General features: G+C 44.1%; 3 protein-coding genes and 1 long non-coding RNA gene across 54 annotated transcripts in view; 2 read left to right on the plus strand and 2 right to left on the minus strand.

Moving 5' to 3' along the window:
* Window positions 1-26,303: 26,303 nt before the first annotated feature.
* MAPK8 (mitogen-activated protein kinase 8) lies at window positions 26,304-154,289 on the plus strand. 27 transcript variants are annotated; one of them, XM_054659545.2, is made up of 15 exons: window positions 26,306-26,493; window positions 27,770-27,963; window positions 45,588-45,656; window positions 82,401-82,445; window positions 119,445-119,615; window positions 122,672-122,801; window positions 127,707-127,765; window positions 127,858-127,996; window positions 137,985-138,150; window positions 141,981-142,052; window positions 143,782-143,964; window positions 144,264-144,388; window positions 144,966-145,029; window positions 149,058-149,135; window positions 152,737-154,289. In XM_054659545.2, exons 5-15 carry the CDS (start codon window positions 119,494-119,496, stop codon window positions 152,751-152,753), a joined length of 1,155 nt encoding a protein of 384 aa, XP_054515520.1. In that variant the 5' UTR covers window positions 26,306-26,493; window positions 27,770-27,963; window positions 45,588-45,656; window positions 82,401-82,445; window positions 119,445-119,493; the 3' UTR covers window positions 152,754-154,289. The 27 variants fall into 27 exon arrangements, 25 of the variants coding, with proteins under 25 accessions (XP_009438620.1, XP_054515520.1, XP_016773721.1 ...); XM_063781761.1 differs by lacking the exons at window positions 26,306-26,493; window positions 141,981-142,052 and adding exons at window positions 27,498-27,642; window positions 142,408-142,479 and having other exon boundaries at window positions 152,742-154,289; XM_016918232.4 differs by lacking the exon at window positions 82,401-82,445.
* A 9,611-nt stretch (window positions 154,290-163,900) lies between these two features.
* Window positions 163,901-373,403, minus strand: ARHGAP22 (Rho GTPase activating protein 22). Of its 13 annotated transcripts, none has more exons than XR_010146869.1 (11): window positions 373,163-373,403; window positions 369,491-369,653; window positions 300,124-300,323; window positions 272,633-272,720; window positions 197,024-197,200; window positions 177,526-177,733; window positions 172,848-172,980; window positions 171,933-172,006; window positions 171,148-171,269; window positions 168,099-169,445; window positions 163,901-164,475 (listed from the first exon to the last, which is right to left on the minus strand). XR_010146869.1 is itself a non-coding variant. In XM_024346363.2 (11 exons), the coding sequence occupies exons 2-11, from the start codon at window positions 369,540-369,542 to the stop codon at window positions 164,247-164,249; spliced, it is 2,115 nt and encodes a 704-aa protein (XP_024202131.2). In that variant the 5' UTR covers window positions 369,543-369,653; window positions 373,163-373,403; the 3' UTR covers window positions 163,901-164,246. The 13 variants fall into 13 exon arrangements, 12 of the variants coding, with proteins under 12 accessions (XP_024202131.2, XP_016773700.2, XP_016773698.2 ...); XM_024346363.2 differs by having other exon boundaries at window positions 168,099-168,978; window positions 197,072-197,200; XM_016918211.3 differs by having other exon boundaries at window positions 168,099-168,978.
* A 29,453-nt stretch (window positions 373,404-402,856) lies between these two features.
* WDFY4 (WDFY family member 4) overlaps window positions 402,857-576,716 on the plus strand; it is a 298,286-nt gene continuing 124,426 nt past the window's right edge. For 7 of the 13 annotated variants that reach the window (XR_010146870.1, XR_010146871.1, XM_016918236.4 and 4 more), the window contains exons 1-39: window positions 402,857-403,219; window positions 427,611-427,861; window positions 437,912-438,026; window positions 439,162-439,268; window positions 441,344-441,478; window positions 443,796-443,985; window positions 445,384-445,573; window positions 447,346-447,503; window positions 449,024-449,476; window positions 451,850-451,954; window positions 453,802-453,992; window positions 460,889-461,469; window positions 478,350-478,443; window positions 492,454-492,668; window positions 493,709-493,803; window positions 494,747-494,981; window positions 495,416-495,492; window positions 496,608-496,829; window positions 497,938-498,116; window positions 504,677-504,908; window positions 506,553-506,698; window positions 507,898-508,009; window positions 508,751-508,941; window positions 514,277-514,429; window positions 521,235-521,308; window positions 523,205-523,366; window positions 523,949-524,040; window positions 525,805-525,904; window positions 528,432-528,637; window positions 529,443-529,612; window positions 531,856-531,981; window positions 535,144-535,308; window positions 538,136-538,339; window positions 538,964-539,078; window positions 540,279-540,436; window positions 544,565-544,803; window positions 546,675-546,793; window positions 548,599-548,784; window positions 550,472-550,608. Coding sequence is in view for 11 of the 13 variants with exons in the window: in XM_016918236.4 (XP_016773725.4) it covers window positions 427,628-427,861; window positions 437,912-438,026; window positions 439,162-439,268; window positions 441,344-441,478; window positions 443,796-443,985; window positions 445,384-445,573; window positions 447,346-447,503; window positions 449,024-449,476; window positions 451,850-451,954; window positions 453,802-453,992; window positions 460,889-461,469; window positions 478,350-478,443; window positions 492,454-492,668; window positions 493,709-493,803; window positions 494,747-494,981; window positions 495,416-495,492; window positions 496,608-496,829; window positions 497,938-498,116; window positions 504,677-504,908; window positions 506,553-506,698; window positions 507,898-508,009; window positions 508,751-508,941; window positions 514,277-514,429; window positions 521,235-521,308; window positions 523,205-523,366; window positions 523,949-524,040; window positions 525,805-525,904; window positions 528,432-528,637; window positions 529,443-529,612; window positions 531,856-531,981; window positions 535,144-535,308; window positions 538,136-538,339; window positions 538,964-539,078; window positions 540,279-540,436; window positions 544,565-544,803; window positions 546,675-546,793; window positions 548,599-548,784; window positions 550,472-550,608 (6,663 nt within the window). In the remaining 2 variants the exon portion in view is untranslated. Of the gene's footprint in view, window positions 403,751-410,497; window positions 410,582-427,610; window positions 427,862-437,911; window positions 438,027-439,161; window positions 439,269-441,343; window positions 441,479-443,795; window positions 443,986-445,383; window positions 445,574-447,345; window positions 447,504-449,023; window positions 449,477-451,849; window positions 451,955-453,775; window positions 453,993-460,888; window positions 461,470-478,349; window positions 478,444-492,453; window positions 492,669-493,708; window positions 493,804-494,746; window positions 494,982-495,415; window positions 495,493-496,607; window positions 496,830-497,937; window positions 498,117-504,676; window positions 504,909-506,552; window positions 506,699-507,897; window positions 508,010-508,750; window positions 508,942-514,276; window positions 514,430-521,234; window positions 521,309-523,204; window positions 523,367-523,948; window positions 524,041-525,804; window positions 525,905-526,234; window positions 526,397-528,431; window positions 528,638-529,442; window positions 529,613-531,855; window positions 531,982-535,143; window positions 535,309-538,135; window positions 538,340-538,963; window positions 539,079-540,278; window positions 540,437-544,564; window positions 544,804-546,674; window positions 546,794-548,598; window positions 548,785-550,471; window positions 550,609-576,716 lie in introns of those variants that run through there. The other 6 variants (XM_016918238.4, XM_063781765.1, XM_016918235.4 and 3 more) reach the window with 5 other exon arrangements.
* Window positions 549,565-554,599, minus strand: LOC107966686 (uncharacterized). Its single transcript, XR_001706597.4, has 4 exons — window positions 554,481-554,599; window positions 552,998-553,067; window positions 552,091-552,156; window positions 549,565-549,699 (listed from the first exon to the last, which is right to left on the minus strand). It is a non-coding gene; the product is annotated as an uncharacterized LOC107966686 (long non-coding RNA).

Below are 576,716 nucleotides of genomic sequence, written 5' to 3' on the forward strand. Positions count from 1 at the left end.
AGTGCCCCAGTAGGGACTCTGTATAGGGACTCCGATCCCACATTCCCCTTCCACACTGCCTTAGCAGAGGTTCTCCATGAGAGCCCTGCCCCTGCAGCAAACTTCTGCCTGGGCATCCAGGCATTTCCAAGCATCTTCTGAAATCTAGGCAGAGGTTCCCATACCTCAATTCTTGACTTTTGTGCACTCGCAGGCTCAACACCATGTGGAAGCTGCCAAGACTTGAGGCTTGCACCCTCTGAAGCCATGGCCTGAGCTTGACACTGGCTCCTTTCAGCTACAGCTGGAGTGGCTGGGACACAGGGCACCAAGTCCCTAGGCTGCACACAGCACGGGGACCCTGGGCCTGGCCCACAAAAACACCTTTTCCTCCTAGGCCTCCAGCCCTGTGATGAGAGGGACTGTCACAAAGGTCTCTGACATGCCCTGGAGATATTTTCCTCATTGTCTTGGTGATTAACATTCAGCATCTCGTTACTTTAAAAAAAAATTTTTTTTTTATTTTTTACACTTTAAGTTCTAGGATACATGTGCAGAACATGCAGGTTTTTTACATAGGTATACATGTGTCATGGTGGTTTGCTGCACTCATCAACCCATCATCTAGGTTTTAAGCCCTGCATGCATTAGGTATTTCTCCTAATGCTATTGTTCCCCTTGCCCCCCACCCTCCAACATGCCCAGGTGTGTGATATTCCCCTCCCTGTGTCTATGTGTTCTCATTGTTCAACTCCCACTTATGAGTGAGAACATGCAGTATTTGGTTTTCTGTTCCTGTGTTAGTTTGCTGAGAATGATGGTTTCCAGCTTCATCCTTGTTACTTTTGCAAATTTCTGTAGCCGGCTTCAATTTCTCCTCAGAAAATGGGTTTTTCTTTTCTATCACATTGTCAGGCTGCAAATTATTTGAATGTTTATGCTCTGCTTCCCTTATAAAACTGAATGCCTTTAACAGCACCCAAGTCACCTCTTGAATGCTTTGCTGCTTAGAAATTTCTTCCACCAGATACCCTAAATCATTGCTCTCAAGTTCAAAGTTCCAAAAATCTCCTCCAATTTGGGGCATATGGGGTACCAATTTGGGGGGTACCACAGCAGGGGCAGAATGCCACCATTCTCTTTGCTAAAACATAACAAGAGTCACCTTTGCTCCAGTTCTCAACAAGTTTCTCATCTCCATCTGAGACCACCTCAGTCTGGAGCTTATTGTCCATATCAATATCAGGCTTCTGGTCAAAGCCATTCAACAAGTCTCTAAGAAGTTCCAAACTTTCCCACATTTTGCTGTCTTCTTCTGAGCCCTCCAAACTATTCGAACCTCTGCCTGTTACCCAGTTCCAAAGTTGATGCCACATTTTTGGGTATCTTTTCAGCAGCACCCTACTCTACTGGTACCAAATTACTCTATTAGTCCATTTTCATGCTGCTGATAAAGACATACTCGAGACTGGGCAATTTACAACAGAAAGAGGTTTAATTGAACTTACAGTTCCATGTAGCTGGGGAAGCCTCGCAATCATGGCAGAAGGCAAGGAGGAGCAAGTCACATCTACATGGATGGCAGCAGGCAAAGATAGAGAGCTTGTTCAGAGGAACTCCTCTTTTTAAAACCATCAGATATCATGAGACTTATTCACTATCAGGAGAACAGCATGAGAAAGTCTTGAACCCATGATTCAGTTACCTCCCACCGAGTCCCTCCCACAACATGTGGGAATTCAAGATGAGATTTGGATGAGAACACAGCCAAAAAATATCATACACCCAGAATAACATTTAACCACGTATCTGGGCAACCCATGGCCCAATGAAATTGACACATAAAATTAGTCATCACAATTCTACCCTGTGTCTACTTGACTGTGATTTAAAGGCAAATAGTATATCCGTAAAGTGTGTATCACACTTAATTTCCAAATAAAGACAAGACAATAACAAGGGCATTATTTCACCTAACATGTTACAATTATCCTGCATACAACAACAAAAAAGTAATAACCCTTTCCCCATAAGCGAGGTAAATCCTTGAATGATGTTTACTTCTCCTCTTGATATGTTGTAACTTAAATACTTGATGTAAAATTATCAATACTTAAATACTATGATATAAAGTCAATATATATTATGTTACAGATAAAGGAATAAGAAAGGAAAGAAAACAAATATTATATACACACACAAAAATATATTCATAACAAAATAAGGAGGAAATATTCATGATAATTACAGTCCTCATTTCTGTAACTGTTTACATGGTCGTTGCTGGTGTTTATAACTATTTTCTTCCACTACTCATTCTGTATTCCCTTTACTTTCAGCATATATCACAGATGACCATGGTTCTTTACTTGGTGGAGTGACCTAAACCTTCATTCCTGAAGTATCTGAGCCATTGGTAGCTCCTGTCTGAACTGGGTTGTTGTAGTTTTCCACTGACCTTAATCACAGGGCATGGTAATACTAAGAGATGCCCTAAGAGATCTCCAATATTTCAGACAGACTCTTCCTTACTCCATTGTGTAACAGCAGTTGAATTTCCCTTTGGCAGTGAGGATCAGTCACCCCAACCAGCATAGTAACTCCCATCTTTGCCTGTTGATTCAGAGGCATGAAGAACCCACAGTGACTGGGTAGTCTTAACTGTTGTGTCTCCCAGTAGAAACATTCTTTCATCTGAAACTAAGACTTGACAGCATGCACAGCATAAGGTCACAGAAACAGGAAGTAAAAGTTTTGCTGTGGGCCACTAGGGGTAATAATGAATGGTGCCACTCTCATTTCTACCCCCTGACTCTGGGCCCATGAAAGCTGGCTATGGGAGAAGGAGCACCTTTAATGAATGCTGATTCAGAGCATATAGAGCTTCCCAGAAAATGCTTCCCCAACCCTACAAGGCATTGCCACCTAGACGGTGTTGTAACTGAGTCTTCAAAAGGCCATCCCACTGTTCTAAACCAGCTGCTTCTGAATGGTGGGAAACATGGTAAAACCAGTGATGTGCCAGCCCCTGTGCCCCTCCTCTGGGCTCTGCTCCAAGAGCTCTGCCCAACCAGCACTACGCCAGATTTCAGGACCTGTGTGGGTTGCCTCCTCCCTGCATCTGTCCTCTAGATGTGGATGTGGCTGGAGCTTGGCCGTGAGGACCTAGAGCCCCTGACAGTGTGGGGAAGACTTGGAAGAGTAGTGACCCATGGCCTGGGGCTAAAAGTGCATAAATTCCAAAGAGTTAGAATTATCATTTCACATTTAATCTTCCAGGAGGTTATGAAGGTACATTTACCAAGGTAAGAAGACAGACATATCTAAAGAGATTTTTATTTAAAGCCTGATGGCTTGACTCATAACTTTTAAATATTTAGATCTAACATACGTAGGCCTCCACTTGCATTCTTTGCCCTGGGTCCTGCAAATGTTAGAGAGGGCCTGTTCCTTTACTGGAGCTGTCAGCTCTGGATTCCCTGTGGTCTATCCTGCCCTGCTTCTTTATAACATCAACACATCTTTGATCTCCTCACTCCACCTTCCTCACTCTACCTCAGCCATCTACTCCTGTGTTCATAACTCAACCTTTGTCATTACAAGGAAATTTTGCTGTACTATCTGCAAAACTTACATCTCAAACATCCTAGGCTCAGACCAGCCACTGACTCATATTTTTCCAGCTTATTCCCTCAAGTTACCCAACTCTGACAATTTTTTGTGCTCATCAAGACCTCCCATCCATGATCCATGAACCCTACCACTTTTCCACTGTTCTGTACTTCTCTCACTCTCCAGCTTAGAGTTCATGGTCCATGTGTCAGGAACTCCTCCTAAGCATGCACAAGCATCTGTTTTCCCCTTCCTCCTGGGCACACATCCAGACCACACTTCCCAGCCTCCCTTGCAGCTAGGTGGAGTCATGTGACAGAGTTCCAGCCAATGGGACATGAGTAGATAGGATGTGTGCACAGGAGGGGGGTTCAGAATGGCAGTGATGATAACCACAGTGACCTTGGAAGCCTGGGACCCTAACTTGCACCCAACTAGAACATTTCCCCTGGAGTATTAAGGAAAAGGAAATCTATTTAATCTGAGCCATTGCATTTTGTTACATCAGCTGCATTCCTATATCGCCTTACTGAAATCACTCCCCTGCATGTAGCCAGGAGGGCAAGCACCAACGTGGCACAGGGTTAAGAGCAGGGATTGTCCAACCAAGACCACCTGGGTCATATTCTGGCTCCACGACATACTGGCTGTGCTATCTGAGCAAATTATTTCTCCTCTGTGCCTCTGTTTCCTCACCCGTAAAATGGAGATGATAATGGAACCTACTCCTAGATCCATTTGAGACCCACAGGTCTGGTAAGCAAGTACTGTAGAACAATGAGACCCTGCCTGCCACAGTGAACGCTATGTATCTGCCACCACTGCATCTGCTCTCAACCCCACTGCTTCTCTCATACTTAACTGGGGCAGGGGGACCAAATTCTAGTTAAATTCAGGTTTCCCCTCCTCCTGTTTGTGTCCAAGCAGCTGAGCCATGTTGAAGAATGTCACAAACCCCTGCTGTGCTGCCTCATCTTGCTCCTCACTCATGGCTGCAGCCCACTGGTGGCCCTCGCACCTCCTAGCTGTCCCTCTGCATGTCTCTTCAGTTCTCCCAGGCTGCAGCCACGCCTTCTCCTTGCCCGATGCTGAGCAGTAACCTCATGCCTCACTGAGGAAGGAGAAGTGTCAGAGGAGAACTCCTTTGTGCTCCCACATTAAACCCACGTACCTCCCTGTGTTCCCTTATCTGTTCCCTTATCTGTTCCCTTATCTGTGTTCCCTTATCACCTCTCTCCTGGTTCTTCTCAAATTAGGCTCCTCCTGCCCCCAAAAGCACTGAAAGGACTCTGTCTAGGATGCTAAATCCAAGAGTCAGTCTCAATTCTCATTTTCCCTGACCTGCTAGCAGCATTGGATCAGCCCTGTTTCCTCACAACGCTTTATTTCCTTGGCTTCTAGAACGAACGCTCCTGTCTTTATACCCCGCTGGCCACTCTGTCTTCTCACCTGCTTCCTCCCGCACTGCCCTCTAAACATGGGATTCCTGGGAGTTTCTTCCTCAGCCTCTTCTCTTCCCTTTCTATCCCCACTCCTCCCCGACAATCAGTAAGTCCCATGGTTTTAGTTACCATCATAGGCAATAATCCCAAATTCAGATTTACAAAGAGCACCTGTCTCTCCAATTTAAACTCTGGATTCTTTTGACCAACTGCCCACACTTCTTCACTTCCTGAGGTCTAATAGGAAACTTAAATTTAAGCATATCTGAAAGAGAATTGTTGATTTTCAAATCGTCTCTCCCACCAAAAAGAAACCCTTGCTCCCTCCCCAATTTAATTATCTCAATAAATGTTCTTACCATAAACCTAATTTCCCAGGCCAAAAAACAAAACAAAACAAAAAAAACAGCCACCCTTGACTCCCCTGGGTCCTTATATCACATCAATTGGCAGGTTTTGCTTAAAACATCTGACGCTCCTCACCATCCCTCTTCACCCTCCCCTGGGACTATCATTCCCCCGCCTGAACCACTGAGGGAGTTTCCTGGCTAGTCCTGCTCTAATGATTGATGACCCAGCCTATTCCCCACTCAGCAGTCAAGCTGTCCTTCGAAAACCAAAGGCAGATCGTGCAATCCCCTTGTTCAGGACCTATCTGTGGGTGCCCACTGATCGCCTGTGATCTAACCCTGGTTAGATCTAGTCCCTCTCTCCTTGGTGTCCCCTGCTGCAGTCACACTGGTATTCTTCCAAGGTCCCAGTTTGTTCCAGGGCTTTGCATGTGCTGTTTCCCCTGCCTGGAGATCTTCATCTGCTATGATGTCACTTCATTCAGGCCTCTGTCCGAACGCTGCCTCTTTAGAAAGTCTGTGTTCCTTCATCAGGCTGGGTCCCCTTGCCTCTATTAGTCCCCTTTATAGCAATTACTGGTTTTTACTTTAATACTATGTATTTATTTCTCATTTATTTTCTATCTCCCTACTGACAAATATTAGCTAACCGATGGCTGGGACCATATCCATCTTGCTTCCTGCTTGTGGCAGGATGTTTTCAGCTGCATGTGACAGATGAAGCAATGAAAAGTGATTTAGACAATCAAGGATATCTGTGTCCCCACATAAATGCACATTCAGCAGCTCAGCAACATCAGAGCCTGGGGTTGACATTTGTTCTTCTCACACCAAAGAATGGCTGCTGCAGCTCCAGCCTTCACATCCAACTCAACCATGTCAGAAGGAAGAGAAAGGACTTTGATCTTCACATCTGTTTAGAATCTTCCAGAATCCCTAGTCAGCTTCCCCTTTTATATCCCTGGCCAGACAAGATCAAGGGCCCACCCCTAAACCCAAGTAGAAGAGGATGAGCACAGTTGGCTCTGATCAGTCATGATTTCTCCCTGGAGGGGAGGACGAACTCAGCTTCCTAGAGCACGCGCTCCCTGATGGGTTCACAAAATGAGACCCTGAGATCAAGGAGGAAAAGGGTGTGTGGCTATTAGGTGACAAATCCGGAATGATTGTCTCAATTCTGTACCCCCTGCACCTAGAACAGGGCCTGACTCAGAGCAGATGCTTGATAAATGCATGCTGATTGGATGGTAGAATATTTGTGCCTTTACAGAGGAGAGGTGTCAGAGGGAGCAGGACCAGAAATAATGTGCTGTAACTCAGGCCCACTAAGTGTCAAGGTTTTTGCATGCAGTACATGAATCCAAACACACATACACACACACACACACACACACACACACACACACACACACACACACACTGGGAAGCAGGGAGTATTATCCTGATTTTACAGATTAAGAAATTGAGGTACAGGGAAGTCAAATAATTTTCCCAAGGACCCATAGCTGTAAAAGATGGTAAAGTTAGGATTTGAACCCCAAACAGTCTGTGTTTCTTCCCCTAGAAGAACCAATGCTAGTGAAAGCCTTGGAGAGGTAGAGGGTAGTTCTTTCTTTGAAGTGAGAGGGAGGGAGAAAGTGTGGAAAATGTTCAGGTCCAAGGGGAGAATGTGGACAATCTCATGTCAGATGGCCCCAGTCTTTTCAGTAAGTCAACCTCAGAGTCACCTGCTGATGAGTAGGATGAAGCTCAGACAGAAGTGGAAATGGATTGGCATGAACACGGGGAGGACGGAGATGGTGACCAGGCGGAGAGGAACAGTGGAGATGGTAAGCAGCCAGTGAGCCCCACAGCTGGGGCTGTGCAGAGGATCAGAGAATCAGGAAGACCCAGGGAGGTGGGGACAGGGGTGACTGGGACCTGGAATGAGGGAGGTACAAATGCCAGAGGCTGGCTCAGTGCCTTGTACCTGTTCTGTTGGTGGGGGAGGGCAAGGATTTTTCAAGAGTTAAGTCTGAGCAGACCCGCTCCCAGGTTTCAAATCTGGGGCAGATGGTGCCTGGGTAGTTACTGAAAAAGGCTGAGCAGAAAGGAGGCTTTGTGTACAAAGGAAGGAGGATCCTGCTAAACACCAGTGAAGGGGCTGGACCCCGGCCAGACAGTGCTTGGCAGGACAGGCCTGGGCTGAACTGGATCGTATGTGACCAGAAAGGACAGGGAGTCCAGGGAGCTGGGGAAGAAGACAGAGCCAACTGAGACTGGCAGACCAGCCAGAAACAGCAGGGGCGGGACCTGGGACCTGGGCTTTACTTAACAGCCCCAGGGCTGTAGGGCTACAGTTCAACTTCTGCAGAGCTCGCCTGTCAAGTACAAGGGCAGCTGACAAACGTGTGTGGTTTGAGATGACTTGACCTTGGTTGGTATTTCTACTACCTGCTTAGATAACATCTGGGCACTGTTTTTCTAAGAACTGCAACTGAAAAGGAAAGCACACACTTTACTAAGATTCCCACGGCCAGGTCCGTGGGCCAGGCCTGGAAGCCACAAGGAGGAGGCTGAGGGAGGTTCTCCTGGTGGGAGGAGGACTGCCCACCTCCGGCTCAGACGCTGTGGGTGCAGACACCTGCCCCTGCCACGTTGGCTCAGGTGGCTGTCTTTGCAGGTACAATGAGCTTATGAACAGCTCTGGCCCAGGTAGAGGAAGAGACAAATCTGGCGCTCAGAGAAAAAGCAGCAGTGAGTTGGGGCCAGAATCACTGATCCACTGAGACAGGCCATGGAGACAGAGGCACACATGGAGCCTGCAGGAAGAAGAGCAGGAGGAGTCAGACACAGGGCAAGGTCGCCCAAGGCAAAGCTTGTAGACACTGAGCACCTACGGCCTTTCTTCTCGTGGCAACACATTCCAGTTGCTGACAAAGTTCTAGGAAGAAATGAATGATCTCTCCGGCACCCAGCTGAAAAAGGAAGTGCAAAGTTTGGGAAAGGGGCCCATTCTTGGGTGATTTATCTACCATTGAAGAAGGGGCCTTAAGGAGGGCACATCCTTTGTCCTGGCTCCTTCCACATCACAGGGGTCAGGAGAGCCTCTGGATGTGTCCAGTTGCAAAGCAGCTGAGGCTGGCGATCTTCCCGTGATTTCTCGCTCAAGTATTTGCCCTAACCAACAAGATGGCTTTAATCCATAAATGGCCCACAATGGGTTTGTCTCACATGCACTCGGTGCTGCCTGGGCTCCTGTTGGGTCATGAGGTGAGAACACGGTGCCCTGCCCCCTCGCCCTGCTGCAGTGCCACACGCATAGCCACCCTGCCCACCCTCCTTGCTCCTTCCCACCCTCCACCTGCCCACCTGTCAGAGAAACTCTGCCTCCCCATGTCTCTCGGCTCCCGCGGTGGCCTCCCTTCTCCCTAACTCTTCTGTTACACAAACTGAGGCTGGACCTGAAAGCACACAACAACAATGCCATTTATCCCCATCGTTCAATCAGTCATTCATCTCTCCCACTACTCACGGGACCCTGGGCAAGTGACTTAACCTGTTTGTTAACATGGAATGATTGTGAGAATTAAATGAACAAATACATGGCCATCCATGGCATATTTTACATGTTCAATATGAGTTCATTGTTATCACTATTGATGTTCTCATTATAGTCTATGTTATCACTTATCCAAACATTTACTGAAATCAGCTGTGTGTCGGGTACACTACAGAGTATGGGAGGAAGAATGGCCAAGGAGGCCTACGTTTCAGCAGCTCCGCACTGGAATGGTCTGAACACCACCCCTCTGTCTGTACTTCAATGGGCCACTTCCTGTAAAGAAAAAAAATCTTATCCAATAAAGCATTTCTTTGCAGAAGTCTAGAAATCCTTTGTATTCTCTTGGGTCATGACCTCTCTGTCAATATGATTTCTTCCCCTGGGTTAAAGGACTCTGCCAAACATGGGGAGCAGGCCATAATGAGAGATGGGGTGGTATGCATTGTCTGGGATGCTTTTCTTTGCCTTTGTCAAGTTGCAGAGAAGAAAGGCCTTCCGAGAACAGGGACAAGGCAGTCCCCTATCCCACAATGCAGACATGACGCCGCTGCATCTTCTGGTGACCACACCACCTCGTGGTCACCACTGGAACTCCACCCAACCTCCTAAAATGTGAAATTCAGCCGCAGTCCTTCTGTCAGAGTGACCTTGAGGACTACTTGGTGAGTGATACGGTTTGGATTTGTGTCCCCGCCCAAATCTCATGTCCAGTTGTAATCCCCAATGCTGGAGGAGGGGGCCTGGTGGGAGGTGACTGGATCACCGGGCAGATTTCTCCCTTGCTGTTTGCATGATAGTGAGTGAGCTCTCACGAGATCTAGTTGTTTAAAAATGTGCAGCACCTCCCCCTTTGCCCTTTTCCTCCTGTTCCTGTTGTGTAAGACATGCCTGCTTCCCCTTCACCTTCTGCCATGATTGTAAGTTTCCTGAGGCCTCCCCAGCCATGCTTCCTGTACAGCCTGTGTGAGCCAATTAAACCTCTTTTCTTTATAAACTACCCAGTCTCAGGTATTTCTTTACAGCAGTGTGAGGACAGACTACTACAGTGAACAACACTGCCTAATTGAGGCAAACATTCTTAGAAATGAAAAAGGAAAACAACCCACTCCTCGGAAGACAGTATGTAATAGTGGTTCGAGCCAGATTGGAGTTTCACCTCCAGACGAATGAGCTGGGTGGCCTTGGGCACATTACACAGCCTGTCTAAACCAGTTTCCTCATCTGAACTGGAGTCATAATAATGCCTATCTCATAACGTCGATATGAGGACGGCATGAAGTTCCGGATGTGTGGTTTCATACATGGCCAGTTAGTACCTGCCACCCGAGCATCCTCTGTCTCCTCCTGCCCACCCCCTGCCACTGGATTCAGTGTCAGGAGTGCAAAGTCCATTCACACACAAGCCCCGTCTTGCTTGGGTCCATGAAAGCTGGTGTTTCCCACACATTTCTGGAACCACCAAATAAAGTCCACACATAGCCGCAAATCAGTCCCAATCATGACTCCCATAGCTGGAGGGCCATACACACTGCACATGTCACATCTGCCTGCCTCTAAAGGGCCACCTGAATGGGGACATGGTGACAGCTTTATGGCAAAAGGTGGCCACACAAATTCCTTCCATCCCTGTACACCGTGCCCTTTGCTGAGAGGTTCGGGACACTGATGCTCTGGCCCTCTCAGGATTATAAGCACTACCTCAGGCTGGAAAGGAGTCCCTCCTTCACTCTGCTGTGCCCAGTCAGGAGAGCCCTGCCAAGCCTCACTGGGACCCATTGTGTCACAGAGCAATAGAGGTTCTCCATCCCCACACAATTGCTTTCCTTCCTTGAAGTGGGTTTGAAGTGCTAGCTGCATGACATCTTCAGAGCCAGCATCCCATCAGGCACCTGATCCAGAACCCTGCTAACTCGCTCTGTCTGTTCCTTTTTTTCCTGGCCCCAGTGAATGCCAATTGAGGATAGACTTTGTATCAGTTATCTATCTATTACCAGGAAACAAATGGCTATAAAGTTAGTTGGCTTAACACAACAACCACTTTATTTGTTCATGACCCTGTGGGTCAGCTTAGCTGGGTGGTTTCTCTCGGGTGACTCATGTGGTTCCAGGAATCGTCTGATGGTTTGATGAGGGCCTGAGGGTCCAGGTGGCCTCCCTTACATGTCTGAGAGTTGGTGTCAACTGTCAGTCAAGTCTTTTTATCTCCTTGTGTCTCTCATCTTCCATATGGTGACTGCAGCTTTCCTACAGGACAGAGGTGGGAGCCGTAAGGCCTCTGGGGGGCCTAGAGTCAGAAGTCACATGGTGCTACTTCTGATTTCTAACTGGCTAAGGCAAGTCCCATGAACAGCCCAGATTCAAAGGAAATAAAGTCCACCTCTTGATGGGTTGACAGCAAAGTTACATTTCAGAGGAAGCTCACACAGGGATAGAGTGACATTTTGCAGCCATCTTTGCAAGCAGTCTCCCACATAGTGGTGGGGTTTTTTGTTTATTCTACCTCAGTTGGCTCCTCATCCTTCCTGGAAATCAGTGAATGTAAGTTACTATTCCAGGGTGGAGGAGCAGAAGGACTTCAACACCAAATGCATCTGTATGTTTCTTTCCCCCCTCACCTCTTGTCCTTGTCTTACTTCTGCCCCATTTCCCACAAGTGTGTGCTGCTTGGATCCTTTCTTTCCTTCTAACCTTAAAGACAAACATTTCTTTCTTTCTTTTTTTTAAAGAAGGTTCTTACTCTGTCTCCCAGGCCGGAGCACAGTGGCACAATCATGGTTCACTGCAGCCTCAAGCTCTCAGGCTCAAGCAATCCTCCCACCTCAGCTCCCAAGTAGCTGGGACTACAGGCACGCACCACCATGACAAGTGAATTTTTATTTTTATTTCATGTAGAGATAGGGCCTCACTTTGTTGCCCAGGTTGGGAAAGACAAACATTTCTAAGCCAAAAGCAATAGCTCCATCACTCAGAGAACCTTCCAGGTGCCAAAAATCAGTTCATCTGGGCCAAGGACAAGAAGTAGTCGTAGTGACCATGGGGAAGGCAACAAGGAAACAGATGTGAGAGATAATGAAGAGATGAATCCTGCTGGTGAGAGATGCAGCCTTTTAAAATTATTTAAGACCCCTCATTTGGAAAGCACATTGGAGAGAAGGCAAAAGAAGAATGGAAATTAGGTAAGGCTGAGGTAGAGTGTGAAGATCTAGTCCTCCTTGGGAATTTGATCACGATTGCTTTAAATGTTTACATACATTTTGGGAGAATTGACAGTTTTGCAATACCAACTCTTCCAATTTATGAACATGGTACATCTCTCCCTGTATTTAGGTCTCCTTTAATATCTTTCAAGCAAGTTTAGTAATTTTATCCTTTTGAATTTAAAGCATGTTAAAGCTATAACATTTTTATTTAAATATTTCTTAGTAACTTTTTTGAGAAGCATGTGGCTACAGATGTGGATGCTGATACTCTCAATGAGTAGTGGAAGTGTTATGTGGTCTGAATCAGTGGTGGAGACAACAAACAAGGTTTCCCATAAAACAGGTGTCCCTATCCATGGTCACGTCTGCCTGCTGTTGAGAAAGAGCATTTCTGTAATAGACCAATAACTAGATAAAGAAAGCACAAATCTGTTTGGGGTTGCATTGTGGATGCCAATCTGCATGTTCTCAAGTTAGTGATTTAAAAAAAAAAGAAATAAAGAAAGTAAGAAAAGAAGAAGGGAAGTATATTTCTGGACTGACTAATACAACTGTGCCTCATCACCTGGGGTCCACAGGAGCTAAGAGAATTTACAAATGTTTCAACCTCTCTAAGGAACATGATGTTCCCCTGCACATTGTGAGAAAACTCCTCAATAAAGAAAGTAAGAAACCCAGGACCAAAGCACCCAAGGTTCCCCATTGTGTTACTCCACATGTCTGGCAACTCAAACATCAGCATATTGCTTTAAGGAAACAGCATGCTAAAATATATATATATGTATATATATACATACATGGAAGAAGCTGTAGAATATGCTAAACTTTTGGCCAAGGAAATGAAGGAGGTCAAAGAAAAACACTAGAAAGAGATTGCCAAGAGACCGAGGCTATTTTCTCTGAAAGCTTCTACCTCTGAGTCCAGTCAAAAATAAGATTTTCTAAGAGTAGCAAATAAATAAGATCAGACATCCACAAGAGGGAGAGGGAGGGAAGAAGGCGAGAGAAAGAGAGAGAGAGATTTCAGACACTGCAATTTATCAGACACTGATTATAAAACAATCTTTTTTATTTATTTTTTCAGAGACAGGATCTCACTCTATTGCCCAGGCTGGAGTGCAGTGGCACAATCTCACCTCACCGCAGCCTAAAACTCCCAGGCTTAGATGATCCTCCCACCTCAGCCTCCCAAGTAGCTAGGACCACAGGCGCACACCACCATACCCAGCTAATTTTTGTATTTTTTTGTAGAGACAGAGTTTCACCATGTTGCCCAGGCTGGTCTCAAACTCCTGGGTTCAAGCGATCTGCCCACCTAGGCCTCCCAAAGTTCTGGGATTACAGGTGTGAACCACCAAGCCCAGCCAAAATGATCTTTTTATTTTATTTAAGTAAATGAAAGACAACTTTGAAAATATCTACAGGGAACAGCAAACTGCAACAATTACCTCCCAAATGTGACAGATAAACAAATAAAATGTCTAGAAATTTTAAGAATACAATAATTGAGCAAATTTGCTGAATTTGGGCATGTGAACAGTAACCCTAATGGAGTTGTGTAATATGGTTACCCAAATGGAGTCTGGCATGAAGTTCATGACTTCAGTCCAGCTCCACAGAACACTCTGGCCTTTTGCCAGATCATCTCCTCCAGTCACAATGTTAGGATCCAAGGGCATACTGTAAGTGGTTTTGGGGCAATTGGGGTTCCAAACATTGGTACCAACATCCCCAACCTAGGGGCAAAATCCTTATTCCCTGTGGGAGGCATTGCACACTGCTGCAGGTCTGCTGACTTTATTCCAATACGCTGTTTCTCATCTGTGACCCTATGATCTTAAGGACCCCAGCCAGGGGTCCCACGCTGGACAAGTATGGAAGAAGTGACTGTGACTAGCTGTTGAAGACCAGTTCAGCCCACTAGAGGGAAAATGGAAGCAAATAGCTGGACCAATGTCCCTGAGTCTGCTTTACCAAGATGTCTTTCTCACTCTCTGTCCATCTCTTGGCCCTTAACAAGCCTGGGAGAAGACAGAGGTTACCTAGTCCCGAGGCTGAATACTTAGCATGACATTGTCTACCTGGAACCACAATATTAAAAGCATTTAGAGATTTCTGAGCTGTCACAGGACAGAGGGAAGGAGAAAAATAATGATAAGATAACCCAGGGATAAAATTCCAAATATTCTCTGAATCCTGGGGCAAAACTGTTTGTTTTTAACTCTGATGAAAATCACAGTAATTGGCCAGGCGTGGTGGCTCATGCCTGTAATCCCAGCACTTTGGGATGCCAAGGCAGAAAAATCACTTGAGTCAGGAGTTCAAGACCAGCCTGGCCAACATGGTGAAACTCTGTCTCTACTAAAATACAAAAATTAGCCAGGTGTGGTGGCATGCGCTGCAGCCTAGGAGCAATAGGCTGTACCATATAGCGTAGGTGTGTAGCAGCTGTATCATCTAGGTTTGTGTAAGCACACTATATGAGTTTCACACAACAATCAAATTTCCTATTGATGTATTTCTCAGAATGTATTCCCATTGTTAAGTGGCACATGACTAGCTATTAGAAGAAACACAGGCAATCTACACTTTGGGAAGCAGAGAAAAATTATCACCTGCTACTATTTTCCCTCATATTGTTGGTTATTTCAAAACTCTCTGGATATAAAGCTAGTTAGAAGGAAGGGTGATTTCTAGTTTGCCTGGCTTCATTTCCCCCAGGACAGTGGTTCCTGGCCTGAGTTCTCATGGGATAAGGGGAAAGAGTTCCTTGTTCTGTGTGTGTATTAGTTCGTTTTCACACTGCTGATAAAGACGTACCCAAGACTGGGTGATTTACAAAAGAGGTTTAATTAACTTACAGTGCCACATCTCTGGCGAGGCCTCACAGTCATGGCGGAAGGTGAAAGGCACGTCTCACATGGAGGCCGACAAGAGAAGAGAGCTTGTGCTGGGAAACCCCCCTTTTTAAAACCATCAGATCTTGAGAGATTCATTCACTATCATGAGAACAGCACAGGAAAGACCTGCCCCCATGATTCAATTACCTGGGAATTCAAGATGAGATTTGGGTGGGGACACAGCCAAACCATATCAGTGTGTATGTGTTGTGTGGGTGCATGTGCATGTGCATACAGGTGTGTGTATACATGAATGTGCATGTGTGTGCGTGTGTGTGTGTGTGTGTGTGTGTCTATGTCTAGGGTAGAGGCAGAGGACAGAGACCTGGGTCAGGCACCAGGATTTCAGGGTGAAACCCGATATGTGTTTTTCCTCTTGCTCTGTGTAAATATCTCCATGTTTGAAAATGAACCTCATGGGCCTGGTGCCAGGTATAAACAGCCCTGGACTGGGAGACCGGCTACCATAGAGGTGCTAGAGTAGGGTGTGGGTGAAGCGCAGAAGGTAGCAAAGAAAGCATAGGGGTGCACTATGCATGGGGTCCAAAGGGGGCTTTGTCATTACCCTGGGGACTTGTTGTCCTTGGTTGGATTCCTCAGGAGCCGCATTCAATCCCCAGCCACCAGTCTCCCTCCCTGACCTGATCCTATCCCACCATAGATGAAATGCCAGGAGTCTCATCTTCTTTCTTCATGCTCCATGCCCTCTCAAATCTTCTTACTATCTTCTTTTTCTTATCACTCCCCCAAACCAACTGAAGACCCCTCAGAGGGGTCCTGATGTCAGTAACAAGCAAATGTGGTCATTCTTGGGTCCTGCCTCACAACTCTCCAGTTCTAAGTGATGAATATTTACAGGACTGTTCTCAGTATTTCCAAACAGAGTATCTCCACAGGAACCCCCCAGATGTCCCAGGGAGTTTACATCAAGAAAATAAAGATTGGGAACAATGAGGCCTGGGCAAGGCCTCAGTGTCTTATCAAGTACCCCCAGAATCCAGGGATCCCAGACCAGAGTGTCCTGCTATACTACATTGGCCCATTTATGAGCTGCTGAACTCTGTACCCCTATCCTCAACCCTGGCCAAGGATAGAGGACTTTAAAGATCACTAAGAACTTTTCCTTGCTTAACTTAATGGTTTTTCTGCACCAGTGCCAGAAGAGAGAGAAAGAGAGACAGTCCAACCTTGGGTATTCCTTTATAACAACACAAACAGACTGAGACAAGCCCTAATAAAATTAAAAGTTAAACTTCCTGATTGATTCCTCCCACCCATCCTTGAGGTAATTCCTTTGTGGCTGAGCACAGATAATTAATCCTATCTGGGGGCATTTTCACTTGACCCTTGCTGAGAGGAAACCCAACCCATCAAAAGTGGTGACCCAGGATTCCACAAAGACGCTTCTCTCCTCTCCTTACCTTAACTGCCTTCTGCTCTGCCTGAAGACACAGATGACTGCTCAAGTACAGGCTCCCATTTCCCAGGGCCCAAGCCCTCCTGCTTCAAGGGACCTACTATTCCTTTGCCTAGCCTCCCTGCTGGGTTTCCGTATTCCCTGACATTCACAAGGTATTTGGGCACATTTCTATACCATACCACATCACACCATACCATAGAATTATCTTTGGTGAATTCAGTACCCAAGACAGGGCCAGCTATATAACTTGTAGGACTAAGTGCAAAATGCAGATGGGGTGGGCCCTTGTTCAAAAAGCAAGAAAAAAGTGTCATTAAAGGTACTAAAATATAAAGATTGCTTTTTTAAGGTATCATATTACTTATCAAATGAAATGATGTAATAATAATTCATGACTAACATTATAAATCTATAAATTGCTCCCCAAACCTATTTATGGTATCATAATTTTATATAATACAATAAGCAATAATACTTTATTAAGTATTATTAAGGTGGTATTTTGATTAATCATAATATTTTTCTGGATCACTTTTCCAAAAATATGTTTGTCAGGTCATTAAAATGTATAGCTTTAGCCACTTTAAAAACAATTAATTTTCAATTAATATAATTAAAAGCAATGTCAGTTGCTCTTGGCAAGTGCACAAAGATAATTTTTGGTAATTTTAAATTTTGAGAAGGATCATTCTACAGATGTGATTATTCTTGGAAATATTATTTTTTAGATTGTGACAACATTAGAATAAATTTATGATAAGTTATTTCAAAATACAAATTTTAGTACATCTGGAACTGATGCTTCTTAAGAAACAATTTTTCTAAAAATGTTTAACTTGTCATACAACTTAATTTCACATAAATTGTATAATTTCAAATGTAAATTTAAACAATGGCATTTTAATGTTTCCTCTGACATTTTCTGTAATTTGTGGAAGTTGTACAGGAAACAAAATGTCTTTATGGTTTGTCTATAATTTAAAATACCCATTTATACATTAATGCTGAGAGGGCAGTGAGGCCAGCATGTGTATCTTCTATCACAAAAGAAAGTTAATTTTAAAATGTCTTCCTCATTAATAATTGGTTTATCTGAAGCTTCATAGGAAGATAGTATTCTTTTTCATTGAATATGACAATAGTTTATCTTAATTTTTATTTCTAAGCCTGTGGATATTCAGTTTGCAATCTTGTAGCAGTTTTCAAAAGCAAATATTCTAAACTCTTTGAAGAGCTCTAATAATTCCTTGATATGCTTTATTGCAATGTCTTTGTTGCATTTTTATTTGGTAATAAGAGTACAGTTTTGTGATAAATGTACAGTTTGTAGCTACCAAAGTTTACTGCCCCAGCATGGAAAGTTTCTGTCCCATAGTTTAGGCCAAAGTGCAGATGCCCTGAAATGGGCTCTGGGTACTGATGAGGAGACATGTCCCACTGGGGTTCCAGTCTAGCCCCTCCTGTCTCTGAGATATGGCCAGTATCTCTTACTGCTGCTGCTGCCATAGCCAACACCAATCTGGGCCCATGCTCTGGTTCCAATTGTCCCTTCAAAGTCTCACAGTGCCTCAGGCTGCCCCACGCCCACGTGTGTGCTGGACAGTGGGCCTGGGCCCATGCTGCATGCCCTACTGCCTGGCATATCTCCTCTGCCCATGCTTGTGCTCCAGTGTACCATCAGACTGCACTCACAAAACACAAGTCCAAAGATGAAATTATAAGAATTGCAAGATGGCAACAGCAGAGCATTAAACCAGCCATGGACTCCTTGTGAGAGCAGGGTCCCATGCGACTGCACAGGCCAAATTCTCATGAAGCCAGTGCTGCCCAAAGAATTTGCTGCATAGGAAAGGGATTATATAATTTAGTCATTCAAACCTGGATGCTTTTGAAAGTGCCAGACACACAATTAATAATCACTCTGGGGCAACAGGTATAAACTGGACTCATCCTGGACAACCTGGGGGCATCTGATCCAACTAGGAGTCCAACAGAAGAGGCTCATATTCCCTGACTGTGAGTGATCTTCACTTCCGCAATGGACCAGCCATACACATGTGTGAATATGCATAGGGTACTCCACACGGGAAACCTAAAATATGGTGTCTCAACCAGTTCTTCTCTGTCCATCTCCTTCTTATATGCTCGCATCTGAATTTACCACCATCCTCAGTTCTAAAGAACTGAAAACCTTGCTCCCTGTGTAAATTTTGCCCCAATATATTTGTCCTCTCCTGGCCTCACTGCCCTCCCAGCCTGGGCCCCAGAGTCCTTACCGTGATAATCTCTGGGGCATCTTCAACTGCTTTGATGTCCATCTTTCCGTTTGACATGCCCAGGAAAAAAACCCAGCTCCCAGATACACCCCTCCAAATGCTGTCTCTATTTCTCTACCTCTGTTGACAAGGACTCTAGAGAAAAGTCCACAATTGTGTCACTGAGAATCCACGGCTTTCCATCTCAGCGGAGCACCACCTGAGAACCCTTGAGCTCACCGTTTACCTTGGCACTCGTAAATGTCTTGCCTTAGATAGATGTATAAGCTGCAGGACTGATGTGGTGGGGAGATTTCTGGTGCCTTGGCTAGTTTCCTCAGGGGAATTTTGCTTCCGTGTAGTTTTTTCCCCCATCACTTTTGGTTAAAATCTGTGCCTCAGAGGCCAGCTCTTGATACTTGGTTTTCTTTGGCTTGCCTCTTACAGCCCTTTCCAGTCTCCCTTTGGGGTTGCAGACCTCAGAAACAGTGAAGGAAATTCTGCCCCTTAGGTTCTGATGTCCCACTCTGCTGTGAGGCTAGATGGGGCCAAATATTTGAATCCAGTGTAGTTTGTGTGGTTCTTCCTTCTCTGAGTGCGTGGGTAGGTGCCCTCACAAAGAGTTTCAAATGGGAGGGTCCCCATTACTACTATGGCACACCCTTGTAGTGGACCTTGCTTGATGGCTTGAGGATAGAGAGAATCTCATACCATGGCCCTGCCTTTGGGAAGAGGGTATTTGTGATATCACTGTTGTTCCTGCTGATGCCAAAGAGAAGTCCTGCTCCCTGCTCTGCACAGATTGGCAGTACCAACCACACTTTGGCTTTTCAAGGAAATAGAATACTATAAGGGGCAAGGGAAGTGGTGAGCTGGGGTGTGGGTTTGAGACCTTATCCAGTCTTCATGACTTAGCACTCCCAGAAATAGATTTCTGCCCTATCTACCCTGGATTGCTTATTCCTCAAGCATGGCTGGAGCATTTGGGGAGGAACGCTTATTTATTTATTCATTTAAGACAGGTCTTGCTCTGCCACCCAGGCTGGAGTGCAGTGGCATGATCATGGCTCCCTGCAATTTCAACCTCCTGGGCTCAAGCAATCCTCTCACCTCAGCCTCATGAGTAGCTGGGACTACAGTGTTCACCACCAGGCCTGGCTAATTTTTTTTTTTTTTTTTTTTTTTTTTTTTTGTAGAGTTGGAGCCTCGCTTTGTGCTTTGTTGCTCAGGCTGGTCTCAAACTCCTGGGCTCAAATGATTTTCCCACCTTGGCCTCCCAAAGTTCTGGGATTACAGGTGTAAGCCACCATGCCTGGCTTCACTTATTTTCCTGTGTAGCTGTCCCTCCTTTAAGAGACCCACACCTTGAAGGGTTATGATACCTCCCTCTGCCTTTTCCCAAGCCCAAAAACCCTACTCGCCTCTGCTAGCTCCCCAGACCACGACAAGCCTCAAGCTGGCCAGGCTGACCAGCTATGCCAACCCTCAGCTGAGAGTGAATCCTGTAGGTTTTTGGCAAGAGAAGCAATGCAACCTACCCTCAGAAGTGAAGCTGTCATTGACTGGGAATCTGCTTCAGGAACAGGTTTAAGAAGCCATTGAAAATTCCTTCAAATTGTCTTCTAATCTCCACTTTCCAGAAGCAACAGCACCTTCTCAGGAGCATCAGAGGGCCTCAGGGATCACCTCTGAGTCAGGAACATGAGAATGCCCCAGCAGAGGTCGCTGGCAAGGCTGCGGCAGGGAAACACATCACTTGCCTTCTTAGGGGCTCAAAACCCTGCCACCTGCAGAGACTCTTAACTCTCCAGTGATGCCAGAATCTCTTTCTCATTCCCCAATGATGCCACAAAGAGTCTTTTCAAATCTAGCCAAGAATGAGTAGGACTGTTGGCCAAGGTTGGGAATTCACAGGGGTCTCTCTGCCAAAGGGTCATTGGTGGAACGCCTGCCAGTCTAGCATGAGCTCCAGTTTTACATCTGAAGGGTGAGGGTGAAGGCCAGGAGGTAAAGGTGGAGATAGGGGTGGAGGGGGCCGGTAATGAAGTGTTTTTTTCTCTCCACAATGGGACCTTGGCACAAGTTCTACAGTGCAGGAGCTATGAAAGGCAAAATTTCACTGGGCTCAAAGAAATTCTTAGCTAATAATTGTAGATGGGGTAGGGTGTTGATGCTAAGAGATCTGGTAGAAAGCTCTCTTCTAAAACATTTATTTATTTAAAACAACAAATATTTTATTTACAGGTTGTATGACTTCAATAATATATTCTTTCTCTCCTACTCAATTTCCTTTATATTTTTTTCACCAGGGGATGAACACTGAGTATCTTCAGTTTCTGGGTACTATGGACTGAATTGTGTCTCTGTCTCCTCTAATTTCATGTGTTGAAGCCCCAGCTCCCATTGTAATGGCATTAGGAGGTGGGGCCTTTGGGAGGTGATTAGGGTTGGACGAGGTCAGGAGGGTGGGGCCCACATGGTGGAATTACCATCCTCATAAGAAGAGACACCAGAGAGCTTGCTCTCTCTCTCTCTCTCTCTCTCTCTCTCTCTCTCTGTCTCTCTCTCTCTCACTGTGCCATGTGAGGACACAGCAAGAAGGTGACTGCCTGCAAGCTGAGAAAGGTGACTTCACCAGAACCTGCCCATACTGGTACACTCCTATCTCAGACTTCCAGCCTTTAGAATTTTGAGAAAATAAATTTCTGTCGCTTAAGCCACCTAGTTTATGATATTTTGTGATGGCAGCCCAAGCTAAGGCAGTGGGTGTGGATGGAGAGAGGACAATTTAGCATATGTGTAAGATGTGGGAGGTGGGCAAAACATTGGAAAAAAAGAACCAATAATGAAAGTAAGAATAAAGAATGAAAGCACAAAAGCTAATGGAGAGCAAGATGTTCCGTCCAGTTGCTCTGAGATTTTAAAAAACAGAAAATATGCCAAATTTCTTAGGGCACTGGCTTTCATTTTTGGCTACAAATTAAAATTACCTGAGGGGATGTGAAAATAGCTACAGAAGCCTGGGCTCCACCCCAGACCACTGGAGAAGCAGCACCAGACATGGAGCCTGGGTGTGGGTAGTGTTTTGTTTTGTTTTGTTTTGTTTTGCTTGAGACGGAGTCTTGCTCTGTCACCCAGGCTGGAGTGCAGTGGCGTGATCTTGGCTCACTGCAACCTCCACCTCCCAGGTTCAAGTGATTCTCCTGCCTCAGCCTCTTGAGTAGCTGAGATTACAGGCTTGCGCCACCACGACCAGCTAATTTTTGTATTTTTAATAGCGATGGGGCTTCACCATGTTTGTCAGGCTGGTCTTGAACTCCTGACCTCGTGATCCACCTGCCTCGGCCTCCCGAAGTGCTAGGATTACAGGTGTGAGCCACCACGTTCAGCCGGGTGTGGGCAGTTTTAAGCCCCTCCCCACCCAGGTGATTAAAATGAGCAGGGTGACTTGTGAGTCAGTGTCCTGCTGCTGGGATTCTCAAACTCAAATGGGCATCAGAAATGCCTTGGGGGGCTCATTAAAACACAGATTGCTGGGCTTCTTCCTCAAGGTTTCTCACTCAGCCGGTCTAAGGTGAGTATGAGAATTTGCATTTTCGACAAGTTCTCAGCTGATGCTGGTCTGGGGAACCACAATTTGAAAACCATCATCTTAGAGGAATAAATGCTGACCTTTTTTTTTTCCCATGGAAATATGCATGTGTACTCAATCTATAAACTTGACTAGCTTAGTTGGTTCTCTCTTGCATGTACCTGTAAGCAAAAACAGGGTACCACTTGTAACTTCAAATCAGAGTTCTGCCCATTCTGTCTCCACTTCATTTTGTTCAAGTTGCGACTGAGGAGCTCGGGCCATTTTTGGCCCTTTCCTACCCCTGAAGAGCCACAGTTCTTGCAGTTGGAGGATGGATTTACAATACGAACACTCATCTTTCCTCTACTCATGCATCCAGGGTCTGTCTTGCTTTATCGGGAGCCAGCAGGCTCTACCTTGAAAGATTCTCAAAGAACATCCCTGAGTCAGGGACTGACTGACCAAGGTGCTGAACCTCTCCCTCCTGTTGGGGGAAAAGTAGACTTGACTGGAGACATGGGTGGGAGACGAGACTGGGAGGCTTGAAAGCAAGGCTAACAGAGAAGGATGGTGGTGGAGGTGGAGTCAGGGGAGAGGGAGTGTCCTTGGAGATGCCCTTCTGCAGGCTTTAGTTGGTAAGTACCTTCCCACCAACCCAACTCCCCACCCCTGGGGTGAGGTCAGGGAATTAGGAAGTAAGTTGAAGTCTCAGCTTTCAGTTTCTGCACCCTGAACAGCTTGGTGATATTCACCTGACTACCTTAGCCAAAGAAACATCTTCAGTGCAATCCATTGTGTGTGGTCTGGGATGACAAGGGAAGAGATACTCTGGCAGAGTGCAACCTCTTCTTCAACATCCCTCAGGGCTCCAGCAGAGACTGAGTTTGAAAGGCCTACAGTTCCTCTTCTCTCCTTTCCCCATCCCAGCCTCAGAGGTATCCAAAGACCAGGTGTCCCCAAGACAGCTCCCCTGGGACAAGAGACAAGAAACCTGAATTCACTATATTTTCTTCTTTTTCTGAGTCAGCCCCTTAATAGGTTAACAAGGAACCCTAATAGGTTGACAAGAAAGAATTGCATGAAAAGGAAGAAGAAGGCCCAACACTGCATCTGGGTTACAAAAAAGCATTTTGAATTTGCAGAATATCAGAGATAATTACATTCCATCAGAAATAGCAAAATGCTTTCTGAAATCAATCATACACACACACAAACACACAAACGCACACATGTAAATATGTGGAATGTTCTTTCTAGTTGTAGATAATCAGAAGCTGACCATGGTAGACTGATACTAAGTCCGAAGCTCACTCTGTGGAGTGAGACAGAGGAGGTTATTAACAATAGCATCACAGAACTGGGCGTGAAACTCTGGAGCTCTGCTCCCAGCAACTCCCCTCACTTCACAACAGCTCTAAGGGTTGTATTGTTTTTTGTTACCTCCAGGCCTTTAATTTGTCTGGTGAAGAGTAGGTGGTACCTCTGTCTGTGCACTCAATCACACCCCGTTCTCTCTGGAAACACACGTCTTCCTTCTCTTTTGTGTGTATTCAACCTCTCCCTCTCAACAGTCTTCCCATCAGATGTAAAATATGCTTGTGTCCTACTTCACTGCCTGACTCATCCATATTCACCACCTTTATTTTCTCACCTCCCATTCATTTCCCAGCCCACTCTAATTCACTTCTGGTTCTATTACTCCAGGATTCCAAGCCTCCTCTTATGTTTAATATTATTGATCAGCCCTTTCTTCTTGAACACCTCTCTCCTGGTTATCCTTCTATCTCCCTGGCAGCTCATCACAGACTCATCTTCCCCTTTGTGGCCCTTTAACACTGAAGTTCCCCAAGCCTGGTTGCAGGCCCTCTCCTCAGGCCTAGGCTGACCCATCTATCCCAAGGCTTCAAGGAATCACTCACTGTCAATGATTCGTCTCTTAACTAGCTGAACCTCAGCTCTGTATATCCAACCACCAACTTAACATCAGTTTTGGGCATCTCAAAAGCCTTCAAACAGCCAAACAGCCTGCTCTCATGATATTTTAATGCCAGTCTGGTCCTTTTCCAAGATTCCCATCTTGGTAAACCAGCACTAACATCCATCCTTGGCCACAAGCCAGAAACCTTTGAGTTTTCCTTGATGACTCCCTCTCCTTCATTGCCCCACATAACCCATCACTTGGAGAATGTGTAAGTTCTGCCCGTTGGACCTCCTAAATAATTCACAGATCTTTCCATGTCCATCAACTATTTCCATGACCATCACCCTAGATCAAGCTTCCACCTCTTACCGTCTAGGCTACTCCTACATCCACCTGGGCTCTTTCCAATAAGGAATCTTTTCAAGAAGCTATTCTGACCATGCCACACCCTTTGCTGAATATGTCAGGGGCTTCCCATTGCACTTAGGATAAAAAGATTTTCAACATGGCCAATATGGATGTCCTACGTTTGGTCCCTTTACCAATCTTCCTGACTTCATCTCATAGCTCCTTCCTTGCTCCTCCAGCAGAGCTGGCCTTTCCTGAATTTCTCCATCTTATCCTGCTTAATCTCATCAGAGGACCTTTGCGTGCAAAGTTGCCTCTAAAATATTCTCTGTCTAGTCAAACCTATTCCCAGCTCAAGTGACGGTTCCTCAGGGAAATCTTTTCTGGCCTTATTAACTAGTGTATTAATTGGTTTCATAGTATTATGTATCCTTAACAACTTGTATTATAAAACAGTGATAATTTTGCGTTTACTGTTATTACTTTCATAGTACAGTGATTAAATCTGTAAACTCTATTGTATTGCCTGGCACTGAATGGGCATGCAATAAATAATTATTGCAGGAATAAAGGATGGAAGGAAGGAAATTAAGAGGGTTGAGAGGGAGGGAGAGAGGAAATGGGAAGAGAATGAATGAATAATCATCTGTATGTTCGCTTTCAGAATCACCAGAAACAGGCCAGCCCCACATGTAATAGGAAAGTAGTTTACCTGAAATCATTCATTTATTCAACAAATATTTATATATTCATTATTAAAGTAACTTACTTGTTACCGATTGTGAACATAACTATTCCTCTCGGAAAACATGAGAAAATACCCAAAGTATAAAAGAGAACCAAGTCACCCTTTATTCCATAGTCCAATGATGAACCATTGTTAACATAATTTGGTGTATTTCTTTCCAGGTTTTTTCTATGTGTATATATAGTATCAAAGTGGGACCATTCTATATATGACTTGTTTCTTGCTTCTTTCTCTTAATGATATATTGTGAACATTTTCCTATGTTGTTAAGAATTCCTTGAACACATGGCATTTAAATTGCTAAAATGTATTCTACCGAATGGATGTAGGTAATTTAAACGCCTTTCCACCCGTTGTTGGATATTTAAAGGGCTTGTCAGTTTATCGCTTCTGTAACATTTACACGCTTTGTGGGGCCTCAGAAGTAAACCAGGTAATGCAAGGAATCTGGGAAGAGGTGGATTTGCAAGGAATCTCGGAGGAGGTGGATTTTGGAAAAACTGGAGGCAGCTTTTCCCGGGCAGCTGAAGAGAACACTTATCTCTCTGAAGGTTTCTGGGACCCGGACAGGTGTCCTCAGAATGGAACATATTGTCGGTCAAGGTAACCAGCTCTTCATCACTCAGGTGTGTACCGGAAGGGGGTGCCTGTTCGCTGCGCAGGTTAGGCCTAAACGCACCTGCCCTTCAACCCTGTGCCGACGAGGCCCGAAGGCTTAAGCTCTGACCTGGCTACCGCCGCCAACCAGATGCGGTCCCCTGGGGCCACGCGCCGCCACGTGCCGCCACAGGGCCCGCCCCTCCCGCTCCAGGCCACGCCCCTCACCCACAGCCCTCGGAGGCTCTCTCCGCGGCTCCGCCTCCAGGCGACCTCCGCAAGTCCTCTCGGAACCCCTGGAGTAGCCCCGTCCCCGGGCGGCGGCCCCGCCCCCGCAATCCGGGCCCCGGGGCTGCCCCGCCCCGCCCCGCCCCGCCCCGCCGGTCGCTCTGGAGGCGCGGGGGCGGGGCCCTGCGCGATGACGTGCGCGGGCGTGCGCGGTGACGGCCCGCGTCCCTGTTACTCAGCCGAGCGGCCGAGGCCGGACGACGCGGCTTGGATTGCGGAGCCGCGAGCAGCGCTGGGTAACGGCCGCGGCGACCCCCCCGGACGGCTCCTGTCCCCGCTGGCGGGCTTCCCTGTCGCCGTTCGCTGCGCTGCCGGGTGAGTGCGGCGGACGCCGCAGGGCCGGGACGGCAGGCGGCCCCGTCGTGTTTATGTTATTGTGCCGCTGCCGCCGCCGCCGCCTTCTCCTCAGCCGTAACCCCCTCCTGGGAGTGGGGGCGGGAGCGCGCGGCGGGCGGGGGCGGCGCGGGAACAATAGCGGCGCGGAGGCGGGGGCCAGCCGAGGGGGCGTGGGGCTGCGGGACCTGGGTGCGCTCCGCTGCCCGCCAGCCCGCCTGCCGCCGCGAGCCCCGCCCGCCTGTCCTCTCGCGTCCTCTTCGCGTGGGTCCTGCCTCCGCGGCGGGAGAAGAAAATGGAGCGGGGGGGTGGGTGGCAAGTTCTGAAACACTTCGGCAAGGGTCGGACGGAGGTGTCTTTGCGGCCCGCCGCGCCCTGGCTTCCTCCGGGGCGGCGGGGAGCCGGGGAGAGCGCTTCTGCCGGCAGGTCCCCAAGCCTGCCCCGCGCCCATAGGGACCGTATTTTGCTTCTCGATGCTTTCTTTGTGCTAACGTTCTGGGCGAACGCAGGCAGCAGCGCTGAAAAGGGCCAGAGTGGCCTGCAGCTCTGGGCTGCAAGGCAGTGCCCAGGCCCGTGGCTCGGGTGGGAGGTGTCCATCCAGCTTGGCCCGAGCTTCGGTGGTCAGCGCGCATTTCTCTTGAGGGTCATCGGTGGTGACCTTTTGACTTTTTCACCCCACCCTCCCATCTCTTTGTCTCGCATTTGTGTTCCCGATTCAGAGATGGTAGAACCAAGTCCATTTTAAAGTACCCTGATGAACACTTTCCGTTTTTATTTCTGAAAGTTCCCTGCCTGGTCTTTACTGCGAATTTAATAACATGTTGACTACATGGCATTGTCCAGTGATTACTATTTTTACCTCTGAAATTCAGCGATCTTTCCAGTAGAATTCTGGTCCGTCAGTCCATTGTGTTTTGAGATAAGCATCCAGCAAGTACCTCCTTGGCAATTAGAACATCTGTTTTTTCATTCATTCATTCATTCAGCAACTGTTTAGTACCGTACTCAGATGAAGAGGTTTGGTTTGAAGGTAAAGAACAGTATCCTTTCATGGAAGAAGATGCTTTGACTGAAGTATAATAGATGGACCTTTAAATGAGACAGTTACATAAGTGATGTCTGTTAAGGAAGGTATGGTTATATTCTGGGTCATTTTTTAAGCAGTATATCTGGAAGTTCAAGTGTAATAGGAAGTAGAATTAGATTTGGTCTAAATATACAACAGCTTTTATTTATTTCTAAATTTTATTTTTTCCAGTCTTGCAGCCTTACAGTCATTTGTAATGGTTACCTCAGATTCCCCTGCTGTGGTTAACGTTAAACCTAGGAGGTCAGATGCTCTAAGTGAACATGTTTAGTGCTGTGCCTGACAAAAGCAAGCAATCAAAATGGGACTTCCTTGAGGGCAGGCCTGTCTTGCATCTGTTTCTCCACCACCTAGCCTGGAATATAGTAAGTGTTCAATAAAAGTCGGATTGATGAAAAGCTCTTTGTAATTGATAATATTTAAAATCAAGCCTTAAAAAAAAACCGTAATGTTCTCCATAAAGTTTTGGAAGCTTCATGCAACTGTCACATCAGATGGCTAAATGGTCAGTTCATGTACATTATCTTTTATGATGACATGGGCTTTTGAATCACGTGTAGGTCATTCACTGTCCTAAAATAAAATCTTGTCTAAATATTTTTTTAATATGATAAATAAAGTAGGTTGTGGAGTGTGTGTTTCTGTGTATGTGCTAGTTTATGTGTGTCTGTGTGTGTGCATGTACGTAATCCACACACAGGCACTCATAAACAGGTATTTCAGTAGGGGTCTAAAATGATTGCATTTATAATTTTGTGAATATTATTTGAAAGGTTTTTGGTGACTCTTATTTTGTGGAAAATTGAGGACAAAACCACATAAATGTCTTATTAGAAATATTTCTAATATTTTAGAAATGTTTACTTGAAATGTTTGGTTTTAAGTTCTAACTTGTATTAACACAATTGGTACAAAATATGAGCCTAAAACTCAAAATAATTGATTTATCGAAGTTAAAGCTCTTTTCCACTTACTAAATACAGTTTAGCGTTTGTTTTGGATTTGAAAGAATATGAAATGAGTTAACTAATGAGTTTCTTATTATTTGCTGTAAAGTGGAAATGAAGAAATAAGAAAATAATACTTTTTTAAGATGAGGGTTGAAAATCTTTGAGATACCAAAGTTTTATTGCTTTACCTAGTTAAGGTATGTCAGATTCTAGTAGGGGTTACTGACAATCCTTTGGCAGTAGCTCACAGGCTGTGTAAAGAACCAGAGTCGTGTTACTTTGTTTTCCAAATTGTTGGTTTTTAAAAATAGCTTTATTGCAATTTAATTGATGTAAAATTCACCAGTTAGAGTGTATATATTTCAGTGGTTTTTAGTATACTCACAATGTTGTGCATTAATCACCATCACTAATTCCAGAACATTGTCATCACCCCAAGAAGAAACACCGTATCCATTAGCAGTCACTCTGAATTTCACTTCAAATTATCCTTTAAAGTAAGAGATACAGCATAGATTCTGTTAGTAAATATATTCCTTTAGTAAGTATGAAAAGGGCTCCTTTTAAATGTCCTGTCCTGGCAGAATAGGAAACTATATCCTTCATACTCCTTTAGATCCTGGGGGAAATGCCATTTGGAAAGGAAATCAGTGCAAGAATAAATTGTATACAAATTAATGTGGTTATAATCTTAACTATTTGCTCCATGCCTGATATTATCAAAGTGACCTTGTGAGGATGAGATGTTCAGTGAAACAACTTGAAGGAATTTGTTGTTAAATGACTAGTCCCCAACTATCCTAGAGCTAAGAGGTTGTTGAATAGGAGCCTGCTTCTTGTTGGTCTGCTTTGCCAGCGGGTTGAATTTTGACATATTTCAGTCATCTACATGGTTGAGATGCTTTGTTGCACGAGTGGAAATACAAAATAATGTCTGACATTAGGATTCCAGTGCTCTAGAGGTCTCTGGTCAAGTCAATGGTATGGGTAGTAGCTTTTCTGATTCATGTGGTCCAAGGAAGTCATTATAACCACATAGCTTTATATATGAATCATTTGCCTATGTCAGTGAACTGTGATGCTGATTGTCTTAATCATGAGCTCTTTACCTGAACATTTAGAAGCCTTGCATTCTTACTCTTAATGCAGGTTAAGTTGAACTTTGATTTCAGAAGTGAGTTGACTGAAAGGTAACAGGAGTATTGAAATGAGTTATCCTGTCATTCAGGTCAATAGGTGGAGCTAGAGCAATCCAGGAATCAGACCTAGGTTCATTTCTCAGTTCTGCCATCTGGACTTTGTCATCAAGTTCTGGAGCTTTAGGCAAGTGCCTTAATGTTTTTGGCTTTAAAACTATAAACTGAGGCTGTCAGAACTTTTTTTTATAGAAGGCTTGTTCCTCAGATAGGTGGTTCTTGAGAAAACATACTAGGACAAAAAGAGCCCTTCTTGGGTGATAATCAGAAGCCTAAGTTAAGAACAGTAGTCAAAGTTAGGATTTTGTAATTTTGTAATTTTCAGAAGCCAAAAAAAGTGTTGAGTTGAATTTTTTCTTTAATATCCAGACTTAGAAAACAAAAGGAAGGCTTCACCATAAGCTAGAGATTCTTGGAAAGGTAGGTTTTCATTTATTCCACAGCATCATGCCTTCTCATGAGACCGTATGCTCCCAGAGACTTTGTGGAAGACATAAAATGAGTTCATTATCCTCAGGAAGCTTATAATCAAGGATGAGACTGAAGGCATCTCTAAACAGTTAATTTATGCTCTTTTAAAAGGTATATGAAAGGGTTCCCACCAAACAAAAGCCCACTTCACATCTCTGTGCAGGCCAAATTTCACTGAAATCCAGTTTTTAAAATTGTGTGTGTGTGTGTGTGTGTATGTGTGTATACGTATGTGTATGGAGAGAGACAGAGAGGAGACCCCTTTTTGGAAAACTTAGTAGCTTCCATTCTTTTTCTTGGAGGTGGGTTATATCACAAATACAAGAGATACCTGTGTTTCCTGTTACCCTTTATTATATTTCAGATTTAGTTAAAATCTGCCATTCTTTAGAAAGTCAAGGAACTCAAACCTTACAATGATTGCTAGCGTGGGTTTTAAGGTCAGCCCTGAGTTCTAATCGTGCTCCAATCTAACTAACTGTGGTATAGGCTAGTTCAGGTTATATAACATATTTGGGCCTGTTTTATTATCTGTCAAATGAGAATAATAATAGCACATAACCTCATAGGGCTGTGAGGTTTAAATAAGGTACTGCATGTAAAGTGCCTGGCACTGTTGTGGCGGCTGGAGTGCTAGATACAAGTATTCAGGTAGTTTTTGCTATTGTTATCACTTATATTTAACTTTGAACAAACATAAAATGCCAAGTAAACGTCAAACCAGTTTAATGCACAGTGTCCATTCTATTTTTCCAGAATATGCCATTTGTTTCACTCTGCATCTCTGGGGGGTTTATTTAAAATTCGATCATCTCATGTAATCTGAATTGACTGAGATGATTTATATTAACATTTGGACCAGTAATCCTCTCTATCTTAAAATTTGGAAATGTTCCAAAAGCAAATATTGAAGGGAACATATTTGCCACTTTCACGATTTTTTGCCTTTTCCCACAGGAGAAAATTGCCTAAGCTTTCCTAGGTTTGTTATAGACATCTAAAGGAATGAGAATTTAGGAGCTACGAATAGCTTTATCATGTGACACATTTGAAGAAAATGGAATGCTGTCACATCTTTTAAATTTAGTGTTATTGGGATCTTCGATTCTGTGAAGATTGCAGATTTGTCAGAGACCTGGTAACCACAACAATTCATTGAGGCCTGGAGGCCTCTTAAAAAATGAGGGAGATTATTTATTAGTACCACTTAGAAATATTATCTTTTCTGTATTTTCTGTGGTTTTCTAAGTCTTCTGTTTAGCGTTTCTATGATTATAATGGTGGATTAAATTTCTTGTTCCTTCTCAAGAGCATCTACTATGAGATGACACTGGTTTTTACTTCGGCAGTATTTACTGAGCATTGCACTATACTAATCCAGGTATTTGGTGATGTAGGAACCAAAGGAAATAGAAGTCAGTTTCTACCCTCAGTGAGCTGAGTATAATTTGATAGAAGATAAGGATTAACGTAAGCACATTTATGTCCTAACACAAGGAAGCAAATATTGTTAGTCATTTCATTAGGAATTTCTTTTGTCATTGGGGCATTTGGGGCCTTCCAAACCTTACATCTCTTGCCATGCCTTTGTACTCACTCGATAAACCTGAGAAAGCAAGATATCTTCTTTTCTGATTCCTGGTTTAAGTTGAGAGTGTGGTGCACATTAGTCAAAATCCAAATCATAAGAAAAGGCAAACCTTATGAATTCATTTTGGAATACAACAGGGTATAAAAATAAGTATATGAGAAATATGAAAAGCTGACAGTAGAAAAGATGCTACTCAGGTACTAACCAGAGTTCTCAATCTCCTCTGTATTGAAGCTCTTATGATGTAAGGCTGGATCTGTACTAGAAACACTTTTTAAAGTCTCTCTCCAGTATTGAGAAGTATAGTCCTCCAGTACTGCCTCTTGGTGCTGAGAGACTCAAGCCTGCCACCCACCATATTTCTGGGGAAACTAGAAACGAAAAATAGCCACACACAAGCACTTGCTTTGCTTCGCAGGAAACATCAAAACCATAAGATGTTATTTCCTAAAAGTCATTAATTGGGTAGAAAAATCACCATTTTCTGACTTGTTCCAGGAAGGATGGCTTTCTGATTTTCAGATGCCATTGGGTCAACCAAAGGTAAGATAAAGAAAAGCTACTGCTGTGTGGATTTTTCTGTGACTTGAGAAAGGGTCACTTTTCAGTTAAACAAAAACCAAAGCATCTAGCTTTGGCTGTTACTATTGAGAATTTAAAAGTCTTAATGTTTTAATTTGTTTACATTTTATATTTTGACTAAGTAGTAATGAATTCACTTTGACTCAAAATTCCAAAGATTTAAAAAGATAAAGAATCTCCTTTTCTACTCTGTGTAGCCACCTAGTTCTTCTGCCTGGAAACTGTTAAAATTCCTGTGAATACTTCCAAAGATAGTTTATATATGTTTAAGTATATAATCCTTTGTTCAAAATCCTTGGTCCAGATGTATTTTAGAATGAAGGCTTTTTTTGCAATTGTGGAAAGATAATGTAGCACATCTACCGTGTTATCCAAAATCCCTAGTAAGAGGTTGTAGCCTCATGATTAAACACATTAACATTTCTGTAAAAAATACAGACATAGGCCAGGCGCGGTGGCTCACGCCTGTAATCTGAGCACTTTGGGAGGCCGAGGCGGGCGGATCACCTGAGGTCAGGAGTTTGAGACCAGCTTGGCCAACATAGTGATACCCCGTCTATACTAAAAATACAAAAATTAGCTGGGCGTGGTAGCGTACGCCTGTAATCCCAGCTACTTGGGAGGTTGAGGCAGGAGAATCTCTTGAATCTAGGAGGCGGAGGTTGCAGTGAGCTGAGATCGTGCCACTACACTCCAGCCTGGGCGGCAGAGGTGAGACTCTGTCTCAAACAACAACAACAACAACACCACCCAGAAATAATCAAAGACATTAATATTTTTATAAAAGCATAACAAATACAAGTAGGGTGAATAAAGATTATAAAATCTTATGCTACGTCTCGTCAGGTTTTACCACCAAATACGTTTGTACTAAACTTATTTTAAAAACGTATTTTTCACAGCTTTATGGATTTTGGCTTTGCCAATGAAGGATAGGTGTCATACATATATACAGTCCTGTATAGCCTCTGCTCTGCTCCCTCCCTTTTTATTTAATGTAAATTGTTGCATGCAATATGTATCACCTTTTGCTTTTTTGTTTTTTGCTTGTTGGTTTGTTTTTTGAGACGGAGTATCACTCTTGTTGCCCAGGCTGGAGTGCAGTGGCACAATCTCAGCTCACTGCCACCTCTGCCTCCGAGGTTCAGGTGATTCTCCTGCCTCAGCCTCCTGAGTAGCCGGGATTGCAGGTGATCCACCTGCCTTGGCCTCCAAAGTGCTGGGATTACGGGTGTGAGCCACCGCACGTGGCCTGCTGTTTGTTTTAATATAGCTGAGAGATTATTTTATATCAGTCATATCAGTATGTAAATGGCATGCTTTTTTAACATCTTTGTGGTATTCCATTTGTCTTACTCTGTTTGGGCTGCTATATCAAAATACCATAACTTGAGTGGTTTAAACAACAGAAATTTATTTCTCACAGTTCTGGAGGTCGGGAAGTTCAAGATTAGGCTACTTAGTCAATTTGGTTCCCTGGTGAGGGTCCTTTTCCTGGCTTTATAGGTGGCCGGCTTCTGGATGTATCCTCACATGGCCCCTAAGAGCTCTAGTCTGTTCCTCATCCTATCATGGGGGCTGCACCCTCATGACCTAATATAGTCATGAGAGGCTTAGTTACCTCCTAAAGGTCTCTCCTCCAGATACTATCAAGTTAGAGGGTAGGCCTTCAACATATGAATTTGGAGGGACACAGACAGTCCATAACATCATTATACTGGTATACCATTTAACTCCTTTCTGATGCATATTTAGGTAGTTTTCAGACTTTTGCTATCAAAAGCCATGGTGCAGTGGATTACCTTGTGCATACGCCATGTTGCACTTAAATGCATAGGATAAATTTCCAGAGGTAGAGTTCCTAGGCCAGCGTATGTGCATTTGTAATTTTATGTATTGCTGAAGTGTAGCCTGTAGAGGTTGTCCAACTTCCATTCCACCAGCACTGTGTAAGGATGCCTGCTTCTTATTACCCTTAGACGTCTTTCATCTTTTAAGGGCTGTTTGTGTTTTCTTTCTTTTGAACTGTCCTTGTCTTTGCATATTTTTCTATTGCTTTGTTGCTCATTTTCCTAGATTTGTAGGATTAATTTTACAAATTGGCTCCATACTATTTTTTGGAAATGTTTTTCCCCAATTTGCTGTTTTCCATTCTATGGTAGGCAATTACGTATGGTTCCAACTTTATTTTCTTCACCAGATATCCATCCATTTGTCCCTACACCATTTATTAAATAATCCATCTTTGTCTTAACTGATTTAAAATGCCACCTTTACCATTTACAAAATTTCCACGTGTATTTGGTACCATTGTTTCCATTGACCCATCTGCCTGTTTGGGACCTGAGCCATCCTGTTTTTATTATTGTAGTTTATGCTGTGTTTTCTGCTAGGTCTAATTCCCTTTTATTTCTCTTCCTTTTCAGAAGTTTTTTTCTGGCTTCTATCTTGTTTATTTTATATGAACTTCTAAAAACAACCCATCTAGTCTAGTCTGTACCCCTCCTCTGCCAGTTTTTCTGTTGGAATCACTTTTTTTATTTTATTGTGGTAAAATTATGTACAGCTGGATGCACAAGCATTGCAGTCCAATAAGTTTGCCTATGTATACACTTGTGCAATCCCAGATCAAAATACAGAACACTTCCATCACCCAGAACCTTTCCTTACATCCTTTTCAAGTTACTTTGCTCCCCAGTGATTGGCTTCTATTACATGGATTCAGTGTACTGTTAGGATTTCTTTGTATTTATAGAATAAGTGACAGCTTTATGATGTACCTTTATATGCAAGAATAGGAAAAACAACCTTTTCATTTGTTGAAGTCTCATTTTGAGTTCCTGATAGCATTTTTAAACATTAAAATATTTTTTTGCTGTTTTATATATTTAAGTTTTTTTTTTTTTTTGCTGGAAATGGCATCTTTTTTTCCACTTTTATCTTCTATCTGGTTATATATAAGAAAGCTTTTTATTTTGTATATTAGTTAATATTTTATGTATTTAATAAGCCCCCTGTAGAATATTTATTATTTCTAATAGTTCTGTAGTTGAATTTTTTATTTTTCTTATGTCATGCCAGCTTTTTTGTTTCCTTTGATTTTTACCTCCTCCCTCCCCCAACTTTTTATACTCTTATATTTTTTCTTATTGCATTTATAGTGGTGATTTTAGAAGATTATAGTTTTCCTCCATTATATGTAAAACGAGCCAAAATATCTGTTTATCTGTTGAGTATTTAAATGTTATGAATAATAATGAAATTAGGGAGGGATTATGGGAATACTTAAAGTAGTGTGAAGTTTTCTCTCTAAAGTTAATGTAACTTTAAATGAATTGTGGTTTTCAAAATGTTAAATGGACAAGTTGGGGATCACTTGATAGTGAATGTAGGATTAGCAGTTAACTGCCTTGTGTCTTATTTGATGATACAGTCATGCACCACATGGTGAGGTTTTGGTCCATTACAGACCACATATGTGACAGTGGTCCCATAAAATTATACCATATTTTTACTCTATTTTTTCTATGTTTAGATACACAAATACTTCCCGTTGTGTTACAGTTGCCTGCAGTATTCAGTACAGTAACATGCTGTACAGGTTCGTAGCCTAGGGTCAGTAGGCTACACCATATTATAGCTTAGGTATGTTGTACTATCTAGGTTGGTGTAAGTAGATTCCATGATGTTTGCACAGTGACGAAATTGCCTAATGATGCATTTCTCAGAAGGTATCCCCGTCCTTAAGCAAGGTGTGACTATATATATGTATAGGCTGCTTTCTATGTGCTTAGCACCCAGAGGCAGCTCCCGGAAATATAATTTAGTCTGGTGTCAGAGAGCATGCAGTCAAAGTAGAAGTCAAGATATGAGAAGTATGAAGTGAATGAATATAGACAGGAGGGTCTTAAGCTTGGAAAAATGCAAAAATCAAGTCAGGAAAGCACAGGAGTGAGAGGGTGCAAAGAGTGAGTTTGATTTGGCGACTGGATTGGGGCAGGTCGCTCATCCTTATAAAATTATATGGTAGTTAGGTACTTAGCTGAACTTCAGTAGAGATCGCATTGCTTAATGGGGATTAAATAGTTTATTTTCTGTCTCTTCTTCCCTTGCCCTGCTCCCACCAAAAAGCTAAGGCAGTTTTCTGCTGAAGGACGCATACATCGTTAAGTAAGCTAGAAACAAAAAGTTAGAACCTCGGGAAAACAAGTATCCAGACTATCCTAATGGTATAGGAGCTAGTGCATATTTGGTGCCTATCATATACCAGGCACTGTTCTTGTGCTTTATGTATGTTAAATTGTTTAAACATCCCACAGCAACCCTACAAGGTGGGCACTGTTACTCCCATTTTATACATGAGGAAACAGGCATAGAGAGATTATATGGGAAGTTGGTGATCTTGTTGGGTGGTTTTATTAAAGTGGGAAGAAAGAAGCCAAGTTGAAGATGGTTAAAAAACAATGAATGATTTTTCTTTTTAAAGACAGGGTCTCCCTCTGTTGCCCAGGCTGGAGTGCAGTGGTGTGATCATAGCTCACTGCAGCCTTAAACTCCTGGGTTCAAGTGAATCTTCCTGTCTCAGCCTCCAGCCTCCCGAGTAGTAGCTGGGACTCGGCTGGCGAATTTTTAAGTTTTTTGTAAAGATGGGGTCTCACTGTGTTGCCTAGGCTGGTCTGAAACTCCTGGCCTCATGTGATCTTACCACCTCCACCTCCCAAAGTGCTGGGATTATAGGTGTGAGCCACCACACCCAGCCCCTGAATGAAACACTTTGAAAAAGAGTGAGAAATGAGCAAGTGCTGACACAGTGGGTGCAGACCACTCTTTTAAGATTAGCTCTGAAGTGAACAAAGAAATGGGTTGGTGGATAAAGGAAATTGTGAGGCTCAGAAAATGAGTGAAAATGGCATTGCTGTATGTAGGAAAGGGGATGCAGAGTACAGGTAGAGAGTTTGGCCCTCAGTAGAGGAGAGATCTTTTCCATCTAACAGGAGGAAATGCAGAAAAGTTGTGTGCCCTTGCGAGGAAGTTTGGAAGTTGGAAGGTGAAGGCCTATTCTCCTGGCTTTCATCTTCTCTTGTGGTTTCTGTTTGCTCAATGAAGCATGAGATTCATACGGGCAGAAAGGGATGGGAGTTTGGGGAGTTTGAAGCAGTTTGCCAAGAAGTATTGATTGTTCATTTAAGGTTTAAAATCTTGACTTTAAAGTGATATTAGTCAGCCTGGTTTTGTGACCCCCCTCCCCCCAGCATTATTTAGCTGATTAGTTACAGGCACAGATTAAGGCAGGTAGTTGAATTTACCCAGGGTGAGATTTTGCCAGGTGTATTAGAGTTCTCCAGAGAAACAGCAAATCGGAGTTATAGGTAGATAGACTGAGATTTTAAGGCATTTGTTTTTGTGAGGGCTGGCAAGTCTGAAATCTGTAGGGCAGGCAGGAAATTCTTGGTCAGGAGTTAATACTGCAGCCTTGAGGCAGAATTTTGTTTTTCTCAGGGAAACTTGTTTTTGCTATTAAAGCCTTATCAAGTGATTGGATGAGGCCTACCCACGGTATCAAGGATAAGCTCCTGTACTTAAACTTGACTGTTTGTAGATATTAATCACATCTACAGAATACCTTCACAGCAACTACATTAGTGTTTGAATAACTGGGTACTACAGACTAGCCAAATTGACACTTAAAACTAACCATCACACCAGATCAGTTCAAAAGAAGGAAAGGGGGACAAGGGAAATAAGGACCTTTTAACTAGAATGCTTATTGTGGGGTGGTGGTTGAGTGTGTAACTGGCCACAGGGTTTGAGTAAGTTAACTTGAAAGATTGAATGCCATGGTCAGAGTGGAATACCTGAAAGAGAGATTTCACAAGTATGATAATTATTGACATTAATAATGCTCAGGTTAACTTTGGGTGTGGGCTTCCGAGGTGGAATTCAGAGACAAGTCCTGAACGTGAGGAGGCCAATGAGTTAAAGAGTCTGAGGTATTAAAAAAGGGTCAGTCTGCATGCATGGTGAAATCAGCAACTAGTGAGAGGAGTAAGGGTACGTACTGTAAACCAGTTGTAATATCCTCAATGAATAAGGAAGAATTGGAGGGAGGATAGACGATAACAAGAAAGGTTAAAGGTAGTGTAACAGGCTAAGTTTGCTTGTCACAAATTGGGAATTTCAGAAGGCCAAGTAAAGGAATTAGGATGATGAAGAATTGAGTCAAATGGAGGACGTACACAGCAGTGTGGCAGTGAGAATTCAGGGAATAATAGATAACCAGGGAGAGCTGGATTTTTTCTGGTGACCATAAGCAGGGATGTGAGGTATGAGAGGATTAGTCCTGATACAGGAGATGGTGGTTATCACTTTTAGTGTTGTAGGACTCTGTGGCAGTGCTTTCAGATTGTTACTCATGACCCATTAGTAGGTTATAGAATTTTGGGAGATCACAATTTCTGTTATGTTGTTAAAAGAAATGAAATAGAAAATACCATAGTGTGTCATGTGTAATAAGGGACTAAGCATTTTTTAACGGTTTTATTGAGATATAATTCACATACCATTATGGTTATCTATTTGAAATATACAGCTCAAAGCTTTTTTAGTATATTCCTGGAATAATGGAGCCATCATCACAACCTAACTTTAGAACATGTTTGTCACCCCAGAAAGTAACCTCATACTCACTAGCAGTCACTCCCCATTTCTTCACACACACCCCCTCCTCTCCCTGGCCCTAAACAGCCACTTACCCACTTTCTTCTCTATAGTTTTGTTCATTCTGGCTATCTCTTTTTTATTTTTTTGAGATGACGTCTTGCTCTGTTGCCCAGGCTGGAGTGCAGTGGCGTGATCCCGGCTCTCTACAGCCTCCACCTCCTGGGTTCAAGCAATTCTCCTGCCTCAGCCTCCCGAGTAGCTGCGATTACAGGTGCCTGCCACTAGGCCTGGCTAATTTTTTTGTAGTTTTAGTAGAAACAGGGTTTCACCATGTTGACCAGGCTGGTCTTGAACTCCTTACCTCAAGTGATCTGCCCACTTCAGCCTCCAAAAGTGCTGGGATTACAGGTGTGAGCCACTGCACCCAGCGCATTCTGGATATCTCATATAAGTGGAATCATACACTGTGCGATCTTTTGTGACTGGCTTATTTCACTTAGCATGATGTTTTTAAGGTTCATGTATCATGTATCAGTACTTCGTTTTTGTTTTTTTTTCTTTTCTTTTTTTTTTTGAGACAGAGTTTCACCCTTGTTGCCCAGGCTGGAGTGCAATGGCGTGATCTTGGCTCACTGCAACCTCTGCCTTCCTGGTTCAAGTGATTCTCCTACCTCAGCCTCCCTAGTAGTTGGGATTACAGGCGCATGCCACCACAGCCAGCTTATTTTGTATTTTTGGTAGAGATAGGGTTTCTCCATGTTGGTCAGGCTGGTGTTGAACTCCTGACCTCAGGTGATCCCCCACCTCGGCCTCCCAAGTGCTGGGATTTCAGGTGTGAGCCACTGCTCGGCCTTTTTTTTTTTTTTTTTTTTTTTTTAATTAGATCAGGTCTTGCTCTGTCACCCTGTTACCCAGGCTGGAGTGCAGTACCATGATCGTGGCTCACTACAGCCTCAAACTCCTGGGCTGAAGCAATCCTCCTGCCTCAGCCTCTTGAGTAGCTGGGACCACAGGCACATGCCACCACACCTGGCTAATTTTAAATTTTTTGTAGAGGCAGGCTCTCCCTATGTTTCCCAGGCTGGTCTTGAACTCCTGGGCTCAAGTTATCCTCCCACCTTGAGCTCCCAAAGTGCTGCTGAGATTAGAGGCATGAACCACAGTGCCTGACCTTCATTTCTTTTTATGGTCAAATATTATTTGGTTGTACGATATGCCACATTTTATTTACCTACACTTCATTTGATGGGCATTTGGATTGTTTCCACTTTTTGGCTATAGTAAGTAATATAGTACACAAGTTATGAATATGAACATTTGTACACAAGTTTTTTTGTGTTGTATGTTTTCATTTCTCTTGGGTATGTATCCAAGAGTGGAATTGCTGGGTCATATGGGTAACTCTATGCTTATTATTTTGAAGAACTGCCAAACTGTTTTTCAAAGTGGCTGCACCATTCTACATTTCCACCAGCAAGGTGTGAAGATTCCAAATTCTCCACATCCTATTCAAGCTTGTTATTGTCTGTCTTGAAAATAGCCATCCTGATGAGTGTGAAGTGATATCCCATTGTGATTTTAAATTGCACTTCCCTGATAGCTAATGATATTGAACATCGTTTCATGTGCTTCTTGGCCACTTTTATATCTTCTGGAGAAATATTTCAGATTCTTTGCCTATTTTAAAAATTGAGTTATTTATCTTTTTATTACGTTGTAAGAGTTTTTTTTTTTTTTTTAAGAGATGGGGTTCTTGCTCTGTCACCCATCCTGGAGTGCAGTGATGCAACCTGGGCTCACTGCAACCTCAAACTCTTGTACACAAATGATCCTCCCTCCCCAGCCTCACAAGTAGCTAGGACCACAGGTGTGCCCTGCTAATTTTTAAAATTTTTTGTAGAGATGGGGTCTCACTATGCCGCCTAGGTGCTGTAACTCCTGGGCTCAAGTGATCCTCCCACCTTGGCCTCCAAAAGTGCTGGGATTACAAACATGAGCTTCCTCGCCTGGCCAAAGAGTTCTTTATATATTATAGATACAAGTTGCTTAACAGATGTGTGGTTTATAAATATTTTCTCCTGTTTCGGAGGTAGTCTTTTTACTTTCTTGATGGCATCATTTGTAGCACAAAAAGTTTTAATTTCAGTGAAGAAATCCAATGTATTTGTTTTTCCCTTGTGCTTTTGGAATCTTTTATAAGAAGCCAATGCTTAACTCAAGGTCGTGAAGACAACTTCTGCATTTTCTTCTGAGTTTTATAGTTTTAGCTCTTACATTTAGGTCTGTGATCCATTTTGAGTTAATTTTATGGTGTATGGTATAAGGAAGGCATGTGAGGTAATTCTTTTGCATATAGACATGCAGTTGTCCTAGCTCCATTTGTTGAAAATACTGTTCTTTCTACCAAATTGTCTTGGGCATTCTTGAAAAAAAGGCAGATTTATTTCTGGACTCTGAATTCTATTCCATTGATCTATGTGTCTATTCTTAGGTTCCCACAGTGTGTTGATTACTGTAGTTCAGAATTTTTTGAAAGTTGTGTTTCACATAGATGTGTGAGTATATTTATATATAGATACACACAGAGGTGTGTGTGTAATGGGTTATGTTGGAAAATGTTGGAAAACCTATGGTGTCTCCCCATTAGAGTTCACTTGCTTGTGGCAACTTAGTGGAGTATGTTCCCTCTCAGGTAATATACAGAGAAGACAGGTTAGAGGGTCTGTCTGTGAGTGTATGAATTCCTTTTAGATTGGATGACTGATTTTTCTTACTTTAGTAAAGTTTTCAAGTGCATGTGGACTGAAGGGCAGTAAGGAGGGCATAGAACAGCTATGGGAATTCCTAAAGAATTCATCAGAGATGAATGTAACGATTATGGAGTGAAGTATTTGAAATTTTGAAGTTAGCAGGGTTTTGTACTGTGCCAGTCTTTCATGATTAAAAAAAAAAAACTTTTTTGAATATATTAAGCATGTCTGTGTCGGATAACTTAAGACATTATATAAGGAAAATTATATAGATAATTTAAGGTTTGGGAATGATGCTATCTCCTTCTAGAGAGGATTTTTGTTGACTTTGGCAGGAGGCAAGCTAGTGGCACTAGCAATCCCGAATCATCTTAATCCAGTCAGAGACTATGATGTTTCAAAACTGGGTTCCGGAGTCTACGAAGGCTGGTCTATTTTATGTTTTATTTACTTCTAGGTATGACCCCTTGGAGTTTTAGCATAAAGCCAGGGGTGTTATCAGCCCCACATGCCCCCACCCCCACACTTTCTTGGGCCCTTAACTCCAATATTTAATCCTCTCTAGTCATGTAAATCTATTGCAAGTTCAAGCTCAGCTTCTCAGCCACCTCTTTGGAATTGGCAGATCCCTTCAGGGGGAGAAATGGCCCCGGATGCCAGACTCCCTTATGAGCTTTTCCTTACTCTCCCAGATCTTGGTCTTCATGCTTTTTCACTACCTTGGCACTCTGATGCCCTCAAACAGGTTTTTTGGTTTTGATTTTTAAAACATTTTTTCTGGGGACTTGGGCAGGTGTCCAGTTTTTCTAGTTGCTCCCAGTACGATAATTGGTTTGAATTATCTAGTTCACCATTTTAAGGAAAGTGATTTGTTAGGTTGATCAAGGTTTATGTCATAAGATTCTCTGTTTGAAATTGTAGTATATGTGGTTTCAGTTTTTCCTGAGGGTAAGATTTTGGGTACCAGTTTCTACAGATTATAGAAATTATTAGAAAAGGGGGAAATAGCCTTAGGAATAGAAATGGGAGGGGAAATGGCAGAGAAAACTAGATATTTTTGCAAAGTTTGGGAAAGGTAAAGGTATAGGGTAACATTTTCATGTCTATTAGGAGTGTAAAAGGGCAGTCATGTATCAAAGGCGCTGACATATTTGTTGTAATGATATTGTCATAATTAAAAGGCTGTAGAATCTAGGTATTGTGGGAGTGGCTTTGAGAAGTATCTACTTAGTCGTGTTGAATAAAATTTTTAAATTTCGCAGAGAAACCCTAGGATACTGAGTCATTAATCGAAGGAGTCAACTTTGGGGCTGGACTTATGGTTGTGTCTTATAGCAGTATAAATCTGCGCAGCCAGTAGTATGTAAGGGATTGCAGAAAGAATTTAATTTCATAGAACCCATTATTAATATGAGAGATACAAAATGATACTGATTTTGATTTAGCATGCCATCTTCATTTATGTATGAAAATAAATGTAAGGTCTTAAAGGGTTTTTGTTTTTGATTCTCTAAGCTATTCCCATACTTCTTAAATTTCAAAATTACAAAGTTTTCCATGCATCTTAATCATTATAATTGAGGAAAAATGGTATATCTTTAATAGCCCCTTCTTCTCTTGAGAAAATGATAGATACTGGGTGTATTTCAGAAGGTTTTATCAGCAGAGTTTTGGTTGATATTTTAAACTTTTTGAGGATAGGAATTGTGTAGTAAAATGATGCCCTCTCTTTTTTGGCTCCATCTTCCAGTATATGTGTCATAGGAACCTGGTTTAAGTTCAGTGTGTTTCTTTGTTACACCTGTCAGTAGAATCGGCTATTACTGTTTTTTGGTTCCTTACAACTGAACATTTTGGTCACCGTCCTTACCCACTTTTTAAAGTGACTTCATTCTCCCACATCACTCCCAACTGAAGAATGTTCAGACATACACATTGAAAGAATATTATGGTAAACACCTGTATACTTCATTTGGATATTGTGGTTGTTAGCTTTTTTGTCATATTCGTTTATGTCTCTCCTAAAAGTAAACACATTCTCTTACATATGTCATACTTAAGCCCTTAATATCTAGTTCATATTCAAGTTTTGCTAATTATTCCCCCAAAAGGTCAGTTTGTGCGGCAACCAGGTACTGTGATTTCTCACCTAGTTTCCATAGCTCTTGTGAAGGTGTTTTCGTGCATGGATAGTGTTCAAATTGATGTTTCTGTTAGGGGACAATCACTGGAGAGTCCTATTCTTCCATCTTATTCTGCCCCTCTCCTCCAAAAAGGTCAACTTGTAACTGGTTTTTTCAAACCAGTATTCAATCAGTTTATGAACTACATTTGATCGTTGTTGCTTTAGTCACTTTTAACATACAACAGTTGTCCTGTTTTCTATTTTTTTTTTTTACACTCATGATATTGGCTTCTTGAAGAGACCAGGCCATTTGTCATATAGAATGTTTCCCATATTTTGGATTTGTCTGATTTTCTTGTAGCAATTAACTTTTATCTGAATTCCCACTGTATTTCCTAAAGTAGAAGATTGAGCCTAAAGACTGGATTATATTTAGTTTTTTTTGGCTTAGTTACTCCTGTGTACGTTATATTGACTCATAACACAGGCATCAGGTGGTTTGCCTAAAGTGTGATCATTTGGTGTTAAGATGGTATTCACCAGATCTATCCATTATAACAATGGGTTTCCCCTTGACAATCAGCAGATCAGTGAGATGACATTTTGGTTCCCTTTGAATATCCTGTTTTCCAGCAGCCTTTTACCTGTGTGTTGAGTGTCTCGTGGTGAGCTTTGAATCAGTTATTTCATTTGGGCTTGCAAATGGTGTTTTTTTGTTTTTGTTTTTTGTTTTTCTAACCCTATCATCCTTTTTTTTTTTTTTTTGATATGGAGTCTTGCTCTGTCACCCAGGCTGGAGTGCAGTGGCACAATCTCTGGTCACTGCAACCTCCACCTCCTGGGTTCAAGCGATTCTCTCACCTCTGCCTCTCGAGTAGCTGGGACTACAGGCACGTGCCACCATGCCTGGCTAATTTTCATATTTTTAGTAGAGATGGGGTTTCACCATATTGGCCAGGCTGGTCTCGAACTCCTGACCTAAAGTGATCTGCCCACCTTGGCCTCCCGCCTATCATCCTTCTTGATCAATTAATATTAACCAGCTTTCCTCTGTTAAGAAGACCTTTCCCTCTTGTCAACTGGGATTGAACTACAGTTCTTCCTAACAAGATGAGATAAATGTTTATTTCTCTTCAATATACCAACTCTTTTTAACATACCAATTTTGAAAATTTAACCAATTTGGAGTAGTCATCTTCAAAAAGTGGCACATAACTTTCAGTCTCTCGGTATCACAGGGATTTTTGTTTTTTTTCAGAAGTTTTATGATCATTTCAGTCATTCTTTTTAAAATAGTCTTCATTTGTAGAAGTTTTAGTTTTACAGAAAAATTGAGTATATACTACAGTTTCCATATACCCCAGACCCAATTTCTCCTATAATTAACATCGTATGTTTGCATGGCACATTTATTACAATTAGTGAAAAGTATTGGTACATTATTAACTAAAATCCATAGCTTATTCAGCTTTTCTTAGTTTTTAGCTAGTGTTTTTGTTTTTGCAAGATCCCATCTGGAATACCACATTACATTTTGTTGTCATATCTCCTTAGGATTTCTTAGCTGTGAGTTTCTCAGATATTCCTTTTTGTGATTACCTTGACTGCTCAAATATTTTGTAGGATACCGTTTTATTGGAATTTGATGTTTTTCTCATTTTTAGACTGGCCTTATGGGTTTCTAGAAGGAAAATCACAGAGGTAAAGCATCATTTCATCACATCCTGTCAAGGGTATGTACTGTTAACATAATTTATGACTTGATTTTGACTTTGATCACCTGGCTGAGGTAACGTTTGTCTGATTTTTCCATTGTAAAGTTACTCTTTTTTCCTCCTTTTCATACTGTAGTATTGGGGAAAGGTGACCATGCACAGCCCACACTTTAGGGAGTTATGTCCTGCTTCTTGACGGCAGAGTATCTACATAAATTATTAATATTTGGAATCCTTCTGTGCAGGAGATTTTTATTTTCTCCCATTTAGTAATTTATTCAGTCATTTATATCAGTATGGACTCATGGTTGCTTATTTTATACTTTGGGTTATAGTCCAATACTATTAATACTTAATTTTGCTACACACATTGTTTCAGATTTGGCCATTGGGAACCCCTTTAGTTAGCTCCTGTGCCTGTGACATACTTCCATCGGTGTGGGTGTTTTTTGAGCACTTACTTTCTGGCACTGCAGGATACTCCCAGCTCATCTTGTATGTTTTCTACCCTAGTCCTGGGATCAGCCATTTCTCTAAGGAGCACTGTTTCCTTTAATTAGAAAATGGTATTAGAAACAAAGATCTAGGTGCACTTGTTGCTACTGGGATGTTGTGTTTTAGGTACTCTCAGCAGATAGAGCAAGTAAATATATTCGTATATTAGAAATATCTGTATATCTTATAAGTATTTAATATTATATATCAGTATTTATATGTGCATAAATATTTGTAACCATCTGTATCTATATAAGCTAAACATGAATTCTTAATGTCTTCAACTCTAATCTATTACCATACGGATCATTCCTGGTCCTCCCCTTACTGACCAGTAAATTTCCTCCAATAGCGGGAAACCTGCCTCCCAGCACACACCATTTATTTACTTAGTTGTTCAATTCCAACATAGGTCTTATAGCAGTATGAGAATTGTTAACTCACACCCAATGGAAACAGCTGTATCAACTAGGAGGGTTTTTTGTTTGTTTGTTTTTTGTTGTTCAATTCTTCAGAAATTTCTAAGTGGACAATCATGTCATCTGCAAACAAAAACAGTTTTATTTCTTCTCCCCCCTCCATCTGTATGCCTTTTCTTCCCTTTTATTGTCTTATTGCAGTATTTAGGACTTTAGGTATGATGTTGAATAGGAGTAATGGGCGGAGACATTTTTGCCTTATTCTTGTTCTTGGGGGGAAAGTATCTAGTTTTTCACCATTAAGTACTATGTTCACTGTAGAGGGTTTTTTGAGGGGAGTAGAGTAGATTTTTTTAAAAAATCAAATTGAGGAAATTCTTCTCCATTCTTGGTTTTCTGACCATTTTCATCATGAGTGGTGTTAGATTTTGTCAGATGCTTTGTCTGCATCCATTGATATGACCATTTGATTTATCTTCATTAGCCTGTTGATGTGGTGGATTAGGGTTACATTAGTAGATTTTAGAACCAGCCTTGCATACCTGGGATAAATCTCTCCTGGTTATGGTGAATAATTCCTTTTCTACATTATTGGATTCAATTTACTAATATTTTGTTGAGGATTTTTGTTACCTGTGTTCATGAAAGATACTGGTCTGTAGCTTTCTTTTCTTACAATCTCTTTGTTTTATTATTATTAGAGTAATGCTGCTCTTTTAGAATAAGTCAGGAAATGTTCCTTCTGTTTTTATTTTCTGCAAGATATTGTAGAGAATTGGTATCACTTTTTTCCTTAAATGTTTGGAATAATTCACCAGTAGAACTGTTCAGGCCTGGTGTTTTCTGTTTTAAAAGGTTAATAAGTGTTGATTCAATTTTGTAATAGATACAGATCTATTCAGATTATTGATATAGTTTCTTTAATAGTTAACAGGTTTGTTCAGGTTATCTGTTTCTCTTTGTGAGAACTTTGGTAGATTGTGTCTTTCACAGAATATTGGCTTATTTCATCTTACTAAATTTTTGGAGTACAGAGTTGTTCATAGTATTCCTTTGTTGTACTTTTAATGTACTTGGGATAAGTAATGATGACCCCTCTTCCATTTGTTACATTAGTAATTTGTGCCTTCTCTCTTTTTCTTCTTTTGTTTTTTTTGAGACAGAGTCTCACTGTCACCCAGGCTGGAATGCAGTGGTGCGATCTTGGCTCACTGCAACCTCAGCCTCCTGGGTTCGAGCGATTTTCCTGCCTCAGCCTTCCAAGTAGCTGGGATTACAGGTACATGCCGCCATGCCCAGCTAATTTTTGTATTTTTTAGTAGAAATGGGGATTTCACCATGTTGGCCAGGGTGGTCTTGAACTTCTTGATTAGTCTGGCTAGAGGTTTAACAGTTTTATTTATATTTTCAATGAGCCAGCTTTTTTTCTTTTCTTTCTATTTTCCTGTTTTTAATTTCACTGATTTTGACTGTAATTCTTTTTTTTCTTCTGCTCACTTTAGGTGTTACTCTTTTTGATGATCAGTTGTCTCACATTTGGCCAGTGAGAGTCTCTTGAGGTGGCTGCTGTGTCCATTTTGATCTGACCTGGTTGATCGTTGAATGCTTCCTTGCTTTCTGGCAGGATAAAATGTTTTTCAACCTGTACTTATCTTGCCTTAACCTGGGACACTCCATTTCTTTAGGAAGTTGGCTTCAGTCTTAATTTTATGTGATTGCTCACTTCTTTCATCTAAACTTTAAACAGATTTGACACATTGAGATCAGCACTTTTGCCTTTTTTTGGTAGTCAACAAGAGCAACTGAGGTGTCCTGTTGATGCTAGTATTTAATGTGTCTTAAAACTTGTCTTAAAAACAGAACATTTTCCTGTTCAATTTATATAAGCAAAAAGACACTTTAACTGTATCCAGCCAAACTCTTCTATGGCATCTCTGAAAGTAATTTATACTTTGCCAGTTTGTACTTTTGCTAAGAGATAGTTGAAAACCACACCTTTTTAAGAAGTTCAGAAATTGAGGATGCGGTATTCTGAATTATCTAATTTGATTTTTCTGCATCTCTACAATTGTTTCATTACTTAGTAAAGCGTTTCCAACTTTAGCTTCAGGGTTTTTCTTTTACTTTTAACAAATATTATGTGCCAACACTTACAAATAGTAACTCATTTAATTATTTTAACCTTGCTGGTAGATATGGTTATTCTCCTCTCTCCCTCATAGATGGGGAAACTCAGGCAAGATGAAGTTAAGTAACTTGCGCAGGCTCATACACGAGTGGCAGGGCCAGAGTCTGACTCCAGACAGTCGGCTCCAGACGCCAAACTCCTAGCCACTGCTTTGTGCTGCCCCTCTTTCCTCTGCTAGTTAAGTCGAAAAAGTTGTTTGTGATTCTGCATCTTGCTTTCCTCTTCTCTTATTAATTATAGTATAATGGGTGTCACTCTTATTACCATAAGCCTTAGTATGGCATTGCGAGCACCAGTTAATTAAGCAATAATGTTTTGAGATCCCTAATTGGAAGAATTCAGAGCGGTATATTGCTTTGAGCTAGTTGGCCCTTTGCTGCAACTCTGGCCATGAGACGTTATCTTGAATAGTGATAATGTGTAAAAAGATGAGGCCTCCTTTTTTAAAAAAAAAAAATTAAATTCATTTAGAGTATGAATTTTAAAGTAGTGTAGTCAGTGATGATACAAGATCAAAGAATAAGTGAAAACACTTCATAAGGCACAGAGAGCTAAATGTGTGTAACTGTTTTATTGGTGTACATAGTTACTGCTGGAACTACAGAGGAAGAATCATTATTTTATGGGAAGAACATATGTTACTGGAAATCCTAGATTCTTAGATCACAATTCTAAATTCCAGTTCTTTGATGTGTTAACATAGGGTCCATTGCATCCTATTTACTGGTTTATTTTTATCCTTGCTCTGCTTCTTCATAATTGTAATTAAGTAAAACTTTGGTTCCCCAAGGTCAGGGCATACTCTTTTTGAAAATAATATTAACTACTGCTGATGAGAGGAAGAGAGCAACAGGAAGCATTTAAAAAAATTTTTTTTAAACTAACGGCAAATATAGAATATTTAGGAAAAAGGTAAAGATTAAAAGTACCTATAGCTAGTAATATTTTGGTGTACTTCTTTTTATGTATTTTGTGCACATGTGAGAGAGATTTATATACATGGGTACACACATGTATAATTTGTAAGGATACAAAAATCATATTAGCTTACGTTAATTGAGGACTAGAGTACTGATAACTGCTTTTATTTAAGTCTAGGAAATAGATTTTTTTTAAAAGAAATGTATTCTTAATAGAGAAATAATTTTTATAAAATAAGAGATTTGCAGCATTGCTTTTTTTGTATAAGTATGCTAAGACTACCATCTCTTTATTTAACAGGAAGGAGTTTTAAACTTTAACTTAATAGGAAGATGTTTCAGGGGTTCTCTGAAGTCAAGAATGTTTTCATATAATACTAGAAGTGTTATTTGCCTTTTTCATGTCTGTTCTCAAGAGTTTTTCTGAGGCCATGTGACTTGCCCTGTGATGTGGCAACAGACTGTATAGAAGCAAATGAGAGAACCCAGCTGTCTGAAATTAAGCCAGACCATAAAGGGATTTGCAGAAATGTAAAACAATGTGTGAGAAACGCATTCACCCGTCCAAACCCAATGAATGGACTCAGAGACATAAAGAACAGCGGAAGTGAGACTTTCAATGGCAGTCTTGCAAGATCAGGTGTCTGGTAGGCAGGCACACCCGGGGCAGGTACAGCAGGTAATTTATCTCCTAGCACGCAGGTCCCTTCCCCAGTTCCTCACTGGTCGAGTACTATGGGGTTACAGTCTTCCCGGACGTTGCCTAAGTTTCATTATCCCCCTTAAAAGGTTATACTCCAGTCCCCTTCCCCACTTAACTTTCAATTTCCCAATAGCAAAACTTTCTTCCCTTTTATGGGCTGACCCCTCCTCTACATTCTGATCACTTATCATGACTTTATAGGTGCATGAGCCATGCGATTTGTCACATCCGCAGGCTGACTGCCAGTACTTAGATTTCTTTCTCGGTCTAGAATGGATGGATTGTCAATGGTAATGAGTATAGGATTGCATTCTAAATTGTGGCAGTTATTTGGCAGGGAGCCCTTGGACAGATGTAGTTTATTCTTCAAGGGTCTCCAGCTTAGAGTTACCCACCCCGTTTACTGTCCAACCCTGAAAATGGGTAGTCCACCATACATCATCCCAGCTGGGTGGGGCAGGGTGATGCTCTACTGTAACCTGTATCTGGTTCAGGGCAAAGATACTTATCTGCCTGCAAGAGCTATCCCTGATTTTCCAAATTCCCACAAGGTAAGACCTGGCAGGCATCAAATCTTACAGTCTGGGATGCTACTGTCTTGGTTACACTAATTACCAACCTCATTGGATAGGGAGGAGTCCCCTGCCAGTTTCCATTTTGACTTTCTGCTTTTTGTATAGTAGCCCATCCCAGCCATATTAACTTCGAGAAATGGGGCCAACCCATGTTTTCTTTTTAGATTTTTCTCAGAGTTAACTTTAAGGGTTCCTCAGTGCACTTTCCGCTAGTCTTTTCCCCTCCCTTCCAGGGTCTCTTTTACCAATCCCTTGACTCAAGGATAGTGAGTCCACCCCTGTTCAGCTGTTTGCACAGCTGTCTTAGTGGGGACCTTCCCAGCTTGGGTGGAGCTTGTCTTCTTTCCAAATCTTAATCAGCACCAAGTTGCCAGGCTGGAAGTGGTGAACCGTGAACTCAAGAGGTGGCATTTGAGTCAGAAGTCCTCTTAACCTAAGGGATGACAGGGTGGAGGATATGGCCAGTATATAATTTCTTAAGCATTGATCCATGGTTTCCATAGTAGGGAGGATCTGTAGCTCTGCCCAAATATGGGAGCCCCTATAATAACTCATAGGGGGATAATCCCAAGTATTTTCTTGGGGCTGTCATAATCCTAAGGAGTACTATTGGGAGACATTTGGTCCAGGGTATTTTAGTTTCTAGATTAGTTTGGTGATTATGCTTTTTGAGAGTTTGATTCATTCTTTCTACCTTTCCAGAGGAAGGGGGATGCCAAGGGGTATGATAATCTCATCTAATTTGTAAACCTTCCATAATTCCCCTTAACACCCTTGAGATAAAGTGGCTCCCATTGTTTGAATCAATATTTTCTACCAGGTCAAATCTAGGTACAGTCTGTTCTAATGTTATTTTGACCACATTACTGGCAGTGGCTGTTGGAAGGGGAAAGGCTTCCACCCAGCTGGAAAGGTGACCTACAATCACCAGTAAATACATCAGTCTTCCTCCTTTGGGCATTTCTGTGAAATCTACTTGAATGCTTTGAAATGGTCTTAGTCTGGGAGGTCTTCCTCCTGTGGCCTGTTTTCTGATCACCTTTTTGTTTATCCTTTGACAAGTTACACAACTTCCACATACTTGTTTAGCAGGGGTATAAATCCCTGTACACCCATACCCTGTTGCATCATGCAGAGTCGGGGATCCCCAATGACTCCTTTTGTGTAATATAGACGTTAGCTCTCTCATCAGGGGTTTACTTATTTTTCTTCCATCGGGAAGTATCCATCTCATCTTCAGTTTGAGTGACCCCTATCCTGTCTAATTCTTCCTTCTCCTCTCTGATAAACTGGGGCCTTAATACTACCTTAGGGATGTCTGGGATCAGGCTAAATAGTCTAATTTCTTCCTCCAGGGAGGCTTGCTTAGCAGCTTCAGCTGCAAACCTGTTTCCTACAGCTTCTATAGTGTTCCCTTTCTGAAAACCATTTACATGAACTATGGCTGCCTCTGCTGGAAGCAAGAGGCTTTCTAAAACCTATTTGGCCAGTTCCAAATGTACCAATTATTTTCTCCTGCTATTTATTAGGCCCCACTCTGTCCAGATTTTTCCAAAAGTGTGTACCACCCCATAGGCATACTTAAAATCAGTGTATATAGTGCCTTTTTGGCCTTCAGGGAGCCTTAGGGCCTGGTTAAGAGCATATAATTCACAGGTTTGGGCTAACCAGCAATTAGGTAATCTTCCTTTCTCACATAAGGAGTGTTTATTTCCATCAATGACACCATCACCGTTATGTCCCTTGCCATCTATCACTGGAAACAGCCCATCCACAAACAGCCTTATCTCATCATGTAGTAGAGCTTCCCTAAGGTCTGGTCTAACTTTGGTTTGGTATTCTGTGATATCTAAGCAGTTATGATCTGATGTCTCTTTGTTCTCCTCTCCTTTCCCTAGAAAACTGTCTGGATTCAGGCAAGTATTTGTTGTTACGACCAAGTCATCTTTTTCTAGTAATACAGCCTCATATTTTAGAATCCGAGAATCAGTTAACCATCTTCCAGCTTTTTGATTTAATATATTCCTGACTAGGTGTGGGGTGCTTACTATTAGGGCCCCACCAAAGGTTAGCTTTCTAGTCTCCTCTACCAGCAGGTCTGTGGCAGCTATTGTTTGCACACATTTGGGCTACCCTTGAGAGACAGGATTGAGAAGCTTGGAGACAAAAGCAGCAGGTTGCCTTTTCCCACCCCATATTTGAGTGAGCACCCCAAGGGCCATGCCCTGGTCTACTGTTAGAAACAGGTGGAATGGGTTCTCTAAAGATGGGAGGGCCAGGGCTGTAATGAGGGCCTGGTTTAGCTCTTTCACTGCCTGAATTTCTTCTGAGGACCACTGCAAGTGATCAGGTTCCTCTTCTAATAACTTGACCGGCCGGATGCAACAGGGAAAGAAGAAGGAGTGGGGACACGGGGCAGAGCCAGTCCTCCTGTTTGGGGCCTGGGCCTAGGAAAGCTAACTAGGGGCAGGAAAGGGGAGCCCCAGGCTGTGGATGCCTCTTCGGGGGAACGTTGGGTCAGCAACGGCCAGAGGAAATCCTAAGGCCAAACAGTATCTGTGGCCTCCCTACCTTTGGGCATCTTCTGGTCGCCAATTTGCTGCAAGTCACAGCTCCCAAATCTGGTTGTGCAGGCTCCAAAGCAGTGGAGCCTGGCGCTTCTGCCATCTCCACCTCCTGGATCTCAGAGTTGCTGGATGGCTCCACCCACCACCCGCTGAGCTGGCCCCACTTGGGGCTGGCATTGGTGGACAGCATGTTCCGGGCGCCTCTGCTCCTCTTTGCTGGGGCCTGCACCTTTCCCGGCTGCTGACTCATAGATGTCAGAGCTGCAGGACGGCTCCACAGAAGCCCTGTGTTTAGGACACCTCATTAGTGAAGGAGAGCGGAGAGTAAACCCAAGGGGCTATCCAGAGGAATGTCAGATGGAGTCTCTTTGGCTCCCTCTTTCCTTTGTCCCCTAAGCCTAGAATTTCTGTTTCTCATTTTCAGTCAGTCTCTGTGTCTGAGCTTTTCCCTGTGTACTCAACTCCCCAACTGGAGATTTCTTGCACACCCCGAGAATCGCTTTGTCTGTCTCTGGCCGTTTCCCTCGCAGAACGGAACTGCAGATTGGGACTCTGCACTTGCCTTGTATCTGGGATATGTCTCAGTCACACACACTCGACCTCCAAAAATGCCCAACCACCAAGGCAGTACTTAGAGTCCAATTTTCCTACCTTGGCTTGTGCATGAGGTTTCCTGGTTGCTGCAGTGCCTGCTTTTCTCCGTATGTCACCTCCACTGCCTCCTGAATAACAGTCTCAGGTTTGTCTATGGCCTTTGCAAGGAGCTGGGACACTCAGACAGAGCGGGCCACCTAAATCGGGTGAGATGCATCTCCCTTTTCGGCCGGAGTCTGACTCTACGCAGGCATAAAGATCCCAGACGGGCCCCCAAGTTTGTAAGGGAAACATTCACCCGTCCAAACCCAAATAATGGACTCGGAGACGTGAAGAACAGCGGAAGTAAGACTTTTAGTGGCAGTCTTGCAAGATCTAGGTGTCTGGTAGGCACACACACCCACAGCAGTTACAGCAGGTAATTTATCTCCTAGCACGCAAGTCTCTCCCCCATTTCCTCACTGGTCGAGTACTATGGGGTTACAATCTTCCCAGACGTTGCCTAAGTTTCATTATCCCCCTTATAAGGTTATACCCCAGTCCCCTTCCTCACTTAAGTTTCGATTTTGCGATAGCAAAACTTTCTTCCCTTTCATGGGCTGACCCCTCCTCTACATTCTGATCACTTGTGACTTTCTAGGTGCATGAGCTGTGTGGTTTGTCACATCTGCAGGTTGACTGCCAGTACTTAGATTTAGCATGCCTTGAAAATGGATCATTTAAAATGTTTTCTCACACAATGGCACTCTTTTCACCAGGTTTTCCTTTTTTTTAAATTGTCGTTTTCCATCAAAATTCTAGTTAATCATGCAGTGGAGGTTTATTATGTTTAAATAAATTTTAAAAAGTTTAAGTGCTCACTTCTGTCTAATATATTAAATATTGATATATCAACATAAATAAAAGCTTCTGTTAACAAAGTTCTTTGTTTAAAAAGTATAAAGGAATAGTGATAACCAAAAAGTTTGACAGCTGCCATATTATATAATATCAAAAAATTATTTATTACTTACTACTCATCTCACCAGCAAAATCATTGGATCCTGCACAGGGATAGATACAAATTTTGCAAAATTTTAATTTTCACTTGATAGTTTGAATTTTTTCATTGGCAATAAATACTGTCATTTATTTTTCTTGAAGTGATAGGCACACTTTGTTCATTTTCAAGAAAATGTCTTCCACATACCCTAGCCCAAATAACATAGTTTGTGTGTCATTCTTTCAAGTAAAAATTGTATTATTTAAAAACATGTCTCACAAGTGCTTTTCCTGCAATGGCCCCTGTACTTCAGTATATAGCAACAGTGCTTATGTATACTTCCCATTTCATCATAACAGATAATGTGGATATTCCTCTTTTATATGTGCTACACCAGAATTTAACAAGGTAACTGCAGGGAGAATCTGAAACTATATTAATAAATTTTTCATATTCTATTATATTAAAATCCATTTGTCTATCTTGCGTTTTAAATGAGTGTTTTGCCCATGTATAAGTTTGAAACATCATGTATTAGTCATTCGGAAAATACTGATTTAGTGAGGCCTGCAGATCTTTCAGATGTGTTTCTTTATACCACCATTGTCATAGTGTGGTTTGAGGACTGACAAGGCTGGCAGAAAACTCCATCTGTATCAGGTATTTGACGGTCAAGATTTATGTAATTAAGAATTTTTGGAAATAGTAAAATTGTTAAATTTCTACCCTGACTGATGAGTATTAAAAAAAAGAACCACAGATTATCCGTATGTGGAGTGAAAGATGGACATCACAACATATATGGCAGATATTAAAAGAATAAAGGAATATTATAAACACTCAAAAGCTAAGAAACAATGTAGATGAAATGGAACACTCTTTTAAAAAATATTCATTGCCCAGATTTACACAAGAAAACAGCTACGTATTTATTAAGGAAATTAAATTTGCAGTAAAAAAGTTCCTCACAGGCCCTGTGATATCATGAGGGAATAATTTGATGTGGCTCCTACTTCTAAAAGCAGCAATTCTCAAACTTTTTAAGAGTTTTGGAATGTCTGTGTTGTTAAAAATTATTGAATATCTCAAGGTGCTTTATATAGGCTATAGCTATTGAAATTTACTTTATTAGAAATTAAAACTAAGAACTCTAAAAAATATTTATTCATCAGTTCATTTACAAAGTAATAACCCAGTTAAAGTTAACATAAATAACATTTTATGAAAAATAACTTTTTCAAAGAAAAAATAATATAACCTATTGTGATAACCCTGTGGGTTGCTTAGCCCCTGGAAAACTGCTGTACACATGTAAGAGAATGCCAGTGAAAAAGGCAAAAGATAGGCATTTCTGGAATGGAACTTTTATTTCTCAGCACTTTATAGGTTTTTTAAAGAGAAGGTGTTGCTATTGTTGTATCAGATAACACAGATATTAAACCAACAACAGTAACAAAAGACAAAGAAGGGCATTATATAATGACAAAGGATTTAATTCAACAAGATTTGTATCTCCTAGGTATATATGCCATACCCAGTGTTGTAGCACCCACATTTATAAAACAAATACTACTAGACTTAGGAAAACGAGACAACCACACAATAGTAGTGGAGGACTGCAACAGCCCACTGACAGCGCTGGACAGATCACCGCAGAAAACTAACAAATTCTCGACTTAAATTGAAGTTTTGACCAAATGGACGTAATACACATGTACAGAATACCCTACCCAACAACCACAGAATACACATTTTACTCATCTGTGCATGCTCTAAAAATGACCACATGCTCAGTCATAAAGCAAGTCTCAATAAATTCAAAAAAGCAGAAATCATACCAAGCATCTGTTTGGACCACAGTTGAATAAAATTAGAAATCAATACCAAGAATAACTCTGAAAGCCACGTAAGTACATGGAAATGAAACAGTTTGCTCCTGAATGACGTTTGGCTAAACAAAATTAAGGCAGAAATACAATTTTTTTTTTGGAACAAATGAAAATAGAAAAAATATATGAAAACCTCTAGGATATAGCAAAAGTAGAGTTAAGAGGAAAATTTTAGTGCTAAATTCCTACATCAAAAGAAAGATCTCAAATTAACAACCTAACATTGCCCCTAAAGGAACTAGCAAAATAAGAACAAACCAACCTGAAAGCTAGCAGAACAAAAGAAATAACAAAGATTCGTGCAGAACTAAACAGAATTGAGACCAAAAAATTACACACAGAATCAACAAAACGGAAAGTTCTGTTTGTCCTTCTAAAGGGTAAACAAAATTGATAGACTGCCAGCTAGATGAACCAAGAAAAGAGAGAAGATTCAAATAAGCACAGAAATGGCAAAGATGTCATTACAGTGGATACCATAGAAATACAAAGATCCTTAGAGACTACTGTGGACATTTTTATGTGCACAAACTAGAAAATTTAGAGGAAATAGATAAACATCTGGAAGCACACAGCCTTCCAAGAGTGAACCAGGAAGAAATCAAAATCCTAAACAGACCAATAACGAGTTATAACGTTGAATACATAATAAAATCTACCAACCACAAAAAGCCCTGAACCAAAAGGATTCATAGCCAGATTTTACTAGATGTTGGTAGAAGAGCTGATACCAATCTTACTGAAACTATTCCAAAAAAATCAAGGTGGAGAGATATCCTCCCTAACTCATTCTGTGAAACCAGTATCATCCCAATATCAAAATCTAGCAAGGACACAACAACAAAAAAGAAAAACAGAAATGCAGGCCAGCATCCCTGATGAAGATAGAGGCAAAAATCCTCAACAAAATACTAGCAGACTGAATCCAGCAGCACATAAAAAAGATAATTCACCATGATCAGGTAGGTTTTTTCCTAGATTCAAGGATGGTTCAGAATATACAAATCAATAAATGTAATTCACCACATAAACAGAATTAAAAAACAAAAACCATATTCTTATGCAGTAAAATCCAGCATCTCTCCATGATAAAACCTCAACAACCTAGGCATCAGAGGAACATACCTCAAAATAGTAAGAGTCATTTATGACATACCCACAGCCAACATCATCCTGAATGAGCAGAAGTTGAAAGCATTTCCCCTAAGAACCAGAACAAGACAAGGATGTCCACTCTCACCATTCCTTTTCAACATAGTACTAGAAGTTCTAGCCAAAGCAATCAGACAAAAGAAATAAAAGATGTCCAAATAGGCAAAGAGGAAGTCAAATTATATGCTTGTTGATGACATGATCCTGTACCTAAAAAAACCCTGAAAGATTCCCCCAAAGACTCCTGGACCTGAGAAACAACTCCAGTAAAGTTTGAGGATAGAAAATAAATGTACAAAAATCACTGGCATTTCTATACACCAATAACATTCAAGCTGAGAGCCAAATTAAGAACTAATTTACAATAGACACACACAAACACACACACCACACACACACAATATCTAGAATTACATTTAACCAAGGAAGGGAAAGATCTCTACAAAGAACTGTAAAACACTGATGAAAGAATTCATAGATGACACAAACAAATGGAAGAAACATCCCATGCTTGTAGATTGAAAGAATCAACATTGTTAAATGACCATACTGCCCAAAGCAATCTACAACTTCAATATAATTCCTATCAAATTACCAATGTGATTTTTTTTCACAGAATTAGAGAAGACAATTCTAATATTCATGTGGAACTACAAAAGAGCCTAAATAGGCCGGGCGCGGTGGCTCACGCCTGTAATCCCAGCACTTTGGGAGGCCGAGGCGGGCGGATCACGAGGTCAGGAGATCGAGACCATCCTGGCTAACACGGTGAAACCCCGTCTCTACTAAAAATACAAAAAATTAGCCGGGCGTGGTAGCGGGCACCTGTAGTCCCAGCTACTTGGGAGGCTGAGGCAGGAGAATGGCGTGAACCCGGGAGGCGGAGCTTGCAGTGAGCCGAGATCGCGCCACTGCACTCCAGCCTGGGCGACAGAGCGAGACTCCGTCTCAAAAAAAAAAAAAAAAAAAAAAGAGCCTAAATAGGTAGAGCGATCTAAGCAAAAGGAACAAAGCCAGAGGCATCATATTACCCAACTTCAGACTATACTGCAAGGCTATTGTAACCAAAATAGCACGGAATTGGTACAAAGATAGACACATACATCAATGGAACAAAATAGAGAACCCAGAAATAAAGCTACACACCTGCTATGAACTGATCTTCAACTGAGTCAACAAAAATAAGCAATAGAGAAAGGATACCCTATTCAATAAATGGTGCTGGGAAAACTGGCTAGCCATATGTAGAAGAATGAAAATAGACTCCTACCTCTCACTATATACAAAAATTAACTCAAGATGGATTAAAGACTTATTTAAGACCTCCAGCTATAAAAATTCTAGAAGAAAACCTAGGAAAATATCTTTTGAACATTTAAAGAATTTATGACTAAGATCCCAAAAGCAAATGCAACAAAAACAAAACTAGACAAGTGGGATTTCATTACAGAGCTTCTGCACAGCAAAAGAAACAAACGGTAAACAGCGTACAGAATGGAAGAAAGTATTTGCAAACTATATATCCAGTAAAGGACTGATATCCATTATAAATAAGGAATTTGAATCAATGAGAAAAAATAACTCGATTAAAAAGTGGCAAAGGACATGAACAGACCTTCTCAAAAGAAGACATACGAGTGGCGAAAAAAGGTGAAATAACGTGCAACATCACTAATCATCAGAGAAATGAAATTGAAACCACAGCAAGATACCATCTCATAGCAGTTAGATGGCTGTTATTAAAAAGTAATAAAATAAGACATGTTGGTGAGGATGCAGAGAAAAGGGAACGCTTATACGCTGTTGGTGGGAATGTAAATTAGTACAATCCCTATGGAAAACATTCTGGAGATTTCTCAAAGAACTAAAAATAGAACTACCATTCAAACCAGCAGTCTCATTACTGGGTATCTGCCCAAAGGAAGAGAAATGGTTTTATCATAAAGACAGCTGTGCTTGCATGTTTGTTGCATGCAGCACTATTCACAATAGCAGAGGCACAGAATCAAGTGTTCATCAACAGTGGATTAGATAAAAGAAAATGTGGTACATATGCACCATGGATACTACAGAGCCATAATCAGGAATGAAATAATGTCCTTTACAGCAACGTGGATGCAGCTGGAGGCCATTATCAAGTGAATTAATGCAGAAACAGAAAAATACCATATGTTCTTTCTTATAAGTGGGAGCTAAACAGTGGGTACACATGGACGTAAAGATGGAAACAGTAGACACTAGTGACTCCAAAAGGAGGCTGAGGGGGTAGGGTTGAAAACCTACCTCCTGGGTACTATGTGCACTATTTGTGTGATGAGTTCAACAGAAGCTCAGACCCCAGAATTATGCAATGTACCCATGTAACAAACCTGCGTATGTGCCCCCTGAATCTATACTTAAAATAAATATACTCATAATTCTCTATTAAATATAATTTTCACTATAAAACAAAGTTTTAGTTTTCTTATCTCTGACTTGTGTAGTTTCAGATGAGAAGTCTGTTGTAATTCTTAGTGTTTCTGAATAAGTTCTAGGAATTGTTCATCTTATAGTTTCCTGGCATTTGCCCTTTGCCTAAGACTTGTGAGGTTTTGCTTTACGCATGTGCAAATTAGTATTCAAACAAAAACATAAGAGGATCCCTATGCCAATTTCTGGTGCTCTCTATTCTCTGAATCTCTCTTTTCTCTCTATACTGCCCTACAAATTCTAGTCACCTTCACCTCCTTGATCTGTCGCCTCAACTTGGCAAAGTTTCCATACTGTGTTTGGTGTGACCCTTTCTGCACAGTGTTCTGGAAAGAGCCTCCTGCCAGAATGGCAGGACAGTTATAGGACTTACCTAATTTGTTTTCCTTCTGTCTGTTGCCAGTGTCTGACAACAGTTTCTTATATTTTGTCCAATTTCTAGTTGTTACTGTAAGAGGATAAATCTGATCCCAATTACTCTACCATGTTAGAAGCAGAAGTTATATTAATTTTTATTTTTAGAGTTGCCTCAAGAACTGCTGTTCTAAAATAAACTGAACCCTATTTAATATATAATGGATAATACTGGACAGTGAAATGTTTTTTCCTTAGGAAAATCTAAACAGCTGTGGGTCTGGGTTAAAACATATTAACAGCCTTGCTAATGAAATATAAAAAGTAAAAGAAGAAACGTTAGGTGCTTCCAGGACACTCATACTTGAAGTACAGGTTGAACATCCCAAATCCAAACATCTGAAATCTGAAATGCTCCAAAATATGAAACTTTTTGAATGCCAGCATGACGCTCAAAGGAAATGCTTATTCAAGCATTTGGGATTTGGGATGCTCAACTGGCACATACATAATGCAGATATTCCAAAATCTGAAAAAATTAGAAATGAAACACTTTTTGGTTACAAGCATTTTGGATAAAATATACTCAAGCTATAGTAGATTTCATTTTTCAATTGGTGAATACTGTTTGGTGCTTATTATGCGCCAGGCAGTATGCTTAGACTTCAAGATGAGTAAATACAACAAGCATTACCTACCTTCTTGGAGTTTATAGTCTAGTGAAGAAGAGGATTAATTGTAAAAATAAACAATTAGAACTCTGATGAGTACAATGAAAGAGAAGAACTTGGTGCCATGAAAGTATATAAAGATACCTGATTTAGGATGGACAGACAGGGAAAGCTTCCCTGAGAAGCTGGTAGCTGAGCTGAAATTTGATACTTGAAGGATGAGCAGGAGCTCAATAGTAAGGAGAAGGAAGTAAGTTGAGTAGAACATTTGCACAGCAATCTAGGCTGAGGGAAAGCACATGCAGAAGCGATCAGGAGAGAGCCTGGCATATGCCAAGGAACTGAGGGAAGGCTAATGCAGTTGGACTGCAGAGAGCAGTGTTTTGGAGGGAGTGGTGGAAGATGTGGCAGGAGAAGTATGCAGGGCCTATATCACACAAGACTGAGTACAAGTTATTCAGAATTTATTTATTCATTCATTCATTTATTGAGACGGGGTCTCTGTTGCTTAGGCTGCAGTGCAGTGGCGCTATCACGGCTGATCACAGCCTCAACTTCCCAGGCTCAAGTGATTCTCCCACCTCAGCCTCCCAAGTATCTGGGACTACAGGCACACACCACCTCGCCCATCCATTTTTAAAATATTTTGTAGAGACAAGTTCTCACCATGTTGCCCAGGCTGGTCTTGAACTTCCTGGTCTCAAGCAGTCCTCCCACCTCAGCCTCCAAAAATGTTGGAATTACAGCCATGAGCCACCACACCTGGCCATAATTTTATTTTTTATAAAAAAAAAATTTTACAATAAAATTCAGATTTGTTCTTATTGGGAGAACAGTAGAAGTCATTGAATGAGGAATCAATGAGCAGATTTTAAATAAGAAAACATAATTTTGTTATTGTGAAGAATGGATAGAATATGGCAAACCTGTTAGGGAACTATTGCAGTTATCCAGGAAGACATGATGGTAGCTTGAAATGTAGTCGTGTGAATGGATTCAAGAGAGATTTAGAGGGAAACAGTATAATCAACCTGTTGTTGATAGGAAGAGTAACTCCTCAGAGTAGTTGTGGGTAATGGAATACATGTTTCTACCGTTTGCTGAGACAACACCGGAAGAGGACCAGATTGGTTTTTGGATATGTTGAATTTGAGGTGCCTTTTGAATGTCCAGATGGAAATGTCATGTAGGCATTTGAGTTTGAAATCAGAAGAGAGATCAGAATTGGAACTCACACTTGGGTTTTATTATATTGAGGTAGTAATTGCTGTGGGTGTGAATGAGATTAGCCAGAGCAAAGGAATATAGAAAGAGAAGAGCAGTCCTGTGTTTTGAGGAATTCCCCCTATTGAATATCCAGGTAGAATAGTGAATCATTAAAGAAGCCTGCAAAGAACTGATTTCAGCAAACCTAGGACAGTGAATTATTAAAGAAGTTACTGTGTATTGCTTTCCTATGGCTGCTTTAACAAATTACCAGTTCTACTGGCTTGAAACAACAGAAGTTTATTCTCACAGTTCTAGAGGCCAGAAGTCTGAACTCAGTATTAGTAGGCTGGATTCAAGGTGTCTGTCACGAGGGCCATGCTCTCTCCAGAGTCTCCAGGGGAGAATCTGTTCCTTTCCTCTTCCAGCTTCTGTTGGCTGCTGGCATTCCTTGGCTTATCTCCACATCACTCCAGTTACTGCCTACACGGTCAGATTGCCTCCTCCTTTTCTGTGTGTCTAATCTCCCTCTGCTTCTTAGACAGCTGTAGTGACATTTAGGGCCCACAAGATAATCCAGGACAATCTCATCTCAGAATCTTTAATGACATCTGCCAAAATTTCCCATAAAAGATAACATTCGCAGCTTCCAAAGGTTAGGACCCAGTATCTTCAGGGTAGCATTTTTGAACCTGCCACTCAAGGGAAGAGAATGCTTCAAGGATTCAATTGATCAGCAATGTCAGGTGTTTCTGAAAGATTAAATGTGAATTTAAAAAGTCCAATCAGTAGCCTCAGAGAGTGGAAGCCAGATTGAGAGGTGTTAAGAGTTAATAAGGTGTTTTGTAGCTAGACGTTGCAAGATTTCTTGATTGCTTTTTCTCTGTGAGATGGAATTATTGAAGATTGAAATTTTGAAAAGAATGGAGAAAATTTTGTGTTGGAGAGAATGGAAAGTAATTTTAACAAAGAGGGCATTATTGTATACTCATTGTATACTGTTGATACCATGCATGAAATGATAGCTGAATCGTCTGTCCTCTTGTGTTACTTTGTCCATTTGCACTTGGATATAGCTACGGAGAAAGCAGCTTGCTGGGTTCATCTGGGGTTGGTATTTTGCAAGACAGGAATCTAAGGAGTTTGATATGTTGGTTTGCAGTAGTTTGAATCCTCTACTGCTTACCCCGTGAACATTTTTGGTGTACCTCCACTCTGTCCCATTTAGCCAGGATTTACTTAAGGAATGCAAATGAAATAGTTGGTAAAATAGAACAATATCAGAGTAAACAAAGATCACATATTTTCACTCTTAATTATGGGTCCCCTCTGTGACCACAAGAAGCAACTATAGTTGGTCACTTCTGAAAATTGTTATAATACAGTCCAGATGTGACTTAGAAAGTCTAGGGTAACAGATTTGCTTTTTCTATATGCATTTGTAAACCTGCACAGATTTTGTCAGCTACTTTTGTTTTTAGTGCTATTTATAACTCCCTGTTGCCTTTATTCCTAAAGAGCTACTGCTGTATAAGATGGTTGCCAGATTGGCCATCTGCTGTTTCCCACTAGTCATCGATTTTTCATCAGGTACATAACCAAAGCATTTCTTCTTTTCAGTCCTTTTGGGGAGTTTCACATCAGTCCACTGTATAGAAGCTGATAGAATATTTTGGTGGTGGCATTCTCAGCATACATTTCTGAACTGGCAGACTGTTTTCTTACCAGGATCTCATTGTTGATATACTGCCTAGCTTCCTAATGCTGCAAGATTAATCTTCTTGAGTAATTTAAATTCAAAATGTATTTTTTAAATATCTTCTATAAGCAAGGCTACAGGCTGAATACTTTTAGAAATTTAAAAAAATTAATTAAAAATTTTCTACCTTCCAAATGCATATAGTTCTTGGGGAGACAGTGTGTTTGTCAATATGCCCAAACCATATAATTAGAATTACAAAGAGACAAGGAAAGGTAAAATGCTGTATAAGAATTCAGGAATTCTAGATAAGATTGTGATGTGATTGTGCATATCTCGCATTCTGTCTTCCTCTTTGTCCACCGAAATCCAGGTAGAGTCAGTAAACAAAATCTAAGTAGATGCTTTCTAAAAGAAAATCATCTAAAACAAAGTGATACAGAAGGGTTAAAAGTTTTTTTAAAAAATCCATGAATGCTTGAAAAAGATTGTGCAATTTCAAAAGAAACCAAGAATTGTAATAATATAAGATGCGGCCAAATTCAAGGCAGAAAACATTAAACAGAAAGGATCATTTTTTAATAGATCATAGTGGGAGATTTTAACCATTGTCTCTGAGAGTAAAGTATTCGGAGAATAAGCAAGACCATAGGAGATACTAAGAGATCTAGATAAACTTGGCAGGAACTTCCAGTTTCATTGCTTGACCCAATACTTCTGTGAATTACCCACTTTATTTCTTTATTGTTAACCCTCTCTCTCAACTATTGGGTACCTTCTCAATTTGGTTAATGAGTCACTTGGTGTACAGTTCTTGGGTTCTTTGACATTTTCTGGTAGAAAGTGAATCCTAAGTATTTTGTGAAATAAATTTCAAGGTTCTTGTAGAGTCATAAAGAGGCAAATGAATGAAATGAATTAGGCACATTTCTTTTGAGTCCAAGATCTAATTCTGTTCACACACACGCACCTTTGCCTATCAAGCCTAACCATGAAGAAAATGATACGTAAACTTCTAAGTGATATGGTACACATTTCTGCTTCCAAAATGGGATAGATATACTTTTCGATAGTTTTACCTATTATTCTTGCTAAGTAGAGCTAAAATCCCTGGACATTACATTTAAAAACAAACATAAGAAAACAGAAAAGTGGAGAGAACTGGGTGGATCCGCTCAGGACCCAGATAATATCACAGTAAAAGTCCTGAGTTTTCTTATTACCTTATGTATTTCAGAATGGTGCAGAAAAGCTGGCAATCCAGAAATGTTGGGCACAGACAAAAGCCCCAGGAAAAAAATGATGCTCTTTAGCTAGGGACCAGGAAAAGGGTAGCCTAGCAAGACAGAAAATAACCACTTCAGCCAAAGAACATAGAAGAGTCACCCTGATTAGCAAAGACCAAGTGAGGACCTAGACTTTCACAGTGTTTAGGCTGTAACAAGACAACTCCTCACTCCATAGTGGCAGCAGAGCCAATATGGGAAGCAGTAACCATAGGCAGGGAGCCTGAACTCCCACGTATGCTTAATATGAGTCCCTTCTTCCCTTCAGCCCCAAGTTCTTTGGTATACAAAAGCCTGTGGGCGGCAAGCCACCCAGGCACCGAGGCAAGAGACAGAGGACACGAGCTGTTCCAGTACAATAAAATATAAAACAAGAATAGTTATACCAGATATAGATCTTAGATATGATTATATATGAATGTCATTAATCATTAGTTTGTAGCAATTACTTTTTATTCCAATATTATGATAATCCTCACTCTGTAATCATAGCCTAGGAAAAACCAGGCCATACAGAGATAGGAGCTGAGGGGACATAGTGAGGTGTGACCAGAAGACAAGAGTGCGAGCCTTCTGTTATGCCCGGACAGGGCCACCAGAGGGCTCCTTGGTCTAGCAGTGACGCCAGCGTCTGGGAAGATGCCCGTTACCAGGCGGATCGTGGTCCAGCAGTAGCAAAAGGTGTCAAGGAACAACACCCGCTACTTAGCAGACCGGGAATCGGGGGGGAGGGTCTCCCTTTCCCCGGGGGAGTTTAGAGAAGACTTTGCTCCTCCACCTCTTGTGGAGGGCCTGACATCAGTCAGGCTCGCCTGCAGTTATCCGGAGGCCTAACCGTCTCCCTGTGATGCTGTGCTTCAGTGGTCCCACTCCTAGTCTGCCTTCATGTTCCATCCTGTACACCTGGCTCTGCCTTCCAGATAGCAGTAGTAAATTAGTGAAAATACTAATAGTCCCTGATATGCAGAAATAATGGCGTAAGCTGTCTTTCTCTGTCTCCTCTCCCTCTCTGCCTCGGCTGCCAGGCAGGGAAGGGCCCCCTGTCCAGTGGACATGTGACCCACGTGACCTTACCTATCATTGGAGGTGACTCACATTCTTTACCCTGCCCCTTCTGCCTTGTATCCAACAAATAACAGTGCAGCCAGACATTCGGGGCCACTACCGGTCTCCGCGCATTGGTGGTAGTGGTCCCCCGGGCCCAGCTGCTTTTTCTCTTGTCTCTTTGTCTTGTGTCTTTATTTCTATACTCTCTCGTTGCCGCACACAGGGAGGGACCCACCAACCCTGTGGGGCTGGTCCCTACAAAAGCCTAGTGAGAAACCTGCACTTCCACCCCCCACTAGGCATTTTTTCCACCAGAGCAATGTCAAAGGAAGCTTACTATAATGGAATATTAAAAGTAGATCCAGTCACCTAATGTAATAACCCAAATATCCAGGTTTCAATGAAAAAAACCTCTCATGCCAAGAAGCAGGAAAGTGTCAGCTCAAATTAGAAAAGACAGTTAATACATGCTGACACTGAAATAACACAGATATTAGAATTATTTGACAAGAATTTTTTTATTGTACTTTAAGTTTTGGGATACATGTGCAGAATGTGCAGGTTTGTTACATAGGTATACATGTGGCATGGTGGTTTGCTGCACCCATCATCCCGTCATCTACATTAGGTATTTCTCCTAATGCTATCTCTGCCCTAGCTCCCCACCCCGCAACAGGCCCCAGTGTGTGATGTTCCCCTCTCTGTGTCCATGTGTTCTCATTGTTCACCTCCCACATAAGAATGAGAACATGTGGTGTTTGGTTTTCTATTCCTATGTTAGTTTGCTGAGAATGATGGTTTCCAGATTCATCCATGTCCCTGCAAAGGACATGAACTCATCCTTTTTGATGGCTGCGTAGTATTCTATGGTATATATGTGCCACTTTTTATTTATCCAGTCTATCATTGATGGACATTTGGGTTGGTTCCCAGTCTTTGCTGTTGTGAACAGTGCTGCAGTAAACATACATGTGCATGTGGCTTTATAGTAGAATGATTTATAAGCCTTTGGGTATATACCCAGTAATGGGATTGCTGGGTCAAATGGTGTTTCTGGTTCTACATCCTTGAGGAATCACCAACTGTCTTCCACAATAGTTGAACTAATTTACACTCCCACTAACAGTGTAAAAGTGTTCCTATTTCTCCACATCCTCTCCCGCATCTGTTGTTTCCTGACTTTTTAATGTTTGCCATTCTAACTGGCGTGAAATGGTATCTTGTGGTTTTGATTTGCATTTCTCTAATGACCAGTGATGATGAGCTTTTCTTCATGTGTTTGTTGGCTGCATAAATGTCTTCTTTTGAGAAGTGTCTGTTCATATGTTTCACCCACTTTTTGATGGGGTTGTTTTTTCTTGTAAATTTGTTTAAGTTCTTTGTAGATTCTGGATATTAGCCCTTTGTCAGATGGATAGATTGCAAAAATTTTCTCCCATTCTGTAGGTTGTCTATTCACTCTGATGATAGTTTCTTTTGCTTTGCAGAAGCTCTTTAGTTTAATTAGATCCCATTTGTCAATTTTGGTTTTTGTTGCCATTGCTTTTGGTGTTTTAGTCATGAAATCTTTGCCCTTGCCTATGTCCTCAATGGTATTGCCTAGGTTTTCTTCTAGGATTTTTATGTGTTATGTCTTACATTTAAGTCTTTAATCCATCCTGAGTTAATTTTTGTATAAGGTATAAGGAAGGGGTCCAGTTTCAGTTTTCTGCATATGACTAGCCAGTTTTCCCAACACCATTTGTTAAGTAGGGAATCCTTTCCCCATTGCTTGCTTTTGTCAGGTTTGTCAAAGATCAGATGGTTGTAGATGTGTGGTGTTATTTCTGAGGCCTCTGTTCTGTTCCATTGGTCTATATATCTGTTTTGGTACCAGTACCATGCTGTTTTGGTTACTGTAGCTTTGTAGTATAGTTTGAAGTCAGGTAGTGTGATGCCTCGAGCTTTGTTCTTTCTGCTTAGGATTGTCTTGGCTATATGGGCTCTTTTTTGGGCATATGCAAAGACACACATAGGCTCAAAATAAAGGGATGGAGGAATATTTACCAAGCAAATGGAAAGCAAAAAAAAAAAAAAAAAAAAAAAGCAGGGGTTGCGATTCTAGTCTCTGATAAAACAGACTTTAAACCAACAAAGATAAAAAGACAAAGAAGGACATTATATAATGGTAAAGGGATCAATGCAACAAGAAGAGCTAACTCCCCTAAATATATATGCACCCAATACAGAAGCACCCAGATTCATAAAGCAAGTTCTTAGAGACCTACAAAGAGACTTAGACTCCCGTACAATAATAGTGGGCGACTTAATACCCAACTGTCAATATCAGACAGATCGAGACAGAAAATTAACAAGGATATCCAGTAGTTAAACTCAGCTCTGGACCAAGTGGACCTAATAGACATCGATAGAACTCTCCACCCCAAATCAACAGAATATACACTCTTCTCAGCACCACATCACACTTATTCTAAAATTGACCACATAATTGGAAGTAAAACACTCCTCAGCAAATGCAAAAGAGCAGAAATCATAACAGTGTCTCAGACCACAGTGCAAACAAATTAGAACTCAGGATTAAGAAACTCGCTCAAAACCACACAAATACATGGAAACCGAACAACTTGCTCCTGAATGACTACTGGGTAAATAATGAAATTAAGGCAGAAGTAAATAAGTTCTTTGAAACCAATGAGAACAAAGACACAATGTATCAGAATCTCTGGGACACAGCTAAAGCAGTGTTTAGAAGGAAATTTATAGCACTAAATGCCCACAGGAGAAAGCAGGAAAGATCTAAAATCGACACCCTAACATCACAATTAAAAGAACTAGAGAAGCAAGACGAAACAAGTTCAAAAGCTAGCAGAAGACAAGAAATAACTAAGATCAGAGCAGAACTGAAGGAGATACAGACACGGAAAACCCCTCAAAAAATTAGTGAATCCAGGAGCTGGTTGTTTGAAAAGATTAACAAAATAGACTGCTAGTCAGACTAATAAAGAAGAAAAGATAAAAGAATCAAATAGACAAAATAAAACATGATAAAGGTGATATCACCACTGATCCCACAGAAATACAAACTACCGTCAGAGAATACTATAAACACCTCTATGCAAATAAACTAGAAAATCTAGAAGAAATGGGGAAATTCCTGGACACATATAGCCTCCCAAGACTAAACCAGGAAAAAGTTGAATCCCTGAATAGACCAATAACAAGTTCTGAAATTGAGGCAGTACTTAATAGCCTGCTAACCAAAAAAAAGCCCAGGACCAGACGGATTCACAGCCGAATTCTACCAGAGGTACAAAGAGGAGCTGGTACCATTCCTTCTGAAACTACTCCAAACAATAGAAAAAGAGAGACTTCTCCGTAACTCATTTTATGAGGCCAGCATTATCCTGATACCAAAACCTGGCAGAGACACAACAAAAAAAGAAAATTTCAGGCCAGTATCCCTGATGAACATTGATGCGAAAATCCTCAGTAAAATCCTGGCAAACCAAATCCAGCAGCACATCAAAAAGCTTATCCACCATGATCAAGTCTGCTTCATCCCTGGGATGCAAGGCTGTTTCAACATATGCAAATCAATAAACATAATCCATCATATAAATAGAACCAATGACAAAAACCACATGATTATCTCAATAGATGCAGAAAAGGCCTTTGACAAAATTCAATAGCCCCTCGTGCTAAAAACTCAACAAACTAAGTATTGATGGAACTTATCTCAAAATAGTAAAAGCTGTTTATGACAAACCCACAGCCAATATCATACTGAATGGGCAAAAGCTAGAAGCATTCCCTTTGAAAACCAGCACAAGGCAAGGATGTCCTCTCTCACTACTCCTATTCAGTATAGTATTGGAAGTTCTGGCCAGGGCAATCAGGCAAGAGAAATAAATAAGGGTTATTCAAATAGGAAAATAGGAAGTCAAATTGTCTCTGTTTGCAGATGACATGGTTGTATATTTAGAAAACCCCATCGTCTCAGCCCAAAATCTCCTTAAGCTGATTAGCAACATCAGCAAAGTCTTAGCATACAAAATCAATGTGCAAAAATCACAAGCATTCCCATACACCAGTAATAGACAAACAGAGAGCCAAATCATGAGTGAACTCCCATTCACAATTGGTACAAAGAGAATAAAATACCTAGGAATACATCTTACAAGGGATGTGAAGGACCTCTTCAAGGAGAACTGCCAGCCACTGCTCAAGGAAGTAAGAGGGGACACAGACAAATGGAAAAACATTCCATGCTTATGGATAGAAGAATCAATATCATGAAAATGACCATACTGCTCTAAGTAATTTATAGATTCAATGCTATCCCCATCAAGCCACCATTGACTTTCTTCACAGAATTAGAAAAAACAACTTTGAATTTTTTTTTTTTTTTTGAGACAGAGTCTCACTCTGTCACCCAGGCTGGAGTGCAGTGGCATGTGATCATAGCTCACAGCAATCTCAAACTCCTGGGCTTGAATGATTGTCCCGCCTCAGCCTCCTGAGGTCTCACTATGGTGCCCAGTCTGGTCTCAAACTGCTGGGCTAAGTGATCCTCCTGCCTTAGCCTCCCAAAGTGTTGGGATTGTACCCATGAGTCATGGCACCTCGCCCTGACACGAATTTTAAAGGAGTCATCAAGACAGTGCTTCAACAAGCAGTTATGAACATGCTTGAAATAAATGAAAAAAAAAAAGGAAATTTTCAACATAGCAAATAAATATGTAAAGAAAAACCAATTGGAAACTTTATAACTGAAAAATACAGTAACCAAAATAAAATCTTAATGGGTAAAACTGTAGCGAAACTGACACAAAAAAAAAGAAGACACAAATCATCAGGAGTAAAATAAGAGATACAGGTTGAGTATCCCTCATCTGAGATGCTTGGGTCCAAAAATGTTTCGGATTTCAGATTTTTTCAGATTTTGGAATATTTGCATTGTTTGAGCATCCCAAATTCAAAAACCCAAAATCTAAAAATGCTCCAGTGGGCATTTGCTTTGAGTGTCTTGTTTGTACTCTTAAAGTTTCAGATTTTGGAGCATTTTGGATTTCAGATTATCAGATTTGGGATGCTCCACCACTCTGGAGCTTGTGGACATGAAAAGGATACTATTTTTAAAAATCTACAGAAATAAATTTGACAACTTTGATGAAATAAACTAAGTTTTCAGAAAGTACAACATACTGCAAGTCACTCAGTATGGCATAGATAATTTGAATAGTGCTACAACTTAATAGAACTTTATAATTTTAAAATGAAAATAGGCCCGAATGATTTCATTGGAGAATTCTAGCAAAGGCTTAAAGAAGAATTTACACTATTTCTGTGTAGTCTCTGCCAGAAAATAAGGGAATACTTCCTAATTCATTTATGAAATCAGTATTATTTTGCTACCAAAAGCAAGGACAATACCAAAAAAAAAAACCTACCAATAAAGACCAACTCCTTTTTAAGTATAGATGTAGATAATCCTTAACAAAATGTTAATCAGTATAATCCAACAGTATATAAATAGAATTAAACACAATGACCAAGTGGACTTTATTTTGGGAATGCAAGATTGATTCAACATTTGAAAATCTGTCAATGTAATCTATCAATGTAACCATATTAACAGGATCATGAAGAAAATATATCAAATGCTATAGAAGCATTTGACAAAATTCAATACCATTTATGATTAAAACTCTAAGAAAACTAGGAATAGAAGAAAACTTCCTCAACTGGATAAAGAATATTTATAGAAAATAAACAGCATCATACCTGATGAAAGACTGAATGCTTTCCCCTTATGATTGGAAACAAGGTGACAAGGATGCACACACTCACAACTCTTATTCAACAAAATATTGGGAGTTCCACCCAGCACAGTAAAACAAGCGGGGGGAAAGCCCTGACAATTGGAAAAGGAGAAATGAAACACCTTCCTTTTCGCCTGTGACGTGATCATCTGTTTAGAAAATCCTAAGTAATCTACAAAAAATCTGTGGAACTAATAATGTAGCAGGATCACAAGATACATTTAAAAAACAATTGAATTTCTCTACGCTAGCAATGAACGTGTGAAAACCATAATTAAAAGTGAAATACTATTTGGAATTGCTAAAAAAAAAAGTGAAATACCTAGATATCAGTCTAACAAGACATGCATAGGACTTGTTGGATGAAAACTATTAAATGTTGATGAAAGAAATCAAAGACCCAAATGAATGGAAAGACATACTGTGCTCATAGATTGGAAGACTCAGCATGTTATAAATGACTATTTTCCTAAAATAGATGTAATACAAGTTTAACAAAATTTCAGCAGGTTCTTTTTGTAAATATAGACAAAATTTTCCTACGATTTATATGAAAAGACAGAAGAACCAGAGTAGCTAGTTTTTCATACAGTTTTGAAAAAGATAAGGTGGGAGGAAACACTCTATACTCAATTTCAAGACTTATAAAGATAGCATAATCAAGACAGTGTAGTATTGGCAGACAGATAGACACATAGGTCAGTGGAACAGACTAGAAACCCAGAAATAGCTCCACACAAGTAAAGCCAGTTGATTTTGACAGACGTACAAAAGAGACTCAGTGGAGGAAAGTGGCCTGTTCAAATGGTACTGGCACAGTTGGATAGCCATAGGCAACAAAATAAACCTTGACCTAAACCTTTTGCAAAAATTAACTGCAAGTGGATCATAGATTCTAAATGTAAACCCTACAACCATAAAACTTAAAACATGGAAAAAAAAATCTCTGGGACATTTGTGATTCATTTGTATCATGGAATCCTACTCAGCAATAAGAAGGGAATGTGATGTATATGCAACTAATCAGAGAACTCTTAAAGACATTATGCTGAGTGAAGAAAAGTCAGCTCGAAAAGTCACATATGTATGACTGCATTTATAGAACATTCTTGAAACGACAAAATTATAGACATGGAGGACAAATAACAGATTAGTTGTTGCCAGGGATTAGGGATGGGGTTATGGGAACAGAGAGGGAAGTGAATGTGACTATAAAGCAGGTAGTCTTTGTGGTGATGGAACAGTTTTGTATCTTGATTGTGATTGGTGGTAGTGACACAAATCTGCACCTGTGATAAAGCGATACATAGCTATACACACACACTGTACTAATGTCAGTTTCCTAGTTTTGATTTTATATTATAGTAAGATGTAACCATGGGAGAAACTGGGTGCAGGGTACAGGGGACCTCTTTTGCTATCTTTGGAACTTCCTTTGAATCTAAAATTATTTCAAAATTAAAAAAAATTTTTTTTAAATTATCCTAGCTAAAGCATCAAGTGAAAGTTCTTAAGAGAAAAAAAGAAAACAAGGGAAGGGAAGGTACAGGATGTCTGGGAAATTGTCTGTGACATTTAAACTGGTTTTTACCCAGGGGGCATTTGCCAAATCTGGTTTCCTTTCCTCAGCATCAGAGAGCATTGAGGAACCTGAGGAAATAATAAGGTCTTTCTTTCTGGGATGATGAATCTGATACGTTCTTCCTCTTCACCTTAAAGCTGAGACTCAGCTAAACTGGAAACCACCACCAATCCCACCATCCTTCAAGATTGCAGGGAAAGTTGATTTTCTGCATGCTTCTTAGTTTTTAATGTGCATCAGAATCACATGGAGGACTTGTTAAAACAAAGATTGCTGGGCAACATCCCCAGAGTGTAAGATTCAGTAGATCTGGGGTGAGACTTTTAAAATTTGTACCTCTAATAAGTTTCCAGATGATAGTGATTTTGCTGGTCGGGAACCACACTGCAAAAATTATTTGTATAGCTAAAACCTTGTCGGAGTGAATATGGGGGCAAGATCACTGCTGAGAATTTTAAGCAACCAGCTGACCCTTGTATAATTTGCAGTGCGAATTTAACGCTGTGTAGGTGATCTAAAAAAAAAAAAAAATTCCCTAAGATAATTTATCCCCATAATGGCAGTATTCATAGACTGGCAGTGAGTATCCCCAGACTCTTGTAGAAGCTAACAGAAATTCTCTTTGGAGAAACTCATCTCCATCCCAGAGTTGAAAGTTTTCCTAGAAATAAAATTCTAAGTAAGTAGAACAACTGTGATAGTCAAAAAGAAAAACATAAAGAAACTAAGCACTGTGAGCAGGAGTCAACAGCAGACCTGCTGGAAAATAGGAATAGGCAGCTACAGAATATGAAGTAAGTGTTTCATATGTTTCAACAAAAGTTGAAAATATGTTCCAAGATTCAGAAACTATAAAGACTATTCAAAGAGATTTTTTAAAAATAGCTAGAATTTATACAATGGAAAATTATAGTAGTTGAAACTTTATTAAAAATCCTCAATAGGGCCGGGCGTGGTGGCTCACGCCTGTAATCCCAGCACTTTGGGAGGCCGAGGTGGGCAGATCACGAGGTCAGGAGATCAAGACCATCCTGGCTAACACGGCGAAACCCCATCTCTACTAAAAATACAAAAAATTAGCCGGGTGTAGTGGCGGGTGCCTGTAGTCCCAGCAGCTCGGGAGGCTGAGGCAGGAGAATGGCGTGAACCCAGGAGGCGGAGCTTGCAGTGAGCCGAGATTGTGCCACTGCACTCCAGCCTGGGTGACAGAGCCAGATTCTGTCTCAAAAAAAAAAAAAAAAAAACCTCAATAGATGAATTTAACTGCAGATTATATAAACTCAAAAAAGGAAATAATGAACTGAATAATTACTCAACAAGCATTCAAGAGAAACAGTTGAAAAGTACGAAAGAGAACTTATATATATTTAAAAATAAATATTTATCTGAATGGTTTTCTGTAAGAGAGAATGGTAAACAACAGTTAAAAGAATAATGGCTAAGAATTTTCTGCAACTTGTGAACAACACTAAACTATACATTGAAGAAGCACAGGAACCTAAGGTGGTTAAATAAATAAATCCTTACTTAGCCTTGTTACAATAAAACAGCAGAACATCAAAGACAAAGAAAAGATCTTTGACATATCTGGGGAGGAAGACAGATTTACCGTGAATAAGGTCACACCCAGAAGACAGGGGAACATTTTCTTAAATTAAAATAAAAATCTAGAATTTTATACTAAGAGAATAAATCCAGGGAAATTCATACGTTTCTTGCAGACAAAAACTGAGCATTTGCAATTAGGAAGTCTTCACTTGAAATTTAGAAGTGTGTACTCTAGGCATGAAGAAAGTGACTCTCAGACAGGAGGCCAGAGATACAAGAAAGATCAAAAAGCATAAGAGTTTTTGATCTTTCAACCGTTTTTGATTATATTAGTAGTCATCATAGTGGATATGAAGTGGTGCCTTATGGTTTTGATTTGTATTTGCCTCATGGGGTAATGATGTTGAACATCTTGTAACATACTTATTGGCTGTTTTGGGTTTGTCTTTTTTGTTGTTGAATTGTAAGAGTTCTTTCCTGTTTTGGATACAAGGCCTTTGTCAGATACATGAGTTGCAAATATTTTCTCCTCTTCTGTGGGTTGTCTTTCCACTTTCTTAATAATGTCCTCTGATGTACAAAAGTTTTTAATATTGGCAAAGTCTAATTCATCTGGTTTTCTTTTGTTGCTTGTGCCTTTGATGTCATATCTACAAAACTGTTGCCAAATCCAGGGTCTAAAAGATTTACCCTCCTATCTTTTCTTCTAAGTGTTTTATAGTTTTAGTTTTATATTAGGTCTTTGATCCATTTTGAGTTAATTTTTGAACATGGTATAGGCAACAGGCTAATGTATTCTTTGTACATGTTGGCAATCTAGTTGTCTGGCACCATTTGTTGAAGATACTGTTCTTTCCCTCTTGTCTTGACACCCTTGTCAGAAATCGATGACCATTGACATATGGGTTTACTTCGGGACTTTCTGTTCTATTCCATTGATCTGCATGTCTGTCCTTATGCCAGTACCATACTGTTTTTATTACTGTTACTGTGTAGTACGTTTTGAAATCAAAGTATGAGTCCTCCGGCTTTATCTTATAAAAAACCCGACTTTTGGTTTTGCTGATTCTTCTTCTGTTTTGCTTCATTAATTTGTGTTCTCATCTCATCTTCATTATTTTCTTCCTTTTACTATATTCTTTGGGTTGATATTACTGCTCTTTTCCTAATTCAAATTATTATTTATTAGCTTATTTTATCTCTTTTAAAAATACGCATTTTAAGTGTGTACATTTTCTTCAGTATACTGCACCAGCGGATCCACAGGTTTTCATTTTTTAAGTTAATTTATCTCAGTTTTCATTTTTAGTAGTTTTCTGTTTATAATTTGCTGTTGTAATTCAGATACATTTAGTTTTGTCATTTTTTAAAAGCTTGTTACACATAGTTTTGTAAGCTGTGATCATTTTAGTGTTTAAGTTCTTTGCAGGTCTTTTTCTCTTGTCTGTGTCAAGAGTTTCTTGACAATTTGGGGGGCTAGCCCTATCAGATATCGATATATTATAAAATGAAAATAATTAAACATTGTGATATTGGTACAAAGGTAGAAAATAGACAGTGGAAAGAATAGAGTACCCAGAACCACCCATTCCCTGCCTATTTGAATACTTTCTATGTGACAGAACACCATTGCAGATCACTAAGGAAAGGGCTTCAATGACTTGTGCTAGGATAATCGGACAGACACATGAAAAAAAATAAATTGGATACCTTCCTCACATCGTATAAAAATCAGTTCCAGGTTGAATAAATACCTCTATGTAAAAGCCAACAACTGTATAAAGCTTTTAATAACATAAAGAGCATATTATCCATGATTTTAAGGCTGGAAAGATTCTTAATCAAGACACAGAAAGCATGAAAAGGATTGATCAGTTCAGCTACATTGTTTTGGAACTCATCTTTGCCAGAAATCTTTATAAGGGGAGTGAGACAGCAAGCCTCCAACTAGAGAAGATATTTGCAACACATAATTGAGAAAGGACTGTTACAAATTAACCGGGTTTGGCAGCATGCACCTGTAATCCCACTTTCTTGGGAGGCTGAGGCACCAGAATCACTTGAACCTGGGAGATGTAGGTTGCAGTGAGCCGAGATCGTGTCACTGCACTCCAGCCTGGGCTACAAAGTGAGACTCTGTCTAAAAGAAAAAAAAAGAAGAAGGTGTAAAGAACTCGAACAGTTGAACTAGAAAGAGACTTCAAAAAGAGGAAAACTGAAAGGAAAGTATACAGAAAAGATGCCCAGTCTCCTTAGTATTTAAGAGAAGTGCAGACTAAAACCAAGTGAGATATTAGTTACATTTAAAAGTCTGTCAATTCCATGTTGGTGTTACCCCTTTGGAAAATTGGTTTTTTTTATCACCTAAAATAGTTGAACAGGTGCTTATCCTATGGCCCAGCAGATTAACTCGTAGATACCCTAGAAGTTAGGGTAAATAACCCTAGAAAAGCATAAGCAAATGTGTGGGGGAGGCATCTACAAGAATGTTCATAGCAACATTTTTTATCATAGCCTAAAATTGGAAACAACCTAAATAAATATCCCTCAGTAGTAGATTAGATAAACTGTGGTATATTCATGTAGTGGAATATCATTCCATAGGCCCAATTTGTGAACTACAGCCACACACACTCTCACACGCATGTATCACAGTTATAAAATCAGGTGAAAGAAGCAAACGCAAAAGGATATGTATGCCATGATTTCTTTTATATGAAGTTTGGTAAGAGCCAAAACCGAAAAATATGACTGGGATAAATACTTAGATTGTGAAGTTACAAAGAAAAGCAAGGCAATGATTTCCACAAACTTTAGGATAAATGGTACCTCTTGGGTGTGAGAGGAGGAGATGATTATGGGGGGAATTTTAAGGGATTGGTAATGGGTGATGGTTACACTGGTGTTCATTCTTTTTTTAAGTGTGTGTATATACAGAATACGCTTTGTTATGTAATAGTTTTTGTAAGATGCATTTTTTGTACATTTCTATGCCAGTTATCTGTAATCATGATGAAGTGGTTGACTTTTTTTTAAAGGAAAATATAAATAACCAAAATCAATAAAAAGGAAAAGACCTGATTGATTAATATTATGCAAACAGCATCAGACCAGCTACTTTTATACATGAATTCTATCGAGGAACGTGACCCACTTTTTAGAGTTCCACTTTTGTATTTCCGTACGTCTGTTGCATATTACCCCGATCACATTAATAGGGTCTCCAAATTAACACGTCTAAAATCAGTGTTTTTATCTTTTTGCTTTTCCAGTGTGTCACTTGATAGTCTGTTTGTTCTTGGTTGACTGCCCTTAGTTGACTTATGACTGCCTCTGTAATTATCTTATAATGATTTCATTTTCCTTATGTTCTCAGCTGTTTTCCACTTCCCTCCTCCCACAATCTCTTATTGCTCCACAGGACCTCATGTCCTTTTCTAGGGTGAAAACAGCCACTGAACATGAATTATTTCAGTTTACCTTTCCTAGGCTTGAATGCTTCCCTGTTGCTTTCAGAATAATACTTATACTTTTAAAAAAGGAAATGTATTATAGCTATCATCACTTTCACACTTTAAAGCAAATAAAGTTTTTACCACTTCATACTACTAACATTGCTCTCTCGTACTATTATACTTCTCTAAGTTTTCCTTTCTACCCTGATGACCGTTGTGCATTTCTTCTTCCATCCATGCCTTTCTTCTTTCTTTCCCCTGGGGCGTAGAGGGGAGCTTACTTATAGGTCTTCCCTAAGGTGCTGTCCTTAGTCTGCATCTTTCTTCTTACTAATTTGTATGTAAAATGAGAATTTATGTGACACAGTAAGTATGTTTTCTACTTGGGTTAATAATATCACTACGCTTCCTGGCATGCAGACTGAAATTTCTTGAGTTCTAGCTTCTTCCTCATTGCCTCTATAGCCAGTTGACTAGCAAATTTCATTGATTCTTTCCAAAACTTCAGAAAATTTTCCTCATTTTCATTGACATGACCACCTTTATTTGCCTTGCTTAATGTCCTCAGATGTGGTTTGCCAGTGGTCTGTGATGCAAAAGTAAATTCATCGTACCTTTTTCCAGCTTTATTTCCTGCAGTGGATCCTTTATGAAACCTGTATGCCCAGCAAAATGGAATATTTTTCTTTGACAGTTGCTGGTTTTGCCTCTGTTCTTTCCTCTCACTATTCATTCCCTTCACCATATCCCCCATCCCTTCTACCTCTTTTCTCCTTACACAATGAGTCTTAGAAAGAAAGATACGGAAGTGAAAATTACCTTTCTTCAGGACAGATTCTTAGCCTCAAAGATATCTGTAGCATTTCATTTGTATCTTTTCTGACCCTTGTTTCTGCCTTGCTTTAAAATGAACTTTGAGTGTTTTATTTCTACTAACTAGTTTCTCTATTTCTTGGGATCAGGGAGTCATCTTTGTGTCCCAGACTCAGAAGAGGAAATCATATACTGTTCATGTGAATTAATGGGGAACAAATACAAAAAAACCACATTTTCTTTTTATTAGCCTCTATTTTGGGGGTGGGGGGTGGGAAGTGGGTAGGGGTTTCTAAAATCATTAAATTTTAGTTAAGAGCGATCTTACCACTAATTTATTCCAAGACCATAGTTTTATGAACAAGAAAAATGTGCCTCCAAAATTTAAGTGGATTCCACTGTATCACACTGCTCACATAATTTGTGATTTCCAAAATTTTATTAGTTTTTTTTTTTTTTTTTTTTTTTTTTTGAGATGGAGTTTCACTCTTGTTGCCCAGGCTGGAGGGCAATAATGGCGTGATCTTGGCTCACTGCAACCTCCACCTCCCGGGTTCAAACAATTCTCCTGCCTCAGCCTCCTGAGTAGCTGGGATTACAGGCGCCTGCCACCACGCCCAGCTGATTTTTGTAGTTTTAGTATGGACGGGGTTTCACCATGTTGGCCAGGCTGGTCTCGAACTCCTGACTTCATGATCCGCCCACTTCGGCCTCCCAAAGTTTTGGGATTACAGGCATGAACCACCACACCTAGCGTGGTATTTATTTTTTAGAAATGGGGCCTCGCTGTGTTGCCCAGACTGGAGTGCAGTAGCTATTCACTGGCCTGAACATAATGCACTGCAGCCTTGAACTCTTGGCGTCTAGCCATCCTCACGCCTCAGCCTCCTGAGTACTGAAAATTTTAAGGTCATTTTGCCTTCAGTCCCACATGGGAGCAGGAGTCCTAGGTGAGCTGGGGTTGCCATAACCATAATTGAATGTGAGTCCCCTGGCAGAAAGGTAACCTTCTTTTCTTTATATGAGCTCATAGAAATTCATTTATCTATTCCTATTTCTCTTTTCTCCCCACCTTTGGCTTTGGTAGCTGGAGCTGGTAAGAAATCTTTCTTATTTTCTGTAATGTGTTTTATAAATTATGTGTGGTCTAATGATTATATGGTTGTAAGAAAAATACCATAAAGGAAGAGTGTTTGTCCTTAGTTTTCATCTTTAGTTATCCATAAAATCTGAACTCTACCCTGAAAAATTTGTCGTCATTGTATTTTTCATCTTTCCTCGATATCTACTTGTTAGTTCAATACTATCGTTTATCAATTTTAATGTACTGTTCCAAAGAACATATTTGTTACTGTTTTCATAGAGAATTGAGCAGTAGGACGTTTTTCTTACAGAATTAAACTTACATTTTTCTCCATCCACTAGATGGCTCAAGTGCACCACTTTGGCAGCTCAGATTGATCCTTGCTTGCTTTGCTTGTAGTTTCTACTTTGAGTACTGTTTGCTTTTTAAAAACTGGATGAGCCCTTACCTGAACCTAGCTTTACATATATGTGATGGCAGATTTCCTCGCATTTTCTGATTATTTACAGACTTCTGAAAAGCTGGTGAAGTGTTCTTCATATCCATAGTGAAAAGTGCATTACAGTGCTTAGAAGATTTTGTTTTTTGCTTTTAAGTTATTTTAGACTTTAATTCAATTGCCAATAATCTATTTAGATTTCTTCAAACTAGGCATGCAGTTAATAATTCATCCATTTCTTCCTGATTCATAGTCATTTGGAGTCATTTTCCAGCACATGGTGGTACCTCAGGAGTTTTTGAGGCACACAGGGCTATTTGCTTCAGTTCTGTAGTAATATTTATTTAGTGTTTTTGTGCTTGGCATTGTATGGGGCAGTGGAGGGAAATACCAGGATGACTAAAGAGGATATTTTCATCAGCAGGGAGCTCACTGCGTTAATTCGTTTCCTTAAGTTTCCTTTTTTATTATTTTTTTTATTTTCCCTGAAAGCACACATTGGTATCTTGAGTTTTTGAAGCCAAATAATGAGTATAATGAAATGGCTCATTAGAGCTTATGTTTGTAACCAACCCTGAGGAGAATTTTGTTTTTGACATTGACCCTGTTGATATTGCCTGAAAAAACTTAAAAAAAAAAAACTGAATTCTTTAGAAATATTTTATGCTTATGGCTTTCTGTTTTGAGTTAAGTAAAAAGGAAAAGGAATTAAGATTTGTTGAATGCTTATCATGTGCCAGTTTCTTACTTAATTTGATGCTCTCAATAATTTGGAAGACAAATACAAATATCTCTATTTACAGATGAAGAAACTAAGGAATCAGAAGTTGCCTAGGATCAAAGAAACAGTAAGTTAGAGAGGCAAACTCTTTGTGATATCAAGGGTTGTTTTTTATTTTTTTGCCCAAGAGAAAATAATTATTTTCTGAAATGGCAGAAACATTTGTAATATCAACTAGTTGGATACTTTCATATCCTAAAGACAGAAAACTCCAAACAAAGGATTGATTGCCTCTCACAGTTGATCTTTGAGATTATAAACAAATATTCTTGCCAAGCTAGAGCAATCAGTCATACTGGTATCTCTTTTACAGATACCTTTAGAATGACAGCAAACACTATAAAATTGATTTTTCCAGAGAAAGTGTTTGCACCTAATAATCTTATTTTTCAGGAATAATAACTGAATTATTTCATCAGTTTGAAAATATAGTGTACGACTTAAAGGAGAATGGCAAGTTATTGATGTAAATACACATTATTTACAATATTATAACTAGATTACATTACAAATATTGTAACAACAATTTGTCTTTATAAAATCCCCTTGATTTCTCTTTATTGTTTAAGAGTCCTTGCGGCTAAGCTGTGTAAAACAGGAAATATGGCTGTTTGCCAGTGTTCTTAAGGAAGCAGGAGTGAAGTAAAGCAAACAATACAAAAGGGGTTTGTTTAAAGGATGTACTTAATTTCTGTGGCTGTGGTATCATTTTTCTGGCTCTGTTGTCTTTGTCCTTTTTCACTGCATCAGAATACAGCCATTAGGTACATATCCTTCAAAGTTTTAAAAGTTGAAATTGTACTTTCACAACTATTAAAACAAAAATAACCAGTAATGCGAACTGAACCCAAAGATATCTAAGATAAATATCCTCCCATGACTGTAAATTTGTATCCTCCATATCCCCTTAGAAATTTTCGTATGCATTGACTAGATTTATTGATATTTTTGTTCTTTTTTAATGTATTATCAGATATTGCCATCAGTACTATTACCGCATTTACACAATGTTGCCTTGTGTGGAAATTCTAAACCTTTGCTAACTCTTGGTAACCAAAATAACAATAAACTAGAGAGATTATTATCCCATCTTTTGAGAGAAATGTAAAATTATTCATTTGTCTATAAAGAATCTTTGACAAAAGTATTTTTTAAAGCATATTGAATCCTAGCCATTTTATTATTATTAGCTGTGTACCTAAATGATATTTTAGATATGAGTATAAGGAAGACAAACTTTAGGTTGTCAAAGAATGAGCATGTCTCATGTGTTACAGTCATGGCATGACAGTTGGATTACAATTATCTCTTGATGAATCAACTTCATCTAAACCTTAATTGCATATTAAATTATTTAGTCATTTCCTGATTCAGTAATGAGAAGTCAGAATATATAGTAATTTACTGGGTAGCATGTTACATGCCATAGCTTGCGGAATGTACTTGATCAGTAAAGTCCACAATAAATCAAAGACAAATGAGAAAATTCTTTTAGAATTCAGTGTTTTTTTTTTCCTTAATTTGAAGTCACTTTAAATGCTCTTATGTAGTAAGAAAAGAACCCTAGGTATATTTAAATACTTAACCTGCTATAACTTTTTGTTGGAAAGGAGGTACATTTTTTTTTATGAGTATTTTTTTCCCATGGGAAAAAAAATAACTTTGGTGATGCAGTATGCCTTTATCTGTGTATTGTTAAAAACTAAACTAAACAAAAAAAACCCCTAAGAACCTTTAAACTTAACAAAGTTTATTTGAGCAGGAAAAAGGTTCTAGAAGCAGACAGCACTCTAAGATGGTTCAGAATACTACCACTTACAACTGGTGAGCTGTTCTAATAACAGGGAAAAATAGGAAATGTCATACAGAAATTACCTGATTGGTGCAGCTTGGTGTTTGCCTTATTTGGGCATAATCTAGCAGCTTTTAACCTGGGATTGGCTGAGACTCAGATGTGTGGTTATAAGGGTATACTCCTAAGTTAGGTTATAACTTGTTTACACATCAAGCTAGAGTACAGTTAACAGTGTATGGAGGCAGCTTTGGGCCAAATCTGATTGAACGGTATAAAAATAAGTTTTGCAAATATTTATCCTTACCACATGAGTTACATCCTAATATTCTTTATTCTCTTCTATTTCACTAAAAAAAATTCAGATCCACCAAATTCATTTCATGACCCATCGGTGTGTTGGAGCTCGTTAGTTTGGAAAACACTGCCATATAGGGTTGAAAATTTTTTTTTCTTTTTTTACCCTGTTAACAACTGACTAGTCTGAAGGAGCTCAAATATTTGGAAAGCTTTATTAGTGCAGTTTAGTAGCTGGCTTTTAAAAAAAAAAGTTGCTTTCTAGAATCCTCCCTGCTACATAATCACCAAATGTTATTTCAATATTGTTTTCCTAACTTGAAAATTTAACTGAATGACTAGAAGGTGTTGGACCAAGAAATATCTGAAATACCAAGCCCACAAAGGAAAATTTAATATTGATTGAGGTATCATGGTTATTTGTGCACCCTTAAAATTAAGCCAATTTTAGTTGATAGAAGTTTCAGCTGGGTGTAGTAGCACAGCACTTTGGGAGGCCAAGGCAGGAGGATCACTTGAGGCCAAGAGTTTGAGACCAGCTTGGGCAACAGAATGAGACCCCATCTATACAATTTTAAAATTAAGCAAGCTTGGTGGTACACGCCTGTAGTCCTAGCTATTCAGGAGGCTGAGATGGGAGGATTGCTTAAGCCCAGGAGTTTGGGGCTGCAAGTGAGCCATGCTTGTGCCATTGCATTCCAGCCTGGGTGGCAGAGTGAGATCTTGTTTAAAAATTAAAAATAAATAAATAAATAAATACATATATAGGTTTATATATATATATAAATTTCAAGTTAATTGTTTAAAGGATGTCATTAACCAAAACTAAGCATCAGTCTTTGGTAATGAAAGCATTCTAAAAGTCTTTCTTTTAGATAGATTGAAAAGTCTATCTTGCAGACAAAGATAATTTTATTAATCATAAGTAACATTATTATGAAAAGTATTTGTGAATATTAATAACTCAGTTTCTTCACTTATGTTGAGTTGCTTTACATGTTTTATCTTTGCATAATCTGTAAACTTGATGTTTCTTAGTTGACAGAATAAGTTTACAGTTAGATATATAGGTAACTTTTAGTTCAATATTTTAAAAATTGTGTCATGAGAAGTATAAATAAAATTCAACGAAAGATACCATTTCTTGGCCTTATATAATGGCATATATTTGAACACTTGGAGATAGTGGAAAAGGGCATTTCACATAAGGGGACAGAGGCATCAAGGCAGAAGAGCTTAATATGGTCCAGGAATAAAACATTCAACTGGATGGGCTTTGTTCTAAAGGCAGTTTTTGAGAGAAGAGAGAATTAAATTAACTTATATTACAATACCTACTTGCTACAGGAGATAATGGGTGGATTTGAAGGCAGTGAAATTAGGCAGAGAGAGTAGTTAAAAAATCATTGAAATATTTTAGAGAAGAAATGAGATTGAAGTAGGACAGTGTCTAAGGAAATAAAAAGTAATTTATCAAGACAGTAAAATTAACACAATTTGGCAGCTGATTAGATTAATTCAAAAATATTTGAGTGTGTGCTGTGCAATTCTGGGAATCCAACTGTGAACAAAATGCATGCTCTTTACCCTTACATGTGTTTTAGTCCAATGGGAAGCACAGACATTTCAATTCAGGGTAATACATGTGCTGCCATGGAGAAAGACCCAGTGTTGTCTTGGGAGTGAGTATACTGACTGAACTTGAAGCCTCAGGGATGAGTAGGTAAAGTTGGGGTTAGAGTGTGTTACAGATTCCTCCCTGTCCTCTCCCCGCATGTTGGCTTGGAGGTGAAAAGATTGTGGTACTTTTAAAGCAGTTAATTGTGGCTGGATCCTGGGATTGGAGAGGGAGGAGGATCTGGTAAGAGAGGGCCAGGGCCAAATCATCCAGAGTCCTGAAGTTCCTGGAATCCCCTAGTTCTTGGTCCACAGCCCTAATGAAGCCTTGGATTTTATCTTAGGAACAGAAATTAACCGTGGTACGATTTTAAGCAAGGGAGATTCAGGGTCAAAATTGCATGTTAGAAGAATTATTTTAGCTAAGAATGTCTTAGTTATAAGTCAGAAACTTAAGCAAAAGACAAAGAAAGTGACCCAGAGGATTCAGCATATGCAGAGGTAGGAAGTGCGGCTGGACTTCACAAAGACTTGGAACCAGACATGGTTCAGTATCAGATGCTTCCTCTTCTGTTGTATCGCATAGTGTCTTGTCTCTCATGTCTGCTTCATTGCTCTGTGTATACTGTCTTCTCTTAACTATACAGCTCTAACTTAACAGCCTCTGAATTTCTCTCCCACTTTCAAGTCCTCTGGAGAGAGTCTGACTGGTTCCTTGTCAGTTGTCTACCCTTGGTTTAATCAGCTGTGCTAAGAGGGCAGGGTCATGTAGCATAAACATGGTGCTTCAAAGCCAACCCCTCTCACAGTTAAGGGGTATGGTGAGTTGTGGGCTAGGCAGAATTCTTAGAAAGAACCAACTTCAGAAGATCATTTTGGCTGCAGAATGAAGAATTGAGGGGAAGGGAACTAAAGGAAGGGGACCTCTTTAAGAGAATACAGTAATCCAGGCAGTAGGTAATACTGGCCTGAATCAGGGGTAAGTAAGAAGAGAACTGATCTGTGGTAGATTAAAGGTTGAATCTCCAGAAGTGTATGTAGATTGGATATTGGAGTATAAAGAGTCAAGGATAGTGTTTGTGTTTCTGGCTTGAATACCTGAATGGATGATGATAGCAATCCCTGAGCTGAAGTAGCATCGCAGCAAATTTAGTGGGGATTGAAGACGAAGAATTTATTTTTGTGCACATGCAGAGTTTGAGATAGCCTCGAGACATCTAAGTGGTAATGATTAGTAGACCCTTGAATGTATGCATCTATAGCAGAGGGAAAAGCTCAATAGTAGATACATATTTGAAATTCTTTAGTGTTAAGTGATAACTAGAGCCATGAGGGTGGATGAAATTGCCATGGGAGAGTGTAACAAGACAAGAGGGCCAAGACAGCCATGAAGAGAATCTGAGGGCTAGCAGAGGGGGGAAAATGAGCCTACAGGGCAGACTGGGAAGGAACAGAAAGGTGTGAGAAAAATCCAGAGTATGCAGTGTTTTTAGAAACCCAAGAAAAGTGCTTCAGGCAGGAGAATGTGGTGAAAGTGTCAGGTGCTGATGAGCAGCATAGGAAAAAGTCAAGTTCTGTTTAGGAGCAAGAAGTTTGTTGATGACCTTGGTGAATGAGCTTAATGGGATTGGTGAATATGGGAAACAGGATTGAGGACTCTGGCAAGTGAAGAAATCAAAATAACAAATATAAACAGTGCTTGAGCTATAAGGAGAAAGAGTGGGTAGAGATGATTATGACAGCGAAGTAAGGTTTTTATGTATTTTTAAAAATATCAGGGTCTTGATCATATTTCAGTGCTAGGAGAAAGAGTGATAATCAGTTGAGCAAGATCAGGAGATTCTTCAGAGCACTATTACATTGTAATGGTGAAGAGTGAAGCAAAAGTATGTGGAAACTAGTTTAGTGAATGGAAGAAGAGGTATTCCCTGACTTTCATTTTCTCTAGGAAGAGGTTGGGATCATTTACAAATAAGGTAAAGTCGAAGACTTAGGGAACAGGAGGACAGTTTGTAATAGATACTGTAGAAATTAGACTAGTGCAACTTGGGATTTTTTTTTTCACTAGCTTAATTAGAGGTCTTAAATTGAAAGCAGCACCAGTATACATCATTGTATTGGTTTTGTTCAGCAGTCTGATTACATGCTTATGTTGTGCTACTTCAGGTTGGTACATTGAGAGTAAGATATTGACATGATGGTGGTCTGACTAATGGAACATGGAATATAAGCTGTGGAAGGAAAGAAGTAAAAGTGAGGACTAATAGAAAAGTGAGTTGTTAAAGGCCTAGAGGTCTTATGTGCAAAGAATAAGTGAGAGTAACTCAGCTTGAGAGGCAGGTCCTAAAATGAGGGTAACACTAAAGGGGAATGGACCAATAGCGTCTTAGGAGATTTTCCTGCATTTGCCTGCATTGCTGGAAGAATGGTATTGCTGATAAAAGAAGTAAACATGGAAGGAAGAGCAAGTTAGTTTTAGAGGGAAGAAAAGTTAGATTTTTACTGTTTCCCCTTTGAGTACCTATGGATCATTCATACTGAGATGACCAAGAGGCAGTTGAAAATATAAGGGAGAAGCCAGGGCTGGAAACAAAATTGGGAGATTATAATTGAACCCATAAATTTACAAAGAATATAAAGTGGTAAGGTCTACTTAGACGCTATGTACATTTAAGGAGTAAGAAATAGAGAAAAGGTGCTTACAAGCTTTGAGAATTTGTGAAGAAACTCAAAAGAGGTTGAAAGGGTTGACCAAGCAGATCACCGGATTTGTGAGTGGCTTTCCAGAGGGTTTAGTGGAGCATGAAAGGAGATTGGAAAGGTTTGAAGAGTAACTGACTTTCTGAAAGTATGTATATTGCCAATGAATGATGTATTATTATATGTGATTTTTAAAATCTCCCCAATATACTGATATTTTAAAAATAACTTTAATTTGCTTTTTTATTAAAAAAAATTATTAGCTATAGTCTGGCTTTCTGAAATAGAGTATACTGGTCATTTAATTTGTTAATGCCTCAGGAGTATCATAGTTATCGATTATTACTCAGAGCTATAATATGGTTGGGCCCTTTCAAGTGCTGTTAAGACCATTTGTTTTTGTACTGAATGCCTTCAGTGTGTTGTGTTTTTCAAGGCCTTCTTTCCCTTGTCATTTGTTGCATTAAGTCATTTGACAGTATTATTCAAGGATTTTTTCCCCCCCTCGAAGCACTTTACTGTGTTATAGTTTATAATTATTGGAAGCCTCTGTAGATATATCTGAGGATATGGGGGTTGGTGGGGAGTAGTGTCTCCTACTATAATCATACAAGACAGAATACTTCTGTGGCCTCTGGTCACCAAAATGTATGAAGATTTCTCTCCAACAGACACCAACTGGGTGTCTTCTGATTCAGTTCTATTCTGACATTGTCTTCCTGAAAACAGCATCAGATCCCACAGGTTGAGGTCTCAGTCCCACAACACTGCCCCCCTACTTCAGATGCCAGTCACAGGCATAAGTTGTAGCCTTGTGTCTGACTGAATAGCTATAAATTGGGGTTCCCATGATCCACTCCTTGGGTTCGATTAATTTTCTAGAGTGGCTTACAGAACTCACAGAAATACTTACATTTACCCACTTATTATAAAGGATATTACAGAGAATACAGATGAACAGCTAGATGAACAGACAAGATGCATAACACAAGGAGTGGAGAAGGGGCATGGAGTTTTCATGCCTTCTCCAGCTATGCCACGCTCTGGGAACCTGCATGTGTTAATGTTATCCAGAAGCCCACAAAACAGTCCTTTAGAATTTTTATGGAAACTTGTTTACTTAGGCATGATTGATTAAATCATTGGCCATTGGTTTATCGACTCAACCTTCAGCTCCTCTCCCCTTCCTAGAGGTTGGAGTAGGACTGAAAGTTTCAACCCTCTAATTATGATTACAAACAGAAAGGAATAGTACCAACATCAAAGACCAAAGGTAGATAAATCTATGAAGATGGGGAGAAACCAGCGCAAAAAGTCTGAAAATTCCAAAAACCAGAACACCTCTTCTCCTCCAAAGGATCACAACTCCTCACCAGCAAGGCAACAAAACTGGATGGAGAATGAGTTTGACGGATTGACAGAAGTAGGCTTCAGAAGGTGGGTACTAACAAACTCCTCCAAGCTAAAGGAGCATATTCTAACCCAATGTAAGGAAGCTAAGAACCTGGAAAAAAGGTTAGACAAATTGCTAACTAGAATAACCAGCTTAGAGAAGAATTTAAATGACCTGATGGAACTGAAAAACACAGCACGAGAACTTCGTGAAGCATACACAAGTATCAGTAGCTGAATTGATCAAGTGGAAGAAAGGATATCAGAGATTGAAGATTAACTCAACGAAATAAACTAAGAAGACCAGATTAGAGAGAAAAAAAAAAAGAGTGAAAAGAAACAAATAAAGCCTCCAAGAAATATGGAACTATGTGAAAAGACCCAATCTACGTTTGATTGGTGTACCTGAAAGTGACCGGGAGAATGGAACCAAGTTGGAAAACACTCTTCAGGATATTATCCAGGAGAAGTTCCCCAACCTAGCAAGGCAGACCAACAACATTCAAATTCGGGAAAATACAGAGAACACCACAAAGACATTCCTCGAGAAGAGCAGCCCCAAGACACATAATTGCCAATTCATCAAGGTTGAAATGAAGGAAAAAATCTTAAGGGCAGCCAGAGAGAAAGGTCGGGTTACCCACAAAGGGAAGCCCATCAGACTAACAGTGAATCTCTTTGGCAGAAACCCTACAAGCCAGAATAGAGTGGGGGCTAATATTCAACATTCTTAAAGAAAAGAATTTTCAATCGAGAATTTCATATCCAGCCAAACTAAGCTTAATAAACTAAGGATAAATAAAATCCTTTACAGACAAGCAACTGCTGAGAGATTTTGTCACCACCAGGCCTGCCTTACAGGAGCTCCTGAAGGAAGCACTAAACATGGAAAGGAACAACTGGTACTAGCCACTGCAAAAACATACCAAATTGTAAAGACCATCAATGCTATGAAGAAACTGCATCAACTAATGGGCAAAATAACCAGCTAGCATCATAATGACAGGATCAAATTCACACATAACAATATTAACCTTAAGGGTAAACAGACTAAATGCCTCCATTAAAAGACACAGACTGGCAAATTCGTTAAAGAGTCAAGACCTATCAGTGTGCTATATTCAGGAGACCCATTTCACGTGCAAAGACACACATAAGCTCAAAATAAAGGGGTGGAGGAAGATTTACCAAGTAAATTGAAAGCAAAAAAAAAAAAAAAAAAAAAAAAAAAAAAAAAAAAAAGCCAGGGTTGCAATCCTAGTCTCTGATAAAAGAGACTTTAGATCAAAAGAGACAAAAAAGGGCATTACATAATGGGAAAGAGATGAATGAAACATGAAGAGCTAACTATCCTAAATATATATGCACCTAATACAGTAGCACCCAGATTCATAAAGCAAGTTCTTAAAGACCTAGAGACAGACTCCCACACAATAATAGTGGGAGACTTTAACACCCCACTGTCAATATTAGATAGATCAACGAGACAGAAAATTAACAATGATATCCAGGAGTTGAACTCAGCTCTGGACCAAGCAGACCTAATAGACGCCTACAGAACTCTCCACCCCAAATCAACAGAATATATGTTCTCCTCAGCACCACATCACACTTATACTAAAATTGACCACATAAGTGGAGGTAAAACACTTCTCAGTAAATGCAAGAGAACAGAAATCATAACAAGTCTCTCAGACCACAGTGCAGTCAAATTAGAGCTCAGGATTAAGAAACTCACTCAAAAACGCACAACTACATGGAAACTGAGCAACCTGCTCCTGAATGACTACTGGATAAATAACGAAATGAAAGCAGAAATAAAGATGTTCTTTGAAACCAGTGAGAACAAAGACACAATGTAGGAGAATCTCTGGGACACATTTTAAGCAGTGCCTAGAGGAAGATTTATAGCACTAAATGCCCACAAGAGAAAGCAGGAAAGATCCAAAATCCGACACCCTAACATCACAATTAAAAGAACTAGAGAAGCAAGAGCAAACAAATTCAAAAGCTAGCAGAAGACAAAAAATAACTAAGATCAGAGCAGAACTGAAGGAGATAGAGACATGAAAAACCCTAAAAAATCAATGAATTCAGGAGCTGGTTTTTTGAAAAGATCAACAAAATAGACCGCTAGCCAGACTAATAAAGAAGAAAAGAGAGAAGACTCAAATAGATACAATAGAAAATGATAAAGGGGATATCACCACTGATCCCACAGAAATACAAACTACCGTCAGAGAATACTATAAACACCTCTATGCAAATAAACTAGAAAATCTAGAAGAAATGGAGAAATTCCTGAACATATACACCCTCCCAAGACTAAACCAGGAAAAAGTTGAATCCCTGAATAGACCAATAACAAGTTCTGAAATTGAGGCAGTACTTAATAGCCTGCTAACCAAAAAAAGCCCAGGACCAGATGGATTCACAATTGAATTCTACCAGAGGTACAAAGAGGAGCTGGTACCATTCCTTCTGAAACTACTCCAAACAATAGAAAAAGAGGGACTCCTCTGTAACTCATTTTATGAGGCCAGAATCATCCTGATACCAAAACCTGGCAGAGACACAATAAAAAAACAAAATTTCAGGCCAATATCCCTGATGAACATTGATGTGAAAATCCTCAATAAACTACTGGCAAACCAAATCCAGCAGCACATCAAAAAGCTTATCCACCATGATCAAGTCTGCTTCATCCCTGGGATGCAAGGCTGGTTCAACATATGCAAATCAATAAACATAATCCATCATATAAACAGAACCAATGACAAAAACCACATGATTATCTGAATAGATGCAGAAAAGTCCTTTGACAAAATTCAACAGCCCCTCATGCTAAATACTCTCAATAAACTAGGTATTGATGGAACATATCTCAAAATAATAAGAGCTATTTATGACAAACCCACAGCCAATATTGTACTGATTGGGCAAAAACGGGAAGCATTCCGTTTGAAAACCGGCACAAGACAAGGATGCACTCTCTCACCACTCCTATTCAACATAGTATTGGAAGTTCTGGCCAGGGCAATCAGGCAAGAGAAAGAAATAAAGGGTATTCAGTTAGGAAAAGTGGAATTCAAATTGTCTTTGTTTGCAGATGACATGATTGTATATTTAAAAAACCCCATTGTCTCAGCCCAAAATCTTAAGCTGATAAGCAACATCAACAAAGTCTCAGGATACAAAATCAATGTGCAAAAATCACAAACATTCCTATACATCAATAACAGACAAACAACCAAATCATGAGTGAACTCCCATTCACAGTTGCTACAAAGAGAGTAAAATAAAATACCTAGGTATGCAACTTACAAGGGATGTGAAGGAACTCTTCAAGGAGAACTACAAAGCATTGCTCAAGGAAATAAGAGGGGACACAAACAAATGGAAAAACATTCCATGCCCATGGATAGGAAGAATCAGTATCATGAAAATGGCCATACTGCCCAAAATAATTTATAGATTCATTGGTATCCCCATCAAACTACCATTGACTTTCTTCACAGAATTAGAAGAAACTACTTTAAATTTCATGTAGAACCAAAATAGAGCCCACATAGCCAAGACAATCCTAAGCAAAAAGAACAAAATTAGAGGCATCATGCTACCTGACTTCAAACTATACTACAAGGCTACAGTAACTAAAACAGTATGGTACTGATACCAAAACAGATATATAGACCAATGGAACAGAACAGCAGCCTCAGAAATAACACCACACATCTACAACCATATGATCTTTGACAAACCTACAAAAACAAGCAGTGGGGAAAGGATTCCCTGTTTAATAGATGGTGTTGGGAAAACTGGCTAGCCATATGCAGAAAGCTGAAACCGGATTCCTTCCTTACACCTTATACAAAAATTAACTCAAGATGGATTAAAGACTTAAATGTAAGACCTAAAACCGTAAAAATCCTAGAGGAAAACCTAGGCGTACCATTCAGGACATAGGCATGGGCAAAGACTTCATGACTAAATCACCAAAAGCAATTGCAACAAAAGCCAAAATTGATAAATGGTATCTAATTAAAGAGTTTCTGCACAGCAAAAGAAACTATTATCAGAGTGAACAAGCAGCCTACAGAATGGGAGAAAATTTTTGCAGTCTATCCATCTGACAAAGCGCTAATATCCAGAATCTACAAAGAACTTAAACAAATTTACAAGAAAAAAACAACCCCATCAAAAAGCGGGCGAAGCATATGGAGAGACACTTCTCAAAAGAAGACATTTATGCAGCCAACAAACATGTGAAAAAATGCTCATCATCACTGGTCATTAGAGAAATGCAAATCAGAAACCACAATGAGATACCATCTCACTCCAGTTAGAATGGCAATCATTAAAAAATCAGGAAACAGATGCTGGAGAAATAGGAACACTTTTGCACTGTTGGTGGGAGTGTAAATTAGTTCAACCATTGTGGAAGACAGTGTGGCGATTCCTCAAGGATCTAGAGCTAGAAATACTATTTGACCCAGCAATCCCATTACTGGTTACATAGCCAAAGGATTATAAATCATTCTACTATAAAGACACATGCACATGTATGTTTATTGTGTCACTGTCCACAATAGCAATGACTGGGAACCAACCCAAATGCCCAACAGTGATAGACTGGATAAAGAGAATGTGGCACATATACACCATGGAATACTCTACAGCCGTAAAAAGGATGAGTTCATGTCCTTTGCAGGGACATGGATGAAGCTGGAAACCATGATTCTCAGCAAACTAACAAAAGAACAGAAAACCAAACACCGCATGTTGCCACTTCTAAGTGGGAGTTGAACAATGAGAACACATGGACACAGGGAGGGGAACATCACACACCAGGGCCTGTCAGGGGTTTGGGGGAGGGATAGCATTAGGAGAAATACCTAATGTAGATGACGTGTTGATGGGTGCAGCAAACCACCATGGCACATGTATACCTATGTAACAGACCTGCACATTCTGCACATGTACCCCAGAACTTAAAGTATAATTTAAAAAAAAAGAAAAAAATACATTTCTTGGACCCATGGTAGAAAGACTGATCACTATATCCAGATATCCACTCTGTCACTGCTCTTGGTCAATTGAACCCTTCAACTTTTAGTTGGGTACATGGCTACTTTGCGGTAAGATGTGACTGTGGTGTGTGAGCCAAGCTAATTTGCGCAGAAGGAATTGTGTAGCTTGCAAGTCATATCCTCAGAAGAGAAGATGCTCACCCTTGTCTTCTTCCCACCCCTCCCCTGGATTGGAGAAGAGATACGTTATTGCCCACCACATGGGCAGTAACTCCCTAGGAGGTGACAGAGCGATAGGATAAAAGGAACCTGGGTCCTTGGATAACTTCATGAAATAGACTTACCTTTTCTCTGTGGCTCTCCCACTTAACTCTGGACTATTATATGAGAAAGAAATAAACTAAATTGTTTGAAAAATAAATAAAAGATGAATCGGGAGGGAGTGACTACAAAAGTTCCTTATCAGGAATTCTAATTGGTTTACAGAAATAACATTGGTTAATGATTTTGTATACATTGTTAAATTATAAGGTGTGTGGCATTTTATGTCTTCTTGAGGTCAGTTAGTCTAGAGCTTGAATAGCAAGTGGCTTCAAGGGGTAATTATTTACCTCAAGGGAGAATGAGACATGACTGCTGTTAGATTTTAAATACCTTTTTGGGACTGATAACTTAGGCCCATATTCCTTAGATAAAAAGCTTTCCTTCCCCCCTCCCTCCGCAACCTTTACTCCTTGTGGTCAAAAATCTTTCTTCTCGAAAGCATTGTTAATCAAAATCTAAGTGTCATGATGTCCCTTGTCACCAGGAAAGCTCACTCCCAGGTAGTGCTGTCCCATGTTGATGAGAGAGGAGGAAATGTCTCAGTGAGGAATTTTAAGAGTTCCCAAAAGCTGACTTAGGATGGCATCACAGAGTGGCAGAAATGAGACCTCAGTTAAGTCATTGATGTATATAAGTCATTGCTTGTTGAATCATCCCTAGTCTTTGGAATCCCATGATTTTAGTTTCCTCCAAAGTAAAACAATGAGAGATACATAACATTAAGAATTTGTATTGCAGAAATATAATGCACACATTGACTACAATCAAAAAGTGAATTTACATGTCAGAATGAAAAAAGAACCTATTCATTAGGGAGCCAACAACAAAATCTTGAAAAAAATTAAAACCTGGTTCTTCTTTACAGACTGGTTGTAGCCAGGAAATAATTCAGGATTTAGTCCAAGTGGTAGACAAATAAGAAAACTCAAAAACAATGGTCAGGCTAGAATCTAATAACAGGTGTGTTATAGTTTTCTTATGAAACGTGATTTTTCTGTCTCTAGTCTCCCTTTTATTTTTTTTAAAATATGTAATTATATATATATAAAATGTATATATTTATACTTAGAAATTTTTTCTTTCTTTTAGTAACAGTCTCACTCTGTCACTCAGGCTGTTGTGCAGTGGCATGATTATAGCTCATTGCAGCCTTGAATTCCTGGGCTCAAGTGATCCTCCACCTCAGCCATGAATAGCTGGGCTTACAGGCACAAGCCACTACACCCATCCAGTGCTTCTTTTCTACCGAAGAGAAATAGACCAATTTATTTGCAAAAAAAGTTTTAGAGTTATTATACTTGGCCTGATTTATTTGCATAAAGTGCAGCAAGAGTAGTGATTGGTCATATAGACTAGTTGGCTTTGCCTGAAACTTTTTCGTAAGAAATTTTGGATTAGACTTTTGGAAACTTCTCAAGTCTAAGAAGTCAAGCCAGGGATTAACCATCAGCCTGTGCCTGTAATACTTTCACAGTTTGGTGAATTCTTCTCTTCTTGAAGTCGCAAAATATTTTGATATTCCTGAAACTCTCAGAAAGTGACATTCTTTACATACCGCAAGTCAGGATTCTTGTAAGGGAACAGTATAGACAACTTATTAGGTCAGGTCTTTCCAAGGGGCTTTTTATTGGCTCTATAAAGTCAACCTTAATTCCTCAAAGTAGTTTGATCATATGCTGTTCCAGTTAAACCTTGGTACAATAACCAGTGTCTCCAATGCGTCCTCTTACAAAACAAAGAAAATATTGCACTTATACAAACAACTATATTGTCATAAATGTCATAAAATAAGAATATTCACAAATAGTTCCCAAATTCTGGAGAAAATCAGGTAAAGAGGAAGGTAAATGTTTCACTTTTCCCCACAAAAGTATACTTTACCTAATTGCTATGAGCTATAAATCGCTCAAAAAAAATGTGGACTCTGGCAAAACAAATATGAGAAGAATCAACAATGTTTCAAACAAAAAGTGATTAAAAAATCATTTCAGTCCTCTGTCAGTTCAGTCCCATGTAATTAATTCCTGTTCTGTTTCATGTTGGCTTAGCAATCTTCATTAACATCAGTTTTTTATTCGAATTTTGGAAATTTTTACCTAGTCCAATGGTATCATCTCCATAGTTATCTGAAACCTGTATTCAAGAATACTTGAATATGGTACAAACTCGTATTCAAAGTCCTTTCCACGAATTTCTTTGAAGACACACACTTTAGGATTTGGAGGGAAAGAAAGCTCTTTAAAAAAAAAACAACAACAACAAAAAAAAAACAGACTAGATGCAGTGGCTCACGCCTGTAATCCTAGCCCTTTGGGAGGCTGAGGTGAGCGGATCATGAGGTCAGTAGTTCGAGACCAGCCTGACCAACATGATGAAACACCATCTTTAATAAAAATACAAAAATTAGCCAGGCATGGTGGTGCGCACCTGTAATCCCAGCTACTTGGGAGGCTGAGGCAGGAGAATCACTTGAACCTGGGAGGTGGATGTTGCAGTGAGCCGAGATCATGCCATTGTACTCCACCCTGGGCAACAGAGCGAGACTCCGTCTCAAAAAAAAGACATGGGAATAAAACAGTTTACTGCATATACCAAGGCATATCAGATGTTTAGGAATTGCATACAATTTTGGAACACATACCAATACAACTGTAACTCAAAGAAAGCTGAACACTGTTTCTTCTCTGACAGTGCTTTCCATGTTTGAAATTTGATTTGGGGGAACTGTATCAGATATCAAAGGTTTAAAACACTAGATATGGCTGGGCGTGGTGGCTGACACCTGTAATCCCAGCACTTTGGGAGGCTGAGGCAGGCAGATCACCTGAGGTCAGGGGTTCGAGACCAGCCTAGCTAACATGGTGAAACCCCATATCTACTAAAAGTACAAAAAAATTAGCCAGGCGTGGTGGCATGCACCTGAATGTGAGCTACTTGGGAGGCTGAGGCAAGAGAATCACTTGAACCCAGGAGGAGGTGGTTGCAGTGAGCCAAGATCACGCCAGTGCGCTCCAGCATGGGCGACAGAGCAGGACTCCCATCTAAAATAAATAAATAAATAAATGTAAATTAAACAGATATCAAGATAAGAAAGGTTTGAAATGCTCAGTGTTAAAATAGGATCACAGGTCATTGTAAAACAGTCATTTAAACAAAGTGATAAGTCAGTGATTTTTAAAAAGTCAAAACCTGTGCTCTTTGATTAGCAGGAGACTCCATCAAAGAGTAAGTTTGAGGAGACTGTATCAAAGAGTAAGACTCCATCAAAGACTCACTTTTCCAAATAAGACCTAATAAAGGCAGCATGAGCTCAAGAAAATCTCTCTCTCCCTCCTTTTCTTTTGTAGTTTACTCAAAAGTAAACAAAACCTTTTACTATCTCCTGTTAACACTACCTGAAAATCTTGTTCAAAAGAGAAAACCGAATCTTACCTTTGTATCAGTATATTATTAATATTAAACCTAATTTTAATAAAATCTTACAATAAACAGATCCATCTGATCCCAGTCAGCTTTGACCAGATAAGATTTTCATGAATCTTTTATAAACTCTTACAATTTTATTTTTTCTTTCTCCAAGTTTTTAGTTTTAGCTATATCATGTAAATTTTGAAACAATCTTTAAATAACCTCTAAACTAGGCAAAATTACTTTTCCTTTAGCAAAACTCACACCCTCCTCTCTTTTTTATAACTTTCTTCACCAAAAACACATCCTACTTTCATTGTATACTTTGCATACAAGAGTGTTTCCCATGTATCTAGTACTTTTAATTACATATATTAACTACGATTTTAACTCTTAGTAGTTCTAATTTCAAGTGAAAAACCTAGAAAGTAAGTAGTAGTTAACTGGTTTATGTCTGTATTTGTAGACAAATCATTTCATGGTTTCATAGAAAGATATTTCTATAAAATATAAATGATGCCTACTTTTTTGTTTATTAACAGATCTAAAGATTATTAACAGATCTAAATATATTTAGCTTTTTTATACCATGTAAAAACAAAATACCAAATTATGTAAACTAAACTAAAACATATCTAATAATTAATGTTTTTGTATCTTAATGTATGTAGAAATGACTCAAACATTTTATGATTATCTATTACTTTATTAAACCTAACATGACTTCAAAACTTTAAACTACTGAAAAGAATTTTGAAACTGCAACACAGATACCCTTCCTAATGTCTTCCTCAGTCATACTGAGTCCCAACTACCCACGTGGCACCCAAGTATGATTATGAAGGGGCAGGGCCTATCTGAGTCCTGATTTTACACACCCATAATGGAGCCCAGGACAGAGGACAGAACTGTGAAGATAATGTCTGACTCTTCCCACCATAGCCAGGAGACAACAGCCAGGCCAGAGGAAGTACCACATATGTCTGCAGTCCTCACTTGTTAGAGCCCAGAATCTAATGAGTCTAATACATAAGCTCACAGACAAGTCAAATAAGCATCAAACTTATCACAGAAGCAATAGTTTTATGAGCTTCAGACATCCAGTAGAGAAAGCCTAAACCTTTCTGACCAGCAGACCCAGGCAAAAATGTCTGATTATGTTTAAAACTGACAAGTCTGAAGACATTCTAATTTTATTTTACCAACAATTAAAAATTTTATTTTTTAATTTTATTTTTTATTTTTTATTTATTAATTTTATTTCTCAAAGATTACTAAAGTCACATTAACTTGAAAAATATTTGGGATTAAGCTGTGAGCATTAATTTGTCAGTTTGATACCATGTAAACAATATACAAACAGATCTGTACACATATATACATAAAAATACAAACATAAGTGAAGATTTCATAGCTTTGATATAAAAATTCTAGCCATGAGAGAGGTAAAACTCGCTATTTTAAAAGGACATTGGATTCAAAGTTCATAAATAGAACAAGTTCAAGTTTATTGTATATGCCTGAAGCCCTTACCAAGTTTTAAATAACAAGTAGCAAATTTATATTTCAAGCACAGAGAATTTAAGCTTTCCAAAAGGCCAATTCAATTTTATGTTATCTTTGGCAAAAATCATGTTAACAGAATCCAAAAGAGTAAAACATAAAGGCCTTTCTTCTACAAAAAAGAAAATATTTTATATATTTTTTTATATATTATATATCTTTATATATACTTATATATAATATATATTATACATATGACTCAGGCTAGCTATATATATATACAGCTGTGTGTATATATACATATATACACATTCAGGCTGGCTATGTGTATATATATAGCTATGTGTATATATATATGTGTATATATATAGCTATGTGTATATATATATGTATATATATATAGCTAGCCTGAATGTCAGCTTTTAATTAAGCTAATTTCTGGCTATAGACCTCTTTCAAAGAAAAAAAATATTTTCAAGTTTCTTAACAGATTTTAGCTGGAATAAACAGCCAATATTCCTGGCTTTTGACTTTTTTTTTCTTTTTAACCAAGGGTACCTTTCCAAGTGACTCGCCAAAACCAATAAGCCTTAAGAAAAATTTTTATGACTTGACCAAGGATGCACAAGCCATCTCCAAAGAGGTGCAAAGCAAGCCCTCACAAGATCCAGAACCACCCCAAAGACAGTTTAAATAATGAAAGTCTTGGTAGCCACAAATAAGGTGCAAATCCACATTTTTGCTTGACTGTACTCTCTAGGGTTTCAGCTGACCGCAGACAGAAGAAGACAGGAAATCAAAAGCTGTTCATGGAAGGGAAAAGGATCAGTAACAAATGGGTACCCTAAAGGGTCAAGAGTCATATTAATATTGTAATAATTGAAAATATTCAAATTCTTGTAAATGTTTCTCTCCTAAGCTAAAGATATTAACCAAAGAAAGGAATTTTTTGTTGTTCTAAAGAATTTTAACTCTGTTTTAGATCTTATCTCAGCGGAATGCTGCTTGGCTAATTCCCTGCATGTTAACATTTCAAACACATGATAAGATTTATCTCTCCAAGGGACTGTGAACTCCAGCTGGGCATTAAAGGATATCATCAGTGCCATTCATTAGTCCTGGTTTTGAAAAAAAAATTGTTAGATATGTATTTTTATAATCTCAGTAGTTTCATTCTCATTTTGTAGTTGCACTGTTTGCTCCTTTTGTTCCAAATTTAAATACATTTCTCTCTTTTAGACTATTAATTTTCCAGTTACCCATTTTATTGCCCTAAGTAGTTGTTAGGTTCTTCTAAAGGGATGACACTTAACATGAAATATGTAGAAAAAATATATAACTCAAAAGTCCAGAGCTGAAATCCAAGGAAGGAGGATGTAGGTAAAAGCCAGTTAAGACAAGATGGCCTGGCCCGGTGCCGTGTCTCATGCCTGCAATCCCAGCACTTTGGGAGGCCAAGGCAGGTGGATCACTTGAGGTCAGTGAGACTAGCCTGGCCAACATGATGAGATCCCGTCTCTACTAAAAATACAAAAATTAACCGGGTGTGGTAGCGGGCACCTGTAATCCCAGCTGCGTGGGAGGCTGAGGCAGAAGAATCGCTTGAGCCCGAGAATCAGAGGTTGCAGTGAGCCGAGATCACGCTACTGCACTCCAGCCTGGGCGACAGAGCGAGACAGTGTCAAAAAATAAAAAGACAAGATGGCCTGAAAAGCACCTTCACCAAAGACTTACGTAAATGTAAGCCAATGGTAAGTTTCTAGTGACTCAGCACTCCCTCTCCAGGTACAGTGAGGTAAAGACCCTTACAAATGAAGATTTCTTTTGTAGATGTAAATTTCTTTTATAAATAGCCAACTAAATGACAGAAAGCTGTATTTTGGACACTGATTTTGTTGAATGGGTGGTCTTTTTATGTTCACTTTTGTTAGCTTAAAAATTACTGAGTTCAGCTGGGAAAGCCCATTAAGGAAAAGGGCAAAAAAAGCATAATCTATGTGTGGACTCAGCATGGATAGCTCTGATAAAGAAGCAAGCCTGAAGGGTTACCCCTAGGTTAAAGACCTCTTCTAAAAAAGAAGGGTTTGAAAGAACAGCCCAAATAAAATGTACACCTTCAACCAAAGAGTGGTATAGGTCCAGATTATTAGTAGGACTTTTGTCCAATAATTTATCTTGGAATTGGAAGAACATGAGAGGTTCATAGTTGGCCAGGTGCCAAGTCCAGGAATGGCTAAGGGTGGCTTACTGTGAATCCTGCTCACAGTGCCAGAAATGTCAACCTAAAGGGAAGAAACTGAGGCATAGTTAATACAGATAATTTATTTGGGCCAAGGTTGAGGACTGCAGCCTAGGACACACTTCCAAGTGGTCTTGGGGAGTGCTCCAGAGAACAGAAGAGTGACTCATATTTTTAGAGAAAAAAAGGATGAATCAGGAAAGGGATTGATTGCAAAAAGGTATTCATCAGGAATTCTTGTTGGTTTACAGAAATAACATTGGTTATTTATTGTCTATACATTGTTGAACTATAGTGTATATGGCATTTTATGACTACTTGGGGTCAGTTAGTCTAGAGCTTCCATAGCATGTGGCTTCAAGAGGTAATTATTTAGCTCAAGGGGTAGTGAGACATGACTACTGTACATTTAAAATGCCTCTCTGGGCCTGATAATTTAAAGGGGCTCGAATTCCATAGAGCAAAAGTTTTTTTTGTTTTGTTTTTCATAACCCTCATGTTTAGTTAACATTGCTGACATTGATGAATCAAAAAACCCAAACCACAAAAAAACAAGCCATTTTTATTATCACTTCTGCTACCTAGCATGTCAGGCAGTCATGTTATGTTTAAATTGCCTTCAAATGGTTTCAGTAACTTTTCCCATATGTATGTTATTGAACCACTCCAGAAAATCTTAAATCCCTTTTGTAGAGGAAGAGATGATTAGACGAGAAATACTTAGTGTCTGCCACAGATTTATACAGAAAAAAATTTTTGTTTTTAGTTTCTGGTCTTTGTTGTTACTTTGTTGGTAGTAAAAAATGAGTTTTTTTTTACAGGCTTTAGGCCTTATCCAGTGAAGGACAACTTGAAGATGAGATAGAGCATAAAATTCAAGCTATTTCTGGAGATTGATACAGGTTCATTAGCTGGACAATTAAACTTTTTACTTGTCTTGCAAGTCTTCAACTTAGATTTGTCATATTTGGTTATCATAATCAAATGGAAATAGTAGTTTTTGCCCCATCTTGCTGAGCTTTTAGATTTTGAGATCATTTGTAACATACTCTGAAATTCAGTGAATTTTATTTTTTTCTGCTGGGGGCAGGCACATTTAATTACAGAAAGCCATTTGCCATGGAATCTTTTTTTCTAAAAACTACCTAGCGTTAAAAAAAATCTGATCATAATTACGTTGCTAGCAAGATAAACTAGCAATACGTATATGTGGTATCAACTAATATGAAAAAAATTATCTGTAAAATGCATCTGGGACACTTCTCATTTGCTATTCTTAATTTGCAGTTTTAGGAATTGTCTCGTGGTGGTTGAATGTGATCAGCATTTTCTTTTATGAGCCTGGGAGTCTTATTAGTGAAAGATTTGGCAAAAGTTAGAAGAAAATGTCAGGCATTTGGGTCTTCTCAAGGAATGAGATTTTTCAGTATGTAACCAATTTTTTTGGATAGGCAAAGATTTAACCCAAGTAGTACACTGTACAAAGGTGCCTTTAAAGCTCAGCATTCTTTCTTGTGTAAAACCTCATAAAAATTTTATGGAAATTTATGGGTATCAATTTTTCTTAGATTTAAACTTAAAATAGCTTTTGAGTACCTTGGGAAATAGTATATTCTTACAAAATAGATGACCTATTTATTCAGTTGAATGTCCTTGTGAAAATTGACGTTGCTTTACTGACACTAATAATCTACATGCAGTTGAGCAAGCCCAGAAGCCAACTTTGGAATATTTTGAAATGTTTACCATTTTGAGTACAAAGTAATTTTAGAATCTTGGATACCAGCTCACTGAAGTGTTATGGCAATATCATACCCATATCATTTCCGTTACTTATATTTGTTATTGTTTAAACAGTACCCAAAAATGGCCAGGCACGGTGGCTCACATCTGTAATCCCATTACTTTCGGAGGCCAAGGCAGGAGGATTGCTTGAGACCAAGGAGTTCAAGGCCAGTGGGCCATATAGCAAGACCTCATCTCCATTGAAATATATATATTTTAAAGTAGCCAGAAACATGTACTTACTTTACTGCCAAGGATATGGCTGTAAAGTCTCGAGATCTTTAATAAATAACTTGAATGTCTGAATGACTTGGAAACAAGTTCTGAATTAGCTTACTGATTTCATGTGTCTGGCGCTATTTAGCTAAATCCACCCTCCTCAAAATGTAGAAATTGTTAAGGGACAGTTTCTTGTTGAGACAGTTTCTGTCTTAGCATCATTTTGTGGTTAGAATGTAGTAAACCTACTCAAATAAGCTCAATTAAGAATTAAATCTATTTTATGAATAGGTCTTTAAAAACCCAATTGCAGAACTGCAAACCAGGCCTCTTTCTCCCCTTTGTGGGTGGGGGTCAGATTCTCCTAGAAGAGAGGGCAAACTAGATATGATTAGTATACCTGCTAGAAAGAACAATTAAGTGGCCAGGGCAAACAAAGTTGTCTCTTGGCTGTAATAATTTTTTTCTGGACTCATGGGCAACTAAAGAAACATGCTAATTATACTGATGCTTAAAGGATTTGCCCTCTATTACGGAGGGTCTGTGGGAGTAGAACTGTAACCTCTTCTTTATAAGCGAGTAGTACAGAAAAGGGAGAAGGAGAAAGAAAAATCTTAAATATGGAGGGGAATCATCTGGAAAGAGCTCAGATTAATTTTTATAAAATTGTGTAAGATTTTATAAGATTATATATTTTTATAAGATTATAACCTCTTCCTGGAAGCCTCATTTTTAAACTGCTTATGGTAGTGACATTTTATTATACATGAATTTAACTTTTGAATATCCAGCTGTACCTGTCTTGACAGATAAAATGACAGTTTCAGTAGTACAGACAATTCTGCCCATCATAGGAAGCTTATGCCCTTGCAGATGAGAATCTGCTGTTCTCTCTTAGTTTGTACATGTCTCCCGTCGGGTGAGCATGTCATATGTAGTGTAAATACTTTAAATAAAATCATGGCCCTGAATGTTATTGTACTAAATGTTACATTATGATTTAAGGAGATTTTCGGGGTAATTTTGACTATGTCAGTTTTGTGGATTATTTGGAAGAGTGGAATTTTGTGCACTCTGGGCTTGAGTCTAAAGTTAGTGTGTAAAGCCAAAGTCAGAATCACCCTTGAAAGTTCCTTAACTCATAAAAGCCAATATGAAATCTTTTGTGTACATATACACTCTTGAGCATTAATTCTTACACACATTTAAATTGGAGAGTGACTAAGCTAGACTGAAAGGCAAAAGGAAAGTATACAGGTGTTGTATATTCATTCAGCTTTAAACATGGTATAGGTAGGGAATTCTAAAATGTTCCTTCTTGCCTGCCAGCTTTACTTCATTTTGTTTTAATAATAAATTCTAGAATCTTAATTCTTACTAATTGTGTATTTGTTGTGAGAATTTCAGGAGCTCGTTAGCCTCACCTTTCTGTGAGATAGCTTCTGAAATCAGTTGGCTAAATTCTAAGGTTAGCCATTAAGTAGGTTTATGATAAAACTTTGTTTTATTGTAGTTTTCATTATTTCCCTTTTCTTTTGCTTTGGTATTTTAGTAACATCACTTTTAAGATGTTACTCATCTCAAAGGAGGCAAAGGAAGAGATTTGGTATCAAGTCCTTCATTCAACTAAAGTAGAAAGAGAGGGAAGTAGTATGCCCCTCTAGGCTGGTGGTTGCTGTGGGAATCAATGGAAAAACCCCTTTAAGAGGATAAAAATGGGACAGTTAACTGGAAACTTACCAATGAGACATTCTCTTTCTAGAGCTTTTTCTTTTCTAGCATGTTCCCCCCAGTTTTAAGAAGATAACCCACACTCTTATCTGTTTCTTCAGTATATAATCTCAATTGTGAGATTACAAAATAATTTCTCTTTAATAATATGCCCAGGTGAGAATGGGAGTAAAATTCTGGTTTTCTTTATTTGGTGCTAGTGTCAGCAGTGACTGAAACATAGGCTGTCTCAGTCTGGGCCCTGTAGTACATGCTCAGACCTAGGCTGGCTTACTCTTCATATGGCTCTACTACCTTAGTATAGAGGAGGAACCATAAAGTCCAAGATTGGGCACTTCATTCACACCACTTAGTAGGCAGTCTCCTAAGGAAAGAAGAAAAGCGTATGTCCGGAGAGACATAAATGGCTAGTCAGCCATAGTTTCTTGGGGGGAAAGGAGGAAGGGGAGAGTACCCTAGGATGCACCCTATATTTCACATATTGTTTCTACTACTTTTGGTTAAATTGTAGACAAGTCTGTTGTTGGAATAGGCCTTCTTAGTGCAGGACATAGTGGTATTTCTATATTAATTACTTAAAATGTAGTTGAAAAATGAACTTTGAGAATACCTAGAACTGAAATAGATGCATTTGTATGGTGGCAGCTGAGATCTGATCTAAAGGCCAGTTGAGGGCTAATAAGGAGTGAGGTTAAATTTAAGCTTATTACTCTTTTAGGAAAATGATGTGAGTTAGGGTTGAGGCCAAGAAATTCTTACTATATTCTGAAAGTAGTGAGACTTCATTCGTTAGAGCTAACCTCATAGTGCTCACTATGAGCACTCACCTTAAAGGTTATTATCTGCCTCTTGAAGAAGCAGTTACTCAGCGGATCCTGTAACATGTGGTTCTGCCACTTTGTCCATAACTGATTAGACCAGGGCAAGCCTCTGGCTCAAGGCTAATGGCTTATGAAGTGGCCTGGTATGAAAACTGCATAAACAGCAATAATAAGATTAATCATCTTTCTCTTTCTCTTTCTCTCCTGTATACTACTCCTTGAGAGGAGAAAGACAGGCAATTCATAATGGGAATTTAAAATAACAGTTTGTTCACTTGTTCATTGGTTCATTCAACACTTTTTTGAATGTCTGTTGTTAGCCAGGTACTACTCAAGGCACTGGTGATTTATTCATGAACAGAACAAAATTCATGCTTTCATGGAACTTGGGTTTGAGTGGGACAGATAATAACCATGTACTAGAATGTTAGCAATGGTAAGTGATATGAAGAAAAATGAAGTGGGTTGAGGGGAGAGAGTGTGCTTAAAGGGGAATTTAGGTAGGCTAGTCAAGTAAGGCATCTCTGAGGAGCTGTATTAAGAGATTTATTATACGGAATTAGTTCATGTGGGTATGGAGGTTCATAGGTCCCAAGATCTGCAGCTTGCAAGCTGAAGACCCTGGATAACTGATGGTGTAGCACCAGTTTGAGTCCAAAGGCCTGAGAACCAGAACACCAAATGTAGTTTCAGTCCAAAGGCCAGTAGGCTCAAGATCTAGGAAGAGCTGATGTTTCAGTTTGAGTCTAAAGGCAGGAAAACACCAATGTCCAAGCTCAAGGCAGGCAGGAAGAGTTCCCACTTATTCAGCATTTTTGTTTTATTCAGGCCTTCTACTGATTGGATGAGGCCCACCCACATCACAGAGTGCAGTCAGCTTTACTCAGTCTGTTTATTTATATAAATGTTAAAGTTATCCAAAACACCTTCACAGAAACACCCAGAATAATGTTTAACCAAATATATGGGCACCCTGTGTCCTAGGCAAGTTGATGCATAAAATTAACTGTCATAGATAGGTCTATTGGTAGCCAAAGAACCAGGTTAAGTAAAAATAGATAGGCTCTAAGTTACCTCAGTGACTTATTGCCAGGATTGCCTGATGATTACAGCTGTCTTAAATTCTGAACCTTGTTGTATTACCTGAATTATTTTCCAGGGTCTCTAAAGTCTGGCTATATGGTTGCATTGAATTTATTCTTTTCTCCTTAAGTATGTTTTATGTAACTAGTTTAACCTGTGTGTTTCTACATTCAGGCTTGACAGCCTAGCCATTTTATGGACGGGGCGGAGCGGGGGTGGTCAGCCTGATATATAAAGATATCACAGAAATAAACCTTGAGTCATAAAAACCTAATATAGCCCCCCCCTTTACTAATGAAGAGAAACATTGGTAAAGACACATGAAACAATTTATTAAGTAATTTGTTACTTTAAAAAGATTTACATTTTGGTTAACTTTTTTAGCAGTTGTTTGTTCTAACTCTGTGAAGAGCCTGTTTTGGAAATCTGAAAATGTAGGAGATGCAGCTATTGTCCTCAGAAAGACCATAGTCTGATAATAAAATCTGCATAAGTAAATATACAGCAAAGTAGTTTAGATGAGAATTTAGGTTAGAGCTGGTTTGAATGGAAAAGGCTTATGAAGATCACATTTAAGCTAGTCTTAGACAAAATTTGGATAGATACAAAAGAGTGTTAAAAATATTTCATGAAAGGGAAAGGGAAATGAACAAATGAGATATATCAGAGTTTGGGGGATGGTAGTTTAGCTGTGTGACATGGTTGTAGTCTTCTTGCTGTAGGAGTAGTAACAGGTGAGATTTGAAAGTTAAAGCCGAACCTCAGTATTTCCATACTTTTGGTTGCACATTAATTCTTTTGAGCCTCAGATTATTCCATCTGTTAACTGGGATAATAATGCCAATATTTGTTCATATGTTTTAATCAGTTACATCTAAATTCTATAACAAGAGTTCCTTTGTTTTTAATCTCCGAAGCCTTCTAAGGGAAATGAGTCATCAGAAACCATGCCATTTCCTTCTCACACATACTCTTGCTGTTCAAGCTTCATGATGGAGAGATCAGTATATCAAATGCATCCTCCATAAATCTCACCAGTATCCTTAATGCCCTTATCTTGGTGAATGTGGAAAAACTCAAAGTGCTTTTTTTCTGTTCTCTCAACACAACAATCACAGAAGACTTATGTGATCAAATGTTGCATAGGGGGAGTTCCCCACACACCAAGCAAGTGATCAGTTTTGCAGCAGATGCCTGCTAAGTGTCTTCCAATTCCATTCTGACACTAGTTACCTGGAGATAGCATGAGATCCCACAGGTCGAGGGCCCAGTCCCTTCCCACCGCCACCAGATACCAGTCTCAAGTCTGGAACTTCTGACTGGCTCCAAGTTGAGGTTCCCATGCCCCTCTCTTTGGGTTAGATTAATTTGCTAGAGCAGCTTTACAAAACTGAGGGAAACACCTTTACCAGTTTATTATAAAGGATATTACAAAGGATGCAGATAATGAGATGCATAGGGTAAGGTATGGGGGAAGGAACACAGAGCTTCCAGACCTTCCCAGGGCACGCCATCTTCCAGAATCCTCCACGTGTTCAGCTATCCGAAAGTTCCCTGAACCCTGTCCTCTTGAGCCTTTCATGGAGATTTATTGGATAGGCATGATTGACAACCATGTGGAAATGGGATTGGACAAAAAGGGTATAATCTAATACTAACAGGCCGAGTGGAGAAACCCACAAGCCTGTCTGTCCAAATTCTTCTTAGCCTTTCTGTGCAGCATTCCTTTCTCAAGGGTGTGGGACAGGACCACTTCTGAAATGAGAGTCTTATGACCTGCAGTCAGAAAGGCAGGGGAAGATTAGACTCTTGGCTTGAGCTGGTGAAAGGAGGATGGGAAAATCAGAGAGAGAGATTCTGTTTTCTGAGGCCTGGAGCACCCCAACATCATAACCAAAGTCTGTAACAAGGTATATGGGAGTTAAGAGCCGGGAGCTGTGGATGAAAACCTATATATATGTTCCCTATATATACAATACATAGAATTATATATATGTTATTATCTAATATGTAATAGATATATAATATCACACTTGGAAATTGCACTTTGTCTCAGTCTTTTGATGATACTTTTTTATGATAGTGACACACTAATATCTCCATCCGTATGGCCACACATGTGCTCTGGATCCCATTCTTTTCTTCCTTTTTGGAAATAATATGCTATCTGAGAAACCTATTTTCTTTCTCATTCACCCATTCTCACTCTTCCTCTCTTTATTGGATCCTTTTTGTTAGCATATAAACATGTTCAGGTTGTCTCTATGTTATATGTGTTATACTATGCTATGTCATATATAATATATAATCTAATTATCCTCCCTTGACCATTTACTCCTCTTTATCTATTTCATCTTTGGTCTTCTTTGTTAAACTTCTCTAAAGAAGTAGCTATATCCAGTTTCCTTATAAATTTCCCAGTTACATGGCAGCTCATTTTAATCTAGCTTCTACTGCGTTCGCTCTACTCAAATGGCTTATTTGACACCTCTGTTACAATCAATGCTATTAGCCATTTTGTTCTTTAAAACACTCTCTTCCTTTGGCTTCTCCAGTATGTTCTTGTTTTCTGTCTAGGTCTCTGGCTGCATCTTCTGTGGCTTCCTTGTCAGCTCATCTTTCTCCAGTTGCTCATTAAATGTGGTTGTTATAAAGCTGAATCTTAGGTGTCTTTTTACTTAACGACTACTCTTGAATAACTTGTCTCTCATTGCTCCAGTAACAATGACAACTCCTGCATTTATCTTTCACCGAGACTACTCATCTGGGATCCAGTTCTGTATCTAGATACCAAATTGATATTTCCATTTGAATGTCTTAAAGTTATCTCAGACTCAACAGGTTTAAGACTTACAACTTCTCTTCCTCCATATTCTCTTTATCTTCAAGATTATTTTTTTGGACTCATTGTAGTCCAAAATTTGAAGGACTCAAATTCTCTACCGCTTACATTGTAACCATAGTCAATTAATCATTCTAAGATTCAGTTTCATAATCTGTAAGATGGAAAAAATGTAGTACCTTTCCTAACATAAGGAAACATCAGACAAAATGTGAATATGGGATGTAATACCACGGACTAGATTTACCCTCTAGCTGTAAACAAATAGAAAACCCTCCTAGGGTTGTTTTCAGTATTAAAATAGTATTTACAAAGCACTTGGAACAGGACCCCATGTAAAGTAAGATTTTTTTAAAGTGTCTGCTTTATTGTTGAATATGGATATGAAGTTGTCAGATGAAGCTTGCAATGATGCTTAAATGCTTATATTATAAAAAGCAGTTCTCAAATCAGTACTTTTAAGATTGCATTTTAAGAAACCAAAAGAAAGAATAGCTCCAAAACAAGCAATGAGAAGAAAATAAAGATAAAATAGGAAGCATTGAAATATAAAAGTGTAAAACATTAGAGAAAAGTAAGAGAAATTAAAATCTTGTTTTTTTGAAAAGATCACTAATAGTGATAAAATTCTAGCCAGACTGATTAGAAAAAAGAAGACACAAATGAGATTAATAGGAATGAAAGAGGAGAGATGAGTATAGATTCTGTAGACATTAAATTGGACAACTTAGATTATTAAATGAGCAATTTCCTTGAAAAACACAAACTAACAAAGCCTGTTTAAGAAGAAATAGTTGCCAAACAGCCCTATGTTTATAAGAGAATGTAGATTTATAATTAAAACATTCCCTCAAAAAGAAAACAACTCATCATAGAAGACTTCACTGAGATAGTCTATGAAACATTTAAAGATGAGTATCATTTCCATACACTCTTTCTGAAAATAAGAGGGAACACTTTGCAACTCATTTTATGTCCGCATTACTCTAATATGAAAGAAAACTACAGTCCAGTATTCCTTATAAAATAGATGGAAAAATCTTCAATGAAATTTTAGCTAGCTGAATCAATACATAAAAAGGATAATATTTTATGACCAAGCGGGATTTATTCCATGAATGCAAGGGTGGTTTAACATTTGAAAATCAGTGTAATTCGGCATATGAACCAACTAAGAAAGAAAACTATATGATTATTTCAGTATATTCAGAAAAGTCATTTAACAGAATTAGTACCATTAATGATAAAAACTCTCAAACTAGGATTTAAAGGGAACTTTCTCAACCTGTCTGTCAAAGGACAACTAGTAAAATCCTATAATATATATATCATGCTTAGTGATGAAAGACTGAATGCTTTCTCTCTTAAGATCATAAACAGGCACCACTTCTATTCGGCATTGTATGGAAATTATAGTTAGGGCAGTGGAGCAAGAAAAAGAATTCAAAGGCATTCAAATTGGAAATGAAGAAATAAATTGCTTTTGTATACAGAAAATCCCAATACACAAAAAAAGCCTACTAAGACGAATAAGTGAGCCTATTACAAAATCATTATACAAAAATTCATTGCATTTCTACATACTAGTAATGGGTAATTGGAAATCTAAATACAAACAAATTAAAATAAAAATATTAGCATTCAAAATCTTAATGCTTATGGAGAAGTTAAACAAAATTATGTAAAGCCTGTATATTAGAAATTATACAGGCCTATGGGAACAAGTGTCATGTCCGTGAATCAAAAAACTCAAAATTACTATAATACCATTTCTCCCCAAATTGATGTATACCATCAATGCAATTCTAGTCAATATCTTTACAGGCCTTTTTTGTAAAAATTGACAAGCTTAGTTCTGATATTTATATAAAAATACAAAGGACCTAGAATAGCTGACAATTTTAAAAAAGAACAAAGTTTAATGACTTAAATTGCCTGATTTTCACACTTACTAGAAAGCTACATTACTCAAGACAGTGTGGTATTGGCCGAAGGATAAACATATTATTAATGGTATAGAAAATAGTTCAGAAATAGGCCCAGAAACATATATTTTATCTTATTTTCAGCAAAACTGCTAAGGCAATTCAGTGGAGGAAACTGGTAATCTTTTTAACAAATGATTTTTGGACAATTGGACATCTGAATGCAAAACAATGAATCTTAACCTTTAAGTGGGCAATGATTTCTTAGACATACAGAACCAAACTATGAAAGAAAAAATAAACCAGCTGTACATCATCCAAATTAAAAACTTTTGATCTTCAAAAATCACTGTTAACACAATTCCTATCAAAATCTTAGCATTATTTTTTGTAGACATGGACAAATTTATTCTAAAATGTATATAGAATTATGAAGTAACTGGAAACAATTTTGAGTAAGAATAGAGCTGAAAAAAATCACACCACTTGATTCTAACTAAGACTTAACATACAGCATTATACTCAGGACACTGTGGTATTGATCAAAAGACAGATCAGTGAAACAGAATTAAAAGTCCAGAAGTAGACCCGTACAAGTAGAGCCAACTGAAGTTTGACAAAGATGCAAAAGTAATTCAGTGGGGAGAAATGATGCTTTTTGCAACAAATGGTATTAGAATAATTAGATAATAACCAAAGAAATAAACTTTGACTTAAAACTCTTATACAACAGTTATCATAGATCTAAATGTAAAGTGTGAACTATAAAACTTTTATAAGGAAACAAAAGAGAAGATCTTTTTGATCTAGGGCCAGGTAAACATTTCTTGTACCAAATCCATAAAGGAGAAAAAAATAATGACTTGGGCTTCATCAAAATTAAAAACTTTTACTCTGTGAAAGACACTGTTAAGAGCATAAAAAGGCAAGCCACAGACTGGAAGAAAATACTTGGAAATCGCATGTCTGATAAAGAATGTGTATCCAGAATATATTTTAAAAGTCTCTAAACTCAACAGTAGGAAATAAGACAATGCAATTAGAAAATGAGTAAAACACTGAACAGACACTTCACCAAAGAGTATATAGATGACAAAGAAGCACATGAAAAGATGCTCAACATGATTAGCTACTAGGAAAATGCAAATTTAAAGCCATGATGAGATATGACACAGGTACTAGAATGGCTAAAATAAAAAGTACTGGCAAAACGAAGAGTTGGTAAGAATGTAGAGGAACTAGATCTTTCACACATTGCTGGTGGAAGTGCAAAATGATACAGCACTCTGGAAAACAGTTTGCCGGTTTCTTATAAAATTGAACATGGAGTTACCATATCTTACTCCTGGATATTTACCCTAAAGAATTGAAAACTTATATTCACACAAAAACATGTACACAAAGCCTTAGAACAGCTTTGTCATAGCCAGCAAGAGATGAGTAGATAACAAATTGTCATACATTCATACAATGAATAATATTCAGTAAGAAAAAGAGCAAGCTATTGATATACCAACACCTTGGAGAATCTTAAGGGCATTATACTGAGTGAAATAGCTATTCAGTTCTTTTCCCTGTTATAAAAATACGGCTGTCTTCTTATGAGTTTTAAGCCTATATACATTCCAGATACACATCCTTTGTCAGATGTTTTGCAACTATTTTTTCCCAGTCTGTGGCTTGCCCTTCCATTTTCTTAACAGTGTCTTTTTATTTTGAAATAATTTTAGGCTCACATAGAAGTTACAAAATATTACAGTTTCTGGGTACCTTTCACCCAGCAACAGCATTTGACAAACCATAGTACAACTATCAAAATGAGGAAACTAACACTGGCATAAAACTATTAACCAAACTAGAAACTTTCCTCAGATTTCAAAAGATTTAAAAGATTACTTATGGTAATTTTAATTTGTATAACTTTTTTTTTTTTGAGACAGTCTCACTCTGTTGCCCAGGATAGCATGCAGTAGTGCTATCATAGCTCACTGTAGCCTCTGACTCCTGGGCTGAAGTGATCCTTCTGCCTCAGCCTCCCAAATAGCTAGGACTATAGGTGTGCACTACTACTGTGGCAGATTTTTTTTTTCTTTCATTTTTTATAGAGATGGGGGTCTCTCTATGTTGCCTAGGCTGGTCTCGAACTCCTGGGCTCAAGGAGTCCTTCTGTCTTGGCCTTCCAAAGTGCCAGGATTATAGATATGAGCCACTACTACTAACCTATAACTTTTTAAATGAAAAAAATGATAGTGACAAAGAACAGATTAGTAGTTGCCGCAGATAGACTTGGGAGGAGTATGTGATTATAAAGGGATGGCATGAAGATGTTTCTTTGAGGTGATGGAATAGTTCAGTATTCTTTTTTTCTTTTTTTGAGACAGAGTCTCATTCTGTCACCCAGGCTGGAGTGCAGTGGTACGATCTTGGCTCACTGCAACCTTCGTCTCCAGGGTTCAAGCAATTCTCCTGCCTCAGCCTCCCAAGTAGCTGGGACTACAGGCATATGCCACCACGCCCAGCTAATTTTTGTGTTTTTAGTACAGACAGGGTTTCACCATGTTAGCCAGGCTGGTATTGAACTCCTGACCTCAAGTGATCTGCCCTCCTCAGCCTCCCAAAGTGCTAGGATTGCAGGAGTGAGCCACTGTACCAGGCCGGAATAGTTCAGTATTCTGATTGTAGTGGAGGTTATACTAATATAAAGTATGTGATAAATTTGTATAGAACTATACACACACAGGGCATGTAAAAACTGGTAAAAACTGGTAAAATCTGAGGAAAGTTTCTAGTTTGATTAATAGTTTTATACCAGTGTTAGTTTCCTCATTTGGATAGTTGTACTATGGTTTGTCAGATGTTGTTGCTGGGTGAAAGGTACCCAGAAACTGTAATATTTTTGTAACTTCTATGTGAGTCTGAAATTATTTCAAAATAAAAAGACACTGTTAAGAAAATGGAAAGGCAAGCCACAGACTGGGAAAAAATAGTTGCAAAACATCTGACAAAGGATGTGTATCTAGAATGTATAGTCTTAAAACTCTTAAGAAGACAGCCGTATTTTTACAATAGGGAAAAGAACTGAATAGCTCTTTCACCAAAAATAATTACATAAATGGCATATAAGCCCATGAAAAGGTGCTCACCTTCATTAGTTATTAGGAAATGTAAATGTAAACCACCATGAAATACCACTGTACACCCACTAGTATAGATAAAATTAAATGGCAATCCGAAGAATGTGGAACAACTGGACCTCTCACATGTTGCTGGTGCAAATGAAAAATGATATGGCCTCTTTGCAAGACAGTTTGACAATTTCTTAAAAATGTAGGGCTCAGCAATTCCACTCCTAGATAATTAACCCAAGATGAATGAAGAAAAAGTGAAATTCATACCAGCATCATTTATAATAACCCTAAAACTGTAAACAGTTGAAATGTCCAAGTGGTACATCCACACAATGAAATTTATTCCCTAGTAAAAGGACTCCAGCATGGATGAATCTCAAAATCATTAGAGCAAATGAAAGACGCCAAACAAAAATTACATGCTGTGTGATTTCATTTATATGCAGATCTAGAAAAGGCACAATAACCAATTCAGTGGTTGCTAGGAGTTGGGGGGCAAGGGGTAGAGAGTGGAGATTGACCATATAGGGAATGTATTGAAGTAATGGGAATGTTTTATATCATGATTTTCCTGATGATGGTTACGTAATTGTATACATTAATCGAAACTCATCAAATTGTACAGTTGGTACAATTTTTAGGTCCTTTGCATTCGCTTTGTTTTTTTCTGCCTAGAAAGCTCTCTCCTCTCCCTGTCTGGTTGACTCATATTCAGTGTTCAGATCTTGCTTAAACGTCATGTTGTCAGGAGTATCTGTTCCTGAGCCCAGACTGGCATAGGCTTCTTTGACATCCTGCCGCTTTCCTTCATTGTCCTTACCACAGCTGTAGTTTCAGTCAGGCAGGTAGCCATCAGCTTAAGGTCTCTTTTTCTGTCCTAGCTGCAACACTGTGAGGAGCCAGATGCTGATTACCATCTTGTTAACAGTACGTAGCATGGTGCTTAAATCAGGTTTGAATATTGCATGACTGAGTATAAGTGAGTAGAGAATTGTGTGTCTTCTGTTCTTGTAAGTGGCAGCTGTGGCTTCTGCCAAGGGTACTACTAGCTGGGGCTGCCTGCTTAACCTTGGAGCCTGTCTGCCTGCCTCTGCCCTGCTCCTGGGGAGTTGTGACTATCCATGCTCATCTGCCTGCCATAGCCTTTGTTCAGACTTCTTGTCACCGTGAATCCCACTCCTGTGGCCGGGCCACCCTGTTGTGAGAACAGAAAGGAGCTTTTCCTTGCTGTTATTCTTTTAGCAGAAAAGGAAACCTGCCCTACTGCATGCATGTTCCTGGATCTACTCAAGCTTTTTCTTTTTTTCCAGCAAGTGGAGAAACTCTGAAACACAGTGTTTTGTTACCTGCTTTGGTAACAATATGTTACCTCCTGTGAAGCACCAGAGTACCCCTTTGTCTCCTGATTATCTTAATCTTTTTGAGAGAGACATATGACTCCTCCAAGTAAGGTTAGGAATCCTAATCTGCAGGTAGTTTGAATGCTTGGGTGGAAGGTTTAACCTTCCCAAAGGTGAAAACACCATCAACTTTGTGCTCAGCCTCTGCTCATATTTGCAGATTATCAGAGATCACTATTACTGTCTCCATGTCCCCCGCTGACCCAGTTTCCAGGATAAATGTGTAGAATAATTAATAAAGGGCGTGACAGCCAACACTCCTCTTCCACTCTTCCCACTTCTCTTCTTCCTTATTTCACTACTGTAGTAGGTAAGAGGGAATTCAGGTTATGGTAGGAAAATGATTAGGATGAACAATCCCTGTATGTGAGCATTGTGTGAACATAGCTCAGTGTTTAAATCATTACCAAAGCTCCTTTCTTTATTATGGGCTGTCCACTTAAGAAGAATTTATGAGTCTTGTCATTTCAGACAGTCTTCCCTGGAGCACTACATGACTAGTCCAGTTAGTGATTTTAGAAATGTTTCTCTGGACCTTTTAAAATGTATCCAAGTCTAATTCCTCATTTGTTTCTAGTTTATTTGTCCTCGGTTTTACAGCTTACATAGTTTGGAGTTTCCTGTTTAGTTTTGTTTATTTTTAACTCCTTTAGGCCTAAGACTCTTCATTGTTTCTCTTTCATCTGAGTCATTATAATAGTCTCTCAAAAGTTCATATTCCACTCTTGCTCCCCCTTTCTCCTGCAGTACAATCTACATGTCGCAGCCAAGGATCAGGTCAAGGCATTCTCATGCTCTCTCCAGTGGCTCACCTTCTTACCTAGTTTGTGATCTGGCCCCAGGACATGCAGACTGCCTAGTAGGCAATTAATATCTGCTGAATTAATTCTTTGTATTGTAAGTCATATCAGGGTTTATTGGGGGTTAGCATTATCTTAAAACCACAAAAAACAGTAACTTTAGACCTAATTGGTTTCATGACTTATTGAGGAGGCGAGGAATAGGTTAAAGCTGCTTTGCATACATTTTGGAATAGTCTCTTTTGTCTAGTAAGGATGGATAATAAGTTTGTTAATAACCAGTATTCACATGGGTAGAAAAAGACTGTCTTGATTTTTAATCCTACAAGTAGTAAAGGAATGGTAGTCAGAAGTTGAATCGTACTTTTAATGCCTCAGGCAGGATAGAATAGTACTGTTTTGTTTTGTATCCCAATATGCTAACTACTTCTCTCTCTCTCCTTTCTGTTTTGCTTCTCATCCTTACACCCATTACAATCTCAGTATGTGTGTTACACCAGGAGTTTGCCTTGGCAGGTCAGAGGATCTGTCACAGTGAAGGCACTGTGGTGCCACTTATTTACATTTGTTGTTCCCTCCACTTGGCACTAAATGAGACTTAACCATTTTTGAATCAAAGTTTATAAATTTCTTACAAAAAATTAAGGTTTTTATTCTCTATAATAAGCACATGAGAAAGACTGGTTTTAAATTTTAAACTGTGGAGTGACGTAAAAACATGTTTAATTTTAATTATTTGCTTTCTTTTGTTCATCTTCTAGTAAGTTATTCATGTATTAATACTGGTAACTTCTAGATTGGAGGAATGATTTATCCTTATGTTTCTTTTAAAAAAAAAACTATCAGTCATTCATATGGCATATGCTAATCAAGGCTCTGTGGTATTTTTTTTTCTTATGTTTTTTAATGAAGCAGCTCTTTTCATGATCTAGCAGTCTGTGTCACTATCAGTAAGTAAACAGTAAGGACTCAAATTTTAAGATTAAAACAAGTTCATTTTGTTAACATCATGTTTTGTTGCATCTTGCAGCTTCTTGGTGAATTTTTGGATGAAGCCATTAAATTAATTGCTTGCCATCATGAGCAGAAGCAAGCGTGACAACAATTTTTATAGTGTAGAGATTGGAGATTCTACATTCACAGTCCTGAAACGATATCAGAATTTAAAACCTATAGGCTCAGGAGCTCAAGGAATAGTATGGTAAGTGTTTACTTCCAAAAATTAGGCAAAGAATCATTAACTGCTACCTTTTCTCCTCTCGTAATTTAGATACCTTGGCAAATATTTAACTTGCTTTGAAAAATTAAAACTAAAAATTAAATGAAAACTATTCCACAGTAAATTGTTTGCTTCAGGATCAATGGTCTTTTCTTTATTATTATTATTAAAGGTTGAGTATCCCTTATCTGAAATGCTTAGGACCAGAAGTGTCAGATTTTGGAATGTTTGCATTGGTTGAGCATTCCAAATTCAAATCAGAAATACTTCAGTGAACATTTCCTTTGAGCATCATGTCAGTGCCCCCAAAATTTAGATTCTCCAGCATTTTAGATTTCATATTTTCAGATTTGGGATAATAACCTGTATTATTCATAAGATACAACTCTATAAACTAGCACTGCCATCTTTAAGTATAAACTATGATTAAATACTTGGGCATAGCCATTGAAGACAAATATCTCTATCAGCAAAGAATAAGTGGCATGCTTGTTAATTTCATGTATACATGTATTCCCATAGATAATTGTTTAATAAGAAGCTTCACTTAGTCATCACTTTCACACTATAATGAAGCCCTGGAATTTCAGAAGTCTTATTCTATACTGGGGAATGAAGTCAGCTAATATCTCACTGTGTGTGTTTCAAAATTCATCCATATGTTTAAAATTGATTTATTAGCTAATTTCTACAAAAACCTCAGGCTATATCAGCATAATTCTTTATAAACTGAAATGCAGATCACTCTTTGGGATAGTTCTGATACTGATTGCAGATCACTAAATTAGCATAATAATAAACTAGTGTTTTGGGGAATTATAAGCCTCACTCAAGAATAATTATATTTTTATTACCTCTTCTTGAAACAAATTTCAGAATCTATTCTAAACAAAATGTAAACTGTTAAGTATTTATAATCCAGTATTTCTCCTAGGTTCTAAAAAAACTGTTTTACATGTGCACAGGGAGTCATGCATAGGATTGGTGTTTGCAGCACCATTTATAACAGCAAAAATTGGAAATAGCATCAAATCTATCAACAGAAGAATAAAAAATTGTGATACAGTCATGCTGTGAAATACTATATAACATTTTAAACGAACTGGAGCCATATGTGTCAACAAGGATAACCTCAGAAATGTAGTGCTGGGCTTCAAAGCAAGATGTAGAATATATATATACATCATTATACCATTTACATGTAGCTTAAAATATGCAAAGCAGTACCATATATTTATGGATTATATATATGTACAAAAGATTAAAACATGCATAAATACCAAACTTAGGATGTTGTTTATCTCTGAGAAAATAGAGAAAAGAAAGGAGGTTTGACCTATAATATTATATTTCTTTCTAAAAAATTCAGAGCAAGCCGGGCGCGGTGGCTCACGCCTATAATCCCCGCACTTTGGGAGGCCGAGGTGGGTGGATCATGAGGTCAGGAGTTCAAGACCAGCCTGGCCAACATGGTGAAACCCTGTCTGTACTCAAAATACAAAAATTAGCTGGGCATGGTGGCACATGCCTGTAATCCCAGCTACTTGGGAGGCGGAGGCAGGAGAATAGCTTGAACCCGGGAGGTGGAGGTTGTGGTGAGCTGAGATGGTGTCACTGCACTCCAGCCTGGGTGATAGAGTGAGACTCCGTCTAAAAAAAAAAAAAAAAAATCAGAGCAATTATGGTAACGTATTAAGATTTAATAAATTTGCATGATAGAATGGCATTTATTATCTTTCCTGCATTCTTGAAGTAATTTACAATATCAAAAATTATAGAAGTTGGAGTCATTTTGTAAGCCGTTTTGACTGGCCTGTTCTCATTGTAACCAACCACATTTAACCAACCATAAATTAAATTTAAAGAAAATCATATTATATAGTCAGTATTAGGATTCTGAAAGCCAGCTCTCTGTTCAGGTTTTGTTTTTTGTTTTTTGTTTTTTTGTTTCTTTGTTTTTTTTTTGAGACAGAGTCTCACTCTGTCACCCAGGCTAGAGTGCAGTGGCGTGATCTCAGCTCACTGCAAGCTCCGCCTCCCGGGTTCACGCCATTCTCCCGCCTCAGCCTCCGGAGTAGCTGGGGCTACAGGTGCCTGCCACCACGCCCGGCTAATTTGTGTGTGTGTGTGTGTATTTTTAGTAGAGACAGGATTTCACCATGTTAGCCGGGATGGTCTCGATCTCCTGATCTCGTGATCTACCCGCCTCGGCCTCCCAAAGTGCTGGGATTACAGGCGTGAGCCACTGCGCCTGGCCCTTCTGTATTTATTTTATTGTGTCCAAAAGGATAGAAGTAATGTGTTTACATAGAATTATTCAGCAAATCTTTTGAGTAGAATTTATATGCTTTTTTTTTTTTTTTTTTTTTTGAGGGAGTCTACCAGGCTGGAGTGCGGTGGTGCGATCTTGGCTCACTGCAACTTCCGCCTCCCAGGTTCAAGTGATTCCCTTGCCTTAGCCTCTCAAGTAGCTGGGACTACAGGTGTGCACCATCACACCCAGCTAATTTTTTTGTATTTTAGTAGAGGCGGAGTTTCACTGTGTTGGCCAGGATGGTCTCGATCTCCTGACCTCGTGATCCACCCACCTTGACCTCCCAAAGTGCTGGGATTACAGGCGTGAGCCACTGCACCCAGCCTCGTATGCATTCTTTATCCTACCTTTTCTTGATGGAAGTACAAGGTTAAGGATTTATTTAGGCTTTAGGCTATCTAGTGGAGCTAAATAATTATTATGCATTTGTACATTGAGTGCCCACGATGTACTAGGTGGATCTTTGAGGCAACACAACGAACATGCAGGGTCTCTGTTGGCATAGTCCACTATCTATTTGGATCCATTAGCATTTTAGGAAATAGTTGCAAAAAAATATATGTTGTAATAGATATAGAAGACACATGTTGAGCGTCATAGACTTGGAAGGGATCCAGTTACTTGTCTTTGGAGAAAGTGAGAAATGTATATGACTGTTTCATGAATTCAGTTTACAGATTTTTGCTTTAAGTTTTTTTTTGTGTTTTTGAATTTCTTATTACAGTGCAGCTTATGATGCCATTCTTGAAAGAAATGTTGCAATCAAGAAGCTAAGCCGACCATTTCAGAATCAGACTCATGCCAAGCGGGCCTACAGAGAGCTAGTTCTTATGAAATGTGTTAATCACAAAAATGTAAGTGAACATTTTTGGTTTCCTAAGTATAGATGAAATCAAGATTTATTCATGAATATATGAATATCAAAGACTAAATATTAGGGGCTTTAAATTGTTCTGTATTAAAACATTGTTTAAAAGGGATATATATATATATATATATATATATATATATCTACAGGGTGATTTTCCTCAACTTTATTAAATTGTATCAAAAGAATGGCTTCTAAAATTTAGATTATATGATTTCCTGTCATTTAATTTACAAAAGGAGTTTTAAAAAGATAAGCGTTTGAGAAGAATTTTATTCAGCTTGATCTCATCTTCTGCTTTTTGTTCTCCGTCAGGCTGACATTTAGAAAACTGTAGCATTAGCACAGAGAGGAAATTGTTCCCATTATGCTTTGACACTCTGACTTTAATCATATTGAATATAAAATTTATATCACTTCTCCCTACCCCACTCCCACCTCTTTAAGTGATGGCAGTATTCACTGATCACTTTATGATGAGGATAGTGGGTTTAGCAGAAAGTTTTTGAAACTATCTAGAGGGTATTAACATGTTTCTAATTCTATTTTCTAATGATTGCAAAGATAAGTCTTTATAAAGATATATAACTTGCACTCATTTTGAGAATAAACAGTTATACTTTTTTAAACTTACATTAAGCTTATTCATACTTTTGTGATTGTTCTAATGGAATGATTTCTTCAGTTGAGGAAATAAACTAGGAGTGAATTGTGTAAGGGACACTTTTAGGCAGTCCTAAACGGAAGGCATCTGACTAAAGACATTTCATAGTGTTTGTCCAAAAGAGTTTATATAATATAATGAGCACAGTACTTTCTGACTACAGATAATACAATTTACCACATTTTGAGATCTAAATATGTGCAAGTCTCTGTGCATTGGAGTTACTGGGTTCATTATCAAGGGAAAAAAAATCATGGAAGTTCAGGATTAGGCCCTTTATTTGGGGAGCTTACAATGGTGTTTTGAATACAAAACAGACATACAGAGAGTTAAATATCAAACATCACAAAGCAGTGGCCGTTTGTCAAATGATGATGGTGGCCCATATATTGAAATCTAAAAAGAGGGACAATTTCTGTGAGCTTTAATTAACTGGGAAGGCTTTGGGGAGGAGTAGACCTAGGCTGACTCTTAAAGATGGGGTAAAAATTGGATTGTTGAAGGAAAGGAGCCTTCAGAGAGGAAGAATGACGTAAAAAAGGTCCAGAGACAAAGATTAAACTTAGATAATAATAGGGAGGAAGTTGTGGTAGCCATTCTTGTTCCAAGTGGGAACTTGATGTGTTGCTCATCACAGTTTTGCTGGTGGCATCCTGTCCATGGATAGAGCTGCTCGTGCCCCTTGTGGCCTGTGAGCACAGTTCCATGGCAGTGGTGGTGTTGCCTTAGTTTTTCCTTGGGGAGGAGTTCAGTTAATCCTACCTCTCAAGCCTGGGTGACTGCAAAGAAAGGTGGTTCGTTCAACTGCATGGAATATGACTAAGCATGTCTCACATGATTAGGCCTCTAGCAGGGGTGGCAGAGGTTTATCCAGGCAGAACTCTCAGCACCTAGAAGAGTGTGGACAAGAGTAGGTACTCAGAATATATCTGTTCAGTGAGTGAGTATAAAGCTAAATATGGGAAAACTGGAAATGGTAACTGAATTATTCCACTCACCCATGGATGGATGTTTTTGTAGTGTTTTGCCTTTTAAACAATTTCATCCTCTGTACAGATTGTCTCTTCACTGGTCTAAGCATCTCTGGTTTTTCTCATTCTTTTCATAGATGGTCTTGAGTTTCTTTTTTAATCTTGGCTGTTTATCTCTGAACACACTTTGAAAGTGACCTAGCACACACTACTACATAAGCCACCTAGCACACAGTACTGCACATCTGATCAAATCCTCTGAGAGGAGCTGAGGCATGTCATCTCTTAACTGTAGACATTAAAACCCTGTTCAGAAATTACGTCCCCATCTGACTCCCGTTGTCTTTCTTTGTTACAGGCCTGCCTTACAGTTCCCATCTCACCCAGTCTTTATATTTTTTCTTTTGATTATGGAGAATTAAGTATAGTACTTCATGTTTCTCCCTATTAAATTTCAAAGGTGAAATGTGGTTGCTCTTCCTGGTCTACTAGTGATTGCTGTGATTGCTTTTTTCTTCCTTGTTCTGACTTTTCACTTGTGGGCTTCACTTCCCAGTTTTGCTCAGGATATCTTTGTAATAGCTGGATTAATTCATTAGCAACTTTTGAGCATATTGCAGAAATTACGTGTCTGACTATCACAGTTATCCAGCTGTTTCCAATTCATCATCTTATTCACAAGGATGTTATTATTAGAAACATTTTCTAAAATGCCATTTTGAAATCTTCATATACTGTGTCTGGTTGCATTTTTCTGATTTATTGCTATTGTTCTTTGTTGTTTTTATTCATGGAAGGAAATAGTATTTCTCAATGAACTTTTACCTGCTCTTGGTAATTGTTACTTCTTTTGAAGTAGTTATATACCACTACTAATCAATCATTGACTTTTGCTTGGCTGTCCAGTCTATAACTGATATAATTTCCTTTATTTCCCTTTTTGAAAAATGGGACAACTATCTGTTTGAATCTTTTTTATAACAGCTTTATTGAAATATAATTTCTATGTCATGCAATTCACCCATTTGAAGTATACCATTCAATGGTTTTTAGTATATTCAGTGATATGTGGGACCATCACTACAGTCAGTTCTAGAATAGTTTTATCACCTCAGGATAAAAGAAAGAAATCTTTTATCCTTTAGCTGTCATTCCCCTACCTCCCATCCTTCTCAGTTCTAAACAACCACTAATCTTCTTTCTGTCTCTATATGCCTTTAATATTTAATACCTCTCTTCTACTCTAGGGCTTCCCAGATATTAATGAGAATAGATTTACTATTTGTCCAAGTCTCCTATTGTGCATTGCATGCGGTTGGTAGACTTGAACTTATTTAGAGCAGCCAGATGCTTTCTTATTATCATTTCCCTCTCTTAAATTTGTTTGGCCCTTTCTGGTGTATTATTTTTCCGAATTTATTCACTGACCAAATATTTAAATACCTTATGTAAAGCTGAATGCTTAAAAGAAAAACATCAATTCTGCCCTTATAAAGTTTATGCCTAAAAAACAAATTCCCATCCCTAAGTATCATCGTCAGCAAACATTTTTATATGTGTGTCATGTAACTTGCCATATACTAGGCAATAAAAGTGATTAAGGCACAGTTCTTTCTAATAAGGATTCTCTGTGGTAGGGATGAGGCTGATGTGAAAATGAGACTAGATTACAGTGTGCTGAATACCATAACAACATTAGAAGATAACTGGGGACAAAGTAGAGAGAATAGTCAACTCTGTCAAGAACTAGGAGTTGTCAGAATCTACAAAAGAGGTTCACCTGGAAGATAATTAAGTTGAGTAGATAAATGACAAGCATAGGGAATAGTATGTTTAAAAGCATCAAAACATTTTTAAAATGACATTCTTAAAACTAGCATAGCTAAAGTATGAAGTGTAATATAGGACTTAGCAGGAGATGAAGTGAGTTGATGGCATATCATGGAGGCTTTTGAATATACTGCAAGGGAGTTTCAGAATATATTTGTTGGCTTTAAATTTTTGAGGAGGTAAGTAATATGATCAGGTCTTTCTTTTACCATATTATAGGCAGTAAATGGTAGCTGGATTTGTAGAAAACCATCGTTAGTGACCCTTAATCAGCTCAGGCCACCATAACAAAATACTGTACACTGGGTGTCTTAAACAACAGAGATTTATTTCTCACAATTCTGTAGGCTGGGAAGTTCAAGATCAAGTTGCTGGCCAATTTGATTCTTGATGAGGGCCTGCTTTCTGACTTGGAGGTGGCCAACTTTTCACCTTGTCCTCATTTGCCTTTCTTCAGTGTGTGCTCAAGGAGAGGGAGAGAAAAATTGCTCTTTTCGTCTTCCCTTGTTTTAGGCCACTAATTCCATTATGAGCGCCCCACTCTCATGACCTAATCTAACCCTTATTACCTTCCAAAGGCCCCATTTCCAAATACTGTCACATTGGGTGCTAGGAGTTAAACATATGAATTGTGTGGGGTGTGTGTGTGAGGGACAATCAATCTGTAACACTAGTGTTAGAAGGAATTACAGCATGAACAGTCTAGATGTTAGTCTTCAAGCTGTTTATAGCACAGGGAATGGAAAAAAGAGATTGAAGGTCAGATTGACAGTAGAATGGACAGCATTCTATGAGTATTTATTATGGTGCATATACCGAAAAAGGAGTCAAAAATCACCCTGAGCCTTCTTTTGTAAAAGAGAGGGCACACTGGAAAAGTAAGGGGTTTGGGTAGGAATGAAAATGAATTCAGTGTTACCTTATTTTGTGAGATGTCCGTGCAAAAAGTGAAAAGAAATGGATTAAACACAATAGTGTGAGAAGGGATATGCTTATGGATGAACCAGTGAAATAGACTGGGAATGAAGAAAACTGGGCAAGTGCAGTATTATGAAAAACCAAGGGAGGAAAGGGCTGAGATTATATAGAGATACTGAATTGGAAAAGAGCTGGTAGAAGGGATTTAACATTTGCTGATAAATTATGTAGAGGTTTGTATAATGTAAGTGCTTGATAATTGACTGTTCATAAATGGAATTACAGATAAATGGGTTACAGATCCTCTGTGCCTCCACTTATCCATCCCCTCCTCCAACTCCTGCCCATAAAGTTGCAATATATAAAATGAAAGCAATTAACTTGAGCTTAGAATGTAAAGAAAGATTTTAAACTGATGGTAGTTTTTTTAACTCATGTATTTGTAGTTCCCAAATTAAAATATTATGAAGTAATTTCTAATTTTTCTGTCTCTCGACTTTTATTATAGATAATTGGCCTTTTGAATGTTTTCACACCACAGAAATCCCTAGAAGAATTTCAAGATGTGTAAGTGTAATAATTAAAATTTTGTTAAGTTAGTACATTTTTCTTAGATTGCTGCTGGACACTTTAGCTGTTCTCTTTTTTCACTCATAAAGTTACATAGTCATGGAGCTCATGGATGCAAATCTTTGCCAAGTGATTCAGATGGAGCTAGATCATGAAAGAATGTCCTACCTTCTCTATCAGATGCTGTGTGGAATCAAGCACCTTCATTCTGCTGGAATTATTCATCGGGTTAGTAGAAAAAACTATCATCATACTCTTTGTTTTCTCATTGAGGTGAAATTCATGTAACAAAATTAACCATTCTAAAGTGGCATTTTTAGTACTTTCACAGTGCTGTACAACTACCACCCATATTAAATTCTAAAATATTTTCATTACCCCCAAAAAAGTCTCCATGTTTCTTAAGCAGTTGTGCATCTTTGCCCTGGCATGATACCAGTCTGCTTTCTGTGTCTAGATTTGCCTTTATGTTTCCATTTATATGAAATACGGCGTGATGTTTTCAAGATTTCTCCATGTTTACCATGTATCAATAGTTCATTCCTTTTTATGACTGAATAATATTCTATATACCATATTTCGTTTATCCATTCATCCATCGATGGACATTTGGGTTATTTCTACCTTTCAGCTATTATGGATCGTGCTATGAAAATTCAAGCACAAATATTTGTTGGAATATATATTTTCAGTCCTTTGGGATATACCTGTGACTGGAAGTGCTGAGTCATATGGTGATTCTATAGTTAACTTTCTGAGGAACCATCAAACTGCACAGTGACTGCACTATTTTACATTCCCACTAGCAGTGTATGCGGGTTCCAGTTTCTTCACATCCTTGTCAGTACTTGTTATCTGACTTTTTAAATTCTAGCCATCCTAATGGGTACGAAGTGGTGTTTCTTGTGATTTTACTTTGCATCTCCCTAACGACTAATAATGTTGGGCATTTTTCATGTGCTTGTGGCCATTTGTGTATCTTCTTTGGAGAAATGTGTATTCAAGCCCTTTGCTCATTTTTAAATTGGGTTGTTTGTCTTTTTGTTGTAGTTTTAGCATTTCTTTATATATTTCATATATGAAACCTTTATCAGGTATATAATTTGTAAATATTTTCTCCCATTCTGTAGGTTGTCTGTTCACTTTGCTGATGATTTCCTTTAATGCACAAAAACTATAATTTTAATGAAATACAATTGTTTATTTCATCACTTGTGTTTTTGGTATCATGTATAAGAATCCATTGTCAAACCCATGGTCATGAAGATTTAGTCTTATGGGCTCTTCTAAGAGTTTTATAGTTTAAGTCTCACATGTAGGTCTTTGATCTATTTTGAGTTAATTTTTTGTCTGGCATGAGGTAAGGTTCCAACTTCATTCTTTTGTATGTGGCAATTTAGTTGTGCCAGCACCATTTGTTACAGACTACTCTTAACCCATTGAATGGTCTTGGCACCCCTGTCAAAAAACAGTTGGTCATAGACACATGGTTTCATTTTTGGACTCTCAGTTCTGTTTCACATAGTTCCTATGTGCCTGACCATGTATTATACTAGTACCACATTATTTTGATCACTTTTAGCTTCGTAGTAACTTGAAATGGAGAAGTATCAATTCTCCAGCTTTATTCTTTTACAATATTGTTTTAGCTTTTCAGAGCCCTTTGTGATGCCATATGAATTTGAGTATCATTCTATTTCTGCAGAAAGGGCAATTAGAATTCTAATTAGTATTTCATTGCATCTGTAGATTGCTTAGGTAGTTTTGCCATCGTAACAATATTTAGTCTTCCAATTCACAAACATAGGATGTCTTACCATTTCCTTCCTTCTTTTCTTTTTTCTTTTCTTTCTTTTTTCTCCTTCCCTCCCTTCCTCCCTCCCTTCCCCTTCCTTCCTTTCTCCACCCTCTCCTCTCTTCCCCTCCCCTCCCCTCCCCTCCCATTTGTCTTGTCTTGTCTTCTCCATTCTCAGCTCACTGCAACCTCTACCTCCTGGGTTCAAGCAATTCTCCTGCCGCAGCCTCCCAAGTAGCTGGGATTACAGGGGCCTGCCCCCACGCCTGGTTAATATTTTGTATTTTTAGTAGAGACAGAGTTTCACCATGTTGGTCAGGCTGGTCTCGAACTCCTGACCTCAAGTGATCTGCCCGCCTTGGCCTCCCAAAGTGCTGGGATTACAGGCGTGAGCCACCCTACCTGGCCTCTTTCAGCACTTTAGATGTATCATCCATTGCTATTTGTTTTGCCATGGCTTCCAGTGATAAATCAGCTGTTAAGCTCGTTGAGGATCTTTTGTAAGTGACAAATGCACCTCTCTTGCTGCTCTCAAGATGCCTTTTTGTCTTTCGCTTTCAACAGTTTGATTATGTGTCTTAGTGCAGATCTCTTTATGTTTATCCATCTTAGAATTCATTCAGCAGCTTGGATATGTAGATTCATGTCTTTTTTGATCAGGATGGAAGGAAGCTAAAAAGAAAAAATAGATTCATATCTTTTATCAAATTTAGCAAATTTTCAGTCATTATTTTCTTAAATATTTTTTCTGCTCATTTTTCTCTTTCTTCTCCTTTTGGAACTCCCATTATGCAAAGTTGATATGCTTAATGGTATGCCATGTCTTGTTTTCTCCTCCACTTTAATGTTTTGTCCCAGGCAGCATTGGGCTATTTACTTGCCTTAACCATGTTTTCAAGGAATGCCTCTGTCTAGCCTTGGACCAGGGTCCCACACTGAAAATGTGGCTGCTTTCTTCAAAATCCTTGCCTAGTTAGGGAGGCAGGTAGAGCCAAAGACTAGTTAAAATGCTGGAAATATTTCCCAATGTTTTTTCCCCACCTTTTTATTGTAGTAAATACATATAAAATGTGCCATTTTAACCATTAAATCTACAGTTCTGTGGCATTAAATACATTCATAATGTGCAACCATCACCACCATCCATCTCCAGAATTCTTTTCATCTTGTGAAGCTGCAACTCTCCACCCACCAGACAGTAATTCCCTATTCTCCTCTCCCCGCAACCCCCGACAGACGTCATTCTATTTTATGTCTATATGATTTTGGCTACTATAAATACCTCATATAAGCGGAATCATGCAGTATTTGCCTCCTTGCAACTGGCTTATTTCACTTAGCATAATGTGCTCAAGGTTTATCCATGTTGCAGCATATGTCAGAATTTTCTTCCTTTTCAAGGCTGAATAATATTCCATTTATGTATATACCATACTTGCTTATCCATTCATCAATCAGTGGCAATTGGGTTGGTTCCGCATTTAGCTCCTTTGAAAAATGCTGCTATGAACATGGTTGTCCAAATATCTCTTTGAGACCCTACTTTTCAGTTCATTTGGGCTACAGCCAGAAGTGGAATTGCCGGATCACATGGTCATTCTTTTTAACATTTTGAGAAACTGCCACACTGTTTTCCATAGCAGCTGTACCATTTTACATTCCCACCAGTAGTGCAGAAGGGTTTCAGTTATTCCTCATTCTTACCAACACTTTATTTTTTTCATAGTAACCATCCTAAAGGGTGTGAGGTGGTTTCCTGTTTTTAAGTTGCCATTTTCTTGGTTCTGAGTTCACTTGATAGCCATAAACCTTTGAATAATTTCCAGAATTCTGAAAAAGTTTATTCTGACACTTTGATGTTTTATGGTGCTTCTGTGGAGCTATTTTGGCTGACATCACTGCCTCTCATCAAATTCTTAGTATCACTGTATTTCACTGATTTATATGGAGCAATGTAAAGTTTGTTTTTGCTCTGAAGTGAAGCAGTATACAAAATAAACTGCTATTATTACCAGTCATTCCAAATTGGGAATTGAATATTACCAAGTTACCAAAATTGAGTGTATATATATATATATATATATATATATATATATATATACACATACATATATATACATACACACACACACACATATATATTCAGAAATATTTTATATTTTTGTTCTCTGGGATTTTTACCTGCTTTTTTGCAATATAATTTACATGCCATACAATTTATTCATTTAACGTGTACCACTCAGTGTTTATTATATTTGAAGATTGTATGCTCGTTACCACAATCTTAACTTTAGAAAATTCCATTGCCCTAAAAGAAACTCCACATCCACTCATCTTTATTTCCCATTCTTCTGTGTTCCTTTCACCTCTAGCCCTAAGCAAACACTAATCTACTTTCTGTCTTTGTATATTTGTCTATTCTGGACATTTCATGTACATAGAATTATATAATATGTGATATTTTGTGCTTGGCTTATTTTACCTAGCATAATCTTTTCAAGGTTCATTCATGTATTTATTGTGTGTCAGTTCTTCTTGTCATTTTATTGACAAATATTTCACTGTATAGATATATTGTTTATCCATTTATCACTTGATTATAATTTGGGTTGTCACCACTGACTATTACAGGTAATGCTGACATGAACATTTATGTAAAATTTTTTTGTGTGTTGGTATGTTTTGTATTTTAGTTAAATCTAGCTTATTCTTTGAAAAGTATTGAGAGGATTTTTTTTTTTTTTTTTCCTGAGAGACAGAATCTTCCTCTGTCACTCAGGCCAGGATGCAGTGGCGTAATCATAGTTCACTTGCAGCCTTGAACTCCTGGGTTCAATAGGTTGAAAAGAATTTTTTTTTTTTTTTTTTTTTTTGAGACAGGGTCTCTCTCTGTCACCCAGGCATGAGTGCAGTAGCATGAACATGGCTTACTGCAGCCTTTACCTCCTGGGCTCAGTGATCATCCCACTTCAGCCTCCCAAGTAGCTAAGACTATGGACATGTACCACCATGCCTGGCAAATTTTTATTTTTTATTTTTTTGTAGAGACGGGGTCTTGCCATATTGCCCAGGCTGGTCTTGTATTCCTGGCTTCAAGCAATCCAGCTGCCTTGACCTCCCAAAGTGCTGGGATCACAGGCATGAGCCATCATGCCCAGCCTGGAATTTTTAAAAATTATTTAGTTCAGTGGAATTACATCTTTCTTTTGAGTCATCTGCGTCAAATAACCTTACTCATGTAATAAAATAAATACAGAGATAGTTTTCACAGTATAAGACAATTATGTCTTAGGGCTATTGGGGCTTTTTTTTTTAAGTGAACAATCCTGCTACAGGCTTATCCTTAATTATCATTGTAAGTGAATTCCTTGTATATTACATATACAGCTGCTCTAATCATTTGTCTAATGCAATCTTTAAATAACATAATTAAAATCTCTTTAAATGGGAGAGTATTTTATCTTCCTGAGCCCCTACTCATACACTATGTGAAGTAGAGCAGACGAGTGAAACTTCTAGGTTTGGGTTGTTTGTTTCCTAAGTCCTTAGACCGGGGCAGTAATCCAACATTGTGGAAGTTCATTTGATTTTAGTAAAGCACACCCCTCCAAATAGAAAGGTTCCAGATTAATGAGGATAGCAGGTGGCTGGACCAGAAAAACAGACCAAATGGTAGAAGATAGAAAACAATGGAAACAACAAGAACCACAAAAAACAAACACAAAATTACAAAAGAGCAATATTTATGGTAATATGTTAATCGGATTAGTTCCTTAGTTTAAAAAGGTCAGATTTTGGCAGCACACAAGGCTCAACAACAACTGCGTATTTCCATAACACAAACATTCGTAGCTAACTTCAAAAGGCTGAAGGCAGAGAGGTTGGCAGACATATACCAGGAAAATGCAAACATCAAAACAAGGGTAACTCTATTTAATGAGATAAAGTTGAATATGGCGGGGTCAGAGAGGAAGTGTTCCTCTCTGAGAATAAAGAGTCTCGCGTTTTCAAAGTGAAAGACACTATCCAATTAGGATACACAATTATACATGAAGTAGGGTTGCTATACAAAAAGCTTAAACTGTAGAAAATAGAAGAATGGCACAAGCACAGTTGTATTGGGATATTCTAACTTACTCCCTTAGTATCAGTACATAAAGTGGTAAAAATGAAGTACATCTGTAGAAAATTTCTTAATGTGATAAAGTGGAGCTAATGAGACCTACTGGGGTCTGTTATCTATTATGAAGAATCTCCCTTTATCTTGGCTTGGGCTCTTTGGGAAACTCTAGAGTGGAGATACGCATTTAAGTTTTTTGCAGGTGGTCTTGAGGCCACGATTGGTACTCATCTCTCTGCTCTACTACTTATTCTAGATTCACCTCCACCCTTGGCTAGTACTTCTGCTAGTCTGAGGTTACTTACTTGGTAAAATAACCTGACCTTTCATCCCTTGGGGGTTCAGGGCAAGTCAGGATTGCTACTCTGAGACCAAAGCTTACGAGGTCCCACCATCTAGATAGTTGCGGGTCACTTTGTCGGAAAGAGAAAGCCAAGTGATGTGCATGGATGGCTCTTCTTTGCTTGGAAGTGACACACATGACTTCTGCTTAGAGTGCATTGACAAAGCTAGCCATAGACTTGCTTAATTTGTAAGGAAACTCAGAAATGTGGGGAGGGCAGACTTCAGAATAGTGGTGAGCCCCAGCCTCTGCCACAGTCTGTCCTTCTGGCTGGCAAACATTCCTTTGCTCCCTTTATTCCACACCTTCTTAAGGGAAATAACCCAAAGTTCTATTCCATCAAGACATTTATCAAATCCAGGCATTGTTCCTCTTGGTCCAGAAACATAGGAACTGGAATGACCAAATTATATGGCCACCCCTATAACCACTGCTCCCCTGCCAAATACCGTAGATGGAGTGGTCAGACAGGGCCAGTGTTATCACAGTGAACAATCCCATTTAGAAAACTGAAAAATGCAGTCATTGGTTAGTTGTAATTAAATTCTTCTGTACAGACATTGTGAGTGTCCCTTGCCGTGGGTGGGGAATATTCCTAATCAGCCCTCCTGACTGATCTCTGTGGTTCTCTATAGTACCTGGCTCTACCCTGTGGGAGAGTCATCTTTTTTGCTATCCTCATGAATATATCTAAAGTGGATATTGAAGAATGTATTTTCCTTGAGGGCTGCTCACCTTTCTCAGCCTGCTTCTTACCTATAAAAGATTGGGGCCCAAGGGTCATTTTAAGGCCATCCTTCTCAGCCTTGCCACTATTGACATTTTGGAGCAAACAGTTCTTTCTTTTGATGATGGAATGTTTAGTAGCATTCCTGGCCTCTACCCACTAGATGCCAGTAGCACTCCCCAGTTGTGACAATCAAAAATGTTTTCTGACATTGCCAAATATTATTTTGGGGCAAAATTACTGTGAATTGAGAACTCCTGTTTGAAGTGTAGAAGGATCATAGACCTTTGGTGTTAGGTCTGACAGTTAACTAACTCTTTCAGAAATTTAAGATATTTCTTATCTTTCTGATTGTAGTTCTTTTCATAGTATCTTTTTTAGCTCATGGGTCCTGTATTCTTGGACTTAATTGAGGCTGTCTTCAGTCTTCTGTAAGCTTTCAAGCTTCTGTTGGCAGACTGAGGCAAATTTATCAATTGAAAATTTTACAGGACTTTTTCCCTGAAAGGGTTTCAGAATTATTATGTGAAAATGATGCATAGAAACCAACCCAAGATATCAGTGGCTTAAGGCAATATTTATTGTTTACTTGGGTCTGCAGGGTTGGCTGTGTGAGACTGCTCCAAACTATGGGTCAAGTTCAGGCTTGTCCCATATTCAGGTTTCAGCATCTAAACTGAAGCATACACCAGAGACATCCTTTTCTCATGGTGAAAGGTAGAAGAGCAAGAGCTATGCTGAGTCAAACACATTCCCCCATATTCCATTGGACAAAATAAGACAAGTGACTGAACCTATCGATAGGGTGAGGACACAGTCTGGGGTGGGCAGGAATATTTGCAGAACAATCTACCATACCTTCTTTCAGGGGTCTAGTAGCATTTAGCTTTTCCAAAATGGCAAGACCCTGAAATTCTAGGCTCTGTTCCCTTTTATTTCTGCTTTAAAAGGTGGCTACTTCTTTTAAATGCAACCAGTAGCTACCAACACAAACTACTGAAGTTTTGCTTTCCAGTCTTTTCTAGAGCAGGGTTCAACAAACTTTTTCTGTCAAAGCCATGTAGTAAATATTTTAGGCTTTGTGGATAATAGTCTGCATCACAGCTACAAGACTTTGCCATTGTAACACAAAAGCAGCCATAGGTGATCTGTACTTGAATGAGCATGACTGTGTTTCAGTATCAGCACTTTCTTTACAAAGCAGGCAGGCCTTAATTTGCCAGCCCCTGTGCTAGAGCTTCAGGTTCATTGTACAAGTGGCTGTGCAGGTGACAGCTTCATGAAATGTTTTGTTACTACATAACCTAGATCACCTTTCCAACCTTCGATGTGAGTTTCCCTGCTGCTCAACTGCTAAGCCAGGATCTTATGTTTTTATAATAATTAACACCCCACCTCTGACACCAGTTTCAGTGTTAGAATAGACTCAGCTGTACTGAATAACAGATAAACCCTTAATTCTCAGTGGCTTAGCATGACTCAGGCTTATTTCCTTTGCTGAATGTGTGGTGCAGATCATGGTGGGTTTGTGGACTGTGCGTTTACATAGATGATCAGCAACCCAGGCTGCCAGAGAATCCTCTGGAAAGTTCCTAATCACCAAAGCAGGGCAGGAGATGACAGGAAGTTGTGCACTGGCCCTTCTCTTCTTTACTTCCACTCACATCCCATGAACTAGAACTACCCACGTGCCCTTGCCTAACTGAGGAAGCTAGAAAAATTGGGGGAAGAAGACAGAATGTTGGGTTAGTTCCACTGCCTGCATAAATTCTAAGTTGCTATTCTTATGTATAGTTAGCAGTGTAATTAACAGCTGTAAGGTACATATTGATATATATGGATGAATTTCAATTAATAGTCTTTGAGGCTTTTTTTGACAATTTTTTTGCTTAACAAAAATATCTGTCTTTAAAAATTGTTACTTTGCTCTTAATTTTTTCACAATGAAGTGCTTAAAATTGGAATGTTATTTCTAAATTGGAATCCGCTAGTATAAAGAGCCAGTAACCTTCAACCATCACACTAAACATTGAAGTAGTATCAAAGCTTGTAATATTTATTCTTAAACATGCAGTGTTTCTTTGCTGAGGTACTGTATTTTAGAAGTATTAGCAACATTATATTTACAGAATACCAATAATGAAAATTTTTTTCTTCTGTTTCATTAAGACCTTTGAATTGTTGGTATATTTAATTTCATAAAACCACTAGATTACATATCTTCTAAACCCATCCATGATTGCCTGTCGAAATATGTTAAAGACAACATACATGCTTTTCTGTATGTTAACATTACAAAAGTAATCGTTGTCTTTCAAGCAGGCTATTTTCCTTTTTTGTATTAATCGGTGATATTTAATATGTATACTGCATGTCAGTACAGGTAATACAGTGCATTTGTGTTGTGGATTTATGCTTTCTTTGTTTTTTGGTCCTTTGGCTTATAATAGTATTCATCAAAGCTAACAGGCAAAGTATGTTAAACATGAAGCCATGAGTGTTTATGCTGCTGCCTGACTTTTGATGGGCACAGCACAGAATATGTTAAAGTAGGGGCCAGGTGAAAAATTCTGAATTATTCAGTAGTATCTATAGCAAGTAATTTTATAGATTAGTGGCACCAAGGCAATGGTGTCCTACTTCTACAAACAGACAGAAATTTTATAGCAAATTTGTGTGACTTCAGGTGGGAAATCAGGGATGGAAAAATGGATAATGACTCTTCTAGTCCTTTGGAACTGGGTATCTGCCAGTCTAAAAGATCAAATAACATTTGTTAGGATTGACAAGATGGCTCGTTGTTGACTTAAAACATCTATATAAAGCTTATTGTGACTTTAAAATGAGATTTTAAAAATATTGGTAATATGTTATGCAAATGAATATAAATGCTAACTTATGACTCTTTTACTGTAGTAGTTTTTTTATGTGAGCTTTGTGATGTCTTTTCAAATCCCTTTTACTCTAACCAAAAATGTCTAGCTAATCATAATTTCTAGCAATTAAAACATTACTAACTTCTCTAATAACTGTATGTATTCATAAATTTTAAATCCCATAAAACTGACTTCTCAGGTTTGCCTTTTAACGATGAATCAGTGCAGTAATATTACAGTGAGAAAAACGAACAATTAACATGAATGTTTTGCAAGGGATAGTATAACTTTATTGTGAACTGTAGGATTTTCCTATATATCATGGCAGTCATTTTTTAATTTTTATTTTCTGAAGGACTTAAAGCCCAGTAATATAGTAGTAAAATCTGACTGCACTTTGAAGATTCTTGACTTCGGTCTGGCCAGGACTGCAGGAACGAGTTTTATGATGACGCCTTACGTAGTGACTCGCTACTACAGAGCACCCGAGGTCATCCTTGGCATGGGCTACAAGGAAAACGGTCAGCACACACATTTATTTGAAATATTTTTCTGATTTAGCTTTTTTCTTTATTCAGTAGATTTTTTATGTAAATACTTAAGCAGAAGTACGTTGAGTTAAATGTGTATCATTGTTTGAAATGTGTATCAAAAGTTTGCAGGTAACTATAAATTTTTTCATCAATGTTTGGAAAAACTTGGGGCCCTTATTTGTTTAAATACGGATACATAACATCACTACTACCATTGGATAAAGAATTTGTTGCCATGGCCCTGAGACAGAATTTATGCTCTTTGCTTGCCTATAACTTGAAAATGAACATTTCTAACATGGTCTCAGGGATGTATATAGTGTACTGACAGTTTATTATTAGTGTACATCAGTGATATTTGCCTATATTTCTAACCCCATGAAACTAAAGCTCATAGCAGTAGCACTCATTGTAAATTTTAGGAGATACATTAAGGCCTCTGCAAAGCTGATGGATAATTAAGGTGACCTCTTGAAGGAAGCAGTAAAGTTTCATTAAAACGTTGTATCCAGCCTTAAGGAAATGACTTTTAGTATTTTGTATGGGTATATCCAATTGTATCAATCAACCTAAGAATCAGTGTTGAACAAAATTATCTGGCATGTAGATCATGAATTTAAACATTTTGTATGCATATACCTACTTATATTTAATTTAGGAAGAAATTTTGTTGAGTCTTAGAAATTTAGGAGATGAATAAATCTGCTAAGAAGCATGGGATTTTATGGAAATAAACCATCGTTTTAAAAAATGTGGTGACTTCATCCAAAATACTACCAAGAATAAAACCTAGACATTTTTTCTGGCAAGGAATCTGGAATAGCAGTTCATTTTGAATCAGGAAATTGTAATAAGTCAACTTTTAAGATTCTTTTTTTATAAAAGATACGATTAAGCTGAGCTTGATTTTCTGAGCTGATTAAAAACAAATACTTTAAACATTTGCTATTAATTTTTTATTCTTAAGTAAATATGCTGTTCTTTTTACTTACACTCTACCTGAAATTTGAAGTTTTTTTGGGGGGGGGGAATTGATAACTTCACGTGACCCACCAGCATGAAGATTGCTTTTGCATTTGCTGTAATTGATTGTCATAGATATGGTGTTATGTGTCAGTGTCCTATAAATATGATCTTAGGATAGCTCCCTGCCAGAAATTAGCACTAAGAAAAACTGTCATATATAGAATTGAGGCTGGGTATGGTCGCTTACACCTATAATCCCAGCACTTTGGGAGGCCGAGGCTCGTGGATCACTCGAGGCTAGGAGTTCTAGACCAGCCTGAGCAACATGGCAAAACCCTGTCTCTACTGAAAGTACAGAAATTAGTCAGGTGTGGTGGTGCACACCTGTAATCCCAGCTATTCTGGAGGTGAGGCATGAGAATCACTTGAACCCGGGAGGTGGAGGTTACAGTGAGCCGAGATTGCACCACTGCATTCCAGCCTGGGCGACAAAGCGAGACTCTGTCTCAAAAAATAAAATAAAATAAAAAATGAACTGGCATATGGTTCCTCTTTAGTTAAGAATTATGTAGGTCACCTTCTTGCCTTCCCATTCCCACCCTAGGAAACGGAGTCAAATGTAATGCTTAATGATTATAACTACATTAGCCAGCAAGGTTAAACATAAGTACTTCCTCCTTTTAATGACATCTCACACTCATTTTATTTATCTTATTTATTTATTTATTTATTTATTTATTTTTGAGATGGAGTCTCGCTCTGTCGCCCAGGCTGGAGTGCAGTCATGCCATCTTGGCTCACTGCAGCCTCCACCTCCTGGCTTCAAGCCATTCTCCTGCTTCAACCTACGAGTAGCTGGGACTATAGGCATGTGCCACCATGCCTGGCTAATTTTTGTATTTTTAGTAGAGACAGGGTCTCATTATGTTGGCCAGGCTGGTCTTGAACTCCTGACCTTAGGTGATCCACCTGCCTCAGCCTCCCAAAGTGCTGGGATTACAGGAGTTTGAGCCACAACGCCTGGCCTCCCACCCATTTTAACAACTTTGCTTTATGTACCTTTTATTGCAGGCTACTCAGAGCATTTTGGAAAGCAGTGTAATCAATATATTTTTAACTGCTTAATAGACTAAGCAGTTAGTTTAAAGCTAGAGTTGTGCATGAATCAGACTTATGTTCCTAGTCTTCACTGGCCCAGATAATATCTTCTCTCATGCTTGCAGCTTTCAAAATACTTTTGTTTAAAAATAAGCTTTTCTGAAAGTTACCAAATAAGTTGTATGCTGGATATTTGAAGTTTAACATTCTCTATAAAATCTGTAGAGAAGATTTATTCTAATAGATTTTTGTCAAAAACGGAAACCTTAGAAAAAATTTTTCTCTGAGGCACTAATTTATAAATATTAAATTTTTTTTCTAAAATCTTATCCTTGAAAGCTGAACCATGACATAAATATGAAAATATTCATTCATTTTAATATGACATTTTAGGGAAACTTTAGTTCCACAGTATTTCCAAAAGTAATTTCCAGTTTAGCTCTTAAGACTCTTCAGTGAACTGGCAGCCTTTTAATAAGAATGTACTGTATTAGAAAGTACAGGCTTTAATTTTCTAAGTCCTTTAACATGAGTAAAGGGCATGTGTCTTTCTGACATCTATTTGTGCCATTTTCCTCTTGTCATTTTAAAGAATTGGGACCTTCAGATGTCACAACTAAATGCAAGTTTCTAAGGCTTTTCCTTCTAAATTGCTCATTCTTCCCTCTTTTCCTGTTACACTGCAAGCACTTACTCTCTCCTTTTTGTGTGATATTCAAACCCAAAGGCATAAAATGCCATGATGTGTTGTCAGTTTCCCTTAGTAAGTGGAGATTCCAAATTGTCTGTTTCTGTGTCTAGCAGATTCTTGTCAACATTGATTGGGATTCCCATTTACAGTTGGCAAGGGTCATCAGTAAGTCTTCCAGGAGACTCTTCATACTCAATTCGTGGGAACTGACTTACTGTATCTAGCCAACTTTGCTTTATGTACCTTTTATTGCAGGCTACTCAGAGCATTTTGGAAAGCAGTTAGTTTCCAAAACTAACTTCTTAAGCCAAAAGCAGTTTGGTTTTATGGGTTTAAAAAACTTTAGGTAGGAAACATGAAATACATTTCTCTTACTAAGTTTTCCTTGATTAGTTGTTGGTTCTCTGTGCACTTGTTCCTTTTGGGATAGTAGGGTAAATGTAGCATGATGTTGCCAAGAAAACAAATGGACTTTTAATTCAGAACAAGCATAGCACTTCTCAATTAAATGTATTTGGGAAATCCAGTTTAAAAATTCTAAAGAGCTTTAGATTAACTTTTTTATCATAATTATTCATAGAGATTATTTCTGTTAGATATTTTAATATGCTGAATTATTTTCTCATGCTTTTTTCTTTAACTTAGAGAGTATAATGCACAGTTGAACTTCTAAATAGTATAGTATAAAGATTTTATTTTTATAATTTTACTACCTCATGTACATTTTTATTTACAAAGTTTGTGTTTGGTTCTATTTCATATTTTATAAACAAGTTCTCAGGGACAAACATGCAGGGTTTTTCTATTTATGCAATTTCTGTGCATAGCTCTCAATTTGAAATTAGATATGTAGTTAAAATGCCACACTTTACATTTTCTTTTGTGAACCAAAGACTTTCAAAAAATAATTTGTGTTTTAAATTATTCCATTAGCTAAAGTTACAATCACTTTTTTTCTTTTCGTGACGTTTTGCAGTTTTTATATAATGCAGTCATATTATGCTTCTTTGATTTTAATGACCTTTTGCTTTGCTTTTCCTTCTTTTGTGCTGCAAACATATAGTGGATTTATGGTCTGTGGGGTGCATTATGGGAGAAATGGTTTGCCACAAAATCCTCTTTCCAGGAAGGGACTGTATCCTTGTGCTGCTGCAGCAGTTAATTAGTTAGGCGATGAACTTCTTTATGTTCTCTAATGAAAATGAATATGCTACATTTATACAGATGGGTTTTTAAACAGGCATAAAGTTTGTGGCTATTATAGTTCAAAAATTGTTGAGATAAGAAGCTGAAATATTTGTAGGCTGCATCTGGCAGTAGGACATACAGTCTCTGCTGGTAGTCAGAGCACATTCACTGTCACTCATTTTTATTTTATACTGCTTTTTATAATTTTGAAGTATACATGGTGTGTGTGATTTTATTTATTTCTTTCTTTTTTTTATTTTAACCAAAATCTTTATGTTAATGTCATTGCATTTTGTTTTCAGTTGACATTTGGTCAGTTGGGTGCATCATGGGAGAAATGATCAAAGGTGGTGTTTTGTTCCCAGGTACAGATCGTATCCTTATCTTTGGCCTAAAATGTAGTTTCTAAAGGTCAAAATGTATGATAGCACTTCAGTTTGGTCAGGTATAATGTATTTTGTCTCTCCCTAATATATTGTTAAATTACTCTTAAAATACCACCTACTATTTGACATAGACTTTTCTTTCCGTTATTTATTGTTTCATATGTTAATTCTGAACCCTGCTCAATTGTAGTTATGCACAATTACTTGCTGGCTTTGAGTTGATTTAACCTAAATCAAAAATCATGGCTTGCATTAAAAATTTATAATAATTATACACTTAAGTCTAGAAATACGTACAACTTAATATGAATTTTGGAGCTGTCTGTTGCTTCTGGCCATCCTTTTGTTTTGTCCCCTACCTCCTTTTTGTTAATGTTCTGTGTGGTTTGTGTCTTTTGATTGTTGTCTCATTACTCACATAACATACTGACCCTTTCATCTGAGAATTTCAGCAGTAGTAGTTTTGTATGGTAACGATAGCTTTGGATTCATACTTTTTGTTCATCCCACTACTTTTAATATTTATATTAACAGTGATTTGTTATGTGTTTACCAGCTAGTAACACTTAGAATTGTTTCAGGAGGAAGAATGGGAAAAGCCATATTCACAAGATTACAATAAGTGAGTTTTAGGCCTTGGCCTTCAGGGTCCTGGAGTGTAAAGACTAGAGGAAAGGAGACCAAGAAATCCTAACCTTACAACTTAGCAAAAAACTGAATCTTTTTTATAAGGGTCAGAGCTTTAGAAAATTTTTTTAAACCTAAGCTAAACAAAGAATGGCAAAAGAAAATGCCACTTTTATCGAAGCCTTTATTTTTATTGCAACTGATTATTTTCTGTTAGTGTAGAAAACTCAGTAAAACAGGATGTGTTCTAGAAATATTGTCTAGGAGATATAATCATGTTTTCTGATAAATTGACAGAAAAGGAAAAATTTTGTATATTATTATAGCATTGTGTGCAGTTTGCAGTTAGAGCCACTATGGATAGTAATTGTCATTATTCTTAGTTGCTTATCATTTTATTTAGAATTTGTGAGTTTAAGCTTCCATTTTAAGGTGAAATCAGTTAGTTTGAACACACAATAAATAAGGTTAATAAAGCTTATTTATTGATCATTTCTGTCCACCTACAATCATTGCCTTTTGCAGGGTGCCTGTGAGATACAAAATTTATAATTGCCACATCCTTTCTTAGGAATTTTTAAATTTCTGTTTTCTTGTAATATGAATATGACTAATGTATTGAACATTAGTTATGGAGTATTTTTCTTAGCTACTTGATATTAGATATTGATCAGTGGAATAAAGTTATTGAACAGCTTGGAACACCATGTCCTGAATTCATGAAGAAACTGCAACCAACAGTAAGGACTTACGTTGAAAACAGACCTAAATATGCTGGATATAGCTTTGAGAAACTCTTCCCTGATGTCCTTTTCCCAGCTGACTCAGAACACAACAAACTTAAAGGTACTTTTTACAAATATGTACATTTAATCCCATTTGGGGTGTGTAGTGTGTGTGTATGGGTTTGTGTGTTTATATGTATTCATATTCTTATGGGACATGAACCCAAGGTTTTCTCTGGATGGTGGGGAAAAAAATGAGGTTTTTGTTTTTTTTTTCTTTAATTTTATATATTTTAATCATATGTATAAGATAATTTTACAGTAATATTTTTAAAACATATGCTTTTTAAAAAATCTCAAATTATTAATAATTTGAGAATCTTTACAAATATATGTACATTAACATCATTATGTTTGCAGCCAGTCAGGCAAGGGATTTGTTATCCAAAATGCTGGTAATAGATGCATCTAAAAGGATCTCTGTAGATGAAGCTCTCCAACACCCGTACATCAATGTCTGGTATGATCCTTCTGAAGCAGAAGCTGTAAGTTATTTTCTTAATGTTTACAGAACATATTGCATTCTTAGAGTTAGAATGACAATTAGGTTTGGAGGAGACCTTTTAATTTTAAATAAAAATGTAGATACATGATGATGATGTTTTTCTGTTTCTTCATGAAGACTACGTCAAATAAACTAATGAACATATTCGAGCCCCTCCTACACAAAATAAAGTTACCTCCCACTGTTTTTTGCAATCTTGCCTGGATACCTAACCAGAGAACTAGGATGTTGAATGCTCTGGGGGACCATCCTAACTCAGGTATAAAACAAATTACTGTATCCAAAGGAAGACAGAATTCTATGATCTGTGATATAAATAAAATGTGGCAATTTCAAGAGCTAGAAGAAAAGAAAAAAGACAGTTAAACATTTTATTTCCTGCAATGAAGGAGTCTTCCTAAACTATTATGTCTGTATAAGTAAGTTGATGATTGATCAGTCTTGATCTAATGATATATTTTTATAAGTCATCTGTCTGGCTAATATTTCAAATAACTACAAAGAGTTAAAATACTCCCAGCATACTGACTTGGTTATTATTGCCTTGTGTTTTTCAGCCACCACCAAAGATCCCTGACAAGCAGTTAGATGAAAGGGAACACACAATAGAAGAGTGGAAAGGTACATTCGTCAGATTCTTAGAGGGAAAACTGTGAAGGAGCTTCTGGTTTTTATATGGTGATTTATTATCATGTTAGAGAAATTTGTGACTTTAATATGCATAACCGAAATGTAATATTAATATTTTTACATAAGTAGAAAGTAAGTCTGCTTCCTTCCTTAACTTAATCTTAAGTTTCCAAGTTTCCCACCCCAGACACAGACACATTAGTGCTCTGTCTCATATTTTTTTCCATGGTTTGTGAATACACAAATGTGTTTAGTGTCTCCCACCTCTCCTCTTCCACCCTTTTAAAATCACGTATGGTTGTGTACGGTGTATGCTATATGTACTTGCTTTGTTTATTTATTATATATTTTTTTGAGTTGGAGTCTCGCTCTGTCACCCAGGCTGGAGTGCAGTGGTGTGATCTCGGCTCACTGCAAGCTCTGCCTCCCGGGTTCACGCCATTCTCCTGCCTCAGCCTCCTGAGTAGCTGGGACTACAGGCGCCTGCCATCACGCCCGGCTAATTTTTTTGTATTTTTAGTAGAGACAGGGTTTCACCATGTTAGCCAGGATGGTCTCGATCTCCTGACCTCGTGATCCGCCCGCCTCGGCCTCCCAAAGTGCTGAGATTATAGGCGTGAGTGCTTTGTTGATATAATCAGATATCTGGAAGGTTATTCTCTTTTAGTTCACGTATCTGCCTCTCTTGCTTTAATAACTGGTTAGTGTTCTGCTGTATGAATATGTCACACTTTATATATCCATCTCCCTCTTGATGACCATTTAAATTGTGTCCAGTCTGTTGCTGTTAGAAACAACTCTGCAATATTCATGTTCACATATGAGAACATGCCTGGAAGAAAAATCCTGGAAGGAGATGTGCTGAGCCAAAGATATTTTTCAGTTATTTCCAAATTACTCTCCAAAGAAATGGTAGTAGTGTACACTTCTGTCCATATTATATAGGAGTCTCTCTTTGCCCTCACCCTTGCCTACAGAATGGGTTAATTTTTAATATTTGTAAATCTAATATAGTAGTTTTATTCTATTTTATGAATGTGGCTGAAATTAATCATGCTTTGATAGTCATGGAAGTTTTCAAATATTTCTTCAGAAGGTCCCCTGGGACATGTGGGTCAGGTAATTTTTAGGTCCCGTTTACTTCCATTTGTGTTGCTGTCCTTCAGTGATTTGACCACTTTTGTAACTGTGTGACTTTGAGTAAATCACTCCCCCTTCATCTCACCCTCCTACACTGCCGCCTGCATTTTACCTCATCTTAAAATAGAGGCAGAAGACCTGTTATTAAGAGTTGTCTCTAAATCCTGGGAAGGCAAAGGGGACTGGGGAGGTATAAACATGAATAAGTGACCCATCTATAAATGTATTTTGCTAAGCATGAATTTCATTCTTTCTTAGAAATTGAAGAGATTTAGAGATTAGTTTTCTCTGAACTTTGGGAAACCCGTGGTTAGCAGAGCCCGTGATAGAGTTAAAAGAATGACAAAATGATAAAATTGGATAGTGTCTGCTGCATTTGAATATGTATAAAGATATAGCTCTGTACTGAGTATGTATGAAAACATTAATGTAATATTTTTACATCCTACTAATTTACAATAGACGATGAAGTATTTTGTAGAATCTTGTGGTTTTTTGGGTTGTTTTTTTTTTTTTTTTTTTTGAGACAGGGTCTCACTGTGTCGCCCAGGCTAGAGTGCAGTGGTATGATCATGGCTCACTGCAGCATCAAAACTCCTGAGCTCAAGTGATCCTGCTGCCTCAGCCTCCCCAGTAGCTGGGATCACAGGTGTGATCCACCACACTTGGCTAATTTTGTTTTTTTTTTGAGACAGGGTCTCACTGTTGCCCAGGCTGGTTTCAAACTTCTGGGCTTAAGTGATCCTCCTGCCTCAGCCTCCCAAAGTGCTGGGATTATAAGTCTTAAGCCACTGCGCCCAGCCTAATTTTTAAAAAAAAATTTTGTAGAGATGGGGTCTCACTGTGTTGTCCAGGTTGGTCATAGACTCTTAATAGGCCAGCAGTTGTAAGGCACACCATTATGTGCCACAAAGAAAAAAAACACCTTCAGTTGTACAGCACCATTGGTTATAAGATATAGTCAATTTCAGAGATTAAACTGTGAAAAAAATACATCTTAAAATCAGTGAGATACAGTGTTTTCATTTGTATAAGAATATATTTGGGGGTTTTGATTGCTTTAAAAACATTTACCTTTATTCTGTATCCTTTACTCCTAGCCCCAGGTGCATGTCAGTAATTACCCACAGACTGCCTTTTTCAAGATCTACTTAAGAGTTTTAGCGCATAGCAGAAAGAAAAATTAATTGCCAAAGCCATTAATTACAGATGGCTTTGCCTAGTTAGTGCTCCTAATTAGTTTTGGTTCTTCTGCCTTAATCCCTTTGTGCTTTTTCCCAGAGGAGTGCTATTTTCTCTCTTAAAAAATCCTCTTACTGCAAATGTTTATCATTCCTTTTTGTTTCTTTGAAGAAAACCATCTCTTATTCTCTCCTTTATCAGTGCTTTCTATTTTTCTCCTTCCAAGCCTTAAGTTACTATAGCAAACAAACTTATCTCCAGTTGTTGTTCATTCCAACATATTCATTTGTTTTACCTTATTACCAATGTAAATGTCATACTCTGTAATCAGGGATTCTTTATCAGAATTTTATTCTTCAGGAATTAACACAGACTCCTTGAAATTCGATGCAATATTTTTTGTTTGTACATTTTTCTCAGAAGAGGGTTCACTACTTTTATACAATTCTCAAAAGATTCCATGACCCAAAGAAGATGATAAATAGTGTTGATGTGGCATCCACCATTAAGGTTAAGTGTGGTGTGCCCTGTGAGTCTGAATGTCTACTTAAGAACCTTAAGTAGACATTAAGAACCTTAAGAAGGTTTTTTGTTTGTTTTTGTTTTTTTGTTGTTGAGATGGAGCCTTGCTCCATTGCCCAGGCTGGAGTGCAGTGGCGCAATCTCAGCTCACTTCAACCTCTGCCTCCCAGGTTCAAGCAATTCTCCTGTCTCAGCCTCCCGAGTAGCTGGGACTGCAGGCGCCTGCCCCCACGCCCGGCTAATTTTTGTGTTTTTAGTAGAAATGGGGTTTCACCTTGTTGGTCAGGCTTGTCTCAAACTCCTGACCTCAGGTGATCCACCCACCTCGGCCTCCCAAAGTGCTGGGATTACGGGCATGAGCCACCACACCACGGCCGAAGGTTCTTCTTACGTAGACATTCAGACTCACAAGGCACATCGCAGTTAACATCAGAATCACTTCTGATGATAATATAAGTGAAGAATATAAGACAGGAGGCGCATATATTAATACCAGCAGAGCAGCTCCCAGTGTGTCTCTTCAGTTGGAACAGTTGTCGCAGTGGTCTACTTGCTGTCCAGAAGCCTGATAAGAGAAAAAGATTCCCATGGAGAAATGTTCTTGGAAGTGATAACCATGCTTACTCATAAGGAGTTGAAATGTAGCTTACCTGCTACTTTTCCTCCAATAAAAATGTGTTTATCTTTCATTCTGATTTGTTGTGAAGCTTTTGCACACTCTAATTTAAATCTTGGTAGCATATATCTAGTTGAGTACCCACAGTGCACCAGGCTCTATTCCAGGGCCCAGGAAATGGAAGTCAGTAAGACACGTGGTTCAAGCCCTCCCTGAGACAGATGGTAGTACAGAATGGTATGTGGTATGATGTGCTGTAGCACAAGTTGCTGGTAGAGTGAAAAAGAAAGCTTCTACCCCAGCACTATCAAACCAACTTCAGAAACAGTGAATTACAGGAAAGATTAGTACTTCCTTTTAATATGATCCATTGTTGAGTGTCAAGGAATTGTTATTAATTAACATCCTTGAATCTTAGGCCGACATTTAACTGACTGTCATTGTAAGGACACTGTTTGAAGTACTTCACATGTATAAAAATTTCCACTTAAACCATACATGCGTTGTGAGATTGGCTCTTAGACTTTGAAAAGTTCATTTTTGTTTACTTCTTTTACAGAATTGATATATAAGGAAGTTATGGACTTGGAGGAGAGAACCAAGAATGGAGTTATACGGGGGCAGCCCTCTCCTTTAGGTTGGTTACAATATAAGCTTGGTTAAGATTACAGTTTACTTCTTGTGTTGTAATCTTCAGTGGCCTGAAACCTGCAGTTCTTCCCATATTGACAAAATCATTATTATTCCAGGCTTAATAAGTATAAGGAAATACAGTTTTGTTTTTTCTACTAATACATTATACTAATATATCAGTAACTGTTCATAAGATGCACATCTTTTTCTATGATACTGACATTCTGAAGAACAGAAACTTAAAAACTTTTTGTTGGCATTGTTGCTGGGTCTTTAAAGAGGAAACTTCTCAAAATTCAATATACATACCTTTCTATGATCTTGACAGTCTTTACTTTGGATAAATAAAAGCTTCACTGCAGAATTTAGTACATGTAATACCAAATTGCTGTCTTTCTCTTTTTGATATTATTGATTTGTTGAATGAAGGCAATAACATTAAAACCATCACTAGAAAGTATTCTTTCTCTAAGAAGAAAACTGGGTTTGTAGGAGTTAAAACTTTTTTTTATCATAAGCTGATCTTATATTTAATGTTAGTACAAGTAAAAGTATAAAGGATAGAGGGGAAAAGTTAAATGGCAGGTAACATGTACGCTAAGTACATACCACATAACAGACACTAGTGGTTTATATACTTTATTTCATTCAGCCCCTAAGATCCTAAGGTATAGGATTATTGCACACATGTTATGGATGAGGAAACTAAAGTTCAGAAATTTGAGATAACATAAGATTCCAAATCTATTATGTAGATGAACTAATACAGTAACTTCAGAGTGTGTGGTTTTTTCAGCCTCCCATTTTATTATCTGGCTGGCAACAGAGACTTCTCTGGCTAGAGGTTAGGACAGTTGTATGAAGGAGGTGAAATTTGAGCTGAGCCTTAAAGAGTGAGTAGTATTTCAAAAGATAGATCTTGATTTTGAAGTAAAACTATGCCATTTTAATTCCTCAGAAACTTCTACTTTTGAGGAAAAAAATAGATGTTGTATCTAGCATCTTGTATATGGGTAAGGTTTTTAAAACTATAGCGACATTGTATACTATAAACATAATTGTTTAAGCCATTTTTTGTGGCTTGCTTTGACATTTTTGGTTATATATTTTAGAGTTGTATATTTTAAATCTTTGATCAAGAATGCAGTCTTCCAGATTATAGTGTAGATCCTGTTGAATATATGAATTGGTTTTGACCGCTTTTACCTATTTTGGAAATGGCCTTTTCTCTACAATTTACTTATAACAAATTTAAAGCTCTATTATAAATACTTTGTGTAATTAATTAGCTTTGTATTGCTATATAGTAGTAGTATAACAATTGTTCATGATGGAGGCTCAGGTGGGATTTGAAAAGTTCATTATGTGGGACAGTTTTATACTTTAGCATACTATCCAAGTGAGTGGCACAGCTGGAGTGCCAGATGTTTGAGTAAATGTAATAATTTCATGAGTTAGAGCATTTGTATTTGTTCTTAATTTGTAAGTGAATAATTTGAATCTTAGTCCAGCACTTGCTTATGATCACAAAATAAGTCAGTGAAAAAGATAGAAATTGAGGTTTCTAGACTTTTTCTGGATCCTCAGTTATAGCTTGCAAAGACGAGTATTAGCAAATTAAGCTGTTATAAAAATATTCTGCTCTTGATTTTGTACTAAAACAGAAGGAGTAGTGTTTGGTAAATCAAAATACCAGATAACCACAGTACCATTTCCACTTGATTTTTAAAAGGAATTTTATTCTTTTTCCCTGTCGAGTGCCTTCCTATCTTTGTTTTGGTTTGGCTAATAGTAAAGTAAGTTTACCTGCCTTGAGTGTATAGAGGCTCACTTAAGAGAGGAATGACCCACGTGAGACTAAAGATTTTCCATATTATTACCATTCAGATATTTGAGAATTTACTGTATTGCTTTAAAGAGAAAACAAGTGTGTGTTTTTTTCCCTTAGGTACTTGATTTTTAGATTAAAAAGTTAACAATGCATTTAAAAGTCAATTTTTATCAGATTAAGACATTTGGATAAAATAATAGACCCTGAACTAGAGGCATATATAAAAATTGTATATGTTGGAGCCCTTTTATGGTTTGAGTGTTTCAGTACAAGTCTTAGAAACTAGTCATTGTGTACTATGTATGGTACACAGATATACTGTTCAGTCAGAAAAGGCTTATTCCAAGTATTGATTGAACTAAATAGAATATACTATCTGAATTTCACTCTGACTGGGAAGCTAATGGACCTTTCTTGGGTCTAGGAGATTATCACCTCTTTTACCTCTCATCTCTCAGGCCTGAAATGCTCATCCTGCTTTTCTCTTCCATTTCAGCTCCCATCACCTGCTTTGCCTCTTGTGGTTCCATTCCTTTCTGTATCCCAGTCCCCTCCCTAAAGATTTTCCTATTCCCACTACACTGCCTATTTTCTTTTTGCATTTGAAGAAAAGCTCACAGAGGACTTCTCATATTGAAGTGTTTTATTGCTCATCTGGACAGAATGGAGGGATGATCTCAAATACAGATGCTGGGTTCAGGAGCAGTGGTTTTCAGCCCATTTGGTTTCAGCGTCTTTGGGTGCCTGAACCTCACCCTCAGAAATTCTGCTCAGTGTTCCATTTGAAGACCATTGATTTTATTTCATAAATGTATTCTTGAGAACTTTTAAGTAACTTGCATTATTCCAATTTGGAATGACCCTTATTTAGTGTTCATGTGGTTCAAAAGTACTTAGCCTAGTGCATGAGTTACCTTTAACTATCCTTCATCCCCCAGCATAAGTCATTCCTGTCCCCTTCCTAAACCAATCCCCTTGAGGATTTCTGTCTCGAGCTCAGGTATTCCTGTTAACTTTTTAAAATCCAGGAAATGCTTGTTAGGTAATACTTTCGGCAAAGGAAACTGTTTGCTCTTACTTTATTTAATAAATCCATATTTCTGCTTATCAAGTATTAGAGTAGAAATAAGAAGACCCAAGTTTACTTAACTAGGCCACTTGAGTGACACTGGCATGTCCCATAACCTCGTGTAAACTGGGGAAGTTGAATTGAGGTTTCTTCCTGTTAAACTTAATTTTATTCCTTGTCTTGGCATTTGCTTTAAAACAAGATGTGCCAGAAGTACATCTTGTTTCAAATTTGAATCATTTGAATTTTTCCTTTTTAGTGAGAAGCTATAAAGACTTTTTTGTAGGGAAGTAGCTTTTAACTTTTGTAGTTACACAGTCCTTTAAGATCCTCTGTCCAAAAAAAGGCATTACAGACAGTTTTGCATGTATTATCAGCAGTATTCACACATACCCTGAAGCCCATTCATGGATCTTGCTGCAGGACCATTTCTAAATGTGGCTCAGATGTAAAATTCTTGTCTTAAACTGAAAAACACATTCATTGAAAGGATAGGACTCCACGATTCTAGACATTTTCAGAATTCTCACCTCATAGCTGTCAATGAAGAGTGTCTTTAAGTTAGTGTGTTGGATATCATTTGCGATTATTTTTAGTGAGCCTTTGAAACCCAAGAGAAAAAATTACCACTGGAGGCAGTCAGTGCAGTGCAAGTAGCTTGATCTGCAGCTGTCTGCAACTGATTTGCTGTTTTGTTTCTCATAGCACAGGTGCAGCAGTGATCAATGGCTCTCAGCATCCATCGTCATCGTCGTCTGTCAATGATGTGTCTTCAATGTCAACAGATCCGACTTTGGCCTCTGATACAGACAGCAGTCTAGAAGCATCAGCTGGGCCTCTGGGCTGCTGTAGATGACTACTTGGGCCGTGGGGGGGTGGGAGGGATGGGGAGTCGGTTAGTCATTGATAGAACTACTTTGAAAACAATTCAGTGGTCTTATTTTTGGGTGATTTTTCAAAAAATGTAGAATTCATTTTGTAGTAAAGTAGTTTATTTTTTTTAATTTCAAGTGATGTAATTTAAAACCTAAGTTGTGTTTCAAAACAGCAACAAAACTGTATTGTATTTTTTTGCTGTAATTAACTGTATAATGTAAACCTAATTATTTTATCATGGTTTAAATTTTTTGCATATTTGCTTTATCTTATGCTGCTGATTTTTTTTAACTGAATTTGTAAGATTTTGTTTATCAAAGCAACTATTATGTGGTGACTTGCCTATATCATGAATTATTTAAGATTTTTATAGTTTTTTTTAATTAGAATTTATTTCAGATGTTTTGTTCATGATACTATCCTTCAGGGTTATGTGCTTATCAATGAAATAACCCCAGAGGAGTGAGGGAAAATAACTTGTAGCCAGTTATATTCAGGAATAACTACTGTAAATGATGAACGTGTTAGGAGACCTCCAATATTTGCTACTTGCCAATCCTAATTTAGTTACAAGAATTGGTAGGCAATGCTACTTAATTTTGGCAAAAGCCCCGTCATCTAAATGGCAGAATAACTCAGAGCATGTCTTTGAAGATGCTGGGCGTCTACCACCACCTTATGTCCCCACCCTACCCAACAAAAATAAGTAAAAAGGATATGGTGTATTCTACAAATTTGTGGCATGCTCAAAGTTTATGATCACATAAAGTCAAGAGGATACTTCATGAATAATACATTTCAATGCAAATAAACAGATGGTTCACTTCTACTAGCTATGAGCCTGTTTTTGTATACACTGAGTTAATCTACTCAGGCTGTAGGTCCCAGCAATGTTCTAGAGTCCGGTCTTTCCCTTTCCTGCAGCTTCGGGTCCTTGGACCTTTCCTGTTTCCTATTACTTGGAGTATCTGTCAGTTGAGCACCAGTTGTTCTGGTGTTTCATTTGATTCTACTTGTAGCATAATCATTTATACGAGCTATTGGGAGGTTCCAAACCCTGCCTAGATTTGTGTAGGTGATGTATCAAATGAGCAATATACCGTTCATCTGAAAATAGTAGCACACAGCCATATATAGGATATCATTTTCTAAGGACTGTTTCTTCACATTGAGCAGAGCAGGCATAAATGGTGGTTATTTAGTCTAAGTCTTTTATTTTTTTATACCTGATTTTCAACATAACACGCAATGTGGATGTCGAGTAGTGTTAAGAATGGTGCTGCTCCTGACAAGTGTATGTTAACTGTTTACATTTTCTATCTGCAGAATTATTTCTCTATTACTGAACTTTTCCTAAGTAAAATGTCTTTGAAGTCTCGTTATTTCTGAAATACGTTGTCTGTAATAGACCCAGGCACCTTTTAAATTATCTCTGGAACAAGAGGGATTTCATGTAATGAACTAGGAAATGCATACTCACATAAGCAACAAGGTTCTAGGCAGAAAGCCCCTTGGAATTTGTGACCAACAGGAGCAAGAACAGGTGCGGCTCAACATGCAATGTCTGAAAATTTGCTTGGCATTTTATTCATATATTTAGTGCAAAATTCTTTTTGACTGAGATATTTTACATCACTGTTAATGTGCAATATTTAAGATTAAAATACATTAGCTTTTTTATATACTTTGAAGTAGCAAGTTTGTTTTCGATGGCTTAGAGTCATGATTTCCAGCTTCCCAGCCTTTTTATCAGTCCCTTTTCTAATACAACAAGGTGCATTAATTTGATTAGGGAAATTAGAGTTCTAAGACACTTCTTGAATTGTAGACAGAAAATATTGGATTCACAATTTCAGCAGAAATTTGAGAATGAGTGTGTTTATATTAATTTCACAATTAGCTGTATTTTCTGTAGCATAGATTATGTCACTGTTGCACTTTCACAGCAGACATGCTTTCAGAAGGTTCTCATATTTTATGTTTGATTGCTGATAAGCCATCTCTATTGATACAGATTTTGGTTAAGTAAGGAAAACCAGGTGTGTGTCTGTATCATTTATTGTAAATGCCAGCTGCCACTTGCCAACCATCATGTTTAGTTCAATTCAAAGAAAACAAACTCTCATTACTTAGTGTAAACTAAAATACTTAACAAATTATATCCTAAAAACAAGGTCTCTTTGTTAAATGTTGCATGCCCTAGGTTTTAAATTACTACATCCAAATACAGTTTTCATCTTAAATTTGTTAAGCTAAATATATGTTGGTTCTTTTTATTTTGGAATCCTTTAAGCATCTTAAACATTTTTTTTTTGAAGAGAAGTTACAAATAACATTTCTATCAGGTAGTACTTGTATGAAACCACCTTTCTTATTCTATAATTTTGATTTTTCAATTTTATATACTTAATATACTCACTGTCTTACTATCAGAAAGTTATTTTGACCAAGATTTTTATTATCTTCATAGATTCAGAAAGAGATGCTAATTCTGTACCAGTGTCTTCCTGGTTACTGTTCTCTTCCCTCTTATATATACTGGCCATTTGTAAAACCATTGTGTTGTTGGGATCACTTAGTTATACTATACGCAGATAGAGCATCTCAACTCTGTCATAGTGTTTGCTGAACAGTTTTCAGTGTGTCATGGACCTTTGGCTGCTAATTGTTCCTGACGTGCACTCTTCCGAGTTGGTAAAGGCACAGTGTGTTCATGCCAGACTTCTAAGAGAAACACCAGCCTCTTAAATCAGAAGCCTACACACAACCCCCTTAACAATCCAAAGAAGCTTGATGGTGTGCAAAGAAGCATCCTGCCAGCCTTGTCATTGTTCTGTTCTATGCTAATCCTGCTGTGTTGTCTAAAAGATGGAGGGAAGAGGACATCAGTGTCTGATAGTGAAATCATCAGCAGGAAAGTGAAGCTCTTTCCTTGGTTACAGATAAGACTTGGTTTACACTATTGGCCAGTATCTGCTACACATATGAAGACTTAACTATTCAGTGTTGCCTAGGCATTCGCCTGCACAACATTTTGAGGTTAAAACATAGAATATTTTCAAAAATACTGTTGTAGTTTGTGAGTGTTGTTCATTAGTTACACATTAGCTATAGAGTGGATGCATGAAGCCCCATGACACCAGTAAACTTCTCTTACCAGTAGGTAAACCAAACACCATTCTGTCATTAGCAGCCCTCTTAAATGTTGCCTCTCCGTATCCTGTTGCATTTTTGTGTGCATTGTGTTTCTACTGATCTCTCTTAGGTTTTTACGGAATCAAAGGAAACTAATTTTTCCTTAATAGCAAGAAAGATGAAGAGGTAAAGGGCATTGAAGCAGAAATGTATAGTTTGGGGTACGATTAGAAAACTCGTAAGGAAAACAGAAGTCCTAATTTGAAACTGACTGCTCTTCGTTAAGTGCTCTTAAGGAGAGTCTAGTTAACAGTAACACTTTCTGGCCATTTCTAGTTTAGATTCTCTTCGTTACTGAAACTTTTGAGAAATATTATCTGTGGATTAATTTTGCACAATGTTCTATTCTCATAATGACTTACAAATTAAACTAGGTTTTTATTGAACTACCTCACACTAATTTTCTATGCTTTCCCAAGTAAGCTGTTGCCCTGTTAGATCTTTACTGAGTGAATTATAAATGTGTGTTAAATACTTTTTAGCCAATGTTGACACAATACCAGTAAGTATGTAAAGTATATACCTTACATCAGTAAGAGACACGTGTAAAATCTTTGTATGTTTTGGAAAATTGTGTTAGATGTGCTCGTTGACATTATTACTGTTTTTGTAAGTAGAAACCTGCTCGTGATATCGGTCCATTCTTTACATTTTACAAAAGGAGTAAATCTTAGTAAAAATTTTACGAAGAAATAAATTACTTTTGTAGGCCCAATATTTGGTATATTTTTGAGAAGCTGTTAATCTTTTAGCTGAATAATGAAGTTAGACTGAATTACGTGTCTCCCTGGACTGTGACATCTATTTTCTCATTACAGTTTATCCTGGTCAGCAGGGTGTCACACCTGGAAACCTGAGTATGATAACTGACATTTGCTTTTCTCCCTCTGCGATGTCATTCCTCCTCCATTCCTCTCCTTCCCTGTGTTCCGTTCCCTCTCCTTTCCTCTAGACAAAACAAAATGGGGCACTTTTTAGGGAATGCTGAGATCATTATTGTGGTTTTTCATCATTCATGCCCTAGTCATTAAACATGCACCACTGGAATGTAAACAATGTTATCTAGTATGTCAATTGGTTATAATATTTTAAATAAAAAAGAAAAAAGTGGTATGAAAATTATGAAATTAAGAGTTTTTTCATTGAAAACAAAATCTGTTTGTGGTAAAGTTTTTCTTGGCAATTTTAGGATTGTCCGTGGATTGGGATAAAAGGGGTCTTGCTAGGGCTGGTTTCTTAGATTTGGATTTTGTACAGATTGTAAAGAGCCTAAATGATCACCCTGATTATCTGGTTGATCTGGTCTTGGATTTCTGGTGTTTGAAATTGCTGGATAAACTTTATCTAAAAAAGGAACTTTGCTTCAATGCCCTTAACCTAGTTCTTGATAAACATATGAGAGAACAGCCATCGTGACCACTTGGCAAAAATAAGTACTTAAAATTGGGGTCTGTTTCAAAACAAGCAAGAGATTTTAGCTTTGACTGTTTCCAACTTTTGCCATGCTTATTTCCTCTTTGCCTACATTGGGTCTGCTGCTGTGTGGGAATACAGGGTCCCTGCAATACCTTCCCAGCCGCTGTGATGACGCCACTCCGTCTTGCACAGTTCCTGCTCCAAATGACCCTTGTACCGTGCTGTCTGCCCTCACCTGAACTCACACTGCCCTCCTCTGAGGAGCGGAGAGGAAGGGGCTGGTCTTTTAGCTGCCCGCTGCTGCTGGATCAGCTGCGTGGCTGCTGAGCTGTTTCATCACCGTCATAGAGAGGCCTCCCAGGAGAAACGGTAGCAGAAGCAAGTGTCGGAATGTTGGGAATAAACTTGTTTTTACTTTCATTTTCACCAGTTGTAAAGTGGAATAATTCATCCTCGTTAATTTAGGTACTTTTTTTTTTTCTTTTTCAGTATTGTTCCTGAAAAGGTCTATTAACTTGATCTAAGTGAAGATTGATTTGTAGTGATTTTGTGGTTTACGAAAAATTTTTTTAGCTGTTAAAGGTTATATACCAGTATTTCTTTGGACTTCATTTGAAACCAAAAGATACTTCAAATATGCTTTGTAAATTTTAGGTTTCTGTCTAACATGTACTTTACTTAATTTCATCCATTAATGGAAGCATATAAGTGACATAGAAGTGTGCCAGAGGCTGGGAGTAGGAAATAGAAAATGGATGACAAGAGTCTTGGAATGGTGTATATGGAGGAACAAGGACCTGGCCACAGGGATTGATTAGAGGAAATGAGTTTCACAAAGAAACTGTGTTTTGACCCTTGGCATAAAGAAGGTTTGGAGAAGAGTATTCCAGGCTGAAGGAAAGGCAAGCAGATTTAAGTGAGTGCATGGGCAAGCAGTGAGGAACAGCCTGGCATGGGTGTAGGTACAGGGAGAAATGGGAGAGAAGACTGACACGCTGGAGTTTGGAATTGAAACAAGCTGAGGATCAGACCTGAAAATATCAAGAATTGCCTTTATTTTGTAGGTGATAGGAACCCATGGTAGTTTCTGAGGCGGAAAAAAAGTATTATGACCTGACCCTTGTTTTAGGATGGTCACTGCCAAGAGAAGCAAGTGCAGTTAGGCTGGAGGTGTGGACATTGGTGACTGATGGCTGAAGATAGCCAGTTGAGAGAAGGGAAGAAAGGGACTCATTTAGATGTATTGCCATGACATAGGTGAAGTCGCCAAGCTTAGCGTTTGGACCTGGGGGAAGGCTGAGTCTAGCGATTGGGCAGCACACAAGAGATGGTGCAAGGAAAATACATGCAGTGTGTTTTGCAATTTGTACATCTCAGTTTGAAATGTCCATGACAGAATGTATGTCAGGTATGGTATCAACTCCAACTTACCGCTCCAGGAGTGGGAGGAAGGGAACAATTGGTTTGCTCCCTCACCTGCCTGTAGACCTCTCATTGTAGTTTCTTTTCTTGTGAGGTCTGTGTTGTTTGTATGGCCCTTGCACTATTTTTGTTACTATCATTTTGTGGACAGAGGAAGATAGTGGAAAGATTCCTGTTGGATATACCACATGTGAAACTTTAGAGTTAACCTAGAGAAGTGCAAGTGGGGCCTAGTTCAAGTGAGTGGAGAAGCAGGTAGTGAAAAGGACTGAAAACCTGGATGGAAATGTAAAGAAGAAATCATGACAGTGTCTTGAGAGAAGTGAGGGGTAGACTGAGGGATCAGAAGAGTTCAAAGGGAGAAACCAAAGGCATTTTTTTTTTTTTTTTGAGACAGAGTCTCGCTCTGTCACCCAGGCTGGAGTGCAGTGACGTGATCTCCGCTCACTGCAACCTCCGCCTCCCAGGTTCATGCCATTCTCCTGCCTCAGCCTCCCAAGTAGCTGGGACTACAGGCGCCTGCCACCACACCCGGCTAATTTTTTTGTATTTTTAGTAGAGACAGGGTTTCACCATGTTAGCCAGGATGGTCTCAATCTCCTGACCTCGTGATCCACCCACCTCAGCCTCCCAAAGTGCTGGGATTACAGGCATGAGCCACCACGCCCGGCCAGGCACATGTGTTTTTATGAGACAGGGTCCTGGAAAGGTTGGGGTCTACTGGGTCCTGCGGGTCCAGGTGAGTTTTGTCAAGATGGAGAATTTAGGTCACCTCGGACAAGTGTCAATCTGGCTGAGCCATGCCTCTTACTGTTACTTGACAGCATCCTGTGTTCTTATCTTCTCTTGATGCCTCACACTGAGATCCCCTGGATGGAAGAGCCTGTCCTACTGGAGATAATGCCTGGCAAGTAGGTGTTCCATAAATGGTGGGCTGGGTAAGCTAATGACTAGAGTGTATCCTTTACACCATTTCTGTCCTCTGAAAATGCAACATTCATGGCCCTCAAAGTGTGACATGAAGACACTGCATGCAGCGCTGTGATATTATAGTGATGTGAGCATGGGCTCCGGTGCCAAATACCCACATAGCATCCTGCCCTCACTGGCTGCCTCACTCCCTGCAAGTGCCTCAACTCTGGGGCTGTGCTCTGTCGTCTGTCCTGTGGGAAGCATAATGTCACCTGGCAGTGTTGCTGGGAGGATTTGGCGTGTGCATGCAGGGCAGGGGGTGGCAAGTGCTCGGTGAGTGCTGGCTGCCGCCATCATCCTGACTGGCACCAGGCTCGGCTCAGCACCCTGGTGTACAGGTTCGTCAAGTCAAGCATCTGTCTCTCATGTCTGCTGGCATGGCAGCTATGTCTCTAGGCAAACATACCCCGAAGAGTTTGATGTGAACCAAGTGCTGTTGTTTCCCTCGATTTGATGTGTCGCAAGGAAAAGATATTCTAGAACCTGAAGCCCACCCCCCACCCACCACCAGTGTGCAGCTGAACCAATGAACCCACGTGCTGACCTCGAGGCTCCCCATCCCCATGGCCACGGCCACAGCCACCACCAGGCCTGGGCCCAGAAAAGTGCTCTACTCCTCAGTCCCTTGTCTCCTCTTACCACAGACCCTGTCCCTTGTCTCCTTTTACCACAGTGGACAGACATTTATCAAAAGCTCACTGAAAGAAGGGAAAGAGGAAATAATTATAGAAAAACACGTCTCTACCAGGCATTTTGGGCCAGCTGCTGCTGGTTTCCTAAACTGGTGAGCTTTTTAACCAGCTGTGGCCTGAGTGCAGGGGCTTGGGATTTATGAAACCATTGGGTTAAGACCCAATGCCCAGATAGCATAGAGATTTAGCTGTCTTGGAGTGGGGTCATCAAGCCAGCTTGTCACATGCGGCAGGGGCAGGATGCGCATCTGGGCAGGCGGGCTCTGGAGTCTTTGCTTGGAAACTGCTGTGTTCTGCTTGAGAAGCTTTATGGGAATAAAAACATCTCCTGCGCAAAAGCTGGGGGGTGCTGTGTAAGGTAATCATGTTTGGCATTTTTCAGGACTTCTCAAAGACCGCTGTGCATTCCTATGAACCTGCCTGCAGCTCTCTCCCTGTCATTTGGGTCATTCTCAGCAGTGTACAGACATGCTCAAGAGTTCCCATCTTTCAAAAGCTTTCGCTTTCCCCTTCCATTATCAAAATGGAAGTCAATTCATGTGAGTTAATGTAAAGCTCTCAAATGCTTTCCTATTTCCCTTAGAATAAAAATAACCTCTCACCAATGGGCAATAGGCCCTCAGAGTATCTGGCCCCTGCTAGGCTTTTCATGACCCCATCCTACCCTACCCCACTTCTTCACAGACTGCAACACATTGTGAGACCCCTGTGCTCAAGTGTTGCGGGGCTTGCTTTGGGAGACAGAAGTAGTAGCAATGTGGCTGGTAGAAAAGGACGGCAATCCTGGTGCAAGTGGGGGTTCTTGGTGGAGGCAGGAGTAAGGAGACACAGCAGCAGTGTGTGGCAATGTCACAGCTGCTTAGCTAGGAACTCAAGACACCCGTGAGAGAATTACTTAGGATACTGGGAGGGCTCTGCAGGGGCCTGGGGTTCTGCATCAAAAGGAGAAGGAGAGAGTCCGGGAAACGTTGTTACTGACTCCATTTTTACCCACAGACCAGGGAAACATGGATATATGGGTTCCATTCCGAAATTCCTTCAGGAATAAGATTCATTCCTGGTCCATCACTCAAAAGCCAATTAAGACAAGGAATCTTCCTTTTCTTTCTATTTGTTTCTCACACACACATACCCATAAAATTGTATTTTAACTTTAAAGAACATGTGCATTCATTTGTTATTCTTTTAACATAAGACAACTCTTTGTTTTTTTAGTGAGACATTCACAATTTCCACTATTTCTTTAAAGTCAAACACAAGTTTTACGACACTGTTGAAGTATTCTGAGAGCAGAATCGCAGATTCTTCCCATTTCTCGCTATTGCATGTTTCACTCATCCATACTTAATTTGACAATATTTTTTAGCAACGTGCCTCTACCGAGTCTGTCTAAAAAGCATTCTAGGGTTTCGATGAATCAATTCCCTACCTTTTCATGTTCATAATTCATGTAATTCATGAGTCTACTTCATATTAAATGATGTAATTACAATAACAAGTACAATGGGAATCTGTCAGTTTGGGACCAGGTTCAGCAAATGTAACTCAATTGAGAGAAGTGGGTAGTGGTGGGGATACTAGAGCCTCCGCGACAGGTCAGCCTCTGTCACTCAGTGTGCCTGACAGTCAAGTCAGATGTTTTACAGATAAGATGCCCAGTGCTGGTTACACAGAGATTGGAGAACAGAACTGAATAATCACGCCAATTCATTTTGAGATAAGAATGCCATTTGCAGATCCTACTTAGCCAACAGGTGGCAGATGTGGCTCAGGCATTCATGAGCTCCTATCCCTACTGGGGACTCAGCAGGAGCCTAAGCCTTTGCCAGGATTAATGGTTGAGACAGACAGACAAGCTTCCTTTCATCATGGGAAACCCATTTCAGTCTCCTCTGCTCCTTTGATAGCCTGGTGGCATTTTCTCTCCAGGTCAAAATCAGCAGAATTCTATGGCTGTGGCGAGAAAACTCAACAGGGTCATCAGGACGCACTGCTGTTCCCACCCAATTTCTCCAAGCCTCCGTTTCTCCTCTGAATATGGATAATAGGGCCAATTTTCTACTTCACTGCGTTGCTGTGAGGACTCAAAGTCACCTCGTATTCTCTTCTCTCTCCTTGAGTAGAGGTGAGGGTAGCATCTCAACCCCAGGGAAAAATCCCATCACCCAGACAGCTGGCTCGCGTGTCAGTGGCCGAGCAAAGACAGACGCCACTCTCCCCAGCCCCTCCTGAGCTCCGGCATCCAGACCTTGATGCTGCTGAGGGCCCTGAGCAGGTGCCCGCCTCCTGGTGGACGAGCCCCTGGTAGCTGCCTGGAGACAATGGGTAGCTGGCCACACTGTGGGAGCCGCCCTGCCTGCCTCACCCTGCGGGCCTGCCTTCCTGGTAGGAAGCCAGCATTTCCTGGGAGCACTGAGCCCCTGGCATTTAAAGCATCAGATGTGGGCAACATTTATACCTGACTCTAGATGGAGCTCGTTGGGCCTGAGTGACATTTCTAGAGGCTGTGGTCAGAAACTGGGCACTCTGGTGACCACTGCTCCCTGAACAAACCCCTGCAGGTTACTGCTCAGGGGCAGCAAGGGGCCAGCCACACATCAGGACACCGTGAGGGGAGCAGGTGAAGACAGCGGTCTGACACTGCTGGGCCCAGAGGCGCTGCTGTGCTGCCTCCTGAAGCACAGTCCAGGAGCTCCGGCTGGGCCTGGCCTGGGTGCCCTGTGGGTGGGAAAGGCTTTCTGGAGGGATTTGCCCTAATGGAGCCTCCAAGTCTGTGGATAAGCCAGAGGAGGGGGGTGAACAGCAGGGAAGGGGGGGCTGGAAGGGAGCTGGGCAGGTGCCCAGAGTGAGGCATGGGCACCTGGAGTACGGTGAACAGACATTTCCCATGGCCTTGGCTCAGCCCTCCTGTAGAGTGGCCACACTTGCCCACACCTCGCCCAAGCACAGCATCTGTGCTGGGTGCCCACTCAGGCTCTGGCCCTGGAGCAGAGCTAGGGCCATGGTGGAAAGCCCAGGGGACCTCCCAAGACAGAAACTAGCTGCAGAGGTCCAGATGGCTAGGGGGCGGGGGGAGTAAAGAAAGAAAGGCATCCCACCTGGAACATGCAGACGAGACAGCTGAAAGCACAAGGCTGCTGCCCCTTGGGGGGCTTCACGTCCCACTTCACAGTGCCTGTGCTATTCCACCCAGGGGCATACCTCAGGGGGCTCCTAGCCTTTGGAGAAACAGGAGTGGTCCTGTATTGTGTCCTGTATTGCGAGGCATGAAAAATGAGCCAGGTAACAAGGCACCATGCTTTGTGAGCACATTTAATAAAGAAAGCTGACTGTTCCCAGTGGCTGCCTGGATCCTGGGTGCCCTCCATTTCTGTGGCCATGAAAGACATTTCCTGGGTAAGGGCTAAGCACTACTCTTGGTACCATCCCCTTCTGACCCTCACCAGGAGCTGCATGGTTGGAGCAGCATCTGATCCCACCTGGAGTGTGTGGGGTCCCAACAGTCCCCACAGAGGTATCAGGTTCTCTCTCTCTCCAGCTGGCTTCAGAGCGCCTGGCTGCTCCAGAGATACAGACGCTTCTAACTCCATACATGGCTGGAGACCAGCAGACGTGGTACAGAAGTGAGCTCTGCCATTCCTTTTACTTTGGGGCCCTGGCACCTTTTGCCCCAACAGTCAAGCTTCCTAGGGTCGAAAAAAACTCCTCCATTTCCCTCTGCAACAGCTGGTTCCTCCTCTCCGCGTCCTCCCGCGCCCGTTCAGAGTTCCGCAGCTTTATTTCCAGCATGATGTATTTTTTCTTTTCCTGGTCCAGTTCTTCTTCTAACCGGGACATTCGTTTTCTCAGGTCAGCACTCCCTTCTTCGATTCTGAAAAGTCAAGGAGAGATGCTGTTTGAGACTCTGCGGGCCAGGTTCACTGTCCCATGGGTATACCATGCTTGTGCTCACTGTGGGTTGAGGGGTCAGGCCAAGCCATGGTGGCAGGAGGAAACCCTGGCTCATCTGCTCCTCACAAGAACCCCAGTACTTCACCCATGAGCAAATTGCCCCCTGCCATAGCTCCCCTAGCTCCTCTGGGCCTGTGATCCCGAAATGCCAACACAAGGATCCATGCCTTCGGTGCCTCCCTGGGTCCGCATTTGCCCCTCCAGTGCAGTATGGGATCCCTGCCAGCTGGTAGGAACAGTACAGGCCTCTGCATGGGGAGGGTTGGGACTCGGACTGTCCCCTGGCCTTTGCTCCTGTGCTGTGGCCTCCCCTCCCACAGCTCCCTGCAGCTCCCCACACTGTCCCCATGATCCAGCCACACGTGGTGACCCACAGAAGATCCTGTGGGGTAGTCACTTCCATTCCTGCTCGCCCGTCATGCTCAGCTCAAGCGCCCCCTCCATGATGCTACTTCCTGTGATCCTCCCCAGCAGGTCACAATGGTGCTCCTCTGTGCCACCAGAGCCTATACCACACGCTTCCATGCAGGCTCATGCCGCAGTGTGCCAAGGTTGGCATGGCCGTCTTTTTGACCAGACAACCAGCTTCTGTCTTTCCGAAGGGAAACACCTGAGCCCAGCCCCTGGGAACATATGCTGGATTTTAATGCCCAGCCTGGTGACCTCTGAGCCACATGGCTGTGGACAGGACACAAGCCACAGTGAAATGCAGAGAGTAACTGCTCCTCAGAGCACTGGTAACCATGGACTGGAACATACCAGGGGCCAGCACAGCACCTGGTACGTGGTGCATGATGAATAAACACGGATTCCTCAACCCACCAAAACGAAGCCTCCATCCTCATCACTGAACTTGAAGCACGGCCTGAGCCCTCCCTACCAGGAGCACAGACAGCTGTCAGAGAGAAGCCACCCACCTCCCCACTGCTGCCCCTGGCTCGGGCCTGGACCTCCCCTCTTCCTTCTCTGTCAGGCTCAAGACTCCAAGCCCCAACTACATGCTGATGACCCTGCACCATTTCATCAGCATCTCTGACTTAAAGGGTCCTGACCCTCATCTCCAGACCACTATTCTGCAGCCCTGGTGCACTCTTGGTGAACACCTTCCCTCAGCTGCTCAGCTGAACAATGATGTCCTCCCCTAAGTCCATTCTTTTTCTCGGTCCCATATCTGATCAGTTAGCAAAACCTTTTGGCTCTACCTTCAAAATATGCTCAGCACCTGGCGGCTTCCCCCACCTCCACCTGCTGCCCCATAGGGCCACACCCCCCATAGGTCAGGCCTAGACCCCCACACCTCCTAACTGGTCTGTTCTGCCCTTGTCCCCTGGCAAGCTCTGCTCGGCATGGCACCCAGGTGCACCTGTCAAAGTGCCCAATGTGCCAAGACCCTCCATCGGCTTCTCACTTCATTCTCATCTCACTCCACGAAAAACCAGAGCATTGCCCAGGCCAAAAGGCCCCACCCATTGCCCCCTCCCCACACATCTCCAGTCCCCAGCCCCTGACTCTCCCCACCTACAGGGGTCTTGGGGTCAGTGCTGGCTGCAGCTCTGGGGTCTCCTTCCCAGGGCCCTCCAACCTTCTACCCTGAGGCTCCTCTCCGCTCCCCTCCATGCTGCTCTGTGTTCCCCTCCTTCATCTCCCTTCTAACACACCGTGTATTTTTAAAAATGTATCGTGCTTATGGTCTTTGTCTCCCTGCAACCCAAATAAGAATGGGGACAGAGATTTTGATCAGTTTTCACCCCAACTGTGGCCACCTGCACAACATCTGGTACTTCACAGAAAACAGGTTCTCTTTTGGGAATGCACGAAGGAAGACTGACTTCCCAGCAGGGCCCTGGGGAGGGGCTCTGACCAGAGTCCTGGGAGCCAGGACAAGGCCAGCCTCACCCCACCCCCCACCCGATGGCCCATATTTCCAGAGAACAGGACACACATTCCCCAATCACCTGCTGGATGGGACAGGCGCTAATGCCCTCGCCTTCCTTCCTGTGCTCAGAGACCTTCCTCACTCTAGACCCTCCCTCTAACCAAGACAACGACCCAGACCACTCTGCTAGCGAGTACAGTCCCTCCACAAGGGCTACCACTGCTGTCCCTTTTCCTCTGGGAACCTCATCTTACCTCCAGCCAGCAGGCAGGAGTCAATGCGAGCAGCAAAGTTTCCCGAGCGCTCTCATCCACTGAGTCACTTAATACTCAGGACAAATGGGTGAGGTCACTGGGGCCCAAAGATCCTGCCAGGGACACTCAGCCAATCCCTGGTGGAGCTGGGACTAGAATCCAAGTAGTCTGACCCGGAGTCCAACAGCCCTGCATCTCCCTTGAGAAACCAGGCCTCAGAGCAGGCCAGAGGAGCTCCAGGCACTCAGCACACAACTGGCGCAGCTGGTCCAGCCCAGCCTTCTGCATGGACAGCCTTCTGTATGGTAAGAGTTCCCACGTACCCTGTAGTTTGGTCTGTGAGCTCATCTGCAGCAGATAGCATCTTCTACTATATTTCTGGAGGCCCTTGGGTTCTACTGATGCTATTTCCTTTCTCGGCTCCATCCTATGGGTCCTTCCAGCCCTGACTCAGGCACTGCCTGCTGTGACTTCCCCCATGGCAGAGGCCTCTGCCCTCAAGGTCCCTCTCCTTCTCTTCCTTTTGCAGACATGGTGCCTGTACATGCCTGGCACTCTCCATCACCCAGGGAACAGCTGTCAGCAGAGCAAAAGGGCAAGGGCTGCCATTCCAGCTCCCAGTGGAAATCACAGGCTCAGAGTGGGCAGCAGGAATGCCTTCCACCTCCATCCACTGCCTCTAATGGATAAAGGAATTCCCTGCTAGTGGGTGGGACCCAGGTGAACAGATCGGCCAGCTAACGGGGACCTGCAGCCAGAGGGGCCAAGGAGTCTGAGATGCTGAGGGAAACTCCCTGCGCTGGAGAACCTGGTCTCCAGGAGCTGAGGTTCCTCACTGCAGAGGGGAACCCCGGTCCTCATGGGAGGCTGGCACTCTGGCCCTCTGTTAGTGAGATTGTAAGCCTCAGGGTGCAGCACAACCATCCTGTGACAAGGGCGGGCACGAGGGCTTGGTTCAGCAGGGAAACTGGATTCTGATCCCATCAAGGAAGGGGTCCTCACTTCCAGCCTGGCTGACCTGGGGCCTGGGCACTTCCTGGCACTCAGCATCCAGGCTATGAGCCCTTGTACTGGGACAAGCCTGGGACCTGCCTCCAGGGGCCACCCCCTCCCTGGCTGCAGACTGCACACTGACTCTGTTTCCACCCCTGCAGCAAAGGTCCCCGGCAGGCTGGGCAGGCATTCCCACTCGCGTGGAGTCAGCAGGCCTCTGCAGCGCTGACTGCGTGCCAGACTGACTGTGTGCCAAGTCTGCCAGTCCCAGGGCTTTCCCAGAGCTAGGATTCCCCTCTCTGAGGCTGGCTTCCAGGGCCAGCGGCCCAGAGGTTAGGGGCCGACGCCCATGTGCCAAGAGCACAGCTCTCCCTGCAGGCTCCGCCCCGTCACAGGAGGCTCCACGGGGCAGCAAGTTACCTTTTCACACTCCTCTCGTACTCAGTCCGCTGGCGGCACAGCTCGGCCCTGAGCTCAGTGACCAGCCCCTGTAAGGCCTCGGAGCGGCGCGCGTGCTCGCGGGTGGGGCTGTCCGGCTCGCTGGGCTCGCTGTTGCTGGCACCCGCGCCCGCCTCGTCCATGCTGTGGTCCAGGTCCAGGGACTTGGGGTCCTCGCTGCTGCTGGGGAGCGGGGAGGGCTCCAGGGCCCAGTCGGTGTGCAGGGAACTGCGGGCAGACGAGTCGCTGGCGCGGCAGGCCGTGCAGCTGCTGAGTGAGCCCCCCACCGACGACTCGCTGGACGAGGCCCCGGACCACGCCATGCTGGCCACGCTGGGTATGCCGGGGACCAGGCCCGGCGCGGGCACATTGTCGTAGGTGGAGAGTCTCTGCACGGAGCCCGAGTCCTTGAGCCGGTCTCCCGACGAGGCCCGGCGGTGTCCACGCAGGGAGGACAGCCCGTTCATAAGCCAGTTCCCGCCGGAGGAGATGATGGGCACCTCCAGGGATGAGCCGCCCCCCTTCGGGCTTCCCGATAGGGACCTCGGCTGCCGGAAGGAGGACTTCCAACTGGGCAGGGTCTGCACCTTCTTCCCAGGGCTGCACCGGCTCCCCGGCCCCGTGGGGGCTGTTCTGGAGAGCACCGCCACGGCCGCCCCGTCCAGGGAAGAGGTCCTGTGCGCGGGCAGGCCGGGGCCGCCGGGCTCTCCTTGGCTGTCCCTGGTGACCTCCTCGGAGCCCCACCCCACTGCGCATTGCAGGCCCCCGCGTGGGGAGGTGGGCCCTTCCGGGACCGGTGCCGTGAAGAGCTGGCTGTGTTTGCGGATGAGGACGGTCATCAGGTGCTGGACGAGGGAGGTGCCTGCCGGGAAGAGAGGCGGAGAAGGGCCTTGCTGCCAGCCACTTGGCCCAGGCTCGCTCTGCCAGTCATGGAGAAGCTGCAGCTTCGTGGGAGCTGGCCCTGTCCCCAGAGCCAGGCCGCCCCTCAAGGGAGCCTTCATCCGCCCAGAAGAAAGGACCACACACCCTCCAACTCCAGGCAGGACAGCAGGATGGGGCCGCAGAACCGCCTTCCTCAGGCACAGAGCCGCAAGCAGGGAGGAAGCACTGTGCCTGCGCTCACACCCTCCAGCTGGGGTGGGGTGAGGAAGCAGGCACCAGGGCTGCACGGTGAGCAGGTGGCAGGTTGGAACTGGAACCTGGGACCTGAGATGCCAGAACTCTCTCGGCTGCCCCATGTCACCCCTCTGTGCTGCTGACAACTGCCATGCCTGAATGTCCACACTCTGGGAGCATACGGCTCTGGGACAGGGAATAGAGCCATCTTTCCTGTGTGGGGGCACACACATACAATTGCACACACAGTGCACCCCACCCACCCCCTAAAATACCCCCCACAATCACACGTACAATGCACCCCATCCACCCCCAAAGTCCCACACACACATACAACTGGACAATGCACCCACCCAGCCTCCCCAAATCCCCCAACACACAACCGCACATACAATGCCCACTCCCGAAAATCCCACACACATAAAATTACACACACAATGCACTCTGCCCAGTTTCCCCAAAGCCCCTACACACACACAAGTGAACACACAAATCCCCTACCCAGCCTCCCCAAATCCCCCCATACACAATCGCACAATGAACCCCACCCACTCCCCAAAATCCCCCACACACAATTGCACACACAATGCACCCTCCGCAGCCTCCCCAAATTCCCCCATACACAATTGCACACATAGTGCACCCTGCCCACCCCCCAGAATCCCACATACATATAATCTTGCACACACACAATCCCCCGTGTCTAGGACAAGGCCCCTGAGATGCAGCCTCCAGTCCTGGGGACTCAGTTCCTGCGGTGGTGGGGTGGGGGCCTGCAGCGGAGGTGGGCAGTGCAGGAAGGACCAGGGCATCTACCCAGCTGCCTCATTCCCTCCTGCCACCCTCACCACAAAGGCCAGACGCTAGGAGGTCCCCCGGGTAGGAGGGAGGGCTGAGTGCCAGGGTGGACTCTCCCACTGAAGTTGACTAGGAATCCTGGAAGAAGTCAAGGAAGGAATTCTGAGGCCAAGAACCTAGGTGAAGCAGGAACTCCAGGAAGCAGGCAGGGCAGGCCTCCTCCCTCAAGCATCTGTACCACCAGGCAGGTAGGAGCTTGTGTTTTCCTGGCCTCAAGGGGCCCTGGGGTGGGAGACCCAGCCAGGGCTGACCAAAGTGGGGACTTGAGCAAAAGCACTCCGCCACATCCCTCAACATGGGATAAGGGCAAGAACAGCCTCAGCTGTGGGCTTCCTGTCTGAGCAGCACGTCTCTCATGCATACTCCACAGGGGACAGTGTTCCATGGGCCCTATGAAGTGGGCTCTCTTTTCTATGGCAGCCTACACCTGTGCCCTTTGCTAAGTCTGGCTGACTGGCCTCTGGTGAGTGCCCTCGCCTCTCCTGGCCTCAGTTTCCTCATCTGTAAAGTGGGGGCGATTACCACAGCACAGGCTGGTTGTAAAGCCTGAAATGAGATGATACAAACAAAGCACTTGGTAGAAGCTTACTGAAAGCGGCTGCTGTTGCTGTTATTTTTAATCACTTATTGTTATTTATCATAGAGAAATTCTCCAGGGTTTGCAAAGCTGACATCCAGGAACCTATGACAATTGCTTAATTGTAAAAGAAAAGCAAACATGTCTGTGTTCAAGGGCAAAAGTGCTGACCTCTCCCATCCCTCCAGCCTCTTCCATCCACAGAAACCCCTGGCCATTCTAATTGCACCCAGTGACCTGCTGCTGCCCATCGCAGGGCAAAGTTCCTTTTTATCTTATAGCTGGACCTCATGGAGGTCGGGGGTGGGGGTGAGGTCTGCAGAAGTTCCTGCCAAGTCCCCAGAGATGGAGATGTGCCACCTGAGCCACCCCTCCTGCTGGCCTGGCCCTGGGCTGGGATGGTTCCAAGGACTTGCCCCGGACCAAGATGAGCCCAGACCCCGGCAGCACCCAGGGCCACCAGGTACACCTCCCACTTACCTTCCATGATGGTTACTGGGTCCTCTACCTGTGGCCGCAGAATGTTAGGTCCAAAAACGGTTGCCAGATTCTGGACACTCATCTTGTTGACATTTGAGTATGCCTGAACTTCATCCAGAAACCTGCAAAGTAAGGAAGCAGCAGTCATCAAAGAAGCAAGTTGTGATGCCCAGTCTCCTGTGCGCGGCCTGGACGCACCGCCACACCCCTGCTGAGCCCTGCTGCCTGTGGGCTTTTGCCCACTGGGTGTAGCCTGCCTCTGCCAGGCTCGATGAGGGAAGGCTTCCCCTGGGGCCCAAGAGGGCCATCAGAAGTAAAGGTCACTGGGACAAGGGCCCACCGCTATTTGTGTGAAAGGAGGACAAGACTCTGCACATTGTAGTGGGCACAAATTCTGGGAAGTCCCAGACCCCAGTCAGCGCCGCCCCTGCATTCCCCTTCTCAGTGTCTAGGATGGGGATACATGAAGGGTTGGGGTCAAGGGGCAGATGCCAGGGGGGACAGGATGGCAAAAGGCACCCAGGAGGGACAGAGGGTATGTCCCTTCCGGAATTATCTACCCAGGTCTGTTTAAAACCAGCTGCTCCCATGTGACTGTAAGCTTTGTGAACTCAGGGTCTGTGCTTTTCCACTCCCTGCTTCGTCTACGCTGGGTTGAGGCTGTGCAGGGTGGGGAATGACCCGGGCCCCCCTCTGACAAGGAAGAGTTGCGTGTCTCGCTGTGGGGTTGGGGGAGCGTGGAGCCAGTGCAGGAAAGTGTGGTTCCCTCCTGCCAAGCCGCTTACTTGCAGATGTATCTGAGCAGGTTGTAATTTGCCTGAGGAAGGTTGCTCACTTGTTTGGCCAACTCCAGAGTACCCTTAGGAATGAAGAACAGAATTTCAAACACCGGCAATGAGGGCCCTGACTGTTCTCTGACTGCGAGGAGGGGTGGGCAAAGAGAAGGGAGGTGGGGGCTACGGCAGCCCAGCCCCAACAGACCAGAGGGCTCCACCACCTCCACCTCCCCTCAAGGAGTGGGCCAGGGCCCAGCTGTGACCTCCTGGGAAGCTAACTTGCTTCCAAGGAGCTGGTGTGAGGGGTGAGCCTCTACAGGGCCAGTGGAGGAATGTCAGGGCCAGCACTCAGCTCACTTATCAAGACACAAATATTTGCCAGATAGTGAGCCCTCATCTCCCACATGGCCGCAGGGAAGGCAAACAGTCCTTCCCTGGCCCTGAGCCACCTGGGGCTGCAGACCAGCACCTGCACGGGTGGGGACGGGAGGGCTGGCTCATCTGTCCTGGGAGCCAGCTCAAATTCTTTTGGGAAAGAAGCAAGATATAAATAAAAGATGTCCCTGTTTCTGAGCCCGTGACGGGCCTGAGTGGCCTGAGTCGGGTGTGAGGAGTGTGAGCACCTACTGGTGTGGCAGCCAGAGCTGGGCACACCGGACCCACCCCTCCCAGGGACCAAGGCCGCAGACAGGTATGGCTCCAGACAGCAGGATTCCCCAGCCCTCCCCGACCTAAGCAGGATGCCCTGGCCCCTCCCCCACCCGAGCAGGATGCTCCAGGCCCCCACCACACCCCCAACATAGCAGGCCTCCACAGGATCCATGTGCCATGAAAATTCATGAAAAGTCAGAGTCTGTGTCCTGAGTCTACAGGCTGCCACCCAGCCAGCCCATCTCCCAGGAGCTATCCCCAGGAGCCACTGACCTCCCCCTCGTCCTTGGTGAGCAGCTGGGCGCAGCTGAGGAAGTCCTCGTACCTGGCGAAGGGGACCACGGGCTCGGGGAGCTCCCGCAGGTACAGCTTCAGCAGGGAGGCCACCGTGTGCACGTCTGTTGTGCTGTGGGCGGGGGAAGAGGACAGGTGTGTGAGGCCTGGGATGCCAGGGGACTTCAGGGGTGACTGGTACGCCCTGACGCCAAGGGGCAGCCTCTGGTCTCAGGTGCATTCTTGGGCGCACTGGGGGCTGCATCTGCGGCCAGCTTCCCTGGTCAAGGAAAGGCCAGTGCTGCTTCTGGGAGCAGTGGATAGAGCTGGGGCAGGGACGACTAAGTATCCATGGCCAGGAGCTCCAGCTCAGGGACCACCCATCACGCCTAGGCACCTGCTCAGAATCCCTGAGTCTCATGTCTGTGTCAGTCTGTCCAGAACCTGCTCCTGTCCTGTGTAGACTGCGTAGGACTCCAGGGACTGTGAAGCCACAGGGCCCTGCACGGCACAGCTGCTCCACCCTAGCAGCTGCCCTGGGCCAGAGGAATCAAGTGTGATGCAGGTCAGGTTGCACAGGGGAGGGCCCTGGGACATGGGCCAGGGAGCCCCTTCCACAGGCCTGGTGGCCATCCCAAGGTCCCCTGCAAGACTATGTGGGAGCTGCCTGCTCTGCGGTAGGAACAGCTATCCTGCAGGCCCTCCATAGGTGCTGCCAACCCCCAGCCCGAGCTTGCCCTCTCCGCTGCACTTGACTTTGGCTGGAGTGGGAGGAGCTGCATCAAAGGCGCCCACAATGCAGGGCTGCTGGCTCCTTGTTGGGAAGCAGGTATCCGGGGACCAACAGCAGGAGCAGGTCGGAGGTCAGGCCCTTTCCTCTCTTCCTGTCCACAATGGTGACACCTAGGCTTCTAAGCTCATCACCCCCTCTCCAGTGCCCCAGGAGTCCACTCCAGGCCTCATCTCCTGCTCTGGCTCAGAGCTGCCAAGGCAGAAGTAGACCAGTTGTGGATGGTGGTGGCAATGGGCCTGGCATAGTCCTTCCCTGGGTCCTGTGTGGGGTCTGCAGTTCAGGTCCTAAACGAGAGCCTTGGCATCTCCTCCGAGCTTGCATTCCAAGCCGTATATGGGCCCCAGGTTGTTCATCTGCTTGTCTAGAACCATGGACTTAAACCCTGGGCTGCATTTCCCTCAGGAAAGATGAGACGGGGCCAGGAGACTGTGGCTGTGCCATTATGCTATCACCTGACCCCGGATGAATCCCAGGCTAGGCTCACTGAGATAAATACCTTCTGGCCCTGACATTTGGGATTCTAGGGTTCCATGTATCCATATGCACCCCAAATCCATATACCTGGGGCCCCTCCTTGCCTGAGGCTCAGTGACTCTTGGTCTGGCTGGATCCAGGCAGCCCCCATCCCACCCTCCTTCCATCTCCAGCCAGGCATGCTGCTATCACACCCTCCTCGGCCTTCTCCCGGGCCATGTTCCTGGCCAACTGCCCTGGGTACCCAGGCTTGAGCCCAGCGGCCCCTTCCCCACTGGGAGCCCGTGGCTTCAGTGGCAGCCTGAGTGGAGCGCAAGAGACTGGGGGAAGGGCAGGAGGCAGGGAAGTGTGGTTGGCAGCCAGCCCGTATGTCTTCCCCTTTTCTGCAGCTGGGGGGATGGGAGCATTTCTGCCCTGGGTGAGTGGACACAGAGCCGCCCCTCCTCTGCAGACCTGCCCGGCTGCATCCCTGCCCCGCAGGGTCCTGCTGCTTGGCCCTGCCTGACCCCCTATCCGCTCAGCACCTGAGCTCTTACTTCCTTTCCTCGTCCCTCCCTCCTTCCCCACTGCAGTGCCTTTCCTCCAACAGCTGTCACCAGGCCTTTTCTTGAGACTTTTCCCTAAACTGCTGTCCCCTTCCCCGCTCCAACAAGCACCCAAGGAGAACTCTGTACAGCCCGTGGCCCTGTGGGCGCCTCCCCAGCCTGTGGGCCTCCCAGCATGTGGCGACATTAGCGCAGGCGGAGGGTGGGGGCAGCGGTGGGGCAGAAAGGGCAGCAGCTGGTCAGGGGACGAGATGCCTGCCCTGGGGGCAAACTGGCCATGGTGGTCAGTGCAGCCCACAGCAAGGTGACCCTCCATCTGCAGGTTCCTCGTCACCTCTCTGTACCCAGAGAACCCCCCGCCCACACCAACACCGGCATCTATGCAAAATACGCCATGCCTCCAGCCTGGCCCTGACTCGCCTCACTCCCCTAGAGTCCATTTCTCATCACCCAGCCCCACTTCCTTGACCTGCCCCCCCGCCAGGCCGCCTGCTTCACCCCACCTGGGTGTCCGCAGGGCTCCTCCCTGAGCAGCCCAGCCCTGCCATCTGCAGCACCCTGGGAGGTTCCCTACCACTAGGCCCGAGACTGGTGTTCCTGGTGTTTACTTGTTATCTGTCAAGACCCACCCCCCTTAGAATTTCTAATGCATGTGGGTGCCTCTCCACCCCTAGGCCTCCCAGTGCTCCCTCCCTCAAAGGATAGCAGCTGAGGGAGTAAGGAGAGCCTGGCGGCCAGAAGTCCATGCAGCCCTAGGCTCCGGCCCACAGGAGGCTGTCCTCAGAGCTCAGCAGCAGGGTGGCAACCCGGGAGACGGACAGCCCAGTGCCCAGGGGACACTGTGCTGGGAAGGGGCAAGTATGGGACAGCTCCAGGCACTGAGGCTTCCAGGCCTGGTGAGGCTTTAGCGGAAGAGAAGCCCAGGACCTGGGGCTAAAGGGGACCTTCTTATAGAGATGAGCAGGAAAGTGAGGAGGGGGCTTCCTGCGGAAGGGGCCAGGACAGAAGCCAACACCCCAGCAGGCAGGCAGGCTATGGCCTTGGGGAGAGAGCTCCATCCCGGGACCCTCTGTTGGAAGTGGGTGAGGAGGGGACCCTCTGTTGGGGGTGGGTAGGGAGGGGGGACCTTCTGTTGGGGTTGGGTGGGAAGGGGGGCCTCCCTCAGGGGTGGGTGGGGAGGGCCCCTCTGTGGGTACAGCTGCAGAGCCAGAGGAGCTGCCATGGAAATGGCAGAAAGTGGGAAGGATGGCCTCAGATACCCCAGGAGGAGTTTCTAAAGGGAGAGGAAACCAAAGCCCAGGGCCACCGTGGCAGTATGGGGGCCACTGCTGAGATGGGGGTGGAGGGACAAGGCCAACATGCCCACCATGGAGATGGCCCTCCTGACACAATTCCAGAAGCAGGGTAGAAGCAGCCAGAGAGGGAGAAGGCAGACAGGGGAGGGCCTCCAAGACATAGGGAAGGCTGCCCCAGGCTGCTGGGAGGCTGAGAGTCAGGTCTGCATGGAACCCACCCTAGGGTGTCCAGCTGCCTCTCAAGGGGGCTTCAGCAGGCAGGCCAGGTGGAGAAAGGAGGCTGAGCATGCCAGGAACCACACCTTGGGAGAGCAGGTGTGCCCAGGTGGAGACCCCCCCAGCAGGATGGGAGAAGCTTGGCAGGGTGGGTGAGGCGCGGACGGCCTGTGCCACTCCAGGGAGCCCCAGCAGAGTTTGAGTAGGGGAGTGGCAAGGTCTGATCTGTGTCTGCAGAAGCCCCTCAGGTAGCATCAGGCACTAGGGAAGAGCATCTGATCCTGGGGAGCTTCCAAAAGTCTCGGGTCCCAGGCCTTACCCAGGTGACATTATTTGAAGCAAATTGCAACCCTAATGCTGAGACACAGGATGGAAGAGGCCTGGCTGGCTGAGGTTCAGAATGGATGACAAGCTCACTGAGCGTCAACACTGGGATGGAGCTTCACAAAGCTCCAGAGGAAGGGTCCCCCGTACCTCCCTGGGTGGAGCACCGCTAGGGAACAGTGGTCAGTCCTGGACTCCACATCTAAGGAGAGGAGCTGACACCCTCCCCTGGCTGCAGTGACGGGCCTGGGAAAGAGCTGAGGGGCTGAGTGTTCTGCCCCCAGAGGAGAAGCCCTGGGAGGCCAGGGCTGCCTGCCTGTCCTGGTGGGCCCATCCTGGGGCAGATCCAAGAAGACAGGGCATAAGCCCCATGGAGGGTAGTTTTTCTTGATGTAAAGAGAACACTATGAAAAAACTGCCCCATAATGGGTGGGGGCACTGTCAGGGGAAACAGAATCCCCAAACGGCCCTAGGCTGGGGGTATAGTTGGCTCCACCCAGGGGCATCCAGGGCCTGGGTAAGCCCCCATGATGGGTAGGATGGACATGGCCCCGGCCCCAGAGCAGATAGAGGAGACTCGCTCTCCTGTCCCCAGAACCCAAAAGGAGGGGAGCCGAGCTGCTGTGCCATCTTGCCATTGATAGAGCCTGGGGGTAGGTCACCGGAGGAAGCACGGCCAAGAGACAGACCCCGCAGAAGGCCTGGGGTCCCGGATGCAGCTGCGCCTGGTCTGTCCTCACATGGGAGCCAGCAGAGGTCCTTTTCCTCCTGCCTGGGTCAGGTTTATTAGCATGTGCAGGGGAGGCAGGCTATGTGGATGTGAGCTGGCCTCGTGCATGGCAGGCATCTATCCTGAGAGGGGACCCCGGGCTGGCAGAGTGAGGGTGTGCCCTACACTCTGCCCACTAGGAGGGCTGGCCCGCCATCCTGTCGCCAGCCCACCCCTGCCCACTGGAGCTGGTGTCCTGGGCAGGAGCCCCTGCAGGAGGAATGGACAAATGGCTCCACCTTAACCCCGATCACAAGCTCACCTGTCAAACAGTGGCTTCTCCCCACAGTCGAAGGAATCCTGCAGGTCCCTCACCAGGTTGGCCTGGCCCGGCATGCGGAACAGCCCCTCCTCAGTGAGCCCACGCTCCCGGATGAAGTCCACACACTGCTCCACCAGCAGGGGCGCCAGGCGGGGGCCATACTTCCGCTCGTGGTGGACTGTTTCCTCTAGGCGCTGCCCAAAGATCCCTGAGCACAGAGAGGAGCTAGTCACACCCTCCACCACCCAGCTCAGTGTTGGGTGCTCAGGACAATGGAGGGCAGGCGCACTGTTAGGGCTAAAGGTGGCTCCTCCTCAGGAAGCAAATTACACACTGGGAGGATGCATACCAGAAGGCTGTGCCCTGGCCGCCCGGACACATGCTGGGAGGATGCACACCAGGAGGCTGGGCCCTGGGCTGCCTGTGGACAGACAGCAGGAGGGAGCAGTGAGATGGTGGTGTGACCTGGCCATGGAGCTTGCCCAAGCCAGGAGCAAATGGCCCTTGGGAGCGTGCATTATGCCTGTCATTGATTGGTTTTGCAGTCATTCCAAATGAGAAGCCATCCAGTGCCCATCAACAGCAGATCTCCTGTGTTCTATTCTTACCATGGAACACAGTGCAGCAATGAGAATAAATGAGGCACAGCTCACTGGACAAGACAGATGACATAGTAATGTGAAAACCATAGTCGTGACTCAGCATCAATCATTATTAGGAAAATGCAAATCCAAACCACTATCTGATACCACCTCATACCCACTAGGATGGCTACTATCAAAAGATCAGATAGTAACAAGTGTTGGCAAGGATGTGGAGAAACTGGAACCCTTCCTTGTGCACTGCTGGCAGGATGATAAGATGGTGTAATTGCTGTGGAAAACAGTACGGCAGTTCCTCAAAAAATTAAAACCGGAATTACCAATAATCCCTCCCCTGGGTATATACCTAAAAGAATTAAAAGCAAGGTCTCAAAGAGACACTTGCACACCCATGTTCACAGCAGCATTATTCACAGTAGCTGAAATGCGGAAGCAAGCCATGTGTCCATCAATGAATGAATAGAGAACCAAGACGTGGTATTTGCATACAGTAGAACTTGATTCAGCCTTAAGGCTGAATTCCCTTAAAAAGGAGGGAAATTCAGACAAGTGATACAATATGGGTGAACCTGAGAACATTATGTGAAGTAAATCATTCACAAAAGGACAAATACTGTGTTATTCCCCTTATATGAAGAACCTGGAGTATTCAAATTCACAGAGACAGAAAGTAGAATGGTGGCTGCAAGGGGCTGGGGACAGGGGAGACGGCAAGTTAGAATTGAATGGGCACAGAGTCTCAGCTTTGCAAGATGGAAAGTGTTCTGGAGATGGATAGTGCTGATGGTTGCACGATAATTCAAATGAATGTAATGCTGCTGAACTGTGTGCTTTAAAAATGAAGACAGGAAATTTTATGCTAAGTGTATTTTATGAAATGTTTTAAAAATTAGAAAACAAAAAAAAAATCATCAGAAACAAAAGAAGCCAAACCCCAGAGTGCACACTGCATGACTCCATGTATGTAAAGTTAAAGACAGGCCAAACCCATCTGTGCTGTTAGGCCGGGACATGGTTCCCTTGGTGGGTCAGTGACTGGAAGGGGCTCAAAGGCTTCTGGGGTCCTGGTAACACTGTGTCTCTCCCCCAGCACTGCTTACCCAGTTATGTTCCTCTTGAGAAAATTCACTGAACTGTACACTTATGACTTGTATGCTTTTCTACATGTTACTCTTAAATAACATTAGCAAAAAGAAAGAAATCAGAGAGAGAATGATCTAAAACAATACATGACAAGACACCAAATGAGGAATAGAGGGAGAGAGGAAGGAGGTAGAGGAACTTCTGAGAAAATCTATGAAAACTAAATATATCACTAGGCTAAGAGGTTCCTGGTAGCCCAGGCAAAGAAGGGAAGGAGTTGAAATCCATAAAGCTGTCTACACCACAGCACAGTAACTGGAGAAACAGACTTGTGCCAGCCCCTAAGCTCTACAAGGTGAGTGCCTGACTCTTTGGAGTGTCTGACATTATTCACACCCACTGTGCAGAGACCTTCCCTGCAGGGTGGCTTGTGGGGTGTTCCAGGGGCAAGATGCCAAAGCTCCATGTCCAGGCTTGGGACTTCTCAGAGACCTGGGCACTGAGCCAGCTAAAAGTGGGGCTCCATTTGTCTTACTTAGCTTCCCACCCAGGGGCTATTTTGGAATAAGATACATCGGTCCCTGATACAGTGCCTGGCACAGAGCAGAACACAGTAAATGCTCCTCCTCACCCTGCTTGACCCAAAAACAAAGTGTATAAAACCTGAAAGGTGAAGACTCTTCCTTTGAGAACACATGCCCACGTGGGCTGCACCTGCTGGATACCAGCAATGCTTTAGGGAGAAGTGTGTATGCACATGTGTGCATGTAGTGTGGGCTTGTGTGTGCATGTGTGTGCACATATGCTGGATGTGCGCTTATAAACGTATGTGCATATGTGTGCATGTGGGCTTGTGTGTGCATGGGTATGCATACTTTGGGGTGGGGGGGGGGGCACCTGAGTGTGAGGAGAGTGCCGAAGTAGCTACACACGGTGTTGTGGTGCCAGGTGCTGTTCTGAGCATTTTACACTCATCAGCACATTTAATCCTACCCATCTGATAACTTAGGGACTGTCACTATCACTGTAACCATCAACATCATTATCTTGACTTTTGCCTGTTCAGTTTGTAGGATGTTTGAACGGAGAGGCATGGGGGCTTAAGAATGTGCCCAAGTTCACTCAGCATGCATGACAGGGACAACGGTCCAACCCAGGCAGTCTGGCTCCAGGTATAGGGAATGTACTCAGCCACATGGCTGCTTGGCACCCATGTTGGTGTGGAGATACCTATGTGAGGCATCCCCCAATCCAGCACCAGCAGTTCCTGAAAACATGGGTTATGTGAACAGACAACAGGCGGAGGTTGCCATACTAACACGAAGGGAAAGCTGCTCCCACCTGTGACCTGGTGGGCAAGACCAGGCGCCCCTGCCCAGAAATGGGACCCAAGGGGCCATTCATCAGCCTTGAGCACAGGGGGTGATCCTGCTGCAAGCTTGGCCTGCTAGCTGCCAGGGACAGCTGTGAGAAGCCAGTCCGAGGAGGCTCCACGGCCCACCACTGACAGCGTCCTGGCCTTTCCACCATCCCAAGAGTGGCCTGGGCTGGTCCAGTGACACTGACCCCCTGCTGTCTCTCACCTCAGTCAGAGCTCAACATCTGATGCCTAACAGTGGGCCACACAGGTCCACAGATGTGCCTGTTTAGCTCACATGATTTTTGAAACATTTTTAAATTAGTTATTTACAATCAAGAGATTTCATATACAAATCTGGATTCCCAGCTTCTCTTAAAAAATCCAGACGTGGTGACACCAGGCCTGAGTTCCAAAAAAAGCAACAATTGCAGAGCTCAGTAGCATCTGTGCCCTTTTGATAGGACTCACACTTGCTACTTCTCCGCAGTCTCCACCATCCCCTCTCACTTCCAACCTAGCCCATGCTCCGCTCATGTGGTCTTGACAGGTATTCGTTCACCTCTTCTGCTTTGACCTCTGGGGCACAGACTTCTCCCAAGGACACTGGGGCCAGGATAAGTAGGAAAGGTAGCAATGGGAAGCTACACCTCTCAGGACCAGAGGCCTCTGCTAGGACCTCAAATGAGCAGGCAGAGGGCATCCAGGAGGAAGTGCCCATGGGCAGAGGGTCCCATGAGGGCAGGGGCTGACCTGGCAGTGCCCCTGGTGCCTGCTGCCTGCCTCCTGCCTCCCTCCCCTTTCCTCCAGCTCTGCCCACTGCTTGAGTGGCATGAATCCGTCTGCCTTCATGGGCCTGTGAGTGGGTAGGGCCTTCTCCCTGGGTAGCGCTTTCCTCTTCGGTCTGGGCAAATTTCCTACGAGCCCTTGGAAGAAAGCTCAGAAGTCCCTCCTACGTGAGCTGCCCCAGATCCTCCCTTCAGCTTTCCCTCCCCTCTGTCACAGCCCTGCCTGCCACTACTCCAGACAGCGTGAGGACACTCCCCTCTGCTGGGTTGCTGAACTGCCCAGAGCCACATGCTGGGCTTGCAGCAGAGGCCAAGGAGAGCCAGCGAAGCAGGGGACTGAGCTCTCCAGGGCCGCCACCCATCTCAACTCACAGCGTTCAGCCCCACCCTCAGCTCACAGTTGACTGAAGGCCACAGTCAAGGAAGAGATACACGGGGAAAAAATTCCAAAATTCTCTCTGGAAGCCCATGGAGCACAGATAATTCCACCCAGCCATCTCTTGGCTCCAGCCCTGCCTGCTGTCCCATCTCCTACCCCCAAAACTCCTGCTGTCTGTCTGTCCATCCACCTTTCCATAACCCCTATACTTTGTGCCTGGCCCCACTATAGGAATTAGAGAGCTGCCCTGAAGGCTGTAAACATATAAATCTCCCTGGGGCCTCCCCTGCTCCCTGTTCCCCCACACACATCGTCCTCAGGATAAAGCCCAAACTTGGCAGGCAGGCAAGGCCCTGCCCTACTCCCTCCACCAGACCCTAGGGGTGCAGAGCCTGGGCCAGCCCACCATTTGTACAGTGCCCGCACATCCAAGCAGCTCCAGCACAACCACTACCCCTCTGCTCCCCCATGGTGCCTTCCTGACCACTTTCCCAAAACAGGGATGGAAGAGCCAGGAAAGGGACATCCACAGGGTCCTGGGCACTTCTAGAGAGAACAGGTTCAGGGAGGAGGTGATGCTGAAGCCAAAGTCTAAAGATGAGCAGGAAGAAGCCAGGTAGGCGGGTGGGGGTGCAGGGCACATGACGGAGGAGCATGGGCATCAGAGGGCAGGGGTGAAGGAGCATGGTTGGCAGCACCCTGCCCTGGCATGGTGGGGCTGAGGTGGGGACACGGGAAAGTAGGCGATGTTCAAGGCCAAAGGTCACAGAGACAAAGATTCTGGGTCTGCACCAGCACTGGTCTGGTGGACGTCCTGGCTAACCCACTGAGGAGAGGAGCTGCCTCCCTTTCCTGGGGCTCAGTCTCTCCATCTATGAAATCTATAAAATGGGAGGATCACACCTGTCTTTAGGGGGTGCTATGAGGGCGAGACTTCCCTGAGGCCCAGCCCCCAGGTACCACCAGGCTGCAGACTGGCCCCACATTCCCAGCTGGCCACTGGAACCCTTGGAGGGGAGCTGCCAGGAGCTGTGAGAAGGTCTCATTCCAGCTCAGCCTCCCAAGAGGTTTCCTTCCCCGCGGCCCTCCTGTGGGAGGCACCCTGTGCTGGGGCTTCTGGGCCCGGCCTCCCTCATTAGGGGCCCCACCAATCCCTCCCCTCATCAGGGTCTCTCGGGAGCCTGGCAGGGCCTGCCCCCGCCTGGCTGAACTCCCTCAGCTCTCCTGGCACCCTCGGAGGGGAGCCTTGCCAAAAACTAGTTCCAGTAGGTTTGTCAGCTCGCTGGAAACCCAGCCATCGTGTGGGTTCCTCGAGGTCCCAGCCCATGCTCTTTACAGCGCACTGGCTCTGCCACCGCAGGGGAAACTGGCAGAGGCTGCCTCTCCTCTTGATGAACTTGCTGCCAGGCCTCCCCCGCCAGCGTTCCCCTGGCAAAGCCGTCCCTCACTCCCCTCCCCGGGAATCCCACACCGGAGAGGAAGCCCAGGCAGAGCAGTCCGCTGGCTCCAATCCGCGTCCTCTATGACCCTGGGCACTGTCCTAAGCCTCTCTGAGCTGGGCTTGGCCACCTTCCGGGGTGTGAGCGTCCACGGGAGATCGACCACACCAGGCACCTGGGAGCAGGAGCTTTGAAATGCGGCTTTCTCCGGACCTTGCAGGGTCAATTCCTGGACAGGTTCTGCCTGCCCCTGAGTCCCACCCCGAAGGCCGCATCAGGGAAGGGAGACCTGGGATTCCCTCTTGGAGCTGATCCCGGAGCAGAGTGCAGCTGCGCAGCAGGTCTGCTTCAGTCATATGCCTGCTTTTCACTCTTACAGGAGCGGGCAATGACATAGTCTGGGAAGAGGCACCATGAGGAAGGTAATTCTAAAATTCTCTCTAGAGACTCCCAAACTTTGGGTAATTCCACAGTTTCCCTCTTGGCTCCAGGCCTTCCTGCTCTCGGGTCCCCTGTACCCCAACACTCACCATCTTCCATGCAACCACCCCACCCTTTGTCCGTCAGTGCAGGGACTCACTGGCCGGCCAACTCTGTCACTTCCAGGCTCTGCGCTAAGTATTAGCGAGCTTCAGAATTGCCCCCAGGGCTGTAAGCGGTAAGATCCACCAGCCAGCCGGCACAGCTGAAAACTCTCCTGCTCCCCACCCGTCCAGGCCTGGAGGAGCACAGTAGAGGCTAAGCTCACCTGGAAGGGTCCTGCCCTGGGCAGTCCACCCCAGGGCAGAAGTGATTCCCTCCTCCTGGGGCCGCCGGTCCCACACCCCTTCCTGTGGCCCAGGTAGGCTTGGGGTCAGAGCCCGAGGCTCGGATCCCGCTGTGTCCCCTCCGTAGTTCGGGGTGGGGAGGGATCCTTTGCAAGTCCCTGCGCCCCTCCCAGACTCTAAGTCCTCGTCTCTACATGCGGGACGCCCACAGCCAGCAGGAGATTGAAGGACGCCTCCGGTCCCTGTTTCTGCCCTCGTACACGCACGACCCTCGCCCCCTGGGAACCGTCCCGCAGCACCAGATCCGCGGTGGCTCCCAAACTCCCCCAGGCTCCCCGCCGACCCCCGCGAGACGCATGCGCGGCGCTCTCGCCCGCTGCGCCGGTCCCAGCTTCGAGCGCCTCTCTGGCCCGGAGACGCAGCTTCTCTGGCGGGCCCGGGGGCGCCCGCACCCCGTCCCGCCCCTACCTGGGGCGGCGGGCGCGCAGCAGGCGGGCAGGCGGCAGGGCGGCCGCGGGCAGGCGCTGCACCCGGAGTAGGCCCGCGCGGCCGGCATCAGGCCCATGGCGCGCCCAGTCGCGGCGGCGCGGCGGCGGCTGGAATGCCCGGCACGCGCGCAGGTAGCGTCTTGCCCGCCGCCCGCCCGCCCCGGCCAGCGCCGCCCCAGGCCCGGACCCTGAGGCGAGGGAGGGCCCAGGATCTGTGAGTTGCCTGGGATGCCACGCCCGAAGTTGGCCCCCGTGAGGGATCTCCGGTGTCAAACTTCACACCCTTTCCCCTAATGCCCCACGTTCCCGGGCACCGCAGGAATCCCTTCCCTCTTTGCCCAGGACCGGCTTTGGAGCGCCCGCTCAACCCTTCGCCTGGGAAGCAGGTGTTCCAGGTGAGGCAATGGAGGTCCAGGGAGGTTAGGTAACTGAGTCTGGGTCACCCAGCAAGGAGGAGGTGCTGGCTTCACGGTGGGGGTCCAGGCTCCAGGCCCTTCTGGCCTCTTCCTGCCTGGGCATCCTAGTGCCAGAGATAGTGGTTTGGACTTGACATACAGTATGCCCCTGAGCAGTCTGAGGGGTATTAGCTTCCCTATATTACAGAGAATCAGAGAGGTTGTGTGATTTGCCTAAGGTCATACAGCTGGTGATGGACCTTCATTAACACCTACATGATCTTTCTGCAAAGCCTGTATTCTTCTTGGGTTAGGTTTCTGAGACCAGCCCACAATCCCCATACTTCCAAAGTGTGAGGGCTGGAATGGGTACACCAGGAAGGGAGGTGGACAGAGAGGCACAGCTAGGGGCAGTGCAACGCCAGTAGCAGGGATGGGAGTCCCAAGGGTAGGAGGGCAGAATTCTTAAGGGAGGGATTTGCGGCCCTGGGGCTGGAAGAGGCTGGGGCCCTTCTTCAAGCTGGACGTGCAGAGCTGGGTCACGCCTCTTGCTCATTCTAGGCAGAGCCTGGCCTAGGGTGAAACAAGCCAGGCACTCACCACAGGGGCACAATTTAAGGGGCACCCAAAACCTCACTCAGTAACTAGGATAAACACTTTATTGTAATACTTTTAAGAATAAATATTAGGCAAAAAAATCTTTGATGAACAAAAGATCAAAGTTTTCAATACAGAATGGAGCAGCTATGCACTTGCGCAGGCCTTGAGGGTGAGTGCCTCCCACCCCAATCCCACCACATTCCTGCCTTTATTTCACATGTTCGCATTTGACCATGGATGTGGTTGGCTGAATAATGCCCTTCCCCACAAGATGTCCTGATCCCTGGAACCTGTGGCTGTGTTATCTTACACAGTACAAGAGACTTTGTAGGTGTGATGAGGGCTGGAGAGGTTAACCTGGGCTATCTGAGGGGCCAGGTGCAATCATAGGGGTTCTTTTACCAGGAAGGCAGAAGGAAGTTTGACCACAGTGGAGGCGGTGTGGGCAGGACAGAGGCAGAGACTGCAGTGCTGAAGCCGCAGCCAAGGCCTTGCTGTAGCCCCTGGAAGGTTAAAGATACAAGGAACTGCTTCTCCCCATGTCCTACAAGAAACCAGTCCTGCTGACATCTGGATTTTAGCCTTAGAAGACTGGTTATGACTTCTGACCTCCAGAACTAGAAGATAATCACGTTGTGTTGTTTTAAGCTGCCAAATTTCTGTCAGTTTGTTAGAGCTGCAATGGGGACCTAATATAAGGATATTTTTGTATTCATGTTCATTTTTTAAAAGATTACAATAAAATATCTTGATTACTGAGTTTTTTTGGTGCCCCCTTACATTTTGTGCCCCAGGCCAGTGAGGATCCCTAGTCCTGGCCCTGACACTAAGTATGGGGGCTAAGGTCCTCAAAACTGGGAGTGGGGCCGCGGAGCTGTTTTCTCCCTCCCCAGAGCTCAGGTGAACATGAGGGTGCCAGGGCAGGTTGGTGCAGGGTGTCACAAGCCAAGGAATGTCTGCCCTCCACCTACCAACAGAGCCTGGCATTCCCACGGCCCAGGGACCTGCCAGCTCTGAGCAGCCCTGTCCATGTTAAAGAGCAGGGGCCAAGGGCTCAGCAGAAGCTCCCACCAACCAGGGGCCGGCAGGCTTCTCTCAGGTGGGCAGGCAGGGTCTGCTGCCCACATGTTTTCTCTGCTCTGAGCCATGGTTTCCTTGCCTGTGTCTTCAGAGTCAGACTGGCCAGTCTCTGCAGAGTGCCCTCCACCCCTACCCAGGAGCCCCACATGGCTAGAGGCCTGCAGGCACCACCCACTAGAAGGCTCCGGCAGGCACTGCCACATTGAGCTCCAGGTGAAGCCCTGGCCCTGCCAATGCCCACCCCACCTCAGGGGTGGTTTTTAGCTGTGGGGCCTGTTGGGGATGGGAGTGCAGAGACAGTCATGAGACTGCCTTCTCAGGGCAGGGCTGGGGAGCTGACAACCTGAGTCTGTCCAATCACACAAGCAACCCAGTTAACAGTTGGCCTCTTCACTCTGGATGGTCTTTGTCTCTGAGCTGTGTGTACAACAGCTCCCTGGCTAGGGCTGGGATCCAGGACCTCAGGGACTGCCTCTTCCTTCAGTCTTAATTATGCCCCCCTCCCCGACCAAGACAACTCAGATCTAGTGGGTAGAATGCGCTGAGGCCTACCTGGCAACAGCATCCAGCGATGAGCTTACCCTGGAGGTGGGCTGCGCTGCCCCCAGCCCCACTGTGTGTTGTTAGGTAAGTTGCTGAACCTCTGAGTCTCTGCTGCCTCCAGATTGTACCAAACTCCTGGCAAGGGCAGCCCATAGCCAGTGTGAGCTCCCTTCCTCTTCTCTCAGGGTGTGTGGGCTGAAGTCCTCCAGGGCTACTTGGAACAAGCTGAGAGACAAAGATCCCAACCCTAGGACACCCTGAGGCTTTCTGGCATCCTGCTCTCTACAGCAGGCAGCCAGCACCCAGGCTCTGCACTCCAGCCGACCTAGGTTGAAATGCCAGCTTCCCACTTATTTGTGGTCTGGACAAAATGCTGGAGCCTCCTTGATTCTGTCTCCTCACCAAAAGTGGGATATAATGGGACTGATTTCACAGGGTTATTGTCAGGCTCAGCAGGGACACAGAGTCCAGGATAGGAAATGCTGGGGTCCCCAGGGGTTCATCCCCATCTTAGCAATAATGGAGACAAACTCTTTTCTGGTTCTGTGATCTGAGGTCTATTGAAGCCAGACTGAAACCAAACTGGCCAAGCTGATGGGCATTTCTCATCAGAGCTGCTGAGAAGGAAGGGCTTAATGAACCAGCAAGGTGGTTAAAAGAGTGTTGAACGTTAGCATCCTGACCTTTGCAGGAAGCAGTGGTGACAGCCCCCTGTAAATCATCCCGACTAGCTTACCAGGCTCTCCCTAGATAAGGCAGCTGCTCTGGCCTTTGTTCTGGTAAACAGCTCTGCGGCTGTCCCATCAGCAGGGGTGGGGGAGGGTGGCTGTGGTTGGAGGCCATTCCCTCTGCCTTGGGGATCCAAGTTCTCAGGCTCCTGGGGCTCTGGCAGGGGAGAAGCCTTGAGCGCTGCAGGGGAAGGAGGCCCAAGTGTGCTCTGAACACCCTCTATACCCAGAAGAGGCCAGGCCTGCCCTCTATGAGCCTGGACAGGATCCAAGGTCCATAGGGACATCTTCTCCACTTGAGTACATGGACCCTTAGGGCCCACTAGAATGGACGGAAGGCACCAGAACTAGTCTCAAGTACCCCTTCTGCTGGCTTAGTGAACTGAGGCCTAGCCCAGGTCTCCAAGAGTCCTTTCTCTCCCCTTTTGGAAGGGCTGCCTGGAAAAGCCCACGCCCACTGGCCAGGCAGGTTGACATTCACAGGAACTAGAAATAAGACTGTCTTCTTGAATCTCCCAGTAGGGCTGGGATATAGAGCAAGCAGTGCTGGGGAGAAGTGGTCCACTAGGACCTCGGGCTCTACCACTGGCAGCCTGGCCTGGGGGTAATCACCTTTCACTCTGAATCTGATTATGCCTCCAGGGCTTCCTTTTAGAGATGTCATTCCATCAAATGATGACCACTACCAGCTAACAAGGTTGCATTTCGTCCCACCAGGTTGTCCCAAGGTTGGATTTTTTTCCATGTCACATGTCCTGCCCTAGGGCTTCAGGGAGCTGTATTTCTCCCTTCTTTTTTCCACCCATGATTCCAGAGGAACCCAAGGGCAGGAGAGTTGACTCCTGGGGGTCTGAGAAAAGTCTCCAGAGGCCTGTGAGATTCCCACACAGCCAGGCCAGGGCAGTGCAGTTCCGATGATGACCACAGGCCTACTGCCTGTCTCCGGCCCCCATGTCCCGCCCCAGCACCAAGCAGTCACTCTGGGCAGGGACACCTTTTCCCAGCTGGGCTCCTAGCCCCAAGACTGCCTTCTGCGCTGCCACTGGTAAGGTTGGGACAAACAGCTTCAGGGCTTTGCTTGGCGGTGCCTGCTGGCCATAGTGGAACTGTTACCACAGTGCTAGTTAGCACCAGTCCCAGCCCCCAGACTTCTGAATCCAACTGCCCGCTCAGCATCTCCACTGGTTTAATGACTCATAGACACCTCAAACCTAAACGTGTCCAAACAGAGCTATGGTCTTGCCATAGCCTCCCAAACCAGCTCTGTGCTAAGCCTTCCCTTCTTACTTCATAACAACTCCAGCCTCCAGATGCCCAGCCAGACACCTTGGAATTAGCCTCCACTGTGCCCTTCCTCACATCCACAGCCAGGAGAGCTTATCATCCTACTTGCAAAATAGACTTGGAATCTGATCACTTTCACTACCCTGACCACAGGGAGAGCACCCCCTTCTCTTGCCTGGATTATTGCAAATTCATCTCCAGCTCCCCCTTGTACAACTCTGGTCAGCAGGCAGAGTGGTCCTCTTAAATGATGTATTACATCAAGACATTTCTCGGCTCAAAGCCCTCCAATGCCCCCTCCTCATTTCAGAGTAACAGCAGCCGGGCCAGGCGCGGTGGCTCACACCTGTAATCCCAGCACTTTGGGAGGCCGAGGCGGGTGGATCACGAGGTCAGGAGTTGGAGACCAGCCTGGCCAAGATGGTGAAACCCTGTATCTACCAAAAATACAAAAATTCACCGGGTGCGGTGGCGGGTGCCTATAATCCCAGCTACTCGGGAGGCTGAGGCAGGAGAATCGCTTGAACCCGGGGGGCAGAGGTTGCATTGAGCCCAGATAGCGCCACTGCACTCTAGCCTGGGTGACAGAGCAAGACTCAGCCTCAAAAAAAGAAAAAAAAAAAAAAAAAAAAAAGAGTACAGCAGCTGGGTGTGGTGGCTCATGCCTGTAATCCTAGCACTTTGGGAGGCCGAGGCAGGTGGATCATTTGAGGTCAGGAGTTCGAGACCAGCCTGGCCAACATGGTGAAACCCCTGCTGTACTCAAAATACAAAAATTAGCCGGGTATGGTGGTACGTGCCTGTAATCCCAGCTACTCAGGAGGCTGAGGCAGAAGAATTGCTTGTACCTAGGAGGCAGAGGTTGCAGTGAGCCAAGATTGTGCCACTGCACTCCAGCCTGGGCAACAGAGCGAGACTCTGTCTCAAAAATAAAATAAAATAAAATAAAACAAAATAAAATAAAATAACAGCTAGAGTACTGAAAGGGGCCCAGGAAGCCTCTACCTTCTGGCCACTCCCATCTGGCTCCCTTCCTCACTCCCTCCAGCCCATCTGCCTCTGTGCTGCTTCTAGACCACATCAGATGTTCTGCTTTTGCCCAAGCTATGGCCTCAGTCTAGCACACTTCCACTAGATGTCCCCTTGGCTCACTCTCTCACCTCTTTCAACACCGTATGAACAATGAGATAACACTTCATACCTGTTAGGATGGCTATTAAAAAAAAACCCAAAAAAAAACCAGAAAACAAGTGCTGGTGAGGATGTAGACGAACTAGAAAACTTGTGTACTGCCAGTGGGAATATAAAATGGGGCAGCCACTGTGGAAAATGGTCTGGAGGCTCCTCAAAAAATTAAAAATAGAATTACCATATGATCTAGCAATCCCACTTCTGGGTATATACCCCAAATAATTGAAATCAGGGACTCAGAGAGATATTTGCACACTCATATTCACAGCAGCATTATTCACAATAGTTGAAACACAGAAGCAACTCAAGTGTCCATCAATGGATGAATGGATAAACAAATGTGGTATATCCATACAATGGAATATTATTTGAGCTTAAAAAAGAGAGAAATTCCAATATTCCACATAGATGAAACTTGAGAACATTATGCAAAATGAAATAAGCCAGTCACAAAAAGACAAATACTACAGGATTCTACTTACATGAGGTGCTTAGAGCAGTCAAATTTATAAAGACAGAAAGTAGAATGGTGGTTGCCCAGGGCTGGAGGGAGGAAGCCAGAGTTTCAGTTTGGGAAGATGAAAAAGTTCTGGAGATGGATGGTGGTGATGGTTGTACAACAGTGTGAATACACTTAATGCCACTGAATTGTACACTGTACACTGCTTTCTTCCCTGCTGAGTCCTCTGCCTGCATGTGACAGGTCTCGATAAGTGTTTAATGAATGAATGAGGACTATTTAGTACTGAGAGAGCGCTGAGCACTTTATGTCCATTTTCTCTCTTAATTCTTATGACAATCCTGCAAAAAAGATATTATTCTTCCTATTTTGCAAACAAGGACACAGAGGTACAGCGAAGATAAGAGGTGTGCCAGGTCATGCAGCAAGCAAGTGGCAGAGCCAAATCACACCTAGACCCAAGCCTGTTGCCAAAGCCTCACTCTGCCTCCTCTTACACTTCAATGCAATGGGCTTGGCTAAACCCCTTCCTATGCATATAAATTCCAGGCTTCAAGGGGGCTTGCAGACTCTCTGCAGACAACCAGGCAAGGGACACACATGTTCAAGCACCCACCAGATGCTGAGGCAGCCCTGGGGACCCTGTGACTATTGTCTCCCTTCTCTCTCCTCTCAGAGAGAGCTGGCAAGGAGGTACTGCACCATGCATCCTTCTGGGGCTGCGTTCCCTGAACTGGGCGTGGAAGTTCAGAGATCAGGTTGAGGAGTATTGGCCTCTTAACAATATCAACTCTTCTCATTCCTGAACATGGGATGTCTTTCTTCTTATTTAGATCTTTTTCAATTTCTTTCAGCAATGCTTTGTTATTTTCAGAATATAAGTTTTATACTTTTTTTTTTGCTAAATTTATCCCTAAGTATTTTACTCTTTTGGATGCTCCTGTAGATGAAATTTTCTTAATTTCGTTTTCAGTTTGCTCATGGCTACTGTACACAAATAAAATTGGTTTGTATATACTAATCTTGTATCCTTCAACCTTGCTGAATTTTTAATTAATTCTAATAGTTTTTTTGTACTTTCTGTATACAAGATCACGCCATCTGCAAACAGAGATACTTTAATGTCTTCCTTTTAAATCAAGCTTCATTTTATTTCATTTTCTTGCATAATTGACCTGGCTAGAACCTCTAGTACAATGCTGAATAGAAGTGGTGAAGGCAAGAATCCTTGTCTTGTTCCTGATCTTGGAGGAAAATTAGCCAGTCTTCCTCGATTAAGTATGATATTATCAGTGGGCTTTTTGGAGATGCCCTTTATCATAGGAATTCCCTTCTATTCCTAGGGATAGAATAGAAGTTCACTTCTATTCCTAGTTTCTGGAGTGTTTTAATCATTAAAGGGTGCTGGATTTTATAAAATGCTTTTTCTAGTCTACTAAGACGGTCATGTGTTTTTGTCCTTTATTCTGTTAATTTAGTACATTAATTGATTTTCAGACATTAAATCACCCTTCCATTCTTACGATAAATCTCATTTCATCATGGCGTATAATTCTTTGGATTCAGCATGTTAGTATTTTGTGGATGATTTTTGCATCTATATCCATAAGAGACACTGGTGTTCCAGCAATGATTCTCTGTCCCTCCTACACCATCAATCTTTTGCAATGATGCTTTGTCCTCCAATTTAAAAAAATAAACCAACTTCCTCTTTACCTCACCTCCTCCTCCAGCTGCTGTCCCCATTTCTCTCTTTCCCTTTTCTGCAAACTTTTTGAAAGAGTTGGTTATGCTGACACTCCAATTCCCCTCCTATCATCCTTTCTCATTCCCACTATTATCAGGCATTCTACAAAAGCCCCTTTGCTCAAGTCACCAATGACTGCTCAGCTTTCACCCTCTGGTTGATCTATCAGCAGCACTGGGCTGCAGTTGATCACTGCCCTTGTTCCTTCACTTGGCTCAGGGACCCTGGTGGCTTCTGGCTCTCCTCCCTCTTGGGGCTTGCTCTCTTTCTCACCCCCTCTGCTGTCCCTCCACTCGCTCTGTGCTGTCTCATTCAGCCTTATGACTTCAAACCCCATCTATGTGCTGATGGCCCCCTAAATACTCTCTCTAGCCCAGTCCTCTCTCCTGATTTCTAGGCTGAAATATCTACCTGCCTACTTGACATCTAAACTTGAGAATCTTATAGGCATCTCAAACTAGGCCCATATCTTCCTTCCAAATAGCTGCAGTTCCCGTAGTCTTTCTATCTCAGCTAACTCATTAGCTTCCCATTGCTTAGATCAAAACATCCCAGAATTATCCTTAACTTCTCTCATTCATTCTCATACACCTCTCATCCATCTTAGCAGGGGAATACCACTGGCTCTACCTTCAGAATAAATCAAGAATTCAATGACTTCTTATTGCCACCACCACTGGGCCAGGCCACCCTCACCTCTCACCTGCACTGTTGTGTAAGGAGCTCCTAACTGGCTTTGGTCTTTTCTCAACATGACAGCCAGAAGGATCCTGGTAGAAGATGGGCCAGGTTCTGCCACTTCTCTATTCCATGCCATGAGGTGCTAACAGCTCTACCATGATGACAAGGCCATTCATTCTTTGGTCTCTCTCCTCCCCTTTGCCCACTCTGCTCTGGCCACACTGGCCTCCTTGCTATTCTTCTGGGATGGGCCCACTACCTCTGCCTGTGCTGTTATCCACCCTTTCTTTCCTTCTACTCAAAAGTCACCAAACCCTAACCCTATCTCTTGTGTTCCCCTCCCTGCCTCTTCTGTCCCCACTGTGCCCACCACCATCTAACCTGCCATGTGCCTGCTCAGCTGGTCACCTGCCTCCTCTACTAGCACGTGAGAACCATGAGGCCAGTGCCTGTCCCTCCAGCTCGCTGCTGTCTCCTCAGCCCCTAGAACATTTGCGAGTCCATTGTAGGTTGGCTGAATGACCAGATGAATTCCCAAATGAGAGGCACTCTAGCTGTGGCCACAGCTTGGTGGGCTGGGCAGGCCACCAGCAGTGAGGCTCCCCTGACCACTGGCTGCTCCCACTTCTCAAGGGGATGGCTGGGCTGTCCCATCTGCAGCAGGCATGCTGCCGACTCCTGTCTGTCAGAGGTGGCCTGCCGGTGCCAGAATAAGCACCCCAGGAAGGGCTCAGGGGCTCTGTTACAAAACAGTCAAAGAAGGACTGATCCTCTAAGCCTCCTTCCCAGGGGATGCAGGCTAATAACAGCTCTGCCAGAAAACCTTCAGGGGCCGACTGAGCCCACCTGCCAGCACCATGCATGCCCAGACACGTCTGGCATTGCTAACTCCTGAGATTTCTGCATTTCCTCTGTACGCCCGGGAGAAAGGAGATAAGTGCCTTTGATGGCAGTTCCTGTTTTAATGGTTGTGAGTTCTTCAGCACACAGCCTGGGAAGGCAGATAAATGCCAGGCCTGGGGAAGGGGTCAGTCTAGGGTCTATGTGGGATTCTGCCAAAGATCCCCAATTCTGGGCAAGCACAGAGGGAGATGGACATGTGGCCGGGGAGCCAGGCCTGCTGGGTGCAGGTCTTTGTGCAGCTCTTGGACGAGCTATTTGGGCCAGGACCAAGCACAGTCTCTGAGGTCAGAACATCCACCTCCACTTCTCAGTTCTGCCCCCTTGCTGGCTGTGTCATCTTGGGCAAGTCATCTCACTTCTTTGACCCCAAGTTTCTCCCTTTGTTTCATTTATTTTTTATATGCACACATCTAGAAAAGCACTTAAAGCATAAATATGCAGATAAACATGTCATTGTAAAAGGAACACCTGTGTAACTACCCAAGCCCAGCTAGAGAACATTTAAGATATGTATGCCCCTCTCCCATCCCATCTTAACCTCTTCCCTCCTCCCTACTATCCTGACTTTCATTTCTTTGCTTTTCTTTATATTCTGTTGCCTATCTATCTATAAATAACAAGTTTACTTCTGCCCTGTGTTTCAACTTTATATAGGTACATAATACAACATGTTATTTTGTTTGTTTGGGTTTAGTTCCACATTGTTTTTAAGATTCATGCATGTAGGTGGCACTGTAGTGGATTCATTCCCATTGTTGTGGAGTTTCCCACTGTAAGACTGAGTCATAGTTATTCATCCATTGTATTGTTGCTGGGCACTTGGGTTAGTGTCAGGCTATCATCAATAAGGCTGCCATGAACATCCCATGTATCCAAGTCTCCTGGCATACCTGTACACACATTTCTATGTAGGACATGCTTCATATGGAATTGCTGGGACACAGTTGTGCACAGCATCAACTTCAGCAGACACTGCTGATTTCCCTAGCAATATGTGCAAGTTTCTATAGCTTTCTATCCTCATCACCACTTGAAACTGTCTTTTTCATTCAGTCATTTAGTCATTCTGGTGGGTGCATACAAGTATCCCATTGTGACTTAATTTGCAATTCCCTGATTACTGATGAGGTTGTGCGCAGGAGCCTATGTTCACTGGTCATGAGGATTTCTTATTTTAGGAAATGGCTGTCCAAGTCTCTTGCCCATGCTTCTGCTGCCTTGTCTGTTTTTGCCTCATTCATTTGTAGGAGTTTGGGGAGTGAGTAATTTGATGACCATATGTGTTGCAAACACCTTCACCCAATGTATAGCTTATCTTTTCATTTTCTTAATCTACCTTTTACAAACAGATGCTCTTCATTTTATAAAATATAATTTATCAACAATTTCATAATAGATTAGTGTTTTTTTGTAACTCATTTAAAAATTCTTTCTCTACCCCAAGATTATGATAATGTTCCTTCCCTGGTGCTCAAAAGTGCCACCTGTCATACATCAAAGTCCAACTATGTAAGATTCTGCTTCTGGGCTCTATTCTGGTCCACTGGTTCACTTTCAGCAACCTGGAACCAAAGCCACTGTGAGGCTGCAGAAATCCCTGGGTGGGCTCAGACCTTTCCAGGCCATTAATCTAGGGCCCTAAGTCAAATGTGCTGCAACCTTCAGGGATCAAGGAGACCAAGGCTGACAGTGTGATATCATTCATGAAGCCTGAGAGAACAACTTTCACTCTCAACATTATATTGACTCTTCCTTGTAAGGGATTTATCATTCAATGAAAGTTGGTCAGGTAGACCATAGCTAGGGGTGGGAGAGGAGAGTGGGCAAACAGAGGAGCAAAGGAAGGGGCTCAGCCCATGTGGCTTGTGAAATCTGGAGATTGGCCCAGAGCCCCAAAAGGTGAGTCCCTGCCCAGACTGTGTGCTGATCAAACACCATAGGGAGAAAGAGGACGTCCATAGTTTGTGTGGTCAGAGCCCAGCCAGCTTTCAGACTCCCAGTCTCCACATTCAGCAGGGAGTCGGTGGCCCTGGCCCCAATGCCATGGTGATCCCATTATGAAAGATCTTTTCATGACCACTTCATATGGACACCAACCTAGAGATAGCGACTGCACGGCTGGGAGTCACCTTTCATTTCTCTCATACCACATGTCCAGACCATAGGCAAAACCTAGCAGCTCCACCTTAAGGATACACCTGCAGCTGGCCACTTTGCACCATCAGCTGCATGCCCCACCCCATGGACTCTCCTGGCCTGCTGTGTCTACTCCTGTCCCTCTATGGTCCACTCCTCATGTGGTGGCCAGGGGGCCTTTTACATAAATCTGACTCAGGTCCTGTGTGTCTCCTGCTCTGAGCCCTCCTGGTATCCCACTGTATATAGAACAAAATAAAAAATCCCCACCAGGACCCCAAGGCCTTGGCGACCACTCTTACCTCAGGCCCTCCCACTCTCCTGGTCTTCACTCCCTTGGGGCCCTGGCCTTCCTGACATGCCTCGTGTTCCCAAAACTCGTCCCTACCTCGGGGCCTTCGCACGTGTCCATGTCTCTGCTGGAATGCTCTTCCCCAGCATGACCCTGGCTCCCCGTTGCTCCATTAAGCCTGCTTGGCCACTCCACCTAACCACACCCCCACTGTCCTCTCACTGAGCTTCACTGGCTTTGTGACATGTCTCACCCCTGGACACCACGAGACACATGTCCTTGTCTACCATCCCTCCCACAGAGAATGGAGATGAGGGAAGGTGGAGGTGTGGCCTATCCTCATGAATTCCTCACCCCTGGAATAGAATCCAGTACATTTAGATGTCTAATACACAGTTTTCAATAAAGGAGGAAGTGAGTACACGGCAGCCGTTGGGTGACTCCCGAGGGCTGGCAGTGGAAGGGCCAGCCTGCTGTGAGAAGCACAGGATGCAGCCAGCAAGTCCTCAGTGAGCAGGGTCTTTGGGGCTCAGGACAGGCAGGGGGCATGATTACCTGGAGGCAAGGGTTCTAGAGGGTGGGCATGCGATCTACGGGCAGTACCTCCGCCCAGCGGGGCCCAGATGACCCGGCGGATGGCCTGCACCCAGTCCTCCATGTCACGCTGGGAGCTGGCCATGAGCAGGAGCGCCTCGGGGTTGGCCGGCACCTTCTCCCGCTCCCCGGCACCACCTGCAAGACAGGGAGACACAGGCTTACGCAGGGTCCCTGCCCGCAGCACACTCTCCATCCCCGGCACTAGTCAGCATTACTCCCTGTGGGATATTCCCAAAGTCCTTCCAGCAACAGCTGAGCTTTGCTTTTATCTCACAGTCCATCCCTTTCACACCTCATACCTCTTTCTTTGGAGTCTTTTCCCATTTTCTCTTTTTTCCCTTAGTCTCACTTTGTTATTTTCCCATGCCAAAATAGAAATAATTTAATGCACCCCAGGACACTATTAGAAAATAAAGCATGCAGATGTTAGGCCAGCTCAGAGACTTTCAGTGCCCCAGGGTGGCCTCACTTTATGCTTTGTTTCAAATCAATTTTGCCCATTTTAAGAACACAGTTAAATGTCACTATGTGCTTTCAACTTTGGCTCGGAGATTAGGGCCTCCCTTCCCCATCCTGAAGACAAGAGTCTCGGTATATATTAAGGTCACAGAGGCTGGATGTTAAACCAGGATGCAGCACAGTGCCCCAGAATTCTCCACCACACCCATCTCACGGCTAGACAGTGGATCGGCACCTAAAGGCAGAAGGATCGGAAAACTCAGACAGTTGCTTGTGAACTGACTTTCCCCTCTTTGGTTCTCAAGTTTTCATGTGTAAGCAAATTGATCTTTGGGAAATACAAAAAACTATTTATACTGAACTTCACAGGTAATTTTAGGGTTTTCAAGAATGAGTTTGTCTTTATACATCCTACCCCCCGACATCCCAGGACTATCTGCCAGTAGGGTGTGAGATCCACAGACCTGTGTTCCCAGGGGGTGGGTGGGCCCAAGCCACGCTTTGCTGGAGCCTGTGACCCAGGGATGGAGAGCAGACAGGACCAGCGCTTACTGAGCACCTGGTACGTGCCTGGGACACTTCTGGTAAGCACAGCTGCCACACACATGCCCTCCTGGGGTTCTTTATCCTCCACAGTGACTCCATGAGGAAGGTACTATTTCCAACCACATTTTACAGATGAGAAAACTGAAGCACAGAGGAATTAAGTAACCTGTTGAATGCGCACAGCGAATGAGTGGCACAGCCAGAGATTCAAGTCCCGGCTCAGGGCTCTCAGCCATCCCACGCTCCCTCCTGCCATCTCTCCGCCAAGAACTGGGGAAACCAAGCAGGCTGCTCTGAGGGCTGAGGCAGAGGGTGGGGCTGTGTCCTGGCTGAGGGCACCACAGCGGGCCTGTGGGGAGGCAGGGGGAGAGGCCGTGGGGCCCAACGCTCAGGAGGGTGAGGAGCAGCCAGGGCTCTGTGATACGCTCTGGAGCCCTTCACTACGCAGGTAAGCCCTGCTCGCCGGGGCTCAGGCAGCCGCTGGGCAGCAGAGCTGTGGAGGTCAGTAGGAAGGAAGCTGGAGGCTGAGACAGCGGAGCCCAACCCCAGAGGCTGCTCGGTTGGCTGGTGTGGTCACTCACAGGACTGTGGGCATTGCCACCTACCGAGGTTGCCACCTGGAAGCAGCTCTGCCTTGGGGACAGCAGTGCTGCACAGCATTTGGGCTACGAAAGCTGGAATGGCCGAGTGTGCGAGATGGGGAGAGGAAGCCAGATGCTACCAGGAAGCTTTTCTATGTCAGCATTCCTAGAAAAATATCTCAAGATGACTTGGAAAAAAAAAAGGAACCTGGAGATCCACAGCTCCAGGAATTTGTGGTTACTTGGTTTGTCCTAAATATTCACTTTTGTACCTAATCTTGAATTTCTCATTTGAAAATTATTTTCCCTGAAGAGGGCCACCCAAGTCACACAAGCTTCAGGCCCCACAAAACTTGGATCTGCCCTGCCCAGAGCTGTGCCCCTGTCCTGGGTCCTGCCCCAACGTGCTCTCAGCCTGTCTAACTTTTTAACTATTTATATATATTTTTATATATGCATAACTGTTAAGGAAATGGCCACACACTGTTCTGCAAAGTTACTTTCCCGCCAGCTGTGTATGACAGTTCTGGGACCCCCACATACACACCAACACTAGCTATGCTCAGACTTTTTACTTTTAGCCATCCGAATAGGTGTGCGGGTGTTTGAATTTGCATTTCCCAAATGACTGATGATATTGGACATCTTTTATGTATTTAGTTGCTATCTGTGTGTCGTCTTTGGTGAAATATCTGTTCAAATCTTTTGCCTATTTTTAAAATAGGTTATTTATTTTCCATTATTGGTGTTGAGAGTTCTTGACATATTCTGGATATAAGGCCTTTACCAGATATTTGCTTTGCAAATATTTCTCCCAGTCCATGTCTCTCTCTTTTTTCATTCTATTAACAGTGTATTTCCAAGAGCAGAAGTTTTTAATTTTGCAAAGTCCAATTAATCATTTTTTTCGTTTATTGAGTGTGCTTCCTGTATTGTATCTAAGAAATCTTTACTTCATCTAAGGCCATAAAAGTTTTCTTCTAGGTTTTCTTTCAAAAGTTTCACAGTTTTAGGATTTACATGTAGGTCTATGAGTTACTTTTTGTATATGGGAGAAGGTGTGATTGAAGTTCATTCTTCTGCATATGCACATTCCAGCCCCACTTGGTGAAAAGTCTATCATTTCTCTACAGACACCAGTGAACCTCCATGTGCAATCGTGCTATCTGCAAATAGAGACAGTTTACTTCTTCCTTTCCAACTGGGAATCGTTTCTTTCTTTCTTCTAATGACACTGACCAGAGCCTCAAATACCATGTTGAATAGAAGTGGTGAGAGCAGACATTCTTGCTTTTTCCTGTATCTTATGGCAAAAGCATTTGGCTTTTCACCATTAAGTCTATCTGCTATAGGCTGTTTGAAGATGTCCTTAATCAGGTTGAGAAAGTTCTTTTCTATTTCTAATTTGCTGAGAGGTTTTTTTTATTGATACATAATATTTGTACATATTTATGGAGTACATGTGATGTTTTGTTACATGCATAGAGTGTGTAATAATCAACTCTAGGAATTTGGGGTGTCCATCACTTCAAGCGTTTATTATTTCTATGTGTTGGGAACATTTCAAGTCCTCTTTTCTAGTTATTTTGAAATATGCAATACATTGTTGTTAACTATTGTTACTCTACCCTGCTATGGAACATTAGAATTTATTCTAACTCTATGTGTGTACCCATTAACCAACCTCTCTTCATCCCCCTCTCTGCTTGACTCTTCTCAGCCTCTGGTAACCATCATTCTAATCTCTACCTCCATGAGACAAACTTCTTTTCAGCTCCTACATATAAGTGAGAACATGCAATATTTGTTTTTCTATGCCTAGCTTATTTCACTTAATATGCTGGTTCCATTCATTGCTGCAAATGACATGATTTCATTCCTTTTCTATGGCCGAATAGTATAACATTTTGTATATATACCACAGTTTCTTTATCCATTCATCCACTGATGGACACGTAGATTGATTCCATATCTTTGCTATTGTGAATAGTGCTGCAATAAACATTGGGGTACATTAATGTATTTATGCCTAGTGTTCCATTATTGGAACGCTAAGCTTGTGGGAGTTATTCATATCCTACTGCTCAAGGTCACTGCCAAGGTCTGATTTTTCCCCCAAAAATTTGCAACCTCCGGCATAAATGGGTTAATTCCTTTGATATACTGATTTCCTTTCCTTTGGATAAATACCAGCAGTGGAATTGCTGGATCACATGGTGGTTTTACTTTTAGGTTTTTTGAGAAATCTCCATACTGTTTTCCATAATGACTGTGTTAATTTACATTCCCACCAACAATGTATAAGAGTTTTCTTTTTTCAGTATCTTATCCAGTGTCTATTTTTTTTTTATAATAGGCATTCAAACTGGGGTAAGATGATATCTCATTGTGGTTTTGACTTGCATTTCTCTGCGTTTTTTTCATATACCTCTTCACCATTTGTATGTCTTCTTTTGTGGAATGTCTATAGGATCCTTTGCCCACTTTTTAATAGGTTGTTTTGCCAGCTGAGTTCCTTGTATATTCTGGATATTCGTTTCTTGTCAGATGAACAGTTTGCAAATATTTTTCTCCTATTCAACGGGTTGTCTCTTCACTCTGCCGATTGTTTCCTTTGCTATGCAGAAGATTTTTAGTTTAATATAGTCCCACTTAGCTATTTTTGTTTTTGTTGCCTGTGCTTTAGAAGCCTTAGCCATAAAGTCTTTGACTAGACCAACATCCTGGAGTCTTTCCCTCTATGTTTTCTTCCAGTAGTTTCATACTTTCATGTTTTATGTGTAAGTCTTTAATACATTTGTAGTTGATTTCTGTACAGAGAAATGTGAGAGATGGGGTCTAGTCTCAGTCTTCTGCATATGGATATCCAGTTTTCCAGCACCACTTATTGAAGAGGGTGTCCTTTCCTCAGTGTATGTTCTTGGCACCTGTGTGGAAAATTGGTTGGCTGCTGAGCCACGTTTTTATTGGGAATGGATGTTAGATTTTGTCAAATGTCTTTTCTGCATCTATCGTAATGACAGTATATCTTTTTAGTGTGTTAATTGATGAATTACGCTAATACATTTTCAAATGCTAAACCAATCTTGCATTCCTGGGAGAAATCCCGCTTGGTAATGATGTACTATCCCTTTTATATATTGTTGTTTTGATTTGCTAAAATTTTGTTTAAAATATTTTATGTATCTTCATGAGGGATATTGGCCTGCAGTTTCCTTTACTTACAGTGTCTTGGTCTGGTTTTGGTGGCCTCACAGAATAAGCTATTAAATATTCCCTTGTTTTCAAACCTAGAAGTTTGTAGATAATTGCTATTATTCCTTCCTTAAATATTTGATATAATTCACCAATGCAGCCATCTAGGCCTGGAGTTTACTTTGTGGAAATGTTTGTAATAACAAATACAATTTCTTTAATATATACATCTATTTCTTCTTGAGTAAACTTTACTAGTTTGTGTCTTTCAAAGAATTTGTCAGTTTCATCTAAGTTATTGAATGAATTGGCATAAAGTTGTCCATAATGTTCCTTTATTATCCTTTTACTATCTGAAGAAGCTGTACTGATATTACCTCTCTCACCCTGATATTGGTAATTTCTGTCTTTTTCCTTTTCTCCTTCAATCATCCTTGCTGGAGGATTACCAATTTTATTGATCTCAACAAATCAGCCTTTTGCTTCATTGACTTTTTTGTTTTTGTGATTAGCAAACTTGTTTTTAAAGGACTAGATGGCAAACATTTTAGGTTTTTAGGCCATATAGTCTCTGTCACAACTACTTTACTCTGCCACTATAGTGCAAATGCAGCCAAAGACAATATGTTAACAAAAGGTCATGACTGTATCTGTGTAAACTTCATTTACAAAAACAAACAGCCAGCCTGCAGGTTGTAGGTTGCCGACTTGGGTCATAGTTCATTGATTTCCACTCTGATCTTTTTTTTTTTTTCTTCTGCTTACCTTGGGTTTAATTTGGTCTTTTTCTAGTTTCTTACAGAGTTCAGTGCTATAATTGTCCCCTGAACTACTACTTTAGAGGCAGCCCCCAGATTTCAATATGTTGTGTTTTCATTTTAATTCAGTTCAAAATACCTTCTAGTTTCCCTTTGGATTTCTTCTTTAATTTATGGGTTATTTAGAAGTGTGTTAGTTTCCAAATTTGGGGGGATTGTACCAGAATATGGTATATCTTGCTCAGTGAACTTGCTAAGTGCACTGAGAAAAATTATTCTGCTGTGGTTGGGTGGAGTGTCCTATAAATGTCAATTTGGTCTAGTTGAAAGTTTTGTTCAAATCTTCAATATCCATACTGATTTTTCTGTCTACTTCTTCTATCAGTTATTGAGAGAAGGCTATTCAAATCTCCAATTATAATTTTAGATTTGTCTATCAGTTTTTGCTTCAGGTAGTTTGAAGCTGTTATGGAGCATAAATATTTAGGACTGTTATGTCCTCTTGAAGAACTGACCTCTTTATCATTATGAAATGACCTTATTTATCCCTAGTCATATTTTATACTCTGGTCTGAAATCCTTGATATAAATATAGCCATCCAGTTTTCTTTTGATTAGTGTCAGTATGATGTTATCTTTTTCCATCCTTTTAACTTATTTGTGTCTTTACATTTTAAGTGCATTTTTTATCAGGCATATAGTTGGGTCCTGCTTTTTATCCAATCTGATAAGCTTTATTTATAATGTGATTATTGGGATGCTTAGATTTAAGTCTGGCTTCTGTTTTCTATCTGTCCTTTTTCTCTTTTCTTGTCTTGTTTTGGATGGAGTTTTTATTTTTTGTTTTTAATGATTTCATTCTATCTGCTTTGTTGGCTTATTAGTAAAAATCTCACTCTCTTCATGCTGTAGGAATTGCTTTAGGGTTTATGGTATACATCTTTAACTCATCACAGTCTACATTAAGTGATATTATACCCCTTCATGTATAATATAAAGATCTTACAAGATTATACTTCCATGTCTTCTTTCCTGACCTTTTTTGCAATGATTGTCTTACCTTTTACTGGTATACTTTGTTATACATCTCATAATATATCGTTGCTATTTTTATTTTATTATTTTATTATTATTATTATTATTATTATTATTATTTTGAGACAGGGTCTTGCTCTGTCACCCAGGCTGGAGTGGAGTGGTGCAATCTCGGCTCACCGCAACCTCCTCTGCCTCCTGGGTTCAAGCAATTCTCCTGTCTCAGCCTCTTGAGTAGCTGGGATTACAGGCACGCACACCACGCCAGGTTAATTTTTGTATTTTTAGTACAGACGGGGTTTCACCACGTTGGCCAGGCTGTTCTCGAACTCCTGACCTCAGATGATCCACCCGTTTTGGCCTCCCATGTTATTTTTACTTTAAATCTTAACATCTTTTGAAAATATTTAAATTATAAGAGAAAAGCATATATTTACCCATGTAGTTACCACAGTGCTTTTCATTCTGTTGTGTAGATTCAGATTCCCATATGGTATTATTTTACTGCTGCCTGGAGGTCTTCCTCTAACATTTCTTGGAGTATGCAGCTATTGGTGATGAATTCTTTCAGCTATTGAGTGTGGGAATCATTAATTCATCTTCATTTTTGAAAGATATTCTCACTGGATAAAGTCTTCAAGGTTGGAAATGTTTTTCTTTCACAACTGTTAAGATGTTGCTCTACTTGCATTGTTTCTCATGAGAATTTTGCCATCATCCTCATTTTTTGATGTTTCGTGTCTTTTTTACTGTTTCACTAGTTATGGGTAATTTGATTATGACGTGCCTCAGTGCAATTTTATTCAGGTTTCCTATACTTGGAACTCACTGAACTTCTTAGATTTGTGAGCTTATAGTTTTCATAATATTTGGAATATTTTGGCGATTGGTACTTCAAATACGTGTTTCCATCCCCTGTCCCTGCTTGAGATTCCAGTTACATGTATATTACACAACTTGAGGTTATCCTGCAGCTCGCTGATGCTCTGTTTTTGTTAAATTTTTTTTTCTCTGTGTGTTTTATTTTTGTATAGTGTGGTAGCAGAATAACAGCCCCCCAAAGACATCCACAGGCCTGTCCCTGGAACCTGTGATTAGGTTAGGTTACACAGTGAAGAATTAAGGTTGCAGATGGAATTAAAGTTGCTAATCAGCTGGCTGCTTTAAACTAGGAAGATTATCCTAGATTATCCAAGTGGGCTCAAGGTAATCATAAGGGTATTTAAAAGTGGAGGGGAAGACAGAAGAGGAGTGTAAGAGAGAGATGTGTCTACAGCAGAAGGGATAAAATGTGAGAAGAACCTGATCTGTCATTTTTAGTCTTGAAGGTGGAGGAAGGGAGCCAGGAGCTGATGAATGCAGGCAACCTCTAGAAACTGGAAAGCTCAAGAAAAATGGACTCGCCCTCAGACCCTCCATAACGGAATTCAGGCCTACTGACACCTTGATTTAAGCCCAGTGAAACCTGTGTCAGACTTCTGACCTACAGAACCATAAGGTAAATTTGCATTGTTTAAGCCACTAAGTTTGTGGTAACATGTCACAGGCCAGGCACCAGGCACAGTGGCTCACGCCTGTAATCCCAGCACTTTGGGAGGCTCAGGTGGGAGGATTGCTTGAGCCCCAGTTCAAGACCAGCCTGGGCAACATGGCAAGACCCCAACTCTGTGAAAAATAATTTTAAAAAATTAGCCAGGCACGGCATGACCAAGCCTGTGGTTCCAGCTACTAAGGAGTCTGAGCCCAGGAGTTCCAATCTGCAATGAGCTGTAATCATGCACTGCACTCCAGTCTATGCCACAGAGCAAGATCCTGTCTCAATAAATAAATACATAGTAAACAATGTGTCACAACAGCAATAGAAAACTAATACAGCTAGCTGCTATTGCTATGTCTTCACAAATCTTTTCATGTTAGTGTGTCTAATCTGCCATTAACCCCACCCAGCATTAGTTTTCATCTCATACGTAATAGGTTTGATCTCTAGAAGTTTAATTTAGGTCTTTTTAAAAAAATAACTTTCATGTGTCTACTTTTTGATCATATAGAATACAGTTAGAAAAACTGTTTTAATGTCTTTGCTAATTCTAAAATCTGTGTCATTTCTGGGTTTGTCTCAATTGATTGCTTTTTATTTTTCTCCTCATTATGGGCTACATTTTCCTGCTTCTTTGCATTCCTGTTATTTCTAATTAGTTGCCAGACACTGTGATTTTTAAATGGTTGGGTGATGAATGTTTCTGTATTTCCGTAAATATTCTTCAGCCTTTTTCTGGTATGAACGTAGATTCCTGGAAAGAGTTTGATCCTTACAGATGTTGCCTCTAAGATTTGTTAGGTGGAACCAGAGTACTCAGTACAGAGCTAATTATTTCCCACTACTGAGGGAAAACCCTTCTGTATATTCTGTCCTACGCCCTACAAGCTGTTAGGTTTTATGGTCTTGCAGGCAGGAACAGGTGCCATGCTTTGCCTGGCATTAGCATGGGTGCTGTTGCCTCTGATCCTTTCTGGTAGTTCTTTGCCCAACCTGGGGTAGTTTTCCTCATGTGCATATGGTGACGAGTGCATGGCTCAATTCTCAAGGCATTTTTCTCTCTGTACAGCTCTTTCCTCCTCAGCAGCTACCCTGCAGACTCTAGATGTTTTGGTCTGTCTGGACTTTTAGCTCTGTCTCTTCAACTCACAGAGTCCAATGGGCTCCACCTGGGTCTCCCCTTCCTGCATACAGCCTGCAAACTTTCTCCAGGCAGTCAGCTGGGGCACATGTAGGGAATCACCTTGTTTCCCATCTCTTGGGTGTCACAGTCCTTCCCTAACGTATCTTGAAAGCATTGTTTCAAATATTTTGTGCTTTTCTTTTTTCTTTCTTTTTTTCTTTTTTTTTTTTTGGTTGTTTCAGGTGGGAGGGTAAATAGGTCCCTGTTACTTTATCTTGTCCAGAAGTGAAAACCCTATTACCATGCCTAAGGGCCTACTCTATATAAAACACCCCGCAAGGTGCTAATAGGCCCAGTCCCAGGCAGTCTTCATGGACACCCTAGGAAGGAGCATTGATGACCCCATTTGACAGGTGGAAAAACCGAGGCTCAGAGAAGTTAAGAACTTTGCTCATGAACAGGCAAGTGGAGGTGTTGGAATTCAAACACAGGTTTGTTTGCCCATAAACTCATTCTGTTTTCTCAATATAAAATCTTCCTTATGGCAATAAAGGGGAGTGCAAGGAAGATGAAATGGAGGATTACAAGATTACAACAAACTTGGGGACTTTCTACAGTGTTCCATGGTTTATGCTGACCTTCTTCTCTGTAACTTAGGAAACATTAGTATTAGCTTTACTTAAATGAATAAGAATTACACTGGCAAATATTTCAGAAATAAATTCATTATGAAAGATGAGTGTCTATTATCACAGTTTCTGTTTTTTCCTCTTTTTTAATTGTCTGTGTGGCCACTGTGTTTCCACCCCATCCCATTACACATGACAGACTTCTGAGGCTGCCTCTTTTTTTTTTTTTTTTTTTTTTGAGACGGAGTCTCACACTGTAGCCCAGGCTGGAGTGCAGTGGTGCAATCTTGGCTCACTGCAAGCTCCGCCTCCCAGGTTCACGCCATTCTCCTGCCTCAGCCTCCCGAGTAGCTGGGACTACAGGTGCCTGCCACCACGCTCGGCTAATTTTTTGTATTTTTAGTAGAGATGGGGTTTCACCGTGTTAGCCAGGATGGTCTGGATCTCCTGACCTCGTGATCCACCCACCTAGGCCTGCCAAAGTGCTGGGATTACAGGTGTAAACCACCACGCCCGGCCCTGAGGCTCTTTTAAACAGTGCTTAGGGTCCAACGTCTATGGGTCAAACCTCAGCTCCCTCAATGTGGAGCACAGTGACTTAATTTCCCCAACTGTCAGACTCATGCACCCGTAGGGGGATGAAACCAAAGGGACCCACCTCATCAGGAGAATGAAATGGGACAGCCCCTTAGCTTAGTCCCTGGCAGCTGGCAAGCACTCTCTAAGTGTTCCCTTTTATTATCATATTTAAGTACAGGATAGAGGGGGATTTCTCAGCCTCAGCACTACTGACATGTTGGGTGAGATCATTTTTCATGGGGTGTGGAGGCCTGTCCTGTGCATAGCAGGATGGGCAGCAGCATCCCTGACCTCTGCCCACTCCCTCCCTCCCAGGCTATGACAGCCAACAGTGTCTCCATACATTGCCAAATGTCCCTTGGAGCCCAAATGCCCCGGTTAAGAAACATTGGTACGGAACAGCCAGATCTCTATTGCCTATGAGTCTAAATGACTTACAATTCTATCATCCTGTGACTGCCCATAGGCACAATGTGGCATGTCCAAAAATTCTAAGTGCCGCTTCTATCAAACTAGCTCCTCCTGTGTTCCCACTTCGGTGGCCACAACTAGGTGCCCAAGGCAGGACGTTGGGAGCCCCCTGGACTCTTCCTCTCCCTCACCTTTACACTGACCCCAGTCTCCCTGGTGGCCCCATCCGTTCTCAGGCTTTAAATGCTGTCCTCGTGCTGAGACATCCAGATTCACTGCTCCCCTGACCTCCAGACCTGCGGGAAGTCCACCTCCCATCTGCCTACACCCTCTGCTCTCAGATGAGGGCAACTCCATCTTCTGGTTACTCAAGTTGAAACCGGACACATTCTTGCTCCACTCTCTCTCACCTCTCCTATCCATTCCTCTCAGCAAATTCTATTAGCTTCTCCTTCAGAACATAGCTGCAATCTGGTCACTTCTCACTGCTCACCTGGTCTGGGCCACCACCACTCCTCATCTAGAGTGCTGTACAGTCTCCAGGCTCCTTCCTTTATCCCGACAATCTATTCTCAGTTGAGCAGCCACGGAGACCTGGTAGAGGCCTGAACCAGCTCCCCAACCCCTGCTCAACATCCCCCAGCAGGCCCCTCTTGGCAAAGGCCTCGCAGTGAGCCTGAAGGCCCCTCACCCCTACTCCTGCGACGTCATCTCTGGCTCCCCTCCCCTTTGCTTTTGCCAGTTCTCAAGCACACCTGGCATGCTCCTGCTTCACGGTTTTTGGACCTGCTGTTCCCTTGCTCCTGCTGTGGCCCAGAAAGCTGTCCTTGCAGCATTGGCCCCCTTCAGGTCTTTCTTCAGATATTACCTTCTTGGGGAATCTTTCCTGACCACCCTATTTAAGGCTCACCATGCATCACCCACCACACCCCATGTTCCTTCTTGGTCTGAATTTTTTCATAGCACTGATTGCAATCAATACACTCTGTATGTATTTTATGTGTTTACATGACATGCTTATTCATAATGTTTCTGGTTGGCCCACCCCGACTCTGTCTATTTTATAGGCAACTCCAGCACAGCCAGCAGAGCCTGGCATGGAGAGGACACGCACTGAGCCTGAGATGAATAGGAGGTTAGTGAGGGCGGCAGCGGCACAACAAAGGAGACTGGCACACGTGAAACCCTCGCGTAAGGCGGGCATGACACTCACAGACTGATGAGCGTGAGTAGTGTGAACACTTGTGGGATCTTGAGGGAAGCAGTATCACTATTCCCATTTTAAAGAGAGGTAACTCAGCCCAGAAATGTTTAGAAACAGCCCAAGCTCTAACTATGAGCTGTGTGTGTATGTACCAGGGAACTATGACCCCGGGAAGTCTGGCTCCTATCCGAACCCCACTTTTCTCACTGCTTCTGCCTGTGGCTTGTTCAAGGGCACCAGCCCCAGGTGACCAGCCCTTTTTGATTCCAGCCAGGCTTTCTCCCCTCTGAGCTCCTGAACTTAAGGATTTCCTTTTGAGACCCGGGGAGAGGGGGAGGCTCGAAAATGCAGGGGTCCCAGGACAAGAACTGGCTTTCAACTTTTCCATATAAACATTTTCATAAGAAAAAGAAAAAAGAGTAACTGATATGTGTGAAAGCATTTTGTAAGCTGCTGGGACTTATTCCATTATGTTCAGGTGAAAAAGTTGTCAATTGATCAAATTATATATCTGACTTAACCCTTCTTTACCAAGGTTTATTGAAAAATATGTTTTAAAACTTTTTTTAAAAAAATATTTTTTAAAAGTGGCAGCAGCAATGTATGATTTGTCACAGGGCCCACTGTCACTCTCCTGGCTGCCTAGAGCACAGAAGCCCTCGGAGGGCCCTAGCAGCTGGGTGTCGGGGTGAAGGCCAAGTGTCTAGATGCAGCCGTCTAGAGCAGTGTGATCCAACAGAGATATAATGTGAGCTACATGTGAAACTTCAAATGTTTTAGCAGCTACACTCAAAAAGTAAAAAGGAACAGCTGTATTTATGTTTAAAGTATATACAAAATAAATTACTTTCTTTTTTTTTTGAGATGGAGTTTCACTCTTTTTGCCCCAACTGGAGTGTAGTGGCACAATCTTGGCTCACTGCAACCTCTGCTTCCCAGGTTCAAGTGATTCTCCTGCCTCAGCCTCCCGAGTAGCTGGGAGTATGGGTACCTACCACCACACCCAGCTAAATTTTGTATTTTTAGTAGAGATGGGGTTTCATCATGTTGACCAGGATGGTCTCAAACTCCTGACCTCAGGTGATCCGCCCACCTCAACTCCCAAAGTGCTGGGATTACAGGCCACTGCACTCAGCCAAAAATAAATTACTTTCAATGGCAAAAACAGCAATTACTTTTGCACCAACCTAATATTTTGTTTATTCCAATATATCTACAATAGTAGCATTAATTTCAACATGTCAATTAAAATTATTCAGATATTATACACATATTTGTACAAAGTCTTAAAAATCTAGTGTATATTTAGCACTAACAGCACATCTCAATTTGGACTAGCCACGTTTCATGTGCTTAGCAGCCACATGTGGCTGGTGGCTACAGTGAGGAACAGTGTGGACTGGGGCTGGCGGTGTATGTTGCCTTTGATGGGCCATTATTTTGCCAACCACACTCTCAGGCATCCTGAGACCTGCCTGTGTGTGTGGTGTTAGCCCTGGGCAATGAGCCAGCTGGAGGTTCCTGCACAGGATCCCTAGCGGCGGCCTCACCCTGCCAGATGTACCAGGCTGAACCTCCCTGCTGTCCTCCCAGTCTTCATTCATGTCTTTCATTTTTCTTTATCTGGTTGCGGCCACCAAACACCACTTCCCTTTCAAGGGTTAATCGCCCTCCCCAGTCTCCCAGCCTGGTTCTCGCAGCCTTCCAGTGACTCCAGCTATCCACTTACCCCTGGGCAGACGCCTGCTCCTCTTCAGACACCTGATGGGCCAGAAGGGCATGGTGTGGAGCAGCGGAGGCTGCAGTGAGAGGAGCAGTGGCCAGACACACCTGTTGGGGTGCAGAAAACCACCAGGTGCACGAGGCACTCCTCCACTGCGGGGCTGCGGCCACTCGGCTGCCTGTGGGTATCAGGCTGAGGCCTTTTGTCTCTCCTGGGGAACTTCTGCATTTATCAGTGCCCGAAGGCTGGGACTGTCTGGGGCGGGGCAAGAAGGACTTGCTGGGATCCCCGCCAGTGGGAGGTCGGCGTGGTTGTTCTGCATCTGCATCTGTGCCTGCCACCCCGTGCACTTGTCCTGCTGTGTTCTTGACTCCCTGAGGTGGGGTGAGTGTCCATCCTATTTATCTGGCATGTGGGAACCCCAGCTCAGTGCCACTAGCTTTATGCCTCAGGGTTCTCTCCAGGTGGACCCACCCACCAGGTAGTGGAGATTAATGAATGCATGGGAGAAGCCTGATATAAGTGCTTAGTTGCCACATGGTCTTGAGATAGTTACTTAATCTTTCTGTTTCCATTTTCTCATCAGCAAAACAAGGCCAATAACTAAACCCACCTCCCGGGACTGTGGTGAAGATGGAATGAGACCAAGAAGCCAGAGGCTGGGCACGGCACCTGCATGTGGTACTTGGTAAGCACCCCCGTATCCTCTAAGGTAGGCACATGGTCTGTGTCACAGACAGAGAAGCTGACGCTCCATGAGCTTTCAGTGGCCCAGGGTCACCACGCTGGGAAATGGCACAGCCAGGATTTGAACTCAGCTGTTGTGGATTCTGTGCGCCAGTCAGCTGCCGCCTTTATGGTGTCTCCCTTGCCTCTGGGACAAAGGGAGCAGGAAGCAGCTCCTTCACCTAGCCTGGTCTCCTTTCCTCCAGCAGCAGTCGCCCCTCCCAGGATGTGGTGTCAGGAGCTCACACCTCAGGCAGCCCTGGAGGGCAGAGGGAGGCAATGAGCACCAAACTTTGCTCAGCAAGTACAGAGCAAGGGGCTACGCCTGTGCCGATGCCACCTGTTCATCTGCCCATCTCCCCCATTTCTCCATCCATCTGTCCACTTGTTCATCTGCCCATCTATCCATCTGCTCATTTGTCTACCCATCTATCTATCCATCCATCTATCCATCCATCCATCCACCCATCTATCCATCCACCCATCTGTCCACCTCTCCAGCAAAGAAAAGCAGCCTCTTAAGGGCAAAGCACAACTGCTGGAAACCCTTCAGAGGGCCTACTGTTCTTGGAATAAAACCCAACTCTGATGTGACCGTGGGCCTCCAGGTCCCTCGGACCACCTCTCCTCCCCCGGCCCATGTCCTGCTGTCAGCCACTCTAGCACCCTCTCTCCCTCAAGCTCACCCTCTTCCCACCAGAAACTTTGCATTCTCTCAGGTGCTCCAAATGCCCTCCTACCTCCTTGCATGGCTGACTCTCTCTCATTTAAAGCCTCAGCTCAAATGTACATTACAGAATCCTTCCCTGGGTGAGAGCCTTCGTCAAGGAGATGCCCCCTCCCACCCAATTAGTCTTACACGACTTTCTCTATAGAACTTATCCTGATTGGAAAGCAGCTTGTTTGTCTGCATACATGTTTACTGCCTGTCTCTGCGAAAGAATGTACGACTTATGAAGGAATGTATGACTGTTCTTTCTGGTGTCCCCAGAGACTAGTCTAGTGCCTGGAAAAGGGTCAGGGTTCAGTGAATGGCAGCAGTCACAGTGGGGGATGTGGAGGGCTCTGGGAGGTAACAGGCAATCTCTCTTAATTAAAATATCCAGCTTTGATTGAGTGCTCACCATATGCTGGGCACCATCCTAAAAGCTTTCGTGTTTTATCTCGATGTCCTCACAACCACCTGATATGGTGTTACAATGATGATACCCGATTTACAGATGAGAACACAGAGGCTACAGAAGGTTGAATAATTAGTCGAAGGTCACATGACTAATAAGATGTATCTTCCCAACTGCCCCTGGTCACCCAAGGGAAATTAGTTGCCAACTGGTGCCTAAAGCACTGGCCACTCACAGCCCACTCTTAATAGCTGAGGATCTGAATGCCCCAGGCAGTCTGGCTGCAGAGTGGGTGCTCCAGGCTCCATCCCTTGGTGGGCAGCCTCTGCAATGGCCCCCAGTGAACCTTCCCTCTGGTAGTCAGACTCTTGTGTAATTACTCCTCGTGAAGGTGGGCAGGACCTAATAACTTGCTTTTAATGAATAGAATGTGGCAAAAATTGACAGGATGTCACTTCTGAGATTAGGTCACAAAGAGACAGTGGCTTCCCTCTCACATTCCCTCGCTTGTTCTCTGGCTTGCTGGCTGTGATGAGGCAGGCTGCCCTGCTGGGAGCTGCCCGAGGCAGAGGCCCACGTGGTGAGAAACTGAGAGAAGCCTCCAGGAACAGCCAGCAAGGGACTGTGGTGGTCTGTCCAGCAGCCCTCAAGGGACTGTCCCTTACAAATAGCCATGTGATTCAGCTTGAAGTGGATCTCCCATCAGTCAAGCCTTCAGATGAGGCCACAGTTGCAGCCAATTCTGTGATGAGCCTGTGAGAGCCCCCATGCTACAGGATGCAGCCAAGCCAAACCCGAATTCCCGACCCACAGAGCTGTGGGATAATAAATGTTTGTGTTTTAAGCCACTAGGCTTGGGGGGTAATCTATGATGTAGCAAAGGTGATGTATGCATCCCCATTTTGTCAAAACATAGCCTGAAGCACAACCATCCCCCTTATGGTCGGTTGTCTTCAGAGGCCTGTACAGTGGGGCTCTGGTGGTATGAGGATATACAATCCTCACATCTCTTCCTGTACCAATAAAGACGGGGACGGTAATAACATTAAATAACAACAGCAGCCTACTATGCGCCAGTCATGTGCCACATACACGCAATCACATAGACTATGGCATTTTATCCTCTCCATAGCTTGTGAGATAGGTGTCATGATTCTCATTTTACAGATAAAGAAACTGAGGCTCAGAGAGATGGACTTTGTTGCTCATAGTCACATAGGTAAGAACTGGAAGAGCAAGAATTCCCAGCCCAGAGCTGCTGCCTCCAGGGCTACCTGTTCTGGCCGCTCTCTTCACCTTAGCTGCTGGGACCTGACCTCCTTCTCTAGGATCTTACCTAAGATCCTTGTCCCCAGGTGCCTGCTGAACAATCGCCTGGTGCCTGCCAGAATATCTGCAGGAAGACAGCCGGTAACACTAGGTAAGGAAGTCTGTACTGCCGTGTGCCGGTTGCTACTTTATGGAATCCCCCTCCTAGTTCAGTGCAGTAATGGAGGGGGGCCGCATCTTGCCCTAAGGAGTTCACAAACCTGGCTGTGGAGGTGCTGTGTAGTACACCTCTGGAGATTGGGGGGTAGGAACCAAGGTGCCCTAACTGCCACTGGGCCGTGAGCTACTCACACTCGGCTTTCTCAGGTCCTAGCTCAGAGTGAAATGGGTATACCGGATTCCTTGGGGCTCTGTGCAGGGGGCCCAGGGCCCACTGCTCCATCCCCCAGGGCAGCACTGCAGTGGGCCCTGGACCCTGACTCTCCCAACTGCCCATGGCTGGTCAGCAGAAACTGCATGCTGCTGACCTCCTAGGGGGTTGACACCTCCCACCTGCCCTTAGGTGGTGATCATGGGACCTGGACAATCCACTGCCTGCACATACAGGGCTAGGGTCTCCCATGGAAAAATTATCAAAACGGCAAGATGTGCTTGCTCAGCTGCAAAAGCAAAGCCCACTCCTGAAGGAGAGCAGGACCCTGACCTTGTCTCCCCAGGGTAGGCCTTGGGCCACAGCTCTGTCTCCTTGGCATGGGTGAAGAGTAGGTGGGGTTCTCCAGGGCAGCTGGGCTTTCTGCTTCCTGCCTCCTCCTCAGCAGCGCTCAGCCAGGGATAGGAGGAGGCTGACGACTCACTTCTATGTTTCCAGAAAGTGTTTTTATTGCCATAAATGCAGAGAGAAAAGGAGACGCAGAAGGCAGAGGGGAAGGAGGGAACAGGATGTTGAAGAGGAAGTGCTGGTGGTCAGCGGATGCTGTGTAAGGGGTCGGCTGTCTGAGGCCTCGCAGTGTGCTGCAGTACAAGCTGAGCAGGCTGGGGAGGAAGGAGCCCCTCCAGGAAAACAGCTCTGGAAAGAAGAGGCAGGGCACTATCGGGGACACAGGAACAAACCCAAGGAAACCTGTGGTCTCACCATCCACCTGCCCTGTCTTCCAGGTCCCCCTTGGCCACAATACCTCAGTCCCAGGTGCAGCTCCTGCCACTCGCAGCAACTGCAAGGCCCAGGGGCTCAATAAATGGACCCCTCTCACTCTGCTCCATCCCCCAGGGCAGCACTGCAGTGGGCCCTGGGCCCTGACTCTGTCGCTGTCTGTCATGGGGTAGGAGAAGGTGGCCATTCCAGGGTCCTCCCAGCAGGGCTGAAGAGATAAAGGGCAGAATATCAGGAGGGGAGGCGACAGACTGAGAGCAGCAGAAACTTCAGGTGTCCATGGTTCCTCTAGGGCTCTGCCTCTGTCTTTCCCTTAGAGTTGCTGTGTGTGTACTCCAGAGAAAGAGGATGCAGTGCCTCGGGCTGGTCCCCAACTTGCGTAAGGCTCCCTGCGGGTAACATCTACCTTGGCCTGTCATCACGAGCCCACATGCTCTGTTTTCTGAGAAGGAAGATGGGATCCTGTGGTGAAAGGAGAAAGCTGGCCCGAGCAGGACACGGCCCAGAAGAGTCTCCCATTACCTACTCTCGCACCCCTGCAGGGACCACGGCAGCCACACTGCATAGCTGTACCAGGGCATCTAGAAACCTGATGAGTCCCTCTCCTCCTTGGGGTGTGCTGGCGAACAATGAAGGCCCCTGAACAAAAATACTAGGCACCTGTTGGTCCTCAGAGCCTCCAGGTGCTCCACATGATGGCCCTTCTGGCCCCTTGCCCAAGCCAGGAGCAAGTGAAGTGGCCCACATGTAGAGGAAGCCACCCCAACACCCCCACCAGTCCCAGCACAAGGATTTAGAGCCCTCTGCATCCCCAAGCAGTGGCCCCGCTGCAGCCTCCCTCTGCCCGGCCCCCTGCCCTATCCTTTGTGGAGTTCTCATACCCACTCTGCACACAATAGCACCTCTTGATGCGCTAGAGCCAAAAGTACAATTCTAGCTGGCCTAAGAAGGGCAGCAGCCACAGAGTCCATACTCGACATTTCAGAACCCAAAATGCCCAAACAAGCAGGCAATGACAAAAGCCAATCCAATACCAGAAGCAACATCATGACCAAAGCAGGGGAATGGGACACCAGGATACACAAAGGTGATGGAATGACAGGCAGCCATTGAAAGAGGTGCATACCTATCACTCATTAAAGAAGATCTGGAAAGAAATGAAAAGCAGTTCTATTTTACAGGCTGCCCTAAGACTAGAGATGCAGCCACCGAGACCCAAGGGGAGCTTCTTGAAGGGACATCTGAGAAAGGCTCCCTCCTGTCTAAGAAGGACTCCACCAAGAGACCCCTCTCCATGGAAGCGGCGTGTCCTGCCTGTTGGTCGCTTGGTGGTCATCTTGCAGCCACTCCGGCCAGTGAGCAGAGCCAATAGTCCAAGGCGGGTGAAGGGGCAGGGGGAGGCCATGTCCTCATTGACAGTGCTGGGGCCCCGAATCACCAGCCTGGGGGGCCACCTCCCTCTGGGTTTCTTGGTCTGTAAGAATAACATAGCTCCTTTGATTTTGGAAGGTTACATGGGCTTTCCTGTTTCATGCAGCTGGAAGCAGGATGGTACAGATGGCGTGAGAGCCACAGGCCGCCCGCGTAGCTGCACCACCTCCTCCCCAAGCTGCCAGGCATGGGCAGGCCTCGCTGGCTTGCTGGTGCACACTGGCGGCCTGCAGCTCACCAGTCTAAGGGGAAATCTGAAAAGAGACTTGACAAAACTGAACATCCATTTTGATAAATATTCTTTGTTAAATGAGAACAGATGGCTTCTTCACCTGGATATCCTCAAAGCCAACACTGCATTCAGTGGAGAGACAATGGCACCATTCCCATCAAAGCCAGGAACGATACAGGCACGTCTAATGAAGCCCCTGGTATAGAGCATTTCCCTGGAAGGGTTCACCAACCAGACAAGAGAAAGAATGGAAAACTATGAAAGCTGGAGAGGAGGGTGAGCTGTTATTACTCCTGCTGTTAAATTATTTTTCAGGGTACTTGTTTGTATGTGTGGAAGTTCTAAGTCAATGAGCTGAAAACCCATCATAATCAATAAAAGAATCCAGTAAATCAACTGAGTGCAAAATTAATATATAAAAAGAACAATCTATTTGTAAATTAGGAGAAACAGAAATGCATTCTATGTATATAAGTAGGAAAATAGAGATGCCAGCAGCATAATAGAGATGCCAATTCTCTCTAATTTGGTCTATTAATTTAACACAATATGAATAGCATTTCTTTTTAAACCAGACAAGTTGATTCTTAAGGTTCATAAGCAAAAATAGCAAGTGCACTTTTGAAAGAAAACATAGTGAAGTCCGACCAGCCCAACCAATTATTAAAAGAGAGTATAGAGGCTGGGCATGGTGGCTCACACCTGTAATCCTAATACTTTGGGAGGCCAAAGTTGGAAGACTGTTTGAGGCTAGGAGTTCCAGACCAGTCTGGGCAACATAGCAAGACCCCACCTCTGTAGACAATAATAATTAAAAAATTAGCCACGTGTGGTGGCACACACCTGTAATCCCAGCTATGCAGGAGGCTGAGGTAGGAGGGTAACTTGACCTCAGCAGAGCAAGAAGCTGAAATAAGCTGTGATCTGAACTCCAAACTGGGTGACAAAGCAAGACTCTATCTCAAAACAAAACAAAACAAAACAAAAACAAAAACAAAAACCTGAGTAGAGCTACTCAGTAATTAAAACAGCACTGGGTGGCATGACCAGAGAAAGACTCACACACATATGGGAGTTTGGAATGTTTAAGGAGCTCTTTCAAAGGGGTGAGGACAGGTGGGATTCTCTAATAAATGGGATAGGGACAATGGGAGAGCCACATGAGGAAAAATCAAGCTGAATCCTTATGTCACACCTTACAACCAAATAAAAATACACAATAGATCAAAGATTAAGGCCAGGCGCCGTGGTTCACACCTGTAATCCCAGCACTTTGCGAGGCTGAGGCGGGCGGATCGCCTGAGGCCAGGAGTTCGAGACCAGCCTGGCTAACATGGTGAAAAAACCCCGTCTCTACTAAAAATACAAAAATTAGCTGGGCGTGGTGGTGGGCACCTGTAGTCCTAGCTACTCGGGAGGCTGAGGCAGGAGAATTCCTTGAACTCAGGAGGTGGAGGTTGCAGTGAGCCAAGACGATGCCACTGCACTCCATCCTGGGTGACACAGTGAGACTCCGCCTCAAAAAAAAAAAAAAAAAAAAGATTTAAAGTTGAAAAATGAAACTATAAAAGTGCCAGGCTCAACCATGTGAGAAATTTTGTATAAAATTTTGGAGAAGGCCTTTCTAAGTATGACTCAAAAACAAGAGACCACAAAAGAAAATGTAACTACATGAAAGTTAAAAATAGTTGCAAGGCAAAGAAAAGAAAGTGAAAAGACAAATGGCAGAAGGAGAGGGCCCAGCTACATATCCATAAAATGGGATGCTTTGCAGGTATTAAAAAATGAGGGTGTACTTTATGCCCAGATTTGTTTGAATATGTACAAAGTATCTCTGGACAGAGAAAGAGAACAGTGGCTTTTTCTGGGGATGAAGGTGAGTGGCTGGAAGGCAGGGAAACAGGGAGACTGGCTTGTGCCTTCTCATAGTTGTACTATTTGTTACCTATTTTAAAAAACAAATGAAAAGGAAGTTTAATATAAAGTGACAGGTGAAATAAGCCTTCTCACACCACGTGTTCCAGGTGTGTGGGTGAGGCCAGTGCAGGGCCCCTGAGGCCTCCCCATGGGAGGTGCTCTTGGCTGGTTTACCAGCATCTCAAGGGAGGGGTTGCAGCTGAAGGCATACACCTGATGGGGATGGTGAGGAAAGTGGGCAGACCTTCGAGCTGTTGCTAGAAGTAGATTTTGGTTTTGACAATCTCTTTGGAAGAATAATTTGAGATATATCAACATTTTAAATGACCCAGCAATCTATTCCTAGAAATTTACTCTTCAGATAAATTTGTACACGTGCATAAAAAGGTAGTAAACATAACTGGGAACAACTTAACCTTTAATCAAATTAAATAATGTATTGATTAAATTATGTACATCCAAAAAAAAAAAAAAAAGAAGGTGGTGAAACTGTGTGAAGTGATACGGGATGCTCCGTTACTATGTGGAAAAAGTAAATGGATGATATATACTCAGAGGTGCATAGATCTGCATGCCTATTTCTGGAAGGAGGAGCTGGATACTGGGCCCCAGGCTAGCTCCCAGAAGAGAAGGGAGGGTCTCAGGAGCAGGGGAGGAGCAGCTTCCTCTCAGGAGAGGCTCTGAAGTGCTGGCATGTGGATTCTCATAGGCACAGATGACTGTCTTGATTGAAGATTCTGTTTATTTTCATTGCTGAGAGAGTCAGGAACTTGTGTTTGGTGCTGGAGAAGTTAAGCCAGCCCTGTGTTCTGAGTACTTTTAATTTAGGAAAATGCCCCAAATGTCCTCCAAATGGTTTCAGCTCTGTTCCCCTTTCACTAGCTTATAATCATAGCAGAGTTTCACTTCTTAAAACCAGCCTCTCCCTAAGAATCTTCCTTTGTGATTCTGGGGATGCTGGGGCTTTTAGGGGATCAGTGTGTGATCTTGCCCTGGGCAGTACCCCGTGGGAGAAGGAGGACTCTGATTTTTCTCCCAGGGACAATTGCAGAAGTGAAGAGTGTGGGAACAGCTGGGGAATGCCCAGGCACTGCCAAGGGGTGGTCTCTGCAGTGCAGTCAGAACTTTCCCTTCTCCATTGAGAATCTTACATCATGGCCTTACCCTGTTGTCTTCAGGACACGTCCCAGTTTGCTGCTTCCCACTGGGCTCCTGCGTGATGAGCGGAGAGCACCTTTCCAGCCCCAGCCAGCTCTCCCCATCTCACCGGACACTCCGGGCACCCTGCCCTCTTGCTTATTGCCAGGAAGCACCACATTCTTCATGCCTTCAGGTCTTTGCACATGCTGGTGCCTTTCCCACCTGGCCACCTGGCAAACTCCTACTCATTCATCAAGACCCAGCTCAAATATCCCTACTTCTCCCTCACCTTCCCCAACCATTGCCCTTCATCCTCTCCCAAATTTCCATATCCCATTCTTCCTCCCATAAATATTTATTGATGGTCTACCATGTGCCAGACACTGTGCCACATACTGGGGACACAGCAGTGACAAAAGCAAGAGTCTCTGCCTCTCAGAGAGTGTGGCCCGGTAGCGGAGACAGGCATTAACCAACATCATCAACAAACTCAAAGCAGCCAATGCTAGGAAGGATCCCGGGGGCCTACTGGGGTCAGGGATAAAGGCATAAATTCAGAACAGCATCCTCTCGGCCACCTCCACCCATGGCTTGGGCTCGCCTGGCTCTGAGGCTGATTGGACGAGGCCCCCTCGTCTCCTGACCTTGGAGAAGCCAGGACTTGGCCAGGCTTCCGCAGTAAGAATGCATGGCTGAGACTGGAAAACACCAAGGAACGTGGTGCCATCACCAATGTAAAAATATTTGGAGGGAGAAGAAAATAAGTTAAAACAGCAGCATGTTAAACGGAATATGTTAACTGTCAGCTGAAGACCATGTTCCGAAATGTTCAAGAGAGGGGTTGTGGGGACGAATGGGTGGCCTGGTGGCTGATGTAACTGATGCTGAGTGACCTGGAGGGAATAACGGATGGCTCAACTCATTATTCTAAGGAACAAAAAAGGAACTAACATTTATGAGGCACCTACTCAGTGCCAGCTTCCAGTGTCAACCTGTCCAGTGACTCTGTGGAGGGGAGGGCTATTTATTTCTACATTGGTACAAACGATGTCAGACTCAGAGATTAATGAGGCCCCACACCTGCTGCTGCGGCTACTGCTGCTACCGTCCCTGGCACCACCACCCTGCTAACACCACATACATGCTTTGCGAAGCTCCTCTCCCAGCAACTCTGGGAAGTACAGGCTATTATCACGCTGTCCTTCCCTACCATCCCATGGTGCCGGGAGAAGCCCAGGCCACTGGGTGAACCTCCCAAGTCCAGGAGGCTGGTAAGTGATAGAACTGCAATGTGCATCGATGTCCCCTCCTCAGCCCAAGTCCTGCTGGCACCCACCTGGAGTGCCCCTTCCGGGCCTCCTGGGGTATGAGTGGTGCCTGCACCTCCCCTAACTCCTGCTGGAGTGCTCTGCTATGAGTGAACATATCAACATTTGCTAAATGAGTAACTCCGAGCAATGTGGCCTAATAGGAAGCAGATATGAACCCCGGCTGGCCTGTGCCTTTCTCTACTTTGGGTTGCTATTGAGAACGTTTTCCCCCAACTAACAGTGTGTCTTAACCTGGGTTCCCTAAAATCAAAGCCTGAGGAAAAGGTTATTGTTCAGGAAGCTATCCCAGGGAGAAGTGCGGGATGGGGAAGGAGGGATGGGAAGGAGGGAGAGCCCCACAGGGAAGCTGGATAAGCTGCCTGCTGCCCTGGGGGCCTGGGGACTCCATTTGGCCTCATGAAATGTGTGTCAGGACTGCCAGTCCTGGGATGAAAAGGGGAGGAAGGATCCCCTGGCTCCAGTCATCCAATGGCCAAGGGTGATCCCTGGAACCTTAGCTCCCCACTCTCCAGAGGGCTGGACCCATGCAGGAAACCTGAAGGGCAGGGAGGCTGATTCTTCCAGTGAGACCACAGGTACTTCCCAAGACTCTGGTGTGTGCAGGATACTGTGCTTGACATATGGGGTGGCCTGGAGGGGGTGTGTGGGTGAACAAGGGAGACAAGGCCCCCGCTCTCCTGGAGAACCAGCCAAAGGACAGGGAGCCAACCAAGGTGGCCGGGAGAGCTCAGATGGATGGGATAACAGAAATGGGGTGGGTCAGGAAAGGCCACTCTGGGGAGGGGATCCTCTGGCTGAGAACTCAGGAACAGCAGGGGCTGGCTTTCTTGCACAGATCTGGTCTGGGCACAAAAGGATGAGCAGGGGAGGCGGTTGGCAGATGGACAGGAGAACTGCAAAGGCCCCGAGGTGGGAAAACTCCTGAGCTCTTCTGTGGGGCTCCGTGGGCTGAGGAGGGCAGGAGTGGGTCAGGAGCTTAGATAGGAAGTTCTGGCAGGTGTCCAGGGGAGGGAAGCAGAGGCTGGGGCCACATGCGCTGGGATGCAGGTGGTGACAGGCACCCAGGCTCAGTGCCTGTCTGGATCTGAGACTCACCAGAACTTGCTCATAAGTTGGGGGTGAGCTGAGAGAGGGGGTGGGAAGAGTCCCGGTAGTGATGAATTGAGAGGAAATTTGAGAGCATGGGGTTCAAGCACCTGGGTGTGAGTGGACCCTAGGCAGGCAGAGGGGCCCAAGCAAGCAATGGGGAGAGGGGGTGCCCCAAGTCCCACCACACCCTGCTTTCTCTGTCTCCAGAAACTGTACATTTTATTTTATTATTACTATTATTTTTTAAGACAAAGTCTCGCTCTATTGCCCAGGCTGGCATGCAGTGGCACAATCTCGGCTCATTGCAACCTCCGCCTTCTGGATTCAAGCGATTCTCCTGCCTCAGCTTCCTGAGTAGCTGGGATTACAGGTGGCTGCCACCACGCCCAGCTAATTTTTGTATTTTTTAATAGAGATGAGGTTTCACCATGTTGGCCAGGCTGGTCTCGAACTCCTGATTCAGGTGATCTGCCCGCCTTGGAAAACTGTACAGTTTAGACTAAATATAATAAATAAATAAAAATCAGTCTGTAATTGTAAGCATCAAACAAAATATGCTGGTGGCATCGCCCCACTCCCATCCCACTCCCCTAATCCATCCCCACCGTGAGACCACGTCCAGCAGCTCCAAAAATACAGATGCAGGAGTCCCGTGTGCCTGACTCTGCTCTCCTGGCTGTCGGCCATCGAGCCCCATCCCCAATTCTGCATCACAAAACCTCCCAGAGCCAGGCTGGAGGTGGCTCCAGAACTCCTCCTTGTGGTTGGGGCAGGGCCTGGCTGGCCATTCCCAGTTCCTTCCTGGAAACCTAGGATGGGTGGATGGGGATCCCCTGGGAGGATTTTTGCCTCCCTAGAGGTGTGTTCAGATGGCTTCTCCTGGCTGGGATGGAGCGAGGGGTAGGCCAGGAGGGCTGCCTGGTGGAGGCATGCTGGAGATGTAGCCAAGGCCTGTAAGGAGCCTGTAAGGGCTGGTTGGAGAAGCTGCAGCCCAAGGGAAAGTGGCTTGACAAATGGCAGAGGCCGCCAGGGCCTGTGGCTCTCCACACCCGTGTTCTACCGGCCCAATACTCCGTACCCCAGTTCTGCCCCCTCTCTGGCTAGTCACGCAGACATTTGTTGAACCACAAAATCTATAGGCATGTGAGAAACTTCCCTAATTTGATTTGGCCACCACGTATCTCTCACCGATACGTATCTCTCACCGTGAAGAGGCTCCTTCCCTCTTCACGAGGAGTTCCTGTAAGGTCAGGCAGCAGTGGGCCCTCCTCGGTAGCTGGGTGGGACCTCAGGGCCTCAGCTAATGTCCTTCCCACTCTTTTTCACTCAAGTTCTTTAGGTTCTTATAAAAACAACATATAGTCAGGCACCGCTTAGTGACAGGGATACGTTCTGAGAAATATGTCATTAAGCAATTTTGCCATTGTGCAAACCCCACAGAGTGTGCTCACACAAACCTAGACAGTACAGGTACTGCACACCCAAGCTCTATGGTACAGCCCATTGCTCCTACAGTACAAACCTGCACAGCATGAGACTGTGTGGAATACTGCAGGCAATAATAACACGGTGGGAAGTATTCATGTATCTAAACATAGAGAAAAGGTACCATGAAAATACAATACTATAATAGGATCACTGTCACATATGCAATCTATTGACTTAAACGTCATGATGTGGCACATGACTGTACTATTTTCATAAGCTGCCTCCTTCCGGGAGGCCAGGTATAAGCATCCAGACATGTAAGAAGTACCCTTGCCAGTGCTAGGATAGAAGTTTCACAGGTTCACTGTCATCCAGCACCATTCCCTAGCACAACACCAGGAGGCAGCCATTCACATGGTAGTCTAAGTGCATGCGCCCCCACCAAGGCAGCCACTCTCACTGTAGTCTAAATCAATGGTGCCCTCTGGAGGCAACATGGTAGCTTATGTGAATGGTGCCCCTAGAGTTATGTGACACGAGAATGTTCTCACATTCAAGCCTGTAGACAACCTTCAGGAAGGTCTTATTTTTCCATTTTCTGCAGAAGGAAACTGCTCAAGCAAGAAGGCCACAGCTAGGATTTTATGCTTTGTCTGCTAGACTCTTAGTTCAGCGCTATTCCCCTTGGCAAAGCTCACAGGGCTGGGGAGCAAAACCGGAACTCCTCCAGCCTCTCAGGGCCTCCCACGCCCCCCACCAGTACCCCAGCAAGATAGGGTTCAGCACTAATTTTGGAAAACACGCTCAAAAATGACCTTGTTCCCAAGCGCCATCATCTTAGCCATCCACATGTGAACTTGCAGAGCCAGAAAAGCTGCCAGACCCAGGGTGACTCCTGTCCCTTCCATACACAGAGCATCACAGTAACACCTGGTTTATCTAGAAATCACCCATCTGTCAACCTCATCCATCTAGAGTCCAAGGACACTCAAAACAATGATTGGGAAAGGCCAAACAGGTGAAGGTCCCCTATGAGCCAAACGACTGACCTTCGAGGGCCTTACTTGGGGCTTGCTGACTCTTACTTTGCATACATTTCTAGCAAGTGCAGTTCACTGCTTTATGATATGCAGTGAATTAGAACAGGCAGTTAAAAAAGGATTGGGAGAGCTGACAGAGGCAGCCATGCTGACATCAGGAGGTGATGGCTGACAGCAAGAGAAGAAACAGGAAATGCCAGGACTCAGAAAGGTTAGCCTTTTGGGGAAAGGGTGAGCAACATCAACATAAAAGTCAACCGTGCAGGCACACAGAGTGAAGAGTGAAAAGTGAAAAGTCAGTCTCCCTCCTGCCCCACACCTCTGTGTGCTGGGTCCTCTCCCACAAAGCAGCACCTGTGAGCAGTTTCATGTGTCCTCATGGGACAGTCTCCACCCATGTATCCATGTGCTGAGGACACCAGGACAACAAGCAGTCAATCCCGAATTTGCTCACAACCTCAAGTGGGGGCGGCCACAGGCTAAAGAAATCACAAAACCTCCCATTTACTTTGTAATTCACTTAAGGATAGGAAGCCACCAGTAACAGCCCCCACTCAGCCAGACAGAGTAATTACACCGTGAGCAACTGAGGCTCGGAAATGCTGGGGGGTGGGGGTGGGGGTGGGGGTGGGGGGGGATCTGAACATAGAAATGCCAAGTCCCTTGCCTGAAGCCCTGCAGCTGCTGAGTCATGTGGACCTGCTTGTCTTGGAGGCACCTGCTTCTCGGGCCATCCCTGCCTTCCACTGGGATGGTCAGACTCCAAGTGTCAGGGCTCAAAGGCTGGGGTGGCCACTCTCCTTACTGAGGCGGGTTTTGTTCATTACATGGTAATGCTTTGAGAATCCCAAAACCACCTGTGGGACTTCAGCCTCTGGCCCAGCTTTCACCCCAGGCATATTTGGACTCCCAGGCAGAACTTCCCCATCAAAGGTCACTTTTCCTGCTGCAGTTGGGTGTAACAGCCTCACCACTGCTCAGGTAGCGGCCATGTGTGCCTCATGACCAGCTGTTACTGGGGACATGTTGGGGACCTGCTGACGACAAGTGGCTATACTTTTAGAAAACTCAAAACCCCACTTCAGTGCGGCTGGCATGGCTGCCCAGCAAGGGCTGCTGTGTCCTGGCTGCCTAAGCCTTTCCCACCCGGGAGGGGATCCCATCAGCCACTCCCAGATCCACTGTGAGGCCCACTGCAGGCGCTTGTCTTCAGGCATGGGCCAGGACCAGCAAAGTCACCTCCTTTTGGAGCCATGTCTGGCTGCCTATGCAACTCATGGGTAGGGATCCATGGGAAAAGACAAAAAAAATGGGAAGTCATCAAACCCTTTGAACAGATGGGCCCACTGCCAGGAGCTCTAGCCACACCCGCATCCTGCAGGGCCAGGGAAGGCCAAAGCAGGCTGCCCAGCCAGGCAGCTGTGTGAGGAAGGGCCTGAGGGTAAATTGTATGGGAGGCACTGCTCAGGGCAGGGTACATTCACATAGCAAAGGCTCTGACAGGTCCAGAAGCTGGGAAAGCCCTGAAACTGCTCCACTTATCCCAGGTACACAAAATGCGTTGCTAACTAACAGTGACACCAATCAACATGCCAGGAGCAAGCGTTCCTAAGGATGCCCTGTGGGTACCACTGGGGCAGGGGAGAGAGATGCAGTTGGTGAGGATACCACTGTTATCTAATGGGAAACAGAGGTCTGCCCACAGGGGAAGGCAGAGAATGCCCGTGGCTCTGAAACTGAATGCTAAAGGCTTTATTCTCCTGGGTTCCCCCTGTTACTCTTTGCTCATTGTCAGTCCACCCAACTATAGCTGAGCAGGCTCTGGGCTGAAGTCTGACGTCAGAGCTGGGGGTGTGGGGACAGCCACGAGAAGGGCAGTGGTCTCACCTGCAGAGCACAGCATGCCATCCTGCACTCAGCTGGCGAGCCTGGCGCAGGATGTGCTCCTGGCCAGCGTGGGGGACCAAAGTCTCTGCTGGACCCCATGGGGCATCGCTCAGGAGCACCCAGGACAGGGAGGACACCAACATCCTCAGTCAGTGGAGCAGAGGGGACACCTCCAGCAGAGGCCAGAACAGGATGCCAGGCACAGCGGAGCTTTGTTCTGATGTCTACCATCGATGGCTGTGCAGACGCTCCATGAATGACACTGTTGTGGTATTTTAAGAAGATTCTACAAATAGCACTAACTTGGAATGGGCCTCAGAGCCAGGCTCATGAATGCTCAAGTCGAAGGCGGGCCAGCCTGGGAGCTCCAGCCAGGACAATGGGGCCTCACAGCAGAGGCAGGGCAGGATGCTAGGTGACCCTGGCCTCTTCCGGGGCTCCACAGCCTCATTTCCCCCAGACTCGCTGGGCCCTCCCCGCACAGCCCCATCCTCCCCACTGTCAGTGCCTTCCCAGAAGGTTATTGGAAAGGAGAGGTTCTCTGAATAAAGGGAGGGGGCCGTGACATCCTTTCAGTGCCTGCTACTCCGGATTTCCAGGGACTTCCAGGTTCTGAAGACGCCCGACGAGTCATGGAGGAGGGGGCACAGGAAGGAAGGATGTTCTCAGATTTTCATCAGAAATCACTTTATTAGGAGAAACTCAAAGACCTGTAGTCCCACAGTCAAGAAGTACTAACAGAACGCTTTCCAGACAGTCCATTCTGGACACTTGGAAGACAGCCGAGAGAAGAGAAAAGAATATGAATTTTGGAGTTAGTCAGCGGTGGGTTCAAACATAGCTTCACCAGCCACATCTAGGTGGCCTGGGGCAAGTTTTTTACCTCTTGGAGCCTTGATATTTTCATCTCTTTAAAACCAAGGGCATTGCACCCCCTCGTGGGGACAGCTGAGAACCCAGGGCACAGTAAGTCCTCAGCAAATGTTGGCCTCTCTTCCTCCCTGAGTGAGAGACCACTGATTTAGCGCATGAGCATGCTCCCCCCATAGAACAGTTCTGTGCTATGGCTGAAAAACACAGCAGGCATAGAAGGAACTCCTCTTGACCAAGTGAATCTGCAGACATCAGGGCAGGCAGCAGGAGCCTAGGTGGGACAACAGAGAGCACTGGGGCCTGCGGCAAAGTAGAGAGGCTTACATCTAAGCCATTTTGTCCTGTCTGGTACTTGGAAAATGTCTTGAGACAACAGAGGAAAGATCATTTAAGAAAGCGGTGCCTGACCCCACCCCTGGCACATTCTAAACCGGGCTGCAGCCATGGAGCAGCTATGCCCTCCAGCTGTCTCAGAGGTGGCATGGAAGGGCTCGGCTTCCTCCCTGCACCCTCATCCTTGTCTTGAGTAACTCTTGTATGTACTGTCTCCACCTCCACCATTTCAAAGGAAGGAAGGGATAGCACTGCTCTGTGAGTGCTATTAGTGGCCTTGCACAGTTTTGTGTGCAGAACTTGTGCTCAAGTCACACAGACTAAACTAAAATGAAGTGAGGCAGCCTTGCTCAGAGCCAAGAGCACAGGGATCCCCAGACTCAGGGGCTGTGGGTGGAGTCCTAGCTGGCCCGCTGACATGCTGTGTGGCCTTAGTCAAGTCATTTAGTCTCTTTGGACTAAAAAAAATCATCTGGAAAACGAGAAGGCTGAGCCAGGTGATCTCCAAGGACCTCTCCTCCAACCCCTCCGAGGCTGTATGTTACATCTAAAAGTAAGCGTGATGCCATCATTAGCAAGAGGGGGTCAGGGTTTGAACAGCAGATGCCCTCCTTGACTCTTCCCTGGTGGCTCTTCACTGGAATAGACCTTGCTTGTTTTTCAAACTGGACTGGAGCAGGATAGAGAGTGGCTGTTTGCAGGCAGGTGACTCCATGCATGGCATGGCAGCCAGGACCTCACCAAGTTAGAAGGTGCTGGTGTCTACAAAGGACCTTGGTTGCCCTGGCCCTCATCAGGAAGATGGTGTGTGGTACTGGTGGACGCACATCCTGCACAAGTCCTGCTCTCGGTGCCCTCATGGCACACGGCAGCCCTGAGATGCCACTCACCCAGCCAGCATGAGACTGAGGCCCAGAGAGCTCAGGCACATGCTCAGTGGCACAGCAACAGTCAGGATTTGAGCCCAGGGTGGCCTGACCCCAAGGCCATCCACGCTGCCCCTGATTCTGCACCCTCAACTCCCAAGGAGCTGCTGCTCCCTCCACACAAGCCATGTGCCCCAGAGGGTGATGCAGGCATCTCTCCATCCGACTCTCCCTATTGGTAAACGGAGGAAGCAGAAACAACCTAATCTCAAATACCTCTCCTTGCTCCAAGGTTCAGGGACTCTCTGCTTCCAGAAGTTGTTGATGCAGACTGGGTGCTGCTGGAAATCCTCAACAATGGCTCCATAGGGCCCAGGACTCATCATAACAAAGTGGCCCGTAAGTCCCCAGAAGAGGACTGGAGCGTCCATGCTGGGCCAGTCATGAATGCACCAGATACTTGATAATGACATCATTGACTGTTCAAGTCATAATGACTGAACGAATCCCAGGGTGGGGTTGCCTGGTCCTGAATGGCCCTGGCCTGTAACGGTCAGCACTGAACCAGCTTGTCAAGATGAGCACTGAGTTAAAAATCCTCTCTGCCGCTTCTGTGGGCTCCCAAGTGGATCTGACTGTGACAGGCTGAAGAACAGCAGTCCCTGCCCACCTCCCCCAATTAGCCCCCAGTCTCAACAACAGCCTGAGCAGACTTAGTGGGCAGGGAGGAGGCTGCTCCAGGGACAGAGCCCTACCTCAAGAGGAACTCCAGTGGTGAGCAGGCTCTCTGCATGACTGATTCTCAGAGAGGAACCTGGTCAGGCTGAAGCCACAATGGGGAAGTTTGTATCTGACCTTTAACTTCTTCCAAACTGGATTGACTAGGGGATGTCCCAGGCCTTTTGTTGCCAGTTTCATTGGCAAATGGCATATGCTGCTTTTCTTATTGTCCTTTGGTGTTCTCCATTGCTATTTCTCAAAGTGCACACTGGCTTCTCAGTTGTGTAGTATTAACATGAAACAGATACAAGAGTGCAGGCTCTGGTGCTAGATAGCCTATGGGAATCCCAGCTGTGGGTGGCCTTAGGCAGGAAATTGCACCTCAACTTCCTCATCTCTAAAACAGGACAATTAATAAAGTCCACTTGAGGGCTAGCATGAGGATTAAATGAACTCTACATAGAAAGTGCTTAAAACAGGGCTTGAAGCATAATGTTTATGTGTTAAAAATGCTTTTATTTCAACAAAACACTACTGGTCTCATCACTTTTTAGCATTTTAACCTAAGCCTCAAGCCAAATAATAATCATTTCCATTTTGGGACATTTTCTGTGTGCTAGCAATCTTACACACAGAGGCCAATTTAACTCTTCCCTTAACACAACCTAGTGAGACATCCCAATTTACAGACAAAGGTGTCCCTCTTTGGCTCAGAGAAGCATCCCATCCAAAGGCTGCACAAACAGTAGATGGCAGAGCCAGAATTCAGAACCAGGTCAGCCCAGCTCCAAGCTTCCAGAGCTTCCAACATTTCACACTGCTTCCTTGAGACCAAGCCCTCGGGTACCTTAACCCACCTCCATGTCACCACATAGCATTTAGATAAAGATTAGGTAAGGGGGACAAGGCCGCATCTAGAGAAGCCTTGAGAACTTGCTCATATACCTTGGTATGAATTCATTTCTCAAAGATTCTCATTCCTAGAGCACTGTAAAAATTTGATCTGTTTTGCAACTTCTTAAAAAAGCCCCTTTTACAGAACATTGCTTTTTCTCTCTTTCTCCCCCACCCGCTCTTTTTTAATCCCCCGTGCTTCCACAGACACTGAGAGAGCATTGTCATATTTAATCTGACTCAGAGCTCACTCTGCAGGAAAAGATCTAATTCCAGGGCATTTGTCAAAAACAATCAGCAGCAATTCCTTAACATTACAGCTGCCTAAAGCTGTGATACCAATTGGGGCAAACAAGAGCTGGCCAAAACTTGCAGATCTGGGGAAGGAGATATCCAGTGGGGGCTTTGAAAACCCATGATATACTCCTAGAGATCCAGAAAGCCATATGCCTGAGCAGCGCTATGCCATTGTGGAGGAAAGACGTAAGAGGGCCTCTGTCTCTCATCTCTGGCTGATTTTGAGTCTCTGCACAAGCAGGAAGGGAAGACTATGGCAGAGTCACAAACTTCCTAAGCAATGGAAGTGTGCCCCAACACACAAACATACATGTGCAAACACACTCTCCTCAAAGGGTAGAAGACTTATTGCTTCAAGACACTTAAGTATATTTCTGACAAATCATTGGCTGACCAATAAACTAACCAAGAGACTTGGGTGACTGCATATGACAGGGAACACAGATTTAATTCAGGAAATTCACTAAACAAAATGGCTACAACAGCAACCTGAGGAGGGAGGGTAAATCTGATTTGCAGAGTTGCCACATTATATTATTTACAATGTCTAGGTTTCAACAAAAGATTGTAAGATACCCAAGAAAAATAGGTAAGTATGGCCCATACACACACAAAATAGCAGTCCATATAAACTGTCCTTGACCTAGATGTTATACTTACTAGATAAAGTCTTCAAATCAGCTACTGTAAATATGTTCAAAGAACTAAAGGAAACTATGTCTACATAATAAAACATAGTGTGACAATGATGTCCCACCAATTACAGAATGTCAATAAAGAAATAAAAATTATAAAAAGAAACAAATATAAATTCTGGAATTTAAAAGTACAATAACTGAAATACATAAATCACTATTTGGGCTCTAACAGCAGATTTGAGCTTATAGAAGAAAAAAAATCAGTAAACTTGAAGATAGGTTAATTGAGAATAGCCAGTCTGAGGTCCAGAAACTAAAAAATAATGAAGAAAAATTAACAGAACCTCAGAAATTGATGGGACACCATAAAGTGTACCAAAATACACAAAATGAGAGTCCTAGAAGGAGAGGGGAGAGAAAAAAGGTAGAAAGAATATTTAAAGGAATGATGGTTAAAACTTCCCAAATTTGTTGAAAAAAAGAGATTTACACCTAGACACATCATAGTCAAGCTGTCCAAAGGCAAAGAATCTTGAAAGAAACAAGAGAAAATACAAGAGATTCTCATTAAAATTAACAGTTGACTTCTCATCAGAAACCATGGAAACCAGAAGGCAACAGAGCAACATTTTCAAAATACTGAAAGAGAAAAAAATGACAGTCAACCAAGAATTCTATATCCAGCAAAACCATCATTCATAAATGGAGAAGACATTCTCAGAGAACTAAAAACCAAGAATATTCAGTCCTTCATCCTAGCTGATCAGACCTACAAGAAATCCTAAAGGGACTCCTTCAGGAAAAATAAAAGGACATTAGATGTTCATTGAAATCCACATTAAGAAATGAAGAGCGCATATATAGTTAAAAATAAAAGACAAAATAAATGTATTTTTATAGCTCTTCTATTTAAAAGATAACTGCACAAAGCAGTACTTACAAAACTCCAGTAATTCATAAAGATATAATTAGTATGGCAATAATGGCACCAACGAGTCAGGCAGCAGGGAGAACAAAGTTATATTGGAGCAAAGTTTCTGTAAACCACTGAAGTATTAATCTGAACTATATTGTTTTAAATTAAGAGGCTAATTGTAATCCCCAGAATAACCACTAAGAAAATAACTAAAAGAATACCATGAAGAAACAATAAGAGAATTATATTGGTATGCTGGAAAATTTCTATTTAATACAAAAAGAAAGCAGTAATGGAGAAATAGAACAAAAAAGATATAACATGTATAGAAAACAAATTCCAAAGTGGCTAACATAAATCTGTATTATCAGTAATTACATTAAATATAAATGGAATAAATACTCCAACAAAAAGGCAAAGATTGGCCAATAAATTTTTTAAATAATCAAACAATTACTGCTTATGAGAGACACATTACATTAAAAAACACAAGTAGGTTGAAAGTAAAATGACGAGAAAAGATATACCATAAAAACAATACCCAAAAGAGATCTAGAGTGGGTATACAAATATCAGACAAAATTGACTTTAAAACAAAAATGTTACTGGATACAAAGAGGATGAACATTTTATAATGATAAAAGGGTAGTTGCAGGAGGAAGATAAAACAATTATAAACATATATGCCCCTATAAACAGAACCCCATAATTCACATGACAAAAATAAACAGAATGCAGGAGATTTTAATAATTGTTGGAGACTTTGATATCCTACTTTCAAAAATAAAACTAGGCAGAACATCAACAAGGAAACAGAAGACTTGAATAACATAAGGAATCAAGCAGACCTAACATACAACTGTAGAATGCTCCACCTAATAACAGCAGCATGCACATTCTTCTCAAATGCACACAGAACATATTTGAGGATAGACCATTTACTAAATCATAAAGTAAGCCTTAAAAATTTTAAAGGATTAATCAAAACAAAGTTTGAAAGTATATTCACTGACTACCAAGGAATGAAATTAGAAATCAATAAAAAAGGACATTTGAGAAATTCACAAATATGTGGAAACTGAACAACTCCCTTCTAAATACTCAAGAAGCTGATCATAGTGGCATCTGTGCTAGCATCTTTGGGTATTTAGGGGTGAGTTGGGACGTGTAGTCCCAACCATTCAAAAGGCTGAGGCAGGAAGATCGCTTGAGCCCAGGAGTTAGATGCAGCAGTGAGCTATGATTGTGCCACTGCATTCCAGCCTCAGTGACACAGCAAGACCTTAACTCAAAAAAAAAACAAACAAACAAACAAACAAAAAAAACCCAAAAAAACTAGAAAAACAATAGGAAAAATTTAAAAATCTATAAAAACAAAAGTTGGTTCTTTGAAAAAATTACCAAGTTTGACAAACTTTAGCTAGACTGACCAAGAAAAAAATAAAATTATTAAAATCAGGAATGACATAGGGAACATCACTACCAAACTTACAGAATAAAAAAGATTGTAAGGGATAATATGAAAAAGAGTTTGTGGCCAGGTACAGTGGCTCATGCCTGTAATCCCAGCACTTTGGGAGGCCAAGGCAGGAGGACTGCTTGAGGTTAGGAGTTTGAGACGAGCTTGGGCAACACAATGAGACCCCATCTCTAAACTTTTTTTCATTAAAAATTAGCCAGGTGTGGTGGTATGTGCTTGACTCCCACCTACTTGGGAGGCTGAGGTAGGAGGATTGCTGGAGCCCAGAGGTTTGAAGCTGCAGTGAGCCATGATTGTACCACTGGACTCCAGCCTGGATGACAGAGCAAGACCCTGTCTCAAAAATAAATAAATAAATAAATAAACAAAACCTATAACTGTTTGCCAACAAATTAGATGACTTAGATAAAGGAGACAAATTCCCAGAAAGGCACAAACTACCAAAACCAACTCAAAAAGAAATTTAAAATTTGTATTACTGAACATTTTAAGAATTAATACCAAATGTTCACAAACTCTTCCAAGAAACAGAAGAAAGGGAACAGTTCTCAATTCTTCCTATGGAGCCAGTAGTCCTCTGATATCAAAAACCAAGACATCACAAGAAAACTACAGACCAATATCTCTTATAAATACAGATAAAAAATCCTCAAGAAAAACTAGCAAAATACAATCCAAATCTACTGATGAATGGATAAACAAAATGTGGCATATTCATACTATGGAATATTACTCAGCCATAAAAAGGAATGAAGTAGCCATACATAGATGAACCTTGAAAACATTATGCTAAGTGAAAGAAGTCAATCACAAAAATACAATATATTTATTGTATGAAAACAGTTTCATGGTTGCCTAGGCTGCAGGGCTGGGGACGAGGGGACACGGGGAGGGTTGTTTCTGGAATGAGACATGACTACCAACGGGCATGGGGTTTCTTTCTGGGGTGATGACAATGTTCTAAAATTAGATTTTGGTGATAGTTGCATAACTCTGTGACTACATTAAAAACTGCTGAATTATATAAATTCAAATTCAATTCAATTGAATTAATTTCTATAATACATGAAATACACCTCAATACAGCTGTTTAAAAGAGTCCAGTGATAGGATGTTTAGAAGAGCCGGCAAAAGACAACTTAGGCAGGATAAGCATTAGCTACATAGCTGGCTGGGGGTGGGCGATAGGGAGAGATATTTTAGGGGTTCATTTCATTGAGGTGTTCCCCATTTTGGTCCCAGGATTCCTGGGGACCAAGGAGGGTCCCCTACAGGTACAAGGACCACAGAGTAACAAGATGAGAAAACACACCTCCAAGCCTCTTCTTCCTCTTCCCTTCGGGAGTTCAGACCTCTGAAGCTCTCTAGGAGACTTGCTGCCCTAAGGGCCGAGGTCAGGGACTTAGGGCTTCCTCAGGATTGGTTCCTCTCTGGAGCCATGAGAGCCAACCCCCTAACCCTGGAGGCCAGCAGCGTTGACCCTGGCTATGTGCTGTCGAGCCCCCACCCTCCAGCTGAAAGGCCACAGGACTCCTCTCCAAGCAGGTAGGAGGGGGTGCCGGGACTTCTCGTGTCCTGTTGCTAGGCACACCAGCAGTTCTGGGTTTCCTCAGAGAATCATCAAAGTTCAAGCCACCAGTGACCTAGAGATCATCGAGTTATGCTTGTTTCCCTCTTTCCAGATAAAGAAACTAAAGAAACTGAGGTTCTGAGTGGCAGGGAGCTGGGACGACTGCTGGCATTTCTGACAGTCTTGAGGCCTGCGTGCCTGTCCCCATTGCAGGTGGGAGGGCAGAGGCTCAGAGGCGTGAGGGGGAGGCCTGGCTAGGAAATGAAACCAAATTTCTCTGCTGGATGCTGGTTCCCTTTTTGAAAAACCCCCAGGGCTGCTGTGCAGGACACCGAGTGGAGAAGAAGTCACAAAGAGCGGCCCTTCTCAGAAATCGAGTGGAGCCAGAAGCCTCAAGGTTCAGTCTCCTGAGCATGGCCCGCAGGACGGCAAGGCTCGACCACATCCCAGCATGTGGTTCCAGGCCTCACATCTGTCCACGTCAGCCCACCACTGCCTTCAAAGTCAAGTCAGACATGAGGGCTGCCACCTCGCCTGGCCTCTGCCAGCCTTCCCAGCAGCAAGCATAAGACAGAGTCTGCCCTGGCCTTCAGGGAGCTTCTGACTCACTTAGTGAGGGAACAGATTGTGCAAAGTAATGACACATGTATATTTACACATTATGGTAAGTGTTTTAAAGGAAAAATACATAATGGCAAGTGAGCAAACAACAGGGGTCAGAAAAGGCCTCTCAGGAAATAGTGACACTTAGGCCCAGACAAACAAGGAGCAAGGTGACTTCAGGCAGAGAGAAATGAGGGAAGCAAAAGCAGGCCACGTGTGAGAGGAGGATGGGGATGTGGGGAGCTGGAGACCACATGGCCGGCAGCGAATGGCACTGAGAATCAACTGTCACTGCCACTGGAACCACTGAGCATGCAGTGAGCAAGTAGGGAGCAGTGAGACCCCGCAGGTGACCTGCACAGGCCACACTGGCTACTGGAGAAGGGACTGGAGTTGAGGAGGGTCCATGTGGGAGGCCTTGTTGGGAGAGGCCACTGCAGCAGATGGGGCTGCAGGTGCTGGCATAGCATAGAGACAGCAGAAAGATTCAAGTGCACTTTGGAAATAGAACTGGCAGGATGTGGGGATGGCAAATTGGAGGAAAAGGATGAAATTGAGAATTCAGTTTTAGCCCGATTAGCTTTGGCCAATCTCTAGCCCAGGAGACATCCAATGGAGGTGTCCAGGGGTCAGAGGCCTGAGCCGGGAAAGTGACTAAAGATTCTGATGAGTTTGCCAGCCAGAGGGCCGAGCAAGCAAGCAAGAAGCATCAGAATGTGCAGGCCCCTAGGGACAGGAGCAGAGACGGAATGGCAGAGCAGGAGGCAGCCACTGTGCTGGCCTGAGGACTGTGGCTCCCCGAATGCTGCAGCGGAACAGCAGAACCGGTCCTATCACCCAGTCAGTGACAGCCATGCCTCCTGACCTCTCCCTCCAAGACAGAGCAGGGCACCCTGTCCCCTCATCTTGCACCAGACCAGCAGCAGCATTCCTGCCCAGGTCCACTGGCCTCTGTACCCTGGCTGCTGGGCACCCCAGTGAGCCCAAGCCTGGCAGAGCCTATACTCTGTCCACCAGCAAAGGGGCACAGGGTCTGCAGGAACCCATGCCCAGAGCTCATCTATTACAATGCAGTGATAAACACAGTGGACTGCCACTGGGATCTGCTGGGTGTTGGGTAACCCAACAATAGGCTGGGTCCAGCCAGCAGGTGAGCTCAATGGTTTCCTGTCTCTGCCCACACTCTGCTCTTGCTACTGTTCACAAGTACAGATTCTGTGCTAGTGTGGTGCCAGGCCACATAGGTGACAAAGTGATCCCCAGCGGCAGACCCAGGCTCACCGCACCAAAGGGAATGAACTGAACTGGGCCCGAGGGCTGGGGCTCAGAGATGGATTCGGGCACAGGCCACCTGCCCAGGCTCGACTGCCCTCAGGCCCATTTGATGGCATCTTGAGAGGAAGTGGTGTGGTGCGGAAACCAGAGAGGTGGTCTGGGGAGCCTGGGAGGGGGAGGGGGAAACACAGTGCCAGCAAGGCTGGGAATCTGAGCTTTTTCTGCAGGCAATGTGGGGCCAAGGTGGGGTTTGAGGAGGATCATATAGTGTCTCCAGAGCTGTGGGTGGATGCTGGCTTGGGCAGTGGACTAGAAGGGGCAAGGGTGAACTCAGGATGGCCAGCCAGGAAGCAGTGCCATCAAGGCGATAAGTCGATGAGGGAATGCACAGGTGTTGCGGTGGCCTCCAGGGCAAGAGCACAGGAGCCATCAGCCATTGGTTGTGAGAAATGAAGAAGAGGGCAGGGTCGAGAGCCAGGAAAGCAGAAGAGGCAGTGGGAGTGCGGGACTGCACTGGAGTCTAATGAGGGGCTCTGGATCTGCAGGCCGCAGACAGGCACTGCAGAGCTTGGAGGGGGAATTTCGGAGGCATTTGTTTAGAGGCAATCACAGTCATCAGGGCCTTGAGGGAGACAGCTCAGAAGGTGAACAAACTTATAGCCAAAAGCCAGCAGGGCAGGGCTGCCTTCAGCCCTGGTTCTGCTGTTCTGCTGCAGCATTCAGGGAGCCACAGTCCTCAGGCAGCCCTCAGCAGCCCAGGAGGGGCCTAAGGGGAGCAGGCTCGCAGGTGCTCAGAGCGTCAGGACTGGTCATCTGGTCCAGTGCAGATGATCTCCTCCAAGGTAGAGCCTGACAGGGGGGCCAGGATGAGTGGGGAGGAGGACAAAGGGGATTCAGGGCTGGGCACATTGTTCCCTGGTGCTGGGAAAGGAGGGGAGGAACAATGGGCAGGGCTTATGGAGCATAGACAGGGACAAGAAATTGGTCTTGTTGGTTTTGTTTTTGAATTTTTGGTTGAGCAATTCAGGCAGGTTTATGGGCTGACAGGAGTTGACGGGAGGGAGGGTGAGGATGTTGGGAAGAGCATGGGACCTGGTCATGGGCAAAACCCCAGAAGGCAAGGAAGAGCTGCTGCTGCTGAGAGCAGCAGGAAGGGTGAGGGGCGAAGAGCTCCAAAGGCAGCTGGAGACGAAGCGGTGGCAGAGAATGAGCGCGTGTCAGGATCTAAGGGCCTACCAGTCCACTCCTGCCTCTCGCTGCCCTGGAACAAAGCTGACTCCATGCTGTGCTCCAGTACTACCTTCTTCCTCCAAATTTCCACCTTGGGTAACAATGCAAAGCTGAAGAAAATGAAATTTGCCACCAAAGAGACCCATCACAGAGCTCTAAATACAGATGCACCTGGAAACATGCCCCAGAAACAATACCCTCAGAGTTCAGACAAGTACATGAGCCCTCTGCTTTTAGGGGAGGCTTATCCTCTACAAATCAGATCCTGCTCACTGACCTTTCAGCTTTTTGGGAGCACCTGGAACCCAGGATTTCTCTATTTGTGACAACCTGTCTTGCATATGATATTAAGTGGGATTAATGTCACAGCATATCACACCCTCCCCTCCCTGAAAAAGGCATGCAACAATCCCTTCCCGGACCCACTGTGCCCACCTGCAGCTTTGCAGCCAGCAGGAGAGCAAGGGGCTCCTGGATAAAGCCCAGGATTTGGGTTTTAAAGGCGTGATGATGACACCTACTAATGTGGCTCTGGCTCTTGATATATTTTTGCTGCTCTCTTCATGAGATTATAGAATATTTCAGCTTTTCTATTTTATCAAGTAGATTTTTACACAGGGACAAACATGCTAAAATGTTCTGTTGTAAGAGTTTGATTCATCCAAGAATGAAATCAATAAGAACAACTGTTGTCTTAGCTGTTGCTTTAATTGAAATGATATCAATGACTAACGGACTCTCTTTCAAACTTTTCTTGAAAAAAATGCACATACACATCTCTAGGCTAGAGAGTCAGATAGCTCCTTAGGTGGGTGGCAAGAGCTAAACACACACATGGATACATACACAGACATACTGTGTTACTGCTATTACAACCGAACAGTTTAATGTCCAAAGCAGCATTTCTCAAAGTGTGTCCACACATATGTGTGCCATGAAATGCTCTATGAAAAGAAGGTTCCCTAGGGAAAGGTGTGGAGACCATACCTCCAATCCACCTGACTTAGCGGGCACAACTGTGCCAGTGTGGCAAAGGCTCTGTTTGCTGTGAAAAATCTTCCAAACTTTCATAATTCCTGATGTCTAAGATTATTTGACCAAATAACCCTTCCCGTGTTTATTGCAGAACTAATTGTGAACAATGGTTCAGACTCTCCGCCACCCAGCCAGACTGGCCACATGGGTTCAAATTTGTTAAATGAGCCTGCAGCATTTAAACCCTTGGAGATTTTGTACACTAAGAGATCAAACATCTGTCTTCCTTGAACCACAGACTCTCCAACAATTGCATGGGTTCTCTCCTCCCTGCCAGACAGTGGCTGGTCATCCACTCTGGCACCACAGTGCTCCCCACCCACTTGGCCAGCTTGGCTAACTTCCATGGGCTGCAGAACCTTGTAGGCACTTCAGACTCAGTGCCTACTCCCAGGCTGCTGTGGCCAGCTATCTCTCGGGTCGGTGGGAGGCTAGGGCCCAGCTGGGGAACACTCCCAGACCAGGCTTTTTCCTTACCTGGATTGGTGAAGCCAGCAGCTGGCCTTGGGGGTCCACAGCCCCAGAGGACAGACCTAAGCAAGAGGAGGTGCCCCTGGCTCCCTTCTGGGGCTGCTTAATGAGTCTATGTCCTCTCTAACCAAGACTTTGTAAATCCACCCTTGCTTTTGGGACTCTCTTTACCATGTTTACTGAAGAGGGGTCAGGAGAGACTAAAGCTGCTCGTCCAGGCCCTGGTGGGGGTGAAATCCTGGGCTCTGACCTGCCCTCGGGGAGCATGCAGCAAGACCTTGTCCTCTAAACCCTACTGCAGCCCTAGCTATTGTCATAGTGAAGACACCACACACAGGGCTCTCGGCCCCTGCTTCCAAGAATGAAGCCTCATGTGCAAAATTCTTTTTCATTCTTTCTACAATCAGAAGCTGAGAAAACTGTTGCTCTGCGACAATGAGAACCTTGCAACTACAGCACTCACATTTTTCACTTGGTTTTGGTTGCAAAGAGGCTCAACCACAGATCATACCTCATAGCCAGATTAACTGGGCTCCATTTTCCCTTGACCTCTCTACTTCCTGTGTAAATGTAGGGTCCTGTTTAGGTTTTTAAATAGTTAAGTATTATATATGTTATAAGCTCCTTCAAACCCTTTGTGAAACCAGCCTGTACATTGATGGCACCATTCTCACCTGGACAAGGTCGAAGGCTGCCTGACCTTTTCTGTATCTGGATGCAGAATACACTTTTCGGAGGAAGGAAGACCTAGTGCTCATTCTGGCAGAGCCTGCCTTACCCTATATGGTTTACAGGCAAGGCTTCCCAGACTCACCTGGCCATAGGAGTCACTTGGGGAACTCCTTAAACACACAGGTTCCCAAGGCCTTCCCCAGAGCCTATCCAGCAGGCCAGGGTGGGGCCTGGGAATCTGCATGCTTAATAAGCGCGGCAGGTGAGTGTTAGGGTCAGGTGAGTTTAGGGAGCGCTGCAGTAAAGGGATGCACCACTATGTTCCCAACGATCAACAGGGATCATTTCAGTTAGTCAAGGGTTAAGTCGGCCCGGCCCCAGCCCCCGGGAGGCCGGACCTCCGGCGGCCGCCAACGTCCTAAGCGTGTTTCTGGGCTTTGGGCCCTCTCCAAGACTGCTGCATTCCTCAAGCAGCTCTGCTCGCAGGTTCTGCCGCGAGTTTTGGAAAACTCTGAGTCAGGGCCCCACCGTCCAAGTTTGTGACAGAGGCGGGCGAGAATGAATGGTCCCTCTCCCGGCGGTTAAGCCGCAGGGGCGGCGCAAGGCGCGGGCCGGGCTCGCGGTGCAGAGACCTGCGAGTGGGTCTGGGCGCCGGGGGTTCCTCCGTCCCGGCCGTGGACTTGGCGGACCTGCAGCCGGCGCCGCGGCCAGCCCCGGTCCCTGGAGGGCGGACCCTCCCCTCGGCTCTACCCACTCCCGCCCAGGGGCCGGACCCCACCCCCACTCCCACATGGGGACCGAGGAGCCCCAGGATGCGCCCCCGCGCCCCGAGTGAAGGGGAGCCTCCCCTTCCAAAGCTAGGAGACTCAGGGGAGCAGCAGCCGCACCTGAGCCCTTTCCAAAGCTGAGGCAGGTGCGGGCGGCCCTGGACACCCCGTGGCGAGTCCCCGAGGCGGGGCTGGCAGCCTCTGGCGGCGGCCGCAGGGAGCGGGGCGCACGTGCGCGCCGGAGTTACCTTTGGGCGCTCGCAGGTGTCCCCTCCAGTCCTTGCAGCAGCACAGCCCCATGGCAGCCGCCCGCGGCCCCGCCGCTCGGCTCCTCTCCCCGCCTGCCGCCTGCGCCCCGGGGCGGCGCGGCCGAGGTCCGGCCCACGGGCAGTGCCCAGCCGGGCGCAGGGTGCGCGGGGCCGCCGGCCCGCGGCTCCCGGGCCCTCACACTCCACCGCGGCCCCGCGCAGCGGGCATCCCGGCCTCCGGGCAGACCCTGCTAATCAATAGGAGAACGCGCAGATCGCGACCGCCGCGCCACTGCCCGCTTTTATCTCCGCGCGCCGGGGCGGCCCCGCGCTGCTCCGTGCCCTCGCCGGCGCCCTCCCCACGGCCCGTTACTCTCCCGGGGTGCCGGGCCGCGCGCTCACCCAGGAGCCGCCAGGGGGCGCCGCGGAGCCGGGGCTGCCTCCGTCTCCCTGGGAGCCAAGCAGGGGTTGGGGGCCACACCGGCCTGGCCTCCCCGCGCAGAATGGGAAGAAGGGACGCCCTCGCTGTGCAAGGGAGACGCCCCCAACCCCACCAGCATCCTCTGGGCAGTCATCTCAAGGGTGACTTTGTCGGGGGTGTTCAGGACCACCGAGCTCTCAGTTTCCCAGCTCACCTGTACTGTGCAGTAGTAGGAAGAGGGAGTGTTTGCCCAGGCTACCCTCAAACCTGGCGGGCTACTTATGAGCTGTGTGACTTTGGATAAGTCATCTCCCCTCTGAGACTGTTTCCTCACCTGAAAAGTGAGGAAAATGATACCGGTTCAGATGCTACTTAGCACAAATTAAGAATTAAGTTATTCAAACTCTCTCTGTGCCCAGTTTCCCCACCTATAAAACAGAGAAGATAACAGAAACTGCTTCACCGGATGGTTGTGTCAATTAAATGAGTTGATATATACAAGGACTTAGAACCCAAGTGGCCTGTAGCTAAGTGTTTTGCAAGTGTGAGCTATCATCATCATCAAGTCTTGGCGAGGATTTGGGCACTTTTTCATGAGAGTGTGTTCGGTGCAATCACCTTGGAAGGTAACATGGAAGCTGCTTTATTAAAACTAAAAATGCTGCTGCCTTGGGAGCAAGCTATCTCATTTCTTAGTATGCACCCCATGGAAATGTGTCCCCACATGCCCAGGAAAGTCTATGGAAGGCTATTCATGGCAGCCTTGCTTGTGATTGCAAAAAGTTGGAACCACCAAAATGTTCACCAGTAAAAGAATCATCGGCTGGGCATGGTGGCTCGTGCTTGCAATCCCAGTACTTTAGGAGGCCAAAGTAGGTGGATCACTTGAGCCCAGGAGTTTGAGACCTGCCTGGGCAACATGGCAAAACCCCATCTCTACTAAAAATACAAAAATTAGCCATGCGTGGTAGCGCACACCTGTAATTGCAGCTACTTGGGAGGCTGAGGCATGATAATCACTTGAACTCGGGAGACAGATGTTGCAGTGAGCCGAGATTCGGCCACTGCACTCCAGCCTGGGTGACAGAGCGAGATTCTGTCTCAAAACAAACAAACAAATGAAAGAATTATCAAGTACACTGGAATTTTCATAAGATGGTATATGATATAAAAGGAGAGTGCTATGGCTGAATGTTTGAGATTTACAGATTCATGGCACTTATGTAAAACACATACCCATACTCACAAAATATTACTATAGTGTTCACTCTGTACCATGCTCTGTTCTAGGCCCTTGGGCTTAGAAAAATATATGGGAGGAAAACAGGAAACCAAGAGTGGTTCCCTTTGGGGAGAGGGTGGAAGAAGAATGGAGTAAAGTGGGTGTCAAGAGACTTGGGTTTTTTATAATGGCCTCATTCTGTAAAAGGAAAGCATAATCAGGTATTATTGTGTAATTAAAGTAAATAATCAATTTACTTTGATTGAGATAATTACATTTTTAGGTGTTTGGCACAGAGTAGGCTTCTTCATGTAAGGTTCTTTGTCACCCCCCAGTTCCTAGGATCTGTTCCTGACCCTGAAGCAGGGCTGTGGTCCAGCTCTGATGGCCTTGACTTGACTGGAATTTTCTCCCTCCCTCCCTACCACAATTCCATTTGGGGAGAACAGAGGTGGTCTCAGAGGAGAATCTCAGCAAGGGCAGGCTGGAAAGCAGAGGCTGCCCAAGGCACGGAGCAGAAGAGTTAAATAAATGTGGGGGCAGGAAAGAATGACTTAGAGCAGGGAAGAGGTTTTCCCAGGAGTTAAGTCTTCATTCAAAGGAGAGATTAACAACAGCAGGGCAGATTTCTGCCTCCCTCCCTCTCCTTTAACTCCTCAGAAAGACCAGGGTGAGGCTTCGGGGAGAGAGAAGGGTTTTCCTGCGTTAGATCCGGAAAGAAAGATGTTTTCACTTCATGACACATAGGTGGGGGTTACAAAGAGAGAGTAACTGAGAAAAAACAGAGAGACCTGACTTCTGGTTGCTGCCAAGTCATTTTAAACAGTTTTAGCACCAGGCAAGATCACTTAGTCACAGCGGGCTTAATGAGGCCCCAGGAATTCCAAGCTAGAGCTCCCTGCATTCAGGGAGAGCATCTGCGGGGAGTGAGCCCCTCGGGTGATTGTCCAACGGCCAAGTCCTACATTTGGAAAGCAAGATTTAAAAGAAAACATCACAGCGGCCATTGTGGGCCGCTTGTTTATCTTTCTAAGAGGAAGTAGCAAAGCAGGATCGTTTCAAATGAGCCTATTATAAAGGGTCAACGTCCCCATTGAACCGTTTAAATATATTTTGGGATACTCGACTTTTCAAAGCGGCTTTAAATATCAACTCCCAAGGCAGTTCAGCAGACAAATAGGAAGGCAGGGGCTTCTTGTTTTATTGCCTTTGGTTTCACACACTTTAATTCCTAATTACACATTGTCTTTTTATAGTTTTTTAGTTGTGTGTTCTTCCTCAAGGGGGAAGGAAAATAACATTCACTATGTGTTTCCCACCATGTGCCAGGCAACTCACAAAGGTTATCTCAGTTAACCACAGGACAACCGCATGAAGCAGATGCCATGAGATTCAATTTACAAAGGAAGAAACTAATGTTCAGAAAGGTGAAGAGACTTGCCCAAGACCAATGAGGGAGTAAGTGGCAGAGCCAAGATGGATGGGTGGATAAATGGATGGGTGCATGGATGGATGGATGGGCAGATGGATGGGTAAATGGATGGATGGATGGGTGGAAGGATGGATGGATGGATGGATGGAGTAATGGATGTTTGGATGGAGGTGTAGGTAGGTGAATAGATGGATGGATGGGTGGATGGTTGGTTGAATGGAGGTGTGGATGGGTGAATACATGAATGGATGGGTGGATGGATCGTTGATTGGATGGAGGTGTGGATAGATGAATAGATGAATGGATGGGTGGATGGATGGTTGCATGGAGGTGTGGATAGGTGAATAGATGGATGGATGGGTGGATGGATGGTTGGTTGGATGGAGGTGTGGATAGGTGAATAGATTGATGGATGGGTGGAGGGATGGTTGAATGGATGTGTTCCATAGGTGAACAGAAGGATGGATGATGGATGGTTTAATGGTTAAATAAACAGAAGAATGGGTAGTTTTCCCTAGTTAGGCCTAAAGTCATGGGCTGCGACTGGCAAAGCACCCACTTAGCATAGAATTTGTCTGAAAAATCAAATTTTCTGAACATAGCTCTGCCACCCAAATTGATGATGACCCCAAACTAACTAGAATTTAGCCAAAACATCAGGATCACACATGCTGCAAGGCTCTAGCTGTGCTCAAGCCGCCTTGCTCCAGAAGAAGGGCCAGAGGTGGGAGCCTCTAGGACATGTTTCCCAGCAGGAAGGCCAGCCTCCAGCCCGCTACCAGGCACAGGGCAGAAGAGCTAGAACCAGGGGGTGGATATCCAGTGGGCACAATGGGCTCTGGGAGGAGGCTGGACACCAGGTTTGAGGACAAAGTTTCTATGGGATAGAGGCTGCCCCATTCATCCAGAGCTCTGCTTCCTGCCACTTTACTCCATTTCTCTGGGAGACCCACAGTTGGGTGGTGAGAATGTCAAGCTGTTTCTAGGGGGTGCTGCTGCTGCTGAGATCCTGAAGCCTGTGCAGCCTGAGCCCCTGGTCCCAGATATGCCCCAGGTCATTCAAGGATTTTCTTAGGAGACTCAGGACCTTCCCTCCATAGTTCCTATGCAGGAGTCTGGATTGCTCCTCCCCAGAATATCCAAGGCACCCTCACAGCACTATCTCAGGTGTGAGCTCAGCCCTGGGTAGCTCAGAGGAAGGGAATAAATGGGAATGTACCATCTTAGCCACAAGCATAGCTTAGGGAGCCTATAATGATCATTCTTTCCTTCACTCATGTACAAATGATGACTGAACACAGCTCAATGCCTGACACAAGGCCCAATGTGGGGCAGGGGATAGGAGGTTGCCCCGGGAGCTGTAGGGGACAGAAAGCCAGTCTGCCGAGGGTGGTAAAGAAAACTCTGCAGAGGAGAATGCTTTGAGGTGGGACCTGAGCTGCAAGGAGGGGTCCAGCACCTTAGGGGATGGCACAGGAATGGTCCCTGATATGGTGTAGACGTGTGTCCCCTCCAAGTCTCATGTTGAAGTATGACCTCCAGTGTTGGAGGTGGGCCTAGTGGGAGGTATTTGGGTCATGGGGCTGATTCTTTATGAATGGCCTGGTGCCATCCCCGTGGCAATAAGTGAGTTCTCACTCTGGTAGTTCACATGAGGGCTGGTTGTTTAAAAGAGTATGAGACCTCCTCCTTTTTCTCTCTCTCTCTCTGTCTGTTACTTTCTTGCCATGGGACACATATGCTCCCATCTGCCTTCTGCCATGATTGTAAACTTCCTGAGGCCTCCCCAGAAGCCAAGCAGATGTTAGTGCTATGCTTGTACAGCCCGCAGAACTTTGAGCCAAAATAAACCTCTTTTCCTTATAAATGACCCAGTCTCAGGTATTCCTTTATAGCAATTTGCAGGGACTAACACAGTCCTCCAATGGGTGCAGTAGTATCCCATTAAGAACTTGCTCTTTACTTGGGTGGGGGGAGTCACAACATGGCATTTAGGGTAGGAGACATGATGCAGTCTGTGATTCTGACTGGCTAGCCTGGTGGCTAGAGCAAGATAGGGACTGGAAGGGGGAGACTGGAGCAGAGAAAAAGCAAAGATGCAAAAGGCATAAGCCAGGTGAGAGATGTGGGCCGAACACAGGTTGGAGGAGTTGGAGACCAGGCAGGGCAATGTGTTAGCTCAGGGGCCCCAGCTAACCACACCTTCCAGTTCTTGCATCTTATGTAATCCCCTCCCTCGAATCTAGGCTGCCCTATGAGCTGCTTTAATTGACAGAAGGTAGCAGAAGTGACTCTGGACCAATTCTGGGTCTAAGTCCTAAGAAAACTTGGCAGCTTCTGCTTTTCCCTGTCGTCAGGGGAAGCACCCCCTTGTAAACAGTGGAATTGTCCTGAGACTGTTGTGCTGCAAGAACCCCAACCTAGCAATGTGGAGAGGCCAAATGGAGAACTGAGGTCCAAGCCAGCAACCACACTGACTTCCAGCTGTGTGAGTGAGGCTGTCCTGGAAGTGGATTCTCCAAGTGATACCATGTGGAGCAGAGAGAAGCTGTCCCCACCAAGCCATGGCCACACTGCAGAACAGTGAGCAAATAAAATGTGTTTTGTTTTTAGCATGGTACTGGTATAAAAATAGGCATATAGACGATTGGAACAGAATAGAGAACCCAAAAATAAAGCCAAATACTTACAGTCAATTGATCTTCAACAAAACAAACAAAACATAAAAGTAGGGAAAGAACACCCTATTCAACAAATGGTGCTGTGATAATTGGTAAGCCACACATAGAAGAATGAAACTGGATCCTCATCTCTCACCTTATATAAAAATCAACTTGGCTGGGTGCGGTGGCTCACGCCTGTAATCCCAGCACTTTGGGAGGCCAACGTGGGCAGATCATCTGAGGTCAAGATTTCGAGACAGCTTTGCTAACATGGTGAAACCGCATCTCTACTAAATATACAAAAATTAGCCAGGCATGGTGGTGGTCATCTGTATTCCCAGCTACTTGGGAGGCTGAGGCAGGAGAATTGCTTGAACCCAGGAGGTGGAGGTTGCAGTGAGCCAAGACTGCACCACTGCACTCCAACCTGGGAGGCAGAGTGAGACTCCATCGCAAAAAAAAAAAAAAAAAAAATCAACTCAAGATGGATCAAAGACTTAAACCTAAGACCTGAAACTGTAAAAATTATAGAAGATAACATTGGAAAAACCCTTTTAGACATTGGCTTAGGCAAAGACTTCATGACCAAAAACCCAAAAGCAAATGCAACAAAAACAAAGATAAATAGATGGGACTTAATTAAACTAAAATGCTTCTGTGTAGCAAAAGAAACAATCAGTAGAGCAAACAGACAACCCATAGAGTGGGAGAAAATCTTTGTGATCTTTACATCTGACAAAGGACTAACATCCAGAATCTAAAAAGAACTCAAACAAATCAACAAGAACAAAACAAACAATCCCATCAAAAAATGGGCTAAGGACACGAACAAACAATTCTCAAAAGAAGATATACAAATGGCCAACAAGCATATAGAAAAATGCTCAACATCACTAATGATCAGGGAAATGCAAATCAAAACCACAACGCGATACCACCTTACTCTCACAAGAATGGCCATAATAAAAAAATAAAAATAAAATAGATGTTGGCGTGGATGTGGTGAAAAGCAAACACCTCTACACTGCTGGTGGGAATGGAAACTAATACAAAACCACTATGGAAAACAGTGTGGGGATTCCTTAAAGAACTAAAAGTAAAACTACCATTTGATTCAACAATCCCACTACTGGCTATCTACCCAGAGGAAAGTAAGTCATTATATGAAAAAGATACTTGCACACGCATGTTTATAGCAGCGCAATTCGCTATTGCAAAAATATAGAACCAGCCCAAATTCCCATAAATCAATGAGTGGATAAAGAAAATGTAGTATATAAATACCATGGAATACTTCTTAGCCACAAAAAGGAATGAAATAATGGCATTTGCAGCAACTTAGATGGGACTGGAGACCATTATTCTAAGTGAAGTAACTCAGGAATGGAAAAGCAAACATCGTATGTTCTCACTCATAATTGGGAGCTAAGTTATGGGATGCAAAGGCATAAGAATGATACAATGGACTTTGGGGAATTGGGGGAAAGGGTGGCAGGAGGGTGAGGGATAAAAGACTACACACTGGGTACAATTTGCACTGCTGAGGTGATGGGTGCACCAAAATCTCAGAAATCACCACTAAAGGACTTATTCATGTAATAAACACCACATGTTCCCCCAAAACCTATTGAAATACATTTTTTTAAAAAAGGAAAATATGTGTTGTTTTAAGTCATTAAACTTTGGAGTAGTCTGTTAGGCAGTTACAGATAGCTGAAACATAGGAAGTGATGCAAAATCCTTATGGCTAGCACTGCCTGGCCCTGACAATGTGCCAGGCTAAGAGCTTGACATGTGCACGTTCACTTAGAATTCAGAGCAATCCTATGCATTCGATGTCATCATTATTTCCACTTTCAAGAGGAGGGCACCGAAGTACAGAGAAGTGAAGTCATTTGCACAAGGTCACAACAGCTAATTAGTGGTTAAGCTCAGATTGGAGCCCAGCCCATCTTGCTTTCTAGCCTGTGATCTTAACAATTCTATGATAAATGTTTTTTGGGGAAAAGGAATGGGACTCGATGGTGAATAAGATGGCCTGTGGGACAAAGGCACACATAACTGTAGTTGAGACTTCCAGTTAAAAAAGACAAGCCCTGTGGAGTGCTGGATTGAGACCGCGGGTTATTGCTCCTAGCTTTTCAGAATAATGTCTGTCTCCTGCCAGCCCTGGCCTCTGGTAGAGGGAGCTTGTTGAAGAAGGGCGTGATGTAGACACTTTGTAGACAGCTTATCACAAAACATACCTTTGATTGGCACTAGTAACTCACGGGCATTATTTTGTTTAATTTTCACAATAGCCTGTAAGGGTGATATGTCATCAGATCCAATCTACAGGTGAGGATATGGACACCCGCCCAGGTTATGCGAGCTCTCAAGATCACACAGCTGGTAGGTAGAGGGTAGAGCCTGTCCTCCAATCTGGGCAGTCTGAACACTGCTGGTCACCTTCTTAACAACCACTCACTGCCTTCTGCCTCTTGGTGGTGAGGGTCTCATCTGGGCCTGCGTCCCTGCCCCCACCCCCTTCTCCCATCATATTTCTGATCTATATTAGGAGTTTGGCTAAAATTCAGTGTGCACACACACTGTATGTCCACATAACACAGGCCCACAGACATTGGAATTGGAAGGTTCTCTTTTAACACAACCTCCTCATTTTTCACAAGCAATTTTTTTTCTTTTTTTATTATACTTTAAGTTCTAGGGTACATGTGCACAACATGCAGGTTTGTTACATATGTATACATGTGTCATGTTGGTGTGCTGCACCCATTAACTCTTCATTTACATTAGGTATATCTCCTAATGCTATCCCTCCCCCAACCCCCCACCCCATGACAGGCCCCAGTGTGTGATGTTCCCCTTCCTGTGTCCAAGTGTTCTCTTTGTTCAATTCCCACCTATGAGTGAGAACATGCAGTGTTTGGTTTTTTTGTCCTTGTGATAGTTTGCTGAGAATGATGGTTTCCAGCTTCATCCATGTCCCTACAAAGGACATGAACTCATCCTTTTTTATTGCTGCATAGTATTCCATGGTGTATATGTTCACGAGCAATCTCTTGAGGGCCTACTTTGCACCAGGCACTGTAAGGTGAGTTAGTGACAAGTTGGGCCTGTCCTTATTGAACTCCAGTTTTTGCTCTGAAACAAATAGATATACAGAAGTGATAAGCAGAAATGAGGCTTCTTACACCCTCTCAAAATGTTTTATGCACTTTTAGCACAGTGCATGGAAGCCAACTGCTTTGCCTTCTGATATCTAGTTCAATCTCTGGTCAGACATATTAACAAGAACCCCTGTCCCCGTACTGACCCTCATCAACAGCATTGCTGTTGCTATTCATTTTGCAGACTCATTGTTCTGTTGTTGTTTTTTTTTTTAACTAAGTATATGATTCTGGGGAAGGTGGGTATTGCTCTTTTTCTGTTTGAAGCAGGCCCCATACATCTTTTTCTAGAGAAAAAGCTCTAGATCCCATAAGGACTGGTATTCTTTTTTCTTTCTTTTGATGAGACTTGTCTCATTTCTCTTTTTCCTTTGGCTTCCAGGAAGCTCAAGAAAAATTTAAAGCCTGGCTTTGGCAAATATGTAGGTCCTAACAGTCTTCATATTTGTGTTGTGGTTCATGATTTTGAGTTGCTACTTTTATTTGCATTTTCTCAGGCTCTCAATTATTTTGAACTATTGTGTTATCACTATTTTATTCTAAGTCTTCTCAATAGAGGCCATTTCAAATCCTGTGTGGAATAACAAAGGAGTAAACCAGAAGTCAGTAAACTTTCTCTAAGGGGCAGATAGTAAACATATTTAAGCTTTGAGGGCCATACAGTCTCTTTAGCAACTACTCAACTCCACCATTGTGGTGTGAAATCAACCATCGACACTACGTAAATGAATGAGTGTGGCTGTGTTCCAATAAAACTTTATGTACAATAGCAGGTGGCAAGCCAGATCTGGCCTGTGGACTGTACTTTACAGTGTTTTAAAAGAATTTTAGAGCATCTGGGAAGTAATTTCCTCTTAAGTCGGGAAGTACTTGGCTTAGAAAATAAAGGAATGGATGGGAATTCTCTCCAAGATGTCTAGTCTCCACTTCCAGGTGACAGATTGTGGAAAAGCAGCTGTGAAAGCTGTCTGGGCAGTTTGGTTCAGGAGAGGAGAGGGCCGTGCCCAGGAGGGGTCAGTCCCTGACAGAGCAAGCTGTGAGGTCTGCCAGTGAGAGTGCATTCTCTGGTGCACTGGCAGTGCCCACTCCTTGGGGGGGAGGCAGTAGGGGCAGAGCTCTAGAAGTGCCGGCCAGCCAGGTTCCCCAGCTCGGGCCAATGGGCCTTCAGCTGCCACGGATGCTGTTCATGGAAGGAATGTGTCTGCAGCTCCAAATTCCCACAGAGAAAGACAAGGGGAATCGTTGGGGAGAAATTCCTGGGCCACATTTTTCTTGCTGTTCATGTGGCCTGAAGCCATTGAACTTGGCCAGCCTGCCCAGGGAGGGATTTACAAAGCCCATTGTCCTTTCCCTGAAGCCTCACCCCCACCCTGCCCCCACCTGCTCTTTCCAACTTTCTTTCCTCCCCCACCCCCAGGAGAAATGCAGCATGGGAAACAGCAGGAGGCCATGGGGCCAAGAGGGCTCTCTCTCCTTGCCATATGGACAAACACAGCAGAAGCTCCCAAAGCGGACAGGTACTTCCCAGCAGCTGTGATGACATCAGACCCCACCATGCACTCAGGGTGGGAGGCAGTCTCCGTTACCTGAGCAGGAGTCACTTAGTGGCATACACGCCACTTACTGTATGCCAAGCACTGTTCTGAGCATTCTGCATAAATTAACTCATTAATCCCTGCAAGAACCCTATCATAATCTCCATTTTACAGATGGGGAAACTAAGGCTTGAAGTGGTTAAGTGATTTATGTGGGTTCCAAATAGTAAGTGGAAAAGTCAGAATTAGAACTGAGGTGTCTGCCTCCAGGGTGATCCTTACTTTCTTACTTCTCACTTTTACTATGTGTGACCCCTCAGCTTAGCATTCTATTTACAGATATCACCTTAATGGTCTGCAGTTATAGGAAAAATTCATTTTACAAAGCATTTGCAGTCAGTCCTGCACACCTTTTAAGGCTCCCAGCACCCCCATGCTATAGAACATGAGACCCTGTATATGAACTAGGCCCATCTGGTGTCTGGTCCACTTAGCTGGGGCATAGTACTGTGCACACTGGGAGTTAACTAGTGCTCCTTGCACTGTTGCTGCTGTGGCTGCTGCTGACACTGTAAGGAGGGACCTCAGTTACCTAGAATGTGTCAGATCCTGGGTTTGTGTTTTCACTGCATCATAAGTCATTGACACAACAACCCTGAGAATGATGTTGATAACCTCCTTTTACAGATAAGGAAACTGGGCACATCAATCAGATAATTCATGCTTGCTGCTCTAACAGCTCCCAAATCTCAGTGGCTTAATCCCCTAAAGACTCTTCTTGCTCAGGTCACTGGCTCCTGCAGGTCAGCATGAAAAGGGAAGAGGGAGTGGGGCTGCTCCATGTGGTCACTCAGGGACCCAGGCTCCTTCCAGGACCTCAGTGTCCTCCTCTGAATCCTCTGCTGTGAGATGCAGGGAGAGGGGGCAGGGAGTTTCTCAAGGGATTTTAGGAGCTGGTGCTGACAGCAGCCTCAGAAGCCTCAGAGGTCACCTGTCACTCCTACCTGTGTTTCCTTGACCAGGGTTTAGTCATGTGACCCTGTCTTACTGCAGGGAGGATGGGAAGCGGAGTCAATCTTTGCAGCTGCAAGAGAAGGAGAGGCTTTGGCTGCCACACCGGTCCAGAGGGATGAGGTGCTGTAAGGGACAGTCAGAACTTTTGGCACCCAAGCTGGTGCTTTGCCACCACACTGCTTTGACTGAAACTGACGCCAAAGCTATCTGAATTGAATTCCAACTTCTACCATCTTGAAAGACTCTCAGTTCATGTGGACAACGAATGGGGTAGAAGGCCCTGAGGGTTGTCAGCATTGGCTGTGATATGAAAAAAAGAGAATGGCACATGGGAAATGCCCGACACCCTTCCCTTTCTCAGTGTAGCTGTGGCCAGGTGTGCTCACAGGTGGAGGGGCGGGAATTGGGAGAGTTTCTGCCCTGAGGAAAGGGGAGCATGGGCGCTTGCTGCGGCCACCTAGCTGTGGAAGGAGAAAGGCGCAGGATGGGGCCCGGCAGAGGCTGGCCTGGGTCCTGTTCAAAGCATAGATAGATGTTGTGGTGGGGAAGGTCCCTTGTTCCTCGGGGTTTTGCTGCAGAAACTGCAATTCTTTGAGGGTGTTCTGCCTTCTGAGAATACCTCCACACTCTGCTCAGTCTTGCGGGGGAGGTCTCTGCCAGACGAGGGCACTGGGTTGCCCCAGGATGATGGGCACAGGGTGGTATCTTCCAAGCTGGCCTTGGTGTTGCCAATGAGAGGACAGCTGTATAGAAATAGGGGGTTAAGCCTGTGGAGCTGCCAGCAGGGGAAGGAAAGGGCTGCCAAGTCTCTGCAGGATCAGGCAGGGGACCTTCATGCTAGAGGACAAAGTTTGCAAGCTCTTGTGCCCTCGCCACTATTTTCCGGGGTGAGTTGGCCTCAGATGGCCAGGTCAGACCCAGCTCTACTGTTGCATAGCTCAGAAGACCACTGTCCCCCCACCTGCTAGTTACTCAGTACCAAGTTGGCTCACTCAACCTCCAGTGCCTCTGTTTCCCCACTTCCTACAGCCAGGCCTCAATCCACCCAACAGACCTCCTGTAAACCAAACCTCAAAAAACATTTTTCAGACTATGGACACCAGTTCATTAGAGGGGTCATGAAATCAATTCTGTGGGCTTTGTCTGGAATTTTTAAGAAGGAGATAGACACATAGGACAGAACATGCCAGAAGGCACTGCATGTAGGAACAGCGGTGTTTCCTGAAGCCTCAGCTTCTGTTGCCCTGGGCTCCCAGGGGGCAATGTAATGTCTATTTCTTGTCAAAAAAGTGTGAAAACACGGTGTTGGTGTATTTGTCTCATTCCTTTCAGAAAACCTGGGCTCTTTGTGCAAATTAGTCCACAAATTTCTTTTCCTCCCCAAGCTCTCTCAACCAATCACCCCTCTTCTGCAAGCCAAAGAAGGGCACAATCTTTGCCAGGCCACTCAATAAAAAAAAAAAAACCCATCACCAAGGGCTGCAAAAATTCCTGTTATACAGGAATCCCAGGAGGCCGGCTGCTTTCTAGCCTTGCATTTGCATATCTAAGAGGGCCACTTAAGTGACCCTTCACAAGACAAAGAAGGTTAGCTTCTCTTAATTTTTAAAAAATGAAAAGAAAGAAATCCTTCTGGTTTCCACATTCCTTCAGGGCAGCCCTTGCGGGGTGGCTGGTCTTGCAGCTCTGCTCTGGTGCATCAGCCAGAGGGTCCTCTGCTTCTCCAGCGTTATTCCTGCCACCAGGATTTGTGGAGCCCTGCTCTGTGCCAGACATGGAAGACTGTGGACCAGAGCCCCTTCCTGGAGCCCTCTCCTCATCCTCGGGCTGTGTACATGTGATGAGGATAAGTGGCTCACATCCCTCTCCAGCCTCACTATGGGTGTGTTGCTCCTGTCCCCACATGCTCCAGCTCTGCCCCCAAGCCCATCAGGGGAGGCCTGGTTCTCCAGGATGCTGGAATTCTCAGTCTTTCCTATGCTGACTTGACGGGAGGTTCTCATGTTTATTGAGCACCTGCTGTGTGCCAGGCACTGCTGTATTCCAAAATGTCTGCCAAGGGCCTGCAAAGGTCATTACTGTCACCATCCAGTGAAACTCAGGATGATGAGGTGACTTTTCAAGGTGGCGCACACAGAGGGGAAGCAGCAGGTCCTCTCCTCGGTCTCTTGGATGCCTGCAGCTCTGTTCTTCTCACCTGACCGCAGGCCTCCGGGAGCGGCACCGGAAGTCCCAGGGGCCGTGCCTCGGGCCAAGTAAATGATACAGCATGGCTGGAGCAGCAGGCTGCATGGATGGAGGTGCTAGGCAGAGAGGGGGTGCAGGAAGATGGGAGACCCGCCAGGAGTGAACAGCAGGAACAGGAGCTTGGTCTTCCGGCCCCTGAGAGTGTGGACTGGATTCCAAGACTAGTGAGCATGGGCCCTGCTGCGGAGGGCCAGTGGCCCTGATAGTGTCACTCCCAATGCCACAATGGTATGAGTTTTCCATAGGGATGCCATAACTAACTCCCACAAACTGGGTGGCTTAAAACAACAGAAACTTCTTTGGTTAGAGTTCTGGAGGCCAGAAGTCCAGGATCGCGGTGGAGCTCTAAAGGCTTGAGGGAGGAATCCTTCCTTGCCTCTTCCAGCTGCTGGTGACTTCCAGGTTCCCTAGAAACCCTTGGCTTGTAGACCCATCCCCCAGCTTCTGCTTCTGTCTTCACATGACCTTCCTCCCTCTGTGTCTCTGTGCATCCTGTCTGTCCTCTCCTCTGCTTCTAAGGACACCAACCATTGGATTTGGGGCCACTCTAATTCAGGATTACCTCCTCTTAGCTCATTGCATCTGCAAATACCCCATTTCCAAATAAGATCACATTCTGAGGTTACCAGTGGGCATGAATTCTGGGGGACACTATTCAACTCAAGACAACAACTTCCCTTCTTTCCTAACCTTGGCCTCCCAAACTCTGTCCCCTCAATCTCAAGTCAACAGAAAAGCATCAGGGAGAGCTATGTTCTTGGAACCCACGAAGGCAACTGACTTGCAGAAGACTCTCCAGACCTGGTGTTTTTCAGTAATTGTAATTCCAGTTTTTGGGATTCTGGTATTCCAGAATAATGTGCTTTTGAGAAATGCTGAACTATTAGTATTTTTGTGACATGTTTTTTAAAAATTAGAACGATTTACACCTGGGAATGCACTACAGTAGGCGTTTGGATCCAGTAAAGGAAAGCTTGTTTAGAAAGCAGTTTTCTATTCTTCCACAACCCAGAAGGAGGGGAACTACACTGCCTCCATCATGATAGAAATCTTCACTCTGCTTCAGAGACTTTCCAGCCTGGAATTTGCTCCAGGTGACACACTGGCCTCTCCACCTACCCATATTAACACTGGAGAAGATGACCACAAACCAGGAACACTTTCTCTGAAATAAAACTAAAGCTCATGATCAAATAAAAAAATGTAGTTCCTGCCAACAAAAAAGAAGGGAGGTTAAAATAAAAGATATCTTCTAAAATGGGGAAGAAGAAATGGAATTACTTGAAGATGAAAAACTCAAAGGATAATATTGGAAATTAGTTTGAAATTTGGCTTGGAACGTCTCACCATTGCCTTGACCAGCCTAGAGTAAACAAAAGGTTTCAGCAGCCGGAAAAAATGGGCACAAAAATATGCTCATGATCCAGATAACATCAAATAGTAGATTTTCATTCCAAATATTATTAGAAGTTTCTTTATCTTGTAGGGTTTAGTTCATTACTTTTGAATAATATTTTATTCATGTCATCTGCTAACAATTAGTATGAGAAGGGTAACATTTTTAACATTTATATTTCACAGATTTTTGTTTTCACTTAATGCTTCTAATATTTACTTTTTATTTGAAATGTCTAATATTTTAGCTGAATTTTAAAATGTTAGGCATTCTGAATACCTTTCCATAGAAAATATTGATAATCAGTGTTGGTATTTTAGCAATGTAGGGAATAAATACTTGTATTCCTTCATGTTGTTTTGCTCTGGTACTGCAATTATAATGCTGTGCTAATTAGCTATTGTTAAATAGCTGTAAATTAATTTAAATACATTGACTTATAATAAATTTTTTAATTTAAACTAATTTATAGCCTTTACCAAATAACTAACCATGTGCCAAGCAACACGTTTAACATCCTACATGGAACTACTTTTGTCACGGCCATTTTTCAAATAAGGAGCCTGAAGTTTACAGGGTTCTGTGACTCGCTCTGGACCTCAGATCTGGGGAGAGGCTGAGCCATGATTGAAACTCAGACAGTAAGACTGAGCACCTCACCCTTAACCATGACCCCACAGGACAAATAATTAAGGGTGTCAAATAAGTCAGCCAATACATAATAACCATCATTTTCTAGCCATCTTTGCTTTTGAGTTTATTATGTGCACTAGTACACACAGACTCTAACCCCATAGAGATCAGGCAGGTAAGATAAACTGAAAAAGCAGCTTTTGCTCTTGCTGCCCAGGCTGGAGTGCAATGGCACAATCTCGGCTCATCACAACCTCCACCTCCAGGGTTCATTCTCCTGCCTCAGCCTCCCGAGTAGCTGGGATTACAGGCATGCGCCACTGTGCCTGGCTAATTTTGTATTTTTAGTAGAGATGGGGTTTCTCCATGTTGGTCAGGCTGGTCTCGAACTCCTGACCTCAAGTGATCCTCCCGCCTTGGCCTCCCAAAGTCCTGGGATTATAGGCGTGAGCCACCATGCCCTGCCAGCTCCTGTCAATTCTTTATATGGAGGAAGCAGGCCCAAATTTACCCTATAGAAATCTATATATTTTTAGTGGGTAAAATCCTGTGCATTGAAAATATTGCATGAGCCAAACAAAATATGTCTGTGAGCCAGAATCAGCCCATGGGTAGTCAGTCCTGGCTTGCAGCTCAGTTTGCAGCCTGAGAACTAGACTCCATTTCTTGTTATTGTTGCCTCTCCCAACCATGACTTTTAGCATTCTTTCTGCTTTTGGATGATTGCTCCTTCATTGGTTTAATTTATCACGCACCTTTAAAGAACCAGGCACCTTAAAAGCAGCGCTTTGGAGCAAAACAACATCAAGGCTACTCAACCCCGGACTAGGAGTTCTTGAGGGAGGGGATCACATCTCAGGATCTCCTAGTCCAGGGTTGGGTAGGCTTGATGTTGTTTTGCTTGAAAGTGCTGCTTCTCCAATTTTAAGATGCACACAGAGCACCCAGGACAAACTGCAAGAACACAGATTCTGTTTGAGGTGGCATGGGTGGGGCCCCAGGGTCTATATTTCCACCAAGCTCCCAGGTGATGCTGATGCAGCTGGCCCATGGACCACACGTGCATAGAAAGAACCTACTCTGGGGAGCAGCCTATGTCTCAGAGGGTTCCTGAGCTGACAGTTGGAGGAGCCTCTGTACTTGGGTTTGGTTTCTCAGAGGTGACCTGGGTCATTCAACCCCCACCTACTAATCCCCTGCCACATTCCTCCCCACATCCTAATTTATCTAGGGATTTAGTCTAGCTGAGATCACTCATAAAGAATTTTATCTACATCTTTGTTCTGCGCTGGCACAAGCATACCTCCTCCTGCGCATCACCCCTTCCTGCCCGGTGCGCTATCACCATCTGAGGGACTTCTGTGCACATCCTTCTGTGTCTCAGTGTCACAGAACCGTGGTGCCCAGCACCAGCCTGATCTTCTGTGAGCCTCCTGCTAAGAGCGTGACCCTGCTGAGAGTCAGCCTGGAGTCTAGATCCATGCAGCTAGCCCACTGCAGGACAGGAGGCATCCTGGAGCCCCCAAAGGCAATGGAAGTGTCCCCCTGTGTAGAACAGGCTGTGGGGTCAGGCAGGCAGGCAGAGTGTCACACTGAAGAGAGAGGCTGGGCTAGTGCACTGGAGTATAGACCATGTTATGCACCCAGGAAGCCAAGCTGGTCCAGGCAGGCAGTCCTATTGGTGGGACACTAAAGGCACCTTCCAGTTGGCATCATTCAAGAGATGTGGCTGAAGTTTGATCACCTAATTGAGACCCTGGCCTCGATCTGCAAGGATGAAGGTGCAGGCCACCCTCCAAGGGTGACATTCCCTATTGAGCTCCATGGGGGGAGTTCAGTTAAAGGCCCCTTTGCTGTATTGGATCAGGAAGAGCCACCTGTGAAGTGTGTGCTGGAGCCTTGCTATCAGCAGGTTGGACAGGAGAAGGCTGTAGGGCAGGGGCTGGGTGCTGGAGGGAAGAGCATGGCACGAGAATGTGGTGGGAGCTGTGCATGCCCAGCCCTTGGAGAAGCCACTTTCCCTCTCTGGATGTCAAGTTTATGAATGAGATGAGGACCATGATAAGATGTGCACCAAACTCACTCAGGACTTGAGCTCTGAGGGCCAGTGCATTTGCAGGAAGAGACTAGCAAGGAATGTTTGAAGGTTGTACCCACAGGATGGAGCCCAGCAGGTCAGAACAGAGGGCCACTTCCTGCATTTAAATTCAGAAACTCATTGTCAGGGCCAGTTTCATGGCCTTTAACTAGGGCATGTGCTCAGTGACACCCTTGCCTCTTGAAGGGCTCTGCATTTAGAATTGAATGCTCTGTGGTTAGTGTCTTGAAATTCTTAATCATTCTATCTTTAAATTTGTGTTTTTTAAGTGAAGTCGAGTGGGCCAGTGGAGCGTATGCTGAGGGCTGGGGCCCTTCTGCAGTCCTGCCTCCTGCTGCCTCTGCCTCCGCCTCCTGTGAGTGGGTTTTCCTGGCTCCCTCCTGCCTCCTGATTCCCAGGCCTCTGCCCCGCCTCTCCTGGCCCTGCCCAGTGGCTATTGCTGTCTTCCCCTCATGCCCAGTGGAGGCCTGACCACAGGCATGAGGAGGGCTGGGGTTGGGGTCAGGCACCCCAGAGTGTTTTGGGGTGGAGTATGCTCAGGGTCGGCAGTGCCAGTGCCACAGGGTGGGTATCTTTGTGGGGATGGGTCTGTTGCCCATCCCCAATCCAGGTGCCTAGTGCATGGCAGAGTGGAGGCTGAACACCCTTGGGGGTGGCCTGTCCACTGCAGGTGGGGTAGCAGGCTGTGGGAAGAGGAGCTGCCTGGCTGGACTTCCTTGCCCAGGATGGTGTCTGTATGTAGAAAGGAAGGCTCCAGAGGAGAGCTGGGGAGGCTGAGCCCAGGAGTCATCTCCCTATTGGTGCCCATTTTCAGTACACCCTCAGCAGAGCACCACAGTCCTAGTGACTGGTGGGAGAGGGACCTGGCTGCTGGTGGGCATGTATGGAGCAACTTGGGGGCCCCTGGGTGTCTGTGAGGGTCTGTTCTCACCCCTTGAGTATCCATGTGCCCAAGGGGACACACCAGCTAAATATCAACTAAAAAACATGGTGCAGGGGATAGCCCTAGGCCCGCACAGAGATGTGCAGCCCTTCACATCCATTTGTGTGGCCATTGAGCCCCGCAGAGTCCTCCTTCCATCACAGTGGAGAAGCTCAGAGCTGCAGGGAAGCGGGGTGGCCTCCAGGCTCCTCACTGCCTTGGGGACAGCCCTCCTGAGCACAGTGCCCAGAATCAAACACAGTCCAGGGACATCTCTCTGCATCCCAGATTCACACCACCCTGAGCACAGCCTCAGGGCCCCTGCTTCTGGGGTGGCTCACCCACTCTGCTCAGGACCAGCTAGAGAATTTTTGGGGACTCAAGGCAAAAATAAACATGTCCTGTATTAAAAAAAAGGAAAAAAAGTGCCATTAAAGGGATTAAGTATAAAGTTTTTTTCCTTTTTTCTGCTGTCTCTTGACCTGTCAGTGAGTAGTTCTCAGACCAGCAGCACCAGTATTGTCCAGAGTTCATTAGAAATGCAGATTCCTTGACTCACTCCAGGCCTCTGGAGCCAGGTAAGGGCCAGCAGCCTGGGGGATTCTGATGCACCAGGAAATTTGAGAAGCACAGCTGTAAAGCGATGATTATTAGATTTTTTGTTTGTTTGTTTTAAAGCAACACAACTAAAAAATTAAAATCTCATTGGAAGCTTGTTTGTCTATGACAGATAAAAGAAGAACTGAAAAAAAAAGAGAGAGGCTGGGCGTGGTGGCTCATGTCTGTAATCCCAGCACTTTGGGAGGCCAAGGTGGGCCGATTGCCTGAGGTCAGGAGTTCGAGACCAGTCTGGCCAACATGGTGAAACCCCGTCTCTACTAAAAATACAAAGAAATTAGCCGGACATGGTGGTGTGCACCTGTAATCCCAGCTACTTGGGAGGCTGAGGCAGGGAATTGCTTGAACCAGGGAGGTGGAGGTTGCAGTGAGCCAAGATCGTGCCACTGCACTCCGGCCTGGGCGACAGAACAAGACTCCGTCAAAAAAAAAAAGAGAAAGGACTGGGTGGGGTCAGGGGAGAAACTGTCCTGCCGTCTGCATATCGTACTTCACATGATGATTACAGCTGTCTTGCCAAGTAGGCAGTTTCCCTTCTACGATCAGATGATGAAAATGAAGCCCATGGGATTTAAGTTATTGGTCCAGGTTCTTTTATTGAGCAAATGGCAGAGCTCAAATGTGAATCTAGCTCTGTCTTACTCCAAGTCTGAGGCTCCCACCCCCTCCCCATCCCTGCCGTTCTTTCTTTGTTCATCCTTCCTTCTTTCTCTTTCTCCCCTTGCTTCTTTCATTTTTGCCTGTAGAGCACCTGTTCTATGCTGGTGTTCTCATCTAGGCCTGTGCTGTCCAATACGGTGCCACCACACATGTGGGTCCTGAGCATGTGAATGAAGCAGGTGTGCCTGAGCAATGGAATTGTCAATTTAATTTAATTTACATTAGTTTAAAAACTGACATTCAGTTCCATTGCTGAAAAACATTTAAGTATGTTTGGAATAACTTGGGTATGTGACTCTACTTTTCAATCATACATTTTATGAAATCTAAATGCCGATCAAAGATGGCTATAGTTAATTAATATATTACATAATTTCAAATAGTCAGGAGGACAGTGAATGCTCACAACACAAATAAATGGTAAATGCTTGAGATGGTGGATATGCTAATCACCCTAATCCGATCACTGTACAATATATGTATCAAAACATCATTATGTACCCCATGAATATGTACAATTATTATGTGTCAATTTAAAAAATTAAAAAATTAGAATAAATAAATATATATCAAGTACTTCCAGTGAAAATTTAGTGTCTGCATGGAAATGTGCTTTAAGTGTAAACACCAATTTAGACTTGGAAGCAAAAAAGAATGTGGAATATCTCACTAATATTTATTTTGATTACATATTGAAATGATAGTATTTTGGAGCCAGTAGTTTAAATAAAAATACATTATTAAGAACAATTTCACCAGCTTTCTTTCCTTTTAGTTTTAAAAAAATTTTAAATTTTTAGTCCTTGTGACTGTGTAGTAGGTGTATATATTTATGCAGATATTTTCACATGTGTACTCACTAGAAAATTTACAACCACAAACATGGCTTGCATTACATCTCTATAGAAGAGCGCTGCTCTAGGACACGATTTTGGCCAAAGGAATGATCCTGCTCAAGGGGACTCTTTCCAGGGAGCCTGCAGGAGTTTCCCACACCTGGTCCTGTGCTGAGCTGAGAGAAGTGAGGCTAAGACAGGAGAACCCCACTGCAAAGCCAGGAAGTGTAAGAGCCACTCCCATCTCAGGGGTGGGGATCACTGGCAAACTTCTCATCTAATTTCATTTCTGTCATTACCCATCATCTGGCGCTCTGCAGACAACCTCAGCAGGGGCTGCGCGAGGTCAGGCCAAGACTCAGGCTGGCTGGTACCAGGTGCCGAGATAGGCTGGTATCAGCATCCTCCCCACTCAGGCGGCGGCTAATGTGATCAGGGATGCTCTGGGCATGTCAGACGCACAGTATCTGTCTCCTCTGCGGAGTAATCTGTGCACACTGGCTCCCCTTCAAGGTCAGGCCTCCCTTTAAGACAGCAGGCAGCAGTCTCCTATCTGCTCCAAGGGCAGGCTGGATAAGGCCAGGCAGCTACAAGCTCCGTGCCTGAGGGTGACTTCAATGACCTTGTGTAGCCATAAGACGGGCAGGAACTGGCTCCCTCTGGACAAACTTGGCTATAGAATGCCAGCGGGTGCCATTCTACTCGTTCAAGCAGACACGTCGGAGGTCACTGGGCCAGCCCTCTCGTCTTACACAGGGGGAAACTGAGATTCAGAGAAGGGAAGAAATCTAATCTGGTTGCCCTTGAGAGCTAGGGTCTGAGCTGAGTCTGGAAGCCACTTAAACAGGCCCCCAAGGCAGAGATGTTGTTAGTGATCAGGACTCCCTGGCTTGATCCTGGAGAACTTGGCACATAAACTTGTAAATGCACGAAAGACTCAGGGCTCTGCTTTAAGCAGCCTGGCTTCTGCGCTGCCTCCCACAGGGGTCCCCGCTACTCCTGTGGCAGTGTGGTCTTTTCTGTCGACACTGCCAGGGTAGGGGTGGGGGCACAGAATAGACATTGGTGGAGATGAGCATCAGACATTACAGTTCTTGTAAGCCCCTCAGTTGGTCTACCCTCAGTGATCTTTCTAACACATAGTTTTTGTTTTATTTTTAAGGATTCAAATGTACTTTACTTCTTCCATAATGCCATATTTTAATGGGCACATGGAGCTTTTACTTGGCATCAATTATGATTTGTGTTTTAAACAATTCAGTATGACACCAGCTGGGATGATTACTGATCTCTCCATTCCATTAGGGGTGACCCTGGCAACAGGGCACAGATTCCATCCAATTCCAATTGGTGTTGCAACACAGGTCCATACGGGCAGTAGAGAAAGAGGCTCCACTAGCTAACATGGCATTACCATACCTGTCATGAAAATCATGTGTACATTTCTGGCGGCTCTGCCTTTCCATTGTTTGCTGAATGCTTTGAACTCCGAGGTTACTTACTGTGCCGTTGGCCAAGGGAAATCCTGAAGCTAAAGATAAAAGTGTCTCAGTCAGGGACACCTCTATCAGAGCACTCATCACACGGCATTGTGATGGGATTGGGTTGCTGTTATTAATCATAACGATTAATGATTAGAGAGCATGCAGGGAGGAGGGGAGCTTATCTAGACCAGGTACCTACTATGAGCCAGGATCTGGGTTCTCAGTGAATCCTCACCACAACCCAAGGTGCTTGGCAATATTCTCACCCCCAGTTTATGGGACATTGAGGCACAGAGCCCTCTGTGACTTGTCAAAACCCACACAGTCCCTGAGTAGCATGGCTATGCTTGCATCCAGCTCTCCCTGACTCTGGCCTGGAGAGATGGGTGGTCTGGAACAGCACTGACTAGATGCTGCGAAGCACTTGGTGTCTGTTGAGAGTGTGTGGAAAATGGGCACAAACAGGAAGATGGCTCCCAGGCTTGCCTCCCCAGCTCTTCCTCGGAAGCTTCCTTTCTACATGCAGACACCAGCTTGCCTAGGCAACATCTGCATCCGTGTGTGGTGTGTCTGGCGACAGTCAACCCCATGGCCCTGATTCCCATGGGACACAATGCTAGCTTTGCTACTACCGTGGTCTCTGAAGACTGGTTGGAGCTGAAAACCCAAGACCTCAAAGCCATCCCTGTCCAGGCCTCCTATTGCCTGCAGGATTCCCATCTGGTGTTTGGGGAGTTGGGGGGAGGCCCCAAGGAGCCCAGTGGGAGGGAAGGAGCATGGACCTCTGTGGGAGCGCAGAGAGCTTGCCAGGCCTCTGAATGGTGCAGCTGGCCCCCGAGTCTCCTGACCCTGATCTTGAGAAATATGGGGCTCCCAGCCCAAAGCAGACAGGTGCTCCAGGATGGGAACTAGACCCAGGCCTCAGAGCAGCTGTGGTACCCTTCACCTCCTTCTGCACCAGAAAACAGAGCACTCTCCTCCTCCTCCTTTTCCTCAGATCCAGGGTGGCCATTCACGTCTTCCTCGGGCTAATCCTCAGCACTGCACACTCAGGTCCTTCCCCACAAGTAGGAATTGCTCCTGAGTGTGGGGGGCCATCGGCTTGGTGCAATGTTGCTGAAAAAGCATCCCGTCCTGGCCCCTTGTCTGGCACTTGGAAAGGGCAAGGCCAATGATGTGACACTCAGCCCTGCAGAAATACAGTCATGGACCATCTGCAGCAGTGAACATTTGACAGAGATTGGCTGTTTGTCATCTACTCTCCCCTCTGGAAGGCACCCAAGTTCCTTTGGAGTCTCCTTGCCCCCACTAGGCGAAGTCTTGGGAGGGCTGGTCCAGATGCCAGAGTGGATAGGCCCTTCCTCACCACCCCAGTGTAGTCAGGGGTAGGCATGTAGCTTAAGCACAGATACTGAGACTTTGGGCTTTCGGCAAGTGAGCCACGCTGGGATTGCAGAGCCGGTCGAGATTCAACCTTCCCAGCACAAAGTACCACCCGCTCGCCCCTCCCAGCTCTTGGCCCCGTGACAGCCCAGCCGCTTGCCCCTTCCACAAGTGTCACTCCCATCACATCCTACCCCCTGGTTTCTGGTGAATTTCCCCTTTGCTAGAGTTAGCCAGAGCTGGCTTCTGCAACCTGCTCCAACCAGGCCTCTTAATCTCCACTCCCCCGGCCCCACCACATTTACAGTTACTCACTAGAAAGACTTTTGGCTCTGGTCTCAAGCCTGCAGCCAACCCACTTGGTTCCCTTTGATAGCACCAACCCACTTGGTTCCCTTCAATAGCATTGGGCTAATTCCAGAAGACGGATTTTAGCAATGAGTTACAAAGCTTAACGGATGACCTAATTCATCTCACCAAACATGGCCGTTTTTTGGGGACAGGCCTGCTCTGGGATCTTAGCAACTCTTTTTGCCCAGAGTGCCAAAGCAGGCCTCTCCACTCCCCACCCGCTCCTTGTGGATTTAAAGGGAGGCCTAAACTTGGCCTGGGGCGGGATGCCCACATCAGCAAAAAGCCCAGGTCTGAGAGGCCCCCAGGATCAAGTCTGCAAGGAGCAGACAGCTTTCAAAGGGCTGGGAGGGGCAGGGTTTGCCAGGCAGCTGCCCTGGCAAGACAGAAGTGCCAGGTGGGCAGGACCTGGGGATCCTTGAGTCTCAGTCCCTTTGTGGGGCCTGGCTCCTTCATGCCTGCCCCGGGGGAGCTAGCCTCAGCAGGCTGAGGAAGAGCAGGGCTCTGGGGTTAGAGCTGGCTCAAGCTGCAGTTCCACCGCTCACCGGCCCTCGGATCCCAGCAAGTTACTTAGCTTGTCAGAGTCCCAGGGGCCTTGCCTGTTAGATGGGTTAGTAGAGGTTAGTCCCAGGAGTGTGGTGAGGATAAACGTGGTGTGCTCAGCTTCATTCCTTAGAAGGAACTCAGTGAATGTTTAGCCCGCTAGCACTCATACACGCCTTGGTCTACAACCTCAGGCACTCAACAAATATGATATTTGTTAGAAAGAATCATGTTAATTCTATCTCCAAGCCCTATGCTCCCAGGCTGGAAGGGAGCTGAGTCCCAGCTACTATTGAGATGGAGGGAAGGGGTCCTCTTTGCTGTGGTCAGGCTTACATGGGGCCTGGCAATGGGATGGGCTGTTCTTGGTCCCTCCTGGTCACCTGATGTCTTTACCTGCAGTCACTTGGGGCTGGAAGCTAGGTAGCTCTCCTTCCTTTCTTGACCATGGTGTGTCTGTCTGAGGCGGGACCCTGGTGCCTGGAGCCTGCTTTCCTGGTGGCACCATGCCTATCACCTTCCTGGGGCATTGCTGGGGCAGGGTGACCAGTCTAGGGGAACGCCTCTTTCCCGACCCTGTCCACATCAATTATGTGGGGTGGGACAGCAGGAGATTTCTGCTTTCTGCTCCAGAGACCTCACCTTCCCCTGAGGCAAGTGGCCTAGGGATTAAAAAGGGCCAGGAGATCAAAGCACAAACCAGCATCTTATACATTATATGGTCCTCCTCCTCTTGGAATAATAATTATTAGAATTGAAACATTGGTTATAGCTTTGCCTGCCCCCAATTAACTCAAACCTACTCTCACTCAGTCCTCTTGTGAGGCCCATCTCATTCACCCTTCCAGGATTCTAAGTCCCCCACTATCTCTACACCAGGGGCAGCCTTTCCACCTTGGACCCTGAGCCCACTCAGCAGTGTTTTTTGCAAGCCCTCCAGACGAGGCGGAGGCTCCCTAAGCTTGAGAACCACTGCCCGACGCCATTCTCCTGCCACAGAGGACAACTTTTCATTCTGGCAGAAAGCTTAACCTCCTGTTGCTTCCAATCCTTACATTAAATTCAGTTACCTATGTGCTGAGTGCCTTGGAACTAAGGTGTGAAGGAGACACACAGCCCCCGTGCCCACTGTGCTTGCCCATTGCTGCTTCTGCCCAGCTGCTCTCCCTGATTCTTCACCTGGCTGACTCTCACTTAAACTTCAAAGAGCAGGGTCATTGTCACTTTATCCTGGAAGTCCCATGTACTCCCTGCGTGCATTAGGGTCCCCTCCTCCAGGCTCACACAATTGCCTTTTTACTCTCCTCCTAGCCTTTCTCATCCTGTGAGTCAATGTCTGCCTTCCTGCCTGCTTCCTAAACTTGTTAATTCTGTGAGGGTAGGAAGGTGTCTTTCTTACCCCAAGGTAACAGATCATTATACAGAATGGCAGGACTACTGACGGTTCACCAAACCAGCCTTGCCTTCCTCCTGGAAAGAGGTGGACTCCATTTCCCAGACTCTCTTGCTCCCAGGTGTAGTCACGCAACTGCATTCTGGCCAATGGGCTGTGACAGGATGATGGGGCCACTTCCAGGCCTGGACCAACACATCTCCCAGGCATGATGGCCTCCTAGCATGGAAACAACTAGGATACTTTTGCAAGCCACAGGTTTCAGATGGCGAAACCGTGAAATAGGAAGATGCTGGGAGATCAACTGCCTGCCAAACACAAGTGTTCATTTTTGACTTTATATGAAAGACAAATACATTCTTGTGTCAAGATCCTGAGATCTGGGGGTTATTCCAGCAGTTCACTTACCCTAATACAAAAAAGCTAAGCTCACTGGAGAATAAACATGAAATGGTTTTACTTTCCCACTAACTATGCCTATCACTTCCTACCTTCCCTTTGAGTCGTTGCTCACTTGGTGATTTTCCCAGGGTCCAGAGTGTGTGCCACTCTTAGTTATTCTAACAGTCTCATTAAGGATCTCTCCAATCCTTAATTCGGTTCCCTCACATCTGGTTCAAAGCTCTTTTTGTGCTGCTCCCCCAGCACTGTGGCCCTCAGGGACTGGGGTGTGCTGGCATAGATGGGGGTTGCTTCTCCTAGACTCTTCCCTGAACTGCACCCTGGGCACTGGGGTGGGAAGGAGGCAGAGGGGAAATGTAGACCTTTCTTTGCTTGCCAGGCAAGGTTGCAGTTCCCTCCCTGGTGGACGGTGTTGTGAACTGGGGCAGGGGCACCCTCCCAACCAGCTCCTCTGGGCACTGGGGATCTGTTGTGAGTTCTGACCTCAAATCTCAGCTGACTTCCTGCAGGTGGCATCTTGCCTGTCTGCCCTGCATTATGAGAATTCTAGAAAGTCTGAGGGCCCATGTCACCCTCTTTTCTCCATCAGTGCCCAGGCCTGTGGTCCCACAGAGGCTTCACATTCTGCCCCTCTTGAGAACTGGATGCTTACGGCAGGAGGTGTGCCTGGCAGAACCCCATTTGCCATCAGTCCTCAGTCAGATTTTCCTTGCCTGGTAACCATGAAAAGCAAATCTTGTGTGTAAGCAACTGTCCAAGCAAGACACAAATGCCAGTCACCCTTTCTCTCAGCCTCCCTTAAACTTTATAAGTGGTTTTCCTGCATGTCCCCGCAGCTTCAGGGAGGAGACCGTCACCTCTGCCCAAAGCAATTGCTCCCACCTCTCAGTACGCTTTATATACTGACCATGTCGGGGAAGCAGTGGCAGGCCACAGCCACAAGAGGACAGAAGTCCCACTGGCACTAAAGCCCCCTTATAAGAGTGTTTTCTCTGTGTCTTGCTCAGTGGCTGGATGTGCAGGTTCTCAGGTGCTTTTGGAACCAGAGGTGTATGCTGTATCAAGTTCCAAGACCTCCCAGCCCAGATGGGAACAATGCTAGAATCTGTAGGAGGCCCCATATGGCCAGATGTCTGTGTTGGAGGGCAATTTTAGTGTGTGGCTTTGGAAGCCAGATGGCTTGGCCTCAAGCTCCACTCCTATCTAGCTGTGCTGGCTGAAAGGCTGGGGGTGGGCAACAGGGCCTGCACTTTCTGGCCCAGAACTGGCAGATCTCTCCACTAGATGGCACTCACAGTATAATGTTTCCTCATTTTTACTTCTACTTTGAAAACATTGTCATTTTTTATACTATTGAATTGCACAAATAGAACTATGGCTTAAAATTTACGTAGTTGATTCTAGGCATGATCATCCTTGGAATTCTGTCACATTTCCAAGAGTTGTCAAGTTTTTCCCCCTCTTGGGGGTGCTGGCTGGAGAGTGAGGGACCCATTGTGGTGTGACCAGTGCCACAGGCCAGCACAGGCATAGCCTGGAAGTGATCCGGGGTTTGTCCTCCTTCCTCATATCCTGCCCTGATTTCCTGGCCTAGGCCCAGACCCCAGGCGGGGCTGTTAGTCTCCTTCCTGCGCCTGTTAGTTCACTGCTCGCAGAGCCTGCCACCTGGCACCCTCGGAACTGTAGGAGAAGCCCCTTGTCCCCCCAGGTGCACTTGCCGCCCTTCACCCACCCAGCCTGGATTTCCTCTTGGTCTTTGCACATTTACCCCGGGGGCTGTGCTTGGTGCACACTGGCATGGCCCACTTGGTGATACTTCCTGCTCCTGCCCCCAGGTAACTGTGCTCAGCCTAGTGAGGATAAGTCCTTATTGTGCCTTGAGCTCAGGAAGAAAATGTCACCAGACTCCCTAATGGCAGAGACTGACCCCTGCTCATCTCAGGGCCCTGCAAGGCTGGCTCAAAACTGAGGTCACACTAGAGGTTTGCTGAGTTGGATGTGAATGGGTTTCTTGGCCTTCCTGTGACTGCATGTTGCTGTGGTTTAAGGTAGGTTCATCCAATCTTCTTCTTATTCATTTTTAGCCCCAACATGGCCTATAGCTGAAGCCTCAGTCAGCAACTGCTGTAACAGGAAGCCCACCCTTCTGGGGTCAGGCTGACCTGGGAGGGTCCAGGCTCCTGTACCTTCCAGCTGTTTGGCCTCAGGAGATTCACCTTACCCCTCTGGCCTGACACCTTCATGGGCTGTGAAGGATGGGGAGCTTTGCCAGCTGCAGCCAGAACTAAGCATGAGCTTCGAGTGCAGCCTCCCAGGTCCCATCTGAGCAGGCTGATAGGAAGCACCCTAAATCCAGAGCTCCCAGTGGGAGGGGAGCAGAGGGGACCACTCTTGGGCCCCGGGCAGCACTGGCATTGTGCTCTGCTCTGTAGATAGCTGCGCCGCACTCTGCAAAGGCTGACTGGACCGCTCACCACCCACCACCCATCCCGCTCTCCCTGAACTGCTCAGCAGCTGCACAAAGGCTGGAGGGCAGAGATGGGCAGCTCTGGGGAGCAGCTCGCAGGATCTGCAGGAACCTGATGCGCAGGGAGGCTACTGCTGCTGTGCTTGAGACAAAGGAGTTCAGGAACTTTCCTTCCCATAACAAAGTCCTTAGGCCCAGGTGGGGAAAATGCTAGAATCTGTAGGGGTCCTGAGATGGCCAGATGCCTGTGTTGGAGGGCAAGGTAAGTGTGTAGCCCAGAATGTCTGGGCTGAAGCCCCAACTCCGCCACTAGCTGTGTGTCTCTCTGGGGATTCTTTCTAATCCCCAAGGTCTGTTTTTGTACAATAGGTCTGACGACATTCCCTATCTTAGAGGGATGTTGGGAGTACTGTGGGAGGCAGAATAATGGTCCTCAAAGATGTCCATCTTCTAATTTCTGGAACCTTGTGACTATGTTACCTTATATGGCAAAGGGTCTTCTCCTACCGCCCCCCACACCCCCAACACCACTGGCAAGAGTCAAGTAAATTCTTGTAAATAGCTCTGACCCAGATAATGAACATGCACACAGGTGATGTCCCTTATCTGGTCTATGGAGCACACACTCAGTGCCTTTCTGAATTGATGGCTGGAGTGTGTTGACCTCTACCTTCTAGTTCTGGCCTTGAGTCACTACCCCTCTCCCCAGAGCCAGGGGCCACACCCCTCGCCTAGATGGCAGGGCCCTGCCTACGTCACTACTTGCATTTCTTCTCTATCTGAATAGCTGAGGCCTTTTCTCCTGGTTCCACAGTCAACCTCTGTTTTCTACTCCATACCCCAGGATCCCTTTGTTACCACCTTCTGATGTGCAGTTTTACCACAAAGATTCTTGCATTAGATGAAAAGAAATACCCAAGTGAAACCATAGGTACTTGAATTTTGCACAGGCGCGTATAGTTGGAAAGGGTGTTTCTGCACTTCAACTTTTGCCTGTGCCCCTGTGAACTCTGGTATGGACAGGACAAAGGTAGACATGCCCCCATCCCAGGCAGGATCTTCTCATACCTGTTCCCAAAGAGCCTCTACTCTTGGCCTGAGCCTGGGGTGCTCCCTCAGTGGACAGCCAATAGATCATTTCTCGGGGTGGCTGGGGTAGCTTTACTGCTTTGCGACCAATCATAGATTTACTGGTTCACTGGGCCACAGTGAGGCCCTAGCACACTCAGTTCACAGCCACCACTTCCCAGGATGTCTAAATTCAGCTGACACTCTTGGTACCCTTCCCAGATTCCTCAGCACTCACTGTTCCCATCACGCTGCCAGTGGTCTCCTTCCTCAAGCATCTGCAACTGTCCCTGAAGGCTGTCTCTGTCTGCAGAGTTTTGTCCATGTGAGGGTAGGCTAGAAATGTCGGTTACTCCCCAGAAAGCAGTTCTCAAGGACTTGGGGGGTGGGAGTGGGTGGGTAGAGCCCCAGCCTCACTTCTTGGATGAGACCCCTCTGAAGCCTGTTCTGCACTGTGTCCAGAAGCCCCTGTGGGAACTGAGCTAGGATGCCTGCAGCAGCAACCCACTCACTAGCATGCCTGGGCTGGCTTTCTTCCCTTCTCTGACTCCCTTCCTCATGCCAGATCCTTGTCTCAGGCTCTGCTTCTGGGGGAGGCCAAGCTAAAGAAAACACTGGCTGACAGCAGAGCCGGCCCTGCCATGTACACTGGCTTCTCTGCAAGGCACTTTTACTTAGTGCATTAACAACGACATTGTCAAACTTGGAAGTTTAAAATATTGTTTTGTAACTGCTAACGTGACAGTAGAGCAGTTCTTTAGGAAAATTATTCCCCTTCCTCCTGCCACATCCCAATTCTCTGCCTTGGAATTTATAATCATCCTTACCTAAATATTCTCGATCTGTGCTAGTGTTTTTCCCTGGCTTTATTTCCAGGTATTGTGTTTAGATTTTCACCCTGAGATGTTCCCATTGACTAGTTTCTTTCCTTGCATTTATCGTGAATTTAAAAATCCTCGTTTCGCATTACCCAAAAGCTCATTGTCCAGATAATTGATGGGACTTTCTAATTTCTTCCCCATGTGAGTATCCAGTCGATTTGGCCCACATTTCCGAGTCATGCCTGGAGACTGTGCTGTGGCTCCTGTGGGAGGAGTGTCACGAAGGTCTGCCCTTCCCAGGCCAGGGGCATGGCAACACCCCCACCAGGGCTGCAGAGCTGGAAGGTGCTCAGGCCTACCTGGGCTGATCTCAAAGAGGTGCTTCCCTGGGTCCTCGGGGCCAGGAGGAAGTTCAGTCACCTGTGTCCCTTGTAGAGAAATAAATCCCTAAAAAGGAGGCAAACACAAACACAGGGAGCATGAGATGATGGGGAGGGGACTGCTGTCGTCAGGGTCCCTGGAGAGGAGAGGTTAGGACCTGGGGCCCTCCAGGCCATGGCTGGGAAGGCTGGGCCTCAGAGAGGGGCACACACCTCCTCTCCTAGGGAGAGATGAGGCCTACTCAGGGTCCCAGGTGGATTAAGGTGGACACTGTAGTCTGCATACATGCTTGGAGGAGCTCTGCCCACAGGCAGGGCGAACTCTGGAGCAGGGAGGGAGGCTCTCACCACTGGGAGTGCCTGATCCAGTGTGCCACCTAAGCCTTTCCGGGCCAGTAGGGTTTCAGGCTGGACAGGATCAGGGAGAAGCCTGGCACTCTGGCTCCTGAGGCAACATGGGGGAAAGGATCAACAGATCTGTGTGCGTCCAGTCCTGCCACCTCTTGGCTGGGTGAGATTTCATTTCTTTACCTATGAGATAGGAGTCAGTTACCATGTACACGGTACCCCACTACAGAGAGTGCCAGGTGCCTGGGGTGCATGTGTATGCATGACAGAGGGCGGCTCCACCTGCTCTCTAGTGCTGAGGTCTGGCAGCTGGGCTGAAAGGTGCAGAAAAAAAGCATGAGGTATAGGGACGGAGAGGCTGGCTTTGAGTCCCAGCCTTGCACTTCCAGGCTGTGTGACCTCAGGTAACCCGCTCAATATCTCTGAACCTCAGTTTCCACATCTGCACAATGGGACACTAACTTACATGTCTCAGGAGGGTTGAGATGCCAGATTCCCATGTGGTAAGTCCTACTCAAGAGAATGAGGTGTTATAACCGCTGTGATTGACCCTTCCCCAACCCCCAGGCTAGGCAGGGCCTCCTTTATCCTCCTTCTGTATGTCAGTGACTATGAGCTGTGCTGAGGCCTTTATTTCATTCATGCTTGGTTTTGCTCAACTCAGACTTGGTATGGCTTCACTACATATTTTTGGTCCTCTCAATGGGAAACGCGTTTTGAACTCCATCCCTGCAACCAACTACCTGGGTTCAAATCCTGGCTCAGCTACAGGAACATTGTTCAACCTGTCTGTGCCCCAGTTTCCTTATCTGTGAAACAGGAATAATAAAGTACTTTGTAGTGATGTTTGGAGCATCAAATGAATTAGTACTTGGAAGTTCTTAGTACTTAGTACTGGTACACAGTGAGAACTGTGTAAGTGTTTGCTAAATAAATGCCTGCTATTATTGTATGTAAGGGCTCCACACCTAGTGGGGCACTGCATCCCTGTGTCTGCATTTACCCAGGTGAGGGGCAAAGTCACCTGCTGTATCCAGGTCGCCTCCTGCCTCTACCCCCATGTGTACTCACAGAGTACACACCCCCAATATTTTCCAGGCAAATCCTGGCTTTCACAGGGTGATGGGAGCCTCCCATGCGCTGCTGGAATCTTGCGCTCCAAGGACACATGGAAGTGCCTCTTCTCATTTAAGCAACGTTAATGTGGAAAGGCAGAACATCGTCCTTACCCGCAGATGCTTGCTTTAGAGGAATTACAGCAATAAACCAGAGAACCAGCTGGTAATCTTTGTAACTGAATTAATGGTTACTTTCTTGCTAGAGAACTTGGAGCTACTGGAAATAAATTAGGATAGCAGCCCCAGGATGGAGAAATGTGCTCATTAGAGGGTGTGGGTGAGATCCATCACTGGCTAACGGGATGCATCTTGGGTGTTTGCTGTTTCAGTAACAGACTCCCTGTGTCATTCTGGGTACTTTGCTGTTTTTTTTCCTGTGTCCCAAAATCTGTCATCCATACAAGGAGAGTAACAATATTGACATTGACATTGCTTTCTACTATAGCTAAATGGAAAAGCAGTAATAGCTTCTGTTTATAAAGACTGTACTATATTCCTGGCTCTTTGCCTAAATTACTGGATTTAATGTAGAGACCCCAGAGGGGTAGATACTACCATTCCTGTCTTCCCAGACAAGCAGACAGAGGTCAGGAAGGTGATGCAACCAGCCCTGTGCCCATCGCCCACAAGGGTGTGCTGGGGACGTCAGCTCAGGTGTGCCCAATGCTGGAGCCCCAGGCTTTACTCTTTGCTTCCCTATCTTTATCATGGCAGCCACCAACTGACTTTGTTTGCAAGAAGCCACAGTGGAGAGCCAGGCTGTGACTGTGGGATCCGCTGCTCACTTCTCAGGGGAATCCCAGTGTGCCCCCCACCACTGCAGGGGCCCTAGCACTGGCCCTCGGCTGCCCAGATTCCTCTGCCTCCCACAGGTCAAGAATGTGGCTCTGGGACTGGGTGGGGGTTGGGGGCCTGGGGAGCTGAGGGAGTCTGCTCTCTGGTCCCTGGTATGACATTTGCTAAGACTGTGATGAAAAGATGTGAATGGAGTCAGAACATAGCATTCAGCTGAGACACTCAGGGTAGGTCTCAACATTGAACGTGCCTTGGAGTCACCCCAGGGCTTGTTAAAACACAGAGAGCCTGGTGTTTTGGTGGTGTTTAACAATGGGGTCTCTGAAAACTATAAAGTACCTGGATTTGGAGTGTTTGCTAACTTCAGTGATATAAATACCCTCCCCCTCCATGGCCCATTTTATGACATCATTGCATGTGGAGCTGAGAAGAGATGCACCATAGTGTTTGCACCACATGGATGCAATGGATGTCAGTAACCTCCAGAGCTTAAGACATAGTACGTGAAGTCATAGTATATTAAGTTAGGAAATGATATATTTTGAATACTTTTTAACCTTTGTTTTTACTATAACTTATTTATCAGTAGATTTTTGCGATTTAATGTTTTTTTGTTTTGTTTTGTTTTGTTTTGCTTTTTTGGGTCTTGCTCTGTGGCCCAGGCTGGAGAGCAGTGTTGCGATCATGGCTTGCTGCAGCCTCTACCTACTGGGCTCCAGTGAGCCTCCCACCTCGACCTCTATTTGGGACCATAGGTGTATGCCACCATGCCTAGCTAATTTTTGCTATTTTTAAATTTTCAGTAGAAACGGGGTTTCCCTATCTTCCCCATGCTGGTCTCGATTTCCTGGGCTCAAGCAATCTTCTTGCCTCGGCCTCCCAAAGTGTTGGGGTTACAGGTGTGAGTCACACCACCCAGCCTGATTCAATTTCTAATAATGTAAGTATTCAATCAGAATAGTGCTGGACCCCACCCTTGAGTTTCTGACCCTATAGGTCTGGGGAAAGTAGGACCATTTGCATTTCTAACTATTTTTCTGATGCTGAGAGCCCTGGGGAATACACTTTGAGAACCACTAGTCTAGGGACACTAAGGGAAGGTGGCCAGAGGATGACACCTTTTACATGAGTTCACTCAGCACCTTGGTTTCCTTACCTGGAAAATGAGGACAATAATAGTATCTGCTTCATGGGGCTGTCGTGAGGATTAAATGATTTGATATCTGGCCCCAGTGGCCTTTGAAAGCCTGTTTTTTGCCAAGATTCTGTGCTTTAGACGCACGCAGGTCACAAGAACCAGTACCTGCTTCTGGCACCTCAGACAGTGCCCTCAACTATGAGGGTCCTGGGAATTCTTTGAGGAGCCCAAAGTGAGTGTCAGCACTTTGCCAGCTGGCCTTCCTACTATAGTGCCAGGTCAGGGCTTAACTGTTTGTATCTCAGAAGGAACCAGGCACACAGTTTGCACCTAGAACGGCAGTTTGCAGACGGGCACCTAGGTACAGAAACAGTGTGCAAACTCCAGGCACATGATAGATTTCCACAAATGTTGGGCCCTTTCCCCCTTCCCCATGTGTCCGAGCTCATGTTAATTTGCTCTGTTAGGGAATTGCTCAGCCTATGTATCTAAGTTCCTCCTGAGAGGCTGCAGCTGACTTAATGCATCTCTAGCGCCATACAAATGCAGTCCATTGGTGTAAGTAGCTAATGGACAAAGGATGTGCCATTTTGTCTGCATCTAGGAGGGCTCAGTATTTGCAAATTTTAGACATTGCAAAATTGCTTTCAAAAAGTCTTTATCAAATTATGTTTCATCAAAAGTGTATGAGAATGCCCATTTCTGTATGCTGTTCCCATTGCATGGTCATTAAGTGCTGATTGTCCTTTTAAATGGAGAATCTTATGACATATTTATTGACCATTTGTATTTCTTCTATTAATTCCTTGTTAACATCCCTTATCCACTTTTCTATTGGGTTGTCTTTTATTTTAACAATATATTTTATTTAACATATTTATTTATATTGGATAACCCAATATGTCAAAAAATCAGCATTTCAACAAGTAATCAATATAAAATTATTAGTGAAATAGTTTACATCTTTTATAGTAAATCTTTGGATTCTACTTATAGCATATCAGATTTACATTGCAAGTTTTTATCAAATATATGTGATCTGTATTTCGATCTTATCAAATTTGAAGTAGATTCATGTACCCAAATTGTTTCAGATATACTGTAGTAGGTAGAATAATGGCTCCCCAAAAGATATGCCTGTCCTAATCCCTGGAACATGTGAATATGTTATGCTACATGACAAGCATTTAATTAAGGTTGCAGATAGAATTAAGTTTGCTAACCATCTGACCTTAAATCTAGCAGTATTAGAACTCCAACTTAATTATTCTATTTCAAAATTGTCTGGCTATTCTAGGCCCTTTAAATTTCTATATGAATTTTAGAATCAGCTAGTCAATTTCTATTAACAGAAAAATGCCTACTGAGATTGTGATTGGGATTGCATAGATCAATTTGGGGAGAATTGGCATCCTAACAATAATAAGTCTTCTGACCAATGAACACAGTATAACTCCTCATTTATTTAGAGCTTTCATTTTCCCCAACAATAATAACTCATTTTTTACTTCAGTAGATTTTTGCAGGCCTCATCAGATTTTTGACATAAACAATTATGTTGGGTATGGATACAGTTTTACTTCTTCCTTTCCAATGTGAACAACTTTCATTTCTTTTTCTTGCCTTATTACACCAGGCAGGACTCCATGAAAGTGTTTTATGGAAGTGGTGAGAATAAATATCATTATCTTTATCCTGATCATAGGGAAACAGCTTTTAGTCTTTCACCATAAAGTATGATATTAGCTTTCAGTTTTCCATAGATGGCTTTTCACAGGTTTAAAGAAGCTCCTTCGTATCCCTGGTTTGTTGAGAATTTTTATCAGGAAGCAATATTGAATTTTGTCAGATGCTTTTTCTGAATCCATGAGATGATTATTTTTTCTCTTTCTTCATTTATTAATATGATGAATTGCATTAATAATTTTCAAACATTAAATCAACCTTGGATTTTTGGGATAAACCCCACTTTGTCATTATGTATTTTCTTTTTTATGTATTGTTAGATTCAATATGCTAAAATTTGGTTGAAAATTTTTTCAACTACGTTCACAAAGAATATTGATCTATAGTGTCTTTGTCTTGTAATGTCTTTGGCTAGATTTATATACGGGTAATGCTAACCTCATAAAATACATTGGAAAGTATGCTCATTCTGAAATAGAATAATCAAGTTGGAGTTCTAATACTACTTGATTTCAAGACATTGTAAAGCTACAGTAACCAAAACAATGAGATATTAGCATTAAAATAGACAGATTAATGAAACAGAATAGAAAGATCAGAATAGACCCACGTATACCTCCATATCTATCTATCTATCTCCATATATGGATAATTGATTTTGACAAAGGTGTAAAGGAAATTCATTGGAGAAGATATTGTTTCAACAAATGATGGTTGAGCAACTGCGTATTTGTGTGCAAAAAAATGAATCTCAATTCATACCTCACACCATATATAAAAATATACTCAAAATGAATGATATACCTAAACACAAAATCTGAGACTATAAAACTTCTAGTAGAAAACCTTTATGACTTTGGATTAGACAAAGAGTTCTTGGATACAACGTCAGAAGCTTGACTCAAAAAAGAACTAATTGATAAATATGACTCATTTAAATTAAAAAAACTGCTTTTCAAACACATTAAGAGAGTGAAAAGACAAATTACATACTAGGAGAAATATTTGAATATCATGTATCTGATAAAGGACTTGTACCCAAAATATATAAAATACCATCAAAATTCTATAATAAGGTAACAATCCAATTTAAATAAATAGGCAAAAGATTTAAACAGATAATTACTATAGAAGATATAGGATTGGAAGTTAAGCTTATGAGATGATCTTCAACATCATTAGTAGTTAGGAAAATGCAAATTAAACCCATAATTGAATACCACTACATATCTATTAGATAAAGTAAAAAGACTGACCAGACTAAGTGTTGGTGTGGGTGCAGAGGACCGAGAATTCTTGTACACTGTTGGTGGTAATGTTGAACGACAATCACTTTGGAAAACAGTTAAGCAGACTCTTAAAGGAGTTAAATATACTGCCCGGGGCAGTGGCTCACGCCTGTAATCCCAGCACTTTGGGGGGCCGAGGCGGGCAGATCACGAGGTCAGAAGTTCGAGACCAGCTTGACCAATATGGTGAAACCCTGTCTCTACTAAAAAATAGAAAAATTTGCGGGGCGTGTTGGCACGTGCCTGTAGTCCCAGCTACTCAGGAGGCTGAGGCAGAAGAATCTCTGGAACCCGGGAGGCAAAGGTTGCAGTGAGCCGAGATCGAGCCACTGCACTCCAGCCTGGGCAACAGAACAAGACTCCGTCTCAAAAAAAAAAAAAAGAAAAAAGAGTTAAATACACACCTGGGATACGACCCAGCCATTCCGCTCCTACATATTTACCCAAGAGAAATGGAAGCATATTTCCCTACAGAGATTTGTATGCAAATCATTGCAGTTTTATTTCTAATATCCAAAAATTTGCTATAATGCAAATGGCCTTCACCAGGTGAATGGATAAGCAAATTGAGGTACCTGCATACAGTGCAATACTACCCAGCAATATGAATGAATGAACTCTTAATGCACGCTGCAACATGGATGCTTCTCTAAATAATTATGCCGTGGGAAAGAAGACAGACAACAAGCCAGAGTACATACTGTGTGATTCCATTTCTATAAAAGTGTAGAAAATGAGAACTAAGCGGATCAGCCTGGGGTCAGGGGTCAGGAGGGGCAAAGGGAGTGGGAGGAGGGATTACAACAGGATACAAGGAAGCTTTTGGCAGTGATGGATATGTTTGCTGCCTTGATTGTGGTGATAGTGTCACAGATGCACATCTATATTAAGACTTACCAAACTGTGCCCATGAAATATGTGCAGTTCATTGTATGTCAATTATACCTCAATGAAGCTGTTAAGAAAAACTGAATTTGATTCAGTTATCAAAAAACTTTTAGAAATATGTATTTGTTTCCTAACAGATTACTAAAAATGTAGTGGCTCAAAACAACAAAAATTTATTTTCTTACAGTTCTGGAGGTCAGAAGTCTGCAATGGGCCTTACTGGGCTATAGTCAATAGCTGGCATGACTGTTCCTTCTGGAGCTCTAGGGCAGGATCTGTTTCTCACTTTTCCGGCTTTTAAAGTCTTCCTGCACCCTTCCACCATCTTCAAAGCCAGCAGCCTCACATCTTCAAATCACTCTGACTCTGACCTCTTTGTCTGCCTCCCTTTCCACTATAAAGAACTCTTGCGATTATATTAGATCCACTTGGATAATCCAGGATAATTTTTTTTTTTTTTTTTTTGACGGATTCTTGCTCTGTCCCCCAGGCTGGAGTGCAGTGGCGCAATCTTGGCTCACTACAAGCTCCGCCTCGCCTCCTGGGTTCATGCCATTCGCCTGCCTCAGCCTCCCCAGTAGCTGGGACTACAGGCACCCACCACCACGCCTGGCTAATTTTTTGTATTTTTAGTGGAGATGGGGTTTCACCGTGTTAGCCAGGATGGTCTCGATCTGACCTCGTGATCCGCCCGTCTCGGCCTCCCAAAGTGCTGGGATTACAGGCGTGAGCCACCGCGCCTGGCCAATCCAGGATAATTTCTTAAGGTCAGATGGTTAGCAACCTTAATTCTATCTGCCACCTTAATTAAATGCTTGTCATCGTAACATAACATATTCACATGTTCCAGGGATTAGGACAGGCATATCTTTCGGGGAGCCATTATTCTACCTTATACTACAGTAGACTACAGTATATCTGAAACAAGTTGGGTAGGTGAATCTACTTCAAATGTATATTTGATAAGATCTAAATACAGATCACATATATTTGATAAAAACTTGCAATGTAAATCTGATATGCTATAAGTGGATTCCAAAGATTGCTATAAAAGATGTAAACTATTTCATTAATAATTTTATATTGATTACTTGTTGAAAGGCTGATTTTTGGACATATTGGGTAATCCAATATAAATAAATAAAATATGTTGTTAAAATAAAAGACAACCCAATAGAAAAATGGGTAAAGGGTGTCAACAAGGAATTAATAGAAGAAATACAAATGGTCAATAAATTTGTCATAAGATTCTCAATTTAAAAGGACGGTCAGTACTTAATGACCATGCAACAGGAAGAGCATACAGAAATGGGCATTCTCATACACTTTTGATACATAATTTGTTAAAGACTTTCTGAAAGCAATTTTGCAATGTCTAAAACAACTTTAAAATAAAATGTCCTGTAACCTTGTATTGAATTTTAAGAATTTGTTCTAAGGAAAAACAAATGCACAAAAATGGATGCATAACAATCCTCAATGTAACATTTTTTACTACACAAAATGAGAAATGACTTGTTCATCTGTCAACAGAGGAATGGTTAAATCATTTCTGGTGAGGCCATACCAGAATGAGGTACATACAAAAGGTTTCTAAGATGAATTGCTAAGAAATAAGAACACCAGAAAAATAATTTTAATACAATTCCATCCCAGTGTCTGTTACTGTCCTCTCCCCAGAGCCCACAAGTTACATGTTAATGTATAGAAATAGCACAGAAAACTTACACTCTGGGAGGGAGTGGTGGGAATGGTAAAGGAGCTTTCATGTTTTGCCCTATAATGTTTGCATCAACATAAAATTTAAACAACGTTAAAGTTGAAATGGAAAGCAGTCAGCTAATTCATGCAGCACTGCCCATGCCCAACTCACGGGCTGCTGCCATCTGACTACCATCATACTCTCCGACCTCATGTGCTGGGGCCAGGCCAGCCTGCACAGTGTTTCTGCAGCCCAGAATGCCCATCCATCATTTTCAGGAAACAAAGAGTGATTTCCCTCTCTCTTCTGCAAGCATTTAGGGTGACAGTCCCCTCAAGCTTCCTCAGACTGAAATAAAGTGGCAAGTACTTTCCAGGTCCTCTGATCAGGGTCTGCACACATCCCTGCCTGCAGGAAGCCCCTGCCCACATCAGGAGACTGCCATAGCTCATTTTGCAAAGAATGATCCGTCTTGGGAACAGCTCCCAGAACACCGGATGGTCTGGAAGCCTCAGCTAAGTCCAGGGGAATAAAGGAGATTAACAACAGCAACAGCAACAATGATTTCTACTGACATGTCTCTAGTCAGATGTCTCACACCCAGAACTCACCCAAATCGTAAAAAGATAAGCACCCATTACATAATAAATCCGAGATCCTGTAAGACTGTCATGGAAACCTCACAGGTTTTAGCCCCAGACAGATCTGGTTTTAATCCTGACACCACTGCTTAGTGATAGTAAACTTTGGGACAAGTTTAGCCTCAGTTTCTCTCTCTGTTAAATGGGGTAGTGGCATCTCCCTCACAGATCTCTGAGAATTAAACGGGATCAAGTGAGTAGAAGGTGTGGAATGGAGCTGGGCTGTAGCAGGTACCCAGGATGGCAGCATCCTAAGAAAGGGCAGTGCTGCAGAAGTTTTGTGTGAGCTCATGACTGGGGGTCAGGGTCAGACAGGTCCTCCACCAACCCGGCTGAACCTCCGTTTCCTCCTCTGCAATGTGGAGGTGTTTTGAGGATTTCCCCAGGTTTAGTGCCCAGTAAGAGTAAGTGCTATTGCTGTGATCATGCATTATTATAAGGCCAAGGAGTAGACTCTGTGCATGAACATTTTATAGGAGTGGGAATAGATAGAAACACTTAGAATTATTATAGGGTTTGTAATTACTGTGACATTGCCGCTTAGGTAGAACACAGACAGGTGTGTTCCAGCCTGTTCCACCAGGCTGAGGCCTGGTTTCTTTATGTGTAAAAATGAAGATATTTGTCCCAGATTTGTCACTGGGCCATCTGAGATAGTGCTGTATATGCACTAGGGGCCTATATAAATATGAATTATCATAATTATGACTTCAAAACTCATTTTGGTCACTGTATCATTTGTTTGGTCTGTTTGTAGAAACAATCTCCCCTCCCCTAATAATACCATTGCTTGTGCCATGAAATGAGGTGTGAAACAGACTTCAGTAGTCCTAGCATGGTGAAGGCAGGGCCCTGCTTCCTAGTGTGTGATGACAGTCCATGGGGACCTCCTGCAGGGCCTGGGATGCCTGTAATCCTCCTATTGGCCAGCCTTTGGAGTTTGTGACAGTTTGAGGTCTTTGCAGTCTGAATTCAGCTCTTTTCAACATGATCAAAGACTGGCTCTCTGGTAAGTCTTCATTTTTCACCTTGTCTAGGAGACTGCCTGAAGAAACAACTTCTGCAATTCTTTTTACCAAGTCTCCTGATAAAATCCTCCACAGGCAGCATCTTGGAAAACGGCAGGCATGTTTTAGAAAGCAATCGCTCAGGGTTCCTTATCTCTGTTAACTCTGATTGGGGCCTCAGATCAATCTTAAAAACCTTTATCCACCTGACACCCAACCAGGAACTGAATGTCTCTGAGTTGTACATAAATAATACAGATCAGAATGAAGTTCAGTGCCAAGGAGGGAAGCATCCTCCTTGCTTCCTTATCACACAAGCCTGTAGCCATGCCCCATGACTGTCCAGAATACAGATTTAAAAAGGCATTGTGAAAATTGGAGATAATTGAGTTTTTGGTAAAGGAACGTTCCCTCCCTAAGGAGTTGAGATACATCATTTGTCCAGCTTCTTTCCTTGCTGATGACTTTCTCTTGAAGCTTCTTCCAACAGATTCCACAGTAACCCTGCCACCTGTGAACCTGTGAACTCCAAATGCTCTTGTTATGATCCACAGGTCTGCAGTCAGCAGATCGGACCTGGGAATGCCCTGCTTCTTCACTGTGTCATGAGGCTATCCATGGTCCTCTTAGAAAATCTTTAGCACATGTGGTGTGCCACAGGGACAGTGTGTTGAGGTCAGCACCATGTTCTGCAGAGAGCAGGGGCTTTGAACTCAGAACACTGGCTCCCTGCACCCTCCCTATCCCTCCCAACTGGCCACAGCCCCTAAAGCTCTTACTCTCAGGGCTGCGCAGCTCAGGCCCTGAGCCTGTGGAAGTCCAGCTGGGAGCCATGAATGAGCCCAGGGCCTGGGGCCTGAGACCTGGGGTAGACTTGCAGCCTAAGCTGGAAACTCTGGTGGAGCCCTCAAGGACCTTCAGGTCTCAGAGCTCACGGCCTCTTCCAAACCCCAGGGAGTGCCCTTTTCAGGGTGAGTGGGTCCTCTTTGCAAAGTTCTGGTTGCTCTGTGGTAAGCCAGGACCTTGCTCTAGACTCCGTGCCAAACAGGGTGCCTGTGACTTGCCCTGAGTCACTCCTGGGGTCTACCCCTTCAGGCAGCCTCATCTCACTGTATTCCTGAGCCCTGCAGAAGACCCTGCGGTTGAGGCTGCACTACTGGTCCTCACCCAGTGGCCTTGGGCTCAGCCTCTCTTCCTCTCAGTCTTGTCATTCATGTGAACATTCTAATGCCTGCGACCATGCTCATGGGAATGAGATGCCATGCCACATTGGGAAGAGTCACTAGTACTAGTGCCCCGGCCTTGGTGGCAGCCCGGGGCTGGGTGCTGAGCAGTGCCACAGGGATGCAGCAGGATTAATGTGGAAGTGACTAGTGAACAGAATGCTTACCCAGGGGAGCTCTTGAATCCTCTAGTGTTTAGCTTGCCCTGGGAGAAGGGAGGAGAGGCCAAGGTGCACATGATTTTACAACACATTTGGGGCAGACCATTAGTGTCCTCAAATCTCCATGGGCTGCTCTCTGAGTGTCCTTTGTGCTTAGGTTGGGGCCATGGTATGGGGTTCTGGCCAGTGGGATTGGGCAGGAGTGACAGCATCCACTTCCAGGCCTGGTCCTTTAAAAACTGCCAGTGACCTCCAGTCTTCTCTCCTATCTCTCCCCCTGAGTCAACCTTGGTGACCACAGAGACAGATGAGGCCAACATCTGGCCCACCACAGACATTACTACAGTGAGAGGTAAACTTCTATTATGTTTAGCTGCTGGGATCTCAAGGACATTTAACATTGTTCATTTTACTAATTAGATGTTATTTTGAGAAAATAAGTGTTAGAGAATTTTGTCCTTAGCTGATCACCTGGCCACATGAACAAAGAAGTTATAAAATCATAGCACTAATTAAACATTGTATTTCCATGCTGGTAAATCCATTTAACTAATAATGATGATTTCCTTGCTCCTTGGATTGGATATTGGGAAGGAAAAAGAAAGGAGAGGTCAGTCTCATCTACTTTGACTCTGGGGGCCTTGGGCTGCTGGGAGCTGTCTTACTCTGATGGTTAGAAGCACTGAGCATGGCATGTCTAGGTTCTGGCTCAAGCTGTGATGGCCGTGTAGTACGTGCTTCCTGCCTCACTTTTTGGACTGGAGCATTGGAGGGAGCCCAGAAAAGACTGATCTAGATCACTGTCCAAGAGGGGTTGTGGACCCCATGCCCATTCCTGGCTGAATGACATGTCCTGGGCAGCATGAGATCCTGGGAGTTTGCAAATGACCCTGCTTCCTCCTTGGCTTACTGGACCATATGGTAGGCCTCTTTGCCCTCTGAAGTACCTGGTGTTCCATGTAGAGGGGCTAAGGGGGAAACTCAGATGAGCTGAATCCCTCTGGCTGCCCATGGCGTTTGGTGGCTGCATAAGACACTGCAGTTGAGGCAGGTGTGTTCACAGGGAACCAGCCCTCAGAGGGCACATGCTCTGAGCCTCTCCAGAGGGAGTGACAGCCCACTTTTTAGTATTTTCTCTGATCTGGGACTCAGGTGGATATGGGCGTTGACTGCTGCACCATTGTGATGCTCACCGTCTCCGCTGCTCTTCAGAGCCTGCCGGCTGGGTGTGAAACAGCCTCTCCTGTTCCTCCAGAACTGGGAGCTCTTGGTAGGTGCTGCCTGGCCCCCACCCCCACCAGGAGGAGCCCTTGGGGACACAGGGCCTCTCCACTGCCTGGGTTGGCAGCACTGAACCACCGGCCTGCTCTTCCATGCCATGGTCCCTGCCATGTTTTCCGGGGTTGCACAGTGTTTCCAGTCTTCTCTGTCCACGATGAACAGACCCAGCTACTCAGACTGGGAGCGCTGGTGCTGTCCTGTCTTGTCCTGAGCCTAAGAGCACACTCTTGGAAGATTTTTTTCTGCTCAGAATACACCTTTGGGACATGTTGATGCTGGGTCCAGGGCCCCTCCTTGGAGTGGGTGGGGCCCTCCTTTGGCTGAAAATGGTTTGATTCTGTCTTATTTCTGGGAGGCCCTGAAACTAGTGCTATGCTCTGGGGTATATGGTGTCTCTGTGAGAGAGGCTGCCATGCTGCTTAGTTGAGCACAGGTTAGCCTGAGTAACATGGTATAGACACTTTTGCATTGACCTGCCCTGGCTGTGCCAGGATGATCTGCTGAGCCAACTACTGCCAAGGGGCACTGGCTGCATTTTGCTGAGGAAGGCACACCTCATCCCTGTCTTTAGCAAAGGCCACAGTCCATTTGGGAAATGTACCCATCGTCCTCGGCAGCCCTTCCAAACCACCTCCATTATGCTGATCAACTGTAACTCAGTATTCCACCAATGCATTAAGGAGCTAGAATGCTCCAAACACAATGAAACATAAGTTATGCTCTTCTGAACAATGAATAAAATATGTTTCCCATGCTGCTTCAATGTTACTTGATTCATTTTTCTGCCTTGTGATTGATAAAACTCATAATTTAACTATCAGTTTTCTACCTATTACTGTAAATTAACTGGGTTGCAATGAAAGCCAAAGGATTGCTCTATTATAAGTGTGAGACCTTTAAGTGCTGTAAACTAATATCCATGCTGACTTAAATTAGCAGACCCTGAGAGAAGCTCATTACTACCGGTAACACTGGAGGAAACACGAAAGTCATTTTTAGAAGGTGAAGATCCGTCTTGTAGGCAGTACAGCTCTGGGTGCAAAACAATTCGGGGGCAACCAAGACATTGTCACTTGTGATTTGTTTGGTCTTGAGGTGTCATCAGGCCTCTTCTAACTTGATTTCCTTTTCCTAGGACAGTGGCAGAATTTTGCTGTCCATACATTAGTCCCCAGACATTGCTGATGCTGTCATTTCAGGGGCCTGCTCTCAGAACCCTGCAGGATGGTATAAAACAAACCTTAAAATGTATTTTGTATGATTACTTAAATCTTGTGTTTTTCTTTGACATGCAGAAAAAATGGTTTTAACTAAATATTGTTTGAAATTTGTTTAAAAACACAGCTGCTACTGCCAATTTCAATTTAGTAAATAAATTTATATTTGACTTAAAATAACTTGCTTGAATAGAGTTTTCATTTTGATATGTTTAATAGTGGGGAATTATGGTTCTAAAATAGCTGCAAAAATACAGCATCCCTTTAAAAAAGCCACAAAGTCTCACAGTTGAATCTAAATAAATGATATCCCTCTCTCTTTTTATGACTCCAATGAGTAATTCTTCACAGAAGAAGCATTTCAAGTTGTCCCCCAGGACATTTTAAAAAAGGAAATATCTGTTGTTTAATTTTTCTTCTGCAGCACTAATGGGAGTGTGAAGCTCAGTTCCTAATTAACTCAAGGTGCTCTCTAACGTGCTGCAGAAGACACTTTTCAATCATCGCTGGCTTATCCTGGGGCAGAGAGGGTCTGAGGGATGCATCAGAGCCTGTCTTTTATGCTCAGGTTTGTTTTTTTCTGAGTGTAGACAGACTGACTGAAATTTGCTGTGGCAAGATCTATGGGAGCAGCTTGGGAGGTAATCAGTTGCTTGTTCTTTTGTGGACAGAGACTTGCAGGTGGGAAGTAGGAAGGAGGGATTGAAGTCAGACTCTTCAGGGCTTCTCAGGAGGTCAGGGGCAAATTCACCAAGAGCAATGAGATCCATGAGTGACCCTATCTTCAAGGGCCCCATGGCATCAAGGTCTGTATCCATCAGCTTTCTTGCCACCAACTGTGTCTCCCCAGAGACCTTCACCTGGCCCAATAGTGGAGCCAGGGTTCCAAACGCTCTGCACGAAACGGCCATTGAGGACTGCCAGGGGTGCCCACAGTGGGACTTCTGGGAAACTGCCCTGCTCTGGCCAGACCTCCAGAGCATGCCTGCTTCTTTGGCCTCGTTTTTGACTCATCTAGGGTGGAACTTCTGAAAACTGCTAGGATTTGGCTGAATGTAGTTCTTGTTCCTCCATTCCTCTTTTCCTTATAAGGTCTTGGATGAACTTTTGACTTTTGGAGTTGAGAGTGCTCTTGGAGATCATCTCTGGCCAACTTGCTACCCAGTGGTCAGCTCTTCTCCAAGCCACTTAATCTACTAATAGTCTGGCCTCTACTTGTCCAGCACCAGGGACTGGAGCCCGCTACCACCCAGTAGACCACTCCATCAGAATGAAGTGTGGAATGGAGTGTAGAAGACAAATCGGGGAGTCTGTCCATTTGTCTTCTGGTCTTGTTCATATAAGGATTCAGAGCTTCATATACTGCCCCTTAGCAAGATTTCTTTTCTCCAGATGACTTATTCAGTTATTCCTCCTATGGACATGAGTTTGGACTCCTCTCCATCCTTGCTGCCCTGTTCTTGAAAATATAGTGCCTTGAGGGGACCGTCACTCTCCAGAAGTGACCTGATCTGACCATGGAAAAGCTTGGTGGGGCTTCCCCTCCCTTGTTCTAATTTCTATGCATCTTAAGAAAGTCACCTAATCTCTTTGTGCCTCAGTTTCCTTATTGGGACAGTGGTGATAGTACTCATTCCTAAATTGTTTCAATCATCTACTGCTGTGTAAGAAAACTCCAAAACTTATTGCCTACAAAATAGTGATCTGTTATTTGTCATGATACCGTGGCAGGGATCAGTGGATGTTTCTTCTGCTCTATATAGCTTGGTCCAGAGTCACTGACACAGTTGCATTCGGCAGCTGAGCTGGGCTATAAGGTCCAGGAAGGAAGGCCTCACTCATTCATCTAGGCTGTGTGGTTTTTCTCTCGTCCACGCTTCCTCATGATTCTGTGGTCCATTCAGACATTCTTACAGAATGGTGGCGGCTTTTCAGAGCAAAGCAGAAACATGCTTGGTTTCTTAGGGATGAGATCTAAAATTAAACTCTAAGGCCCCCACCTGACCAAATAAATACACTCTTGGCCAAGGGGAACCTAGGGAAACCTTAAAAACTGAGTTCCTGGCTGTGATAGGAGGTCAAACATGCCTTGCTACATCCTTCTTCAGTTTAGACACCACATCTGACCAGCAATAATGTTACAGTAGTGATCACACAACTGACTTTATGGCAATAAGATACCAAATTATAAATAAGACCCAAGGCCATTCCAACCAACACTTAAGTCATACACCTGTACACTTAAAGAATAAACAATGTTCTAACTGCCACAGGTTTTTCTTTTTCTCTAGCAGTTAAACAGGCACTAGCCCTAAGAAACAAGTGCTAAAACAATTGTAGTTCACCGTTAGACCTTGACTAACTGACCCCCAACCCCTGGTCCACAAGTCACAACTACAGCTTTGATTGGACAAGAGATGGATGTCAGTAACTTTCTCCTGATAAAAGACCACCAACCATAGGCTGGCTCTGACCGGTTAACAAGAGGCTGCACACAGAGGGCCTTCATGTCCCTGCTTCACCTATTGCTGTATAGGGCCTACCTGCAATGCATTTAAATGTTAAGCCTCTGCTCCAGAGTGAATATGAGTCACATTTAATATGGATGTTCAGTAGGCATGCGTCAGGACCCTCTTTGTGAATATTCATAGCTCCTCCTGTAACCCTACTTAGCTAATCTGTTCAGGACAAATTCCTGCCTTACCATCCATTCCCTCAAAGTGCCTGCCTTTCCGGGTCTACCAGAGGCTATTCTTCCCAACCTGCAGATGGCCAGCCTGCAGGTTGCAATGCTTTACGAAAAATAAGATCTCCTTTCTAAATTTATAAACTGTGTGATTTTTAAGTTAACAGAGACCAAACCTGGAAATGGCACAGCATCACTTCTGTCTTATTCTGTTTGTCAAATAGTCACAAAGACAGCTCAGATTCAAGGGGAAAGGAAATAGGCTCTGCTTGTTGGGAGAAGGGGCAGGAATAAGTGGCAGCCATCTTTGGGATTATCTACCATGTATCTTGCAGAGTTGCTGTGGGAATTAAAGCAAGTTAATACATGCAAAACACTTAGAACAGAGCCTGGTTCATCAGATATATAAAAGTTAGCTTTTATTTAGATTCAAACTGTTGATCAAACTCACGAAGTAAGGCAGAGGTGAGATTGGAGCCATGTCGCCTGCCCCTAGACTCCACTGTTTGATTGTGTTGAATGATTTGCTAAACCTTCATAGGGTAAAGTTCCACCCAGGGGAGAAGGCCACAACTAGGGTATTTCCTACATGGTTTACCGCATGAGTTTACTCTCACCGTAGTCCTATAAGGTAGGTGTGGTTATTCTCAACTTACAAGGAGGAAACTGAGGCTCAGAGAGTGAAATATCTTCTCTAGTTACCAGCTAGAACCATCCTGGTTACTCACAAGAAATCTGCCATTTTTCTCTATCACGCAAGATCCTGTAATATGACATGCTAAAATTTAGACACCAGGTATTCGTGGCAGACTTACCACCCACGAGTCTGGACTCCTAATCAAGAAAGGGAGTGAAGACCATCTGAAGGGCTGGTCTCAGGGAGCTCTGCATGTTCAGGCAATCATTGTTTTCTAGATCTGCAACTTCCTTTTTGTAATTCATATTAGATGCCTTCGCATGCTTCTTGAAGGTCTTTCATTTCAGAACCCATTCTAAGAATTGTAATAGTCTTATCTCTGAGTGTTTAGGCAGCATTGACAACACTATCAACCACAGCAACTTCCATTTGTCCAATGCTTAGTGAAGCCACAGCCTCAAAGGACCACACCAAAAGTAGGAACAAGAGGGCTTCAATGATCTTCCCAAATCTATAGCTAGTAGGTGGTATAAATGGGACTTGAAGCCAGGTATTCTGGTTCCAAATATTATGGTTTTTTCCATTATAGTATGCAAGCTTTCATTCTACCTTTTTGAGCCCCACATTCTCTACCAGTACAGTGGAAATTGATTGTGCCTGGCCTTGTGGAGATGCTGTGTGACTGTTTATTGAACAAGTGTTTATTGAGCTTCTACTATGTGTCAGACATTGTTCTGGATACTGAGACACAAAGATAAACAAGATAGACAAAAACTTCGCCTTGTTGGGCTTACAGTCTGATAGGGAAGGCAGTCAATAAGCTCTTTGCCAATTCTCAGGCACTTTACAAAAGCAATAAATTATTTTTCCATTGAGGATCTAATACAAATATGGGTCACACTATGCAGTCATTCATTCCATTTATTTTTCTCATTTATTCATTCATTCATTCAATTATTCATGTAAGCACCCAATATTACTGGATACCAATTATGTGTCAAGTACTGCTAGGTGATAGGAAAAGAGAAATAATAAGACAGATTGAAGCCCCACCTGAATGAGGTTTATGATATAGAATGGAGAACAGAAATTAAATTGAGGAAGTGTTATAAATAACAACAGCAATATCAAAACAGTAATGTAATAATAATAGTAGTGACATCCTCTTGGCTGGTTTGAGTAACAATTTACAGCTTATGAAGGATGCACAGTTAGGGTTTGCTAAATCAACTTGAGCTGGGTGGAGGTTATGAGGTCTAGAAGTGAAGGGCATCTGACACAGGGGCGGTCCTGTGAGCTGTGAGCACAAGATGAGCTCCGACACCTGATGGCATCTTCATCGTACCCCCAGGTGGTGCTGAGATGAGGGCCATGGAAGATAGAGCCAGCCAAAGGTGTGAGGTTTTTGTGGGCAGACATTAATGGCACAGAAGGAGGTTGGCCTAGCAGTCTCACTGAACTCGTGTCAGCCTTCAGGCGCTATCTGAGAGTGAGTACCTGTTAGTCTTGGCCTGATGTCAGTCCTTCAGTTTCCTCATTTGAGAAATGGAGACAACCCAGGCATCTACTCCAGGTCAAGAACTCAGGGAAGGAGCGTGATATGGTTTGGCTCTGTGTCTCCATCCAAATCTCATGTTTAATTGTAATCCCCAGTGTTGGAGGTGGGGCCTGGCGGAAGGTATTTGGATCATGGGGGCGGTTTCTCTTGAGTGGTTAGCACCATCTTCTTGGTGCTGTCCTCAAAATAGAGAGTGAATTATCATGAAATCTGGTGGTTTAAAAGTGTGTGTGGCACCTCCCTGCTCTCTCTTTTGCTCCTGCTCTGGCCATGTGACATGACTGCTCCCTCTTTGCCTTCCACCATGATTGTAAGTTTCCTGAGGCATCTCCAGAAGCTGAGCAGAGGTCAGCATCGTGCTTCCTGTACAGCGTGCGGAACTATGAGCCAATTAAACCTCTTTAAAAAAATTATCCAGTCTCAGGTATTTCTTTATAGCAATGGGAGAATGGACTAACACAGAGTTCATGAAAGCAACATTTTGTTTCTTGTTTTTGTTTTTGACGTGCAAGTTTGGTAAACAATGGGCTGGGAAATGAACATTCCCTGCAGGCTGAAATATTCCTGTGACCTTCAAGCTATGGGATAGGATGGCCTCTCTTTCTTCCCCTGAGGTTTCCTCTTTCTTAAAGATTTCTGGTTTCCGACTGTCCAATATTAATGTTCCACTCCTAGAAGTGCATGTGCTTTCCCATCCATCTTGACTTTCTCCCCACCAGTCTCAAGCTTTTACTCAATCACATCAAACTTTAAATCAATCTTCTATGGCTCCTTATTACTGAGCTTCCCTCACTTATTCTCCTGGAAAAAAAATAAAACATACAACAGAAACCTAGCCTGCTCTCAAAGTGATTTTTAAATTGCCTCTTCTAGAACATAATGTTGCATCAGCCATGGCAGGTAGGTGGGAGGGGGAAGTGTGGATTCCAAACTCCACCTGCCATGTTCCCTCCCCTGCTTCTTCCAAGGCCCCCAGCCCTTGTTCCAGCATGGTGAGGATTTTCTTGGCCTCAGCTGATATTAGAACACCAGCCCCATCTAAGTGGCCTTTCTGCTTCCAGCCTGGTCCTGGCCAGCCCCTATCTGTGCTGCTGCAGGATGACTCTCCTCTTGGGGCTCTGATGGCCAAGTATAAGCAACCCACAACCTTCACTGACCCCTATCGCAGCCCACAAAGTGAGGACCTAGATCCTGGGTGTGGCAGTGAAGCCCCTCTACAGGTGTCCTCTAGTCCCACATCTGCATTTTGTGTTCCTGCCTGTAGGATGAGCATCCTATGCCCTACGTCAGAGACTATGGGCTCCCCACGGGGTGCGGGCTGCCAGACACATAGCATCCATGGACCTCCCACCCCATTCCTAGGTTCATTCTAAACACATCTTCCAAGAACCTCCAGTATGCCAGGGCCTCTTCAGAGGCCAGCGTAGGGCTCAGTGGCCCTTTCTAGAAGAGGGAGCCCCTGGCCTGGCCTCCCCATTCTCCTCCTGGTCATCCAAAGAACCTCGAGCACTGTGGCCCTGCTGCATTCCGTTTTTTGGTTTTAGTTTTCCTTTTCTTGTTTAAATTTTTAAAATACTTTAAAATATGGACTTACACGAAGATAATCTCAACGTGAGAAATTACAATAACACAGAAAAAATGCAAGCTGACCCTGTTACCAACTCACTCCCCTGCCTCACATCCCTGCCCCATGGCTCTGATTTGTCTTATCTGTATGCTCAAAATCTCAAAAATAAATTATTTCCATCTTATTTCACTTTTTTTTACAATGAAAGTTTACACTTGCACATAGTTTGAAGAATCAAGAGTTCTACACGGCTCATGATGAGGCAGCAAATTCTTCCCCTGCCATTGCCTGAATCTGTCACCACGTTCAATGCTCTCAGATGAGGTTTCTTTTCTATCTTTTTCCTTTTTTAAAGATATTTATTTCTAATTAGTATGCTTATGTTACTCCTTTTTGATTTTACATTTTAGTCATTGTCTGTGGAAATCCTAGCATGGGCAGTGAGATTTTGCTTTCTGCCCCTTCTCCACTCACCCGCCCCTCCCCCCACCGCCACCCACCGCCACCCAACCACACACCTTCCCAAATCTCCACGGTAATTTTGGTTATCTCAGTTAGTATTTAGTGTTTATACTCCCATCCTGGGGAGTTTATTTCAAGCATTTCTCTAAAGACTCTTTTTCCTTCATTTCTCTCTTCTCTCTTTCTAAAACTCCTTCTATTCGGACATTGGGTTGTCTCTCTTATTGTCCTCTTCTTCCTAGGAGTGTCAAGTTTTCATCCAACCCTTCTTTGGAGTTTTTTATTCATGATATCTTATTTCTGACTTCTGGGGATCGGTTCCTCCTCTGACTTTTCCGTATTTAGAGATTCTCTCTGAGGATATTACAGTAGTTTTGTATAACAGTTTTCTTCCCCCAGCACAGCATCTGCTGCCTGCAACTTGCTTTTTGTTTTCTTCCTCTTTTTGTCTTGGTTCCTCAAATGAGACTTTTCTCAAATGTCTGCTGAACCAGGCCTATCACTCCCACTTGAGAATGGTTCTCTATGGAGCTGACTGGGTGGCGTCGGAGGATGGGGAGGGCATACACAGGAGGGTCCACCTCCGCCATTTTACTGGAGAACCTCTGGAGAAATTTACTGGAGAAAATTCATCAGTTTCCTTCCTGGGGGCTACTCCTGACTGCTGGGGCTTGGAAACCAAATGTGGATAGAGACTGGGGCCTAAGGAACTGGTCTGCACACTGATGTTCACCCAACCTTCCTGTTCTCTAAGATATTTCACCAAGAAAGGGCCAGAGTCCCCATTATAAAGGGCTCCCTTTTATTCTCAGAGAATACAACTCCAGTCTTACAGCTGAGTGGGGGCGGGCAGTCACCTCTTGGCACTGGATTATTCAGAAAATCTGAGATCTAACTACTGTTTTTTGGCTTTTTTTTTTTTTTTTTTTTTTTGGAGACAGAGTCTCGCTCTGCTGCCCAGGCTGAAGTGCAGTGGCGCTTATCTCGTCTCAACCTCTACCTCCCAGGTTCAAGCAAGTCTCCTGTCTCAGCCTCCCGAGTAGCTGGGATTACAGGCATGTGCCAGCACACCCGGCTAATTTTTGTATTTTTAGTAGAAACAGGGTTTCACCATGTTGGCTAGGCTGGTCTCGAACTCCTGACCTCAAGTGATCTGCCTGCCTTGGCCTCCCAAAGTGCTGGGATTAGAGGCATGAGCCACTGTGCCTGGCCCTAACTGCTTTTTTATAAGTTAACCTTCACCCAGTGCTCCTGTCCTGACCTCCTTTTTTGCCCTCATTTCCAGAGATATCTAGTCCTGCCAAGCCCCAAGTCTTTGAGGGGTTTTGTTTTGCAAACCAGACAGCTTCCATGCTCTCCTTTGTGCTGGTTTGGGATTTAGCTGTCTTGGATCAGCTAAATAAATCAGCAGCCTCTCCCTCATCTGTTTTCCTGCATCCAGAATGCTTTCTCCCCTCATGTTCTTTCCATCTAGTTGTGCTTGTGCCTTTAAAAACATCCTTTAGTGCTGTATCATGAAGTTTTGTGATGTGGAAGAGCCAAATGTGACTTTTAAATGTCACCCTTAACTGGAAGTTTGAATTTGAGTTTTGGTTTTCTCATTAACTACAGAAGTATTATGCAGTGTATGTGTGTGTGTGTGTGTGTGTCTGTGTGTGTGTGTTTGATCCTCGCTCTCTCATGCCTGAACACTCTCCTCAATGTCATTTTGTTATTAACTTGTCTTTTTTGCTTTAGCATTATTGACAGTGATTGGGTCTCTGATTTCATTTTTTTGAAAAAGTTTTTTTTTTTTAAAGAGAAACAATGAGTGTTCTTTGTTTATGTCTTCCTCAAAGCTATGTCATTAGGAGCATAAAAGTTCACAGCTGCTCTCTTTTCTCAGTAGGTTATCTATATTAGGAATTATATCTCTCTGTTCCCCTTTTTTCTTAGCATCTTGAATCCTACTTTATTTGATGTTACTAAATTTGCTTTCTTTTTGCTCACATTTACTTGCTTACCTTTTTTTTTTCTGTTCTTTTGCTTTTTAATCTTTTTGTTTATTCCTCTCTCTTTTTTAGACCCAATCTCACACTTTCTATTTTAAGGGATAGATGAATCTAACCTATTCATGTTTATTATGAGAAACAAAATGTTTGTACCTTCTTTTGCCGTCTTATTTATTAGTTTTTTACTTGTCTTTCTTTCTTGTTTTTTTTTTTTCCTTTCCCCCATTTTGTCCCATTTGCTCAACTGATCACATTTAATTTTTTACTTTTCCTTTGGTCTTAGGTTTCGGAAGTTATACTTTCCATGTCTATTTTGTTCCATTTCAATTCAAAGCCAAGAAACCCACAACAAATAAAGGACCGAGATAACTAGACTTAAAATGAGTTCCCAACAGTGGAAATAGACCAGGCTGATCAACAAAGAATGTGGCAGGAGTTTTCACGACTCAACATTCCAAGCACAAGCTAAAATCACTAAGGTTTAAAAAACCTGGAAGCCTTTACTTGTGAAACTGTGGGATCTGTCTGCTGGAAACCCTCAGGGACAGGTGCTGGGAAAAGCTGGAGGATCAAGGGTGCTTCCAGGCTCTGCTGTGACATGCCTTTGCCTGGTCTTTCCATTTGAGCTTGTGCAAGCTGCTTCCTTTTTCTCCGTCTTGAACTGTCTTGTATCTATGCTCTCTGTCCTCTGCTGACCCTCCTGCCAGCAAGATGGGGAGAGGGGAAGAGATAGGGCTTTGGAGAGAGAACAAGGAATGTGGGCTGGGAGTGATTCTCCTCCTGTGTTGTGAGCTCTGCGCAGCATCAAACGTGGCTGGATATCCTTCTTCCCGACAGTTACATCTGCTGGTGCAGCCCGTCCTACAGGAGAGTGCTGACCGCCTGGGCCCCCTGTCACTGAGAACAGTGAGCAGGGCATATTTTTCCAGGAACCAGATATTGAGAATTAGTCTATTACATGCCGTTCATGCAATTAAATAGAAATTTGTGAGGCTATGTTGCCAGCAGCTGTGCAAGTTTGAGATCATACTGTATAAGCTGAATGAATCAAAATTGACCGACAGTTGCCTTGAGATTGGGAACCTGGGCAGTGGGGTGCCATAGAAGCCAGGCTTTGTTGGGGGAAATGGGAAGAAGTTTTATTGTCCCAACAGGAATTGGGAGTGAGTGCCAGCCAGACCCAGAAAGGCCACAAGAGCTCTGGGCAGATGCTGGCATCTGCTGGGACATACTGGCCCCTCTCATGATTCAACGTGCTCCCTGGCAATAAATGCCCTGTTTCAGTTTAGATTGGGCTTGAGGGCTGCTCTTGTGTCCAGGCTTGTGACTGCAGATGTCCATGCCTCCATTTTATTAGTTGCTTCCACCAGAGGATGTGGAGGTCTGGAAAACATGGCAGGGGAGGGAGAGGAGTGTCTGGCTCAGAAATTTCAGGAGATAGAGGTTCCTTATGGAGCTAGCTGATGGGTGAGGGCTCCCAGGGCCACTTCAAGGCTCACTATAAGGAATACGTGGGGAAGCCTGTGGCAGAGGAGGCTCTGTCCATGTGTGGCCTGGGTGGCCTCAGGGTCATGAGCACCCGGGCTCTCCCAGCATCACAAAGTCCTGTTCCCAGGAGGCAGTGCTGTGGGATGGTACAGGAGGAGGGTGACAGTAAGGGTCCAGGCAGGGCTCTGAAAGGCTGGGAGCAACTCTGGCAACTCTGTTCACAGTAATCAGAGTGACAGATCACCAAAAGGTCAGCCAGGAAAGCCAAGACACGGTTGAAGGGCCAAGGCTGGTCTACAAAACTGGGAGGCCAGAAGGAAATGACTGTGGGGAACCAGAGGTGTGGTGCCCAGCCTAGGAGTGAGCCTGAGGGGCAGTTGGTGGCCAGGTGAGGGCAGGGCTGGGTGGGCTTATTGGCTCAGATTTGAGTATCCAGTGTGCTAGGATTTGTATCCAGTTATGTGTATGTTATACAATTTAACCCCTAGCTCATCCCTGTGATGGAGGTAATATTGTCTCCATTTTACAAATGATACAATCTAAAGTAAAAAAAAAAATGGACTCCCCATTGTAAACAAATGTGAACCTGAAACAGCCAGTCCTTCAAGATGAGTCCCCAGGGGCTAACTGGACCTAAATTTAAAATCGGGCCAAGTGGACATTGACTGAGTAGGGATCACACATGTACTCTGCCTTCCCCCAAAGACCAGACTACTGTTTAATTCTGGAACTTTCAGATCTCACCTGAACCAACCAATCAGAGTTCTCCCGAACCAACCCATCAGAACTCACCTTCCAGAGCTCAGCTGTATCATCCCTCAGAACTAAATAAGTCCAAATCCTTCATTTGCATAAACAGACCTGATTGGGAACCTGGGCCGGCACGTTTGCTATAAAACCCTCCTTTATGTTCTCTGGAACACACCTTCACCTTTTGCATGGAAGCTGTGTCTCCCCAGTTTGCAAACTGTTCACTGGAATAAAGTCTCTTTCCTCCATATTCCGTTTCAGAAAACTTTTGTTCACACCGCACAGCTAGCATGCTAGGTCTCATTCAGATCTAGCTGACTCCAGAGTTCCTATCTGGCTCACTTAACTACTTAGAGTTCTCCTTTCTCATACAGTCAAGGAGGCTGGACAACATCAGGGTTTTCTGAATCCACCTTCATGATTTTTGTCATACTCACATTTCATCTGTGCTATTATTTGTGTAAAAGTTTTCCTGAAGCAGTCTTACTTCTAATTAATTTATTTTTATTGTGGTAATGTATGTGTAACACAAAGTCTACTATTTGAACCACTTTTAAATATATAGGTAAGTGCCATTAAGTGCATTCACGTTGCTGTGAAACACTTTTGGTTTTAATGTCAATATACAGTATTTTAGAAAGGAAAACTTGGTATCTCTATCACAAGTGGGAACTTTCCATAGAGGTAGCTATTGGAATTACTTTCCATAGAGGTAGCTATTGGAATGGACAGAATGAAGACAGAAAGTTATTCATGAGCAGCCAGTTCCTGTTGCACTGAAGGCTCTAAGTAAGATGAGGCCTGTTCCCTTTTCACCCCCGTGCCCCCATATTTTGTTTAAAAGGAGGATCCAAGTGTTTGAGAAGTGTCAAAGGTAGGCTCACAGGGTTGACACTTCATCCTTGACATGCTTAGAAGAACTGAAAGAGGAAAGGGACATTTTCTCATGCCCAGCTCCCCCTTCACCCCTTGCCCATCCCAGAGTCCCCTCTCTGCCCCCAAGCTGTGGGGATGGCTGGGATGTGAACCAGGTCCCTTCCCAGCAAGATTCCGTGACCTGTGACCCCAAACAGGGGATCTGCCCTCTCTGACTTGGACCCACGACTAGAAGCAGCTTTTCGGACAAGTCCTTTAAGGTCCCTTCCTGTTTTTTCCCCAAGAGATACCCTTTCTCTCTCTGAAACCCATCACAGGGACTGGATTGCCCAAGTGCTTCTGGCCCAGGTGTCTTGGATGGCAGCACACAGAGTACCTCATTATGATGTTTGCATGGGCCGCTGTGACGAGGCTATACTGTGATGGGCGAGGCTACTAGCTGCTCTGAGGGAGTAAACTTAGTGCAATTTGGATGAAAGGCAGATATTTAAAGCACCTTCTTAAAATGTGGGTCTCACAGTGCTGGACACAGAAACCCTATGTGGGATGGGCGCAAGGGCTTCAGAGTGAGCCAGGTTTCAGTTTGAGGCTAGATGTGTCTGGTGACCCATTTTCCTGCAAGATAGAAGTAATGAAATGTGTGCATGTATGTCCTTCTTGGAAGCATGAAGGGGCCAAAAAGAACATGGAAGAGTTGTTTTCTTAAGTTGGGCAGGGACATTCTCTATCAACATTTTAAGGAAACATTTTCATTGCAGAAGTTGTGGACATGTTCCAGTAAAACAGGCTGTGATACCAGGAACATGGGGGATAAGAATGAAAATTACTTTGGAAATCCTGGCAAAACATCACTGTGATGGAGTCAGTGGCTCTGTGCCTTCCTCCCTTCTCCTGGGCATGGTCTTCCCTCTTGTGGAGACCTGCCATGATGCCCACGGCACACCGGACATGCGCTTCTCACCTGGGGCTTGATCTCATCTTTGTCCTTGTAGTAGAAAAGCTGATCCCCACGCAGCACAAACCAGCGCTGCTGCCAGTTCTTCATGATGCTCCTCTGCTTCTTCAGCCAGCCCGCCTTCAGCACGGGGCCCAGCCTGTGAGGGCACGGCGTCCGCCCAGGGCTCTGGCTCTGCTCCCCCATCACTAGGCTTTTGGAGCGGGCTGAAAGCCAAGGACACACAGAGTGAGCACGCAGGCAGCGTGCCTGCTATCAGTCCTGCCCCCATCCTGGTGTCCCAGCTGCCTCGTGACTGAGGCATGGGAGCCCAGGCCAGCAGGATGTGAGCAGCTGGGCCTACTTCCCCTTGGCATTGAAGGGGCATGGGTTGGAGCATCTGTGTAGCAGCCTGCAGTGATCTCCCTGGGGTAGGGGTACAGCCTGCCCACCTGGTTAGTTTCTGCTCTGTCTCTGGGATCCTAGGTTCTTCATTCCTCCACGTTTGTTCATCCATGCATCCATGTATCCATCCATGCATCCATCTGTTCATCCATGGATTCATCCATCCACCCGTTCATTTGTTCAATGATTCATTTATTCATTCAGCCATTGCTTATTGATTTCTTACTATGTGCATAGAACCGTTCCAGTTTTCCAGGGGACAAAGTAGTGAAATAAAAAACAGATAAACATCTGGATCCTCCTGGAGCTCACAGTCTAGCAGGGTTCCTGTTGCTCAGGTCCAGAAGGAACTGGCCCCACCCAGATCTGGTTTCTGCTTAGCCCCTCTACTCTGGAGGCATCCGAGCCCCCAGAGCCTTTGTATTTGTTCCCTGGGACCATCCCACAGTGGGGCTTCTTCTTCAGCTGTTTGCTGTGGCTTGTTGGTGGCTTCCTGGCAGGGCAGAGGGGCCAGCACTCCTACCCCAGAGCCTCTGAGTGCCCATGAGCCCTGCAGGTCCTTATTCTGGTTGATGGTGCTGAGCCACACCCCACCGAGGTTAGTGCTGCCCTTCACAGGGATGACTGAATTCTTGTCCCCTCTGCCCCTACTCCTTCCCCTTCTGTCCCCCTCCTTCATTCTCCTCTGTCCCCAGGGAAGCTCCTCTCCTCTCTCTGGCCAGTATCAAGGCCATTGCCACAGTGATCACTAGGAGGGGCCATCTTGAACTCTGGAGAAATAATTCTGAGTTCAAATGTAATCACACCTGTAATTCTTAGGCCATGGATTCTAACTTGTGATTGGAAAGCACAGTGCCTGTGACCTACAATTCTTGCACTGTATCTGTGATTCTGTGTGTGTGGGTGTAAGCTCTTCCCACTACACTAGTGACTGCAGTTCTCTAAGCCTGGCCTACTTCTGCCCATGTGGTCCCACTAGCCTGGACTTTTCTTCCATCCCTCTTCCATCCATACCCTGGCATTAGCTGCATGGTGAGCTCCTATATATCCTTCAAGAGCCAACTCAAAGGACACTTCCTCCATGGAGCCTTCCTTCTGAATCTCCTCCAAATAGTCACTCCCTCCCCTACCAGGACAGGTGGCCCATGGCTGGTGATTATCTCTGTGATTGTCTTTCTGCCACTCTGGACTGAAGGGTGGGGACTGGAGGAGATGATGTCTTACCCACTTCTACATGCGTGTCCTTGTTACTGTGGGGGGCAAGGAATAGACGTAAGTCATGGTGGTCAAACATCACTGGATACTTAGGGTCACCCTTATTGTTAGCTATTTTTTGTATCTTAACATGACATTAAATATTACATAGTACTGGCTGGGCGCGGTGGCTCACGCCTATAATCCCAGCACTTTGGGAGGCCAAGGCGGGTGATCACGAGGTCAGGAGATTGAGACCATCTTGGCTAACACGGTGAAACCCTGTCTCTACTAAAAATACAAAAAATTAGCCAGGCATGGTTGCAGGAGCCTGTAGTCCCAGCTACTCGGGAGGCTGAGGCAGGAGAATGGCCTGAATCCGGGAGGCGGAGCTTGCAGTGAGCTGAGATTGCGCCACTGCACTCCAGCCTGGGCAACAGAGCAAGACTCAGTCTCAAAAAAAAAAAAAAAAAAATTACATAACACTCAGGCACTGTCTGAGGACACATTATAAGCTTGGTGTGTTGGGAGAAAAGCTGAGTGTTGAGAGAGAAGCTGAGGCAGGGCTTGGAACATGTCCAGGGTCCAGGGTCTAAAACCCCTCGTGGACTTTGCAATGTGTCTAGACTTGCTGGCTCCTTGCTTCTAGCACTCCCATTATCTCAATAGCCATATGTTTCAAAGAAAATGCTAAACCATCACAGCTGTAGCACATTTGCTTGATACACTGCTTCCTTTCAACCTCCACATCCTCACCACCTGTTTTTTTGTTTGATCACCAATAAATGGTGTGGGCTCCCAGAGCTCCGGGCCTTCGCGGTCTCCGTACTAACATTGGCCCCCTGATCCCACTTTCTCTCTTAACTTGTCCTTTCTTATTCCTTTGACTCTGCTGGACTTCATTGCTCCCACAGCCTGGTGTTGGGTCCAATCACCCCAACACTGATGTTCACACCTTCACCTCAACTGTCATATGGCCTGGGGTATAATACTGAATCTATCACTTTTACACAGGCCTCTGCTCTGGAAGGGGTTGTCCCCTCCAGACAGGCCCCTGCTCATGGACAACAGCAGCATTCACAGGAGGCCTCATCTCTTCTCTCTGGCACCCAAGTAGCTGTGATAGATCTATGGGTACCACTAGCCACCCTGGTGTCAGACTGTCTAGGTCCTCACCCGCTCCACCTTGATTCTCTGTTGCTGTCCCTCTGCTGCTGGAGAGGTTGGGGTTGAATGCTCTAGCCTTGCCTTGGCTGTGTTTTGGCCCAGAGAGGAAGTGGGTTGTTTGCATGCTTGCCCCTGCACACTGAAGCTGGATTGGTGATTCCTCAGGACAGTGGGTTTTTTCCAGAGACTAACGGGAAGGCAAATCAGGGAGCTGAGTGTGGATCACATGGCCCAGGACTTTCAAGGAAAGCAGCCCCCTCTGAAGCCCAACAGCGCCCTGAAACTGGGCTTGAGCTTCACCTTATCTGTGTTTCAGAATGATCGGCACTTTTTTTCCCTCCTCTCTGTGGGGTTGGTCCCCACACTTGTTCATGTGGATTTAGAGTGTGCTTCCCTCCTTTATTTCTATGGCTGGTTATTATCCCTGCAAATGGACACACCATACATTGCTTTTACATTCTCACATTGATGGGTATTGGCACTCTCCTCAATGTGAGTTATTTAATTAAAAAGACGTTGGGACCCAAGTGAAGAAATACAGGCTTTGGACTAAGGTTTGAGTTTGCATCACTGCCAGCTCTGTGAACTCTCTGTGCCTCAGTTTGCCAGTCAGAAAACTGGGCCCATATGAGATAACAACACCTCACCCAGCAGGGCAAGCTGGCAGAGGGGAGACAGCATAACTGCAGAGTGCTTAGACGTATGGGTGCCTAGTAATGGGTTACTATGGTGATGAGGATTAGGATAATGGAGATGGCGCAGTGGATGTCTCCGTGCAGAATTTGTTTCCTAAAGCTGGGCTCCCAGCAGTGAGGTCACAGGGCAGAGAATGGACCACTCTCTGGCCCCTGGCCCTTTAAATGCCACTATACACTGCCTTCTAGAGATGGCGTTTGGCTGTATTACACCAAACAATTATGCCAATGTGCCACTTTCCCCATCACTACCAACATAAAATAGTATAATTTGAGCATTCCTACTCCATAATTTAGTAGGTATAAAATGGCACGTAGTTATTGTCCTAGCTGTTCTGATTTTGGGTGATTAATCAGCTGGAACATCTTTGCACGGGCTTCTACCAATTGTATGAGACGTCTGCTCGCTCCCTTTGCCCATTTAGCTGATTGCCCGCAGCAGGAGGAGCACTGAGTCAAACTCAGTGGCATACAATCCTGGAGTCCTGGAGACCCAGAGCTACTGGGCCCCCTTTCCCTCTCCATAGGAGCCCCAGCCCTTCCCTGCAAGTCTTCCTACAGCCTGGAATTTCCAGACACCTGTATTTCCAGACAGCTGTAGCACCCTATCCCGCATCTGTGCTGCACAGCCCTGGCTGCTCTGCAACCTCAGCAGCCCTGTGTGGAGGACACAGACTTGGAAGAAACCACCCTGCCCAGATGAGGGTGAGCTGTGCTTCTGATAAGACAGGTGGGGTTGTGCCAGAAGAGACCCAACAGCATCAGAAGGGGCCTTTCTGCTCCAGGGCTGCTGCCTCACCTTCTCCATCTCAAGCCAGCAAGGGGTTGAGCAGGGCTGGATTCAGCAGCACTCACCAGTCCCTTTCCAGGGTTGGGGCTGCATCAGGCCCTGGGAGGTGGAGCTGACAAGGGTTATCAGGACCCCTGGGCTTCAGAGGAGTCTGGCAGGGGACTAAGGAGGACAGGGAGAGGTGTGCCCCTTTGATTACTGAGTTTTCTTATCTGGGTCTCAACTTGCTCATCTCTAAAATTCCTTTAATGGGTTGAGAATTGCTAGTCAAATTAGGTCACCAGTGCCTGGGCTTTTTTTGTTTAATCAAGTGAGATTCCTACCATGAGAATTGACAGATGTTGTTTCCCCTGGCAGTGAGGAGTCTCTGGAGCTGGTGGGTTGGCTTAGGTCTCCACTGTCTATTCTTGAATTGTCCTTTATCTCTTATCAGAGAATCTTCAAGGGCTATGGAGAACATTTTGTCCTTCCACAGATGTTTGCAAAGTACTCTTTGGGGTCTTTAGTGGGGACTGAAGTCATGGAATGTTCTAGAGCTACATCCCTGATTCTGTCTCTTGTCTTATATTACAACAGGGCCTGAAGCTGTCTCATTAAATGCACTTGCTCTTCTTTCCACATCCCCCATAGCATCCTGTGCAGGGCTGGTGCACATTAGGAGCTCAACAAAAACTCAGTGACTCATCAGCACAGTCCAGCTCCTCTGAGCGCTGCTGCACCCTCTGTCCCAGTGGTGGACAATGTCTGTGAGGTGCTCTCTGTCCAGGCATGCCTGCCCCAAGAAGGGTGGGCTCCCTATGCATAGGACCATGGACGCTGAGCCTGGCTGAGAGCAGGATCTTGCACAATCAATACATGGCTGACTGCGGGACTGGCCTGTAGTCAATGTGGCAAGACAAAGAAGGTGGGCACATTCTGTGCCCTGATGCCCAAGGCCCAGGCATCAGGCCTCCTGAGAGCTTCATGTAGGAGGGAGCAGGTATGGGGGACCATGTTCACTGGGGCAAGGGAGCTGGTAGGCAGGAAGCTCTGGGTGGTCTCTACTTCAGTAGATGTAGTCATCCCCGAGAGTCCCACCTGCCCCACCCTGCAGGATAGGAAAGGCTGGCTCCAGTCCCTCTGACAAGGAAGCACTTCCTGCAGATGCTACTGAAGCTGCAAAACCAGCCTAGGATTTTCCCCAGCTGATCAATCACACACATATTAGGCTGATGGAGCTTCTTGAAAGGAAAATAATCATTGCTATGATTTATTAATAACTGCTGTTCCGGTCTTCAGCACTTCCTTTAATCAATTTATTTGGTCCTGTTAATATTTAAACCAGGCCTCAAGTCAAACAGCTCTGGCATTCTAAGTCTCCAGAACAGATCGGAGTTTCTGGAGGGTCCCCAGGAGCAGGCCCAGGCAAGCTCAGGACCCAGAGAGGAGGAAGGTGCCCTTCAACCTCCACCCTTCCCAAAGGTGGCTCTTCCATGCACACGCAGGACCATCCATTCACTCATCCATTTATTCCAAATCTATGGAGCTCCTCCAGGTACAGAGCCCAATTGACTTGATGGTGTTCCCTGTGGGGTCCCGCAGTCTGGCAGGGGAAGTAAATCACAACCACCACGGAGGGATGAAAGAGCACAGGCCTTGTGGGGCAGGCAAAGGCTGTGGATGCTGACCCTGAGGTGCCGACCCTTCTGCTATAGACCTCTGCTGAGGTCCCTCCACCCCGCGGAGGGAGGCCCCAGGCCAGGCCTCGAAGGATACTAGAGTGTGGGATGACCTCAGGGGAGGTGGGACTCAGGCTTGGGAGGAAGAAGCTAGCCTGGCACTTGCAATCTTTTGGCTCACATGACTGCGTGTACTGAGGGGCCGCTGTCACCTACTCTTGCTGACAGGCACATCTTGAGAGGGTGGCCCACATACCCGCCTCTCCTTCCTCACCCCCAGTCCCCACCAACTCCTTGCATTTAGAGATTTTGGCCTCTCCTGATATTGCTCTGACCAAATCCAACCTGAATTGGATCTCAGGGTCTCATCCTCCGATGCCCTGTGGTGGCTCAGACACTGTTAATCACCCTCTGCTTCTGGAAGCTCTTCCTTCCTTCCCCTCTGCAGAGCCCAAATACCAGCGTTTTTGCCCAAGTTTCTTTCCGCTTCCCCAGCCTGCTTCTGGCTTCAACTTCCTCCATCCTCCCAAATCCTGCTGTTGTCCAGGGTTGTCCCAGCTGTCTCTATTTCATTATGAATCCCAGGGCGTTATTTCTGCCCGGATCTTACTCAGGAGCTTCAGACTCATGTGTCAAACCATCTGCAGGACACTCCAGAGAAATGTCTCATGGTTATCTGGGCCTATGTCCAAATTCAACATGTCTCTCCCCAACCCACTTCTCCTCCCCATTCTCATCCAGGGCTCCATGACCAAGCAGACTTAACAGCTTGGACTTGTTCAGACAAATCCCTCCCCGTCAAGCCCTACAGTCCCTTAGTTTCCAAATCTGAAGATTCTCTCTGTGCATTCTGCCTTCTTTTCGTCTCCCCTTTACTGAACTGATTTGTATATAACCATCCCTTGCCTGGGCTACTTCCTGACTTTTAGCTCCTGCCTTCCACAAGATTCTCCAAAATAGATATGCAGCTACTAAGGGAGCTACACACAGATCTTCCTACACACAGTTCTAAAAAATCTTACTCTTTTCACAGAAGTAGTTATGGTATTTACTACACACAGAGGAAAATCCAGCCCCAGCCTGGCAAACGCTACCCTTCCACAGCACAGGATTTTCCTGTGTGTAGCTCCCTCCACACTGCACCCCATGGGCATGTACAATTATTATGTGTCAATTATAAACAAAATTTTCAAAAGCAGGTAAATCACGCCAAGGGAAGAGAGTTAAGGTCGCAGTGTCATGGGTGGAGGGGTGAGGGTACACAAGGGCCACTTTACAGAGAGTGGGTAGGGGTGACAGGAGGGGGAGTACAGCAAAGAAGCCTAGAGAACTCCTTCAGGAATGTTCCCTGCAAGCAGGAGAGAAGAGGGGAGAGTGGTATGGAGGGGCAGGGTGCCCCTTGCTAGAATGGGAGGGACCTGAGCCGGTTTAAGTGCATTTGGACTGGCAGAGGTGGAGGCTGTGGGTGAGGGTCAGGTAGGGTGATGAGTCAAGAGGGAGCTTCCTGGGAGGTGACAGGATGTGGAGCCTGAGCTCAGGTGGTCAGAGGTTAGCATGAGATGGCAAGACACTCTCCTCGGTTGTGGTGGGGGCAAGGAGGTGCCCTGTAGCAAGAATGAGGCCTTCCTCTGCTCCGAAGTGCCCCACCAGCTGAGGCCCTACCTGCTGGGATTAGAGAGTCTACCTGTTCCCCACAGCCCTCCTTGTGCTCATTCTGACAACGTCCCCATCCCATGCCTCTATATTGCTGCGGCCCTGAGCTGTATCTGTGCCAGGGTGCCCATAAACCCTTGAGTGGCCTGGTCCAGACTACAGGTCACGCTGAGCCGGGCCATCTGGCCTGTGAGGGAGGACGTGGGCTGCACGCCTTCCCAGTCACTGAGGATGGTAAACTTGGCGCTTGCTCCATGACTCTGGCCTGGCCGTCCTGGGGACTCTGGAGGTGGTCATGGGGGTATTGCTTCCTCTTGGGGTGAGATGAGAGAAAGAAGAAATTCAGCGCATGGGCAGGGTAGGGCTGGGGTGGGTGGGCAGTAGAAGGGATGGACGTTCACAAGAGCCTGTGACTGCCAGAGCTAGGGCCTGGTGGGTGACCTGAATAATTTCACTTATTTCTCAGCGCAACCCTGATTTCTCAGATGTTCGAATTGAGGCTCAGAGGAGAGAAGAGCTTCCTCAAGGTCACACAACATTGCTCTTATGTGGCAGAGCCGGGATTCAAGCCCTGGCTGGTCTTGCTCACTATGGACACTACAGTTCTGAGACTGCAAATGGAGCCTGAGTAGCCCTTAAGTGCTTCAGCTCAGAGCCTCCAGAGAGGAGGAGCGCCAGGCTAAGAGGGAGGGTGACTGCGAGCCCGCAGACTCAAAAAGAAATGAAGCCTGAGATGAAAACACGTTAACACAAACACAAGAGGTCAAAACCCTGGGTGTAGGCAAATGGAATTCAAGTACCCAAAGGTTCATTCATTGTTAGAGGAGAGCAGAAGGACTGTGCAACGCGAAGTCACCCCGAGGCACAGGGCCAGCAGAGGAGGAACCATTTCACGCCATTTTCTCATCCAGGAGGGATCCTTCATTTCTCAGAATTGAATAAATTAAAGAAGTGAATATGCAATGGGAGGGAGAGGAAATACAAATAACTACCAGCATGTATGGGTATGCCGAACTTCAGCAGTGAGAGGGCAAATGCAGACTACAGCCATAAGATACTGCACTGTGTACCATTTAGATAGGTACTTTTTTTTTAAAGTTTGGCGATATCACATGTTGGCAAGACTGTGAGTAATCCTAAGTCACATATAGAGAGTAATTGGGCTGTATTCATTAAAATTAAAAACGTGCATCCTGGGCAACATGGTGAAACCTCACATCTACAAAAAATACAAAAATTTGCTGGGCATGGTGGTGTGCCCCTGTGGTCCCAGCTATTCAGGAGGCTGAGGTGGGAGGATTCCTTGAGCCTGGGAGGCAGAGGTTGCAGTGAGTCGAGATTGCATCACTGCACTCCAGCTTGGACAATAGAGCACAATAGGGACAATAGACCCTGTCTTAAAAAAACCCCAAAACAACAACAACAACAACAAAACATGCATGCTCTGCAATCTAACAATTGTGCTGCTCACCTCTGTCCTGCAGAGAGAACTACAAATGCATGGGTAGTCACAATCAAGCATGCCCATTGATATCTAAAAACGTAAAAACCTGAGTGCCCGTTAGTAAGAAAATGGACAAACTGTGCTATATTCACATTAGAAAAGACTTGAAAAGAATGAGATCAAAATATACAAGCTAACATGGTTAGCTTCTCTTTTATCCAGCACCTCACTGTCTTCAATCCTTGTCTCCAATTCCTGCCTTGTTTTCTCTCACTCTCTCTTTTAGACAGAGTCTCACCACTACATTGCCTAGGCTAGACTCGAACTCCTGGGCTCAGGCAATCCTCAGCTTCCCAAGTGGTGGGGCTACGGGTATCTGTCACCGCACCTGGCTTCTGTTCTCTGTTAAGCTTCAGTCAGGCTTCCCCAACATCCGTCCCACCAGAACTGCTCTTACCACATTGGCAATGACTCTCACATTGTTCAACCCAAGCGTCCAGTCAGTCCTCCCATTCCTTGGCCCTTTGGCTACACTTGATTGTGAGGCTGATCCATCCCTGTCCCAGGACCACTTTGTACTCCTGGGTTCCAAGATTATACTCCCCCGCTTCTCCCCTCCCTCACCGGCTGTCACTCCCATCTCCCCGTCTTCCTGACCTCTCAGTGCTGAGTGTGCAGGGCTAGTCCTTGGCCCCCATGTCTGTCTATATCTCTGCCTCATGGGTTTGGACACCATCCATGCACAGAAGGCCCTCATGTGGCTCAACCCTGGCCTTGACCCTGCCAATGCTGCATGTCCAAAGCAGAACTCCTGGTCTTTCCCTGCCCCAGAACCCACTCCTCCCATGGTTCCCCCATCTCAGCCAGTGGATACCCCATCCTCAGATATTCCCTGCTCCCAGCTGCTTTGTTTCTCACCCGAGTTACTGCTGCAGCCTCTTCAAAACAGGGCAGCCAGCAAGAGTTCTTAAATGTGGGACTTAGATCACATTGCACCCTATGAAAACCCTGCAGGTTCCTGAGCTCCCTCAGAGCAACAGTCAGATCTGACACTATGGCCTATGAGGGTCCTGGGGACTGGCCACATGGCCTCTCGGCCTCCTTTATCCTCTCTTGTCCTGGCCGCACTGTCTCCTGCTGTTCCTACAGACATGTGCCCAGCATCTGGCTCTACACCTGCCATATGCCCTCTGCTCTCTGGGCCCTCCCGGATGCCCTAGAGTTCCTCTCTCAGCCCCTTCACTCTTTACTGAAACATTACTTTTTCAATGACACCTCTCTTATCACTCTTTAGAAACTGTTTCCCCCACTGCTCCATTTCTCCTTCCTGCTTTACCTCAACAACATTTACTTCAATTATATTATAGAAGTGGAAGAAAGTAAGTTGCAGAACAATTTACAAAATATAAAACTACAGTAGTCTCCCCTTATTCAAGCCAGGGATATATTCTTAGACCCCCAGTGGATGTTCCCAGACCCCTGGGGATGCCTGAAACTGCAGGTAGTACTGAACCCTGTATACAGTTTTTCCTATACATACATATCTATGACAAAGTTTAATTACTAAATTGGCACCACACTTTTGTGCTCTGGAGCCATTATTAAGTAAAGTAAGGGTTACTGGAAGACAAACACTGTGATACAGTGACAGTGCATCTGACAGCTGAGATGGCTACTAAGTGACCACAGGCAGGTAGCTTAGACAGTGTGAAGATGCTGGACAAAGAGAGGATTCATGTGCTGGGCAAGATAGAGTGGGACACCACGCTACTCAGAACAGCATACAATTTAAAACTTATGAATCGTTTATTTCTGGACTGTGGGTGTCCATGGGTAACTGAAACTGCAAACACGATACTGTGGATATGGGGAACCACTTTATATAAAAGGAAAGAAAAACAAAAATCCTAAACAAAAGACATTGCAATGTATTCTCAGCGGGTGCTCGTGTTTGTACACAGTTAGGTCTGGAAGGAACATATCCCACCTAGAATGGTGATAATGTTCCTAAAGGGAAGCCCGGAGCTGTTATATTGTACATTTCATGAAGGGAATGAATTTTTTTTATTATATAAATTACAATTAAAAGTTTTAAATGAAAGAGCTCTTTTGGAGTGGAGCTGGATCCCCTTACAGGAGATCTAAAATAGCAATTAAAGGATCATTATTTGATACATGCTTATGAGTATTTATCTGAGACAAGCATCACACTAGGCTCTGGACCACAGCAAGCAAGAAGGTCAGAGCCTCTGCCTGCATGGAGCTCCCAAGCTAGTGGGAGAGACTAACACCGATCAGCCCACAACGAACAGGCCAGGATGCTGGTGGAAGCCTGGACCAAGCCTATCTGTGGTCCTCCCATGGGACCACCATCAGGGAACTGTGAGTGAGCACACTGGTCCCTCTCTGCAGGTGAGCTGCTTGGGTGAGCCTGGGGCTCCAGCCTGCCTCCTCCACCCCGTCTCTCTCTTGCCAACCAGGGGCTCAGTGAGGGTGTGTGGATCACTCATGGGCCCAGCCCTGCACTGACAAGAGCACCTGGCAGCTGCCAAAGCTCAGACATTGCTCTCTGAGATCATATGGATCATGATGAAGCTCTGCCCAAATTCTCTTGAATCCCTTTTCCTGTGTCTATTTCCCTCCCCACCCCCAACTGTGCTGTCCTTCCAACAGTCTTCCCAGGGGTGGGTGGTGGTTTCTCAGGATTGCTGACAGGTTTTGGAAGACCGGCCTTGGGCTACTGGAGCCTGTTTTGCCCATGTACGGGGAAGACTGGGAGTGCCTAGGAGTTTATATCATCCACCCCTCGCCCAACTTAGGAGCTTAAAAACCCCTAACCAACCTTATTTCTAGCTAGGTACAGGGGTGTACTTCACTCTTTAGTTGGGGGCTCAGGCTGAGACCTCCCTTTCCTGTTACATCTGAAAGGGTAACAGGACTTTGCTCATGTCCTGCTTTCGGATCCCCCTCCCCCTACCCCCCAACTGTGTCCCCTGAGGGTCTCATTAATAGATTACTGCATGTGAATCCTTATCTCAGGGTCTGCTTTGGTTTGGAGATCCCCACTGAACATATTCATTGTTTTCAGGATCTTTTGAATAGACTGTGGCAGCCTTTGAATAGACTTGTGCCTTTGAGCAGCTGCTGGGCTCTCAGCTCTGGAGATGCTCCCTGGGGTGAGGCGCCCTGCCGTGGGCCAGGGATGTTTCCTATCTGCAGCTCTGTGAGTGCAGCCCCTAGAGCATGGAGAAGTGGCTGCAGGACAAGAGAGCTAAAACACAATTGATTTATAGAAGTCAATGAGATTTTAAAGCCGGGCTGGGAAAAGAGCAAAATGGATCTCAGAGCTGAATTGATTTAAAGGGTAAGTATTGAGCCAAAAGATTGATTGAGGAGAGAGAGATGGGGTATTGGAAGAGGCACTCTGGAGGGGCCGGGAAGAGATGGTTTCATCAAGTTAATGCAATTTGCCGCCAAGGGCAAAGGGGACCTCCTTCCGGGTCCCACACTGTCCTGGGAATTGTGCACAAGCATCAGATGATTTATTACCTAATGGTTCTTGAGTGCCCCTACTTTTAAAAACTTGTTTATATATATGTGTATAATTTTATTTGTTTTTTTTTTTTTGAGATAGAGTCTTGCTGTATCACCTAGGCTGGAGTGCAGTGGCATGATCATAGCTCACTGCAGGCTCAAACTCTTAGGTTCAGATGATTCTCCCACCTCAGCCTTCTGAGTAGCTGAGATTACAGGTGTGTATGACTATGCCTGGCTAATTTTTTTTTTTTGTAAAGATGGGGTCTTGCTATGTTGCCCAGGCTGGTCTCGACCTCCTGGCCTCAAGTAATCCTCCTGCCTCGGCTTCTGGAATTACAGGCATGAGCTACTACACCCAGCTTAATTTGTGACTTGCATTCTTCCTGGCCCTAATTGGCCACCTGTTTGTTCCTAGGTCTCCATCTCAGGGGGTCTAGAGAATGAGCCAGGCCCTCCTAATGAGCCTCACCTCGGGGTGAAGAACTAGAGCCAATAAAGTGCACAGCCTATCCATTCCTGCCCCCAGGAGTGAAAATATTAATTTTTAAGTAGTGATTAGGTAGATTAGAGAGTTTGGATTTTTTTTTTCATAGTGAATACTTTAATGATTTAACAATCAATATAAAAGATTGCATTCTTGAAAGTTATTTTAATCAATGCTTCCTGGGTCTGCCTCCTGGCTCAGCTGAGGCTGGTATTCAGCAAGGGCAGTGGGAAGCCGGGAGACACCCGAAGTGTTTGCTCTTTACTTCCATGTAGGATGCAGCCCTAGATTCAAGCGGATCTGGTGTTCATTTATCCATTCTTGAGATTATGGGGCCTCCCGTATGCCCACCTGTGAGAGCCACTGCATATGGAGATGCAAGACACACACCTGCCCTGGCAGAGCTAACGGGGGACAGATGCCCCAACACCAGATCTTGCTGTCATCTATAAAGGGAGAGGGGAGTGTGAAGGCAGCAGCAGCAGTGAGACAGTCGGGCTTGGGGTGGGGCTGGCTGGAGGGGGCAGGGAGCCGGGGTGAGGTGAGGAGGGATGAATGAATGAGGTGAGCCTCACTGAGGGGTGGAGTGTGCCCAGCAGGGGAACAGGAAGATGCAGAAAGTGAGAGGGTGAGTCCAGACCAGGAAGTATGGCTCCACTCCCAGGCTTTTCACCCTGACTCTCATAGGACCCACATTCCTGCCTTAGGAGAGACCATATCCTAAGCCCTTGCCAGACTAATGAAAACCCACCCTCTGAGAAAAAGCAGCCTGTTGGACCTCTTCCAACTTCTGCCTTCAACCCATTCTGGGGTCTCTCTCGCTGTGGCTCCTTGGAAGAGACCGTGCCCCCTTTACAGGGTGTAGACAGTTTTCGCTACAGCCTTAGCCATCAGAGACATGGGTCTGATGTGGCTGTGATGTGGAGGGCCTCTGTGAGCTGGTGCCCAGCTTCCTCCCTCTCACACCACACACCTGGTTCTCTCCAAGCTGACAGGTCCCGCATGGGCCATTGTGCCACACCTCCACCCCTGTATGTCTGCCTTTTCCTTTCCCTGGACTCATGACTCTGCTGGTGAATCCTGACTCACTTTTGAAGCATCAGTGTCAGTGCAGTTACTTCCTAAGGTATGAAGACCCCTCTGGTAGGCTCTCAACGCAGAATAATTGACTTCCATCCCTTATGCTGCCCCTGGGACCTTGCTGACACCTCTGGCTGGACATGCACCTCTCCTTCATAAACATGTGTCTCATGTCTGCGAATGTGAGGCAGGAATCCTCAAGTTTGAAGAGGACGGGAACTCATCAAATCCAAGAGACTTTGTGCCTCTGTAGATGATCTGCTTGGGTTGGAAGAAATCTGCCAACAGGATTCTCCTACCCACGGCCTGTTTCCACACATGAAAAGCTAAAGGGCATGAGATTACTGATTCTCTGCCCATAATCAGAGAAGCAGCAAGCAGGAGAGTGGAAAAGTAAAACTGTAGCTTAGCAGTGGGTGTGGAGAGGCAGTGGGAGGTCATGGAAGATGCACAGGATTCTGAGTCCCGAGGCCGGCCCTTTAGCCTCTTAGAGCCTCAGGTTTCTATCTATAAATGGGGGCCAGATATGGATCCTGCTGCTTCCTAGACTGTGGTGAGGATGAAATCAATGGGCAATTTTCTTTGAGAGCAGTTAAGTGCTGAGTGAACAGTGTAGGCCCTGCTTCTTGCTCCCGCAGGCTGTGCCCCTTGGAAGCCTCTCTCCTCTCTTCTGGATTTTGTTCAGGGGCTGATGGCCCAGGACCCCAGGTGCTTGCTGTTTCTGCTCTGTTCAGATAAGCAGGCCATTCACCAAGAGCCTGGGATCGGTAAAATCAATATAATTCCATGTCGATTATAAATTTCATTTTCTGTCTGCCTATGAGCCATTAGCTTAGATCAATATATTCTCTACCCTTGGTTAAGTAATCACTGGGGCTGGTGAGGATTTCAGCAGAGTCAGGGCAGGGTCCTGACTACCTTGCTGCCTTGGATAGTGGAGTCCAAGGTGGCCTCCTGGACTCAGTTCAGGCCTGTCTTGCAAATAAATCATTTATCCCCACCTTCAAACAATAAGGTCATGGCCAGTTCTCCAGCTGTCTGGGGCTACAAGGCCAGCTTGGAGCTGCTCCAGCCCAGCACCTAGCAGCACTGTGTGTTCTGAGTGTCTAAGAGCACTGGTCAGATGGGGGCACTTATGGATGTCTAACATCTTCCGTGGGAAGAGAAACTCTGTTTTCCCATCAGTTGGTTGGAGTTATCTGGGAAGAAAGAGAACATGAGGGTTGGTGGGGGAAGAGGCTTGAGTTCACAGCGCCCCTCTTCTGGGTACAAACAGCCACCTTCATCTCCTGGCATGAACCTCAGGCAGCAACAGATGGACTGGTGGCCTAAGGGCTGGGTGGAGGGTGGTGGCTGGGAGTGTTTGTTCTCAGCTTGTGGTGCTGAAACACTCTGGTACTTACAAACTCTGCAGGGCGGGGAGGTGCCAGCTGCTGCCCAGCACACAGCTGGCACTGGGGGAAGAGTGTCTGGAAGCAGAGGAGCCCAGCTCTCCATAGATCTGCTTCAACAAAGGCCCCTGTGTCTCCCTCTCCTTCTCTGCAGGTGGCAGACGGGAAACACCATTGCTCCCACTAGCATTTACCCTCTCTCCCTGCCCTCAGGGCCACTCCCTGCACACCTGCTGCCCCCACTGCAGCCTGCATCATTGACTAAGGCTCCAGACAGGCACGCCACTCCATTGTCTAAAACCCTGCCTGGATGTGGGACAGGCTCATTCCCTCACATCACCTTGTCCTCCCACTGCCTTCCTGCATTGCAGCCACCACAGGGGCACACCGCTTGCCCCAGGTTGCCACCTCTGGGCCTTAGCACAGAGGCTTTCACAACCTGGGGCAGCTTTCCTATCTTGCTGCCTGGATCCAAGCCTGGCATGTAAATATGAAGGCACGCACTATATGTTCAGAAGCCTTTGGGTTCTTGATCCCAGCAGTGCCCCTTCCTGGTTGGGTACCCTTCCTGGCTGGCAAGTTCTTTATCCTTTCTGGGACTCAATTTCCTTATCCGAAAAATGGGGCAATAGTGGTCTTTTTCTCAATGGGAATCTTTTGAGGATGAAGGGAGATAATGCATGTGACTGCACATGATAGGTGCAATAGGACTTCAAGCAGGAAGTTCCAACAGGGCTCCAAGCCACATGGGATGTGACATTCTAAAGTGAGGGGACAAACCAGGAAGCATGCTTTCAAAGAGGTAGGTCAAAGCCAGCTACCATGGACCTGGAAATGTTGACCTGGTCTTATATGTTGCAAACAAAAGTGACCCTGGGGCACCTCTATCCAGGCATGCCCAGAGTTAACCCAGGGACTGCCACGTGGGGACATTGGAGGACACAAGTAAAGTCATTTCATGTGCTGTGCTTGCTTGACAGCATGTCCCATGAGCTCAACAGTCATTAGTGTGGTTGTTGCGATTATTAAGCACTTGGTAAGTGCATGAAGAGTTAAATCAGTGTCTGACTCCTCATGTGAGCAGGGAGGGGAAGCTATCTGAGCCTGCAGTGTTTGGAATAGCCAATCTTTTTTCCCAGAAATATGGGAGTTGAAGTAAAATAGCAGCCAAATCTGGGATTCCTCAACATCACCAGGTGGCAGGGGCCAGGCCCATCTGAGCCCACCACACACCTTTGTATCCATGGCCAACACCTGGCACCACTGGTGAGGGCTAACTCCACAGGGTGCCCACTGCTCTGTGTCCCATCAGTTCCCCTCCCCTTTCCCACTAGCCTGCTGCTTGGCCAGGCTGACTTTCAGGGGAACAAATCTGGGACAGGCCAGCACAGAGTGAGTGGCCTGTCTCCACCTTTCATTTTGGCCCCTGCACCTAGTGATAGCATTGTGCGTACCTGCCATGGAGACAGGTGCTTGTGAGGGTTAGACAGGATCTGACAGCTCTGTATTGCTGGCATCCCTGGGGGCATGAGCTGTTCAGTGACACGTCAGCCTCCATCTGCCTCTGTGCAGCACTAGATTTGGGAGGGAGGCTTCTCAGATCTCAGAGTCTTGTGTTTAAGCTGCTTCTGCTCTTATTAGTGGTGCAGTTTTGAGCATTTTACTTATATTATTCTGCCTCTGTTTTCTCCCTTGTCTCACAGAGTTGGTGTAAAGATTAAAATAGGACATTTGCATGTAACGGAAGGTCCAGCTTGCATCCGGCACATTCTAAACACTCAACAGAGATTCTCTCACTTTCCTTCCTTCCTTAAAGAGGAAAGTGGAAGGACTGTTTGTGGCCTTTAATATACTAATAGTGGAAAGTCATATCCTTGATTGCATTTATATAAAATTGAAGAATAGGTGAGATCACTCTAGGGTGCTAGAAATCGGAAAAGTGTCACTCTGGTTGGGAGAAGAGCCAGGGTGACTGGGAAGACACAGGAGAAAACTTTCTGGGCTTAAGGAAAATGCTTTATATCTTGATCTTCAGGCTGGTCACTGAGAGAACACTTAAGATTTGTGCATTTTACTCTGTAAATTATGCCTCAATAAGGAAATGTTAAAAATTTTAGAAATAAACAATGAAAATCCTAGAAGAGTATTCAAAAAAAAAATCAGGCTGCAATGTGATTTGAGGCCACTCTTGTTCAAAGATCCCCAAATTGCAAACTTTTATTTCCTTGAATCAGGTTCCCCAGGGTTTGTCCTGGACCCTTTGCTGATCTGAGGGCCTCTGCAACTTCATTTCACTTCTGAGCAAATTTTTAGAATGGACTGACAAGAGACAGCTTGGTTCTCTCCATGGGGTGGAGTACCTGGCTAGTGGCAGAGGATGTCCAGGCTTGGGCACCTCTGCTGTCACGGAAGGTATCAGCTACAAACAGCGGTGCCAGGGCCTGGCCTGGAAGTAGAGACTGCTGGGTGAGTTCCCTTTGGTCCTCCTTCTCCAGAGCAGGCTCTTCTGAGGCCTCTAGTCCCTGGCTAAGCTCCAGCCCACAGCCTGGATGCACCCTTCCATGAGCAGTTCTAATACGCCCCTTCCTCAGCATACCTTACTGACCATTCTGCTAGACCTCTGTCCTCTCTCTGAATCAGGCAAAGCCAGATGCTGTGTCACCTAATTAGGTGACTGTTCCTTAGCTGCTTCACTCTCAGAGCCATGAAGGTGGTGAGAGTCATAGGGAGCCATCATGGTACCTGACAAACCTGGGCAGGGGCATCACAGCATTGCCAAGGGCACATCCTGGGAGCCACAACATTCATAACTAAGCAATCCCAGGAGGCCTGCTAACCCTATGAGTGTCCCTGAAGGGCAGAATCTTCCAGGGCTCTGAAGGATCCCCCAGTCTGAGCAGGTATGAGGTCAGTTGACCTCTGGGCTGTGATTCCCTAACCACTTTTCAAGTAGTCCTGCAGCCTTGGGGCAAAACCCAGGAGTGTCCTATCCCTTTACTTCCATTCCCCACCCCACAGAGGCAGCCACTTTCAACATTTGTCATTGGTTCTTTTGGTATTACTTCTATGTTTCCAGATAGTATTTATTTATTACCACTTCTTGATTTTTTCCTTTTAAGTGTTATCTATTAACTTCTTACTATAGAAGATGAAGATTTTGTTTCTTCTACACACTTTCCCCCACCATCCATAAGCACCCACTCCACCCTCCCAATTAGTTATATTAAAATTTTGGTTAGATTAACAACAGAATTTCCATTATTAGCACCGTTTAATTGCTAGTCCCACTTGAGGTATGTTATATATGATAATAATTTTTCTTTCATAAATCACTTTTGTTTTCTGTGGAGTTCATAATTGCCTTGCTTTTTTATTTGCTTAGTTTTCTGCTAGGTATCAATAATCCAACCTCAAACATTCTATGAGTTGTCTAGATCTAATCTCCATGTGTTTAGATGCACCTTCTTAAAAATATCATTGCATTTTATCACTGAAAGAATCTACAGCTCTCATGGAGATGTACAGGGCCAGGTGCAGTGGTCTTCAGATAGTGTTGGGTTAGAGAGAAGGCAGAGGCCTTAGCATTGGACAGACAAATTTAGATCCCACATTTATTGGCTGGGTGACCATGATTCTTCTACATCTGTCAAAATGGTAACAATGATATCACATTATAGTGTAGTCATGAGAATTAAATGAGGTACAACAAAAGTGCCTGGAGCGTGGGTGCACAATAAATGTTGGTTTACTTTCTTGTGGGACAATCACAAGAATAAGGCCATTGAAGGTACTTCATCATACTAATAGAGCTTTCTCTCCCCACCCCCAAAGTATTGACCAGGCTCTGAACATTCATCAAGGCTCCTGAGACATTGACACTCCTGCTACAGGAGATGGTTAAAGCTCCTATAACTTTGCCCATCAGTCTGATGATTTCCTTTAAAAGAAGGAGCCTCCTTAATAGCATCAACAATTTTATTTTGAAATATTGCAAACAAAGACAGAAATTCTAAAAGGAAAACATATACGAGTTAAAAACAGGTAAATCTAGAAACCACTCTAATATAAAAATAAAGGGCAAGCAACAAATTGGGAAAATATTTGCAACATATGAGTCAGTGAAAGATGAGGCCAAATTTCCTAAGTACCGGGCCAGCTTGGGTAGAGACAGTGCTCCAGCCACCCAGGCAAATGCTTTCTCCTTTATCCAGCTATTCATCCACTCACTCAAAAAACACAGGTTGAGTGTCCACCAGGTATTGGGGGTAAAATGATGCCCCCGAACAGAAATGGTTCCTGCTCTCATGAAGCTCATGGCGCAATGCAAGTGACAGATATTCACCAATGAGTCACACTCAGGAGTATACAACTGCAACCTATGGTAAATACCATAAAGAAAAGGAGAGATGGAGCAGAGGATCCAGCCTAGACTGGGGTGTGTGGGAAGACTTCCCTGGCTGGCAACACTTGAACTATACTGTAACTGGAGGGTGAATAGGAATTAAGGTGTGTGTGTATGTTTGCATGCATGAACGCATGTGCACACACATACATGCATGCATGTGCGCACATGTGAATGTGGGAGGCATTTCAGGGGAAAGAAGGATGTGCAAAAGCCCCATGGTGGAAGGCTCATGGAACACTGAGGACTGGAAGAGGGCTGTATGGCTGGCCTATACGCACTAGATGCCAGTAGCACCCCTCAGTTGGAATAACCAAAAATACTCCAAACAATGCCAAATGTTCCCTAGGGGGGCAAATTGCTCCTGGTTGAGAACCATTGACTTAAAACAAACATTTATGAGAAATCCTGGATTTCAAAGACAGGCTGCCTGTAAGCCCCTTTGCTGAAGCACTGGTCTCTTACTAGCACTGTCCAATAGAAATATAAAAAATATAATATGAGTCACATATGTACTTGTAAATGTTCTAGTAGCTATAGTAAAAGAATGTAAAACAGGTAAAATTAGTTTTAATAATAGATTTTATTTAACCCAATATATCCAAAATATTGCCATTTCAGTAAAATAATTATTAATGAGATATTGTACATTCTTTTTTTGTACTAAATCATCAAAATTTGGTGTGTCTTTTTCTCAATTTGGACTAGTGACATGCCAAGTGCTTAGTAACCACATGTGGCCAGTGGCCAGCTCATTACACAGGAGTGGGAGGGTGGAACTAAGCTCTCGCAGAGGTATCTGGCTTGTCCTATCCCTTGGGTCATCACTAGACTTGCCCCCTCCTCAGCAGAGCCATGCAAGTTCCTCCTTTGCCCATTGGGGTACACAGGGTTCAGCCCATCCAAAAGCACCCCACAGAGGGGTCCTGACATCTGTGGAACACACTGGAAGGCCAGTCCCATCCAGGAAAATCATCCAAGTGCTTGCAGTGTGCTAATAAGATGGGTGTGTTCCCTGTGAATCCACAGGAGGCTGGAGGCCCCCAGCTGCAAACACCTGGTGAGACACAAACTGTTTCCAAGCTCCCAGGCAAATGCTCCATCCACCTCCAAAGACCCATCCTCCACTTCATTGTTTACAAAAGGAGCTCTGCCCTCCCAGATACTGGCCACCTGAAAAGACACATTCTATTTTTGTAAAAGACAGATGTTCTCATTCAAAATGACACTTTCCGTGGCTAAGAAGTTGTTGTCCATGGAGATGCTGTCTCTAGCTCCATACAGTGGCCAAGTCTTCAGGTCACTGTGCTGGGTCGCTGGCTGGACACAGGCTGGCTAGCCCAGTCCTGGACTCTCCTGACCCCCATCTCTTGCTGGTCTGAGTCTGCTCCCCCATCCACCCGTCCTGCCCCTAGACCCTGCAGCTTTCTGAGTGTTCTGGCAGGAAAGCCTGCCTGCCCCTGGCCTGCTTGAGGAAATACTGTCTGCAAAGCAGCAGGAATGAAGACCCTCGCTTGCACCCAGCTGTCTCTAGAAGCCAGGGCATTGCCTTCCCTGGTAAGGGGTGCTTCTGTGTTGGCCACAGGGCAAATCTTGGGCATTTCCTTTTTAGTAAAGAAGCAAAGTTTCCTTAAAGTTGCCACCAGGTCACCTGGAGCGACCGAGGGCCTCTGTAAAATGTGGAATGTGGGGCGAAGTGTGCACACCCACTGGGGCACTAAGCCGGCCACCGCCCTTTTGCAACTTCAGATCGCGTCCCCACCCAGCCCAGGAGTTTCACGAGGAAGGGCACTTCCTCAGGAGGATGCTCACTATTCAGCGGCAATGGTCCCAGAACGCCCGCCCCATGTGACACACGGCGTGACAGCTGGCCAAGTGTCCGCGCACGTTTGCCAAGAGGCACATGCGGTGCCCAGAGAAACCCCAGAAAGTTGGACTTACCCCTCCTGGCCTGCCTGATCTTTGGGCTCAGCATGTTCTTGCAGCCGTCCGGCCAGCCCCGCAGGGCCGTTCATGCTGTCATCCGCTTGCTTTTGCTCGTCCTCGCGCCCAGTCGCCCCTCATGTCCTGCTCTCTCGGGGCCCCGTGGCCGCTGGCGTCACCCGTCAGGCTCCCTCGGCTACCTCTCCCGGCTCCGGACGGACGGCTCGCCTTGGACTACATAAACCTCGATGCATTATTTATCCATCCCAGAATTAATTCCCATCCAAGCGGACCATTAAAGCCTCAGTAATCACTGCTGATCAATCACTGGACCAGGGCGGGGCAGTCCCTCCGCCTGGCCTGGGCGCACGCGTGGCTGTCCAAGCTGAGCGCGGGGGCGGGGCAGGGCCGAGAGGGGCGGGGCCAGCCAGAGACGCCGGGCGCGGTCCTGGCCCGGGAGAGGGTACTGGGGTTCCGGCCATCCTCTGCTGAGGCTGGAAGAAATGCGCCTTTCAGCCGCCGCCTGGGAGCCGCACTCCCTGCCAAGCCCGGGTGGGAGAGCGCTTTGGTGAGAAGGTAGCCGAGACCCCCCCAGAGCCCAGCCCACGGGGACCCGCTTATGAGCTGCTCACTGTTTTACGTGTTGAAAGTCAGGTGTGTCTGGGAAGGAGCAAGCAGCCCGGCAATGTAAACTCCTCAGGAGACTCCCAACAGGAAGATGCCTGTTAGGGGTACTATTTATGCCTCTTTAGTAAGGTGACAGGAATAAGAGGGCAGGAAGCACTTAACTCAGGGCTCTTCATAGGAAGATCTGAATTGAATAGTGAATCTCTGCTAAAATGCCATGTTTCTGTTTGATGCTGGCATAATTTTAAAGGGTGTATACTGGGGCTTTGTGAGGAGGGGAATCCAGCCTCAAGATGCTAAAAATTACCCAAGGAATGCAATCATAACAATAGCTATCATTTATTAGGCACCTACTATGTGTCAGGCACTGAGGCTGGTGCTTTACATTCAATATCTCATTTAACTCTCAAACTCCTGAAGCAGGTGCTATATATATAGCATTTCAAATCTGGAAAATAAGGCACAGCAAGGTTGAATCACCTGCCCAAAGTCATACAGTACTGAGCAGCAGGGCGGGCACCAGAACCCAGGGCTGTGTCTACAGCTCCTGCTGCTCTGTGATGCCAGCCTCTCCACCCTATTCCCATCACTGCATGGTAACAGCTCCTGGCTTGAGCCCCCGATGAACTTGCTGAACGGTGACCTGCCTCTGTGCCCCTGATAATCACTCCGTGTATCCTCTTAGGCATCTGAGCTTGGGTCTGGCTATTTGGGCCTGAGAACTGTGTGACCCTTTCAGTAGCTGGTAAAGAGGGATTTGAACAATGTCCTCCCCTGCTCAGATGGCCATGGCCTCCATCTGACCCTCCACACTCCCTCGAGTGCCCCATGTCCACAGATCCCCAAGTGTCCTACTGGTATGTAATCAACTTTAGCAGCTGTAGAGGGAGAGAGCCCACCAGGAGATCACTGTGGCAGTCCTCCCTAGGGAAGAGTGTGCCCTATGGAGAGGGGAGGACCGCAGAGTAAGAAGAAAGACTCACCAGGATGTGGTGAGCCACATGGCCAAGCTGGTGGGAGAAGGTAGAGTCCATGGACACAAAGCTGTCTTACTCAGCATCAAGTCACTTGTTCTGGTTTTCAGCTGCTCCTCAGAGGGATGAATGAGTACCTTGGCATAACATTCCAGGTTCTTTCATGGTAGCATCCGTGGCCTCCTCTCTGACCTATCTCTTGCCGATGCTCTATACAACCATATGCACATACAGCGCCTGCTTCTGTGTGCCCCAGTGACTTTGCACATGCCTTGCTCCTGTGTATTCCTGTTCTTGCATGTGCAGCCCCTGCTCTCCTGTGCCTCTGTGTTTTTGCACATGTAGCTGTGTCTTTGCACGTGCAGTTCCCTCTCTCTGCAATGCCCTTCCTCACATTGCCTTGTCCTCTTTGGGCAATTCCCCAGTGAAATTCTCCTGATTCCACCAGCAGAATGAGCCACTAAGCACTTCCCCTGGGCCCTTATCTATGTCCCTGTACTGCTCCTCTTGTATGCCCTCCCTGAGCCCCAGGCTGACTCAGGCCAGAAGCCTCACAGGAAACTCTGGCTTCATGGGCAGATCCAAGAAACACCACTGAATGACAGAACTGACCTCCTTTTCCTTTAAGGCCAGGTACAAGCCCTGGTTGGGACAGGGGCTACCCATGAGGAGTGGGGAGAATATCAAGCTAGAAAATCTCATGTCGACACCAGGGTCACAGGGCAAGTCCTGTGGCTTGTGACAATGTCTTGAGCAATCAGGAAGCCATTTGTGAGTAATGCAGGCTGGACCACTTCATCCAAGTCAGAGGCAAGGAAATGCCCTGAGACTTAGTCTGGGTCCACTCACGCTTGTTTTGGTTAAGAAACCACCCCCAGGCGCTTTTCCTGTGCAGCTGTTTTCCCTGATGATATTAAGTCACTGTGTTCACTCGCCTGCTTTTCTGGGGACCAGAGCTGGAAGTGGACAAAACCACAGGCTCTGGGCTCACACCCCAGAAGTCAGGCTGGGAAAAGGGCAGGAGTCGATCTAGGTTCTGCGTCTGAGAAGGCTGGGGAAATGGGGCAGGTGGGCAAAGTAGCTCTTTTCTCCTCTCCAACCTCAGACTGTGCTCTCAGTACTTCCTGAGATGAAGGGTCCACAGAGGCAGGAATTGGAGCCCCTTCATCCTGAAGTTTACCAGCCCTGATCTGCAGGGCCCTGGGAGCCTCCCACTTCCTCTGGGGTGGCTTGTGGGAGGATGGAGTGGGGACAAGGGCAGGGCAAGGGGATCTGTTGAACATGTGACCTCCTATAAGCTTTTATTTGAAGAACCAGCCCTACTCTTCTCACTTATAAGTGGGACACCCAGACCAAGGAGTGGGAGATACAGGTCTAGCTTAGCAGCGGAGACAGATGCCTCCTTCTCCACTGCCCCGTGCCTGCCTGCACGGTGCTGCCCCTTTCCAGCAGTGGTCCTAGGTCTGCCTTCACCTGGCTTCCTGCCTTGAATCATTCAGTATTTTCTAAGGGCTGTTCAGGGACAGAAGCTGAGCACTGAATGGACAGAAGTCTCCGGAAGGCATCTATTGAAATGCACACCTGTTGGTGGGATGGCTGCCAATCAGCATCAACTGGCCCAGAGCCAGGATACCTTCAAAACAGTAGTTCCTAACCTTGGCTGCACATTAGGGAGCTCTGACAGTGAATCCTGTGTCCCACCCCCAGTGGCTCTGATTTAACTAGTCTGCAGTGTTTATTGTCATTGGGAGTTGTAAAAGCTCCTCTAGGGATTCAGCCAGGGTTGAGAACCACAGCTTTAGAAGACAACTGCACATGGGGTGTTTGCTGGCTGCCATCCTAAGGGAGATTCTTCTCAGGGAGAGGCACATCTGCGAATAAATCTCCTGGTCAGAAAGTGGAAAGGGCATCTGTCCCAAGCCCCAACTTGAGACAACTCCACCCAGAGCCACAGGTGCTGTTGGATGGTCTGTGCACTGCGCAAAGGTGTCCAGTAGAGGGAGGTAAGGAGGCTGAATTTGGGCTCCATTGGCAAAGCCCTGTGTTCCAGCACAGGGAGGTGGGGAGGTGTGCAGCTAGAAGAGGGAGCTTTCCTCTAATTTGCACAAAGGTGACATATAGATAGCAAAGCCCTGCTTCCCCTATTCCAGAAGCTGCATGGAGGACCAGAGTAAGCCCTTCTGGAGGCAGAGGAGAGAAATAATGCTACTCTGGCTTTGTGATGCCTGCCCAGGGGTCACCAGCACCTGGGTCCCCAGCCTGCCTGCTTAGCGCACTCTCTGTTCCTGCTGCCAGGAGGTCGATGCCGCAGCTCCCTTGCATGTCACTCAAGGTCTTCACGGGCAACTCCCACCCTCATACTTTGGTTTCTTCTTCTGTCTATCCCAGTAGTGGGCCGGACCAGCTGGAGAGTACCAATGACATAACTGATTGTTAACTTTTCAGGAGTTTTGTAAGTCAGTTGTTTAGCAAGAACATCATTAGAAATTAATGTATATAAACTTATAATTAAATAAACTATTTAAGACAAAGGTAACAAGCACTAAAAACTCATAATTTCCAAATCATTTTACTACATTTTATTATTCTTCAGGTAATTGACATCTATTGTTTCTACATGGTGGATAATATATACTGGGTTGCTGCCATGCATCTCTTCTCAACCCTAATGTTCAATGACATCATGCTGGTAGTTTGAAATTGAATGTTGTGGGAGTATTTACACCAAGAAAACTAGCAAATGCAGTAAATCAGAGCTTAGATGTCTTGTTTTGTTTTGTTTTTCTTCTACAGAGCTGGTTGTTAAGCATTTGTCAGCACACCTCTGGCCCATTTCTACCACATTCACTCTGTCTGCCCCAGTCACTGTAGACTCCCTGTTCTAGGCAGACGATGCCAGCTCTCCACCTGAATCTGTTCTCCCCTTCTTCCTGGGAACGCACAGATGTTCTACATTTCCAGCATCCTTGCAGTTAGGTGTGACTGCATCCTGGCCATTATACATGAGTAGAAGTGATGTGGTTACTTCTAGGCCTGGCTTCCAGGATTCCTTCTCTTGCTACGCTTCTAAGCTCATTTCCCTTTCTGGTTGACTGGGATGGGACCACTTTGGAATTCCCATGTAGAATATGGTAGAATCCCTGCAGTCTGGGGCCCTGAATGACTGCATGGAGCCAAGCCCTCACTGTCAACCTGGAAGCATCTTGAGAGAAAGAGAAATTAACTTATACTGTATTGAGTCATTTCATAGTTGGTCCTCTTCATTACTATAGCCGACATTCTCACTGGGTACACACTCCACTCTGCCTGCCCTTTTTTGCCTCTTGAACTTTGATGCATCCCTCTAGACCTTGTTCCAGCACCACCTCCTCACTCAGTGCTGTATGGAGTTCGGCACCTTTAACATTTCCCATTTCTTCCATGCCCAAGGCCACGGGGACCTTCTACAAGGCCTGTTGCGAGATCTTTAGAGGAGTACGAGTTTTTCCTGCCCCCTCACCCATAATTTAAATATCATCTATATACGAAACCTATCATATGCTGAATTAAAAAAATTCTTCCTAGATTTTTAAATTGGGAAACTGTGGGATTCATCAAAAGTGAACTTTTGCGCCACTTTGGTGGCCTTGCCCTGCTTGTACTGTAAGCCTGTCCTTGGTCTTCCTGCCATTGGGCACTTGGGCACTGCAGGCTGCTCTGTCATAGAGGGAATGGCCTTTCTCTCCACCCACTATTCCTGGCTTCAGCTCTGCTGCCTTGGGCCTAAAGTCTGTCTCTGCCCTTTGGCTCCACCATCTCTGTCCCCTTGCCTTGGCTTTTCATTTCAGTTTTGCCCACACCCTGCAGTCCATGGCATACCCTCCCTTTGACAGCCCAGGACCCCAGAAGGGGTCTAAAGCCTGGACTTCTACCTATCTGGGGTCTTTGTTGTCTTGGGATCCTGGACAGAAGGACAAAGACGCAGAATTAGGCACTAGGAAACCATCCAGACATACCGAGCAAGAGAGTTCAGACCGGAGCACAGAGGCTTTGCTTGGAAAGCCCCTGGATTGCAACCTGTATCCTTGGGCATGATTTCTAGAGTCATTCAGCCCTGGTCTGTGGGAAAGGTGACTTAGGGGCACTGCATTGGCTCAGGCACCATAACCATAACCTTTTGTTCCAACCACTGTTGTAGCACTTGTCACACATCGCCTTTAACTTTGCAACAGTTAAGTCAGAGGATGCCTAGTGTGTGCTGAATAGATGAATGAGTGGTGCTTCAGCTGGGTTCCAGTGGCAGATGCTGAGATAAGAGTTTTTTTAGGGATTAACATTTTGCTCAGGAAAGGAGGGAAGCAGGGACGGGGAGGAAGGTATCAGAGCACACTGCATACCTGATAGTATTGCTGCCAGCCCAACTGGCGCTCTGAGCAGATGACCCACTGGAGGGGTCTGGGTTTGGGCAGAGGTGGCCAGGACTTGTGCAGTCATTGGCTGGGAGCCACCCAAGAAGAGAGTGAAGTTGGCTGGAAAGCTAAGGGTCACCGTAAAAGAGCTAACAGCTAGCAGCTGTCAGCTGACTTCACTCCTGCAGTTGGGCAATGAGTCCTTTACAGAAGCAGGTGAAGTTGGCTGGAAAGCTAAGGGTCACCGTAAAAGAGCTAACAGCTAGCAGCTGTCAGCTGACTTCACTCCTGCAGTTGGGCAATGAGTCCTTTACAGAAGCAGGCTCAGAGCGGCTTAGTTCCATGCCTACCACACTTGGGCTTTAGAGCTTGCAGACTCAATTTTAAGCCTCTGTAAATGTTGGATTCATGGAAATACTACTCACCTAGGACTCTTTGATCCACTTGGACAACTATCTGGGCTGCTCATTGAATTGAGCAGCTTTCAGGTAAAGAATTTATTCAGCTGTAAAGTCTGTGGGTTTCTCACAAGGGGAAGCTTGTATTAGAGTGAGTGTGGGACTGATAGCACAGGCTCTGCCTGTGAGTGCTGGGTTCTCACAGGGTACCTTGGAAAGCAGCTTCGGAGGGACCCTAGCTTACCAGGTCTGACACCCTGTGCTAGGCAGGGTCTCTGCTTTCAGGAGTTAGAGGCTGAGATGAAAGAGTGAAACATGTCCTCGCTATATGGCAGTCCTGTTTCTGGGTCCTGGGAACATGATGCACTGAGATTCCCAAAAGCTGCCCCCCTTCCTAGAAGAGAAGGGGGGCGGTCGCTGCATCAGCTGCCCAGGCTCCAAAGGCAACCCCTGCCCTTCCACAACCGTACCAACAAGGAAGCAGGTCTGAAATGATTCCCTTCCCTGAAACTTAGGTAAAGAGTCAGATTTTAGGTAAAGAGTCAGATTTTAGAAAATGATAAATCACCATTTTGATCAGCTTTGCACTATTGAAAATCAAGCCTTCTACCTCGAGAAAATACCTGCTTGTTGAACAGATAGAAAGAGTGGAAATTTCCCAGGCGCCTTCTCTCATTGCTCACACCTCTCACCACAGTCAAATTCTTCCCTGCCCCACTGTTCTGAGCAGATGCCACACCCTCGATCCCTCCTGTAACTTCCTCCTGTTCCTTTCCCTTCCCTTCCCTTCACTTCTCTTCCCTTCCCTTCCCTTCCCTTCCCCTCCCCTCCCCTCCCCTTCGCTTTCCTTCCGCCTCCTGGGTCCACGCAATTGTTCTGCCTCAGCCTCCTGAGTAGCTGGGACTACAGGTGCGTGCCACCACACCCGGCTACTTTTTGTATTTTTAGTAGAGACGGGGTTTCACTATGTTGGCCAGGCTGGTCTTGAACTCCTGACCTCATGATCCGCCTGCCTTGGCCTTCCAAAGTGCTAGGATTACAGGCGTGAGCCACCACACCCAGCCAACTTCCTCCTGCTTTTCTATCCATTTCCCCTCCTTTTGCATCTTTAATCCCTCCCTCATTGGTGCTTTTTTCCAAGTTGACAAACTCCCTCAAGTCTTTCCTGCTCTCAAGATTACGCCTCCTCTTCACCTCATCTATTATAGTGGAATGGAATTTGTTTTTTGGCTGTACCATGTCTAGCCCCTCCCTGTTTTGGAGGAATTCCCCATCTCCCTCTTCGGAAGCTACAAGAATGGATCTGCTCTATATCTGGCAGGCAGTTGGATATGGTCATGTGGCTGAGGCTCAGCTGAGCAGATGACCCTGCCTGGGTTTTGAATCTCATCTTGAGTGTGACCCAGAGATGGACAGAGTCGACTTCTCAGCACTGGTGGCAGTGATGACACCTGCTGTGATGATGAGGCTTTTCCACAGGTGGCACTCTGCAGGGGTGTCCTCCCCAGGCTCTTCCTGCAAGAAGACTATACTTGTGCTTCTTGCTTTTAGGCTCTCTGGAGCCACTATCATTCTGTCCATTTTCTAACCTGGTCCTCCAGCTTACAAAGGATTTTTCCAATAAATTCTCTTTTCTGGCTTTAGCTGATTTGGATTTCCTTTCTGTGACTCACAACCCACAGAATTCTAACTGATGCCCACATTATGCCTCTCTGCCATGTTCCCCATTCCTGTTCTCCTCTCTCACTTCCTAATCCTTTTAAATTGGCACAGATGGTGCAGTCCCCCACTTTTCCATTCTCTCACTGATGGCATTTCCTTCCCTATCTCCCCAGTTATACTGTCAGCCTCATCACTGTATGTCTCAGGCTGGAAACCACAGGTCGTCCTTCAAAACCCTGGACTTTTGGTTAGGACCGATAGTAATCTCAGCTCACCAGAAGGTGCTGCTGGATGATGCCCTCCTACCTCTGACCAACACTTCTTTTCTCCCAACCTTTTTTTTGTCCTCATCTGTTTCAAAATCCAGCTCCCATCTCAGTGTACACCTTTGGCCTTTGTGAGAGTCTCGTGCACATGTGCTGCCTTGCTTTAGTGAGGCCTCAGTGACTCTTCTTTTAAGGCTCTCTTGTGTGTCACATGCTTCTTAATGGAGCAGTTAATACTCGTCATCATGATATGGCCTCAGTAACCACTACCACTGTCATGTGACAGAAACTGTTTTCTTGGAGGTCACTGATGAGCATCTAGTTGCCAAATACACTCAGTACTCATCTATCCCAGTTAAAAAAAGACAAGGGCTTTATAGTTTAGTAGGAAGATGGTACGTTTGAAGAACCCTTGGTTTGAATTTCTTAAACCAAGCATTCACTGTATCAGTTGATCTTCTTAATTTCTGGACCATTATTGGAACCAGATAGAAGGAAACTTAAGCCAAACCCAAGTTTCCAGTCTTGCTAGTTCTTAGACCTAGGCCAGACTTCATGGTGCCATGCCCTTGTGGTATATGACAGAAGTACATCTAAGTGGAGAAGTTTAGAAGAGAATTGGATGTAAGACTATATTGTTTAGAGGAGAGTTTTGGCTAGGAATATAACTTTTATAGACCACTGAGAAGAATGTAAAAAAAAAAAAAGAATAGAAAAATAGAGAGGCCAGGACCAAACTATGAGAACCTCCAACATCTAAGGATTGTTAGAAGGAGGACGAAAGTTTACTTAAGGAAGTGCTATGGTTTGAGTGTCTCCTCCAAAACTCATGCTGAAATTTAATTGCCATTTTGATGGTATTAAGATGTGAGTCTTTAAAGAGGTGATCAGGCCATAAGGACATTGCCCTCATGAACGAATTAATGTCATTATTGTGAGATTGGATTGTTATAAAAGCAGGGTTGATGTTCTCTTGAATGCTCTCTCTTGCCCTAACTTGCCCTTCTGTCTTCGCCTGGGGCTGACATAGCATGAAGGCCCTCACCAGATGCTGGTGCCATGCTCTTGGGCTTCCTGTCCTCCAGAACTGTAAGCCAAATACATTTATGTTCACTATAAATTACTCAGTCTGTGGTATTCTGTTATAGCAGCATAAAATGGACTAAAATAGGGAGCTAATCAAATATGGGCAGAGAGATGGGAGAAAACCCTGGGGAATATGGTAACATAAAAGCCAAAACAGGTTTAGTGTTTTCACAAGGTAGTGTCTCACTCTGTCAAATGCTGATGAGAGAGTTAGACAGTTGAGAAGAGGACAGTATTTAACAGATTTGGCAAAGGAGAGTTGTTTATAACCTTAACAAGAATAGATTCATTGTAGGAGTGGAGTAGGGTGCCAAACTGAAGTGGATTGAAAATGACTGGTGAATTCCAGTTCCAGGAACATTATGGATTACATGCTCCCCAAATCTGCTTATGAAAAAAGCCCCATACTCAGCATGCTAAATATAATACAGAACACTCATTTTTAAAATAAATAGCTGAGGAAAACGGTGTCAGTTAAAATGGCAGAGTAAGACATTTCAAAATTCTGTTTCCTGTAGCAGCAGCAACAACAATAACAGAAAAGTGACAAATCAGTGTTTTGGAATCTAGAAACTAACCGACAGCTTGCATCAGCCAGGGGAATGCTTAATCAGGAAAACCCAGCTGAGTCTCAGTAAGAACAGCAAGGTTTGTTGCAATTTAACTTACCCTAGTCCCATTCCAGCTCTCCAATTAGCAAGAGTCTTGCAAATGACAGCCCTGGTGACAGTATCATTACTGTAGGAAGCACAATGGACTTCATTTGCAAATAGCTAAAATTATTTGTTTTGACCTATTTGGTAGTTACCCAAAAGCTGGTTCAAAGGCTTGCCTTCATCTCACCTAACCCAGAACTCTTCCAATGCTAAAGCAGATATCTGTGGAATTTTGTCAAAAACATTTAGAGGAAAATGTTTTACTCACTGCTGCCTCAGGCGGTGGATAATAGTTGGAGCAAAAAATAGACTAACCTAAAGCTCTGGAGAAAAGGCTGGTAAACAAGATGCTTTGAAGAGTAAGGACTTTGAAAAGCTCTAACATACACATACACATGCCAAGGTTGTGTGAATGATCAGGAAAGACCCAAAAAGACCTGAAACTCTAACCTAAGGCCAACCTCTAGACTCTGCTCAAGCAGAAAGTGAAAGCTAAAACACAGTTGTAAACTTCTGGGCTGAGTCTTGAAGGCATGCTTCAATACACCCACACAGCAAAAATATGGGAGCACCCCTTGCCCCCAGGTATTTAAAGAAATCTCTGTCAAATCGCTAACTGACCCTTAAGCTAATGGAACAAAGACTTCAATGACCACAGATGATAAAGAATACATAACTCACAAAAATTATTTCAGAAAAGTTATTAAATAAAAGATGGAAACTACGACAAGCAGCAACAACAGATCCTGGAAAGAAGAGAAAATCTTATTTCCAGAATTGCCATATTATACAATTCAAAGTGTCCAGTTTTCAACAAAAAATTATGAAGCATGCAAAGAAACAAAAAATATTGTCCAGAAACAAAGCTACACAAAGTATGGCTTATTTTTTTGATGGGAAAAATCAATCAGTAGAACTGTCCATAATGGAGCTCAGATATTGGACTTACTAGACAAAGACTTTAAATCAGCTATTTAAAATATATTTAAAGGTTTAAGGAAACCATGTACAAAGATCTAAAGGTAATTGGGAGAATGATGTATCATCAAGTACTGAACTTCGATACAGAGAAATTATATGAAAAGACCAAACAGAAATTTAAGAGTTGGGAAAGTACAATAACTGAAATAAAAAATTCACTAGAGAGACTCAAGAGCAGATCTGAGCTAGCAGAAGAAAAAATTAGTAAATGTGAAGAAGGTCAAATGAAATTATTCAGTCTGGGGAACAGAAAAAAAAAAAAGAATGAAGAAGATGAACAAAGCCTAAGATGCCTGTGGGATATTGTCAAGTACAAGAACACCCTGTTTTATTGAGCTCTGCTTTATTGTGCTTCACTTTATTCCACTTGGCAGATATTGCATTTTTTACAAGTTAAAAATCTGTGGCAATGCTGTGTCAAGTGAGTCTATCAGTGCCAATTTTCCAGTAGTATGTGCTCACTTAGTGTCTTGGTGTCAACATTTTTTGGCAATAAAGTCTTTTTAAATTAAATTATATACATTTTATGCTTAATGGACTACAATATAGTGAAAAGGTAACTTCCATTTGCACCGGGAAACCAAACATATATGTGGCTTTCTTTTTGTGACATTCACTTTATTGTGATGGTCTGGAATTGAACCTGCAATGTCTCCTAGATTTTCCTACATATGCATAGAGGAAGTCCAAGAAAGAAAAGAGGAAAAGGAGAAGAAGAATATTTCAAGGAATAATGGCCACTTTCCAAATTTGATGAAAGACATGACTGTATATATCACAACCTCAATGAATCCCACATAGAATAAATTCAGAGATCTGTACTAAGTCACATTATAATCAAATTGTCAAAAGCCAGTGTCAGGGAGAGAATCCCAAAAGCAGATAAATGACTTGTCATACACAAAAGATCCTCAGTAAGATTAGCAGCTAATTTCTTATCAGAAACTAGGGAGGCCAGAGGCAGTGGAGTGATGTATTCAAAATGCTGAAACAAAAACCTGTCAACTGAATTCAACATCTGGCAAAACTATTCTTTAAATGTAAAACAGCAATCAAGTCATTTCTAGATAAACAAAAATGGAGACAGTTAATTGCTAGCAGACCTAACCTACAAGATCTATTAAAGTGAGTCCTTCAGGCTAAATGAAAAGACACTAGAGGGTAACTGAAATTCACATGAAGAAATTAAAAATAGTACTTAAGATGACCGTATAGGCAAATATGTAATTATTAATTTTTTTGCAACTTCACTTTTTCTCATGTTATTTAAAAGACAACTATGTAAAACAACAATTATAAATCTGCATTAATAGGCCCACAATGTATACAGATGTAACTGGTAGTAATAACATAAATTTGGCAGGGGGGAACAGAGATATATAGAAAAAAAGTTTTTGTAATACTATTGATACTAAGTTGGTATTAGTCCAAACTAGAGTGTCCTAAATTAAGATATGATCCCCTGTGCACTCAACACTGGACCACTCAGATATACAAAGCAAATATTATTAAAGCTAAAGAGAGACATAGACCCCAAATACAATGATAATTGTGAACTTCAATACTTCAGTCTCAGTGTTAGACAGATAATTTAGACAGAAAATTAACAAAGAGACATTGAACTTAAACTGCACTTTAGAACAAATGGACCTAACAAACATTTACAGTACACTTCATCCTAAAGCTCCAGAATATACATTCTTTTCATCAGCACGTGGAATATTGTCCAGGATATACCACATTTTAGGACATAAAACAAGTCTCAACAATGTGAAATAATTGAAATTATTTCAAGTATCTTTTCTGATCACATTAGAATAAAGCTAGAAATCAATTATAAGAGGAGCTTTCAAAATCATACAAACACATGAAAATTAAACACCATGCTCTTGACCAACCAAGGGATTGATAAAGACATTTAAAAAACTTTCTTGTAACAAATGAAAACAGAAGTACAACATATAAAAATCTTTGTGACACAGCAAAAACAATATTGAGAGAAAAGTTTATAGCAAAAAATGCTACATCAAAAAAGTAGAAAGATTTCAAATAAACCTAGTAATGCCTCTCAAGAATCTAGAAAAGCAAGAACAAACCAAACCCCAAATTAGTAGAAGAAAATAAATAATAAATATCAGAGCAGAAATAAGTGCAACTGAGGCAAAAATACAAAATATCAACAAAATGAAAAGTTGGTTTTTTGAAAAAATAAACAAAATGGACAAACCATTAGCTAGACCAAGTATGAGAAAAAGAAATAAGACTCAAATAAATACAATCAGAAACAAAAGAGGAGACATTACAACTGAAACCACCTAAATACAAATGATCATTAGAGATTAATGTGTACAACTATATACCAACAAATGAAAATAAATAAATTATTTTCAAACCTAATGGAAATAAGTAAATTTCTGGACATATACAACCTACCAAGATTTAACTGAGAAGAAATGGAAAACGTGAACAGACCAATTATGAATAATGAAATTGAATCTGTAATTAAATGTCTCCCATCAAAGAAAAGCCCAGGACCTAATGCAGAATTCTACCAAACATTTAAATAAGAAATAGTACAATTTTTTTCTTAAACTATTCCAGAAAATACAAGAGGAGGGAATTCTCCCAAATTCATTCCATGAGCCTAGCTATACCCTGATGCCCAAACCAGATAAGGACACAATAACAACAACAAAACTACAGGTCATTATCTCTGATGAAAATAGATGCAAAAATTCTCAACAAAATACTAGCAAACCAAATCCAGCAGCATGTTAAAAAGATCATTCACCATGATCAAGTGGGATTTATCCCAGGGATGCAAGTGTGGTTCAACATATGCAAATCAATAAATTTGATACATTAGATCAACATAATGAGGCACAAAAGCCATGTGATCATCTCAATAGATGTATAAAAAACATTTGATAAAATTCAACATCCCTTCATGATAAAAAATTCTCAACAAGTTAGGTACAAAAGGAATGTACCTCAACACAATGAAGGCCATATATGACAAACCACAGCCTACATCATACTGAATAGGGAAAAGTTGAAAGCTTTTCCTCTAGGATCTGGAACAAGACAAGGATGCCCATTCTCACCACTGTTATTTAACGTAGTACTGGAAGACCTAGCCTGAGCAATTAGGAATAAATTGAGAAAGATGTAAAGAACATCCAGGTTGCAAAGGAGAAAGTCAAATTGTTCCTCTTTGCAAATGACATGATCTTATATCTAGAAGACCCTAAAAGCCCCACCAAAAACTCTTAGAACTAATAAACAAATTCAGTAAATTTGTAAGGTACAAAATCAGCATACAAAAGCCTATAGCATTTGTATACACCAAAAACAAACTAGTGGAAAAAGATATGAAGAAAGCAATCCTGTTTACAACAGCTACAAAAAAATACCCAGGAATAAGTTTAACCAAGGTGGTGAAAGATCTCTACAAGGAAAACTATGAAACACTAATGAAATAAATTGAAAAGAACACACAAAAATAGAAAGGCATCACATAGTCATGAATTGAAATAATTAATATTGTGAAAATGGCAATCTTACCAAAAACTCTCTGCAGTTTCAGTGAAATCTCTGTAAAATACCAATGACATTCTTCATAGAAATGGAAAAAATGAGCCCAAAATTGTATGGAATTACAAAAGACCCCAAGTAGTCAAAGGAATACTGAGCATGAAGAATAAAGCTGGAGACATCACACTACTGAACTTAAAAATAAACTCAAAGTGTTGGAAACCAAACAGCATGATACTGGCATAAAAACAAACACATAGACCAATGGCAGAGAATAGAGAGCACAGAAATAAATCCACAGATTTACAGCCAACTGATTTTTGACAAAGGCACAAAAGCATACATTGGGGGAAGGACACTCTCTTCAATAAATGATGTTGGGGGACACTGGATATCTATGTGATCTATGTGCAGATAAATGAAACTAGACTTCTCTCATACTGTATACTAAAATCAACACAAAATGGATTAAAGACTTAAATGTAAGACCTAAAATTATAAAACTACCAAAAGAAAACATCGGGAAAATGCTTCAGGACATTGGTCTGAGCAAAGATTTTATGAAGAAGACCTCAAACACAAAGGCAGCAGAAGAAAAAATAGACAAATAAGATTACATCAGACTAAAAAGCTTCTGCAAAGCGAAGGAAACAACCCAAAGAATGAATAGACAAGCTGCAGAGTGGAAAAAATATTTGCAAACTATGTATCTGACAAGGGATTAATATCCATTATATACCAGGAACTCAAATACCTCAAAAACAAAAGAACACCAAATAATTTGATTTGCAAACAACCTGGAAAGCTAATGAGCAAACTATTCTAATGTGTGATACACTTTAGTGTATTACCTTTGATCAGTAAGAAAATAGATTTACTTCAAGCTGTGAAAATAGAGCTTTCTGGGCCAAAGTCTTGGGAAAGAATGAATCAATACAGTTCCTCACAGAGTTTATTGGGTTGGAGCACAGTTGATCCTTGCTCATCCTGAGCCACAGAGCTGTATGTTTGTACACACACTTGCACATGTTTTTTTTTTTTTTAAAGTTTTGACAGTTTCTTAAGTGTTTTTCATACACTGTCTTCCCATCTCAGATAGGTAGGGCAGACATTATCATATCCATTGGTTGGATGGAGAAGCAGGCTCAGAGATGTTAAGGGACTTTGTCGAGTCACTCAGATCAAGAGTGACGGAGCCAGGAGTCACACTCATATCTTCTGGCTCCTTATCTTCATGGATTCCCACTGTGCAATGCCACAGGGTTGTTTTCACCTGGCCATGGAAATCATTTCCACTTTGCTTCAGTTGGGGCCTTGATCATTCCTTGCCTAGACTATCCAGCTCTTCTGCTCAGTTCCCAGCCTCCCAAAGCTCTGACTATACCACCTTGTACTGCTCAGGAGCCATGCTGGGGTATGAGCTGAAATCCAGCATGGGGAGATGAACTGGCCCATAGGCTGTGGGTGGAGAGAGGAAATGTTAGTTCTCTCACAGAGGTAGTGAACAAAGTACATAGGGTGTGGAGTAGGGAGCCACCCCTCTGCCCATAGACAACATTTAGGTCGGAGTTTCACATTAATTTCAACATCCATGACAAGACGTCTCCCCACTCTCTGGCCAAATTCACCAGTGCACTGGGACTTGAAGCCCAGGCTCCAAGGCCTTGCTGCTTTACCTTCCTCAGAGGGAGGAGTTCAGGCTGCCAGTTACAAACATCATGGCCTTCACTGTCACTTCACAAAAGTGGGAGGCCCACATCAAGAGGTGAAGAGCAGGATGTGCAGAGCACTCTAGCAAGCTTGGTGTGTTACTCGCAACTGATGACTGCTCTTTCCAGAAAGCCCAATACATGACTGCCTGTGCATGGCCATCCAGGCTCTTCCTACATACCTTTGTTTAAGACTCTTTCATTGTATATGAAAGTACATTATACTTGCATTTTTAGTAAGTTATCTTTTTAAAGGCATGTACATCTCCATTACAGCTTTATATTTCTTTATTTTTTGCAAGAAGTTGTCCTTATTTTTACATTTTTGCCTCATTTATTTTGGTTGGTTTAAACTTGCCTCATGTAAACATGTTGTCATCTCTGTCATTTTGATAATAATACTTTTCAGATCATTTATAATCTTATTTACTCAGCTTCCTATGCAAATTCATATTATAATATTTATTCAATTACACACTGAATACTTTAAGTTGGATTCTTATTCAGAAAATAATTTAAGTAAATGGTACCTATTGTGTACTCCAAATGGTGGAGGATTTAGATATGCCAGATTTGTTAAAAGTATAAATCACACTATTGTTTATCCTAGTATCCTCCATCTAAAATCTATTCATCCCTAGATATTACATTTGACCCTGGGTGGCCTCAGCCTTCAAACTCAGGGCATGTTGGGGCATGCAGTGGTGGCTGTAGAAAAAAGGTTTAGTTGATTTATAACGTTGTTGAAGTCTTATTTCATTGCTGGTCTTTCGTCTAGTTATTCTGTTATTGGAATTGAGATACTGAAGTTTCCAGTTATTATAGTTGCACCATTTATTTCTCTCTAAGTCTTTCTGGTTTTGCTTCATGGACTTTGGTGCTCTAGCTAGGTGAATATATGTTTATATCGTTATATCTTCTTGAAAGATTAATGCTTTTACTAATATATATTATCCTTCTTTCTCCTTTGTAATAATTTCTGTCCTAAAGTCTCTTTTGTTTGATTTTAGTGTAGCCCCTCCTCCTCTCCTTTGGTTATTCTTTCCATGGAGTATTTTTTTCTATCACATTCAACCTATTTGTGTCTTTGAATCTAAAGTCTTCCTAGACAGCATATTGTTGGATCATGTGGCTTTTTAAAAATCCATCTTGCTTGTCTCTGCCTTTAAATTGGAGAGTTTAGTCCATTTGCATTTAATGTAACTGCTGTTAAGGAAGGACTTACTTTTGTTATTTTGCTGCTTGTTTTCTATGTGTGATGTATCTTTTTTTGTTCCTCAACTACTGCCTTCTGTTGTGATAAAAAGACATTTTCTGTCATACCCTTTTAAGACCTTTTTTTCTTTTACTGTATATTTTTGGGTTATTTTCTTAGTGGTTGCCTTGGGGATTACATCTTCTTTTGTTTGGTTGGGTTTGAGTTTTTAAATTTGCATTTTCTTGATTACTAATGAGGTTGAGCACCCTCTTTTTGCTTTTATTATTATTTTTAATTAACACATAATTGTATATGTTTATGGGGTACAGTGTGATATTTCAATACATGTATACAATGTTTCATGATCAAATCAGGGTAATTAGCATATTCATCACCTCAAACACTTACCATTTCTTTGTGTTTGGAACTTGGGTTTTGGAATTAGACAGCCCTGGGATCAAAATCTGACCATCATATACTGGCTGAGTGGATCAGACTAGCCACTTTATCTCTTTGTGCCTCTGTTACCACAGCTATAAAATGAGGGTAGTAATAGTCACCTGCAAGGGGTGTTTTGGAGATTAAATGAGATCAAGAATTTAAAGCATGTAGCATGATACTTGTTACCTATTTGGCCCTCTACCAAATATAGGCATATGGCTGCCTTTACACTGGTTATTAAACAGATAACTGGAGAAGCAGGTCTCCTGCTCTTAAGAGCCACTAAAGTAGTGGGAGAGGGAAACATGCAGGCAGGCTCCTCATCACCCACTGGGCAGACACAACTCCCTGCCTCCCCATGCTCAATGCTTATTCTCAGAATATTTTACTCTGGTCAATAATACAATCTAGTTAATTTTTCAGTTCTTTAAAAGATCAAAAGCCTCTGGTCCTAGGGTGGCTACTTTCAAAATGTGCCTCTGTGAGCCATGCCAGGGACTGCCAGCCTGCGGACATAGCCATCAGCTCTGGAGACAGTCCTATCTTGTTCTCCAGTGAGGAGCTTGGCATTACCCTCCTGCCTTTAACCAGCCTGCCATGGTTGAAGGCTGACAGTCCCTGGTTCAAGTGACCTAGGAAGTGCCCACTGTTCTCTGCTGCCCAGCTGGTCAGCCAGCACTGGCCAGGGCAGCCTGGGTCTGACTGGCAATGTGAGGGAGGGCTGCATGGTCACGGTTTTGATTCTAGCTCTGTGTATTTTAGCTTTCTTACTGTCTTTGCTGAGAAAAGATTTCATCCTTCTTATGGCTCTGTGTCTCCAGGGGCTTTAATCCACTTAGTTATCTGTTGAGTGAATGATTGTCATCTAAGGCATACTTGCAATGGTGCCTCAGTTGAAGGTTGGATTGGAAGTGGCCATGAAAACTGAGTGATCACTTCTCTCCAAATGCAACAATGTGGGCTGCAGGACAGACAGTACATCAGGCACCCAGATTGTCCAGGTCAGGGAACACCTCTATCCCTCAAAGCCCTTTGAAGTAAAAGGGTGACCTGGATGCTAAAGAACCCTGGACCCCTCACCAAGCTCCTGGTTAGAGGAGCCCATGTCCGATCTCCAGGGCAGGTCTGGGGTTGGCATGGAAGCTGCTGCACTGAGAATGTTTTGGGGAGCACATCCTGAAATAGCAATTGGCACAGGGGGTCACTGTGACTCATTAGTTCTCACATTTCCTCTCAAGAGAAATTCAAATTGGTGACAAAATATGACTTCCTGAAATTACTAGTGCTTGAAATTACTTTGTTCGCCATGTGAAACTAAATTCCTTAAAATCGGGCTGGGTGAGTGTATTTTTTAGTTACTCTTCTTGAATCAGCCTCTGCAGTCACACTTGGCTTCCCATGCCTGCTTGGCCACTGATGAGCTTGGCTTGACCCTTGATGAATCAGTTAATCTGTCCATGTCTCTTTTTTTCTCTTCTTTAAAATGGGGACACGAACACCATCTGGCAAGGATTGTTGAGATCATCAAAAGAGAGGGCCTAGGCCGGGCGCAATGGCTCATGCCTGTAATCCCAGCACGTTGGGAGGCTGAGGCAGTGCGGATCACCTGAGGTCAGGAGTTTGAGACTACTCTGACCAACATGGTGAAACCCTGTCTCTGCTAAAAATACAAAAAAACTAGCTGGACGCGGTGGGTGTGCTTGTAATCCCAGCTACTCAGGAGGCTAAGGCAGGAGAATTGCTTGAACTCGGGAGGCAGAGGTGCCATGAGCCAAGATTGCATCACTGCACTTTAGCCTGGGCAACAGAGCGAGACTCTGTCTCCAAAAGAAGAGAGAGAGAGAGAGAAAGAGAGAGAACCTGTTCAGGTCATTTTCCAGGAATATGTAGGCTTTACACTCCTGGTCTCCCATCCCAATGTTTTGGGCCCCATCCAGCCCAAGTCCCTTTCCTTCAATACATCTGTTTTCTCTTTTGGAAATTGCAGGCATTGGATTAGATAACTTCCATGGCATATTTCAGGTGTAAGAGAACATGATTGGGTTAACCAGAAGACAGCTATTATTTTGAGCCAACTCCAAGAAAGATAAGTTCTCATGCCACGAGGAAAGCAGCACAGGTTGGAGATCAGCTCAGTAAGAGTGAAGTGATTCCACCACATTCCAACCCTAAGGGCAAGTTCCAGTCCTAACAACAGTTATAGCTTCTCTGAAAATCATGGTGATCCTCTAGATAGGGAAACCCAAGCTACAGAGATGAGGGAAGAGCAGACGGCAGACCTATGTAAGGTGGACAGTGATGCCTGGTGACCACCTTCCTCCTCTGGTGTCTGTTGGCATAAAGCTTTTTAGAAAGAGTCACTCCATGGAGGTCTGAAGAGTCATGTGGAGTACTTAGATTTTGGGGCCCAGGAGACCTGAGTGTAAATCCTTCACTGCCAGTTCACTGGCTCCATGAACTTGGGCCAGTCTCTTGTCTTCTCTGAGCCTCTGCTTCCTCATATGGAAAATAGGGACAACAATACCTACCTCATAGTGAGGTCATAGAGGAAGTCCCAGATCATGAGCTCCCTTCCCTTGACTCATCCCTTAACAGCAGGGATGAATATTTATGTTGTTTATCAAATCACATTTATGGAACAGAGACTGTGTGCCAGGGAACTCTTATAAGTATCTTAGCTCAAACAGCTCTCAGAGTTAGATGTGATCGTGACCCCCTTGTCTAGCTGAGGGGCTGGAGTCCCACAGAGAGTTTGGGAGGGGTGATGATTTGAATTCAGGTCTGTAAGGTGCTCTAGGACTTCCACCCTAATCATGCATAAGGCTGCCCCATTATGCTGCATTGCAGTTCATGACCAGCTTTAAAAACATGTGCTTGATATTTGCAATACACTCAAGTGAAGAGCCATGCCTTCCAGTGCCGTTATTTTGCATTTTCACCCTGAAACACTTTTCTTCCGTTTAAGGATGTCTGATTCTAGCAGGAGATAGACCAGACCGTGCTCACATTGCCCCTTTTTGCAAAGGAAGGGCCTTCCTGCCACATGTACACACACACACACACACACACACACACACACACACACACACACACACCTGCTTTGCTGGGCTTTCCTTCTGGGTCAGGTCAAACTCAGAGGAGGGAAGATCTGAATGTGCCTCAGCTTCCATGCTTCCAGGGATGATCTCTGCTCCACACATATCCACACCCAGCCATCCCAGGACCCTAGCAAAGGAGTGTGTTTATATGTGCACAGGACTTAGCCCTGTGACACTGTTGTCACCTAGAACAGAAAGTGCTTCCCCAAATGCTCAGCTCACCACCAGCATATCTAGTCCCAAGAGAGACCTGGGCAAATCAACATCCAGTTCTCAAAAGCAGCCATGTCCCTTCTTTGGTAGACTGACTGTAAAAGTCTCCATGAGAGACATGTGGTCCCATCAACCCCATTTTTGGCCCAGCAGCATGGATACTAGCATACTATTTGAAGCCTTGATATTATGCTGGTTTCTTACACTAACCCTATCCCACCCCTAAATCAGAGCCAATTATAAGAGAGACTCACCCAGGGGGCTTTCTTGATTTTGTCTTTTTCTTGTCCTGATTCCAGACCAGGAGCCCGGCATGGAAACTAGAGAGGTGTTGTCAAGAAACATGCTGAGTGTGAATTGTGAATTCTGATGTCCCCAGGGTCTTAATCTTGGGGACCTCATCAGGACCAAGGACATCTACCCCTCAGTGTCTTTGTGAAAACTTGTGAAAAACAGATGGAGCTTCTAGATGGTGCTGAAATCCAGTAAGCTGTTAATGGTGGCTGCTAGGAGGTGCTACATTGATATTTGTTAAGCATTTGCCTTCAGAATTGAAGCTCTGGCCACTGTTCCAAACCCATGGCACATTCGGAACTTCCTGAATATCCTGGCAGATATTCAACCCTTTCCCTCCATGTGCATTTGCTAATAACGAACTCTGCATGAAGCCCAATATCCAGCCCTGTGGAAGGTGCCCTCCCAGGAGACAGAGCCGCCTGTCCCCAGGACACTCATGTGGAGGGTGTGGTACGATGGGAACTAGATATTTGATATTTGTACCAGGCACAGAGCTCCTAAAACCCTGGGAATTTCCTGAGTGACAGAAGTGAGGGGAGCATTTTTGGTTATTCAGAGAAAGCCCCTTTCAAAGGCACCTGAGGCAAGGTTAAGGAGGTGACTGTGGGAGAGTGGGAACTGGCTGGGCATGGGGGGTGAACCAGCCATGTGATTAGAGGGTTACAAGTTTCAGCCCTATCCTTGACCTCCAGGAAGGAGAGAGGAACTGGAGATTAAGTCCAATCACCAATGACCAATGATTTGATTAATCATGCCCACGTAACGAAGCCTCCATAAAAACCCCTAAATGATGGGGTTCAGGGAGCTTCCGGGTTGGTGAACACATGGAGGTTCTGGGAGCGGGTTGTGCATGAAGAGTGCATGGAAGCTCCATGCCCCTCCCTCTTCCCTGGCCCTACGCATTTCCTGCAGCAGGCTGTCCTGAGTTGCGTTCTTTGTCATTAACCTGCAAATGTCAGTAGTGTTTTCCTGAGTTTTGTGAGTCATTCTAGTGAATTATCAAACCTGAGGAGGGGTTGCGGGAATCTATTAATGCATAGCCAAGTAGGACGGAGTGTGGATGGCCTGGGTACCCATTTGCATCTGAAGTCGGGGAGGTCTTGTGGGACGGAGCCCTAACCAGTGTGGTCTGCACTAGCTCTGGAGAGCTAATGTCACAATTGAAATGAATTGAATTGAATTGAACTGTTGGACACCCAGCTTGTATTGGAGAATCAGAGAGGGCAAGACAGGTGTCCAAGGATGTCTGTACTCACTCTAGGTTCAAGGCATGGTGGGCAGGGCCTGTCCCATTCCCATCTGGGCTAGCAGCCAGGGCAGGGTTTGGGAGAGAGCCGGCACTCCACACTGAGTAGGGACACAGGGCTGCACAGGGCAGGCCACTGGGAAGCTTGGCTCATGCCCACAGCATCTTGCTCTTCTGGTCAAGTTTTAGTTTCGAATTTCAGTCTCTTCTGATATTCCAAGGGCTTTATGAAAGATCCCAACTGATAATGTGAGGCATGCATTCTCAGGGCCCCTGGATGAGGGTCACTTTGGGCCCGGCCTCTGGTGTGGCTGGCTGAGGTGTGTGGGCACTTCATTCAGGCCACCAGGTGCTCTATTGGACAAGCTATGGGGTCTGGTGTGAGGCTGGCTTAGCCCAGAGGAAGGGGCATCTTTGTGATTTGTAGAAAGGTACTATCTATACTTTGGTTCCTTACCCTGCACAAGAGTTGCTTGAAGTATCAGTCCCAAGTAAAACGTATTAACACAGTGCTCTGAGACTCAAAGAAAGGAGGGCAATGGCCACAGCTGGCATCACAGGGACAGACATCTGGCCTCCTTCTCTTCCTTGCAGTGGGTGAGTGAGTCTATCTTGGGAGTCCTCAGGGTGTCTGACTGGCCACCCTCTGTTCAGAATGGCCCTGCCTTCCAGTTCTGCACTCACGCAGTCTCAGAACCAGCCCTGATGTGGCCAGGAGCATGCTGTGCCTGGTGGCAGGTCTACCATTAGTGCAGATGTTACAGTCCTTGTTTTAGCAGTTACCATTTGCTGAGCATCTACCAGGCACCTACCACACACCAGGCCCCAGTATCTTGATTCACACATATGGCCACCCAAAGATGTCTTGTTAATTCTTATTTTAAGAGAAAAGTGAGGCTCAGAGCCAGTGTGTGCAAGGTCACTGGCTAGCAGATGGCTAAGTCTGCTGGGTTGAGTAACACCAGGTGGCTCCTGTCTGTTTCCATAGCAAGGATGTGGGCACAGATGTCCACCATATGCTGCTTGTATGATGGAGTTGACTGCCAGTTCTGTTGGCTCTACCCTACCACCTTGAGGGTCCAAACCACTCCATAGGTCCAGAAATCTGCTTTCAAGGCATTTGATTCCGCCTGGTGGTGACTCCTGTTAGCAAATTTAAAGCATATGAACTTTTTGCAAGTTATTGAGTCATGGCCTTGACAATATAGTCAAAGTATATTAAACCAATAGGATTTCATCACAAAATGGACCTAAACACCTTCCCATTCCCCAGGTGGCCCCTTGGAGTCATCATCTTTGGTGCACATAGGACATGGGGCCACAGTGACATATCTTGCAGTAAGAGGAGCAAAGCTTGCCTTCCCATCCATCAACCTGGGGAGTCCGAGCTGAGAGAGGCCACCACCCTCAAGGTGCAGTGGTGGCCACTGCTGTGACTAAGGGAAGAACACAGTGCACAACTCTGACCAATGTGTCTGCTCCTTGGAGTTTATCTTGCAGGGAAAGGTGCATTCACAGCATTATGTGTAACAGTAAAAATCTAGAAACACCTGGAATGGGCTCTGTTGTGCTTCCCAGATGGCCCAGGACTAGCTCCCAGCTGCTAACACCCAGCCCTTTCAGCCTTTGCCTCCACTGGGAATTTCTCAGAGACACACTACCTTCCTAGGGGCAGCCACCACCAATGGCTGGTCATTATGGGGGCATAGAGGCCTGGTCTTCTTGCCCCAACTTAGGACAGCCTGGAAAGCCCAGCTAACCCTCAGAGCTAAGTATGGAGTCTACTGAGTCTGCTGTTGTGCCTGCATTGCAGTCTGATTTCGCCTTTTGCTCACTCCTGCTTCCTGCCCTCTCCATGGGTGTCAATCCCAAGGTTTTCTAGATTTTTTCCTGTTTTCTTCTAGAAACTTCATATTTTGTATTTTTGTATTTAGTTCTACCATCCATTTTGAGTTGATTTTTGTAAAAAGTGTAAGGCCTATCCTTTCTCCATTGAATTACCTTGGCTTCTCATCAAAGGTCAGTTAGCTACATTTGTGTGGGTCTATTTCTATTTCTCTATTTGATTCCATTCATCCACGTGTCTATCGTTTTGCTCATATCACCATGTTTTGTTTACATGTTTATTTTAGAGTAAGTCTTGAATTTAGGTTGCATGCTTCCTTCATTTCTGTGTTGGTTATTCTAGATGTTTTGCCTTTCCATATGAATTTTAGAATCAGTGTGCCAATACCTATAAAATAGCTTGCTAGGATTTTGATTGAGAATTCACTGAATCTATATAGATCAATTTGGGAACAATTGACATTTAAATAATATGGAGTCTTCCAATCCGCAAACACAGAACAGCTCTCCATTTATTTCAATCTCTGATTTTTTTCCATCAATGTTTTGTGGTTTTCTGCAATAGATCCTATGCCTGTTTTGTTAATTTTATAACTAAATATTTCATTCTTTTGGTGCTATTTTAAATGACAGATTTTAAAAATATTAATTTCAACTTTCAATTGTTCACTGCTGGTGTATGGAAAAGCAAAAAATAGCTTGCTAGGAGTTTGATTGGGATTGTACTGAGTCTATATACCAAGTTAGAAAGAAGTGACTTTTTTTTCTTTTTCAGACGGAGTCTTGCTCTGTCGCCAGGCTGGAGTGCAGTGGCGCTATCTCAGCTCACTGCAACCTCCACCTCCCTGGTTCAAGTGATTCTCCTGCCTCAGCCTCCTGAGTAGCTGGGACTACAGGCCCCCGCCACCTCGCTCGGCTAATTTTTGTATTTTTAATAGAGATGGGGTTTCACCATGTTGGCCGGGATGTTCTCGATCTCTTGACTTGGTGATCCACCCACCTCAGCCTCCCAAAGCGCTGGGATTACAGGAATGAGCCACAGTGCCCAGCCCAGAAATGACATCTTAACAATATTGAGTCTTCTAATCCATGACAGTGGAACATCTCTCCATTTATTTCGATTTTCTTAGATTTCATTAATCAAGAGTTTTATACTTTTCTGCATAAAGATTATGCACATATTCTGTTAGATTTATAGGTATTTCATTTTTAGGCTAATGTAAATGGTATCGTGCTTTTATTTTCAAATTCCAGCTGTTCATTGTTGGTATAAAAAAGGCATTGACTTTTGGATATTAAGCTTATATCCTGTGACTTGCTATAATCACTTATAAGTTGCAAGAGTTTTTTCCATCAATTTTATGGAATTTTCTGCATAGACAATCCTGTCTTCTGTGAAAAAAGTCAATTTTATTTCTTCCTCCATTCTGTATATATATGGCTTCCTTCTCTTGTCTTACTGCATTTGCTAGGACTTCCAGTACAATGTTGAATAAGTGTGGTGAATTGCCTTGTTCCCAACATAGTGGGAGAACATCTAGTTTCTCACAATTAAGTATACATTTTGCTGTAGGGTTTTTGTGGATGTCCTTTATCAAGTTGAGGAAGTTACCTCTATTTCTAGTTTGCTAAAAGTTTTTATCATGAATGAGTGTTGGATTTTGTCAAATGTTTTTTCTGCATTAATTCATATGATCATATGATTTTTCTTCTTTAGCCTGTTGATGTGGTGGGTTACCACATTGTTTATCACATATTAACTACCACATAATAGTTTTTTCAGTGTTCAATCAGCCTTCCATATCTGGAATAAACTCCACTTGGTTGTGGTATATAATTCTTTTTATACATTATTGGATTCAATTTGCTAATATTTCATTAAGGACTTTTACATCTATATTCATAAAAGATACTGATGCGTAGCTTTTCTTTCTTGTCTTTATCTGGTTTGGGTATTAGGGTGCTGTTAGCCTCACAGAATGAGTTAGAAACTGTTCCCTCCATTTTTATATTCTGGAAGATACTGTAGAGAATTTATCTAATTTCTTCCTTAAGTGTTTGGTAGAATACACCAGTGAAACCATTTGAGAACTAGTGCTTACTTTGTTGGAAAATTGTCATTTATTTAACTTCTTTAATAGTTATAAGCCAATTAAAATGATATATTTCTCCTTGGGATATCAATTATACTTCTTAAAAATATATTCTTGTTGCAGTAGATTTTGCAATATATATTTACAGCTAATCTGAGTCCACTCTCAAATAACACTACTACTTAAAAAATAGTACAGTTTCCTTATATCAGTATTCCCAGTTCCTCCATCCTGTTCCTTATAATATTACTGACATTCACTTTGGTTATCTACGTGTTATAATCACCCTACATATTGTTGCTATTGTTACTTGGACAAACAGTTAGATCCATTAAGCATGAGAAAAATGAAGACTTTGTTTTACTTTCATTTATTCCTTCTCTGATGCTCTTTCTTTATGTAGATCTGAGTTTCTCACCCATCATTTTCCTTCTCTCTTTTAACATTTTTTGTAGGACAAGCAATGAATACTCTTGGTTTTTGTTTGTCTGGGAAAGTCTTTATTTAGTCTCACTTTTTTTTACAATGAAAATTATTTTTCTATTTCAATACTTTTGGGGTACAGGTGGTTTTGGTTACATGGATGAATTCTATAGTGGGGAATTCTGAGATTTCAGTGCACCTGTCACTCGAGCAGTGTACACTGTACCCAATATGTAGTCTTTGGTCCCTCAACCTCCTCCCAACCTTCCCCACGAGTCCTCAAAGTCCATTATATAATTCTTACGCCTTTGCATCCTCATAACTTAGCTCCCACTTACAAGTGAGAACATATGATATTTGCTTTTCCATTCCTGAGTTACTTCACTTAGAATAATGGCCTCCAGCTCCATCCAAGTTGCTGCAAAAGACATTATTTCATTCCTTTCTATTAGCCTTCACTTTTGAAGAAAAATTCCAGTAGTTATGCAATCCTATGTTGGTAGGGAGTTTTATTGCAGCACTTTTAATGTACAAACTATTCAACATATTTTTATTTCAACAGTTGAAATATTTCCCTTCACTCTCCACTTGCTTGCATGACTTCTGTTGTGAAGTCTGATATAATTCCTATCCTTGTTCTTCTAAAGGAAAGGTGATCCCCATACCCCTGGCTTCTTTCAAGATTTTCTCTGTCTTTTGTTTTCTGCATTTTGAATGTGAGACACCTAAGATGTGTATATTTTTTGTTTTTATCCTGCTTAGGTCTGTGGTTTGTTGTCTGTCACTGCCTGGAGTTGGCCAACTCCAAGTTTAGAGGGCACACAGGTCTTCACAAGACCAGCCTCACTTCCAACACCAACTGCAAATTGGGGGGTGTTCCCAAAACCACCCAGGCTAGGAGCTGTGCTGTCTTTAATATTTGCTGTGTCTGCAGATGCCAGAGCGAAATCATTGATTTTAAGTTTGCACAGATTTTACCTTGTTGTAAGGATGAGAGTGAAAATGTCTAAGCTTTTCACATGTCAAAGATGAAACCAGAAGCCAGAGTCTTTCCATTTTCATCACTACTGCACAACGCTGATTATTCTTTTCCTTCATCTACCCCTGGAAGATCCTGAGTCACCTGCCAGAGGTCCGTGACCCACACGGAGGACATCAGTGGACAGTTCCCTCAGGCCTTTCCATTGGATGATATGAGAAGAGCATGAGCTCCAGAAGGTAAGAGTTTTTGCCAATTGTGTTGCCTGCTGTATTCCAGTGCCTAGAGCAGTGCCTGGCACAACTCATGTTTGCTGTGTGACTGAATAAATTATCAACCCTTAGGAAACTTTTGAGATCATTTCCCAGGCCTGTCCACCTTTAATGGCCCCAGTCAGCTCTCATTTCTGCAGACAATCTACCTTCCTCTGAGACTCCCAGGTCTGAGGTTTGCAGTGACTGCATGCTGGAGAAGTAAAACTGGGAGAAAGCTCCAAATGTAGGGTTCCTGTGTCCAGAGTCTCCATCATACCACTTGGTTTTCAAAAAATTCCCAAAGGAAACAATTCTCAGCCAGAGATTAACAGTGGCATCTGATTGTTTGTCTGGAAGGGAGTTCCCACTTATTCAGGGTTTACCCTGTGCCTTTCCTTGAACTCTCTTCTTTTAGTTAGACATGTAATCCTTATTACAGTCTTGTGAGATATGGCCTATTGTGGTCTCACTTTTACAATGAGGAAATGAAGCAGAGAGATTATATCACTTGAGTAAGGGCATAGAGTAAGCGGGTGGTAGAACCTGGATCCACACCCAGGCCTGGCTTTCTCTAGACTGTTTTTACATTTTGTGGGAAAATGATGCCAGCAGCAGGGAGGGAGGGCTGGCTTTCCCTGTGGACTTTCCACAAGAAAATCCCTGTTGACATCCATCTGCAGAAGGAGATGGGCAGGTTAATAGAGACAGGATCATTCCACGGGGCTAAGAGGAGGAGGGAGCAGAGGGCTGGGCATGGGAGGAGGGAGAGCCTTTCCTAACTGAATACTGGGCCAAGCTGGCTGCGGGATGCCCTGACTCCTGGAAATCTCTGGGGCAGGTGTCTGAGAGTTGACACCATGGGCATCTATGCCCTATGTTCTCCCTCACCTTCTTCCACCAGGATGCTGCTTTCTCCCACGCTTGTTTCTATGATAACTGGCAGGAAGTGTTATCTGCCAGCCAGCTCACCTGTTGAGAGAAGCCAGTTTGCACTAGTAGCTCAGTAGTATCATGGGTAGCTGAATGGGTACTTTCAGATTTGGGTGGCGGATTTGATGGGAGCAGCCAAAAGGTGCCATCAATGTCCCTAAAAGCAGAGGTACTGCTGTGAGTGAGCACTAAAGATGGGTCAGCTCAGATCTGGGTTGAGTCCTGTCTGCCACTAACTAGCTGTGAGCTTTTGGCAAGTCAGTAAACTTCAGATCTTCTGCTTCCTCATCTAGCCAACAGGGAAAAGTGCTCTGCCCCCACAGAGCTGGGCCATAGGAGAGGATAAGCTGCTGGGTGCAGAGGGCGGTGAGCCTGCACTGTGGTTTGCCCATTTCACAACCATTCCCAGAGTCAAATCATTTCTCCCAGATGTGCAGAAACAGAAACCATTGTAGGAAACTGGGTCTCTAAGAAGAGCCGCTGACTCAGCCCTTATTTGGTTCTGTGGCTGGGGGTGGGTGAGCCTGGGCTTCCGCTTGGCTCCCTGGAGGGTAATGTGGCTGGCAGGGCATCTGTCTAGACACTCTCTGAGGCTCTGCCCAGCCTGTTCCTTGGAATAGACTCTTCTCTGCTTCTCAGGGCTGACAGCTCTGAGCCCAGGAAAGCAAGAGGGCTGAATTGTGTCCCCCGACTCCAGTTCATGCTGAAGCCTAACCCCCACCGCCCCATACAGAAAGTGGCCGTATTTGGAGATAGGGCCTTTAAATATCAAAGTTAAAATGAGTGATTAAGTTAAAATGAGGTCATTAGGGTGGGCCCTAGTCCAATATGACTAGAGTTCTTATAAGCAGAGGAGATAAGGACACAGACACCAACCGTGTGAAGACACAGGGAGAAGGTGATATTTACAAGCCAAGGAGAGAGGAGAAAGAAGCTTGCTAACACATTGATCTTAGACTTCCAGCCTCCAGAATGGGAAAAAATACATGTGTGTTGTGAAAGCCCTGGGGCCCGAGGTGCTTTGTCATGGCAGCCCAAGCAGACTCATGTACCTGCCCTCCCTCTTCCTCAGTGTGAACAAGGGAATTCCAGCACCCATGGGAGGCTCTTGGAGGCTGGGCTCCTTCTGGATCCACCGTGAATGAAGCACTTCACCTTGTTTCTGGGCCTCTGTCTCTTGTTGCCCCCACCCCCACTTCTGCACTGGGCCTGGTGTTTCCCTGGACCCCGACTCCCTGTCTCCTCAGGCATGACTAGTTTCATACTCCTCCAAGGTTGGTAAGAGAAAAATGCCTGGGGTTTAGGTCATAGCTTGAAGCACAGCTTTGGGTGCTCCGTAACTTGTCCCAGCCCCTTGGCCAGCTCTAAGTTCAGCCACAGCTGTGGTGAAACGTCCCCTCTTAGGTGAGCCCACTGATGGCTTCCCACTCCAGGCTCTCAGCCCTGGGCTTTCTCTGAAGCCACAGGGACCCTGAGCCCTGGGCAAACAAATGCAGTCCAGAAGGGCTGGGTGTCCACACCCCTGGGGTTGCCCTCAGCCAATGGAGAAAGGGGGCCGGGTAACCCCCACCCTCTCCCCTTCCAGGCTTATGGCAGGTGAGTCTGCACTCTTCCCAGAGTCCCTGTGGAAGTGAGTCTTGGGACAGCAGCAACCTTCATTATGCCCCTCATACTGGCCTTCCCTCCTTCCTGGTGTCACTCTTTGCCCCATCAGTCCTGCTTCCTGGCACCACCTCCCAAATAAACCACCTGCACCCAAGCCCTTGTCTTAGGCTCTGCTATTGGACAACATAAACTTAGACCACTTCCTGGCTGGGGAAGCAGGATGGAAGGACTGCACTTTTGAGCTTCAGTTTTCTCCTCTGTAAAATGGGAACATTAATATCTTGCAAGCTGGCTACAGGAATTAAATGACATCACCCCTGTGGATATTGAAGACAGTTGTAAACCGTGCAAGGTGATCTCAATGTTGTTATTTATTATTATTTTTAGTTTGGTGGTAGCATCAGGTCCTTACTCTCTCTCTCTTTTCATTAAAGAAAGAAGAAGGAAAATCTCCATCTTCAGACTCATTTCCCAGGGGTCCTGTGCTGCCAGGTGCAGGTGAACATCCTGGAGAGGCTTGGGGGTTAAGGGGTTAATGACATGGCTGCTCCTTCTTCCTCTGCCCTGCACAGCTTCAGCATTTCTCTGGTGGCTGTCGATAAAGGCATGTTAGCTGTGGGGACACTGCATGAAGGAGACATTCAGGGTGTCTGGGTCTTTCCAGCCCAGCCCTGCATCCATGCTGTCTGTGTGCCTGTGTCCCATGCTTGGTGCTTGTGCAGGGAGACTGGGGTGAGCAGGATGGAGGCCTTAGAGCTTGTGGTATGGCCCTGGTCCTCTTCCAGGAATGTCTGCTTGAGTCTGCCCACTGGGCTGCTCCTGCCCAGGCTCCAAGAGCCAACAGGGATTCTCCCTGCTCTGAGACCCTGCCCTGAATCCATGGGTTGCATCGGGGTCCTCCTGTTTCTTGCTGCTCCTTGTACCACCTGCACCACAGCCCTGCCCTTTTGCAGACCACGATCTCCTAGAGAGGAGGGGATATATCTTTACACGTGTTATGTGTGTCCAAGCTTTAGAGCCATGACTGCTGGCAAACAGTACCAGCTCAAGACCCATGGCTATAGTCATCGCTAGTAGGACAGTGGGAGACTAGTGAGGAGTTCTCACCTGAGGTCACCACAAAGAGGCCACGAAGTGGGCAGGCAAAGCCCAGACCTTGAGTGGCATGCAAAACCCAGAGTGCTGGGAGGGAAGTCAGAAGGGACAGGACAAAGGGTTCAGGAAGCAGAGCCACTCATAGAATCAGGATTTGAAAGTAAAAGGTAACAAGTTGGAATAGTACATTGGGGTGGGCAGAAGACATATCAGGGAGGGCCGGAGTCTGAGAGGCTTTCTCATGATGGCCAGGACTTTAGCTTCATTCTGAGAGCTCCAGCGTGAAGGGCCAGAATGGGTGGTTAGGACAATCAGAAAAGCTGCCTGCATACACATTGCTGCCATCCCTGCCAGGCCAGTCTCTGAGAAGCTGATCTCCCCAGAAGCCAACCAGGCCTCTAGATGAATGCCACTGACAGTTTACTGCCCTGGGCATCCATATTTCTGAAGCTGCAGATGGAGACAGGCTCCAACTATTGTGTCGAGGTTGGGGGCAAGGGGTAGAAAGGAGCCATGAATTATTGCTTGTGTGACGCCACACAATAGGTGTCATTCATCACTCACAGAGCTGTTGTCCAGAGATGGCCGACAGGGGACACAGGTATACAGATGGATGGATGGATGGTGAATGAATGAGTGGCAGATGAGTAGCCAATGGATGAATGGTGAATGAGTGGGTGGATGGGTGGGTGGATGGACGGGTGGGTGAATGGGTGGATTTGTAGGTAGATGGATAGATGGTAGATGGGTGGGTAGATGGATGGATGGTAAAGAGATGAGTGGATGAATGACTGGTGGATGTATAAATGGATGGATGGATGGGTAAATGGATGGATGGATGGGTAGATGGATGGATAAATGGTGGATGGGTGGGTGAATGGATGGATGGCAAATGGGTGAATAGATGGATGGATAGATGGATAGATGGATGGTGGATGAGTGGATGGGTGGATGGATGAATTGTGGATGAATGGGTGAATGGATGGTGCTGGGATCAGTGAGACGGGATGAAAAGAAGGCAGAACCTGCTGGAAGGGTCAGTAAGAAAAGGCACAAAGTATCCTCACTTCACCTACCCCTTCACCTACATTCCCCTCCCAACAAGGATGTCTCCATCCTCCTCGCTGCTAAAGCCAGTAGGCTGGCATCAACTTACCTTCTTTCTCCCCCTTTTCCACATGCTGCCAGCCACTTGTGCATTCCATCTTCTTAGACTCTTATGTTTCTACCACCACTTTTTGGCCTATATTCTCATAAGCTCTCCCTTGGACTGCTTAGGTAGTCTCCTGCCTAGTAGCTCTCCCTGCTCTGGTCTCTTCTCCCTCTGCCCATCCACTACCCCTCCTAGAGCCATTCCCTTAGAATCTTAGAATGGCTTCCAATCTTCCACTGTTTTCCCCTAACAGAAACTACAGAATGAGGTCTGGTAGCTGCTTCGTAATGCAACTTGGCTAGGCTGAATTACACTTCCCAGGATTCCCTTTTGTGTATCTTTCCTATAAGTCTGTGCCACGGGGAGATTCTTGGGGGGATTTGGGAGACATACATTGCTGCTGATCAGTGGAATCACCTCATCAGTGTGAAGCAGCAGCTGGGCCTGCCATTGTTCTACCTTCCCATGAAGCCTTGGTCAGCTTCTTCAACTCGCGGGCCAGGAGTGTGTGTGTTGTGTGTGTGTGTGTGTGTGTGTGTGTGTGTGTGTGTGTATGTTTAGCTTAATGATGAAGGGCCCTGGCTTCTGCAGGATTACCTTGTACCACTAAAACTAATCATCTCATTACCCAGCTAGAAACCCCAGACACCTGAGTGCCTCCCCTGCCCAGTACTGTCAAGTGTTGTCCACTTTTCTTCCCAGTATCTCTTGAACCTCATTTTCCCTCTATATTCTTACTTACTCAAGCCCTCAGGAAGGTCACCTGACCACCATTAGTCCCATCTCCATGCTATTTATTCATTCATTCAACAAACAAGTATTAAACTTATATTATGTGCCAGGCATAATTCTAGGCACCGTGCAAAGAGCTCTATCTTTAAACTTCCCCTTCCCCTCCTAATTCTAGTGGTGCTTAATGAACAAAGGGATAATGGCAATAATGCCTGCAAGATCGTGCCTATATCCTAATAAGAAAGCGGATATGGGAAACTTGAAAAAAAGAAGTAAAAGGCAGGACTTCCAGCTATGGCTAAATGATGAAGTCAGCAAATTCTCCCCCAAAAACACAACCATAAATCTTGAAAAAACTGACATAAACAACCATTTCTGTACTTTGGAAATTGACCAAAGACATGCAACAATCAGAAAAGTAGTTATGCTTGAAAAACTTCTAAACTTTGAGTAAGAACAGAACAAGTCTGCTTTGCACTGTTGTACTGTTTGTTAGGGCAATTCCCATCCCACTTCTCTAAGCTCAGTCCTCACACAGGTTCTGTCAGGGTGGGGCATTGTCATGGGGAGCAGCAATTTTGCGCATGCAGTCCAAAGTTGCTTATTCAATTATGATTGTCAGTACTACTGACAATACTGGCAGCTAGTGAATGGGGAGGGCCAATGCTCAATTAGTCTGAGGTTGCAGTCAAGGTTGGGGCAAATATATTCCTGGCTTGGACTGTATGCATGTGCAGTGGAGACCAAAGATGGCTCAAAGTATCCACACATTCTTGCCAACTCTAAGACTGAGGGCATGTGCAGAGGTTATATGAAAGGTCCAACAGAAAGTAAAAGCCAAGGCAGTCTTGAAAACAACCTGAACTTTGAGAGTATTTCCCTAACCATGCACAGATCTATGGGCAGAGAATAGAGGGCTTACGGGCTCATGGTTTGTATATGACATCTGTCTCATCATTGGCTGATTACTAAATTACACAGAAACAAGAGTGACCCCTAGGAAGGCAGGTTTAAAGGTACGAGCAAGAGTAAAGGCAAATATAACAGATATTAGTGGCTATGTTCTGTGAGGGAGATAGATTTCACAGATTTAGGCTAGGCAAGTTATTAAACAAATGAACAATTTAACAACAACATTAATCATGTGAGAAAATCAGAATTCAGCGTTCTTAAAATATGTTATCTAAAATGCCCACTTCCTAACAACCCAAAAACAAAAGGGAAGTACAAAGGAAAAGTGTGACTCATATGTAAAAAAAAAAAGTCAATTGAAACTGTCTCTTTGAGTATTGCCAGATTTTGGATTTAACAGAGACTTTCAAAATAGCTACTGTAAATATGTTTAAAAAAACTTAAAGAAACATGATTGAAGAATTACAGGGACATAGGACAATAATAAATCAATAAATAGATAATTTCAATGAGATAGAAAATATTTAAAACCAAATGGAAATTCTTGAGTTGAACATTCAATAACTAAAATAAAAATTTGCTGGAGGAGCTCAGCAGAAGATTTGAGGAAGGAGAATAAAGAACAGGTGAATGTAAAGACAGAGTTATCGAAATTAGCGAACCTGAAGAACACAAAACAATTTTAAAAATTGGAGCGCAAAAAAAAGACTTTCAGAGACCTGTAAAGCAACATAAAGCATGCCAACATATGTGTAATGCAAGTCCCAGACAGGAGGAGACAAAAAAGAAAAAGACAGGAAAACTATTTGAAAAAGATAATTACTGACAACTTCCTAAATTTGATGAAAAACATTATTTTTCATGTATAATTATCTCAAAGAATCCCAAGTAGGATAAATACAAAGAGATCTATACCTCAGCACATTAGAGACAAACTCTTGAAAGTCAAAGAGAAAATCTTGAAGTAGCAAAAGAAAAATGTCTTGTCACATGAAAGGGAGTACTGATGCAATTAACAGTTGCCTTGTCATCTGAAACAGTGAGGGCTAGAAGTGGGAGGACGTATTCAAAGTGTTGAAAGAAAAATACAAACTGTTAATTAAGAATTCTATATCAAAAAATATATCCTTCAAAATGAAGGCAAAATAAAGATATTTCCAGAAAAACAAAGACTGAGAGAATTCCTTGCTAGCTGATCTATGTTATAAGACATTAAAGGAAATTTTTTAAGCTGAAAGGAATTTCACTATGCAATAACTTGAATCTGTAGTAATAAATGAAAAACACAGGAAATGGTAAACATGTGGGTTAATATGAAGGTCCCATAAATTTATTTTTCCTCTTAACATCTTTTAAAGACATAGTATGTATAAAGCTATAGTTATAACAGTGTATTTTTGGGCTTATCATGTATAAATAAGGGTTATAAATGTTATATATGATAAGCCCAAAACAATAGTAGCACAAAGGAAAATGGATAAAATGAAGCTGTCTTGGAGCAAAAGTTTGTGCATTTTACTGGAATTATTAATCTGAAGTAGATTAAGGTAAAATGCATATTGTAATCTCTAGAGCAAACACTAAGACAACACAAAAAATACAGTAAAAAATAGAAAAATTAAAATGGTATACTAGAAAATATCTATCTAACACAAAAGATGGTAAAAGAAAAACAGGAACAAAAAAGAGAAGACATACATAAAACAAATTATAAAATGGCAAATGTAAATTGAAACATATCAATAATTATATTAAATGTGAATGGTCTAAATACCTCAATCAAAATACAAAGACTCTCCATAAAATAGCAAGATCCATTAGTATGCTGTCTAAAAGAGACACATTACAGATTCAAAGACACAAACTGGTTAAAAGAAAAAGAATGGAAAAATATATGCCACACGCTTCATCCCTGGGATGCAAGGCTGGTTCAACATACACAAATCAATAAATGTAATCCAGCATATAAACAGAACCAAAGACAAAAACCACATGATATCTCAATAGATGCAGAAAAGGCCTTTGACAAAATTCAACAGCCCTTCATACTAATAACTCTCAATAAATTAAGTATTGATGGGACGTATCTCAAAATAATAAGAGCTATCTATGACAAACCCACAGCCAATATCATACTGAATGGGCAAAAACTGGAAGCATTCCCTTTGAAAACTGGCACAAGACAGGGATGCCCTCTCTCACCACTCCTATTCAACATAGTGTTGGAAGTTCTGGTCAGGGCAATCAGGCAGGAGAAAGAAATAAAGGGTATTCAATTAGGAAAAGAGGAAGTCAAATTGTCCCTGTTTGCAGATGACATGATTGTATATTTAGAAAACCCCATCGTCTCAGCCCAAAATCTCCTTAAGCAACCTCAGCAAAGTCTCAGGATACAAAATCAATGTGCAAAAATCACAAGCATTCCTATACACCAATAATAGAGAGCCAAATCATGAGTGAACTCCCATTCACAATTCCTTCAAAGAGAATAAAATACCTAGGAATCCAGCTTACAAGGGATGTGAAGGTCCTCTTCAAGGAGTACTACAAATCACTGCTCAACGAAATAAAAGAAAACACAAACAAATGGAAGAACATTCCATACTCATGGATAGGAAGAATCAATATCGTGAAAATGGCCATACTGCCCAAGGTAATTTATAGATTCAATGCCATCCCCATCAAGCTACCAATGACTTTCTTCATAGAACTGGAAAAAACTACTTTAAAGTTCATATGGAAACAAAAAAGAGCCCGCATTGCCAAGACAATCCTAAGCAAAAAGAACAAAGCTGGAGGCATCACGCTACCTGACTTCAAACTATACTACAAGGCTACAGTAACCAAAACAACATGGTACTGGTACCAAAACAGAGATATAGACCAATGCAACAGAACAGAGCCCTCAGAAATAACACCACACATCTACAACCATCTGATCTTTGACAAACCTGAGAAAAACAAGCAATGGGGAAAGGATTCCCTATTTAATAAATGGTGCTGGGAAAACTGGCTAGCCATATGTAGAAAGCTGAAACTGGATCCCTTCCTTACACCTTATATAAAAATTAATTCAAGATGGATTAAAGACTTAAATGTTAGACCTAAAACCATAAAAACCCTAGAAGAAAACTTAGACCTAGGCAATACCATTCAGGACATAGGCATGGGCAAGGACTTCATGTCTAAAACACCAAAAGCAATGGCAACAAAAGCCAAAATTGACAAATGGGATCTAATTAAACTAAAGAGCTCCTGCACAGCAAAAGAAACTACCATCAGAATGAACAGGCAACCTACAGAATGGGAGAAAATGTTTACAATCTACTCATCTGACAAAGGGCTAATATCCAGAATCTACAAAGAACTCAACAAACTTACAAGAAAAAAACAAACAACTCCATCAAAAAGTGGGCAAAGGATATGAACAGACACTTCTCAAAAGAAGACATTTATGCAGCCAACAGACACATGAAAAAATGCTTATCATCACTGGCCATCAGAGAAATGCAAATCAAAACCACAATGAGATACCATCTCACACCAGTTAGAATGGCGATCATTAAAAAGTCAAGAAACAACAGGTGCTGGAGAGGATGTGGAGAAATAGGAACACTTTTACACTGTTGGTGGGACTGTAAACTAGTTCGACCATTGTGGAAGACAGTGTGGCGATTCCTCAAGGATCTACAACTAGAAATATCATTTGACCCAGCCATCCCATTACTGGGTATATACCCAAAGGATTATAAATCATGCTGCTATAAAGACACATGCACACGCATGTTTATTGCGGCACTATTCACAATAGCAAAGACTTGGAACCACCCCAATTGCTCATCAATGATAGACTGGATTAAGAAAATGTGGCATGTATAAACCATGGAATACTATGCAGCCATAAAAAAGGATGAGTTCATGTCCTTTGTAGGGACATGGATGAAACTGGAAACCATCATTCTCAGCAAACTATTGCAAGCACAAAAAACCAAACATCACATGTTCTCACTCATAGGTCGGAATTGAACAATGAGAACATTTGGACACACGAAGGGGAACATCACACACCAGGGCCTGTCATGGGGTGGTGGGAGGGGGGAGGGATAGCATTAGGAGATATACCTAATGTAAATGACGAGTTAATGGGTGCAGCACACCAACATGACACATGTATACATATGTAACAAACCTGCATGTTATGCACATGTACCCTAGAAGTTAAAGTATAATTAAAAAAAAAAATATATATATATATATGCCACACAACAGTAAACATAAGACAGCTGGAACTGGTCATGTTAATATATGATAAAATAGACATTAAGAAAAGAAACATTCTGGGCCAGGTGTGGTGGCTCACGCCTGTAATCCCAGCACTTTGGGAGGCCAAGGCAGGCAAATCACCTGAGGTCGGGAGTTCGAGACCAGCCTAAACGACATGGAGAAACTCCATCTCTACTAAAAATACAAAATTAGCTGGGCATGGTGGCACATGCCTGTAATCCCAGCTACGTGGGAGGCTGAGGCAGGAGAATCACTTGAACCTGGGAGGCAGAGGTTGCGGTGAGCCGAGATCATGCCATTGCACTCCAGCCTGGGCAACAATAGCAAAACTCCATCTCAAAAAAAAAAAAAAAAGAAAGAAAGAAAGAAAAAGAAACATTCTGAAAAAGAGCAATATTTAACAATGAAAAACAGTAATGGTATTAGGAAGCTGTAACAATTATAAATGTATGGAGATAACATGAGAGCCCCAAAATGCATGAAGCAAAAACAGACGGTATTGAAGAAGAAACAGAGGACTAATTAATTAGAGTTGGAGATTTCCATATCCCAATCTCCATAATTGATAGAACAACTAGACAGAATATCAGCAACTATATAGAAGTCTTGAACAACAGTATCAACTAATTTGACCCAATCAACATACATAGGGCACTCCTAACAATGACGGCAGAATATACATTATTTTCAAGTACATTTAGAATATTCTCTAGGAGAGACCTATGGTAGGCCATAAAACAAGTCCTGATCAATTAAAAAATCTAAATCATATAAAGTACATTATCTATCTTGGAATTAAATTAGAAATAACAACAGAAAGCGATTTTGGAAACCCTCAAATATTTGGAAGTTGAACAACACACTACTAAATCAGCCACACATCACACAGGAAATCAGAAGGGAAGTTGGAACATATTTTGAATGGAATGAAAATGAAAAATAATATGCCAATATTTATGGTATACAGCAAAATCACTATAGGGAAATCTATAGCTTTAAATGCGTATATCAGAATATAAGGGCTCAAATCAATAAGCTAAGCTTTCATGTTAAGAAACTAGAAAAATTAGAAACTAAATCTAAATCAAGCAGAAAAAGAAAGAATAAAGAGAAATAAAATAACGAAATAAAAAAATCAATGAACTAGAAAACAGTAAAACATTAGAGAAAATCCATGAAACAAAAAGCCAGCTTGTTGAAAAGATTAATAAAATGGAAAAGCCTTTATCTGGACTGACAAAGAATAAAAAATCAGTAATGAAAAAGGGGACATAATATCAACTCAACTGAAATTAAAAAGACTTATCAAAGAATACTATGAACAACCTTATGCCAACAAAGACAGAAATAATCATACATATACATGCACGTGCCCCCACCTCCTGCCACAGACGTATAAATAGGTATAACACCAATACTTCACAACATCTTTCAGAAAATGAGAGAACACTTCCCAACTCATTCTATGAGGCCAGTATTGCCTTGATATTAAAGCTAGATGAAGACCTTCTACAAAAAGAAAACTACCAGGCTAATATCCCTCATTAACATACATAAAAATGCTCAACAAAATATTAGCAAAGTAAATTCAGCAAGATATAAAAAGGATTATACACCATGAATCAATGGGATTTATCCCAGGAATGTAACATTAGTTTGACACCTGAAAAAATCAATTAATGTTGTACATCTATTACACATCTATATATTTTACTAATAGAAATAGAATAAAGGACAAAACCCATATAATCATCTAATGGATGCAGAAAAGCATCTGACAAAATCCAATAGCCATTCATGATTTTAAAAAACAACAACTCTCAACAAACTAGGAGTAGAAGGGAAATTAATGTGTTAAAGGGTATCTATGACAAACCCAGAGACCAATATCATATGTAACCATGAAAATACTGAATGCTTTCCCCTTAAAATAAGGACAAAGGCAGAGGTAGCCACTTTCTCCACTTCTAGTCAACAATATACTGTATTATTCTATCCAGTACAATAGACAGTGAGAGACAAAGGGAAAAAAGAGGGTCGGGAGAGGGAAGGAGAGGAAGAGAGGCAGAGAAAAATTTAAAGCCAGATTGGAAAGGAAGAAGGAAATCTGTCTTTATTTGCAGATGATATGATACTGTATTTGGAAAATTATCACAAGAACTAATTTAAAAATCTGCTAGAACTAATAAGTTTTTCAAAGTTGCAGAATACAAGATGGACATAGCAAAAATCAATTGTATATCTACACATCAGCAACAAAAACTCCATAAATGAAATTAAGAAAACAACACCATTCACAATAATATCAAAAAGAATAAACTATTTAGAAATAAATTTAACAATGATGTGAAGACATGCAGAAAACACTTCTGATAGAAGATTAAGAAGATATAAATAATTAGAAGTACATTTCTTTTTCATGAAGTTAAAGAATCAATATTGTCAGGATGGCAATTATCTTCCAATGAATCTACAAATTCAATGTGATTCCTATCAAAATCTCAGAAACATTTTATGGGGTGGAGAAATTGCCATGCTAATTTGAAATTTTATATAAAAACACAAAGGGCCTAGAATAGGCAAAATAATTTTGTAAAAGAATAAAGTTACAGACTACCTATTTTTACATTTTCTCCAAAGTTATAGTAATCAAGATAGTATGGTATAGGCACAAAGATAGGTCTACAGGTCAATAGAATATAATTGAGAATCCAGAAGTAAACCCCAATATTTGTGGCTAGCTGATAGTTCACAAAGGAGCTTGGGCAATTCAGTGGGGAAAGGAAAATTTTTTAACAAATGGTGTTGGGACAATTGGCTATCCATAAGCGAAACAGCAGCAGCAACAACAACAACAACAACAACAACAAAAACCCTTCAAACAAACAAGCAACAAAACAACCCTTTGACTTTACCTCATACTATATACAAAAATTAACTCAAAATCGGTCTTTGCTCTAAATGTAGATGCTAAAACCATACAACTTCTAGAAACAAACACAGGAGAAAGTGTTTGTGATGTTGGGTTAGGTGGACTCTTAGATACCATATCAAAAGCATGATTCATAAAAGAAAAGATAGAAAAACTGAACTTTGACAAAATTAAGATTTTTTGCACTTTAAAATTTAAGTACACCATTAAGAAAATTAAAAGTCAAGCCACAGACTAGGAGAAAATTTAGGCAAATTATATATCTGATAATAGATTTGTATCTAGAACATGTAAACATTCTTACCACTCTAATAAGACAGACAACCTGATTTAAAAATGGGCAAAAAATTTAAATAGGCATGTTACCAAAGAAGACATACAAACAGGCTGGGCTTGGTGGTTTACACTTGTAATCCCAACACTTTCGCAGGCTGAGAGGGGTGGATCACCTAAGGTCAGGAGTTTGAGACCAGCCTGGCCAACATGGTGAAACCCCGTCTCTACTAAAAAGACAATAACTAGCTGTGCATGGTGGTGGGTGCCTGTAATCCCAGCTACTCAGGAGGCTGAGGCAGGAGAATTGCTTGAACCCGGAGGCAGAGGTTGCAATGAGCCGAGATCACGCCATTGCACTCCAGTCTGGGCGACAAGAGCAAAACTCAGTATCAAAAAATATAAAAATGGAAATAAAAAGGCATATGAATAGTTAATAAACACAGGAAAGTACATTCAACATCATTAATGGTTAAGCAAATGCAAATCAAATCCCCAATAAAATACCACTTTACACCCACTAGGATGGCTATAATAAAACAATAGCAAGTGTTGGTGAGGATGTGGAAACATTGGGACCCTTATGTATGAGGTGGGATTATATGACGGTGAGAATGTAAAATGGTACAGAGATTTCAGAAAACATTTTGACAGTTTCTTAAAAATTAAAAAATAAACCTACCATACGACCCAGCAAGAGAAATGAAAGCCGTGTGTTCACAGAAACATATGCATGTGAATGCTCATAACAGCATCATTTGTAATAATCCCAATCCAAAAACAACCCAAAAGTCCATCAACGGGTGAGCGGAGAAACAAGATGGGCATCCCTACAAGGGAGTATTACTCAGCTACAAAGGAGCACACTGATCACTGATTCACACGAGAACATGAATGACCCTCAAAACGTTATGCTACATGAAAGAAGCCCAATGCAAAACACTACACAGTTTATGCTTCCATTTATAGAAAATGTCCAGAAAAGGCACATTTATGAAGACAAAAAGCAGATCAATGGTTTCCTTAGGTTGGAGTTGGGAGGAAGGGTTAGTTGCAGATGGGCTTGAGGGAATTTTTTGAGGTGCCGGAAATGCCCTAAAACTGGATTGTGATGATGGTTTTACAACTCTATGAATGTAGTTAAAATAATTTAGCTGTGAACCTCGAATGGGTGAATTTTATTGCATGTAACTTACATATAAATAAGGCTGTTGAAATACATAGAATATGATAATAACCAATGCCATGAAGAAAAAAAATGGGAAAGGAGTATGGGAAGGCAGGGCAGGGTTTCAATTAGTGCGGTCATTAAAATCTCCAGGCCCCCAGGATGTGGTGGGACTGCACTTCCTGGGCCCCTTGCAGTTGATTGGGGCAGTGATTAGTGTGGGACAGAGTTGTGAGCAGAATGTGATGTGTGTCCCTTCCAGGCTGAGGATTTAACTGCTGATGTGAGACCATTCACAAGCTCACTGTTTCTTGGGCCTCTGGTCTGGCAGCATCAGCCTGGGTCTTTAAGTCACTATGATTAACAGGGCAGGATCCACCCCTCAACTCACCCAGATGACCCGGTGGTTGTGTAACTCATCCCATTCAGACTCACACAGGTGGTCAGAGAAAGCCTTAATAAAAGCTTTGGGTAAAAGTCTGAAGGAGGTGAGTCTGTAGGCCAGGCGGCTGTCCTGGGGGGACAATGGTCCAGAGAGTGGGCAGATCATGCAAACACCAGAGCAGCAGGGAGGCCGGCACTGCTGGTGCAGAGCAGGCGCAGCGGGGCAGGGGAGCGTGGGGTGCTTGGCAGGAGATCCTACGATGGGCAAGGCGGGTGCCAGAGGAGGGCAGGCAGCCAACAGAGGTAAGTGGCTTGGGCATCCATATGGATGTGTTGAGCAACAGGGATGCCCATGGATGTGACAGTGCTGACTGGATTTAGGTTCAAAGAGTCTTGCTCTGTGCAGTATGGAGAGATGGAAGGGCCAAGGGTGGGAAGAAGAAGAGCAATGGGGAGGATCCTTTGCAAAGATCCAGGTGAGAGCTGACCTCTCGCCCGGCTGCCATGCAATTATTCCTATGAACATTCTCATCAGATCACTCCTGTGCTTATAACCATCAATATCTCCCTATGCCTCACGAGAACAAGTCCAAGTTTCTCAATATGGCATCCACCTACCATTCCTCCCTTATTACCCCATTCCAACCACTTCAGCGCCCCTCTCTCTAAGTCCCCTATTCTCTCAGGACACAGTCATGCCCCTCTACCTGGGTTCTCACAGTCCCCTTTCATCTCTGCCAGCAGTGGGGGAGAGAGTCTGCTCTGGGAAAGGCCAAGGTGAGGACAACCACAGAGTCAGGGAGGCGTGGGAGAGGGTTTCGAAGGAGCCTCCCTACCCCAGGCTGCTCCCAGCCTTGGTCCCAGCGTGCAGGTCAGGGATTTGGGGACTTGAAGGAGTGGTTGGATTCAGAGATGCCTTCTCCTTCTCTTTGGACGCTCTGGCTGGGTATGGGCAGAGGCCACTGTCTTTCTCTCCACTGTGATCCCGAGGCACAGTGGCTCCTTGGCATGGGGAGTGCCAGGAGGGTCAGACAGGGAGAAGCCAGCAGTCTTGGGAGACAACCAGGCAGACCAGTGGTCTGAAGTTTGGGAGCTGGTGAGAAAAGAGGCTGCAGCTGGTCCTGCTGGCAGGAGAGTTCCCTAGGAGGAGCTGAGGCCCATAGTGATGGAGCTGAGGGTGCTGCCCACTGCTGGGTGAGACTTTTAGCACACAACTCACCAAGTGAGAGGCCAAGAGGCTCACCACTGGCTCCTGCTGGAGGGAAAGTGCTGGTAGGTTCTCGATGTGGCAAGATTGTGGACAAAGTGAAGAAATGAAGCATAGCAGTACAATTGAACGCATAAGAACCGTTCATTTGCCCTCAATCCTTGAAAATGACAGTTAAAAGCAAACTTAAGTTTCTCAATAATCTCCATTAGCTGAGAAAGACAGAGGGAGGGAGGGAGAGAGAGAGAAAGAGAGAGAGGGAGAGAGAGAGAGAGAGACCAGAAGGTGGCAGGTGGAGAGAAAAAAGATAAACACACAGAGGTGCTAACCGAGAGACCAAGGATGGGGAGGAGAAGCCCCCTCCCCCTGTGCTGGAGACTCTTTTTTTTTTTTTTTTTCTGCAGCCTTTCACAAAATGGCATTGCCAGTCCATTTTTACAGAGTTGTCAAAGTGTTTGAGATTAGGTAATCATTTACAAATTAATCCAGTGTCAAAAGGAATGAATGTGGATGAAACTTGGAAAAAATATGCTAAGTGAAAGAAGCCAGACACGAGGCTTCATAAAAGGATACATATTGCATGAGTCCATTTACATGACAAATCCAGAGTTGGAAAATCCATGGAGGCAGAACACAGATTGATGTTTGCATGGGGTGGAGAAGAGGGAGCAACCTCTTAACAGGTACAAGGTGATGGAAAAATTTTGGAATTAAATGGAGCTGGTGGTTGCACAACATCGTGAATGTATGAATTGCCACTGACTTTTACACTTCAAAATGGTTAAATTCATGTTATATACATTTCATCTTGATAAAGACATTAATTCAATCAAATTCATTAAGTTCAGGCATGTCATGCAGTATGTCCTCTGTCCCTTTCTCAAAGGATTTGCACCTATGCTATGAATCTGGGGAAGAATTTATTTCATCATAGAAATCTGGTGGCTGGAACCTCCTACAAAAGCAAGTGACTGTTCCTTCCAAGCCAGATAATGCAATAAACCTAGCACAGGGAAAATAATACCTGGAGATATTAGGTATTAGGCTTGAACAGTTAAAGGTTAATCTCAGCTGCTCCCCCACCCCCTATTTTCTCCTGTGGAAAGTGAGATCCAGGGAAGTTGACAGTGTGAGAAGTGTCTGCAGCACGAGGCCAGCCCAGGGGTCCTGGCTTCTAGCCCACTCCGTTCTTCAAGAACACAGAGCTTTACTCCTCACCCCATGAATATCTACTCAGACCACAGAAAAGGGGCTCTGTGGAGTCTGAGCCCACCCTGGGCTTGGTCCACTATATCCTGAACCTGGTAACATATTACATTACATCACATCACCTGGGACTTTAAAAATATGCTGATATCTTGGATTCATCCAAGACCAATTAAACCTGCATCTCTGGAGGGGGAGCCTGGGAATTTTTAAAAGCACCTTGGGTGATTTTAATGTGGAGGTTGAGGTCCATGACTGCATTTCACCCACTAGCTTCTAGAATTTCCAATCTTTACCAGTCCTGGAGGGGCTCAGGCAACATCATCTCATAACTGAGCCCATCAGGTCATGCATGTGACCTGACTAGCAACTGCCAACCATCACCTACACAGCCCATGCAGCCCAGCACCTGCACAGCCCATCCAATCATCACCTGCATAGTCCACCCAGCCAGCACCTGCACAATCCACCCAGTCAGCACCTGCACAACCAGCTGAATCCTCACCTGCACAGCTCACCCAGTCAGCACCTGCACAACCCACCCAGTCATCACCTGCATAGTCTACCCAGCCAGCACCTGCACAACCCACCCAATCAGCACCTGTACAACCCATCCAAATCATCACTTACACAGCCCACCCAACCATCACCTGCACAATCCACCCAATCCTCACCTGCACAGCCCACCCAGCGAGCACCTGCCTGTGACCCACCTGCATAACCTAGCCAATCATCACCTGCACAGCCCACCAAGACATCACCTGCCTGTGACCCAAACAAACAGTCATCCCACTTGGTCTAACAATTATCTCCCAGGCACTTTACTGAGGGACCCAAACGGACAGTCACAGTCATCCCATTTGGTCTAATAGTTACCTCCCAGACACTTTAGTGAGGGTTACTGAGATGTCCTCACTATTTCTCTACTAGCCCCTTGGCTGGATCCTTTCCAAGCAGAGATGCAGAGTAGCCTTCAGCTGCACACAGCGTTCCCCTGTGAAGGACTTGCCTACTGCCCCAGCGGTCCTTGGACATAGGGGTCCTTACAGACTCTGAATGCAATCAGAGCCCTGAGTCATTAGAGCCCAGGACCCTGAAGCCTCTGTTTTTCAGGCAGACACAGAGCAGCTGCCATAGTTCAGGGGTGGGGTTTGTGCCATCAGCCATTTCCAGGAGCTGAAGGAGGTCAGAACCCTGACCACAGATGCCGCCTGGTGCTCTCAGCCACAAGACCAAGACAGCCTCCGGGGACCCCATCCCTCAAGCAAGAAGTCAAATGCAAAGGTAATCATTTCCCACATAGAACATAAAAAAATTCTTACTGAAATATCTGGCTGCAAACGTCCTCCTTTTGCTGGAAGCTGTCGGCAGCATAATGAAGCTGGCAGTCTGTGCAAATTTCTTCTATATCCTTTTTATAAAGAACCAACCACATCCTCAAGCAGACAAGCTAATTCCTGTTTTCCAGTAACAGGAGATCCACATCTATAGAAAAGAAATATATTTAGAATGCCCTTTATCTGGTATTTTCTTGGATTTTAAACAAGAAGCCTCGCTGTGAAGAATTAGTTCATTAAGCGTAAGTGCATCTAGGGATCTTGGAATGGCCTTGAGCAAGTCACGGGGTCTTGGGGTATCAGTTCCTCAAATCTGTAAAATGGGAACAATAGTGACAACCACTTCACAGAACAAAGAATTGAGAAGTGGAAAGAAGGGGCTTTGTGAGCAAAGCCCTCAGCACACATCGGATGCTATATTTGATTTTTTTTCCATGAGCTGACCTGGATTCAAGGGGAGCTGGGTTTCCAGAAAACCTTAGAAATAAGTACAAACAACACTGCAAATTTGCAGCGTGACTTCCAGGATGCATTTATGGCCTTTGTCTGGTGGGCACAGCAGTCCTGTTAGTGGGGAGAGCAAGTCCCACAGAGGGACAGTCAAGGCCCAGGAGCACCCCATGTGAGACCCTCACCAGGCACACAGGCTGCTCATGGCATGGCTTCTCCATTCCATTTCTGGAAATTTAGTGTCATTACAGCATAATTTACAGTTGTGGAGAATCAAAAAGAAAAATCCCAATTATGAAACAGCCAAGCGATATTTACGCAGCCATCAGCATCATTGACATAGTGGTCCTGGCAGTCCAAGGCGGTGGATACAATGTTATCTAAATGAGGGCAGCATTGATTCAGATGGAGCAGTGACTCCTGGGAGGGCATGCATCAGGATTTTCTTCCTAGCACCCTCCTTGTCTCCTCTGTTCTATTGAGCTTGCATCACATTTATTGATAGTGACCTGAAACACCTTTGAATTGCAGAGAGCATAAAAGCAGTTAAAAACCAATCACTGCTATAAAGAAAAAACAAGCATAGCCAGTGCTCAGTGGCTCAGTGCAGGGTAGATCCTTCCTACTCCTGGGCTTGTGGGTGCAGGAATTGGGGCTGTCACCACTGCAGGAAGGTGCACCCTGGGCTGCGGGACAGCGCTTAGTGGGGTGTGTTGGGGGAATGTCATCTTGGCCCATGCCTTGGGGATCTGTGGACAGTTCCTGCTGCTAATGTTCTCAGAAGGGAGCGCTGGAACAGCACAGAGAAGGGGGCCAACCTGAGCCTCTGGGGAGTGACCAGGGACAGCTGGAAGCAGAAGGAGGCAGCAGGTGAGCACTCAACTGCTTGAAGAGAGCAGCAAGGGCCAAAACCCAAGGTGCCAGCATGTCCTTGCAACAAAGCAAGCAGTAATTTGGGTTGCAAAGGCCAGAGTGCAAGGCTGATAAGAGCCCACAGGTACAGAGGCAGAGAGGAGTGAGAGGAAGCAGCCCATCCCACGACCTGGTGTACAGGGGGCTTTGGAACTAAAACTCTAGGACAAAGTCCAGGTTTTCCATTTTCGAGTACTGGGAATTTAGACATGGGCTAGATTTGGCAAATAAAGGTATAGGATGCCCAGTTAGTTTTGCAGTGTAACTGTGTTCTAAATATTGCATGGGACATAATACCTGCTAAAAAGGTATGTATAGTTGACCTGAAACACTATTCAGATTTAACTGGGTATCCTGTATTTTATCTGGCAAACGTATACCTTCTGAATATCCATTTTCTCTTTGATCAAAAAAGAAAATACCACCAGGTAAGAAACTTTCAATTGCAGACAACAAGAAAGTCAGTTAAAAAGAGGGGATTTATTGGCTCCTTGAGCAGGAAAGCCCTCATAATATGGACTTCAGGCATGGCTGGATCCAGCAGCTTGACAATGTTAACCAAGTCTGGGTTTTTTTCCAGTTCTCCTGTTTGCTTCTGGAATGCCTGCTTCATTCTCAACAAAGTCCCCTCATTATTAAAAAATGCTGGACACCAGCTCGCTTCAGGAACTAATACTCTTTCTTTCATGACCAACACAAAGAAAGAGCCTATCTTCCAGTGTCTCTCTCAGAAGTGCTGGGAAGCTGCCCCTCCCTACTCTCCCAAACATCTCTTCTTGCCTCATGGCCTTGGTTGGGCCACTCACCCATCCCTGAACCACCCAAACCAATGCAATGTGCTGATTGGCTAAAGCCAACCTGGTATCATCCCAGGAATAGGGTGGCTTGGCTTCGTAAAAGCCACCTCAGCTGGTATGGAAAAGAGGTGGATGCTAGAGTGGATGCCAGGCACTGCAACCAAGGGTGGGGAGAAGGGGTCCAAAATACAGTGCCCACAGTGAGGTTGCCCTAAGGATAAGATACATGAGACTGCCACGCTGGTGTGGTGTGTGTGTAAGTGTGTGCTGTACGAGAGGAGAGAGAGGGAGAGAGACAGAGGGAGAGGGGGAATGTTAGTTCCTCTCCTTGGACATGCTGATTACCCTTTCTTTCTTCCTTCCTTCCTTCCTTCCTTCCTTGCTTCCTTCCTTCCTCTCTCTTTCTTTCTCTTTCTTTCCTTCTTTCTTTCTTTCTCTTTTTCTCTCCTCCCTTCCTCCCTTTCTCCCTTTCTCTCTGTTTCTCTCTCTCTTTCTTTCTCTCTTTCTCCTTCCTTCCTTCCATCCTTCCTCCCTCCCCCCCCCCCCTTTCTTTCTTTCTTTCTTTCTTTGTTTCTTTTTCTTTCCTCTTGGCCAGCTCGGTGACCCAATCTCCTTCCTGGTCTCAGGCCCCTCCCACGAACTGGCCCATGTGTGCCCCGGCAGGTCCCTGCTCCTCACTGACCTCCACCCACACCATGGAGAGTGGATGTGTGTGTGTGTCGGGGGGAGGTGGGGGGATGCTGCATCAGGAGACCTCTGGTTAGGGAAATTTTATCAGGAACCACCTCTGTGACCTTTACCTATAGTCTATACCTTTACCTCAGCCTATAGTGGGGACAAGGTCCTACAGCGTGGGCCTCTCCTTTGGAAGGCTTGGGGACAGAGTTCTGCCCACCAGCTGGAGGACAGTGACCTCAGGGGGAGAAGGGACAGGAGACTGCTCTCCAGTCCCTCACCCCAGCCCTCGCCTTTCCCTCACCCACCTTTCTTTGCAGCAAGTTCAAAGGCAGGTCATACACCAGCTAAGCGGGCACAGCTGGGCACAGTTCCCGGGGCCTGCCGGGCAGCGCTGGGAAGGGCGGCAGAGAGCACGGGCTGGACGCTCGTCTCGGAATGACTCAGCCAGGAGCAGCCGCCAGCAGCATGGGCCACGCAGCAAACGGGCGCGCCGTGGGAGCTGGAGAGGCCAGGTCTTCTGCAACCAGGCAGCGCACCCTGCCCGGGCGTCACCCCACCACGGACATTCACAATGACAGTCAGCACTTCTCAGCACACTGTGGATCACACGCATTAGCCTGGCACCTGGCAGCGCCCCGAGGTGGGCATCACGGTGGGATTGGGAGGCACTCCAGTCACAGGGTTCACCAGGGCCGAGGTGGCGACGAAAACCCGTCCCTCGGGCGTGGCAGTGGCCTGGCCACGTGCGCCCCGGGGCTTGCACCCGCATCTCCCGCCGGTGGTAAGCGGGGCCTCCAGCAGAGCGAGCGGGGCTGCTCACCTGGAACCAGGGCCAGCCGTCTCCTCCCCTGCCTCGGCCGCCCGGGGCCTGCCTGGGGCTCCTTCCTCGCCGCCCGGCGGTAGCTCTTGAGCTCCCGGCCCGCTCCTTTAGCCCCGCAGGCTCCCTGGCCGTGACCCTGCCCCCGGCCTCCGTGTGATGAGCAGGCGAGCAGGGCCGGGGGGATGCAGCCCGGTCCCCGCATCCTCAGGCAGGACGGAGCTCCCGGCTGCTCGGCGCCTCTGGGGAAGGGGGGGGGGGGGGCGGAGATGCGGCGCAGCGGGCGGTCCCAGCGAGTCAGAAGGGTGCAGCAGCGGGGTCGGGGATGGCCGGGCGAGGCTGACCCCTGCCGGGCAGCGCAGGTGGCGCCACGGGCGGAGGCGACTTCCTGGGCCCTGGTGCACGGCGCCCCCTGGCGGGCCTCGGGGAGGCGGCCTCCTGCCCGCCCGGACCGCTCGCTGCGCCTTCCCGCCTGGCTTCTGGTTACCCAACCTCATCTCGCTCGAGCCTCATCTGTAGCTCACCGTCCTGTGCGCCCTGTGCTGTTGGCAGGGCGTGTGGGATTTAGAGGGTTTTCTATACTGAGCCTTCCTCGGAGCAGGTGAATTCTACATAGCTGGCCCAGTTCTGTGTCTTAAGTATGGGGAGAGAGTGGGGGCTGGAGAAATCACTAGCAGGGGAGGAGCCCTGAGGTTGCCGAGGGGGATCGGAGCTACTTCCCAAGGCGCCTACACCGCCCGTAGACTGGGAAACTACGGTCACAAAGGGTCAGCGCATTCCCCAAGGTCCCAGAGCCACACGCAGCATGGCTGGCATTTGAAAGTCAAAGCAGAGGAAGCAGGCAGGTGGCTCTTGTTGAACTGGCTTCCAGAGTCTGTGTTGGGCAGAGAGATCCTTCCCCGAGAGTGGAGTGGCCTCGTGCTCACCTGGGTTCAGCGTCGAGGTTCACCTGGAATCACCTGCACTCTTGTCCTTGACCAAGGCAGGGTGGTTAGCCATGGGCTGATAGCCTTGGAGAGCCTGATTCAGCCTTTGGGTAGAGCTGGGTCAGTCCAGCCTCAGGGCCATCAGGCAGCCTCCTGCCTGCCCCTGGAGACCCCGGGTTTGGGGCAGGGTGACCATGGTGGAGAGTGGGAGCTGGCAGAGGTAAGGAGGCACACGTCTGCCACAGCACCAGAGCTCAGGGCACCTGAGAAGTAAGGTCATAGCATCCTGTTCTTGGACCCCGTCAGTCTCCACAGCTATAGGGGGCTCCATTGAAAAGAGTGTGCCAGACCTTCTCTGTGTGTGCCCTGGTGAGGGCTCACTCACTCTCCAGGCTTGCTGGGGGAGGAGGCACGAACTTCGGTGGAAAGAACAGAACTCAGGAGCCAGAGAATGGAGTTTGACTCCTGCCTCGGACACTTCTTAGCCAGGTCTCTAGGGGGCTCAGAGAGCCTGAGCCCCCTTCCTCGTGTATAAAGTGAGGATAGTAATACTGCTGAGTCCCTGGGTCTGTTAGAGAATGAAGCGAGGAAAGTCAGGCAGAGCACTTAACTAAGTGCCCAGCTCGCATTAAGTACACCATGCTCATGCCCATGGCCAGGATGGTGTGTTCCAGCTGCAACCTTTAGCAGGGGCCCTGGAAGTGCTTGTGTCTTCTGCTTCGTCCATCATTAGCAGCAGCAGAAGGTAGGGCAGTTTTTGCTTCTCAAACCAGGTTTCTCACACATTGAAAGATATTCTGCATTTAAATTTACATGATAAATTAAAATATAAGCCATTGGGATGAACACCTTATAATCAAATACTCCCAGGTGACCTAGTGCCTGAGTTTACCTGAGTGTTTAAAATCAAGTTGGCGACAAGGAACAGCGAACACGACTGCCTTTAATATTTAGTTAGACCCTGGTGGGGTGAGGCTCCCAGGAGTGGCTTCCCTTTGGGCCCTTCATCTGTCCTCCCAGGTGGCTGAGGGGGACATACAACCCTAGTCAGCAGTTGGGAATCCGTCCTCATCAGTGAGCTACCTGGCTTCCATGAAACTAGGGTCGTGTCTAGGGATCCAGTGTTTTGGAAGCTCCTGGAAATGAGGTTGGCCAAGAGGGTCTTCTGGAAATCTCCGCTCACTGAGCCATCATCCTACCCCAGTGGTCAAATTCTGCCAGAACCACACTGCAGATCATGTTTAATTAGAGTTCTTAGGGTACTTTTGTTTTTACGTAGCGACGTTGTTTGTTTTTTCTAGTTGTTATAAGCATTGCAGGGCTATCTGTTGTTTCACGTGCTTAAATATTTAAGCCAGTCAATGCCGGAACCTAGGGATCGTTTCCACCTTCTTTTTGAAAACGGTCACATTACTGGAAGAAGAAACCTGGAGCTGATTCACAAAGGTAGAGTAATCCTGACTGCAGTTGAGAGTTGAAGCCACGAGGTGGCGCCCTCAGCACACTACTTGAGCTGTTGGGTTTTCCAGCGGCAATGACCAGCACGGGGACAGAGGATGTCCTGAAGAGGGGCTCTGTCCGCTTCAGGACGTCCAGGGGAGTCACCTGGGTAACACTCACAGGAAATACATGCTTCTGTGGGTACACAGCTGGGAACAGGGTGAGGCAAGTGAGTTATCTTGGGTGCAAATTTTAAGGGGCAATGAGCGCCCCTCTCCCCTCACCCTGGTCCCGGCCCTGGGCCACCGGACTGGGACATGTCTGTGAGGAGCGGAGCTGGGGAGCGGCTCCCTGACACCCCCAGAGAGAGGATGATGCTTTGACCTCAGCCCTGGTCAGGTGGGGCCTACACAACGGGGACGCTAAAGCCCCTATTCTGATCCAGAGGCTGTGGCCGGAATAATCGGATGTACTTTCTGGGAGGGGATTAAGGGGATGGACGAGGTGCTGCCCCATCCCTATTCCCACTATGAATTGGAGCCACAGGGACATGGAGGGTGTGGAGCTGAGCCGAGTGCGTCCCTGGAGTGCCCTTTCCTGTCTGCACTCGGGCTGGGCCAGCCTCTTGTGGCTCCTGCACATGGCAGCCCCCCTCAGCCGGAGGAGCCACAGTGGGGCAGGCGTGGAGTCCGTGGCACCGTGGCAGGGGGTCTCTGTCCAGGGCCTGGGTACTCGGTGACACTGGGAGAGAATTCAGCCTGCAGCGTGGCCTCGGAAACTGGAATAAGAGAGCTGACCTATGAAGGAGGCACGGGAAGCTGGGTGCAGAGATGACCGAGAAACTGGCAAACATTTTGGTAAACCAGAGCACCACGCTGCGTGAGTGAGGAGTAACCAAGGTGGAAGTGTTAAGGATGAGGTGGAACGAATATTCATACCATACAGTAACTAACATTGAACACAGTCACCTGGAAGAGAAGACTGGGGAGAATCGGGACATTAAGGCTCCTGGGCACTTGCGGTTTTTACTCCGGGTCAGTGCTGTCCAACAGGGATATAGTTTGAACCACGTCTATAATTAAACGCTTTCTGGTAGCCATATTAAAAAAGAAACAGGTGAAATTGGTTTAATAACATATTTTATTTAGGGCAATATATGCAAAATACTATCGTTTCCACATATAATCATTTATAAATATTATTTATTGAAACATTTTGTATTCCTTTTTTTATACCAACTCTTTCAAATCCGGTGCATATTTTACATTTATAGCATATTCCAATTTGGATACTAAATTTCTGCTGCAAATATTTTATCTGTATTTAGAGTTTACAAAATTTAGAGTTAAAAAAAGATTTTCAAGTTGTTCTAAACATACGTTTTTAGTAATGGGACTGTGTATCAATTTCTAAATTAAGATTAAATAAAATTGACCATTTAAGTGCTCGGTTGATCTAATTTCAAATGTGATTAGTGGCCCTACTGTATGGGATAGTGCAGTGGTAGGCATTTAAAAGTACAGTATTCATGTTAAAAATGTTAAGAATAACAAGCAAAGAATAGAAGTAGAATATATAACTTCTAAACCAGTAGAGGGGGCTGCATACAAAAAAAATCCCAATCAATTCAACAGAAGGAGAAAGTGAGAAAACAATAAAACAAAAATTATGATAAATAGAAACACAAAAGAAGAAGATAAAAATAGGTATAAATGCCATAAATTTATCAGTAACAGTAGTAAATGTAAACAGATTAATCTCACACATTAAAAGACAGAAGTACTTAGGTTGGAATTTTTAAAAATCCAGTTGTAGCTGCTTGTGAAGAGACATCTAAAATATAAGAACACAGAAATGTTGAAAATAAATGAATGGAAAAAGATATGTGAGACAAATAGGAATTAAAATAAAACTAGCGTAGTGAACTCATATTAATATGGACAAGACAGACTAAGGAAAATCTTTATTAGGGATAAAGATTGTCATTGCAAGATTATAAAAGAAACAATTCATAGAGATACAACAATCTTGAGCCTATATACACCTAGCAACATAGCCTGGAAGGAAAGAAAACAAATAAAAGTCTGTGACATAATGTGAAGAATTTGAAAATTCACAATCTTAGTGGAAATTTTATGATAACACTCTCAGAAACTGATAGACCAAGTAGAACACTAGCAACAAATTAGTAGAGAAAGAGATTTTGAACAATGCATTAAGAAAACCTAATATAATAGATACATGTAGAAGCCTGTACCCATGGAATATTTATAGAAATTGACCATGTACCACTTCACAAGAGGGTTCAATAAATAAACACTAAAGAATCAATATTACTCAATGTTGTCTAACCTTGATATAATAAAATTATACAACAATAAGAAGACTAAAAAACATACATCTAAAAATCATACATCTAAACACCGAAAAATACATTGTAATTTGTTCTAAAAGGAGATATTGGAATAGAAATTACAAAATATTTAGAATCAAATGCAACATAGAACCACAATTTAAGACTTGTTGTACACAGCTAACATGGTACTTTGAAGGAAATTTATGGCATTAAATGTGTACATTAGAAAATAAGAAAGGTTGTAAATTAATTAACTGAAAATTTAACTAAAGAATTAAGAAAAATATAGCATGTGATGACAGTTCAGCTTTTATTTTCTCTCCTAAATTTAGCTTTGAAGGGGAAATGGGTTCTCAATGTTCTACACAATTTCTAACTGTTGAGGGTTCCCAGGTCTTAGACTTGAGCCTTTTGTCTCCCAGGTAATCTTATCCATTCCTACAGTTTTAAAACATCATCTGTGCTGATGAGTCCCAGTCTCGAGACTAGAGCTCACCTCTAAGCTACAGGCATCCTTTTCTGACTGTTCCGTTACCCTCACCCTATGGCATCTCACACGTAACACGTTCGAAACATATGCTCCAATCTGTCCCAAGCTTGTTTCTCCTCTCCATGCCAATAAATGTTGCCACCCACATTAACTTTAAGCAAAAGATGTAGGGGTCATTCTTGAGTTTATCTGATGACTTATTCTGTAAGCCTTGTAGTCACTTCTATTTCCAAGATACATCCCAAGTCCATCCTTTTTTCTCTCATTCCACTATTACCACCCTAGATGTGCCACTGCCATTCTTGCTTGGCCTCATTCAAGAGCCTCTGCACTGGCTTCTATGCATGCTCTATTGTCCCCAGGCCATTCTCCACGCAGCAGTAAAACGTAAATTGGGGCATGCCATTTCCCTGCATAAACACCTCAATGGCTTCTCATCATGTTGAGCCTCAAGTCCAAACTTCCTGCTGGATCTTAGAAGGCCCTCCCTGAGAGGTCCTTGCCTGTTTCTCTAGTTTATCTTGGTCCTGTTCATGCTCAATCCCCCTATCCTGCCACTGCCACCTTGTTGGCATTATGCTTTCAGCATACTGGCCACTCAACTCCTTTCTTGCCCCAGGGCTTTTGTACCTGCTTCCCACTTCTTGAAATGCTCCCCACTTCTTGAAATGCTCCCCCACACTTCTTCAGTAAACACTTCTTCTTTTTTTTTTTTTTTTTTTTTTTCGAGACGGAGTCTCATCGTGTTCCCCAGGCTGGAGTGCAGTGGCGTTATTTCCGCTCATTGCAAGCTATGCCTGCTGGGTTCACGCCATTCTCCTGCCTCAGCCTCCTGAGTAGCTGGGACTACAGGCGCCCACAACCACGCCCGGCTAATTTTTTGTATTTTTAGTAGAGACAGAGTTTCACTGTGTTAGCCAGGATGGTCTCGATCTCCTGACCTCGAGATCCGCCCGCCTTGGCCTCCCAAAGTGCTGGGATTACAGGTGTGAGCCACCGCGCCCGGTCCAGTAAACACTTCTTAGTTTGTTGAATGAACAAATACATACTAACCTGTTAGCACAGGGATTTTTATCCTTATTTCATAGCTGAGGACTGCAAGGCCCAGAGGGGTTGACTGTAATTTTTCAAGACATTTTTGGTTAAAAAAAAAAAAGAACCTAATGGTTTTAGCAAAACCCTTGAGATGACCTCTGAATGGACCATCATGGATCATGTGCACAGACCTGAACCCATCGTTGCAGCTGGGGCAGGGAACAGTCTCATATGGTGGGCCTTGGTCATGCATCCATCCCACTGCTGAGGGTGGAATCAGTTCCAACCAACACACATGGTGTGAGGATGAGTGAGGGGAGGCTTCTAAAGCAGCTTCATTTGTAATAGCCTCAAACTGGAAACAGTCAAGATGGTTAAACTGGTGAATGGTTAAACACCCTGTGCACAGCCATGCCATGGATTCTATCTAGCAATGAAAAGGAAAGGACTATGGATGTTTGCAGCCACTTGGGTGGATCTCAAGGACATTACGTTTAGCGAAAAAAGCCAGTCCCAAAAGGACATAGGCTGCATTATTTCATGTATATAACATTCTCTAAATGAGTTGGAGAGCAGATGAGAGGTGGCCAGGGGTTAGGGACAAATGGGGCAGAAGGCGGGTGTGACTACAAGGGACAGCATGAGGGATAGCTTACAGCCACAGGATAGTTCTGCACCCTGGTGGTTACATAAATCTGCATGTAATACAACTGGAGTGATAGACATTGCATCAATGCCAGTTCCCTGGTTTTGATATTGTACTAAGTTATGTAAGATAGAATCATTGAGAGACACTGAGTCAAGGGGATCTGGGACCTCTTTGATTATTTTTGCAACTTCCTGTGAATCTACAAAAGAGTAGGTACTCACTAGTGGCAACAATATACATTACCAGTCTAACATGTGTACACATAGAAAGGTGTTGTTAGGATGTTAAAACTGTGCCAATGCATGTTATTATTACTACAGTTTTAAAGATTTCTCTAAAAAAATCAAAAAGCAAAATGTATATGATAATTAAAGAATACAAAAAATTAAAAAACATTATTTGATAAAATTAAATTCTTATTGTGATTTTAAAAATAAAAAATAAACCTAAAAATTAAACTGTTAGCATTTCTGGTGTTTGTTTTGCATCTAGTGGGTGCTATGAAGAATCTATGTCATACTTTACGCATGTGACATTATATATCCAGAACAACACATATGCATCTAAGAGTGAGTGAACTGTTTAATAGCATGAAATATTTCCAGGCTGCAATGAAGAACCATTGTGAATTTTGCAATGATATATAAGTACCTATGAAACTATGAATTTGAACTCAAAGAGCAGAAAAAAATACATGTCTGGCACTATTCAGAGACGAGATTTCTTATGGAGAACCTACTACATTTAGGTGATCTGAGAGGAAGCCTCTGGAAGTTTAGATTTTTTCCTATTGCTTCCACATTCAATTCCTCCTAGACATGGAAGCAATGTTCCTGCTGGCAATGGCACAACCCATAAACCTAAGCTGATCCTGCAAGCCAAATCCATAACATTTGGATCCAATCACATTTTCTTTTGAGGACATACATAGGGCAAGAGATGAGGTGCCTGGACAATGCCAGTCCAGTGAGCAGGTGTGCAGGGTCAGGGCCATGGGTCATGCAGGGCAGCACTGGGCACACCTCTCGAGGAGGAGAGGTGCCCATTCCATACATCCATGAATAGATGTGTGCTGTTTGGGTTCTCATGGGCCCTCAAAGTGTAGAGTCCAAGATAGGGCCCTCCTTGGTTTCCTGGACAGGTAGCATCTTAGTGCTTATGTGGGTATGAAGTCACTGCTGACTTCATGGCCACGTGTCACCAGGTTTACACCTTACCCTCCAGCAGGCTGAGCTGTCAGAGCATATGGAGGCTGCCCTGCTCACCTTGGTCTTTCCACTCAGGAATAGCACACAGGTGCTGGGGCTCAGAAGCTTTTGGGGCAATGAGCTGCACAGGATTCTCTGTGGGTCCACTGGGAGCCCAGCACTGTGGTCTCTCCCTGTGAAGTAGAGCACAACCTCGCTGCAGGGAGACTTCTGGGTTTGCTGCTCCTGGGCCAGGGAGCTGCTGCTGCAGTTATGCCTTGGACTCCGTGCCACTCTGAAATGCAAGGGCAAAGACTTCAACCAATGCTGCTTCCAGACCAGCTTATCCTAGTGTTACTTTTGGAAAATGCTTTCTTCTTGTTTTTTAAAAAATTTATCAAGCATTAGTTTCTTTAGAGATGGCCCTCCAAATCTCTTCCCTGTCAGTGTGCTCATGCCCTTCCTCCCGCCAAGAGGTGGAAATGGTGCTACAGTAGTTCTGCATGTAGACCCTAAGAAGCCTGGAAGCTTCACTGTCTTTCTCTCTGGAAGCCAAGCTGTCATATTTTATAAGATTTGCACTGTCTAACGAATGATGAGAGGGCATGGAGGGAAAGAGAGGCTGCAAAGGAAGAGCACTGAGGCACCAGTCTTGTGAATAAAGCTTCCCTTGGATGTTCCAGCTCCCAGCCCCCTAGCGAATGCAGCCAGGTGGCTCTCAGTCCATGCTGTGTGGAGCAGAAGAACCCCCAGCCAAGCCCTGTCTGCTTCCTGTCCCACAGAATTATGAGAAATAATAAGTAGTTGTTATTTCAAGCCACCATATTTTGTTATGTAGCAGCAGATATCTGAAACACTCCTCAATAAAGCTTGGGAAAACTTGACTGTTAAATGTTTGATTGAGCACCTACTATTTCTTAGGTCTGTGCTAGGGGCTATGGCTATGGAGATAAACAAGAAAAATTCCCTGACTCAAGAGCTCACTAATCAAAATGGCAAAGAGGAAATTATAACAGAGCAATTTGCAGAATGGATGAGCAATAGGAAAAGTGTAGGGGACTGTAGAAGACTAGGAGGGAGGGAGAATCCTATCCCACAAAGGCAGGATCAAGGACTGCAATCTGCCCCAGTGCCACCACCCAGCAACAACTACTGGGGGCAGTTTTTTTTTTTTTTTTCAGTTGCAAGATTTAATAGAGTGAAATAGAGTGAAAACAGAGCTCCCATACAAAGGGAAGGGACCCAAAGGGGGTTGCTGTTGCTGGCTCGAATGCCTGGGTTTATATTCCAATCCTTGTCCCTCCCACTGTGCTCTCAGGCAATAGATGATTGGCTATTTCTTTACCTCCTGTTTTTGCCTAATTAGCATTTTAGTGAGCTCTCTGATTGGTTGGGTGTGAGCTAAGTTGCAAGCCCCGTGTTTAAAGGTGGATGCGGTCACCTTCCCAGCTAGGTTTAGGGATTCTTAATCAGCCTAGGAAATCCAGCTTGTCCTGTCTCTCAGTCCCCCTCTCAACAGGAAAACCCAAGTGCTGTTGGTGAGGTTGGCTGATGACCACTCTAACTGCTTCCTGCTGAACTGGGGCATAGTAGGGGTTGTGCAGTTGAGATTTCCTCAGGAGGAGTGACTTCGATGTCGTTAACATCAGAGCATGGGCTAGCAGGCCAGTCTAGGGGTCCGCGGGAGATCTTAGACATGGACTGCATCTGGGGCTCCGTTTGAAGAACGATTTGTAGTTTTACAGTTTTAATTCTGGAAGACACAAACTTAACAAGGTGGTTAAGGATACAGGGATTGAAATGTATGGCCTGCAGTGCAGGGGATTACTTCTTTGGCACACTTCACAGGCCCTGACTATCTGCTTGATAGTTTTGAAAAGGCCTGGTCCAGTAAATAATAATTTGGCCATCTGATGGGTGCTATCGATGCCTAAGTGGAAGGTTTGGTGAAGGCTTTTAAGCAATTTTATTGGTTAGCTCCAGGCAAAAGTATTTTTCCTTCTTCAATGGCTAGCCATCTGGAGGGGAGGAAAGTATGTCCTTGTGAGGTTCCTTATTCTATTTTTCCTGCTGAATACTGGGGCTTGGTTTCCCGGAGGGGATTACCCTGTACTAGGGGTCCTTCCATAAGCATTTCTAATGGAGGGTCCTGCCTTGCGGCTCTTTTGACTTTAAGATCCGCTTGGCGGTTCCTTTCTATTTCCCTTTCCTTTCCTTTCTGGTGACCCCGGCAGTGTAAGACTGCCACCTCTTTAGGTTTCTGTATAGCCAATAGTAATCTCCTAATGGCTTCCTGATGTTCTATAGGTGTTCCCTCGGAAATTAGGAATTCCCTTTCTCTCCATATTGCTGCATGGGCATGGAGGACTAGGTAAGCATACTTAGAGTCTGTATATATATTTATCCTTTTCCCTTCTCCTAATTCTAGTGCCCGAGTGAGGGTTATTAGTTCTGCCAGCTGAGCACTAGTTCCTGGAGTGAGGGGATTACTTTCAAGTATTCCTTTATTACTGACCACTGCAACCCCTGCTTTTCAAAGTCCTTTTTCTACAAAGGAACTTCCACCAGTATACAAGCAGAGGTCAGGATCAGTCAAGGGAACCTCTAAAAGGTCCCCTCAAGTGGCATAGGTTTGAGCGATTACTTGTTGACAGTTATGTTCTATCTTTTCTTCATTGTCTGGGACATATGTGGCTGGATTAAGAGTTGCACAAGTGCGCAGTTGCAGCACTGGCCCTTCAAGTAATAAAGCCTGATATTTAAGTAAACGGTTAGCTGACAGCCACAAGTCTATTTTAGCAGTGAGTATGCTGTTCATTTCATGAGATTTCCACACAGTAAGATCTCTTCCCTGTATTATTTTAACTGCTTCAGATACTAAGACTGGGCAGTTTGTAGCATTTCTCTCCAGCGTTTTGTCAGTGGATTGATTTGCCATGGATGCAGTGACAAAGCTGGTTATAAATAATGTTGAAGACTCACTATGTGCTGGGTGCTGGGAGCCATTCCACTGCTTCCCTTGAAACCACTCAGAAAGAAGGCTACTGCTGTAGTACCCATTGGATAGATGAGGAAGCCGAGGCTTACAGAACTGAAGGTCAGGCAGCCAGTAAGGCACAGAGGCAGGACTCCCACCCAGGCACTTCAACCCCAGAGCCGGTGCCTGCAGCCAGACTGTTCACCTGCTTTCTAACTTAACATTATAAATTAAGCATATCCTTACGGTATTAAAAATGATGTCTGAAACAGCATATTACTCACTGTATACCATGTTACTTTAAAGTCTAAGATTGAACACTTCAGATTATTTCCAATATGCAGAGAGCACCTTTCCACATGAGGAGTTACTTTTGTGTTTATTTATGGGCCCATATTCTTCTATCATTTAAAAAATGGTTTGAAGGCCGGGTGCAGTGGCTCACTTCTGTAATCCCAGCACTTTTGGAGACCAAGGCGGGCAGATCGCGAGGTCAGGAGATCAAGACCGTCCTGGCTAACACCGTGAAACCCCGTCTCTACTAAAAATACAAAAAATTAACCAGGCGGGGAGGTGGGTACCTGTAGTCCCAGTTACTTGGGAGGCTGAGGCAGGAGAATGGCATGAACCCTGGAGGCAGAGCTTGTAGTAAGCCGAGATCGTGCCACTGCACTCCAGCCTGGGCGACAGAGCAAGACTCCGCCTCAAAAAAAAAAAAAAAAGGTTTGAAGCAAATGTATAAGAAGCCTTCTCAATGTTGGATCATTTTCTTAGGATAAATTCACAGAAGGGTAAATAACAAATATTTTAATTTTGGGGTTTTTCACAAGAAATTTCTGGAAGCAAAAGGCAATTGATCTTGGTGGGTGACAAAGTTATGCCCATCCATATTTACAGCAATTATCCCCACATTTCACAGTTTCTCCAGAAGCACAGAGAGGCACTTCTGCAGAGGACCCAGCCAGTTATAATGAAACTGCCCGCAAATTTCTTCTCAAAACTTGAAGTGAACCTGCGGCTGAGGTTTGAGAATTCAAATGTGCCCCCTGGGCTGGTCCTTCAGCAGACGAGGGCAAAAAGCAGAAGTGGCTTCACCTCCCTGCCCTTCCCCATACCTCAGAATTGGGCTAGCTTTTGGTAGGCCCTGCTGTGGGTGGGTGGCATGGGTCATTTGAGCCACACGTCTTCTTGGTAATTGGTGGTGGGGATGGGGACTCCTCCTTAAGAAGCAAATATTGCCACTGTTTTGCCTTCCCTGGGCCTGATGTCATCCCAAATGTCGCAACTGCTCATGAGGGCAGGCAGGGAGGGTCCTACAACCCCTATTTATAGATGCAGAGGCTCTGGAAATAACCTGCCCTACCAGCTGCTTCTCACCCTGCTTCTCTGGTGATGAGTACTTCTTATGTTACCAATGAGTCTGAAAACCCCTGGGACCCTATTGGCCCCAGAGCCAGGGAGGAAGCAGCATTCCTCTTCATTTCCTCCTACTCTCTTATGTGAGGTAGTGGTAAGATCAGACAAACCTCTGATATAGTGGTGTGCTGGTAAATGCTTAACCCACCCCTAAAAAAAAGAATATAAATATATATATATACATATTTATGATTATTATAAATTTTACTGCTATAAAGGATGTGTAATGAACACTTTACAAATAATAATAATAAAACAGGCAATACTCTATGTTGTAAATTCCTTATAGTTGATTGATTCTAACAGAATGCTTTCACTGATTTTTGCCAAACATTGGTATCCCTAACCAATCTATGGTCTCAATTTAACCATTATTTGACAAATGGAGTTGCATTCCAATCCACAGTACTTTATCTAATACATTTATAGTCATGAAATCTGATGTGTAATCTGCTGCTAAGTGATGTCTCCTTCCCATACAAACTATATTGATTATCCTGCAGCCACTTTCAGATTCAGCACTAGCTTATATTGGAACTTCACTCATTTGTCAACGGGTGTGAGTGACTTTGTTTACTTGGATAATAGTTTTCAAATATGGGAAAAATATTATCTCAATCTTTGCACTATTCACAATGCAAGGGCTATAGACATAGCACAATTTAAGTTTAATCTACATTATTAACCTCCCTTTTCTGAAGTCTAATGAACAAAACAATAAACCAAGCCCTTGTTTGTAGGGTTTTCCAGTTTCCATGGTGTAAATTCTCCCTCTGTGGACAATTGGAAGCTACCAACATGACATCCCTACATGCAGAGTTGGGAAGGAACATGCAGTAGCCACCAGGATAGAGGGTTTCCACCACTCAGAACTACAGGCGTGCCTCGCCTATTTAGGTAACAGCAAAATGTAATAGAGTGGTGCATTTTGAGTATTAATTACCTTTGTATAATAACATAAGTTATTAAATTATATGTTTACATAATTTAATTTTAGTTTTAATGGCACAGAAGTATCTTTCTTCTTTCTGGATCAACCACATAGAATTTCAATTCTACTGTGAATATTATCTTTGAAATCACAATATTGTCAATGCTATATATTTGCTTTCTAGTTTTTAGAGTTGACCTATAAACAAAGCAAGTAAGACACTTTTAGTTAGCTAATACAAATATTTTAAACCATGATGATATAAAAATAATAATATAGAAAACAAAAGACGCGGAGGAGCAAGGGAGGAAGAATAACTACATCAGTACAGATTGAGTGTCCTTTATCCAAAACGCTTGGGTTTGTAACACAAAGGATAAATGCTTGAGGGGATGGGTACCCCATTCTCCATGATGTGATTATTTCACATTGCATTCCTGTATCAAAACATCTCATGTACCCCATAAGTATATATACCTACTATGTACACCCAAAAATTAAAAATAAAGAAAATTAAACAAAACAAAATGCTTGGAACAAGAAATGTTTTGGATTTTTGATTGTTTTAGATTTGGGGATATTTGCCCCATGCTTACTGGTTGAGCATCCCTAATCTGAGAATCTGAAATCTGACACAGCCCAATGAGCTTTTCATATGAGTATTATCTCAGGGCTCAAAAAGTTTCGGATTTTGGAGCATTTCAGATTTTCATTTTGGATTAGGGATACTCAACCTCTATTCTTGTCTTTCATAGTTGTGAATGCCATCTTAATTTGATACATAAAAAAGTGAATATACTATTTAAGGTCATGAAGGAAATTATTGAAAGGTATGTAAAATATAATGAACAGAGTTGAAAAGGCAACATTTAGAAGGATAAAATAAAAATATAATTACAAATCAGGAGTAGAAGAGAGTAAGAAGGAGATAGTGTAAGCACTCTAATTTTCTTATTTTTTATGTCTGAGGGCCCAAAGATATTGTCAAAAATTCATAAATCCTAAAGAAGTTTATTAGTTGAAGTTATAATGAAGATCAGAATATCTAAAAACAACTACTCTTGGTGATTATTTGGGCAAATGGAAAATGGTCAGGGGCAAAAGGGAAACTTCTTTTTATGTTCTTATAAACTGACTTTTGTTTTCCAGGTGCAAGTATTATTTTATAAGTAAAAGGAAACCAATATCTACTATTAAAAATGCAACTTCTGCTTCCTTCAGCCTGGACCTTATTTACTTTGCAGTAATCCCTTTTACAGTATATTTTGATTTCCACTACATGTAGAAACATCCCAGAAGGCCTGAAGTCACACTTAATCCCTGTGTCCAGTTCTCATGGCCCTTCACCTTCCCCTCCACCAGCAGGGGGTGGGGGTGGGGTGGGGGGGTTGCGGGGGGGAGCAGAATTCTCCTGTTACACTGGAGAGCTGCCACATTTTGTGCCTGTCTACATCACAGTAATTCACAATGTGCTAAACATTGCACTTTGCCATATGGTACATTCTTATTTTTCAATTCTCATTACCTCTCATGTATAAACAAACAAACAAAAAAGGCTTCAGGAAGTTCAGTGCCCTGCTCAGAGTCCTGCAGTTTAGTGGCTTACACTGGCAGGTTCCTTCTCTCCTGCAGCAGAGAATTAAGACAGAGAATCCAATATCCCCAGTGTATCTTCCCCCAGAAAATGTGGTGTTCCCCCGACAAAAAGAAGTCAATGTCTAATGTTCCCATCTTGTCTCATAATCCCTTTCAAAAAGGAGGAATTGCTGTCTGAGAGGGTATTTTGTTCCCCAGTGACTGAGGGCAGGGCAGGGGCAGGGAAGGCTTCCCCTCTCTTCTGGCCCTAGAGGCCCTGGAAATGCACTGTGCAGTCACTGACGTGCCCTCAGGCAGGGCCCTGGCGGGAAGGGGGCTGTTCCAGGTCTACCAGCTTCACACCCTTATTCTATTGAATTCTCATGAAAACAAAATCTGTGAAACAGCTGTGATCTTCATTTTCTGATGAGGGAACAGAGCCTCCGTGCCCCCGAGATCACTGGTATGACTCCAAAGATTTTCCCTCTTGCCCCCGCTCCAGCAACGGGTGGCGGGACCAGGACCTGTCCCTTCCGCCTGGGGACGGTGCCCTGGGGCAGGGTCCCCAAGGCTCCTCTCCACCGTGGAGGCTGAGGCCAAGCCCACCCCACGGCACAGGGCACAGGCTCTGGCGGGGCGTGTTCGAGGTTGGGCGTCAGCGGAGGCCGCAGGGGCTCGGGCGAGGCAGCCACTGGAGCGCGGAGCCGGCCCCACCTGCAGGGCCCGGGCTTCCCCTCTGACAAAAGCTGCTGTCGGGAGGGGCTGTAAAGCAGCAGAGAGGACCAGGCGAGGGATCTGCACCCGAGGAAGGGAGGCAGGCGTTTCCTGTATTTATCTCTGCAGGAGCCGGGAGGGAAGCTCCTCCACGGAAAAATGTCAAACCTTGCCCAAGCTCGCAGGTCCACGAGCGAAGCCCCCACCCCCTCTTCCCGCGCTGCTCCCAGGGGGCTGCCAACCTCGACCTCACACAGCACTCTGTCCCCACCAGCCCCAGCCTCCCAGGCCCAGAGAGCGTGGCCCATAGTCCCCTTGGCGTCTTCTCACTCAGCGTGCCCCCTCCTGTGTGTCCCTGGGCAGTCTCTCAATGACCCGCTGTAAGGGGCCCTCTTAGGGGCAGGAGCGTCTGGTTCCTGTCCCTGGCTGAGACCTGTCTAGGCTGCCCCGCGCAGCGCCTCTCCCAGGTGCCTCCCTGGTTGTGGCGGGAACAGCCAGGTTTGTTCACTGGGAGCTGGAGTCCTGGCCTTGGGCGATTGCTCTGACTAGGGGGCTGACCTCCACTGACCCAGTCACCTGATCGCCATCACCGGCCAGATCCCACCCCACGGCACTTGGGTGGTGCAGGTGTTCACTGGGCCAAACTGAGGTGCATGAGCAGAAAGCATCTCTCTCCGCAGGGCTGGGGTGGACGCCACCAGTGGCCCCTGGGGCTGTTGGTGAGAAACCTCGCTCAGCAAGAGGCCAGGGAGTGCTGGAGGCTGCTCTGGGGCTTCCGCCCGCTGGCCGCTGAGGTGAGATATTCAAATATCGGTGGGCGGGTTTTTCCCAGGTTAATCCTCTCTTAACTGACTGCACAGCCCAGAGGGAAATAGAAAAATCTCCAGGCCACCTTCAGAAATGAAGATGGATTCCTCACAGAGTGCTAGGAGGAAGATACCTGGTGGGCCGTCTAGTTCAACAGATTCCTCCCCATTCCACAGAAAGCCCAGAGAGGAGAGGCACAAAGGATAATAATGACAAAGAATAGACATGACTGTGATCCAGCAGCTACGTTTGCCGTGTGCCCACTTGAGTGCCAGGCTTTGGGCCAGCTGCTCTGTGCACTTGCTTTTCATGATTCTGCCAGGTATGGATCTATGTACCCACTTTACAGATGATAAAACCGAGCTCCAAGGAGAGAATGATATGAACAGAAGCTATCTCAGAGCCGGAGGCTTGGCTATGCTCCTTACTCACCCCACCACATTGAATCCCTCAACAAGCTGTCAGCAGCGACGTCATTAGTTTCATTAGATACACCTCTGAAATGAACTCGTGTTTTACTTTGGTCTCCCCTGGTTTTCCAGGCCTCCAAGCAGCCTCTGGGGCCACCTTCCCTGCTGGCCAGCTGTGTCCTTTCCTGCTGGAACCACCCAGACCCAGGCTCCCCATGCTCATCAGCCTTGAGCCTGGCATCTCCTTGGGACTGACCTGCTGGGTGGCCACTCCCCCAGAGCCACCTACTCACTATTACCTGCTAGATGCCTTGTAAATTCTCTTTATTTATTTATCTTTGGGGGTTTGTATGATTTTGTTTGTTACTTGTAAACAATGGATTCATTTGACTTTTATCAAGTCATGTAAATGGATCTAATTTTATTTTTTGGTATATGTCTACCTGGTTATCCCAACATCATTTATTAACAGTCCATCTTTCCCTACTGATTTGAGATGCCACCTTTCTGTATGATACATTTTCACAGTTGAGGCTATTTCTGGATTTTCTATTCTGTTTTGTTGTTCTCTGTTTATTCCTGTGACACACTCTTTCCATGATAAAAGACTTAGGGCCAGGCATGGTGGCTCACACCTGTAATCCCAGCACTTTGGGAGGCCGAGGCGGGCGGATCATGAGGTCAGGAGTTCGAGACCAGCCTGGCCGACATGGGGAAAACCCGTCTCTACTAAGAACACAAAAATTAGCCGAGCGTGGTGACGGCTGCCTGTAATCCCAGCTACTTGGGAGGCTGAGGCAGGAGAAACACCTGAAACCAGAAGGCGGTTTCAAGTGAGCCCAGATCGTGCCACTGTACTCCAGCCTGGGCAACAAGAGTGAAACCCTGTCTCAAAAAAAAAAAAAAAAAAAGTACAGCATGTTTTAATTTCTGAGAAACCCAGCCTTCCCTCCTTGCTCGCATTCTCTCTCTCTTTTCTTTCTTTTTTTTTTTTATTTTTGAGATGGAGCCTCACCCTACTGCCCAGGCTGGCGATTTCGGCTCACTGCAACTTTCGACTGCTGGATTCAAGTGATTCTCCTGCTTCAGCCTCCTGAGTAACTGGAATTACAGGTGCATGCCACCATGCCCAGCTAATTTTTTGTATATTTAGTAGAGACGGGGTTTCACCAATTTGGCCACGCTGGCTTCGAACTCCTAATCTCGAGTAACCCACTCGCCTCAGCCTCCCAAAGTGTTGGGATTACAGGCATGAGCCACCGTGCCCAGCCTCTCTCTCTTTTTTCAAAATAACTTTTATTATGGAAAAAATTGAACATCTATAAACTGAGTATAGTAATATAATGAACATCCAGCCTCAACCTTGATTAACATTTTGCCATTTTTGTTTCATTTATGCCCACTCCTTCCCCCACTTAATTATTTTGTTTTTCAATGTACAATTTTATGCATGTTGACATGCATAAACCTTATCTGTATGGTTCTGACAAATTTGTTCCACAATTGTAACACACATTCCTATGAAAATATTAAATATTTTCATCACCTCACAAAGTTTATGCTTTTATCCAATCAATAGTCCCTTCCCAGGGCAACTGCTGTTCTGATTTTTTTTTTCACCATAGGTTAATTTTGCCCGCTGGAGAATTTCATGTGAATGGAATCACAGTATGGACTTTTTTGTGTACAACCACCTATAGTCAAGCTTAATGCCTGTGAGAGGAATCCATGTTGAACAGTGTATCAAAATAGTTGGATATATTTTTTTTACTATAGAGTAGAATTTCACTGTATGAATATACCATGGTTCATTTATTCATTACCCATTAATGAATCTGTGGGTTGTTTCTGGTTTTTAGTTATTATGAATAAAGTCATTGTGAATATTTATGCATAATCTTTGTGTGGACATGTGTTTTCATTTTTCTTGGCTGTGTCTGGTGGTGAAATTTGTGGGTCACATGATAAGTATATATTTTACTTTATAAGAAACTGTTAAATTGTTTATGAAAATGGTTGCATCATTATACATTCCTGTCAGCAATCTAGGAGCATTCTAGCTGCTCCAGTTGCAACATTTAATGTTGACAGTCTTTAAAATTTTAGCCATCTAAACGAATGTGCTGAGGTATCTCAGAGTGGTTTTAGTTTGCACTTCCTTATTAATTAATAATGTTGAGCACATTTTCATGTGCTTTCTAGCCATTTGGAGATATATATCATATATATGATATATAAGTGTAGATATACCATATATATGATATATAAGTGTAGATATACCATATATATGATATATAAGTGTATATATACCATATATATGATATATAAGTGTAGATATACCATATATATGACATATAAGTGTATATATACCATATATATGACATATAAGTGTATATATACCATATATATGACATATAAGTGTATATATACCATATATATGACATATAAGTGTATATATACCATATATATGACATATAAGTGTATATATACCATATATATGACATATAAGTGTATATATACCATATATATGATATATAAGTGTATATATACCATATATATGATATATAAGTGTATATATACCATATATATGATATATAAGTGTATATATCTCATATATATGATATATAAGTGTATATATCTCATATATATGATATATAAGTGTATATATCTCATATATATGATATATAGGTGTATATATCCCATATATGATATATAGGTGTATATATCTCATATATATGATATGTAGGTGTATATATCTCATATATATGATATGTAGGTGTATATATCTCATATATGATATATAGGTGTATATATCTCATATATATGATATATAAGTGTATATATCTCATATATGATACATAGGTGTATATATCTCATATATGATATATAGGTGTACATATCTCATATATATGATATATAGGTGTACATATCTCATATATATGATATATAACTGTACATATCTCATATATATGATATATAACTGTACATATCTCATATATATGATATATAAGTGTATATATCTCATATATATGATGTATAAGTGTATATATCTCATATATGATATATAGGTGTATATATCTCATATATATGATATATAAGTGTATATATCTCATATATATGATACATAAGTGTATATATCTCATATATATGATATGTAAGTGTATGTATCTCATATATATGATATATAAGTGTATGTATCTCATATACATGATATATAAGTGTATGCATCATATATATGATATATAAGTGTATGCATCATATACATGATATATAAGTGTATGCATCATATATATGATATATAAGTGTATGTATCATATATATGATATATAAGTGTATGTATCATATATATGATTTATAAGTGTATGTATCATATTTATGATATATAAGTGTATGTATCATATTTATGATATATAAGTGTATGCATCATATATGATATATAAGTGTGTGCATCATATGTATGATATATGTGTGTGCATCATATGTATGATATATAAGTGTATGCATCATATATATGATATATAAGTGTATGCATCATATATATGATATATAGGTGTATGCATCATATATATGATATATAGGTGTATGCATCATATATATGATATATAAGTGTATGCATCATATATATGATATATAAGTGTATGCATCATATATATGATTTATAAGTGTCTGCATCATATATATGATATATAAGTGTCTGCATCATATATATGATATATAAGTGTATGTATCATATATATGATATATAAGTGTATGTATCATATATATGACATAAAGTGTATGTATCATGTATATGATATATAAGTGTATGTACAATGTATATGATATATAAGTGTATATATCATCTAGATGATATATATGTATATATAAGTATATATATGTATATATAAGTATATATATCATCTAGATGATATATAAGTATATATATATCATCTAGATGATATGTAAGTGTATATATATCATCTAGATGATATGTAAGTGTATATATATCATCTAGATGATATGTAAGTGTATATATATCATCTAGATGATATGTAAGTGTATATATATCATCTAGATGATATGTAAGTGTATATATATCATCTAGATGATATGTAAGTGTATATATATCATCTAGATGATATGTAAGTGTATATATATCATCTAGATGATATGTAAGTGTATATATATCATCTAGATGATATGTAAGTGTATATATATCATCTAGATGATATGTAAGTGTATATATATCATCTAGATGATATGTAAGTGTATATATATCATCTAGATGATATGTAAGTGTATATATATCATCTAGATGATATGTAAGTGTATATATATCATCTAGATGATATGTAAGTGTATATATATCATCTAGATATGTAAGTGTATATATATCATCTAGATGATATGTAAGTGTGTATATATCATCTAGATGATATATAAGTATATATGTATCACATATGATATATAAGTATATATCTATCACATATGATATATAAGTGTATATATATCACATATGATATATAAGTGTATATATATCACATATGATATATATCATATATGATATAAGAGTATATTTATATCATATATGATACAAAAGTATATATATAATCATCTAGATGATATATAAGTGTATATATCATCTAGACGATATATAAGTGTATATGTATCATCTAGACGATATTTAAGTGTATATGTATCATCTAGACGATATATAAGTGTATATATCATCTAGACGATATATAAGTGTGTATATATCATCTAGACGATGTATAAGTGTGTATATATCACCTATATGATATATAAGTGTATATATCATCTATATAAGTATATATATCATCTATATAAGTATATATGATATATATGATACATATGATATAGATGATATATAAGTATATGTATGATATATATGATATATAACTATATATGATATATAAGTATATGTGATATATATGATATATAAGTATATATGATATATAAGTATATATGATATATATGATATATAAGTATATATGATACATAAGCATATCCGTATACATATGATATATATATCATATATACATACATATCATATATACATATATACATATATACATATATATCATATATCATATATATGATACATATATGTGATATATGTATCATATATATCAATAACAGGATCGAGGCCTGCCCATGGCTGGTCTACACTTCCCAGTCTTCCTTGCAGCTCGATATGACATATAAGTATATATATCGTATATATGACATATAAGTATATATATCGTATATATGACATATAACTATATATATCATATATATGACATGTAAGTATATATCGTATATATGACATATAAGTATATATATCGTATATATGACATATAAGTATATATATCGTATATATGACATATGAGTATATATATCATATATAGACATATCTATATATGATATATATGTATATATGATATATATACATATATGATATGCATATGGATATATATATGAGATAAAGTGTCTCTTCAGGTCTTTTTTTCAGCTTTTATTGGGCTGTTCATCTTTTGATTATTGATTTGTTAGAGTTGTTTATGTACTCTGGATACTTCCTTGGTCAGTAATATTTTCTCCCTGTCCATGACTTGCCTTTCATTTACTAACAGTGTCTTTTATTAGAAGAAGTTTTAAATTTAGATGAAGTCTAATTTATCAATCTTTTCTTGTATGGTTATTGCTTTCTGTATCCTGTCCAAGAAAAACTTTGTCTCCTCTCAAATTGCACAGATATTCTCCTATGTTTTCTCCTAGGAGCATGGTAACTTTAGTTTTTAACATTTGTGTCTAAGAAATAATGTAATCCCTACCAAAATTCTAAAGTCATTCTTGATAGAAATGGAAAAAATTTCTAAAATTCATATGGAGCCACAAAATACACCAAATCTTGAGCTAAAAGAACAGAACAAGGCTGGAGGCATCACCATCTGGTTTCAAAATATATTACAAAGCTATAGTAATCAGAACAGCATGGTACTGCCAAAAAAACACATCGACCAATGGAACAGTACAGATAATGCAGAAATAAAACCATGCATTTATGGTCAATTGATTTCGAACAAAAGTGACTTGATTTGTTTTCATTATGGATAACCATGTCGTTTCAGCCACACTTGTTGGAAAGGCTTTTGTTTCCCATGAATCTCTTTTCAAAACATTCCCTCACCTTCCATACTGCCATTCCCCTTCCCTTTCCAAGCCTGCTGCTCACTGACATCCTCCCTCTGGTCCCACAGGACCTTCCTCAAAGTGGAGACTCTGTAGATAGAACCTCATTTCTGGCAAAGCTGCATCACTGATGTGAAGAAATAAAGCACTCAGAGTTAAACTGAAGTTTCAACTCTTTATTCTTACTTCCCCAAAATTAAACCATTTTGGCATGACAGGTGTGAGTCTGTGCATGGTGGCTGAGACCTGTATGGTGTGTGTGGTGTCTATGAACTCCCCCAAAGACAGACTGGAACTCGCCACACTAGGCATCTTGTATAGTACCAGGCATATGGTAGTGTGGAGATGGTAGAGGAATACATGGATGCATAAATCATGAGAGGCCTTATCCAGCACCTTATTGGAGCTCATACCCAAAGTGATGCCAGCACTCTTGATCTCACACACCAAAGATAAATGTGCTTAGCCTCAAGGACTTGTTCTTAGCTTGAAAGCTCCTTGGGGAAAGCATTCTTATTTATTATTTGTGCCTCCAAAACACACCTTAGGACTTGGTCCTGGAAAATCCTAGTGCCAACTGAAATGGGTTGAATGGTCTGTGTTCACCTGGTGATGGCTCATGGTTCTTCATCTTCTCAGTGGGCTCCTTTTGAGTTTTATGTTAACTCTACCAATATGGAGTTGGATCTTCAGGCCAGCTTTGAAAATTATGACAGAATTCGCTCATTTGTAGTTTTCCAATCCTCCCTCCTTTCTCCAAGTCTCATGGGATGTCAACAGTGGTATTGATCATTTCTTCTGCAGGCTCCAGGTGTCCTGTGGGTTTATCTTCCATTTGCACCAGTACTCACATCTCCCTGAAAGTACAATCTGATGGTGGGATCCTCTCTCTTTTTCTGGAGTTAATTACGATCCCCCTGGGGAATATGGAAATGCAACCAGCACACAGGAAGCTGCTTTCTCTCCAGGTTTGTTAAACATGTCCCGTTGCTGTGTAAATAGTTTTCTTTTTTTCTCCCAAGATGGTGTAGAAAATACATTGTAATAATGAAGTAGGGAAGTGCTTGCGATGAATTAAGTGAAAGAAAAACCCAACCAATTATGAAGGGGAATATATGGCATGATTCCCATTTGTTAAGGACAAAAAATAAGACCAAAGAAATATACTTTGGTAAACATGGAAAAAAAGGCTGAAATGCTATTGCTCAGCATAGGGTATTAGTGAGTTTTATTTTATTCCTTCTTCTTTTTATTTTTACATACTATTTAGAATTAACATGCTTCATTTTAAAAGTCAGAAAAATATTTATTTTTAAAAGTATTAACTTTTTAGTATATGGCCCTGATAAGTGATGGTAAGTGCTCTGAAGAGATCATAGTGGAGACCGACAGCCTACCAAAATGCATTCTCTCTAATAACAGGATCGAGGCTGGCCCATGGCTGGTCTACACTTCCCAGTCTTCCTTGCAGCTCGATATGGCCATGTGGTTACAATAGCATGTGAGCCAAAGCGATGTAGACCACTCAGAGGCTGGGCCTTTATGGGCAGAGGTATGTCTTGTCTTGTCCACTCCCTTTCCTTTTTTACAGGCTGGATGCAGACGACAAGGCTATATGGGACAATGGAGCAATATTCCTAAATTGCTACATGGGGGAGAACCACCTGCCAACTTGAACAACTGGTGTAGACTGCTCTGCAGCAAGGAAGTAAACTCCATAGCAGCTCTGCCCTGTTCATCATTGTTTCTTCAGGGCCTACCTGGGACCTGGCACAGAGGAGATGCTCTGTGTGTGTTTGTTGATTGGAACTAAACTTTTACTTTTCTGACATCTTTGTCACAAAGCCATGAAGAAATTATATATCCTTATGACAATTTACTTAGAGTAAATAAAATACTATTTTTGTGTAAAATGTGAGATTGCAACAATATGCTTCCATTGATTTCTCAGTCTTTGGTGCTGTAGTTGTGAAATACATTCTATCCACGTATGCTATCAACTCCAAAGTACAGCACTGCAATTTTCACTTTAAGCAGTCATAGTCTTTTAAAGAAGTTAAAATAATGAAAAGTACCTGGTTTGTTTTTATTTACTCACATATTTGCTATTAATAGTGCTTTTCTTTTTTTCCTATAGATCCAAGTTTCCATCTGGCATCTTTTCCCTTCAGCTTCAAAAACTGCCTTTAGAATTTCTTATATTGCAAGGATGCTGGAGATGAATGATCTCAGCTTTTATTTACCTGAAATGAATGTATTTTATTCTCATTTTTACAGAGACATTCATTGGCTATTGAATTATTGGTTAACAATTTTTGTTGTTTTCCTTTAGCATATTAAAGATGTCTTTCTATTCTCTTATGGCATTCACTGCTTCTGATAAAACATCAGCCTTAAATAGTATTTTTGTTTCTCTTTAGGTAATATTTTTTTCTTTCTGACTGCTTTCTTGCTCTCTGACTGTTTTAAGATAATACATTTGTTTCTGATGTTTGACTATGATGTGCTAAGTGTGTTTTTTCTTTGCACTTGGTGATGCTTGAGTTTTACTAAATTTATCATGTCTGCAATTTGCCGTTTTTCAATAAACCTGGGAAATTTCAAACATCATTTCTGCAAATGTGCTTTTCTGCCCTTCTCTCTCTCTGAGACCCCATTTACACATATATTATACCATTTCATATTGTCCCAAGAGCAGCTGAGTTTGTTTTTTTCATCAATATTTTCCCCCTCTGTCCTTCAAATTGTATAATTTTTATTAATAAGTCTTCAAGTTCATTAACCATTTTTTTCCTGTGGCCACCAATTTGCTGTTGGTCTATCAGTAAAATTTTTACTTCAGATATACTTTTCAGTTCTAGAATTTACATTTGAATCTTCTTGTATTTTCGATTTTTTTTTTTTGCTGAAATTTGCCTGCTTTTTTTTTTAAGTTCCTGAATATATTTCTGATAGCTGCTTTAAAGTTCCTGTGAAATAATTCCAACATCTGGTTCATCTTGGGGTCTATTTCTATTGACAGTTTTTTATTTCTTGTTATGGGTTACATTCTTTTGCTTTTTCAGATTTCTACTAATTTTAACTCTATGCTAGATAGTATGGATGTTAAATTGAAAGGAGGCTGCATTAAGTTTTCTTCCTTTAAAGCATCTTGAGTTTTGTTCTGGTTGGCAGTTAAATTCCTTGGCTGCAGTGGCTCACACCTGTAATCTCAGCACTTTGGGAGGCTGAGGTGATGGGATCGCTTGAGCTCATTAGTTTGAGACCAGCCTGGCCAACACGGTGAAACAGTATCTCTATTAAAAGCACAAAAAATCAGCTGGGCATGGTGGCACGTGTTTATAATCCCAGCTACTTGGGAGGCTGAGGCACGAGAATTGCTTGAAGCCAGGAAGTGGAGGTTGCAGTGAGCCGAGATCACCCCACTGCCCTCCAGCCTGGAGGACAGAGCCAGACTGTCTCAAAAAAAATTACTGGAATATCCTTTTAATTCTATCAGTCTTGCTTCTTTTATTCTTGGTTTGGTTGTATTAGGGTCCTCCAGAGAGACAGAACCAATTGGATATACATATATATATATATATGTATATGTGTGTATATATCTATATATATACATGCCTGCTCTTGTTTGTTTATTTCTTTATGTATTACAAGGAATTGGCTCATATGATTATAGAGGATGAGAAGTCTTAAGATCTTCAGTCAACAAACTGGAGACCCAGAAGAGCCAATGGTGTAAGGTCCAGTCTGAGTTCAAAGGCCTGAGAATCAGAAGAGCCAGTGTTGTAAGTGTTCCAGTCCAAAGGCAGGAGATGACTGATGTTCCATCTCAAGGAGTCAAGCAGCCAAAGTGTCCTCTTACTCAGCCTTCTGTTCTATTCAGGTCTTCAACCGATTGGAAACCACCCATGCATATTAGGGAGAACAGTCTGCTTGACTCAGCCTACTGATTCGAATGTTCATCTCATCCAAAAATACCCTCACAGACATGCCCAGAATAATGTCTCGAAATGTTTGGGCACCTCATGGCCCAGTCAAGTTAACTCATAAAAGTAACTTATCACATGGAGCTATTTTATTTCAATTTTGAACTTGTTCCAACTTTATGGCTTTTATTCTAGGCTGTGGTTCTTACTTCTTCAGTGTGGAGTCTGAGCTTCAGAGTTTTATGGTTTTAAATTTCCTCTCATCATTACCTTCATGTTTAGCCTGCAGGAGGACTCCTCTGATTGGTGTTTCAAGTTTGGTCTGCGGATTGGGGAGGAAGGAATACAAGAGGGCAGCTCTGAGCTTGGTGGGGTGAGGGCTCTGAGGTGTAAAGTGAAGTCCCACAATGCTCAGCAAGGTCTCTCCACACTCCATGGGATGCGACTGCAACATTCCAAGCACTGCACATTCTCTGTTACCTCCTTCAGTGCTCGGCCTTGGGTCAGGTGACCTCTGCTGGGTCTCTTGGAGTCTCACCCTGTGCACACATAGGAATCCTTGGCCAAGGGCACACACAATGAGTTCCCACAAGGCACACTCTCCTCAGGAACCTGCCCTGAACATACCAGAGCCTTCAGCAGCTTTGAACTCTGACTTAAACCTTTTCAGTTCAGGGAGACTACTGTCTCTGGGGCCCCACCTGCCTGCATCATAGCAGAAAAAGCATCACTAGAAAAAACTCCAGGGCAATTGTGGGGCTCACCTTGTGTGTTTTCCTTATCTCAAGGATCACAGTCTTGCTATTCAATGCCTGAAAACAATTATCTTGTGTATTTGAACTATTCTATAGTTGCTTTCAATGGGAGGGTATGTCCTATACCAGTTATACCACCATAACTGGGTGCAGAAGTAAAACTGTCATTTTGGGGCAATTGTTTAAAAATCAGAGAATCTTACATTGCCCTTTAACAAAAATACACTTTTACATTAGCAGTTCATAGTTGCCCTGGCTGCTTCAGTGTCTTAGCTTTGGCAACTCTCTCACTAATAATAGCTTGCATTTGCACAGCCCTTTTCAGTATTTAAAAACTCTCTTGGCCGGGTGCGCTGGCTTACGCCTGTAATCCCAGCACTCTGGGAGGCCGAGACGGGCGGATCACGAGGTCAGGAGATCGAGACCATCCTGTCTAACACGGTGAAACCCCGTCTCTACTAAAAATACAAAAAATTAGCCAGGCGAGGTGGTGGGCGCCTGTAGTCCCAGCTACTCAGGAGGCTGAGGCAGGAGAATGGCGTGAACCCCGGGGGGCGGAGCCTGCAGTGAGCCGAGATCGCGCCACTGCACTCCAGCCTGGGCGACAGCGAGACTCCGTCTCAAAAAAAAAAAAAAAACCCTCTCTTGCAAATATTATTTGATTTGTTCCTTCTAACAAGGCATTCATTCATTCTGCAAATAAGATGTCAATTATCTCAGTTAAGATAGTGAGAATTTCAACCTTGAGTTTCTAGCTCTGAATTTAGTGCTTTTTACCTGCCTGCTGCTGGCTACCCGGCAAGGTGCTGGGGTGGGTAGAAGGTAGGAGACCTGGGTGCAGGTGGGCTCTCCAGCAGACTTTGCGAGATCCCACTATGACAGACTCTCCGCGCTTCCTCTGGGCATTCACAGGCATGGGGTCCTGACCTGTCCCATGCTGGTCACCCTTCCTGCCTCTGTGGAAGTTCCTCTGCCTAATCCGCTCTTACCATAGGCCTCTGATTTCAGGCAATATCTTCTTGTAGATTTTATTTATGATTTCATTGGTGACAATGACGAGGGGTTTTCATCATATACAACAAACACTTCACTGCAAATTCTCTAAGGTTTTCTCTTTCCCCTGGCTGGCACTGCATGTATCCTTTCAATTTCTCTTTTCTTTTCTTTTCTTTTTTTTTTTTTGAGACGGAGCTTCGCTCTTGCTGTCCAGACTGGAGTGCAGCTGGATAGATCTCCTATTTTGGCTGCTGTCTACTGACAAGTTTGCATTGGTGGAGGTTGAGGTTTTGTGACAAATGTTATTTTCCTCTTTAAACCAATCTTGGAGCTTTACTCCATGTCATAACAAGTGATGTTGTTGCTGCCTCTCAGTCAGTCATGCATGGTCCACTGGTTTTGTGAGCTAGAGACAAGCGATGAGCTGCACTGAGGATCAAGGATCAGGCATTAGCGCTAACAAGTGCCCTTGCTCTTTGGCAAAATTCTCCTTTTACAGAGCACAAGCAGGATTGTGTATGAATGGACATGCTTGTTTGTACTGTGGAGATGACGTTATGGATAGGTGACGTGGATAATTCAGCCTAGTTTATATACTCAGAGGAATGAGAATTTGGAGTCTGAGTTTCAGAGATTTCCATTCTATGGTTTTAGATGTCCTCTCATCCTTGCCTCAGTGTTGGCCGCAGGAGGACTCCCCTCATTGGTGGTTCAAGTTCTATCTGAGGATGGGGGAGGAAGAAATCCAAGTGGGCAGCTCTGAGCTTGGTGGGGTGAGGGCTGCCCAACCCATGCCATGTCCAGGGGTGCACTTAAACGCACCTCTGATTAGATTCACCTAAACACCATCATTGTTCTCATTTTGCCAGAGGCCCAGAGAGGAGAGGTGTGCACCAGTGGTCACACGGCTAGTGAAGAGGGGACACAGAATCCAGACCTACTCTTCTAGGGCTGGGCTGTACTTTCCATTTTGTCCTTGGCCCCAACCAGCACCGCTTGACCACGGAGGCTGCACAGCCCCAAGGGGCCTTGCTGCAGAACCCAAGTCATCCGCCAGAACTCCAGCAGCTCCGTGGTCGGCTGGAGAGTGGGCAGAGTCAGGCATCTGCCGGCTCTCCACTTCTGCTTTCTCCAGGAAATGAGCAGAGACCCAGCTCGAGTGATTCAGAGTGAAACGGCGCTGAGGACTGACGATGCGGGGCCGGGTCCTCTTTCCCCGAGCCTGAGGGGCTGCGGCTGGGGATGAGGGGGCCCATGCCTTCTGATGTCTACAGGCGCTGACGGCCACCCCTCCAGGTAGGCCACCTTGCTCTTGGCCCAGCCAGGCCAGCCTAGAGGTGGGCATATCGGCACCGCCTGTCAGCGTGGGGCCTACTGGCTGCCTCCTGGGAGGCTGACTATGGGGCACATGTGACCCAGTGCCTGGTTTGGGTTTGTGAATGTGGGAGAGGAGGTGAGCTGGGGAGCAGGAAGTGTGTGTGGCGTGGGGGGCCCATGTGGTCAGGGCCACTCCAGGGCCTGGGTCTGCCTGAGTGTGTGTCACTGCTGAAGTTTGGGAATCAGGCTGGGCTCCAGCAGCACTCCTCGACCTCTGACGGCAGGTCAAGTCCTTTCTCGGGGTCCTGCTATGAAGGGAACCCTGGGAAGGGCTGACACGGGCTTTCCTGGTTGTCGAGGGGGCGGAGAGAGCAGGCCGACAGGACAGTGAGGCTCGCCCTCCAAGCTCCCGCATAGGCCTCTGAGGAGGGCAGAGTCGGAGGGCCATTTCCAACGGGCCTCAGAGGGAGCTGGTCTATCCCGGCCCTGTCATTACTCCACTGGGTTCTGGTAAGTAGGTGCCTCCCTGGGCTCACTTCCCTCATCTGAATTATTATAGCAAACCATTGAAACGCCTGCATTTTCTGCCTAAGCAGAGCCACCTGCTCGGTAAGGACTGATTCTTCTTTTCCCCTGAAATGAAACTTCTAGAACACTAAACCGATCCTTTGTCCCAACTCATCTAAAGTGTGGGGGCGCTGGTTTGATAACTAAGGGCTCTATGCATTACCCTTTCCACGGAGCACACTAATTTTAATATGAGTTTATGTATAGTCATTCATTTAGTTATTTAACAAATAGGTATTGAGAAACCACGCCCTGCCAGGCTCTGGTCAAAGCGGACAGGGGTCTACGGTGCTCAGCAGGTGGGAGAATAGCAGGTAGGGTGGGGGTCTTGGGAGAGTGGGGATGGCTCTAGTCTTCTGAGAGGGGACCTGTGAGGGAGGCCGAGTCCTGTGGGTTTCTGAGAAGTGTTCTTGATAAGGGTCTGGAGGAGGAGACCTCGTGGAGGTTGGTGTGGCAGAGCCGGGTAAGGGGCATGCCTGGGGTTCTGGCCAGAGAGGTAGGGAACAGGGTCAGGTCAGGGAGGCCCTTCCTGTCTGTCCATCCTGAGCACATGGGCTATTCTTTCATGAACTTGGAAAGATTTTCTGTGTTGAAACAAAAGAAAATTTCGGCCAGGCGCAGTGGTTCACGCCTGTAATCTCAGCACTTTGGGAGGCCGAGAGGGGCGGATCACCTGAGGTCAGGAGTTCAAGACCAGTCTGGACAACACGATGAAACTCCATCTCCAAAAAAAAAAAAAAAAAAAAAAAAAAGAAGGAAAGAGAAGAAAATTTAGAAAGACCATAATAAGATAGAAGTAATAAAAACAGCATAAACCCTGTGTGCTGACACCTTAGATTTTTTTAAAGATCAGCATCATCTCTGAGGTCCTCTTCATGCCCATCTTTCACCTTCCCTCTTCAGAAGCAGCAACAGTCCAGAATTTTGGGTTTATTGTTCCCTTGCTCTTTTTTCTAATTTTACATCCCATATTTAAATCGCTATATATGTATGATTGCAAGTTGTTGAACTCTGTAAACATGGAATTAAATATTCTTTTAAAATTTGCCTAATTGGTTCAAAAGTTTGATTCTGAAATTTCTTCATATTGTTGCATGTACCTGTAGATAATTAAAGTTTTCTGCAGTACAGTATTCTATTAGATGAGTGTACCTCAATATATTTATCTGAGATGCTGTTGATGGCATTTGAGGTATTTCAAGAGTTTATTTTTTTTTCTATTATAAGCAGTGCCGCTAGAACTATTTTTGTACATGCATCTTGGGGCGTGTGTGTAAGAATTTATCTTGGGTATATACTCTAGAAATAGAATTGGTGGGTCATAGGTTATACATATCGTCAGCCTTACTGGATGTCACCACATTGTTTTCCAAAGTTTTTGCCTCATTTTACCCACCCCTCAGCAATGCACCAAAGTTTCTGTTGCTCCACATCTTCATCAACATTTGATATTGTCTGGTACTGTATTTCTGCCAATCTGGTAGAAATGAAAAGCTATCTTAGCATGTTTTTAATTTGCATTGACCAAATTACTAAGGTTGGGCATCTTTTTCATATGTTTATTGGCCATTTGGAGTCCCTTTTCCTGTTCACATTTTTTGGCCATTTCTCATCGGGTTACCTGTCTTTTATCCTATTGATTTGCCATAATTCAATACATATTCTGGGTACTACTTTTTGTCATGTATATATATAACAAATATTTTTCGTTTGTTGGTGCCTTGTCTCCTTATATTCCTGTGGTTTTTATTAATGACTGAATTTCTTAGTTTCAAATAAGTTTATCCACCTGTCGCTTTATGATTTATACTTGTTATGTGTTATCTAAGAAATTCTCCACTATAAGGTTGTAAAATTATTCTCATATTATTTTCAAAAAATGTTATAATATTACTTTTTACACTGAAGTCTCTAGTCTACCTGGAAATGGCTTTTGTGTATGGCGTGAGGTGGGAAGAAACTTTATTTTATTCTGCTTTTCCCATATGGATAACCAAGAGTCTTGGCACCATTTATTTAATAGGCCATTCTTTTTTTTTTTTTTTTTTTTTTTTTGAGATGGAGTCTTGCTCTGTCACCCAGGCTGGAGTGCAATGGCATGATCTTGGCTCACTGCAACCTCCACCTCCCAGGTTCAAGCAATTATCCTGCCTCAGCCTCCCTAGTAGCTGAGATTACAGGTACATGCCACCACACCTGGCTAATTTTTTTTTTTTTTTTTTGAGACAGATTCTTGTTCTGTCACCCAGGCTGGAGTGCGGTGGTGTGATCTCGGCTCACTGCAACCTCCACCTCCCAGGTTCAAGCGATTCCTCTTCCTCAGCCTCTCCAGTAGCTGGGACTACTGGCGTGCGCCACCACATCTGTCTAATTTTTGGGTTTTTTAGTAGGGATGGGGTTTCACTGTGTTGGTCAGGCTGGTCTTGAACTCCTGACCTCAGGTGATCCACCCACCTCGGCCTCCCAAAGTGCTGGGATTACAGGCATGAGCCACCACACCCAGCCTAATAGGCCATTCTTTAGTCACTGATCCATGATAGCTCTGTTGTGAGTTGAGTTGTCATGTGCATGGGGGTCTTGCCTGGTTCTCTATTCTGTCAATTTGTCTAACCCTTTGACAATGCTAGACAACATTGTTAACCACAGGTTTATAATAAATTTCGGTATCTGGAAAGAGCCTCCCCATTCTTTTCTTCTTCCATCCTGTCTTGAGAATTCTTGGTATTTTACTCATTCGTATAAATTTCAGAATTGGCTTTCAACAGAAAAAAAATCTATGTTCAGATTTGACTGGAAATATAATTTGGAAAGAAGTGATATCTTTATGAAAATGACTTTTCCAATTCATAAACGTGGTCTGTCTCTCCACTTATTTAGGTCTTCTCTAAAGTATTTAAATACAATGTTACTATTTTCTTTATAGCAGTGGTGCATATTTTGACTAGACATATCCCTAAGTGGTTTATATTTTTATATTGTGTCAATTGTCATTAAAATACATTTTTGGACTGTTGCTATTTGGACTGATTCTTGTTCAAAATGCAAGCATTTTAAACAAGAGTCATTTTAGGTGTCATGTGAAGATTGTAGGAGACCAAAGGAAGAAGCAAGACTATCAGTTCAGAGGCTTTTGCAATAACCCAGGCTAGAGGTGGTGGTGGCTTGCCCCAAAGTGATAATAGTTGAGATAATGACAGGTGGTCAGAGTGGTCAGGTTCTAGATACTTTTTTGAGGGTAGGATTTGATGACATTTTAGGTATAGAGCATGGGAGAAAGAGAGAAGCTAAAGATGACTCCAGAGTAACAGGAAGAATGAGATTATCACCTACTGAGCTGGCTTGAGGGCAGTAGAAGCAGATTTGGAAGGTGGTGGTGATTCAGAAATATGAGTTTGGTCATACAAAGATGGAGATGCTTGTTAGACAATATGTGAAGAAATGAAGGATTGGCACCCTCCACCCCCACCCCAGTGAACTTCATGGTAGACAAGCAAGGCAGCTTGGCCAACTGGCAGAAAGAAGGAAGATATCTTGTGTAGGAGGGTAAGGAAAATGAACTTCTCAGAGTTCCTAAAGCCACACCTTAGAGCTGCTACCCATTTTATTTACAATTAGGGGCTTGCATTTGTAATCTCCCTCCAAGTGCTATAAACCATCAAAATGCAGATAGATGATATCTCCTAAACCCTTGGCTGCCAGTCCCCTTTGAGGTATCTGCACTCCTTAAAAACTTAAATATCAAAGTCTAGACCTTTGTTATCCAATACAGAAGCCACTAGCCATACTTGAAATATAGCCGATGTGAATTGAGATGCACTGTAAGTGTGAAATACACTCCAGATTTTAAAGATGTTACAAACTAACAACAAAAAATTATAAAATACTTCAGTACCTAAAAATACTGATTACATAGTGAAAATATTTTGGATATATTGGGTTAAGTGAAATATACTTTAAACATTAATTTAACCTATTTATTTTTATTTTTAAAATGTGTCTACCAGAAAATTTGAAATTACACATGTGGCTGGAATTTGTGCCTGGCTTTCTATTTCTAATATTTCTATTGGACAGCAGCCTTTAGAGGAATGATACTTCTTGTTTTATGGCCAGAGGCTTTCATGGGAATAGAGTTTGAGATGGATGAGAGGTAGGAGAAGTGAAAAGCCACTTGAACCAAATAATTCCAAGGAGAAAGAAAATATACAAGCTAATAATAATGGGTTTAGTACCTAAATAAACCAGGGACTTGTACTTGCAAAGTCACTTAATCCTCAAGATGAGATAACTTTCATTATTCCCATTTTACAGATGAGAAAATGGAGACTCAGAGACGTAAGGTTCTTTGCCCTTGAAGAGTGAGTGACTGAGCTGGGATTTGATCCTAGTTCCACCTGATTTTGAAGCCTGTGCACTTGCATTAGACCACACTACCACTAAAGGGCTGAAGAAGCTACACTTCTAGAAAGGAATAGTGAACATTTGGCAGGAGTATGACAGTGGTTCTTCCCTCTTGGCTGAATGATTAATTCTTCTTTTGAGAATTCATAGGAAACAAAATCATTGCAGCAGGGATCCTTCCCCTCAGCATTGCCCATGACAGCAGTGGAGACAATCTGAGCATCCAGTTATTACAGAGTGACAGTCAATTATGGGTGATCCATCAAGAGGATGCTCCATGGTCACTAGGTCTGATACTTTAAGGAAAAGGGCAATGTAGAACATGTTTATGATATGATGGATGATTAATGCAATCAAATCATTTTCACATTAATTACAAGCAAAATATACTTGTGATATGGGATGTTTGGGGTGTTGCTTTCTCTGGCCAGAAACCTCTGTGGCCAGTGGCACCTTTGCCTGAGTTCTTGTCCTGCATCCAGTAAGAATGAGGGATGCAGTCATGTGGAGGGTGAGCAAGATGAAGAGGAGCTTTATTATGTGTTAGAACAGCTAAGAGGAGACCTAGTGGGTAGCTTCTCTCTATAGGCAGGTTGTCCTGATGAGCACTCAGCTCTCAGCAGAGGGGATATGTCCTCTCTGCAGCTGGTTGTCCCTACGTCTGCAGCTCTCAGCGGAGAGGAGGCCCTGGAGAAGGTAGCTCTTCTCTGCAGCTGGTCCTCCTATAATCTTCCCAGCTCTCAGCAGAGAGTAGCTCCTCCCTGCAGCTGGTCATCCAGTCATCTCTCCATCCTCTGCTCTGTTCTGGCTGAACCCAGGGTTTTTATGGACCTCAGAGGGGAGGAAATGAGAGCCAACTGGGCCATAGGTGGCCATGAGCAGCCTGAAAAAGACAACACAAGTCCCCACTCTGGTTTGTGGGTCTGGTAGCCCAGCCCCCAGCCTTCAGGCCCTCCTTGGCTTGAAGGTGGGACCTTACCGGGGCCCTCCCCCCTCCACCCAGGAGCCTATCTGCCCCCTGCTGCCTTCCATGGTGCCCTGGCTGTTCATGCCAAGGGACACCTGAAGGCCAGTGCAAGTGGCCTTCAACCCCTTCCCCTCATCACAGCCTGAGGCAGGGGCTCCTGATCCTCACTGGGTCCAGGCCAGAATTTGGGACAGGGGCAACATCAACAGGAGCTCCCCCTGTTGCCAAGGCTGTCAGGACCCACTGGGGCAGAGCTAATCAAGGGTCCGGGCTGGATGTAGGAAGTGGCAGGCTCGGTAGTCACCCTGACTTAGGGTGGCAGACTGAGACATTGCCCTGGGTGTCCTGTGCAGAGCCTCCTCCCAAGGCGCAGGAGCCCAGCACCCTTGGTGTGGGCTGGCTGGGTCCCCAAAGTGGGCACCACTCCCACTTTCCACCCTGGCCCCTAAGCCTGACCCTAGCTCCACACTGGCACCCCTCTCTGCCTGACCATGCTGCTCTCCTGTCACGCTGCTCCCCTGCTGGCCGGCTGGCAACCCGGCCTGGCTCCATCATGGCAGCCCCCAGCGTAGCGGGCTGCTGGAGCTGGGGGGCTGTCTGCCTCCTCCCTTTGCCCTCCCTGCAGTGGCTGGCATGATGGCAGTGGCCGTACCAGACTTCCTGCTGCTGCCATCACTTGGATGTGAAAATTAGTAGGCATAAAGAGAAATATTTGTTGATTTTTGTGTTTTCCTTGTAATAATAAGAATTTCTCAGTAGCGCTCTAATATCGACTTTTAAAAGGATAAGCACAAACTAGAAAGGGAAATGTAGTCAAAGATAAAGGTATGTACACATAAAGAAATTGTGTGGAGGATGGCCAAAACATGTGAGCAATTAGTAACGTTGAAACACGCTGCCAGGAACCCACTGATCAACTGTGGACAGAATCCAGGGAGAGTGGCCCTGTGTGCAGAAGGCTGCAGGGTGGCAGATGCTATAACAGAGGCAGGGTCGAGCACCCCTGCAGCTGTTTGTTCCCAGAGTCTCTGTCCTGAGAATGCCTGTTCTTTAGGAGAAGGAGGAGGGTAGCAATTAAAAGAGTGATGAAGCCCAGGATGGGGGGTGTGAGCCTCAGGGCACAGGCTCCTAAGCCACCCAGGAACCAAGCCTGCATGTCCAATGTATGCATAGCAGCTCCACGTGGTCTCAGCCTTCGAGGGGTGTGTACGGCGATTGAATGGCCAGGCAGATCAGGGTGGCAAATGCCCAGATATTCAAAAGGGGAAAAGCCCAGGGCGCTGCCCTGCTGTCAGATCACAGATTCTTGTATTTCCTTTTAGCCTCACACACCTGTGGGCCTGTGGGCCAGGACACCTTTACCCTATCGGAGTGACAGGAACAGAAGGGCGGGACAGTGCCCCTAGGTGAGTCTATACCTCTGCCAGTGGGCGGGATCCTCACAATCACCACCCTGGAAGACTGCCTTTGTTCCACAAAACACTTCCTTCCTCACACAATTGCAAGTGTCTGAATCATCTCATTTTTGAAGTGTGTATTTAATGTGATGATTTTCCCTCCCAAAGTGCTTTAATTAAATGACTGTGGCATTTTATAATTGATAGAGACTTTGAATTGAGGAAATACAAGAGTGAGAAAGACAGCGTATTCATGAATAACAATGACATTAAGGAGGAACGGGATGGGAGCCGCAGTTGTTATAGGCAGTAGGCACTGGGGAAAATGATTGATTTGGGAATTAATGCAGGCCAACCCTTGTGCAGCCTGCCTGACTGTGCCAGCCAAGGGCTTTCACTGCCTAACTTCTCTTTTCTCCTGTACATGGGACAATCAAAGCCCTGCTGCCTGCTGTCTGCCTCACTGTTCCATTGTAATTACTGAGATCGTATCTTGACGCAGCCTTGAAAACTGGAAGGGGCTGTCGCCTGCTGGTGATGGCTGCCTTCTAATGGCAGGATGGCCCAATAGTGGGAGCAGTTTGAAAGTGGAGAGGAGCAGGGTTGCTTCTTGTGTTGAGGGGGGCAGCCATGAGCTGTGTCTGGAAGGTGGCATGTTTGGACCGTGGTGCTGAAGGGGGAGATTTCCAGGCAGAGGAGGTGGCCTGACTGAAGGCAGAGGGGTTATGGTGTGAGTGATCAGTGGATTCAGCTTAACCCCACTGAGGGTGCAGGGAGGAATTAGGCAAGGAGGGGGTTGAGTCCTATCATCAGGGCCACAAGCTTGGGAAGTTTCCCAGAGAACATGGGAGCTGCGGAGGACGTTTGCTCAGGGGAGGGACATGCTGGAGTTGTGCTGTAAAGTCTGACAGTGTGGGGTGGATGGGAGGTGGAGGGGAGCCTGCAGGCAGAGACTTGCTATGGTGCAGCCAGGGGACAGATGAGCAAGCAGAGGTGTTGGTGCCGGGCCCACTCTGGCCTACCAGCCTCATACAGGGCAGGCCCAGAGGACCTGTGTCACCCAAGCAAGTGGCATTCTCAGGCCCCTTGACCCCTTTCTGTTCTATTCAGATGCCATCCTCCCACCTCCTTCGGCACGTTGAATAATTAAGAAAATTATTCCTGGTACATTAAGAGGTCTGCCTGCTTGTGGGAGACTCATTCTGGTTAAACAAATATTCAGCTCTCAGAGGAGAAATCTGAAGCTTGTGAACCTGGGCAAATTTGAACAGCCGAACTTCACTGGCAGACACCTCTTTAAGGAGCATCTATTCTAAACGCTTCATGTTACAGGTGGGAAACTGAGTCACAGAAAAGCAAAGAGACTCAGCTTGGAGGCCGAAGCCCCCACTTCCAGTGGCTAGCAGTATATTTCCTTGCTCTTCTCTTAGGTGAAAAGCATCAGGAGCCAAGCTGTATCTGAAAGTGTCTCTTTTTCTCTTTAACCTAAAAGCAGAGTTTTCTGGGTCCAGGTTGGCCTGGCACAGGAGAGGACAGGGAACTCAAGAAAATGAGTCACTCTATCTGTGACATAGGTGGTTTGTGCCCTCACTTTTTTGTGCTTTGATGATTCCGGAGAACTAAGAGATCTTTAATTCCTGAGGAGCCAGGCATGCATACTTCCAGATATGTTTCAAAGCTTCACTTGTGATTTTTGTGTGTTTATTCTGACCAAATTATTCTTGAAATTTAATAAGCTAAATGGGATGATTGTGTGACCAAACCAAGCCATCTGGAAATGTGTCAAAATCTTTCTTACCTTAGCACGTGAGATATAAAGGATCCTGCAAAGTTTCCCCATCATTTTCCTTCTCTGGGAGTTTGGAGGGTGAGGAATCGGATGGGGGCTGCTCAGAGTCTGGAGACATTCCTAATAGAGTCCCTGGCTAAGCTTTCTGCCCTGTTCCTGCTCATATCCCTCCTAGTTGGACAAAGCCAGGTCTAGTTAAGCCCAGCCTCTCCTGTGGCTTTGTTTCTCCCTCCTCTTTTCTCTAACCTGCCCACTGGGTAGCTTATTTCTACTTCCCTCCTACTCCCTCTTCAAAGCCCCTGCTTCTGTGACACCTCTTCCACCACCCCCTAGCCTCCTCCACCCCCACGTATTAGAGCATCCCTTTACCCGTCTCGTCTCCCAGGAGGCTGTGAGCTCCTGGTGGCAGAATTACCAGTGACAGGCAGCTGCCAGCTGCTCCTGTCACTCTCTGCTGAGAGCCCCACAGTGATTCCCAGGACCGCTCCGTGAGACAAGCACCATGTCCATGTCCATCAGCTTGCCACTCCGGACTCTCTGCAGGGCCCTCTCACCATGCACTCACTCAACCCCTGAGCCCCTGTCCCTGCTTTTTCTTGGACACCTCTGCCATTTGCCAGACACTCACTCACGCTGCCCGGGGTGCCTGTCCACTTACTGCCAGGGTCCATCCTTACTCTTCAGTGTCCACCACTGGCACCATATGTCCTAAGAAGCCCTCCCAGACTTCTCCACCCTCCCCAGGCTGGGCCATAAGCCTCCTCTTGCCCCACAGCCACCACCACCCTGCCCAATGACTGTCCCACTGCATCGGCTTCCTTGCTGGCCCCCTGCTCCCCCTGAGCTTTGAAGTCCAGGGTGTGGACAGAGGGTGATCCTGCTCCTTGCATGTTTAATAATCCAGAGACCCACTACACGGAACATGCCAAGTAGAGCAGTAGCCCCAATGGCTTTGCCTGGAGGACAAGTGACTGACACTGAGTGTGCTGGTATCTGTGGAGGGAATGCTGGCCAAGGAGTGTCCACGTTGTCCAAGGCTAATGAACCCTTATCCTTGAGGCTCCCAGGGATCTGCTTTTCTCTGGGGCAACAGTGCAACCACAGAGTCTTGTTTTGGGCCTCCCAGCTTGTTGTGTGAGCTGCGGGCAGACAGCAGGTCTGGCTTGGATCTCCTATGGCTGGGGGTCAGCAACAACTGTGCAAGTCCAGCCAGGGACTCCCTGCAACACTGCAGGCTTCAGCTAGTACCATGGCATATTCCACCACCACTGACCACTGCCTGAAGCCAACCTTGAGTGCTGGAAGAGGGAACCTGGGTTTGACCTTGATTCTGATGCTTGTCAGCTGTTTGATTTCAGATACATTACTTGTTTTCTGAGTCTCGCTTTACCCATCTGTACAGTGGGAATAGTAATGCCTACCTTACAGGTTTTCTAAGAGTAGAGAACATTGATGTCTCTGTTAGTAGATGGTCACTTTTCCATGTCCTTTCTTACCTAAGGGAACACTTTCTTACATTTCAGTGGAGACCGAGCCCTGATCGGCTCCCAGTTTAGAGAGGCTCACCACCTTTCCACAGGGACTGGGGCTTCTTGTAACCTGTGCTGTCTCCAACTCAGGTCTTTGTCCCCATCATGATAGCTCAACCATAGCCAAACTGTAGGGGTCTAGCCAGGGGAACTGCTCCCTGGCCATTTTTGGCAATGTGGAAGTAGGTACACATACCGAGATACAGAACCAGCCCCTTCCACAGGACACTGTGAGTTCCTGTATTCCGTTGCTGTTGCAAAAACCATAGAGGTGTGTGCTGACCAGGAGCCCAGTGAGGACTGGAATCAGAAAGAGGAAGTTTTGAGAGCCATGGAAGGTTTGCTGACCTGCCTAGTTCCTTCCAATGGGAGTCTCCATCTTAGTCTTCAGGGGATCCCCTGAACTTCTGGAAAACACCTGCATTGCCTCAGTCTCCTCGTGGGTTCTTTGAAGCAGGTGTAGGGCCCTGGGCCCTGCCGTTCTCTGCCAGCAGGCACACTCAGCCCTTGGCCCAGGTAAGAAGTGGGGACACTCGCTGATTGGTGATGTCTAGGGCAGCACCGAGGTGATTGCTGGAGTTATCGTGAGTCCAGCAGCTGCGCCTGCTCCTGGCACTCCCTTGAGGAGGTGCTGGCCATGCAGGGCCCACAGGGAACCTCCTGAGTGGCCCACTCCTTGCTCTCCCACCTGCTGTCTGCAAGGCTGCCCCTGACTCCACCTGGCCCTGATGTGGCATTCCCCCAACACAGGCTTGGTCTTGGAGGCAGCCCTCCTGCTCGTGTCTCCACATTGTGTCCTCGCCAGGGCCAAATCCTCACATGCAGCCCTGTCTGGCCATGCTCAGGCCCACATCTCTACGGCCCTGTCCTGACATCCAACAAACCAGCTCCTTGTGAGGAGACCCGAGATTGGACAGACTCAGCGGCCAGCCCAGGGGGAGGTGATGAAGGCAAAAGGAAGGGTCTAGGCTGGGACTAGGGCAGCTGACTCAGACCTCAGGGCTGAACCCCAAAGATGGATGGAGGCCCCAGAGCACACTTACAAAGGCCATGTGGGCTGAAGCTCCCAAGGGAAGTGCAGATTTTAAGAGCTTCGAGGCAGCAAGGTGCAGAATGCAGAAGAGGCCATGCAGTGCGCACTCTGTGGGCATCTAGCGTGTACTGGACACCCTCTCACATATGTTGGCTTGCTTAATTCTTTCTGCAATGTTGCAAGGACGATATTGTTCCCATTTTACAGCTGGAGACATTGAGGTTGAGGGAGCCTGAGTCGCTATGGTTACAGGTTAGGAAGAGGTGGAGCTGGGATTTGAATCTGATCTATGTGATGCTGCTCTGGGTTGGCCTGGCCTTGGAGCTCAGGAGGGGTCAGACTGGCCAGAGGGACTAGGTTCAGGGTGGTGGTGGTGCTTACCAGCGAGTCAAGGCCAGAGGTTGTCACACAGCCCAGGCTAACAGGCCCACTCCTAGATACATGGAGCTACTTGAGGTGGGCCTGGAACACTCAGGTCTCACCCAGCTCACAGGTAACTTAGGAGCTAATGTCAGGGCTCTGGACAGCAGGCCCTGCCATGAAGCAGTAGAGACCTAGCAGGGGCTCCCAGCTCCCTTCCCGACCTGCTTTGTGATGTTCTATGAGCCACCCACATCTCTGGGCATCACAGAGCTCTGGGGGTCTTAGCCTCCCGTGTCTTCCTGGCCCCTGGCCTCACCTGGGGACATGTTGCAATCACCTTAGACCTTGTAGCCAACACTTACACATGGCGCCACTCAGAAGTAAGTCACAATGTTGGGGAACCCGGCCTCCGAGGTGATCTGGTGAGTGGCCTGGGTGGGCGATGGCTGCTCTGTTTCCAAGCTCACCAGGCATCTGATGTGCAGGTGTGCATCTAACAAAGATGCACGTGTGACTTTTTGGAGTCAGATGCACATCTCATTGGGTTATCTCCAGGGTCCCGCCTTCTTTCTGTTTCTAAGGCAATCCCTCTAACCAGAGTGATCATGGCCCCATACCTCCTGGCTGTTCTTTCTTCTTCTCTTTCCTGTTCCAGGCTTGGTTTACTGCCAGCCAGGACAACCTTTCTAGAATGGTGTTTCCTGGGCCATTTTCCTGCTTAGTACTTCCAGGGTCTCCCCATTACCCAGAATGCCAGGTCTAACCATGCTGGCCTCCCTTTTCTGGTCCCACATGACTTCAGGTGGCATCTTGTCCCACGGCCCCCAGGTCACCTTGGCCTGTTTGCTGCATGTCTGCCTCCAGCTTGCTTCCTGCCTGGCCTTCTCTGAGTAGCCCTTCCATCCCCACGGGTGCGCCTGTCCTCCATGGCCCCACGCACATTTGTTCTCCTACGGTCCTGTGCCCCAGCTCTTGAAACGGCCTCCGAGGAGGGGATGCGTTGTCCATTACAAAGCCCCTCCTGTGACCTGCTTCTCGACAGGCCATCTCTTGGTGTCTCCCAGCAGCACATTTTTTCAGATGAGGATTGGCACTGTGGAGAGTCACTTCTGAGATTCCACAGCTCATGGCATGAGGAGCAGGAGCCGGAATGCAGGACTTGATGCCAGGTTCCAATTTTGCCTGCCCACGATGTCTGTCTTCTAGCGTGGGAGATTGCACCAATGTCCTGCACATTTGAAGCACTCTGATGTCACTCTCCTGTTCCCAAGCGTGCCAGGGCTTGAGGCTTGTGGCTGTGGCAGTGACAAGGCCCCTGTGACAGTCCTGTTCCAGCTTTCTAGTGGGTGGGCCTTGCCTGTGCAGATCAGACCAAGATTTCCATGAAATGCTCTTTCTGAGCAGCAGTGGCCTCCCGGAGGAACAGTGAGGGGCAAGAGGCCTTCACCCCACTTCTGGCATGACACTGAAGACCTCTTTCTCTTGGGGGCCCTCTGTCTACCGTATCATGCTCAGTCTTTGCTCAATTTATTCTCAGTGGGGGAGACGGATTGAAGGTGTGGGGTTTATCCACAACCCCAAATATGGTTCCTGCTTTGCCTCATGCTTCTAAGAAGGCAAAGTTTAACGCTGTGCATGCCAAGTGGTACTGGTTCAATAAACGCTGATGGGAAATGTGGACAGGTCTGGCGGGTGAAGGGCTTTATCCAGGACAGCCATGCTGTATCCGCCGAGGCTCTCCAGAGAAACAGAACAATAGGATGTGTGCATGTGTGTAGGCAGAGAGACATTTATTTTAAGGTACTGGTTCACAGAATTGTGGCGGCTGGCAAGTTTGAAATCTTCAGAGTGGACTGGAGACTCAGGGAAGGGTTGCCGTGAGTCCGAAATCAGTCCACTGGCAACTCTGGAGGAGATCAGAGGTCTCTCATGAAATGCACTATAGACCTAGCCGGCCCGTGCAGCCCCAGAAAGCACATGCTACAGGGCTCACAGCCCCTGCCACGTCTCCATTTCCTCCTCCACAGACAGCCACGCTCACCTGGTTTTTGCCCCAGGGGGAGGTGAGGTCTGGGAGGTGAGGAGAGGGAAGTGGGAGGTGGAGGGAGCAGAATGTCTATGGACAGGGCTCTCAGGGTGACCATGGAGAAGAGGGTGGGGCCTGGCCATAGCCACTCTGAGACAGCAGGCAGAGAAGGAGATCACACACTCAGTGTTCAGAGCTTTCAGTGTTGGGGCTTGCAGCATGGGGACTTTGGAGCCAGCAGGGGCAGAGGCACAGGGACCTATTGTAACATCCAGTGTCCCTCCTGTCCCCTTCACACCCCACACGCATACACACCAGAGCTCCTGCTGTCAGTTAATACATCACCGATGTGGGCAAGGACTTTCCCCACAGTGGAGAGTGGGGAGAGGAGGGGCTCCTGTTTTGGAGGAGCTAGACAACCTCAGAGGGAGAGTGGTGGAGAGGTTTTGGAGGCAGACAGATCTGGACCTCAGTGAGTTGCAGGCTCCTGCTCCCAGCCTCAGTTTCCTCATCTGAAAATGGTATCCCTAATGTCCACGTCTTGGAGTCATCATGCAGGCTGAAAATGCAAAAGTGCAGCTGGCCTGCCACACACTAAGCTCCCAACAAGGCTAAACTCCAGCTTTGCCTGAGACACTTTAGCCTTTCACACTGTGCTTTTTGTTTTTGTCCTCTTGGTCTACTCTCTGGGCTGAGAGGTGAGGGTGAGGGGTGATCAGGGCTTGCAGTAATGCTAGGTAAAATCTAGATGATAGGATTCTTCTGCTTCCAAAGTCCCTCTCCAAGGCTTCTCCTCAGGTGGTGGTCCTCCAGGTGTGGTCCCTGAACCAGCTGCCTCCTCACCTCCTGGGAACTCTTCAGAGATATAAATTCCTGAGACCCACCCCAGACTTACTGACTTGTAAACTCTGGGGCTGGGGTTCAGAAATCTGGTTTTAACAATCTGTTCAGGTGATGCTGATGCATGCTGAAGTTTTAGAACCACTGCTTTCAGAACAGTTTCTCCAGGAGGGCAGGTTTTAGGCTGAAGGTTCACCTCCCAGCACCACCCCAAGGCTGGCCATCAGCAGGCGAAGCATCTCAAAGGGAGTCTCAGAGCACTGGTCCTTCAATCAGCTCTTTCCCCAAAGGCCCACAGGAAAGCCTGGAGGCTGTCATTCCACTGACATGAGTCCCCTCACCTACACTTCCCTCCTTTGCTTTGTACGTTATATAGACTGTGCTTTGGGGGCCCTTTACCACATCCTGCAGGAGCTCCAATCCTCTTGCCCAGTTTCTGCAAATTCTCAGGGTCTTATGTCCTCCAAGCTACTTCTATCTCCTGATTTCTCTGATCTTGTCACTGGGTCTCATCTGTGTCCCCTTTGTTTACAATAGTGTTCCTCCCTGCCCGGAACTAACCCAGGTGTGGAACACAGAGCTTCTGTAATTGGCATCCCATAATCCCTCCAATACAATGCCATCATGTGGCAAATGTTTACTGAAGCCTTGGCCCAGAAGGGAATTCTCACTCCTGAGAACACCAGCTGCGTGAGCACGCCCAGGGATGCTGCGCAAACGCACCATGCCTCCATCTCATCTCCACCTGGGGGTGGGAGTGTGTGGGGTCATGACAGTTCCTGTGCCATGGGCTTTTGGGAGAATTAAATCACGTTAGGTGGGCACAGCCTTTGGCAGGGGGCCTAGTGCGGAGCTAGCACTCAATAGATGCTATTATCGTTATGATTTTATCGTGGTCATTAAACTGGATGAATTATTTTCTCTTCCTTTATCTTTTATCTATTTATTGATTTTATTTATAAATTTGTAATTGTAGTACATACCACAATCTATAAGTAACATAACATAAGATTCACCATCGTAACCATTTTTAAATGTATAGTTCAGTGGCATTGAGTATATTCACGTTGTTGTACAACCATCAGCACTATCCAGCTCCATTACCTTTTCATCTTGCAAAACTGAAACTCTGTGCCCATTAAACGCTACCTCCCCATGCACCCCTCTCCCCAGTCTCTGGGAACCACCATTCTCCTTTCTGGCTCTATGAATTTGACTGCTCCAGGGACCTCATATCAATGGATCACACAGCATTTGTCCTTTTGTGACTGGTTAGTTCACTTTGTGTAATTCTCTCAGGGTTCATCCATGTCGTAGCATGTGCCAGAATAGTCTTCCTTTTAAAGGTTGAATAATATTCCATTTCATTGATTACACATTCATCTATCATTGGACACTGGCTTGTCTCCACCCTCTGGCCATTGAGAATAATGCTATTAGGAACATGGGTGTACACGTGTCTGCTTGTGTCCCCACTTTCAATTCTTTTGGGTATACTTTTACTTTTTGTAATTGACCTACCTTGTCTATTAGTTCAACCAGTTTGATGTAACAATCAATAATAAACATAGTATTTTTAATTGGATGCAAAAGTGGATGAGAACTTAAAGGACAGTCTCCCCACTTGACCAACGTGGAGGCTGAGGCCAAGGAAAGGCCCTGAGTGAGTTCTTATCTGAGGGTGGTTTCTGTGGACAGGAGCCTTGACCTGTCCCCAGCTGGTGGCATCCTGAGGAAAGAGGAAGTGTGGTTAAGGTGGAGCATGTGGACTTTGGAGTCAGATGCACAGAACTTGGCTGGTGGCCCCGTGGGAAGCTATGGAACCACTCTGAGGCTCTTTCCAGCACCTGTGAAATACTACTGTTTACCACCTCGTGGGGTGTTGCTGTGGAGATAAAGAGAGATGATACAGAGGTAAAAATGCAGAGCTACTATAAAGTGAGCTCTCAGGGAGGGAAGTCACTACTTTGATTAAATAGAGATTTCTATCCCCACTGTACAGGATAAAAGCTGAAGCCAAGGGACTAAAATCCCCACCTCTGGCTTTTCCATTAGTTCTCTTTCCACCTCGGTACATGTTTTCTTAAAGTCAGGTTTACTGAAATACAATTTACATAAAAATAATTTACTTTTTTTAGTGCACACTTTGGACAAATGTAGACAGTCATGTGACCACCACCAAGTAACTCCTCCTCCTGAAAGCTTACTTCATAGTGGCTCTGCATTTTCATCTCTGTATCATCTCTCTTTATCTTCACAGCAACACACCATGAGGCAGCAAATACTAGCAGTATTTGATGGCTGCTGAAAAGAGCCTCAGAGCAGCTCCATAGCTCAGAACTGCTACTAAATAGCAAGTTCTGTGCAGCTGACTCCAAAGCCCACACACTCCTCCTTGACCACTTTCAAGATACAGGGCATTTCTATCCCCCGCAAAATTCCATCCTGCCTTTGTAGTCATTCCCTTATCCCCCGTCGCTGGCAACCACTGATCTTATTTTCTCTCCTTAACAATTTTGCCTTTTCCAAAATGTCATCTAAGTGGAATATGACAGTGGGTAGCCTCTTGGGGTTGGCTTCTGTCAGCTGACAGAAGGCCTTTGAGATGCAGCCAGGGTGCTGTGGGTGTTAGCCGTGTGTTCCTTTGTACTGTAGAGAGGGATTCTGCTGTATGGATGGATGATGGACCTGAATTCATTTATTCATTCATTCTGTGAGGGGCATTTATGTTTTTTCCAGGTTTTGGCAGTGATGAACAGAGCTTCTAGAAACATTCATGTATAGGTTTTTGTAGGAGCATAAGTTTTCATTTCTCTAGGATGAATAGCTAGGGGTGGAATTCCTGGGGGTATGTTTAACTTTCCCCGAAACTGCCAAACTTCCTTCCAAAGTGGCAGTGCCACGTTTGCATTCCCACCAGCAAGGGTGAGAGTGGTGGTTGCTCTGCACCCTTGCCATCATCAAGTTTTGATTGCTTGTTGAAGACATACTAATTGGTGTGTCCTGGCATCTTGTTTTAATCATCATTTTCCTAATGATGATGCTGTTGTCTGTACTCAGTATTTCTGACAGTGTCAGCTGTGCAGGTAGATGTGAACGCTGTTCATAGTACATCACCTCTGTCTCTCTCCTCTTTTTAATTTGGTTTTAGATTGTAAGGTCTCCTTGTTGATGTGAAACCATGGGGAAGAGGGAAGCAAGCACTAGCCCCACCCTGAACATGTTTTAGGAACAAGAATGGCTTTGCTATTTATTTATTTATTTTGGAGCGCTCTAGATTGAGGCCAAGACTCTGCTGAAAACAGGGGCAAGAGTGTTTGGATCGGCTGACAAGCAGTGAGGCACTGGCTTTTGCATGGAGAGGAAAACAGATCATTTACGGCCATGCATGCGAAGCCACTATTCTATTTTGTATCATCTGGTTTAGAGGCTTCCCCAGCTCCAAGGCCTGAGGGCCATGGCCCATTATGGAGATGGCAAACAGGCAGTTTCTGCACCTGGAGTTTATAATCTGGAAATGAGAATAGTTGCAGAGGCTGACAAGAAATGGGGAAAGAATTTTAATCTTTAATTTTTTCAAAGCAACTCTTTGTCTGCAGGCCCCAGCTTTTCTGCAGAAGGCACTGAGTCCCAAGCTAACCCTTTGGGTCATTCCACATGTCTTCTTGCTCCGGGGCAGCTTTTCCTGGGAACAGCTTCTTGGCATCTTAGCTCCAAGGGCGCTGCTAGATCACATCTCACATTCTGAGACTCCCAACTCCGCAAATCACTCAATAGAAAGTCAGGGATGAAAACAGTCATCAAAATGTTTACTTAGCAGCCCAAATATCAGCAACCCAGCAGTTGCTTCATGCTCCAGATGTTACCCTTCATTGGGGCCGCTGTGCGCAGAATGCCTGGTGTGGGTTGTTACAATGCAGAGCGAGCTCTGATGATGCTATGTATCCCTGCAGGGTGGGTGGGGTGCAGGGTGAGGGTGGATAGTGACACCAAGAGACCTGGGGGCATGCATGGCCACTCCCAGCACTGGTGCTGCTGAGGTCACAGGGAATCCCTCCCTCTTGGGTCCCTGCAGGCTCACCATCTGATTCCCTGCACATGGCACAGAGGAAGGGGAGACCCCATCACATACACACAACCCACAGACTCTGGGCTCCTGTGGGGGTCCCTGCAGCCCTTCAGCTTCTCACTATGCTGGACCTCTTCCCATTGTTCATGCAGGAAGGGCAGAGAGGGACTGGGATCACCGGGACCATGTGGATGAGGAGAAGCCAAGTCTCAGAGAGGGGAAGTGACTCAGTTAAGACACCACAGGGGCCAAGTTTGACTTGGACCCCTGCCTGTGACTCCCATCCTGGCCCCACTGCCCCCTCTGCCTCGTGGCTGTGTGAGAAGGCAAGTTTCTGCCTCAGGAGAGCAGAGCTTCCAACCTGGCTGGTCAGGGATGTGGAGGGCCGGAATGCCATGTGCCCTGAACCCATCCAAGCTGGGACACAGCACGGCCGGCAGGGAGGAGTGGTCTTGTCTTTTCCTGGAGGCTCTGGGACTCCCTGCAGCCTCCTGGCCTCTTGCTCTGCCAAGGCTATATTTCCCTGAACCCTTCCCCTAAAAGCCCACCTGTCCAAGAACCTTTCCAGGGTAGCAAGTCTTCCCCAGCCTGTGTGACCGGGTATAGTAGTTTGCCAAGCCCCTCTCCCCATCCTCAGCCCCAAGCAGCCACAGTGTGAGCCCAGCTGCCTGTGTGCACTGCTGGGGGTGTGCTGGGCAGCAAAGCCTGGGCTGTCCACAGACCTGGGGGCTTCTGCTCTGGTCACCGACTGGCGAAGGGACCCTGGCCAAGTCACCTCTCTGCTCCCACCTCAGTACCAGCTGTGGACGAAGGCTGCTAGCTTTGCTGTCACTGGATATCAGAAAGATTACATGAAGAGATGCATGTAAATGCCTGCACTAAGTAGGTGCCAGTAACTATGCATTCCCTTAATCCTAATAGTGACCTATGCCAAGCTGACTAATGCTAGAGGGGCCCTGTGAGAGGACCTGTTGTCATCCCCACTTTACAAATGAGGACCATGAGGCAGGGATGGGTCTTGCCACTTGGTCTAAGCCCACTGTGTTCAAACCCCAGCAGTCTGGCCCCAGAGTCTGTGCTGGGAGCCAAACATGTCTGAGAGTAGAATCTCCAGGAGCCAAGGCCCAGACGTGGTGTCTGTTTAACAGGTTGATTTTTATGAAAAATGCCCTGAGCTCAAGTTCCCACAGTGGAGAGTGAAGTCGGGGGATGGTTGGGAAGCACAGGTTTGGATCCTGTTTTTATTTAAAATTTTGTTCATCATGGATTTCTTGACATTAACTTTGATCTCTAAAACTGTTGCATAAAATTATCAGTTTTGGCACCTCCTTAAATCTTGTGCGGAGGTGAGTGCCTCCTTCATTGCCCTACCCTCACCCTGGCCTCGCCTGGGACTCCCACAGTGACCCTAAGCCCCGATGGGTCCCTTTTCACCCTGGATAAGAAGAGGCTGCTGGCTTGTAGGTGGGGCACTTCTTGAGAATGAGACGGATGAGAGTGTTTTTTTCTTGCTGTTCTTCACATGGCCTGCAAGCCTACTCCCTGTTTCCTTCTCTTTTCAAATAAAACTGGAGCAGGTGTGGCACGATCAGCAGATGAACAGGAGGTGGGGCAGCTGCAGCTTGGCATTTGAGTCAGATGCTGCTGCCACGCAATTTCAGGGGTCCGCATTTGTTAGAAATCCTTGTTTATCAAAAATCTTTGCCGATTCAAGTGAAGGTGAGTCAAGTGTTTCACTTCAGCAAATGTGGCTTCTGCACTTCAGAGGAGAGCTGGGCGGTTTCTGATCCTTTCTCTGGATCTCCAGCTAAGTCCCCACCCATCACAGTTCCATATTCTGCCCGATGCTCACTTGACTTGCCACTTGCTGGTCCTGAAGATGGGGCATGTTAGCATGTCCTCAGACATGGTTTACTGATAGAGCCAGTTAGTAAAGCCTGCAGGTGTGGCCACAGAATGAACTTTATATGGTAGAGACAACACTAAGCTTGCTGTTACCATGGCTTGGGGCTGGCTCTATTGGTGCTAGGGATGGCAGTTTGGTTGGACATAGTGGCTTTCAGAGTCCTGGGGAAATCCTAGTAGAAATCTTGGAGTGGGAAAAATGAACTTGTTCCAAAGAGGGGTCTAGGCGAGAGAGAGAGAGATTGAGATTTGGGTGCCATCAGCAAGTAGGTTAATTCGTTCACGGATTCATTTATACTTTCATTCATTTATGCAATAACATTTTATTGAGAATCTACTCTGTGCCAGCCCCTGCTATGGACATAACATCCTTGCCTTCACAGAGCTAATGTTTAGTGGATATGTGGCTCTCAGTGGTAATTAGAGCCATGAGAATAGCTGAGACCTCCTTACAAAGAACCCATGAAATGAGAACTCACTGGAGTCTGACTCCAGAACACCAGCTGCAGGGAGCTCTGCAGGAGACCAAGCCTCAGATGGAAACATACTTAGCTCCTCACTCTGCAGCAAATGCGCAGTGAGAAACAACAGAGATGCACTTGCTTTTGATTTTATTTTACCTGTCAAATCATCAGGGTTAAAAAAAAGGGTAATAAAAAAAGATTACACATAGGGAAGCTCGAGCTCTTGTACACTTATGTAGAAGGAATGTCTGTCCCTTGATAGGATTGGTGTTTCAGGAGGAGCCGTTTGGAAATATGGATCAAGAGGCTGGAAAATTTATCTATCTTTAGATCCAACTATTTCCTTTTAGAAATTCAGGAATGGATTAGGATTTGTTATTTTATCATGAATATATAAAAAAGACTTAGACATGAGGATTGTCATTACAGTATTTTTTTATAGTACTGAATAATTGGATATCATTTAAGTGCCTAAGTGTAAGGGCTTATTAAATAAACAAGCAACATTACTCTATGGCCACCATGCAGCCATTAAGAATGAAGGCATTGAGGATCTTAAGTGATGTGGAAAATATTCATGATGTGCTGTTTTGACTACAAAGAAAGTTATGGACTAATTTATTAAAAAATGGATTGAGAGAAGATATCTGTAATTTTTAAAACTAACAAAGGACCAGCTTCTACAGTATACTCTCATGAAGCAGCAAGAGAAAGGCAAGCAAGGAAAAAATAAGCAAAGGTTATTAGTAGTGAATTCACAGAGGAGAAATGCCAAAAGGCTAACAGGCATGTAAAGGGATGCTCATACTCATTAGTAACTTAGAGAAATGCAAATTAAAATGACAATGCAAGGTCTCTTTCCTTCAATCAGATTGCAAACACTGGAAAGCTGGGTGATGCCAAGCAGGGTGGTAATGAGGTCACTGAAGAGCCTTCAGATGCTGTGGGGGAGATAGCCTGATGCCAGCTTTCTGGAGGCATCTTAGTTTGTGGAACTTTGTTGAACTGAGCAGTCATACTCCCTTGATTCAGTTCTGCTGCCCCTGCCTTCATACCCAGAGTCAGTCATGAAAGCCCAGTGAAGGGACCCACGCAGCAATGTCCACCCCAGCCCTGTGTGCTGGACTGAATGTTGTGGCTAATCCAGCCATCTATCAGAGAAAGCCAACAAGTAAAATAGGCATGTGATGCCCACTTTGGAACACAAGGCAGCAGTTAGAGGAAATGAACTTGACAAACACAGAGACACGTGGTGGAGTCTGAAGACATAATGCTGGGTGAAAGAGTAAGAGCAGAAAAGATGCAGAAGAGCATTTGCTAACTTAAGTGTATGTGGATGGAAATCAGGTGCTGTGTGTCATACTCTGTAAGTTCCATGCTGGTGGAATCATACACACCAAGTGAGAGTGTGGGTGGGGTGGGGACACAGGGAATGCGAATGGAGAATGGAAGTCCTGGTGATAAAGAAATAAATGAACACAGCCAGACAGGAGCCCACCCAGATCAGGGAAAAGGCTAAGGGATGTGAGCAACTCCACACACTGCCTGCCCCTTAGAGTTAGCCCCCCAAAGAAACAACTTAATCCCCCACAAAACCCCATCCCAGTGCCCAACAAAAGCAAAAGTATAAATAAAGTTTGCTTCAACAATATTATGATCATGTTCTTACTAAACTATATATTCATAGATAGAAGCTGGAATGTCAGCAGTCATGTTTTCTGGGTATGGGCAAGCATTATGTTCTTCCTGATTTTTTGTTTCCTCCCGGTTTTTGACAATGAACTGACATGGCTTTTGTAATAAGAAAATTATTCCTGAAAATAAAGTCAGAGAGTAAGCAGTCTGTGTGCTCGAAGAGGAGCTGGGGGCAGGCTGGGTTCTGCACATAAAGAGTGAGAATGTTTCAGAGAGGGCTGGTTATCCTTGCCGGTGTCACGTGGCTAAACCCCATTCTAGCCTTCAAGGAATGTGTGTTTGGGCTAAAAATAAAGCATGATGTAACCCCACCACTGCTGTAGCCAAGAGCAAAACACTGGGAACCCACTTCTCTATGTCCCTCTGGTCACTACTTTGTGATTGTTGAATGCCTGCTGGGCACCCGGATGGCTTCCTACGTGGTAATGTTGAGTTTGGTGAGGGCTTTTATTCAGGGATCCTGAACATTTTGGTCCCTTCTTAGAGTTTACTGAACTGCAGACAAACAAACAATAAACTATCCTATGTTATGGTGTAAGTCATAATTGACCGACAACTTTTGAAGGTGTGTACCTTTGGGAGGTCACTTATTGGTGAATTGGCCCTTGGCTGTTTTCATCGCATAAGTTTTTGTTCTTGTGCCTACTGGCTTGAGGTTCCCAACTCGCAAACACTGCTCCTGTGTGCACTTAGAGATGAGCTCTTGTAAGCTTGGGGACTTAAAGGGTCGTTTTGAGAATAAAATACTCTAAAAATATCGAGTATAAACCAAATAATGCTTAGAATGAGGAATCTATCCTTACAGACCCATTGTAGAAGGAAGTTCTAGATATAGAATTATGTGCCTCTACAAATACCAGTGAACTATTTACATCTCTTTTATGTATGCAGCCTTTTAAAAGAGAAGCAGCAACAAGTGAAAAAAAAAAAAACAAACAACACCCCCCCTCCCAAACAGGCTTTAGTGTGAAAGTTTGCATTTCAACTTGATGTCTAGCTACCTGTATGCCTTTGGCCCAGTTTCCTTACTTACCTAGAGAGAATAAGAGCACACATCTGTCTGTGTGGCTGTAGGAGAGTCTGTCTGAGTCTTGTGTATAAGATCCCACAGTGCTGGGCACACACTAGATTGTGAACTTGTATTAATCACATCTAAATCTGAATCCCCTTTTTAAAAAGGCTTCCTTATTTTAGTCTGTTTCAGATTCTTAGGGGAACCATTTTCAATAGAAACTGGGCTGAGTGAGTACAGTACCTCATCCACAGCCAGAATCATCAGGAAGTGATGTGACAGGAGTGTTCACTTCTATTTGTTCTGAATTCAGATCTGCTTTGCCACGGCATGGAGGCAGAAGATCTTTCAAAGGCTGAAGACAGAAATGAAGACCCAGGTTCCAAAAATGAAGGGCAGCTTGCTGCTGTGCAGCCTGATGTCCCACATGGAGGGCAGTCCTCCAGCCCCACAGCTCTCTGGGACATGCTGGAAAGGAAGTTTCTGGAATACCAGCAGTTGACTCACAAGAGCCCCATTGAGCGTCAGAAGAGCCTGTTGAGTCTTCTCCCCCTATTCCTAAAGGTTAGTGTTCTTATTTTTGAAACTGTAAGGTGATAGGCCCTCTGGGACACTTCTGGGATGATTGCATAGTGAAGTTGATAGTTTTAATGTCATCCCAAGTGGACTCTGATTGGTTGCTCAGGGGAGTGTTGTCTTAGTCTGCTAGGGCCACTATAACAAAATGCCATAAACTGGGTAGCTTAGATGCAACAGACTTATTTCTCATAGTTTGGAGCCTGGGAAGTCCAACATTAAGGCACATTAAGTGTCTGGTAAGAGCTTACTTTCTGGCTCATAGAAGGTGCCTTCTTGCCATGGCCTTATGTAGTGGAAGGGGTGAGGGGCGTCTCTCAGGCTTCTTTTATAAGGGCACTAATCCCATTTGTAACGGTAGATCCAAATTGTTTTCCAAAGCCCCTACCTCCTGACACCATTACCTTAGAGATTAAAATGTCACTATATGAATTTTGGGGAGACCCTAGTGAGAGTGTCATGCCAAAGATGACAAGCAAGGCTCATTTCTAGGGTAGGGAGGGACTTAGAAAGGACAGACAGTTAGCTTCTGAGTAATACTGTCTCTTTAGTTAAAAAATATTACATTGTTCCATCACAAACCCAGTTTGGGAGCTAGAAATAAGACCAGCTTCTTTGGGAGGGAGGAGAAGATGGTATGTCCTGACACAAGAGTCACACAGGTGGCTGGCAACCTCACACCCCAGGGATGCCAACACCAAGGCCTGGAAAAGCCAGAATATCTTGCATCAAATTGTAACAATAATGCAAAGTGAGGTAAAATCAGTGGAAAGCACCAGAGCTTCACTCACATCCCGGTCACAGCTCCACGAAGGAAACCAGCGCATCTACTGGGTCTGCACTCTAGCTAGTGGCAGCTGGTGACAGCTTGGCTGCAAGGGATTTCCTTTGTTATCTGGGAGCAATACTCCTGCCAGTGAGGTCTGCCTTATAGTTGAAATCTAGTTGTAGCATTGAAAACACTTTTTATAAGGACTTAGTGTTTACTTGACTATGGATTTGGGGTTATTTTTGAAAAGCGTATACCTACAAAATACTCAAAGCAGAGAGAACAAGAGCTACTTTTCACGTTTGAAAGTAGACTATGGCAGATGGAGGCTTTGGCATGTTTTCACTGGTAAATGCCTTTGTGAATATATTTCCTCTAACTTATTCATCAGAAATATTTAAGGGTTTCCAAAGATAACTTAGAATCTTGTTGGGAACACATTTATAGGATGCATTCCATACTTAGCATTAAACAGTTGCCAAGTAACTCACTGTCCATTAATTCATCATTTTCCTCCATGTTTTGGACTTGTAGTCCCATTCATCTCATTTCACAGACTGCATAACTAGGGCTAGATTAGTAAAGATAGCTAAAGATTCTCAGCCCTAGCCCTGCCTGCCCTGACAGCCCCAGATTCTGGGAGGTGGGACAGTCTTACCCCAGTTCCCAGATCAACTTTGCCTTACGGAAGGGACAATGTGAGCAGTCCCCAGCCCCCAGTGCAGGTCACTGGCAATGGGGATGTGTTCAGCCATTACTGAGCTGCTAGTTCTCGGTGACACTTTTCCCACCTGCATGGGCAGCCCGGGCTCTGATGAAAGGACTGTACCCAAGAGCCAGGACTTGATTCTTCTTCACCTCCCTGTTGTTTATTTGAGAGTTCATTTGTTTGTTGCACCAATATTTATTAAGCTCCTATACTCTGCTCTAAGGCCTGGGCTATAGGAGTAAAGAAGACAGAGGTGACACACCACCCTCATGGTGAGTGTGGCCCAGAGCAGAGGGCATCGAATAGCACACTGTGTATTTCATTTGGCCTGCAGGGGTTCAGAATGAACTAGTGGCCATTTTTTTTCAAAATGGAAAGTTTTCATATGAAAATCAGATTTCTAATTTATCTTGAAAATTTTGGTAGATCTAATACTGACGGTTGTATGGGAGGGGTTATGGGGTTCCCCAGCTAACCTCGGAGCTCACTCCAACATCTTTCACCCAACCCATATTACTAATGAATGTTATGTCACCGTACAGGCATGTGAGCTTGTGACTCCATATTTAAGTGTTACTATTATAAGTGAACCTTGATACTGGTCTTTGTTTTCCACACCCTGTCCCTATAATTGGAGGCATAATGACCCTGTTGTTGAACATGTGGGCTTTCTAGTCAAACAGATCAAGGTTCAAGTCCTGGCTGCATCACTTATTTATTAGTTGTGTGCTTTTGAGCAAGTTACCAACTATTGCTGAACCTCAGTTATCCATAAAGTAGAATTAATAGCATTTCGATGAGAAACCATGAGGGTAAGACAAGACAATGATTATAAAGTCCACAGCTCATGGAAAGTAGACATTATTCCCATTACTTTTCCACCAGCCTCCAGTGTACTTACTGCACATGGACTGAAGACTTTGAGATTCCTGTCGCCAGGATTCCCTAAACTGCTGACACAATCTGCTACTCTGGATCCCTGGAACCCACCTCTGGCAAACCCTGCAGAGGCAGAATATTATAGGCTTCTCATAATTTTCTTAATATCTATATTATTTTATTAAGTCCTACATGCCTATGAAACATGGTTTCTATTACATTCTGACTGACTAATAAAACCCTTCCAGAGCCAGAGTGCTCAGCCTTCTTAATTAAGAGTTGGTGGTGGAAAGAAAGGTGGGGAAGATGGGAGATTTTTCTCAGGTGTAGTGCAGATCAAATCTAACCTGAGATGAAGCATGAGAACATTTACTGGAATATAGGCCCTTGTGTAAGAAGATAAGCTTGTAACCACTCTGTTCTGAATTTTATAACCACAAAGCAGTGTTCTTTAAGATTTTCCATGAAGTTCCCCCTTGGAAATAACAGAACCTAAAACGTTATGCCACTTCTCCCGGAATGTGGCTGTTAACATCAAAGCCTTATGCATGTATTGGTTGTCATGGAAATCATACTCTGCCTGGGCTCTGAGACTCCTGAGTACAAACAAAGAGTCCTGAACTCCCATGTGTGATGGAGCTCAACTCTATACCTGACTCTCTTCATTTTGGCCCAAAGAAAATTAATTAAGATTATTTGGAATATTCTTTGTTCCAAAGCAATGCACACAAGGGATTTTGAATTGTCACTTCTGCTCGGAAAGGCCATGTCCCTAGGGTGTGGGGTCTTGTCTGACTGACCCCCAGCCTCTTTGTCGGTCAGACTCTGCATGGAAGGGGTGCTCTATGTTGTAGTTGGGGCTGGGTGAATCAGGTTGACAGCTGTGTATGCCTCTCCTAAGTTGCTGTCACCTGGTAGCTTCAATCTTGTGAGTCTTGAGATTTGACAATGGGCATTGTCTTGTGCATCAGACTCCCTCAGAGCTACTTCTTTGGCATCTTCTTCCCAGAAAAGAACTTCCCATTAGCCTGTTTGGTTTTCTCCCATATCTGACTCCTTCAAACACGAGCACTGAACTTTCCCCTATCCCTGTCTTTGTTTATACTTGAATCTGCAGTAACTGCTAGGCAAGTACAAACGTGGGCTTGGTTTGTGGTACAGTGAATCCCAGCCCCACTGCCTCTTGAGTTGAAGAGTGGCTGCAGGGGTGCTAACCCAGTCAACATTTTGGCTATTGTCTAGGTAATGAGGAAGAGCCTAATGGAATCTCAACAAACTGGAACCCAAAAAGGGAGCTTCCCTGAGGGGAGGAGTGAGAAATGGGATTCTCATCCAGAACAGCAGGCTCCCTCCTCACCTAGGGTTCCTCACTCCTCTTGTTAGGTCAAAGAGTTTTTAGCCAGGGCAAGGTGAAGGATGTTTCAGTCCTGATCTAGGGTCAGATCCTTCCAACCTAGCCTCTACCCCTTTTCTTTTATTTCTTTTTAATATCACCCTATTCTTTCTTTGACCTGTGCTAAGCAACCTGTATATTAGAAATGAGACTAAGAGATGAAATGATGCCCTAGGTTCCAATACTAGCAAGGGGCAGAGCCAAGACTTAAACTCAGGCACCCTGATGCCCAGGTGAGCAGTTGATTTCACTGATGATAGCTAGGTAATATCCTACAGGTTCTAACTAGCTAGCCAGACATTCTGTTCAGTGTTTACATGTCCTCACAATAACGCTGTGATGTAGGTAGTATTTTTATCCCAGCTTTATAAATGAGGAAAGAGAGGTTTAGGGATGTTGCATAACTTGGCCAAAGTCACCCAATTGTCAGCTGGTAGCAGAATGTCACCAGGGCAGTCTGCTGTAGGTCTGCATTATTAACCACTGGATGTCCTTGCTCAGTGCTGGGGTTGCTAGGATACAGCAGGTCTGGTTTGTCTTTCCTTATTTCATGACTCACTGGACAATGGCTTTGCCTGGCTAAGACCTTGCCTTTTCCTTGGGCTCAAAAAGAATGTCTCCCCCACACATAGGATGTTTAGATTGCTGACTGTAGGATGTTGCAGATAAGGAGGAAGTTTTATTTCATCACATGGAAGCAACACAGAGCCAATGACTTCTGTGGTGTGCAGAGTAGTGTTTTTAAGAAAGACTCAATAGGCTGTTGTTCTTTTCCTGCCAAGAGCCTTGGGGTTTGGTCTTTTCAGAACCTTTCCCATCGTATGGTCTCATGCCAAGGGAAGAAGGTGTTCTTCTAGCAATCATGGGAAGGTGCTGGTTTTGGGGGAAGAAAATCACTTGAGGTCCTCATTTTGCACAGAGATATCCTGTAATAATAGAAATGGGGAAATCTAGAGCTACAGAAGTAGCCACTGAGGTTTATTCATAGAATGTGGACTTTGAGAGAAAGCAGAAAGTAAAATAGAGAATCCTCAGCAATTAATGCAAAATCTATCAGTGTCTGAGATAGACAACTTGGGAGGTGGGACCACATTGGAGAAAAGGGAAATATGTGGATGTGGTAGATTAGAGGTGCTGTGAATGGGCTTACACTCCTCCCTTCAAGAGGTGGGATCTTTATCCCTTCCCCTTGAATCTAGATGGATTTGTATCAACTGGGCTAACGGAACAAGGCAGAAGAGACATTTCCAAGCATAGGCCTCAAGAGGCTCACAGCTTCTTCTGCCTCTCACTTGGCATACTCACTCCTAGAGTCTAGCTGCCATGTTGTAAGGAAGCCCAAGTAGTTCTGAGTGAACACCTGTGTGGAGAGGATCCAAGGCCCTGACCTTGAGGCTGCACTTGCTGCTGACTGCCAGCACCATCTTGTCAGCCCTGTGAGCACACCCACAATCTTGGAAGTGGATCTCTTAGCTCCCATTAGCTGCCCTAGCAGAATGGAGCACAGAAAAGGTGTCCCTGCTGAGCCCTGCCCACATTGCAGATCCATGAGCAAAATAAATGATTGCTATTATTTTAAGCCACTGAATTTAGGGGTGTTTTGTCATGCACAACAGGTAACTGGAAAAGTGGGTAACATAAGAAGGAATACATCCATTTCCTAGTATGAAGGGATTGAAATGAACACTAACTTAGTTGTATTTAGAGGTGAGTGTATTTTGGTGTTTGTGTGTGTGCATATGTGCACATTCCTAGGCTGACTACTAAGCCAATGGTGCAGAGTTTGTGATGTTGAGTATGATTGATCATTCTTGTAAAAACCAAGTGTGGATCTAACTGATAGTTGAAGAAAGATAAACACCATTAAATAAAATAGCAAAGATGACCAAGAATTATTTTTTTATTTTTTTTATTTTTTGAGACGGAGTCTCACTCTGTCTCCCAGGCTGGAGTGCAGTGGCCCGATCTCGGCTCACTGCAAGCTCCGCCTCCCAGATTCATGCCATTCTCCTGCCTCAGCCCCCGAGTAGCTGGGACTACAGGCGCCGGCCACCACTCCTGGCTAATCTTTCTTTTCTTTTCTTTTCTTTTGTATTTTTAGTAGAGACGGGGTTTCACCGTGTTAGCCAGGATGGTCTCAGTCTCCTGACCTTGTGATCCACCTGCCTCGGCCTCCCAAAGTGCTGGGTTTACAGGTGTGAGCCACCGCGCCCGGCCACCAACAATTATTTTTAGATGTGGTGTCCTGAGGGTAGAGTAAGGGTAAGCCCTCCTCTTTGTCCACTCCTGACTCTACCCCATCTTGGAGTGGGACCTGCAACATGGTTTATTCCTATCTTCGGGAAATAACACTTTTTAGCAAAGTTTTGATGCACCTTTTTTTTTTTTTTTTTTTAACAGAGGAGAGGGTCTACTGCATCACACTCGCAGGGAAACTTCATGCAAAGTCTCAGAAATGTTTTGAGCTCACTTAAAGACAAACCTGCCAAACTCTGCAGTAATGGAGTAATAATGACATTTTGTTCATGCTGGAATACCAGCCATGTTCTCTTTGTCATTCAAAAGCTGGGTTTTTCCTCTCATCTCCCCTAGAGCTTAGCCATTCTTTATTTTCCTTTGGAGACCAGAGCATCATTTTCTTTCTCTTTCTTCCATGTGAAGGGACAGCCATGAGACATGATGGTGCAGCTTAGATAATGTTAGCAAATAAAAGTTTTTTTAAATATTGAGCAATATTCTCCCAGCATGTAAGTCCCAGTTTGGGAAAAAATTAGGGCCTTTTGGAAGCTGCCTTAACTCTTTGGGGTCCCCATGGTACCATTTAGTAAATGATTGGCTCTGTGCATCAAACAGCACCCCGGTGGCCTGAAAGAGTTAACGCATCTTCCAGAAGTGCCCATCGAGGTCCCAGGAAAGAGTCTGGGCCTTGGGAGATCTGGCTCAGAGTACAATTACTGTTCAGCTCACAGTGGCCCAATTTGCTTTATTGTGGAGTGCCTCCTGGAGTCCCACTGCTCCAGAGACGATATAGATGCTTCTGAGTCAAATGCCTGCAAATTGGTCTTTGAGGGGTTTGTCAGTGCAGGGAGGAGTTGCAGGGATTTGTTAGAAATACATCGTAGCAGCGTTCTCATTTCTAGGGAGGGAAATCATCTCGCCACAGAAATTCCAAGCCAAAAGGACAGACTTCTTCTTTCCAGGGATTAACATGTCTGAGTGGCAGTTGGCTTGCAGGTGGCAGCTATAAGTTTCGTAGATGTGCGAATGCTACTTTGGGTATGTGCACGCGTGTGTGAAGTAATTCAAACCTTGACTCTGCCACTTAACTGATTTATCTTAAACTCCGGCTAAGCCTCAATTTCTATAAAGTAGGCATAGTAATAGTACAAACCTCAAAGGCTTGTTGTGAGGATTAGTGGAGCTAATGCATGGAAGTGTAATGCATAGTGTAAGTGTTTGGCATGGCACTGAGGCCCAAAACATTTAGTCATTGTTACTGTGTATCGTGGGTTTCATATTCGTTTCATTCACTTATCAAGTATGTGTTGGAGGTCTGCTATGTCCAACAGTGTTTAACAGTAATCCAGCATTTTGGTTGTTTTAGCAAAGTTCTAACCCGCTACTTTAAAAAAATTTACATAAGCAAATGCCAACCAGGTCTATTTATATAGTAGAAAAAATTCAGATCCATACAAAATTTTGTTCAAAACACATGAGTACTCACAAACCAGTATATAATAAATAAAACATTTCAGGTAAACCAAGCTCCCTGTGTACACATTCTATAGCTCATTCCCCTCCCTTTTCCTCCAATGGGGTTCTCTCTCTTGAATTTGGGGTGCCTCATTCCCTGGGTGGATGTTCACTTCTATTAGCTACATATAAGGCCATCAGTAACATGCAATCTAGTCTTACAGGTTTTTATAGACTCATACTGTAATATACTTTTACAACTTGCTTTTTCCAGTCAACATTCTATTTCTGGGATTCATCCATGTTGATGCATCTAGCTCCATTTGTTTTTCAGTACTATATAGTATCCTATTATATAAATATACCACAAATTATTCATTGTCTTATCAAAGCATATTCAGTAATTTTTCCCTCAGTTTTTCACAGCCACAAATAGTGCCAGACAAATATTTCCTGTCCAGTACATGTGCCAGCACTTCTTTAGGGAATATACCTAGGAATGAAATTGCCAGGTGGTAGAGTGTGTGCCCCTGTAACTTTATTGGATCAGGTTAAACCCTTCTTCAAACTGTTCTTCCAACCGATACTCTGTCAGTAGCACATGGGGGTTCCTGTGATTCCCCCCATTCTCCTACGTTTGGTATTGTCAGGTATTTCATTTTTGCCAACCCAAAACATATAAAATATTGAGGTTTCAATGTGCACTTTATGGATCATTAATAATTTGTTATTTATTTTGTCTTACATAAATGATCTTTTTTTCAGTTGTCTATTTTGTTCTTTTTCTAAAAAGCAGGTTGTTTGCTTTTTTCTTATCTATTTTTAGGAGTCTGGATACTAATCCTCTGTCAGTGGCATGCATTGTGAATATTTTCTCCCAATTTGTGGCTTGCCTTTTCACTTTGTTTATAGAATCTTTTAATAAAGGGAAGATTTTTGAAGGCTTTTATGTTTTAACAAACATAATGCTACAGCAAGACACACATTAAAAATGTTTTTCCTCTTGGATTTTGAAGCCCTTCTTATCTTTCCTAGATGGAAGAGCTCAGCTTAAAAAAGAACTCATTCAGGTCTTTGAGCAGGAGCTTAAGTGAAAGTGGACGGTGGGTGGTGCTAGGTGGAAGCGGGGCAACCAAACTGCCTTCCATGGAGGCCACGGATGCCCGGAATGTGCACAGCAGCTGACCTTCCTGGTGGGAACCAGGCACAGGGAATCTCTCAAGAACTCAAGTCCTGGACCTAGGGCAGTCCCTCCACTCTGGCCATTGGTCTGGAATGAGCCCTTCTCATCGCAGGACTAGGAAACTTAGTCAGTCCTACTTAGCCAGTTCTACAACACAGTAGAACAAAGAGAAAAGGCCATCTGCCCAAAGACTTGGATGAAAAGCGGACTTACGAACAGGGCTGCTACAGAAATAGGGAGGGAATTCTGAAATAAGTCTGGCATTCCAAACAGAATTTTAAAACTCATGACTTCTACTAAATAGTATCCTAAATAATAAGGGGAAAAGTCTGCAGAAAAAGGTGATCAGGTGGGATAGAAATACAGAAGGGGCAGATAAGAAAGAATTTTAAGGAAACTGAAAAAGAGATTAAAAACAACAACTCGGACTGGAGAAGAATTTTTTAAGCCTGGAACTAAAGCCAGAAAATGTAAGAATAGATTGAGAAATTTGATTTCATAGGAATTTCACATTTCTGTATAGCAAAACCAAACAATAACAAATTAAAAGACAAAATGACAAACTCAAAATAACTGCAGTTATATTATGGCCTATCTAACATTTTTTATATACAAAGAGCTCTTTTAAATAAATAATAGTAAAATCCCTAAGAAAGTAATAGGGTAAGAATAGAAACAGGCAATCAAGAAACATGAAAAGAGGTTATCCACCCTAGGAATCAAAAGGCTGCCATTGAGATGAGATATTTTTTCGCTTCTGAAGTTTTTCATTAAGGATGAGAGAGCACAGTGATGCTCAGTGTTGCCGAGGGTGTAGAGAAACCTGTCTGCTCACGGGAGGCCTGGAGAGTCTAATCTGCTCAACTTTGTCTGGAAGCTGAGTTAGTAATATGTACTAAAGCGCTAGAAAATAAAAGCACACTCTTTAACTTGCAATCCCACTTTTTGGAATTTATCTAAAGGAAATAATCAAATGACTAAAATTGGGATATCTGTACAGGATTTGAAATGGTAAATGAGGAGAAACAGGAGGGGCTGGGTGAGGGCTGAGGAAGGGAGAAACCTGGAGAGGCACTCCTGGTGCTCCTATGGGGGCAGCGGGCGCCTGGCAGGGCCATCCACCGACGCCAGATGCAGCAGGCTGTGGGGAAGGCGGTGGACTGGGCTCTGTGTGTTTGACATCTTAGGGGCTCGTGTTCAGGTGGATGTCTGGGCAGTTAGAGAATCTGGAGGCATTGGTATAGGGATGATGGTTGAGGCTGTTAGGGTGGGTGACGTGGCGGCCTTTTGCATGCACCTGGGAAAGGAAGTCGAGCTGTCAGCTTGGGCTGGTGAAGGGTGGCATGGCAGGCAGTGCTCATGCCCTGCTTGTGGCATTGCTATCTCTGACCAAGTCCCATCTGCTGCTTCAGGCCTGGGAACACTCCGTGGGGATCATCTGCTTTCCCAGTCTCCAAAGGCTGGCTGAAGACGTGTCTGACCAGCTTGCCCAGCAACTCCAGAAGGCCCTTGTGGGGAAGCCTGCGGGTAAGAGCACGGAGGTGCTGGCAGGCCCTCTACAGAGAGCAGTGCAGCCCTGCATGCCCTCCCAGGCCTCTCAGGCCCCCCTCTGCTTTCGCGTGGAGCTACAGTGTTGCCTGCCAAAGAGAAGTAGGCCCCACTCTGCCACTGAGTGCCTTAGGGACCAAGCGAAATGCAGGAGGAGGGAAGAGGGGTCGGGGAGCCCTGCTGTTCCTGGGACACAGACATAGACAAACACACACACTGCACATAATACATTATACACGGACACACATAGACACACTACACACAGATGCTATACACACACAGACACTACACACAGACATTATACACAGATACACATAGACACACAGAGATACAGAGACACATACACATACACTACACACACAGACATACACACTACACACAGACACATACAGAGACTACTCACAGAAACTACACACAGACACACACTCTACACATGCAGACACACCCAGAACACACTACACACAGATATACACATAGGCACACACACACAGACACACTGCAACACAGACACACACACAGAACACACGGGACCACGGTCTCTGGGAGGAAGTGCTAGGATTGAAGATGCACCTGTGTGTTCAGTGGAGCTCTTGGTCCTGAAAAGACACAGAGGCCAAAGTGCATCTCTTGTGGGGCCTCCTGACTTGCATTCTTCCCCTCATGTGCGCTGGTCCCTGGAGGCAGGGCAGAATTTCACATTGGCTGAGGGCCGAGGGTCAGGAGGAAATTCTAAGGGGAAGAAATTGCTCAGCATGGTGTAGATTTCAGGAATTCTTGCAACATAAGAGACTGTGTGATCCAGGAAGTAGGGGAAGATTCTGGATTGTGGGGAATCTGATAGCCGATTAGCTTGTTCTTACTCATTGGCAATCAGGAACCACTGATGGTTGCTAAACGGGGACGGTGGCACAAAAAACGCTGTCTTCCAAGGAGAATAGTCTGGCAGGGTGTGGAGCGTTTGGTAGAGATGCAGGTGGCCTTGGGGATGTGTAGGCAAGATGCCAAAGTCCTCTACAGATGCTCAGGCACATCTCCTGGGAAGAGGGGGCCCTGGATGGAGGGGAGGCTGAGTGGGCAGGTCGCTGTATGCCCTGCTGGTGACACTTTCTTCCAGAGCAAGCTCGGTTGGCAGCTGGACAGTTGCTGTGGTGGAAGGGGGACGTGGATCAGGATGGCTACTTGCTCCTGAAGTCAGTGTACGTGCTCACGGGGACAGACTCGGTAAGTTTCAGACCATCAGCCTCTGCCCTGGGCACTGCTCATCCAGGTGCAGAGGGAGGTCCAGCACAGGGTGGTGGCATATCCCAAGAGGGTCATTCGTTTCATAAAACAGGTTTATTATTTCTCCTCCCTCCTCCCCTTCTGGTGTAGAACATGGACTTCAGAGTCTGAAATTCCCACCTTCCCAGTTGACAAGCTGTGTGTAACTGTGGCCAGATTGCTTTACCTTTCTGCCCCTTGGTTGCATTTCTAATTTTAGGATTGGGGATAATAATGCCTCTCTTCTGGGGTTAGTGTGGGATTGATAACGGCTCATGTTTATTGACTACTTCCTACCTGTGGGGCAAGGCTGGGTGTGTCCCAGACATCGTCAGTTAATCCTCCCAAGGACCCTATGAGTCAGATCTTGGTGATGCCAGTGAGTGATGAGAACGCAGGCTTACCTACGCTGTGCACCTGCAGTCTATCTGATTCTAGAACCCATGCTCTGAGCCACTGTTCTTTATTTCTTCCTGTTAGAGTCAGCCTGAACGACATTCCCTGTAGGTACCTGTCTTGCCCTCGCCCAGAGATGAGGGCTCTCCTCTTTCTTCCCTTCCCACCCATACCCACCGCATGCCAGGAACACAGCAGGGAACCTGGGTGGCTGCTGCCCTCAGTGTAACTTCTCCAAATTCTTCCAGCTTCTACCTGCTAGCCAGTTCCAAAGCTGCTTCACTAGATGAACCCAGACATGAGATGGGCATTTGCAGCCGTGCTTGGAAGGGTGATAGGAGCACATCACGCAGCCCTTGTCTGGGGCCAGGGGGTGGTACATGACCTGGGAAGTTAACTGAAGGGAGGACCTCCTGACACTTCTTCAGGTGAACTGCCTGCATCACTGTCAGGCACAGCGACCTGAAGCACAGCACGAGGGCTCATCACATGTGCCCCTGGGGAAAGGACTCTCTGCAGTCTAAGTGGTGACACATTAACCTAAGGGCTTGTTTTTCACTGCCTGTGCATGGTGCATCGGGGGTGAGGTGGGGGAAGGACAGGGAGAGCTGCCCTGAGGAGGTCAAGGTTAACAAGGAGTCAAATACATGGAAGACAGTACCTTGCACTGTAAACCTTTCTGGCCAAGGCTAGGACCAGCAGCCTGCATCTAGTCCTGATCCTGGCCCAGACTGTACATTCGTCCTTCTCTTTCTCTGACTTCCCCAACATGTCTGTCAGGTTAACCAGTGGAATGGGAAGTTGCATGGACAGCATTCCATAGATTGACCCCACAGGTGTTCACATGTGTGCATGCACACACACACACGTGCACACACACATGCACACATGCATCATGCACACACACACACACACGTGCGTGCGCACACATGCACACACAGAGGGTGCAGGTGCAGTAATCCTGGTGGAGCTGCAGGCAAAGCCCCAGGAAGAAAGACCCCAGGAAGCGCCTGGCAGGCTGGTCTCCATCTCTGCAGACTTCCTGTCCTCTTGGCCTCTGTCTGGCAGCCCTGAGCTGTTTAGTTGAGTTGCTGGCTGTCTGATTGTCAGTCATCACCTATTGCACTCTTTGGACCTTGACGAGATCTGTCTGGGATCTAGATGAGAGGTTGGGGAGGGGCCTGATCAGGTCCTCACCATTGTTGCTCACACACATATTATCAGCCTCACCTCTGGACTGCTTTCCCTTCCTAATCATGAGGCCCTGGACCACAGTCACACAGTATGATTTGTTAGGAAGCCCTTATATTCTAATTTCTACAGTCCCTCCTCTTTTCCCTCCTTTCCACCCTCCCTCCCCACCTCTCTCTCTCCCTCCCTCTCTCCCTCCCTTCCTTCCTTCCATCTATGAATCTTATAAAGGAGCTATAGAGCACATAGTAAGCACTTTATATAAACTTAATCTTCACAGCCACCCTAGGTGCATCCTCTGGTTGTCAGCATTTCACACTTGAGGACTGGAGCCCAGAGGGACTGTCCCATGGCCTCACTGAAATGGCTGCAGGGGCCTGATCCTGGGTCTGGGCTGACCTGCTTCTGCTGCCTTGCTGCCCGGGGTCACGTGTGCTCTTCTCTTGCAGGAGACGCTGGGCAGGGTTGCTGAGTCTGGGCTTCCAGCCCTGCTCCTACAGTGCCTTTACCTCTTCTTTGTCTTTCCTCTGGACAAAGATGAGCTTTTTGAGAGTGATCTTCAAGTTCAAAAGATGTTCGTGCAGGTGAGTTCGAGGAGGGCCTCCAATTCCCTGGGTCAAAACCTCACTTCGGGGACAGACTCTCCAATGCTTCCCGTAGATGCTTTTGTCTTTCTCAGCCCTGGTTCCTGAACTCCTCTGTTCTCCCAGAGGGTCTAACCTCCCCCTCCCCTCCCCACCACTGCACAGTCTGCCCCACTAGCAAAATAGTAGCCAAAATTTTCTAAGTATAAGCTTTGTACCCACCCCTGTGCCACGGCCTCACATGGGTCACCTCCAGGATTGCTGTCTGCCATCCTAGGATGTAAGTAGTGTTGTCATCCTGGGTCCATACAAACTGAGGCATGGTGAGTGAGCATGGGGTCTGGGGTCATAGAAGTCTTGGGTGGGGCTGGGATTGGCACCCTTGAGTAAACTTGAGTTTACATGTTCTCGGTGCCTCTTCCTTCCTCTCAGAAGACATCTCAGGCCTCTAAGCATCAAATGCAATTTCCTTCTGTCATTCCCCATCTTTCCTCTTCTCTTTGACTGACTAACTTCTCACCTCCTTCCCCTGCCCACTTCCGGGCAGTTTCTGCTTTCTCACCTTTTGAGACGCTGAGCTCTCTAGATAACCCTTCCTGCTCCCTGAGCTTGCAGGGGATGGTATGGAGGATCGTGTGGCCCGGGAGGATACAGAGGACTGTGGGGCCCGTCGCTGTGTGTCCAGTGTCTGCAATGTCTCACACAGAGCAGGTGCTTGTGACTGTTCAGTGAATTCCCAAATGCAGCTGTCCATGGTACACACATGTCCACACTGGCATCCACGTTAGACGAATTCCCAAGCCCATTCCTCATTTCCAGAGGGTAGTGCATGAGTTCTGGCAGGTTCCATTAACAGTGGGTTACCCTCTGAGCTGCATTTGTGGAAATGTAGGTGTCATCTGCTTGTATGTAAATCATATTCTAATTGGAGGCCAGGACGCTGCACCAGGCACTTTCACAAATGTTTACTGTGTGGCTTTTAGGTGCCCTGAAGGGAAGTAGTGCAGGGTCTGTCTTCGAGGTCTTCTGGGTATGTGGACAGAATGTGTGCCACAGGGAATAGACCATTCCTGCATTGCTCAAGGGTTTCTGTTACTTCATTTCACAAAAATATACAGAGCCCCTACTGTGCGCTGCTCTATGGCAGACAGATGGTTGCTGCAGCAAGCATAGGGCTTCACTTTGAGAGGTGACAGAAGGATGAAGAAGTCAAACAAGGGGAAAACAATCCAGGAATAAGTGTGTTGTTAGCAATTAAAAAAATCGAGATGGGGCTTTTCTCTGTTGCCCAGGCTGGAGTGCAGTAGTTAGCAATTTTTTAAGTGCTATGTAGGTAAAGCCAAAGGTATGCTGGGCAATGATGGTGAGAGGCTCTTATTTGTATGAGAGAAATCAGTGGAGTCTATTCTGAGGGCATGGCATTTAACCAGAGAGCTGAGGGTTGTCAGGGTCTGAGGAGGTAGCGTGGCCTGGTGGGGTGGAGGAAGTGGAGAGGAGCAGAGAAATGGCAATGCAAGCCCAGGGACAGGTGAGACCTTGGTCACATGGCCACAGCTACCTGCAAGGGAGGCAGGGAAATGGGACCTACAGCTGTGGTCCATGATGCCCAGCTTCTCTCTGTATCAGACTAGAAGGGGCAAATGCCTTCATTCCCATGGAAGTAGCTTGTGATATTTGTCACACTGGCAGCAGGTCCTATTGGACCCCCAAGAGCCCAGGGGGGAGCTGCAGTGGATAAAGTGAGTGAGAAGGCAGTGCTAGTCCATGCAGGATGCTATGGGCCATGCTACGGTGGTGGGATTTTATCCCAAGTGGAGAGGGAGGTTTTGCAAGTCCCTCTGTTAGCCATCAGGAAAGGGGATTGGTGGGAACAAGGAACCCAGTTAGGAGGCTTTATGCTGACTCTTGTGGTCTCATGGAGAAGTAGAGTCTGAGTGTCAACAAGGAATTCTGAAACACTTCCCTTTTTAAATAGCACAAGTTTCTGTTAATTCTATACCTTAATTGTGGGTGACATTTTCTAGTAGTCCCATTAAAAAGACACAAATTCAATTACTTCTTTATTGTTCTGATTTGGAAGGGATAACAATTACTTGTATAGGGTTAATGCGGTCAGAATTGAGCCCCAGGCCCTGCCACCCTTTCCTAGGGGGCTCTGTTGACCCTGCTGGTCTGGGACAGAGGGTGACCCCATTCAGTCCTGTCCTTCTCACTGAGACATGCTCATCAGTGCTCCAGAGAAGTAGGGAACAAATCCGTCTGAGGAAGGAGACTTCCTAACCAGGTCTCCTTGACTGTTTATCTTCTTATTTTTCAGATGTTGCTCAATATTTGCAGTGACTCTCAGGGCCTGGAGGGACTCATCTCAGGAAGTGAGCTGCAGTCTCTGCTGATTGCCACGACCTGCCTTCGGGAGCACAGCTGCTGCTTCTGGAAGGAACCCACCTTCTGCGTGCTAAGGGCAATCTCCAAGGCCCAGAACCTCAGCATCATCCAGTACCTGCAGGGTATGGCCCGGGAGATTAGATGTGGGCTATGGGCCATGCAAGGGCTTCCCTTGAACTCAGAGCAAAGGCTGAGGGCCCACTTTCTACAATGAGACTTGGGATGCTCTTGCAGCCTCTTATAGAATTTTGGGACCAAAGAAGAGATGAATGAGCAGCCATGTCCGGTAGATAATTCTACATGGCTTGGTTCCCTTCATGTAAGTGCTTTTCTTGTTCATTTTGCTGCTCCATTGGAGAAAGTAGGGAAAGAAGATCTCACTATGCACACACAACCAATCAGACACTGTGCTGGGTCCCTTTGTACATTATCTTGCTTGTTTCTTTGAGATAGCTATTAATGCCATTTTAGAATGGGGAAAATAAACATTAAGACTAGTAGAAGAATTTTTCAAGGCTATTCACCTAGTGAGGAAGAGAATGCACTTTCAAACTTAAAGATGCCTGATTCTGGCACCCTCATTTATACACTGGGAACTATGTGTAGGGGTTAAGGCCAAAGACTCTGGAGCCAGACAGCCAGGACTGGACTCCAGCTCTGTCCTCATAGCTGAGTGATCTCAGGCACTTAACCATTGGGGTGCCTCAGTTCTCTCATCCGTAAAATGGGGATAATAATACTGCTGATCTTATTGGATTGTTGTGATTCTTTGCGGCTCTTCTGAGTCCTCGCAGCTGAGAGGCTGAGCTTGCATTATCTCAAGCTCTCATAGGTACTTTCTCTGATCCACTGGATTGGCTTCCCCAGCACTCAGAAGAGGCTTCTCTTGATGAGAGATTTCTAAAAACAGTGACCCATCCAAATGCAAATCTGAGGACCTCTCTCTTCAGACTCAAATCTTCCCCTGGCTCCGCACCACTCTGGTGGGGTAGCCAGTAAGCCCCATGGCCTGTCCCCTAGGAATGGGCCACACCCTCCTTCCTCTCTGTGGGCCACACTTCAGTGTTCCAATCCCCTGGCTTCTTCAGTATCCAAAGCACCCCATCTTTTTACCCTCTGCCTCCTCACATGTTCATACATCCTCCCCTGCATTTTTCATCAAGGTAATTTCTGCTCAGCTCCAGCATTGCCTCCTTAAGGTCTGAGATGAGCTCAGGCTTGCATTTTACATCTCACTACCTAATGGACCTGGACTCCCCCTTCTTGCTGAGAATTAGGGACAGAGGGCTGAGGGGCTGCCTTCCTCTCCTGTGTCACCTGCTGGGCTTGCAGAGTGCAGCTGTCCGGATGGCACTTTCTCTGGGGTAGTCTTCCTGATCCAAGAGCCAGCAGAACATGTTTTGGATTAATTCCCATTCATGTCTTGACATGTTGTTTGGAGTAGGGTAGGTAGGTGGACCATGGCAGGAAAGCTCTTGCTTCCAAGCTCAGCAGGTCTCTCCTGTGCTTCCCTCCTGCAGCCACAGACTGTGTCAGGCTCTCCCTCCAGAACCTCTCCAGGCTCGCGGACACTCTCCCTGCCCCTGAAGTGAGCGAGTCTGTAAGCCTGATCTTGGGATTCGTGAAGGACTCCTACCCCGTCTCCTCGGCTCTGTTCCTGGAGTTTGAGAATTCAGAGGGCTATCCTCTGCTGCTCAAAGTGTTACTTCGGTAAGTGGCTGTGTTTGGTACGGGGAGAGCACAGGACCACCAAAGCCTTAGTCCTCAGAATCATTGGGGTGCTTTGGAGAAAAATAGATATAGCTCCATAGAACATGGCCAGAGAGACCTCTTATTTGCAAAAGTGATTCATTGTGCAGACAGGCGTGGGGACCACTTCCTTAGAGAATCAGTAGTTTTACAAAGTGTACTTGTAGGCACCTGTCACCTGCATGCCTGCTGGCCTGATTTTCCCCAGTCAGAACCCAAACAGAAGCCCTGTCTGTTGGAGGGCTTCTGGCACTGCTGTAAGCTGCCCTGCCTGTGTGCTTGGAGGGCTGGAAAGGTCTGGAAATGAACCACCTTCAGGAGCAGCTGCCCACCAATGACTGAAGGAACCAATGGGTGCACATCCAGCACAGCTGCCCTTGGGTAGGCTTGCTCTGCATGGCCTCCAGAGCTCCCCAGAAGGATTAGCTCCAGTGGCCCCATGAGGCGCTTGCTTGCTAATGCTCTTGGACTGGTTTCCTTCCCTTCCCTGTCTCACGTGGCCTCTCCCCTACTGGTGTTTTCTGGGATCAACTCCCAAGTGAACTACCTCTTTCTCAAATCCTTGAAACATGGGAAACCCAAGCTCAGACACCGTTCAGCAGGGCCTGGGCTGGCTCCTTGCCTTCCACTCTGCCTTCCTGTATCATCTTCGAGTGGGGCCCAGGGATTACAGAGAGCAAGGGATTGAAATCAAAGAAATACCTTGATGACCCAAGCTCCTCTGCTGATCTTGGGGAAGCTGCTATAGGGCAAGGCCACATACTTTCCCTTGGGCTTTGCTGGGCGAGAATGAGACACCCTTCTCCTCTGAGGGGTATATCTACTACCGCACTTCACACACTTCACTACAGAGCCAGGCTTCGAGCCTACATGCGGTGACTTGGACAAGGGGGCCAAAGTCCTTTGGTCCACCAAGTGTCCAGAAGGATGTGATTAAATGGCAATACCCTAGTGCCTTCCTCCAAAGGGACGCTAAGTGTAAATGCCCCTCTGGGCACATCACGTTTTGCATTGGTCTGGGCTGTGACCAGCTGACTATGATCCCCACGGAGGTCTGTGTCATAGCATTTCCTGAACAAATTTTTGGTTCATTGGGTGTTGAGTTTTCCCCAGAATTCTTGTGGAAGGCAGGAGAGGGGACAGGAACCTATTCCAGGGAGTGCCAAGAAGGTCCCATGTGGGCTCATTGGCTTTCCTTTTTGCCTTAACTGAAGTCACGCTGCAAGAACTTTTCCTCTGGAAATGGCAGGGCTGGAATAAGACTTGAGATGCCCTTCTCCACAAGAGGAGCAGGACAGCCTACCTGCCCATAATTAAAATACAAAAGCCACACTCAACCTTTAAATAAGCACAAGGAAGTCCGACTATTTCCCACACCGTTTTGTTGCAATGTTGAACTATTATATTACATCTCTCCTTTGGGAGGTGCCCTGATCTGCTGATGCCCTAACCACATGTCTTTTGGAGGTTCAGTCATGGAAAGTGACTTCCTGTGAGCAGATGGCATAGCTTTTCACAGGTTACAAATGCACTTCTTTGGATCTAAGACTGACATCTGCAGAGTGGTGTTTATCCAGGGTGCTCCCTTGCCTCTGAATTGCCTCAGGTGCAGACCTGTGGGGTCTTCCCCAGCTTGCGGATCCCCATTGGCTCTGTCTCCTTGAGAGCACCATGCACGCATGTGGATGCTCCATCCAGGAAGCACAGGGAGCTGGCCTCATCTATTCCCCCAGGTATGATGGGCTGACCCAGAGTGAAGTGGACCCGCATCTGGAGGAGCTCCTTGGGCTGGTGGTGTGGCTGACGACCTGTGGGAGGTCAGAGCTGAAGGTGTTTGACAGCATCACTTACCCTCAGCTTGAAGGCTTCAAGTTCCATCATGAGGCATCTGGTGAGTCTTTCCTGTATCTGGGTGACAGGAAGAGTCAGTGCTGAGCCCTGAGAAGGCTACAGAGGGTCTTCTCCTGATTCTTTGTGTACCTTTCAATGGTGCAGTAGGCTCTGATTCTGTCACAACCTTTGGGGAGGTTATGAATATCTCCCGTGAGACTTAGTGGAAACATTGCTTAATAAAGGCAAAGACTCTCTCAAATAACAGAGGCAGCCTCTAGTTCTCTCCCTCACCCCTGGTGTGATTTACTCTGCAACATTTGCTTATATAATGGGGACTGATGGCCCTAAAACAGCCATCCAGGTTCAGAGTCAGTGACTTCTCAGTACTTTGAGACATTGATTGATTGATGAACTCAATCAGCAGGCACGGATACTTTCTGTGTGGCAGGCACTCTGCCCCATGCTGGGTGCCAGTGTGAACAGGCCAGTTGTCTGCTCCCTAAAATTCCTCTGTAGAGACTGTCACATGTCCTTGAACCCTAGTCTGCTAGAGAATCGGCTAAGAAATGCATCAGGCACAGCCATGACCCAGCTCAGTCAGGAAACCTCGAACAGAGGGCCTGCCGGAGGGAGTTTTTAAGGCTAAGTGTGGGTTGTCTAGGTTGAGATGAAGGGAGAAAGTTTAAAGGCAGAAATGACAGTCTGGGGAATAAATGGTGGCCTGGATGGCTGGGTGAGTCTGGGAAGTGAGAGCTTCTGCAGAATAGAGGCAGGGAGGCTGCAGTGCTGCAGAGTTCAGGTTAAGAAGGGCCATTGGATGGGATGCAGTAACACATGGGGCACAGACATGGTTTAGGGGAGTGCCTGAATCAGACAGGAGTTTCACAAACATCTCTGTTATCTGAGGCAGAGAAGGCTGGAAGCAGGGAGCTTTCTGACAAAGTGTCTCCTGGGGGAGAGAGAATGAGGCTTAACCTTCAAGCTGGAGGAAAAGGTAGGGGTGGGTCAGGAAAGTGTAATTATTTATCAGCTTGTCTAGAAACAAAACTGATTTTGCTAGTAATCTCCAACATCATTTGATTTTAATCTGCTGAAACCAATCCTCCTAGCCCAATGCTGTCCAATGAAAATACAATGCAATGCACGTTATATCATTTTAAATGTAAATTTTAACTTTAAATAAGAAGAAACAAGTTAAATTATTTTTGATAATATATTTTATTTAACTCAATGTATCCCAAATATTACCATCTCAATGTATGGCCAATACAAATAATTGTCAACAAGATATTTTGCATCATTTCCTTTGTATTATCTTTTTGAAATCTAATGTGTATTTGATGTTCACGGCACATGTCAGTTCAGAGTGGCCACAGTTTGAGTGCGTCTTGGACCATGCTGCACTAGCCTTCTTCATACCCCAGGTGGCTGGCTTTTCTGGACTTCTGATGGACATGTGCCCATAGGAGTTAGAACACAGAAACTTCAAATGGCATGCCCTCTTAGTAATGAAAACATCTATTTGTAGACACAGGCAGGAGAAATGACTTGTAAGATCATTCTTGTTTTCCTCCTCAGGGGTGACTGTTAAGAATCTTCAGGCCTTCCAGGTCCTACAGAATGTTTTCCACAAAGCCAGTGACTCTGTCCTCTGCATACAAGTCTTGTCAGTCATCAGGACCATGTGGGCCTGGAATGCTCGAAACTTCTTCCTGCTGGAGTGGACCCTGCAGCCCATCTCGCAGTTTGTAGAGATCATGCCCCTCAAGCCGGCCCCAGTGCAGGAACACTTCTTCCAGCTTCTAGAGGCCCTGGTGTTCGAGCTGCACTACGTGCCTCATGAGATCCTGCGAAAGGTACAGCATCTGATCAAGGAGAGCCCTGGGCCATCCTGCACCCTCATGGCCCTGCAGAGCATCCTCAGCATCGCTGGTGGGGACCCCCTCTTCACCGACATCTTCCGGGACTCAGGGCTCCTGGGCCTGCTACTGGCACAGCTTCGGAAGCAAGCCAAGATCATGAGGAAGTCAGGTGCCACTGGGTGCATTGGGAGGGACGGGCAGGGGTCAGTGTCAGCCAGGCCTCATATTTGGGCCAATCTGGCTGCCCATCAAATGCAACAGAAAGTGAGCATGCCCATGTCACTGGGAAAGTATGCTTGGGACACACAGTTTCACAAAAGACAGGCAGCCACCCAGTCTTCCCAATGAAGAAGTGAAAGGGATGGGTGAACCTGGGGCTAACTCAGGCCTTGTGAATTCCCAGGTTTTAGATATCTCTTGTCCTAGACATTGTGTGGGTGTATAGACAGGGAGACTGCAGGGGTCTGACAGCTCCTCAGGAATGGGAGCTCAGAGAGGCCTGAGGTTTGGGGGCCCTCCTGGGGTCTGCTGGGATATGGCTTCCTAGCTCACTCTGTTTACTTTGCACTGTTGGCTCAGTGGTCTCCCACTGGGAGAGAGCTCCTTGGGGTCTTGCTGGCCCAGCACGCCCCTCCAAGTCTTGGTGCCCTGCTGGGCTGCATACCTGTGGCTCCTTGGCAACATTCCCTTGCCCCTACTTGGCCCCTGCACCCTGGAGTCTCAATCCCAATAGCCTCTGCTGTCCCCTGAGGCTTTAGGGTCTCATGAGGGTGCTTGGTGGCTCAGGGGTTGGGCTCTTGCACTGCCTCACCATGCTCCCCAGCACATATCCTGCTGGAGTCACTCTATGTGGTGGTCTTTAACTACCATCTCCGTTGACTTTCAGATAGGAAGCAAAGTGTGGAAACTCCTTCCCCAGCTCCTCTGGTCTTTCCCTCAGTCTGTCTACACCTGCTGCTCTGGGAAATCAGCCTGGAAGAGGGACACCAGGACACAAGAATCTGGATGCTTACTCTGCCCACCTTCCCTTCTTTCATTCTCCTTCTCCCACTGCACTGGCTGGAAGGGTCAGGGAGCTCTCTAGCCTTTGGCTGCTTCTGTAATTCTGCTTCAGACTTAAGCCAAGGTCACCAGTCTGTCTGTTTCCTGGGCCTCTCTGAGGGAAAGGAGCTAAGGGCTGGAATCCTGGCCATGCTACTGACAAACTGAGTGATCTTGAGAAAGTGACTTAACCCGTATGAGCCGTGTCTTCCTCGGTAAAACAGGGTAATGATGTTGACATCATTGGAATGTTGTGAGATTTTAACTAGGGAATCTCTGAAGAGGACCCACTGCTGTGCCTGGTACATAACAGGGGCTCAAGAAACATCAGTCGCCTTGTCCCTATAGTTCCAGTGCTACTGCCATAGACTGAGACAGACACCCAGGGAGGAGCTCAGGCGTCTTATGGAGGCCAGGATGGACCCAGCTCCTCCCTGGGAGTGTTTGCAAATAGGATCAGGACTGCGGAGGATGAGCCCAAGGGATGGTTTTTGTGTCTGGGCCTCTGGGCCAAGCCCTGGACAATATTTTATGAGTTACTTTCTACTGCTTAGTAACTTCTGTCCTTAAATCCCATCTTGAATGAAGTTAATGTATTGCTTCATCCACTTTCCTTGGTGTTTAAATGAGAAATCTTTGCACCGTCTCTTTGTTTGGTGGTTCTGTCTTATCTTAGCTGGTATTTCTTTTCAGCAGCCTAACATTGAATTTGCTTTTAAATGCAATTCCAGACCCATGACCACTCCTAGGAGAAATTAAACTTTTTTGTGAGCTCATGCATCTAGATTTACTTCGTACTTTATATTGTTAAATGTGTCTTGTTGTTTCTTAGATACTCTGTCTCCTGGTTTATAAACTCTATTTTCATTCATTCATTCATTCATTCATTCATTCCCCAAATAAGTATTGAGCTTCCAATTTGTGTCAGGCACTTTGCTGGCATGGGGATTCAAGGTGAATAAAGAGATCTGATTTTGCCCTCATGGGTCTACTGGGATCACCTATTTACTCCAGGTTCTCTTGAGCTTCCCCGTGACTCAGGAATGAGCAGGCAGTCATCCCTCCCAAGGATGAATGGCAAACTGTAAAAGTGGCCAAAGGAAAATTAAGAAGGCAGGGCTCTGTGTATCATCTGGGGTAACGCTTCTCAAAGAGCAGTCCCTGGACCAGCCCCATCAGCATTGCTTGGGAACTTCTCAGAAATGCAAATTATAGATCCCCATCCAAGAACTACTACATCAGAAATTCTGGGGATGGGACCCAGCATGGGGCTCTGGGTTTTAACAAAATAAGCCCTGCAGGGAATGCTGATGTGCTCAAAATGGAGAACCCCTGCTGTAGGGGGTAACAGCCTTCTATCTTACTAATTGGGATACACACTCCCTTATGATGAAAGCATTATATTCACATCTCCTTAAGAGGATAGAAAGCTGGAGTCAGAGATTTGGGGTCATACCACATGTACTTAATTTTTTTTGTTGTTTCTTCTTCAATATGGCAGGAAACAAAGTGTCCACTCCTGGTGTTCAGGATCCAGAAAGAGAACTCACCTGTGTGATGCTGAGGATTGTAGTCACACTTCTGAAAGGCTCAGTGAGGAATGCAGGTAAGGATGGTGCCAAGTTTGCCTCATCACTGCTTGGTAAAACATGAACTCTTTCCTGGTTATTTATGGCAGTGTTCACAGGTTATACTCAAGGAGTAACCAATACACAGCGTTAGCTGTGGCTAATGCTCCTCTCTTGGCCGATGTTCAGTGATCATCAGTAAATTCGTAGATACTATACCTCTGTTGACACTTTTCACTTCTAAGGTTGCTAAATAAAGTTGGTGACAAAAAGACTATGCTCAGTCTAGCATTTTCTAAATTTACGAGAAAAATTTATTAGTGTCCTGCTGCACTGACTGTAGATGCTTTTTAATTTTTTTTTAGATCCAAAGAGTAACATATGGACAAAGAAATCTAGCCATTTTAAAGAAATGCAATTTGTTGTGCTCTCATCAGACATGATGCACTTAGCAATGTAATCCATTCAAATTTTCTTTTAGCGTCCTAAGATCATGTGGCTTCTGGGTTTTAAAAATAATATGTGCATATATATATATATAATGATATAGACACACCAACATCATATCAGTGGGTTTGGTGATTTAGGCATCTTTATCTGAGGCCTTCACAGAGTAACTATACCTAATGTAAAAAATTATTTCATTATGGCAGAGAGAGGGTCTTTAACATTTAGTCTGCAAAAGGTTCCCCGGAGGTGCTGGCTAAATGCACATTCCTAGGCTCACATCCAGACCTTTAATTAATGGTCAGTCAAGGTGGAGCTCAGGAATCTACTTTTTTTTTTTTTTTTGAGGCAGAGTCTCACTCTGTCACCAGGCTGGAGTGCAGTGGCATGATCTTGGCTCACTGTACCCTCCACCCTCAGGGTTCAAGCAATTTACCTGCCTCAACCTCCCGAGTAGCTGGGACTACAGGCGCACGCCGCCATGCCCAGCTAATTTTTTTTTTTTTTTTTTTTTTTGGTATTTTAGTAGAGACGGGGCTTTACCATGTTGACCAGGCTGGTCTCAAACTCCTGAGCTCAGGCGATCTGCCTGCCTCAGTCTCCCAATGTGCTAGGATTACAGGCGTGAGCCACCACGCCTGGCCAGGAATCTACTTTTAAACATGCTTTCAAGGTGATTTCCATGTCAGAGGTACCTAGCCCATAATTGGAAAAATCCTGTCTGCTCAAATCTCCATCAAGCCATTTGAAGGATCCAGTTGCCTCCTAGTTTTTATTCCACATGGATTACTCCAATATCAATCCTGGGGAAAAAATGCTTGGAATTACTTTTAAACAAAAATATATCACCTGTCAGTTTTCTTTAATTTTCTCCCCACGGAACTATCTAGAAATTAAATATATTCTTAGCTTAAATTGTGGTTTGCTTTCTATATGAATTTTGGCAGAGAGAAGAGAGAAAATTGTCATTGGCTCTGGGGAAGAAATTATGGGGAAATCAAGGGAGAGGTAGATCTAGTTAAAGCTTTTATTACTTAGGTTTCTATTTTTTTTTTCTTTTTTTACCCCAGGAATTCATGACACTATTATTAACTTTAGTCACCATGTTGTACAATAGATCTCTTAAACTTATTTCTCCTTTCTTGAATGTATCTCCTATGGGGAGATGTTAGTCATTTTTTTTTTTTCAAAAATAAGATTCTCATTGGAGAAGAAAGCAGTTTTTTAAAAAAATCATCAGATCCACAGTTTCTTTTTTCTGCTTCTCACTTTAACAGTGGGTATGGGTTACCAAAAAATTTACCAGTGAGCAAAAGAGAAACATAAAAAATAGCAAAATGAAGTTTGAAAATTATAAGACAAAGCTTTTCTTTTGATTGAAACTGAAGTGTCAAGGTTCCCCCTTGCCCTAGCCCCATTCTGTCTGTCTGATCCTTAGTTGTCCTGAAGGACCACGGCATGGTGCCCTTCATCAAGATCTTCCTGGATGACGAGTGCTACCGGGAGGCCTCGCTCAGCATCTTGGAGCAGCTTTCAGCCATCAACGCCGAGGAGTACATGAGCATCATTGTGGGTGCTCTATGCTCATCCACTCAAGGGGAGCTGCAGCTGAAACTGGATCTCCTGAAGGTGATTTCAAGTCCTCCTTTGAGATTGGCTTCCCTGTGGATATGCACCAAGCGATCCACATTTGCTCAGGCATTTGTATTCATGTAATTCAATTAGCCACTGTATGTGGCAGGCAGTACCCTGTATTAGGTAGTGTCAGGTGCTGTAACAAATAAATCCCATATCCTCAGTAGCCTGGTACATTTGAAATTTCTTTCCAACATACAGTCCGGTCAATGATTGGTGACTGTCATTAAGGAACTACCATCACCTGGGCATCTAACTTGGCCAGCAGACAAGGGAAGAGAGACCATGGGGAACTGCATAAGGCATTTTCATTCAGGCCTAGAACTGGCACGGGTTATTTTCTGTCCAATTTTCTTTAGGAAGAACTTTGGGCAGGACTCACCTGGATGCAAGGGATGCTAGGAAATGTTTTTCCTGGCTAGGCAGCTACTTCCCACAACACTGTAAACTATGGAAGTGCAGCTCAAATCAGCAATGGCCAAGTAGCTGCCTTGTTGATCTGATGAGCATTTATTGAGCATCTAACCCATTACCAGGGCTGATGAAGAGTACCTGGGGCTTATAGTCAATTGTGATACAACCCTTGCCCTCTGGGAGCTCATAGCCTGGTTCTAATAAGTAAGCAATAGTTACATTGCAGTGTGGTGGATGCATTGGTTAGACACTGAGGGCAGGTTGCTATGGGAACACAGAAGTAGGAGAGACCAATGCTGCCTTACCTGGTTGAGGAAGGCCCACTGGGGAGAGAACCTGTGAGCTGTGGAAAAGAAGCAAAAGGCAGTCAGAGGTGTGGAAACAGGGGGCACAAAGGGACAAGTGAGGCAGGGTTATCATGTTTGGGCAACAGAGATATAAGTGTATGTTTTTGTAATATTGTTAACATTCATCAATTTATCTTAAAATAGTTAAATACATATAACAAATATCATTCTTGCCATCTCTTCTGCCTTACAACTTTCACAGTTTTGTTGCTGTTCCTTTTTTACATAGCTTTTGTCTTTGTGAGTTTATGACTTTTAAAAAGGATTGCTTGAGTGATCCTCCCACCTCAGGCTCCTAAGTAGCTAGAACTATAGACATGTGCCACCACGCTTGGCTAATTTTTGTATTCTTTGTACACAGGGGGTCTTGTTATGTTATCTAGTCTGGTCTTCAACTTCTGACCTCAAGCAGTTCTCCCACTTCAGCCTCCCAAAGTGCTAGGATCATAGGTGTGGGCCACCGTGCCCGGCCAACACGCTCATGTTTCATTAACATGATATATTTGATTGTTGGTGAATTAAAAAAAAAAAGTGAAGTTGTTCTGATTTCCAAAATTAGGTCAATCATCAACCTAACTTACTTAAGCCTATCTCTATGCAAAACCTTTTTAACATTTAGAGAATGGTGTTTGTTTCATCATACTTACTTTATTTCTCTGCACATTCGATGTCAGACATTGATGTGAGCTGTTCCAGTTATTATGTGGCCTAAGCCAGCAGTGATTGGTGTGGCCAAAGCATTGCGTGGTCCATCCAAAAGTGGCGTCATGACCATAATCATCATGTTTCACAGATGACAAGAACCCAGCCAGTGATTTAATTGCAGGGCCATAGAATCAGTGGAAGTGATTTGTACGAAACAAAAAAAGGAAAGTTAAATACCTTTTGAAAGACACTTGAATCCCATGATTACTTGAGGTAAAGGGAGTGAGAGGGATGGGTGAAGCAGAGAGTAGGGTAAGGGAGAGATATATCAAAAATAAAGAAAATACCGGAGCTAGGAATTACCTTAGATTCATGTGGTCCAATCTCTTAATGTTAAAGGCAGAGAGACATCCAGAGAGCTTCATTGACTAAATTAATCTTGCATAACTGCTAAATGGTGAAGTTGAGTTTGAATCTAAGGTGAGCAACTGAAAACTGAGAGATCACTCCACTTCACTGCGCTGTTTGGTACATTTTCCTTCATATGTCCATGTTCAGCGTGACTGGCATGTTCTGACAGGATAGGAACAGGGAAGGCATGTCCTAACCAGTCAGGCTTGTGATTTTCTATTGGGTGAATAATTGTTCCTGACAGTGCCATATTGAAAGCCAAACAGATCCACAGAGAGGAAAGTTTTGCTTTTACTTTGCTTGGAGAGTAAAAGTATTTTTGTGTCCAATGTAGAAAAGAGTGATCTGCTTTGCTCATAGAAAGTTCCTTTTGTTTACTCTGTAGCCCAGAGGCATCGTATTGGAGTGTCAGCCCTTGGGCAATAGGACTAAATGTCTAGAATTAGTAATGTAAAGTCGTTATGGTGTTTTACAGATTCAATATCATTTCAGAATCACAGTTATCAAGAGAGCACATAAGGGAAGAACACTGGTGAGCTTATTTAATGAAGTCATAGCCTGCACTCAATGTGCTATCTTCTCCCTGGGTGCCAAGTCACTGCTGGGCAGTTGGAGGGCCCAGGAGCTGGCATTGTTTTCCAAGGGCTAGGGCTGTCACACTGCTGCTCTAGGGGGCACTTGGGAGGAATGGAACCTCTTCCAGACTCGCCCACCACTGAGTCACATGAGCAAGTGGTGAAGGTTTGCTGGAATCAGATGTGAGATCTACATTTGTTTCTAAGTCATCATGGGAACCCCCTGAAACTTTGGAACGAAGATGCTAAGTGAATTGCTTCTCACTGGATCTCTCTCTTTAGAAGGTGAGAGCCAACTCTGCCCATAGGGACTGTTTCTACAAAGTGTGTCTGAGTGGGATGAGAGGGTGCCCCTTCTTATAAAGGTTTCCCATCTCCGAAGTGCATTCACAGCATGCCATCACTCTGCATCCCTTCCCTGTGGTCTGTCTGCCAGCCACTCTGGAGAAGCAACTTAGGGCAGTTATTTCAAACACCAGTGGCACTTCCATACCAACACTGAAGAACATGTGACTTCACCACCTAATTCTGGCAAATGATAACTGAGTTAAAGAATAATGTAAGCAAATGAATTTCCTCTCCTTGGCCGGTGGGACTGTGATTGGGTTATGCACAAATTCAGATTGATTTGCTAATATACATTTAGCTGTTCAACTCTGAGCTTAATTGCATTACCTCACCGGTCTTCCAGCATGACACATGGAAAATTATGAGGAATAACAAATAATAGAATGTGAAATAAATCCTGTTAGTCCTAACGTAGTTAGCGCTTTGCAGCAGACATCCATTTTATAGATTCAAGCTGGAGGAATACTAACTCAGAGACGATGACATGGTAACTGAGTTAGGATGAGAAAATGTGCTTAACGCTGACCTTTCTTGAAATGTGTCAACCCCAGCCTGATTACTTTGACTTCAGCTGATTAAATTTACTCCCCTCCGCAGACTGAAAACCCTATGTGATGCATTATCATGCAAAGTTGAATGACAGTAATGGAGACCCTCCTCCTAGACTACCCGTTCCTGACAAATCATTTCCCGAAGTAGTGAAGTATTTATTTTCCTTTATGATAGAAATGTTTCTCTTTAGTTGCTATGAAATTAAGCCTTTGTAATTGGATTTTGGACTCTTTACTTTATGACTCTGCAAATATGAAATTAACCCCATCCCAAGAAATAATAGAGGAGTCTAAGTTCTAATGAGATTACCCCCATTTTAGATAATGACTCTGAATTTAATAAATCAAACAAAGCAACAATTAAGGACAGCCATTCCTTCCTCCTCTCCCTCCCAAGAGGAGGAAAAGAAAATAACCATCTAGGAATTATAGGTGACAAACCCACTGAGAGACACAGATCATAATGAGGGTGATTATTGGGTTGCTTTGCTTTTTAAAATATCTGCTTCAACACTCTTTGAGTGATGGAGTTCTTTTAAGCAATATTCAGCATCAAATTGGACAATTGAATTGGGAGGGGGTTCCTTGGGGGAAGAGGGGTTTATAGTGGTCACCCAGCTCTCAGGCGATTGTCTGTAATCTGATCAGTTTTGTTTTTTAATCATTCTCCCTTCCTGATGTTTGTTTTGTCGTGTGTTATGTGACTAACAGAAGCGCTTATTCATTCCATTTGCCTTAAACAAAGCTCCTAGAGGTCTTAGAGCCATTGAAAGCACTCACATAAATTTAGTCTGTTTAACATTGTAGAGCTTAAGATTTCCTTTGTGACTGATTGACTTTTCATGGCATGTGTCACGTGACCAGGCATAGGTCAGGTTCAGACGCTTGCTGTACCACATCGCAGTGAACAGCCTTTGGTATGGTTTATCAGTTAGAAAGGAGGGACCAAAACCACCACACACACGTCAAGGTTGGAGTGAGTTTCCAACTCAACCATAAAAATAACATTTTTTTGGAAGTGAGTTGCTCACATAAGGCAGGCACAGATGCAGCATAGCTGCCTTAGCCTTTCCTGACCCCGGGGCCTCCAGGATGGGGCAGAGACAGGCAGCTGCTGTGACTCTGTCTACACAGGAAAAGGCCTTGCCCAACTTGAGCCATGAGCTTTCACTTATGCACACTGAGTACCACCATCCTGGAGGAACCTACTCCAACAATCCGCATGCTTTGCTTTGAGGGTGTGTCTACAAATGTCCAACTTTCCTGGGTTTTCGGCCAAATTCAGAAAGAATTAGGCCACATCCTCACTCGGGAGGAGAAAGCAGTATCATTGCCCCCATCTTTCAGGTGGCCTGGGAAGTCAATTTCCCTGAAGTCTTTCCCACGATTCACACTTGACTGCCCCCTTTAGTGGGTGGCCCTGATGCTGGGTTTCTTTCAAAGAGCAAAACGACAATTCAATTCCCTGCAATGTCCCTCTGAGAAGTGGTGAGGTATCACAGATCTAACCACTGTGAGTAGTGTGTTTTCTTTTTCTATAACTGGGAAAAGATCAATTGGCCTGTATTGGTAAGGATGAATCTTTCTACCTCGCTTTATGTTATTTGTCCATTTTGAATATAATTATGGACTTTGGTCTTTCATAGATTCTCCTAGTAACTGCAATCTGTTTTGTTTTTTAAATTTCTGGAAATGTCATAGATGGGGCCCTGGAAGCCCTTTATGCATATCCTTGGCTGCTGTTTCTCTTCATCTTTGAAAGAATCCTCGCCTGTGTGCACTAAGAGAGTTCAGGCTCCTCCTGTGTTCTCTGACCTGGAATGTGAGACTGACTACTCGCCCAGCAGCTCAGGTTTCCTGTAGTGGAATGTAACATTAGAGAATAAAATCCCAGTGGTTGGAACACACATTCTATTGTTTCAAATAAACACCACTGTTAGGTTAGGGTGCCAGCATTTAAGAGATGGAGCTGGATACTCAGGAAGCTGAGGCAGGAGAATCGCTTGAACTGGGGAGGCAGAGGTTACATTGAGCCAAGATCTCGCCACTACACTCCAGCCTGGGTGACAGAGCAAGACTCCGTCTCAAAAAAAAAAAAAAAAAAAAAAAAGATGGAGCTCCCAAAGTGCATGACTTCATGTTTGACAGTGACCTGTAACTTTACTAAGTTTCTATTAACTAAAAAGAATTTAAATATCTAGACCCTTCCCACATGTTTTTCTGAGCTACCAGTTTTCTCTTTTTCACTAACTTCCACGTATCATACTACAGACTGTCGCCTAAACCATGCATTTAAGTCACAGCATCACCCCTCCCCCAGATAGGGAGTGTCTATTTTATTTTTTCTCTGTGAACCTTGCCTCAGGCCTCCTGAAACTGACTCCGCACTGTGCCTTCTCAGACAATCCCCTTCCCTGTCACACTAGAGCATTAAATACCTGAAAAGACAAAACAATTCACACCTCTCTCCGCAGTCTACTAAGGAACCCACAAGGTTGTCCACTCTCTAGGAAACACACATCAAATGCCTGAGTTTTAGATGGAGTCCAATGCAATTTATCTGATCAATAAATAAGTACTAAAAATTACAGACTTTTAATACTTATTTAAAATAGTCCCTGTGTTTTTCACATTTTGATGACTCACAGTATGAGAACTGCTTAAATGTAGCCCCCCCTCCCTCTCTCTCTTCCTCTCTCTTTCCTTCCAATAGCATGTATTGATTACCTAGAGTATATACCATGCACTGGGCCCAAGTAAGTAAGTGCTCAAGAAAGGTTTGATTTTAGAAGGAAATAAAAGCTTGGCTGGCCAGTACAGCTCTCAGTGATCTGGAGGGTGGTGGATTCCACGATGTATCCTATCAGTGGCTTAATTGCTTTCTGCACACTTGGCCTATGCTATGTGTTATACCTATACATTTCATTCCATTGCAGGTTTCTCTTCTCTTTATGACACACTCTTTTCACACCACATTTTAAGTTGATTCATTTTACTGTTTCCCCTCATCTAATATAACAGATGAAGCCGTGCTTGCACAGAGAGGGAGATAAGGAATAACAAGCTGCTTCTATGAGGATTTCACTGTGTGTCTCCTGTACAGTATAAGAGATGGTTCATCCCACTCATTTAGCAAATTGTCATTAAGTGTGTGCTGTGTTCCACAGTAGTAAGGAAGCCAGATATGGTTTCCATCTCGTGGAGCTTCAGTCTGGTGGAGAGCTGAGACGGTTTTCAAGTAGCTGCAGTAGAGTATGACGAGAGTTTTGATCAGGGAATGAGAGGGGGATGTGTGAGCACTCGACCTGGGATGAGTATGAGCTACAGGACAGAAGCTTTCTGGAAGGATATGCATTCATGTCAAAAAACAGGACAGTTAAATCAACCGTATAGATTAGTGTAGTAGGCACACATGGAAAACCTAAACCGTAAGAGGAACAATATGGAGATCCCAATGTTTCAGAGTGATCCTTCCTGTAACTTGTTGGCCTGAAGTCGTTGAGGGAAGAGCTAGTGGGATGCTCTGGCAGGAATGTGTGTGGGCTCAGGGTTAATCTACCTCCTGGAGTGCACTCATTTTGATTTGCTTGGTGTTTCAGTCTCTGCTCCGGATCCTGGTGACCCCCAAGGGTCGTGCTGCCTTCAGAGTCTCCAGCGGGTTCAACGGGCTGCTGTCTCTGCTCTCTGACCTGGAAGGCTCCCTCCAGGAGCCCCCGCTGCAGGCATGGGGAGCAGTATCCCCCAGACAGACCCTGGAGCTGGTTTTGTACACTCTCTGTGCTGTGTCCGCAGCGCTGCACTGGGACCCTGTCAATGGCTACTTCTTCAGGAGGAATGGGCTCTTTGAGAAGCTGGCCGAGGACCTCTGCCTGCTGGGCTGTTTTGGAGCCCTGGAGGAAGAGGGCAACCTGCTGCACTCTTGGGTGGACACAAAGGCCAGGCCATTTGCAGATTTGCTGGGCACTGCCTTTTCCTCCAGCAGCTCACTCCCACCCCGGATACAGAGCTGCCTCCAGATCCTCGGCTTTCTGGACAGCATGGCCAGCGGCACCCTCCACTTGCGTGGGGACCTGAAGGAGTCCCTGAGGACCAAGCAGGGGCCGGTTGTGGATGTTCAGAAGGGAGAAACTGGCAGTGACCCCCAACGCAACTTCAAGCAGTGGCCAGACCTGGAGGAGAGGTAGCTTCTTCTGCCAGTGTGTCATCAGTGCATCTCTGTCTCCCATTCTCACTCTAATGTCTTGCGCATGTGTACTCAGTAGGAAGGCTCAGCTACAGAATGGGTGTGCAGAAATGTCATGTGACCTCAACTTCCTCAAATCAAGTTAGCTCTGACTCCACACTCTTTTACCTTGGGAGCTGATGGAAAATTCAATCTGAGTCAGTACTGGGTTGGAGGATGCTGTCGAGTCACATAAGAACCAGGGAGGGCAGGACCCTGCTGCTACACTCACCTTCTCCTTTGGGATCTTTACTGTCCTAGGGAGCCCTGGTGCCTGGGCCTGGCATCCCTGGGTGTGCCAGGCAGCCTCGGTCTTCTTAGGTTTTATCTCCTCCCCAGGATGCTGCCAGGGGTGGGGTGAGATCCTTTGATCTGCAGGACACAAACCACAGTGTCCACCCCAATTATGGAACTCTTTCTGTTCTTTCTTGCTGCTTCTACACCCCCTAACAAAGACAATTGCTCTCCTTACTTCTGCAGGCCAAACACCTCAATGAGTTCAGACTTTAGTAAACAACTTTTTCCTCTCATGTCTGTAACAAAGAATTCCACTAAATCAAGAGAGCACGAAGAACCATCCCTACCCCAACCCACTTGGGGTGGGAGGGAAAATGAAAGAATACAACAGTAACAGTTGGTGTCTTTTTCCATTCCTCTAAAGCATAAATGACAGAACACCCATTAATACTGTAGTAAGTTATCCTTCTGAAAGACACTGCATTTTTATCCAGAGTGCCCCGTTTGCCAGACTTCAGTGTTGGGGATGGTAGAGAGAAGGATGCATGTTAAATCTCCACACACTGAGATAATTATGATTTTTGGGGGTTAATCTGGCAAATTAATTGGTTTCCTAATCTTGCATTCCTGCGCAAACCAACTCATTCATAATCTGTGTATTGCTGAATTTGATGTACTAATGTTTAAAAAGGATTTTTGCACTGATATTCAGGAGGTTGGCCTTTCATACTCCTTTCCTGGCTATTTTTCTTGTCAGATTTATGCTAGCATCATAGCATGAGTTGGACAGTGCTTCTCTTCTATGCTACTGAAGAGTTTATGTAGATTGTTTATTTCCGTTCCCTAGCTAATGTGACAGAACTTGCCTCTAAATGCTTGTGAACCCGATGTTTTCTTGTGAGAAAATTTATTCTCATGAGAATGCACTTCTGTTTGTTCTTGAATTATTCTTGGTTTGTTATTTTGCAAGCTGATTTTCCCATTTCATCAAAGTTTCCATTTGTGGGCATCTGGCTGCTCACGATGGCTCCCTCACGCTCTTCTGAGCAGAACTTGTGAGTTCTGTGACTCATTTCTAACCTGTTTACCTGTGTCTTCCTTGCTTTTTCTGCTTCAGCACTATTCACAATTGTTTACTTTTCAGTGTGCCCTATGAACCAACTTTGACTTTTCCTGTTTCTCCTACTGTTTTTGGTTATCATTTCCTTCTACCTTTGGGCTTATTCTGGTGTTCTTTTTCTTAACTTGGATGTCTGTTTCCATCTTCTTTTTACATATAAATTTCTCTGTAATTTGTAAGTTTTATTTTCAGTATCATTTAGTATGAAATATTTTTCTAATTTCCCTTATAAATTATAGTTGACTCTTATGTGTTTGAATTTTGAATTTCCATTGTTACAGTGTTTCTAGTCATCTTTGCTATTTACTTCTCACTCTATCAAGGTGAGAGAAGGTGGATCGTCTGGGTTCTTATCCTTTGAAATTGGTTGAGGTTGACTTCATGGTCCTCAATGTAGTCCCTTCTCATAAATATTCCACATGTGCTTGGAAATAATGCATGTTCTCAGAGTGTTAGGTTCGATGTTCTATTTATGTCGCTTGGATCGAATTTGTCAATTGTTTCATTCAAATATCCTTTATCATTAATTTTTAAAGTCGGCTTGAAATATCAGTTTTTTGTTTTTTATTTTTGGAATAAACAGGCCTTATTGGGCTCATGGGTCTTGAGGGCCTCTGTGTATTTGTCAGTTTTCTTCTCCACGTTCTTTTTGGCCTGTTTCTGCAGCCTTATGAGCTATTTCTTCTTCTGGTAGTGGGTCTCGGCCTTCTCCTTCCTCTTCTCCTCCAGGGTGGCTGTCACTGCCTGGTACTTCCAGCCAGCCTCTTGAGCCAGGCGCCCCACGTAGGCAAACTCTCTTGTGGGCTTCAGATGCACAGCCTTGCGGGCAGCAGAAACACCCATCTGGTTTTCCTGCTGTAGGGCGGTGGGATTCCATCGAACACCTCGGCGTCCAAGGCAGCCTGGCCTCGCTGGGTCTTGCGGACCGCGGGCCCTGCACTGTCGGCTGGAAGACGCTGCTGGGGGCCAGGAAATAACAGGGGCCTCATCAGGGTTGGTGCTCATCCGCCTGCGGAAGAAGGCCGGGTACTTCAGCTTATTTCTGTAGAAATTGTCAGAAACGTTGACGCTCTCGCAGCGCACCACCACCTTCCGGCCCAACAGTACCTGCTTCACCACAACGGCCGCCAGGTGGCCCAGGAGGTGGCCTCGGTCTCCAGCACTGGGACCTGCCCCTCCGCCACCTGCGGCAGCGGCCTGGGAAATGGTGTATCAGTTATTGAGAACGATGCATTCAAAATCTCTCATGATAAAGTGGATGTGTCAATTTCTGATGAATTTTCCCTTACATATATTTGAGGTTGTAAGAATCATACATATTTAGAATTTTTATATTCTTATGGAGTCTAAATTTTTATCATTATATGGTGGACTTTTTATCCCTAGTTGTACATTTTGCCTTAATAATAATAGGACTATATCAGGTTTCTTTTGGTTACTTTGTGCCTGGGATTTTTCTTCATCCTTTGGTTTTAACCTTTCTGTGTACTGTCCTTACATTTTTAGGTGTTTTTCTTGTAAACAATAAGGAACCATTTTTGTTGGTTTTACTTTGTTTTTCAATCTAGTGTGGTATTATTTCTCATTTAACTGGAGAAAGTCATTTGTTTACACTTTCATAATTATTAATATATTTGGAATGATTTCTACTTAGCTTTTTACATTTGTTCCACTTTAAAAAACCATTTTTGGTCTTAGTTTTGAATTGATTTTTAAAAATTGTGTTTCCTACCTACTAGTATGAAATTTAAACTCTCTATGATTAATTTTATAGTAGTTGCCCTTGAGTGAATTAACAGGCATACTCATGTTTTTAGTTAAACAGTATCTTTATCCTTCCAATTAAGACACCAAGATCTTAAAACTCAAATATTTTTGCCCTTTTCTAACTCATACATTACTATTAGCTAATATTTTAAACTTATCTCCTGTTAGTAAATCCATCAGATATGACAGTTATTGTTGTTGTTTTATAAAATATTCTTTGGATTTACCTACATGCTTTCAATGTCTGTGCTCACCATTCTTTTTTGCATCTCTATCCTTCCATCTGGGATTATTTTTTATCTACTCTAGTACATCCGTTAAACTTTCCTGTAGTGTGGGTCTATTTGTGGTAAACTCTCTTGGATTTTATTTGTCTGAAAACTGTCTTTATTTTCTCCCTAATTGCAGAAATATAGTTTTGCTGGGTAAACATTTATTGGTTGACAGTTATTTTCTCACAGTAAATGGAAGGTCTCCCCAGCTATTGCCTTCCATTGTTGCCTTTTAAAATCGTTTTTATTTCTCTTCCTTTGAAGGTAATTTGTCATTTTTCTCTGGTCGCTTTTAAGATCTTCACCATTCTTGTTCTATTGCTTTACTGTCATATATCTCAATGTACATTATTTTAAACATTTATTTTGCTTCATATTCATGGGATTCCTGAATCCCAACTGATGTCTTTTATAAAATATGGATTTTTAAATTATGACCTCTTCTCCATCCCTTTTCCTATTATGCCTTTTTGGAACTAACACAATTAGATGTATGTTTTACTTTTTCATTCTATCCTCCCTTAATCTTTCTTTTACATTTTTCATCTCTTTGTCTCTCTGTACTCTGGTCCACACAGTTTCTTTTGGTCTTTCTTAAACCCACTGAATCTCCTACTAGCTGTGTCTAATCTGATATATAATCTAGCCATTTAGGTTTTCTTTTTAAAATTTCAATGACAGTATTTTATATGTCTAGATATACTGTTTCTTTTTCAAATAAACTTGATTTGATAGCCCTTTTCCTTTCTCATATCTGTCTTTCATTTTTATTTCTTCAAACATAAGAATCATGATTATTTCTTCTTGTGTTTTTTGAGAGTATATTGTTTCTGTGACAATCATGGAAGGTCCCTTGTATGATGTCTGATTTTTTATTGTGAATCTTGCTCCAGGATTTTCCTTTTCTTGGATTCCATAGAAACCATCCTCATTCAGGCCATCCTGCCCTTCTGTAGGTATTGGAATGCCTCCATGGGGTCTTAGCTGCCCTTTCCAAGCCAGGCCTTGGCCAGATTCCCAGGTCCTGATTTTCTTGCTTGTCTTGGGAAGAATTCCCTCTCTGGGTTCCCTGTTCTCTGTATTTCAGGGGCAATCCCTGAGGAGGCCTTTTGCCTGGGCACCCTGATAACATACAGGTTAACTTAGGATCTTGGTGTGGAAACTTCTTTGACTTATTCTGCCAGCTCTCAGGGGCAGGGGAGTATTTGTCAGTATGAAAAGACATTTAGTAAGTGATATCAGGTGAAGAAAAGCAATAGTAATTAGTTGAATGTCTATGGAGGCTGAGCACTAAACATCTATTTATTTTTATTTCCCTCCAAAATTTTGGAATTTTATCAATAAGGAAACAAAGGCTGAGAAAGGATAAAAAACATGGCCAAAGGTCACACATTTAGTAAATAATAAAGCTAGAATTTGAACCCAGGGCTACCTCCAAAGCCTGCATGCATTTGTCTGTGCGTGCGTGTATGTGCACACACGTGTGTGTGTTCTTCCTGTTTTTTTTCTGATACTCCCACAATAATAGTGATAGTTTTCCAAATGTCTGACATGACAGCCTGCAGTTTGAAGATTGGGTTCTAACCAATGGACTGCGTCAGTCCTGATGTTTTAGAGGTGAGTCCTGTGTCAAATGTCATCCTGGTTTTGTAATGAGTAATTTTTACATTTATAAGACCCATGTTTCATAAATAGAGCATTTTTTTTCTCCCTAAAAGAGATACATGGCCCTTGACCTTCCTTGATGGTTAGAGAATAGGAAGTGAAACTCTACCCCCTCCAGGGAGTCTGCAGAGTAAAGGGCATGGCAGTGGGCTGGGAATGGGAGACAGGGTGCTCGTCTCTGCCGTACCACACCTGTATGTCCTTGGGCAAGTGGCTTCCCTCAGCCCTGCCTTCTGCAAAGTAGGTCCCAAGTCTCCAGGGAGGAGGGAAAGAGGCCGTGGGCCTTGGAGTCAGGCCTGCTTGTTCTATGCCTTGGTGGCTGTGTTCTTTGGTCCTGCTACTTTATTTCTCTAATCTTCCATCTCCTGATTTGAAGGCAGACATAATAATAGTATCTACATTGAGGGAAGATGGTAGTTAGAGTGATCACAGCTGCTTCCTAAGCATGTGTGCACCAGACACCATGCTCAGCTTTTTACAATGGACTATTCTTCAATTCATTTAGTCTTTATGGTAACTATAATTTAAGGAACATTTTTCATAACACAGAGGTGACATGTTATGTAATTCCAAAAATATATCTATGATGTCCAAAATACATCATATATCTCTATGAAACATGCACCATACCAAATAAACACCCCTACACCAAACACACTATATACACATCACACGCACATATACATACACCACATGTACACAAAACACACACACACCACACTAAACATACACCTTACACATACTGGCATACCACACACCCACACACTGCACCTACACACCACACAGCACCTAGCACATACACATGAATACACACCACACATACCACCTACATATGCTACATACAGACACCACACGACACACACAAATACCACACATACACACATACTACATATCCACACTACATACACACACCACAGAATGGAGTGCTTACCCCTCAGCAGCACATCATCCACAGTGCAGGTCTGGAGGTGAAAGTGGAGCAGAAGCAGGGTCAGACTGTGGTGGGCCTTGCACAAACCCTATGGGAGACCATTTCACTTTTACCCTATAGGCAATGTGGAGCTAGGGTGGTCTCTGTGCAGGACTGTGGCATCATGGGGTTATGGGTTATGAGGACTGCTCTACAACTGAGTCTGTGTATAGCTCTGAGAAAAGCCCCCTCCAAAGCAAGGCAGCCCTGCTCCTTCTTGCTTCTGCCTTAGCATATGCCTTCTCCCAGCCCCTGCCAGGCCTCGTGGGCTGACGTTTATTCCTTATGTCAGCCAAAGGAGCAACCCCAGTCACCTTTACCTTGAACTTAAGTTGTGGCTATAACTTATAGCCCTAAGGGGACATCGTTTCAACAGGAATGCGGTGTGCTCCAGGCAATAGTTAAGGTTTCATGGGGCACTCTGCAGGCCAGAGCCCTAAACACTTACTCCTCTGGCTCTGCTGCTGGGCATCCTGCAGCTTCATCCTAATCTTTCCTGTTGAAACAATGTCCCCTGTGGGTATGAGTTATATCTGTCACTTAAGTTTGTTAGAGGTAATTGTTGTGCCAGACCATTGAGGAAGGATGGGGGACAGTGTAGTTCCTGAACAGTTCACATGAAGGCCACACCGGCCTTTGGAAGGCACAGATGTGACCCTGTCATTCCCACTTGGAAGCCTCCAGTGCTTTCCCATGATTCCCAGGAGGGAGTCAGACATTGGGAGTGTGGGGCACACAGTTCTGGGGGTCTCGCCTGCCCATGGCATCACTTGCCTAGCACCTTGCAGCCATGTTTCAGACTCAGATTTCACATATGCCCTTTACTCTACCTGGGATGTCTTTCCTGTCTTCACTCTGCCTGGACAGTTGCTTCTTATGCTTTTGTCTAGGTTTAGATGTCACTTCTTCCAAGAAGCCTCCCCTGGCCTGCCCATCCCCATCCCATGGGCCAAATCAGATCCCACTGCCTCACATTTCCTCAGCACCCTCAGCACCCTCAGCACTGATCACAGTGCAAATCAATGATTAATTGTGTAAACTTCCTTGGTTTCTTATTTCTTTGGTTCATGTTTGCACACTCGAGCATATCTGAAACCAGGATATGTATTAAAATGGATGCCAAGGACATCAGCCACTTAAGTCGTCTCTTCCCCATTTGCTAATAAAGGCACTGTACATCTATCAATTTTTGGTTTCTTACCACTGTTGAAATAAGATGGTGTTCAAATCTCTTTCTTCTGCTTCAGTGGTGAGGCCCATGTGAGCATGGACTGGGTCTGCAGCTACATCAGGGGTCCCCGTGAATGGTCACTGAGTAGAATATGGGCATGAATGAATTGAGAAGATGGACAGGACAGGAGGAAAGGCAGGGAGGGTTGGCAAGGCAGATAGTCTTGGACTCTCATGCCTGGTGTCCTGAAGACACCTGATGTGCAGTGGTCCTGCAACTGCTTCGGATATGGAGATATGGCTGCTCCTGCCTGCTCCTCTTCTGGGCTCCCACCTAGTAGAGACATGAATGGAGCATTATCCTTGTCTGGTGGGGACCCTGGCAAGGGCAGACCCAGAAATTGAGAGGACGCAGAGAAGTGCACCTAATGAAGTCTGGGGAGGAGGTCAGCGAGGCTTTCCTGGATGAGGAGACCACTGAGCTAAACATTTAAAGATGAGAGTTATCTGGTCTGAGATGGGTTGAGGAGGCATAAAGGTGAGACTCAAAATCAACTATCTTGAATAAGGTTTGTTCCTGCCTTCTGTAGGCATTGCTTGGACTTCAAGCTGTAGTAGGGCTTTAAGCTATAGGGATGGATGGGCAGAGATGATGGCTGGAAAGGAGAGGAGCAAAGGAGTTGTCAGTCGCTCCTTCCAGGGATGGCAGTAGCTTGAACAGGAGATCATTTTGAGAACTATTTAGGACGTAACTTTGCCTGGCCTTGGTAACCAATTTGATGAGAGTGTGAGAGAGACTGGTTGGTGCTAGTCCCTGAGAGAGAAGCCCTGGAGGTTTGGAAGAGGATGGTGGCTGTCTGGAGTAATCAGCATGGACTGCACAAATGAGGCCACTTTGCTTTTAATTTTCTAATGCATCCCTCAAGTATCCACAGGCCTTAGTAACAGGAGATAGTTATTAATCTTGCCTCCTGAAGTTTGATAGAGTCCACATAGGGGGCAGTCTGTCTGACTTCCATATCTAAGCAAGACAAGTACCAGGATTGGAGTAGTCATCCTCTCTGTCGTGCAGCTGCTGTGGGTGGCAGGATTTTATAGCCAAGCTCAGGGGCTGTGTGACATGATGAGGCTTCATTGGTTCACATCCTGCAAAGGCCCCTTGGCTTCTTCAAATGAGATGCAAAATTTGGCCAAGCACGCCTCACACCACCACTGGCTCCCAAAGATACAGGCACTTTGGGATTTGTACTTTTGATTACAACTTTCTGTCGTACCCACAGGTCCCTTGCGAGATACAAGCCGTCTGGGAACACCAGGTCAGTGGGGGATCAGTGTCTGCCATCCTTGGGATCCAGAACCTTGTCTCCATTCCTGCTCTGTCAATCTCTACCTTACAGCAATGCTTCTCATAGTGTGGCCTGTAGACCACCTGCATCAGAATCCATTGTAAAGTTGCACAAAAATATAGTTGTGTAAACTAGATTTCCCGAATCACAAATCCCTGGGGTTGAAATTTAGGGTTCTGTTTTTAAAAAGGTCCTCTTATTATGTGTAAGCACATTAAAGTTTGAGAACTGCTCCAGGTGCTGGACATCTTTTACTTTAAAAAAATCTTAGCTTTTTTCACTGAGGTGAGATTCGCAGAACATAAAATTAATAATCTTAAAGCAAACAATTCCACAGAATTTAATGCATTCACAATGTTGTGCAAAGACCACCTCTATCTAATTCAAAACATTTTTATCACCCCAAAAGGAAAACCTATACTCATTCTCATTCTTTTCCCCAGTCCCTGGGCTACCACCAATCTGCTTTGGGGATTAAACTATTCAGGATAAATCATGTGTAAATGGAATCATGTAATAGGTTTCCTTTGGCGTTTGACTTCTTTCAGGTAGCTTAATATTTTTGAGATTCATTTACATTGTAACGTATATCAGTACTTCTTTCCTTTTTACAATAAAATAATATTCCATCATATGGGTACACACCACAGTTTGTTTATCCATTCATTTGTTGATGAACATTTGGGTTATTTCCTTTGGTTCTTGTAAATAGTGCTGCTATGAACATTCACGTTCATGTATTTATTTGAGTACTTGTTTTGAGTTCTTTTGATTATATACCTAGGAGTAGAATTGTAGCTCAATTCAATAGAATTGTAGGAACTGTCAAACTGCCTATTTTCACAGCAGCTGAACCAATTTTACATACCCAACAGCAATATAAAAGGTTTTCAATTTCTCCACAGGCTTGCCAATATTTATTTCCCTTTAAAAAATTGTTTTAGCCATTCTAATGGGTATGGAGTGTTATCTCATTGTGATTTTGATTTTTATTTCTCTAATGGCTAATAATGTTGAATTTTTTTATGTGATTTTTGGCCATTTGTATATCTTTTTGGGGGAAACGTCTATTCAAGGGCTTGGCCCATATTTTAATTGGGTTGTTTCTCTTTTTGTTGCTAAGTTGTATGAATTCTTTATATATTGTGGGTACTAGACTCTCAAAAGAAATATGATTTGCAAATATTTTCTCTCATTCTGTAGGTTCTCCTTTCATTTTCTTAATAATGTCCTTTGATGCACAAAAATTTTCAGTTTTGATGAAGTCCAGTTTATCCATTTTTTCTTCTGTTACTTGTGCTTTTGGCATTATATGTAAAAATCCATTGCCAAATCCAAGGTCATAAAGATTTACCACTGTGTTTTCTCCTAAAAATTTTGTTTTCGCTCTTATTGTAGATAATTAATTCATTTTGAATTAATTTTTGCATATGGCAAGGGGTCAGGGTTCAACTTCATTCTTTTGCTTATAGCTATTCAACTGCTCTGGTACCATTAGTTGAAGAGTCCCTTCTTAAATTGTCTTTGTATCCTTGTTGAAAATCAAGGGGCCACAGATACATGAGTTTATTTGTGGATTCTCAATCCTATTTCATTGATCTCTATATTTATCCTTATGTCAGTTCCACTGTTTTGATTATGTAGCTTTGTAGTAGGTTTTGAACTCTGGAAATGTGAGTTGTCCAACTTTATCTTTTAAAATATTGCTTTGGCTTCTTAGGGTTTCCTACAATTCCACATGAATTTGAGGGTCAGCTGTCACCATTTGGCATGCTGCTGGCTGTGGGCTTTTCATAAATGCCCTTTATCATGTTGAGGAAGTTTACTATCTATTTCTAGTTTTTGGAGTGTTTTTATCATGAAAGAGTGTGAGATTTTGTCAAATGCTCTTTATGAGTCAAATCAGATGATCATCTGTTTTTTTGCCTTTGTCTATTAATGTGGTGTATTTTGTTGATTGGTTTTGTTATGTTGAACCACCCTTGCATTTCTAATATAAATCATACTTGGTCATGGCATATAATCCTTTTAATATGCTGTTGAATTTAGTTTGCTAGCATTTTGTTTAGGATTTTGCATGTATGTTCATAAGGGACATTGATCCCTTGGATATTGGTAGGTTTTTTTTTTTTTTTTCCTGTATTGTCTTTGTGTGGCTTCAGTATCAGTGTAAAAATACAGGCTTCCTTGCTGTTCCTGGAATATGCCAGACATACTCCTACTTCAGGGCTTTTGCAATGGCTCTTCTCTTTGCTTGAAATGCTTTTCCCATGGATGTCTGCATCCCGTCTTTCAGTTTTGCCCTTCTTAAAGAGGTCAAACCTGCCACTCAAATTAAAATTGTAAATTACTCTCCTTCTGCATACAAGCACTTATCAATCAAAAATCAAATTTTTGTCAATTCTCCTTTCTTGGCTCTTTTCTTCTCAATAGCACTTATCATTTCTTATTCATTATGATATTATTATGTTATATATTAATATGTTATATTATACACAATAATTATTAATTTTAATTTACTTATTTATTGTGTTTATCTTTATGTCTACACCCTTCCCCTCACACCCAGGTCATGGATTTTAGTTTGTTTAGTTTACAGATGTATCCAGAGTGCCTGAATAGTGCCTGGAAAATAATAAAAGGTCAATAAGTATTTGCTCAGTTGATTTGAATAAATTACGCCCAAGCACAAGAAACACTCCTGAGCACCTTAGCTACTCTGAGGACTAAAAACAATCTCACTTTGCATATGACAGCAGCAACATGGGCAGGGTGTTGGAAAACTGGGTGTTGGTAATTTGGGATTAGCCTGTAGTTTATTATTATTATTTCAACTCACATGAAGTAAAAGTCTCTTTTTTTGGCCTACAGTTCTATGGGTTTTAATTCATGTGTAGAGTCACACGACTACCACCACAATCAAGAAACAGAACAGTCTCATCACCTCAAATAGCTCCCAGATATTGCCCCACATAGTAAAACCTTTTCTCCACCCTATCCTCGCAACCGTGGATCTTTCCTTATAGTTTTGTCTTTCCAGAATACCATATACATGGAAGCATACATGTGTAATCTTTTGAGCCTGGCTTCTTTCGCTCAGCATAAGGCCTTTCAGATTCACTCATTTTGTGTGTATCAGTAGTTCATACATTTCTGTTGCTGAGTAGTTTTCCATTGTAGGGATGCAAATGTTTCCTCCCAGCCTATAGCTTATCTATTCATCTTTAAATAGGGTCTTCCACAGATTGAAGGTTTTAAATTTTGATGAAGTCCAAATCATCATTTGTTTTTACTTTTATGTATTGCACTTTTATGTCATATCTAAGATCTCTTTGCCTGACGGCCATGAAGATTTTCTCCTATGTTTTCTTCTAAAAGTTTTACAGGTCTGTAATCTGTTTTGAGCTACTTTTTGTACCATGTGTGAAGTTTAGATTGAGATTCATTTTTTGTTTGTTTGTTTTTGCTTATGAATGTCCAATTCTTCCAATGCCATTAGTTGAAAATATTATCTTTTTTTCCATTGAATTGTCTTTATAACTTTGTAAAAACTGCTTAGCCATATTTATATAGGTCTTTGGACACTATTTGATTTCATTGACTTATGTGTCTAGCTTTTCACCAATATTGTCTTGATTACTGTGGCTTTGTAAGATATCAAATGCAAGCTCTCCAAAGTTATTCTTCCTTCTCAAATTTGCTTTGGTGATTTCAGTTCCTTTACCTTTGGCTGTCCTGATAGAACCTCGTTATTTTATATATAGCTAGGTATTATTTGCTGATGGTTGAGGATTTTTGCACCTATGTTCATTAGGGATACTGACATGCAGTTTTTTTATACTGTGTTTTTCTGTTTTCAATATCAGGGTAACTCTGACTTTGTAAAATGAATTGGGAAGTGTTCCTTTCTGATACCATATAAATGTTAATGATCAGCTTGCCTATATCTACAAAAATTCCTGCTGGGATTTTTATTGGAATTGCATTAGATCTATAGATCAATTTGGAGAGAATTGACAATTTAACTATAGTAAATCTTCCAACCCATAAACATAGTGTGCTTTTCTGTTTATTTAGGTCTTTGATTCTTTCATCAAAGTCTGTCATATTCAGTGTAGGGCCTGCACATGTTTTCTTAGATTTATACCAGAGTCTTTTGTTGAACACACTTCCAAATGGTATTTAAAATTTTTTGGTTTCTAATTTTTCAATTCTAGTATTTAGGAATATGGTTAACTTTTGTGTGTCGACTATTATTCTGAGACTGCTAAATTTAATTATTAGTTCTAGAAGTTTTTTTTTTTATGGATTCCTTGGGATTTTCTATGAAGACAATCTCATCGTCTGTGACTAGTGCCAGTTTTTGGTCTTCCTTTCCAATCCATATGTTCCAGTATTACATCCAATAGCAATGGAGAGATCCTTGCTTGTTCTTAATCTTAGGGAGAAAGTCTTCAGTCTTTGCCATTGAATATAACATCAGCTATGGGAATTTGTAGATGCCCATTATTAGGTTATAAACAATTCCTTTGAATTTACTGAGAATTTTTTTTTATCATGAGCAGATTTTTAATGTTTCAAATGCTTTTTATGCATTAAATGATATTATCATGTGATTTTATTAATATGGATCATGTTGACTGATTTTTGAATATTAAACTTGCCTTGCATTTACGGGTAGTCCAATTGGCCATAGTACCCTTGTTATTTTATATGTAGCTAGGTATTATTTGCTGATTGTTGAGGATTTTTGCACCTATGTTCATTAGGTATACTGAAATGTAGTTTTTTTATACTGTGTTTTTCTGTTTTCAATATCAGGGTAATTCTGGCTTTATAAAATGAATTGGGAAGTGTTCCCTTCTCTTGTGTTTTTGAAAGAAGCTGTGTAGAACTGGTGTTATTTCTCTTTTAAATGTATGGTAGAATTTGCTGGTGAAAACACTGAGCCTCAAGGTTTCTTTGTGGGCAGGTTTTTAGCTACATATTCGGTTTTTGTAATAGCTATAAATGATTTAGGCAACTTATTTCTTCTTGTTGAGTTTGGTAGTTTGTGGCTTCAGAGAAAACCGTTTGAAGGTAGTTTATGACTTTGAAGGAACAATTACTGAGAGGAGTGTTGAACTCTCTAACTATAATTGTGGATTTGGCCATTTGTCCTTTCAGATCTATGAGTTTTTCTTTCTGAATTGTGATGCTCTGTTGTAAAGTGCAAACACGTTTTGAATTGTTATGTCTCTTTTAATCATCATATCATATAATCTGTTTATTCTGAGTCATTTTCCTTGCTCTAAAGTCTGTTTTCCCTGATAAGAGTAGAATTACACCAGCTTTCTTTTGATTACTGTTAGGATGGTATAAATTTTTCTATCCTGTTACTTTTAACCTATCTATATCACAATATTTAATGATGGCATATAGCTTTGTTTTTATTTCTTTCCATTCTGACAATAGTGTCTATCAGTTTTTAATGTGTTTGAATTATTGATATGTTTGAATTTAGGTTCAGGATTTTATTGTTTGTTTTCTCTTTTTTTTTTACTCTTTTTTTGTTCCTCTACTTCTGTTTGCCTGCCTTTTTGTGGACAATTTGAATATATTTTAGTATTCAATTTGAGTTTATCTACTGAATTTTTTGACTCTCCTTTTTTGTCTCTCCTTTTTTTTTAGTGCTTTCAGTAGGGACTGCAGTATACTTAATTAACTTTTAACAGTCTACTTAGAATTGACATTTTACTATTTCAAATGGATTGTAGAAAGCTTACCTCTACGCCGTTCCCTCTATCCTTCCCTATTTTTGTTGTGGTTGTCTTATGTATTACATCTAATACAATGTCACTTTCAACCATCATACCTAAATTTAAGAACTTAAGAAGAGAACAATAATAGTGTATTATATTTACCCAAATATTTACCATTTCTGTTGCTCTTTCTTCATCCCTGAAGTTTCCTTTCATTATTTTGTTATTATTTTCCTACCATCTGAAGAAATTTTAAAAGTATTATTCTTAGAACAAGTCTGATGGCAAGAATCTGTCTTCCTTCATCTGGGAACACATTTATTTTGCCTTCATTCTGGAAGCATGTGGATATGGAATTCTGTGTGTATTTTTGTAGCACTTTAAAAATGTTGTTTCCATGACTTCTGCTTTCTTATGAGAAAATCCAAGGTTATTCGAATTGTCGTTCCCTTAAATGTAATGTGTTGTTTTTCTCTGGCTGCTTTCAAGATTTTTAAAATTTTCTTTAGTGTTCAGCAGTTTGATTGTGCTGTGTCTGGGCATAATTTTTTTTGTTTATTTTATTTGCGTTTTGCTGAGCTTCTTGAATCTTTAAGGTTATGTATTTCACCAGCTTTGAAGAAAGAAGTACTAAAAACTTCTCAAACATTTTTTCTTTCATACCATACTCTTTCTCGTCTCCTTGGAGGATTCTAATGACAGAAATGTTAGATCCTTTGTTACACATGACCTTGAGTCTGTCTTTATTTTTAGTAATCTTTTTCCTTTTTGTTGTTCAGATTAGGCAACTTGTATTGCTCCATCTTCGTGTTCATGGACTCTCCTCTCATCTCATTCTCCTATTGTTCTCATTTAGTGAGTTTAAACAAATTTCAGTTGTTGCGTTTACTTGATTCTTTTTTATTGCTTCTATTTATTTACTGAAACTTTCTGTTTTTCATTTATTTGAAAAATGTTCACTCTTACTTCTTGGAATTGGGTTAATAACTGCTTTAAGGGTTTTGTCTGATAGTTCCAACATCTGTGACATCTCAGCATTGGCATTTGTTGGTTGTCTTTTTCCACATGAGATGTTGAGACTTCCCTGGTTCATTCTATGTTGAGCAATTTCAGGTTGTATTCTGGACATTTTGAATCTTATCTTATGAACTCTGGTCTTTGTTGTCATCTTATAGAGAATGTTAATGAATGTGTATATATATATATATATATATATATATATATATATATATATATATCTATCTATCTATCTTAAGGTAGGGAACTAGCCCACTTAGGTTCAGGTTGCAAGTTTCTGCCCATCTTCCCTGGACTCTCTGGTTCCAGTATCAGTTCAGTTTTCAAAGACTTTGCAGGGACATTTGATGTGCGCTCACTTGCTTCATGCAGTAACTGGTTGTGTGTGGTGGTTTACCTCCTAGTTAGGGTCAGATGCACATACACAGTCAGAACTGAGCCCAGAGGTTAATACACAACTTTGTGGTTACATTTTCCTCAGCTTCCTCTTCTTCATCCTTTCCTTAAAACTTGCTGGCTCCCAAGGGGTCCCTTCCTGCTCTGTCTAGAGTTGGCGCTTTTGTTTCTCTGTTCTTCCCTGTGTCACTGGTATCTGTCTCTGGGGCCATGCAGTGAGGGGAGAAAAGGAGAAAACAGCAATGGGAATTTTACCTACACTCTTGGGACTACAGGTCCTCTGGTCAGAGAGAAAGTTTCTCTTCACTGAGAGTTTTAGAGTCTGCCTGGCTGCTGCTGCTGTTGCTGATGCTGAGGGAATTGCCTGAAAGATGGGTTGGGAAAGAATGGGGAAACCAAACAAAGAAAATCCCAGGGGATTTCCTCCATGCTCTGTGACCTGTAAAACCTCCTTTCCTGCTCCTCAGACCAGAAACAGAGGACTTCTCTTGGAGCTCTTTCCATCATGTCTACACCTTGTGCACAGTTGTGAGTTTTAGGCTACCTGTGAGTTCACACCAGGGGATGCTGCAGAGGGGAAGCCCAGGAAGCTCATTGCCAGTTCATAGTGCTTGAGTTTGGTTTCCTTCTCTGCTACCATTTACTTTCCAGAGTCCTCCAAGGGCTGCTCCATGTGTTCTAAGTGTTTTAGTTGCATTCGGTATTCAGGGGGTGGGACAGAGCTGAGTGTGCTTACACCATTTTGAAGGGACCCAGAAGCCTGTGAGTGTGTGTGTGAGTGAGTGTGTGTGTGTGTTCAATATGAAACCAGAGCTTCTCAATCTCCCACGTATCTGGAGGGAAGGGAAGAAAACCAGGGAACTAACTTCACTGAGCATCAACTATGGGTCAGGCACTGTGCCTTGGAGCACAAAAGCATTCTTCTATGACTGTAGGGGGAAAGTGTGGTACTGTCAATGCCTTTTAGAGTTGGAGGAAATTAGGCTCGATGGAGTAGTTCAATGTCATCTAGGTAATAAGTGGTAGACAGGATGTGTACCATGATCTGTCTTAGAAAGAAAGATCCAGGAAGCTCAGTGAAAATAGAAAGAAACTGGAAGGTCCGTGTCTCATGTCTGGCTCTCCCTCTCTCTGCAGGATGGATGAGGGAGATGCTGCAATCATGCATCCCGGGGTCGTGTGCATCATGGTGAGGCTGCTGCCTCGGTTGTACCATGAAGATCACCCACAGGTACCTGATGTTGAATATGTGTGTTTTGTCATCTTCACATGACTGATCTCTCAAATGCCTTCTGACCCAAGACAGCTTTTTTCCTTTTGTCCGTGTCTTCAGTGCCCTGCCTTAGCAGAGTTCCCCATGGGAAACACCTATAGTGGGAAAGTACCAGGGTGTCCTGGACACTTGACTGAGTTGTGCCCACCCTTGCAAGGCCATCCAAAACAGATCGCTTCTGTTAACAAAGCTACCTTCTAAGAACAACAGCCAAACAAAAAAACAACTGAAAATAATTGAACCATCGTAAGGCAAGTCCCAGGTGTTAGGCTCAGCACCTGGCGTTGGTGGGAAGTCCTTTGCTCCCTGGCATGTTCATCTGTCTCCTGGATGCTAGCTGAGATCCTGGCCCTGTGCTCTGTGCAGCTCATGCACAGCTAGCAAGATGAGCATAGACACTGTCCACAGAGCCTGCTTCTATGATGGGGATGAGGAGGTAGTGACAGTGCAGACAGACTAAATAAATGAGCTCACAAATGAATATGAAATTATGAATTGTGATGAGTGATATTACAGGGAAAAACAGGGTGCTGAGGTAGAAGAATGAGAATGGAGGTAGGAACAGATCTCATTAAATCTAATTTAGATAAAGGGTTGGAGGTCAGGGAAGCCGTCTCTAGATGGTGACATGTAAGCAGAGCCCTGAAGGGTGAGTAGCTAGTGTGAACTGGGTGGGAAGGGGCCTGCTGTTGGTGACTAGGGGAGGAGCAAATTGGAAGGGCCAGGAGCAAGGGCTCCCTGGTCAGGCGATGATGGGGATAATGGGGCATGCAGGCTTCTGGGAGCCTTGCCAATGTAAATGATAACAAGAAGCCTCTCTCACGTGAGTGGAGGGTGACACGATCAGATTTTGCGTGAAAAACATTGCATTGGCTGCTTGGTGGAGAATGGACAGGGAATGAGGGTTGAGAGGAAGAGGCAAGGGGCAAGAGTTAGGAGGCTCTGCCTGCGGTCCATGTGATGTGTGGTGATAGCTGGATTAGGGTGGTGTCTGTGAGAAGGTGTGAAGAAAGGAATTAAGAGACCTGTTCAGAGGCAGAATCACAGGCTTCCAAGAAGAGGAGGCTACAGGTAATGCAGAGGGCCAAGGCGACTCTCAAGTGTCTGTCCCGGCAGAACTAATAGCCTCATTGTGGGAAGGAAAACTGGTATGGGTGAGGGCATGGAGTAACAGAACAAGATGAAGTTGGAGTCAGCAGTCTTAAGATAAAGAACAAATACCTTAGAAGTTCCAAGAAAGAGCTGGGCAGAGTTGAGGAAGGCCTGGGAAATGCACCACTTTAGGTTTATCAGCAGCCAAGGAAAGAGGATTCATTGGCTTGAGCAGCTACTCTGTCCCAGGCTGATGCTTGGCCCTTTCTTGGCTTATTTATTCCTCTTGCAGTTTTGTCGAGGGCATCACTGCCTGTATTTTAACCAATGGAGAAATGTGAGTTCAGACAATGCACATGACTCTCAAGGATGCCCAGTTGTGAACCTGGTATTGAATGTGGCCTTACCTTGGGGCAGGACTCCTGGTCTTCCCTATACATAGAAGTGGCTTCCAGAGGATGAATAGAGGGACCTGGCACTCCCAGGAAGCAATGAGGAGTCCAGCTTTGCTTTGTCCAGGAGTTCAGATGGAGGCAACATGTTTGGGGAAGAAATTGCTACTAGTTGGCATTATTAGTCACAGCCTAAAAATGACAGTGACCTCATAAAAATATTGCAAGTCCTCTGAGATCAGTGAGAAAAGTGGAGTGGCGGAGCAGAAGCTCTGGGACAGCAACTGTTTCCAGGAAAGGAAATCTGTAGTGTTTGGCACAGGAGTTAAGAAAAGGCCTGACCCAGTTTCATGTCTCCATGTCCCTTCTTTGGGGAATGGACTTCTTGTTCCTGCTCCTGTTCCCCTGCTGGAGAGTGATGGGAAAGTGCTGTGAAGCCAATGGCAGAGATACACATAACAGTGAGATTTGGGAAAGGGATAGGCTGGTATAAACTGGGATAGGAAGTTAAAAACATCCGTGTCATTTCTCATGGTTCTGTGGGTCAGGGATTCAGAAGGGCACAACAGGCATGGCCTGTCTGCTCCACATGGTGCTGGTGGGGTTGAACCTCCCAGGATGACCTCTTCAGCTGTGGCACCTCAGCAAGGCTGGCTCCCTGGCAAAGGGTTCCTAAGCTGGCTTAGCTGAGTGGCATACCTGGGGCCTTGGTTGAAGCTGTCAGTGGGATCCTGGGGTCTCCTCTACATAGCCCTCTCCATCTGGCCTCTGCCTATGTCCCTCCAGGCAGACTCTTTAGCAGGGCACATAGTGGCTCCTGGCCCCCACAGGCACAAAAGCAGAAGCTGCCAGGCCTGCCAAGGGCTTAGGCCAGGAAAAGCCAGCTTTGGTCAAAGTTAGTCAGGGGCTCGGCTTAGACTTAGTAGGAGGGGACAAAAGCCTCCTCTTCTGTGAGGGGTGACAGGTGTGTGTAGGTGAGAGATGCCTGTGGGGAAATATCTTCAAAGATCAGCAGCTGTCATTACCTTACTCATCTAACAAATGGGTAAAAACATTTGACCCCTAAATCCCATCTTGTAGCCCGTGAATTACTTGGAGTCTGGGATCTTACATTCTCTGGCTTGGTATTTAAGCCAGGACCTACCTGGGACAACATGGAGACTATTACACATTAGACATCACCTCTGTGCCAGGAATGCTATTTCTCCAATCTTCACAGCAACCTTTTGAAGTCCATGAGATGCTTCCCATTCTGCAGGTAATTGGGGCTCAGGAAAGTTGTTTGGCTTTCTAAGATTGTGGTGATGGTGAGGGGAAGATCTGAAACACCTCTGGCCCAAGCTTAAGATATGTTGGATGAATGGGTTCCTGATCTTTGCAGCTCTCACAGAATGCAGGGTCATGCATTCTGGGCATGGCACACCTTTCCAGGTACAACAGCCTTATTGTGAGGGCATCTGGCTTCCTTAGCTGTGTTTCATACAACGCATTGTACTTGCAATTGGAAAGACACAGCCAGTGGTCTGGGTGGTCTTAGCAGTCAAACAGTTGCTGATGGATGTATTCTGCAAAACTCCACTGTGGCCTCTTACAGGCCTGGAAACTCCATGGATGAGCCTCAGTTTTAGATGAATTCCCTGAGTCATCACATCACCATATGGGGAAGAACCTCTGCTCTTTGCTTATCCTATGACAGTAATTGGACAAATGAAGTATGCAACTGATAATTCCATTTGGAGCGAGTTACTTTTTCTATATTCAGGTCACAATAAGTAATTTAGGAAAAGTCTAATTCTCCCTCGCTGTCTCTCAAATATGCAAATGAAATGTAGTGCATTTTCTCCAGTATTTTCTGCAGATGCCAAATCAGCAGCTATTAAAGTTGGATAATTACAGTAATTAATTTCTGTAAGGGAGTGGGGAAACCTCACAACAACAGATAGAATAGTGAATCAAATGAGAAATGAGACCACACAAGGAAATGCTGAAACAAAACGGCAGGCCTCCGCAGGTTTTGGTGTAGGAAATGGAGCAGAGAGTTTCAGTAGATGGCAGTGTTACTAGCAAGATGGAAAGTATGTTTCCTGTCATCTTCCTTTAGGTCAGCTTGGTGGTTCCTAATACTCCCTACATCTATACCCGCTTTACACTATTCACTTGCTCTCTCTCCTCTATGGATGAGAAACTGATGGCTTTCCAAAGTGCACATGTCATCTTGGAGGCCACGACTTAACCTTATGGGTGTTCTCTTCTAGTTTATTTCCAGTGATGGCCACGTTACATTTGTTCTGTGGTCCTTTCGTTCCGGAGGTTCTTTTCCCCTCCAAAATGCTAACTCTACGAGCTGCTTTTGGAAACAGATATTCCAGCTGTTTTTCTGCTTCTGGCAGAAATTGGATAGTGGGATTTTTACTATGCACAATGCAAAAATGGAGTCCAGCTCAGTTCTTTTGGAGCTGAGTTGGCCCCAGAAAAAAGTAACTAATTGGGAATAAAGATACTTTCCCTTTCTAGCAGGCTTAGCAGCCATGAGGCTCTGTCATAAGAGATGTGGCCGTGGGCTAGAGCTCTGACCAGTATTGGAAGGACTTTCCAGTCCCAAATGCCATTCCACTTCCTTGAGAGCTATGGCTTCTAATCAGGTCTTAACTGAGGGTGTTTGCTGTGCACCAGGCAATCACAATGCAGAGAGTGGAAAGCCAGGTCTAGTTTAGCAGAGGTTGGAGCCAGACTGTGTAGCTGCCCATGTGATATGTTTGCTTTTGTGAATAATTACAGAACACCTACTATGTGCCTTTGGGGATTCAGAGACAAACGTCACAGGACCTGTAATCTGGGTTTGAGGATGGGAGGCAGGGAAGTGTAGAAGACAGTAAAACAACATCCTGATGGCTATAACCGAGGTTTGCCCACAAGGCCTTGGGACACAGGAGAGGGAAAGACTCAGAGAGGTGGAACACCAGAGCTAGGCTTTAAAGGAAAGGGATGTTTATGACAGATCAGGTAGAAGAGGAAGGAAAGAGAAGCTCAGACACAGAAAGAAGCATAAAGATACCTATTTAGGGACTCTGAATAGTTAAGCTGGGCTAGAATAGAACACATGGATGAAAAGGCTAAAATAGAACACATGAATGGAACATATGGATGAGTGGGGCTAGAAAGGTCTCTTGAAGCCACATTGTGGAGGACCTCGAATGCTGAGCTAAGAGAATTTAACTTTATTGGGTTGCCATTCATTGACATCACTGTCAATGTCATCATTGTCATTATCACTGTGTTTACTGAACACTTACCATAGAGGGCAGACTTCAGGCTCTGAAAACAGCAGATTGTGGTCAAGTCTCAGCTGGGTCACCAAGCAGTCACAGAGCCATGGGAAAATTATTTAACCTCTTTGATTCTTAACTTCCTTTGTGTAGTGTGGGGATAATGTCATCTTCTTTGAAATGTTATTGTGAGGATTACATGGAGCAATGCATGGAGCTTAGCATGGTGAGCAGAACATGCACAGGGACACAGGACACACTTGCTAAATGGTGCAGCTACTATCATCAGTTGCTAAAAGCTTTACAAGCATTTTATCATTTAATCATTATAACAACCGTGCATGGTGGATATCAGTAGACCCATTTTGCAGATAAAGAATTGAAACTCGCAGGAATTAAGCAACAGAATCAATATTGCTGCACTAGTGAGTGTACGTGCCTGACCTGAGGACCAGACCTCCTGCCGCCCACCAAGTTGCCTTTCTCATAGGGAAGTGGGAGGTTACAGAAAGGCAATGGCACAGTCAGGCCAGGACATTAGAGAGACTATTATCATCCTCAGTCTGCATCTCGCGTTATTTTTGGGTGAATTCCAGAGATCTAAAGGCTGCAGTGAAGACACTGCTGCCATGGAAGCCTCCAGAACAGCCTGGCAAGACACTGAGAAGATTGGGTTCAGGGCTGCATGTATCTATCAACTCATTTATGCCTAAATTTAGAAAGGGTGCCATTTTCTGGAATTAGTCTGTATTTCAAACACTGAACTAATTGTATGAGTTTCAAGTAACTAAAATATTGACAGCACTAATAGCCCTGGATAGCATTGCATAAGGGCAGGCTATTTGAAAAGAGCCATTTCCACCAACAAGGAAATTGGTAAAGTAGGACTCTTGCTTTGTTAAATTATAACACATTGGACATCCCAAATACATTCAAAATCTGTTTCCTATGCTCTTTCCCACTGAGCCCCTTACACAAAGTATTTCTATTATTCCTCAGTGGAAAATCTCAGGTTCTGGTCAAAATCCAGGTGACTTCTCACGGTAGTCTCTTAAAAAGAGCAAATAGGGCCAGTTATGGTGACTCATGCCTGTAATTTCAGCACTTTGGGAGTCCAAGGCAGGAGGATTGTTAGAAGCCAGAAGTTTGAAACCAGCTTAGACAACAGCAAACTCCATCTGTACAAAAAATTTTAAAAAATCAGCCAGGCATGGTGGTGTGCACCTGTAGTCCCAGCTACTTGGAAGAGTGAAACAGGAGGATTTCTTGAGCCCAGGAGGTTGATGCTGCAGTGAGTGAGCCATGATCGTGCCATTGAACTCCAGCCTGGGTGACAGAGTGAGACCTTGTCTCAAAAAAAACCTAAAAACTAAAAACTAAAAAAGCCAACAGACATAATCTCACTTGGAGAAGAAGGGATAAAAAGCAAGCTTCTATGGATGTGGAATGGTGGTATAAGTTAAAGTCAGATGGATTCAGCCCTGGCCTAATTATCAACTGACCTTGGTAATGTTCCTTTTCCATGACATACGTAGGCTACCTTGTTTCTCTGTATCTCAATTTCAACTACTCAGATTTGGCCTGGATCACAGAGATCATAGACTCAACATCTCGGGTCCAGAGAGGTAATGAACATGCATAAGTGAAGCCAGGTGAATACAGTAGTCAGTGGTGGAGCTTGTGGCCAAAGGAGAGCACTTGCTCTTCTAAAGGTGTCTACATTTAATTAAGGGGACATGAAACAGAAGCAGAAGCCCACCCAAATGAAGCCCACCAAATGAAACACTTCTCTAGGCCATCAATTTATGACCCATATGAGATACTAAATTCCAGCTTTTTATAATCACTGCATGATGCAGTATCAAAATCATGAGCCTTGGAGTAAGGCTTGTGTTGGCATGGCAGAGCGGCCACCCATTAGCTATGTGGCCTGATGAGATTGATGGAACCCTTTTAAGTCTCAGTGTTCTCATCTGCAAAATGGGTGTGATGATATTTTCCCATTGAGAAAAGTAGAAGAGAGCATAGTTGTAAAGTCCTTAGTACAGTTCCTGCCCTGTGTATGCGTACATCAGAGGCTGGCTCCCCACGCCTGCTCCCTTCTCTTCTAGCTCTGACAGTCTGTGTTCTGGGTCATGGTATATAAAATTCTGAAACTATTAAGTGGAAGGTAATATATTTTAGGTATATTTCCAACTGACATTACACTATTGATAAATTAATAACAGGAAGTTGATATTGAACTGTATGTTAATATATCTGCTTATGAGTCAGAAGACTCAGTACTTTCTCTGGCTGGTTCTGCACTTTATCAGTGATCTAAGAGAAGCTGAGTGTAGCTGGCTTAAGGTAGGGAGGGGCAGTTAGTCATCAGATGTTAAAATGGGGAGAAGAAGGGTCCCTGTCAGCTTGAGCGAGGGATCAGAATCCATGGGATCAAAATTCAGCAGAGACAATGAGGCCTGTGCCATGTCTGAATGCATGTCTATGCTGGGTGGGGAAGGACAGAAGAGTGTTAAGTCCTAGCAGGTTTAGGGCAAGGTCAGTAATAGTCCCAAGTGAAGTGAGGACATCATATAATGAATTTCACCTTTTAGGGGTGGGCGAGCTTAGCGTCCAGCTGGGTGGGCAGGCTCTGAGCTGGGGCACAGACATGTCCACTTCCAGGACCCCCAGAAAGTCAGGACCAAGCTGGGAGGTCCCGGGCAGGCAGGCTCTCTACAGATGGGGACCTTCTAGAGCAACAAGCCCTACTTTCATGCTGGGGACCACACTGGGGACTGTTGTACCAGGGCCTGGAGTGGGTGTTAGGATACTGATTTGGATTAGCCTGGGCCTGGGACCAGAGCTTAGAATGGGGACAACAAATTGGAGGGTAGTCCTGTCATCTGGAACATCTGGTGGAGGCTGCTTCAGAGACTTGGGGGCTTCTCAGATCAGCTGCACCAGAAGTGGGTGAATCTCCAAGCAGTTCTCAAGAGCAAGGTCAGTGCTCGGTCTCCAGGCTTCCCAGCCCTCCAGGACTGGCAATCTGAGGAGTTCAGGGCTCCGTGCACAGTGTTTGCCTTGCCCATGCGCTGGCATGGGGCAGGGTATGGCCAGCAGCACAGCGAGCCCCTTTGCAGGGCACCCGAGGGCCCGAATGTTGCAACTCTGCCTCATGACCCCCCAACCTTTTGAAAGGCTCTGCTTACTCTCACCTGCCCCGCCTTCACATATGCTGTTTCCTTTCCCTGAAAGCCCATTTTCCTCACCTGCCTAGCTCTCTCTTCATTATCCTTCAACATTTCATTGGCACGTCACTCTTTCTGACTATCTGTCAGCCCTCTGGGTTAGGCGCGCCTATTGTGTTTTAGAGTAGCCTGTGCTTACTAGGCGGCTATTCTGTCTAATGTCTAAGGCAGAGATGGGCACTAGGGAAACCAAGGTGAAGAGTCACGGGTCGAGCAGCCACCCACGGTGTTGTGGGGGTGGGAGAGGAGAAGAGAGAGAGAGAGAGAAAGAACCAGCCATAGTGTGAAATTTAACATGATTGAAGTATGGACAGTGCTGGTTGGGAAAGTCAGAAAAAGTTTCTTGGATGAAGGGACACGTGACTTGCCTCTTGAGTAATAAGCAGGAGCTCAGCAAAGGGATGGGATTGGAAAGGACATTCCCAGCTTCAGGCATTATTGGAAAAGGGCATGGTGTTTAGCAGAAGCTGAGACTGTCACTACGGCTGCAGTACAGAGGGGACAAAAGTGGAGGATAGGAAGAAAAATGGGAAAGAGAGAAATATGCTGTAGATGTGAGATCCTGGACTTCTGTTTACAGGACGAATTGCCCACCATCTGCATGTAATTTGGAAAGGAAACAGAAAGTTTGGAGCAGGCACCCACCCACCCCCATGGTTACAGATCTGCCTAGTTACGTTGAGGAAGCCAGGCCCTTTACATGTGGATTCTGCTGGTTCCATGGGGGTTGGAATCTCTTACACCTAAACCACGATCATAAACTCCCAAGCCTACCAGGCCATAAGGGCACTGTGAAGCAGCATATCAGGCTGAGGGACCGTGGCAAAATGGAAAGTTCATGCTCATATAAAGAGAGACATAATTCTAAGTAGGCAGTGGTAAAAGCCATAACTTGTCAAGTAAAGCTCATCCATAGGCCCCATTTATTGCTGGCATTTCACTTACAGTCTTTTGATAAAGAGCTTAAGTCACTTAAAGTCTATCATCTCTCTTCAAAATCATGAAGAAAAGGACATTTTGACCAAATTGGAACAAATCATTAATCCAAGTTTGAGTAGCTCAGTAAAGCCCCTAGTGCTTTCAGAGTGTCTGGGGCAGCAGGCACTGGGCCTCTCTGGTGGTTTTCATTTCTGTGAGGACGACTTTGTTCATATGCAGAAGACGCACATATCTTGGAATGCTGAACCCAACACCCATGCCTCTTTAGGGGACCCATTGCTCCAGGACCCAGCGCTCACTGGGCTTTGGGGACCATATTAATCTGGACCAAGAGAGAAAGTGGGGAACAGAGAGAGAGCGATACATAAGAATGAACATCCACAGCCGGACAGCATCGACTTAAAGGCTAGACCATTAAGTGAAGAATGCAGAAAATTCCTTAAGGCTGCCCCGCAAATCACTCTGTGCTAATTTGCCTTGCGGGCCCAGCCCGCTGGCCAACCTGGTGACCCTGTGCTCTTACCACTGAGTCCTAATTGCACCTCCATCCCGTCTCCTGCGTTGGAAGTAATATGCGTTAGGAAAATCAATCCATTTGTAGGGGGAGAAACCACACTGGTTTCCTGCTACTGCTCATATTTTCACTAAAACCCCATTTTACTGGAACTAACGTTGAAAAAAACAGCACATTTTATTCAAAACAAGGCAATATTGGTATTGACAGAGCTGCAGTGATAATGAGGACGATCAATTTTCTCTCCTCCATTACGGGGTATTGAGCAATTTTGGAGTAAACTTGTGGCATCATTAGACAAGATCAGCATTTCTCCCTTTTGAAAACTTTCTGTTTTTCTTTTTTGCATATTTAGATTTTAAGTATTCCTGCTATGTTGGGGGGAAAGAAGCAAAACCAAAACAAACCAGAACAAACCCAGAAGTCCCCAAAGCAATAAGTGAAGTGCTGGTAATAAAAACTGGAAATCGTAGACATTTCTTTTTAATTCTTTTGAATAATACATTGTGATGTTATTTTTGCCTTTTGGTTCATACAGACTGCATCCCAACTCTCACCCTAAATTGAAATAATGCAGTTACCACATAAAATAATCCAAGTTTTGGGAGATGAGATATTCAAGGCAAGAGGGTGGATGTTACTTTTCTGTTTTGAGAAGAGAAGCAGGGGCTGGGCTTGGGTGGATGGAGGAAGAGAGAGTTGGAGCCTCAGAAAAAAGGCCTTGGGAAGGGAGTCAAGGACTTCGGGTGGATTTCCATGGGGAAGAGTGAAAGTGATGGAATAGTTCAGAGCAAATTAACTTTGGCATTTCTGCTTTCAGTTTCTGATCCTTGTTGGGCTACACATGTCCATCTGCCAGTTCAGGCTGGCTGTGCAGATGCCACATTCTGGGGAAGGGGACCCTGTCTTCCAGGCAAGACCTCTCCTCCACATCAGTGACATCATGTGCTCAGGAAAACAGCAATGCTGGCAAATGGTCACATTTCAGAATGGCAAAATGCAGCCTGGGAAGGATGTCCCCCTGGAAAGTTAATCTAATGTCGTTTTATCCCCCTTCCCCCAGTGCTCACCTTTTAAACCAGAAAAGTTATTGAAGATGTCTTAGAGATGGGGATTTCTCTGAATGCCATCAGTGTGAGGCAAGAGCTACAGGGCCCATGTGTTTGGAAGGCAGGCGGGAGGCTGTGACAGGGGCCTGGGTGAGCCATCCAATTTTTAAAACAATCTAGAAATTGTTGATGAACAGTGTAAATATCTTTCTTCATACATTTTAATCCTTGAAACATACGTGCTACAAAACTGTGTTAGCTACATATGGAAGAACACTATCTTATTTATTTCTGTCACTTAGTGCTAGCAACATACTCGACCAATTTTAGGAGGGAACCCCTCAAATGACTGCCCGTGTGGAGAGGAGATGGTGGAATGAGGTGACTCTGAGCAAGAGGTTCGGGGTCAGTTAGGTTCTAGCCTTATCATGTGCTCTTGGCAATTTCCATCTCTGGGCTTAGCTTCCCCATCTGTAAAATGGGTATGATAATTGTGCCTCCCTCACAGGCTTCTCACAGTGATTGCATAATCCATACATGTCAAAATGCTTAGAAAAGGGCCTGCCGCAGCCTAAATACCCAGGAAATATTCTCATCCCAGGATAAAATTTGGCCCTCACAGTAGATGCCAGGCCTTGAGTCCCTTCTAACTTCAAGAGCCTTGTGAAATGTGTGAGAGGCTGCAGGGACCACCCCATCCGCTGTGCTCGATGTTGTAAATTCTCTGCTGGAGCACGTTTCAAACTGTGCTGGGACAATGTGTCTGCCCACGTGTATCACCTTTAATCTGTGAATCCCTTGAAAGCAGGGACAGTGTCTTATTCATCTTTAAATGCCTAGAGCTTTACCCAGAAGATGATGTTGAGAGCCACTTCATTCTTGTTTGAGAAAGAATAGGAAGAGAGGAAGCAGGGAAGACTCCAAGAAAGCTCTTACTGGGTGGTGTAACAGGTGGTCTGTGATGTGAAGAGACCAGACCCTAGTCCTCCTTAGAAAGAGATTATTCAGGTAGTGCATTCACAGCTTCTCCTGGCTTCACTTTGGTGGTCTAGAACTCATTTACATGGCCATTGATCTCCTTTCTTGAAACTACAAACTGCGGCAAAGGTATAAAACATGGAAAGAATGCTGGTGCCTCAGGTCGGGTTCCCTGGGAGTGGAGCCTGAGACAGGGGTCCAGGTATGTGGGATTTGTTGAGGGAAGTACTCGGGAGGGAAGGAGAGTGAGGGAAGCAGGGCAGGGAAAGAGCTGAAGGAGGATGCGCTCACAGCAAAGTCTTGTCTCAGCCGGAGCCCCTGGGATTCTGAGGCATGAATTGCACAACACAGTCCCAAGGGCACTGGCCTCATTGGCTCCAGCCTGGAGTATGTGTGTGTGTGCACACAGGCATGTATGGTGCGTGTGGATGTGTGTGTGGACGCATGTGCGTGTACATGTGTGTATGGACACGTGTGCGTGTGTATGTAAGTAGGGGGCATGTAAGTGTGTGTGCATGTGTATTTGGGTGGGTAGGGCTCCATGGCCCCTGGGCAGGGCAGCTTTTACCTAGTGGAGGGCAGTTCTTTTTTTTTTTTTTTTTTTTTTATACTTTAAGTTTTAGGGTACATGTGCACATTGTGCAGGTTAGTTACATATGTATACATGTGCCATGCTGGTGTGCTGCACCCACTAACTCGTCATCTAGCATTAGGTATATCTCCCAGTGCTATCCCTCCCCCCTCCCCCCACCCCACCACAGTCCCCGGAGTGTGATGTTCCCCTTCCTATGTCCATGTGATCTCATTGTTCAATTCCCACCTATGAGTGAGAATATACGGTGTTTGGTTTTTTGTTCCTGCGATAGTTTACTGAGAATGATGATTTCCAATTTCGTCCATGTCCCTACAAAGGACATGAACTCATCATTTTTTATGGCTGCATAGTATTCCATGGTGTATGTGTGCCACATTTTCATAATCCAGTCTATCATTGTTGGACATTTGGGTTGGTTCCAAGTCTTTGCTATTGTGAATAATGCCGCAATAAACATACGTGTGCATGTGTCTTTATAGCAGCATGAGAAAAAAAATGCTTATCATCACTGGCCATCAGAGAAATGCAAATCAAAACCACAATGAGATACCATCTCACACCAGTTAGAATGGCAATCATTAAAAAGTCAGGAAACAACAGGTGCTGGAGAGGATGTGGAGAAATAGGAACACTTTTACACTGTTGGTGGGACTGTAAACGAGTTCAACCATTGTGGAGGGCAGTTCTGCAGAGAAGGGGAAGCCGTGGCAGGTATACCTCTCATCTGGAGAAGGAGATCTGCATGGAGCACAGTAGCATCCACTGGGACAAGGAAAATTCCATTAAGATCTAACCTGTATCCCTCTCACTTGATACGACATCTTATCCAGCAACAAAAGAGAATGTGGACAGTCCTAAGAGTTTTTGTAAAGGAACATCCCACCAAATCCAAACCCTTTATCCAGGCTGGGAAGGATAATTCCAAAGATTTATATTTTTACAATGAAAGAATGATTGTAAAAGCAATGTGTGGTATTAGGCTCAAATATTTACTGAGCCCAGTCTATGCACTCTTTTCTATGTGCTTCAAAGGACATAAGCAGAGGGAAGTAGCTGGAAACCTAGTTCAGGGTTAAGATAAGAGCACAGCTATTCATGTGGCAGCATGTGCTTAGGACTGAGGGACAGGCACAGGATGATGGGAGGGTGGGTGGAGGGAGATGGCACCCAGGGGATGAGAGTGGCTTCAGCAAACGCTTCTCCCCAGAGACTTTAGTTGGCCTGCAGACTTTGAGTGTGGTTTGAGATGTCCGTGGTGGGGCCTGTATCTGTCAAGGCAGAGTGTGTATGTTTGGTAAGTGGTACTTCTTTTAGTCTTGTACTCCCAGGCAGATTCCACCTTTTACTCCGGGGGTGCGAACTCCAACACAGGAACTGTTAGGGGAGTAAAGCCAAGCTGGGGGGATGTTGGACCCCTGGAGGGCACAGCTCCCACCCAGCACCAGCCACCTTCCCCCCACAGAGGTGCAAGCCAGCATGGCCAGATCGTCCCATCTTTTGAGAGAGGCCACAAGTCTGGATTTTTATGTGACATCTTCAGACTTTTCAATGCTAGCAGTTAATTCCGAAACTGCTGAAATATTGTGTGGGTCAAACACAGCACGTCTACGAGGCAGACGCAGCCTCCTGCCTGCTGGCATGTGGCCTCCATCTTTAGCCATTGACCTCTCCCCACACTGACCTGGGCAGCTTGTGTCCTGCCAGAGGCTGCCTCCCACAGACTTGCCCCCCTCCAGGTGAGGAGGGCACTGGAAGAACCCTGAGACAGGCATGGGTGTAGTGGGGATGGGGTATGGTGGGCGCAGTCTCCTTGTTCCACAACTCACCCCAGGCCAAGTTGGAGCCTATCAAAGCTGTCCACAAGGTGTTCTGCCCTGGAGGGCTCACAGCTTGCTTTGGTCACCTCTTAGCTTTCCGAGGAGATCCAGTGCTCCCTGGCCACTCATATCCAGTCCCTGGTGAAGTCGGAGAAGAACCGCCAGGTCATGTGCGAAGCAGGCTTGCTTGGGACCCTCATGGCCTCCTGCCACAGGGCCCTGGTCACCAGTGGCAGCCCCCTCCACTCACGCCTCATCAGGATCTTTGAGAAGCTCGCTTCCCAGGCCATTGAACCGGATGTGCTAAGGTACCACATGCTGCATATTCAGTGCCGCCAAGCTGGGCAGCCATGTCCTTTGCAGGGCAGGGGTTGCACAATGGGCAGTGGAGAGACTGCAGGGACAGATGGAGGGCACGGCTCTGTCCTGGCATTCAAGGCTGGAAGTCCATGGCTGAGCCTTGGGTCTGTGCCAGGCAGTGTGCAGGTGCCCACAAAGCAGACATAGCCCCCTCTAATGGATCACGTGGGGGCTGGGGGGGGCTCCAAGGAAGTGGAGCTGCATTCCGAGGCCTGTGGAGTTCACTAGACAAAGAGAGGAGGGAACTGGGCCTGGAAGGCTCTGCCGGGAGGGGTGGGGCTGGGAGGGGCTGACTGTGTCCTGTAGGGAGTTGGGCAGTAAGCATGTAGGGACTGCAGACATGGAGGAGGATGGGGCAGAACCCACCTGGATCCTCCAGGGGGCTTTCCTGCTGTCAGCCTCTGCATGAAGCCACATTCCTGGAGAGCCATGGCAGGGAGAGAAAGTGCAAAGGTGCACAGGGTGGGAAGCAGGGAGCAGACGTGGAAGACAAGAGAGCAGAGGGAAGGGAAGCTACTGGGGAGGGCAGGAGTCTCCTATGCCACCTGGAGTGCCGAGGGCCATGCACAGAGCGGGGGGCCCTGCTGCTTATACACAGGAGCAAGTGTAGAGGGCACACAGACAGCCTTTCCAGCCAGCAGACATGGGACCCAGGGGTGGGCACGACAGCTGCCAGAGGAGGCTGCTGGTTATAGTGCTGCATGGGAAATTCCATTAGAAACTTGTAAACAATTACGACAAATTTACTTTGTGACATTATTTTTTGTTATGACATCCATCTTGAGGCTCCTAAACTTACCAGCTCTCTGGTCTGGTCTGGCTGGCAGGGCAGAGACACCCTGTCTCCACATTGCTTTCAGAAAGGGTGTTCCAGTGGGGCTGGGAGGTCAGGGAGCTCCAGGCATCTAGGACAGTTGTCAGGATAAAGTTGGAGAACACTGTTGCTAGTAAAATGTCTTCATTTTTTCCTCTTGTATGTTATGTTCAGACAGTTTCTAGGTCTTGGAATTCCCTCATCTCTGTCGGCCACAACAAAAATCCTTGATTCATCTCACGCACACAGAGGCAACCCTGGGTGCTCAGGTGAGGACAGTGGCAAGAACGGGGCAGGTTAATGGGAATTAAAAGATGATAGGCATTCCTGCTGAGGGATCCTTTACAACAGGTGGGAAAGCAAACAGGTTTAAACATGGTTTTGTCTGCTGCTCAATGGAGCAACTGAGGAAAAAGCAAAGAAATTCCTGGTCTCTGGAGAAAGACCATATCCAGATGGAGAAAGATGAACCCCCACCCAGACATATAAGACAGATGATCCCTTTGGGTTCCAGATTATGGAAGCAGAGACAGAGTTTCCTTCATGACACAGCAGTACGTGGCGCTGCACTAGACAGAGGTGTGCAGGGAAGACTTCTGTACAGCTCACAGCTCAAGGGCATGTCAGAGCCTTGGAGGCCCAAGATGCAGGTGGTACCCCTGTGTCAGGCCTAGTACCTGGGGAATGTTGGCCAGGGGACCAGCTTAGAGAAAAGAAAGTCGTGGACACCTTGAATGTAAGATCACATAAGACCTCAAGGAAACAGGCAGGCCCAGTGGAGAAGCAAGGGTGCGGGATCAAGCTTGGGGCTGACAGCTGCGGTGGGAGCCCAGAGCTTACAAGGAGAGGCTGCTGTGAAGGAAAGTGTGGGCTTTGTGAGCAGACACAAAGCTCCAGCGAGTAACTCCAATGGGGCAAGCCAGAGACAGAGATGGCAGCAGTAGAATGTGCTATGCTGGAAAAGGGATCTGTGCTGGAATGAAAGAAAAGTTTCTAGAAGGAGCAGGTTAGCAACACCGTTCCTTGTTATCAGACTCAGCAGGGGGCCCGGGCTGGGGGCCAGGGAGCCACCCTCGCTGGTGCTTAGGGAGTACCTGGTGACTGTGCGGAACTCTCTTTCTGGGCTGCGGCAGATACTTTGGGGTTATTGTCAGAAGCGGGACAGAAATGCTTTGAGCAGAGACACATCTCTTCTCTTGCTTGCTGCCCTAGGGTCACAGACTGCACAGGGCTCGGCTGAGGGGCCCTGGCCAGCTGCCCCAGATGCTGGGCTGCACCCTGGAGTCACACAGGCCCCGCAGCCCTTGGGGGAATCCCAGGATTCAACTACTGCTCTTCAGACGGCGCTGAGCCTCATCTCCATGACCTCCCCACGCAACCTGCAGCCTCAGAGGGCAGCCCTGGCCCCATCGTTTGTGGAATTTGACATGTCCGTGGAAGGTTATGGGTATGACAGGCTTTCACATATTTAAAATGCACTTTATTAATTTTGCAGTGCCTCTGATGAATTATAATATTGATTGCAAACTTGTAGTTCCCATTGAATCTCACCACTCAGCAGAGGAAAATGTCTGGGTCATGGACACCCGCCTACTCAGCGGCCTCCCAGGGGCTCTGTCCCCAGCTATGGAGGGCCAAGACCCTCTTTTCCCTGGTGTGGCTGCATTCTGGAACACCCTCCCATCCTGCCTGCAGTGCAATTCCTTCCCTTAGGCATCCTACCAGCACCAGCTACAGTCCATCCTTGGGACCTTATGGTCTAAGGAGGGTTACAGTGCCGGCAGGAGGGTAGAGTGGGAAGATGTCATGGCCCAGACTAGCTGTGTCAGTGCAAGAGATTGGCTTGCAGTCCAATGATCTGAGACAATTTTCTATTTCCAGCTGTTTGTTTATTCCAACCCTGTCCACAGTTATGGGAACCAGCACTGAGTACTCTGTCTCTGGAGGAATTGGGACAGGTAGGTGTTTTTCCCAGATGGTTTAGCTCTCCATCCCTTCCAAAGTATGAGTCTTCAGATAGCCTTGATTGCAGATATTTACTTGGTGTTTCAATAAAGTGTGAGCTGTGCTGGGCATGGTGGCTCACACCTGTAATACTGCAATTTGGGAGGCCAAGACAGGAGGATTGTTTGAGGCCAGGAGTTCCAGGCTGCAGTGAACTATGATTGAACCACTGCACTCCAACCTGGGCTACAGTGTAAGACCCAGTTTCAAAAAAAGAAAAGCAAACATGAGTCTTGCCTTGGTCCTGAGTATCTGCAGATGAGTTGTTCTTCAACTTTGCTCCTCTTTTAGAGCAAGATGTTCTGTTCATTGTGCATCCCAAGGGTCCAGCCTATAGCTAGGGACTCAATTGACATTGAAAAATTGGCTCATTTCGCTGGTGACTGATGTAGGCTGAGATGGACACATTACCTGCCTTAGATCTCTCTCTAGAGAGAAATATGACTTGGGCTGATGGCCGTTGAGAACAGACCAATCTTTGGCAAGTGGCTTCTATGCACAGCACTGCACTTAGCTGAAAACAGGCTGGGTGGGACAGTGCAAGTGCCTGATGCTGCCTGAGCCACACGCTCTGTTAGGAGAATTGGGTTTGGGGTTTCTATGGGATCATGGGTGCTGGGGAGCCATTGCCTTCATGACGTTTTTCCATGTGAGTTGGCACCAAGTCTGAGGACGCAGCAACTGATCCTGCCTGTTCTGTGAGGACAATGGACCTGTCTGTATCGCCAACCCTGTTATGTGATGGGAGGGCACGTGGCATTCCTAGATTGGTGCCCTTTCCTATCCAAGGTTCAGCTGAGCTAGGCCAAGGTCCTCTGCCCCACAGAGCACACTGCCTGGCTATAGATCAGCTGACCAGGAGCCCATGTGTGACGGACCTCAGGGAGATCGAGATCTTCTCTGCTCCCTTGGCAAGGCAGCATGCCATAATGGGGAGGAGACAACTGGTGATTAGGCAAGACACACAGTAGGTGCTGCACCTGGGCTAAATCAGCACCACAGTGAATCTGAACATGCATGCTCAGCAGGGCAGAACAAAGCCTGAGGGCATGCCTGTGTTCCCACCCAGGTGCCACCAGACCGTTCCCTCCTCCTGGAGGTCTGACCTTCTCCTGCTGGTTCCTGATCAGCCGGCATGGAGCTGCCACTGAGGGCCACCCGCTGCGCTTCCTGACGTTGGTGCGCCACCTGGCCAGGACTGAGCAACCCTTTGTTTGCTTCTCCGTCAGCCTCTGCCCAGACGACCTCTCCTTGGTTGTTTCTACAGAAGAGAAGGAGTTTCAGCCTCTGGGTAAGGTGCTGGGATCCAAAGCCAGTTTCATCCACATGTGGGGGAAATGGGGCTAAGTCAGAAGCTCTCAACACAGGTGTGGTTAGAAACCTGGTGACCTTCTGTTTCTCCTCATCCTTTGAAATTTCTCCCTTGGGTTCCACACCTGGTGAAAGGTCTACAATATTTGTTGTGGTTCACTGTGGCCTGGGCTCTAGGCTTGTAAGTGTCAGGCAGATGAGGCCCCAGCCCTTGGCACAGCTTCAGAGATGATGCTCCGTGGCTTTTCAGAAACTTCGCCCTGGCAGAACAGTCACAATGGGACCCAGGGCTTTGCCTTGCTGGGACACAGGCTGCATCCTCTCCTGAGTGAGGTTTGTGAAGAACACACACAATTTAGCTGGAGCCGAAGCAGCTACAGACATATAGGCACTCCCACATATGCTCAACCCTAAACCCAGAAGGCTGGCCCATGCTTGGCATGGCGCCCAGGGCCACCCCTCCTTTGGCAGTGCTAGAGGCCAGCCCTGGCTCTGCCCTTTGGAGCCCAGCGTTGTTCTCCAGGCTCATTTGCCTGAGATGGTCAAGTCCAGTGGATTCTGGCCACTTGTTCTTCTCCTGTGTCCTGAGAGTGTCACTGTTTCATAGGGAAAAACACTGGGAGGCCCTATGAAACAGTGGAAGTGGCTGACACCCTTGTACACAGCACAACTGCCTATCCAACTCTCTGGGACTCGGCCTACAATGGAGTCTCTGTGGAGGTAGTCTACCTTGGGATAGACCTGAAGCCTGGCTTCTGGGTTTGAATCCTGGCTGTATGACCTTGGGCAAGTCACCCAACCTCTCTGTGCCTCAGGATGGTAAATTAGGCATGTATGAGCGCCTACCTCACAGGGCTGTGAACATGACATGAGTTGATATTTGTAACATGCTTAAAACTGGCACAAAGGAAGAGCTCAAAGAATGACTGCTGCTATTGCTGCTGCTGTTGTCATTTTTCATGAGAGGAGGGTCTAGGGCTCCATGGTACAAGGCCCAGTGGTTGACGTCCGCCTATGCCCTCCCCATTCTCCTGGGTTCCTGCAGTGTAGCACCACACGTGAGACTCAGTGTTCATGCTGTCTTCCAGATGTCATGGAACCTGAGGATGACTCCGAGCCTTCTGCAGGATGCCAGCTTCAGGTCAGGTGTGGCCAGCTCCTGGCTTGTGGTCAGTGGCATCACTTGGCTGTGGTTGTCACTAAGGAAATGAAAAGGCATTGTACAGTTTCCACCTGTCTGGATGGACAGGTCATTGGCTCTGCCAAGGTGAGATGGCTCCTCCAAGCTGCACTTGCCCCACAACCATACCTCCTGCTACTACCCTGAAGTGGCCTCGGTTTCATTCTATGTTTTTGTTGTCGTTTGTTTGTTTGTTTATTACTGGTAGGGTTGGCATCTAATGAAATCTGCCTTACTGTTCAGGAAACTTGGCTGAGCTCAGACATGAAAAGGACATCTTTAGAAAATGCACTGAAGGTCACACTACCAGGGCAGAAGGCAAGACATGCATCCAGGTCTCTAAGAATAGTCATGTTCATGAAAATAGAAAACTCCAGAATGAACAAAGCAAAGCTTCTCATTTTGAGGGGCAAACTCCTCAGGGAGGTCTGGGCAGGGCCTAAGCTATGACTTTTCCAAGAAGCTCCCAGGTGAGGCCAACGCAGCTCATCTTTGCACCACACGGAGGAGCAGGACACTAGAGTGGGCAGACACCAACACGTGTCGTCAGATTTAGAGCAAGAACCATGAGGAAGGTAATAGAATGCAAATGTATAGCTGGAGGAAGCATCTCATGGCTGTCATTTAGAGACACCCCAGGTATAAGAGAAAGCTGGGGAAAGGTGGAGCTGGCAGGCGCCAGCAGCCATTGTCAGAGAAGAGAGGGCCCAGAGGACCACAGAAGGCAGGTATGGCTGGATTTTCACACAAGTTCCAGGGAGAGCATCCCAAGCTGGCTGCATTTTAAAATCACCTGCAAAGGCTTTTTAAAGTTCTCTTGCACAGGCTGCATCCAGAATAATTACATCAGAATCTCTCTGGGTCAGGTAATTTGACAACTTACTAATGTTTGTCAAATTTTCTAGGTGATTCTAATATGCAGCCAGAATGGAGAACCTTACATACACAGGGTTTCTGGATTCCCCCTAAATGCCATAGTGTTCCTCCCCTGACCTTGCCCAGTTGTGACCACCAGTAATATCTCCAGACATTGCCAAATATACCCTGGGGGTCAAAGTTGTTCCAGGTTAAGAGTCATCAGATGAGAACAAATTCTTAGTCCCAAATTCTGTGGGACACATATAGGTGAATTTGATACCATCTGCTGGTAAAGTTCTGTTATCAAAAAAAGGCAGTGATGACCAAATATATATATATGTGTGTGTGTGTGTGTGTGTGTATATGTGTGTGTGTATATATATATATGTGTGTGTGTGTGTATATATATATATGTGTGTGTGTGTCTATATATATATATATATATATATATATATATATATATATATATATGTTTTTTTGAGATAGGATTTCGCTCTTGTCGCCCAGGCTGGAGTGCAATGGTGCGATCTCAGCTCTCCGCAACCACTGCCTCCAGGATTCAAGCGATTCTCCTTTCTCAACCTCCTGACTAGGTGGGATTACAAGCACCCACCACCATGCCCACTAATTTTTGTATTTTTAGTAGAGACGGGGTTTCACCAGGCTGGCCAGGCTGGTCTCAAACTCCTGACTTCAGGCGATCCACCTGCCTTGCCCTCCCAAAGTGCTGGGATAACAGGTGTGAGCCACTGCGCCTGGCTGACCAGAAAGATTTTGACAGGGGCATTGAAAAAACAGGTCCTTCAAAACATAGTTAACCTTTTCTGCAACTATTAACAATATCAGTCCTCCCTCCTTCCCTTTCTCTCTTTCTTCTTTTCCTCATTAAATATTTATTGAGCACCTGTTATGTGTTAGCTAATATTTTAGGTGCTAAGAATTGTTTATGCCTATAAGCTAAAGACCTCCAGGAACATACATATAGTATAAGGTGCTAAGAATTGTTTTAGGTTCTAAGAATTATTTATGCTTATAAGCCAAAGACCTCCAGGAACATACATATAGTATAAAATAAAAATTAGATTTAAACTGACTATAGCAAGAGATTTCCTATCCCATGGGGTAGTAAGGAGTTAGGAGTGGCTTGTTACAGAAACTAGATTCATTTTAGGTGATTTTTAAAAGGGTTTAAAGAAGTGGAGGTCTGTCTGTTCTGAATTGGGTGCTGCTGGAAAGAGGTGCAATTTGGTGACTGTGAATGTTAATAACTTTTATCCAGAAGGTAGAGACACGGAACAGGGCTGGACTTATCATTAGAGAGGAAGCAGAAGTCCCTCACATTAGTTGGGATGGGAGGTGTGGTGTCTTTTGTAGTTGCAATATCTTTGTTTTTATCTGTTTAGGCTCAATTACTGAGTTCACTTGTTCTTGTCTTCTTTCACAGAATATGTTGATATTTTGTGAAATACTTCATATACCTTGAGGCATGTCTTATTGATGTTTGTACCTTCCTTGAACTTGGCGCAGGGGCTGACACACAGTGAGCATGGAATAAACACTTGATGAACTGAATTGAATGTGCAGCCACAGGAGGAACATGACTGGCTGGTAGTGTGGTTGGGTGAAGTGGTACAGGCATTAACATCCTCCCTGCGGGACCTGCTAAGCCTAGGACCATCAACAGGGAGGTCAGGAGTGGTGTGTTGCTATATGGAGTGGCCAAAGCCAAGACTGACAGAGTGCGCTTTCCAAAATAATCTCAACAAGTTGGGTCAGGACCAGCAAGTGAAACTCAACCAAGATAAACATAAAGGCCTGTGTTTTGATGCAAACATCTGTTGGACAAGAGTAAGATGTGAGAACTTCAGCTTAATTTGACTAGTTTAACAGCCCTTCTTAAAATGCTGAGCCTTTGTTTTTATTGCCAAAGGAAACTTAGATAAATTTGGAAAGATATGGAGCATTTTAATAGTTTGAATTGGGCAAAATGATTTGGGAACGATATGAGACATTAGACATTTATTAGGCAACCTGAATGGGGCAGTGTGCATACACTGGGAATTTGGAAGACAGGAGCAAGGTGGGTTGGAGGGGTGAGTGGTGCTTCAGTGTGGGAGAGAGAGGAGGACTCTGTGCCTGTGAGAACAGAGAGATAAGAGAGCACAGAAAATCATACTCCTGGCAAGCCTTGATGGCTGAACAATTGGTTTGTTTTTATTTGAAAATCTCACTTAATTGGTAGGGTGAAAAAGAATATTTCTGAAATTCTGTAAACTCTCATTTAGAAAAATACAGTCATCCCTCAGTTTCCTCAGGGGATTGGCTCCAGGACCCTTCCTGGATACCAAACTGCATGGATACTCAAGTCCCTTAAATAAAATGGTGTAGTATTTGCAAATAATAGATGCATACCCTCCTGCATGCTTAACTAAGCTCTAGATGATTTATAATACCTAATACAATGTGAATGCTACATAAATAGTTGTCATACTGTATTTTTTATTTGTATTTTTTATTGTTATAGCACTATTTTTTATTGTTCTTTTTCCTGAATATTTTTGAGCCAAAGTTGATTGAATCCAAGGATATGGAACCCCCAGATATGCAGGGCCAATTGTACATATTTATATATGTACAATTGTATATATCTTATGTATAAAATCAAAGATGTATATATCAAATGTATATATCTTATATATAGTGATTTTATAGTAATTATAAGAATAATATAAATGCATTTTGAAATAGCTCAAAAATAGAGAAAAGATTAGCTACCCTCCTACTACTTTATCATATTTTGTAATTTCAGTTTTATCCCTTTAAAAAATAGTGTGGCCTCGAAGTATAGAAAATCTTGTATACTACTTAGTTCATTTAACCTCTCATTTAACCTAACACTTAGGCTATATGGTATAGCTTATTGCTCCTAGGCTACGAACCTAGACAGCATGTTGCTATACTGAATACTGTAGGCAACTGTAACACAGTGGTGAGTATTTGTGTATCTAAACACTCTAAACATGGAAAAAGTACAGTAAAAATATGATATTATTATCTGATGGACCACCATTGCATATGTGCTCTGACACTGACTTGGAACATTGTAATGTGGCACACAGCAATATATGGAAGTATACTTGGAAATTCATCCAAACTTTTGCCTGTAGCCACAGTTCATTCTTTTTTATTTCTGAGTAGTATTTCAAGGTATGGATGTGCCATAGTTTGTTTAGTCATTTATCCATTGAAGGACATCTGGGATGTTTCAGGTTTTGGCTATTACAAATAAAGCTTTGTGAGCATTTGTGTACAGGTTTCTGTGTGAATTTAAGTCTTCATCTATCTGGGATGAATTCCAAGAGTTCAATTGCTGGTTTCTATGGTAATTGAATGTTTAGTTTTATAAGAAACTGCCAAACTATTTCGAAAATGATTGTATCATTTGACATTTCCGCTAACAATGGATGAGTGAGGCAGTTTTTCTGCACTTAGCATTGTCACTATTTTTATATTAGCCATTTTGATAGTTGTGTAGTAATATCTCACTGTGTTTTTAATTTGTATTTCCTTAGTGGCTAATGAGGTTGAACATCACCTTTTCATGTGCTTATTTGCCATCTGTATATTCTCCTCAGTGATGTCCATCCATATTTTTTGCCCATTTTCTAATTGCATTGTTTGCTGCTTTTTTTTTTTTTTTTTTTTTGAGATGGAGTCTCACTCTGTTGGCAGGCTGGAGTGAAGTGGTGCAATCTCGGCTCACTGCAACCTCTGCCTCCTGGGTTCAAGCGATTCTTCTGCTTCAGAATCCAGAGTTGCTGGGACTACAGGTGCCCACCACCATGCCTAGCTAATTTTTGTATTTTTAGTAGAGATGGGTTTTCACTATGTTGGCCAGGATGGTCTCAATCTCCTGACCTCGTGATCTGCCCACCTCAGCCTCCCAAAGTGCTGGGATTACAGGCATGAGCCACCACACCCAGTTGCATTGTTTACTTTTTTTTTTTTTTTTTTTTTTTTTGAGACGGAGTAGTCTCGCTCTGTCGCCCAGGCTGGAGTGCAGTGGTGCGATCTCGGCTCACTATAAGCTCCGCCTCCTGGGTTCGCGCCATTCTCCTGCCTCAGCCTCCCCAGTAGCTGGGACTACAGGCACCCACCACCATGCCCGGCTAATTTTTGTTGTGTTTTTTAGTAGAGACAGGGTTTCACCATGTTAGCCAGGATGGTCTCGATCTCCTGACCTCGTGATCTGCCTGCCTCGGCCTCCCAAAGTGCTGGGATTACAGACGTGAGCCATTGCGCCTGGCCTTAAACTGTTGAGTTTTAAGGGTTTTAGGGTTTTAAAATGTATACATGTATGTGTGTGTTTGTCTATATATATACATATATATTCTAGACACTAGTCCTTTGTTAGATATGTGATTTGCGATAATTCCTCCTAGTCTGTAGCATGTCTTTTAATCCTCTTTCACATGGGTAAAATTTCTGGTTTTGCTGAAATATAATTCATTAGTTTTTCCTTATATGACTCATGCTTTTGGTGTCATTTGAGAATATTTTGCCTAGTCCTAGATCCTGAAGATATTCTCCTATTTTTTTCCCTAAAAATTTTCTAGTTTTACATTTTACACTAGAGTTTGCAATCAATTATGAATTAATTTTTGTATAAGGTATAAGGTTTAAGTTCATTTCTTTGCCTGTGGATGTTAAATTGCTCCAGTACCATTTGTTGAAGAGTCTATCATTTCTCAATTGAATTACTTTTGCGTCTTTGTCAAAAATCAGGTGAGCATTCTTATATAAGCTTATTTCTGGGTTCTCTATTCTGTTCCATTGATCTATGTGATTATCTTTATACCAATGTCACACTATATTGATTTTATAGCTATATAATAAGTCATTATTAGAGTAGTTCCTCCCCCAAATTAATTCTTCTTTTTCAGAGTTGTTTAAGCTATTCTAGGACCTGTGCCTTCCCATATACATTTTAGAATTAGCTTGTTTGTGTCTACAAAAAACCTTGCTGGAATTCTGATAGTCTACAAAAAACCTTTCTGGAATTGCATTATACTTACTGATCAACTCGAGGGGAAATAATAACTTTACTATAGTGAACCTTTCTATCCATGAACCTGGTATGTCTCTCCATTTATATAGGTCGTCTTGGACTTTTTCCATCATCACTTAGGAATTTTCAGTATACAGATCCTCTACTTGTCTTACTAAGTATTTCATTTTCTTGTGCATAATTGTAAGTGGTATTGTGTTTAATTTTAGTTTCTGTTTGTTTATTGTTAGCCTACACAAATAAAATTGATTTTTGTGTATTGATCATGTATCCTGTGACCTTGCTGAATTCACTTATTCTAGGATATTAAAAAAAATTCCTTGGAACTTTCTACATGGACATGATAGAAACAGTTTTATTTCTTCCTTTCCACTCTGTATGTATGTAATTATTGTTCATACATAAACTTTATTAATTTGCCAATATTAGACATTCAGGTTCTTAGTAGAATGACTGAGATAAGAAAGGTGTACACTTTTTTGTTTCTTAATATTTTTTATCAAATTTATTTTCAAAAGGACAGTATCAGTTTTTTACTCCACATTTAATAACTTGTTTTGCTGCATACTTCTGAGATTTGAGAATTATATTTTAGTTTTTTAGATAAAATACATTTTTACTATGAGATGAGAATAAGATGCATCATGTTATATCACTTTGTATTTACTTGATTAACTCTGAGATCAAACACTACTCACTCTTGTCCTTTTTATTTTAACAGATGTTATACATCCAGGCTCTACCAGGGCCTTTCCTTTCTATGGATCCATCCGCATTTGTGGATGTTTATGGATATATTGCTACTCCTCGAGTCTGGAAACAAAAGTCTTCATTAATCTGGCGTCTTGGCCCCACATACCTCTTTGAAGAAGCCATTTCAATGGAAACTCTGGAAGTTATTAACAAACTTGGCCCAAGATATTGTGGTAACTTCCAAGCTGTGCATGTCCAAGGTATGGAGTGTTTTGATTTACAATGTTCTTGCTGATATTAGTTTTTAAATGGACATCCAGTTATTTGTAGCAGATTTGCAGAGAATAAGCTCAGCGTTAAAGTCAGTCATTAGGGAAGACCTCTGTAATTGTTTCATTATATATTTACAACCCAAGAGAAAATGTCACAGAAAAGGAAATGACAATATCTTTAGATTTCAACTCCAAAGCCCTAATGGGGAAGAGGTGGGTTGGGCAATACCATCAGCAAAGAATCAGAGAAGAGAATGAGATAAATAAGTTACATTGCTTTTAATGAAGAAGCTTTTTAACTAAAGTATACTGTTGACTTCAATTATTAAACAGGCAGACAAAACATCCACATTTTCATTATTGATTGTTGTTATTCAAGCAGGGAGCATTGTTCTCTGTGCTCTGTCAAGTCAAAGGGGTCAGCTCCCATCTGGAAAGAATGATAAACGAATCTATGTCAGCAGCGTGTATGTGCTGAAGGGCGATTGAGTGCTCTTGAGCATTTCTGTCTCCAGGCCCATGATGTCTTTGAATTTCATTTCCTGTGGCAAATGGCACTGGCCAGAGCAATGGGATGAGGTCAGGTCTAGAGCCAAAGTCTTACCAATTCTATATTCATGCCACCCTTCTCTATTAGCACATTGGGTATCATTGACTTAGAGACCAGTATGTTAATTCAAACTGGGGTGTTTGCCATGGCTGTGCAGCTCATTGAAAATTAGACATTTCAGATCAGCCTATTTCAGGTCAGGTTTCTTGTCACTTAAGAGTTTGGTTTTAGGGAATGAGGTTATATACTTTACAGATGTTTTAAGCTCTGGTAGTTTCGCACCTGGAGTGCATCTATTTCATGGTAAGACAAATCTTGGGAGAGTTCGCCACAGTTTTCTTTTTTTCTTCCTCTTCCTCCTCCTCCTCTTCTTCTTCTTCTTCTTCTTCTTCTTCTTCTTCTTCTTCTTCTTCTTCTTCCTTCTTCTTCTTCTTCTTCCTTCTTCTTCCTTCTTCTTTCTTTCTTCTTTCTTTCTTCTTTCTTTCTTTCTTCTTCTTCTTCTTCTTCTTCTTCTTCTTCTTCTTCTTCTTCTTCTTCTTCTTCTTCTTCTTCTTCTCCTTCTCCTTCTCCTTCTCCTTCTCCTTCTCCTTCTTCTTCTTCGACAGAGTCTCACTCTGTCACCCAGACTGGAGTGCAATGTCATGATCTGGGCCCACTGCAACCTCTGCCTCCCCGGTTCAAGCCATTCTCCTGCCTCAGCCTGCCAAGTAGCTGGGACTACAGGCATGCGCCACCATGCCCAGCTGATTTTTTGTACTTTTAGTAGAGACGAGATTTCACCATGTTGGCTAGACTGGTCTCGAAATCCTGACCTCAAGTGATCTGCCTGTCTTGGCCTCCCAAAGTGCTGGGATTACAGGCATGAGCCACCATGCCCAGCCCACGGTTTTCTATAAGTATCAGAGAAGAGGGGAAAACAAATGACATGCAAACATACAATGTGCAAAAACATGCAATGTGACAACATACAAACATCCTCTCAATGATTACTTTGCTGTGTGACAGAGATATTAAATTGTATGAGGATTAATTTCCTGCTCTGTAAAGTTAGACTAGAAATGTTTAAAGATGTGTTGTTACAGGGGAGGACCTGGACAATGAAGCCACGCCCTTTGTTGCAGAAGAAAGAGTTTCTTTTGGACTTCACATAGCCAGCTCCTCTATCACCAGTGTAGCGGACATCAGAAATGCTTACAATGAGGTGGACAGCCGCCTGATCGCCAAAGAGGTACATCTTCTAACTTCGCTGCTAATCTCTGTTGGAATCTGGTTTCATGGTTTGCGTTAGCTTTCAGTGCTTAAGTAAACACTATTTCATGTTTGCACATGTGTAGATGGATACACAAATACATGTTTCCCACTTCATTTGTTAAAATATCCTATGCCTCCCCACCCACTGGCGTCCTCCCAGACTAAGCCTTTCATTTATAATTATTCAGAGAAGAAAAATCATAAATAAAAGAACAAGAACAAATGACGTATTTTAAATACCTTTGCAACATTGAAAACACTATTGAGCTTCCCTAGTCCTGGGTATTAATGACCCACTAACACTGAGATATTCTTTGAGTTGTTGTGATTTTTTTAATTTTAATTTTTTATTTTTTTACAGATGGGATCTCTCTATGTTGCCCAGGCCGGTCTTGAACTCCTGGGCTCAAGTGATCCTCCTGCTTCAGCCTCCTGAGTAGTTGGGATTACAGCTGTGATTCACAGCAGCACCCAGTATTGCTGTGATTAAAACAACAAACAAACAAATAAAAAACAGTAAATTTTCAAAACAACAAGGAGATATGTTTGTAGATGGGGATGCCATTAAATTTACTTCCAATTTTTGCATAAAGAGCTCTTTTGCTTAGCACTGATGAAAATTTGCAATTCGTTTGTATTCCTTCACCCTAATGGACAGAGGGTACCCCCAGAGGATGGGGAGTCAGGAACTAGGTCCTGTTGATCATGAAAGTTGTGGCTTAGAAGCAACACACCGCTTTCTGATGTAGGAGTCCAGGATTCCTATCTTCTTGCCCCTTTGACACCTGTAGAGATTGGGCTCCCAGAGCCTTTACAACCCTAGTCTGAGAAGGTGGCAGCCCTCACCTTGGTAGCGCTGTTCCATCTGAAAGTGTCCTTGGGTCCCTCTTGCTCTTCTTAGCACCTCACTGTGAGCACGTGGGACACTGGTGGCTCAGACTGCGTAACTGAAGCTGCTCACTTACAATTCAGCCACAGCTTGGGAGACAGAATGCATGAGCCTGAATTTGGCTTCAATCCCCTGACATTGGTTCAATTGCTATTCATTCCATGATCATTGCTGATGGAGTGTCAGCACTGGGCCAGGCCCCAGATGGCCTGCCCTCCAGGAGCTCGTGGACAATGCTTCTTCTTTTGCAGGAATTTCTTAGGACTAATTGCTGCTCATTTCTCTAGATGAACATTTCATCCCGTGACAATGCCATGCCCGTGTTCTTGCTGAGGAATTGTGCTGGCCACCTGTCAGGGTCTCTGCGGACCATTGGAGCTGTTGCTGTGGGTCAATTAGGTATGTTCAACTGGGAAGCTTTGCCGCTATTTGGGAAGCAGGGTTTGTGCTGTCATGGCTTGTGCACCCTGGAGTTCTGGAGTGGTGGACAGGATGGAGTGTGCCAGGGAACCAGGGTCGGGAGGACCAGAGTTGGGAGTGAATCCAGCCAGACAGTTAGTCTCCCAGAAAGCATGAGGATCTGTTCACCTGGCCACATCTGGCAATCAGTGGTGAGCTCAGCTACTAACCAGGCTGCTGTCTGTGATGACAGGAAGCTGTCTATCTAGTGAGTACAGTGGGGCTTTTAAGCAGAAGCACTGGTTGTGGTTGTTTGAGTGCAAACTGCTGGTCACCATTCAATTGAGCAATAGCAAGGCAACAAATTGGTGCAAGTGCCCTGCCCAGCAGGATCTAGAGGACAGGCAAGAGCAATGGGTTGTTAGAGCAATAGGGATACTGAGGCTCAGGGGTCTGGCTCATCCAACACTCTGGAGTGAAGGCAGAGGGCGGCAATCTGAAATACTCTGGGCTGTTCAGCCTTCTGATGGCAAAGAAAGGACTTAGCACAGTATCTCCCAGCCATCTAAGACTTTCAGAACCTCCTGCTCTTCCTCCCAGCCTGTCCCAGGTGCACAGGTCCCTCTGGCTGTGGATGGATGGTGGCACTGGTAGCTCATTGGTCCTCCTGTGCTGTCGGGGCATTTCCCATTGCAATGAAGCTGTGACATGTTGATGAAATGCCCACTTTATGCCACACAGGGGTGAGGGTATTCCACTCCAGCCCTGCTGCCAGCAGCCTGGACTTCATTGGCGGGCCTGCCATCCTCCTGGGCCTCATCTCCTTAGCGACAGATGACCATACCATGTATGCGGCTGTGAAAGTTCTGCACTCGGTCCTGACCAGTAATGCCATGTGTGACTTCCTGATGCAACACATCTGTGGGTACCAGGTAATCCCATCCTCCCACCTGGAACTGAGACTCCTGAAAGGGCTGTCATCCCTGGGAAACAGGGACAAGCGTTGCTTGCCTCAGTTGCATTCCCTCCAGGGTGACTTCTAGAGAAGGGCAGCCGAAAGCCCTTGGGTTCTGAGACCAGCAACTTCGCAGCAGAGGAGGGGCAGGTGACAGCCAGCCCAAGAGCTCTGCTCAGGATGAGGATGCTCACCTGATTGTGGCTTCTGGCCCTTTTCACTGACAAATTCTAATGTCATTTGTGGTTGTCTCCCCACCTTGTCTCTAGCATGGTGGCTGAGAGCCCAGGCTGCAGAGCAGACTGCCAGAGTTTAAATCCTATCTCTTCTAATTTGCTATTTAACCTTAGATGAGTTACTTATCCTCTGCCTGTTTCCCCACCTGTAAGATATGGACTGTAATAGGGTTGCAGTGAGGATTAGATGATTTCACACAAGTGAAGAGGTTAGAATTATGTCAGGCCCAGAATGAGTGCTAAGTAAATGTTAGTCATTTCTAGTTCTTAATCTCTTTGTGCGTCAGTTCCCTCATGTGTAAAATGGGATTATGAGAGCACCTGTTTTGCAGGGTTGTGATGACTGTGTTTATATGTGTTGAGAGCTTAGAGGAGCACCTGCACAGGGGACCTGCTTCGCATGTGTTTACTGTGATTGTCATTGCTATTTAGAATTGGTAAAGTCAGATGAGACACGGCCACTGCCCTTGAGTAACTTCTCACATGTCTAGGAGGCAGCCAGGTGAGGAATTAGGAGGGCAGGGCCAGGGTCGGAGTCTGGGCCATGTCACAGGTCTCAGGCAGTGGAGGCTTCCTCTGGTGTGGGGGCTGCTGGGTGATTGGGGCAAAGCCTCCTGTGTCTCTCGCTACTGGGTCAGGGTTAGAGCAGAAGAGAGCTGTGTGATGGCCTTCTGGGCACTCCCCCTGTCTGTCTGGACTACTGCCACAGCTGGACAGTAACCCCTTCCCCCAGCCTGTCCCTTGTAGCCCACTGATGCCAGCTGTAGCCCACATCACATATCTGGTGGCGTCCCTCCTGTATGTAAAACCTTCAAAGGCATCTGATTACCGATACCATATCCCAAACTCCCTAGACAGGTTTTCAAAGCCATTCAAAACTGGCCACAGACCTTTCCTTCCAGCCCCATCTCCAACCCAGCCAACATTTCAGCCTATGTTCCCACCTCCCCAAATCCTGCACCTTCTCCAATCATTAAACAGTGTATGACTTTGTGTGCCTGTGGCCTCCGCTCGGAGCACCTCTTTTTTTCTCCCTCAAGCACCCTCCTTCTGTTTTCCCAGATCAAGCTCAAATAGCAAAGGCAGCATTCTCTTCCCCCAGCTGAGCATGTGGCTGTTTCCTGGTCCTCTTGGCACTGTGGGCACATCCCGTTTTAATTGCTCTCGCACCCACACTGGAATGCTCAGTCTACACATCTCTACTGGAATCTTCTAAAGATCCTAATGTTTTTTACTCTTTGCTGGTGTATTACTGACACCATGAAGACACTCAGTACATGTTTTGGGAATGAGTAAATGGGTATGTCTGAGTTTATGCTAAAACTCAAGAATTGGGGATATTGGTACACAAAGGTTTTCTCTGAATATGCTGTTAAAGATAATAGTAGTAGGATCTATTCTAATACTGCACAAGGATATCTGCTGTGGTTAGGGATTTTAATAATTATTGTGACAATTTCTAAAAAGGCACAAATCAGTTCCTGCCCTCATGAGTGTATCTAGAAGGAGAAAATAAAATAAGAACCAAAATAATTTTAATATAAATAAAAATGCAATCGGTGTCCAAGATTCACATCAAGAACTACTACATGCTTTGTGACTCACTGGCTACCTGGCTATCTTCCCAGAAACTCTGAGCTTCTCAGAAAGCTCAGACTACCTCAGGCTCACTGTGGTCTCATTGCCCAGTCCTGGGGATGGTGGGTGGGCATGGTGAGCTCTCAGTGTGGGTTCAGAAATGAGAACATTGCCTTGAAAGGAGGAACTATCTACCACAGAGGTACATAGCGCCTGCTGTCACATGTAGGTAGAGGGGTCAAAAAGGGTTTTGTTAAAAAAGGAAGCTCATCAAGAGGTTTCCTGGAGACTGAGCTGTCTGAGCTTTCCAGGAAGAGATGGTAGAGACAAGGAGTGGCCCAAGGATGTAATCTCTTTACTCAACTTAATTGATCAAATGCTTCCTAAGACCAGGCACTGTGCTAGGCACTAGGGATGTGAGGTGAACAAGGTGGGTTTACTCCCTGTTTTCATGGGACTTGCCATCCAAGAAGGTGGACAGAAAAATACTGTTAGCATGAGGGAGAGTCTCTCAGATACCTCCTTTGAGTAAAGAACTCATCAGATTCAGAGGTTTATTGTACACTTACACATGAAGGCAGAATAAGGAAAATTTAAAACTGTTATTCTGTTTTTAAAAAGGAAACATTTCAAATATTTATGTCTTTGGGGAAAATCAGAAGGAGAAGCTGCATGGCAAGAGAGGTGGTAAATGGCAGGTTTGAGTGAAGAAATAGTATTATTTTGTTTTTGTTTTTGTTTTTTTAAACTTTCTTGTCCACTCTTTATAAAATGCAACCTCCATCCTCCCTCATCCTTTTCTAGGCACGTTTTCTCGCTTTGTGTTTCTTTGTAACCTGCATGTGCATTTGCGTGATGTCTGCTTCCGTATTGCCACGTTTGTGTCTGTTTCACCCCCAGACACATGCTTCATAAGAGCGTGTGTCTGGCTTGTTTATTGCTGTACCCTAAGAACATGCCATAGATAGTAGGTGCTCAGTTAGGATTGGAGAGTGAATCCGTGAATGAAAACAGGGGTCTTCAATTAAGTGGCTTGCTCAGGAGTGGATTTCATCAGTTTTTAGGTTTTACTCTAGGCTCATCTGCTGGTTTACTGGTTGGGTGGGAGAGCATAAACCTTCCTATCTGTTATTTCTGTCTAGCTGATTTATCAGCCTCTTCTCAGACTAAGCAATAGCCAGCTGAGTTTTATAGGATGGGTGTTCTTAATATGGGGAAAGAGGAGGATACTGTTCCAGACTAACATTAAAACACTTCCAGGATCTGGTCTGGGTTCCTCCACATGGCTAGGAGGAGAGGATGGTTGTGGAGCTGTGCATGGCATACCGAATGGAGGGTAGGGAGCCATAACCTTACCACTGTGGGGAACGTAGGTTCTGCCTCACAGGTGATGGGCAATTGCAGGAAGGCCGGGACAGGGAAACGGACTGACAGAGGTGTTAGAACACCCCTTGATGTCAGTGGAGAAGAAGAGGCATGGGGATGAGGTTCAAGCAGGGGCTGAGATAGAATCTGACCTAATAGGAGCCTGTGTTCCTGACCTGGGGAGTCTCAGGATCTGTGAGCAGCCTGGGCAGGTGGCACTGGAAAGGAGCCAGGGCGGTCCAGCAGGCTGCCGACAGGAAGGAAGAGAGATGCTGGGACACGCTCAGTGGGAAATGTTTGTGAGACATTGAAGGTAAAGTATCATGTGGGAGAGAAGGCTCTGGAGCTCAGGGACAGGCTGTGCTGGAGGTGTAAATATGAGGGTCATCACCACCATGATGATATTTAATCTAAGGAAATTGATGAAATCCCCAAAAAGAAGCTGTACAGAGAGAAGAAGGTGGAGGGGGAAACAAAGAGGAGCTAACCACATGGAGCTGGGAATATAATTAAAACCCAGTAAAGGAGATTGAGAAGCAAGAGGGAAGAAAAATCAAAGACAGTTATGTCAAGGAATCTGAAAAAAGAACGTGTTTTGAGAAGGCGGGTATGGTCAAACCATGTTAAATGCTGATAAAGAATAGCACAAACAAAGGATGGAGGCGTCCTCTTTGGATTTGGCCACCTGGAAGTCCCTGGTGGCCTTTCTGAGGGAGGTAGCCAGGTGGAGGCAGTGGCTGGCTGATGCAGGTTGAAAAGAGAATGTCAGGTAAGGACATGGAGCCAGTGTGTAGAAGTTTGCCTATGAGCAGGAGGAGCTGCATAAAGCTACAGGGATTAGGGATGGAGGGAGGTTTATTTTTACAATGAGAAATACTAGAATATATTTGTACATAGGAGGAAGAGATCCAAGGTTGGGGCAGTGGAAGCTTGGAGAGAACAGTTATCTCAAAGAGCAGCGTCCTTGAGATGGTGCCCAGTAGGATCCAGAGACCAGGTAGATGGGAGACTCTGCTTGTGACAGGAAGGAATGCAACACGTTTGTTAATTTGGTGGTGGGAAAACAGAGTATTCATATCTGATGGGTTCTATCTTCTCAGCAAAATATGAGGTCAGGTAGGGGAGAGGAAGAGAGGTTAAAGGAGAGAGGAGAAGCAATGAAACCATGACCTTTAAGATAAGAAAATATAGCTTATTAGAAAGACAGAGTTGGATTGCCAGAACTGACTGTCAGTTTGACATTTGACACTATTTGATGTAAAGTGAAGCCAGTCAGCCTGAATGTTTTCACATGCAACTTTTAGCCATCCTAATTTTGTCTTGCTGTGGGATTTCATATATGTGTGTGTGTGTGTGTGTGTGTGTGTGTATATATATATAAATAGTCTGGAAAGATATTGAGTCTTTTCTGATCACGAACAAGGCTTCCCAAGGGCACGTTGCAAGAACATGTCTGGGAGGACAGGGAGAGAGGGCGGGCTGTGTTGGAGCCATTGATGGGGAATGGAGCCATGGATGGAAGGAGCTGAGACTCCAGATTAGGTGGCTCAAGGCTTATATGCCAATGGATGGCTGGGCAGACTGACTCGTGTGGGGCCGGAGTCAACAGAGATGTGAGGCTTGGTGGGACCCATCTTCTTAGTCTGAGACAAGCTGGGTCACCAAATGTGTGCTGGGACCCAAGTGCCTCCATGCTGGGATGGATGCTTCATGTTGCTGGCTTCCCAAGGGCTGGTGCAACTGACAGGCACATCTGGCTGGGTGCAGCCAGGCTCATGGGCAGGTGGTAGCTTCCCATAAATGCAGCATTTATGGGATGGTTACGCATGTAAAGGACCCAGTAACAGAAAATGAGAATGAGGCTTGCGGAGTGTGGGAGGAAACCAGGAGAGAGTGGCATTCTGGAAACATGGAAAAGATGCAGGGAAAAGTAAGAGTCCCAGTGAGAAGTCAGGTCATAGCACAGAAAAGTGGCCACAGAAGTTGATGTGTATTTTTCTTCTGAGAACATGGGAATGAAGGATGGTAGCAGCAGAGAGCAGAAGGTTTGCAGACTGGACTGGGACAAGTGGGTGAAGGGGAAAGCTCTAATGATGCATTCATGAGGAAACTGCTTTGTGTTAACCTTTTCAGATAATGGCGTTTCTCCTGAGGAAGAAGGCCTCTCTCCTGAACCATCGAATTTTTCAGCTGATCCTCTCAGTGGCTGGCACTGTGGAGCTGGGCTTCAGGTCATCTGCTATCACCAACACTGGTGTCTTCCAGCACATCCTCTGCAATTTCGAGGTAAATCAGAGATTGGCCCTTAGTCCTTCAGGAGTGTGTGTGATGGTAAACATGCTAAGTCTGGGCTTTCCCCTAAACCCAGCATGTCAGCTTCCCTCATAGTCACCATGGTAGGGAGAGAGAAAACCAAACGAGCCTGCCCAGAGGCCCTGGTTTGTAATGACATCTGCCACCTATGGACTGAGTGGCTTCGGACAAATCTCTTGACCTCTCTGAGCCCCACTCTTTTTCTTGGGTGAAGTGGAGACCTTCATCTCCTTGCAGGCTGTCATGAGGGTTAAGCCAGATAGTATCTGGGAAAGGATTTTTAAACTATAAATTGGCATATACATATGAGGGTAAAGAAAAATGATCTCAGTTCCTTTGGGTGGTGCTTTGCTGTTTCCAAATGATTCTTGAAAGGGGTGAGTTAAGGGATGCAGAAGGACACGCCTGAGGCTAACTGAGGAGCATCGCACACAACTGCTGTGGGTGGATCAACCCATTCATGAAGCATCATTTACTGAGCACCCTCTGGGTCAGGTACTGGCCATGTCCTGGAGACACAGTGAAAACTAGAACCCAGCCCTTCCCCACAGCCAGATGGGACTGGGACATAGCCAAGGTAACACTGCAAATGCTAGGTGCCTCAGTGAGACAGGCACAGGGCATCTGGGGAGTGGGAGTGAGCAGGCAGTCAGAATTCAGGGGGAAAATAACCTTCCAGGTGGAGTGTATATGCTATTTGCAAATACTGTACATCAGAGTGAGAGCAGCCATGGGGACTTGAGAGCAAGTGGCTTGTTGGGGGCCTACAGGTTTGTGTTGGTTACAAGAGCAGGAGAGAGAGAAGGCAGGCCCAAGGGGTTAGACTGCCCAGACTACACTTTAGCCTGGGCATGTGGAGGTCCTCAGGAGAAGTTTCAAAGCTCTTTCTTTGTTTATTAAGAAATTGATATATGTTTATTATAGAATATTTTTTAATTAGAGAAAAATGTGAGGGGGAAACTCTCCTATTACCAAGACCTAGTTAATTCTTGTCAAACCTGGATGCATTCTCTTATAGTATTTTCTATGTATAATACATTTTTAAAATCATAGTCATGATTATACTGTAGGTTATTTTGAGTCTAGTCTTTGCTCACATACCAAAAACATTTAAACATTTTCATTACAAACACTTACAAGCACTGTTTTGAGATCAGAATAATATTTTGTTATGCTGAGAGTTCCTGGTTTCTTCATCATTTCTTTATTGTCAAATTTTTAGATTCTTTCTATATTTTGTTATAAATTGTGTTATAGATGGGACTTTTGTGCCGATATTTCTCCCACTTTTAAAAACATTTTCTTAGAATAAATTATCAAAATTAATAATGAGAATAAAGGCATTATGAACAATTTTTAGATTGTTGATAAGTTTTACCAAACTTTTGATATCTAGGGATGTTAACTGTAGAATGACATGTGAGAATTTTATTTTAGGTATGTGACTTCGGTGACAAGAGCTCTGAAGCAGGGAGATGGGTCCTGAGATGATTGAAGAAATCTGGGTAGAGGATTTTGAAACCTAAACTGAGGCAAGGGTAGTGGGATAATGAGGACAGCAGGTGAAAAAGTCGTAACTTGAACCAGAAGTGACTTAGAGACAAATGACAAGGGAAATACTACGTATCAAAACACCACAGGGCTGCTACTGAAGGCAGGACCAGAGGGAGACTGACAGTCATCAATATGTATATTATAAAAAGAGAATACTCTTTGTATAATATAGATCAAGATTCGGTTCAACGTCTAACTTCTAACTTAAGATCAAGAAGTTAGAATGACCAAACAAAATCAAAACGCAGAGAAAGAAGGAAGGAAACATATAAATGAGAACATAAATTAATAAAATAGGAAAGAAAAAACATACAGAAGATCAACAAGGCCAATTACTGTTTCTCCTAAAACAGACAAACATCTGTTAAGATTGGCCAAGAAAAGAAGACAGAAGCCACAAATAAATAATATTAGGAAGGAAAAGGGGAGAATACCACAGAAGAATGAGCAATTAGAAAGGAAAGAGACAATTGGATTAGTAATTTTGTGCCAATAAATTAGAAAACTTAGTTCATTTGAACAATCTCATCGAAAATGTAAGTTTTCAGAGCGCACTCTAAAATGAATAAAAAACCCCAATGATCCTAGAATCATCAAGTAAAGTGAGTCACTGGTTTAAAATCTGTTGAAATAAACAACAACCAGAAGGGAACGCCAGGCCGGGCACTCACAGGGAAATTCCACCAGTCAGGAAATAGGTTCTTTCTAGCTTCTTTAACGAGCTAATCTTGATGGCAGAACACAAAAGGACAGAACAGAAAATGAAAAAGTACAGGCTAATCTTATTTGTAAATATAGGCATAAGAGCCCTAAATATGAGATTAGCCAGTTGAACCAGGCCAAGATGAATGTCCTGGTCCTGGATCTGAAGCTGGAAAAGAGGATTGTGGAGGAAGCCAGCATGGCATGGAGAATGGGCTCCCTGTGCACAAGGGGAAAGAAGATGTACATAAATGGCCATAAAACCCCACTAAATAAGATAATGTGTCTTGACTGCAACCGCTGCTGCCCCTTCTGAAGTGCTGTGGCCATGCTCAGCCAGTCTGGCTCCAAGGTGTCCTGGCCACCAGCATGGCCCAGGAATTACCAATGCAGGAACCCATCATGCTCCATTGCCTGCTACTAGAATGGCCATGGACACCACCCTACCCCACCCCACCCTGGATAAAACTACCCTCTTCAGGAGATCTGGTGCTTTTAAAGCTGGACTTAAGAAAATAAACCACCAATAAGAACCAGATGCTAAAAAGCAAAGCAAAGTGAAACAAAATGAAATGAAACAAAATAAAATTTAAAAGATTGAGGGGAGAGAATTTCAAAAAGGGAAAAATGTTTCCCAAATGTCATGTTCTGCCTACACCAAGTAAAGTGAGGTGAGGGATGTGTGCACTGTACATGCCCATTGGAGGTCACTGGCAGACTTAGTGACAAGTAAGTTGTGGGGTCAGAAGCCACTCAGAAGTAAGGAGAAACGGCCGGGCTTGGTGGCTCATGGCTGTAATCCCAGCACGGGGAGGCCGAGGCGGGCGGATCGTGAGGTCAGGAGTTCGGGACCAGCCTGGCCAACATGGTGAAACCCTGTCTCTACTAAAAATACAAAAATTAGGTGGGCGTAGTTGCGGGCGCCTGTAATCCCAGCTAGTCGGGAGGCTGAGGCAGGAGAATCACTTGAACCCATGAGGGGGAGGTTGCAGTGAGCCGAGATCATGCCATTGCATTCCAGCCTGGGCGACAAGAGCGAGACTTTGTCTCAAACAAACAAACAAAGAATTAAGGGGAAGTGTGGGGAGACTGAAAGTGGAGGCAGTCAGTGGACTTTGGAAAATAGCAGAGAGGAAGTTTCAGAACTTTTGGTTTTGGGTTTTTGTTTTTTGTTTTTTTTTTGAGACAGAGTCTCACTCTGTTGCCAGACCGGAGTGCAGTGGCACAATCTCGGCTCACTGCAACCTCTGTCTCATGGGTTCAAGTGATTCTCCTGCCTCAGCCTCTCGAGTAGCTGGGACTACAGGCATGCACCACCATGCCCAGCTAATTTTTGTATTTGTAGTAGAGACGGGGTTTCACCATGTTGGTCAGGATGGTCTTGATCTCTTGATCTCATGATCCGCCCACCTTGGCCTCCCAAAGCCCTGGGATTACAAGCGTGAGCCACCGCGCCCAGCCCGTTTCGTGTTTTAAGATGGAAGAGACTTAAGTCTGTTTGTAGGTTGAAGGAGAAGAGGCAGTAAAAACCAGACAGTTAAAATGCTAGTGGGAGAAGAAACTGCTAATGAGACACATCCTCAGAGGGTTTGGAGACAAGAGAGTGGATCACAGGAGAAAGGGTGGGATCCGTGATGACTGGTGTGAAGCAGACAGGAAGAGGAAGCTGTGAGGAAGGGAGAGACAGGAAGTCATTGAGAAGGGAATGGACAGGAAGCTGTGAGGGAGGAGATTGTTGAAGCAGGGAGGGACAAAAATTTGTGAGGGAAGGAGGGACAGGAGGTTGTTAGGGAAGGAGGGACAGGAAGCTGTTGAGGCAAGGTTGGACAGGAAGTTGTAAGACAGAGTTGGATAGGAAGTTGTAAGGCAGGGTTGGACAGAAAGTTGAGAATCAGGGAGGAACAGGAAGTTGTGGGCTTCTAAGTCTTAGGTTTTGGTTTCTTTCTTTCTTTCTTTTTTTCTTTTTTTTTTTTTTTTTTGTTTTGAGATGGGGTCTCACTCTGTTGCCCAGGCTGGAGGGCAGTGGTGCGATCTCAGCTCACTGCAACCTCTGACTCCCAGGTTCAAGTAATTCTCCTGCCTCAGCCTCCCAAGTAGCTGGGATTACAGGCACACGCCACCACATAAGGCTAATTTTTTTATATTTAGTAGAGAAGGGATTTCACCATATTGGTCAGGCTGGTCTTGAACTCCTGACCTCAGATGGTCCACCCACCTCGGCCTCCCAAAGTTCTGGGATTATAGGCATGAGCCACCATAACCAGCTTCTGGTTTCTTAAAGAAGGAACCGACTAGTTCATTTCTAAGAGTACAGTCATCTCAGGGGTGGGGAGAGAGCAACACCTGACACATTATATACTCCATACTCAAACAAATCTAATCCAGACATCTTAATATAGTCCTTAGTACAGGCTTATGTGACACAGAATAACAATCAAAAGATTCAGTTATTCATGTTTCCCAAAATTCTGACATTTGGTATTATGTAATTTCCTGATGAGCTAGGCAGCCTCAAATGGGTGTGGCAACTTATTATTGTTGCTGTGTTCTGGAAAGGAAATGGGAGAGGTTGGAACTTTTGTGGGAAGCGTAAAAGGTACACCTTATTGTACTGGTGGGTTCACATCTGACTTTCTTAGTTCTCTCAGCCCTTAGCCCCAGGCCTGGCATATCATTTGTTGAATGACTGCCTTCATGAATCAATATCCTAAGTGTGCAGGGCTCTTGGAGCCCTACAGACATGTATGTTGGGGTGCCATGCTGGATACCCATGTTTTCACTAGGGCTGCCTTCATCAATACCAGCTGTCCCAAATGGCAGCTGGCCCACCTCTGTGTGTGCCTTTGGGCAGTGGCTGTGCTTAAAAAAGCAGGAAATCTGTCACTGTTTTCCTGGCGGAAGAACAATCCACTCATTTTACTTTGTTTACTTTGTATCCACTCATTCTTTTAAAAAATGTAATGCATCTTTACGAAAGATAGTGGCATGTATGATGCTAGGCTCCAGGGATTAAAGAGGGACAGTCTCTACCTTCACAGGCCTCCCGATAAACTTGTGTTCACTGGGGTTCTTTTGCATTTCCTCTTCAGCAAGAGTAAGCAAAGTCATGGGTGACTGCTTAGCTTCAAGCAAGGTTGAGTATTGACCCTATGGGTCACTATCTGTAGGTGATACCCATGGGTACCCAGTGTGGGGCAAGGGAATGGGCTTCGTAGTCAGGTGGATTGACTTTGAAAACAGTCTCTGCCAATTAAAAAAAAGTTTGGTGCCAGAAAAGTTACTTAGTCTCCCTGAGTCCCATTCTTTCTAGCTACTAGATGAAGATAATAGGCCGGGTACAGTGGCTCACACCTGTAATCCTAGCAATTTGGGAGGTGGAGGCAGGAGGAACACTTGAGCCCAAGAGTTAGAGACTAGCCTGGGCAGTGAAACAATACCCCACTCTACAAAAAAATTTTAACAATTAGCTAGGCATGGTGGTGCAAACCTGTAGTCCTAACTACTTGCAAAGCTGTGGTGGGAGAATTGCTTGAGCCCAGGAAGTCAAGGCTGCAGTGAGTCATATTTGGGCCACTGCACTCCAGCTTGGGTCTCTCAAAAATAAGAAAATAAATACATAAATGCGGATAATAATATTTTGGGTCTTTTTATGGCACCTCTTGCCACCAGGAAATGTATCAGTTATTAAGTGCAAGCTCTTTTTGCTGCTATATGAGTGCACGCTTATAATCCCACACCTGAACCTTGTATAGTCTGGGCCTTAGGAACTGTCAGTATTTAGAGAAGAAAAATATTAGAGTTCTCTAAAGGGAAGTAGAAATAGGACATGATGGCATCCATCAATTCTGCCCCAGAAGGATCCCTAGCAGCTACATTTGTTTACTATGAATGAAAACAACCTGAGTGATCAACTTCACTTTCAGAATCTCAGTGAATTTCATATCTTTGTTTCACTTACAATTTTGTCATGCATGAGATGACACTGTGGTTTGGGCTGAAGAATGTGTTGCATGCGCAAATTGGGTATGTAGTCAATACAGTGTAAAACCTGAAAATCTGTACCTGGCTTCTATTTCCTGTCCTGCCACTTGCTGGTGGTGAGTGGAGACTGTCACTCAGCTGGTCTGTCTCAGCCTCTATTTTCTCATCTGTAAAGTGGGAATATCATCATTTGTCTTGCAGGATCCAGGGAGGTTGAGATGAGTTTGCAATATGGACACTTGGGCTGTGGGCCCAAGGCTGAGCAGATGGGGGAGATGGTTAGTGCAGGCGTCCTTGGTTGGAACCAGGCCCACAATGAAGTGCCAAGTAGCAGCAGAGATGGCGAGAGAAGGCCTTCCTACAGGGGAGGCACCTCTCTGCTTGGAGTGTCAGGACAGCTGATCTGATTCCAGAGCTGGTACCTCATGTTGATGATTCCACGTCAGAGGATCACCTGTCCAGCACTGATCTTCTCATGCTTCCTGCAAATCATTCTTCTCCCACACCTTCATTTTAGCATGTGTTTTGTTTTGTCTTCCAGCTCTGGATGAATACTGCAGACAATCTGGAGCTCAGCCTCTTTTCCCATCTTTTGGAAATCCTTCAATCACCAAGGTAGGCTGGGTCTTGGCAGTCTGGGGGTTAGAACTGAAGGCTGAATGTCCAGAACAGAGACAGGGCAGGGTGGCCAGTGGCTCTTCCCTGCTCCCAGAACACTGGGTCACCAAATGGGAGCACATCCTTCCCAGTGGCTCATGCTTGTGGGGCAGTCTCCTCTCATGGTCTCGGGCCTCAGGAGGGCAGGTGCTGGGGGCTTAGAGGCCTCTCTAGCCCCAGGGACTAGCACATACTGGGGGCTCAGCAATTGTGACCAGCAAAGGTCCACTCTCCCTCTAACTGACTTCTCCAAGGCACTTTCGGAATTAGTCAGGGCTCTTTTACCCTTCAAGTGGTGGAAATACAACTCAAACCAGCTTAAGGGATGTAAAAGAGAAGGAAAGAAGGAAGGGATGAGGGAAAAAAGAATAGAGGAAGAAAAGACCAGTAAAGAGGGACTTCGTTGGCTCTTACAATTGAAAAGAGCTGATCTCATCCTGTAGCTGGGTGAGGCTCACATCATTTTCTCTGAGCTCTGTCACCACTCTTGCCTCTGCCTCTTCCACTCAGTCTTCAGGTTGCCCGGGCTTTCTTCTGTGGCAGAAGGTGGCTCCTGGGCAGCTCCTCAGAGCACATCCTCAGCTTAGCACCATAGGCAGAGAGACAGCTTTTTAAAAATTTAACAGTCTTAGCTATTGGACTGAGTCTCATTGAGCCAACTGTGTCCCATGACTGGGCTGGAAAGTGGCTTCCCCTCTGGAGTTAGAAAGTGGTAGTTCCCAAAGGGAGCCAGGGGCTGTGTTCAGAATAAGACAGAAGGAAGGCAAGGAAGCCCACATATCACCCCACCTGCCTCCTCCTGGCTCAGGCTGGTCTAGAGCTCATTGGTGCCTTCAGCATTTTGAATGTATTTGTAAATGGCTTTCCACTCATCCACTTAATGAACATCTATTATAAACTTACTACATTTCACACCCTGTACTTAGAGGTAAAATTCAGAGAAGAATAAGCCACAGTCTGATAAAAAGAGAATACAGAAAAACATGTTGTTCAGTGCTGTCAGAGGAAACAGAACCAAGGGCAGCCGGGACTTCTGGGTAGAGGAGCATCTGTCTTCTCTGCTGAGCCCGTGATTATAAATCATACACAGAATTGGGCTCTGGTCCTGCCTCTTTTGTGTATCAGGGAGGTGGAGCTCAGCAGAATTTAATGTGTTAATACAAAAAAAAAAAAAAAAGACAGTTCAAAGTGAGGAATCTGCCCAAAGTCACCCTCCTCCACATTTTTCTCCACCATTTTTTCTCTTCCACTTTCCACTTTGTTCCTGTACCTGTACCAGTTGTTTTCTAAGAAACAGATATTTATCCTGGGAGCTGTTTTCTTTGGGGGAGTAGAATTTACTGGAAATTGGATTTGTGAGTATCTGAGGGAGGGGGTATGGATAGGTGGATTCTGTCTTTTTCTCCTTTGACTTTCAGTGGCGTGTCTCTCCACTTTGTGGTTTGGGGCGGGCAGGAAGATCACACAACCAGACAAGCTAGTGAAGGGCCCTGCACTACTGGCTGGTGGGAAGTACTCCCCAGTCACATGAGTGTCTGCTGTCTTTGTTTGAGTTTCTGAGGCCAGCACTAGTTTTCCCTGGGGCTCAGAATTTTAAAGTCAATAATTGGGGTTTGTCTTTGAAGGTGGTTTCCGGGGGGCTGAAGGGACAGGCAGTGCACACCCGAGCGACTCTGGCACTTAGCAGACACATATTCAATGGGTGTCTGACAGCATCTTGACAAATTGCCAAGAGAGCATTGGAGTTAAGGGGCCATGGAACAAGCCTGGCTTGAAAAACCTTTTTAGCAGAAACACAGCAAATTTGGTTCATTCCAGTAAAAGCTTTTACTGTCTCTCTCCTGTACTCACCAGGGAAGGACCCAGGAATGCTGAAGCTGCCCACCAGGCACAGCTTATACCCAAGCTCATCTTCCTATTCAATGAGCCGAGCCTCATCCCCTCCAAGATCCCCACCATCATTGGCATCCTGGCCTGTCAGCTGAGGGGCCACTTCAGCACCCAGGACTTGCTCAGGTACCACACCAAGCTGCCCAGGGGGAAGAGCAGGGCCCCAGGGCTGTTTAAAAAGGGAGGACAGGCCCCAGCTCTCTCCCCATTGTGCTCAACCCTGAATCACTTGGAACCTTCTAGGAATTTTTGTTCAGGGCTGAGAGTTGGGGAAAGGATGGTTTGCTGAAGTCAGGATGGGACAGGCCGGTTTCCCCAGCAGGGCTGTGTGTTTACTGTTCCCACTGCTCAGGCTCCCCCACTGTGGCCAAATATTCAGGAATTTCCATAAGCACTGCCATCCTTGCCTGCCAGTGACCCACATGCCTGGCTCCTGCAGACTCCTGAAGAGCAGTCCCAGCCACCAGTGTGTTTCCCCTTCTCTTTCCTGTCACTATCTGATTGATCAGGTAGAGCCAGAGTTAGCATCTCTGGTGAATCCTGACTGATTTTAGAAGTCTCTGGAAATACACAGCATGCCATGATGATTTCCCTTAAACTCTCACTTGCAGCTGCACGTGGGTGGGTCTATGTGAAAACACTGGCATGTACTCAGCGGACTCAGTTGAGCCCGCCTGCGAGCCTGTCCTTCTCTCCCTGTGTATAAAGGATTGGGCTGTTTGTTGTGTACACCCTCAAGCCTTCGTCGGTGAATGAGAGGCAGATCTGCATGGACGGAGCCCTGGACCCTTCCCTGCCTGGTGAGAAGACCTTTGCCAGTTCGAAGGCAGTAGGACGGCCCTCACGGAACCCCTGAGAGGCCCACATTGTGCAGAGGGAGGGGCTAAGCAAGGAAGGGGAAGGCACCCACAGCCAAGCCGTGGTTTCCAAGCAGTGGCCTGTGAGGCTGTCATTTTATGATGAGAGTCAGAAATGAAATAAAATTATAGATTCCTGCTTTGAAATGTGGGACTGGTGTTCCAGGCCTCCAGAATAAAATCAGTTCCCTGTAGACCAGCATGTGGGATCTGGGATCCTGCCTCACTTCCTGGTTGAACCCCCACTACCCCTTACTTTCCTGATGAGCCCCAACTCCAGCAGTGAAGCACTTGCAGGCCCCTGCAGGTGATGGCCTGCCCTCCGTCCGTGCTTGGCACGTGCTCTTCACTCAAGGGAAATGCCACCCCTCCCCCACTAGCCAAGCTGTCCCCAGTCCCACCAAACCAGATTAAGTCACTTTCTCTGTGTTTCCAAAGCCCCTTGGGGTTACCCTACTGAATAGATTTGTAGTTTGTTTATGTGAGTCTCCCTTTTCGCCTAGCCAGGTGCAGAACTGCAGCTGTGTCTTGTTCAATTTGTTCCCTCTGCTAGGGCAGTGTGATGGCAGCAAACACAACTGCTTTGTCCTGGGCCCTGCGGCTCTGCACTGTCCAAGATGAGAGCCCCTAAGCCACATATAGCCATTTAAATTCAAATTTTAACTAATTAAAATTAAATGCAATTAAAAACTTAATCCCTCACTCACTGTAGCCACGTTCTAAGTGCTCACTAGCTACCTGAGGCTAGCGGCTACTCTATTGGACAAGGTAGATATAAAACAGTTTTATCATCACAAAAGAGTCTCCTGGATAGCATTTTTTAATCTAGATAAAGTATTATCTCTTATCCTTAGATCAAGCCGCAAGAAATTACTATTCCCATTTTGCAGACTAAGAAACTTAGGTTCAATGAGATTAGGAGCTAATTGAAGATGGGACCAAAATCTGAATAGACGGAAATATGACTCCATTTCCCCAGGTTGCCTCATCAGTCCTATTTCTACAGTATGGCGTGGTGTATACCCTGTATTGGTTGTGAAATTGCTGGCAACTGAGGGAATGAACAAATGGGTAATGGGCCAAGAGTGAACTTATTTAGTCAACCTTCCTTCTCATATGAACTGCATTCTGAAACTTTTACATAACCAACATATTAAAGCATTGTTAATATGTCCTTTTGGGCTTTAATGACTCTTCAGAAGTAAAGTTTCTTCTTCCCCTTGCTCCATATACCTCTGCTATGATTTGAGTTCTGTTTTTATTGTAGCATAGACATCCAAAAGCCTAGCCTGGGAGCAAGTTGAAAGCAGGAACAAAGAGAACAAAGACCATGGTCTTCAGCACTCCGTTCCTGATTACTTGCATAATATCAGTGCATAGTAGGTGATTATGAAATGTTGCAGCCTATAATAATTTAAAAAATTCTTCTACTGAAAGGTATATTTTCCCTTATTATTTTTAGGATTTTTGTTTTTTGGAAGATGTGCAGCATTGCAGACATTGCTAATTAAAGGAAACTTTAGTAACATTTTCTGAAATTCTTTTTAAGCATTGTGTGGAGGCTAGAATAAAATGCCAAAATTTTGAGTCCCAGCCATGCCACAATTCCTGGGTGAAATAAGCATTTGGTGAATATGATTGCTTACTGCAGCAAATATTATGTCTCTTTACATCCGTTTTCTCTCAAATCTGAATTCTTTTTTGTAGCTGGAAGCCAAACATCTGGAAAGACAATCTGGCTCAGAAACCAGTTGCTGGAGATGCTGCTCAGTGTAATATCTTCCCCCCAACTTCATCTGTCCTCTGAGTAAGTAGCTCCAGGAAGAGCAATTTGGCAGGAGGTTGTCTCATACAGGGTGTGGCATTAAACCTTTTCTTAATGAAAAGTTTAGCATCTCTGAGTCTGTTTTCTGCAATGTATTTCCTGCACTAGTCAGAAAGAAAATTATATTCTCTCTACCCAATGAACCAGACCTTGCCCTAAGATATTCTGATGCAAATGTTAAGTGGGCATGAGTAACTAGAAACAGATTTGGTATAATTACAATAAACTCCTTTTGTCACCATAGCTATAGTGTAATTGTTATTGTTTTGGCAGTTGTGACAATTACTGATTTTGATGTCTTGTACTTGGCAGACAATAGAATGAAGAAATCGTGAGCCTAAATAACATCTATCAAGGAAAAGTCTTGCCAAATTCTTCTGCTATTTACTGTTAGTGAGTTTGTTATTTTTCCAAGTTGGAAAAAGAAGTATCTACCGTCAATTAACTTCTAAAATCATGTGTAATCATAAAGCTGATTCCATTAACTCTCCCCACTGCCTGCCTGCTTTACCTCCAACCTTGGAGTCATTCATTTGACACCTAATTTGTTGAGCATCTACTGCATGCCAGACACTGTTCCCAGCTCCTAGGATGCAGTGCTGAGCAAGTCAGCCCGGATCCTTGCTCAACCTGTATATGCATCTGGGCTTGGGGGTAAAGAGTTACCCCTCAGTAAAGCAGCTTTATAAATAGTGTTTAATAATTTACCAGCCTATAAATCCTTTCTTTCTTAGAATCAAAACATGGTAGAACTGGAAGATGCCTTGGAAATGAGATAGTCCAGCCACTTTCTTTTCCATCTTTTTGAAAGGGAATGTAGTGCAGTGCCTAACAGCTGGGCTCTGGCATCTATACCTTCCGGGTTCGAATCCTAGCCCTGTCCCCAGGGACCCAGAGGAGGCTACTTAAGCCCTGTATGCCTCTCTCTACTCATCTGCATGAGAATAAAAATTGTATTATGTTGGTGAAAATGTAATTGTGTTTTTTTCATTACTTTTAATGCCAAAAACCGCCAATATTTTTGCACCAACCTAATACTTTCAATAGGTGAGTATAGTGAAGATGAAATGAATTAATATATGGATAATCCTGAGAATGGTGCCTGGAATACTGTAAATTCTCTGTAAGCTAATTGCTATTATGGCCATCTCCTTCATCATCACCATCACCACCACCATCACCATTACCACCACCATCATCACCATCACCACCATCACCATCACCACCACCATCATCACCACCACCACCACAACATTAATCACCATCACCACCACCACCAACATCATCACCATCATCACCACAACATTAATCACCATCACCACCATCATCACCATCATCACCATCACCATCATCACCATCACCATCACCACCAACAACATCATCACCATCATCACCACAACATTAATCACCATCACCACCACCACCATCAGCATCTTCACCACCAGCATCACCATCACCACCATCATAATCACTACCACCATCAACATCATCACCATCACCACCAGCATCACCATCACCATAATCACCACCACCATCATCAACATCATCAACATCACCACCACCATCAACATCATCACTGTCACCACCACCACCATCATCATCATCACCACCAACATCACCACAACCTTAATCACTATCACCACCACCACCACCATCAACATCATCACCATCATTATCAACATAATCACTGAGGAAAATGATCAGAGCACATCAGGAGCTCTGCCAAAGTCATCCAGTTGCTAAACATCAGAGGCAGGGCTAGAAAAGAGGACAGCCTCTTCTCTTCACTCCTAGTCCAGTGCTCATTTCAGTGGATAACAGCCAGATTCTCACTATGCCTAGTGTGTCAGCTGAGAACACAGGTGGAGCCTTCACTTGTTCCCAGAAGTCTGGGTTCTTTGCTGAACCCATTGTCTTTGGCCAACCCATTGGCCATTCATCTCCCTACCCTCCTGTTTCATCCAGGTCCCATCAGCAAGTCTGTATTCTCCAGACTCATCATTTTTGAAAGTGACGTTAATCATGTTTCTTTTTTTTTTGGTGCTAAAACTGATAAAAATGCATAAATATTGGACTATGCCATTTAGATAAATTTTGATCAGTGTCTTTAAAAAGGGAGGGGAATATTCATTATGTGTTTTATGTGACTACATTGATGGTAATTAAATTAGATGGGTGGCTAGTCATCCACTGTGTAAGTATGAATCGTAGTTATATAGGGCTATTAAGGGGCATGCGCATTTTTACCTATATTAATACACAGTTTCCAATTGCTTCAAAATGCTGTGGCCAACTTACACTGCAACCATTAATAGACAAATGCATCACTTGCACAACAATCTTGCCAGCATTTCATTTTACTATTCTTTTTAAATGTAATACATAATAAGTGATGTTAACCTTAACTTGCCTCTCCTTGGTGACTTGTAAGGCTGGACATTTCATATTTTCTGGACATGTCACTCGCTCATGGACTGAGAGAACATTGGTTGCATTTATTAATCCCCAGGTCAAAGGAAGAGATGTTTCTGAAACTGGGGCCTGACTGGTTCCTGCTGCTCCTGCAGGGCCACCTGCATGCCAGCACCACTGTGCTGGCATTGAAGCTGCTGCTGTACTTTCTGGCAAGCCCCTCCCTCCGCACACGGTTTAGAGATGGCCTGTGTGCAGGATCCTGGGTGGAACACAGCACTGAGGGCGTGGATATTGTAATGGGTGAGCACGTGGCTGTCTCCAGGGAGTGGGGCACCACCTAGTCCTGGGATGTGAATGAGGACCAAGCCAGGCCCCTTCTTATTTGAGACCATCACAGCTCTGTGCAGCAGGATCACCTCGAGCCCTGACTCCAAGGCCTACATCCAAATGAGCCCAGCCCCCCTGACATCCTTTGCAGGATCCCCCGCAGCCTCACTGCACAGACACTGGAGGCTGCCTTCCATTCCTCCCACCTGCTTAGCCCTGTTCTCCTGGGCACTGTATACTCTGCTTCCTCTTCCTGAGGGGATGCCTCTTCTCCTGATGTGGATTCATCCTCAGATCTCAGTTCAAATGCCACTTCCTCCAGGAGATGAGGGGTCTCCCTGAATTGGGACACCTCTGTTATATTATCTCTGCCCTTATTATTTTTCTCTTTAGTGCTTCACAAAATTCATAATTATTTGAGTATTTAATTGCTTAATGTCTGTCCCTCCCACTACAATGCAAGCTTCAGGAGTGCCTGGAATTCTGTATATTTGGTTGAAACCCTACACCCTTGTTGCCTAATTCAAAGCTGCCCTGTTGCCTCCTACATGGTGGGCAGCAAGTATGTTTTTGAGTAAATGAATGAGCATGTCAGGAACAGCGAAGGGAACTACTGTTGAGTGCCTTCTTGCTCCCATCTATGTGTGAATATATTTTATCATCCAGCATTTCTATGGGATGGGTGGGTGGCCGGGTGTTCCCTTGTGTGTCCAGGCCCCACCTTGACCAGCAGCTGTTCTCAGAGCTGACTTTTGTGCCCCCTTTGCCTGATCAATAGACAACCTGAAGAGCCAGTCGCCACTGCCTGAGCAAAGCCCATGCCTGCTTCCTGGGTTCCGTGTCTTGAATGACTTTCTGGCCCACCACGTCCACATTCCAGAGGTCTACCTCATCGTCTCCACCTTCTTCCTGCAGACACCACTCACAGAGCTGACGGACGGGCCCAAAGTAGGTTTTCAGAGCACCCACAGGGTGACACACTTGGTTTTCTGATTCCACATGACTAAGGCAGGTCGCCAAGACCCTCTGCACTTACCTTCCTCTGCTTCTTCCAGCTCAGATGGGGTGCTGGCCCACTTCCCTCCCTAGCAGCCCACACCCTTGGCCAGCCCTTCAAATGCTCCCCTTCCAGGCCCTTGACTTCCTCGGCCTCTGCTCCCATCCTTCCTCCCAGCAAGTCTCTGATTTGGATCAGTTCTATTTTAAAACCTTCCTTTTGGGCACAGCTAGGGGAATGACATGATGCTGGGGTGGCCCTGCCCCAGCACCCCAGCCCCTCATCCTCAACCACCCACTTAGGTCATCACCTTCTTGCCCCTGTTGCTAGGACAGGGAGACTTTTCAAGGCTGGTCATGGATTCCTTCAGCTCCTTCCTTGGATGACCTCATTCCATAGTTATCCTTTCTTTCTTTCTTTTCTTTTCTTTTTTTTTTTTTTTTTTTGAGACAGAGTCTTACTGTGTTACCCTGGGAGAGTGCAGTGGCGTGATCTCAGCTCACTGCAACCGCTGCCTTCTGGGTTCAAGCGATTCTCCCACCTCAGCCTCCCAAGTAGCTGGGATTACAGGTATCCACCACCATGCCTGGTGAATTTTTGTGTTTTTAGTACAGACAGGGATTTTCCAAGTTGGCCAGGCTGGTCTCAAACTCCTGACCTCAGGTGATCCACCCTCCTTGGCCTCCCAAAGTGCTGGGATTACAGGCATGACCCACCGCACCCGGCCCCCTTTCTTCCTTTTGTATTTTCAGTTTTTCCTTTTCTACCAAACCGTTCCTCATAAGCCATAATTATGTTCAGCTGCATCCCACCTAAAACCAGAGGCTGCCCCTTGATAACAGTCCTGACCAACTGCTGCCTATTGATCACTTTCCTATCCTTCCTTGGCCACATTTCTCCAAAGAGGAGTCTGTGCTCACCGTATGCACCTTCTCCCTTGCACTAAATTCAGGTGACTTTCACACCTGCAGCATCAAGGTCAGACTCCATAGCTGGCACCAAGCCCCCTCATCTCTGGCTGCCTGATGTATCTTTCCAACCCAGCTGCAATTCACCCGCCCTCAGCTGTGAGTCTCCTAAATCATCTTCAGTAAGACTGGCTGCTCTGTGCTCACCCACCCTGCTGCCCTTACTCACTCCTCTTTCCCACCATCGTCTGCCTGGTGGGAGTGTCCTCCCTCAGCACTCAGCTTAGATGCTACTTCCTACTTAGACCCCCAGACAGAGGAGACCATTTCCTCCTTTGTGCCTCAGTGTAGTTTACCCTATATGGATGGCACCAATACAAATGTGTGCCTGCCTCCTTAGAAACTGAGCCCCTGAAGAACAGACCCACCTTTCACTCAACTTCCTGGAACCTGAAAAATAGCCAACTTAGAAACTATTTCTTGGTCTCAATCGAGTTGAGTTAAACCGAACTGAATTGAAATATGTGAGGGGCGTGGATTTGCCAAGAGAAGGTTAAAAAATCTACCCCTCTTGTATATCTTTATAATTGACAAATCTAAATCTTGACATATGCTAATAGCATTGTATATTACACTTCAAAATAAAGTTTTTAATATGCTGTACTAAGGTCATTGAGACCCTGAGTTTTTATTTCGCTAACATATCTCAGGAAACAGATGTCTGCTAAGTGTTGGAACTTGTGATAGATGTTTTACATATTTTATTTTGCTTGATATTTAAACAATCCCATGGGGTAGATAATGTAATTCTCATTTCACAGAGAAGGGAAATGAACTGCCAAGAAGCTCAATAGCTTGCCTGAGCTCAGCTATTAAAAAGGCAGAATCAGGCCATCCTGATTCTAAACCCTAGGTTTAGAATCTCTCTAAACCTCTACATGCTGAAGTTTCCCCTGAAACCTTTGAATTCTTTATATGTCTTATATAATCTAATTTACAAAAGTTAATTAAAGTTGATTAGCATATTTACTTATGATGTCAGACCAAAATAACTGAACTACATGCCAGTCTCTAGGGGATCTTCAGCACCTTCTTGGAGGTGCTTGTTTCCCTCATGCACCATCTACTGGGGTGAAATTGTTCCTATGGATCAACCACCTAGGCTGCTAGTGTGCTCTTTTGCTTTTCCCACTGGGAACCCCTGGAAACATGATGAACTGGCTGCAAAGCTCGTTCTCTTGGTGAGTAGCCGCAGGTCTGCTTACAGCTCCTGCCTCCTCTTCCAGGACAGCCTCGATGCCATGCTTCAGTGGCTCCTGCAGAGGCACCACCAGGAAGAAGTCCTCCAGGCTGGGCTGTGCACAGAAGGTGCCTTGCTCCTCCTGGAAATGCTGAAGGCCACCATGAGCCAGGTGAGACCCATTCCCCACATGCTGCCCCGAGGAGGTTCTGATGGGAAGGCCAGTTTGGAAGGGTCACCTTGACTTTTCTCTTAGCATCTTCCCACTAATGCAAGTAATTAGCCAGATCCTGTAGAAGAGGTGAGGTAAGTTCCTAGAGTGACTCAGGGGCACAACTGGAAACCCAGCCTATAGGTCTCTGAGCTTTATGTGCTCTTGCAGGTGATACCTGTTTATCATTTGTTTAAGCATGGGATTTCTTCACTGGAAGATTTATTGCCTTCAGTCAAAGGGAACATTTCTTAGGAGGAGGAAGGGCCTCTCCTCTCAAGGAGTCCATCTCCTCGCTCATGAGTGACCTGGGGAAGGGACCTGACTTAGATAAGGCAGATGGCCGCCAGCTACAGGCAGGGCATGGAGAGGCTTCTGGAGTGAGAAGTCTTTAATTTGAGCATTCAAGGTCCAGTAGAGGTGGATGGTGAGCAGAAGAGTTATTTTAGACATTGGGTAGAGGCCATGTGACTTGTGAACAGGAATAATTAATGGTAAGCCAGGTCAGGGAGGGTTTCCAGAAGAGGCTGAAAAATTCTGACCTCATCCTGTAGGCACCAAAGGCAATTGGAGGCCTGATTGTATGGGGAAACTTACTGCTTTTGTAAAATGATACATGATTACCTTTAACATTTAAACAAAAGGGAAAAACAGAAGGTAAACAACACCCACCTGACACACACCCACCCAAAAATGAGCACTGTGAATTTGGTAGAATCTTTCCAGATGCTTCTCCAAGATTCGACCATATCCTCACAGAGGATGAGACCACATGTACCCCTTTTGCCTTTTTTTTCCTCAATATTTGTGGACCTCTTCTCATGCAAATAAAGTGAAAAAACATGGGAATCATTTGTATTTGTAATGGAAATTGATGTTGTTTTACAGAGTGTTGTTTGTAATGAACTTTCTTAAACAAATATCTTTCTTTCTGTCTTGATGACCTCTTTAGTGCATTCTGGGATGTAGTATAGCAGGTCAAAGTGTGCCTTCAGGCGTTTTCTTTTGGATGTACTTCTCAGAAAGATTGCATTAGTCATTATGCACACACATCCCACCAGCAAATATCTAACTCCTTATCTTGTACAGAAGGACTCAGCCCCATCCTCACAGCCTCAACATCATGGCCAAACTGATGATGGCTTCATAGTTGAGTTCTTTTGCATTTATTATTTCTGAGGTTGAAACCATTTTTCATATGTTTATTAGCTATCTTTATTTATTTTCCTCTCTCTCTATTTTCCTGTCAATTGCCTGATTATATCTTTTGCCAGTTTTTCTGGGTGTGTGGCATTATGCTGAGAAAGTAGAGATCCTACTTTTTGCCCTTTTTGAAACAGATTTTTTTTTCTTTTTTGAGACAGGGTCTTGCTCTGTTGCCCAGGCTGGAGTGCAGTGGTGTGATTTCAGCTCACTCTAGCCTCTGCTTCTCAGGCTCGGATGATTCTCCCACCTCAGCCACCCGAGTAGCTGACACCACAGGTGTGCACCACCAAAGCCCAGCTAATTTTTGTATTTTTGTAGAGACGGGGTTTCATCATGTTGGCCAGGCTCAGAAGTGTTTTTATCGTTATTATTAGATACCCTTCTAGCACACAGTTAGATAATCCTATGCTTTTTTTTTCTTTTAGCCAGTTTCCTATGATGAATTATATCAATAGATTTCTTTGCATTCTTTCAAAGACCTCATTTAGTCACTCTGTCCTTATTCTGTTTGTATTTTCTTTATGATTTCATGTATCCTATAAATGATATTAGTCTGCAATTTAGTTTTTGTTGAAAAATATTTTTCAGGTTTTGACATCAGTATTATGCTAATATTATATAAAAAAGACTTCTCTCCTTTCTTTGTATTCAGCAAGATGTTAAATCCATGATTTTTATATTATTTTAATTGTTCCTATGAAATTGCCTGGACCTAAATTTGTCCCATTATTATTGGCTTGTTTAGGCTTTTAAATGTCTTCTTGACCTAGTTTAGTTAATTAATATTTTAAAATAATTTCCCATTCATTTAATTTGCACAAATGGTCTCCTTTAACTCATGTCATTTTCTGTGTGATTGTTTCTCCCTTCGTATTCTCAGTTTGTGTCCTGCTCTCTCCTTCTTGGACTCTCTTGTGACTTAGGAGTTGAAGGCTTGTGGATTTATATAAATAACCAGCTCTTGAACACATTTATCAGTCTCCTGATTTTATTTCTGTCAATTTCTAAGATTTTGATTTTGGCGTCTTCATTTTTTGTTATGTTCTGGAATTTCTGTGATTGTAGTGTTAAAGCTCTCTTTGATTCACATTTTTTAATGTCCATGTGGTGGAGATTTTTGGTTTTTAAACTTTTGTTCTCTATTTCTAGTTATGTTTTTGCCCTGCTCAGATCATGTGATCTGTATATTTTTCATCTTCAAGAAATTTATTCATGGTTTTATTGTAGGCCTAATGAGCAATTAATTTAGGGGTACCTGAAAAGATGTATATTTTCTGTATGGAGCATGAGGAATCTGTTACCTGTTTAATCAATTAATGTTATTCAAAATAAAGCAAACAAAAGGAATCACATGCAAGCATTTAAAACAAAGAAAATATGTAATATGCTGAGAGAAGTAAAAATATAAGACCAAACATGTACGTCATAACAGCAAACATAAAAAGGTTAAATTTCTATATTAAAGATGTGAATTTTAGACTTGGTGAAAAACAAGACTCAGACTTCTAAGATCTAACATGTATGTATATACAACAATAACAAAGTTACTCAGTGAGTTTGGTACAATCAAGATCTGTGTCAGGAAAGCATCATCTACCCAATACAGTAGACAAGTATCAAAAATAAAAGGCAGAAACTTAAAAGATAAGAGAAAAAGCCTAGGGGTAAACACAGAACCTACTTCAGAGGGTTGTTGTGGGGTGAGAAGAGGCATATGTATGAAGCCCTTACAACGTCTGCACATATTAAACCCTTCCTCAATTGGACACTAGTGTCTGGTGCTGATCTGCAGTCTTAAATAATGTATCTTGTTGAAAGTCTCAGGAAGGAATCTTCTCCCTAGACCTCAGCTCCTCTGGTTAGGGAGGCAGCGCCCATCATGCTGCCCTGCACTACCTCTCACCAAGTGTGCCTCAGCCCCTGGCAGGTTCTGAGGATGGTGCCTGGGCACAGACCTTCCCGGCCAGTGTGCTGCAGTTCCTCAGCCTCGTCCACCGCACCTACCCCCAGGACCCAGCGTGGCGAGCCCCGGAGTTCCTCCAGACCTTGGCCATAGCCGCCTTCCCCCTGGGAGCCCAAAAGGTAGGACATGCTGCTGTCCCACCCAGAGAGAGCAGTTGTGAGCATCATCATCCTTCAAGGGCAAAGGGCAAAATCCCCCCCACCCCCCTAAAATTAAAATACATTTTAAGGCAACTTGAGGGGAACATTGAATAAGCAGCTTGGATAATCGTCCTTTTTTGGCTGAGATACACCTTGAGGTCATTTTCAGCTCTGAGATTCAATAATTTTTTTGAGCTGTTAAGAATCTCAGTAATGAGAAGTCTAATGGCAGATAAAGTCCATTCTCTGTGGCATACACAGGCACTGACAAGGGGAGAGAGTGACTCCCATTCCAGGAAGTCTGCTGCTGTGCACCACATTGGGGAGGGCAGTCCTGGGAGTGCATCCTGCAAAAACTTTTGCTCTTGGGAACCCTCATCCAACTTGCAGGCCCCCGGGCCATGACTTGTGTGCCCTTCTAGGCAGTGGGTTTGCAGAGGCCCAGCTTAGAGCCAGACAAGCCAAGGGGAGGGCAGAGCCTGATTTAAGGATGAGGTCTTGGGTCTTATGCTCTGGGGGTTAGAGAAGGGGCTATGGGAAGACATGTGAGTTTGAGGCCTCCAGCTAGGCCCAACAGGTCAAAGCTTGGCTGGGTCAGGGCCGTGTGGGACTCAGGTAGGCTAAGAGCTCCTGGGAGCTGGGAGGTGAGAAGGAGGTGAGGACTAAAGAAGAAGGTCAGGTATGGAAGAAGGAAGGGCAGAAATTCACACAACCACCCCCACTCTGGTGGATTAGGAAGTGGAGACCCATTGAGGGCAAGTGAGCTAACCGTGTCTTCCTGCAAGTTGCCAACTGTAGCTAAAGGAGCATATTTGAAAGGTGAGCAATGCTACATAGGGGGGTTTATAATCCATGCCAAGTGTGATGCCAGGCCTGGAGTGGTTGCTCCATAAACATTTGCTAAGTGCCCAAATGAATGAGCAACATGCTCTCTTAGCTAATCTTTTCCAGAAGCATACCCACGGCGGCAGCCTGCATCTCCTGAAACTGGTGCTTTAGAGAACCTGAATTGCCACCTGATGAAGGTGGTGTCTGAGAAGGGAAGCTGAGATTCAGAGAGGCAAAGTGGCGCTCACCAGTTTCCTCCAGTCTTACTGAGGGTCACAAAACCCATCTCCCAGATTGATTGCAAGAATGAAATGTACTGAACTTCATGCGATTAACAAGAGACAGAGCCAAAGTTTAAATCTCACTCTTACCCCAAAGCCTTGTCCTTTTCATTACAGTCAGTTTAAAATAAAATTAAATGGCCAAATAAACTTTAAAAGTAATTAGTTTTAATAAAAAGACTAAATATAAAGACCGGAAGTTTCACAAAAAGATAACATAGTTTTGAAATAGTTTGATGAATTCATATTAAGTAACTTACTAAAAAAGTAAGATAAAAAAGCAAACAAGAGTGAAGGAATGCAGCGTTGTTTGCAGGAGAGAGGTGGGATAGGACCCACAGCCAGAGGCGCAGGCAGCCTGGCCAGGGAGAGATCAAGGGCGAGCCTACAGGCTCCCCCTCGACACTTCCCTGGGCAGGTTTTCTGCAGGGGTCCAGCGGCCTAACATTCTCTACCCAGATGCCCAGCTCAGCCCCCATGCCCAAGGGCCAGGCTCGCCATCTGCTGAGTCGGGGCTCCAGCCGAGTGCCCCCGCCAGCAGCCCAGGTGCACACTCTGACCCAGGGCTCCTGCTCCCCATGGTCAGCAGTTCCTGCCCAGGGGAGGGTCTGGCCCAGAGTCACATCCCCAGCTGATTGCGGGTGAGGTCAGGCTTTTGTCTTGGGGCTCCTGGCTCTAATTCCAAGGTGTACCTCCCAGCCATCCTTGCCTTTTTCAGCACTCCAGGTCAGTTCTGCCAAGGCCTTTGTTGTATAGAAAACATGCCAGACCCTCTTCATGCAGAAGGCTGGTGGCCAAAGGCTTGGATTTGCTGTGAATTTATATGGCATCTTTCCAACCAAGGCTGCACGGAGCTAATTAATGCAGTCACTACCTCCCTAGGTGCCATTAAATTCATTTTATGGCTTAATTAAGAACGGCCGCATTAATTTTATGAATGAGCAAAGGGAGGTGCTAACAGATGAACGCGCAGGAGAAGTTCACGGGCTGGGAGTCAGGAGTCCCTGGCCGCGTGTCCTTGGGTGCGTCATTCAGCCTCCAGCATATCTGTGTCCTCCTGGACGTATCTGGGGTAATGACCCCTGTCTCATTGATCTCCCAACATTTTATAAATATAAAACAAAACAGTGGATGCCAAAGCGCTTCAGAAATTAGAGTAAAGAACTCTTTGGAGTCCCACTTCTCCACCGTTCTTGCCGGAGGAGCCTGTCTGTGGGCATCAGCAGAGACTGGGCAGGAGGTAGAGGTGGGGTCCCCATCACAAGATGGGCACCGACTCTCTCTGACTGTCTACCAGGGGCTGGGCATTGCCACGTTCGTTATTCTCTCATGTCATTCTCCCAGATCTGGTGTCAGATGGTTTTTATTGTCTCTATTTAACTGATGGGGAGCTGTGGCTTGGAGATGTGAAGCAGCTTGCTCCTGGCACATTCTGGAGTTCATCATGAACACTGCAGGCCTCTCTGACTCTGTGGTTTAGCTTCTTTGCACAACACTTGGCGTCTCATATTCTCAAACAGTAGCAGGCCACTTTATGAGCAGCTGGATCCTGGGCAAGTTGCTTTCCTGTGCGGAGCCTCAATTTCCGTACATGTCACTGGGCATGACAATAATCCTCCCATGTACATGGCACAGGTTGGTGGGAAAGAGCTTGAGGCAGGGCAGGCCACTCATGTTGGGGTTCTCTTGTCTTTGAGGGGGCTGGGGCTGAGTCCACCCGGAACACCAGCAGTCTTGAGGCCGCAGCTGAAGGCGACAGCAGAGTGGAGGGTCTCCAGGCTCCCACCAAGGCACATCCCGCCCGGAGGAAGCTGAGGGAGTTCACACAGCTCCTCTTGAGGGAGCTCCTGCTTGGAGCCTCCAGCCCCAAGCAGTGGCTGCCCCTGGAGGTGCTCCTGGAGGTGGGTTGGAAAAGGTGACATTGGGCCATGTGCTGTGGAGGCTGCTGGGATACAGGCACTGCAAGGGCAGGATGCACCCAGGGAGACAGAGGGCCTGGGGGCCACAGCGAGTGAAGGGGAATCTGTGAACCATGGGCCCCAAAAGAGCAACAGGTGATAGAGGAGTGAGCACAGAGTCCCTAGAAGCATAGCCTGAGGTGGGAGTTTTGTGGAAGTGAGTTATTGGCCAGTGGGTTGGAGGCGGTGTTCTCAGGAGAAGCAGGGAGGGAAGCAGAGGGGCAGGAGGTGAAGCTAGCCCAGAGGTGGTCCCAGCTGGAGCCTGGCCCAAGGGGGGTTCTGGGGTGCTCTCTGCCTCCCAGGGCCGGCCCCACCTGTGGCACCTGACAGGTGGCCGTGGGCTGTGGGCTCCCCCGACTTGCCTCCTTACCCTCGGAAGTGGGCGTTGCTTCCTGGATGAGGCAGCTCAGTCACAGAGGGTGGGCCCCCAGAGAAGGTAAAATTGTGAGCAGCCCACACTGGTGGCAGATGCGGCATAAGTGTCCCAGCCAGGCTAGGGAGGCGGTGGGCACTGGGGGCACACGATGGCCCTGTGGTTGCTGTCTCAGTCCCGGGCTGTGCTTCCAGGCTTCTCCAGACCACGCCACCAGCCAACAGAAGCGAGACTTCCAGTCCGAGGTCCTGCTTTCTGCTATGGAACTATTCCACATGACAAGTGGAGGTGATGCAGCGATGTTCAGAGGTGAGTGGGGCAACTCGGTCCTCCCCATTCATGACATGAGGCTGCTGACAGTGGAGAGGAAACCAGCATGCTGGCCAGGAACTGACCCTAGCTGTGGGATACTGCCTCTACCTGGCATCAGTCCCTCCAGGCATCATCAGCAAGAACTCCCTGGCTCCTGCCTTGGGGCCCAGTGGAGGGGTGCTTGCTACTTTCCATGACACCCTTGTCATGCTGTACCACCTACAGACAGAAAGCCCTTTTGCCTCTGAGCAAAAATCGGCTCTCCTGTAGCCTCAGTAGAAATGCAACCTCTTCCCATAAGGGAAACCAAGATACCACAATTTAACCTTCCGTGCTCAGCATTCTGCCTGGGTACAGGATAGGTGCACAGCTGATGTTTCTTAAACAATGAACCTGGACGAAGATGCTGCCATGCCCCTTCAGAGCTTAAAATTGAAGCTTTATTCAAAAAACTTGGTTCCAGGGCAGCTGTACCTTTTCGACAAGCCTAAACAAAAGCCTTTTCTGTGGTTCCCAAGCCACAGGAATCCCTAGGAACATGAGTCCTACTCTGGACTTCTCCTTGCCTCCCACTCAGAAGCCCTGACTTCATGATACTTCTCATGGAGAGACTGGAATGCAGGAGAGTAGCAGGGTGGTGAAGTGTGGGTTTGGCAACCCCAGTTCTGGACTTGGCTCTGCCACTGGACAGTCATGCCACCCTAGTCAGGTGCCTGGACCTGTGAGTAAGGACGACAGTCATGGTGAACTCACAGGGTTGTGCTAGGGGTTAGTTGAGATCATCACACACATGGCTGAGCACAGTACCTGCTGTGTTGGTGAGCATAGATGGATAATGACAGTATGGCTTTATCCTCTGCCCAGTGTAGCAGCAGGGCCCCTGGTCATCATGATGCCTGCTCATCTGTCTCAAGCAGCACATTCTCCCCCATCCTCCAAAAAGCCACAGGAAGAAATGCTTCCCCTTGCTTGCTTTCTCACCACTTGGTTTATGTTGCTGACCAGATTACTCAAGATCTGTTCACTTTGATTAAATGTGTGTGTGTTGGGCACCTCGTCAGTACAATACTCCATCTTTGGAGCCATGGGGTACACAGAGGTGAATAAGATGCAGTTGGTCACTACAGGGGGCTTGGAGACTGTCATGGACAGAAGTCCATTTAGACTCTCACCTCCACCTGTCCTCTCACTCCACAGACGGCAAAGAGCCTCAGCCAAGTGCAGAAGCTGCTGCTGCCCCTTCTCTTGCCAACATCTCCTGCTTCACCCAGAAGCTGGTGGAGAAGCTGTACAGTGGGATGTTCTCGGCAGACCCCAGGCATATCCTCCTCTTCATCCTGGAGCACATCATGGTGGTAAGAGCTGCTCACTGACCGGTTGTCTGTGTGCATCTGAATGATGTGCTCCTGGCTATTGTCCAGTTGGTTCCACTGGATCTGCCCTCCCTCCCTGGAGTAGAATCAGCCAGGTGGGAGGAAGCAGGAGGCCCTTTAGGCCCAGGTAATACCTGGAGGCTACTGCATGTCCAGCAGGGCTCTCACCTCAGGCCCCCTGAGCCCAGTCCCTGGGATTGGAAGCCTCAGCTCCCTGCACTTGCACCTGAGCTTTGTAAACTCCTAGAACCTGTTTCCTTCCCTTTGGGTTTTTATTGTGATTGTTGGTTTGACCTTAATTGTTGTTATACCTCCTCAACTAAGAAAGGGCCACAAAGGCCTTTGTCTTCACAAGACCTATTTTATTTTCTTCTTTAATACTCACTCTGTTGTATTTGTGCCTTCCTGCAGTGGAGACAGGCATCTATTTTAAGCTTGTCTTTTTATTCTTGCCTGTGCCCTTTCTTTCCAGATAAACAGGTATAACTACATACCTACCTGTACAAATGCATACCTGTAGGGCCATCATTGAATGTAGGTGTGTGTATGTGCATGCATATACACACAGACAGAATCGTACAATCTCAAAATTCCGGCATTGAAAGAGACCTTTTTTTTTTAGATCTCAGCCCCATTACAAGCTAGAGACTTTTCCTGACAAGCCTCCAGGCAACCTTTGCTCAAACCCTCCCTGTGATGGGGAACCCACTAAAGTTCAAGTTGTCCCACCCAGGGGGATGTCTGTGATTCTTGGAAAGAACTTTCTCTTATCAAGCTGGGTTCTACCTCCAGCAACTCCTGCCAGCAGTCCTGGTTATGCCCTCTGCAGCAGAACTAGGAGGACCACTCTCCTTCCTCTTCACATCTCATAGAGAGTGAAATTGGCTCCCAGCACCCTTCTGACTGCAGAGTCACCCACAGACCTCAGGACTGGGCCTCTTCACAGTTTCTAGAGCCATCTTCACTTGTCTGATGAGCAGGTCCAAGCAAACCTGGAAAGACTTGAATTCAAAGGCTTCTTCAGGAACAACTCCAAGAGAGGAGAAATAGCCCTTGTCAGCTCTGTGAGGGTTAAAATCAGATTCCTGGCAAGTTGTGTTGTAAATGGAAAGAAGCTGCTGAGCTCCCTATGGCTAAAGCATGGACTCCCAGCTAATATCCCAAACATAGGTGCCAGTGGGGGCCACCGTGCTTTCAGGGGGACCAGGCCTGAGGGCTCGGCTCCCCACATATCCACCAGCCTCCTCTCTTGCTTGCTGTCTGTGATGCCTGCCCCTCTTAACCTCAGTTTGAGACTCATCTGAGGAGCAGGAGAGGAACATGATAAAGAAATGAATCCCAAACACCAACAGGTTTAAACAGACCTTCACTTCATGAGTAGAAACATTGCGTTACCTGTGAAATTCTAAGGGAGTAGCCTATAACAAATTCATTTTCTATCGGACTGAAAAACTTTGTGCATACTCTTTGTATTATGGATTCTTTTCATGGAAGCCAAACAGATGTTTGGAGATGTATGGACCAGTCCATGCTAAGGCTACAAATCAGGGTCTTCTACTTCTCCCTCTAAGTTTCTTTTGAATTAAAATCTTCTGGACTCCGTCTCCAGTAGATGATATGGTGATTAAGAGCGTGGCTTAAGTGTCCAGTGTGTATTTGACCCTTGCTGAACCACCCAGCCTCTCTGACCCTTAGCCTCTTATCCGTACAGTGGGGTAACTTAGCGTCTATGGTGTTTTTATGACAAACAGGCAATATATGCATATCTATGCAAAATGCTTAGCATAATACCTGGAATACTATAAGTATTCTATGTTAACTATTAATAATGACACATAGCTATTTTTTAAATTAGATACTACTAATAGCATGTTCTCATACATTGAATGTCAATCATGTTACCATTATTTCAGAAATCTCGGGTCACCAAATCTATTTTCTGTAATATGACTGTAACAAACTTTCAACTTTTTTTAACACAAATTTTTACCCAAATTCTGCATAGCCTTGATTGATCATTTCCTTAAATAGAGGCTCGAAAGTAGAGGAAATGAGTCCTATTTGAATTTCAGGTCATGTCAATTTTTTTTTAAGAGACAAAGTTCCTGCCCTGTCTTCCAGGTTGGAGTGCAGTGGCATGATGGAGTGCAGTTCACCTCAGCCTCGAAATCCTGGGCTCAAGCAATCCTCCCATCTCAGCCTCCAAGTAGCTAGGACTACAGACATATACCACCTTGCCTGGATAAATTTTTTTTTAACTTTTTGGAAAGATAGGGTCTTACTATGTTGCTGCCCAGACCGGTCTTGAACACCTGTCCTCAAGAGATCTTCTTATCTTGGTCTCTTAAAGTGCTAGCAGTACAGATGTGAGCCACCATACCCAGCCATGTCACTTTTATTTTTATTTCAAGTTCCAGGGTACATGTGCAGGATGTGCAGGTTTGTTACATAGGTAAATGTGTGTCACAGAGGTTTGCTGCACCTATCAATGCATCACCTAGGTATTAAGCCCAGCATGAATTAGCCGTTTTTCCTAATGCTCTCCCTCTCCCCACCCCACCCACTGACAGGCCCCAGTGTGTGTTGTTCCTCTCCCTGTGTCCATGTGTTCTCATTGTTCAGCTCACACTTTAAGTGAGAACATGTGGTATGTAGTTTTTTGTTCTTGTGTTAGTTTGCTGAGGATAATGGCTTCCATCTCCATCCATGTCACTGCAAAGGACATGATCTCATTCCTTTTTATGGCTCATAGTATTCCATGGTATATATACACCATATTTTCTTTATCCTGTCTATCACTGATAGACATTTGGGTTGATTCCATGTCTTTGCTATTGTGAACAGTGCTGCAATGAACATACGCGTGCATGTATTTTTGTAACAGGATAATTTATATTCCTTTGGGTATATACCCAGTAATGGGATTGCTGGGTCAAATGATGTTTCTGGTTCTAGATCTTTAAGGAATCACCACATCGTCTTCCATGATGGTCGAACAAATTTACATTCCCAACAGTGTAAAAGTGTTCCTATTGTTCTGCAACCTCACCCCATCTATTGTTTCTTGACTTTTTAATAATCGCCATTCTGACTGGCATGAGATAGTATCTCATTGTGGTTTTGATTTGTATTTCTTGAATGATCAGTGATGTGACACTTTTTTTTTCATATATTTGTTGGCCACCTGAATGTCTTCTTTGGAGAAATGTCTGTTCATGTCCTTTGCTCATTTTTAATGGGGTTGTTTGGTTTTTTCTTATAAATTTGTTAAGTTCCCTGTAGATTCTGGATATTAGACCTTTGTCAGATGGATAGATTCCAAAAATTTTCTCCTACTCTATAGGTTACCTGTTTGCTCTGATGATAGTTTATTTTGCTGTGCAGAAGCTCTTTAGTTTAACTAGATCCCATTGTCAATTTTTGCTTTTGTTGCAACTGCTTTTGACATTTTCGTCATGAAATCTTTGCCTATGCCTATGTCCTGAATGGTATTGCCTAGATTTTCTTCGAGGGGTTTTATAGTTTTGGGTTTTACATTTAAGTCTTTAATCCATCTTGAGTTAATTTTCATATAAGGTATAACGAAGGGGTCCAGTTTTGATTTTCTGTTTACGTCTAGCCAGTTCTCCAAGCACCATTTATTAAATAGGGAATTATTTCCCCATTGCTTGTTTTTGTCAGGTTTGTCAAAGATCAGATGGTTGTAGATGTGTGGTCTTATTTCTGAGTTCTCTATTCTGTTCTATTGGTCTATGTATCTGTTTTTGTACCAATTCTGTACAAAAACAGTACACTGTTTGGTAACTGTAGTCTCATAGTATAGTTTGAAGTCAGGTAGCATGATGCCTCCAGCTTTGTTTTTTTTGCTTTGGATTGTCTTGGCTATATGAGCTCTTTTTTGGCTCCATATGAATTTTAAAATAGTTTCTTCTAATTCTGTGAAGAATATCAATGGTAGTTTAATGGGAATAGCATTGAATCTATAAATTACTTTGGGCGGTAAGCCATGTCACTTTTTGATTATACTATTTTTGTGGTAAACTGGATCTGTATCTAAAATTGCAAAGCACTCACAAGTTTGTGTATGTGTGTGTTTTTTTAATGACACAGGTCATTGAGACTGCCTCTTCTCAAAGGGACACTGTCCTCAGCACTTTATACAGCAGTTTAAATAAAGTCATTCTTTATTGCCTATCCAAGCCCCAGCAGTCCCTCTCCGAATGCCTCAGCCTTCTCAGCATCCTGGGCTTTCTGCAGGAGCACTGGGATGTTGTCTTTGCCACCTACAATTCCAACGTCAGCTTCCTCCTGTGTCTCATGCATTGCCTTTTGCTACTCAATGAGAGAAGGTAAGAGCTGCCCACTTGTTTCCTTGTCTGCTGGTGGTCCATGCAGAAAGGAGAGATTTAGAGGAAAGCTTGATTGAGGGCTGAGGTCTGTATAAATGATATCATCCTTTTGTTTATCTGGTCTTCCATATTTTGTGAAATGTTTGATAACATGGTAAGTAATCCCCAAACTTGTCCATGTGACAGCAGCTAGAATCATCATGAGGTAATAATTTACCCTATTTCCACAATTCTAGCATTGTAAGATAAGTCATTGATTTAATTTTTGAGGCAGAAAATGCCAACATTAGATGTACACATTGATTTTGTGATGCAGCCAGACTCTAGAAACATTATCATTTGATAATTGCAATCTTAGAATGGAAAAAATATAATACATTGTATTGTGCAATGCGGGAATAATTTTACTTTCAGGAAAAAAATTACATATGCATACAATATATGACATAAAATCACATCCATAAAAATGCTAGTTAAAAAGCTATTAAATTAAGCTTATTTGAGTCCTTTTCTTGAAGCCCCAAGTTTGGAAATGCATCAGATTTCCAAATCTGAATGTGGTTCATGCACAATGACACAGAGAGAGAGACAGGAAGTATGTTCACTTTCTGTCTCTCTCTCTCCATGTCAGTGTGCATGAACCACATTCTCCAGCATCTCAGCATCCTGCTGCCTGTGAGTATGATGTCTTATGAATAGAGCCGTGAGAGTGTAGAGGGAGAGAGGACAATGGGATATCACACTTTGCTGTTGTCCTTTTTCTTCATTTTATTCATCCTAACAAAAATTATGTTTGATCACTTGAAAAAAAAACAATCCCCCACATCCTGTCATGTTGACTACTGAGCAGTAGAAAACACTAGCATTGACTTCTCATAAAACTCTCTGGGAAGCCCTGGGAAACCCTCCTAGCCCAGAGGAGGCACTTGTCTTTGTATGAAAGAAAAGAATCCATTTTCAGTATGTGGTTTAATTTGGGGAAGTTTTTTTTTTTTTCTTCCTGTTTCAGGAGTTAGGCCTTGTCCATCCTGGAAGCACAGGTAAAGAGGAGCAGAATGACAACTGAATTATGTGCTTGAGATGATACCCTCCTCAGTTCCCTCTGTTTAGCAAGATTGACTTCATTCTAGAAATTTCAAACATGGGCATTCTCATATGTCAGGTTATTTTCCTTTCCATGTTTGTCATTTTCAGTTCAATCCATGAACATTTACTGAGTGTCTGTTTGGTTTGTGTCATAATGGCCACGTGGACGTTAACACAATGGGGACCCCCAGAGCACATGGTTCATGGGAAACCTAATGTATAAACCACTGTGTCCCCACTTAGAACTGGCTACATCATATGTGAGGCCTCCAGCAAAATTAAAATGCTAGGCTTGTGTCCAAAAATACCCAAAATTTCAAGATGATGACAGCAGAGCCCCCAAAAAGGGTTCTTCTTAGTGTAGGGCCCTGTGTAATTGCACAGGTTGCATGCCCATGAAGCCAACCCTGGCCCCATTCAAGCAGGATGAAATCAATGCCAAACAAAGGCAGGGTTCAATTCTTTGGGAATGCACTGAAAGAAATGACTAGTTCTGATGGCGGGGAACCAGGAGTGGGCACAGGGGGCCTGCTGGCAGCACAGGTGGGATTTCACAAGACTTCTCATAAGGAGAAAGTGTTTCTCCTACTATTCAGAATGCCACTCTAAAATATCTGCTGTGGAATTTCTTATAAAGTGTTTGCTTTAATTTGATTAGGCAAGTTTTTTTTCCATATTGATATAGATAATTATTGGAGGATGATTATTTGTAATAAAGAACAATGTAATGGTCTCAAGGAAACTGGAATTTATTGGATTTTAGTGAAAAATCTCTTATCCACTAGTTACCCAGAAGGATTTGGATTGGAGCCCAAGCCTAGAATGTCTACTTATCATCAAGTCTTCCTTTCCCCAAATGAAGACGTGAAAGAAAAAAGAGAAGACTTACCAAGTTTGAGTGATGGTACATTTTATTTGTCATTGTGTGTGTGTGTGTGTGTGTGTGTGTGGGAGGGGGTGGTGGCAGGATAGTAGTACCTGCTAGGGTTTGCATTCTTCAGTTCGTCCTTCCCGAAATAAGAAAGCAGATACTATTAAGGACATTTTCAAAAAGCCAGAAGACTTAGGAAATCCCAGGGTAATCATGTATTAGTATATAGCAAGGCAAGCTGGTAGAAAGTAGCACTGGATTGGTCTTTGTATACTAGAAATGAAATGGAAAGGAATGAATCGATGCATAGGTGAAGAGAGAGCTCTGTGGGACTTGGTTTGACTAGAAGCTTAATCCCAGGGTACTCTACTGTAAATTAAAACTGTCACGCCCCATCTCACCTAATTTAGTTCAAGCCATTACCTAGTTGCTGCTCAGCTTCATTCCCTAGTAAATGAGAAGGGATTAAACAAACCATTACTCTCTATAAGACTTTTCGCCTAATGGAGTTTATTCTTGGATTTACTTATCTCAAATCAAGTTAAAGGGATTAGCAGTTATTTTTCTAGCAGCCAGTTCTATGTGTTTGAGAGATTATGCTCTCTCTTGGTCTAGGAAGCAGAAGCTCTGCCACTCCTTCTGCCAGTCTGGTTTGCAGACTGTTACACTTACCTAGTCATATGTTGTGATACAAGATTGTACACACGACCAGGTGCAGTGGCTTACACCTGTAACCCCAGCACTTTGGGAGGCCAAGGCGGGTGGATCACCTAAGGTCAGGAGTTCAAGACCAGCCTGCCCAACATGCTGAAACCCTGTCACTACTAAAAATACAAAAAAATTAGCTGGGCATAGTGGCGGGCACCTGTAATCCCAGCTACTCGGGAGGCTGAGGCAGGAAAATCACTTGAACCTGGGAGGCGGAGGTTGCAGTGAGCCAGGATCACACCACTGTACTCCAGCCTAGGCAACAAGAGTAAAACTTCATCTCAAAAATGAAAGATTGTACACACAGGGCCTCTGTGTTCTGGTCAGGTAGCTGCCATGTTCAAAAATCTCGTGACTTTAAAGTTTGTTGGACATGGTTTTGATTACAACACAGATGTGTATACTTTGGGACTTGGCCAGTAGAGCTGGGCTGGGCACTGTCCTTTCCCTTAGGGTGAGAGAAACAGTCTCCAGGGGCTGTTACCAGAGAGGGGACTCATTGGTCCAAGATCAGAGAAAATTTAGGCATGGTTCAGGGGATTACAGATGTGGGGCACAGCAGACACAGTTGGTTTGTTAGATCTGCTTATACCTGAAGAATTCCAGGGGACTGAAATGGGTGGGTAGTGAGAAGCAAGGTCCAGGAAAGAGGACAGGCTGTTCCTGAGCCATGAGCCACAGGATAGCCTTGAGCTTGGTGTCCATTCCCCTGAGAGGTCAACATGTAAGGGAAGGTTGGAAGGAGCTGTTTGAGTGGAGCTATTTGACTACCCTGAGATCACACAAGGTGTCCCTCTGGTATCCAACAGAATTATGGGGTGGAGAGTTGAGGGTCTCTGAGCTCATAAATGATATGTTTCCCAGTCCTGGACATGTGAGGCAGGCAGGAATTGGTGGTAAGCAGGTGGAGGTGGAGAAAGTCCAGCTTGCATGGGTGTTGGTGGCATTGTTGTCAGGCCTGTGGCTCTCAACACTGATTGCTTCTCGCTGAAGATTGCAAAGCTGGGGTGATGTTCAAGACCTTAAGTGAGAAGGGTGTGGGTAAAACCACTCATGATGCACCATCTCCCAGCCCTCTCTGGGAGGGTCACGGAGGCCATCCTGAGTGTGCCATGTGCTCTCTCTGCTAGTCCAACACAACATCCAGAAGACAGTGCAGACTCTCTGGCAGCAGCTGGTGGCACAGAGGCAGCAGACCCTGGAGGATGCCTTCAAGATTGATCTCTCTGTGAAACCTGGAGAGAGGGAAGTGAAGATCGAAGAGGTCACACCGCTCTGGGAGGAGACGATGCTCAAGGCCTGGCAGCATTACTTAGGTCTCTATCCACTCGGCTCCAGGGAATGGGAACTCCTGGGTCTCACAGAGCCAGACTCCCCCAAGGTTCAACTCAGTGCCCAGAGCCTTTTCCACCTGGACCCTCTGTCTCATCCCTTAAGTGGATGGGATTTATATCACTGAAATCTTATGTATCTTTCCTCACAAATAATGAATATCACATGGCACCTTGGGTGAAAGCAAGGCCACAGGAGCCAACCAAGCAGGAAGATTCCAGTAATTTCTTAGAGGAAGAGGCCCATGTGGAGGCTGTGGCCTGGGCTCAGGAACTTCAGGTTCTAGGTCCTACTCTGTTATCCACCTACCAGCTTTGAAACCTTTCACTGTCATGCAATGTCCTTGAGCTTAGGTTCCTCATGTCCTGTCACTTCAAGAAATGAAAGTTTTCATCCCCAAAATATTAATGTCCCTTGCATTCTATTCTGTTAGTGACCTCAACATTTTTATCATATTAGTATTTGGTACTAATAAACAACATTTTTGCATATTAGTCAATGCAGCTGCAAGAATGAATTTTTAATTTTGTTTTCAAGGTGATCACTGCTCTCAACTTACACCTCCTATCCTTGTACATCTTTCAGAATCACAAAATGTGCAGTGATTCAAGAGTTAGTTATTTCCATGTATATTGTCCCAGACTGTCCAGTGGCCCAGAATCTCCTTCTAAATTGGCTTTCTAAATTAGTCCTGGCAAGTGTGCATATACATATCTGGTTTTGTCCATTTATGCTGCTATAACAAAATACCACAGACTGAGTGATTTACAAATAATAGAAATTTATTTGCTCAGTTCTGGAGGCTGGGAAGTTCAAAATCAAGGTGCCAGTAGATCTGGTGTCTGCTGAGGGCTGTGTCTGGCATCTGCTTCTAAGATGGTACCTTGTTGCTGTATCCTCTGTAAGGGAGAAATGCTGTGTCCTCCCATGTTGGAAGAGACAGAAGGGCAAAAATGGCCTGGGATGGCCCCCTTCAGCCCTTTTATAAGACACTAATTCATTCATGAACGTAGAACCCTCATATTTTAATCACCTCCCAAAAGGTCCCACTTCTTAGTACCACCACAATTGGGATTAAGTTTCAATGTGAATTTTGGAGGGAACACACATTCAAACGATAGCAATACCTATCTACTTTCATGTACTTTTAAAGTCAAAATGTCAGATTCTATTTCAGAGAAAAGTAAAATAGGATATACATATCCATGCACATAGAGTGGAATAAAGTAGTAAAACTGTAAAGCTTACAAATGACTCTCTTTTTGCCCACAGTCCTATATTGAACACTTTCTATGTTCCAGGGTCTTTAAACACATCTTATGTAATATTCATGACCCCTCAATTGGTTTAGATATTGTTATCCCCATTTCACAGGATGAGAAAACTGAGGCTCAGCAACTTTAGTTAATCTGCTCAATATCTCATTGTGGATCAACAAGCCGTGGAGCTAGGAGTTTAGGCTAAGTCTGGTGACCTCAAAGCCCACAGTGTTTCTTAGCCAAAGGAAGGTCAGAAGACGGCAGTGTGAGCTTGTAGCCTGGGTTGTTTCTCTTTTTGGAGGCAACCACAGGGGGCTCATGCCCCTGGTTGGCCCTTTGAAAGCCAAGCTAGCTATGAAAATAGTGTGTGCTCTCACTTCACCTCTGATATTCTTTGCTTCCCTGCCCTCAGCATCTGAGAAGAAGTCACTGGCAAGTCGTTCAAATGTTGCACACCACAGCAAAGTCACTTTGTGGAGTGGAAGCCTGTCCTCAGCCATGAAGCTGATGCCCGGGCGGCAGGCCAAGGACCCTGAGTGCAAGACAGAGGTGAGCCCAGACCCCTTTTCCTCAGAAAAGTATCAGGCATTTGCTTCAAACCCCATGAGTCATATCTCTTCTTTGCTGCCTGTTACTAGACATGATCTAACTCCACGTCCTTGTGAGCATTTGAGGGTATGCATATAGCTCCCCAGTTGAGGCTATGTTTAGGCTGTATTAGGCTGGCTCCTTGTTCCCATTCTCAATTGGAGTCAGACGTATTCAGAGGGCACTAGCCCACCACTCAGCAGCAGCTAGGGGTGTGAGCCCAGCAAAGGTGGACAGAAACATTCACTTCGTTGCCAGGAGACACAGGGTTGGGCCACTTTGACTGTGTTGGGTAGGCCCTCTTTACTGTGTGGGGCAGACCCGTTGGGGTTTTCTAATCAATTTCTCAAAACCTGCAAAACAAGTCTTCCTAAAACTCATTGGCGCCAACAATGTGTGTGTGTGTGTGTGTGTGTGTGTGTGAGAGACAGAGAGAGAGATCAGGAACGTTGTTGTAAGGTATATGGAGTACAGTGGGTGGGGGGACAGGTTATCTCTGCCCCACAGTGTCTGGGGCCTCGGTGGGAATCATTGGAAGGCTGAGTTACTCATATATCTGGTGGTTGGTGCTGGCTTTCGTCTGAGACCTTAAGAGGCGCTGTTGGCTAGAACACCTACACATGGCCTCCTCATGTGAACTGGGCTTCCTTACAGCATGGTAGCAGGGTTTCAAAAGACAATGGAGAGAGAGAGCTCACCAGGCAGAAACTGCATTACCTTTTATGATCTAGCTTCAGGAGCCATGCAGTGTCACCTCCATCAAGATGGGGAAAAAATTCTGCCCAAGTTCAAGGGAAGGGAAATAGACTCCACCTTCTCATGGGGGAGTGACGAGGTTCTGCAGGAACATGTGGGACTGGAAATGTTGCTGAGGCTCTTTTGGAAATGCATGATCTGTGATATATTCTAATGCCAGTGATATATTATAATGCCAGGGGCACTGATTTCTTCAGAAGTGGACTGTGGTTTTTGCTAGACATGGCTGTAGCGTCAGGAGACCTTGGGCAGTTTACTTAACTCCCCAGTGGGATAAATAACTGTGAGAACCCAGAAAGGTTCCCCAGGGAGGTAAAGTTGACAGCTGACAGACACATTAACATAATCCCAGCTCTTGGCCCATGAATTTGGGAAATGAGGTGGAGCCTAAATCCCACCAGCTCAGAATCTGTAACTGCCTGTAAGTGCCCAGGCAGCCGAGGAAAAGGCCTTTCTTTTCCCAGGCTTTGGGAATCATAGGCTTCAGGGCCTAGAAAGAGTCCAGACATAGAAGGGAAGTCCGGAAATGAATGGCTGGGCTGACCAGCTACCTGATGCTAAGAGCTAAGGGCAAAGCACATGTCTTATTCAGGCTGTATTCTCAGGGAATTGACTTGTTAAAGGCACTGTTCGATAAGTTCATTGATAGACTCACTGATTGAATACATGAATGTGTGAGTAACTCACTCAGATTTTATAATAGCTGCATCAGACAGGTATTATAGCCTTGTTATAAAAATGTGGAAGCTGAATCTGAAAAAAAAAAAAAAGAAAGTTAAGGGCTTTTCAGTCATTAAATGTCAGAGTGAAGATAGGATCCCATCTTTGTGCTGCTGAGGAGGACCTTAGGGAATTTATGGAACTTCTCAGAGCTTTCATTCCTGAACTTACCACTGGGAATATGCTGTTTATAATAGAGCATGTGGAGCCCTTGGAAGCTGTAAATGCTTTAGAAATAGGAGACTGTTTACAAATTCCATTTGGCCTTCTAGCTCTCTCTGCCAAGGTCAAGATCATCCTATAGGTGATATGTGTACCAAGTCCTAAAACTTGGAGCATTCCCACTTGTGCCCAGATACCTGTTCCTGACCAGTGTCACTTGAGACAGAAGGGGCCCAGCCCCTCTTTCCTTGGCTTCATCATGGAGCTTCTCTTCCTTGGCCATTGTCCCCAGGAGGTCAGGACAGCCTGGCTGGGAGCTAGGGAAGGGATGTTAGGGTGCTGGGCATGGGCATTCATCTCATGGGAACCCTCACACCTGTTGATGCTGCCTCTTGCCAGTGCCCTTCTCCCTTCCCCTCTAGTCACTCTCATTAACACAGCTCAGCTGCCTCCGAGTCCTGGGGACATGCGTTGAGCAACAGCTCGTATGAAAGAAGCCTGAGTAGACCGCCATGTTTAGGGCCACATAGGTGTCCCAAGTGGCTTTTAACAGTTTGCTCTTGGCTCACATTGAGAGATCTGGGAGAAAGAATATCCAAAGCCGGCTCTGTCTTGGGTGAGGGCAGGCTGCTGAAGATTTTGTCTTCTATATCCATTGAGGTCTTATTCACTTGTTCATTCAACAAATATTTATTGAGCGCTTACTCTGTACCTTGCTCTCAGCATTGAAGTTACAGCAGAGAACCAAACTGACATATTCTCTTCTCTCAAGGAGCTGCAGTCTAGGAAGTAAGATAGACAATAAGCAAATACATTTGTAAATATTGGGAGAACTGATGGCAATGAGGAAAAACCATGCAGGGTAAGGCAGGGAGGGTGGCGAGAGAGGGGCTGGGCTTATTCAGATGGAGAAGGTCGGCAAAGTCATCTTTGGCAAGGATGCCTTGGAGCAGAGAAGATAATTTATGAAGAACATGAGCTTTGAGATGCTCTGGGAAAGAGGATCAGGCAGAGAGGACAGTTGGGCAATGTCACTGAGGTGTGTGTGTGCTGGGCAGCAAAGGCCAGTGTGGCTGAACTGAAGTGGAGGGAGTCACCCGCAGCCACCCCAGCTTCCAGGCAGCCACGGGGAATGTCTCCCTCACCTTTTAGCACCAGGAAGAACTACTTTTAGCAACTCAAGAAGAGCAGAAATTTAGCAACAGATTGTGTTTCTGTCTTTGATCTGGACACTCAGAAACTGAGAGAGATAAGCATGGTTAAGCTTTTGTAATTGCACACAACTAGTGGGATAAATTTTTGAGCCACCTACGCATACAAATGCATACATAGATACCTTCTCCCTGGCTTCATTCTTCTCCACTGACCCCACTTTCCCTTCAATTTGATTTTTTCTTTCTACACTTTAAATTATCTTGTAGATTTTAAAAGACACATTATTTTTGAAACAAGGACTACGTTTTAATTTTTAAAATTAACTGCATCTTTTCTTAGCAACACCTTGTACTGGTAACTCAGTCTTGGATGGGCACAGTGCCTGCTACACGGTAGGCCCTTAAAGAATGCAGATGGAAGTGCTTAGAGCAAGGGGATAGATGCTCCCCCTCCTTTTGCTGAGATGAAACTTGCCAGCTTTCAGACACTGCATCCATCACTCAACTCTGTGAGATGCCTTTGTCGCTAACAGAAGGCACAACTTCTCAGGTACATATGTACACTGTGATGTCATAGGATAAGAGCATCAACTATTTGCCCTGGGGTCTGTTTAATTATTTTTAAAAATTAATTTTGATTATTACAGCTGATTACACCTCAGTGAGCAATGTAATTGATATTTTCTAATGTATCCCAAGGAACATTTTGTACAACATGCTTTTTGTTGTTGAAGGTTAAAGACTCCGTTATTGGTTTTTCCCTAAATATGCCCACATCATTAGTCCCTCCAGTGAGAAGGTCGCCATCTGGAAAAAGCAGCACGGAGACATTATTCAGGCACAAGTGCATGAAATTGGGGTTTCTGCATCTTCTGTCTCTCTTCTGGAAAGAAGAGGCTTGTAATTAAAGGAGTTGGTATTGGAGGAAACATTATTCATTTGGTGTTATTCCTTATCATGTCAGCAGCTGACAGCCCTATAGCACTGACAAATTGTTCCTTGGAGTGAGACATATGATATAGAATTCATAATTCCTCTTACCTATCTTCATTTTCAGTAGAAAATGTTTTATTCCTGGTGGGTGAGCTGAACTTTGAGGCAGGGCTGATTTGATAGATGTTATTTCTTCTGCTTCTCCCCCTGACCCCATCACAGTCCCCTCTGGGAGCAAATTGTGACATCACTCACTATCTCTAGAAGTCTGTGAGTGTCAGCTTGTTGGACAGAGGTTGGGAACTTGGACTCCCTTGAGGCCACCAAAGGGCAACTCAGGGTGCAGGCCACTTTCTCATGTCCACCATCTGCCTGAAGAATCCAGACTGCACAGGCTGGCCAGCTCCCCTCTTCACAGCCGTGGATTCAGCTCTGCTTACGTACTCAATTCCAGACTTCCTTGTTTAAAAACAGCTGAAAAGACATCAACAACCAATGTTGGTTTCTTAGTTTTGACAGGTACACCATGGCAATGTGGGATGTTAATAACTTTATAGGAAAACAGGTGAAGGGTAGATGAAAACGCTCTACTATCTTTGTAACTTTTATGAAAATTGAAAATATTCTAAAATGCAATGTGTGTCATCATCTGTTTATATAAAAGCATTAGCAATCAGAAAATGTGCATAGGAGTCAGGGAGCTGGAAGCTGGTTAGGAAGGGGCCATGGAGGAGGTGACGCCTAGAGCTGAGTCTGGGAGGAGGAAGGTCAAAGCCTGTGCAGAGGAGAGCTCTCGGGCAGGGAGAAGGCCAGAGGCATAACAGGTGGTAAGAAAGGGGCCAAGGCAGTGGGTAAAAGCCAGGTCAGGGGGTACCACAGGCCAGCCTAGACACTCATGTTTACCTGTAGGTGAGAGGTTAAACAGAGGCATGGCATCTGCTCCTATAGGTGAGATTACAGGTGAGGGCCCCTGGTGGGGAGCCAAACTGTGGGTGGCAGGGGGCTGTAGTGTGATTCAGGTGGGAGATAGTGGGGGCTGCAGTAGCTGTAGCTGGAGTAGTGAACAACGATAACACACAGAAAATTCTGTTCAAGTGAGGCTGGGACAGGTGAGAAAAGAGGGCCACCCAGGGCAGGCCTGGCTCTGAGAAGAGACAGCACCTGGGGTGGGAAGTCTGGCATTCAGATGGCTCTGTGGGATTCCACAGAGAGTGGAGAAAAATAAGAACCAGAGGAGTGGGGTTGAGAGTACAAGGTGACTTCCAGCCCTTAAAGGGGTGGGAGTCTCTCTGGGCAGCCCCTGACCTGTGTACATAGAGCATAAGCTGGATTTCAGCCCACTTTCATCCTGGGATCAACTGTATACATATGGACAGCTATCCCAGGCAGTGGGCCAGGCAGGCCCCACCAGAGGAGGGGGACCCACTCACCAGCCTGCCAGCAAAGATTGGGGGACTTATAGAAGAACAGGATTCACACGGAGGAGGGCAGAGCCCTGTGTTCCCCACAATTCCATGGCTTTAGGAGATAGCTGAGCAAGCTTCCAGTTGCTGTTTTCAAAGCCAGATATTAGCAAACTGAAATGGCCCACGCAGGGAAGTCAGGGCTGTGTAAGAATTAACAGAATGGGATGAGAGGGCACCAGAAGCGTGAGGATGATCCACTGGAATTGCTAAAAAAAAGTAAAAGCTTTCCGTAGGAATTCTACATCTGCCCTGGCAAGGACAGGGGAACATTAGAAGTTTGCCCCACACCTTTCTCGGGGGTCCCCTAAAGGCTGCCCTATGAGACCTCCGATGAAACCAGCAGTGCCCACCATTGGGCGCCTTGGAGACTTCAGAGGCAGGGCACTTATGTGGGCAGGGTGCCTGGGGTCTGCCATCAGCTCCTTCCCTGACCAGGTGCCAGACCTGCCGTCACCCACCCTAGCATGAAGTAGCTCTGCCCCGGCAGAGGACAAGATGCTGACTGAGGCCAGCAACTCAGTGACAGCTCTGTTAAGGGCAGCTCTGGCTGAGGTCCTCGGTGAGGGAAATGATGTTTTTGACTATCCCCTCTGAGCACTTCACCCATTATCTTTTTGAAAAAAAAAAATCATTGTGGAAATTCTCAAACATATACATAAGTAGTAAAATAATGTGATGAATCCCCATGAATCTATCCATCACTTGACTTCAACAATTTTCAACTCATGGCCAATTTTCTCTCCTTATGACTTCCCACTTCCCCCCTGTGCACTGAATAATTCTGAAGCAACATCCCAGACATCGTATTATTTCATGCATTACTGTTTCTGTATGCTTATTTTCTCTTTAAAGAAATCATGGGGCCCAAATAGAGATTGCAGAGAGGAAAGCAAATGTGCAGAACTGGAAGGCTTTAGCCATCATTGCGGGAGTGATCAAGTAGCACCTGGTCTTGCTTGCTGGCACGTTTGTGTTTATCTCCTGCTGATGAGAGGAGGGTCTTGCTGAGGCTGAGGGCACGTTGAGCCTTGGAGAATCCCATGCTGCAGTTTCAGGAAGAAAGGCAATAAGCTCTGCAATGACACAGCTGCTTTCTAGTTAAATGCTTGGGCTCTCCATGTTCAGGAGCTGAGCAGCACTCCAGGCGTAGGCCTCAGATTTCACTTCCCTGGGATAAAAAGCTCACGAGCCCAGAGAGTACTGGGAGTGAGAATGGATTTTTGAAAATAGAAAGAACTGGTTTGAAATGCAGGGGAAGTAAGTGGTACAACAGAGCTGAGCTGAGGATGTCAAAATGCAGTTGTGAAAACAGAAGTCAGAATTCTCCGAGAAATTCTTCTGAAAAAGAGTTAAAGATCTTTAAAGGGTTGCATGACATTTTTAAAATCTGATATTCAGAAGGTCATCGTGTGAAACATTTTTACTTAAAGTTGTAGTAGATTCAACATAATGTTCGTGGGAAAGAGAGAAGGGTCTCCCCAGGAGATGAATATGACTTTAAGAGAGGGATTTGGAGGTAGGTGGCCCAAACCTGGAGGAAAATGAAGACACGTGAGGATTTCTAAAATGCAAGAGTCAGAGGACCCAGAGAGAGGTGAGATCCTGTGATAGGTTCTTACTGGCATGGCAGGAAAGCAGAAAGGCCAGCTTGTATCCACAGATCAAGAGAAAGCAGGCTGGAGGGATAAATTATTAAAAACCACAGAAAAGACAAGGGAGACTCAGAAAACCTGAAAACAGTGTTTCTAAGAAATCACAATGCTGTATTGTTGGAAAACGCAGTTGTATTCAGTGGGAGGAAAAGTCTTTTGAGTAAGTAATTAAAGAGGACTATCTGTTAGATAAATAAAACCACTCAGAAAGGAAAGTATAATTTAAAAAACACTTTGAAAAGTATAAACTGCTCTACTGCCGCGAGCCATGTTCTAAGACCTTCTGCTAAATGGAATATTGGTTTTCTTAATTGTGGTGGGCAATGCTGCCAAGGACCTCTTTGCTCTTGGTGCTTTTCCTGAGATAACTGACCCTAAAAATAATGCCTCTCTCCCAGCCTGGCCTGAGAGCTCTTCATCGTACTGTCTGGGCTAGGAATATTTCCAGACGGGATATCCATTATGCTCTGATTATGGTGGTATTTGGGGGCAAGGAAGGAACAAAAATGTAATGAAGTCTAGTGTTATTTTTTAAACCTCAAAAGTTTCTGTTTTCACTTCAACTGAAAGTAAAGTCTATGTGGCCTGTATCATTGCCCTCAGTCTTGCAGGCAGCTGTGCTTCCTACGCCGCACCCAGAATGACCTTCCTCAGAGGGACAGAGTCTGGTGATGGAGGTGGGGACACACTGCAGCATCAGGGAAATTCAACCAGCCTGGGGTGGTGGGGAGGGGCTCCATTATCCTTTTAGGTTTTCTGGACACTCAACCAGAGCCTTCTCTCTCATTTTTGCTCTTCCCTTGACACACACACACACATACACACACACACACACACCTCTCTCACGCACACACACACACACACCCACTCTCTTTCTCTCTCACACACAAACGTGTACATGCACACACACACACACCCACACACAGACACATCCCATTGTGCAAGCAATTGACATTAGAATTCACCTATCACACCAGTGAGAAGGAAGCAGGAAGGAGTCTGATCAATTGCACCAGAAACTCAGCAGCAGAACTGAACAAGGACGAGAGTTCCCTACAGCCCAGATTTTGAAAAAGTGGCAACATCACCAGTACAGCATTAGTATCCAGAATAAGGGGGAAGGATAAGAGCTGGATGAAGAAAGACAGTGGTTTTTCTTTTTCCATTTTAAGGAAGTCTTAAGTGTCTCTGGTCTATCACAAGTGTCTGTTATAGGAGTCTGAAAAATACATGTAAATGAACAAAGCAAACACTGATACCTTTAATGATGTTTCTTTACTGAGTGCATCATTTGTGAGACATCTTTATCTTCATAATAGAAGGATAATTAACATCACTAATTATCTAATTAAGTTCATTAAGCATCCACCAACAGAGCACCGTGAAGTTGACATTATGTTCTACTGTCAACAAATGCTTTTGATTTCTTAGGAAGTAATTAAAATGTAAATTAGCATGCAATTATATGCACAGGGGAAGTTTTGAATTAGATATTCATTTCAAAATTGCTTAGAGCAACACAGTTTTTGTTTGTTTCTTCTTCAATAAAAGCAGTTATTTTGCTGCTAGTGGTATATATTAAAGTTTCCATTGGACTGTTCAGCTCTTGAGTGGTAGCAAGGTAATAAGTACTATAAGACACAGACTGTGCCATTGATATATTTGTTACTGCACTTTGTGCTTTTTTCTTATTTGATCGTTTTGTGCTTTTTTCTTATTTGATCATTTTATTTAATGTTTGTTTATATTTGTGTCCTTCATGTTTAAACATATTACAACTGATTTTTTTTTTCGGAAAAGTTTCTGTAATTCCTGCCTTAAATTCTCTAGCTGAGCTTTCCCTTTAAAGGTATTTTAGGGCAAATCTTCTAATGTATGTTTTCTGTCAGGTTAGGTTCAGGGAATATCATCCATGACTTGCTGAAAATAGGTTACGCACATTCCCTTACCCATGCAGGAAAGAGAAACTGCACATATCAAACTTGAAGTCCAGCCATCCTTAGTTGTAAGTTCACATTTTCCTGCTTTCTTAGGGCAGAGAGCAGACATGGAGCTTGTGCAAGCCCTGTGAATCAATGGAATATTCTCCATCTGAGATCATGATGGCTTCTGATAAAATATTATAACTGGAATGGGCACACTGTAGTGCTAAATGCAGTAACCTTCTTAGATTAGGGGTCTTCCTGAAACATCACAGAGTCACTGCACACCTGCTGGAAACAGGCTACCCAAGATAGAAGCCAGCATGTTCAAGTCTCCATAGCTTTCATTTTTAAAACAATTCTGATTGAATCCTGAATGCCTATCTTTTAATAAAGCAGCTAGTTCAGTGGATGTGATGTCCACTCTGTTATCTTTGTACATGAAGATGCCGGACCACTTGAGCATCAAGCTGATGTCACCTGATGCAGATGAGAAGAGAAAGTCTCTACTCATGACATCAAACTCCCTCAACTTCTTCTTGGATGATTTTTCCAGGAATAATTGGTACTGGATCCAGGCCCCTCAGTTTTGTGTGGAGAAGATTTGAGATAAATGCAAAGCAAATACAGAGGTCTAAGGGAGACTGTCTTTTGTCCCCTTAAAAGGATCAGTGTCAGGGCCTGACTCTGAATAGAACTGGCAGAACCACTAACAGCCCATCAATGTGGGTGCGGGCAGCTATCCTGAGGGCCCAAGCAGAGAAAGACAGGCATCATCATTGCACAGCAGCTGGTGGTAGATGTGAAACCAGCTGGTCTGTGGCAAGCAGTGTCCTCACTGCAGGGAATGGTCGCCTGTGCCAGACGAGACAGCAGTCGCCAGGTGTGTCCTGACTTCTGAGCTCTGCAGCAGGCCCTGAGCTGTGGTGTGGTCCGCGGCTGCCCAGAGGAGGACGCCTTGTTCTCATTTGACTGTCCAGAGGGGCTTTCTCCTGCAAGTTCACTCGAAGGACAATGGCTGGGCTAGCAGAGAACCTGAACTAACAAAGGGACCCTGATGCTTAAACCGGATGATGCTGATCTTCTCCTAATGTGCAGCAAGCTCCTACCTCAGCTAGTTGATAAAAATTTCCTGTACCAGAAATGTTGGTTCTTGTTCTTAAACCTTATCTTAAAATGTAGTCTGCCATGTTGTGACTTAAGTGCAAAGTCCACACACTTAATGAATAGTCAGTAGCTACAGTGACTTGCTTTGTCCCTGGCTTGCTTGCCTATCTCCTGCCAGTCACACTCTTCCTGGTCTACAACTGTTGCTGAAGGAGGAGTCTGTCTCTCTACCATGGGTTCTGCAATCTGAGAGTGACCCAAATGCCATCTCTTTGACTGTTCTTTTGGCCATGCAGCCTGCCAAAAAACGGGGTTAAAGTTGGTTTGCTTTTGGCAACAAGACTATGGTCTGAAAACCCTTCCAACAAGGAAGGCACTGAGGTTATGCAAGCTCCACGAATCAATGGAATGTTCTCATCCAGGTAACAACCACTGCCCGTTTAAAGGTGCATTGTATCTAAATGATACCGAAAAGTCCTTAGGGACATATACTCAGTTCCTTCCCCAACAACTTCAACCTGAACGGAAACATCTAGTTTGGAAAGATTAACCAGATCTCACCTCCATCTGCTAGGTATTTGCTGATATTCTTGTTTCTTTCTCCTCTATAATGACTTAGTTTATTGCAAAGCCAGGCTGTGTTTATATGCCATATATGAAGGCTGTGATTGAGGAAAAAATTGAGTAATACAGAGTCCACATCTGCAGGTCAACTTGCAATATTTTAATTTACTTAAATACTTTACCATTTGCAATTCAACAATACATGGAGTATTGAGTAGGCATAGCACTCCTTTCTATGAACACAGAGATGACACATGGTCCTTATATTTAAGGAGTCCTTATAGTCTGCTTGTTTATCTCCCAAGTTAGATGACATCCAAAAATAAATAAATAAATAACAGTAGATGGATTTCAGAAAAAAAATGTATACTGTATGTATCAAGATTTTGTAAAGTAAAACAGATTTGAAATTAATTTAGGGATCTAGCAACTTAAAGGAATACTGGGTTGAATCCTTTTGAAAATCGAATGTAGTTCTTTAAAGGATACTTACATGCAAGCATCTATTTTGAGGTTCAGATTAAGATATACTGGACTTCCCAATGTAAGATGTACCTGCATTCTGAAAATTAGAGTAGTGGTTGGGGGGAAAGGTATCACCATCCCAGGAGATGTTTTTAATTTTCAAAAATTATGAGTTATGAGGAAACACATTTTTGTGTATTTATCTACATTAAGTATTTTCAAAAACATATTCATCAAGGCAAAAATGCTCTAGCATTCAAAAGACAGAAGCGTCCCAAACTAAAAGATAAAACGGCAGATGGCCGTGGAGGGGAGAATCAGTCTGGGCCCTCCTGAGGCACTGCTGCCATTCACAACCCGCTAGGCCCCCCACTCACATCCGGGCCGCCTGGCGCCTGGCGCCTGCCGCATGAGTTACAGCCGCCTTCTCGCCCTGGGACCCATCTATTATGAGAAACCATTTTGGTTAATTAAAAAAGTCTTTCAAAGTCTCAGAACAGGAAGTTCTGAAATTTTCTTCTCTTCGTTGTTGTTGATGGGGGTTGATGTAAACTTGGCTCTTGGGCCTGGCAAAGAAGGAAGGAGAGATGGAATGTGGAGGAGAGAGGGGAGACAGCAGAAGAAAGCACAGAGTCCAGGCCGGGTGCAGTGGCTCACACTTGTAATTCCAGCACTTTGGGAGACCAAGGCGAGTGGATCACCTGAGGTCAGGAGTTTGAGACCGGCCTGGCCAATATGATGAAACCCCGTCTCTACTAATAATACAAAAAGTAGCTGGGTGTGATGGCACACCCCTGTAATCCCAGCTACTCGGGAGGCTGAGGCAGGATAATTGCTTGAACCCTGGAGGCAGAGGTTGCAGTGAGCCGAGATTGAGCCATTGCCCTCCAGCCTAGGTGACAACAGCAAAGCTCCTTCTCGAAAAAAAAAGAAAAGCACCGAGTCCAGCCCTGGCCCAAGAGTGAGACTTGGGGCTCCCAGGTGCTTGTGTATCCACTATCATAGGGAGTGACAGTGGCAATGGTTAAGATCTTTGAGTCAAATGAAAGAGCAATTGAACAAGCCTGAGTCTGATCCACTCTGGATTTAAGGGATTCCTCAAGCCTAAGGCCTGCTGTGCAGCTCAGGTGACTGTGAGTAAAACAGATAAGGCTCCCACACTCTGTTTGAGGGGAAGCAGATGGCAAGCACATGGGAATGCATGAGATAATTCTAGGTACATAAAGTAATCTGAAAGACCTAGATGATGCGCCAGAGACTTAACCTTGTGATGGCTGTAGGTTGGAAGGTCCAAGAAAGCTTCTCCAAGGAGGTGATAATGAGAGATGAAGGAGCGGCCCTCCAACATCTGGGGGAGGAGAGCTTGGGAAAGGACCCAGCAAATGCCAAAGCTCCGGGGTACAAATGGGCTTGTATATTTGAGAGCAGAGAGAGGCCCATGTGGCTGGGCACAGACACCCCTTGGGAAGTGGGAGTGGCTCAGAGGTGGTGGCAGGAGCCGGCCACCAAACATCATTCCAAGTTCTTCAGGGAATTGGGAAAGTTGTCTGTAACTCTATATCTGTGGCCTCTATATCTGTATTTTCATCTGGCTCTAGCTCTCCTTCTCCTCTACCAAACCCCTGTCCCCACTCTGAGAGGGCTTCCTTCAACCTCCCCCACACACTCATGATTTCCTGCCATGTTCCAGGCCCTTGGGTTAAGGCCAGGGAATACTGATGAAAAAGGGCACAGTCCCTGCCCCAGGAGGTCCTCCTGCTTCTAGGCTGGTGAAATAATTATGCTGTAAAAAGAGGGGCCCAGAAGAGAGAGGGTGCAAGTCTGGTTTGGAGGAGCTTGATCTGAGACTTGGAGGAGGAGGTGGAGGAGGAAAGATGTGAGGGCAGGTTGATGGTGAGGAAGAGCCCCCTCCAGATGCAAAGGATGGACCCTCGTGATCATCTGCCTTGTGGGCCAGGTGCTGTCTTGGCATTACTGGAGTATCCTATCCAGTTCATCTTAATTTTATGTATTTATTTATATTCTGACTCTCTCCCCAGAGGCTTTATGGTACCTCTAGATGAGGATGTGTGCAATAAAATAAGGAAATGAGATCAGGAAAGAAAATAATCATAGAAGAAAGTCAATTCCTAGGAAATTCAGAGCTTGAATATACAGTCTCTAAAGACTCACCATCACATACCAGCACTGTGCTCCAGCTTCCTGAATGCCACTGTGGAGTGGTAGGCAAGAGGGCACACGCATCCATTCCTCATCCATCAACTGTGCTTCTGCCAACAGCCAGGTCCAGGGCTGGAGAATAGGGACACGGGGTGAGCAAAGCAGATGGCCTCTGCCTCACAGCTGACTCTGCCCCATCCTGCCATCATGTCACCCCCACTGTGAGTTTCTAAAGATCTGAGCTGACGATGTCATGCCCCTGATCAAAAACCATCATTAGTTTCCAAGCTGTGCAGACTCAGACTTGTACCAATGGAGTTAAGAAGCCTCGTGTAGCTGACCCCAGCTGCTTATCCAAGTTCATTTCCTGTCACATTCCCACATGGCATCTTTGCTCCAGGCAGGCCCACTTCCATATTTTGTAGTAGTGCAAGCTATTTTCTCCCATCTCTACCCTTGGGAAAATGTGGTCCTCTCTGCTTAGAGGAGGCCTGCAGGGATACTGTCCCTTCTGAAAGCCCACCAAGCCCTCTCCAGCCTGGCTGTGAGCCGGTGTGGCCCCCTCTGTGGGCAAGTCATTTTCTCATTTACTCCCTCACAAGAGCTTTAAGTTCCTGGTGGGCAAGCCTTGTTCCGTGCCCATCTTGAAGGCCTTCGGGTTTGCACAGGGCCTGAACTAGAGCAGGTGCTGCGAATCACTGGCTGAAAAGAGACTGCTAGGAAGAAGCCAGGTTCATCTATTTCAGGCTTACCTATTTTTTATGCACAATGGCTGCATCTATGGGGACCCAGCCTAAAGGAGGGAGAAATGTTGATATTGACCAGTTTACCTATGACCCTCAGGCAGCCCAGTGGTGAGTCACACAGTAGGACTAACGTATTGGCTAGTCACAGCGTGGCTTCCAAGAACATCAGGAAGAGTGGCTGTGAAGCATCCTAGAGCTGGCATGTGGTTGGGTGGCCTCAGGAAGCTCCTGGAGTGGGTGCAGCTTGCAGCCAGTGCTGCCAACGGCTCTATTCTGAAGTCGCAGCAATGGGGCAGTACTGACCAGGGTGACCTTTTTGCTCTTCATAAAGCCCGAAGAAGAGATCTCCCCATAGACTCCAGCCCTGGTTGTGATCTGTCTTTGAAATCTGTCAGTTTTGGGGTCCAGGTGCCTCAGTGCTAGGGGAGAATTATTTGGAGTGAAAGTTCCTATATTAGTTTCCTGGGACAGCCATAACAAAGTACCCCAGCCAGGGTGGCATAAACTACAGACATTTATTGTCTCGCAGTCCTGGAGGCTAGAGGTCCGAGAGGAAAGTGATGGAGGGGCTGGTTTCCCCTGAGGCCTCTTTTCCGGCTCAGATATGCTGCCTTCCCCGTGTCCTCACGTGGTCTGTCCTCTGTACATGACCCTGTCCTCATCTCCTGTTATAAGTACACCAGTCACGTAGGATTAGGGCCCATCCTAATGGCTTCACTTTAACTTTATCACCTCTTTAAAGGCCCTGTCTCCAAATACTGTCACATTCTGAGGTAGTAGGGGTTAGGGCTTCAACATATGAGTTGGGGGGAACACGGTTTAGTCCATATCAGTGCCTCACGTCTCAATACATATTCAGGGAAAGATGTTTGCATGGGCTGAAACTCGTCTGCCCCCAGGGTAGATCTTCACATTCATCTCTTATTCAAACCCCCTCCAGTAATCCCTAACCTTCTTGCCCTGCCTGAGGGGGTGTGAGTCTTTAAGAACATTACCTGTGAGGATGAGGCCGACAGAGATGGGGTGAGAATAGGCGAGTTCAGGGAAGGCCAGCGTGGCGACACCTCCCACCTGTCTAAGGCTCACAGAGGCCCTGACACCCACAGAGGAAAGCAGAGAGGAGAGAGGATGGCTTCCTTGAGAAGGCATGGTGCCTGCAATTTTAAAGGATTTGTCTTTTGCTATACCAGTGTGGATTTTTTTTTAAGTAGTCATTCTTCATGTACTCATGACGACTGAATTTAATAAAAACATCACAGTTCAAAAAAGACAAATTAGAAACCACCGTTCATCTCAGAAATTAATATGTGAGTGAATTTAACAAGAGATGAATTGCGCTGTGGTGGTCTGGTCCCTCTTCACCCGCTCGGAGCGCCAGTTGTTTGTCATTATAGCTGGAAATATGATTATTACTCTGGTATTGCTTGACATTTATTAAGGATCCAGGGGCTGCATCTCCATAGCAGAGAAAAGTGCAATTACCTGGGCACTCAGAGAAAAGAGCCTTTTCTGGCCCGAGTCATCCAAATACACGTCCCCCAAAGACCCCTGAGCCCCGACCATAGCTTGCTATGGAGCCCAGGCTGTCCTGTCACTCAGTACACACTGTGCTTTCTTCCTCAAGGGCAGCCAGCATTTTCTGGGCTCACATAAGGATAGTATACACATGATTTACCAACAAACAGGGACAGCATTTCATTTCATGGTGTTCTCATTAATTGCTTCTATCATTCAACTAAAACCAGGCCTCCACTAAGAACTTGTATTCCAAGATGGATATGTCAGCCTTCTGTGGAGGACACATAATAGAAGTGTTTAGGTCACCCGTTTACTGGATCCTTTGCAACTAGTAAAAGACTGCATTGCAGATGGACTTAAACAAGGGGTGGGAGTAAGAGCAGGAGCTGCCCACCCTGACCCTGCTCCTCGTAGGTGGCGTCAGCAGGTCATGCTGGGTCTCTTTAATCCTGACCCCTGGGGTATTTTACTCTGGGCAGGGGTGACCAGCTGTGGCGATTTTGGCCCCAGTGAGTGAGGAAGGTCTGTGAAGTTCTTTTCAATCCCTCAAAGTTTGATCACTGCCTCCACTTGGGAAGCCCTGAATCATGACCTTGAGGAGCTGATTTTGGCGGGCTGGTGGGGAAGCCCCTCACGGCGACACAGAATGCTGCCCCTGCAGAGCTTACCTACTGCTGTGGCACCCCGAGGAGGCGAGCTGGGAAAGAGAATGTTCATGACAACAGTTAGTTTACACGATAACCAGAGTGCTCACACAGGTGTGGCTCCTCTGTTCCTCACTGCTACGACTGTGGTCACCAAATCCCTCATCCTTTTAGCCAGCACTGGTGCAGGACAGATGGCAAGTGGGTTACCATTGCGTCCAGTGAGAATGACCAGTGAGAACTTGGGATCTCTGGGGGTAGTATCTACCTTGGCAGCAGTTTCACTCTGCCCTCCATGGATGGGGGATCCCCTGAGTTTAACTGGAATCTGTCTTTGGTCAGGGAGAATCAGATGCTAAAGGAATCTGGAGTTGACATTAAAATCAAGCAGCATGACCATTGCTTTCCTTTATGGATTTTTTGGTTAATGAATACACAGAAACCTTAAAAAAATAATAAAGAAGACAACCTATGGAGTCACATAATATATGGGGTTAAGTTCTAAAGTCTATTTATAAAATGGAAATCAAGTTGTCAGCAATACTCGACATTCCCTCAAACTATCCATAGAATACACGACCATCTCCAGTTTGGTGAATTCTGCACCATCCTGCACATCCACCAGGCAGCTTTTCCACCATTTTGTACATCAATCAGTCTTTCTTTCTTAAGTACCAGATGAAGTGACTGGCTTGTGCAATTTCAGCGGACAAGATTTACCCCCAAAATTATTGTTTTTAAACAGGAGAATTACATTTAATACAACGAGCTGTTGACAGCCAAGAGAGCCTGTGGAATGGCGTCTCCCTCAGGGAGCAGAGACTCCCATTCTCCATCCCAGGTTCACAGTGGGGGTTAGGATGGAGGGTTGGGTGAATTCCCATTGTGATTTAGAAAATCATTTTTAATTTTGGGATACTTTCCACATTCACATTCACTACTTCCATGTCCTCCCCACCCAGTTTTCCCTATTGTTAACATCTTATTACCATGAAACATTTGTCAAAGCTAAGAAATTGACATTGTTACATTACTGTTGACAAAACATCAGACTTTATTTTAATTTCATCATTTTTATCTGCTAACCCAGAATTCAATCCAGGGTACCACTTACATATAGTTATCTTATCTCCTTAGTCTTCTCTGGTTTGTGACAATTTCTCAGATATTCCCTGTTTTTTGTGACTTTGACAGCTTTGAGTATGGTCAAATATTTTGTAAAATGCCCCTCAATTTGGTTTGCCTCATGCTTTTTTCATGATTATCCTGGGGTTATGGGTCTTTGGAAGGACAACCACAGAAGTGATATGCCCTTCTTTCCACATGATATCAGGGGATACACGATGTCCATATAATGTCATCACTGCTGATGTTAACCCTTATCATGGAGTTAAGGTGGTGTCTGTCAGATTCCTCTATGGTAAAGTTACTGTTTCTGCCTTTCCACACTTGATTCTTTGGAATCAAGTCACTAAGTCCATACCACCTTCAAGGGGTGTGAGCAATTAAGCTCCAATGTCTGGAAGAGGATTATCTACATATATAATTTAAAATTCTTCTCTAAGGAAGTTTTGTCTCTTCTTCTGTATTTATTTCTTCAATCTTATTTATGTCAGTAGAGATTCATTCATATTTATTTTGTAATTTGGGCTGTCATCCATTAAGCACATTAAGTTACTTATCTTTTTGTTCAAATGGTTCCAGCTTTTTTCTCATAGTATTTAACTGATCTCATATGTGCTTTCCCTGTAACTCTCTTGATCTCCTTTTTTCTGCTCACAATTATGTTTTAATGCAATTCCACTATAACCCTTTCTAACATTTTTGGTGTGTGTATTACTCAGAAAGTATTAGGTTATGTTACAGTAACAAAAACTCCCAAGTCTAACTGGCCTAAAATAGCAAATGCTTATTTCTCACTTGTGCTATGAGTACCCTGAGTGTTGGCCCGAGACTCTGTATACCTTATTCTCACTCAGCGACACTGGCTCATGGTGCAGCCACTATCTAGAACATTGAGTGTTGCCACACAGAGCTGGAAAAGAGAGATTAGCAGATTGCTGTCAAGCTTCTTCACATCTCTCCCTGGCCTCACCAAGATCAAAAGTAGCAGGAAGCTTCATCATGCCACTACCTATAGGAATAAAGGCCTGGAAATATTTGACAAACAATACTAATGGCCAGCACATTGTATATTCTGTTAGTTTTTCTTTCCTAGGCAAATATACACAGATTTAATTCTTGTTCTTATAAGCATACTGTTTTCTATTCTCCTTTTAAAATCTTGATATAGCAAGAACCTGGTGCCCATCAATAGGTCCTTTTTGATACCAGGGCTGCTGTGAATGATTAGGTAGGTTGTATGGAAGGGCATCTGGCCAGAATAGAAAAAGGAGACTGAAATCCAGACTTTGCCCCACTATTCAAGTCATCCATCTAGGGTCAGGATGGTGTCCACCCAAAGAGGATGCCGAGGTGCTGCAAGACTGGGGGCAGCCGTTGATGAGAGCTTGATTTGTGCTGACTGCATAGCATTCTATCACAGGATGGACCCTCCTCCATGTGTGGATGCTTAAATTGTTTCATTTTGTGCTGCTATCAACAGGGATGGTGAAAAATGTCCACTATTTGTGCAAATATCTTATGATTTCCTTGGGATAAATTAATGGCAGTAAGAAAGGTGAGTCAAAGGATGAAATGGTAATCACATGTCCGTTCATGGCCAATACAGTGCAGGTGAGGACTCGGCGTCCCTCCCCTCTGAGTTTAGTCCCAGGCCTGACATGTAGTGCGTGGCTGAAGTGGCCAGGACCCGTAACTGTCATCGTGGCATCAAGTTGCTGAGCAGGATCTGATCTGCTGCCTTCAGATATCGGCCTTTCTCATTTTTGTGAGGCCACACAACTGTGATTACAGGACTAATGATGCTTTAAACAAACAAGTGTAATGACTGTCATCAGTGGTTAGCGGGTGTTTCCTGCGGGACAGCTTGGTCAGTAGTGTCACCAGCAGCTGGCCAGCCCTAGGGTGCCCCAGGCAAAGGTGGGTACCACCAAGCTTTGGTGAGCCCACTTAGAAGTGACCCTCCATGGAGATGTGCCCAATTTCCCATTCCAAGTTCTGACTTGTGTCCTGCAGCCAAGGCCCTGAGGAGGCACTGGGAGAGAAGGGCCTAGACCCGCTTTGCCTCCCAAATCTCCAAACAGCTCTTAGAGGCCCTTTGTTCTACTCCAAAGGTTCTCAAACTCTTTAATGTGCTGGCAGTTGCTAAGCAAATGCTATTTAGTTCCAATAAGCAATGCAGCACTCTGCTCTGAATCTGTCCCTGCTCGATGTGCTACATTCACTGCTGTCTAGGCAGATGGGCCTCTGCCCTTGACCTGACCCAAATCTCCTTCCTCCTGTCTCCACTTCCCTGAGTATGACAACTTTCCAGGGCACAAAGGACTCAAAGGCCAGTGGGAAGGTGGAGATACACCGGGTGGAAATGCATGAGAGACAGACGCCCATAGTGACAGAGTCCAAAGACTGATCTTCCGACTCTGCCACTTCCTGTATTGACAGAGTCACTTATCCTCACTTGACCTCGATATCTTCCCCTGTAAAATGATAGTAATCATATAAATTTGTCAGAAGGATAAATTTTAAATGTGCACATGCATAACTTCTTTGTCAGTCGTGAAGTGCCCTGTGCCTGTTAGTTAATTGAAAGTAATGTTGAGAGAACAGACCAAGGGATGATATATATTTGGGTTTTCAAGACTCTTAGATAATCCACTGATGTGCTCTGGGTCTGTTCCCTGTTCCATTCTCCCAAGCATTCACCACTCTGTTCAAGATGCTGCTCAGCTCTCAGGAGAAGCAGTCATTTTGCCTCCTACTCCACTCTAGAAACGGAAGCCATGAGGTGTGAACCATCTCACTCTCCATGCACCAGCTACAGCCTCATCCCCATCTGCAGCCATCTTCAAGCCCTCCCTACAAGCTCCTGGCCTGAACAGCCTCTCCCGTCCTCATCACTCAAGTCAGCCGCTTCATGGGCTGTGTCCCATCCTTATTTTCTTCCCTTGTAGAACCTGAACCCTCAGTTCCTTTCTGTTTCCTTTGCTTTTTGACCTTCTCTTGTCCACTGCCAAGCTCCCCTCAGCCTCTAATATACTGTATGCTCTGTCTTCATGTCCTTATCTCTAAATCTTTAATTGACCCATTGTTGTTTAATCACTCCTCTGAAATGATTCTTGCAGAAATTACCGAAGACCAATTTCTACAGCCAAACCCAGTGAATATTTTCAGGCCTCATCTCACCGGGCTTCTCTGATGCATTTACCATGTTTAAACCACCCTTGGTTTTCATGATTTTCCCCAAGCTGCTCTAACCCTTCTCCTCCTGGCCTAAATTTTGCTGGTATTCTCCAGTTTTCTGACCTTGTCTGTCCTTACTCTCCTTGAGGGATCTTATTATCTCTCAGGAGTCTCTGTCGCCTGGTTGCTAATGACTCACAAGTCCACATGACTGTGGACCCCTCTCCTGAGCTTTCTTCTAGATATATCCCGCTGTGCCACTGACACTTCAAATTCAAAATGTCTTCATGTCACACAAACTTGCTCTTATTTTTGTGATCTCTTAACTTTTCTTAGTTTGTCTAATTTAATCCATTCAATTAAGCAAACCAGAAATTTGGCAGTAATTCTTGCCCTCTAATGCGATCAACAATTCCTACCAACTTACTCTCCAGATGGTTCTTGAGTGGGATTCTTCCGCAATACTGAGTCCACCATGTGAACTCTCACCTGGGCTGTCATAACACTGTCCTAAGAGAGTGCCTTGCTTCCAGGCTTGCATTCATTAAATCAATTCTCCAAATTACTGTTGGTATAAGGTATCAAAAATATTAAATCAAAAAATGCTAAAATTAGAAAATGGAACCAAATCAGGCTTCTGTTGGAAAGCTCTCATTCAAGATTCAGCTAAAGCAACATCTCAACCTTCTGAACACTGGGTCATACCAGTCCCCTCTTCTGTGAGCCTCCCTCACTGTACCCGTGTCACTGTGTCATATCTGCCTCAGCATTGACCGTGTTAGCTCATAGCTATCTGTCTGTTCGTTAGGCTCTACAAAGCCAGGTGTGGGGTTCATCTTCGTAATCTAGTGCCTGGAAAATAGTAAGTGATCAATGAATGTTTGCAGAACTTAACAACAGGGAGTAACTTTGAACCCTGGAATGGAGAATCTGAGCCAGAGTATAACCAATTCTGGACTGCAGCTATTGTAGAAAAGGTATTTCTTTGAAGTATGAAGATGTTTATAACCAAACTCATAGAGCATTTTCTTTAAGTGCTAATTTTAATTTTTAGGAGACAATCTAAGTCTTTTTTTTTTTTTTTTTGACAAGGTCTGGCTCTATTGCCCAGGCTGGAGTACAGTGGTGTGATCTCAGCTCACTGCAACTCTACCTCCAGGGTTCAAGCCACCCTCCTACCTAAGTCTCCTGAGTAGCTGGGACCACAGGTGTACACCACCATGCCCAGCTAATTTTTGTATTTTTTTTGTAGGGACGGGGTTTTGCCTTGTTGCCCAGGCTGGTCTCAAACTCGTGAGCTCCAGCGATCCACCCACCTCGGCCTCCCAAAGTGCTGGGATTACAGGCATGAGCCACTGCACCCAGCCCTAAGTCTTTTTTTTTTTTTAACTGATCTTATTAATGACTTCAATATTTTATACCCCAACAGTCTCGCTAGGCGATCCCTTGCAGTTTACAAAATATTTTCATTCTACTGTCTCATCCTAGCTTCATAACATCTCTGCACAATAGACAAGAGAGGTCCTAGTAAACTCATTTTATTGTTGATAAGTAAAGTTTCAGAAAGATTGAGTGATCTCTCCTGTAATGTGACTACTAAGAACCAAAAACTAAGGTGTCTGGATTTCTGCGCTTTCTGCCTCCCACACTGTTATTCTGTAGTGCTCAGAACATGAAGGTCTTTTCCTATTATCACACTGAAGTTGGGCTGACTGAACCTCCCCACTTTGGGCCCACTTAACCCGTGGGTGTCATCATGACAAGGCCTATCCCTCTGCTGCAAGATACCCCATTTCTCTGAAGGCAGCTGCTTTGCATCCAAGGTCCCCTAAGAGTTCTGTATTTGTGCTGCATGTCTCCAAAGTACCATAATAGAAAAAAGTCTGGGCTTTTGCCTTAGATGTAGAATGAGTCAAATTTTTCAGCATTTTATGTCACTTGTAATGCTCATAATGATTGTTTTACTTTTAAATATGTATAAACAATGTAACAGCAATATTGAAAAAAATTGCAAACAAAAAAAAAAATGAAAGGAAAGAAAAAGAATGAAATCACCCTATTCCCTTTATTCCAAAACAGTAACTGGGTTTTTAAAATGATATTGTTTTTATATTTTTTAGTGTTTGCCAATAAACACTTTTTAATTTTATTGGAGGATAATATACATAGGGAAAAAGTGGATCATAAATATACAGATTTAAGAATTTTAACAAAGTGAACATGTAATCACCATTAATGATACCCCAGTAGCATCCCTGACTCCATGCCTCCTTCCAGTCTCTATTACCTTCTTCCCCCAAAGTAGTCCCTCTTTTAGTATCTAATATCATAAATTAGTTTTCCATATATTAAATTTTATATAAATGAAATAACATAGCATATACTCTTTGGTCTGGCTTATTTCACAGCAAATTATGTTTGTAAGATTTATCTGTAGTAGTGGTTCATTTGTTTTCACAGTGGTAGGGCAACAGTTCTCAAACTTTTTGGTCTCAAGGCCTGTTCACTTTCTTAAAAATTATTAAGGACTCCAAAGAGCTTTGGCTTATGTATATTTTATCTATTGATAGTTACTATATTATAAATTAAAACAATTTTTTAAATGATGCCTGTGCTAATTTATTTTAAATTAATAATAGAAATAATAGACCCATTATGTGTAAACATAACATTTTGAATGAGTACAGTAGTCCCCTCTTACTCACAGTTTTGCTTTCTGCAGTTTGAGTTATCCATGGTTAACCATGGTCCAAAACTATTAAGTAGAAAAATCTCAGAAATAACTTATAAGTTTTATAACTTTTGTTACAGTATATTACTATAATTACTCCATTCATTATTAACTATTATTGTTAATCTCTTTCTGTGCCTAATTTATAGATTAAACTTTATCATAGGTATGTATGTATAGAAAAACAGTATATATATGGTTCAGTACTATCTGTGGTTTCAGGCATTCTTGGAATATCTTGGAACGTGTCCCCTGAAGGTAAGGAGAGACTATTGTAACTATATTTTTAAAACAAAAAATGTAAGAAAAGTGGTATTGTTTTATATTTTTGAAAATATTTTTAATATTGGTAGGACTTAGTGGAAAATTGCTGAGTTCTTATATCTGTTTCTTTGTTCAATCTGTTGTAGTATGTTTTGAAATAGATGAAGAATATCTGACTTCCCACAGATATGCAGTTAGAAAAGGAAGTAGTATTTTAAAAGTCTTTTTTTGTGAGATAGCCACTGTATTTTAATACAACAGAATATGAAAAGTTGATTGATATTGTTTCAGATTCCACATCTCAACTTACCTAACCAGATACTACCTGTCAGATTGATAAGAGTATTCAAGAAAAATATCCAGTTATCTGAAAAGACTATTAAAATACTCCTCTATTTTTCAACTACGTCTATGTGAGGCTCAATTTTCTTCTGATTCTTTTTTTCTTCTTTTTTTAATTATACTTTAAGTTCTGGAGTTCTGGTGTACATGTGCAGTAAATGCAGGTTTGTTACATAGGTATACACGTGCCAATGGAGGTTTAAGGGAATTATATTTTTCTTTGATACTATACCAAAACTCAACAAGTAGTAACTTCTTAAAGGACACTTGAACTCTATCAGTAACATTTTTGTACTCTGTTACGTTAAAATGTGTTGATCTATCTTGCACTTTGAGTGAATATTTTAACCCATACATTATTTTGTAACATGCATTAGAACATACAGATAGCATATATGGGAAATATTGGTTCCCTGAGTTATGTAGATCTCCCAATTGTTGACACATTTTATTATGCAATATAGAAAAATTATGCTGAAGTTAACACCACTCTTACCAGAAAAACTCTTAGCTACTGGGACACTGTAAAGCTCACAGAGTCACACAGATACAAATTCTCCAAAATTCTAGTATTTGCTTGATTTTTCTAAAATTTGCTCAAATTTTATCTTTGGCAGCAAATACTGTCAGTTGTTTCATTTGAGATGACAGGTTTACTTTGCTCACTTTCAAGAAAATAGCTGCCAAATACTCATGCCAATAACTGTCATTTTGTCTGCCAGTCATTTGTTCAGATAAAAATGATGTTCTCTGAGAGAAGCAGCTAGTTCGGCTCACAGAACTAACAGTTATGCACATGCTTTTCCTTGAGACAACCATCACATTTTTTTTTGGTATTCAGAAATGCTTTATGCAGACTTCTCATTTTATCACACAAACTATTAAAAGAAGCGTATTCAGGGTTGAGATTTAATAAAATTAATAATTTGTACTGCTTCATCGAAGATATTCTTAAGTGAAAATAGCTTTTTTTTTCCTCCTATAAGCTCTTGGTGGTGGGGAATATACATGATGATTTTTATACAGTTGGTGCCAATGTCTTGATTTGTGCCAAGGTATTAGTTTTGTTTACTATTGCTTTTTGGGGCCTTCAATGCAATTTCAACACAGGGGAAAAAAAAGGCAAAAACGTCATAGTATTTTGAAGGTAGTTTTAATTTCACATGGCCTCTGAAAAGGTCTCAGGAATCCCTAGAAATTTATTGACAACATTTTGAGAATCATTAGTATGTTCAATATATAAATATAAGTTATTTAGCCAGTCTATTATTAAAAGGCATTAATATTAAAGTCTCTATATCCATCTAGATGGGTGAGCTGGGTGGAACAAAGTGTACTAAGGTCTTTATATCTTCTTTAGTAAAATGTTTGTTCACATCTTTTGTACATTTTCTGATGATATTTTTTGTTTTTTACTTGTTGATTTTTTTTTTCTTTTTTTGATGGAGTTTTGCTCTTGTTGCCCAGGCTGGAGTGCAACGGTGCAGTCTCGGCTCACTGCAACCTCCACTGCCAGGTACAAGCGATTCTCCTGCCTCAGCCTCCCAAGTAGCTGGGATTACTGGCACCTGCCACCATGCGTGGCTAACTGTTTTGTATTTTCAGTAGAGACAAGGTTTCACCACGTTGGCCAGGTTCGTCTTGAACTCTTGACCTCAGGTGATCCACCTGCCTCAGCCTCCCAAAGTGCTGAGATTACAGGTGTGAGCCACCACACCCAGCCTACTTGTTGAATTTTAAGAGTTCTTCATATATTTTAGATGTTAATCCTTTGATGGATATGTGTCTTACAAATATTTTCTCTCAGAGTGTAGATTGTCATAGTGTTCTGTTCTCATGGTTTTGCAGAGCAAAATTTTAATGTTGATGTCCAATTCATTAATTTTTCTTTTTACAAATGGCAGTCTTAATATAAAATCTAAGAACTCTTTGCTTATCCCTAGATATGAAAGATTTTTTCCTAAAATATGTATAGTTTTATGTTTTACATTAAAGTCTGTGGTCCATTTTGAATTAAATTTTGTATAAGGTAGGAGACTTAGGTTCATTTTTTGGGCAATGGACATCCAATTGCTCCAACACCATTTGCTGAAAAGCTATCTGTTGAATAGCTTTTGCAACTTTGTCAAAAATTAGTTGGGCATTCATGTGTGGATTATTTCTGGATTCTCTCTTCTGTTCCACTAATCTATATGTCTATTCCTCTCTCAGTACCGCACATTCTCAATTACTGTAACTATGAGTATAATAAGTCTTGAAATCAGGTGGAATGATTCCTCTCATTTTACTCTTAGTTTTCAAAGTTGTTTTAACTCTCCTAGTCCCTTTTCCAATTGACACCAGTTTTAGAAACTCGTCTGTATCTAGAAAAAGCCTTGCTGGTATTTTAATAAGAATTTTATTAAACATGCTTAGCAATTTGAGAAGAAATGACATATTTGTAGGTTGAGTCTTCCAATTC

The sequence above is a fragment of the Pan troglodytes genome, chromosome 8 (assembly GCF_028858775.2).
Source record: "Pan troglodytes isolate AG18354 chromosome 8, NHGRI_mPanTro3-v2.0_pri, whole genome shotgun sequence".
NCBI classification, from domain to species: domain Eukaryota; kingdom Metazoa; phylum Chordata; class Mammalia; order Primates; family Hominidae; genus Pan; species Pan troglodytes.

What these genes read in the sequence shown, in the direction of transcription:
- MAPK8 (XM_016918226.4), top strand. Translation starts at nt 119,494, where the DNA reads ATGAGCAGAAGCAAGCGTGACAACAATTTTTATAGTGTAGAGATTGGA. An exon ending in AATGTGTTAATCACAAAAAT is followed by an intron (nt 122,802 to 127,706) that starts GTAAGTGAACAT and finishes CTTTTATTATAG; the next exon opens with ATAATTGGCCTTTTGAATGT. An exon ending in CCTCTTTCCAGGAAGGGACT is followed by an intron (nt 142,053 to 143,781) that starts GTATCCTTGTGC and finishes ACTTGATATTAG; the next exon opens with ATATTGATCAGTGGAATAAA.
- ARHGAP22 (XM_016918211.3), bottom strand. Translation starts at nt 369,542, where the DNA reads ATGCTGCCGACAGCTTCCAGCAAAAGGAGGACGTTTGCAGCCAGATAT. An exon ending in GAGAAGCCACTGTTTGACAG is followed by an intron (nt 172,981 to 177,525) that starts GTGAGCTTGTGA and finishes CCCCGCCCACAG; the next exon opens with CACAACAGACGTGCACACGG. An exon ending in TACGAGAGGAGTGTGAAAAG is followed by an intron (nt 164,476 to 168,098) that starts GTAACTTGCTGC and finishes TTGACTTTTCAG; the next exon opens with AATCGAAGAAGGGAGTGCTG.